The 565,870-nt window shown below is 41.1% G+C and overlaps 4 protein-coding genes, 2 long non-coding RNA genes and 2 pseudogenes across 36 annotated transcripts; 3 read left to right on the plus strand and 5 right to left on the minus strand.

The window, feature by feature from the left end:
• Positions 1-20,433: 20,433 nt before the first annotated feature.
• LOC144313409 (uncharacterized) lies at positions 20,434-24,444 on the minus strand. The gene is made up of 4 exons (XR_013379069.1): positions 24,304-24,444; positions 23,423-23,524; positions 22,168-22,297; positions 20,434-21,219 (listed from the first exon to the last, which is right to left on the minus strand). It is a non-coding gene; the product is annotated as an uncharacterized LOC144313409 (long non-coding RNA).
• Positions 24,445-24,467: 23 nt separating this feature from the next.
• On the plus strand, positions 24,468-152,372 carry STK32A (serine/threonine kinase 32A). 3 transcript variants are annotated; one of them, XM_077897783.1, is made up of 14 exons: positions 24,895-25,095; positions 25,417-25,518; positions 28,395-28,542; positions 61,369-61,424; positions 62,607-62,758; positions 89,255-89,428; positions 112,592-112,629; positions 119,903-119,992; positions 128,801-128,898; positions 133,782-133,898; positions 136,504-136,629; positions 138,828-138,956; positions 151,061-151,125; positions 151,542-152,372. In XM_077897783.1, exons 3-14 carry the CDS (start codon positions 28,437-28,439, stop codon positions 151,630-151,632), a joined length of 1,242 nt encoding a protein of 413 aa, XP_077753909.1. In that variant the 5' UTR covers positions 24,895-25,095; positions 25,417-25,518; positions 28,395-28,436; the 3' UTR covers positions 151,633-152,372. The 3 variants fall into 3 exon arrangements, with proteins under 3 accessions (XP_077753908.1, XP_077753911.1, XP_077753909.1); XM_077897782.1 differs by lacking the exons at positions 24,895-25,095; positions 25,417-25,518 and adding an exon at positions 24,468-24,607; XM_077897785.1 differs by lacking the exons at positions 24,895-25,095; positions 25,417-25,518; positions 151,061-151,125; positions 151,542-152,372 and adding exons at positions 24,468-24,607; positions 139,432-141,574.
• Positions 152,373-157,070: 4,698 nt separating this feature from the next.
• On the minus strand, positions 157,071-276,699 carry DPYSL3 (dihydropyrimidinase like 3). 7 transcript variants are annotated; one of them, XM_077897775.1, is made up of 14 exons: positions 276,203-276,699; positions 189,630-189,718; positions 185,275-185,459; positions 182,434-182,598; positions 180,332-180,393; positions 179,348-179,428; positions 175,605-175,673; positions 172,279-172,399; positions 168,147-168,303; positions 167,372-167,513; positions 165,689-165,859; positions 163,797-163,976; positions 161,271-161,433; positions 157,071-160,346 (listed from the first exon to the last, which is right to left on the minus strand). In XM_077897775.1, the coding sequence occupies exons 1-14, from the start codon at positions 276,614-276,616 to the stop codon at positions 160,258-160,260; spliced, it is 2,088 nt and encodes a 695-aa protein (XP_077753901.1). In that variant the 5' UTR covers positions 276,617-276,699; the 3' UTR covers positions 157,071-160,257. The 7 variants fall into 7 exon arrangements, with proteins under 7 accessions (XP_077753901.1, XP_077753902.1, XP_077753904.1 ...); XM_077897776.1 differs by lacking the exon at positions 276,203-276,699 and adding an exon at positions 219,139-219,310; XM_077897778.1 differs by lacking the exon at positions 276,203-276,699 and adding an exon at positions 218,797-218,941.
• Positions 276,700-281,904: 5,205 nt separating this feature from the next.
• Positions 281,905-282,208, minus strand: LOC144313410 (cytochrome c oxidase subunit 6B1 pseudogene; annotated as a pseudogene).
• Positions 282,209-310,025: 27,817 nt separating this feature from the next.
• On the plus strand, positions 310,026-315,945 carry LOC144313555 (uncharacterized). Its single transcript, XM_077896491.1, has 2 exons — positions 310,026-311,758; positions 313,589-315,945. Exon 1 carries the CDS (start codon positions 310,026-310,028, stop codon positions 311,508-311,510), a length of 1,485 nt encoding a protein of 494 aa, XP_077752617.1. The 3' UTR covers positions 311,511-311,758; positions 313,589-315,945.
• A 35,862-nt stretch (positions 315,946-351,807) lies between these two features.
• On the minus strand, positions 351,808-373,029 carry LOC144314070 (uncharacterized). The gene is made up of 3 exons (XR_013379732.1): positions 372,754-373,029; positions 359,386-359,485; positions 351,808-353,800 (listed from the first exon to the last, which is right to left on the minus strand). It is a non-coding gene; the product is annotated as an uncharacterized LOC144314070 (long non-coding RNA).
• A 4,621-nt stretch (positions 373,030-377,650) lies between these two features.
• JAKMIP2 (janus kinase and microtubule interacting protein 2) lies at positions 377,651-555,477 on the minus strand. 23 transcript variants are annotated; one of them, XM_077897756.1, is made up of 27 exons: positions 554,568-554,903; positions 539,222-539,268; positions 535,356-535,468; positions 526,485-526,588; positions 523,722-523,800; positions 512,005-512,235; positions 454,688-454,961; positions 442,205-442,702; positions 438,078-438,287; positions 436,086-436,184; positions 430,112-430,258; positions 429,329-429,469; positions 426,927-426,983; positions 425,641-425,760; positions 424,439-424,567; positions 421,365-421,448; positions 420,625-420,687; positions 417,851-417,949; positions 415,762-415,860; positions 413,850-413,903; positions 412,885-412,950; positions 407,221-407,289; positions 404,839-404,916; positions 402,455-402,658; positions 396,047-396,112; positions 392,662-392,732; positions 382,983-383,520 (listed from the first exon to the last, which is right to left on the minus strand). In XM_077897756.1, exons 7-26 carry the CDS (start codon positions 454,814-454,816, stop codon positions 392,682-392,684), a joined length of 2,463 nt encoding a protein of 820 aa, XP_077753882.1. In that variant the 5' UTR covers positions 454,817-454,961; positions 512,005-512,235; positions 523,722-523,800; positions 526,485-526,588; positions 535,356-535,468; positions 539,222-539,268; positions 554,568-554,903; the 3' UTR covers positions 382,983-383,520; positions 392,662-392,681. The 23 variants fall into 23 exon arrangements, 22 of the variants coding, with proteins under 22 accessions (XP_077753878.1, XP_077753882.1, XP_077753881.1 ...); XM_077897755.1 differs by lacking the exon at positions 535,356-535,468; XM_077897766.1 differs by lacking the exon at positions 523,722-523,800.
• On the plus strand, positions 460,957-461,382 carry LOC144313411 (large ribosomal subunit protein eL31 pseudogene; annotated as a pseudogene).
• Positions 555,478-565,870: the final 10,393 nt, after the last annotated feature.

Below are 565,870 nucleotides of genomic sequence, written 5' to 3' on the forward strand. Positions count from 1 at the left end.
GAATTTCCATTTGTCAAATTCACATGCTTGGCTACAGGAATTCTGAAGTCAGTTTGTGTAACACTAAAGGAGCACACTCTACTATAAAAGGATAGACATACCTCATAAATAGAAAGACAGATTTTGGCATTCAATTGCAACTGCACCAACCAGATGGCCTTGTCCAACTTTCCAGTACTGGTCACATTTTGGGCATTGTGGCATGCTCCTTGGACAACCAGAACATGAAAATGTCTGGCAATTCTATTTGGTCTTTGTCCGCAATGTGAAGTTGTGCCAAGAGAAGGCAGCCACTAGTGAGAGAAAACAAATCTTGAGGTTTCATCTGCCCCAGAGCTGATTTAGCTGCCTTGAAGAGTAGGAGTGGGGATGGGAATACATTTTGTTGGAATCAAAAACTGTATGGCTATATTCAGAGTGTCACAGAGCACTGGTTGGAACATGAGGCAGTAAAGTATATAAGGAAGATCTTGATGCACATGAAGAAGCAGAAGAGTGACATGCCTTGCTAACTGCCCCAAAGTTAGAATGTAGAAGGTCAGGGACAAAATCACTTTTATAACTGCACATTCTTTCCACTACAGCTCATTCCCTCTCTTGATGCAATAAGCTCTGTGGGAGGAGAATTAGAAAACCCAGAGCACAGATTCCAAATGGTCTTTGGGGATTCACATTTATAAGGTCATGTTTTCAGGTTTTACATGATGAATGAGAATCTATAAGGTTATGTATTGCAAAAAAAATATGCAAAACAGTTTACCTCTTCCCTTTTCAAATGATCCATTTATCCTGCACTGATGGAGTGGGAATTAATTATACTTTAGCTATTGGTTTTATAAAGTGAAGCAATGGGTAAGTTTGCCACTATTCAGAAACCAAATGACTATAAGCTGTCTATTTTAGTCATTGTTATGGTTTCATAATAATAAACTATTCCTAGGGTGCCTGGATGGCTAAGTCAGTTGAGCATCTGCTTTCCATCCAGGTCATGATCCCACAGTCCTACTCAGTGGGGGAGCCTCCTTGCTTCTCCCTCTCCCTCTGCTGCTCCCCCTGCTTGTACTTTCTCTCCATCTTTATTTTTCTGTCAACTAAATAAATACAATTTTTAAAAATAAACCATTCTGGGGCACCTGGGGGCCTCATTGGTTGGCATCTGCCTTTGGCCCAGGGCATGATCCCAGGGTCCTGGGATTGAGTCCTGTATCAGGCTCCTCACAGGGACCCTGCTTCTCCCTCTGCCTATGTCTTTGCCCCTCTCTGTGTGTCCCTCATGAATAAATAAATAATTTTTAAAAAACTATTCCCCTTCAGCTGACAGCCTTGCAAAGTCAGACTGTCATGGTGGGAATGTGCCAGCTGCCTCCATACTTGGCTCTTATACAATCAGGAGATAGAAACTCCTAAGTATTTGCTAGTGCCTTAGAGATAGCTGGGACAACAGAGCTGATAAATAGATTTCAGGTGACTCCAGTGTTGTGCACAGGCAGAGACTCCGGTCCTTTCAACAGCAAAATGCATGAGACTCCTGAAACTGAAGGAAGTATGGTAAGAGTGGCATGTGAGCATCCCTCATCACCACAATAAGTGCTATTGCCCAGAAGCAGCTATTGGTCACCTGTTACCAACCCCTCAGCAGCCTATCTCCCATGTGAATCTGCCTTCATAGAATTATGCATAATCCCAAATCATCCCAGGATATAGGAAACCTGCAGATGAGGAGTGGCATCAGGAGAATATCAGAAGAGTCCCACACTTTGGGAAAGTTCCGGGGGGTGGGGGGTGTTGCATGCTGATAATCAGCCTGTACATACCAGTATGGCCACCATGATTATTAATGACCAGTGACCACTCTGGTGAATACCAGTGCCAGACAAATGCTAAATATTTTCAGCATTGCCCATAATAATATGTATTCAGATGATGCCAAGAGCCATGAAACACACAGAAGATAATTTCCTTGTGAAACGGTTCTTTCATTACTACTATTACCATCATGGAAATGTCTCAGTTGGGGCTTGTACTTATTTGTCATATATGTCATTTCGTTTATCACCTAAAATTCTCACAATAGGACCATAAGGCAAGTATTGAATTACTGTAATTTTAAAGGTGTAGAAACAGAGGAACAGGGAGATTAAGTAAGTTTTTCAGTCACACAGAATATTAGTAGAGATATCAGGGCTCAAACCCAGTCAGTCTAACTCCAGAACAAAATGTATTGGTGTGTGTGTGTGTGTGTGTGTGTGCGTGTGTATGAATGAGACTGTGTGTGTGTGTGTGTGTGTGTGTGTGTGTGTGTTTTAGGTAGACAAGGAACTATAAAACGATAATAAATATATATAAATCAAAAAAGGAAGTATGGAAGCCACTGAAATGCCCACCCCACTAGAGATAGCCCTGATCAACAAAGAATAGATAGATTACTTTTTTTGGAGACATAGGTTAATGCTATGGTCTGAATATTTGTGTTCCCCCAAAATTCATATGCCATAATTCCAAATTCTAATGCCATGTGATGATACTAGTTAGGTGGGGCCTTTGGGAAGTGCTAAACTCATGAGGGTGGAACCCTCAAGAATGGGATTAGTGCCTTATTAAAGAGTCTCTGGAGGGATCCCTAGCCCATTCCACCTGTGAGGACATAGCAAGAAGGCTCTGCTATAAGCCCAGAAGAAGACTCTCACCAGAACACAACCATGGTGGCACCTTGATCTTGGACTTCCCAGACTCCAGAACTGTAAATAATAAATTTCTGCTGTTCATAAGCTACCCTGTCCATGGTACATTTTTATAGAATCCCAAATGAACTAAGACTGTTAATATTCATACTTGTTGCCTAAGGGAAAGGCTCAATGTATACTGTGGATTTCAGTAACTGCTTGTTTAGTATAACGACTAAGCAGAGCACATTCACTGAGTGTCTCATTCAATAAGTATTCATTATTAAGTACCTTCTGTGTTCAAAGTGTTGTGGTCAACATTGGGGATATAAAAATTGGACCATGCTCTTAAGGAATAGTCTAGAGGGGGAATTAAATTCCTAGGGATTATCATACCCTGAAGCAGCATATAACATTAAATGTTCCCTTCATTTGTCCTTTGGTGGACCATTTCGGAGGAATATTCTACAAGCTTCTCAGAGGGATCCTACAAGGAGTAACCTCAGTGGACCACAGTTAAGAACAGCTCAATAATCCCCTCTTCTGTTACCTTTCCCCTTTTCCCAGTTATGGTCTTCTGAGTCTTCCCCTCCCCTATTCCTATTCCCTAGGATCACTTACTTCCCAAAGTAAACCGACTTGTCTTATATTCTGCTTTAGAGGGGAACCTAGGTTAGGCAGTAGATATGAGAAATGGCCCTAGAAATCAGACCCTAGACATGAGGATAGGATTCTAGAACTAGATAATCTGTCAGAAAATAGTCAGGACTCTTGCTAGTAGTGAGTAGATACAGAGAACCCCTGCTAGTGGCTATCTCCCTGTTACTAAGACTTTCACCAATGATGGACTAAGATAACCTAGAGGTGAAGCACTGCCTCTTGTAGTAGTAGTACAGGTGAATGATAGAGGGACAGTGGTAATCATAAGTATTATGGAGTTAGCTACTTTTTACTAATGCCTTTAGAAGCTTTGAAGAAAAAATTGACAGACTCAAATTAACTATCAACTCAAGAAACACCATGACAGTCATTTGGGGTCCATGATGGGATTTCATAAGATTCTTATCTCCTGCAGCCACAGGACAGACAGTGCTGAAAATCAGACCTAGGACTTAATAATAAGTGTAGCAGAGCTACAAAGGAGATTGTATATATGACAACCGGTGGGCTATCAGTGCTGTCTTCTAAAATACCATGTGTGCATTGAACTAAAAAGTCCACCATATGTTACTGTGTCCCTAAGAACTAGAATATATGATCTGGGAACCAAAGATTGGAAATAGGATTATTCTTACCCAGACTGCTAGAGATCTACTTGGATAAACTATGTTTTCCATCCCTAAAAATTTAGGATTTTTTTTTTATCTGAACTTCAAATCTGTGATTTAGGAACATTTCAACCACACTGTTCAGAGAAGGTTACACCAAACTTGAAGCTACAACCACCATCTGGTTATTTAGGACTTCTTATGTCAAGTAGGCAGGTAAGGGAGTTGCAAGGTTAATTATTATAACCCTATAGGTTATAATTTATAACAACTATAAATATATACATACCCAATATCGGAGCACCGAAATATGTGAAGCAAACATTGATAGAACTGAAGGGGGAAATAGACAGCAACACAGTAGAAAATTTTAATACCTCCATTTGTAATAATGGAATAGACCATCCGGACAAAAGGCTGATAAGGAAACAAAGGACTTGAACAACACTACAGACTAAATGGACTTATGAGGCATATACAGAACACTCAACCCAACAGCAGTAGAATACATATTCTTTTCAAGTACACACAGAACATTCTCCTGGATAGATCACATGTTTGGTCACAAAACAAATAACTAATTTAAGAAGAGTGAAATCTACCACATGTATTTTCTGATCACAGTAGAATGAAACTAGAAATCAACAACAGAAGAAAAACTGGAAAATTCAAACTCATGGAAATGAGAAAACATGCTCTTGAATAATCAATGGGTCAAACAAGAAATCAAAAAATAAATTAGAAAATATCTTGAAATAAATGAAAATGAAACACAACATACCCAAACTTATGGGATGCAGCAAAAGCATCACTAAGAAGGAAGTTTATAGTTATAAAAGTCTACATTTAAAAAGAAGAAAGATCTCGTGGGCGCCTAGGTGGATGCTTAGTCAGTTAAACATCTTACTCCTGTTTTTGGCTCAGGTCATGATCTCAGGGTTGTGAGATCAAGCTTCATATCAGGCTCTGTGCTGGGCATGGAGCCTGCTTAAAATTCTCTCTCCTGGTCTCCCTCTGCCCCTCTCCACCTCTCTCTCATGCTCTCTAAAAACAAAAAAGAAGAAAGATCTCAAATAAACAAACTGACTTTATACCTTAAGGAACTAGAAAAAGAACACACTAAGCCCAAAATTAGCAGAAGGAAGGAAATAATACAGATTAGAGCAGAAATTTTTTTAAATAGGTATTAGAAAAACAATAGAAAAATCAGCAAAAATGAAAATAGTTTTTTTAAAAAAGATTAACAAAATTGACAAACCCTTAGCTAGACTAAGAAAAAAGTGAGAAGGCTCAAGAAAATAAAATTTAAAATGAATGAGGAGACATTACAACTGAGACTAAAGAAATTAAAAAGATTATAAGAAACTACTATGAACAATTATGTATCAACAAATTGGATAACCTAGAAGAAATGCATACATTCCTAGAAATTTACAAACTGCCAAGATTGAATCATGAAGAAAAGGAAAATGTGAACAGACCTATGATAAGGAGATTGGATTGGTAATATGATTTACTAATCAGCAGGAATTCTACAAAACATGTAAAGAAAGATCAACAACAATCTTTTTCAAACACATCTAAACTTATTTTATGAAGCCTATATTACCCTGATACCAAAGAGAAAAAGATGTTACAAAAAAAGAGTCACTGGCCCATATCACTGATGAAGACAGATGCAAAAATCCTCAGGAAAATATTAGAAAACAGAATTTTATAGCACATTAAAAGGGTCATGCACCATGACCAAGGGGGATCTAGGCCTGGATGCAAGGATGGTTCAACCTATACATATCAATCGATGCAATACACCACAGTAACAGAAGGAGGGATAAAAATCATGTGACCATCTCAATAGAGAAAAAGCATTTCATAAAATGCAATACCCTTCCATAATAAAAATATTACAGAAACTAGAAATAGAAATAAATTATCTCAACATAATAAAGTCCATATGAAAAACCCATAACTAACACTATACTCGGTAATGAAAAACTTCAAGCTTTTCTTTAAAATCAACAACAGACAGGATGCCCACTCTCAACACTTCCATTCAGCCAGTACTGGAAGTATAGTACCTGCTAGTACAATTAGGTAAGAAAAGGAAAGAAAAATCATCTAAATCAGAAATATAGGTGTAAAATTATCATTGTTCACAGATGCCATGATTTTATATATATATAACCCTAGGGACTTTACATACACACTCACATAACTTGGGCCTGATAACTAAATGCAGCAGGACTACAGAGTATACAATCAAGACACAAAAATCAGCTGCATTTCTAACAGTAACACCAAACAACATGAGAAGGAAAGCAAGGAAACAATTCCATTTACAATAGCATCACAAAGAATGAAATATTTAGGAATAAAACAAGGTGGCAAATGACTTACAAACTGAAAATTTTGAAATGCTGCTGAAAGAAATTGAAGAGGGCACCAATGTGTTTAGGACTGGAAGACTTAATATTGTTACAATGGCCATATTTCCCAAAGTGATCTACAGATGCAGTGAAATCCCTATCGAAATCCTAACATCATTTTTCCACATACATTTATACTTTCAAAGAAATAAAAAGACCAATCCTAAAAGTATCATGGAACCCCAAAGATCCTGAATAGACACTACAATGAGAAAGAAAAAAGTTGGAGGCTTTACACTTTCTCATTTTGAAAATTAAGAAGCCACCGTCATCCCAACAAAATGATACTGACAAAAATACAGACATACAAACGGATGGAACAGAATAGACAGCTCAAATATAAACCTCTGCATATACAATGGTGCCAATATGACATAAGGGGGAAAGAAAAATCTCTTCAACAAAAGGTACTGGGGGGCACCTGGTGGGCTCATTCAGTTGGGGATCTGTCTTCAACTCCAGTCATGATCCCAGAGTCCTGGGATAGAGCCCCGTGTGGAGCTCCCTGCTCAGGTAGGGGAGACCTGCCTCTCCCCACACTCATGCTCTCTCTATTCATATCTCTCTGTTTCATAAATAAATAAATAAATAAATAAATAAATAATAAATAAATAAATAAATAAATAAATAAATAAAATATTTTTAAAAAACTAAAAGCTGCTGGGAAAAAGTGGATATCTGCATGCAAAGAATAAAAGTAGATGATAATCTTACACTATAGACAAAATAGATTAAAAAATGTAAGACTTGAAACTATAAAACTCCCAGAAGAACACATAGGGAAAAGCTTCATGACATTGGTCTTGGCAATGGTTTCTTGCTTAGGATACCAAAACCTCAGACAACAAAAGCAAAAATAAACGAGTGGGACATCAAATTTAAAAGCTTCCACACAGAAACAGAAGTATGATTCAACAATTCCAATTGTGGGTATTTATCCAAAGGAGTTGAGATCAGGGTCTTGAGGTGATGTTTGCACTCTTGTGTTCAGGGTAGCATTACTCATAGTAGGTAAGAACTAAATCTACCCTAAATGTCTAGCAACAGATGGATACATAAAGAAAATGTGGTATATACACACCATGGAATATTAGTTAGCCATAAAAAGGAAATCTTATCATTGGGTACAACATGGGTGAACTTTGAGGACATTATGTTAAGAGAAATAAGAACAAAGAAAGATTCTTTTGAATGATTCCACTCAAATAAAATATCTAAAGTAGTTGAAGACATAGAAGCAGGAGGTGAAATAGTGGTTGCCATGTGCTAAGGGAGGGGGAAATGGGGAGTTGCTATTCAATGGGTACAGAATTGCAGTCATGCAAATAAAAAAAGTTCTGGGGGTCTGATGTACAGCACTGTACTTATAGCTATAAATATTGCACCTATACAGTTAAATATTTAAGAGGGTAGATCTCGGGCAGCCCGGGTGGCTCAGCAGTTTAGTGCCACCTTCAGCCTAGGGCTGGTCCTAGAGACAGACCCGGGATTGAGTCCCACGTCAGGCTCCCTGCATGGAGCCTGCTTCTCCCTCTGCCTGTGTCTCTGCCTCTCTCTCTCTCTCTCTCTCTCTCTGTCTGTCTCTTATGAATAAATAAATAAAATCTTTTTAAAAAAAGATCATTTAAAAAAATTTTTAAAAAAGAGGGTAGATCTCATGTTATGTGTTTTTACCACAATTAAAAAAAAAAACTAAATTAAAACTAAGATTCTAAAAAGATATTTCCCTTGACCCATATAGCATTAACTTTCCAGAGGACAAAATCAGAAATGACTAAAATTTCAGGTTTCTAAAGAACAGCTGTAATGTCTCTTTATTGCCAGAAAAATGTAACCTTTCACATGTTACCAAATCACCGTGGAAAATTATCAGAGCTGTATAATTAGGCAGTGCCGGTGGAAGTCAGGAAAGAGGGGGGAAAATTAAACACTGGCAGTACTGTGTTCCCTCCAGAAAATGGAAAGAATGCTTCTCTTCATCTATAACATTATTTTCTTTGACTTTCTAGTTGCATCTGGAGTGAAAGGAAACTATTTATAACACAAAGATTATTTGTGCCATATCATCTAGTTGATATACAGCCAGGGCAATGGATTTTTTGTTCTTACCCAACCAATAATTTGGAAGAGTGTATTTAGCAGATAGTTACAGGCTGTAAGAAGAAAAGGGTATCTGCTGGGTAAATTAGAACTAATTGGTGCAAATAAGCCTATCTGTCATAAACCACAAATAATCATCATGATTAAGCAATAATTGTATTATCATAATTTTTACATAGTATACCAATTAATTAAGGAATTATACTGAAGCACCGTATATCATTTATTCTTGCAGCCCTCTTGTGCCAAAAGAGACAGATACAATACTCTCTTTGTGCCACAGATAAGAATATTGAACATAATCAGCACATAAGGCAAAAATTGAATAAAGCCAGGTCTTTCTAATCTGTGATTAAAACTGCAATTTTTACCTGGATATTCTGCTTCTGTACTTTCCCAAGGCTTTATATAAATATTTAAAACTGGGATCAAGGGATCCCTGGGTGGCGCAGCGGTTTGGCGCCTGCCTTTGGCCTAGGGCGCGATCCTGGAGACCCAGGATCGATTCCCACGTCGGGCTCCCGGTGCATGGAGCCTGCTTCTCCCTCTGCCTGTGTCTCTGCCTCTCTTTCTCTCTCTGTGACTATCATAAATAAATAAAAATTAAAAATATATATATAAAAAAACTGGGATCAAGAAGGGGAATGATATTTTGAATTTATATCTGTCTTTATATGAGTTCCATATCTGTTGGGTAACCAACTTCCCTATGACAGAAACTGTGCTGAGCAAGACAAAATGGCAATGTAACTTGTATCTATATAAGTTGTGATCAGTACAGGCATCGGCCAAAAACCGGGTGTAGACTGACATTGACCCTGGGCAAGGACCTCAACTTCTACTACTGGAGTTCAGGATTGTCAGTTGAGCTTCTGTTTGTCTGGTCCCATTTCTTCCTAGGGTGGCTACAAGGGCAAATACTTAGCACAGACATTTTAATGACTAAGGCAAGCTAATGGTTTGAACATCAATTAAGTTATCAGAAAGGTAAAGAATACTCTTTCGCCCTGCTGACTATTCCTTTACTCCAAATATCAAAGTCTGAGAAAAAAAAGAATAAGTAAAGACATCATTATAGAAAGTCTTTCTGGAACTTCAGAGGAATGGAATAAATTGATTCAATTTCTTCTAGATGTGACAAATGAAGCATCCTTCCTTAACCATTTGACATAGTCTTCAATCTTTGTGTCCTGTGGGTGAGGCTACTAAGTAAAGTTGAAACTGAGTTTTTTTTTTAATTTTTTTTGAAGTTTTTATTTATTTATGATAGTCACAGAGAGAGAGAGAGAGAGGCAGAGACACAGGCAGAGGGAGAAGCAGGCTCCATGCACCAGGAGCCCGATGTGGGATTCGATCCTGGGTCTCCAGGATCACACCCTGGGCCAAAGGCAGGCGCCAAACTGCTGCGCCACCCAAGGATCCCGAAGCTGAGTTTTTAAAGCCCAATGCTACCTTGGGCTTGCTAGAGGATGTCAAATTTGTGACCTAGTGTAGAGACACATCTTTCATCAGGGAGGGGTCTAAGTACATCACATAAGGTAAAAATGCATCAAGTTGAATTGCTCTTAGGAAAGCTCCAGATGAGAACCACTATAATATGTTTCAAAATATCCAACAAAGCCAAATTTCTTTCCCTTATGAAAACATACTGCTTTGGGGGCACCTGGGTGGCTCAGTCAGTTAAATGACCAATTCTTGGTTTTAGCTCAGGTCATGAGCTTAGGATTGTGGGATTAAGCCCTGTGTTGGGCTCTGCACTCAGCACAGAGTCTGCTTAAGATTCTCCCCCACAGCCTCTTTCAAATAAATAAATAAAATCTAAACACACACACACACACACACACACACACACACACACACTACATTAAGTGGGCGTCTTGCCTCTAAGATTTACTGCAATTAAAAAAATGGTATTTTAAAGCCTAGACTCACTCTCCATATGGAGTTATGTTTAAGGGAACAAGATACTCCTATCCAGCTTTTCACACTTAAGGAATATACTCATAGAGTGGAATGGCAATCAGAAAAGCCTGCAGTATTGCAGTTATTTATTCACTTATTCACTTTCTTATTCTGAAACTCCCATTCATATAGTCTTGCTGCTTCTTGTCCTTCCCTTTAACCAATTCCCCCTCTTTAGCAGAGCATAAATAAGTGAATTTACATAGGTTAAATATCCACTCACTGTGATTCCACTGTAGCACTCAAGGCAGACATCAATCAATCACAACACGATTTTTCTCCCAAGAGGTCTGAATTGGACTTGACATTCCTTCCCAACACAGTACTGCAGTCAGTCACTATTAGTTGACCAGGGCAGACTCTCTGACATTCCATATAATTTCTTTAAACCATTTAGGGTTCTTTGCTATTTTTAGGCTTCATTTCTATATATAATTAAAGAAAGAAAGCATTAGATAAGATGCTCTCCAGATATTATTCTGAAATTTTGTAATTTCATGATTCTTCAGATGACAGTATGGGTCAGCAAACTGACCACATCCACCTCATCACCTGTTTGGTATGGCCTGTGAACTAAAACTGGATTTCACATTTTTAAATCATTGGGAAAATTCAAAAAATAAAAATATTTTGTGATATGTAAAAACTATAAGAAATTTAAATTTCACCAAAAAAAAAGAAATTTAAATTTTACTGTCCATAAATAAAGTTTTATTGGAAAATATTCACTCATTTGTTTATATACTTACATGTCTGTGGGTATTTATATACTACATAGAGTTGAATAGTTGTGTCAGAGACCATACACCCCATGAAGTCTAAAATATTTACTAGTTGACCATTTACAGAAAAAGTATGGACTACAGAATGATGAAAAAACTGTAGATTGAATGCCAGGTCAAGAGAACTGGTATCTACCACAGAGGTGTAAAGGATAAAAACAACTAACAGAACATGAATTCATATATTTGTCAAAAATTCATCAAATGACAAATTTTAAAAAGCTGAATGGAAAGACATTCCATGTTCATGGATTGGAAGAGCAAATATTGCTAAAATGTCTATACTATTGAATACAGTCTACATATTTAATACAATCCCTATAAAATACCAAAAGCACTTTCCACAAACTAGAACAAAAAAATCCTAAAATTTATATGAAACCATAAAAAAAACTCAAATTACCAAAGCGATTTTGAAAAAGAAAAGCAAATCTGGAGATATCACAATTCTAGACCTCAAGTTATATTAAAAAGTTTTAGTAATTAAAACAGTATGGAATAAAACTTTATACTGGCATAAAAATAGACATAGAACAAGGGAACAGAATAGGAAACCCAGAAATAAACCCACAATCATATAGTCAATTAATTTTCAACAATGGGGGAAAGAATATTCAATGCAAAAAAGACAGATTCTTCTGTAAATGGTGTTGGGAAAACTGGACAGGTACATGCAAAAGAATGAAACTTGACCACTTTCTTACACCATACAGAAAAATAAATTCAAAATGGATTAAAGATCTAAATATGAGTCCTGAAACCATAAAAATCCTAGAAGAGACCACAGCAATAAGATTTCTAACTTTGACCATAGTAACATTTTTCTACATACATCTTCTGAGACAAAGGAAATAAAAGCAAAAATAAACTATTGGGACAACATCAAAATAAATAGCTTCTGCATAGCAAAGGAAACAGTCAATAAAACTAAAAGGCAACCTACTGAATGGTAGAAAATATTTGCAAATGATATATTTGATAAAGGGTTACTATCCAAAACATACAAAGAACTGATACAACTCAATACCCAAAATACAAATAATCCAATTAAAAAATGGGCAGAAGATATGAACAGACATTTCTTCAAAGAAGACGTCCAGATGGCCAACAAACACATGAAAAGATACTCAACATCAGTCATCATCAGGAAAATGCAAATTAAAACCACCATGAGCTATCAACTCACACCTGTCAGAATGCTTAAAACCAAAAACACAAGAAACAACAAATGTTAGCAAGGATATGGAGAAAAAGGAACCCTTTTGACTCTTGGTGGGAAAGCAAACGGGTGCAGCCACTCTGGAAAACAGTATGGACATTCCTCAAATAGTTAAAAATAGAACTACCCTCATGATTCAGTAATCAAGCTAAAAAATACAAAAAAAAAAAAAAAAAAAAACCACTAATTCAAAGGGATATATGCACTCCTATGTTTATAACAGCATTATTTACAATAGCCAAATGTGGAAGAAACCTAAGTGTCCATCCATAGATGAATAAATGAAGAAGAGTGTGTGTGTATATATGGAGATAGATACAGATATAGATATATAGATATAGATATAATGGATATATGCAATGGATTATTAATCAGCCATAAAAAATAATGAAATCTGGCCATTTACAATGACATAGATGGAACTAGAGAGGATGATGCTAAGTAAGTTAGAGCAAGACAACAGGATTTCACTCACATGTGGAATTTAAGAAACAAAACAAAGGAGCAGAGGAAATAAAAGACAATGACAGGTCAAGAAACAAATTCTTTTTTTTTAAAGATTTTATTTATTTATTCATAGAGACACAGAGTGGGGGGGGGGGGCAGAGGCACAGGCAGAGGGAGAAGCAGGCTCCAAGCAGGGACTCGATCCAGGGTCCCTAGGATCACACCCCGGGGCTGTAGGCGGCGCTAAACCGCTGCGCCACTGGGGCTGCCCAAGAAACAAATTCTTAACTTGAGAACAAACTGAGGGTTACCAGAGGGGAGGTTGAGATTGGGGGGTTGGGTGAAATAGGTGATGGGGATTAAGATGTGCACTTGTCATGATGAGCACTGGGTAATGTATGGAAGTGTTGAATCACTACATCGTATAACCAAGACTAATATCACACTGTGTGTTAACTATACTAGAATTAAAATAATAAATAAATATTTTTAAAAGGTGAATTCTATTATATAATGTATATTATCATTATTCTCCTAAAAATGTATTATAAAAAAGTAGTGACAAATATAAAAATTAAAAAGGAACCAAGAATTTATGGAGAGATATAAAGAACTGGACCTAAATGTAGGGTCTCTGTGATAGAGGCCACTCTAAAATATAAATATAACATGAAATTTGTCAATACTTCATAATTCAGCTGAGAAATAAGCTCAATGAATGCTGTGTCTTGGGAAGATGTGCTCCAGACTATTTTTCAATTTTTCAATTTACTAATTACAATTTTTTACAGTTATTAAAAAGCAAGTAATTTAATCTCTCTAACTTCTATCTCAGAAGTTGGAATAAGTCCCTCCTTCTCTCGTAGGAATGGTGGAAGGAATTATTAATGAAAATATTCTAGATCAAAGTACGATTATTGATATTTATGTTTATGCTAGTATGATGATCCTTTTAAAATGGTAATAGTATGCATACCCATACTTTTACAAGTATTTGAATCTGCTATAAATTATGCAAACTTAACTATAATTATGTTTCTGATTAAATTTTTATTTATGCAAAATAAAAACTGTTTAATACTAACCAGCAAATTAACTACCAATAATTTGAATAGTCTAGAACCGAACTGGTTTCTTTTCTTGTTTAAAAGGATTTGAGAATTATCAATGACTCCATATATGTGGAAGAAACCAGACCTCATTAGCTGATATATAATGTGCTACTTCTTCAACACTCGTTACTGTTTGGGTGACACTCAGTTCTTTTAATGCAAAAGAACAACATAGAAAGAGAGAATAACTGGGCAGCAGAGGATACATAAGTGTCTAGTGAGAGTAAAATATTAAATCACATAATTAATTAAGAAGAAAAAGTTTATCTAACTCTCTGTAGTTGGAAGAAAGATGACTTTCTGACAAATAAGTTGGAAATAGAGATCGTATTTACCATAATACCCAAATAAAGGTAGGAAAATTGAACTGATAATCCAGTTTTCAAACTCCTAAGTATTGCATATCATACCCAAGTAGCATCAGATTGACCAAAGTTCCAATATGGTCTCTGAAATCTTCCCCCATGGTTCTTAGTCACATAATTTAATCTGGCTAAACTTTAGATTCTGTATTCTGTTTCTGCAAGGATTAAATTCACATAGTAAGCATACAGTAAATGTTTGCCATATTTCCATAATTTTGTAGTTTTGTTTTTAGGCACTGTGGAAACAGTGTCATTACACTGTTTAAAATGTAATTACTCATTACATTTTTTTAAATTTTTATTTATTTATGATAGTCACAGAGAGAGAGAGAGAGAGAGAGGCAGAGACACAGGCAGAGGGAGAAGCAGGCTCCATGCACCGGGGGCCCGACGTGGGATTCGATCCCGGGTCTCCAGGATGGCACCCTGGGCCAAAGGCAGGCGCTAAACTGCTGTGCCACCCAGGGATCCCTCATTACATTTTTAAAATAAGCTTTGCGCGTATTGTTTTTACTTGGAGTTAAAGATTTTCTAATATATACTGGATATAAACAGGTGCATTTTGTAGTTTATGTTATTTAAAATTGTGGTTTCATATGTACATTTTGTTACATGCTGAAATTCATTGAAATGTTCTTTCTTGCTGCCTCAAGTGCCCAGACTGATGGAAATAGTTCAGGTTCCTGATCCTTAAAGTGTGGATAATAATAGCTACCCAGAATCCCTGCTGTCAACATTCAGTTCGCATATACGCAGTGCCTTTACACAAGTAGGTGTTCAATAAAAAGAAGTTATCTTTATTACATAACCATTCCCTTCAATCAGTGGAGGTAATTTCAAATGGATTACAACTGCTGTCATCTTGTCAGCATGCGTTCCACAAGTATTGATGAAAAGGCAAGTTTGACAAAACAAACTAGCCCACTATTTTGTTTTTTTGTTTTGTTTTGTTTTGCTTTGTTTTTTGTTTTGTTTTGTTTTTTTTTTTTAGCTCACTATTTTGAAGAGAAAGGAAAGGTAGGTGAAACTATCCCAACATATTTTGTCGAGAATAACATGCATGGGGAGGGAAAAGCATGCCCAAGTCCCTTCAAATATTATATCCTATGCTCTAGTTCTGCAAGACTTTATCTAAGAAACATAAAGCCCCAGTCAAAGGAATTCAAAGAACTCTCCTACAAATGCCCACAGTAATGAAGTAAATGTATCAGGTATTATAGTAGGTGACCCAGTCCAGGTTTGGCCTTGGACTGTCTCCATGTTTGCACTGAAAGTCCCCATTTCAGTAACCCTTTCAACTGTCGACACACAGAGATGGTTGGTCACCCTTACCATACGTCATACAACAGTATCCATGGTCATAGAACAGCAGCACTGGACAGAAGCATGGGAACTACCCTGTCCCATCTCTAACAGCTGGCAAGTCCAATCCCCAGGAAGAGCTAATGACATCTTCACAGGTGCAGAGCTAAACCCAGAGAGTGTGTCAGATGACAAATGAACTCCACTATCCTAATTCCAGATTTGTGACTGTCCTATAGGATCAAGAATTGTGTAGTGGCCAAAGGCCCAGACCTTGATGCCACACTACTTGGGCTTCTGTCCTGTGACTCTGGGCCAAATGTCTGATCTCTGTAAGTTCCACTACTCTGGACTGAAAAATTAGCATTTTTAAGTGTTGAACGAGAGGGTGCAAATAAAGTGTTGGGCTCAGTGCCTGGCACATAGAAAGCACTAAATAAATACCTGTTATTATTATTGGTAGTTTTAGTCTCTTGTTCCTCTTTCAACTACTATTATTACTATCATTTTTAATTGTTTGCTACTTAGAGCAAGGGAGATACAACCAATGATTTTCACTAAAATCATGTGGACTTTAAGTACATCAGGGTACACTGTTTCACACTTGAAATTTTCTTAAGTCATTGTGAACTCTGTCATGCTGATCTGAACAATTTACAGAGTTTTTGAAAAGAGACCTCTTTGACTACGACAAATAGACTCAAATTGCTTTAGTAATTCAACTTCAGGACACTCTATTTGGTCCTTCTAAAAGGCTCCTTTCAAAATGCTGGATCTTTACCACCACCCCCTAGGTTCTGAACCATTCTCTAGAGAAGCCAAATGACTAACAGCACTCATCGCAGGTTGGGCACCCTAAAATAAAGATGAAGTATATCTGAAATGACTGCTAACCATACAACGAAAGAGTCTGCAAAGCAAAATTCTGATTTAGAAGTAATGCTTCATGAATATAACTAATTTTGAGGTGTGGCCTACTTTGGGATCTATCAAAAGCAAAATGTGCAATTTCTCTTTTATAGTTTAATGTTGTAATCTGTTACAAGTCACTCCCAGAAATGTACAGAATGAAGAATTAAACATAACTTTAGAAAAACAAAGCAGGCGCCTATGGAGGACCACAGCACCCTTTCTTGGGTATGCGCTGAAAGGAGATGTGCTTTGAGAGAAGGATGGCATTTTACCCTTAATTTCAGGGACACTTAAAGATACCTCATAATTTCCTACTATGACTAGTATCCTGAATTGTTTCATATTTGCCTTTTCTAAACTTCTCAGTGAAATAGCCTCCAAACTATAAAAATTCGTGAAATCCTAGGAGAAAATATCTCTAATTACAGCGTGGCTAGGCTAGATGGAGAAACAGTTTGCATCTAAAAAGGTCAATCTCACTAGGGGAAAAACTCTATTCCCCAAACTCTGCAAATTCAGGTACAAGATTTCAGGGCAAAATACATACATTAATCCAATGAAACTTAACATTCATCCTAAAGATGAAAAAGTATATTTACCCATTCATATATTTTTAAATATTGCCCTAGACAATTAAAAAAAAAGAAATATAATTTCATCAGACGTATTTTCCAGTGTTAGAGCACAGTTTCATATCCTTCCCTTAGCTTCCCGGTCAGATGTAAGGGCAGCTCATTGCAAAGACAACCCTATTAGAAAAGCACTACCAGAAAGGAAGGTGAAGGAATTGACAGATAAGCACTTGTTCATTTGCTCTGTTCTCTAAGTAAATATCAAGTCTGCTGCTTGTTCCGCCCACCTGCTCTGGGCTATGCTAACACATGTGCTGTGTGTGTGCAAGTTGGGGTCCAATTAAATTGTTCATAGGTGAATAAGATCACTCCTTCCCCTCCCTGCCACAACTTTATCTGATCCCTCATAAGGATAAGGCGCAAACTCATGATGTAGAGAACAAAGTCAAGATGCGACTGTCTGATTGCTTTTTTATTTTTTTTAAAGATTTTATTTTATTTATTCATGAGAGACAGAGAGAGAGGCAGAGACACGGGCAGAGAGAGAAGGAGGCTCCCTGCAAGGAGCCCGATGTGGGACTCGATCCGAAGGATCATAGCGTGAGCCAATGGCAGAGGCTCAACCACTGAGCCACCCAAGTGTCCCTGTTTTCTTTTTTTATAATACACAGAAACTACTTAAGAAATCAAATGATTTGTATATTATGAGCTGTCGTTCACAGATGGTTTTCTCAAATCATCTGAGGAGCTGATATTAGATAAGCCAGGTTTGAATCTTGTGGCTTCAAAACAACTTTATGGGAATGTCCTTTCTTTGAAGTTGTATTTTTAATCATTATGATATAGAAGGGATTAAAGTTGCATCATACAGGGCACCTGGGTGGCTCAGCTCTTGGTTTTGGCTTAGGACATGATCTCAGGGTCATGTAATCAAGCCCCACATCAGGGTCCACGCTCAGAGTGGAGTCTGCTTGTCTTGCTTCCCCTGCTCCCCTCCTCCACTCTCTGTCTCTCTAGAATAAATAAATAAAATCTATTTAAAAATTGCATCACACATATGCATACACCATACAGAGAGGAAGCCTATAGCTTAATGGAAAGGATACTGACTCTGTAGTAAACCAGAGATGGAAGTTTGGGAAACTTATCTAAATCACTTGAGTTTCTGCATTCTGTTCTGAAAACAGAGGATAAAACCACATAATTTATGGATTTGTTATGCAGATGATATAAAATGGCATTGTCTCTGTTGTATACAGAATTTGGCACTTTCTATTTGCTCTGTGTAGTGTCTTCCTCTTCCACAACCTTCCATACTAAAGCTTCCTGGTTTCCTTTAATAGAACTTGCTCTCTCTCACCTTTGCACATGCTGTTCCCTCAGGTTGGAACACTCTCTTCCCCTTCCCTTTGCACAACATACTTATACTCCACCTTCAGGACGGAGCTTGGCTATTATTCTTCTGTGACCTGTTTGTTGACACCCCTAGACTAGACTGTGTACTTCATTTATGTGCTCATGGAGCATCCTAACTTCTCATATCATACCCCTATCACCCTGTATTCAAATTGCCAGCTAACCTGACTGCATCTTTAGTAGGATGAGCTCCTTAAAATAAGTATCTACCTTGTTCAGTGTTGTAACCATATCCTGCAGCAGTGATCTTTCAAGAGTCAGTGCTGATGAGGGAATATTTCACACTTTTTTTGTACAAAAGAGAGATATTCATTGTAATAATAACAATAATAATATGATTATTAGGTACTCCTCTGTACTGAGCATTGCACTAAGCGCTTTCATGCATCATCTCATTTAATCATTGCAGCATTCCTTGGGAGCAGATACTGCTATCATCCATATTGTACTGACTAAGAAAAAAACTCTCAGAGTCTCCATGGCTTGCCCAAGGGCATGAAGCTCTAGGTGGTGGAGTCAGGAAACAAACTCAGGTCTGTATGACACTGGTGATATTTTTCTCAACGACAATGTTCTACTCTGCCTGTTTTCTGGAAAGCAATTATATTATTCACACCTCACTGAATGTTGTGGAATAAATTAGCACATTGATGTGTATACACAGTAGGAGCCATAAATGTTCATCTCTTCTCTGATTTAATTCATACCCATTTTTCCTCTCTCTCTCTTCTTCAGTTAATTATTTTCTAGTGAGTATGTAAGAGGGGTAATTTTATATTAGATCTACCCTTTATTTTGGACACCAGAAATTAAATATTCCCGTTACATCTTAGGATGTTTTCCTCTCAATTACATTATGTCATGGTCAGAGGCTGAATGGTGAAGACGGTGTTAATATGTACTGTACACGCATCAGAACACTTGCACCTCAAGAGCAGGGATGGGTTTGTCTATCCTTGTGCCTCCCGGCATGGTGCTATCCCCACTGTAGACAAGTGACAAATACTGCAGCAACAGGTTATTAAGTAAATCATGAACTTGAGTTTACAGAATTTGTAAAGGCAGTTTATAAACCCTAAATAACATCCATCCAATAAAATTGAAAAATAAAATAGAAGGTCTTTCTAAAGATAATATCTAGAAGAATGCTTCAGGAATCTGTGGCAAACAGTAAAAGTGACTTGCTGGCACAAGTGCAAGCCAGGTAAAACTGGACACTGACTTGAATTCAACAAATAATCGGGAACTTTCTAAATATGAGACATTGTATTTGGATCTGATTATTTTATAACTAAGAAGAATTTTCTTGTCACAAGAGAACTCATCTTTCTAGTAACAGAATAATTTGCATATCAGATCACTAGAAAATAAAGTTTTGTCTTATGTAAAGAGTACAGAGTAGCCTTCAACTCTAATGAGATCCACCTCCCTGCCTAACACATCCGAGGGCTTCCCATTACCACCATGTTTAAACTTTGAACTACTTTCCACAGTATATGTGGTTCTTCAGATCTTTTTCCCCATCCTCTCTCACTCCCATTATCTCCTCATGCTTCAGTCCCACTAAACTTAATGTTTCTCCCCAAGTATTATGTTTTTATATGCCTCCAATCGCCAAACCTGGACTGCCTTACTCTCTAACCAGTAACCCTCCATTCACCCTTCAAAACACAGATCAAATGTTACTGAAGCTTCTGGCACCTTCTAGCAGAACTAACTGAGTCAGCCAGTGCTCTCCAATGGCTGCCATTTGGGTATCTATCAATCTCAGGCTGTAGTCATGCTTCCACCCGAACCACAAAATCCTCCTGCCCAGCCATCTTTTGTCACCTGTCTTTTTACCCTTTAAACATCCCAGTAAAGGCCCATCATGTCACAGGAATGTTAGCTGCTTTGAGGTATAATGCAGCTTCTTTGTATTTTCCTCCTGTACTAAGCAATGCAGAGAATGATGGGAAAGGAGAAATGTTTCTTCATTTAATTGAACACTTACTATATACCAAACACCAGTTTCACACTGTATATATAATGGTGGATAAAGCAGTTGCCATTCCCACCTTCACAGAGCCTGCATTCAATGGGCAAACCATAGCAAAGAAGTTACAAAAGCAAATTAATTCTAGCTCATGGTGAGTGATGAGATGGAAAAAGCAAGAGTGCGTAGGGGAGAAGTGGGGAAGAAACAACTGGAAGTGAAGAGTTGAAGGAAGTTCTGTCTGAGATAAAGAAATATGAGCTGGTGTCTGAATGGTGAGGAGTTCATGCATGAAGAAGGCTCACTCACATGCCCTGGGATGTGGACAGGCTCAGCATGAGCTTCAAAGAGCACAAAACCAGGGTGGCTAGACTTGAGTGAGCAAAGGAAACAGTGATTCTAGATGAAGCTGGACAAACTGGCAGTGAATGGACAGTATACGGGATTGTCTGCTCAGGTAAAGAGCATCACTTTATTCTAAATGCCGTGGAACCCAGTGGACAACTTCAAGGGCAACTCTTCCTCTCTGGTTTACTTTTCCCTTCATTCTCCTCTCCACTGGGGGGCTCCAGAGATTGTCAGAAGGGTCCGGCCTGCTTTGTCTCCCAAGTAACTTCTTTGTGTGGCAGCCTCCTTAGTGTCTCCGACAGCTGACAGCTACGTTTGAGATAGGAACTCAGGCAAGAGAGGCTAAATCACTGAATAAATAAATAAAGGATTAAAACAAAGTCGGCTCTTTGAAACAGGTCTGCATTTGCTAGACCACATATGAGATGGTAACGAGAATCACTATTTTCCCACAAAACCTGTGGTATGCCCAGCCTCTACAGGACTAGATACATTAGGACTGATGAGTAGTTTATTTTAAGCAAAAGTGACTGTACCATCAGAAGAAAGATTTCTAGAACAGATCTGAGAAGCACTGGGGCAGAACCTGCTAGCTTGCTAATTAAAATGACAATCTTAAAAGTTACCAGTCTCTAAGGGCTCCCTCTTTGCTGTCTAGCACCATGGTAAGTGCATTAACCTATACATTATCTCATTTAATCCTCCACCGGTCATGGCTGATATGAATGCCCATTGCCCGCTTTACTGAAATTGGGAGACTGAGGTTCAGGGGAGCTTGTCTAATATCTCGGTGACTTGTCTAGATCACAGAAATATTAAGGGGTGGAGATGGCTTTTGGATAAAAGACTGCCCGACTCCAAAGCCCTTTATACTAACCAGGACACTAAAATGAAGAGGTTTCCAGAGACTTCAGTTCTAGTCTCAGCCTACACTCTTGCAATGTCAGTTTTCTTGGTAATAAAATGGCTATCATTAACTCCCAGGAAGAGGTAATAATACCAGTCCAACAAATCTGTAGGGAATCTCCGTGCCATGAAGATAACTCAAGTGTTTTGTAAACTTCCACATTCCAAACAACAACATTGTATTTTCAGCTGGGTGCCTGATTTTTTTTTTTTTTCCTTAAAGAGAATACCCTCTCCAGGAAATTAATTCCTTAAGATTTTTTTTTTTTTTTCTGAATGTGGTTGCCCTCTTTCAGATCCTGACTTCAATTCCACATTAAATGTGCATTTAAAGCATCTGTTCCTCTCTCCGGTTCTTCAAAAGGTGTTGACAACATAAAGTAAGTTCCTACCTGGCTCTGCCACCAACTCACTGTGCAGCTTTGGGCAAATCCCTTCCTCAAGACTCCAAGTGCAAATGAGAGAACAGGTTCGATGAAGTTCAAGGTTATTCCAATTTTCAAAGGAGGATGGGGCCGACGCCTGAGATAAGAACAAGAAGAGAAAAGGGGCTGGGGATCCCTGGGTGGCGCAGCGGTTTGGTGCCTGCCTTTGGCCCAGGGCAGGATCCTGGAGACCTGGGATCGAATCCCATGTCGGGCTCCCAGTGCATGGAGCCTGCTTCTCCCTCTGCCTGTGTCTCTGCCTCTCTCTCTCTCTCTTTCTCTGTGTGTGTGTGTGTGTGTGACTATCATAAATAAATAAAATTTAAAAAAAATTAAAAAAAAAAAAAGAAAAGGGGCTGGCTCATAATAGGATACAGAGCCACTCTGAAATCTTTGTTTCATGAGTAAATTATGGGGCTCTTGACCATAAGGGGACCACTGACTTGTTCAAAAATTTCAGCAGCTATTTTAAGATGCAGCAGACACCATTCTAAGAGCTGCTACCAAAAACGGTGAACAAAGCCAATATGCTTCCGGCACTCCCTGCTACTCTACAACTAGATAGACCAAAACAGGAATCTGGAAGAGACATTTCAGCCACAGATGCATTTTGTTTGACCAACACAGTCTTTTAACATTTTCTAAACTTGCCAATGTTTTTAAATAATGGGAGATTTCACACAGAAGTTCTCGTTGCTAGCTTCTCTTTTAAAATCTGAATATTTGGCAACACTGAGCTGGCATTTCCACATGGCAGGGAAATGCTGGAGCTGCAGAGCAGCTGTCTCCATCCCACCCCCGCCTGGACCTACACACTCCGTCTCCGCGGGCTCCACAACTGCCCACCACTCCCACCACCACCCCCAGGACAGAAAGGCGCCAGATGCCAGTTCTCTGGTGTCTTCCATGCGTGACTCGGGTTGGTGAGAAAACAATAAAAAGTTATTTCGACCATGTGGATCTTTACAAAGGGGAAGTACGGAGAGCAGCAAGGGAAAAGAACACAAGAGTTCCAGGGAGGGCCACCTGGGGGGCTCAGTGATTGAGCGTCTGTCTGCCTTTGGCTTCCATCGTGATCCCGGGGTTCCCGGGATCGAGTCCCGCATGGGGCTCCCCGCAGGGGGCCAGCTTCTCCCCCTGCCCGTGTCTCTCACGAATAAATAAATAAAATTTTTTAAGAAGAAGAAGGAGGAGGAGGAGGAGGAGGTTGCAGTGGGCTTGCCTTCATGTCTGTGCCCAGGCCCTGTCCCCACCTCCACACGCAGACGTCCAGGGTGACAAAGGTGCGTGGAACAAAACGGGGGGCTGGGAGGCGAACCTAGGTCTGGAAAAAGTTCTCTCCATTAACTGCGCGTTAAACTCCGCGAGCATCCTCGCTGCCCCTGCCTCAGTTTGCCCGGCAGCTAAACAAGGAACTCGGCGACACCCTGGACGGAAAGACCCGTCCTCGGGCTCCAGAGAGCTTCTCGGCCTCGGGGTCCCCGCTGCCCGCGTGGGTCGGACACAAAGTCTTGCCTCCCCACGCCGCGCCTGCGGGCCGCGACCGCTACCCCCGAGGCCCCGCCACGGCCTGGGCGGGGAGGGGGTCACTCGGGGCAGGCGGGGCCTCGGCGGGGAGGGGGTCACTCGGGGCGGGGAAGGGGGTCACGCGGGGCAGGCGGGGCCTCGGCGGGGAGGGGGTCACTCGGGGCAGGCGGGGCCTCGGCGGGGAGGGGGTCACTCGGGGCAGGCGGGGAAGGGGGTCACTCGGGGCAGGCGGGGTCCCTCGGGGCAGGCGGGGCCTCGGTGGGGAGGGGGTCACTCGGGGCAGGCGGGGCCTCGGCGGGGAGGAGGTCACTCGGAGCAGGCGGGGAAGGGGGTCACTCGGGGCAGGCGGGGCCCCTCGGCGGGGAGGGGGTCACTCGGGGCAGGCGGGGCCTCGGCGGGGAGGGGGTCTCTCGGGGCAGGAAGGGGGTCACTCGGGGCAGCCGCGGCCTCTGCGGGCGGCGGCTCCGGCCCGAGCCCCGGCGCCGCGGGATCCCCGCCCTCGGCCCGGAGCCGCGCCCGCCGCGCCGTCCTCCCCGCGCCGTCCTCCCGCCCGCCCTCCCCCGGCGACGCGCCCACCCCGGGGACCATCGCTCTCCCAGGCGACTGCCCGGCGGCCTCTGGGGAGCGCGGCGGGGGACACCCGCTGCCGTTCGCTCCCGGGGCAGCGCGCTCGGCTCGGAAGCCCCGGCGGCCGCAGGTGCCACCGCCCCGCCCCGCCCGCCCCGCGCAGCCCCGCGCAGCCCCGCGCCCGCCGCCGGACAGGTGGGCGCCCCGCGTGGCGGTCCCCGCGGCTCGGGAGTCCCTCGCGAGCGCCCGGCCCGGGCGGAAGCCCCGGGGCCACCTCTCGGCGGAGACGACGGGCCACGGGGATAGGATCGAGGTGAGTGGGGGTCTGCATCCGCTTCCTTTTCAATAAACCTGCCTGCTCCTGCTCCGGGCGCCGCGGGGAAGCTAGGAAGTTAAAGGGGAAGAGAGAAGGCGAGGGCGGGCGGCCGGGAGGACCCGCCGCGACCGGGGAGGGCCGGGGTGGACCCCGCTTGCCCCTGCGGGCGCCCCCGCCCCGCCCCGCCCCGCCCGCCTGCGGGCGCAGGTGCGGACCCCACCGACTTCGGCCGTCACCTGCTGGGGGAGGTGAGCGCGCAAGGTGGTTCTGGCAGTTGCTCTTCCGCGGCTTCCGAACCAGCAAAACTGCCTCGGATGGTTGGCTTCGTCTCCACTAGGATGTTTTCCCCAAAGCTGAAGGAGTTGAACATTTTTACACAGGAAAATAAAACGTGGTGTGTTCACTCCGGGGACTGCTATGCGGCGCTTAACAAGCAGACGTCGGAGCTTCAGAGAGCAGGGTGCCTGGCTCGCAGACTTGTAACCGTAAATGATCCCAAGAAGGGTGCCTGCCCAGTGTCCCTACTCATCCCTGTCATTTGGGTGGCTTAATTTAAAACACACGTCGTGGTGTAAAATCATAGAAAGGGGACTGTAACACATATACTAGACTCATGATTGTGTCTTGTCTCTGGGAACTATGAAAGGGGAATGAATTGGGCCTGAGGGTTCACAGGGAAATAATGTTAACTTGTAATGCTTAATATAGAAAGATGAGGAAGCGAGGTGGGTGAAATGTAAACAGTGCAACAGAGTGGTGTTTTTCATGACATTTTCTTTCTTGCCATCTTTCTATGTGTTTCTCAGTTTAAGAAGTTCTGTGTTTCAAATGCCGACTAAGTTCTATGCACAAGCTGTGGCAATGAACCTGAGCAGTTCCTCAGAGGGGCAACTTTCTCACATGACAGCGTAGGTTCTTCAGTTCCTAAAGACGATGCCTCTTTACCTAGGGGGCCTTAGCTGCTTAGAAAAGCTCACCTGAAAAAAAAAAAAAAAAGAAAAGAAAAAGAAAAAGTGGCCTACACTTTTGGGGACCTGTGGACAGCCCCCAAAAGTGTAGGCCAGAGGTCAAACGCTGGCATGAGAGAATGAGTCTGCTGTGAATAATCTGATAACTGGCCAGGTCAGAGTAGAAGCTAAATATTTTTTGGTGTTCTTATATGGCACATTTCTTTTTCCCTTAGATTTTCTACGTTTAGGATGTTCGTTTGCATGCGTAGTCACTGCCCTCTAGACATCTTAAGATGATGCTCCTGTAACCCTGCAGACTTTAGTGCCAGGAGGTCAGGGTGGCTTGGGGTTTGGCAGAGGAGAGTCTTATAGCTCATCTGGGCCCTATGCAGCAGAATGGGAAAGATATGTCTCCATTTTCCTGCCAGAGATGGTTTCTTCTGCATAGGAGGGAGACTTACCTAAGTTGGTTATCCTCTTGGGGAGAAAGAGGGAAAGACTGTTCTAAACAAGAAAGGGTGTCTTAGGTCCAATGGAGAAGCCATCACATCCACCTCCCCCCCTTCCACAAACAGACACAAAAGTGGTTTCCTATTGACATCTTTTCTTCCTGCTAAAAATCGCTGGATCTTTGGTGAACAAAATCATCTGCACATCAAGATGGAACTCTGAAATGTGGCAAACTGTTATATTTCTCTTTTCTTTCTCTGTCTTGACAACTTGCAAGGTCAATGCTTGGTACATCTTATGCTACAGGAACACAGGCTACTTGAGAAGAGCCTGAGGAGTGAAGAAAAATATAAGAATGACAGGATTAGGGCGTGGTGTGAAAATTATGTGTCCTGGGGGTTTTATGCACAAAATAAAAGAGAATGTGATCCCAGTCTATGGTGTTAAAAATCTCAACTCGTTAAAATCAATGTTCTCTTTAGGACCAATCTTCTCTAATGTGATCTGTGGTTCTGCCCTCCCAGTATTCCCCACTTATTCTCAGCTCTCAATGGAATATAAAACAGAGAGCACCTCATTCGCTTCTCCTTGGCCCCTATTGAAACACTGAGGGCATCCCACTTGCTTCTTCCTCACCCCCTTTTGTACTAAAATTAAAGGCTGTTTGTTTTTGGAGCCTGCATATAGAGTTGAGGGCTTTCTGTCTTCCTGATGTCAATAGTCCCCTTGGGCTTGCTCCAGCCACCTGTTACCACCTGCCTCCCCCCACCATTTAATTGGTTGCTTCCTAATTGCTGACTCTTTCTTTGCTCTCCATTTAATGATTCTTTTTAAAGTCCATAAGGCACTTTGCCAGCAGTTGGCTTTTAGTATGAAAAGTAGCATTTCCTTAATGAGTCTGCCTTCCAAATGAAGGCTTTACTTACATTTTCCTAATGGAAAAATGAGCTTTTCTTCTAGACTTGCCTAGGAGCTTCTCAAGTTCTTTTTTAATAACTCATCCTTCCCCCAGGTTTGCTTGGGACACTTTCTTCAATTCTATCTCTAAACTGTAAAAAGTGTAAAAACTCCAAGAGGAAATCCATGAACAGATGTTCAAAATAATATGTAAGGCAATACAGACACTATTAAAATTAGTGTTCTATTCTTTGCAATTTATGTGCCAGGCATTGTGTTAATTGCCTTGTAGACATTATCCCATTAACTATATCCCTCGAGCCACATTTGTCCCATGCTTGAGATCTGCATAGGCCATATAGCTGAAGTGAATTTTTAAATACTGCTTTGTATAAAATCTGAATCTTTACCACACACACACACACACACACACACACACACCCTTTTTTTTTTTTTAAATCAAATTTGAAGATCTGGCCCCTGGTCCCATAGTGACAAACTTCTAGATCTGAGAGTAATGACTTCTTTTAGATGGAGCCTGGGTTCTCCAGGTCACCAGGATCTCCACGAGGCACTGATGGCCAGTGCACTGGTCCAGTGCACTCGCCTGCATTTCTGCCTGGCTCTTGTAGGCATGTGAGCTTGTGATTCTTGAGGAAGGCACTATTGTTTCTTCCATTTTAGACACAACGGGTCAAGTAACTGGCCCAAAGCCATTATTAGTGTCAGTTTTAAAACCAGAACTCTGGATGCTGCCTCTCCTTACCAATTTCAGGGAAAGTATTTAAAATGAACAAAGCCATAAATGTACTTTTTTTTTTTTCAGGGGGTTTTTAGCTCTTACTTACATCCTTTAATTTGAGCTTCAGAGTGGCCAAAAATCATGAAACACTTACACTGTGAAAATACTTTTATGTATTGAACTCAAATCACATTTAATTTGCCTTTGAAGAGAGGACCATCATCATTTTCAAGTTCAGGGGAAGGGGAAAAAAAGAAACATGTTCAGTGAAATTTAGCAGTTTGCTGGTGTGGTAAAGCCAAACTCAGAGCTTGTTCTTTTTACATTGTAGTACCTTCCAGAGTAGGAGGAAGGAGGTGGGAAATGTATTTTTATGACCAAAAAGGAATAAAGTTGTCAAACATCAAAAAAAAATTTTAAACAAATACATTTTCTCAAAAATACAGAGTCGCAGTAAAGTATTACTTTTATTATATACACGTTAAAATGTGGTTCACCACATTTTAAACTTGTTTTCATATTTAGAGAAATATTTTACTCTCTTCCTTCTTCCTAAGTCCAGGACCACTCCCAACAAGACCATGTGGTGGTTCTCCCAGATGCCCAATGTTATTTATGAAGTTTTCATTTTCAATCACAAAAAATTCTGCTCTCAGAGTACAGATTAGGTTAATATTGCAGCCACAGTTCTGTGCTCCGAGTTCCTGACCGTATTGTAAGGATACCACTTCTTTTTCTCTCCCAGCTATCGACCTAAGGCTTCCAGATCTCTTTTGAGTGAAAATGAATGTTTCTGCCAGGATACTGTAACCGGAGGATCCGGGTCTGGGCAGACTTGACCATGGGAGCCAACACCTCAAGCAAACCACCTGTGTTTGATGAAAATGAGGATGGTAAGAAATATGTGATAACTGGAAGTAAAATACAAAATTTTGCAGAATTCAAATATAAATACCTTGTTTCATAAGTAAATCGCAGTCAAGACTTAAAAAAGAAAACTGCAAGAGTAAGCCTGAGGATCTCATATGCTTATATGGATTTTACCTTGCACCTTCCAGGGGACTTTGGGCAGTTTTCTTAATTAGGACTATACCAATACCCTTTGTCAAAGGGAGCTGTGGTCAGGCACCTGGTGGATAGACCTTGAAACTAAATGATTTGTTGTTCTCTGTGCTGTCTCCCTGACAGCTGGAGTTACCCGCGTTGCTAGTTGTTATAGAAGATTTTTTCTATTACCAAATTACATCTGAAAAATAATCAATACTCATTATGTTATGGTGTGGAATCATGCAAGTAGGTGCCTTCTGAGCTTCTAACTGACATGCATCAGGGTCCTAGACAAGTTTCACAATGCTAGGTCATAGGAAAATGAATTAGTGTTATTGGAGGAAAGGGAAACTTTCAAGGTCAGGCTCAGCAAGAAAAGAATGAAAAGCAAGAGTTTTCCCGATTCTCCTGCCATCCCACAGTGAGGCTTGCCAGAAGAGGGCCTGTGCCACCCCATAGCAACCGTCCTTCCTAGAGTGGAAGCCAGAGCAGCCTTGTTGGTATATATGTGGGGCCAGCTACTTATAGGTTGACGGGAAAAAGGCAGTCCCGTGCAGCTAATAAGTTGTCCAGGCCTCTCAGAGGGAGAGAGTCCTGCTAATTAGACCACGAAGGAAAAGAACAATGAACTGAAATTCAGGAGTTCTAAGCCCTGGTCCTATTCCAAGCTACCTGTGGGGCTCAAGAAGTTTATGCACCCACTTGATCTTCAATTTCCTCATCAGTTAAATGAGGGGATAGGGTCATCCTCAAAGGTTGTTTTCAACTCAAAAAGTTTAGTTTTGCAAAAGCCACTTTGCAAAACTTATGAGGCAGCATGGAAATCAGCAAGTAAAGCTTACTATGTCAGAAAGCAAATTTGTTTATTGCAACAGAAACCGCAAATAAGCCACTAAGGGTGGCTTAACAAGATGCACAGGTTTTACTTTCTCGTGTAACAAAATAGGCAGAGTAATGCAGGAAATGTGTGGCTCCAGAGGGCTCGGAACTCCGGCTCCCACAAGCCTGCTTCTCCCCTTCTCTTCCTTTCACTAGAGTCACTGTCCTCCCCCCTGCCTCGGGATGCTCCCCGCTGCATCCACCCTGCACCCACAGGGGAGGGGTAGAGTAGGGAGGTGGAGCCCACTGCCTTGAAGCATATGAAGCATATGAAATGGCTGTTGCTCATCACTCCAGAGTACACACTCATGCTTGGTTACAAGGGAAACTGGGAAATTGAGTTTGTTTTCTTATGTGGCCGTGAACCGTCTAAAAAGAAATTCTGTTTGGTTACAAGAGAAGGGGAGAACTAGCTGTTTGCCATGGTCAGGGGCAACCAGAAGCTTACCACCATCTCAGTTTTTGGTTCTTTGGGTAGACCCCCCGTTTTTTTTTCTTTAAAGATTTTATTTATTTATTCATGAGAGACACAGCAAGAGGCAGAGACACAGGCAGAGGGAGAAGGCTCCCTGCAGGGAGCCTGATGCAGAACTCGATCCCAGGACCTGGGATCCCCTGAGCCACCAAAATGCCCTGGATGGACCCTTTTTAACACAAATATTTGCTCACAATGCCCTGCTCTCATTCTCTATCAATTCAAAGGTGCATTATTATTACTTGTACATAGTATCTCATGGGAACTCTGAATTACACGTTGAGAAAATAGTCTTAGTAAACTTCTTCCCACCCTTATTTCAGTTGCTTTGCTTCACTTTATCCAACAGTAAAGGCAAAGATCTAAAGACCAGTGATGTTACATGATTTTTCCATCTCTCAAATGAAAAGACAAGTGGGCTTGTGTTTCATGTGTTTGGTTCTCTGTGCTCCCTGGGATTCAGAGCTAATGTTGTGCATAAGGCCCCAGAGAAGAGAGCAGAAAAGAGAGGCCAGATTCATGTTCATAACTTGGGAGAGATATGTGTCACTTTAAGGTATTAGGATAGTGTGATAATGAGAAAAAAACAGAGCTATCTAAATTTTCTTTAGTTCAGCCAGCCTTTCTTCTCATGGGGTGCACAAGAAATCTAGAGACCCAAAGGACTGAGGCAAAATGGAAATAAGGTACCATTTATGAGTACCTTTGGGGGACTCTAGAGTAACTAAATTCAGGTAAAGTTAGGCCTGAGGAGCCAGCAGGTCCTTTTTTCTTTTCTTTTCTTTTAATAAGATTTATTTGTTTGTTTGAGAGAGAGAGAGAGAAAACACACATGATTGGGGGTGGGGCAGAGAGAGAATCTCAAACAGACTGTGCGCTGAACATGGAGCCCCATGCGGGGATCGTTCACATGACCCTGAGATCATAACTTGATCCAAAATCAAAAGTCAGACACCCATCCATCTGAGCCAACCAGATGCCCTGCAGATCCTTTGTAACCCCTGGTAGGTCACCACCTTTTAGTTGTCCAGCCTGTAGCCTGCTGAGATCAGCCTACCACAGCACCCATAAAGAGAATGTCTACACAAAGAGATGCAAGGCAGAAAGAAAAAGGCAAATCTACCTACTACGAGCCTGTCACTCTGCTAGATAGGATGAAAAAAGCGCAGGGAAAGATTGGCCCTGGCCCTGTGGAGCTCATGTTCTGATGGGGGAAGGCAAACAATGAACAAGTAAACAAACACATAAACCAGACAACTTGAGACAGTGTTAAAGTGCCCCCAAGGAAATGACTCCATGATCTTATGGAGAGGGATAGGGTGATGGTAGAGAGACCACCTGAGAGAGAGTGTGGTCAGGGGGGGGCCTTTCTGAGGAGGTGACATCTGAGGTGAAGCCTGAAAGGTAAAAAGAAGCCACTCATGTAATGACTTGAGAAGAACAGTTCAAGCACAGGGAACCCAAATCCAATGTCCAAATAATGACAAAACAGAAATGAATAATTGACTGTTTCTTAACATTCTCATGGATTGGAGTTTATGATTTATAAAAAGGGACCATATTTAATTACCATATTCACTTGTTTGTTTATAAGATCACTGAGTTTTGGGAGAGAGAGTATGACATTCTGAGCAATTACATTTTTTTTAATCAGTAAATCCTATAAAGTTGATATAACTCCTTTCATAGCTCTAGATTGATCACAAGGTATAATTTTATTTGACTGCTTATAAAGCTTCCGACCAAGAAACAAAAACAACAAAAAGCACTGACTAATCAAAGAACATTAATGCCTACATCATTTTCTATCTCATTTTTATTTAAATAATCACACTGGGCCAGAATCTAGGACACTTAAGTGAGCCAATTTCATTATTTTAAAAATATTGCTGAAAAGAATCCCAATATATGATGAAAAAATGTTTAATATTTCCTTCAAAGTGTTTGCTGTTCCCAGTATATAGATTGGAGAAGGAAATCTGAACCAATTTTCGCAAGTAATATTTCAAGATTTCTTCTAGAAAAGTGTCTAATTTACTTTAAAGGTAATTAAGGAATAAGATGTTACCAGACATCCAGTAAAATAAGCTGTTCGTGGTGGAATTCACCAATACTTTGTATTTCGTGTTGTTCCATCTGATAGTGATCTTGAAAGGACCATTCTATTAGCTATCTATGGTGATCTTTGTATAATGAGACCAAAGTAAAAAAGATTTATAGTCCTATTGAGTAGAATAAGATCTACTTATCTGATTACTGTTACCTTTTACAAAGTAGATCTTGAATTATACAATTTTGTTTTGCTTTGTGGCCTACCTTTTATATTTTAGTGCAAACCTAAGTCCTAACTACTTTTTTTGTTTTGATAAAATATGCATAATAAAATGTACCATTTTAATCATTTTAAGTGTACGTACATACAGTTCAGTGGCATTAAGTATATTCACATTTTGGGCAACGATTACCCTCATGTATCTCTGGAATTTTCTCATCTTCCCAAACTGAAATCTGGTACCCATTACACAGTAACTCCCCTTTCCCTCTTCCCTGACCCCCTACCAACCCAGTCCTTGGCAAAAATCTTTCTACTTTATGATTCTATGAATCTGACTATTCCAGGTACCTTAATAAGTGGGATCATGTAATATTTGTCCTTTTGTGTCTGGCTTATTTCAGTTAGCATAATGTTTCCAAGGTTTATCCGTATCATAGCATTTATCAGAATTCCATTCCTTTTTAAGGTTGAATAATATTCCATTACAAGTATATATCACATTTTGTTTATTCTTTTTTATCAGTGGACATTCGGTTGTTTCTACCTTCGACTATTGTAAATAACACTGCTATAAACATAAGTGTACAAATATCTGTTCAACTCCCTGTTCTCCATTCTTTCAGGTATATACTTAAATGTAAAATTACTGGATCATATGGTAATTCTTTAATTTTTTAAGGAAACATTACACTGTCTTCCACCTAATTAGGGAAGACGGTTTTGTGTTTCATAACGGAAGACTACTTAGCATAGTGGATAAAACCATGGGCTCTGCTAGTAGACACACTATACACAGGTTTAAATCTCAGCAGCACCACAGACTAGCGATCTAGGTGTTTCTACAAGAAAAGTAAATCAAAGGAGACATGTTCTGATCACCCATCATCAAACACAAGAGTCAACTTGACTAATTATAAAGTGTTTTGAGGGAACTTGAAATGCACCATGGAAGAAAAAGTTCCCAAACCTAAGTATTTACTAGTGAATCAATGTGGAAAAACAAAACAAAACAGAATGAAACCAAAAAACAAAAAAAAACAAAAAACACCCAACTTTCTATTCTGCAAGTTACTAAACCTCTGTAAAGCCTCAGTTATTTCCTATATAAAATGCAAATGATAATCAGGCATCCTTCCTTGGGTCATTGTGAGGTTACAGTAAAAACAAGACAAGTAAAACAGTGAGGTGTCTCAAATAAGGTAATTGCCCAATTAATGCTAGTTACACTATTATTACTAGGAAAGTCACTTAGCATGAACTTTGCTGTACTTCAACCTCGAAAGACACAAAATTGATTAGATGCAGCTCTTGTAGATGCCATAGTTAATATGACCTATTCACAATTCTGTCAATGAAATTGAACTGACAGGATGGCAGATTGTATGGATTCTGTGAAAACCTATATAAAAGTCCTTTAAAAAGAAGCCAAGTTAATGATTTCACAAAAACATAATTTCATCTGGTTTCTTCTTTCATCCTTCCCCTGGGGTGACTGTATTTTCATTTCAGGCAAAATCAAAAACCCAGTAGGCTGAAAAATCAATAAACTGTACTTTTTCTGATTTAAGCCCAAAGCTGACTATTTAAGTAAACCCGTTTGATCAACAGACACAGTGACAAATGCGCTCCCCCATACCCAACTACCATATAGATACTCTGAGAAATAATTAAGGATATGAAAAGACATTGTAAGTTTTCTGAAAGTAAAGAATAAGCTTGTTAAATGATATTTTTTAATGATTGTAACTTTTTCTTTAAATCTGCTTTATTTCCTCTGAACAAAGTGTTTTTGTTTTGTTTTGCTTGGTCTTTTTTTTTTTTTTTTTTTTGGCTTGTTTTATTAAAAAAAAAAATCAACATTTGAAAAGCCTGCTCATTGAGGTTTTCAAGGTGATTTAAAAAAGAAAAACTCAAAAAAAAAAAAAAAGAAAAGAAAAACTCTTGAATATCAGGAGAAGGTAGACTTGTTTGTAATTCAGGGTCTAGGCAACAGGAGAGGGTCGTGCAATCATTGTAAGTAATATGTGTTTCTAAGCATACACACAGAATGTAGAGGTGATAAAATTGGTTTAGTCAAACCCAGGGACAATTTTCTTCTGGAGTGTTAAAGCTAAGAAAAATTGGCTTTAGGTTAAAAGCTGCTGAAAAAGTTCATCAATGCCCTGAGTTTGCAGAGAGAGCCAAATTATTGCATTATTCTTTGGAGTTGCTGAAAACTTACTGTTCTACTTTCATTTGGCAACACTTGTGTCCTAGGCTCTGTGACTGGTTCCAGTTTTCCTACATCTTTGGTGGCAGAGGCAATGGGTCCTTCAAAATGTTGGGCCAAAAAAATTGACCACAGATTTGCAATGCAAAAGAAATGGGAAGTTACTGAATTGATTCCAAGAAGGAAGGACTTTGAAAATCTCCTCTGTTATTTTAATGTCTACGCACTGCATTTTGTACCCACTTGGAGAGGCAAATGAATTTCAGACTTTCCCCCCTCAAATGTGAATCAGGTTGTCTCATATCATTTAGTATTTTGGATTAAAATTATTGGGAAGGGGATCCCTGAGTGGCGCAGTGGTTTGGCACCTGCCTTTGGCCCAGGGCGCGATCCTGGAGACCTGGGATCGAATCCCACATTGGGCTCCCAGTGCATGGAACCTGCTTCTCCCTCTGCCTGTGTCTCTGCCCCTCTCTCTCTCTCTCTCTCTGTGACTATCATAAATAAATAAATTGAAAAAAAAATTAAAAATAAATAAATAAATAAAATGATTGGGAAGGTAGAAGGAAAATTTCTCTAGTGAGAAGTGGCTTCTTAAAAAATTAAGGCACCTTGGACGGTCTAACATTGAGTTAACACATTTGTCATAAATAACCTTAGCTCTGCCAGTTTATAAGAACAGGCACTTATGAGGGCTTTATTTCAGACAGCCAAGAAAACAGACCGAAAGGCAGAGCTAGTGATTTTGATTTGCTGGTTTCCTGAGCAGTGAGTTACGAATACATGTTTAGGAGAATCCATTCATGCTAATGTAATAAAGCTACATCCTGCCTTCATAGATTTACAGTGCTTACTAGCATGTTAAAGACTCTGAAAAGTCCTACAATATTGAAATCTCAGGATTCTGATTTTTCTGACTTACTTCAAAATGAAATCGTTTCTGTAGGAAATCTTTTAATATATTGTACCACATAATATTCTGGAGATCTCAGCTTGGGAAAGGAAAAGTCGTGATTGCATCTCTTCTTTCTCTGTTGGAAAAATGGTTTGTTCCCATGGATGTTTTTTCCCCTCTAGTTTCATGGCAGCAGATTATGACATGTCAAATCTCTACTGCTAAAGAGTGGTTATATTCTGTAAGGTTTTCTCACCATGAGTTCTTCTTGGAGCACAATTCATGTTTACTCAGGTTAATGAGTTAAACACTAGGTATCTCTATTTAATTCTGAAATGTTGATGTTACTGGTCCAAGTAGGAATTAGATTTATTTATTTATTTTAAAGATTTTATTTATTTATTCATAGAGACAGAGAGAGAGAGAGAGGCAGAGACACAGGCAGAGGTTGAAGCAGGCATCATACAGAGAGCCTGACGTGGGACTTGATCCAGGGTCTCCAGGATCACGCCCTGGGCTAAAGGCGGCGCTAAACCGCTGCGCCACCGGGCTGCCCCAGGAATTAGATTTTAGAGACCGTTTATTTCTTCTTTATTGCTTTTTTAAACAAAGAACATTTTAGTTCTTTCCTAATTTATGAAGAAATTGTGGTGAGTTGTTTAGTATCAAATAACATTCAAGGTCTACTAATTTCTCATTTTGTCCAAAGCTATAGATATTTTTCAGTTTTCATCTTGAAACTACCTAGGTTGAAAAATAGATCTGTAAGCTGGTTTCAGTGTTCAGACCATGAGATTGGTACTCCAAGCCTACTGTCTGCAATGAGAAGGGCAGGGAAGGAGGATCCAGCTCAATGACATTAATTCAGGTTGTATGCATTATACAAGGGCTTCAACTACGCATTGCTATGTGACCCGTCATGGAAATTTCATTTGGAAACAGACACAAAAAGCCAATGATGGAATAATATTCTTGTTAAATTGGGACAGCGAGCCCTGTTTCTATGGTGAAAAACTGAAAAACATATGGTTATAGATTTTGAATTCAATAGACCAGCACTTGCTTTATTTTTTTTCTCTTAAACTATCTCTTCTTCCCTTTCTGGAGTCATTTGTCCAGTAAAATAAGTCATGTTAACCTTGCTTTATACTCGAGTAGCCTGTATTTTTTATTTCTGATTATTACTTCACATAGAGGTTGGCATACTTTTTGTGTGATGGGCCAAATAGTAAGTATCTTATGGTTTGCAGTTCAGTCTCTGCCACAACTACTCAACTCTGCCTTCATAGCATGGAAGTAGCCACAGATAATGAGAAAACAAATGAAGGTGGCTCTCTTCCAGTAACATTTCCTTTATGGGCACTGTAATTTGAATTTCACATCATTTTCACTTGTCACAAAATATTCTTTTTATTGTTTTCCAAGCATATTAAAAATACAAAAGCCATTCTTAGCTTACAAGCCATGTAAAAATAGATGGTGGGATGGATTTGGCCTGCGGGGCATATTGTGCTAAGCCTCAATCCACAGCATCCTGCAGACATTGCTTCACATATTCAGGGACCCCTCTGATACCCATCCATAGCCCTCTAGGCCTTAAACTGAGAGGCCAGGCAGGGAGACTGGTATCTGTTCTCCATAGAGGCTTAAAGTCACTCTTTACCGACTCTCTTTTGGTTGATCAGTGTGAGCCAATGGAAGGATTTGGGCCAAAAAAATCTACTGTTTTAATGGATAAAATGTATTATATTTGTATATCATTTAACTGTCATACAGATTGGGTTCAAATAAATGGGTAACAGCCTGTGATTCATCTGAATTGTCATGAGGCAGAATTTATTTCCTAGTGGGGGCATTTATTCAACAGAAGGGGCATCAAGCAATTGGAGGTATTGATCACCCCTGTTCTACCCCCACTGTTCTACTTTCTGATTTATTCTAAGGAAATAGCCAGTATATTTTTGACTTCTGAATTGGGGTTCAGGCAGCAGGAAAAGAAGCTGTTGGTGACCATTGCTTGATCTTGGCACCAGGAATGGGTGTCAGTAAATCCCAGACGCCCTGGGGCACAGAGTTTCATAAAAAGGAAGTGCTGACTATGCAAACAGATGCCATCAATTGGCCTCAGAGGCTGCTTCTCTGGAGAAGGTCCAAATACATCCTTAAAGGACTTGCCAGGCTCTACATGTATTAGTGGCCACCATTTGCTGCCAACCATTTGGAATGATTAAAGGTTAGTGAGCCAGCCAAATAATTTTTCTTCAGGGGATCAAGTGATATGCTCTAGAGCTGACCTTCAACTTTAGCTAGTATCATGGTGTCAGTTATAGGGTAAACCAGTGCTTCCCAGACACCCTCTGTGGACAAATGCCAACCTATGGCTGGCAACGCTGTCCTTTGTCTGTGGTGAAAGGAGAAAAATGAAGGCAATCCAATAAGCTTCTCAAAAAGCTAATACTACTAAAAATTTCAGTCTTAAGATTGCATGCTTTTTTGTGTATATGTGTGTTTAGTATTTAAGGATTGTGGAAATAGATATATTTTCATAGAGAGAACTTGGTGAAGTGACTTGCCTCTCTGATCCCCAGTTTTCTTGTCTGTAAATGGGGGCTAATAATTATATCTGCTTCATACAATTTTTGTGGGAATAGAAAATGATTATTCAGGGGTGCCTGGATGGCTAGGTCAGTTGAGCATCTAACTCCTGGTTTTGGCTCAGGTTGTGATCTCAGAGTCATGAGATTGAGCCTGGTGTCAGGCTCCACACTCAGTGGAGAATCTGCTTGGGATTCTCTCTCCCTCTCCCTCTGCCCCTCTCCCCCTGGCTCATGCTCACTCTCACTCCTCCTCCCCTCAAACCAATCAATCAATCAATCTTTTTTTAAAAAGTGATTATCCATAAAAAGTATATACCATAGGGCCTGGCACATAGTAATTGCTCAATAAATGTTAGTAAAGCATTATCACATTATCATAATCACCTTAATTTTTAATGCTCTTACACCATGGCAAGTAAAAAAACAAAAGCTACCCAGTGCTGGTTTTCCTTTTCTCCTCTAGCCCTTTTTTAGGGCAATGGAATTTTCTGATCTGTAAAACTCAAATGTATAATTGTAATTTTCATTGGGTTCTATGTAGATAACTTACTTAAGTGGCTGAGATAAAAAAAAAAAAAAACTGACCTATATCCATCAGGACAATGCTACTTAAGTGAAGGATGGTGCCTGGGCTAGCAGTGTGGGAAGGGAGATGGGAAGCTGAGAATTTATTCAACATTTATTTTCAGTATAAAATAATTGAAAGTCACTGGTGGTGTGAATGTGGGATGAGAAGGAAAAAACAAAATCAAGAGTGAATTCTAGGTGTTTACCTGAATTGGCAGGAAGATGGCTGTGACACTTGGCTGACACGAAGGTGGGGCACTGAGAGGCTGGGGACATATTTAGGCATTGCCGAGAGTTCTTGTTTGGGGGCACAAAGTGACCAAAACTCTAAATCATAGTGTCAGTTAGGACATTGGGACCAAGCCTTCAGAGGTGAGTGGGAAGGCTCGGGCTAGTGAGCTGAAGATGTGGTTCTTAATTCTATGGGGATTGATGAGTCTGGGCTGGGAGAGTATGTGGAAACTGAAAAGGAGAGGAACCCCATTATTGAGAAGTCAGGCAGAGGAAAGCCATCAAGCTAAGAAAAGTGAGAAGCAGCAGCCAATGAGGAACGAAAAACCATTTATCCTGAAATTTAAGAGAGAAGAGTATTTCAAGAAAGAATGAGGGAGTAGTCACTTTTATTGAATGTTCCTATGGGGTTGAAGCCAGTGAGAAATACCTATGGGATTAGGCAACCAAGAAGAGACTGGGGACATGGATGAAAGCAGTCCAGTGGGGACGGGCAGGCATGAGGCAGATTCTGGGGAGTTGGGGGCACAGGAGAAGTGAGGCCATAGACACAGTAAGTGTCATCAACTCTTTCTTTTCAAAAAAGAAAAATTTTATTTATTTATTTATTTATTTATTTATTTATTTATTTATTTCAGAGAGAGAGAGAGAGAGTGAGAGCACAAGTAGGGTAAGGGGCAGAAGAAGGGAGCCCCACACAGGACTCGATCCCAGGACCCTGGGATCATGACATGAGCCAAAGGCAGATGCTTAACTGACTGAGCCAGCCAGGCACCCCCATCAACTCTTTCAACAAGTTTGGTCTAAAGGGAACGGAGAGGGCAGCCCGGGTGGCTCAGCGGTTTAGCGCCGCCTTGGGTCCAGGGCCTGATCCTGGAGACCCGGGATCGAGTCCCACATCAGGCTCCCTGCACGGAGCCTGCTTCTCCCTCTGCCTGTGTCTCTGCCTTCTCTCTCTCTCTCTCTCTCTCTCTCTCTCTGTCTCATGAATAAATAAATAAAATCTTTAAAAAAAATAAAGGGAGTGGAGAAATAAGCCAATAGCTGAAACTGAATATGAAATTAAGGCAGAAATTGTTTTTTAAGAGGGGATCCTGATCTGAGACTACATGTCCAAGCTGCCTACCAATATAAAGGGAAGAAACTAGGAAATCGTGTGAGCAGGAACCAGGGCAGGCTGCACCCATGTGGGACCAGTACAGGTATACAGGGTCTTGCCTTCAGAAGCTCCTGCACTTGGGCTGGAATGCCCTGCAGCTGCTGCCTCTGAACTCTTGCTGATTTTATATTTGAATTTGTATTTGTGAGGTCTGATGAGATCATGGGTGATACCACAGGGGCTTGAGGGCTAGGTGCTCATGCTGCCCCCTCCCCAGGAATAGTTCTAGGTCAGTTGATCCTGGTGCCACCTTCACCCCAGCCATCCTCCATCTAGGGCAGAAGTCTGGGTGCTGATGCAGAGATGGGTGGGACGAGCATCCCCGTGACATACCCAGATGGGGCATGGTGGTGGCTGTCGTTGCCCCAGGCTGGCAGTTTGTCTGGGAGGGGGGCAGCTAGAAACTGTCTCTTAGACTCTCACCCACTCCCATCTTCCTATCAAGATACTGAGTATGTCACAGAGTTCAATTTGGAAGTAAGTGATGTGAAAGGCACTCACCACCCAGTAACATTCTTGTTAGAAGAAACAGCAGAGACCGACACCTTTATCATTGGGAGGCGCAAGAAGATGAAAGCACTGACCTGAAATCACCTAGCCACACAGCTAGATCCTGAATCTTTTCAAGGAAGCTCTAGGCCCACCGTGGAGCCTGAATCATCACCCCGAGATCAATGCTCTACCCTCTACTGACTGGGTCAGCCAGGCACCCCTAGATCTTGAATCCTGATGTCAAATGAATCTCATTTCTTTCGGTTATAGATATCCACCTAGGATGGCCAGCCAGAATGAATGTATAAAATTAAATGAGCAAACATAAGGGGATTGCTTCTCAATAAAAACATTCAATATTCAGAGATGCCTGTATAGCTTGGTTGGTTAGCGATTGCCTTCAGCTCAGGTCATGATCTTGAAGTTCTGGGATCAAGCCCCATGTCAGGCTCCCTGCTAAATAGAGAGCTGGCTTCTCCCTCTTCCTCTGCCTTTCCTCCCATTCATGCTTGCTCTCACTCACTCTCCTTCTCTCCCTCAAATAAATAAAATCATAAAAAACAAAAACAGCAAATGTCCTTTATGTGTCTCCTACTGAATCCTGCTTTCAGAGAGCTGAATCATTGTACTTCACAGTGACCTCTGTCTTCACCCCTGCTTCAACTCACACATTTATCCTTTAGACCACATGGTTCCTGAAGTGTTAAGGGTTCCATACAGTATACCTTTCCTTGTCTGGCATGAATTATGCAGTTCATCACTACTCTTGATCTTTGCTTGTCTTCCTTTATTCATCATAGATAGCAATTACTGTGACATTCATGTTTTTCCCAATTCATGATACCATCATCATCACTCATTTTTCAACCTGTATATATGAACCTAATTTGTTTGACACCTGGTGGGATAATTTTTATTTACTTTCATAAAATACTGAAGTCATTGACACTTCGATAACTTCTTCATTTTCTGTCCAGGGTATGTGTAAATAACTAGGAAAAATATTCTAAACTCAGGCATTGTTATGCATTAACAAGAATGTGTTTAATTCTTATGCTCCTAATTGGTAACTGGAATTGGCTTGCTTGCTTCCCTCAGTGGGTTTCCATCGAAGACTATGGTGCCAATATTCTCTATGATTCACCTTTTGTGAGGGTATCTAATATAAAGGTAGAGGAACTTTACTACAGCTGTTTTTAGGACATGCATATTAAATGTGTATTTAAAAGCAAGGTTTATAACTATAAATAACTATAAATAAAATTAGGAATAAAAAGTTACCTATAATGCCTCAACCCATTGATTACCACTGATAACATTTTGGGGTATTTCCCTTTGCCATCTCCATGCTGCATCCTTTCTGGCACTCCTCATCCCTCTTGCCCACCGCACTTGTTTTCCTATTTCTTGTTTAATTGACTTATTTACTTTGCTAATTGTTTTTTCCTTTCACTAGGAAAAAAAAAAAAAACTCCATGAGGAGATTTTTTTTTCTCTTTTGTTCATTTTCTATCTTCAATACTTCCTTATTGAATAAATGAATCCATGAATAGTCCTAGTCCTGTCTTTCTTACCTATATGTATAAAAGGTTTCTGATATATTTGGGATGATGCACTATACACTTCTGTATCTTCATTTTCTCTTATATCATGAGTAGTTTAATCCCGGTTTTGTAAAATTTGTTGATTTCTTGAAAATATAATTTAGTGTCCATGAAATGGACATGCAACATAGACATATTATAATTTATGTAAATATATGGTTTTAAATATACCTAAGTTCTAAAATACAAAGGAATTATCTTAGAGTGCAGTTGCTTTTTTGTGATGCTGAATAATTGTTTAATCCTGAAATATATTTGGGCGGTCATAGGGAAAAGGTACATATTGCTTATTTTGGAGTATTAAATCATTATTATATAAAATAATATTCAAAGCATCTTGGTTGGTCTATTTAGACAGGATTAAGTATGAATATTATGTAATAAGTAAACTTGAATAATAATAAATAAACAAATAATAAATAAACAAACTTGGATGAGGCATGAAGGGCTTTGCAGCATTTCCTGAAAGCTGACTTTTTTAAAGCATTTTTTAATGGTGGAAAATATATATTACATAAAATGTGTCATTTTAAACACCTTTAAGCATACAACTCAGTGGCATTAAGTACATTCACAAGAAGCACAATCACCACTGTCATTTCCAGAACTTTTTAATGATCCCAAACATAAACTCTGTACCCATGAAATACTGACTTCCCTGTCTCCACTCCTTCTCACCCCTGGTAACTCTATTCTACTTTCTGACTTTATGAAGTCAGTCAAAGTACCTCATGTAACTGTAATCATACAATATTTGTCATTTTGAGCCTGGCTCATTTCCTTGAGGTTCATCTTTGCGGTCTTTGAGGTTCATCCATGTTGCAGCATGTGTTAGAACATCATCCATCACTTTTTGTGGCCATATATTATTCCGCAGTACATGTACACCACATTCTGTTTATCCATTTATCTGTTGATGAACACTTGGGTTATTTCTACCTCTGGGCTCTTGTGGATAATGCTACATGAACACTGGTGTACACATATCTGTTTGAGTCCCTGTCTTCGGTTCTTTGGTGTATATTCCTAGGAGTGGATTTGCTGAGAGATATAAGTCTTTGAGTTCAACCATTACAGGTATCTGCCACATGGGGCTGCACTTACCCTTATGTGATGGTGGAAAATAAACCTTCTGAAGTATTCCCTTCAGAATACATTTCATATATTTTTTTAAGATTTTATTTATTTATTCATGAGGAGGGAGGCACAGAGACACAGGCAGAGGGAGAAGCGGGCTCCTTGCATGGAGCCCAATGTGAGACTCGATCCCGGGTCCGCAGGATCACGCCCCGGGCTGAGGGTGGCAGGAAACTGCTGAGCCACCCGGGCCACCCCAGAATACTTTTCAAGAACGAACTCTGTAGCCATCTCAGGACTACGTACCTGAGGCCTTAACCCATATATCACTGCTGGACATACTAGAGCTTTCGCTTATCCATACTGAAGGAGGAGGTAGCTTAGCAGACCAGGACCTATTATTTTATTTTCGTTCAAAATGTACTGACAACAGGTAATTTCAATAGTCAGCAGATTCTGATTCTGCACAGCTGAACTCATTCCCCTTGGTCTCCTTCTTTGAGTGCCAAGCTTGGCACCAGGGAGATACCAGACAGTTACAGAATCTCTCTTCAAGGATCTTCAGAACTGTTCTCTTGCCCTCCTCAATTAAGCTTCTCATATTTACTTCTTGAACTGTAGGAATACACTTCCATCTATTCATCAAGTTCTTGGAATATGTAAATCGAGTTAGAATAAGCCAGTCTTTCTGCTGTCTTAATATGTCATCACATTTTCTCTCCCTGAGTTTGGAGATGGACATGGAGAGCTCGTGCTACTGCCCAGTGATAACAAGCTTAGATTTTAGAGTCAGAAGCTCCAAATTAGTTTCCCATTATTACTTTCCTAGGGCTACTGTAACAAGTACCACAAGCTGGATGGCTTCAAACAATAGAAATTCCCATTGTTCTAGAAGCTAGAAGTCTTAAATCAAGGTATTGGCAGGGCCATGGCCCACTGAATCTTCTAGGTGAGGATACGTCTGGTAGCATCGTTCCAATCTCTGTGTGTGTGCAAATTTCCCTCTTCTCTTCTACCCAGACACCAGGCATATTGGATTAAGGGCTCACTCCATACTGGGTTCAATATAACCTCATCTTAACTTAACCAGTTATATCTGCAACAACATCATTCCCAAGGAAGATCACATTCTAAGGTACTAAGGTAATGACTTCAACAAATCATTTTGGGGTTGCTCAACTTGTAACCAATACCCTTGATTTGACTGCTAACTCCAGCTGTTACTAGCTCCTTGACCATGAGCAAATTATCCACTCTGTTTAAGTCTCAGGGTTTTATTTGTGTTTTGGGGCTAATAAGGATTATATGAAATAATGCAAGTAAAATGCCTAGTACAGTACTTCATATACTAAGCATTGGAAAGTGCTAACAGATTATCATTAGATTTGTGATGGGGATTTCTACATAGGGCTGTATGTTAGGATTCTGGTTTAAAGTTAACATCTTTCATTTAAAAGAGATCTGTTGTTGTTGTTTTTAAAGACTTTGCTTATTTATTTGACACACACACAGAGGGAGAGAGAGAACAAGCAGAGGGAGCTGCAGGCAGAGGAAGAGGGAGAAGCAGACTCCCTGCTCAACAGGGAGCTCAATGCAGGGCTCAATCCCAGGACCTCAGGATCATGACCTGAGCTGAAGGCAGATGCCTAACAAACTGAGCCACCCAGGCACCCCAAAAGAGACCTAACTGTTAACATGGGATCCACAAATAGGATTCTGAGGAACTCTGTAATTTATACCAACATTAGTTTGTGTATTTGCTTTATTTTCTTTCCTGTAAAAGGGTCCATGTATTCACCAAAGCAGTCCATGCCATCCCCTCACATCTAAGAATGTGGTTGCATTCGTGGTGCTCTTGGGGCAGGAAGTTTATAGGGAATTTTGAGTATAGGAAACTTAGAGCAAAGTCAGAGAGATAGGGCTACCAGGTGGGGTAAGAGAGACCCGGGCTTCAGAGTGCTTCTCCAGTGTGGTACTTCTCTTAGGTTATCCCAATCCATCTTCATCACAAATGGAGACCAAAATATCACCACACTTATTTACAGAGCAGAGACCTGAAACTCAGCATAGTTAGAAAATTTGCCCAAGTTCACGCATCATGGAAGAGGCAGACCTGAAGCATCACCTCGCTTCTGCCTGTATCCGACGGACAGTATTTGACATTTGCAGTGTAGTTGCTCATCCTCTCCTAATGTGACTTTTAAAGTGATTCTGAGATACTAGTAAGAAAGTGATCATCATCCCCTTATTAGGTTAAGAATATGAGTCTTAAAAAAAAAAAGAATATGTCTTAAAATGGTTTTTAAAAAACACTAGCCCAAGTCACCAAGCCAGTAAGTAGTAAAGAGATGGCTGTTTCTTGTTCCTAGTGTTAAGTTCTTTTTTTGGAAAAAAACAAAATAAAACAAAAAAACTCCAAACCCTTCTTTATTGAGTGCCCATTATATTCTTATATATTCTCAGTATACATTATCACATTATCTCATTTAATCCCAACCACAGCCCAATGTAATAGGATGAGAAAATGCTAGCAAGGCTCTAGGAGAAGATGATGAGTCAAACATTTTCCTCTACTTTCATCCCCTAAGAACTGGCAGTGTCACGTGCCTCTAGAAGGACCTGTGAAGGGGATAGCTGTGCATATCTTGCATAGCTGTGTAAAAACTGATCCTGTCCTTTCTACCACTAGAAAAGAAGAAAGAAAGAAAGATACTAGTCCTCTCCACCCCTGCACCATGGTTTATCCTCTGGAGAAGAGGGTCTCCTAACTGGGAAGAGCTGGCACACCAAAGGCAGGGGTGCCTTATGGAAATGGAAGGATCAGTGAGGTACATGGGTGCAGGCTGGCTGCTTGGGACTTCCACCCTCTTTCCCAATTTGGCTCTGTAACACCGGCAGCTGGGGTCTCCTCTCCTCTGACAAGAGGGTAATAGAAAGTTTTTTTTCTGGAGATTTTGGCCAACCAAAGAAGGAAGATCTACAGTTATAGATATGGGAGTGTTTTGAACATCCTAGCCATCACTCTCTAGAGTGAAGCTTGCTATTGACAAGACTCACCCACAGTCTCAGAACTTCCCAACAGTACTTTAGGACTGAGCAGACAACTGAGGGTTTTCAGACACATGGGAAAGACTTCTAATGGGACAGATAAAGATTAAATTTTGAACAGAAGAAAACACAACTTAAGGAAAACTGTCAGGGATATTAAGAAATAACAACTCTTGAGGCACCTGAGTGGATCCGTCGGTTGAGGATCTGAACTCTTGATTTTGGCTTAGACCATGATCTCAGGGTGGTGGGATTGAAGCCTGTGTGGGGCTCCGTGCTGAGTGAGGAGCCTGCTTAAGATTCTCTCTCTCCCTCTTCCTTTGCCCCTCCCCCACCCCACTCCTGCTCATGTGCATATGCACTCTCTCCCTCTCTCTCTAAAAAAAAAAAGAACTGATTTTTTTTTAAGATTTTATTTATTTATTCATGAGAGACACAGAGAAAGGGAGGCAGAGAAATAGAAGGAGAAGCAGGCTCCGTGCAGGAAGACCAAAGTGGGACTCGATCCCGGGACTCCAGGATCACACCCTGAGCCAAAGGCAGATGCTCAACCGCTGAGCCACCCAGGCATCCCCTGATTTTTTTTAATAGAAAAAAAATAGGATATCAAGAAAGCAACATTCAGAGAACAAAAGTTAGTATTAGGGGAAAAAATTATAGCACACAAGATTGAAAAGTTTTAAAATAAATTTAAGGAAATTTTCCAGAATGAGTAAACAGAGATAGAAAAAAGCAGGGTAAATAAAAGAAAATTTAAAGTCCAGTCTAAGAGTTCTAGTTTCTAAATAATAGAAGGTTCAAAAAAATGGAAAGAAATGAGGAAACCATCACCACTTAATTTAAAGGAAAAAAGAAAAGCCTGGAACTTAAGAACACATGTTTCAAGAATGAATAAGCCAATTCAATGCCCAGCAAAATGAATAAAAAAGCTGTATCGTTATGAACTTTCAAAGCATCCTATACAAATATACAATCCTGTGTGGTTCCAGAAAGAAGACTGTTGCATCAAAGGATCTGGCATCAAAATAGCTTTAGACTTCTCAGCAGTGACACAAAAAGCTAGAAATTAAGGAGAGCAGTGCCTTCAAAATTCTGAAGGAAGATGATTTCCAACTTAGAATTCAATAGTCAGCTGAGTTCTCAATTGAGTGTGAGTAGAATAAAATATTTTTCATATATGCAAGTATTCAAAAATTAACCTCCCATGCAGTCTTTCTTACAAAGCTATTAGAGGATTCACTCCACAAAAACAATGGAGTAAAACAAGAAGGTGGAAGATGGTGCATGCAATAAGCAGGCAATCCATCACTGTAGAGGAGCGAAGGAGATCCCTAAGATGATGGTCAAGGGGAGCCCACCATGACAGCCATGCAGTAAGATCACCAGCCCAGATGCAGTTAGGTCAGAGGGCTCTGGGAGAGCCATTTTCAGGACGCTGGCAATGGGATCAATGCTCATGAACACATTGAAGGGGAATTTAAACAACTGGAGAAGAGTTGGAAATTGATTTAGGGAAAAGGATATAGGAAAATGAGTATGTGTGTAAACAACACTATTATTAACTACAGGGAAAGCAAAAACTGTGCAAGAAAGGAAAATTAATCATGGAGTTTATGATCTAGATGCTAGGTACCATTTCCATACTCATGATAATGGAAATACTGAATGGTGATCTAATTGAAATTATTCTATCAAATATAGCTACATTGGAAAGATGGGCTCATGTTGGGGTGAGACCCCCAAGAGCTGGAAGGGGAGCTAATCCTCACCTGCCATCTTGGAGATTTAATAAGCAATGCCTAAAACTGAAAAGGAAAAAAAAATATGCCATTTAGAAGGTAAGGTAAGAACTAGCAAATTTATTAGCTCAAAGAGGTATAAGTGTTAGCTCTTGGCCAGGAGAGATTGCAGAGTGAGACAAGGGTGTCAGAGGACTAAAATCAGTGGTTTATAATAAACCTTTAGAACTCATTGACTCCCCAAACTGTAGAAATGGAGAGAGAGAGAGAGAGAGAGAGAGAGAGAGAGAAATTCCTAATTTTGATAAAATTATAAGTTTTTTAAAGAAAAATTAATAAAAATATTACTTCATGATTATCTTTAAATTATTTTTTCTTCTTTCCACTTGGTTCTGTGATTAGTTCTGTGTTTTTAATACCAAAATCACATTAGTTTTATATAAAAATAATTTTCTTTGTGAACAGAGAACTCAAGTTCAGAAATGTCAGGTGAACTTCCAAATTCCGTTCATCTTGTAAGTGGTGGAGCTAGGATTCCAATGCAGTTCTGACTCAAATAGTTTTTTTATCATTGATCAAAATATCCATTAAAAACCAAGCAGCGGCACCTGGGTCACTCAGTTGGTTAAGCATCTGCCTCCGGCTCAGATCATGGTCTCAAGGTCCTGGGATAGAGTCTGGCATCAGGCTCCCTGCTCAGCAGTGAGTGTGCTTCTCCCTCTGCCTCCTGCCCCCCACGCCTACCCCTACTTGTGCTCTCGTTCTTGCTCGCCCTCTCTCTTTCAAAAAAATAAATGAAATCTTAAAAAAATAAAAAGGAGCAAAACTGCCATGCCGCAATATTCTCTTCCCTCTCTGAAGATCCACCAAGCTTCTTTCCACACCAAACATCAACACTGGATCACTTTCATCTGTGTACATTATTTGCCTATCTATTTATTTATGCCCATCTAACTCAAGAAAGGTGCAAGACTGGATTCCTAAGGTACTATAGGAAAATAAAATGCAAATGAGATGAGGGGTATTTGATTACACAGGATTTCTGTTCTCACGAATGCTGCTGAGTGAGTCATACTCCAGTTCCTGAGGGTATGATTTAATTTTTCCAAGGACCTAGCGGAGTCCTGGGCACATAGATGCTCAACAGGTCATTGTTGATATGACTTGCTAACAGCTCCAGCTTCTGGAGAAGTGACTTTAGCTTCTTTCCCACTTTGCTGCGCCTGAGTGAAAAGGGTACACGTGACCTTTTCTTTGTGACTGCCTCCATCTGGGAACATAGCGTGATGACTAAACATTCATCTGATTAATGGAAGACTGCAAAATAAACTGGAAGAACCCAGAGGTTCCATTTTTTTCTGTCTTTTTACTTCCTTTCTTGGCAGACCATGCAGTATCCACTCTAAAAAATGGGCATAGTGACAGCAGAATTTAGAAGAGGGACTGGTCCCTTCTGTGTTCTGAGGATGATGTGGGAGTCTGTAGTTTTGTGTGGGCCCCTTGCTGGTACCATAGTGAGACACTTGTACTTCTGTTCAAGGATCACGCAGGTAGCCTCTGACTCCTGCTGTTAATTATCGTCCAGCTGCTGGGAGGTTACCAACCACGTCCTCACTTAGGACAGTCGGTTGTTGTAAAGTTGACAAGGTGGAGAATGGCAGGTCTCAGTACTTCTGAGCTCAAAGACTGAGGAAGTCAGTTCTTGAGGTTTAACATGTAAATCCAATGTCTGCAGAGAGACCTCAACATTCAAGTGGAGACTGACTTTACTGCCTGTCTCATTAAAAAGCATTTTGATAATAAGTTGCTGGTAAGACATTTCTAGGAGTTACCTACTGTAAATGATGATGTGTTAGGAAATCAACATAAAGGAAAAGATATTTAAATTTTTTCTTCTAAAGCCATCCACATTTTATAAAACATTGATGATGGCACATCATTGCCCCCTTCTTCCCCTTAGTAAATATTCATAACACACCTGCTACAGGCCCAGCATAGGTCTAGGCAATGTGCATATAATGACAAACGTGTCTGCTTTCACAGAGGTTACATTCTTGGCACTGTTTGTCCCATGTGAATTCTCAACATCATTTTGCCTAACGTTGTGGCAAAAAAACCAATGCTCTGGGCTGGTATCAAAGTAGCTTATCTAGTAACCGTAACAAAACCAGCAACAATAATGCTACATTTATTGAACTTATACTCTCTACTAAAGTACTTGATAAGCACCTTTGATATGGCTTATTTCACCTAGTCCTCATAGGACTCTTAGAAAGGGTACTATATATGATCACAATTTTATACAGGAGAAATAAAGACCAGAGAGGTAAACTAATTTACTAACAAGTTCACAGCTAGTATGTAGTACACCCAAACCCAAACCCACAGTTTTATGCTCTTTACCACTGGACAGGATCATAAAATTTTGAGGACTTACCTGTAAGATTCAAATTATGAAACTTGGATCCGCAAAAAAGACAAGTTCAAGTCTAAGCCCCAACCCTGGGAGATCACTTTCTCAGGTCTCTGTAACTCATCCGTAAAGTAGCAATAATATTACCACTTCACAGGTTTTGGTGGTAAAGTGTCTGGACTGTGCCTGAACATGCATACACAGAACAGATAATCCATTTAATTATCAACTTTGGCCTAAGATGTGGTACAGTGCAGGAAACAAAGGCCTATTAATTATTTAGAGACACCATTTTTTATTTGCTTCACATTCATGGGGTTGGGGGCAAAGGAAGTTTAAGGCCACTAAAACAAAATTAATTAATCAACACCTACCTATGGAGAACCTCCTCACCCTCCTTGGGAAGTGCAGTGTCCCAGTCCTCCAATGCTTGGTGGGCTGTTGAACTCCTACCCATTCTGCAAGGCCCAGCTAAAACGGTGTCCCTCCCCGAAGCTCTCTTATCTTCTACTGTTTGAAGATGCTGCTCCCCGCCCTCCCTTAGAACTCCTGTGGCTTTTATTGTACAGAGTAGCAGTTCTAAATAAGGACCCACAGCCTGGCTCCAGGCAGTTTCCATCAAAACTCCCAGGGAAGCCACATCAAAATACAAATTCCCGGGGTCAGCCCCCAGAGTCTGATTCAGCTGAGGCTCCTGAATTTGCATTTTTTAACTTATATATTTTATTTAAATTCAATTTGCCAACATACAGTATAACAACCAGTGAATCTACATTTTTAGAAGTGTGTTTTAGGTGATACTGACGGGCAGACGCACCTGGGAAATGCTGTGGAACCATACATGGCTCTCAATACATATATATTTCTTTATACTGCAATTATGTATGTATGTATTTCATTTCTTTTCCTGGGAAATTATCTTTCTGAGACTCCAATTCAATGTAGGCATAACCATGAAGAAAATCTATAGGCAAGAATACTAAGGGGCACCTGGGTGGTTCAGTCAGTTGAGCACCTGCCTTTGGCTCAGGGTGTGATCCCGGGGTCTTGGGATTGAGCCCCACATGGGGCTCCCTGCTTAACAGGGAGTCTGCTTCTCCCTCTCCCTCTGCCCATCCTCCTGCTTGTGCCCATGTGCATTCTCTCTCTTAAATAAATAAATTGGAAGTCTCTTTAAAAAAAAAAGAAAAAAAGTATTAAGAGTAAGTCCTTTTGCAACACGTTTCTCTTTTTAATCATGTCCTCTAGGATGTCTCACTTCATCCGCTGGACTAAGTTAGCTGTTCCTGCTGCACATCCCATGACACGAGGATCTCCTTACAGTAGTAGTACTTGTTTTAGTTGGAACTTTATAAGTTTTGCTAAAAAAGTAAAAATGAAAAATTGAATTATTGGCCATATATTTGGGAAGCCTAATCAGTAACCAAAGTAGGACCTGTATAAATACCGAACCACACACTTTAATGCCACCAGGGTTCCCCATTTATCCTGTGTGACTACTTTATTCTGTGTCATCTTTATTCCCTTGGGCCTACTGCCTACTGACCTGCCTTTTTTTTTGTTTGTTTGTTTGTTTTTTTTTACATTCGGCAAATTTTGTTCTTGTGTTGGGAAAGCCTTGTGATACAGGCAGAAGCATGCTTTTCCACATCAGAAAGTTCTACATTAATGTAAATATGTAGATTACAACTATGCTGGTCCTGTCCCATCTCCCAGACTGAACTTTCTGGCTAGGGGTGTGGCACAGGATGGGTGACAGATATGTGACCCACGTGTTTGGTGAGGCCGGTGTTGGGAGATGGAATCTGTGAAAAAGAGAGATCTCACCTAAAAAGAGAAGTAGGGGTGTGGACATTGTGGAGAACCTAACTGTGTGCTATCCATCCTCCTTTCTTGGGCACAATTTTTTATGTTTCATGGGCCTCTGTAATGGAGAATGTTTGAGGACATCTCCGGAGTCCACTTGAGTGGGACTTCCACCATGCTCCCCTTGCCTACTCTGTGCCTTCGGCAAAATTGTGTAATTGTTCTGCACTGTAGTTTGCTCATCTTTAAAAAATGGCAATAATAGTACTACTGTTTCATAGCACTGTTGGAAAATTGAGATAGTGTAGGCAACATGCTTAGAATAATGCCTGATATTCCTTACATAAATGTTAGAGATTAGCATTTATTAATGATTCTGTTGTGTCACTAGACCATAGGCCCCATAAAGGAAGGCAGCCTTGGCTTCTCTCCCCAGCATTTAGTACAATGCCTGGCTTCAATTGAGTCAGCCATCGGTAAATGTCAGTGAACGCAGAGTTGAGGTTAGTGAGCAATTTCTGTTTGCATCTTTACTCCCCCTAAGTGTCCCTTCTGCTATACTGGAGGAGAAAATCAAATCTATATGTTCTTCCTGGACTGGAGGGAAGAAGGGGGACAGGTAGCCAGTTACGCAGTAACTGCTTTCATATTGAGTTACCTTTGCTTTTAGAGAATCAGAGCCTGAAGCAGTGACATGTTGAAGCAGCACATTTATATATCAAATTAACATACCAAAAAAGCAGGCCTGATTTGGGCTTGACTTTTTTTCTTTAGATACATATAGTCTTATTCTCTGAAGAATTTTTCTTGGTACTCTGGGACTTATTGAGACTGTACTGGTTTAATTTGCTATCAGCTAGGGCCAAACAGCACTGGAATCTAACATTGTGCTATATATGAAAGACATTAACTAGATAAATAATCAGCATAAGCAAGATATAGAGAGGCTGCTTTATGAGGATATTCTCCAAAATCCCTTTAAAGACATTCACTTGGGGGGATCCCTGGATGGCTCAGTGGTTTAGCGCCGCCTTTGGCCCAGGATGTGATTCTGGAGACCAGGATAGAGTCCCATGTCAGGCTCTCTGCGTGGAGCCTGCTTCTCCCTCTGCCTGTGTCTCTGCCTCCCTCTCTCTCTGTGTCTCCCATGAATAAATAAAATAAAATCTTTAAAAAAAATAAAAATAAAGGCATTCACTTCTTTTTTTTTTTTAATTTTTATTTATTTATGATAGTCACATAGAGAGAGAGAGAGAGAGAGGCAGAGACATAGGCAGAGGGAGAAGCAGGCTCCATGCACTGGGAGCCCGATGTGGGATTCGATCCTAGGTCTCCAGGATCGCGCCCTGGGCCAAAGGCAGGCGCCAAACCGCTGCGCCACCCAGGGATCCCAAGGCATTCACTTCTTAATAATCACACTGGCATGGCTGCAAACAAGGAAATTATCAATTGTTTTAGCTTTCAATTTAAGAAGTACTTTTTGGAAACCTCATTATTTGGGAACCTTCAAATTCTATGTACCTTAAATAGTACAACATTATTTATTCTAAAAAAAAAAAACGTTGCAAAAACTAAAACAGCAGGATAACAATGCTTGGTCCAAATATAATACATGCCTTTAACAGTCTTGAAGAAAAAAATGCCTTTCTTGTAAAGACATAAACCCAGAGGGACACAAAAGAAAAGATTGATACATTTGACCATATAAAATTTGAATACATAATATACAAACTTAACACTTCAGCTTCTACACTATTATAAATATTTTAAAGTCAAAAGCCAGATGGAGAGCCTGGATAAAATATTCCTGAGATTTGTTAAAGGGAGACTTAACATATATAACATTTTAAGCACACTAAGCAAAAAGACAAATAACTTATTAAAAACTGGCAAATATCTATGAATAGGCAGTTCTGTGGAAACAGTACACATACAATGACATGAGGCCTTATTCATCATTAAAGAAATATAAAGTAAATCAATAATTCAAGTTTTTCTTCACCTGTCAGGTCAAAGACTGTTGGCATGAGAGTATTGGCAAGGTGGTGGACAGAATGTATTTGTACACACTATTGGCTTGGAGGAGATTTGGTGCAACATATCTGAAGGGCTAGTGTACAGTGTCTGTTAAACTAGAAATTTCACATACTCTTTGTTAGCAGCATTTCTGCTTTTATGAAGGTAGCTTACAAGCCTCTGCACAAAAGCTGATCAAGGATGTTTGGGCCAGAATTGTAGGTAACACCAGATAATTAAACCATCTCTGAAATCCATCAAAAAGCCAAATATTTTATGGGACATTCTACACAATGTAATGAAAAAGAGTTGTTTAAAATAATTAGATCTAGATCTGCATGTGATGTATGAAGGAACAGTGAGAATATAATTATATAGAAAGAGCTTATATATTTTTTTTTGTGACTCTGTCTTCACAGAGAGAAAGAGCTTATAATCTCTGTTCCTATAGGAATGATGGTATGCTGCAACTGCTATCAAAAGGGAATACATACAGAAATACAGAAAAATTATCTTAAAGGATACACAGAATTTGTTAAAAAGAAGCTGCCTTCTGGGAATGCAGCTAAAAATTCAGAATGGCAAGAACTTTCAACCTTCTTCGAATAATTGTCCTTTACCATTTGTAATTTTTAGTTTTGAGTGAGCCGGCCACTATACTTCTGCATCACAGGTGCATCACACCTCAGCCTCTAAACCACCTGTGATTCCAGTTTGATCAGCACCATTTTGCAGATGGGGACACACAGCTGATGCCCTTGTTTCCTCATCAATAGAAGGATTTACATGAACATCAAGAAGTGCAGTTCTCCATAGTTGCGCATAGGGTCATGATTTGGTATTTACTTAGGCTGGAATCATCTTTTTTAGTAGGAAAAAGATAAAATATTTTCCAAATATTTTGACCTCAATCATAGAAAAAAAGGAGAGGAGTTCTGCTTTACCTCCTATTCTCTCAAATGCCTAGTGTCAGGATGGTATAAAAAGCCCTAAGGAAGAGTCTTGCCTTTCCTTCTGTTTACTGCACGGAATGTTGAGACAGGAGAGATGATAAGAGAAGTAAAACGAAGGAAAGAAAAAGCATCAAACACCGGATTCTATCATCAGCATGCCTAATTTTTGGGAAAGACTTGGGGAAAGCTGACTTGACCCCTGTGATTCTAAAAGGAGAGACAAATCCCTCCTTGCTTCCCCTGCTTCTGCCTATGGGATGGGTGTATACATGGTAATAACGTTAAAACGACTATAGAAATAGTGGCTAAGAGCTTAGGTCCAGAATCAGAGAGGTGTGTACTGAGTTTACGTGAAGCCACTGAGCAGACTCAGATGGCTGATTCTGCCCACTTCTGCACTCAAGCATCGGGTGTGGTTTTGTGACAGCAGTCAGCCAGCTGTCCCCTCGGGTGTCTTACTATCCAAGTGACTAATAAATTTGAGTCTGCGAATGAGCTGAGTGTGGTTTTAGTGTCTAAATGTTTCCTATACAAAAACACCGAAATGCAATTTATGTGCTTCATCTGGTGCTCACGCAAGAGATGACTATGTTGGACTTTTTGAAAGACTCCTTTGGTTTCCAAAGCAGTACATTTCTGGAGGACTTTCACGTGCAGTTTTGACTAACCAAGGTTCCATCCCACTCTCTGTCTTCAGAACCTAATGCCAGGGTCATTTAGTCACTCTACTAGTGACACCCACAGCAAATTATTTAATCTCTCTGATCCGAGCATCCCTAGCTACATAGGCTGTGAGGTTGTTGTGAGGATAAAATGAGACATAAAAATGAAAGCTACACCAGGCTCCTGGGTGGCTCAGTTGGTTAAGTGTCTGCCTTCAGTTTAGGTCATGATGCCAGGGTCCTGGGATTGAGCCCTGCATCCAGCTTCCTGCTCAGCAGGGAGTCTGCTTCTCCCTCTCCTTCTCCCTCTGCCCTTCCCTTGGCTCATGTTCTCTCTCTCTCTCTCTCTGTCTCTCATTCTCTATGTCACATAAGTAGTCTTTAAAAAAATGAAATGCACACCAGGCCACACATAAACAGATCCCTCAAGCGCATAGAATTTCTGTGTCTGGGGATCCCTGGGTGGCTCAGCGGTTTAGCGCCTGCCTTTGGCCCAGGGCGCGATCCTGGAGTCTCGGGATCGAGTCCCACGTCAGGCTCCTGGCATGGAGCCTGCTTCTCCCTCTGCCTGTGTCTCTGCCTCTCTCTCTCTTTCTCCCTCTATGTCTATCATAAATAAATAATAAATCTTAAAAAAAAAAAAAAAGAATTTCTGTGTCTGGTTGATTTGTGGAGAATGTGACCTACCCCAAAGAAAAACTAAAAAATACGCCTTTTATAATATTTAGTACTTTTATTTTTTTTAAGATTTTATTTATTTATTCACAAGAGACACAGAGAGAGAGAGAAGCAGGCAGAGACACAGGCAGAGGGAGGAGCAGGCTCCATGCAGGGAGCCTGACATGGGACTCGATCCCCGGACCCAAGATCACACCCTGAGCCAAAGGCAGACACTTAATCTCTGAGCCACCCAGGTGTCCCTAGTACTTTTATTTTTTAAAAAATATTTTATTGATTTATTCATGAGAGACACACAGAGAGAGGCAGAGATATAGGCAAAGGGAGCCCGATGCAGGACTCAATCCCGGGACCTGAGGATCACAACCTGAGCCAAAGGCAGATGCTCAATCATTGAGCCACCCAGGTGCCCCAATATTTAGTATTTTTAAAACTATCTGAAGTATCATAACATTAGGAGCCATTCAACTCAGGCTATTAACCTGATACACCTCTAGGCAACCTTAGGGACACTGTACTGACATGATGTTTGCTAAGACTGGGGTGAGCAGCCATGTGAAGGCAAGACTCCACAGCAGATAAGAAAGATATTGAAGGTTTCAGCTTTGCAGCTTGTCTGTCCTTCCTTCGGCCACATGCATAGGCCAGCTCTGTCAGTGGAAGTGAGAACCAGGCTGTATAGTATTCTAAATAGAAAAATCTAAAAGTCAGGGTACTTGGGTGGCTCAGTGGTTGAGCATCTGCCTTTGGTTCAGGTCACGATGCCAGGGTCCTGGGATCAAGTTCCATATTGGGCTCCCCGCAGGGAGCCTGCTTCTCCCTCTGCCTATGTCTCTGCCTCTCTGTGTGTGTCTCTCATGAATAAATAAATAATTTTTTTTAATGTAGACACAATAAAGGTTAACTTTGCTTCAGAGATTGGAGGAAACACTGCAAGAACACCACACCACTGACTACAAAAATGGCAAATGTGTAGAAGTGACACTGACAAGTGCCATTTTCTTCCATGCTGACTGGTAATACCCGTGTGCTGTGACAGCAACTTAACTGCGGTATCGGCTGGGAGGGTCTGAATTATGCTATCCCCTAAGAAGTGCTATTAGGAATACTAGCCAAAAGTAGTCAGTTCCAGTTCATATTCTAAGTACTTTCTGTATGGTAACTCATTTCATCTTCCTCTAAACCTGTTGAGATATTTATTATTTCCATACCCACTTCACAGATGAAGAAACAAAGCATAGAAATAAACTGCCAAGATTATACAACTATCAATTGTAGGAGCTGGGATGTGAACTCAGGAGATCTGTCTCCAAAGACTCATCTCAGAGGCTGGCACACTTTTCTGTAAAAAGCCAGCTGGTAAATATTACAGATTTTCATATGGTTGTATATTTTTTATCTTGGCTCATAGGCAAAACAACAACGGCTGCAGACCCATTTTGACCTGTGGCCATAAATAATCTGCTGGTTAATATTATACATGTTGATCATAGGTTTAAGTGTACAGAGGATATGCTATTTGATACCCAGCCCCTTTGGTAAATCCTATACACGTATAATACAAATGGGTTTCTGTTGATAAAATAATCCATAATTCTGACTTCACCTCTTTCTCCTTTTTATCTGAGTCATGAAGTCTCACTGCCTCTTCCATGAGCCTCCCTCTTAACTACTACTCCTGTTGCTGGACACTTAGGAAGGGCCAATAAGTGAGGCCAGTATCTCTGATGAAAATAGATGCAGAAATCCTCAACAAAATATTAGCAAACTGAATCCAAGGATATATTTTAAAATTTCATTCACCACAATCAAGTAGGATTTATTCCCTGGATACAAGGGTGGCTCAATATTCACAAATCAATATGATATATCACATCAATAAGAGAAAGGATAAGAACCATATGATTGCTTCAACAGTTGCAGAACAAACTGACATGATATTGACAAAGTATAATATCCATTTGTGATAAAAACCCTCAACAAAGTAAGTTTACAGGCAACATATCTGAACATAATCAAGAAAAACCCACAGCTAACATTATACTCAATGGGGAAAAACTGAGAGCTTCTCCTCTAAGATCAGGAGAAAGACAAAGATGTCCATTCTTACCTCCCTTATTCAATGCAGTACCAGAAATCCTAGCCACAGCAATCAGACAAGAATAAGAAATAAAAGGCATCCAAGGTAAGCAAGAAGTAAAACTTTCACTATTTGCAGATGGCATGATGCTATATATAGAAAACCCCGAGGACTCCACCATAAAAACTACTAGAACTGATAATTAAATTTGGTAAGGCCACAGGATACAAAATCAATGTACAGAAATCCATTGCATTTCTATACATTTATAATGAAGCGCAGAAAGAGATATTGAAAAAATCCCATTACAATTGCAAAAAAAATAATAAAATACTAGGAATAAACTTAACCAAAGAGATGAGAAAGACACTAATTCAAAGGGATAACATGCACCCCTATGCTTACTGCAGCATTATTTATGATAGCCAAACTATGAAAGCAGCCCAAGAGCCCAATGATAGATGAATGGATAAAGAATATGTGGTGTATATGTATACAATGGATTATTACTCAGCCATATAAAGGAATGAATTATTGCAAGGGACACCTGGGTGGCTCAATGGTTGAGTGTCTGCCTTCAACGCAGGGCACGATCCTGGGGTCCTGGGATTGAGTCCCACATCAGGCTCCCCATAGGGAGCCTGCTTCTGCCTCTGCCTATATCTCTGCTTCTCTGTGTGTATGTCTCATGAATAAATAAAATCTTGAAAAGAAAAAAAAAAGAATGAAATATTGCCCTTTGCAACAACATGGATGGATCTAAAGAGCATAATGTTAAGTGACATAAGCCAGTCAGAGAAAGACAAATACCATATGATTTCACTCATATGTGGAATTTTAGGAATAAAACAAATGAACAAGAGAAAAAAGAGAGAAACAAACCTTAACCTTAAGAGAGACAAAGTCTTAACTTTAGTGAATAAACTGATGGCTACCATGGGGGGAATGGGTGAAATAGGCGAAGGGGATGAGCATTAAGTAGGAATTTTGAATCACTAAATTGTACACCTGAAATGAATATAACCCTGTATGTTAACTGCCCAGGAATTAAAAGATAAATAAAGGATGGAATGAGAGGTTTTTTTTCTAGCCACTTTTAATCTGTCATTGGCTTTCTCCCCATGCTGATTATTATATTCAGAAGTGATTTTAGACAGTTTGTTATTGAACTGGAGTCTGCTTTCTTTTTTGACTGACTAGAAATAAAGGCATAAGATGCATTCTTTCTAAAGCTTTAGTCCTATTGCGTTTCTGGGACCAGACACTAATTAAGACAGTTATCCTAGTAGAACTAGCAACCTGGCATCTAATCTTTTATCATTTTCATTAAAGCCTAAAATGGCTTATAAAGAGAGATTAATCATGAAATGGATTAATATCACAAAGGAACTTCATGCTTTCTAGGTACTTGCTGTATGCTTGAAGATTCAAAATGTCGTCACAGCGTTCTAGGCGAGGCTACTAGTGGAGAAATCACTGTGTTAATGTTACCAGGTCTGCTCAAGATTAAATCTTGGACTTGCAAATAAATCCTGGTCAATTTTTTGACACCTTTATGGTGCATAATGTAGAACTGTGCCTCCTGTAATAAGTGTGAGGAAATCATTGGTTAGGTTATATCAGTTTGAATGTTAAGAGAAAATTGATAGAAGTGTCTTTCAAGTTATTTTGACTACAACCTATGAAAAAAAAATACCAAAAACTTCTTATCATGATCCAATCCATATCTACCTGCACACATATGTAAAACTAACACAGGGTTTCAAAGCAATACTACTTTTACTCTACGTTTGAGACATTTCTGATTAATTTTCTAACTTTTTCTACTTTGTTTAAATTTTGGATAATTCTCATACCACCCAATTACTTTTATAACTCCTTAATGGGGAGTTATAGTTGACCCCATTCGGACAACACTTTCTTAGAAGATCCTCATGTTCACACTGCTCATATTTACAAGAAGCAACTGTTTTGAGGTTCCTGTGTATCTTTACAGCTTTGTTTGATTTATTTGCTGAGAAGCAACTATGTGGAAATCACTGTGTGAGGCTCTGTGGGAAGTGTTAAGAGTTTTGCTTTCAACCACCTCGAGCCAGGAATTTTCTGAGTTGCGAGGGAAACCAGGATGAACAAAAGGACCTATTATCTCTGCCCTCATTGAGTTTATAATCTAATAGATTAAAGAAACTCCAACTGCAAGAATTTTGGAAAATAAGTCATTCACTTGACTTCGTTTACTAAATAAACAACTTTATTAGCACTTTCTGGGTAGAAGGTATGTTTTTCTTATCTAGGAGGGTCAGTCTTGTTTCTGTGGGACCAGATCTCTCTGTAATCATCGGTGTTCAGTGATGCTCCTCCTGACTGTCACCTGCGAGAAATCCATCGTTACATGCTCTTAGAGCCCCATGACTTCTCACTTTAACATTCAGTGAGTTTTAATTGTCCATTAATTTATGATTATTTATAAGTGTCTCTCTATATATGGATCCTGTACTAGATTACAGTCTCCATAAAGGCAGAGATTCTATTTTTACTTTGCTATTACTATATTCCCCAGTACTAAGCACTATGATTAATGAATAAGAAGTGTTTAAGAAATATTTTTTGAATGAATGAATGAATGAATGGGCATCCTTTTTTCAATCAGGAAATTTTATTTATTATTTTTTTTCTTTTTTGAATGAATGGACATCTTAAAGTCATCTGGAATGTTGTTTTAAACAAGGCACTCTGGTTTCACCCAATCTTTATTAATTCATTAGCAACTTAAAAGCAACTGATAATCCTTCACATTGTTCTTTGTTTGTTTTACAGTCAACTTTGACCACTTCGAAATTTTGCGAGCCATTGGGAAAGGCAGTTTTGGGAAGGTGAGAACCAAAATGATTAACCACTAGCAGGGTTATGTAGCTCAGGGAACAGCATCATAATGTTCAGATTATTCTGTTCCTGGGACCACAAGGAATGATGGTAATTCAGAGAGGATTTTGTAAAATCTTCACTACAGTTTGAGGTGTGTGATGTAATGAACACCTGTTATTCTCAGAATTATTTCAATGTCATGCCTACTTATTCCCACTAGATTTTAAGACTTTCTCTCTACTCTAGAATTTTGGACTCAGTTGTCAATTGTGCCCATACCTTCAATAACTGTTATGCTGTCAATTTAAGACTTAGCTCTTAAAAAAAAAAGACTACTTATTTATTTGAGAGAGAAAAAGATAGAGCACAAGCAAGGAAGGGGTAGAGGGAGAGGCAGACTCCCTGCTGAGCAGGGATCCCAGTACCCTGGGATCATGACCTGAGTCAAAGGCAGACACTTAACTGAGACACACAGGCGCCCCAACAGTTAACTCTTTTTATGTGCAAAAGAAGCTTCCTGATATATGATTTTCCATCAGTTATGCTATGTTTTTATTTTCAAAAATCTACCATGAAAGATCCAGCCTCATTTTTTTGCAAGAAACTTCTGGATTCAAATCCTAATCATTAGTTTCTTGGTAGTGACATACTTTGAGAACATTTCTTATTTCACATTGAACTTGCATTATAAAATCATCTGCTGTCCATTTTATCAGACATATAGAACCTCTAAAAGAATTTCAAAAACATGGACATCATGTTCAGTGCTATAAGTCCTTTTAGGTCCTATCAACTTTGGTGTAAACAGAAATTGTTCACACAGTATTGTTCTACTCGGCAGTTTAGCTGCGCCAATACCAATCACTCAAAGCAGAATAAGGATGTCATTTGCTATTGGAAGATTCCTGACAAGAAAGCAGCTATTTTCTCCAAAATGCTGTCTAAACAAAACCCAAGGAGCAAAAAACAGGCTGACTTGTTTGAGAAAGCAGAGATTTGCAAAATGACCCAGTACAGGGGAAGAAAATTACATTTTCTCCTCTGAAATCAGAGCTAAGTGGCAACTTGAGTATCAAAGAATGTGCCAGTGAGGCCTCCAGGCCAGGCTGTTGAATAGGTCTTGTTCTGTCTCCCACAGCCATGATCCGTTAACTTCCTGACCGCTTTCTCACTCTGGTTTGTGCCATTAGGTCTGCATCGTGCAGAAGAATGATACCAAGAAGATGTATGCAATGAAATACATGAACAAACAAAAGTGCGTGGAGCGCAACGAAGTGAGAAATGTCTTCAAGGAACTCCAGATCATGCAGGGTCTGGAGCATCCTTTCCTGGTTAATTTGTGGTAAGTGGTTTTATGGGATCTCTGAATGGAGACATTCCCGCTTTCACCCCCAAACACTGTTCGATAAACCCATCTTGATTGCTGGGTGTGCATTTGCAAAATCTTCAGTAGGCTCTTCCTCAAGACCTTTGTTTCCCCTTGATTTCTTTGAATTTAAATGAAACAAATTATTGGTTTATTGTCACCAATAAATACTGCTTGGCTGTTTTGTTTTGTTTTGTTTTGTTTTGTCACGGTTCCCCGGTCGTTGAAGACAATATATTTTTTTTAAAACACTGTAGCTAAACAGGCTGACAAAGAAGTTCAGGTGTCTTGTCATTCGGTAGATACTTTTTCCCCATTAATTGTTGGGTGGCGACGTAGCATACTAAGTAAGTCATCAATGTCTGGTGGCAGGTTGATCTTTAGAACTTGCACAAAAAAGCACTTTCTCTCTACAATGACTGGCAGTAGATATCATTTCCTTGCAGCATCCTTCTCGAGCAGCCACGTATGTATATATCTGTGAGTTGGAAAAGAACAGGTGCTACCTTTCTTACCAAATAGCTTTTAACAGAGCTGGAGCTAACTTAGATCAGTGGCTAGACATGAGGTAACTGTGATCTCTTCCCAAAGCCAGGATCATAATCCAAGGTTTAGAAAGTGTCTATTACTCCCTGCTCTTTTCTTATGCATGAAGGTCTGTATGCAGCTCTCATTTTTTTCTACATTTTAATGCATCCATTATATTAAAAGCCTGTTCTTAAAGCTAATTCAGTGTGACTGTTATTTAAATATGCATACCAAGCAGTTTCTACTAGCAAAGGCAAAAAAAAAGTCTTTATTCAGAGAATACTAATGGAAAAATAATTGAAATGTCACCGTGTGTTTAGGGACATTTCTCTGGAGGAATGAATGCATAAAACCTGTCTCGCTCCATCTTTAATTAATACAGTTCACTTAATATACAATTTGCTCCAAGACTCTACATCATAGTTGAAAAAATGGTTCTGCGTGACTTGGAAATAGGTCCCTTTGGCTCATGCACTACTCAGACACGGTGGAGTCTAATCCTGCCCACGCTCAGTGTATTTATTTATTTTTATTTTTCCAAATATTTTATTTAAATCCAATTTGCCAACATATAGTATAACACCTGGTGCCCATCCCATCAAGTGCCCTCCTTTGTGCCTACCACCCAGTTTTACCCCATCCCCCCAACCTCCTCTCCTTCTGCAGCCCTTTGTTTTCCAGAGTTAGGATCATCTCATGGTTTGTCTGCCTCCCTAATTTTTCCCCACTCAGTTTCCCTCCTTCCCCTTACAGTCTCTTTCACTATTTCTTATAACTCTCAGTGTATATAATCAGTAGCTCAGAGTGGCCCATTCACAGCACTGCCACACAGCGTTCTGTGGACATGGCTCTTTCTTTCCCATTTTTAGCAATCACCAGATTGCCTCCCCCCCCACCCCCCACCACCCCCGACAATGACAAGGTGCTCTCAATTCACATTCTCCTTTTGTTCAAAGTTATATTTTCCTTTTTCCAAAGTTCAGCCAACTCTCTTCTTTTAAGACCAGGAACCCTTCAGAAGTTTTAGTAAGTCCCCCTTTCAGGCCAGTCCCTCATCACTGAATAAGCAAAATGGATCAGTCTGTTCCTATCTTTTTTATAAGGTGGGTGTTAGGAGACTCAAAGCTGGCCAAAGTTTACTGATTTTGCCATTTGCTAACTTGGTGTCATGGCAGGCAACAGTCTGTTCTTCACGCATGCAGACTCCGTGGTAATATGACAAAGAGCCTAGTCTTCCCCTCTTTGCATACTGAACCTCAAAGGGCAGCGGGCACCATTAGTGGTGAGAAAGGAGAAAGAAGAAACCACCCCCCACCTTAATTCTAGTACCACATTCAGAACTGAAGACTGGGGGGAGGGGGCCATCCTTCAAGTATAGCAGAAAACTTTCAATCTCTCAAATCTTGAGATACAAATCATCAGAAAGCAGATTTATTCCTCCTTACTAAGGCGGAAATGTAAGTGATTCTCCAACTATTAAGCACATTGCAGTACTTCTGGAGGTGTGACCTGCGAACAAAATGTATCATTTTTTAAAAAGATTTTATTTATTTATTTGAGAGAGAGCACTAGCAGTGGGGAAGAGGGAGAGGGACAAGCAGGCTCCCCACTGAGCAGGGAGCCCCCGACATGGGGCTCGATCCCAGGACCCAGAGATCATGACCTGAGCTGAAGGCAGATGTTTAACCGACTGAGCCACCCAGACACTCCAGTCTTTATAATCTTTAAGTCACGTGGTTATAAGACAGGGTAATGCATGTAACTTGGGTTGTTTTTGTGAACAAGGTGACATAAAGTGCTATGCCCAGCACAGAGTCAGCATTGTATAAATGGGAGTTCTTTTCCTTCCTTACTCCACTAAGGGGTAGCATTCCGAATAATCCGTCACTGCAGGGCCACTCTGGGCATCCCAGACACAAATGCCGATGGCACTCGGCCTCAGGACATCATGGATCACACTGTGTGTGTGATGGGAGAGGGATGGGTCTTCAACCCATTCTCTGTAAGAGTATATGTTCATTTTGTTTTCCACCCTCATTCTGCAAATCAAAGAATAAAAATTCCCAAGTTCCCCCATTACCAAGGATTTAATGAGGATTTTGTGTCCTGGGTTTAACTAGATGGATCTTTATATCCCCAAAGCTTCAGGAGCCAGTTTTCTTAAGAAAGCAGCATCTGCTTTCTTAATAATGTAACAGCAATAGTTTGTAATTCCTGTGTACCTCTTGTGTACTCTATGGTACTGGTAAGCCATGTAGGCCTCTCAGTATTGCTTTCAGTGATCTTCTCATGGATCCTGAAAATGCCTCTAACCACTAGGGATGTGTTCAGATCTGGTTTTCAGGCTGAGGAAAAACACAGTTTCTTTTAAGCAGCTTTTACACTAATGCTAAGAAGTTTGTGTGTGTGTGTGTGTGTGTAGGTATAAATACATACAGATGTGATCTGTGAAAACTGTGCACATTGTGGTCAACTTGAAGAACAGAAAAATCACACAGAAAAATGAAAATTCTCCAATAATCCTACCTTGAAACAACCACTTCTAACCCATTGGTGTGTACCTGCCAGTGAAATGTCTGCATTTGGTTCTCTGCTTTTGATCATGCATTAGCCCCATTAATTCCCCCTCTTCATGGATCTCTTTATGGAGTAACACAAACAAACTGTAATTATGGTTGCCAGATAAAATACAGGGTGCCCAGTTAGATTTGAATTGCAGATAAATAACCAATCATTTTTAGTATATGTCCCAAATCATTACCTGCAAATCATTCATTTTTCCAAATTTCTGATGCATCTTGTATTTGTATTTATTAAATTTGGCAACCCTAATCGCAACATAGACCCAGAGTGGGGGGATGTAGTGGCGGCAAGAATGGATGGAGCCCCTGGTTGACTCCACATTTCCTTCCAGTAACCATGGGAGGCTCCTATTAATCAAATGACACATAAATATATCAACTGAGAAAAGTGCACAAATGACTGAGAGAAGAGTGTGTGTGTGTGTGTGTGTGTGTCTGTGTGTGTGTCCTAGTCTAGGGCAACAGAGTTAAGGGTGAAAACACATTTTGAATTAAAATTCAACCTTCCCAGCCCCACGGCCCTGACCCCACTCGGGAACACAGCCGTCAGATGTAGGCCACGTTATAAAGCGAAGGCTGCCTGACGGGGCTGGCATCCAGGAAAAGCAAATAAAATCTCGCTGCGAGTCCCTCCCTGAGGGCTGCTCACACAGCCCTGGCAACCCAGAGCCTGCAAACAAATGGGCCCCAGTGCTGCCCAGCAGAGCCCCGTTCCCCAGGTGGCTTTTGTTAATTGAGATTAGGCCTGCAGCTGCACACAGCTCCTGGGGCTCCTCTCTGCCCTCACCCTTGTCTCTTGTTCTGGGCACAGAAGGGGCCTACGTGTGGTTTCAGGAAATTAGGAGACAAGAGCGTCTTTTTTAAGTGGAAAGGACCACCTGTACCGGGGCTGTGAAAAGGGGGTCCTGTCAGATAGCTGAACGCAGCCAAACAAATAGGCCCCCTGGACTCAACCTCCATTATTTCTGACTTAGCACCAGTGTTTCATCACAGAATCATAAGCTGTGAGAACTCAAGGTAGCCTTCAGAGCCACAGAATCAGAATGAGCCTTCCCTGTCAATGGGAATTTGTTACTTAAGAGTTTTACCTATGTTATCTCATTTACACATCCTAAAACTTTAGGTTGATAGGGATTAATTAGTCCCATTTTACACCAGAGAAACTGAGGCTCAGAGAAGTTGAGTGATTTTCCCAGAGCTCCACAGCCAGGAACTGGCCACACCAGGACTCAAACCCAGGAATTCTGGCTTCAAAAACCCTGCATTTCCTGCTACACTATACCATCCCCTATGGACATCTCGTAGGATGTCCATAGATAAAGGAAATGGAATTTATTTTCTTTATTTTGTGTCTCTTATTTATGTGTCTCTCACATCCCACAAAATTACAAACTCCCTGAGGCAGGTATGTTTGTGGATTTTGTTCGCTGCTCCTACAATAATGCCTCACACACACAGTAAGTGTTCAACAAATCTCTGCTGAATGAATGAATGAATGAATGAATGATGGAGTTAGTGATGGCTCCAGGCTTCTGGTTTTTGCTCTTTTCCCATTATACCACAGCCACTTCCTGCACACTCACACACATCCCCGCATTCCATCAGGTCCACCTCAGGTTCTTGGCAGGCCCTGGAGTCAGAGGGATGTGAGTTTGAATCCTTGCTCCACTACTTGGTAACTGTGTGAACTGACCCAATTTACATTGTGTATTTTGTTTGGTTTCCTCCTCCACAACTGGAGATATTAGCAGTATCCAGAGCAGAAGGCATGGCTATGACTAAGGATATGTTTATAAAGCACCTCACACATAGTAGGTGCTTTATCAATGAGGACTTGAAACAAAAACTCAGTGAGGCCCCACCCCAAATGGAACGTCCCCTCCACCCCCAGAGCAGATTATTGAGTAGACACATGCCCCTGCATGTAAGCTGGCCCAGCTATTAGAAAGTCTTCGGGTTTTTGCTAAATTTTTAAAAAGTAAATTTTTAAAAAAATATAAAATATATATTTTTGGATAAAATATGGAAATGCAGACATTCTAAGGAAAATGATAAATACTCATATTACATTATGCAGAAATAGCTGCTGTATTAGATTCCTATTGCTTCTGGATCAAATTACCATAAGCTTAGGAGCCTCAATTCGAACTGGAGTACTTGGGGTTAAGGCTATTTTCATAATGTAATTAACCTGTTATGTCCTTTTGTCCTGCCTTTCTTTCCCTTTGTCCTGCAAGTTCACTGACAGACAGAAGGAATCAGAATGATGAGCTGTGGGCTGCAGAGTTGCCCGAGAACGCAGCATGCGGGACACTTTGGGAGCACCTGAAATACTCTCCTTACTGCCGTGCTGCTTGTATCAGGGCATAGATTTGTAAACGTTTATTAGTTCTACGCTTAATATCTGTGCATTTCACTGTAAATACATTTTACCTATTTCATAGTGAAAGAATATGAAACAACTTAAAAACCACGACTCAGTATCGTACAATTCTGGGGGGCAGAAGGGCAAAGTCAGTCTCATTAGGCTGAAATGAAGCTGTCTGCCGGGCGATGTTCCCTCTGGAGGTCTAGGGAAGAATGTTCTCTGACCTTCTCCTGCTTCTTGAGGCTGCCTGCACTCCTGAGCTCAAGGCACCTTTCCCTTCCTTCAAGACCAGCCACACAGCTTCTTCCAACCTCTCTCTCACTCTGACTCTCTGCCTCTCTCGTCCACCTTTGAAGGACCCATCTGATTACATTGGGCCTCCCTCTTGACCAAATTCTCGCCAGGCTCTCCTGAACCATTTTCTTTCTTTTTTTTTGTTTTTAAGATTTAATTTATTTATTCATGAGAGCCACAGAGAGAGAGAGACAGAGATACAGGCAGAGGGAAAAGCAGGCTCCATGCAGAGAGCCCGATGTGGGACTCAATTCTGAGACTCCAGGACTGCGCCCTGGGCCGAAGGCAGGCACTAAACTGCTGAGCCATCCAGGGATCCCCCTGAACCATCTTCTTGACTAGACCCTAACCTTGGTCTACAAAGACTTGAACAAAATGCTAACATCATGTCTAACAGCTCAGGGCCACATCCCTAGGACATCAGCTCCCCTTAAACTGCCTGCCTGAGAAAGTGCACAGCTGCCAAAAGGATTTACTGATTGTTCCAGCCAACACTTGAAGACAGGGCCCATCTCCCAGCCTCTGGGGGAGGGGAGGGGGCTAACTTTGGTAAAGTGCCAGTTAACAAACCAGACGCGTTTCATGTAGGCCACGTTCTCAGCTCTTTGTAACTTCCACTCCGCTGCTTTGCCCTCTCCATCCTCTCATCCTCCCTGCCAATCACTTCTGTGCACATCAAACTGGAGTCCAGTTCACACTGGAATTCCTATTGTAATAGTATAGCACTGACTAAACTCTGCTCTTCTTGCTTTAGTGTCCAACGGTGTTATCTTAGGAAGAGACATGATCAAGTGAAGGATCTTTGGAAGGGAGGTTATCCTGAATTATCCAGTGCCATCACTGGAAGATGTCCTTGGGGATGACCCTGATGAGCTTGGATAAGTGGAGAATAAGGGACAGCAGTCCCTGAAGAACTTAGTAGAGGACAGTGTTAATTGTGTGTCCTGTACATAGTAATGGCTGCATACATGGTTGTTGACTGACTCACTGATGGACTAGTAGGAAACTGAGTCTGTAACACAGACATTGCCTTACTCATTTCCTCATCAATATTACAAAGGATTTCTTTATGGCAAACCACACAAGAAGCTATTAAAAAAGAGCTTCTTTTGGGGCAGCCCTGGTGGCTCAGTAGTTTAGCACCGCCTTCAGCCCAGGGCCTGATCCTGGAGTCCAGGGATCAAGTCCCACATCAGACTCCCTGCATGGAGCCTGCTTCTCCCTCTGCCTGTGTCTCTGCCTCTCTCTCTCTCTCTCTCTCTCTCTCTCTCTCTCTGTCTCTCATGAATAAATAAATTTTTTAAAGTCTTAATAAAAAAAAGAAGAACTTCTTTGGGAGGACGTAGAGTAACTTAGAGCCTCAGACCTAAAGCTGAAGAAACAGGTCTCGAGAAAGCATGGGACAAAGGCAGTTCTGGGAATCTCGGTAGCAGAAACTAAAGGACGGGCACCGAAAGCTGTCTCCACTGGATGAATCAGCTCCAACCAATTTTCCAACCTTTTGTCACCCACTCAAGGTTCAAAGTCCTGGGAGAGAGTCCAACTGGCCTTGCTCAGAAAACATGCCTGCCTCTTGGCTAGAAGAAAGAGCAAAATAACTAATGACTCCCAGACTGTTGACCTGAGCCACAGAGTGAATGATTGTGTCATTCACTAAGATGGGGAGATCTGAGAAGGATCAGACTCATTGTAAAAGTCAAGAAATCTCTTTTAGCTGAACAACATGTGAGCTGCCTCTTAGTCATCCGAACAGAGCTGCTGCATAGGTGGGAAGTCTAAAGCTCAAAAGAGAAATCCAGGGTCCAAGGAGAAGTCCACAAAACACAAATGCAGGAAACATTGGCTTGTAGGTGCTATTTCAGTCAGGGGCTTGAAGGGAACATCTCTGGAGAGAAGTGAAATAGGAGAAAAGGACCAAGGATTAAAGACCTAGAGCACCATTATAGTTCTGATAGAAGACGAAGATTCAGGATGCTCGACAAAGCAGCAACAGCCTGGAAGCTAGCCTACAAGCTAGGGGTGAGCCAGGCAAGAGTGGGAGCCTAGAATCTAGAGGCTGTTTCACAAAGAAAAGAGTGCAGACCATGGCAAGTGCTGTGGAGAGGTCAGGAATAAGGAGACAACTGACTTCAGACTTACAAAGATGCACCCACTGTGACCTTAATAAGAGCCAAGTCCAGGGGCACCTGGGTGGCTCAGCGGGTGAGCATCTGCTTTCAGCTCAGGTCATGATCCCTGAGTCCTGGGATCGGGTCCCACTTCAGGCTCCCCGCAGGGAACCTACTTCTCCCTCTGCCTGTGTCTCTGCCTCTCTCTCTGTGTGTGTCTTATGAATAAATAAATAAAATCTTAAAAAAAAAGGCCAAGTCCAAATGATAGGACAAAGGATCAAAGGCAATGGCTTGATGAAAACACAGGAAGTGAGTGGTGTTATTTTGGAGGGTGGTGTGCAAAGCAGCTTTGTTGTGTTTTGAGACTCAGCCATATTGTCACAGGTAGCAAATCCTACATTGTCATTTCTCTATCATATTCCATTGTATGAATATCCCATGAGTTATTTACACATCTTACTACTGGTGGATATTTGGGTTGTTTCCAGCATGAGACTTTTACAGAGTCCTGCTATTAACATTCTTGTTTCTATCTTCTGGGAAGCAGAGCACATATATCTCGGGATGCAAACCTAGGAATTAAATCATTAGATCCTAGGATTTAAAAAAAATCATTAGATCCTAGGATTTATGTGGGTTTAGCTGGCATACGGTTTTCCACAGGAGTTGTGCCAGTTTATGCTCACATCAGCAACGTCTGAGAATTTAGGTTACTGGAAAACCTCACCAACATTGGGTATTGCCAGTTTCTTTACATAGAGGCATTCCAGTAAATGTATAATGGCTTCTCATTTGGGTTTTAGTTTGAATTTCCCTGGTGACTCAAGAGTTGGGACGCATTTTCATATGATTCCCGGCCCTTTGGAATCTTCTTTTATGAAGTGCTTGAGTCTTGCACATCTTTCTATTGGTTGTCTTTTTCTTTCCCACTGGTCCAGTTTTAAATATAAATAATTTTCCCGATCTGTGACTTACGTCTACACTCCAGAAGGATATGATTTTTTTTGGAACACTCAAAAAGCTGGAATGTAAGTGTGGTATAGTTTATTCATCTTTTCCCTTATGGGTAGCACCTTCTGTGTCTGGTTAGGAAATCTTAGCCCATACCAAGGTGAAGATATTCCACCCTGTTTCCTAGTAGCATTGCTGTTTTAGCTTTGACATGGAGAGCTGTAATCCAGGGTCAAGATTCATTTTCCCCATATGGAAATTGAATTAGCCCAACACCATTCACTGAAAAGTTTCTCCTTTTCTTATTGCACTGCAGTAACACATTTGCTGATAGTCTTGCCACCAAATACATGTGATTTGCAGACTTTGTTCTATTGATCTACTTGTGTGCATTTACACATGTATCATGCTACTTTAATTTACTGCAGCTTTCTACTGGTAGCAGAATTCAGTAACATAATTCTTCTGGATTATCTTGACTGTAGTGGGCCCTTTGCAATTCCATACAAATTTCACAATCATCTTGTCAACTTATATTTTAAAGTTGCTGGTATTTGTTTTTGTTTTTTTTTTTTAAAAGATTTATTTTATTTAAGAGGGAGAGCATGAGAGAGAGCATGTGCGTGAGCAGGGAAGAGAGACAGAGGGAGAGAGAGGCAGACTCTCCTCTGAGCAGGGAGGGACCTGGTGTGGGACTCGATTCCAGGATCCAGAGATCATGACCTGAACTGAAGGCAGATGCTTAACCTACTAAACCACCTAGGTGCCCTGAAGCTGCTGGTATTTATAGTGGCCTACAGTGTAACTAATTCAGGGAGAATTAAGGCCTTTTTAAAATACTCAACCTTCCAATTTATGAAACCTTCCAATATATATATATATATATATATATATATATTCCTGTATATTTAGGTATCACCTAATTTCTCTCTCTGGTTTCACTTTTTAGTGTAGAGATCTAGCATATCTGTATTTAGATTTATTCCTAGGTATTTAATGTTTTTAATATGATGACAAATGGTAATTACTTATCCAAATTTTTTTCTCCAGTAGTTTGTTGCTTGTTGAGGAAAATACAGTTGATTTTTAATATTGACTTTGTGTCCAGTGAACCTGCCAAACTCTCTGATTAATTCTACTGGTTGGCCTTATTATTGTGGTAATAAGGAAGTTCTCTTTCAGCCCTGGTTTGCTGGAAATTTTTATTACGAATGGGTATTATATTTCATCAAATGCATTTTTTTACCGAGATAATTTCTATTATGTAGTGAAGTAAATTAATGGATTTGCAGATTTTATAATGAGCTTCTTAAAATCAACCCTGCTTGGTCATGTTCTATGAAAATAAATGCTGGTTGGTTATGTTCTATTACCTTTTTGTACATATTATCAGATACTATAATATAGAATTTGAACATTTATTTTATGTATTTTCTTATTTATAAACTGTTATTTAATTTATATTCTTATTTATATATTATTTATTGATACTGTTATTGAATATATTCTTAACTTTTAATTATGAAATATATATATACATTTAGATGTGCATACACAAGTTTGAGTGCAAGGAGTAGGAGCCCATTGAGAAGAATCAGTAATGTAGGATAGCATGGGGAGGATTACCAGAGTGAGCCCCTGAAAATGGCAAATGGCTGTGAACAGGGGCTCAGATAATGAGCTGGCCTCAGGTGGAAGCAGCGCACTGCTTTCACTGTGCTGGGAGAGAAGGCAGCGTATGTAAGTGCACAGATTTGTAAGGTGGTGGATCTCTTGGCGGGCAGATGCAGGAGTCTCGTTCAATCCCACTGTGAAACATGAGGTCATCCACCGAGAATGAGGAACTGGGCAGAGAAGCTGCTGGGTGAATGAATGTGTGAAACTAATAGAGAATTAGAACAGGATTTTCTAAGTATCTAAGTGAGACCAGTGGTTATAAATTTAAAGTGAATCCCATCAGCACAGCTTTGCATTTTTTCTCCTGAGAGTGCACGTTATAGATGTTAATTTGTTGCTGTTTTGATACAGGTTTGTTTAATCAGGATTGGGGTGTAGTTGGGGGAGGTATCCTCACTATAACACAGCTTAATGAACTGAAAAGTAGATTTTCGGGATGTAGGCTCCAGAGATAGATTGCTGGGGGAAACTTACGAAAATCGTGCATATGTGGAGTCATTTTTCTAGACAGCTAATCTTTTTGAGGACTTATTTTTAAGGTGGCATGCTAAAATATTACATATATTATCTTATATATCTTTAAATACTAGATGCTTGAAGATTAGTATTTGCCCCATTGTAAAGATGAGTAAGCTGAAGATGAGAGATTTGAGTCCTTGCCCAAACCACAAACCAGAAAGTGATGATAAATCTGGGTTCCAAATCCCATCCCCCAAATTCTCTAAGACCTTTGGTGTTAATGTATATTTTATTAGAATGTTGTTTCTATATGCATCACTACTTCTAAAGCTCTAAAACCAAAAACTTTTAAAAATTATGTGCACCTGCAAATCAATAAAAAAATTTAAAGAGCCATTCAACCTGACCAATGATAGCGTTGTAGTGGAACCAAATTGCTAATTATAACAGAATAACATAAGTCCTTCCCTGCTTCCCTGGAAGAGTTCCAACCACTGGATATCAGAAATAGATATGGACAAAAGAGCCCCATGAGATCAGGGTCAAGGCAGAAAGATCAAAACATGTCTGAAGACGCAGTTGGGCTGGTTAGACTCTAAACGCTAGTCAGGTGAAGGAAGTGGGAAGCATTACAGATGGAGAGGTTAAAAGGGGGGCATGAAAGACACAGGGAAGACTCTTTGCTGAGTAGGATTGCTGGGAAGCGCTCCCCTTACCCTGGAATTCTGAGACTTAGGGAACCTGCTCAGTGATGAAACACTGATTTTCTGGCTAGACAGGAACAGGGTAGACCATACCCTGTCTCTCTACTTCATCCCCTCTGGAGAAACAGCCAATCAAACTGTGTGACTCAGCACCTCCTGGCCCTCTCAGCACCCTTGGGGCCTCCCCAGCCACTTTCTGGATCACAAGTGGCCACTTGTCCTCCCTTTAATAACCCAAAGTCATCCCACTTGACTGTCTCTCTGCAGGTGGTCTCCAATTCCCATGATGTGCAAAAAGTTTTCACTTCTAACACTTTTTTCCTCTGGACCCCTGATAAATCGGGTAAGAGTTTGATGTAATTGTTCCTCATTATCATCTGAGCTTGTGTCTTGGCTTTTCCTTTTATGTAAGTAGCAAGATGGTGTTATTCCCCTTGTCTGCTTACTGGCTCTGTTATTCTCCTGAGGTAACTGTCTCAGGAGATTCTGTAGAAAATAATAATGGTCAAAATTTCCCGAGAGAAGCTTCATAAATAACATCTCCAGAGCCAGTACTGGCAGATCACAAAATTGCATTCAAATCTCTGTCCAGAGAAAGGTCAGGGCTTGAGGAAAATCAAGTACTGCATCAGAACATCAGGAAAATTGTCTGCAAGCTGTTATGTGTGATTTTTAAAAACCACCCACAATCTTTTTCATTGTGTAGATTTTAGATTTTTGCTCATTTTATTGGAGGCTGTAGTTGGTGATTGGAAGCAGGCAGGTATGTGTGTTACATTGTCTGAGGCTTTCCTGGCCCCTCCCCCGTCCTCCTTAGCACCCTCCCACACTCTAACCCCACCCCCACCCCCCACAATATATAAAGGACTCCTACAATTCAATAATAAAAAAGAGAAATAACTCAATTTAAAAATGGACAAAGGGTCTAAAGAGATATTTTTCCAAAGAAGATAAACAAATGGTCAATAAACCCATGAAAGAGTGTTTAACATCACTAGGCACTAAGGAAACATAAATTAAGACCAAAATGATATACTGCTTCACACTGATTGGAAAGGCCACTATTTTTTTTAATGGAAAATAAAAGATATTGGTAAGGTTGTGAAGAAAATGGAAGCACTGTGCATTGCTGGTAGAAATGTAAAATGGTGAAGCCACTGTGGAAAACATTCTGGTGGTTCCTCAGAAAGTTAAATGTACAATTACCATGTGATCCAGGAATTCCACTTCTAAGCACATTCTAAAATAATTGAAAGCAGGGACTGAAACAGATACTTGTACACCAGTGTTCATAACAGCATTATTACAACAATCAAAAGGTAGAAACAAGTCATATGTCCATCAAAGGATGAATGGATCAACAAAATGTGGCATATGCATACACTGCAATCTCATTTAGCCCAAAACAGAATGAAATTCTGGCACATGCTACAGCACGAATAAACCTAGAAAACATTTTGCTAAGTGAGATAAACCAAATGGACAAACATGATATGATCGCACTTAACATGAGGTGCCTAGAATACACAAATTCAGAGAGACAGAAAATAGAGATGGGGGGAGAAGGAAGAATGAGGAGTTATTTAACAGGTACAGTGTCTGTTTGGGATGAGGAAAAAGTTCTGAAAGTACATAGTGGTGATGTTTGCATAACATTGTCAATGCATTTAATGCCGCTGAATTGTACACTTAAAGTGGTTAAAATAATAAATTTTATACTATATATTTTACCACAATAAAAATCTTTTTAAAGAAGTTACAAGTGAAATGGAGGGATTACAAGAAATGGAGATAGAAGCTCAACTTTTCTCAGTATACCTTGTTTTGCAGATTCCACTTTTAGCCTCAGTATATATCCGGTTTGTGGCATAACCACACAGAAATGTGCTATTCCAAGCAACTTTCAAGCAGTAACTTTACTGTACATCATTGGTGAAACATACCTCAATGACAAAAAAGGATAGCAAAAATATCTTAAAATGTTTGTAGTAATGGTGTTGTCAGAGAGTGTTCATGTTGCTATTCTGAGAGTGTTTTTTTTATATATAATGGGATAAAGCAAACAGAATGAAGGATTATTTGGTGAAACCTCCTTGAGAGACCTCAAAATCCTTGAGAACCAGGATTTTCAGTAAGGGAGAGAGGAATTACTGGTATTATAATGAGAAAATTAAGAATTTCCATTGTCTTGAGTGTCAATAGGAAAGTATCATTATGATCTTCCAATGGACTTACCTTAAAATACATTTGTATGCGCCTGTACATATTATACCTATGCCTATACCAAATATCTACATCTGTGCCCAGCGTTCACCACTGAAAAGACCTAGTAACAATGACAACCCATTTTCAAGGAACATTTCTATCATTCAAATAGTTTGGAGGAGGAATTGTACAAGATAGGAGTATTTTTTCTAATCAGAAGATCAAAAAGCTGTCAAAGCCTACTAGGGTCACATCAAAATAACACATGATCCAACTTGACTATGTTTCTGTTGGCCAAAGAATGGACATAATGAATGAAACATCAATAAGTGTGGTAATATCAAACCTGTGAGCTTATTACATCTAAAAAATAAACGAAATTTGTTGCTTGCTTTGGGAGGCTTCTGTGAAACCAAGTCATTTTGAAAAATGATAAATAAAAGAAAGATGTAAGCATTGGTTTTACCTTTCTAATGTGAATTCTACCTCAGAGTAACCAAATAACTGGTCAGAGGCAATTTTATTTTATGTAAAAGTACTCCAGATAAACTATAAAGAGGAGATGATAGAATTCATATATCACAACCCCTAAGGAATTCTTGGAGATAACCATTCCAGAGATTAATAGCTGATAACACCTTGAAAACATAAACTTCTTAATTATATACCCTCTGATCAGAGTATACGACGCCATTTATAAAAAGGTCTTGCCCCTTCAAAATCAAACCTGAGGGATTCCCTGAGTGGCTCGGCAGTTTAGCGCCTTCCTTCAGCCCAGGGTGTGATCCTGGAGACCCGGGATCGAGTCCCTGCATGGAGCCTGCTTCTCCCTCTGCCTATGTCTCTGCCTCTCTCTCTCTCTCTCTCTCTCTCTCATGAATAAATAAAATAAAATATTAAAAAAATCAAACCTGAGCAAATTATGAGATCTAACCACCAATTTTTATGAAGTACAGAAAGTTGTAGAACATGTAGAAAGACATAACAGAAATGCAGTCAGAAAAATTTAGACTACAGAAATGCTACAGCAAAAATGAATTTTTTTTTCAATAAAAAATTACTAGGAGCCAGTCAGGGAAGCAATAGAATAGATTTGAAGACCCATAAACTAAGGACAAAGTATGGACCTTGTTTGCATCCATTTATAGGACCTAAATAATTCTATAAAAGTTTTTTTAAGTAACATTTCTAGAACAATTAGAGAATGTTAACCTTGAATATTTGATAAAAACTACTAGTCATTTTATATAGGAGCTGATGCAAATGGGTTAGTCTTTTTCCTGATGAGATGACATCAATTATTTTTTCCTTTTTTTGCCTTTTTTAATTGAAATGTATTTGGCATATAACATTGTACAAATTTTAAGGTGTACCATGTTAATTTGATACATTTGTAGGTAATAATATGATTACCATTATAGCGATAATTAGCACCCCTATCTTGTTGTGCAATGATCCTTTCTTTTTCATGGTTAGAATCACTACCTTCTAGTCTCTTAGCAAATTTGATGACTATAATATTGTTGTCTATATCCACTTGCACTAGATGTCTAGGGCTTTTTTACTACTTGTTGCAAGGAAACAATATATATTGGACATATCAGGGTAGAAAAATATTTTTGTTATATTTGTTAGGCCTTTCAAATATAAAAATATAATTTAAAAATAAAAGGTAAAGAAAATGTAAAATAAAGCATAAATGAAAATAAAATGACTTATCACCATTTAGGTAGCTGGTTATCATATTCTCAGGAAATGTTATGCATATACCAGCATATGCATGTAATATCTTTATTTTCCTTTTGTGGTTATGTGTATATATATCCTTTTGAAACAATATATATATATATATATATATTTGGATTTATTTCAAAGAGAGAGAGAGAGAGAGAGCATGGGGTGGAGGGGAGGGAAAGAGGGAGAGGGAGAGAGAGAATCTCAGGCAGACTCCCTGCTAAGCACAGAGCCTGTTAGTGGGGCTCCATCTCACCACCCTGAGATCAGGACCTGAGCCAAAACCAACAGTCAGATGCTTAACTGACTGAACCACCCAGGTACTGCTGAAATATATCCTTCTATGTACCCTAAACATCTACCCTATAATACATATTATAACACTGTTCTTTCCCTCACCTTGTCTTCAGAATATAATATCTTAGAAACCTTTTATTATTTCAGAATGTAGATCTGCCTCATTTTTTACATTGTTGTACTATGAATTTACCATAATTTATTCACATGCTTCCCTATTGCATGCAAACTGTTTTTTATTTTATAAGATATAATGAGTATCCTCATAAGTACATCTTATTATGATTTTTCAAGTGTATCCTTAGCAAAAGTTCTTGGCAATGAAATTACAGGGTTAAGAACCATGTGGGTTGTTTTGTTTCATTTTGTTTTTGAAGATCTATTTCTCAGTTGTCTTCAAAGGAACTTTCACCAAATTACCCTTCATCAGGGAATCAGAGAGTGTCCATTTCTCCATGTCCTTACCAACCGCGGCTCTCATCAAACCTTGATGGAAGTGTTCTCACTCTGATACATTAATGAATAGAAGTCATACGTGCTTATTTGGATGGTAAATTCACTCCCTCTAAATTTATAGAAGAGAGAATTTAGATAGTTATCTCAAATTGGTGCCAGTGTTATCCAAGCCATTAATCTTTCTTTACCTCAGCTTGTCATTCATGCTGTGGCATTTCAGTTAAACACACACACACACAATAGCTGGATATAGTTTTTGTAAATTATTGAAATCAGATTTTTGCAAACCTTGGGTTTTCTGTGTTGTCATGGCAAATGAATTAGGTGAAATAATACTGTTTATGTTTTTTTTTTTTATGAATTTCACACTGGCTGTACTTTGGAAAATTACTACAGAGCCGCAAGAGGAGAAACATGATGGGCCACTGCTCCAAAGACAGGTTTTAAAATTCAGATCTGTACTTAACAATTGGGACAGTATACCCTAACCTCCTCTTGACCCATTCCTGAGGGATCTCTTCTCACAAGAGCTAGTGCTTTTCCTAAACTGTGAAAAGCCTGCTGTGAGCACTTCCTGTTCAGAGTCTGAAAAACATAGATTAAATTTTCTATCCTTTGAGTGCATAGGACAACATTGGTTCTTAAAGATTCTTCTATGGAGCTGCCTGGCCAGTAATCGGAAATGTCCCACCATTGGAATGAGAATACCATGGAGGCATACAAATTGAATTTTAAGAGTTGACTTGAAGGGCATTTAAATAATTATTCTATTCCCTGGCAGGGTTTTATTAAAGTTTTAGATGATTTTGTTTTGTAAACTATACTAGTCATGGTTCACACAGCATGTGTGTTAACCGTGTGGTTCTTGAACAAATATATAGCCTCTTTATACCATAATCCTTTCTTCCCCTACTCACTGTCCTTTTTTAAAAAAATGTTTTTTAAAATTGTTATTTATTCATTTGAGACAGAGAGCTACAGAGAGAGAGCATGAGCAAGGGGAGAGGCAGAAGGAGAGGGAGAGCAGATTCCATGCCAAGCAGAGAGCCCCATGTGGGGCTCCATCCCAGGACCCAGAGATCATGACCTGAGCCAGAGGCGCCCCTCACTGTCCTTTTTTTCTTTTTTCTTTTCCTATTTATTTATTTATTTATTGTCCTTTTTTTCAATAACAACTTTATTGACGTATATTTTACATATCACTTAATTCAAGGAAACAATTCAGTGATCCTTAGTAATTTTATGGAGTGGTGCACTAATCCCTATAAATCAATTTATAGATCTTTTCATCCTCTCAATAAGATTGCTTTTACTCCTTTAGAGTTAATCCCCATTCCCACCCTGACCCCCAGGCAACTATTAATCTAGTTTCTATATCTCTACAATTGCCCTTTCTGGCAATTAAATTACAAATAAGTCATCTCCTGTGTCTGGTTTCTTTTCACATAGTGTAATGTTGAAGAGCTTCATCCATGTTGTAATCTGTGCTAGTAGTTCATTCCTCTCTGGTGCTCAGTCGTATTTACTGTACGAATATACCACATTTTGTCCATTCAGCAGTTAATAGACATTTAGCCCTTCTCCGGTTTTTGGCAATCCTGAATAATGTTGCAGTGAATATTTGTGTACAAGTCCTTCCATGGAAATATGTTTTTATTTCTCTTGGCTAGATACCCAGGAGTGGAATTGCTAGTGAAATAGTAATATTATGTTTGACTTTTTTTTTTTAAGATTTATTTATTTATTTATTTACTTACTTATTTATTTATTTATGATAGACATATTGAGAGAGAGAGAGAGAGGCAGAGACACAGGAGGAGGGAGAAGCAGGCTCCATGCCAGGAGTCTGACGTGAGACTCGATCCCGGGACTCCAGGATCACGCCCTGGGCCAAAGGCAGGCGCTAAACCTCTGAGCTACCCAGGGATCCCCTGATATGTTTGACTTTTTGAGAGACTCACAAACTGTTTTCCAAAGTGATTGTACAATATGTATTTTCACCAACAATATATCAGAGTTCCCTTTTCTCAGCATCCTAAACCAACACTTCTTACCTCTTATCTGTTATAGCTACTCAGATAGATTTGACATTTGTGATTTTAATTTCCACTTTTCTAATTTCTAATGATGCTGACCATCTTTTCATGTGTATTTTCCTTAGTGAAATATCTATTTGTGTCTCTGTCCATGTTTTGATTGGGTTCTTTTATTATTGAGCTGTAATAGTCCTTTGTAAATTCTGGATATAATTCTTTATTGACTATATATTTTGCAAATATTTTCCCTTACTCTGCTGCTTGCATTTTTATTTTTTTACTGATGTCTTTTGAGGTGCAAAAGTTTTGAATTTTGATAATGTCTAGTTCAGCATTTAACGGACTTTCTTTCATATTGTATCTAGAAAACTTTTGCCTTTCGATGTCTCAAAGATTTTATCCTATGTCTTACTCTAAAAGTTTTACTGTGTTTGTGCTTACATTTTTTTTAAATTTTTTTTATTTATTTATGATAGCCACAGAGAGAGAGAGAGAGGCAGAGACACAGGCAGAGGGAGAAGCAGGCTCCATGCACCGGGAGCCTGACATGGGATTCGATCCCAGGTCTCCAGGATCGTGCCCTGGGCCAAAGGCAGGCGCCAAACCGCTGCGCCACCCAGGGATCCCCTGTGCTTACATTTATGTCTAGGACCCATTTGAGTTAATTGTTGTATATGGTGTGGTCTAAGTTCATCATTTTTCAAAGTGAAAAAAAAATCAAGTGACTATGAAGCTTCATCTTTGGACTCTTAATTCTGTTCCATTGACATGTAGGTCAATATGCTTTATAGGACATTTAGAAATTGGAAAGTTAAAGTCTTCCCATTTTTTTCCTCTTCAAAATTATTTTGGTTATTCTAAATGTTTTGCACTTCCTTATAAATTTTAGGAGTTACTTGTCAATATATGCAAAAACAAAAAGCCTGTTGGGAATTTAATAGAGATTGTATTGATTCTGTAGATCAATTTGGGCATAAATGGCATCTTAACAATATTTGAGTCTTCCAATCCATGAACATGGAGTATTCTTTTTTTTTTAATTTTTTTTATTTTTACATATTTTTTAAATTGGAGTTCAGTTTGCCAACATATAGCATAACACCCAGTGCTCATCCCATCAAGTGCCCCCCTCAGTGCCCATCACCCAGTCACCCCCAATCCCCACCCAACTCCCTTTCCGCCACCCCTTGTTCATTTCCCAGAGTTAGGAGTCTCTCATGTTGCGTCAACCTCACTGATACTTCCCATTCATTTTCTTTCCTTTCCCCTTTATTCCCTTTCACTATTTTTTATATTCCCCAAATGAATGAGACCATATAATGTTTGTCCTTCTCCGATTGACTTATTTCACTCAGCAAAATACCCTCCAGTTCCATCCACATTGAAGCAAATGGTGGGTATTTTTCATTTCTAATGGCTGAGTAATATTTCATTGTGTACATAGACCACATATTCTTTATCCATTCATCTTTCGATGGACACTGAGGCTCCTTCCACAGTTTGGCTATTTTTGGACATTGCTGCTATAAACATTGGGGTGCAGGTGTCCCGGAGTTTCACTGCATCTGTATCTTTGGGGTAAATCCCCAGCAGTGCAATTGCTGGGTCGTAGGGCAGATCTATTTTTAACTCTGAGGAACCTCCACACAGTTTTCCAGAGTGGCTGCACCAGTTCACATTCCCACCAACAGTGCAAGAGGGTTCCCCTTTCTCACATCCTCTCCAAAATTTGTTGTTTCCTGACTTGTTAATTTCCCCCATTCTCACTGGTGTGAGGTGGTATCTCATTGTGGTTTTGATCTGTATTTCCTTGATGGCAAGTGATGTGGAGCATTTTCTCATGTGCTTCTTGGCCATGTCTATGTCTTCCTCTGTGAGATTTCTGTTCATGTCTTTTGAACATGGAGTATTCTTTAGTTATTTAGATCTTCTTTAATTTTCCTAAGCAAAGAAAATTTTCTTTGTGATTTTCTGTGTAGAAGTCTTGCACAAGTTTCCTAAATTTATTCTTAAGCATTTTATTCTTTTTGAAACTTTAGCAAATGCAACCATATTCTTAATTTCATTTTCACATTGTTCATTGCTTATTTAGAAAAATGCAATTTTTTGGGTTTTGCATATTGATCTAGTATCCTGCAACCTTGCTATTCTATTTATTCTAATGAGGTTTTATGGTTTTTCTTGTGATTTTCTATGTGCAGAATCATGTTGTGTATGATTAAAGGTAGTTTTGTTTCTTTCAATGTGGAAGTCTTTAACTGATTTTTTTTATTTTGGCTAACTACACTGGCTAGAACCTCCAGTACTATAATGAATGGAAGTGAAAGCAAATGATCTTGCTTTGCTTCTGATCTTAGAGAGAAAGCATTTAGTCTTACCCCATTAAGTATGATGGTCATTGTAGGTTTTTATCACAAATGTCTTTTTTTAAGATTGAAGAAGCTGTTTTATTCCAAGTTTGTTAAGAGTTTTATCATGAATGAGTGTTATATTTTGTGAAAGGCTTTTTCCTCTATCTATTAGGATGATCATATGTTTTGTCCTTTATTTTATTAATATGATTTATTATATTAATCGATTTATAGGTATTAATCTCATTTGTCCATGGTGTAGAATTTTTTTAATATGTTGATGGATTTGGCTTGCTAATTTTTTAAAGATCAAACCTGAATTCTTATGATCAGTAAAAATGGGGATATTGATTCTACTTATCACATAGTTTTGCAGTTACAATTAAATACAATAATACACATAAAGTATCTAGCATGGTATCTGACAGATAGTAAAAGTTTAATTAATGGGCATTATGTCATTTATACCATCAGCAATAAGTGTCTTCATATAATTACGTCTTATAAAATAATGGGAAACAACTGTATAAAATTATTCTGCTTAATACTGGACTATATTACATTCATGGGTGGAAGGAGAGAGATAATTAAAATAAGAGCTAACATTTACCCGTTGCAAACTATCTTCCAGGCTCTGTTTTAAGTATTTAATATCGATTAACTAACCAAATCTTCCCAATAGCCCTATGAAGTATGTACCCTTATAGTTGGGGGTGGTGGGGGCTTATATAATTTGTTCCAATTATAAAGACATTAAGGGGAAGAACTGGGATTTGGACACAAGCAGTCTGGCTGCAAGACCATATTCTTTACACACTATGTTATGTGCCATGCTTTATGCTAATTGCTTTACAAACATTATATCTAATATATTCTTAGCCATATGTGCACAAAATGACTACCAATGTGCAGATATCACCTCTGAATTTGTAAGAGATTTGCTGCAAATTCACATATTAAATTTGCTGCAAATTTAATATGAATTTAAATTCATATTTATACCCAAACCTAGGGCAGCCCTGGTGGCTCAGCGGTTTAGCGCCGCCTGCAGCCCAGGGTGTGATCCTGGAGACCAGGGATAGAGTCCCACGTCAGGCTCCCTGCATGGAGCCTGCTTCTCCCTCTGCCTGTGTCTCTGCCTCTCTCTCTCCTCTCTGTGTATTCTCATGAATAAATAAATAAAATCTTTAAAATAAATAAACCCAAACCTATCTGACACTTATTTTTTATCTTATTTTTATTTTTTTAAGTAGGCTCCATGCCTAGTGTAAAGCCCAGCGCAGAGCTTGTACTCACAACCATGAGATCAAGACCTGAGTGAGATCAAGAGTCGGATATCTCTAACCAACTAAACCAACCAGGCATCCCCAAATTTATTTTCTTTTTTTTTCCCAAATTTATTTTCTAATTGTATTTTTCTTAAGTGTGTTTTAACTGATTCTATTTTTGATGAATCAATCAACATATTTTTTCCTCCAAAACCTGAGAGCTTTTAGAAGCAGTAGCTAATATAAGTAATTCATTTCCCTTGTTTTTCTAAATAATGATATTAGAACTGACCCTTGCTCATGTAGAGTGTGAATGAAGATTTGACACATTAGTTCTGCATTCTGCAATAGGCAGCAGGTTCTCCTGTATCATGATTTTCAAGCTTTTTTTGACCCATAAGAAGAAATATATTTTTCATCACAATCCAATAGATATACTCTCATAGAAACATATTCACAAAACCAAAAATTTCATAAATGGTTTGTCTTACATATTAATAACATTTTTTTCTGTGATATTTAATCTGTTCTATTTCTTCAAAAAAGAAGTGCTTGTTAGAATGAGCTGAACTGATTTCACAACCCATTAATGGGTTATAAGCCCAATTTGAAAAACGCTGCATTGGAAATATTTTAGATCACTTCAAATGCTCAGATTCAGATTTATCTCAAGATGGCTTCTGTGAGACAGCTTTAAACATGAGTGACTTCTTCGAACTTAGCAATCATGCTAATTTCTAAAAACAGAACTTAAGGAATGTGTATCACACACACACCTAAAATGTGTGTTTTAAACTTTTTCTTTAGTTCATTTATTAATTTGTAATCTTTTATTCTACAACTATTTATAGAGGCTACATTTCAGGCAGTGTACAAGTGCTCAAGAGCCAAGGATGAGTAAAAAAGCAGGCATGCATCCTGGTGGCATAGTGGGAATGAAAACCATTAAGCCAAAAGCACGCAAGAAAATATTTTCAAATTATGCTGAATTCTATGAACAAGAATATGGCATTGTATATGACAGGGTGACCTGTCTTAATATGGAGTGTTAGAAATGCCTCTGTGAGAAGTGTCACCTGGGCTGAGGGCAACAGATGACGAGGACCCAGCAATGGACAGCATCGTGAGCACAGGCACAGACCACACCACATCACAGTCTAAGGCTGGAGAGAGCATGGACTACTAGATGAGGGATGGAAGGAAGAGATCTAAGGATAAGTCTGAAAAAGTAAACAGAGACAGACCATACAGGATCCTACAGACCATGAAAAGGGGTGAAAGGGCTTTATGAAGCTGGATGATAGAAGGCTCACAGTGCAAAAATATAACTAGAGTATGTAGAAAGGATTGGAGAGGTCCAAGATTATACAGAAAGAGCCATGAATAGCTACTGCCATTGTCTGCATCAAACATGATGGGACAAGATGAAGTAGTGGTAGTCTTTTGTTGCTTATCTCTCATCCTGCTGAGCACACTGCAATGTATTTCATATGCACTGGAACCAGACTTAATCATTTTGGAGCTGTCAGCTAAGAAATAAAAGTCATGGAAATGCAACAGTGAGTCTCTGTGACAAATGGGCGAGGTGTAAGGAAGCTCTTCCTCTTTTATCAATAAATATCAGACTATGAGGGATCCCTGGGTGGCGCAGCGGTTTGGCGCCTGCCTTTGGCCCAGGGCGCGATCCTGGAGACCCCGGATCGAATCCCACGTCAGGCTCCCGGTGCATGGAGCCTGCTTCTCCCTCTGCCTATGTCTCTGCCTCTCTCTCTCTCTCTCTCTCTATGTGACTATCATAAATAAAAAAAAAATTAAAAAAAAAAATCAGACTATGATATGAACTTGCATATTCTAGTTATCACCAAACTATATTATGCCCACATATTTTACTGAATATGGTTCTATATAATCAAATACTTATCTTCCCTTTCTCTGAGAGTTTTTAAGATCTATGTAAAGGGCTTCAGATCTGATGTACTGAAGGAGGAATATGATTCTTAACAGCCAAACCTGGCTCCATGATTAAATAAATTTATATTCATACTGGACAGTGAAGAATGTTGCCTCTTGCCTGGGCCACTTCTTTCTTTGATTAATAATCCCCTGCATGTAGAACACTGTTGCTAACTTGCCATGACTGACACCTTTATCTGTTCAGGAAAAATGGTTGCTCATCAAGGCAAATCTAATAATATCATTGCCCTTCCTTGGAGTTAAGTAGAGTGGAGTCCTCTGGAAGGGGAGTCCTCTGGTATGTGGCCAGGTTTCTGACTTCTACCTGTCTCCCATGGGAGCTGAACGCAGTCAACAACTGCTCTGTAAGATAGCCTGGTCTGCATAGGCTATTTCCCTTGGCATCTCTTCTCCTTTTTCTGATACCCAGGCCTCACCCATATCACCACCCCTACCCCACTTGCCACCGATCCCAACAGACCTCACACACATCCCAGGGGGGATCATCATTTCGGATTCATTAGCTGAGAGCAGCCGAAGGTATCACAGGTCCCAGGCATGATTACATTTATTAGTACATTGTTGCTTACTGAAAGTCCAATAAAACACAACAAATATAATAAAAACAACAAATATAACACAAAAAATATAAAAATAGTAGTGGAGTGGGAAGGATTGTGAAGCAAATAGCCCTTGTTCAGGCACCTTTTCTGGTGCCCATTGAACCAATGGCAGGGATGACCAGCCAGTTATCACAGTGAAGTGAAGAATATCATTTCCAAAAAGACAATACCAAAAATGTATTCATCGTCATATTTTTACAAAGCGTTTCCTGTGTTTCTGTCTAAACTTCTCCAAGGGCTTAATTTCTGTCATCTTCTATGTGAATCAGTCTTAGTGGTAAACAAAATGTTATTCTTTGGACAAGTAAGCATCAGGAACTGGTGGTCTTCATTAGAATGTTACTGCTTCAGATTAATGCTTCATTGAATTTCTCTTGTTTCTTTTCCTTGCAATTCCCTACCTTCTCCTTTAGCACAATGATCATTATAAAGAAGAAAAAAAAATACCAAGTGTGGTTCCTCAGTTATTGATATTCTACATTTCTTTCCCAAGCAAAGAATTTGTCACCAGGAATTAGTTTGCATCCCTGGGCACAGCTTGCAGACAATCAAAGAATTATTTGATTCAAATAAAAATTTAAAATGTGATCTCAGTGACATTATGTCAAAAGAAACATGTCAAAACAGTGCTGATTCAGAGAGCATTATTGTGCCTAGAAATCATGTCTCTGCTTTGAAGGAAACAAAATAAATCCTAGCAGCGGGAATGCATTTTTACAAGAGACTCTTTGCAAACAGCACAGGCCAGTTCTGCTCTCCTGTATCTCATTTCCTCTTCCAATCTCTCCACACTGTGCTCCTTCAAGTGTGAAGTCCATGCTTGATTGTAGGTCCTCCTTAAAACTCTTCATTGTCACCCTAATGCCTACAGACTTGTGAACAGGCACCTGTCATGGGATCTGCCATCTGCGTTCCTCTCTCAGCTCAAGCTTCCCCATCATACCTGTTGGAGAGCAAACCCAAACTATTTTCCTTTTTCGACTCACACTATGTTCTTTCCCATGTCTGGGTTTAATGCAGGCTGTTTTTCTCTATCAAATCTTACTTTTGGACCTGGAGAACACTTCAGCTCTACCGTGTATTAGGCATTTCACCTTGTGCACATTCTTCACCAGGTCTTGACTTCCTCATTTGTAAAATGGGAGCTTAAGAGCAGCACTTTGGGGGTTGCTAGGGGTGCTGTTTGTAGAGGGCTTCAGCGCCTGCCCCAGAGAAGTGGCTCAATGGAGATATAGGTGACACCAGTTTTATTTTGTGCCTGTTATTATCACCACCCTTCAAAATATAACTCAGGTCTCACTTCCGCTGAGAAGCTTTCCCTTACCTCCCCATCCCAAAGTGAATTACTTCCTTGTACTATGCACTTACTTTTTTATTGCCCTTTTGTATCTTTTTCTTATCATTAATGCGGTACACGATTTGTTATAAGGTTGCTGGGCAATGAAGTTTTATCGTGTGGAAAAATGGGAATGAGAATGGTTCAAGGACACCTCATAATTCACATTTTATGGACCTCCTGCAATAGTGTGGTTAGGATATGATTGTTAATGGTAAGTGGATGAGTGGGGTTTTCTTTGTTCCTGGGCTTTATAGTTTTGTAAGCTAATAGTTATTGAGTGCTTAGTATATGTCAGGCAGGATATTAAGTGTTGTACTTGTTCTTTACTATGATCAAATGTGGTAGATATTATTCCCCTTCACACATATGGAAACTGAAGGTCTAGGGTCATAGAGCAAGGGAGAGACCATCTGCTCCTACACCTTGAACTCTTTGCTCGAGAACACTCTGTTCTGATCTATGAGGGGTCATTTGCCTCTGGGACTCTATAGTATGTAAATGTATTTAATACTCTTTCATTTCTAATTCTATTCCAGGTACTCCTTCCAAGATGAAGAGGATATGTTCATGGTAGTGGATCTCCTGCTGGGCGGGGACCTGCGCTATCACCTGCAGCAGAATGTCCGCTTCCAGGAAGACACCGTGAAGCTCTTCATCTGTGAGCTGGCCATGGCCTTGGACTACCTACAGAGCCAGCGCATCATCCACAGGTCAGTTAGATCCAAGGGGACAGCCTTGCACTGAATTACAGAAGAGAATTCATAACCTGGTACATTCAACAAGTTCTTGTTAAACATGACAGGTAATCCGCACTGAACTCTTGCAACAGTCCCTTGAAATAGTCTTATTGTCCCTCTTTTGAATATTTTTTTAAATGAGTACATTGAGCTAAATTTGCTCAAGGTCAGTTAGTGAACAATAATACCAGAATCAATGAGTATTGGCACTAGACAAAGAAAAAGTGACATATAGGAATGTATCTCCTTCACTTGGGGAATCTGTGTTAAATGGAGACAAATAACACAAGTAGGTATAAACTCAAATAGACATTAGACAGAAAAGGATAATACTTTTCTTTGTAAAGGTATTGGTAGGTGGGGCAGCTGGGTGCCTCAGTCAGTTGAGTGTCTGACTCTTGATTTTAGCTCAGGTTGTGATCTTGGGGTTGTGAGATCAAGCCCCACATCAGGCTCTGCACTCAGCACGGAGTCTGCTTCAGATTCTCTCCCTCTTCTTCCCACTCACACACACACTCTCTCTCAAATAAATAAAATCTTTTTTAAAAGAGATATTGGTAGGGTTTTTTTGTTTCAAGTTTTTTTTTCAATTCTAGTCATTTAACATCTATTGTAATTTCGGTTTCAAGAGCAGAATTTAGCAATACAAAGATATCGGTAGTTTTACTGATGATTTCCTATGTAGTATCTCCTTTGATCTCTATAATAACTTGTGATAAGTGATCAGAGCAGGTATACTTGGACCGTATTAAATATGAGAAAACCATGATTTGGAGGTATTAAATTGTCATCCAGGTTATTTATGATAATATTTATTAAAATTTTTATTTTAATTCCAGTATACTTAACATATAGTCTTATATTAGTTTCAGGTATATGAGATAGTGATTCAACAATTCTAAATATTCCCCAGTGCTCATTATAACAAATACCCTCCTTAATGCCTTTCACCTATTTCACACATTCCCCCACCCACCTCTCCTCTGGTAACCATCTGTTTATTTCTCTATGGTTAAGAGTCTATGTCTTGGTTTGTTTCTCTCTTTTTTTCCCTTTGCTTGTTGTCTTGTTTCTTAAATTCTGCCTATGAGAGAAATCATATGGTATTTGTCTTTCTCTGACTTATTTTACTTAGCATTATACTCTCTAGCTCCATCTCTTTCATAGTACTAGAAGTCCAAGCCTCACCTAGCAGGCAACAAAAAGAAATAAAAGGCATCCAAATTGGTGAGGAAGAAGTAAAACTTTCAATGTTTGCAGATGACATGATACTACACACACAAAATCCTAAAGACTCTACCAAAAAACTACTAGAATCAATAAATGAATTCAGTAAAGTCACAGGGTACAGAATCGATGTATAGAAATCTGTTGCATTTCTGTACACTAATAATGAGGAGGCAGAAAGTGAAATTAAGAAAACAGTTCCATTTATAATTGTGACAAAAACAATGAAATATCTAGGAATAAATTTAACCAAAGAGGTGAAAGACCTATACTCTGAAAACTACAAAACACTGATAAAAGAAATTGAAGATGATTCGAAGAAATGAAAAAACATTCCATGTTCATGGGTCAGAAGAACAAAATTATTAAAATGTCTATGCTACCCAAAGCAATCTACAGATTTAATGCAATCTCTATCAAGATGCCAACAGCATTTTTTACAGAGCTATAACAAATAATTCTTAAATTTGTATGAAACCAGAAAAGATCCTGAATAGCCAAAGCAATTTTGAAAAAAGAAAAACAAAACTGTAATTATCAGAATTCCAGACTTCAAGTTATATTGCAAAGCTGTAATAATCAAAACAGGATGGTACTGACATAAAAACAGACACAAATATAATGGAAGTGAATGGAAAACCCAGAAATAAACCCACAACTATATGATCGATCGTTTATAAGAATTTTGAATCTAATCACCATCAATGCAACTACAATTTACTGATGACTTTGTACATATGCCAGATATTACTACGTGCTATTCTATATTATCTTATTAAATTCTCAGAACTCAAGGAAGATACCACATTTCATTATAGGATCACCATTATACCGATGAGGAAATTGTGGCTCAAAGATTTGAAAGGACAAATCACTGACAAATGGCATTGCCAGAATTTAAATGTAGGTCTTTCTGAACCCAAAGTCAGAGCTCTGACTACTACACCAACTTGCATTCATTACACATATGAAATTTATGCATTAAGTATGCATCATTGAGTGGAAATCAACACATATGACTCTGCTGCTGTCTTATTTCTAATCTTTGAAGAATTTGCTAGGTTTTTAAGTATGTTTACATCTTTACAGTGTAGTAAAATTCTGGCCAAATAAAATATTTTCCAACCACTAAGTTGACATTTATCTAAAATATATGTAGATGAGTACAGAGCCTGTGGATGAAGATGTAGCATCATAATTTATAGATTCTCTGTGCAGGTACTATGGAACAATCTGTGTGTAATCTTGATCCTGTATACTTTCAGTCATATTTTAATTTCCTGTCTTTCGGAGGACCTACTTGTGTTGGAAATGTGCTCTTCAGGCAATAGGTGAATAGAAAGCAGACCAGTTCATCGTGTATGAGCTTGGAAGCAAATGAACACACCTGGTGTTTTGTCAGTAACTGAGAACCCTGTTCCCAAGCAGTCTTTCTCCCATACTAACGTTCTGCCCCCATCACAACCCCAGTTCTTTCTAAGGAAAAACTTGCCTATTTGTAGTCTATGGTGTCTCTCTCGGGGTATTCATGCTCATTCATCCTACCCAAGATTGCCAACCCACAGCCTGCTTGGGTTGCTAACATCCTAGATCTCAGAAAGGAGACAGGTACAATGAGAAGCCAGCATGGCTACAAGGGCCTTTCAACTTTCTTTCCCTGTTTGAATCTGGGGTCTGTGTCGTCTTTCTCTGGGCTTCATTTTCTCTGTCATCACAAGTCAAGATACTCTAAGCATTTCTGCCCTATGTTTAGAAATGCATTCCAAAAGGAATTCAGGAGAAAAAAAAAAAACAAAACAGAAAAGTCAACACAATTTGTGCCCTAAGGAACTTACAAACACCAAACATTGCTGTTCATTACTTCCTCCCTTGCTCTTTGTTGCTCTCATCATTCTGCCACTTGTATAAGAAACCAGCGATTAACTTTCTCCCTCTGGGCCTTCACACACTCACAATCATTACTCCATGCCCATCCTCAGAAGAGCCTCTTTGAACCAAAGTGTCTCCTCACCGCAGTAAGGTGAATGCAAGGCAAACTCAGTGACATTCTGACCATGTTGTTAAAAAATGAGAGGAGCTCCTCTCAGGGTCAGAAAATAATCCAGGTGTATTTCTGTTGCCTATAAGGCCCCACTGAGCCTCTCATGTGTTATATTGTATAGGCGACTGTGGCTCTTTGTACTTCTCCTGAGGACCTGTGACATTGTTAATGTGTAATTACTTAATTACTATCTGCCGCTCTGCCACGATGGAAACCTCATGTGTGTTTTGCTTTTCACCGTAGAACAAGGATGCAGCAACCTCGCATGCCTGAACCATACAAATGATTGACTAAAAGCCAGGTTTACAAATGAGACAAAATTAAAATATAAGGTATGAAAGCCAAGAATTTCAGACCTACCTTGGTGTTCACATGGAGTAACCATATAATTCATCATCCAAATCAGGGAACTCCTGAGAATGAAAGAAGTCGTTATTAATATTTATGCTTGGGCAACAGGCAAATAAATGTTCTGGAAAAAAACAGGGCATGTATCAACATCATTAAGGCTTTTCAAGACAGTACTGACCAAATAAACAGGTTGATTGGGAGAGTGCTCTGATAATCATGGCTTTCTGCCTCCAGAGTACCCAATATCAAATTGAGACAGTGTCAAGTGGCTTAAAACACATGGACACAGTAAAATAAGCGGTGTTCTTTTGTCTGCAGCGTTAAAAGGATAATAATGATGGCACTCGGAGGCTCGGGCTCAGGGGGCAGAGTTAAAATGGTGAAGAGCAACATAGAAGAAGAGGAAGCTTTTGAGTAATTCTCTTTTTTTAAAAATCTTTCTTCAGGGGAGCTTGGGTGGCTCAGTCAGATAAGTGTCTGACTCTTGGTTTCAGCTCAGGTCGTGATCTCAGAGTGATGAGATCGAGCCCTGCATCAGGCTCCACGCTTAGCTTAATAGTCTCCCTCTCTGGCTCTCTCTCTCTCTCTCTCTCTCTCTGCCCCTCCACTAGTGCATGCTCGCTCGCTCTCTTTCTCAAAAAAAATAAATAAATAAATAACAAAAAATAAAAATAAAAACAACTTTCTTCAAGAAAATCCAAAAACTCATGCTAGATTTGATGGAATCTAAGATAAAACATCTTTCAGCTACTTAGAAAATTGGATAATAAGACACATCCTTAGTTCTGAATTACTACGTCGTGAGTGAAGAAAGCAGAGTCTACGAAATTCAGTAGCTGCCGAAGACAAGGAAAGACCATCTATCTGCTTGGGTCAAATATGCGACTTCCTAATTTCAGGAAAACGTTGTTCCAAAAACAACATTATGTCTCTGGACCTGGTAGAAGATTCAGAATTCTCCACAGGCCTCGGCAAATGCAAATGCGTGTGGAGCCGTAGCCTGGGGGGCTGCCACCTACCGAGGGCTTCCTGGGCAGCAGGCCCCGGTGCTTTCTTTCATCCAGTCTGCTCCCGCCCAGGAGCCCGGCCGGGTCTCCATCTACAGCCAAGGAAGCTGGCTGGGGAGATGAGGGACCGGGCCCAGGGTCGCCGGGCTGACGAGTAGGGGAGGCGTCACTGAAGGCAGGGCAGAGGTCACCATCTCCACAGGAGGGGTGGTCAGCGCGGCTGTGGCTCCGGGGCGGGCAGGGGACGAGGTGAGGCCCGGCCACTGCCCTTGGGCACGTCCTCTGGCTCCACAGGCGAGGGTGGCCCATCGGCAGCCACTGAGGACAGAACAACTCAAAGCGCAGGGTGGGAGAGCGCCTGAGCTACTTCAGACAAGATGATGGTTTGGGGCGACAGAAAACAATGTTTCTTGAGAGTTCAGAGGATTTAAAAAGGATTTTAAGAACCAGAGCAGAACGAAGAGTCCAGTCTGTGTAAGAAGAACTGTATTCTGAAGGAAAGCGCTCGTTAATCAACCCGTATTCCATAGAACGGTCTGTTTTGAATTTTTGCCTCACGTTGACTTTCCCGCCAGCCACGTCTGCTATCGGTTATTTTTTTTAAATACCATAAATCCCGTTTCTCTCACAAATTCTAAGCGAGCTATGAAGAGAGTTTTGTTTTATTTTGTGGACTCTTTTTAAGTCTACAGACTTTAGTGTTTGGTAGTTTTCCTCAATATGTAGAGTATTTAGCTACATGTCCTCACTTTTAGAAACTTCCTTTCCTGCAGTTGTTGTGGAAGACACAGGATTGCACAATAACCATTAATTTTGAATCGTGCAGTTAGACACTTTTCTTATTAGCAAGAAGTCAAAACGTTTTTCTACGAGGACAGCTTGAAAATCAGCATTAGTTTCCAAATTATGGCCAGATTCTGGTTCAGTATTCCCCTTAACTTACATTAAATCAGTGAGCAAAGATTTTAAAATGTAGACACAGTGATTATTTGTTTTTATTAAGAAAACAAGGAAAATGAAACTCGTTACAATCCTTCCTGTGGGGATAGTACTGTTTGATTTGTTGATTGCCACAGTCTCTCCAGTGACTAATGTGACGGAAAATAATGATTAGAGCCCAAAGACAAATTTGTATTCACTCCCTAGTCAGATGTTAAAGAAGCCTCAATTACAAATTTGCACTAATGAAGCCAATTGTATGGGACAGTGAAAGAGGAAGTCATCCTGGATCAAAATACCATTTGTGAGGGAGTGTCGATGTTTTTTTTTTTCCTCTTTGTAAGAATTACCCCCACTCTCATGCTTTCCAAATCCTATAGGAATGAGATGAAACTCTAATGAGGCAATTTGTAGAGATAACTGCAATACAGCAGAGTTGCAAACGTTTCATCTCCAGCAGATTACAGATGTATTGAAGCAGGAATAAAAGAAAATGTCCGATTGCCCAAAATAGACAGGCCGGTGTTTTTACTCATCACCTTTGTCTTCTTTGCTATGATCACAGGAACCAGTAACTGACACTCTGGTTCATCTCGGAGCCTCTGGGAAGAGACACATAGGAACTGGTTTTCCCACACTTGCCTTTGGACTGAAGTAGCTACTTGCGAGAAGCTGCTATCATTCTTCTAGAAATCAGCATTTCAATGGTGAAGAATAAGCTTAGAGATAATGCCTCTACTATAAATATTCATTCACAAATTGTTTCTTGAGCACCTCTTTGCCAGACAGTGTTCTGGATGCTGGACTGCAGTGGTGAAAGGACGGACAAGTGCCTTGCTGTTCAGAGTTAATGATATCATGGCATTAAAGGGAGCCAAGTAAAACATTTCAACATTCATATCAGAAAGATCTTAATCCTGTGGCATGTAGTATAAATAAAATAAGTGGCTGTGGGTCTATCCTGCCACACGCATGTACACACTCATCTGCATCTTCACAATGGTTATAATCATGCTTCGAATTTGTAACCCCTGGGTTACAAGATTCTTTATAAAGTGCCATCTCTCCCTCCTAAACTTAAGCCCTTACAGATGGAGACTACACCTCACTCAGGTTCTGAATCCCAGCATATAATCTAACCCAGAGTGGTTGCTGAATAAATCAATAGCTGAACAAATGAATGAGGACAATATAGACATGTGATCCTTGGGTCAACGTAAAGGCAAAGGTTACCGTGGGTAATGTTGTCTTCGGCAACTTTATAAATTTAATGCATACATTCCTATAGTATGCCCACAAGCGTGTGGAGCTCTGTGCTGCCTTTCTTCCATGCTGTTAGTTTTTTATCCTGTATAAGAAATGACCACAAAGTGACTTAAAATAACACATAGTTATAGTTATCTCAAAGTTTCTTTGGGTTGGGAGTCTTGGCACATTTTGACTGGGTTCTCTGCAAGGCTCCATTCAAGGTGCTGGCCAGAACTGGGTTTTCTTCAGCAGGCTGGCCTGGGCAAAGGTCAACTTCCAAGTTCAGGCAGGATATTGACAGAATTAATTTCCTTGAGGCTGTAGGACTCATATTATTAGCTCCTTTTCTCAAATTCACTGACAAGAGCAAGATTCTAGAGTGATTGTGCTAGACAGGCAAGAGTATGTATCACTAAATAACCATTACATAATAGAACACAATCACAGGAGTGACATCTCATCAGCTTTGTTACATAATGTTGGTTAGAAGCAAGCTATATGGGGCACCTGGGTGGCTCAATAGTTGAGTGTCTGCCTTTGGCTCAGGTCATGATCCCTGGTTCCTGGGATCGAGTCCCACATCAGGCTCCTTGCAGGAAACCAGCTTTTCCCTCTGCCTATGTCTGCCTCTCTCTCTGTGTCTCTCATGAGTAAGTAAATAAAACTAAAAAAAAAAAAAAAAAAAAAAAGGCAAGCTATACAACCAGCCCACATTCAGGGACTGGGGATGATACAAGACACCAGGAAGTGGGGATCATGTGGGTCACCATAAATCTGTCCACCATACTTCCTCTAAAGAAGTTGTACTACACCAGATGTTGACACCAATTTCCTCTATGACCTTAAACATAACCTCAAACTTCCCTCAAGGAGGTTTAACTAAATGACCAGGATGGGTTTTTTTTTTTTTTTCACACCTAAGAGTCTAGAATGATTTCCCCTTAACTCTGATAGGATGTTCTTCAAAGTGTGATCTCAGTGTTTCTTTGCTCTCTACCACACACCCATTTCTCCAAGAAGGCTGTGTGACCAAAATGTACTATCTAAAAAGCATGAGACATGAGGTGTGAAAAACAGCTGTTAGCACACTGACCAATTAAGGTCTTATTTGCAGTTGAGCTGTGAACCAAAATTATTCATTTCAACCAAGGTCTTTAGTTTGTTACAGGCAGAGCTCTCCTGGCTGACATTTCACCTTCTGTCTGACTCACATACACCATACTGTCTTGAAAGTCACATTTCATTTTCCTGAGATGATAATGCATAGGAAAAAAATAAGATCTTTCTGCAGCTAATCAGTTTAGTCAGTGATCGTTGAGTGACAGTTGAATGAACTTGCCAACTCAGTGACACCCCCAGCTTTCTGAAGCCTGTGAGAGTAGGAGTGAGTCATCTGGAGAGATGTTTTTCTAGTTCCTAAAGGTGCCTACTGCTTTCCGCTCACCAGCATTTTTTAACCATTTAATTTATACTACAAAGTACATATATCATCTTTTTAATGACTTAAGAAGAGCTATCATTTATTGTGCATATGCCAGTGGCCACCGTGGTAATAAGCATTTTGTGTGCACTGGCTAATTTGATAGTCAATGGTACTGTGACAGGGTTGAGTAATTTGCCTAATATCATGTAGTTCGTGTACTAAGGCCAGATTCAAAAGTAGGATAATCTGATTCAAAGACCCTGCTCTTAATAAAGGCTCCCTTATTTTTCCTCATATGAAAATAATAGGCATCCTCAAGATCAGATGAGCTTAAAAAAAAAAATCAGAGGAGCTATTTACTGCTGTTCACCCAACAGCAACAAACACTGGTTTAGATACGTATTTTTAGTTGGTACAGGCTAAATTGCATGTCTCCCAAAAAGATATGTTGAAAGCCTGAGTCCAAATATCTCAGAATGTGACCTTATTAGGAAAGAGAGTCTTCACAGAGGTAATCAAGTAAAACTGGTTCATTATGGTGGCCCTAGTCCAGTGTAACTGGTATTCTTATCAAAAGAGGATATTTGGGCACAGAGAGAGGATGATGTGAAGGACACAGGAGGAAAACACCATGTCAGGATAGAGGACTGGAGTGGTGCATTTCTAAGCCAAGGAAGGCCCAAGGTTGCCAGCAAACCAACAGAAGCTAAGGAGAAGCAAGGAAGAGTTCTCACCTATAGGTTTTGAGGAAGCATGGTCCTATTGAAACCTTGATTTTGGACTTGCACTCTCCAGAACTATGAGATAACATATTTCTGGGTTTTTTTAAGGCCCTTGGTTTGTAGTACTTTGTTACAGGAGCCCCGGTAAACTAATGCAGTATGCTTGTATAGTTTTCTTAGCTGCTAAGACTTTAATCTTCACGTGTAGAAGGTGCTACTCAGAACAGCTTCTGTCCTCACTATTGACGTGCTGCTTCAAATATATTATGGCATGGGAGGCCAGCATTAAAAAAAGAAAAAAAAAAGAAAAAAACTTGTTAAAATTGCCTGCATAATTAGGGTAACCCAAGAGAATATTCAACAAGTCAAATCCATTGGCTTTAGCATATAGTAAACTATTTTATGTAGTCCACAGATGGTCTTTTATGTTTCAGATTTGGTAAGATATTTCACATATCTGTGGCTTTCTTATAACATTTCTCTGGTCCAAGGTGTTTGGTTTTGCTTTTAGGCATCTATAAGGGAAGTTAAACCTTCTTCAGTTTACCAAAGCAGTGTGTCCAGTATGAGAAAATTGTAAGTCTAAAAAATGATAGATTAGCTGATTGCTTGTACTGTGTACATTCCACTTGGCTTTCTTCTTTTCAACCTATTGATAATTTTTGCTGTTGCAGTGGGATCAAGAATTTGGTTTCAGGCCACCATTTTCTGTGGAATGGTTAAGAAAATGACCTTACTTTTTGTTTTGGTAAATCTTCTCTTCAGCAGATCATAAGCCTTGTAAATGTTCTCTTTCTCTCACTCCCACAGCAGAAGGGCCACTTGACCCTCAAAAACAAAACGGCAGTGCAGTAATGAGGGTATTAGGTTGATATGTTCTACTCAGCACCTGCTCCCAAGCTACCAAATAATGAATGAGCATGAATAACACATGGCGAAAACAGGAGAATTTGCCTTCTTGGTATTAGGCATCAGGCAGTTTTGAAAGCAGCTTTGTGACTGTGCTTCTTACACAAGACCACCTATTTGTGAAAACCCAGTGAAAAAGGCAGAGAACTGCTCGTTTCCAGGTTAACATTTAACTAGCCTGCGCTGTGCTTCTGGTAATTTCTATTAGTTGAAGAGCTTCATTAATTATGCAACCTGTGACTTGGTCCAAATTTAATTTTACTTTACCTACACACATTTGAGTACAAAGCTGAAGCTTCATTCTTTCAGGTTTAGTCACTTATTTGTGTGCCAGGCACACAGTTCTTGAATAGAGCTTTGAAAAATAAAAACATGGGGGTTTTTTTGTACTTGCAGAGCTCACGGTTTAGTTGAAGAGACAGACAGTGAACAAGGAACCAAGCACCTAAATAACCATGTTAGTTACAGATTGCCTTTAGTGCTTCCTGGGCAATCAGCAGGGATCCTAAGAGAGTACGCATCTGGGGGGAAGGCAGGCTACCTTATGCATTAGCATGGTGCTCAGAGAAGACCTAGCTGGTAGGCAGCATCTGAACCCAGACTTGCCGGACAAGTAGCTCTAAGGTCGAAGTCTGTTCTGTCCAAGCAGCACAGTGGTCTTTGCAGTTGGAACATGCAAGAAAGGGGGAGAGTGGTTCAAGAAGCAGTAAGAGAGGGGAGCCGAGGCCAGATCAGCTCATCAAGTTCAAGCAAATACTCGAGCTCAACCTAACTTCCTATTTGTAGTTGAGTGAAAATACAAAGCCAGTCCAGCAAAGGGGACATACTTGAATTTGTTATCAGTTTGGAGATAAGAGTAGAGCATGCACAGTGGGTGGTATGAAAATGAGGCTGGAAATGGTAGAGAATGGGGCACGCTAGCTCTTCTGGATATCAGAATAAGAGCCTCAGATTAGGAGTCCACAGTGCTCACTCTGCAGACAATGGATTGGCATACTTTTTCTGAGACTTATTTTTCTCATTTGTAAAATGGACTTAATAATATCATACGTGATACAGCTGAACAACTATGAAAAGCTCCTGTCACAATGCTTGGGAGGACAGGGGCGGCCAAGGAAGGGAAGCCCTATTGCTATTTTCCAGATTCATGTAAAACAACTAAAGGGGCAGCCCAGGTGGCTCAGTTGTTTAGCGCCACCTTCAGCCTGATCCTAGAGACCCGGGATCGAGTCCCTCGTCGGGCTCCCTGCATGGAGCTTGCTTCTCCCTCTGCCTGTGTCTCTGCCTCTCTCTCTCTCTCTCTCTCTCTGTGTGTGGGTGTGTGTGTGTCTCTCATGAATAAATAAATAAATTCTTAAAAAAAAAAAAAAACTAAAGGCTATTTATCACCAAGCCGTAGGATAGTAAAGGTAAAGCGCAGCTTAGAAATCAAGTCCTACCTCCACCCAAAGATAGAATTTGTTCCACAACTTCCCCAACAAGAAATTGTCTTCCTAACCTCACAATACTTCAGAGATGGGACACCCGCTGCCACGTAAAGGATTCATTTCACGTTCAGATCTGATTTTCAAAATGTTCTTCCTCCCAGTGACTCACAGGCAGCCTCACGGTTGATTCTGCTGCTGCCCACGGGAGCCTTGAGTCAGACAGGGCCTCTGCTTAGTTGTCACCTACGATTACTGCTGCACTGGGTCATTTATCAGTGGCCTCCAGGATCCCTCCTGGTCAATGCTCTGTTCTGGTTAGCCAAGATTTGTTCCTCGTGAAGTTTTTTTATAAAGTTTTTATTTATTTATTTATTCATGAGACACACAGAGAGAGGCAGAGACACAGGCAGAGGGAGAAGCAGGCTCCCTGCAGGGAGCCTGACGTGGGACTTGATCCCTGGACTGGGATCACGCCCTGAGCCAAGGGCAGACGCTCAACCGCTGAGCCACCCAGGCATCCACTCCTAAAGTATTTTGAATATCACTTCTGGGGTCAGGTAAACGTGAACTGGAGTTCTAGCTCCTCATCATAGTCGGGGACCACAGGATAGCTACATCAGCTCTCTGTGGCTCTGGGGGGCCCCATCTATGCACTAGGGAGAATCACTGTACCTACTTCAGGAGGCTCCTTGAGAATAATAGATAATAAAGCATTTAAAGGCTCATCCTGGTTTCTCACATGTTGCCTTAAGTGGAATCAACCATCAGCAGTACATCACGATGGTTTAATGGTAGTTGAAAACAACGATTCATCATTTAATACCCTCAGTTTAACATCAGTTTCTCCCCTTCTAGCCCTTCCTACAACTGGACACTTACTAATCATTTGTTCAATGTTTTTTACAGTCAGTCCAACAATCACTATGTGCCAGACCAGTGTACTTGGAGTTTTGTGTGCCTCAACTCACTAAACCTTCACAGCAACCCTATAGATCCTGTTGCTGTCCTCAGGACATAAATTCAGAGGTCTGAGTCTCCGAAGGGTATTTACAGTCTTTTACTAGGGAAGCAAATTTTTCTGAAGGCCCTGATAGTAGGATCCCGTTAGGTCTCACTGACCATTCTGGCTCATCCCCACCTTAACAGAAACCGTGATAAGGGAACCAGATTCTCATGATTGGTGTACACTGATCATCCCTCAGTCTGGGACTGGGTGAGGGAGAGAAGAGACACTGGCATCAAACCCAATGGCCTGGGACTGAATTCCAGCTGGATCATGTATGACCCCGGCAAGAGAGGATAGTTTCAGTTCTAGAGCTGAAATGGAACAAACTGCTTTTTGCCTCAAATTGAATACCCCTGTCCTCTATGCAATTATAAAACAAAACAAAACAAAACAAAACAACAACAGCAAAACCCTCTCATGACAATTTATCTGTTACGATCAATAGATGACCACTCCTTGGTCTCTCTTACTTTGTAGACTCTTTCCCTTCCACTAACTAGTACATTTCTTTCCCTGTACATTTCTCTTCAGGTTGAGAGAAAGACCCAGGAGATTTGAGTTTAAGCCAGTCCTTGTGGCCAAGGGACTTAGCTCAGGTCCCTAATGCCATGTCCTTGCTTCCTTGGTTATAGAATGGATAAATGGGACCTAGGTTTCTATCTGTGTGAATCCAAATTAAAGGAAATAATGGCAGTGAATGAGCATTGACTAATGCTAAACAGCAAGGCAGGAAGCCTTGTCATTAAACATTCTGCCTCCAAAGAGTGCAAGTTGGCTAAAAATCTCAAGTGAGTGGGATGGTGGGATATAACCATGCTTCTCAACAGGAATATCTGACTGATGGATCTGTACCATCAGGATAAGTGTGACTCACCTTACTAGAACAACAGATTTATTCCATATAACACATGTGGAACTTTACTTTTACATTTAAAAGAGACATGACTATATTATAGAGTTGGGAGGAAAATATACATGATTTTCAAATATAGGAAAAAAATTAAACTCGCTGCAGCCCAATATGAACCACATCCCAGACCCCCAGGTACGTGAGGACATTCTTCTCTCTTCTGTGGAGAAGTAAAATATAAGCATTGAGATATAAACTAAGATTGCACCTCACTATCTCTGGTTGTACCCCAGCTCCAGCAGTTACTTATCATGTAATCTTGGATGAGTAATGTAAACTCTCTGAGCTACCCTTTCTTCACCTGCAAAAATGGGGGTCATATTCTAAGTGAGGGAGCTGCTGTGAGCAATAAAAGATATGTTGTCTATCAAGTAGCTGTTGTAGCATGGACAGTAAGTGGTAGCTAGAACCATTCTATTACTCATGGGAAGTGCAGCAGTTTGACAATTTTTTATCAATTCTCCTGAAACCCCTCTTTCCTGTGTCTAAGTGAGGAATTGCTGATCAACCTTGGCACTCATTTCTCTCGAACATGAAGGCCCTCCTTTTCAACATGGCAGACACTACTAACTAAAGAGTTGGCCCCATGCTTGGAACCTACTTGCCATCCTAGCTAAAATAACCACGTGAGCAATAGTGGAAAGACCATGACATTTAAATTCCATCTCTGTCATTTATGAGCTGTGAGACTGTGGACAAGTCAGTGGCCTTAGATTCTCTCTCTCTCTCACTCCCACTTTTGTATATGTAGATAGTACTGCTTTCCTTTAGTGTCTAAGTGGTAAATCAAACAAGGGAGGTGACTTTTAGGGAACCTCTGTGAGAAGCCTTGGGTGACTCATGAGGATCAGGGCTCAAAGGGCTCTGAAAGGTCAGCTGAGCAGGTTAGTGTTCCTCTGCTGCACTATCCACTTACTGTATTGCTGTCAAATGCTTATCCAGCCTCAGTGACAACATCCACATCACATTTTAAGATTACATGATAGTTCACACCAACTTTGGAAGTGTCTATCTATTAAGAGGTTCTTTCTCAGATCCTGACTTCAGTGCTTATTTGTAACTGCCTCAGTGCTCTCTACTGAAGAACTGGCCCCCCCTTTTTTTTTTTTTTTTTTGCCAAAGGGCCATTAACATCTGGTCCCTACCACTCTTCCCCTTTACCAAAGAAACCTATCCTGGTTGTGAATATCTTCATAAGTTGTTTGGGTTGGGGGGTTTGGAGGAGAATGACATGCTAAGCTGGAGGTCTAATGCTCTGGCTTGTATTTGGTGATTTAACATAAAAGGTAAATTATTATGGACAATGGAGGAGAAATTCAGAAGTCATGAGAGAAGACATCAGAGAGAAGGAAGGCATGGTAGGTAGGCTAGTGTCTTCAATGATACTTGAGAAAAGAAACACAAATTCAAAAAGGGATGCTGCATAACATTTTCACGGATGGTAGGATGGTAAAGTCATTGCCTTCATCACCCGATTAATATATAATGACATTGGACCTGTGTAGTGGGGTGACAAATGAAAAGCAGTGCTATCCATGAAAATCCATTACACTCAAAATGAATATGTAAACATTTTATATGTATATATAACTACATGTATAAAATATGTATTATATATTATTACAGAATGTATTTTTAACTCATATTCCCTTGAACAAACTATGGGGAATGTTGGATTTGTTTTTTGTTTTTTTTTTTAATTTTTATTTACTTATGATAGGCACACAGTGAGAGAGAGAGAGGCAGAGACACAGGCAGAGGGAGAAGCAGGCTCCATGCACCAGGAGCCCGACGTGGGATTCGATCCTGGGTCTCCAGGATCGCGCCCTGGGCCAAAGGCAGGAGCTAAACCGCTGCGCCACCCAGGGATCCCGGAATGTTGGATTTGAACAACAAGAACAATAAGCAGGCAGAGGGATGCCTGGATGGCTCTGCAATTGTCTGCCTTCAGCTCAGCGTGTGATCCTGGGGTCCTGGGATCGAGCCCCTACACTGGGCTCCCCGCAGGGAGCCTGCTTCTCCCTCTGCCTGTCTCTGCCTCTCTCTGTGTCTCTCATGAATAAATAAATAAAATCTTAAAAAGGTAAGCAGGCAGAAAGTTACTAAAAGAGTAAATCTTAAAAATTTTCATCACAGTAAAAAAACAAAACAAAACCCACTCTAACTATGTGTGGTGATGGATACTAACTAAACTTATATATATTATGAAATGATCACTACAATGAGTATCAAATAACTATTTCCTATACCCGAAACGAATATAACATTATATGTCAATTATATCTAAATTTTTAAAAATGAAATTTAAACTTAAAAAAAAAATCAGCCAGTTAGTAAAAAAGAGATGGAGGATTACTTGGTCCATAATCTAACTCTGGCACTCTTTACGACTGCCTCCTGTTGAACTATGCATTTCTGCTCACAAACACCCCTTATAGGGCAGCCTGGGTGGCTCAGTGGTTTAGCGCCACCTTCAGCCCAGGGGGTGATCCTGGAGACCCGGGATGGAGTCCCACGTCGGGCTCCCTACATGGAGCCTGCTTCTCTCTCTCCCTGTGTCTCTGTCTCTGTGTGTGTGTGTGTGTGTGTGTGTGTGTGTGTGTCTCATGAATAAATAAATAAAATCTTTTTTAAAAGATTTATTATTTATTATTTATTATTATTTATTATTTATTATTTATTTATTTGAGAGAGTGACAGAGTGACATGAGCAGACAGAGCAAGCATGAACAAGGTGGTGGGGGGATGGGCAGAGGGAAAGGGAGAAGCAGACTCCCCTCTGAGCAGGGAGCTGATGCGGGGCTTGATCCCAGGATCCCACCTGAGCCGAAGGCAGATGCTTAACCACCTGAGCCACCCAGGCACCCCAATAAATAAAATCTTAAAAAAAAACAAATACCCCTTATACCCTGCCATCCCCACCTCACTTTTTTCTTACATATGTCTTTTTATGTGACCAAAAACCTCTGTGTGACATCTTAAATAATATAGAATCATATGCATAATATATTTCCCCTCTCAAGAAATAGGAGAGAGCCCCATACAAGAGTACATTATGTAAGAAAGAATTAAACCCCAACTGTAGACCTATCACAAAGCTATGGACACTGAAGGGGTTGATTGTGGTTTGGAGACACTGATTTTCTTGTTCCCTGTTCTCACAATACCCCATATCGGGTTGCAGGGTGAACAACTTGATTCCAGGGTAGGTGCAGTGAAGGGATGTAATTAGCCTATTAAGTTCTGCTAATATCTTGTAAAGTCATTCGAGTGAGAACAGCAGATACATCAGTTCTGCCTTGGATCCTGCCCCAGGGAGCATTGTATTTCCACGGTACAATTTATAGTTGCCACCGTAGGCATCAGCTGATTCAGCCTTTTCTGCTTAATTAAGTCGAGATGGAATGAAGAATTTCTACAGAATGTGTGTCCCTAGAACTGCAATTTACCACGCCCCAAATTCTGTAGCCCCTCTCCAAAGTCACAAGCTCTAATTGTGCAGAAATCACTTCTTTCTTACTCTTGCTCTAAATATACACTCATACGTTTAATAAAAATGATCAATGTTCTGGTTGACCAACAGTAAATACAGTGCATCAGTCATAGAGAGGACTTTCTTTGTTTTGCTTTTTCCTGGCTCTTCTTAAGGAAAAAAGAAATATACGGCTTTTAATTCCAGAAGTTTGAGAAGCCAAGGGACCAGATTCACTCATTTTTATGACAAATATTTACTTGAGTCCTTGCTTTGTTCTGGGCACTTCTACGAGCCCAGGAGCTATAACATTGTACAATACAGAAGAGATTTCCTTTCTCTGAGAACTTATATTCCAGTGGGGTAGAAAAATAATAAATAAATAGGAAAATGGTGTTCAGAGCTGTGCTGAATGTAAGATGGAGGTGAAGAGGTAAGGATGGTGGGGGAGGCTATTTTAGGTCAAGTGGTCAGGAAAGAATTTGGAAGAGATATTTTAGCATAGATCTGAAATGATAGGAAGCAGTGAGCCAAATAAAGGTCTAAGAGAACAGGATTGCAGACAAAGGAGGTTGCAGTCCGAGGGAGCCATCTGTGCAAAGGAGGGAAAGCACACCCTCAGTGTGGCTGGAGCATGGTGTGTGGCAGGGACGGGGTGCTATTGTGTGGAGCTCAGGGCTGTGCAGGGCTAGAGTATGTAAAGGGCATATGATGCCAGCAATAAATGATTTAGATTTTTATTTCATGTGAATTGGGAGCCAAAGGATGTTACACAGGGAAGATTGTGTGGTGGCCCTCACCACTTTGAGGGCCATGTGACTAGTGGATTGTTGAGGGACAGTAGGAGAAGCAAGAAGGTACTAGTGCATTACTTCAACTGATACCTCATGTAAGTGGTATCATATCATGTTTGTCCTTTGGAGTCTAGCATATGTCACTTAGTGTGATGTCCTAATGGTGCATCCATGGTGTAGCCTGTATCAGAATCCTGTTTCTTTTTAAAGCTGGATTCCACTGTATGTATACACCACCTTTTGTTTATTCATTCCCCCACTGTTGGATATTTGGTTTGTTTCTACTTCTTGACCACTGTGAATAATGCTGCTATAAACATGGATATATGAATATCTGTTCAGATGTTTGCTTTTCTATTGTTTTGGGTACATACCCATAGAAAAAGAACGTGGAACCATGTATTAATTTCCATGTTCAATTTTTTTTGAGAGACCACCATACTGTTTTCAGTAATTGTATTTCAAAGGTGGAGTTATTAAGAGTTGTTGAAGGACTAATACTATGAGTTAAAGAAAGAAAAGAATTAAGAATGATCTTGAGATTTTCAGGGGCACCTGGGTGGCTTAGTCAGGGAAGGATCTGCCTTTGGCTCAGGTCATAATCTCGGGGTCCTGGGATCCAGCCCTTGACCAGGCTCCCTGCTTCTCCCTCTCCCTACTTCTCCCTCTCCCTCTGCCACTCTCCCTGCTTCTGCTCTCTTTCTCTGTCAAATAAATAAAATATTTTTTTATAAAAAAAGAATAATCACAAGATTTTAATTTTTACAGTGGGAGAATTATGAAGCTATGTGCTAGGAATCCTGAAAGAAGAGGATTTGGGTATCTGTATGGGATGTGGATAAATGCCAAGGCTTCTCTTTAGAACATATTTGTCATGGCTCTTAGACATACGGATGGAAATATCAAGCAAGAAGTTGGACATATTATTAATCTAGAATTACAGGGTCAGGGATGGAGACAAAATATGTGTGTGTCTATGTGTCTGTGTGTGTGTACACACATACATATATGTATATATTTTTATTTATATTTCCAAAATATATATAATTTTTTTAAATCACAGGAATAAATGAAATAATTTAAGTGAGAGTAGCGGTATATGTGACTAAGCTCTGGGGAATCAGCATTTAGAGGTTGAACCAAGAAGATACCAGCAGACAAGACTGGGGAGGAATCTCTGTGGCAGAAGGAAAACCAGTAGAAAGGGGCTTTTTGCAAAACACAAGAATAAAGTATGTCAGAAGAGAAGGAATGATCAATCCACAGAGAAGTAAAGCATGGTAAATAAAAATGCAGCTAGGGGATTTGGCAAACTGGAGGTCATCGATGTATCCGACAGGGGCAATTTCAGGAAGTAGCAGAGATGGAAGCCTGGCTGGAATGGGCTGAAAAGGAGAACGGAGATGCTGTTTCTGATTTCTCACCTATTAACAACTCAATCCAGAGTTGTTATTGCAAAGGAAATTAGTGAAAATGGGATGATAAGTGGAGGTAGTTATGCATCAAGGAAGGTATTTCCAAGAGACTCAACCATAACATACTTCCTAAAGAGAGGTAGAAAAAGGTGTAGGAGAAGGGAAGGAATACCAAGCTAAGAGAAATCTGTGAGAAGGTGAAAGAAGATGAGATCCAGAGCTGCAAGAGAAGAGTTGTCTGGGGTAGGTGCAGGGACTTTTAATTTATTATAACTGGTGGGAAGGCTATGAGTATGGATATAGAAATAGGGAGGTTGGTAGACTTAATAGTAGGTAGCTCTCTTGTCTTTGTGAAGTGGTTGGTAGACTCAGTGGTAGATAGTTCTCTTGTCTTTGTGAACTAAGGAGGTTCAGCCATCAACTGAGAGAAATTGAGAGTGAACATGAAAGAGGCCTGAGGGCAATGGAGAGTGTGATGTGCTCCTCTTGGAGAAGGTATCTCACTAGGGCTTGGCACACTGGTGCTGGCTTGAGATATGCGGCCATGAATTAAAATGAGAGGTAAATATTACTATGTCTGTTTCCAGCAAAGTTCAGGAGCTTGGCTGTAGGTGAGAAGAATTGGGGAGTTGGGTTTAACCAATAGTGTGGTTTTAATAGATAAAAACAATTGAAGGCAGTAAGAAAATTAAAGATTTGTACAAGGGATGTTAACAGTGGCTGTGGAAGGGAATTAAGGATATGAGTGAGGGTTTTGATGCATAAACACAAAGTGATAGAGTCAACAATTGATGGTCTCAGGGTGATGCGTGTACAAGCTTGGGGAGTGGACTGGAGAGAAGGTCAGGTTGGTCAGGGGTGGGCTGCTATAATGACAAAGGAATGATTAGGAAATAGGAGTAAGTAAACACTTCGGGTATCAGATAGAAGGAAAGAAGATTGAAGGTTAATTCGGGTTAATATTCAAAGTTCATGCATACTTGCACCTGCACATTGGTATGGCATATGCTTTGTTCTGCTTGTAGTTATTAAGGGGCTTATGATTCATTAAAATTGTCAAGAAAAGAGGATCCTGACATTCTTGGTGTGTCAAAGACAAGGTCGTCTTATTTCAATGACATAAAAGCCACTTGACTAGGCTGAAAATGCATCCTCAAAACCTATTGCAGAATTTCATCTTTAATGGCTTTTGTGATTTGATGTAACAACCACACAGACATTATATCACCTCGAATTACGGATAACAAGAGAGAAGGAACTTATTAGTGACTCGCTGATGATAGGAAGTTGTTAGAGTCCTCCATATAGGTCTGAACCAAAGAACTTTGCCAACAGTGCTAAGTGTTGTGCTTTTCCAATGCCTTTTCATTCATAGATAAGCTTTTAAGAGGTTCAGAGTTTAAAATCAGATTGACATCTTTGGATGTGGACAATGTTTGGATGGTATCTCTGAACATGATTGTACATCAGAAAGTCCTAGACGTTTCTGTTTTTTTTTTTGTTTTTTTTTTTTTTTTTTGGACAGACACATAGGCCTGGCCACAGAGAGTCCAATTGCCACAGGACTGAATGAGATCAGGGAACCCAGGTTGTTTACAGCTCCCCCAGGTGATTTTCAACATAACCACCAAGTTAAACCATAGTAGAGGTCACCTTAAATGAAAGAAACAGCTTAGAATAAGTTCCCTCATACTTAGTGTTATTTGACCAAGCTACAGAGCTGAGGAAGTGGTGCTAAATTTCAAAACTAGAAAACATCAACTTGTCCTATCAGAATTTTAATATAGTACACCGGGTTTATTATCACTGTCTTCTGGTATGTGAATAAATAATGTTAGCATGCTGAAGTTTACCCTGTAGTGACTTAGAAGTTACCTCATCACATTTCAGGGAAGCTATGTACTCAGAATCTGTGTCTATACACTTTATTTTTTTCTTAAAGTCCAACTTTTAAAATATTTATCTTACATTTTCCACATATATGTTTTCTCTGAATTTTGTAGTAAACACACCCCTTTTACACTGTAAAGCTTTTGGCATGGTTCCTTATGAACCTTTCCTACCCTCTCCATCCCAGAGCCAACTAGATCTCATTTATCTTTTTATTTCCTATATTCTAGCACAGTGGCTTCTCAAAGTAGATAAGTATTCAATGAATAAATGAATATAAGTAGGAATAATCATATGAGCTGTTACATCTCTGATCTCTGTATTATTCTTTAAGCTTCAAGGTAGTTTCTGGGAAAGGCAGTAGATACAATGAGATGTGGCTTTGACACTTAAAAATGATGCTCAAGGATTTCATAGAAACGTCTGAAAGTGTCAAACCCACAGCAAGTCATCTTACTCACCAAGCCTTCATGAATCCAGGCAGTGAAATCATTATGCTAATCTTGTCATACCCAAGTGTCTTCCCTCCCCACAGAACTCCATGGGGCCTCTTTTTTGCTGATGCTGCTCACTGGGTGAGGGTGTGAAAGAGGTAGCAAGAAACTAATATCCGGTTTACCTTAAGCTTTGAATTGCACAGTATTTGAGGGTGCATCCTTAGTACTCTGGTATGTACCATTAGGATTAGCCTTCTTGAATGCACTAGACATTCTCCTGGTATCATTTAGTCATTCATTTACCGCCTGCCAAGCACTGTGAGCCTATGTAATGGAATATGACATTAACCTAGAAACCATCGCTGACATCAAGGAGTTTATGATCCAGTTAGAGAAAAAGAAATATGAGCATGATAAATGTTATGATGGAAGAAGTATACCATGCCAAGCACATAGGAGGAGCCGTAGACTCAGAACTGGAGATTCAGAGAAGGCTTCCTGCAGGAAGTTGTTTCAGACCTTTGAGTTGAGGGATGAATCTACTTTTTCAGAGTCCCTTGGTAAGAGAGCTCTGATTGAGGCAAAGAAACAGCAGAAGGTGAGGAGATGCAGGGAGCACAGGAGCCAGATGATGAAAGGGACTTTATTTCATATGAGTGAGTTTGGACTCGATAATTCTTGAAACAATAGAATCCATCTCAAAAGAGTTTGGGGTGGAGTTTGCAATACTAAGAGAGTTTAACCATAGAAACAGGTAATTAGAAACCCTATGACATGCATCTTTTTAGTCAGTTGTACCCTGCACCAGAGAAAAATGTGTCACAGATACAGATGATGACTTCTGAATCCAGAATTAATGTTTGAAACCTAATAAAGGAAATAAGAAAATATTCAAAGTTCATGCATACATGCACCTGCACATTGGTATGGCATATGCTTTGTTCTGCTTGTAGTTACTAAGGGGCTTATGATTCATTAAAATTGTCAAGAAAAGAGGATCCTGACATTCTTGGTGTGTCAAAGACAAGGTCGTCTTATTTCAATGACATAAAAGCCACTTGACTAGGCTGAATATGCATCCTCAAAACCTATTGCAGAATTTCATCTTTAATGGCTTTTGAGAATTTAGGTTGGAGGGCTATAATGGTGTATTAGGGAAAGGCAGTAAAACCCTAGTGCAAGAGCAAGGGCCCTTACAAACTACACTGCTGTTCTCTGATTGAGGCTTACACTAATACTATGTCATGAGGACTTTGAAAACACCGTGGGCCACTCCTCTAAGTATTTACCATCAAACTACTCCTTTCACTGGAAAAAGGTGAGTTCTGTTTCCTCCTATGAATTTAAGGATCTCACTAATGCCTGGAAGATGAGTCCAACTCCTTTAATTACCCCAGCGATAATATTTATTAAGTAACGAGAGACATTATAGCATCTTCTAATTTCTGCAAGTTTAAAATATAACCCTATCTTAGATCATTTTTTCCTTGTTTTTTAGAGTCTTGACATTCATTCCAGTGACAAAGATGAAAAGGATACTGAGTACTACTACCTATGGCAATTTAATTGCCCCTATGACCCTAGAAGCTAAAGTTACCTGCTTACATGTCAGATGCTACAGAAGTAAAGAATGTCAGCTTTTGGATGACAGGGACTCAATCTCAAAGCCCAGATCTTTCTTTTACTAACAGAGGCCCTTTAAGCCTCCATTTTCTGATCTAGAAATTGGGGATCTTAATTGTAATCGTGTCAGAGATTCACCATGGAAACTGGATGAGAGCGTGAATGACGAAGGGCTAGCTCATTGTTTCAAGCCAACTTGGAGCTCTTGTGTGCTTCCACTTTTATCCTTTAGTTCTATTTGCTTGTTTGCTTGATTGATTATGAGCAACTTTCTCTTTTCCTTTTACTCCCCTAGGGATATGAAGCCTGACAATATTTTGCTTGATGAACATGGTAAGTAAATTATTTGTTTACAATCAACGTGACTTGCACATAAAACAAAGGATGTGGGACAAAAGGATTATCCCCAGCAAAGGAGTGTTACACACGGGAAAGGCCCTGCTTGATTCAGTTGAGTTCTATGTTCAAACTTGATTTGATGGGTGGGAGGGACAAGGTGGGTGGGTGGACATTATTACTGTATCAGGGGAATGGTACCCCCCCCCAAAACCCTTAGATAACATTTACATAATGAAAAAGTTACTCCCTTTACAATTTTCTTACACTTCTGATTTTTTTCCCAGAAAACCATCACAGGTTTCTTTGGTGCTAATTTGCCTTAATATCTTTCTAAAAATCATCTCTTTTTTTTATAAAGACAGAAAAGACCTCAAGCTCAGAGCATTTGGCAGGCAAGAGTAGCTACTGAATGTTTAGCGCCACTATTTTGTTCTCATTGCACCTACGTTTATGCTTTTCTTCTTATGAGGGAAAAATTGGTTTCACATTTGCAGAAGAGCGAGCGAGTTTTCTGCTCAAGGATTTTTAGATTTAAAAAAAACAGTCATTTTAAAGAAAAAGAGAGAGTGGACAATGGTATATGAGGCACCCAAGTGGGGAAGTGATACAAGGATTTGGCAGGAACCATGAAGGTGATCTGTGAATGCCCGAAGCCCAGGAGACACTGATTAAGGATATCCTGAGAGCCAGCTTTCGCCAGCAATGATTAATGTGTGTCATCTCTTCCAAGTGTTTATTATTGTTTTTCCAAGTGTTTATTTTAATGTATGTTTGGATATACTGGTATATCAGGGTGGACCATAGGCAAAGGTCTTTCTTCTGTGTTTCAGAAGCTGTTGGATGAGGGAGTCCTAAATGAGCAAGGCTCCTTACTCATTTGACTTTTACAAAAGGAACTTGCAGTGGGACTGCAACTCCAAGTACCAGCCACTGCTCATTACTTATTTACCTACGTGCATTTTAAACCTGATGTGCAAGACCCCACCTGTGCTCAGAGGGCAAAAAAAAAAAAAACAAAAAACAAAACAAAAAAAAACCCTTCTGTGTATGACCTCTAATTTTGAAGCCTGGGGTCATTATTTATTTATGGACTGTCTAAAAGATTTTTTCCACTTTCTTCTAGTGCTTCATTTCTTCCTTGCCTTTACTGCTTCTGACCTTTGGGAGCAGATTCTTGGAATCTCCAAAATGTGAGCAATAGTGAGATGTGGCATGAAGGTGACTTTCATGAAAACACTGGCTGTCCCTGCCTTACATAAGAGGCAGGAGCCTCTCTCAGCCTGGTGCAGATAAACCCTGTGGAGCTTCACAGTTGTGGGGAGGGCCTCCCCTCACCCACAGAGGCCACCTCTGCACAATTTAGAAAAAGGTTCTCTGTCTCCCCAGCCCAGCCTTGTGAATGCACATGGCTGGTCCACTAGAACACAATCTGGGGTTCTGTTCCCACTTGCCCCCTTCTCTGCTGCCTTTGTGTGCAGCATATCGCTCTACTACTTGTTGAGGCCCCGAATGGAGACATGTAGGTCCTGTTCACCACAACCTTTTCAAGATTTACTTCCCATTCAAACCAGTGTTTTCATTTTGGGCCTCAAACCTGGCTTCGTCACATTTCTACCATAAAGTCATCCAATTCTCCCTCATTCAATTTCTTTCTCCTCCTCATTTTCTGGTCAATTTGATGATTGTAGATTAGGAGAATAGTCCAGAAATCAATTAATCTTCAAGTTTACCTGCCCTTAGAAACTACGCTTTTGAAAGAATCATTGTGTAATATTGCAGTTAGAGTATGGATTCCGGAGTCTAATTATCTGAATTCAAAACCCAGTTCACCCCCTCACTCATCACTAGCTCTGGGAGTTTCCACAGACTGTTTAAACTTTCTCTGAATCTCAGTTTTTTGAGGAACCAAAAGAGTAATTAATTCTTAGAGTCACTCTAAGAATGAACTAGCATACTATTTTAAAAATGCTGATTGCAGTGTCTGCCACACTCAAAAGTTAAATATTCATATAATCCCATGAGGTACAGTAGCTTTCTTCCTTCAAGAAGGAAGCTAAGGCTTCTGCATCTTGTTCTATGTGGCTCTGTCTGTAGCAGATGGTCCGTGAAAGCTGGGCCCTTACCTGTGTTTTCTAAAGAATTATTTTGATTCCAGAAGGGATGTGCCAAAACGTTAGTGTGTCTAAGCAATTTTGTGTAGCACTAAATCTTAGGCACCTATGCCTTCAGTAATCTGTTCTGCTTTTCCCTCCATGCACAGGGGGCTAAGCCCCCTTTTGGGGGCATTTTAGTCTTGGAAGGGCTGAGGCTCTGTTGCTTAGGGAGTGTGAGCCACCATCCCAGTCGGGACCCTGTCAATCTACACCTGTCACCTGGTGAACTGTTTACAATAACCCTTTAAGGTTTTGGGTTTCGATGATGAATTAAGAGGTCTTTTTTGCATTATTTTTTCATCCTGCATTCTACTTGAGAATCACTGCAGTAAATAAGAGAAGCATTGTTTTGGAAAGGAATGGATACATGAATGGGATAGAAGCAAACAACAAAAAAGATAGAGAGCTGTATTCTCTGAACATTGTCCTGGGAATCCCCTTCTGAAGAAAATATTTTAAGGCTATCTACTCTCTGTTTATGCGGATTCTGAGAAACCAAGGCTTTCCGGCATTATGCAGGGACCATGATGAACCACCCTTAAATGAATACATTCCTGATACCCTCCAGCCCTGAGCACATTCTGTAGAGCTGCTCCCGTGAGAATCAGCTGACCCCCAAATCAATGCACGCCTTTTCGATTGTCTTCTGGTGTGATTTCCATGTCTCCTATTTGAAATCCTCATGTGTCCTCTCCGTCCACATTCAGAGTGTTTCACCCCCGATGGGCCATCACATGCGCCTTTTGCACGGGGATTTTAAGCAACCATGAAGGATAATTGCCTATCTTTGCCATGCCTCCTACGCCTGTTCCTCCAAGTGAACTGTGTATCACACCACACTGCTCACATTTTAATTCAGCACCATCCTGCTACAGGAAGAAACTTTGTTTTATTCTTACTGATTCATGTTGCCTCGCATTCATCAGAAAAGACTGATATTTAAAGGAACTGAATCCCTTTGTAAAATGGAGAATCTTTCCACCGTGTCAATGAACATTCAGAACTTGACTGAAAAAATGTTTTTAATTTAGACCATACCTGTTACTGTTCTCCCCAAACGTGTCATTCACTAGTTCAGAGCCCAAGCTGGCATTAGCTCTTGGATGGCTCATCAATCGTCCTGATAGATATTTTCATATCCTACCAACTTAAGTACCCCCATCCAATTCTATCAATTCCATAGTGTCTAAATTTTTGTGTCTTAAATTATTCAGGAAATAAATGCTGCATCCAGAGGAACAATAATGTCTGCCTGGCATATCTGAGGAAACGACAATTATGGCATCATCTATAATTTAGTTTCCTTAATATCATCCCTGGTCCCAGGAAACAGAGAAAAGCAAAACTCGGTCTGGGGGTAGGAGGAAGAACTAAGCATGCTACCCGAACAGCTTCGTCCTTGCAGAGTCCCAAAACAGGCCTAAAAATCAAGTGGGAAGCATCTTTTCTTTAAGAAAAAAGTTATCTAGGGGTGCTAGATGGCACAGTTGATTGGGGGTCCAGCTCTTGATTTCTGCTCAGGTCATGATCTCAGGGTCAGGGGATTGAGCCCCTATCAGGCTCAACACGCAGCACAGAGTCTGCTTAAGACTCTCTCTCCTTCTGCCCCTCCCCTCCACACTCTCTTCTCTCTCTCTCTCAAAATAAATTTTTTTAAAGATTAATGTATCCCTAAATACCTATATCTATATACCTATACCTATAGGTATATAGATAACAGATATATGGAGAGAGAGAGAGAGAGAGAGAGAGAGAGAATAGCAGGACCCTATCCCCATTAACCAAATGCACTAAGTCTCGGCTAGTACCTAAGGATGTGCCGGAGGGACCGTGCCAGTCTACACCTATCTATACTCTTTAATAAGAGTCTCAGGAAGGTATGGCACACACTCTCAACATTTTTGGGTAGTGGAAATGTTTGAAAGCTGGGGGCAACACCCGCTGACTGGTTAGGGCATCCTGGAGTGCTGTGTAGACATAGTGAGAAAACAGTATAAGTAATGACAATAATGATAGTTGAATTAAATGGCTCGGTGCTATCAATTCAGATTTTTAATGTGCTTCTGTGTCTCAAGGTACAGAAGTGAAAAGAAAAGGCAAAAATGCTTTTCCAAGCACTAAATCAGGAACTTCTGAGCGTTGTACCTGAAAAACTAAACCACACCAAGGCAGTGGTTCTAAGTGGGGATGGCTTTGCTCTACTTCGTGTCCCCAGAGGGCACATCTGGCAGTGTCTAGAGACATTTTTCATGGTAAGGATTCCAGCCAGGAGTGGGAAGCGCCTTTGGCCTCTAGCGGGTAGAGGCTAGGGCTGCTACTGAACTTACTACAGTGCATAGGACAGCCCCCATAGCAAATAATTACCAAGTCTAAGAGGTTGAGAAACTCTATGTAAGGACCTGGGCTGATGGTCCCTCATTCCCAACGCAGTTCCCGTGTCCCTCAACCAGCAGATGGCTGAACCTTCCCTGGTGAGCCAGCGCTGAGGTTCATTTTCACAGCACAGAACATGGCAGAGGGATCACCAGGTACAGTAGCATCTTGGGCCAGTGCCGACCAGCTCTGCGGAGTCCTGCTTGTGTCGTTCAGCCAAGAGCACCGGACTCAAGGTCCCTAGTAGATCCTGGCCCTCAAACAATTTCTCCCCATCCATCCTGTGTGCCCTGGCAGGGAGACTAACCCTGAGCCAACCGGGAAGTGATTGTTTCAGTTTATCTGGCTCTTTGGTCTTGTGATAAAGCACAAAAAGTTTGGAGGAAATTCGTAACTCAATAAAGGGGTCCTAGACCAAATTCTCAATTCTAATCCCTGCTCTGCTACCTCTGAGCCCTGTGAGATTAACCACCAACAACTTTTCTATTAAAGGGACTGTTTCACTAGACTCACCTGTTTGAAAATGGCGATTAATCAAACACATCTAAATACCACTGAACGATAAAATTCAACATTTTTTCAACCAAATTCAAAAGATAATATAATGTGTAGTTACTGGGTCAGGATTTCCTACCAACCCAGGTCTTATTTTAAGAGTAGTCTCAAAATTTACTGAGAATCAGAATCCCCTGGGAGGCTTATTTAAACATGGGACTCCCCCCACCCTCAGCCTCTAATTCAGCAGGCTGGGGGTCATTCTCAGATATTTGCATTTCTAACAAGTTCCTAGGTGATGCTGGTGCTGCCAATGGGAGGAGCACGCTTTCAGAACCAGGTGACTCTAAAACATCCTCTACATTTATTTCTACAAGAGCATGGATAATCTCAGGACTGAGTGGGCTCAAGGTGTCCACTCAGACTAAAGTCGTGGGTCACATGCCTGGCTGCTCATCTGAATCACCTGTGGAGTTTCTGGTTGTTTCTAACATAGACACCTGGCTCTCCCACCATGCCACTGCTACCAGAGTCTCAGCAGGGTGAAGTTCAGGCATGTGTGTTGGGCAAAATGGCACTGGGGTCTCTAGTCATGAGAAACAGCAACAGTTGGACACCTTCTTCCTTCCAGATGCTGAGCTGAGTTCTTCCACAGTATTATATTATTTGATCTTCCCAATAAACTCATGAGAAAATTCCTGTTACCATCCCAACTTTACAGAGAAGGTGTCACCTTTTAAGGTAGCACAGCAAGTTAGTGGTCGAACTTGGACTTGAAGCCAGGCCGGCTGACTCCAGAGAACAAGCTCTTCTTAACTACAGAGTCTCCAGGCTGACCTAATTTGATTCAGTGAACCATTTGAGCATGACTTAGGGGGACAAAGAAACAAAAAGCCGAGGCAACCTATATACTATGATAGAAGAGTTCTCAGAATCATGTCGGTATTATGTAGGCAAGAACACCTTCACTTTCAGCTAGACTCTTTATTAAAATATCAACACATCAGTGACCCCAAACACTTTTTTGCACAAAACAAAACCCCAGCAATAAAGGCAGTGAGGTTTGTCTTTAGCAGCACGCTGGATGCTATCAGGGAGCAGATCGAGAGGTTTGGCAGTGGGGGGAGTGTGGACTGTGAGACACGGAGGAAGGAACAGATGACATCCCCTCCAATTACAGCCGCGTCTCCTCCAAACCACAGAGCATGTAAATGGAAATGCCAGCGCTTCAAGGTCTTCTGAAAGCGTATGCATTTTGTGCCAACAGCGTAATAGGCTGTGAGCCTGAGCTGCTGCTGCTGCCCTCTTCCTCCTTCTAGATGGAAATGCAAGGACCCTAACACTTCGGAGGCTGTGCTCCTTGCAGAAATGAGGCCTTAGACCCACGCTCTGTAGTCAGGAGTGTCAGAGCTGAGAGGCACCCTAGAGATGATCTAGTCCCTTTCTTTCTTTCTTCCTTTCTTTCTTTCTTTCTTTCTTTCTTTCTTTCTTTCTTTCTTTCCTTTCTTTCTTTCTTTCTGTTCTTTCTTTCTTTCTTTCTTTCTTTCTTTTTTTTTTTTTTTACAAAAAGAAACTTGGTTTCAACATAGAAAAGGGACTGACAGTCTATGATACATGAGGGGCAGAGTTCAGGGCAGAGCTCAGATCTCTTGGCTCGCTGCCCAGGGCTCATTATACAGCATCTTTATAAATAAAACTTGACTTACTTGGCCCAGCCTTCCCCTAATACATTATTTTGCTGGGGGTAGGTAGAGGACAACCTAAACTAGCAGACAAAAAAATACTAATGATATTTTGGAGAAATTGGATGAAACAGGAGGAAAAGGGACTCTCGCTTGGCAAAGAAATAAATACATGTATCCACACTTGTGTCAGCGTTACAGTAACAGTATTTATCTCTGGGGGAAAAAAAATCCCATATGAGACCCTTGGAAAAACGCTTGGCAATCTGACGCCTAGACTAGCTGTCGGCGGCTCCCTCCTGATGCCCGCAGGTGCTAACCACCCGAGACGCGGCCAACAGCAAATCCTAAGCCGACTTCCCAGGGCGGCGCGCGTCCTTAACCAGGCGGGTACCGCTTTCTGAGCTTGAGCCGCGGGTGTGCAAGGGCTCCCGCGCTCCGCTGGGGCCGGGCAGGTGTGCCCCGGGGCTGGGGGCTGCGGAGCTGCGGGCGGGGGACCTCGCGGGCCCGGGCACAGGAGCGCTGGGCCGGACTGAGCGTGGCTGTGGTGCTTTTGTCTCGCAGGGCACGTGCACATCGCGGACTTCAACATCGCGGCGACGCTGCCCCGGGAGGCGCGGCTCACCACCGTGGCGGGCACCCGGCCTTACATGGGTACGGCTGCCCCTCCGTGCGCGCGGCCCTGTCCCCGCCGGGCGCCCCGAGCCACGCGCCCCGGGCCGGGGGTGGGGTGGGGGTGGGGGTGGGGGCGCCCCGGGAGGGAGCCGAACGCCCAGGGTCTGCAGCTCAGGGGGCGCACCTTCCGCTGGCAGGCGCCCCAAGCAATGGAACCCGGGGCCCCTGGGGTGGGGCGCCGTCACTTGGGGGTCCCGCCCTTGGTCTCGGCTCAGGTCCCGATCCCAGGTCAGGAGATCGAGCCCCGCGTCGGGCGCCCTCAGCGCCGAGCCTGCGCGCTCCTCTCCGTCCCTCTCTGCACCTCCTCCCCCTCGCAAGCTCGCTCTCAAATAAATAAATAAAATCTTCCTACAGAATAGAATCGAAGTAAGGCACAGTAATAAGTCAGATGGTGATAAGGGACACGAGTATCACCGTCCCCATCACTTCCGTGCCCCCGCATCACCCGCATCGGGCGGCAAAGTTCCCGCAGCGCCTCCCAGATGCCCCCTCACCCTTAGCCTTAGCACCGCGACAACCCCGTGGTTCTCCCTGCTGAAGATGAGGAACTAACTGGATTGTGCCTGAAGGTTCAAAAGACACCCAGAGGGTGACTAAAAGGATAAAGGCAAAAAAAAAAAAAAAAAAGATAAGGGCTAGGTGCCACAACTGTCAAGGAGGTCTCACATTTACTTGCATTAACGACACTCACAAGTTCCTGCAAATTCTAAGGGCTTTTGTTGGAGGCAGGACCAGCCTTGCCTCCCACCTGCCCCAGAAATGTAAAGAGAGAACGGCTGCCCATTCCCCAAAGGTATTCAGCAAGAGGGACTCCTGCACGCTCCCCAGCCAGGACAGGTGAGTCAGATCTCAAGAGAATTATCTGGAACGTCTGTGGGTGACTGTGAGAGGAGCGACCTGGCTTTCCACACTTGGTCAATGTCTGGTTCGTCACCGCACGTGCCGACTGGTCCTGGTCTCACAGGGCCCGAGTTGTCCATGGAGGGTTGATGAGTTGGGAGTGAAGTCTTCCTGGGGACGGTACCATTAGGAGACAGACAGCAGCGTATGAGTGTGTGTTGGGGTGACTGGTGTGGGTTAGCCAGAGGGTACGGTCCAGCTTGTTAGGGACCCCTGGGGTAGCCTGGAGGGAGGGTCGTTCCTCTCAGCGTGGCTTCCGGGAAACACCACCCATTCCAACAATTGAGCTCAACTATAACAGCATCCCAGAGGTGATCCCTCTGCTATCCCAAGCATAGGGTGCTTTAAAAGCTCTTCAGGTAATTCGGCCCTGCAGCCAGGGTTGAGAAGCTCTGCCCCAGATGAGGAGCTACATCAGCTCCCAGAAGCAACTGAAGAGAGATCACCCCAGGGCAGGGGCAGGGCGTTTCTGTTAGGATCCCTCTGCCTCCCCTCTCCCTCTTCCATGTCCTAAAACAGATGGTACTTTCTAGGAAAAGGGAGAAGGGATATGACAACCAGGTTGGCTGTCTCCACACCGGGGTGGTGAATCTAGCCGCGAGGTATAGGAGAGCTCTGGATCAGATAGGAGTCTTTAAATTTGTAGAACTGAATTTTAAAGTATCTGCAGTGGACGTTTTAATGGGCAAAAAAGGATTGAAATGTATGAAGCAAGAGACTATGAACTATCATTAAGGGAGCCCTCTACCCAACACAAATGGGAAACAAGACACTGAATAGTTGTTGGCAGATGACGGAAGAAAAGAACCTATTTCTGCCTCTACCCTAATTAGTTGAGATGTTTGAAGCAGATAATGTCACTGGTTAAGCCAGTGGAATTAGGGAGGCACAATGAATGGTTCTGACTAGATATGGTCAGAGTAATTTATGAGCAAGATCCTCGAACTTGAAATCAAGGGTAAGAGCAAAGCCACTTCTTTTAATATGTCATTCTCTTCCTCATATAACTAGAGAGAGGAAAAGAAAACGCCTACATGTGGGGCCACCCCACTTTCTGAGAGGAAGAAATCCTCTATGGGAAAAAAAAATGAGTCTTATTTTAGATGATATTTGAACAACTACAAATTTCCTGGCTTCCTATTACCAGTGCGGGGGAAGAAATCTCCTTTGTCACTTCTAAAATAATGGACACATCTAATTCAGCCTATTTTCTGCCTCAAACTCACAGTACTCAGATGATAAAAGGGAATGTCTGAGCCTGCTGGTCTGATGAATTTATTCTGCAGGTTTCCTGGGTTTCCATATTAAGGGCTATTTTCTCGAGCCAAATCAGAATGTGCATCTGGGTTTTCTAGGCCTGGTTTCCATGGTGAGAGGAGTAAAGGGAGGCTACCCTTCTTTTCTCTCCCCAGTGATTTTAAATACAATATCCGTAGAATTTAATTCTCCTCAAATTTGGCATTTCGAGTCCTTTCGCAACACGGAGCTAGGAAATTGGAATGCGTTCAAGGTTCTCTACGTTTCTCCACCTTCACCCTTATAATTAACAATTACTAATATTTATTGAAAGCTTTCTATGGGCCAGACAACGTGTTAAATGTTTAACGCTCACTTACTCATTTGTTTTTTCTCAGCAACTCCATGAGGCTCACTGTAATTAGCACCATTTTACAATGAGGAAATAAGAAGCTAAGTAATTTGCCCAAGATCACATGGCTAAAAATTGAAAAAGCTTAAATTTAAAGTAAATTCTGTCTGACTTCAGAAAGTCCAGCTTTTTCCTGAAAGAGAGATAAGGGAGCAATTGTTTAGAAATTACTTGTGGTCCTTAAAAAATTGTCAGTCAATCTAGGTAAAGCCAACCTGTTAGAAATGTTTCTTGCTTCAGTATAAATGAGTATCTATCATCCCTTAACTCTGTATCCAAAGGTTGCCTTTGCCTTTGATTTTTCGGTAAGAGTCTTTCTAAGAGGTGTCATGGGTAGAAGTCTGTTTTTTTTCTTTTTAAAAATTACATTCCAAATAACTTGGCAAAATCTATGTAACAGACATTCACTAGCACCCATTTTGTAGTGCTCCTGTGGGATACTAATTAGCAGTTATAGAAAGAAAAATATTCTTTTTAAAAAAGATTTTGAGAGAGAGAGAGAGCACCTGCGCATGCATATGTGTGAGTTGGGGGTGGGGGCAGAGGGGGAGAAAGAGTCCCAAGCAGATGCCCCACTGGGTACAGAGCCAGACACAGGACTTGATCTCAGAACCCTGAGTCCTGACCTGAGCCAGAAACAAGACTCAGATGCTTAACCGAGGGAGCCATCTGGGTGCCCTGGAAAGAAAAATTATTTTAAGAAGAAAGAAGGAAAACTAGGATGAAATACTGACGGTGACAGGAATATACAACATCTACTAAGGTGAGGTGCTGAGCATGTCCTACAGCAGGTTCTTGGCTCTGGACAGGTGGGAATGAGCAGTCGGCCGCCTCTGAACCATCTTTCAGCTCCCTCCTCCCTCCCCTCACTCCTGCCTCCGTGGGAATATAATCCAGATCACTTAGAGTTTAACCAATGAAAACATTTTTCTCTTCCCAATTAAAAACAAAGCAAACTCACTATGGAAAATGTGTAAAATGCTGATAAGCAAAAGGAAATTAAGTTAATTCCTCCACTTGTAGATATTTATGGTTTCCTTCCAGACCTTTTTTTCTGTGCACACACAAACACACATACATTTTTTTTTTTTTTTAAGTTGGATCATACTGGGACACCTGGGCAGCTCAGTGGTTGAGCATCTGCCTTTGGCTCAGGGTGTGATCCTGGGATCCCAGGATCAAGTCCCGCATCAGGCTCCTCGAAGGCAGCCTGCTTCTCCCTCTGCCTGCCTGTGTTTCTGCCTCTGTGTCTCTCATGAATAAATAAGTAAAATCTTAAAAAAAAAAAAAAGTTGGATCATACTAAATTTTTATGACCTAAATTTTCACTTTATAATGTAATAACAATAGACATTATACAATGAGCATTTATTATGGCCCAAACACTCTGCTAAGCTTTTGACATTTATTAAACCATTAAATTCTCAAAACAACCCTATGAAAGAGGTTTTACTATTATTCTGATTTCATAGAGTAAAAAAAAAATCAGGCCTAGGGAAAACACGACAAGATCATAATCACATTGGTAGAGCACAAAGTTAAACCCAAGTCTAAAAACATCTCAAGGGGTGCCTGGGTGGCTCAGTCAGTTAAGCATCTGCCTTCAGCTCAGGTCTGGATCTTGGAGTCCTGGGATCAAGCCCCATGTGGGACTTCCTGCTCAGCTGGGAGCCTACTTCTCCCTCACCCTCTGACCTTCCCCCTTGGTCATGCTCTCTCTCTCCCAAAAAATAAATGCAATCTTATTAAAAAAATTTTTTAAAAAAATCTCGAGCCATAGTGCTGATGGTGAAGATGATGGTGAGGTTGATGGTGAGGATGATGAAGGGACAATGGCTACCACTGACTGAGCTCTTCCTATGTGCCAAGCATCGTTCTGAGTGTGTGCATTACATCATTGAGACTAAAACTTCCATGAGGCTGTTACTATTGTTAGTCCCACTTGAAACACACCAACTGAGGAATGAAGCGCTTTGCCCCAGGTGAAGTGAGGGATACAGAGCCCCGACTCCTGAACACTCTGCTGTCCTGTGGCTCCTCTCTGCCTCCAGTCTACAGACGCATCCAGCCAGAATTGCACCTCGTTTCTCTCTGGCTCCAGAGCCTTGGTCTTGGCAACTGATACTCTGCTAATTTTCCCACGCCAGTGTAGGTAACTATCATTTTTGATGATCATGCACCACAGAATTAGAGGACTGCATCAAATTAACCAGTTCTTTATTATTGAACCTTAGGTTGTTTCTCACGTTGAAATATAGATAAGTCTGTAATGAAACTCCTGTTAGCAGAAATAGGTCCTGAGACTTGTTTATCTTTGAGATAAATTCCCATTCCAAGAATTCCTGGTCGGTGGACACTTAAGTGTTAATGTGTTCTCCTCCTGAATGTCCGCATTGATTTATGCTCATTCATTCTCAAAGTGTCAGAATATTTACTTCCCTGGATTCTCAGCAGGGCTGCACAATGAATATCTTTAATCTTCCTGAAAAGATCATTTAAAACAGTCCCTCATTAGGATACTAATACTGCAATTCCCTGACTTTTTAGGTAAATTGTGCATGTTCTTTGCTCATTTCCTATTAGGGTGTTAATATTTTTATCCTATCCTGATATTTCTTATTGATTATATAAAAAATTATAGACCCTTATATATTCGGAATATGAGTGTATCATATATGATATAAATATGAAAATATGATTTCCTACCTCTTAATTTTTTAAAGATTCTATTGATTTATTCATGAAAGACACACAGAGAGAGAGAGAGAGGCAGAGACACAGGCAGAGGGAGGAGCAGGCTCCATGCAGGGAGCCCGACATGGGACTCGATCCCAGGACTCTGGGATCACGCTCTGAGCCAAAGGCAGACGCTCAACCACTGAGCCACCCAGGCGTCCTGATTTCCTACCTTTTAGTTTGCTGTTGTTCTTATGGCATTTTTTATATAAAGAACTATTTTTCTAACATCACACTATTAGTCTTTTTTATAGTTTCTACCCTCTTCATTATTTTTTAATTTTTTTCATTAATTAATTAATTTGAGAGAGGAAGAGAGAGCATTGGAGGGGGGGCTGGAGGAGAAGGAGAAGGAGAGACAGTTTCTGGCAGATGCAACAATGAGCACAAAGCCCGATGCAGTGCTGGATTCCATGACCCTGAGATCCTGACCTGAGCCATAACCAAGAGTCAGTTGCTCAACCACTGCACCCCTAGGCACTCCTATAGTTTCTACCTTTGATGCTATTCTTAGTAAGACCTTCTTATCTCAGATTTTGGATATGGCTACCTAATATTTTTATTACTGTTATAGTTTCATTTTCTTCTTATTCCAATTACATATAAGATACGTAATTGGAATGAAGATATGTCATAAGGATCTGACCTTATTTTTTGTTATATCATTAAATAAGTGTTTTGAGATGACATACCAAACAAGACCTGTTCCATGTTGATTTATAATATGTTCATCATAAACTAAATATCCTTATATACTAGCACATAGATTCTGTGGTTTTCAAATCTTAATTATTATAACTTTATAATATAATTTAATTATTATAACTATATAATATAATATTACTTAATCCTATACATAGGATGCAAGTCTATGTCTTTATTCTTTTTCAGAAAACTTTTATTATTCATAGATTTTATTCTGGTAGCTAAAATTTATGATTTTTTTTGTAAATTTCATTAATTATTTCTATTGCATTACATTTGTGGATTAGGTTTGGGGGCCCTTTTTTAATTTCTTGACCAAGAAGCTACTATCTAGGGGCACCTGGGGACTCAGTCATTTGAGCTTCTGATTTTTTTTTAAGATTTTATTTATTTATTCATGGGAGACACAGGCAGAGGGAGAAGCAGGTTCCATGCAAGGAGGCTGATCCAGGACTCGATCCCGGGACTCCAGGATCACGCCCTGGGCGGAAGGCAGGTGCTAAACCGCTGAGCCACCCAGGGATCCCTGAGCTTTTGATTCTTAATTTCATCTCAGGTCATGATCTCAGGGTCTGAGATTGAGCCCCACTTCAGGCTCGTGCTCGGCATGGAAACTGCTTTTCCCTCTCCCTCCCGCTCTGCTCTCCCCTCCATCAAAATGAATAAATAAAATCTTTTTTAAAAATTTACTATCTAGGTGTTTTAAAAACTGAAAACCGGGGCATCTGGGTGGCTCAGTCAGTTAATCTGCTTTCAGCTCAGGTCGTGATCCCAAGGTCCTGGGGACGAGCCCAGTATCTTCAGGCTCCCTGCTCAGCTGGGGGTCTTCTTCTCCCTCTCCCTCTACCCATCCTCACCCTGCTCATGATCTCTCTCTAACTCATATAAGTAAATAAATACAATCGTTTTTAAAAAGAAAAACCTGAAAACCAAATGATGGAAAAAATCAAAATAGCCAATAGACACATTAAAATGGAGTCAAGCTTATTAGTAATCAAGAGAATGCCAATTTAAAGCACAATAAAAGATCAATGCACATTTGCAATATTGGGAGAATTCAAAAGGTCAGGTAACACCAAGTGTGGGTAAGGAGGCTGAGCAAAAGAAACTCCGTTACACTATGGTCACAGTGTTAATCGGTACTACCACTTGGATTAATAGTTGGCCATTACCCAGAATATGTTTAGACGCACGTCCTTTCCCCAGCAGCTCCCCTCCAGGAACATACCCTGTAGATGTGTGGACTTTTAGAAGTGTTCACAATACTCTCAAACTGAAAATACCCAGATGTTAGGTATCCTCCGCTGCCTGTCACCTGTCACCCAGGGTACTGGTAAGGGAAAGTGGAAATAAAACCCATTTCTATCCAGTCTAGTGGGTACCGTGGGGTCAGGGCCAATTATCTCCCAAACTGCATGGGGAGCCATGATGTAAAGAAAGGACGCAGTGATGCACAAGAGATGAAATCACTAGGGAATGAGGCTCTTGCGGTCAGGGTCAGTCCTGGGCCTTGGGCTATCAACATTCTACCTCTGATTGGATGTCGTCAGCAGGATTTTACTTGGGACTTGAGTATCCTAGGTAGTAAGCCTGCATGCAGGCCTCACATCACACCAATTTCCTTTCCAGAGCCAACACCTTACTGTCAGAAGCTTGGGTCAACTGTGTATAGCTTTTGACAAGTAAAAGCTATACACAGAATTTCCTATGAGTGTTGGCTTCTCCAGAACAGAGACTAATTTTTGGAGCACTTTCTAGGTGCCAGGCACGGAGCTGAGATTTTGGCATGCATTGTCTCATTTAATTTCTCACCTCTATAAAGATCTCCTTATTATTTTGACCTTGCTGATGAAGATTCTCAAGTCGAGCAGCTGACTTTTTCAAGGTCAGAATAAGCTGTAAAGGCAGGATTTTCCCCCAGACAGCATGGCTCCAGAGCTAATAATTGTCACCGCTGCTTGTTTACTTGACTCCTCATTGTTTATTTATTCAACATATTTCTGTTGAGTGACTCTAAATGCCAGGTTCAATATTAAACACTAGAACTGTAATGGTGAGCGTGCAGCCCTTGCTTTGTGCCTTACCCCTCACGAGTTAGGTATATTTTTGGAAGAGTATGAAGAAGGTTCACCGAGCATCAAAGTGCTTGGAGAATACATAACTATGAGGTCACCTCCAGGGGCAAAATTGACTGTAGCTTTGCTTTCCCTTGGAGTCCTTTCAAATAACTGTTACAAAGCGTAAGTTTCTCCACCTGCTGTGACACCTATTTCTCAGAGTGCCCACTCTCTCCTCTTCTCTCTCTCTCACCACCAAGAGTGGGCTGTAAATGCTGCTCTTGGTCTTCTAGGGGACTCTGAGATGGAGAGCCAATCCAGTGTACCTCGCACCAAATTCTAAGTGTTTGCAGCAGTAATCTACATTTTAGTCCTTCAACATAAATCTTCCAAATCAAGACAACAAATAACAACTTCCCCCACATTTGACTTTAGGGTCAGCTGAACTTTTGACGCCTTACGGGATCCAGTTTTTAATAGTTACGTGATATAAATAAGAGAAGAATTTGCCCATCAAGGCCTGCGCAGGCCCGTGTGTTGGCTGATGAATGAGGGCACTGAGAAAAGAAAATTAGCCATTTTTGCCTGCTGTGAGCAATCTAGCAAGGGGTGATAAACATCCCTAGCAGTGTTTCTTCCTTTTATTTACCCTGGTAATGTGCCTTTGGAGGAACATGTTGGGAGCAGAGATTCGTTAATGTCTCAGGGAGTAAAACTGACCTAACTTTTCTGTGTTTTCAGCACCTGAGATGTTCAACTCCAGGAGAGAAGCAGGCTATTCCTTTGCCGTGGACTGGTGGTCCCTGGGAGTGACGGCGTATGAGCTCTTGAGAGGCCGGGTATGCACTTCTCCTTGGTTACTCTTCCAGCAAGTTTTATTTTTAGGATGAAAGAATAGATTTTTGTTGTTGTTATTTTGTTTTTGCTAAAAATCAAGCAGTTTGTTAGCCAGGTTTGAAAGCACTATGCCATGGGATGCTTGGGATTTCTGCACATATTCACTCTCCTACCTTTGGATCCTAGCATGTGAGCTAACATCAAATGCAGATAAAATTAAATGAATAATAAGGGTATTACAAACTCCCAGAGAGGGAAAATCAGTGCACCTCACTAAATATCTTGTGTAAATATATTTGTTTGTTTAAAGAAAATCATTTTGCACTCACAGTATGGGACTCTAACTTTGACATACTTCCCCAAGGTGGAAGTGAATTATTAATATGACACAATTCATGCCCTGTCTTGTCGGATTCCTCTCTGTCACTTGGCTCCTGGGTTCTGAGTGTAAGGGCAAATGAGCGTCATATGTTTTAAAGAAGACATTTCTTAAACTAAGAAAATGCCTAGAAAGAATTTCGCCAACAAAATGTTTCCCCCTCCATATTATTTTACCTCTGTGGTAGTTCTCTGTATTAACATTTGTCAGATTGATTTTTTTCTTTTCTTTTCTTTGGGCAGGGGGGAAGGTAAAGAAAAGTTACTAACAGGTTATTGAATTTAAATCCATTTTGTGAAGTATTGCCCTTATGAGTTTTTCGAGGTTTATCCATTGTTATGTTTTTATCTCTTCTACGTCATTAGACTATAAATTCATTAAAGGTGAAACATGTACCTTATACAGTTTAGTATTATCCCCAGAATTTAACTTTAAATAGACACATAACAAGCGAGTATTGAATGAATGGGGGCACAAGGCACTACATATCAGCCCAGCCACAGTCTAGCAAAGAATCACCAAGTAGGCTGTAGGTAATTAGGTTTCAAAATCTAGCTAATCACATTTAATTACAACTATCAACACAACCAGACCACAGAGGATGGGGGCTAAACATCGATTGCCTCCACATTTACAAATTCTCATTTATAGAAAAATATATATTGGCTCAAGGACAAATATGCCTGACCTTGACATCTCTGTGGTTTCTGACCTTCACTGCAGTCTTGATGAATGGGTCCCTTAGCTATTGACCTGCTTTGTCTGCCACTGTAAGGGCAAGGTCTGTCTTTTCTAGCTTTGGGTTATTCTAAAGTATTAGCTTCTAGTAGGTATACACATAGTTTTGTCCTAATTGTACATCCTGCATATAGCTGCAACTCTTTTGCTCTCATGCTCCTGAAATAAGACTATGATCACAACATCTCATTTTCTCCAATCTAATGTTTTACTTTTTCCACCTCATTCATTCTTTATATTCTTGCTCTTATTGTATATGCTGCCTAGGAATTGTTTGATAGATCCTGTCACTGCACACTGTAATTTCTTTATAGCGTGCATTCCATTGATTTAGGGGTGTGTGTATATTAGTGTGTGCAGTCTATATAAATATTTATGGTTTCTGTGAATAGACTATAAGCTCCACCAGTGTAGAAATCATGTCCCTCTTGTTCTCAGTTTCCCAACACCCAAGAGAGGTGCTGGAACATCATGGGCATTCAATAAATATTTGGCAAATGAATAAATATACAATTGTGATAATGGATGAATTAACATGGATTTTAAATTTTAGAACTAGAAAGATAAGTTCTTGTATAAGACAAAGGCAATTTGACTATTTTTCATAGGTTGACAGATCATGAGGATTTTTTTTTAAATATAAGTTCAGTCACTTGGCCTTCTAAAGTATTGAAAAAAGCACATTTAAATCAGTTGCCTCTGGGGCGCCTGAGTAGCTCAGTGCTTGAGTGTCTGCCTTTGGCTCAGGTTGTGATCCCAGGGTCCTGGGATCGAGTCCCACATAGGGCTCCCCATAGGGAGCCCACTTCTCCTTCCGCCTGTGTTTGTGTCTCACGAATAATTTTTTTAAATCTTTTTTAAAAATTTAAAAAATAAACGAGGGCAATAAATAAATAAATAAATAAACGAGGCTCAGCGGTTTAGCACTGCCTTCAGCCTAGGGCCTAATCCTAGAGACTCGAGATCAAGTCCCACGTCAGGCTCCCTGCAGGGAGTCTGCTTCTCCCTCAGCCTGTGTCTCTGCATGTCTCTCTCTCTCTCTCATAAATAAAATCTTTTATAAATAAATAAATAAATAGATAAATAAATAGATAAATAATAAACGAGTTGCCTGCAGCATTCATCAGTTAACTTATTCATTTATCAAATCATTTTATGTTTTTAGCTGAGAAACAGTAAGTTTACAAGCAGCAATGAAATTAGAAAAAAGAAAAAAACGTACGCACCTGCCCATATAAACCTGGAAGCTGAAGTGTGCCAAACCTGCCCCGACTCTTAAAGGTATAGAGTGCATCCCGTGTAGTGTGGCCCACAGGCCTTGGCTAGTAGACCGTCAGTAAGCACTGATCACGGTGATAAGGTAGCGAGCACATCTTTCTAGGGCTGAGTTACATGAGTTATCTCCATTGTTTGGTTACTGGGACAAATGAATCCTTTATTCAGTCTTGTGGAAAGAAAATAGGTGGCAGGTATGTGTGTTTAGACCTTGCATAAAAAAAATTAAAGTTTGGCCAGTCTCCTTTTTGGAGAGTCAACTCCTAGCACTTTGTGCTTCCCCAACCAACTTGATGTTGACATACCAGGTGTAGAGTTAAGCCTTTCTTCACATCACCTTTATTGATGACTCTCGCTATTCACTATTCACATTTGTATGATGTGTCTGTCTATGTTGTGTTCAAGAATAACACAAATCTCTCTCCTGCACTGGGTATGTGTTAGCTGCTCTACGGAGAACTTTACGTGCATCATGTCATTTAATTTTCCAACAAACTCATGTGGTGGTTTATTTTACAGATAAAGGGGGTCCGTCACACAGATAAAGGAACAAATTGAGTGCCTCAATTTAACACTCAAATCCTTTCTTGCCTTCAAAGCTCAAGATCTTAACTACATTACCTTTCCCACCCTCAGCCCCAAGCTTTTATTTAGATTCCATTGGGTAACAGTGTAATATCAGTTTCAGGTGTAGAATTCAGTGATTCATCACTTACATTCCCCAGGGCTCATCACAAATGTCCTCCTTGTTGCTCATCACTCACTCAGCCTATCCCCCTGCCCCTCCCCCCTCTGGTAACCATCACTTTGTTCTCTGTAGTTAAGAATCTATTTCTCAGTTTGCCTCTTTCCTCCCCACCCACACGTTCATTTGTTCTGTTTCTTAAATTCCACATATGGGTAAATCACATGGTATTTGTCTTTCTCTGACTTCTTTCACTTAGCATAACATTCTCCAGCTCCATCCACATCAATGCAAATGGCAAGATTTCATTCCTCTTGATGGCTAACATTCCATTATATATAAAATGGAATATATGTACGTATATATAGAGAGATACCTATCCATTCATCAGTCAATGGACACGTGGGCAGTTTCCATAATTTGGCTCTTATTAATAAGGCTGCTACAAACATCAGGGTTCATGTATCTCTTTGAATTAGTATTTTTGTATCCTTTGGGTAAATAAATACCTGGTAATGAAATTGCTGGATTGTAGAGTTGTTCTATTTTTAGCTTTTGGGGGAACTTCCATAGTATTTTCCAGAGGGGCTATATCAGTTTGCATTCTACCAACAGTGTAAGAGGGTTCCCCTGTCTCCAGTTCCTCGCCAACACCTGTTGTTTCTTGTGCTGTTGATTTTTGCCATTCTGACAGGTGTGAGGGAATATCGCATTGTGGTTTTGATTTGTATTTCCCTGACAATGAGTGATGTTGAGCATATTTTTATGTGTCTATTAGCCGTCTATAATCACATTACCTTTTAATACTGATTTACAGCAGGAAGAATATGAAACTCTTCCATTTCTTTCAATTTTCTCCATCAATCCACAGTCATTTATTACATATCTTGAAAGGGTCAGGCACTTGATAAATGTACATAGCCATATTAACTGTCCCATTGTTGGTTAACCTAATATGGAAATATTGTTCATTCAACAAACATGTAATGACCACCTACTGGGTGCTAGGTTCAGTGGACACAAATACGAATAAGACATGATCTCTGGCCCTAAGTAGCTCACAGTTCACACAAAAGATAAAATCCCATAAATCCGTTTTGTGAACTAGAGAAATTAATATAGGTAAAGGCTGCTCTCTAGTGGACAGCGGTGAAAAATATAACAAAACCACTGCTTTGTTTGATTTCTTATCCCCAAAATTAAAACCAGAGAAGAACTTGGTTCTCTCAGAAGTAAAAATATTTTGTCTCCTGATAAAGTTCTCCACCCTACTCCACATAACTAGCAGCTCATAGGATTTTGGACTGGAGTTAAGTTTTCCTGGGTCGCACTCTACCCTGAGCTCACTACTGATTCAAGAAGCACAACGAGGTGTAGAGTACAACTCTGGGCCTCTTAATAATTAACATTTAAGTAACAATTTTTTTCAAGTTCCTTTTACTGGACACTTGTCCCATGTTTTAGGCAAATACTTAGGTAAGCTGCCTTACAAAACATCCCAAACTGGTATCTCAGGTGGATTGAGTGCACAGAAATGTTTCATTTGGCCCAATGGGTTTTTAACAAGTTTTTAACAATTCTGAGATTTCACAGGAAACTACAGATTTCTGGTGTCTTTTAAAATAAATAAATAAATAAAAGATCTGGGAACAGTAGACCATATTTGCATATGAAAAAACAGCTGGAAGGGGTTAGAAAATGATACTGAGATTTTACTGGTAGAAAATTTAGCTTCGGGAACACGTGCGAAACAAAATTTTTTTCTTTACCCTTTAAATATGAAGACTCTTATTTGTTCTCTCCCCAAGAGACCATACCATATTCGCTCCAGCACTTCCAGCAAGGAAATCGCACACATGTTTGACACGGCTATCGTGGCTTACCCCTCTGCCTGGTCACAGGAAATGGTGTCACTACTTAAAAAGGTAAGAAGGAGGACTGCATGAGCAATGCAAGTGGGAAAGAGAAGCATGCTCTCTGGTTTGAGGTGAGAGGTAGTCTATAATAGTGGAGGCAGCCACGAAAATACACATTTCGAGAGTGGGCTTCGCACCTAACAGCTTTCAAGCACATGGCTTCGACAAGGCAACACGTGTCCTCTTGCTCAGTAGTGTCAAACTCAGGGTGTCCAAAATGGAGTTCCTGGTCTCTATTTCCTGGACTTCCTGTGATGTTCCCTTTCTCAGTGACTGGCCCCTCTATCCATCCAGTTAGGGAAGCCAGAAACCAGAAATCACCCATCATCCCCATATCCAGTTCATTGCCAAGTTCTGTAACCTGATTTTGTAAATATCTCTTGAACCCTCTCTCTATCTCTACTGCCATCTCCCCAGTCCCACTGCCATCAGGTCTTGCCTTATAACTGGTTTGTCCTGTACACTTTTACATACTGCATTCAGTTCTCTCCTCTGCCCCATACCGATCTTTTCAAAGTAAAATTCATTGTCTTCTCATGGTTCTTAGAATTAAGATCAAGAGGGGATCCCTGGTGGCTTAGCGGTTTAGTGCCTGCCTTCGGCCCAGGGCATGGTCCAAGAGTCCCAGAATTGAGTCCTGGGATCAAGTCCCATGTTGGGCTCCCTGCATGGAGCCTGCTTCTCCCTCTGCCTGTGTCTCTGCCTCTCTCTCTCTCTGTCTCTCATGAAATAAATAAATAAATAAAATCTCTCTCTTTTTTTTTTTTTTTACAAAAAAAGAATTAAGATCAAGATAATTTGTATGGTATAAAGGTTCTCACTACCAATCAAGCCCCATTTTGGACTTTTGTTCCCCTTTTGACTACACATAAACTACTTTATACTTCTTTTTCTCTTCTCCTTTTCCTCTCCCTTCTTACTATCACATGCCAGTCTCTTACCACAGGGCCTTTGCACATGCTACTCCTGCCTGGAACAATGCCCCACCCGCAGCTCTTCCAGCTCTCTCCGTTAGATCAACACTACTCAGTGGGATTCACTGACTGTTCAAGTCCATGAACTGTTTCCTTCAGGCCCATGAGAAGTATAGAAATTGAGAGAAGCATTTAGAAACTGTTACTGCAATTTGATTCTGCTGATGCCTCTAAATACATGGTCAGTGGACTCATGTCACTGAACAGGGTGTTAACTCAAATCACAAGCTACACATGGTGTGGCACTGCATATAAGCCATGCACAATAAGATCACATATTGATCTAACTGGGTAGGAAATTAAAACAAGCAGAAAAAAATGACCCTTCTACATAGATAGAGAAGCACAGCTTTAGATCTCAGCTTAAATGTCACTTCCTCAGAGAGCTTTCTTCTGCCGTAAGGTCACATAGCACTATCTTTCCTTCATACCATTTTTTATTTGAAATTATGCATTATATGTGTACGATTCTTGGGTCACTGAATATTGTATTCTAAGCCCTGTGAGGACAGACCGTGGCAGGCTTCTTCGCCGTGCCACCTCGGCATCCAGCACAGAGCCTGACAGGTGGTAAGGTCTGGTGTTTGAATAAATGAGGTCCATAGTGTCCGTCAGATTTTCAGGTGCCTTATTCATGAAAAGGATTACTAGCAATAGTAGTAACAGCTAAGTAGTATGCACTGAATGATTATACAGAGGAAAGAATGAGGAGCCCCAGAGGATGCACTTGGCTTTCTCCCAAGAGGGAAAATCACAAAGTTGTGGCCAGTTAAGGACAAGGGCTTTGAGGGCCTGGGGTTCACACCTGTGCCTCCCGTCTTTGGGGTCAAGTTCCCTGATTTGGAATAGGGATATTGATCATGTCAAAGATGAAGAGAGGGGTCATTTTCCGTAAGCAAACTTTCCTCAGTTCCCAGACAGCCCTTCTCACCCCCAGAATTACACCCCCATAATCCATGACTATGGTCTCCAGGGGCGTTCTCAAGCAGAAGTGACATTTCCATTTGAGCCACAGGACTGATGTGATATTAGCTGTGGCACAGTTACAGGGGGAAAAAATCTTTAATCACAGTTTGCAAAACCCAAACTGTAACAGTAAGCTTCGTTACATCTTATCTGTGTCACACCCAATATATTTTGATTAATTGTATGAACAGATAAAACTTCTAATAGGAAGTCAATTTCATTTGTGAAAACACATGAGCATTCACCACCTAAGAAGGGCTGACCTTGTCTTAGGTACTTTATATACTTGACCTCATTTATTCCTACCCATAACCATGCAAGTTAGGCTATTATCTCCTTTTTATAGATGGTAGACTAAGGTTTAGAGGACAAACTTGCCCATAGTTAATTAAGTAGTAAGAGTCAGGAATCAAAAGTATGTTTGACTCACTAGGACAATCTGTTTTCACTCACCACACTGCAAAAACCTGCTTACAGCTCATTCTATCCATGCATGATCACATTATTCATGTACCTATTATCTGTATTATTTGATAGGATTAGAGAAGGGGAACACTGCCTCATTTCCTTCAGACCTACCCTTGAGAACTTTTACAGGGAATTTGTATAATTTTTTTTTTTTTTGCCCCACTTTGACCTTCATCATGATCTTGCTGTTTGTGTTCCATTGGCAGCTACTTGAGCCCAATCCAGACCAACGATTTTCTCACTTGTCTGATGTCCAGAACTTCCCATATATGAACGACATGAACTGGGATGCAGTTTTGCAGAAGAGGCTCATTCCAGGCTTTATTCCTAACGTGAGTCAATCCTAACTAACCCATAATCACTCTCATTCAGGTACACACACGGTCTCCCTAGGTAACCACACCGATGTTGTCAGACAGCCAAAATCCTGTCACACAGATTAGGAGAGGGAGGCCCGCACAGGGCACAGGGGCCACCAAGGGCCGTGGGGCTAGCAAGTGGCCAGGTGGCCTTCTCATCCAGGGCTGTCTGCATCTGGATCCTAATCCTGTTTTGCGGTGTGCTTCTACTGGAAGGAAGCCCTAGCCTTCCAGAGTCATCCCCAGGAATCTGCTCATTGAGGAAACAGTATTTTCTCTGACTTCAAAGACACAGAAATTGGTATCCATGGAGTTCTGTGAGTCACCGCGTTGAAAACGTTGGGGTTTTTACCATTCACCCCTCTTCCTTTGGGGGTTGCTGCCACGGAGCTCTCTTCGTGAGGACAAGCAGCCAAAGGGAAATGATTCCCACCTGGTGAGTGCCTGGCTGAGGGACGTCTGTGGCCTCCTGGTGAAAGCCGGAGCCCAGAAGCTTCGGCCAAGGGGAGCCAGCGAGGACTCTAGCCCGCGTTCAGCGTCAGCAGGACTGGCAGAGTAATGTAGGCCTCAGGGGTCGGCGGCGCAGGCCTGCTGGGGCGTGCGGGTGTGATCCTGCCCGTGCAAACGGAGGGAGACGCCTGGCGGACGTGGGCTCTAGGGCCCCTCCGGATGCTCCGGGAGCCTGTGGCAGACGCAGGTTCCTCAGAGGTGGGCCGGGGGGTGCGGGGCTGGGGGATTCCCTCTACCTGTCCGCCAGACGCACCTGAGAACTACCTGGGAAACCGAGCGCCAGTTCCCGCCTTAGGAGAGTAACTAGAACGCGATTTCCTTTCCCTCAGAGGGCTCACGGGGCCTTTAGGAAGGAAACGACATTTAAAATCGAGGAGCCAACTCTTTGTGTCTTCCCCAATTTCTTTCAGAAGTGTCCTGTAGTTTTGAGGGTATAGATCCTTTACCTCTTTGGTTAGGTTTATTCCTAGGTATCTTATGCTTTTGGGTGCAATTGTAAATGGGATTGACTCCTTAATTTCTCTTTCTTCAGTGTCATTGTTAGTGTATAGAAATGCCACTGACTTCTGGGCATTGATTTTGTATCCTGCCACGCTACCAAATTGCTGTATGAGTTCTAGCAATCTTGGGGTGGAGACTTTTGGGCTTTCTATGTAGAGTATCATGTCATCGGCAAAGAGGGAGAGTTTGACTTCTTCTTTGCCAATTTGAATGCCTTTAATGTCTTTTTGTTGTCTGATTGCTGAGGCTAGGACTTCCAGTACTATGTTGAATAGCAGTGGTGAGAGTGGACATCCCTGTCTTGTTCCTGATCTTAGGGGAAAGGCTCCCAGTGCTTCCCCATTGAGAATGATATTTGCTGTGGGCTTTTCATAGATGGCTTTTAAGATGTCGAGGAATGTTCCCTCTATCCCTACACTCTGAAGAGTTTTAATCAGGAATGGATGCTGTGTTTTGTCAAATGCTTTCTCTGCATCTATTGAGAGGATCATATGGTTCTTGTTTTTTCTCTTGTTGATGTGATCTATCACACTGATGGCTTTACTCAGACATTAGATATGACAAATACCCACCATCTGCTTTGACGTGGATGGAACTGGAGGGTATGATGCTGAGTGAAGTAAGTCAATAGGAGAAGGACAAACATTATATGGTCTCATTCATTTGGGGAATATAAAAAATAGTGAAGGGGAATAAAGGGGAAAGGAGAAAACATGAGTGGGAAATATCAGAGACAGAGACAGAACATGAGAGACTCCTAACTCTGGGAAATGCACAAGGGGTAGTGGAAAGGGGGGTGGGTGGGGGGACAGGGTGACTGGGTGACGGGCCCTGAGGGGGGCACTTGACAGGATGAGCACTGGGTGATATGCTATATGTTGGTAAGTTGAATACCAACTTTAAAAAAGTAAAAAATAAATAAAATAAAATAAAATAAAATAAAATAAAATAAAATAAAATAAATAAAATAAAATAAAATAAAATAAAATAAAATAAAATAAAATAAAATAAAGGAGCCTGAAAGCCAGCACGGCCGCCAGTCCTCTCAGGGGAGGAAGCGCAGCCCCTGTGCCGGCCGCTCCGTCCAAATAGGTGGGATTCCGGGGCATTTGTAGAGTGACCCCGCATGCGAGGACTGAGCCAACCGGTCTTTCTTGCAGAAAGGCAGGCTGAATTGCGACCCCACCTTTGAACTCGAAGAAATGATTCTGGAGTCCAAGCCTCTTCACAAGAAAAAGAAGCGTCTGGCGAAGAAGGAGAAGGAGATGAGGAAATGTGATTCCTCTCAGGTGAGCGGGCGTGGGCCTCCTCCTGATGACAGGCCCAGGCCCAGGCCCAGGCCTGGGAGCTTCTGGGGGGAGGACCCCTCAGCACCCCACACCCTTCTGTGTGTGCACAGTCGCTGAGCACCCAGGCAGCTCTGGGTCACAGCAGAGCCGTGACCCTTCACTGCGGACCCCTCGCTCTGCCGCCAACTCCATGCAGCTAGTGCCCCCCTCCAGCTCTCACTTCAAATTGTACAATTTCCCGGAAGACACACCAACTGGTAGTTCTGCAAACAAACAAACATGCTCGATATCCCTCATTTCTCTAGTCCTCCAGGAACACTGTACTTTCACAGTTTCCCCACGTTGGTCATAGAAGGGGCCCCTTGCCAGAGGCCCGCCCTCGAGTACTTTCTACCACCTTCCAAGGGGTGCTGCGCTGTGGCACAGACACCCCTCCCCCCCCCCCCCCCACCGCGCCTGTGGCTTCTCCCTTCAGCCTCCTCACGGTCAGTTCTGCGCGTCGGAACCCACTGGCTCCTCCAGACTTGCTCTTGCTTTGCACCTGTAGCGCTTGCCCGCACGGGCTCCTCGGCGAACAGGCCCCAGAACGTAGCCAAGACCAAGAGCTCATCTTTATTATAAATGTTCTAAAGTTTCGGTGATGACGGTGATTTGTGAATGACTTCCTACCGGGCCCACCACCCTCTACCTGGTCCGTGTCCTCTCCCCAGCCATCCTCGTGCTGGATCATCCTTGCCCTCACTCAAAATCCTCTAACCACCTGACCCTCAAGGCCTATAGGCTTCACTTTTCTTTAGGACCCTGGCTCTTCCCTTTTTCTTCTATGTTCCACTCTCAGGTCTTCACACAGGGGCTTTCCTGTCATCCTTTACACCTTAAATGCCATTTGCTGAAGAGAAGGTCCCTTCGCTCCTGCACACTTTCTCAGCCTCAATTTTTAATGCCTTCATGATATTAACATAATTTACACATATTTATGTGTTTGCACTTCTTTTCCTATCCCACTAAAACGAAGGCTCCTTGTGGGGGAAGACCAGGTCTTACCCACCAGTATCTTCATGGAACCCCAACAAGTGCCTGAATACAGTAGAGGCTCATAAACAAGAGGTTCAGCATATTGGAAGGAAAGGAAATCTTGTAACCAGACAGGGAAAATTAGGCATCGCTCTGCCGAGAGTTACAAAGTCATGTTGCCCCACCAGCATCTTCCTGGGGTCCACTCCTGCCCTACTTCTTTCCCAACACCGGGCCCCAGGAAGCCTCCCTCCTGATGTGAAAGGCCACGAACCACTTACCAGCAGTACAGACTCTAGCATTTTCTACCATCACCCACTGCTTCCCCCTTTCTTCCAGGCCTCCTATCAACCTCAGGATCATTTACCAGGAAGTGGCTTTGCCAATGATAAAAACAGGCCCTTCCATCTCTAATCAGGGAAGTGTACATTGCTTGACCTTTTTGTTTTGTTTTTAAAATTTTATTGAGGTAAAAAAAATTTTATTTAGGTACAGTATATAGAACACAAAATTTCCCACTTTAACCATTTTTAAGCATACAATTCAGTGGCATGAAGTATATTCACGATGTTATACAGCCACCACCGCTATTCAATTCCAAAATTATTTGTTACCCCAAACCCCATTTATCTTTAATTTCTCTCAGCAATGTTCTGTTCTTTTGAGAGTACAGATTTTTCACCTCCTTGGTTTAACTTATTCTTACGTATTTTATTCTTTCAGAAACTATGGAAATGGAATTATTATTTTTCTTTTTAGTGGATTGTTAAGACCTAGTGTGTAGAAACAGAACCAATTTTTCTCTGCTGATTCTGTATGCTGCAACTTTGCTGAGCTCATCTATTAGCTCTATTAGCTCTACAGCTTCCTTGTGGATTCTCTGGGATTTTTCTATATATAAGACCATGTCATCTGCATATAAGTATAATTTTACTCCTATCTTTACATTGTAGATGCCTTTAATTTGTTTCTTTCCGTGACTGCTCTGGCTAGAAATTCCAGTGCACTGTTGATAACAATAGTAAAAGCAAACGTCTTTGCCTTTTTTCCGATCTTAGGGGAAATACCTTTTCCCATTAAGTATTGTGTTAGCTGTGAGTTTTTTTAACTGTGAGTTTTTTTATAAAGGCCTTTTATCTTATTGAAGAAGTACCATTTATATTTCTCGGCTTTTTAGTGTTTTCATCATGAAGGGTTTTGAATTTTGCCAAATGCCTTTTCTGAGTCAAATGAGATAATCTTGCACATTTTCCTTTTCTTAGTTCTATTAATGTGATGTGTGATGTTGGCTGGTTTTCTTATGTTGAATCATTCTCACACTCCTGGGATAAATCCCACTTTTTCATTGTGCATAATCTTTTAATATGCTGTTGGACTTGGTTTGCTAGGATGTTGTCGAAGATTCTTCTACATTCATAATGAGCATTGTCCTGTAATTTTCTTCTCTTTTGATGTCTTTAGGTGTTTTGGTATTGGGGTGAAGCTGGGCCATAGAATGAGTTAGAAAGTGTTCCCTCCTCTTCTGTTTTTTTTTCCCCCCGAATGAGTTTGAGAAAGATTGGTGTTATCTCTTTTTTAAACGTTTGGTAGAATTTACTGCTGAAGTCATCTGGTCCTGGACTTTCCTTTGTTGGAATGTTTCTTCTTACAGATTTTTACTTGTAGATTACTCTTTACTTGTTACAAGTCTGTTGAGATTTTATATTTCTTCTGAAGTCAGCATAATCATTTCTTTTTCTAGAAAGTTGTTCATTGCATCTAGATCTTATTGTTGATATACAGTTGTTCACCCTGTTTTTCTATTTCTATAAGGTAAGGTTGAAAGTCATGTCTCCACTTTGATTTATGATTTTAGTTATTTGCATCTTTTCTTTTTTTTCCTTACATATGGCTAAACATTTGTCAGTCTTGTTCATCTTTTCAAAGAACCAGCTTTTGGTGCGATTATGTCTGTTGTTTTTCTCTTCTCTATTTCATTTGTCTCTGCTCTCATCTTTATTATTCTCTTCCTTCTGCTAGCTTTGGGTTTAGTCTGCTTTTCTTTTTCTAAGTCTTCAAGGTATGAAGTTAGGTTATTGATTTGGGATATTCCTTTCTAAGGTAGACGTTTACAGCTAAAATTCTCTCTGATTACTGCCTTCCCTGCATCCCCTAAGTTTTAGTAGGTTGGGTTTTTTTGTTTATTTATCTTGAAGTTCTGGTGATAGTTTTGACACAATGGTGAAGAGTTTGTTATTTAATTTTCACATATTTGTGAATTTTCCAATTTTCCTTCTGTTGTTGATTTCTAGCTTCATTCTGTTGTGGTCAGAGAAGATAATTTGCATGGTTTTAATCTTTCAAAATGTATTGAGACTATTTTATACCCTAACATATGGTTTCCTTCCACGGTTTCTTTTACATTTTTTAGCATATTTAGGATAGTTATTTTAACGTCTCTGTTTCAGGGTACCCGGGTGGCTCAATCAGTTAAGTGTCCAACTCTTGGTTTCCGCTCAGGTCGTGATCTCAGGGTTGTGAGATTGAGCTCTGCATTGGGGTCTGCTGGAGATTCTCCCTCTCCCTCTGCCCCTCCTGCTCAGCTCTCTCACTCTAAGGTAAATAAATAAATCTTTAAAAAAAATAGGGGATCCCTGGGTGGCTCGGTGGTTTGGCCCCTGCCTTTGGCCAAGGGAGCGATCCTGGAGTCCTTGGATCGAGTCCCACGTCGGGCTCCCGGCATGGAGCCTGCTTCTCCCTCTGCCTGTGTCTCTGCCTCCCTCTCTCTCTCTCTATTGTGAACAAATAAATAGAATCTTTAAAATTAATAATAATAATAGAGTCTCTGTTTAGTAAATCCAACGTTTGGGCATCCTTAGGGGTAATTCCTTTGAATGGGCCTTGTGATTTTGTTGTTGAAAACTTGACATTTGAATATTATAATGCAGTAAATCTAGAAATCAGATTCTCTCCTTTTGTAGGGTTTGCTCTTTTTTAATTGTTGAAGGCAGTACTTGTCTTTTTTAAAGTAACTTTGACAAACTACTTTTGCAAACACTGTATTCCTTGTCATGTGTCATCCCTGCAGTTCCTGTTATGTTAGCTTGTGTTTAGCTAATATTTTGACAGAGATTTCCTTGAACCCCAGGAGCATTTTTTAAGTTGCTTTTTTTCTTGATTTAGTGTTTCCTTGGTTGTTAAAAAACCTTTGACTGCTTTCCAGCATTCTGACAAAGTTAGCTCCGACAGTTTCTGCTTGTTTTTGTTTCTGTTGATGAGAGCCTGGAACTGCCTGCTCTAATAATTCTGTTCTAGTTCCTCTAAATCTGGTACCCTAGGTTTAAAAATAAAAATTATTTTGCTTCAAAATAAAGGTTAGTATTCCCCCAAAGAAGAATTAGGAAGCTCGTGAACCTCAAAACGGTACTCTTATCTACTCTTTGACATCAAGGTTTTTAAAATGTGAGGATCAATCTTGGCAACTCATTATGGTATTACCATGTTCATTCATTTATTGTTCATTTATTCAATACACGATTATAAAGTGGTGGCTATGTCAGGAAATGTCTCCAACTTGCTAGTCATTGCTGCCCTTAGAGTACAAAGTGCTCTGGGAATTATTCGTTGGTCCTGAGAGAGGGTCCAGGACAGGATTTCCAGAAGAGGAAACATTTGATCTGGTTCCTCTAGATTGAATAGAGGTGGCCATGCAGAAAACAAAGGATAAGGCCATTTCAGGAGTGGTATATCCGGAGAGTATAGAAATGCCTTCATTATTTCAAAAGAAATTAAATGGCAGATGGTTGCCAATAGTAGGAAATACCCACCCATGCTGTGTTCAAGAGGCCTGTTCCACTGCCCATCCTCTGCCCCTTCATCCAGAGACACACCCCAAGGCATCCTATTCTTCTAGCCAACTCTAACAAGAGTATCAATAATAGCCACTATTATTGATGCTAGTTGTATCTTAGTTACAACTAAGATATGTTGTTAGTTGTATCTTAGCCTCCAGTTCTGTCCCACTGTAGCTAAGAGTCACCATGCTGCTCTGGGATCTGATTCATCACTGCTTAGGCACCATATTAGAAAAGATGCAAGTATTGACAAGAAAATTCTAATCGAGCCACAAACCTGGAAAAGATATCAATAATCCAAGTGTGATCATTTTAGTGATAATGCAGAGTCTCCTACAACTCCTTCAATCTTTAAACCCTGTTTCCAGCTTGGAAAAAAATTTGCACAAATTTTTTTGTGCAAGATAAACCCATTGGCTTATCTTCTCCTTCTCCACATTTCATCTCCTTTCTTATTTTGCATTTCATTAAAATGGCAGTTTTCAATATAATTTTTTAGCCCAATTAATTGTATTAATAGAGCCATCATTTTCATTTAAAGATGTACTTTAAATATCCTACAAACCTACTTACCTGTGTTTTATCTGGTCAGTTTGTTTTGGTTAAATTGTTTTAAGAGGGGTGTCTGGAGGTTCAGTCAATTAAGCATTCAACTCTTGATTTCAGCTCAGGTCATGATCTCAGGGTTGAGAGATCAAGCCCCACATCAGGCTCCACTCTGGATGTGAAGTCTGCTTTAGATTCTCTCTTTCCTTCTCCCTCTGCCCCACCCACTCCTCACTTACTCTCTTAAAAAATTGTTTTAAGAGATACTAGGGCAAGAAAGATAATTTACAAAATATATTTATTCTGTGGGCATATAAGTATATACTAAAAAGCTTTATTAATGGGGAAAGCCCTACAGTGCCAATTTTGTGTATGGAAAAATAAAACCTCTTATAATATTTTTCATATATCTTATTTTATATATTTGATATTTATAGAATATATATTTGGCACATACACATATATTTCTGCATATACTTACATAAATATGTGTAGCTCTAGTAGAGATGCTTTGTTTTTGTTTTTTAACTTTTTCGTGCAGGAAAAGAGGTGAGGGGAGTCATGCCTTAGGTGACTTCTCAACTTGTAAAGGTAATCTATGTAGATATTTACATCTTAAGGGGAAGGGATATAAATGTGGGCCTATCACCAGGCCCATAGCTTATTAAGGAAGAGATCCACTTGATATCATAGACACACTAGAGGACAGAATTTATTTTCACAGGGCTTATTAACAACCTCTGAAGTCCAAAAGTCCTCCAAGAGACTTTCTTAGGAATATCTGCCAGAATCAGTTTTTTATGTTGTTTTTGTTTTGTCTTAATGATGAAGATTTCTTATCTGTAGCTGTAAGAGAGAGGGAACATTCTCTTCTTTTCATCTGGTAATCATGTAGACTTTTTTAACCCACCGTTAAGAAGGTCTGTGTGTTTCTAGACTAAGAAACGAATTGCATTAGTGAGTACTGAGCAGAAAGGGGCATGCTTGAAATGCTCTAAACTTATAATAAACATAAGAAAGAGGTAGAATGATCTTGTTAAGAAGATGGAATGTGGGGTGTGTAACTATCTGCATGATGGTTTCTACATGTTGAACAGTCAACGCTAATACAACTAGCATACTGGTAAGTTGATCTTTGATAGAGTATTTAAAATCTGTTAGAGAGGGGCACCGGGGTAGCTTAGTGATTGAGCGTCTGCCCTTGGTTCAGGGCGTGATCCCGGAGTCCTGGGATCGAGTGCCCTATCGGGCTCCCTGAAGGGAGCCTGCTTCTCCCTCTGCCTGTGTCGCTGCCTCTCTGTGTCTCCCATGAATAAATAAGTAAAATCTTTAAGAAAACAATCTATTAGAGAGTACATGTCCTCTCTCTCCAGTGAGAGCTATCATCTCTTGTGAATACTTCCTGTCATGACCAAATGAGGCAGTGTGTGTTCTGGTTACTTACCAAATACCTATATGATTCTTTTAAATGTAATGATTTTTTTAAAGATTTTATTTATTTATTTATTCATGAGAGACACGCAGAGGGAGAAGTAGGCTCCCTGCAGGAAGCCCTATGAGAGACTCAATCCCGGCACCCCAGGATCACACGCTGGGCCAAAGGCAGATGGTCAACCGCGGAGCCACCCAGGCGCCATAAACGTAATGATTTAAACATTAACTCATGTATCCTTTGTAAGCATTTATTCCCTTATATATAAAAAAATAGGAATAGCAATAGCTGTTTGCTCTGCTCATCCCTGAGAATTAGGTTCAAAGAGTTCTAACCAATCCTTTCCTTCTCAGTCAGATAAGACCCATTCATCCCTCCATACTCCTTGCCTCCTGCTCCTTTCCTTCATCTTTTCTTTTTGGCTACTGTTGTTGACTTATCCATGTCACTAAACTTCTTAAAACTTTTTCATCTAAAGTAAAGGAAAGAAAACATGTTGAATGTGAACACTTCAAGGACCAGGGGTGGAACTCATGGGGTTGACAGTGCCATATCACAAATCCTCCCTGAGTATCTATTTGATATCTTTAGGTAACACAGGATTAGGTGATAGAGAAACAAATTCACATGCATTTCTGTATTTTAGTTTATTATAATCTTGATTTTTAATGTTAAACATATTTTAAGTGTTAATATTTTAAATATTTCTCATGTTATATTTTAAGTAACATTTCAAATGTCCATATATGTATCTATAGCTTTATATGTGTTTATGTGTGTTTATATATTTTTTATATAAACATATATGTTTATAGCATATATAAACATGTATATAAATATATTACACAGTATTTTTACATATATTTTATAATACAAAATTTTGTGTATGTTTATATGTTTTGTTAATATATGATATATAATACATAAACATATATACATATATAAACATAAAATATTATATATGTAAAAATATTGTATAATCTTTTATGTATATATATTTATATTTTATGTACTACATCAAATGTTAAAATAAAAACACCTTGTGAACTATACTAAAAAAAAGAAAAAAACCTTTAGTTCAATTAACCAAGGAAAAAAGAGAGAGGACCCAAATCAATAAAATATAAATGACAGAGGAGACATTACAGCTGATAGCACAGAAATGCTAAGGAACTTAAGAAACCACTGTGAACAACTATATACAAACAAACTGGACAACCTAGAAAAGATGGGGTGTTTTTTTACTAAGAAAAATTCTTAGTAACATACAACCTACCAATTCTGAATCAGGAAAAAATTAAAGATCTGAAAAGACCAATTACTAGTAAGGAATTTGATTCAGTAGTCAAAAATCTCCCAATGAAGAAAAGTCCACCAGTGAAACCATAGTGAGTTTTTCCATACATTTAGAGAAGAATAAACACTATTTCTTCTCAAACTCTTCCAAAACAATCAAAAAGGAGGGGACACCCCCAAACTCATTTTATGAGCTTAGCATTACCCTGATACCAATGCCAGAAAAAGACAGGAAAAGCAAAGGAAACTCCAGGTCAATATCCTGAGGAATACAGATGCAAAAACTCTCAATAAAATACTAGCAAACCAAATTCAGCAGTACGTTAAAAGGATCATTCACTATGGTCAAGTAGGATATATCCCTGGAATGTGTATGGAGATGGCTCAACATATGCAAATCAATGAACACGATAGATCACATTGACAGAAGTGAAAGAGAAAAATCATATCATCTCAAGAGACATAGAAAAAGCATTTGACAAAATTCAACATCCAGCATGAAAAGAAGTCATAAGAAATTAGATATAGAAGGAACATATCTCAACTTAATAAAGTCCATATATATCAAGCCCACAACTAATATCATACTGAGTGATGAAATACTGAAAGCTTTTCTTCTAAGATCAGGAACAAGTCATGGGTCCCCATTCTCATCACTTCTATTCAGCATAGCACTGAAGTCCTAGTCAGAGCAATCAAGCAACAAAAAAGATATAAAAGGCATCAAAATTGGAAAGGAAGAAGTAAAATTGCTTATTTGAAGATGACATGATTTTAAATATAGAAAATCCTAAAGACCGCTAAAAAACTGTTGGATCTAATCAATGAAGTCAGTAAAATTGCAGGATACAAAATTATCATATAGTAGCATTTCTATATTCTAACAATGAGTTATCTGAAAAAAATCCCACTTACAAAAGCATCAAAAAAACAATAAAATACTTAGGAATGAATTTAACCAAGGAAGTAAAAGACATTTGTCCTGAAAAACAGGATGAAAGACAAAACAATGATGAAAGAAATGAAAGACAACATATATAAATGGAAATAAATCCTGTATTCATGGAATGGAAGAATTAATATTGCTAAAATGTCTGATTACTCAAAGCCATCTATCTATAGATTCAGTGCAATCCCTATCAAAATTCCAATGAGATTTTTACAGAAGAAGAACAAAAGAAATCATAATATCTATATGGCACCACCAAAGACCCCAAATAGGCAAAGCAATCTTGAGAAACAAGGACAAAGCAGGAAGCATCATATGTCCTTTTTTCAAGCTATACAGACACATAGATCAAGGGAATAGAATGAAGGGTCCAGAAATAAACCCATACAAGTACCATCAACCAATACTTGACAAGGAAGCCAAGAATATTCAATGGAGAAAAGACAGTCTCCTCAATAAATGGTGCTGGGAAAATTGGACATTCACATGTAAAAAAAAATGAAACTAGACCCCTATATCTTACAAAAATTAACTCCCTCTAATTAACTCAAAATGGATTAAAGACTTAAACGTAATGCTAGAAACCATAAAACTCCTAGAAGAAAAGGTAGGAACAAAGCTCCTTGACAATGTCCTTGGCAATGACTTTTTGGATATAACGCCTAAAACACTATGAACAAAATTTAAAAGAAAAAAAAAACAAGTAGGACTGCTTCAATAAAAAGACAACTTATAAAATGGAAAAAAATATTTGCAAATCATGTATCTGATAAGGTGTTGTTATCCAAAATGTATGAAACTCATACAACTCAAAAGCAAAACAAAACAAAAACAAAAACAAAAATCCAAACAGACCCCAAATAATCCAATCAATAAATGGGCAAAGGATCTGAATAGACATCTTCCCAAAGAAGATATATGAAGGCTAAAAAGTACACAAAAAGGTGCTCAACATTATTAAACATCAGAGAAATGCAAATCAAAACCACAATAAGATTATCACCACACACCTGAGAGAACAGCCATCATCAAAAAGACAAGAAATGCCAAATTTTGTCAAGGATGTGGAGAAAAATGAACCTTTATACACTATTGGTGGAAATGTAAATTGGTACAGCCACTATGGTAAGCATTATGGAGGTTCCTCCAAAAATTAAATCTAAAACTACCATATGATTCAGCAATTCCACTTCTGGGGATATATTGAAAAGAAATAAAATTACTGTGTTGACGGGATATCTGCCCTTCTATGTTCCCTGCAGCATTATTTACAATAGCCAAGGCATGGAAACATTGATGGATGGATGGATGAAGTTGTGGTTTGCTCACTTACACACACACACACACACACACAGAGGAATAACTAATATTCCTTTAAAAAGAAGGAAATCTTGCCATTTGCAACAACACGGATGGACCGTGAGGGTGTCATGCTAAGTGAAATAAGTCCGACAGAATGACAAATACTGTGGGATCTCAATTATGTGTGGAATCAAACCAAGCAACAAACCCATAGAAAAAGAGATCACATTTGGGGTAACCAGAGGCGGGGGGTGGGGTTGGGTGGGGTTTGAGTAATTGGAGGCAGATGGTCAAAAGGTACAAACTTTCAGAGATAAATAAGTACCAGGGATGTAAAAGTCCAACATGATGGCTGTATGATCTACAGAAAGGTGTTGAGACAGTAAATCCTAGGAGTTCTCACCAAAAGGAAAAACCATTTTTTTCTTTTTTCTTTTTTAATCCATATGACAATAGGTGTTAACTGACCCTGTCATGGTAATTATTTCACAATATATGAAAATCAAGTCATTATGCTGTACACCTTGAACTTATACAGGGCTGAATACCAATTATATCTCAGTAAAACTAGGGGGAAAACAACACTTCTGATAAAGATATTTCTAAGAACCCAGTGTATAAGCTATATATTTTATATATATTATATTTTTTATCTATATAAATACATAAATGTTTTAAATAAAAATCTTGGTAAAGCTGCTGTCAAGAAGCTCAATCGGATTATATTTATCCCATAGTTTCATGTCCCCCGTGACTGATACTAGAAATCCTGAGGGTTACAAATACCCCATTCTGAGAATAAGAGTAAGTGTAGCAGAGTCCTGTTTCTCTCTTTTGTTTTGCTCTCTCCCCGCTCCTCTGAAATGTCCTCTCCTTTTTATTTGCCTCTTGTATCACCTAAACATTCACTCAGGAAAGAAATCTCTTCAGTACTTGAAGACCTACTATTTCCCAATTCCTAGATTTTTTTTTTTTTTTTTAACGAATGAATAAATATCTTTTCCTCGGGCCATACTTTTTCATCAGAAGTCATTTGGAAGTATTTACACAAGTCGCAGACTTGTAAAACATGACCTGGGTCTGACACTGGCCCAGGCCTGGTGATTATCACTGCTTTGAGGTTAAATTTTCCCATTATGATGGGGGAGTCAAGAGAGATGGTGAAAGCTGGACAGTAGAGTCAAAGCAGGGTCTGTGAGAAAGCCACAAATGCAGAAGATCCTGCTCACTGCGCCTGAGGTACAGTTAATCAACCCCATACAGTCATTGAGGGGAATGTTCCACCAGAGCTCAAGGCCCAAGGAGAGCCCCAAATTAGGACTAAGGAGAGGCCCCAATTAGGCCCAAGGAGAGCCCCCAAACCATTCACAGGAGGGCCAGGAGATGACTACCCAGTAGGTAACCAGCTCAATAAACCCTCACCCCCACACACCTTTAGGCCGTTGTTTCTTCATGGGCTGAGTGGCTGGAAGACATCATAACCCAAGCCTTCCTCATTGTGGGGAGCAGAGGTGACATATTTTATCCTCTTGTGGTTTCTTATTTGTTCCCCTCTTACTCTAATTGGGGCCTCCTGCCACACATTTCCAGTGTCCATTGTGAAGATCAACTGGTGCTTCTTAGATCTGAGCCCATCAGTGAACAGACAGTAGGTTGCTGAATGTCCGAGGGTCCCCACCGGTCTGCTAACCGCATCTCTCTCCCCCCCCACCCCCACCTGTTCCCCTGGAAGACGTGCCTTCTCCAAGAGCATCTGGAGTCTGTCCAGAAGGAGTTCATCATTTTCAACAGAGAAAAGTAAGTAAGCCCTGGTTCAACAGTAGCCCAGCAAACGATGGAATGTTTGAGCCAGACTTTACTGGCAGAGCCTTCAGAGATTAACATTTTTAAATTTTTTCTAATATCAAAAATGATATATACATATCCGTAATGGGGAAAATTGGAAAATTCAGCCCTTTTTTTTTTTCTTTTTCTGTCTGAGATTTCAAAACCTGCAATACGTGAATTAGCTTAGCATCAAGTTTCCGTTTCAAGGAAGGGCAGAGGAAGGAGACTCAAACACTTAAAATCAGTGACACATTAAAGATGGTTTCCTGGACTCCCGCCCCTTTCTCAGTTGTTGGGCTTAATTCTATCACTTCAAAGCTTAAAATCATTTGTCTTTTTAACAATAAGCCCTGGTGTTGTTTTTTCTTTCCTTTTTTTCTTTTTAGAGTAAAAAGGGACTTTACTAAAAGACCAGCTAACCTAGCTCTGGAACAAACCAAAGACCCACAAGAAGAGAACGGCCAGAATAATGAGTGAAGTCCTCCCCCTCTTCTGCTTGGGACACTTCCTGCCACTTCAGCCAGGAATTGTTGACAGTAGTTCTCACCTCTCCACACCACACACACCTTAGAAAATGTGTATGAATGCCTTTGGGAGGAGGCAGCAGGATGGAGACAGAGTCCCAGGCACCTGGGACCTACTTTCACCACTAATTAACCACGTGGCCTCCAGCAAGTCACTTCCCCATGGTCGCTGCTTCACAGTTTATTCATCTAAAATGAGAGGGTTATACTAGAGGAGCTCTGTGCTACCTTTTTCCTGCTACCATTCTGTTATTCGACACAGCCTTTATCTTGATTTTAAAAGGAATATTTAGATGCAGATTTCTTTTTCCACCCCTCCTAACTACACTGTGACACGTGGGCAAATGGACACTGGTAGGTGGGTGATTGAGTGAGGCTCTTCAGAGCCAGGGAAGTTCACAGAGAGGTCAGGATCCCCACATCTTATTGAAGAGAGAGAAGGAATTCAATCAGGGAGAAATGAACGGGAAATTAGGGGTGACACAGATTTATGAGGCCTTCCAGTGGTATTCTGGAGTCAGCACACGGTATCAGCGTGCGTCAGCTAGCAAGAGCCTTGGGAGCACATCTTTCCCATCACCCCAGACAGTGATGTGAAGCTGGGCAGCTGAGATTGGTGATGAGCAGTAAATATGGGCAATATTTACACCATGGTAATGGACAATTGCTTCAAATCAGGGTTCCCCCCCCCCCCCCCGACAAGTCAGTTGTGAAGCAGTTATTAGCATACTGCTCACGTTCTTCTAGGAAGTATGTTCCTTGAGGCTAATTGTCCTCTTATCAGAGACCTGTGTCTGGAGAGGATCAGAAAATAATACGATCACGGTCACGTTGAGACCATGTCCACTTCGTAGCACAGTACTGCTACACCTTTTCTTTTTTTTTTTTTTTTTTTTAAATTTTTTTTATTTATTTATGATAGGCACACAGTGAGAGAGAGAGAGAGGCAGAGACACAGGCAGAGGGAGAAGCAGGCTCCATGCACCGGGAGCCTGACGTGGGATTTGATCCTGGGTCTCCAGGATCGCGCCCTGGGCCAAAGGCAGGCGCTAAACCGCTGCGCCACCCAGGGATCCCTGCTACACCTTTTCTATGCAGAGGTTACAGTCTAAATAGAATGGGAGGTGAATTTGGAAGATAGTAAAATTTACACTTGGAAAATCCCTTAAATTACCCACACTGTGGTACGTATCTTCTCTTAGTGAAGCCCAGTGCAGTGAGCCACCTTTCAGGAATGAAACAGATCACCATTTGGGGGTTTGTTTTGGTTTTGTCTTTTGTTTTTGGTCCCATTTTCAGCCAGTATCAGATGAACCAAAACGTGGAACCAATTATACATGCCTTTGTAGCCTGGAATAACATAACTGTGGGATGCTCCCACATTTGAGAAGTCTAAGGTCACGGAAATGAACTGAAGGCACCACTCAACTACAAGAATGGTGGGCAAAATTGCCTATTTACAATATTATTGATGTCTCAGTCTTTTGCTTCGTATATTTTTATTTATTTGCCTAACACAAAGTTAAATTCACCTAAGGGAGATACGCATATGACTTAGCTCCACTCTCCTGATACACAGAAGATCCTTGCAGAGGAACGAGCTCCGGCAACTCACAGATGCCACGGAGTAGAGTCAACAAGCAAACAGGCTGGGGGTCGGGGGCTGTTTTAACCTCTTGGCTCCTCAGATCATCTAAACCTTGTCCTTACTTATAGTGAGGGCCTTGCCAGGATGGCAGTAAGCAGGCAACAGGGAAAACCAGACAGAGAAAAATGGGCAGAAGTAACAGATCCTGCATCTGCTGCACCAGACATCCAGGAGGGAAGCCACTCTCAGGCAATTACACGTGGGTAGGAAGCCAATGCTGGCTTTTAACTTGGAATTCAGGATTTCCTCCTCAGTGAGTTAGCAGGCCCAGAATTTCTGGCAGAGCTGTGAACAGTGCCTCTCTACTTTAAGAGCAACCATATTTTTGTTAAGAATTAAAGCCAGCTCTTCCGTTCTGTTTGATTCTCTTTTTTCTACATTTCCCACATATTACTTGCCTGTGCTATTTTGCTTTTCTCCAGATGCTATAAACTACGCACTGGGCCTGACTCAATTTCTAATTATATATGAAAAGAGCAAGTGGAAGGTGACCAGGTTCTTTTCCAGTTGGTAATCGCAGAGTGTCAGGGGCCACTGGCATGTTTACCAACTTGCATTCCTTCATGTGTTTTGACTCAAGTCTTCTGTCCTGTGGACATAGTTCACCTGCTGAGATCAGATCATCAGTCGCCTGGTTCCTCCTCTTGCTGTGACCTTGTACGTATCATCCCGGAGGAAAGACTTCGGGAAACACTGCAGAGCAACAGGATCTAGGCTCTCCATTGGGAAGGGAGCCAACCATTGCACATCTGTACAATTTGTAACAGGATAGGAACCCAATACCAGCTCTGTAGTTTGAACCCCTAGTTCATATTTCCAGTGAGTTGCCGTTGTGCCTGAAGCACCTCTGTGGACATTCAGGAGCAGTGGACACACCGACTAGAGAGCACAGCCTCAGAGCAGTAAGATGGATTGTCAGTCCTAATCAGGTTACAGACCCACAATGTGTTTCCAGTTAGAAACGAAAAAGCATTGCATCTAGAGTATGGAACAACAGATTATAAGCATCTCCCACCGCCACACGTTTTAAACATTAGGACAGTTTTCCAAAAACCAGGACACCTAAATCTGTACCATGATTTCTAGATGTTGATATCAGAGTCTTTGGTTTTATTCCATAACTGGAATAAAATGTTACTAACATAACTGGGTCAAATGTTACTACCCTAACCAGCTGGACCATGTCTCATCTAGATTTGTGACAACCAAGGCTAAGAATTTAAGAAAACAAGCTGACTACTGCAGCCCTTTGTGTGGTATTCCCACCATCTTCTAACTGCTTCCTCCCTTACCTGGGGGCAGCATCTGAGAAATCGGAGCAGGTGTTGAAGACCAAAAGCCTCTGGTTATAACACTCTTACTCTGCAGCAGGGCCACCCACCCCCTTGCATTCAGTGACCTGTAGTGGTGGCGGTGGGCTGTGTGTGGGAGGAACCAAGCCCTGAAACCCTGCCCACAACCCAAACTCCACGGAAGTAAATACTCTGCTAATAGCTAACACATCTCGATGGCAGCACTGGTTTTGGCCGGAGGTCATTGCTAGGGCAGGGACGAATGTCAAGCAGCTCGAAGCACTGCTAAATTAATTTACGGTCATTAATTAGTAGTTCAGCTTCTTGTGATAGGCAAGTTTTAACCAGAAAGGACTAGACTTGAGCTCATCATAGCTTTTCTAGACTGGACAAACAGCTAGGGAGAAAAGGAATGCTAATATAGCTGGCAGGAGCCAGTGCTGCTGCTTTTGATGACGCAGCAACGCTAAGGCTTAAACTCACCGGCTGAACGAAAAGGCATGCAGAACACGGTGGTGGTGTCGGTAGCCAGTGGTGCCTGCGTTGTCTACACATCTTGTTTCCCACTGTCTGCCCATGATCGCTCTCTCTTCTAAGCTCAGCGTGTCTGACTGAGGTTAAACACTGATGTTCGAAATCCAAACTTCAGTCCTCTGTGCTGTTGCGCACAGGCAGCCCTTGGGTGGCAAACGCGTGCTTCTGTTGATGTAAATGTGCCTCGGTGTATTAAAATGTCTTCTGCAGACAGTGAGCCACTGATCCTCCTTTGTCTGCTGTGGGTGTAACTGTTTTTCCTAGAGGTTGGGTTGTGGGTGCCCAAAGTCACCTGTTCCTCTTTCCATTTCCCACTGTGGGGACCGCCCTGGACCAGTGACAAGCTGGTATTACAGATGATGTTCTAGAACAGTGGAGTGCAGCACACTTTAAATGATCCACAAATACAAAAACTAGAAGCCTGACCCCTGTAGCACTCACACCTAATGGAGTACAGCCTAGAATTCCAGATTTTGCCCTTCACTCTGACCTTGTCCATGACAGCCCATGCACCTCTTTTCTGTGACTTACTACCCTGCAGCATCTTCGTCCTGTCCCACTCCATACACCAGAACAGCAGGTGGATGTTTCAAACCTGGGACACGAGGGTCACAGGCAGCTCTGGATCCTTGTCGCTGGAAGCAGCTTCCTCTTAGGCCCACAGAAGCTTAGCAGCCAGTAGACCAGCTGGTTCCCCGGGCTTGTGAAATCCACAGGCTCTTGCAAATCATGCGGGCTCTCAAGCCCTGCATGCCGAGTGCCCTGTTTTGTTCTCTGTAGCCAACTGAGCACACGGTAAGACCTACAACTCCTGATTCCGAAGAGCGCCAGCCTTAAGTACATGACCTCATTTTTTTGTGGATTGCTTTGGCCCTTCCATCGCCCCCTTCCTGCTCGTAGCTGGTGTCCCTTTTATGATGGCTTGATGGTAGCACAGCTGATTCCAGAAAGTTCTTTGATACCAGAGAGACCTTTTTATGCCTGTGCAGTACTCTCATCCCCCCACTGGTCAGATGTGACTCAGCCCCAAACAGCTCTAGCCCAGAGAGGTGTGAAAGTCACTATGTCTATTTCCCTAACATTTTTTTAAAGATCATTTATTTATTTATTCATGAGAGATAGAGACAGACAGACACAAGCAGAGGGAGAAGCAGTCTCCGTGGAGGGAGCCCGACATGGGACTCGATCCCAGGACCCCAGGATCACGCCCTGGGCTGAAGGCGGTGCTAAACCACTGAGTCACCCAGGGATCCCCTTCCCTAACATTTTTTAAAGATTTTATTTATTTATTCATGTGAGACATGCACAGAGAGAGAGAGAGAGAGGTGCACAGACACAGGCAGAGGGAGAAGCAGGCTCCATGCAGGGAGCCCAATGTGGGACTCGATCCCGGGTCTCCAGGATCACATCCTGGGCTGCAGGCGGCACCAAACCACTAAGCCACCCAGGCTGCCCCTAACATTTTTCAAAAACTGTTTCATCTCTTCTAAATCCTGCAACATGAATTCAGTTGAGCCTAAGCTTTGCCCAGGCCCTTTAAACCCACTCTAATCCTAAGCAGTGCGCAGCTGCTGCCTTGGTCAGTGATGACAAAAAACAAACAAAAGAAAGAAACCCTTTCAGTATCTATACTGGACTCACCCAGACTCTACCTCAAACGGTGACATGTTTTACATGAGAGGATCCCCAGGAAAAACTTTGGTCATGCTAAGTTCCAATAATGATCATCTAACTCTATGGCCCAGACAAAAACTCCACCTCAACCAAGACGACAGAAATCCCCCAAATGTCGTCAGGAAACCTCTTGTTCTCATCATATCTGCCCCCCACATTAACCACGTCCATCTTATTGTGCAATTTTAATACCGCAGGTGAAATGGCACGCCGCGCACAGAAGAAGGCTAGTGACAACATCCGTAATTTCATAGTTATTTTAATAACCAGGTGTACATTAACAGTCACTTGATGAACTTTTCCTTAATCTCAGCTAAACTCAAAACACAGTTTTCTTCACGGTTCAAACCAAACAGCTCTTCACGTTCCAGAGCTGCCTCACAGCTACCACAGATCACAGGGAGATTTACGGTCTGTTCATATTCACCGGACACAGAACGGAACACCCACACACCGTTTTCCAAAGAGGGAACTTTTACAATGAATGCTGGCTGCCTGGGACAGCCCATGGGTATATATCTGGGACTCCAGCTGGATTTTTCCAGGCGGGGGAAGGCCTGGGAAGCTTGTGGCTAGAACCAAAGTCGGGGCTCATCCACCCTGTGGGGAAGGGCTTCTCAGGGTGAGTGCAAGTAAGGCCTTTGCAGCAGAGCATGACTCTCTGGGTGTAGGTGTGAAGAAAAAGGCCAAAGGGTGACCGGTCTCTGAAGAAACCCCATTTTTGGGAGGACTCCAACACTGCCGTTTTTAGAAAACATAGAAATAGGAGAAATACCTCTACGGGGTGAGGTTGGCTGGTCTAACAATTCCACGAATACCTTCTCAACTACCCAAGATTATGGCCCTCCCAGAGCGAACCCCAGTGGACTGCTATCTGGGTAAGGAATAATGAGAAGGTGGGGGACAGCTGGGGGACCCTCAGAGGAGGGCCAGGCCAAGAGATGAGAGGGCCAAAGAAAGCTTGGGCAGGAGATGAAGGTCCAGCATGCCCTCCCACACTTGGATGAGATGCCGTGAATCCGAGAGAGCTGTGGCTTGCATCATGATTCTCTTCCTAAACCCCGTGTGTAGGGAGGGCTCTTTGATGTGTGCCTTGTGGAACAGGACACATTCGAATATAAACTTTAACTCCAGTAACAAGGTACGAGAAACCAAAGTCAAGGAAAGAGAGGGATTTTTCTTGAAATTCTTAGGAATCTCTGTGCTTGGGAAATTACTTCTAGTCAGTGAAGAAAGGGCTTTCCCAAACCTTGTTGCACATCATGAGGGCGTTAGCGTGGAGAGCTTGTGTAGGCTATCCAGTTCGGGGGGAATGAACGCTGCGTTCAGCAGCCCCGGTGCAGTGCAGCTGACCAGCCTGGCCACGAAAGATTTATTGTCATGGCACAGAGAGGTCATGGAGGGAGGAGCTGGACTCTGGGTACCAGGAGCCCAGGGTCCACAAGAGGACGCACCCTCTAGTTGATTTCTTCCCTCCACCCGGTGGCTGTGGCTGGTACTGCAACACGCCCCGCAGAACAGCCCGGCCCGGAGGCCCGGAGGTATTTCGTGTACTTGCTTCGGGTCGGACAATCTCCCTCTGCCTGCAAACCCGTCATTCATTCTGAGTTCTGCGACAGGCCAGCAAATCTATGAGTCACAAATCAAGAGCTACGTGCTCCCCCACCTTAAGTTTCCTTTAAAATAAAGGCACCATGAACAAGCCTTAGAATAGCATGCTTCCCTATTATGAGGAGCAGCGATCATTCTCACGACCAGAACAGTGCTTAGCTGGCTGGGGGACATCCTCCTCGCTGGCTCTTTCCAAATCCCTTTTTAGCCACACTGTTCCCCTCTCTCTGGTCTTCAGCTAGAGAAGTGCCATCAGAGAAGCAGCTTCAACCTGAGCACCTGAAAGGTGTCCGAGGCCCGCTCTTTTTCTTTCAAGTCCCTAGTACGCAGGCTTAGGGGGTCCTGCCAGCTGCATCCCACAAGCACAGGTATCTGATCCCAGGGCGACTATGTTCTCTCTGCCCCCGGCCCCCCTAGCTCTACAGATCCTCATCTGGCTCACATTGAACTTTCAGAAGCGGCAGGATGGGGAGATGGACACTGAGCTCCACTTTGTTATGTGCCACACCCCACAAGGCTGCACGTCACTTCCACCACCCTGGGGGCTGCAGGAAGACACCAAAAGCTCCCCCAGAGGATGTGCTGAAGGAAGGGCAGACAGTTGAGGGCTGAAAAGCAGACCCATGGTCCCAGAATGTGGCCCCCGCCCCAGCCTCACAGACTGGCTTTCCCAAATCCTTGCTTGGCTCCCACCTCAACCGAGACCACCTGTTCACAGCGAAACTCCTAGAACACCTAAGCACATACATTTTCAAACCCCAAATCCTATCCAATCACAGATGTGCCTGGAACTCGAGATGGAAAGACTCGGCCACTCACCGCCAGCAAGAGCAGCCCTTCCTGGGGGTCCCCCTCGGCTTGTCCTAACTCAGGATGCCGGATGCACGCTGCTCTCCCGGGTGGGCAAGGCCCCGAGCACGTGAGGTGATGATCTCCAACACGCGTTTAGAGGAAGGCATGTGAGCGCGGCTGCCCCGCCCCGAGGGCCTGCGTGTGCTCCCAGCTGCTGCCTTTTAAAGAGCACCAGAGAGGCAGGCAGGACAGAGAGGGAGGAGGGTTTCCTCCTCTCTTCCTTCCCGGCCCAGGAAAGAGGAGAATTTGAAAGCAACACTGAGAAAGAGGCCCTACGAAACACTGGCATGATCGAGCAGGTGAAGGTGATGGTTTGGGTTTTGGTGTTTTAATAAAATGTTCAAAGGAATAAAATCTAGGAGGGGATGTGACAAAGTCTGGAACCTGAAGACTGCCTGCCTTCTCCGCAGACCCCTGGAGACCGTGAGGAAGGGGCGGCGGCCCCAAGTAGCCATCATCCATGGAAATAAACGTGCTTCAACACAACACACAAGCCCCCTTATGCTCACCCACCCGCCCGCCTCCCCGTACACACCCTACCCCAGCCCCTCGGAGCCTTCCGCCTTACTCTGGGCTCCCACCACCCCCTCACCACCAATACCCACGTCCCTTTTGTTGATTTTCCTGACATCCCAGCTTTGTCTGTCCCCTTGTCATAAAATGCAGCACTACACACGCGCTCAACACTATATAGCAGACGCTTTTACCTTAGTAGCCTGTCTGATTGCATGCATGGAAATGGGGGGAGGGGGTCAAACAAATCAAGGCTATGCATAAACAGAAAACAAAGCAATATTCGTAAAGCTAGGCAAGCGAGTGTAGCATTGGAGAAACATAAGGCTTGAGGCTTATTGATTCTTTAGATCGCAACTGTTTGGATTCGCTTTCCTTCTTAAATATTGGTGTACCATTTTGGCTTCAAGAAAATCTCTTCTTGCTTCCGCCCCTCTCTTTGGGGAGGGGTCGCTTAACTCAGGGACGTGATGTTAGAGCGGCCTCCAGGGGGTGCCACGATACGCTTGCTGGCCGAGCGGACCCCCTCATCCACTTGGGTGCCTACGGTTGGCAACACATCCCCAGGAAGGAAAAAAGGGAGAGGGGGGTGTGGAAAAGAGAGAAATTGGATTAGTTTTCAGAGTGTCAGACGGCAGGCACCCTCCTGGCCTCATCTCCCGAGAAATTTCCATTCCAGTCTATCAAACATTCTAGGTGTTTCATATCCATCCTCCCGAACGCCTATCTCCAGCAGAGAAAAAAAAAAAAACACAAAAAAACAAGGACCACAGAAATGCAAACCTACAGTTACTTTTCCCCATCGTAAGACTACAGGCTACGGGGCAACTAGACAATTATTTTCTATGAATATTAGTTCTTAAAGCATCAACCAGGCTAGCCCAGCAGAGCATTTACTCAACAGCAGCTCCAACAGAGGTGCACAACACCACGCACAGCTCCCACGGCCGCCCGCAGAGAATCACCACCAATTCATCATGGGAGTCATCGCACCCCACCCCTCCAGGTGTGACCTCTAAGCAGAAATGGTCATCATTTAAGCCTGATCTTTGGGGCACCTGTGGCTCTGCCGGTTGAGCATCTGCCTTTGGCTGGGGTCTTGGGATCCAGCCCCGCACTGGGCTCCCTGCTCAGCGGGGCCCCTGCTTCTCCTTCTCCCTTTGCTTGTGCGCGCTCTCTCTCTCTCCTCTCTCTCTTTCTCAAATAAATAAAATCTTAAAGAAAAAAAAAAACCAAAAACCTGATCTTTAACCTCTTCGAAACTTATCTTGCTTTCTCAACGGGATTCCTTTTTGAGTTGGCAAAGTTTCCTGCTGACCCCAGTCACCACCTTCCAGAAGGTGTTGGGGGGGGCTGGTTCCCAGGTGGCCGGCCAGCTCCCTACCTACCCCCTCCCTCCCCCGCACCCCCCTCACCAGTCCACCAGGCCCTTCTCACAGAAGGGCACCTGGCGCTTCGCCCACTCACCAGACAGGCTGAATCCCGACTGATGGAGGTTCCTCACGGGCGGGTTGGGCCGCGTGGGGGAGCCCCGGGTGGAGCCCGCGGGGGTGCCCCCTTTGGGTGTGGTGGTCAGGTCAAACACCGGCCCGTCGTACAGGCCCCTGGGGACCGCATGCAGGTCTGCCATCTGCAACAGAGAAAGGGGTCACCCCAGAGTCTGTCAACACGTAAGGTCCCTTCTAGCTAAGTCGGGGAATCCAGGGTGCAGTGGGAGCCAGGAAATAAGACAAATAGTAGGGTGCCCTAAGGGAAGGAGAAGGAGAAAATAGAGGGTGTGGAGACAGAGCGACGGTACAGAGGTCGGCGAGGACCTCTCTAAATAGGTGAGCTTCGCTCTTCAGGAGCAAAGGGACCTGTTGTGGGGGGACATTGAGGAAGGAGAAGGAGAGGCTACGAAGTCAAGGACATGGGGCAGGGGTGGTGGCGGAAGCAGCGTCCCCAGCAGAGGAAGCAGGTGGGGGAAACAGGACAGATAGAAGGACCGCCGGCTGGCCCGGAGCAGAGGACGCAGGAAGGGCAGCGGTTTGGGACAAGGTCGCAGTGCTGGGGGTGACATCCCGTGGGGGCTCCAGGCCCGCTCCTTGGCACAGAGCAGAGCTGGCAAAGCTGGATGGCGTCCTGCAGTCCGGCCCCTGCCTCACGCTGTGGCCGTGAGCCCTCATGGGCCTGTGGGGCCGATTGGCCCACCCCCTGCCAGGAGTGGGGGTGGCGGGGTGGGGGCGGCTCAGGGTCACACGAAACATGGTGGCTCCCCCGAGTGGCTCTCGGCAGACGGCGCAGGGCAGACGGCACAGGGCAGCGGTACAACCAGCACCCGCCTTGCCCACATCCCGTCACAGGCTGCTTGGGGGCGCCGGGGGGACAGGGTAGCTCATGGCAAGACTCCCAGCCTGTCTGCACGGAGCCTCCCCTCCCCTCTGTGGGTGACTCCGGTGTAAGCACAGAGGTGAAGCTCGACATGTTCGACATGTTTGCAGATGCCGATGATCTAGGCGGGACCACGTCTCTCTCCATGGTCCCCAAAAACCTTGGCCGGGGGCGCTGGGAGGCTCAGTGGTTGAGCATCTGCCTTCAGCTCAGGGCGTGATGCCAGGGTGCCTGGATCGAGTCATACATCGGGCTCCCCACAGGGGGCCTGCTTCTCCCTCTGCTTGTGTCTCTGCCTCTCTCTGTGTCTCTCAGAAGAAAAGAAATAAAATCTTTAAAAAAAGAGAAAGCCCTTGACCAGTAACTCTAGATCAACATTCCTTTGGGTACGTTATCTTAAGCACCTCAACAGGAACACAGAGCTGATGTAGACGAGAGGTTTGGGTTCCATTCTCTTCTCTATTAGGCCAAACCTGGGGCGTGGGATTTCCCGCCACTGGCTAACCTTAAACCATCGCTAATAGGGTGGAAACACTGTCATAAAATAAACAGTGCGGGCTGCAGGGACATTCAGACTAAATGACAGATGCCTCTGGAAATGCATGCACGGCCTAAGAGACGCTGCGCCTCATCCCGGGAGGGGGCCGGGAGCAGATCGGACCTGGCCCGCGGCCTTGGGGAGGGAGGCCTGCAGCAGCAGGAAGCAGGAGCTCTCACGCGCAGAGCAGCCAGGTGCCTCCAAAGACACCCTGGGGTGCCGGGAGCAGGTATGGAGTTCCTGTGAGCCTCCCTCTAATGGCCACCGCAGTGGCCCAGCGCCCCCACCGCGCCGGCAGCACGACTGAGGACTCACTCTCCCGGCGGCGGGGTGCCGGCCCGTCCCATGTGCACGGGGGACCGCGTGCCTTCCAACCGACCAGGTCGGGACTGGGGGGTCAAATTGCGCCCCATCCCAGGGCCGGTCTAACCCTGCTCTGGGGGTCCCCAGCCCTTACAGGAAGGCGACCCTGCGATCGGTGTGGGGGTCGCAGCGGCGCTGAGGAAACAGAGCTGTGGGCCTCGCCAGAAGTCAAGGAGAGCCGCTCCACATGGGACATGCGGGGAGATCCGTAAGTAGACACACAGATACATGTCTGTGTATCTGTCTTTCTACCTGTCTGTCTATGAAATCGGGGGCGGAAACAAGATTGTATGCGAACCACAGAACTAGCCAGAAGAGTCATGAACACTTGCCCTCGGGAGCAACCCTGGAAGGAAGAGAGGAGACCCCGAGGGGCGGGTGCGGGCTGCTGACTCTCATGCGTGCCTTCCTCCAAGAGGGATTTTTTAAAAAAAACATAGACTATCTGGAATTATTATAATTTTAAATTATTTCAATTAAAAGTACCATAAAAATGGAGGAAAGTCATTTAACAAAAAGGTTTCTTGGGCCAAAAAAGGTTCAGAAACCCCCTGCTATAGGACATCAAATCTGTGCAGTTGTCCCCTGGGGAGAGGTCTCTGCAGGGCGTGTCCTCGGGAGGGTCGGGGGCACACGGTCCCCTCCTGACCTCGTGGGTACCGTCCCTGGGCCCGATGGGACACAAGCCCCTTCCCCCACCTGAGGTGCCGCCAGCTTCTCACCTTCCTCCGGGCTTTAATGCGCTTGTAGACGTAGTCAGAGAACGGGCTGCAGGGGATGAAGCGGCCTGCCCCCTGGGTCACGTGCAGGTTGCCGTCCTCCAGCATGATCTTGCCCTGGCAGATGACCACCAGAGGGGCCCCGCGCAGCTCCAGTCCCTCGAAGATGTTATACTCCGCAGCCTAGAGACGGAGAGGGGCGAAGCCATGAGTGCGGGCGGAGGACGGGGCGGAGAGGAACAGTGTTCCTGGGCGGGGGCCCTGCCTCCGGCCTCGCTGCAGCCGAGGTACCAGGGAAGCCAGGAAAAGCTTCCAGTGCCACCCGGCAGCTCTCGGCGAATAGAAGTCCCGGGGAGAGAGAAAGCGGCTAAGCAGAGACCGGACTTCCCAGCAAAGAGAAACATCAATCCTCAGTAAGGCCCTGGTCTGGAAGCACATTCTGTCACTGGCAGTGTCACAGAGAAGCTTGGGATGCTGGGAAATGGTCTCCACGAGCCCCAAATTAAATGATGAGATGTGGGGCACCTGGGTGGCTCAGGGGGTGAGCGTCTGCCTCCGGCTCGGGGCGTGGTCCCGGGGTGCCGGGATCGAGTCCTGCCTCGGGCTCCCTGCACGGAGCTTGCATCTCCCTCTGCCTGGGTCTCTGCCTCTCTCTGTGTGTCTCTCATGAATAAATAAGTAAAATCTTTAAGAATAAAATAAAACAAAGGCCATCCCCTCCAAAAATGGGATGTCTCTCTACTGCCTTCATTTATTCACCAAGCGCAAGGCAGTACTACAAAAGGTTAAGGACATCAGTTCAGAGTCCAGTTGTGTGGGTTAAAACCCTAACTTGGGATCCCTGGGTGGCGCAGCGGTTTGGCGCCTGCCTTTGGCCCAGGGCGCGATCCTGGAGACCCGGGATCGAATCCCCGGTCGGGCTCCTGGTGCATGGAGCCTGCTTCTCCCTCTGCCTGTGTCTCTGCCTCTCTCTCTCTCTGTGACTATCATAAATAAATAAAAAAAAAAAAAAAAAAACCCTAACTTCACCATTTACTGAATCTCCTTGCATCTCCATTTCCTCGGTGATAAAATGCGGAAGCTAACAGTGCGTACCTGCGGCGGACTGTTACGGAGATCCGGTGAACAAAAAGCTCTCTGCCTGAAACATAAATGCTTTAACATATGAACTCTTGGGGATCCCTGGGTGACTGAGCAGTTTAGAGCCTGCCTTCAGCCCAGGGCATGATCCTAGAGACCAGGGATCGAGTTCCGCATCGGGCTCCCTGCATGGAGTCTGCTTCTCCCTCTGCCTGTGTCTCTCCCCCTCTCTGTGTCTCTCAGGAATAAAATCTTTAAAAAAAACAAAACAAAACTCTTTTTACCAACACGGATTAAGCCTTTTCCCTTGGGCACTGGGCGTTAATTATTATCCTCCACGTAAAACTCCTCAGGAGAAAGTTGTCTGGGCTGTTCATCAATTTTTTTCATGTTCTCTCTCCTTCTGGGTACAGGGGGCATCACTGGCTCCCTGCCCTCCTGGGGGGAGGCCAAGCTCAGGACGGGCTCGGGTGTGTGCAGTGTGAGAGGAAGTGCCATATACCACTTCTCTCAGGAAAGCTCTCAGAGTCGCTCCTCCAGTGACCATGATCTGGTCCCCGGCCTCAGCCTGTGTAGACACGGCGCCTCCGTGTCTGAGTACCTGCTGGGAGCAGCCCCCCACTGACCCATCTGGGAGACCAGGAGGGAGAAACAACCTGCTGAGGTATTACATCACTGAGAATTTGGTGAGGTCTGTGACAGCGACCCATCCTGGTCTAGCAGGCCTGGGCCGACGCACATCCACACCTCTCTCCCGACCGAGTTCCACACGCGCCTTCTCCACACCACTCTTCTCCCGCCAGCAAGTGCCTTACCGACTGGTGGCTCTTGGCCGAGACGATCTTCACCGCATCTGGGTCCCAAATCACCAGGTCGCTGTCAGAACCCACAGATATTCTCCCCTTGCGGGGATAGAGGTTGAAGATCTTGGCGGCATTTGTGCTTGTCACAGCCACAAACTGGTTTTCATCCATTTTCCCAGTGGCCTATTGGGATACCAAAGAAACTCAGCTCAGGACATCTGAGCTCAGAGCAACGTGACCACCAGGGCCAGAAACGCCCAGACGGCGTCTGAGGAGATGAACACGGACCCCCACCCACAAGCTGTCCACCTGGCTGGCTGCGCCATCATGGCAGCCAGGGACGATGGGGAACACATGGCTTCAGAAAGCAGTCACCACTCTCGGAGGGGGTGCCTTTTTCTGGGCTGTGTATATACTTCCTTCTTTGCCCTCTTAATTCCAAAAAGAATTATAGAATTCCCAGTAAAAACAAATGTGGTTATGAGCCCATTTTTTAGATATCTGTTTGTATTTGCATGGTCACAAGATAAATATGGAAGAGCCTCACCCAATAATAATAATGGTTAACCCTGGGTTGTGGAATTATGGCTGATTTTTGTTTACTTTCTTGTGTGTGCTTTTCTATGCTTTCCAAGTGCTCTTTTAATGAGAATGTATCATGTGGGTAATTAAAAAATATATATATTATTTTTAACAATTCTAGATTGTGCCAAGTTAACTATATATATTTATATATTCATAAATACACAACAGTGTTTAGGAAAGAACAAAACCTAAGTATGTGAGAGAACAGAAAAATATTTATACTTTCCTTCTTTACAAAACAAAAAGCCTGGATAAGGAAAAAAGAATTTAGTTTCAAATCTAACTTTGGGCTTCCTGGGAACCACGATGAGACGGGAAATTTGGTGGCTTACTCTGTGCAGATGAATGAGGCATTAGTTCATATGCAATATATATATGGCTCAGAAATAAATGTCTTTAGAGTTTTTAAAATAAAAGAGAAGGAGGGTGCCTGCCTGGCTCAATCGGTGGAGCATGCAACTCCTGATCTTGAGGATGTGAGTTCGAGCCCCATGTTGGGTATAGAGATTACTTAAAATCTTTTAAAAAAATAAGAAAATAAAAAAATAAAAGTAAAGGAAGTGATCAACTTAATAATGAGTTAATTATTATTTTTACTAAAACCTTTGGGACAGCCTTCATTGGCATGGCTATTTCTTTTGTCAGCCTCGGTCATGTTATTAAGGAAAATACAACCAGGCTTACTGTCAGAAGACCTCTGGTCGACAGTCCTTTGTACAGCCTGGATGACTATACACTCAATGAAGGGCATCCTTGATGAGCAAGCTGACTTCAGTCTCTTAGGCATATACCCCTTGCTTACCATTTCAATGGGTTATATCCAGTCCCTTCAAAAGAAGTGATAATACTCCCCCCAAAAATAATTTAATTCACTCTTAAATACAGATCATTCATGCCATCAGATAGATGTAGGGTCCGTATGTGTGGCTCCTAGTTGTTTGAACAGTCTAGGTCTCCTCAAAATGTCAAGATTCATCCCTCTGTAGGTAACATTCCTAAATCACATGGTTTCAGAAACATCTCAGCGGGTATGAGGGCTCACCTACCAAAAAGCAGTGGCAGGGGGCTCTGATCTGGCCCTGGCCCCTGTCCCATGACCTTGATCCTTACCACAGCCTTGTCCCAGATGACAGACATCCGCTCTTCCACACCGTTGGTGCCCTCGGGGATGGCTGTGAAGTTGTCCTTCCCAATCGCCTTCTGGGCAGTACTGAAGGTACAGTGGGCACTCCCAGAGAGCTGTAGGTCTCCACTGGCAAAGAAAAAAAGCTCCATGTAAACTGGAGAGGTGGCTTAGAGGCATCGCTGGGGACAAGCATTGAGTGTCTACCATCAGCATTCGGAACACCAAGACTTGAGTTTAGGATCCTTTCTGTACTTCTTACCAGATACGTGAGCATAAGTGAGCTCTTTCCCTCCCTGGGCCTTACAGTTAGCCCATCTGGAAAATGAGGGGGTTAGCTCATCTCTGTATAACAAAAATAAAAGGGACCCAAATGAGGGATAGGGATGACCCTACATGTCCTCGGGGGGAGGGCACAAATGAGTCTCCCTTTAAGTTCAGTTAGGTCCTGTTTAAAATTAGGCAAATGATCTGACCCTCAGTAGCTTAACCTGTAAAGTTGCCAGTTGTCATGAGGATCAATGAGATCATCTGTGTAGTCTCGCCAGTCTTAGCACATGATATGTATTAACTGCTCCTCTCATTATTAATATCATTACTGTTAGTGATTTGTAAAATATAATGGGGAAGAGCCCGTTGTTCTCCATGTGTTCTCCTCACTGCAGACTCTAATCTAGCTGATGAGTGGGCTGCTCTAGTCCTCATCCCCCTGGTCCCACAATGTTTCCACGGGACACATGCTGCTTGTCATCCTGCACCAACCTGGCCAGCAAGGAGTTGATGTAGTCAGGAGTGGTCGGGTCAGGGCTCAGAGGTGGCGATGTCACAAACGCAGCTGCCTTAGCCCAGTTCTTGCTCCAGTAATGGGTTCCATCTGTGCCAAGGCTGGCAGTGATGGGCTCACCAAAAACCACATTTCCTGCAAGGGTAGGAAGTAGACAATAGATTTGTATAATGTCTGTGCTGCTCCAGACCTGGCTCAGATAATCATGGCCCCTGGCCCTCGCCAGGGCTGGGATCTGAAGTCATGCAAGCCTGGGGTCACGTCTATGTGTCCACCTTTTCTAAGCTTCTGTCTTTCTATCTACTAAATGTCAACAATGTTGTACCCCTAATCCTCAAGAAGCCATTGGTTATAAGATGCAGCTTTAAGTCTTAAATTTTGCGACAAATTGATATTTGAGGCAAAACCAAAAAATGTATACTGATTCTAAGATTCATGGACATTTCAGAAATACTAAATATTAAAATGTGGATTAGGTCTGTCCTGGAGTAGATGAAACACAATCACGTCTGCTTCTCAGGATTCTGAAAATGAACAGATTTGGCACAAAGTGTCTGGCACACAGGAGATGCTCAGTGAATGTGATTTCCTAGGCTACTGCCACTCCTTCCCAGGGTAGGGCCCAAAGCCCCCTGTGTACCTCCATCACTGGAAACTACTAGATCCTGCTTCTTGCAAGGACATGCTTTGGTTCCACTAAGTAAGTCCTCTCCCTTGGATAAGAGGCTCTCATCATGGTCTTTCCACCATGCTTGTTACTCAGTACCTAAAACAGGGAGTGATCTGCTCAAACGCACCCAAAAATCAAAGATGAGGCTCATTTCTTGGGTCCCATGTCTGGAATTGAGACACCTACACCTACACCTACACCAAGCAGTGGGGAGGAGGGATGCTAGGAGATAAACTGATCTAAGCTGAATTTCTTAAAGAAGAAGGGACAGAGAAAAAGAAGGCTGTCTCACAGAAGGCTGATTGGTACCAAGTTTCTCTACACTAGAATCTTGGGCAAAGGATGCCTCATAAAGCCCTGGACTTCTCAGCTTCAGTCCTCTATCTTCTACATTCAAGTTCCCCATAATGCCAAAGATTAGGAGGAAAGCTCTATGGACAAAATTATAAATAGGTCTTGACTTCCTTCAATTCCAATCTATTGGTTTTGGTTGCCTGGAATTGTTTGTCAAAAGAACTCTAAATATGTTTCCGGTTTCACTTCAAGAGTCAAGATTGATTTGTGATGTCTGCCATGGACTAAAGAAGGAATCAATGGCAATGATTCCTATAGGACAGCCCTGCTCTTTGGGATAACAGGAAAAAGGATCCACACAAGCCTAATGAGAATTTCAAGGGCTCTCTAAAACAGTTTACCCAACTAAATCATGTAGGACCACAAAGAAAGAAATGGAGGTCAAGACAAGCCCTCAGGCACTATTAAGAGAAATATGATCTTAAAAGTGGAAGAACTCTGGGGCGCCAGGGTGGCTCAGTTGGTTAAGCGTCTGCCTTCAGCTCAGGTCATGATCCCAGGGTCCTGGGATGGAGCCCCTGCATCAGGCTCTCAGCAGGGAGTCTGCTTCTTCCTCTCCCTCTGCCTCTTCCCCCTGCTTGTGCTCTCTCTCTCAAATAAATAAATAATATTTTTCTTTAAAAAAAAGTGGAAGAACTCTCCCTTTGGACTGTCTTTAGACGGGAAGAGTATAATAAATATTGTAATTACAGTTGGGTTTGAATACCAGCTGTCCCAGCTGGGAGATCCTGACACACTGTGCTTCAATTTCCTCATCTGAAAAATGGGAATAAGAATGGCTATTTCTCGGGGTTCTTTGCCAATTCTACATAATAATAAGTCTGAAGTATTTATCCCAGTGTGGGGCATACAGCTGGTCCTCATTAAACTGTGGATCCCTAGTATTAATTCTGAGCAGTCATGCAGAGCTGCTCAAGGACACTTGGTGGCGCACACACTGGACATCGGCTCAGGAGGGAAGAATGAGACCTGCTACACTGCCTCCCTGCTCTGAGTACTCCCGGCTCCTGCCCTGAGAATGACAGGTCCCGAGATGTTTCCTGTCCTCCATATCAGGAATCAGTGCTTCGGCCCTGAAACAAGCCCTCCCTGCCTCCCTGCCACCTTGGAGACACAGCTATCCTAGCTCTTTTGGCCAAACGATCATGAGCCAGAAGGTGAAGGATGGGGATCTTTCTCCATGAGTTTAAAATAAGACCCAGCAAGGCCCCAGGGTGGCTCAGCGGTTGAATGTGTGCCTTTGGCTTAGGTTGTGATCCCAGGGTCATGGGATAGAGTCCCACATAGGACTCCCTGTGGGGAGCCTGCTTCTCCCTCTCCCTATGTCTCTGCCTCTCTGTGTCTCTCTCTCATGAATAAATAAGATTTAAAAATAAATAAATAAAATAAAATAAAATAAAATAAAATAAAATAAGGCCCAGCATGGAGCTGGAACACTGTGTCCTTGAGACCCTCAAGTTATCCTGAGAATGGTTCTGAGGGAGGCTGTAGCCATGAGCAAAAGGCCTGAGAGCAAGTATGGCAGGTGGTCTTGGGGAGAGGGTGAGAGGGTTTTCTATACATTTCCCCTTTTTTTTCTTTTTTTGCCTTTCTCCAAGAATGGGTAAGGAAGATTGGGCTGCTTTCCTGGTTCTCGCCCCATGACTCATATCCAGTAGAGCAACCACACCATGTCATGTTGAGACATTTAAAAGCAGAGAAAGAAAACAGCAGGCTTACTGTGAGCAGCGTAAGGCAGGAGATGCCCTGAGAATGTGGGAGCTACAAAGTCTGTCTAGACAATTAGGAAGATCTCCCTCCCAGAAGAGTCTCCTTTGCCAGAAGGGCAGGCAGCTGAATACTCAGCCATCAGAGTCAGGGGGCCTATTTTTAGCCACCCGAGCCATTCACATGTGGGGCTTTACAGATCAGCTCAGAGTTTGGTAGGTGAGTCCCTTATCTTGGCTCCCCATGACCAGAATGGCCACTGGCATCCAGTGCTAACATAACACACAGTGGGGCGGGGTGGGGGAGGGCTAATAAATCCTCTCTCCCAACCAAACACAGGGCCCCACACCTCCAAGCTCTCAACCACACTCTGATTGCAAGTGAGCCCATTCGTGTGCCACTGAGGACAAGAACTAAAAGCAGAAAAGAAAGCTCTGAAGTGAGAGTAAACTTGCGCTCAGCACCAGATGAGCAAACAAGGCCAAGTTAACAGCAATGGAGGAAAGTAGCACAAGTCACAAGGCGGTGGTGACAGAGCCCCAGAGCATGAAGGCCATGCCACCAGACAAGCTTCAGAGACCCATTCAACCCCCTTCTCAAAATTACCTTGGCTAATTTGTGTGGCTCAGGTAGGAAGACCCCGCCCTTGCACTCTGCCCTCAACCCTGGCCGATCGATTACACAAACCCCAGAGCAGACACTGGATCAGGGTTGGGCCCAAGACCCAAAGCCAAGGCAATCAGAACCCTCCCGGGCACTTCTGCTTGAGCCGTTGGAAACAACGTACTCTACTTCCTCACCAGGTCCCCTCAACAACTACTGAGGACAACAGGTGCCTCTCAGCATTCATTCTTATCATTGTTCACACTGAAAATAAAGCCAACAGAGAGGAAAGCAGAGACAAGAAAGGATGAAGAATGATAGAGCCCCAACATCACTGTTGGAACCCCTTGATCTGGCTCTGCCTGAAAAACCTTCAAGCAATAATTTACTTTTGTTTGTTTAAATCCATTTGACTTGGATCTTGGACTTCTACATCCAGTTTCATTTTGACTAGTATGTCCATTTATAAAGCTCAGATAACGTGAGCTGACCATGAAGGATCAAAGGGAGGAAGAAAGATGCCTCCAAGAGCTGACCGAAGCTGAGCCATCTTGGACAAACCACTCACCCTCCTGAGCCTAGTTAATCCACCTGCCAAGTGGGAGAAATGCCAGGGTCCTGCCATCCACACAGGACACTGAGAGGATCCCCTGGGCTAACATGGACGAAGGGCTTCCCAGCAAGGCAATGAGCAAAATCGGCACCGTTTCTACAGGACAGCCAGAGCAGGGAAGGAGCCACATGGCTGGGGCTGAGCTCTTGGAAGCACCAATCACCTTTTTTCCTGGCTTGCGAGATCAGGTCGGCCGCGCTCTTGCTCATGACCTTCGTGACGTAGAGCGGACAGTTGGTTTGGCTTGCAATGGTGATGGCACGGAACACAGCCTCAGCTTCCAGCTGCAAAAAGAAGTCCCAGGAGTCAAGAGAAGCATGAGCATCTCAGAGTGCCACTCTCCTGCCTCTGCAAACTGAGAATGTAGCACAGCACGGAGCTTAAAAGCCTACAGGATCTGCAGTTAGACGCCCCCAATCCACCATGTCCCCACTGTGGCACTTCACTTAGCTTCTCACAGTCTTGCCCTCGCCTTCCTTGGTTGCTTCCCTCCTCTCCCCGTGATTATCCCAAAGGCTGCATGCGATGGAAGCCTTTGCTCCCCAGTCTTCCCAGACAGATTCTCTGGCAAAACAGCATCCCAGCACCAACAGGGAAACAATAACCAGTAAAGGTAATTAAACATCCAATCCTTCCCTGCAGCAATGGATGGTTAGTGGTGGCAGTTCCAGCAGGCATTTCTTACACTGATCATTTCCAGACTTCTGGGGCCCCTGGGTGGCTCAGTCAGTTAAGCAGGTGACTCCTGATTTCAGCTCAGGCCATGATCTCAGGGTTGTGGGATCAAGCCCTGCATCAGGCTCTGTACCTCAGCAGGGAGTCTGCTTCAAATTCTCCTTCTCCTCTCCCTCTGTCCCTCCCCCTACTTGTGCTCTTTCTCTCCCTCCCTAAAATAAATACATAAAGTCTTTCCAAAAAAAAAAAAAAAAAAAGAAATTCCCAGGCTTCTCAGCAGAGACTTCTCCTCTTCTCAATTTCTTCCATCCCACTCAAAAGTAGAATCTACGTGTTCAAATACGCTAACCAACTGTGTTGAATTTATTTAGTAAGAAATAATGAGCTTCCCCTTACTGTATTAACAAAGCAGGATATTTAGAGCTCAGGCTCTTTCAAATGGCCTGGGTCTGAGTTCTGATTCTGCCACAGAGAAGATGGGCGACCTCATGTACTGTACACCACCTCCCAGAGCCTCAGTTTCCTGTCTGTAAGATGGGAACAGTAATAGGACCCGGCCCATAGAGCTGTTGTGAGGATTCTGAGTTCATCCTTTAAGGCAACTGGCCCATTCCTGGGACAAGGCAAGCGTGCCTGGCACACTGGCTATTGGTCTCATCGCTGATCGCAGCTCCTGACCAGCATGGGGGAGCCCGTGCCACTGCCCCAGGCCCACAGCAGTACGGTTCAGCCTGAAGCAGCTGCTGCTACCATTCCCTCAGCCAATCGGCAACAGTTCCGTTTTGGATGGATAGGACATTCTGGTCAGCCTATGCAGCCCAACACTTTAAAAAGTACCAAAAATAGCTTGCAGATGCCCAGTGTTTGCATAACACAAACCAGCCACTGCCCTCAGTGGGTGTGGCTCAACAGAGAGACTCTAGGACGTGGTGGGTCCCACTGGTGCCCCCCCACCCTGTTCTTGGTCCCAGGGGACAAGCCCCCGGAGCCCCCAACCACAGGTGAATACAGCCACCTTCCCGAAGCACCCGACTTCTGGAGCAAAGCTCGGGTTCAGCTCTCTGCCCAGCATCCCCGGGGACAGTAGCCGGGCGTACTCTGAGCTGAAGAGTGGCTGGCTCCTCCTCCACCCATCCCTCCTCCATCACACCTGTGCTCCCCACTCTGCTCCCCATGGCCTCGGCCCTGGCCCCTCTGATACCACTCCCTCCCAGCCCTGCAGGTTTCTCAGCACCTTGACAACATGACTATCTTTGGAAGGTTACATCACCCTCCAGCTTCACCCAAAAGGGCTTCCAGGGTTGTCCAGATCTACTGCTAGAAGCTTTTTACTAAAAAGGAGACGGGAACAGGAGGAGTGGGGCGGGGGGGCTGGAAAAACAAACCAAGGAACAAAAATAGACTTTGCTCAGAAATCCCCTGGCTGCTGCTACAGAAATCAATCTTGCCAGCAAATCTCTACAGTGACCAGCATTTAGGAAAAGTTTCACAAACAGTGCTGATCACCCTGGCCCCCTCACATGCCGTCAACAGCTTTCCTAGCCTTCACGCAGGAGTAGCCAGGAGCCTGTTAACCTCTCGAGCTTGGGCTCCTTCATGCAACAGTAATGCCAACCACCCAGAAGAACAGTGGCAAGGACAACTAAGGCAATCAGCACAGCTCCAGGTATGGGCTAGTGTCCCACAGAAAGGACTTTAGGAGACAGACCTTTCTGGAATGCTGTGAAATATTTATGAATCATTTCAACTGGGAACAACTTCATTAGACGCAGAGGAGTTTCTGGAGTGCTGACAGTGCTCTGCTTCTCCAGTGGGGCACTAGTGACACAAGTGTCCTCAGCTCGTGAGAATTCCTTGATCTTTAGGCCAGAAACACTCTTCTGGGTGCGCGTTACCGTTTAGTTTTTAAAAGGCTCTAAAAGCGACAGGCCAAAGGAATACCACTGGTTTCTGGCTCTGACTCGTCTTTCTACCTCCTGGGGGGTGTGGAGCGGGGGGTGACAGAGCAGGATCTGGGGTCACCTCGCTCATGCACCGGGCCCTGAATGTACTCTGGGCGCTGCTCCTGGGCTGGCCTCCCAAAGCCAATATGCTCACAGCCCTAGGGCAGCCAAGGCCCAGCTCTGTGCCCTGTGCCAGCAGCTGAAGCTGCCGACGTCCCAAACACATGCAATCAACCACTAGTTAGTTTTTATTCACTCGTCAGCTGCTAAGCAGTCCCTGTTCATCATTCATTTTACACGTGGGAAACTCCCCGACCCAGACTTAGTCATCACCTTACACAAATCGATAGACATAATGTCTACGAAACACCCACTCCACCTACTACACATGTGGCTGATACTTCCTTTTGCAGGGCTGAGAATATAATATGGAATAAGGAAGGAAGCGCAAATGTCTTCGAGATGCACGCCGACGAAGAAAGGGTTTAGGTATTTACCTCTCCAACTGAACAGGTGTGGAGTGCCCTCCACCTCATGCTCTCTTTGGAGAGATTAGCATTTCCCTTACATTCTTTTCTACTTTTCTCTGAGTCCCTTGAGTTGGTTACACAGACAGGTGGCCTTTGGAAGAAATGTTCCAATGTTGCTGTCTCGTACTCACAGACTCTCCCCACCATTCCTGAATGTTGCTCCTACACCTTGTGTGCACGTGTCTGGAGAAGGCAGGCTGAACACAAACTCTCTAGGTGTCCAGTGTCCAGCGGGGCCATCAGCCAGGCTGCTGGGGAGTCTCCCAGAAGATGCTGGGAAGACAGAGCACCTCCACTGCTGTCCTGTCCTCTCCTCCATTCCCCAGCCCCCAGCAACTCACCTCCTCTGGTCTGCTCAGCACGTGGCCTTCTGGGCCAGTGATCCCCATTTCCAACATCCGGGTTTGCTCCTACAATGAGAAAAGAACACAGACCAGTTCTGAGATAAGTTCAAGTGAGGTGTGGAAAACCGGTGCTGGTGTATTTTAATCTGAAGAAGTGTTCAAGGGAACTAAAGGAATAAAATGTGTGTGTTGAATACATTTGTTAATGCTCCATCTGGAATTGTCAAATCGGGTCAAGTCTTAACTAAGAGAAGAAAAAAAAGTTTCAGAGTGGCTTTTCTTAATTAAAAGGACAGCTGTCTGTTAGAAAATCAAAAATGTTTTCGCCATTACGCATCAAAAGTCACACCAGCTCGCTTATGCCTCTCGTGCTGTGTTTCCCAAGGTCTAGACACCTGCCACCTCCACCAGAATCACCTGGCTTGCTTCTGTGGCCATGCGGCTGTCTGTCTGGCCCTCTCTTAAATCAGAACACAGAGCTGAAATTCTAGGAATCTGCGCTCTAACAAACCCCTCAGGCTTTCCTGTGGCTTAAATTTCTGGCTGAAATAAATGGCCTCAGAATTTAACCAGGCGAAATAATGCCTCTGAACAGCATTACCTGAGTTCGTCTTTTGGTCAGATTCTATTCAGTTAGGCTGTTTGGTGACAGACGGCCTACCCCTCAGGGCTGAGGGCTACATTCCTCAGACTTCTGGCCAGCTTTCTGGAAGAAGCAGGTGGCTGGGCAGCGAACACACCCGTGGGCTAATTGGAACTGGCACGAACCCTAAGCCACTGTCTCGGCAGTTCTGCTGGGCTCCGCTCTCCAAGTCCTAAGGGCCAGATCCCATGAACCTCTGCACTGCGGTGGGTGAAACGAGGGAGAGGGAGGGACCCGAACAGAGCCCCGCAGCACTTTGGAACTATGAGATGTCTAGAAAGGAAGGGAGCCCTTCTCCCTGCCAACGAAGAAATAGTTTTTGTTGTCTTTTGTTTTGTTTTGAATCATATCAGTTTTTTTTTAAGGGGCAAGAAGAAAGATGCAAACACTCTAAGCAGTTGTGAGAAGTGAAGTGATCACTGTCTCCCACTCTATGGGATTAGAGAAAGGGGCCAAGGTGAATTTTTGCAGCAAAATATTTTTTCACTTTTCATTCTTTTCACTTCATTCTTACTGTTTCATTCTCACTACCCCACTTTTCATTCTTACTGTTTCTTCTTCACTTTTCATTCTCACGGTTTCATTTGTCAAAACTTGGGCCGAACACACTGACTTCTCAACCTCGGTAAGTCTCAGCTCCGCGCTGCCTCCTGAAGTCACACCAAGACAGAAGCGTCCAGCCCCAGCCTCTTCTGTGTCGCCTGACACATTCACTTTGATCTTATTCAAACAGCACTGGCAGGGGGCACAGGAGGAAGCTCGCTCAAGCGACAGTGGCCCGCCCGGCCCGTTCAAATCACAGAGGGAACGTTTTCAAACGACACTTGCCTCAAGTTCACTATCAACCTCCTAAATCAGAATCTCCGGGACTAGGAGAATCCCAGGAATCCCGAAGCTCCACAGGTGATTTCAATGCACTGCTCCTGCTGGGAAGTCCCATTAAAAGCCATGGTGTCCCTACAGCTGGAAGATTAAGGAGGGTGTGCAAAGGCCTACGGAAGCCGTACCTGGGTGGGGGAGCAGTGAGCACTTTGAGGCATTGCCCATTGCTGTGATCACACCACAGTGTGGGCCATGACACGATTCTGGTTTGCACCATGAGGAAAGAAACCCTGTCTTTTTCATCTTCCCCCTCCAAGGCTCAGCACACAGTAGGTGCTCAATAAATACCGATAGACGAATGGCTAAAGGTGCTACACTCTCAGATTGTCCTGCCCACTTGAAACCTTGGGAATACATTCGCGCGAAAGAGATTTCTTCTTGCTCTTTGGTGACTTCTTGCTCAGCTCTGAGTACACCAGCTGCCTTCATTTAGACACTGTGATAAAATCTTTCGGCTCAGTCTGAATATAATAAACACACACAAGAAACTCATCCAAATGGAAAAACGTTCTTTCTTTCCCTGACTGAGAACAAACAGATCCTTCACAAGGTAGGGAAGAGAGGGGATGGGGCAGGGCGGAAGCAGAAACAGTTCTGGGTTAAGGAGCCACTAGAGCAAGCTGGAAAGGGGGCTTTGTAATGGAGCCTGTTTGCCTCTACAGGGTCTAGAAGGAAACAGCAGGGAGTTTGGTTCCTAGGGCATCTTGGAGGGAGGACTGGATCCTCTGGCTGCTGCCCTGAAAATGCCAAGCAAGTGGAGAAATGTGGCCCTAATGCCACCAGGATATGCCTCCCGTAAGCACTGGGCCCTCTCTGGAAAATGATTCCATTATCTCTTGGTGTGTGGGGGACGAGGGGAAGGGCTGTCAGGGGCCTGACTCATTAAGCTCCTTGGTCAGCAAGAGGAAACTACACATTTAGCTCACTTCCTCCGCTGGTGAGACAACATCCAGAGTGTGAAACCCTAACAGCTAGAGACATGTCCTGCTGGGAGGCGCTGTCTCCCTGGGGGACCTACACCTGGGCTCATGGAGCAACAGGCCCAGGACACACCAACTCAGAGAAGACGCCCACTCAGCCACAAGGCCTTAGGGCTGAGATTTTCTTCTCCCAGTTACTGGCTGTGCTCCTCGGGCCGGTGGCCTAATCCTTCTGAGCCCAGCATGCTCCTCTACTGAACAGGGCAGACTGTAGCCATCCTTGAAGGACCAGGTGAAGATTGACTGAGAATACACTGGAGCGCTTACCAGTGCCAGGCACACAGAAGCAAGCGTTCGCCATATGGTCCCTGCCGTTAGAAGCTAATGGGTCTGAGACAGGGTGGGCCCCACGGTTCCCACATCCCTGTGGACCACATTCACCAAGTCCCAGACAACCTCTAAAATGAAGGCACAGCCCAAGGACGAGTGAGCTGTGGAATGCGTCTGTTTGGGCTCACCTCAGTAGCCTCGTGCCTGGCACAAAATGCTCAGGACACACTCTTTGAAAGAATGAATAATGGATTTTGCTATGGACATTATTAAATGGACCAAGAGAGCTCTCACTCCTCTAGCTGCCTCCTCCTAGTGGAGGCCAATCTTGAATGCTTCTGAGATAAACAAGACCCTGGCTATGACACATCTGTGCAACGAGCCCATTAAGCGACTCAGGAGATGGAGAGAGTGCCTTCTGCTTCCTTATTAACGATCACTTTGGGCCTTGGGGCCTGATTTCTTCACTCCTGCCTTCGGTTTCTCAGTATAACTTCTAGGAAACCAGCGGGGTATCTGATCACCCCAAGATCTACATTCTTTATCATCTAAAGCCATGAGTTCTACAGTCCTGGATCGGATGATCGGATTTCTGAGAAGTGCTGTCTTAGGGTTTTTCTCTAGGACAGAGAACGTCATGGAGCTTAGACTCTCTTTTCAAAGAGAATCAGCAACGCAGTCCCACTACATGGCCCAATTCGAAAACCTCTTCTGGGACGCCTGTTCTCATCCCCCAGGATGGCTCTTTATTTCAGTGTCCTCACCTTTCTCCCTCGCTTATCTTCATTCCCTCCTCCTAGCCTGGCATGTGCTTTAGGGCAGGTTCTGTTTTCAGTACAGTGTTTAGGACCGTGCCTCATGCACATGAAGAGCTCATGCAATACTGAGGAAGGAAGAAGGAAAGAGGAGGTCCAGAGACCCGAGCCCGTGCAGAGAGCACATTCTGGGGAGCTGCGCAGCGTTACCTGAGCAATGATATCCCCATTCTCAGCGTGAACTTGCGCGATGGCTCCCAGCTCGCCTAGACAGGTGAAGATCTCGTAGAGCTGAAAGAGAAAGGGTGGCTGTCACCTTCACAAGCCACTGAGGCTTTCCGCAACGTCACACAGGGGTCGATTACTAGGGCCGTAGATAAAACAAATGAGGAAAACCAGAGGAAACCGGTGATTAGGGCAAGAAACACAGACTAAATCATGCACGACCAAAGAGTTCCAAATCCAAAGGAACTCTAGGAAACCGTCTCTGTAAAGAACAGATCATGTCTCCTTGGCGGACAGGGCAAATGTACACATAGTGCCATTGAACCTTCTACTCTGCCTCCAGCACACGTCTAATGGTATTATTTCCTGTTTTGCTGGGACAGACCTTCGCAATCCTTCTCAGCAAGTGCTCCTGAGGGCTGCTACAGCAGGGCCAGAAGCTCGAGGGACAGCTAACATCCCTATTCCCTAACCCTTCTAAGTAGACCTCCTGTCACCTTGTAACCAGGAGCGATGGGAATTCGTTCCTTGTATTTCCTCTGAAAACGTAAGATTCATGTAAAACCAACGCATGCCCTGAGCATATGTCCAGGAGAGTCAGAGATAGCTACGACCCCATACAGCAGAAGGCCCTCCCTAAACCTGCAAAGCCAGAGCAGCTCGTACTTCCAATGAGCTCATGCAGGGTTTAGGGCTCGTTTGGTAGATGGAGACTTCGGCATGCCCTTCCTCTTGTCCTTCTGAGAAAGCTGCTGCCAGTGGAAATTCTAGCTCCTGGTCTGCCTTGCGTGGGCACCCTGCCTGTTACCTTATTTAAAATGCAGCATGGGCCGCAAGGGCTTTACGAAGCACTCTGGCCCAGCAGTCACCCACAGTGACCACAGTGACTCATGCTCAAAGAGCCAAGGTCACCAACAACAATGGGAAACCCATCCAGATACCTCAAACCACACAGCAATGGCTTGTTACCTCTGTGTTGGACACTTGATACAAATCCTTATAGGCCATGTAAACCATGAAGGAGTTAACCCCTGCAAGAGAGGGAAGGGAGGGAAAAGAGGAGGAAGACAACATTAGCACGACTGCTCTCCTTCCCCTGCTCCCATCGCCATGGGGCCCAAGTGCATTATGGGAACCTGTCTGATATAAATCAGATGCTCCCCATTCTCGTCCTCTCTTCATGTGCTAAAGCAGCAACGCCGACGTGGTGTCACCGCAGAACGGGCTCTGCTGCACCTGTCTTGCCTGCCCCCCGCCCCATTCCCCAGCCCAGAGGGGTAAGCTTTGCTATTGCTCCAGGCAGTATACATCCTCGAGAATCACTGCAGCACCCCAGTCATGTTCACGTACTGGAGGTGGCACCGCGTACTAGTTCAGTGAGCTTGCCATACCTCACACCTCTTGGTTTCCTCACCTGTAAAATGGAAAAATGACAAGAGCCCACTTCATTACGCAGCTGGAAATGTTAAAGGAGACAACACACACGGAGCTCTCTGCACCAGACCTGGCACGTATCTGAACTCCATTGATGGGGCTGCTGGGAATGGTTTATTTCACTCCGTAAGGAACGCTGGTTCTACCCGGGGCCTGGGTGGTGGGGGATGGGGGGTGCATCTAAGGCAGAGACCAGATCCTCGAGGAACCGAGAGCTAATGGGCAGAAGTCAAGGTGTACCCTGTGCTTACATATCTAAGCTAGCCCTTCCAGGCTATGAGGAAAGAGCCTCATATAAAAAAATTATATTTTTTCACCCCCAAAAAATATATTTTTTCACCCCAAAATAGACTATTAATGTCGTATTTATGTAAATAGGTGGGGCTGGGGAACAGAGAGTCATTTTGGGGAAAAGAGGACAATTTTGGTCTCCAACCATTAGGGTCATCTCAGCCCACAGTGTTTCAGGCCAAAAGCCGGTTGTAACTTGAGAACTTGCCTACCCAGAGTGGTTCAGCTCGGGGCAGCTTTTCCCAACACTACCCTTCCCATAAGCCTGTGCGTCATCTGCGGAATGACCCAGGCCCTTTGTAAGGGAAGTGGGTGTTAAAGCCGGTCCATGAGATGCCCGGCGTGAAAAGTGTCACAAGAAAGGAGGACGTTAATCTCATATCCGACATCAGGAAGGTCTGGGCAGAGCTGGTGGGATGAGGAGGGACATGGAAAGGAAAGCTCATCCTCTGAGAGGCCACCCTCTCCCCTGCAACCCAGAGCACACGCTCTTCCACTGCACTCTGGCATCTGCAGCTATTATTAAGTTACTGTTATAACAATGCAGGTTACTTATGTTAGTATTAGTACTGGGATTGTAATGAGTATAATGCTATTAATATTACAATATTCTGCACCTCGTGGCATTTACCCCATTGCTCTTCACTGGCCTGCTTCCTGTTGCCTTGCACGCTCACCAGAGACCATTCCTTATATTTCCCTAAAACCCCGAGCACACTGCGTGTCTGTGTGTGCGTTTATAGAGGGAGGTAGTGTGTGTTCGTAAAATATCTGACCATCAAAAGGTAGAAGGAAGCGGAGAACAGAAGGATCCAAGATGACAAGGGAAACCTAAATTATGTACTCAGAGGGGACCCATGCCCATTTCCATGTCCTAAGCTCCTAGTCTGAATATGAACCCCTCTTTGCTCCCACAACTGTCGTAGCCTTTTCTGAGGACGCCACTGTTTGAGAGCAGTCATGATTTGATCTTCAAGTAATGAAGGTGAAAAATTCCTAATCTCGTTTTTAGGAGCTGTGTGACCTTCTATAAGATGTTAACCTCTCCTGGCCTCAGTTTCTTCCTCTATCAAATGGGCAGGGTCACATGGAGGTGAAGAGCACAGACTTTGCGAACAACTACTGCTTACTAGCTCTGTGATCCCAGGCCACACTTACTCTGAGCCTCAGGCTCTCCATGCATGAACCGAGAATGACCATCCCTATCATGGGGTTCCTGTAAAGAGTAAGATGGCATACACGAAGACAATGTGCCTGGAAGTGGTCGGTCCCCCTGCACCGACCACTCATGCTCAAGGTTCCAGGCTCCAAGCAAGGAGAGGGGAGGAGGGCACACAGGGCCTCACCTTTGTCCTTGATGAGGTTTTGCACCTCCTGCTTGACACTGTCATTCCAGTGGGTGATGTCCACGTGCAAGGCATAGTCGCAGCAGCTCTTCCCATCCGCCCACTCTCTCCACTTCTCATAGGCCTCCGTCAGGCTGGCCTCCGGCTCAGGTACCACGTGGTCAACTGAACGACACAGGCCCCACATGGGTAAGTCACTGACCCCGTCTCTGCTCCCCTTTGAATAAGCCTCCCCCTGCTTTCTTAGCCAGGGCTGCAAAGTCTGTTTCCTGAGCATGGAATAAACCTTAGAAAGTGCTCCCTGGCAGTTTCCAGATTGCTCATCATTTAACTGTCACATACCCATGTTGCTCTTGGACAAATCACTAGCTTCTCTAAAGCCCAGTTTTCTTATCCTTGAAATCTGTGCTCAGTGAGGTAGAGGGTGGAATGTCATGGTACCTTCCTTCTAATTCTGTTATATGATTAAATGCATGAAAAGGATCTCACCTGATGCCTGGCACACAGTCAGTACTTGGTAAATGTCAATGAGCACCTCCTATGTGCCATTATTACCGGTATCATGGGAAGTCACTGCTAATGGAAAAAGTCAGACTCCCTCCTAAGGGTGTGAAAGAGGGGTTTTAAAGTTATGTCAGGTAACAGGACAATGGCATCCATGTGCTTACTACCATTGGAAAGAGCCAGTGGAATGAACCTGACGCTCAGCCCACAGATCTTACATCCACATAAACTTTTTGTCAAGAATATGTTTTTTGGGGGCACCTGGTTGACTCAGTTGGTTAACTGTCCAACTCTTGGTTTTGGCTCAGGTCATGATCTTAGGATCCTGAGATGGAGCCCTACGGTGGGCTTAGCATGGAGTCTGCTTGTTCCTCCCCCTCTGCTTTACCCCCTATGCTCTCTCTCTAGAATAAATAAATAAGATCTTAAAAAAAAAGAACATATTTTCTTTTCAAGCCCAACTCTACTCCTGCAGTACCCGCAACCATGGACAGCACTGTTTAAAATAAAGACATTTACAGTTGGTGAAAATAAGGCAAAAGTGTCACTCCCATATCTCCCCTTGGGCAGTTGAGGGAAAACACAAATCCGTACACCTTTCCTAAGAACAATTTTGAAATACACATCAAATTTCTTGATTGTTTTCATACCTTAGCTCAATGATTATTCCTGTGCCTAAGAATTATTCCTAAGACAATACACATGGCTGTTTGCAAAATGTGGGTGCCAAAGATGTGTGCCCCTGCAAACATTATTTATAATGTGTTAAGTGAAAACTGGAAACCATCAAAGTCCTGAACAATAGAGACGTTTGGCTAAATAATAAATATAATACCTTCATAAAATGGACATTTAGGCACCCATTTTTAATGCTGTGATGGAATAAAAATAAACAAATGGAAAGACATCCATGACATGATTATTTAGTGAAATGGTACACTAGAACACCACTGACCCACAGTCCGTCTGTTATGACCCTATTTCTGTTTAACTGGAGGGAAGCGAGAGCCACACTGTTAACAGCCACGCAAGCTTTATGGGTTTTCTTTTCTCGCTGCATTTCCAGGGTTTCAAATTATCTACAAAGGACATGTACAGCTTTGTGTTTCTTTGTATGGTTTTCTCTCATCACCTGCAACTCTGACTTTCCTCCGGCTCCTTCCCAGCCTAGAAGACCAAGCACGGTACACACTCCCAGGACACTGAAAAGGTCCATCTCCCTGCCCGAAGGCAAGAGCCAAACCAAGATCACTCACTTTCTCAGCCTTCTACCACGAGCAGCCCACGTGTGCTTATCATAAAGCAAAACGCAAGGAACTACATCACTGACGCATGGGCCTACACCAGGGCCTCTGTGGACAAGCAGCTACTGAGAAGTCAGCTGGCTTCCTCCCTGAGGTTAGAAAAGCTTTGGTCTCCCTGAATTGTGCCTTTTATGGCCCTGATGCAATTTTCCTGGGCTTCCACACCCAACTTGCAGAAGCTCAGCCCTGCTGGTGCTCCCGTCAAAAGGAGGCAAAAGACAGTGAGCAACTCCACAGCTCAGGCTGTTCTGTGGATGGGTGTATATGGTGGTAAAATAAACAGTGCCCTGGCCGACCAAGTTTAGGCCCAGTGCTGGGATGGGACCCAATTCCCTGGGATTCCTTTGGGACAGGAAGGACTGCCTTGGAATGCTATCTGTTCAGTAATCCAATGGTATGCAACTCCCTAGGTTTCTCTGGAATCGCAATAGTTCCCAGAATAAAAGGGGAAAAAAAAAAGAAAAAGAAAGACAGAAAGAAAACAGAGACCAACAAACAAAGGAAACCACCCCCACAGCTTGCCTCATCTTAAGATAGGACTTGGTCAAGATGCAGTGCAGACCAGCTAACAGTAAATACCACTGAAGCCCACGAGTTTCTCAAGAACTGCAGGTCCCATTATCTCTCCCTCTCGGGGATGCTGGGTCCCATTCCCACTGCTCTGCCTCACTCTCTTCCTGCTCCTGCCTCGAGCCCCAGTTAGAATTTCTGAAATAACGTCCGGCCCATGTCCACACATATCCCAGGTTCTGGCCCAGAGATTCCCCACCCACTGCACCCCCAGCCCCGACTATCATAGGACAATCAAGGCCAGCTGTTTTCCTGGCCCCGAGCCTCGTGAATCTTCCCTAAGCACTTGCAGCGAGCTGCCAGGGTGCTTGCCACACCTGCTCTCCTCAGGTCCCGGCAGATAGCACGTCTGTACACTCAAGTAAGAGATGTGTACAAGCTGTCACCAGAGAGCACAGGGGTTGATATGTGAGCGAGAAAGTCACTTGTTGGGGCCAGGAGTGTGGAAGGGCAGGCGACTCACTGATCATGGTGGTGCCTCCCGCTAAGGCGGCCTTCGTCCCTTGGAAGAAGTCATCCACTGTGGTCATCCCCTTGTGTGGCATCTGGAAATGGGTATGGACATCAATGCCTCCCGGGATCACCATCTTCCCATTGGCTTCGATGGTCTTCACTCCTCCAGGGACAATCAGATTGTCTCCAATTTGCCTGGTGAGACAGAGAACAACTTTGAAGACAAACATAGTTTCAGACATTGCAACTCATATTTATCAGCGTGGCCTTTGCAAGTGATTCACAAGCTTAACAATCTAGAAGCAAATACAGACAGGTGTACATCCAGAAAACAACTTATATAGACACAAAACGTGCTGGTCTGCTGTTTGGTGGAACCATGTGTCCTCGCTTAGTACTACAACCTCCGGGGTTGGACAGGGTCTACAATATAGGGTGTGTAAGAAATACTTTTTCAAAAATAGGTGTTTTTATTATGGCTTTATTTTGTTCTTTATCTTAGTAAAGGCTGAACAGTAACATTTGGGAAAGGATTCAGAGAGTGTAAAATAATGAACCATCAGGAGAGACTGAAGGAGGTAATGAATCCTTTAAAGAACACGTATGGGAACTTAGCTATCCCCTAAGTGAGTCCATCTGTGTTCCTAACAAGAGGCATCTGCGTGGGTCACTTTGCACCTCAGCCTTCATTCCCAATTGCACCCTTCCCTGATAATTGATCTGTCAATCACAGCCAAAGGCAGATTCGAAGGAGGAAGCCAAAGAGGCAGATGCCCAGCTGGCAGGCACCTCAGCAGAAGTATCAAGCCAAGGAAGAGGATGGTGACAACCTCTACCAGACACACCTGTGGCCAAGAAGCTTCAGCGCATCCCCAGAAGGAAGAAAGGGGGACTCAGGTGAGGAGGAAGCTGATGAGTACTCCAGAGACACACTACCTACACAAGGCAAGTGACGAAGACAACTACTCCTGGCAAAATGTTACCTTCGAGACTGTCTGATGTTGCTTGGCTTCTATGCGACTTCACACCCTCGATCTAAATGGCCAGTTAATTCTGGATAGACAAGATGCACAAGCATCATGTCCTGGTTGGGGAGACATGTACCCCACGACCAGGGGCGTGAACACGTTCCCCTTTTGTTCACAGCCAGCCAAGACAGACACCCTCTGGGGACAATAAGTCTACCACTGGTCCTCCAAAATCTAAGTCTTGCAACTCAAATAAAGTATTCTTGACATCTCTAAGAATTCAACCTCACCACATCCCCACTGGGCCATTCCAGAGTCGCCACAATTCAAAACACGCTGTGGAAAAAACTGCAGCCTCTGACGATACCTCCATTATAGTCCAGATACTAGCCACTATGTTCTCATTTTTCTCCCTCTCTCCTCTTCGTCTGAGGCAAATTGAGAACCAAGGGTAAGAAGAGTTAGTAGCCCTCCCCGCGCATGTGTATATGCTGTGTGTTTCCACCAGTTTTGAAAACTAGTGGAATACCATGTCTTAAACAGAAATGCCTTCCTAATTTTTCTCCACTGAGCCACTCAAGATCACAGTAATCCTTAAAGGTTTGGTTCCCACCTCCCTTCCTTGGTCAAATCCCTACTGACAGCCAGGTCTAATAATTAAGAGTACAGATCTACCCTGGAGGCAGACTGAGTTCACAATCTCTGCTAGTTATTAGCTTCATGACCTTGGCCAAGTTACTTTACCTCATCATGTCTTAATTCCTTCAACTGTAGAATGTAATAAAAATGTTTCCTCCATAGGTTTGTCATATAGATTAAGTTTTAGTATGTCAGGCCCACAGAAGGCTGTTAGGCACGGCACAGGAGAATCCGAAAAGCATCAGCTATGATAATTAATAACCATACTAACCCCACATGGCACCCTCCTTCCCTATGAATCTCATCTATTCTCCTACTTTAATACTAGATGCTGATATTATCTGGTAATGTTATACCCTTTGATAAACACAGATATCTCAGTTCCCCTAAAAAACTATAAGGTCCCAGACATCTGGGTGGCTCAGTGGTTGAGTGTCTGCCTTTGGTTCAGGTCGTGATCCCAGGGTCCCGGGATCGAGTCCCACATCAGGCTCCCCACAGGGAGCCTGCTTCTCCCTCAGCTTATGTCTCTGCCTCTCTCTGTGTCTCTCATGAATAAATAAATAAATCTTTAAACCAAGACTGTAAGGTCCCTGGGGGAAGATGTGGGTCCCAGTGATAGCCAGCATAGCATGTGGCATAGCATGGGTCCCATGCCTTAAATAATCACCTTGCACACAGCAGGCACTCCATAAATATTCACAGATATTCACATAGCAATCTGACAATCAGGGGGAATTATTTCTGTGTTTATGCTCTGTTAATTCAGGATGTTTTTGAAGATATATAAAATGTCAGGATTAGATGAAGATCATTTTAATATACCCTTTTCTCCACACCAACGCACACATCTGATGGTTACATCCCTTCTATAGCATCCTTGGGAAGCGGCCTTCTCATCTATTCTAATAGAGATGGCAAAAAGGATTTACACAGTTAACTCTGGTAGTAGATGCCTGACTTCAATTAGTGACGCCCATCATGAGTTCTGAAATGAGGAAGAAGCATTAGGTACTACTCTCTTCTACCGTCTCTGAAAATCTCTAAATGAGGGAACTTGCTATCTCCAAAGAGAGCCGACTATATACAATAATTTTTTTAGTACGAGAAAAATATAAGATTACTTGGGGCTTATTTTTGAAGAAAGTATTGTTTCTAATTAATTAATTGTTAATTATTGGTTAGTTTGCTCACTATTTTCATTTTGCCTATTTCTAATATGAAAAGGTGTTTATGTAGGTAAGACAACTAAACTAGAAGATGTTCATTCACGCATGTTTATTTGTTCATTCATTCAATGTATTTGATTAATGTGTTGATCATTAGCAAGTTACTTCCTCTCTGTGTTCCTTTTTGTCCTCATCTGAGAAAAGGGTAGTAATAGTACTTACTTCATGGAATTGCCCATGAAATAAATGAAATTACGCATGTAAAACATTGAACAGTGCCTGGCGCATACTGCACAGTCAATGAAAGGTAGTTCTTCTTAAAAGTCTCTCCATGCTAAGTACTGGGTTAAGTGCTTGGATATGGAGATGAACAAGGTAGGGTCCTTGCCTTCAGAGAGCTTAACAGGGTCAGAACGGCTGTTGACTCATAAAAGCACAAGGTGTTTTGAAGGCTCATAGAAGGGAAACCAGCCTAGTTTGGGGACTGACAAGGAACACCCACCTACAGAGTTATATCTAAGCCCAAGTCTTCAAAGATAAGGAAGAGATCCACTATATCCAATGAGTTTAAATAATGTAATAATAAAATTGAACATGGCCAGGGATGGCTAACAGGATGAACTGGATACATCAATCTTCTACAATATCTGTTCAGTGCAGAGACATAACTCATTCTATGTGATGAAAAGTTATGTGTAGACCAAATCCTCTTTTACAGGTCACTATGTAGGGAACCTGCACAAAAACGTAACCTGATTGCACAGTTTCCAGGCTCCCAAAAGCAAATCATTTTAAAAGGTAGGTATACATCTCTGAAGTACCTGTTTGAAAATCTTGTCTGAGATGTATGTCTTCTCTGTGTTCCGCCCAACTAAACTCCACGTAAGTTAAGGATCAGTTCAAATGGCCTCTCCAGCCCCAAACCATCCTGTGATGGGATTTCTCCTTTCTGTGCACTTCTACATCACTTATCCTCACTTGAACTCCTATGATACCAAATGCACGAGCCTTATGTTTATATGGAGCTGTAACTGTGTGCACACCTTTTCAATAAACTTAAGGACAATAGTCACATCTTCCACTTCTCTAAGATGCATAGGGTGCCCCATCAGTGTCCTTTGCACAAAGAGGCCTGCAGCATCATTTGGTTGACTGAATTTAGATTTTTCACTTCATTCACAAGATGTGAATAAATTAAGGCTAGCTCCCATTTTAAGGGATTATGTGCAACCAGAACAAAGGGTTAAAATAAAGATTCACTTTGGGGCTCCTGGGTGGCTCAGGCGGTTGAGCATCCAACTCTTGGTTTCAGCTCAGGTCATGATCTCAGGGGCCTGAGATGGAGCCCCACATCAGTCTCCACGCTCTGCAAGACATTTGTCTGAAGATTCTCTCCCCCTTCCTCTGCCCCTTTCCTCACTCACTCACTCTCTCTAAAATAATTATAAATCTTTTAAAAAATAGACTCATTTTTTTAACAAGAAGAAGAAATAAAACACAGGGAACCAAAGGTCTAGGCAAGCTTCTTTCTGAGCCTCTCAGGAAGAAAGGAAGTACAAAAAAATAAAGATACGATTCTATATACTTACTTTATTAAACCATCTTCCATGTAAATATCAGCATAAAAGGATTGATCATCATTGACGATTCTACCGCCCTTGATAAGGAGACGGTCACTCTAGAAAAGAAGGCAAACATAAGTCATTCTCACAGCTAGGAATTCAGAGAAGAGGGGGTCTGCAAAAGTTTTCAGTTCACCAGTCTAGAGGTCTAGTAGGAACACAGTGACTTAAGACACTGAGCCTCAACGCACTCAGTGTTTGAATTGGGTATATTTGTCAGGGATCCAGTCTTTGACATTTGCCCCAGATTCAAATTATTCTAGAGCTTCACCTCTTGCTTCTGCAACCTACCTAGCCACTCAGAAACATAGCTACTTGAGGGAAGACACTCTTGTGTTATCTTTTCTGGCTCACTAAGCAGTAAATATTGAAAGTAGTATATAACTTATACCTCAGTGTCTTGCATCCTGTTGGCACTCAACAGTGATTCTCAAAAATAGAACCTGGGATCAGACATACAATGAAATAGCCTCTGAAAGTCTTTATAATGACATGAGGATCATGCTATATTTAAAATTCAGGATTCTTACACAGGTATGCAAACGTTGCACACAAGCTTATAGAATGTACAGGAAAAGCACTGAATGGAAAAAAGACAAAATAGCTATAGTATTCTATAGATCTCTAGTCTTTAACCCAGGTGGAGAAATTATGCAGGATTCACATTTGCTTCATTAAACTCTCACATTTTCTGAGATGTGTCTGTTGCCTATTATGAAAAAATTTTTTTTATAATTAAAGTCTTTTTTTAAGTGATCCAACTGGAAACAATGCACATACAGTCCAAGGTAATTAAGGAAATATAGACATATAGCTCCTATATGTCAGTAGAGGAACCAACCAGTGTCAGCTTTCAATATCACAGATTTCATTAAAAGAATGAATGGAGGGCCCCTGGTTGGCTCAGTCGGTTAAGCTTCTGCCTTCAGCTCAGGTCATGATCTCAGAGTCCTGGGATCAAGCCCCGCATCAGGCTCCCTGCTCAATGGGGAGCGTGCTTCTCCCTCTACCCCTCCTCCCTGCTTGTGATCTCTCTCTCTCACTTCCTCTCTTTTAGATAGATAGATAGATAGATAGATAGATAGATAGATAGATAGAGACAGATAGGTAGCTTTTCTGGGGTCCTGACAGCGAAGAGAAATCTCAGGAGCCTGGCTGAATGGAAAGGCTTGAAGAGAGAATGGTACATTGCATTTTGTTATGAATTCAACTTACAGACTTCAATTCTATCCACCCACCCACCCACCCATCCATCCATTGTTCATCTATCCACTCATCTAGCAAGTAATTATTTAATATATATGACTAAATACATAGAGAGGATCCAGTAGTTAATGAGTCATACCATGTCATTGCTTTTATGAAACCTAAGGGGCAATAAAGAAAAAAGAAAATCAAAAAAATAAACAACGTAAAATTGTATCAAGTGTCACAAAACATAGGTGAGTGGGCTTGTTTAAACCGAGGTGAAAAGAGGCCTTTGCAGGGATGATCAAAGAGATGGGGTGGGAATGGAGAGCTGCAGGCAGAGGGGACAGCATGTGCAGATGCCCTGTGGTAGAAAGAAGTTTTGTTTCTTTGAAATCCGGAAAAAGATCAGTGTCGAGATGGGGAGCTTAGGGATCAAGGAGGAAAGCGGCAGAGATGAAGTTGGCAAGGCAGTTGAACTGGCTTTCACAAAGTACATCAGTTTAATGGGGAAGGAAGTCTATGAATAAATAGGCTGATTTCTGGTCTTGGAAATAAAAGGGTGTGAACCAGGCCAGAAAATGAGATTTGAGGCTAGGCATCCACATGGGATACGGCTTAGTGCCACTTAGCTGCTCCCACGTTCAAGGTACTACAGGAGAGCAGGAAATTGCATCGTGTCATACTATCGGGGGAGAGGATCTGAAAGACACATGGATCAAGGAGGCACCCAGGAAAACACCCACCTCTGCCGCAAGGAAAATGTACAAATGAGACCAAATGTAAATTCCCACCACGCATGATCCACAAGGCCTCCCTGATCTGGCGCTCGTCTCTATGTCCACCCTCATTTCCATCACATATAGCCTCATGTGTCATTCCATGGCAAATTCAGAAACATGCAGCAGGCTCTCTGGCCACTAAGCCTTTGCAAAAAAGTTCCCTCTGCCTTCTTGCCATGTTCACGTGGCTTCTGACAACCAACTCTCCTCTGTCAAGCCTCGAATCGAAGTGTTTCTCCTGCAGGACGCATTACCTGACTTGCCAGCAAGTTTCACCTACTCCGCTTGCAATTTTGCTCAAACAACCCCATTGTCTACAATAACTGCTGTTCACCAGAACCTGGTGCTTCAGGGGTTCCACTGTTCCACTGTCTCCTGACTAGACCAAAGACTCCTTTGGTCTTGGGACTATACATCTCTTTAATCTTTCCACCTTTGTTCCTGGAGCTCATCCTAGACAGCTACTGAATACTGGTAAGCCGAATGGGTGAAGGGTGGGATATAGGTTGCATCATGTCATTATGACGGAAAGGCCATTTGAGTCACAAAATTATGTGATGTGGCCAGAAAGTTGGACTACTGTTTTAAGAGTAATTGCAAAATTATATAAGGCAGTCCCAGGACTGTGCTTCCCAAACTAGGGTGTGCACATTAAAAGAATATAGAGTCCCAGGCCCTGCTCTAGGCCACTAAATCTGAATTTTATAAACCCCACAAATGGTTCTCATGCAGATCATCAGCCAGCCCAAGTCAGAGACCAGCACTGGAACTCATGGTGCTGTGTGTCCAAGGCACAGTTCTGTGTGTCTAGAGAGATAGCAAAAGCATCTCTAAAAGAAGCTTTGTAGTAATAGTCTTGGTAACTCTAAGGTTTGCCTCTAATAGCTTAGTGCTCTTCTGACATTCTTTATCTTCCTAGCAAAGAACTGAAGTAAACTTTTTGGAAAGGGGCCAGCTAGCACCTGTAGTGAGCCCTGGTATGAAATATGACCACCCTCCTGTCTAGGGAACATCTAGCCTAGGGAACCAACTGACATGATCATTACTTCCTTCAACAAGCATCAAATATCAGCAGAGGGGCAAAAGCTATCTCAGGCCCATGGTGCCTCAGGGAATACTAACGGGTGATCCAAGTGGAATTAACACCATTGCGATGGCATCATTGGAAACTCTTCAAATGCTAATTCGATATATCTTCTCCGGCTCAATAATCAGGAATCAAAATAGATAGAGCACAGAGATGAAATACAGGCCGGTGGAAGTTTCAGAGATGGGAGCAACAAGACTCCTGCTCTTTGGACTGCTATGGTATCAATATTATTTCTTTTCATCATGCAGACCAGAGATATCCAAACCTCAATTCACAGAGCTCAAACACATGCTGCCCCTGGAGCTCCCCAGCCTATTCCCTACCTTCTGTTAAAGCGATTCATCAAGTGACTTCGTTAATTTTAACTCTTTCCATGGATGTGGGATCCACTAACAAAGGGTAGCCTAGGCAAACTGTCATTGGACACAGGAAAGTCTGAAAGGCAAGCCTTGAATTTGGCCTTGACAAACAGCAGAACCACTGATCACCCTCAGGTTACATAAAACCAAACCTTAATGGTTACCAAACATGCTTGTCTGTGAGTTCACAGACCAGATGAACACATGCGAGGGTTGAAAACCAGCAAGACAAACAAATCTGCCATCTATGATTAAAAGTCATCCTGCATGATGTTACAAAGGACTGGTGAATGTGGTGGCCCAGCAGGGCTCTTCACTTTCTGTTCCCAGCAGCTGATGGTGTCGAGCATCTGTGAGCTGATGCCCAAAGAGGTGAAATGGTCTAGTTTGGACATCTACGAAGGCTTCTCATGGGATGATATAGACAAAGAATGATGATATTTCTAGAGCACACTGGGATTATCTAGAACCCAGAATAAAGAAATGGAGAGCCTAAAATAACCAAGGACTCTGACTGCCTTGGGCCCTGCCCTGTTGCCCAGGGTTGAGGATGGGAGGTCTGGAAGGCTAGTGGGGTGCCCAGGCATACCAGCAGGCCAGGTTGTGTCCAGCTGGCTTCTCCCCTGGGTGGGAGAATCAGGTCGACCACTTAACGAACTATGTGATCTTGAATTAGGACTTAACCCCTCAGAACTTCAGTTTCTATTAGCTCAGAGTGGATAATAATACCTAGCTCACCTCACAATGGGGCTGCCAGGAATAAACGAGGGAGGGAGAGTGTGTGTGAGCTCACACGCACATGCACATATCAAATAACCAGCACATAGTAAACACTTTTATATATTAGTTATATTGATTCCATTCATATTATTTACAGCACTTGAAAAACATTTTTAAAAGATTTAAATTACGAAGTATATTAGAGAGAGATGGTCCCCATTTTCCAAATGGAGAGATAGGCACAAAGGTGAGCAACTTTCTCTAAGCAACAGAGTTGATTAGTTCCACTGGGAAGCAAATCCAGGTCTCTACCTCTGGGCACTGGACAGATTTCCACCTGAGGCCATGGAACCACTTATCCTGAAACCTTATGACAAGGGGCTCTTTCTGGCTCTCCTTACTGTTTGCTATTAAATCTGACTGTTCCAGGGCTCAAACTGATGACCAGTTGGCTATAGCAGGTAACTTTAGGAATCCAACAACTCTGAAGCCACGACTTATAAAAGTAGTGCAGCAGTGCATTAAACCTGCCCCTTATGGCCAGAGTATGTTCATGCAACTTATAAAAGGATGTAACATACAATCCAGGGTAGCACCAGCCCTTCAAGTCTGACAGAGTCCAATCTTTTTTCCTCACTAATGTATGGTAATGATCAGAAAAAAAAAAAAAAAACATAAAAGTTTGTTTGTTAGAGTTTGTTAGAAAGAGGGAGAGAAGAGAAGAGAGACAGAGAGAAAAAGAAGAGAGGAGAGAGTATTCTGGGTGGCTCAGTCAGTTTAGGGTCATGAGTTTGAGCCCTGTGTTTTGCTTCATGCTGGGTGTGTGTGTGGGAGAGAGAGAGAGAGAGAGAGAGAGAGAGAGAGAAAGAGAGAAAGAAAGAAAGAAAGAGAAAAGAAAAAGAAAAAGAAAAAGAAAAAGAAAAAGAAAAAAAAAAGAAAAAAGAGGAAAGGCTGGATTCAAACCAGAACAGAGAATGAAAAAACAGAATCTTGAACTCAAGCCTACTGGAGATGTGGGTTCCCATTTTAGTTTTCCTCGTCAAGTCTTGAACTTAAAAGAACTTAAATCACCACTTCTGTCTGTCTGAGGTAATGAGAATATGCCTCCCAGAGAAACCAGAGCCCTCTGTGGACTCCTTCCCAGTGAATAAAGTCAGTCTGAGAACAGTACTTAAGACACATCTGTTCTATACTCTGCCGACATTCCAGCAGCTCAGAATAAAAACTATAATCCTAGCAACAGAAAAGGAGGATATAAAATGAAGAACGTCTTCCAAAGTCAAATATTTTGTTACCTGCGTTCAAATCACAACGCCCAGACTCTGACCCTCAGTGGGGACTCAAGATCCTTTTAAAGTCCAGATGAAGGCGCAGGTGGTTATTTAAAACAAATCCCCATCTGAGTAATTACACGGAACTCCCTAGAAAACATCCCCACGCTGCCGCTACCTGTGCTTGGACAAGTGACTTCGCTTCTCCAGGCTTCAGCTACCTCAAAGGGGACAATGACATCTTTCTCTGAGGGTGCTGCTCAGGATTATGGGGATGCTAGATGGAAAGGGCTGAGCTCTGTGCAGCACCGTATAAATGCTTAATACGTGGGAGCTACATCTTTTTTAGAACTGGCCACTGTAAAACTGCCTGCTCACAAATACTCAGGAGGAAGTGAACTAGCACTTTATTAATCAAAACAGAACAGACCTGGCCATAAAGGGAATGCCAGAGACGCCAGTCCCCACTCAACCCTCGGCAACTGTTCTCAGCTCCTGCCACCAGCAGCCAAGCTCAGCCAAGACTTCTCCTCTCAAACCCACCCCCAGAGGGCAAGTTCCCCTGGTCCCTCCAGGTCATTCTTCCTCTGGAAATAAGCCTCCACGAGGAGGTAACAATCCACTTGCTCTCTTACAGCAGGAATGGAGAGTGGGTGGCATTCTTAAACCTGTCCCCAAACCCACTCTCCCTGGGCAATGTATGGATCTGTCTCTAAGACCCTCACAACGAATTTACCATTGAGACAGAAAGAGAAAGACCTGGGAGAAAAGAGACACCTGGAAGAGAAATGCAGTTTCTTGGCTCTGAGTCTGTATTGAAATTGAGCAGTTTCACAGCAGATGCCACAGACGAGTCTCAAAGACATTCTTTCTCTCGTCGTCCAAATATACGTAAGCCCAGGTGTGCTAGATGGAGGGTCACCAGGGGCACTGCCTTCAAAGCAGAGCCCACTAAACAGAATTCCTAACAACGGGAAGTACCATGTTCACTTTATTAGGTTTATTTTGGCCCTGGAGGGGTGGAACCCAAGGCAGGAGAGGCAAGAGAGGCAGGAGAGACGCTAACCCAGAGGAATCAGTAGCCACGAGCAATATGAACCAGGGCAGGGTGGACACTCGCTCCTCTGAACTAGAACAAAGCCAGCTACGTGCATTCTTCCCGCCCCAGGACCATGTTAACCACTTCAGAGACGTGATTATCAGAGGGCCAGACAAGTTATGTAGCCTGCCCTGGGTCAGAATGGAGTGGGGGATGAACTGTGGATGGCATCTTAATCCCAGCCCCCTGATAACAGTCTCCCAATCTTCAGCAGGGTTCCAGCCACCCATCAGCACAAGTGGATAACCAGGTTAGGAACGAGACGTTGGGGAGGGGAGGTGGACAGAAGCCACAGAGCCATTCCGGTCGCAAGCAGGAAGGTCAGCTGGGCCTATGAAGCCCAAATCTCAGATACTTGTGCACCATTTTCATGATATTTGGCCTAACCTGGTAGAAACTGCACTGTCATTTACTCCATCTTAATAAATGTAATGTATTCTTAATAAGTATATTTTCAAAGTAAACACTGTCTTACTCCTATAAATTCTAAGCCAGTATCACTTACCAAAAATAGACCGCAAACCTAGGAATGAGTACTATAAAAACATCACTATATTTTGGCGACACTGCTGCCTTCGAAAGGGTTTTGAAGGAGGAACTCAGATCTGCTGCCTTCTTTAAAAAACAAAGTTACCAAGTGTCAGGGAGGTGTCCAATTCAGATGAGCAAGACACTGAGACTTCTTCCTTGAACCACTCAGCAGGTTAGAAAAAGAAAGGGGACAAGATGTCCCAACGTGGGATTCAATGTTATTTAATGCCCTCTTAGGGAACAACCTAAAATGATCTCACAAAACAGCAGGAATTCCACCCCTGCTCTTTAAACATGGACCACCGTGGGCCGACATGGGCCAATGTGGATCCACACAGGGCCCAGAGCAGAGTCACAAGGACGTCTCAAATTCAGGCAGCACATTGGAGGAAGGAGATTACTAGGGATCATAAAGGATCACTGTGCCAGAAGGTTAGGGGGGGTAGGGAGGGATGAGAGAAAGAGGCAGAGTAGGGTAGATGTGGTATGGGAACACACATGCCTTATCAGAAAATAGGAAGCACCAGATCTGGAGAAAAAAAGAAACTAGCACATCTTTAGCTAGATGCTGAGAGAGAAAAATAGAAAGGCTGCTGCCTGGGATGGAAAGCAAAACAGTTTGCACAGCCATTCAAGAGTTTAGGGAGAGACTAAGACAGCGTGGAACTGACCTGTATTTGCATCTCTGCTACTAAGTACGGTGTGATATTGGCAGGTGACCTGATCTAATTCTGAACCCCAGTTTCCTTGTCTTAGTGGAGTTCAATTAATCCTCAGCTTCCTTAGCTTTAGTTCTCTAAAAAGGTCTGCTTACGTATCTATAAAGTACAGATCCCTAATGTGAGAATTAACTATCAGGCAGGGTCAGACACTTGGAAAACTCTCCATAAGTGGTAGGCATAATGCTACTGCTGCCACTACAACCACTGTGCCACCATCTCGAGTTTACTGCTCTACTCATACAGATATACAACTTAAAGGCAAATCCAAATCACAGGAAAAGTGTAAAGTAGGTATCACTATTATATATAAACTATGTTGCTCAGGACCAGAATGTAAAGTAGGATACAGACTAAAGAAAAGTCAGTACTTTTAAGAACTAATTGATGGCCATCTTTGGTGTGAATTTAGGTGATGGTTTTGTGCTTTATTACTTGCTTGCTTTTGTTTGTTCCTTTTTAGGCCTCAAATCTATGCAGCTACAGTAAAAGTGCTCTGTACAGAGGCAGACTAGATAACTGGGATCCAGCTTTGTTCAAACAGTATCCCATGTCCCTTGAGCTCAACAGCCTGTGCAAAAGCCAAATGCCTACTTCATCAGGAAGGAGTGCGTGAAATTTCAACCCAGGCCTTGATTCTAGGGATAAATGGGCTTAATAATTCATTACTGAAACACACACTTCTGTGACTACTGCCTGTGAAGTTGTAGGTTAGGAGCATGTAGGAGAAGTAAGCTATGAGCACAAAGAGCAATACGACGTCAAGAGAAAGAGTCAAACTATCTACATAAAATGATCAGTGGATGCCAGTAGTTTAGGGAGATAGGGAGTGAAGGTGGTGCCCTGAAGATTTGAGGGACACTGAAACTATGCCATAAGATACTTTAATTGTGGATACGGGACATTTCGCATTTGTTAAAACCACAGAACTGCACAAAAGTGAACCTTCATGTAAAACTATCGACTTTTGTTAATAACATATCAACACCAGTCCATCAATTGTAACAGATATACCACACCAAAGCAATATGCTAATAATGGAAAACTTTGGGGTAGAGGGAACAGAGGGAGTTTATGAGCGTGCTCCATGCTTTCTGCTCAGTTTTTCCATAAACCAAAAAGCAAAGTCTGTCAACTAAGAGAGAGAAAGATAAAGAGAAAAATCTTCTGTCCAGGAGAAATCAAGTAAGAGTCCACAGAGACCTTATAGAAGTAGGTCTTGGGAAAATGACTCATCTGGACACCAGGGTACAGCCAAAGAGATAATTCTGACCAGAGTGAGAGAATAATATTTTTTTTAAGATTTAATTTTTTTAAAGATTTATTTATTTTATTCGAGAGAGAGAGAGAATGGGGGACGGGCAGAGGGAGAGAGACCATCTTAGGCAGACTCCCCTCCCTGCTGAGCACGGAGCCTGACAGGGGGCTCGATCTCACAACCCTAAAGTCACAACCTAAGCCAAAACCAAGAGTCAGATGCTCAACTGACTGAGTCACCCACGTGCCCTGAGGAATGATAATTTATCACTAGCATTTACTGAAACCTTCTTATGCGCTAGAAAGTCTTTGAAGAGTTCAATGAACCATCAGTGAAATGCTGATATTCTCCTCATTGCACTGATGAAGACATGAAAGCTTACAGAGGTTGGCTCGTGGTCCAACATCACATAACCAGTCAGTAGGAGAACCAACTGTATCAATGCAAGGAATGCATTTCAGTGGGCAACGTGGTGTTGGGCAGAGTCCCTGATGCCTAGAATCCCAGAATGGGGGACTCAAGAGATAGCTGGCTAATGATTTGGCCTTCATTCTGTGGATGCTGGGGAGCTCTAGAAGGATTTTGAGAAAATGAATGAAATACAATCTCAGAGTAGAAAAGAAAAAAATAAGGGGCACCTGGGTGGCTCAGGGGTTGAGCATCTGCCTTCGGCTCAGGTCGTGATCCCAGTGTCCTGGGATCGAGTCCCACATCGGCTCCCCACAGGAAGCCTGCTTCTCCTTCTGCTTATGTCTCTGCCTCTCTCTATGTCTCTCATAAATAAATAAATAAAATCTTAAAAAAAAAAAAAAGAAAAGAAAATTAAACTGACAAAATAACTATGCTGGAGATAAAGGAATGAATAGCAAGTGACAGGAGAAAGAAGGAAAGAGGGAAGGGAAGGGAAGGGAAGGGAAGGGAAGGGAAGGGAAGGGAAGGGAAGGGAAGGGAAGGGAAGGGAAGGGAAGGGAAGGGAAGGGAAGGGAAGGAGCCTATACCATTCAGGGTACGAGGAAAGAGAAAATATTCAAAATGGATTATTAAAGAGAGTTTAGCAAAGTGATTCTCTAACAAAGTATGGGCAGGGTTTGGGAAATTAATCGGATGTGTAGACTCCAGGGCCAACCAACAGTGAGTCACACCATCCCCAGGGAGCAGGGAGCCACATCATCCCCAGGCCTGAAGACAAGAGGAGGGAATAGTTACCGTGGGGGGGGGGGGGGGCAGCTGTATGGACAGCTTTGCCTGACAGGAGCTGTGACCTTCAGGACAGGCATGCAAGCCACTCCTCAGTGACCCAGCAGGAAGGAATCAGCAGGGCAAGATACCCTGACCTCACTTGTGCACCTTCCTTCCAATCTCCTAGGTGTGCTGAAGGAACTGAATCCAAGTCGGAGCCTAAGGGCAAAGGGCCTCCAGATGCAGGCCCAGATTGCCTCACAGCATGAAGGAGGGCAGAAAAAGTGGAGAGGGTAACTGGAGAGGCAAGCTGAAAATATCCCACCCAGTCCCTGAATATCCAACCATGGGACATGATGTAATACACTGCAAGACAGCAGTACAATGGGTTGTCATCCAGTTTTTTTTTTTTTAACAAGTTAAATCTGTACCTTGACTTTAAAATAATTCACAGGTCCAAGTGCAAAACGATTCTATTGTTGCAAAAGCAAAAAAAGAATACTATATGTAATACATGTATTATTATGTTCTTGTGTGAGCAAGAGAAAGGTCTAGAAGGGTATACACCAAATTATTCACAGTGGAAATGGCAGGGGGAAAGGATGCAGGTTGAAGAGGTATGGAAAACTTGGTAACTTCTGCCTTTCTCTTTCTCTACTATTTATTTATATTACTCCACTAGTTGTACAAAGTATATGACGTTTTATAACTTCTACTAGGAGTTTAATAAAGAAAATTATAGTGGAAAAAGAATAAGGTGACAGATGTGGTCCAGGTGACAGCAAGAATATGCGGCAGAAACTGCAGGGCATGCTGTGGAAGAAAGTTAGAATCAACTCAGCAATGAAAGGTGAAGGGAAAATGATGTGTCTAAGCGGACTAAAGTTTCAGGGCAAGGTGGCCAGGAAAGACTCGTGAATAAAAATGGAGAACAGAAAAGAGAGTAACAAAGTTGAGGCACAAGAGTATAAATAATAATTCTGACCCAATGACCCAGCAATTGCACTACTGGGCATTTACCCCAAAGATACAGATGTAGTGAAACGACAGGACACCTGCACCCCAATGTTCACAGCAGCAATGTCCCCAGTAGCCAAATTGTGGGTGGAGCCACGATGTCCTTGAATGGATAAAGATGTGGGCTGTATAGACAATGGAATATTACTCAGCCATCAGAAAAGACGAATACCCACCATTTACTTCGAATGGATGGAACTGGAAGGTATTATGCTGAGTGAAACACGTCAATCGAAGAAAGACAATCGTCATATGATTTCACTCATATGCAGAATATAAGAAATAGTGAAAGGGACCAAAAGGGAAAGGAGGGAAACTGAGTGGGGGAAAATTAGGGAGGAAGATAAACCATGAGAGACTCCTAACTCTGGGAAACAAAGAGTTGCAGAAGTGAATGTGGGTGGGGGGTGGGGTAACTGGGTGACAGGCACTGAGGAGGGCACTTGGGATGAGCACCGGGTGTTATACTCTATGTTGGCAAATTGAATTTAAATAAAATATTTTTAAAAACAATAATGTTGAGATGCTGGTCAACCGCACAGCCCTGAGGCAAACAGCTGGACATGTGGGCCTGTGATTTAGGAGGATAGGCAGGGATCAACAATCGGACTTGAGTTAATGCCATCCTAAAAGGCAACAATGGATAACAGAGAGACTCCTGGAATGGGGGTCAGGAGCTCTGGATTCTGGTCTTAGCCCTGTGACCCTGAGCAAAGCTCTTGGCCTCTCTGAGCCGCCATCCAATAAGTCATACTCACTTCCTCTTTTAGAAGTAGACTCCTCTTTGATCATTTCTAATTGGCAGGTGGCTTTGACGGGGCCTTTAGAGTGACAGGGAAGCCTAGTGAATTCCCAGCCTACTGCCTGTCAGGAACAAGAAACTCTTTCACCGAATATGAAAGGCAGCCAAATGCAACTCCCAGGGGAGGAGTGCGGGCTCAGGCCTCGAAATGTGTGAGCGGCACCTTCAAATGACAGGCAACTGGTCCCCATCTATTTGTGGAGGCCACAAGGATTTTTCTCCAAATCTGACCTTATACTTTTAAGATGGGCGGGGCTGCCTGGGGATTGTGGTTCTAGGCACATAACCACTGGCTTATGCAACTTCCCCAAACCGGTTCTGTGGTGGATGCGTTAGGAGAGCGTACAGCTGTGATGTTCCAGCTCACACAAAGTCGCTGCAGAAAGGGCCCCAGGAGAGAGATCGGAGGAGGGAGGGACCATCTCCAAGACCACAGACACCCCCCCTGTTTGTCCCGCCTTGGAGCCCAGACATCAGAGACTAGGTCTGTACGGTAGCACAAAGAGGGGCCTCATCATTTGTTCTGTAGCTCAAGAACTTAGACGGTGAATGAGTGCCAGACGGAATGGTGGGAAGGGGAAGGGCAAGATGAAGAAAATGACATCCACCCCAAAGGACTAAAGTGAGGAGTGAGCCCAAATTCTGGTGCATAGTAGGTGCTCAATAAATGCAGGTTTCTTTACAGACTAGGACACAGGTCTCTGGTCAGTATTTCTCACTTGGATGCAGGCCCACTCTCCTCTATCCCTGAAAAGTAGCTTGACACTGCATTTCTTTTTAGTGTGTGTGTGTGTGTGTGTGTGTGTGTGTATACAAACTACCTTCCTACCCAAACACTTTTCAAATAATATGGCGAGCTAAGACGACGGACCAGTTCACTCTTTTTTCTGGCTCTTTATTGACACAATTAGCGGAGAGTGGTAATAACTGAATCTCTTGCTCAGTCTTCTATCTGCCCAGAAACCTGCAAACCCACAGCTCTGTTTTCATTTGACAAACAAGTGGTTATGAAAGAAGTGGCCATTTTTTTTTACTCTTGGACCTCAAACTTCTCCAAGTTATACTGACAGGGAAAAGTGCAGATGCTCTGAGGACAAGGACTTTGAGAGGTCAGGTGAATGTTGAATGAAATGATCCCTTGAAATAAATACAAGTGAGCCAGGATGCCTGGGTGGCTCAATGGTTGAGCGTCTGCCTTCAGCTCAGGGTGTGATCCTCGGGTCCTGGGATCGAGTCCTGCATCAGGCTCCCTGCATGGAGCCTACTTCTCTCTCTGCCTAGGTCTCTGCCTCTCTCTGTGTCTCTCATGAATAAATAAATAAAATCTTAAATAAATAAATAAATGCAGCTGGGCCTCCATTTAAAAATTATCAGAACTCAAAAATGAGATCAGCAGGCTGTTAATTCTATAACAAAAGGTCTCTTCACACAATAGATACCTCCCAGAATATATTTAAGACTACCTTCAGTTTGCAAGTATCACACTGAAATCACAGGACTGGATTCCCTCCTCATGCCTGAAGGCCTGCAGACTCCATCCCTACCTGCAAAGCCTTGACATCCCTTCTCTGCTTCATATGCACTGCTTCACATCCTATGATTGTAACACCAGCAGAACAATCTTTTGAAATAATCCCCAAGCAGCCCTTTCTTTTATGGCCTTTCTCTGCTCAGAAATGTTTCAAAAAGTGCTATGAGGACTGACGTTTAGAGTTGCAGGTGTTTGATGCATACCCAAGCAAGATGTGCATTGTGACATGTATTCAATGGTGTCTAAAAACCCAGCAAACAAGTTACAACTTTTGCAAGCCCCTCCCAGCGGGCTCAGAGGGAGCAAATGTCCATCCCTGTGTTACCACTTTTGTCCCTGTTCTCAAATATTTTCACTTTCATTCACTGCTCCATTCATCCATAGTTAGACTGAGCCAGGCCTGAGTGATGCAGTGGGGAAGGACACAGACATGGTCCCTATCACCATGAAGCAGATGGTTCAGGAGCTTTCTGAGAACCCGGTTTCCTTGACACCTGTTCTCTCCAAGCCACTGACCCCAAGGAAAGCACATCGAGTAAAGGAGCAGTGAGCCTTTTCATTCACAGATTCATTTACCCATTCATTCCGTCATTTAATGTTTATAAATGCCTCCTGTTCACAGCACTAGGCATACAACATGAACAAAATACATTCCCTGCCATTGTACTGTAGTGCTTGGCAAAACAAAGACTAAGTAAGCTAACTAAATTAGTAGGGTAATGGCAACAGTGATGAGTGGAATTCAGATAGAGGGCAAGGGGATAGCAGAGGCTTAGAAGAGCCTGAAACTGCTTCTGATGAGGTTTCTAAAGAAGGCATGTCTAAGAAGCTTTCAGCTGGACAGAACTCTGGATGATCTGAGGGGGCAAGCCAAATAAAGAACGGCTCTTAGGAAAGATTGCTCCCCACTCCCAGGGAGCAGCTAGCAGCAAGCACTGCAACTCTGAGCTGGAGACGGGCACATCCAAGGGCACACGGGAAAAGAGGATGGCTGATGCAAATCACTGAGGAGCAGTGGCAGGGCTGGGAGTCCAGAGAGAAGGACAGTCGGGGCCAGGCTACGTGGACTCTTGAGAGCCATCATCCATTTCATTCCAAGTGCAACAGATGTTTGAGCAGGGGAGCAGCTTGATCTGATTTACATTTTTAAAGGATCCCCCGGGCCGTGCACAAAGAGGATGACCTACGTGTAGGCAAAGTGGAAGCACAAATATTAATTAGGGGGTTGCAATAAGTCAAGGGAGGCTTGAGCTAGGGCTGGAGAGAGTGATGAGAAAGAGTGACAAGTGGTTGGATTGAGATTTGACTCTAAAGGCAGAACCAACAAAGGTGCACAGCTAGTCTGTGGCTGAGCTGAGCCTTAACTCCAATATCCACTGAAAACAAACCCTAACCACAGCCTAACTTGATTGAGCCTTCTTAGTAATAAAGCCCAAGCAACTTTAACCTCTACATCTAGGCACTGATAGATTGCACCAAACAGGAAGGATGGAGCTGAAAGACAGCCATTTACATTCAATACTTAAAGCATATCATGTTTCCCATATGATAAGCTTTGGGTTTACCAGCAGCTCAAATTAATTTGAATTTTTTTTTTTTTTTTTTTTTTTTTAGTTGACTGTATATTTAGCAGGCCTTCCTATTGCAAACACTTCAAAAATATGTCCTTATAAAATCCTGGCATAGGTAGTTTCCAAATCTGCTCATGTTACAGATGTATACGTCTGGATTCCTGTTCTAGCAAATGTCACCCAGTGTGGGTAAGTCCATCATTCCAAACCGTAATTCTTCACTATGGATAGCTGTTCATTTCAACACATGAAGGTCTAAGTCACTGGGAAGACTTTGTAGTGACATTCAAATAGCTTGATTATCTTTTAAAATTTCCCTGAACTGGGGGGTGAGCACTGAGGTGGGCACCTGATGGGATGAGCACTGGGTGTTATTCTATATGTTGGCAAATTGAACACCAATAAAAAATAAATTTATTATTTAAAAATAAAATAAAATAAAATAAAATAAAATAAAATAAAATAAAATAAAATAAAATAAAATAAAATAAAATAAAATAAATAAAATTTCCCTGATCTCTGCATTTTTCCTAAAATCAGGGGCCAAATATTTTCTGTCCAATCCATTAAGTGGATTCTTAATGTCAAGTCATTGACTCTGGAGTACATGTTTTCTCCTTTCTAACTTTAAACAACTAGAGATTGTTTCAGTGTCACACAATCACACTGGTGGTGACACAGATCTGATTAACTTCTTGTCAGACAAGGAGAACTGGGAGCTCACTCCACCAGCTAGTTACAATGGAACTTTAGATAAGCTAACCTCATGACTCTGTTTCTTCATCTGTAAAGTGGAGCTATAAATAATTATAATCTGGATGTAAGGGTGGAATGAGATGTCATATATAAAATTACGACTAAAAATCAGCCAGTATGGGCTCTGACATGGCCTCATGTCTTACATTATTTATTTGGGTCTCCCTTTTCTGTTCACTGAGAACTTCCCAAGTTTGAAGATTTGAATTTTTAAATGCCTTTGTCCTTAACTTCTCCCTGGACTGGTGTACTAGGGATACCATAACAAAGTACCATAGACTGAGTATCTTAAATAGCAGATATTTGTTTTCTCATAGTCGGGGAAACTGGAAGTTCTAGATCAAGGTGTTGGCAGGGTTGGTTTCCCCTGGGGCCTCTCTCCTTTTTTTTTTTTTGTTTTACATTTTATTTATTCATGAGAGACACAGAGAGAGGGAGAGAGAGGCAGAGACACAGGCAGAGGGAGAAGCAGGCTCCATGCAGGGATGCCCGACGTGGGACTCGATCCCGGGACTTCAGGATCACGCCCTGGGCTGAAGGCGGGCGCCAAACCGCTGAGCCACCCAGGGATCCCTGGGGCCTCTCTCCTTGACTTGCAGATGGCCTACTCCTCCCTGTGTCTGCAGATGGGCTTGTTCCGTGACTCCATCCTAATCTCTTTTTATAGAGCCAATCACAATGGATTAGGGCCCATTCCAATGACCTCATTTACCTCAATCAGGTCTGTAAAGGCCCTATTGCCAAATCCAGCCACATTCAGAAGTATTAGGGGTTAGGACCTCAGCACGTGAACTCTGAGGGGACAAATTCAGCCAATAAGAGACCCTCAAGCTCCCCCACCTCAAAAAAAAGGGGGGGAGGTGGGGGTAAGAAAAACATCGAACTAGAGCAAGGAAAACAAGTTCTATGCTTTTTTTCCTTAATTATTTTGCTGTGTGACCTTTGGCAAATTATTTTCTCTCTTTGGCCCACGTTTTCTTAATCATTAAAATGAGGGGGTTGGAATAATGGATCCCTTATTTCTCTTCCTGCCCTCAACTGAGCAAAGTGAAGTATTTCCCAGAATTTCTCACATCAGAAAGGGTCTGAGATGGACCACGCCATGAAGGAACTGAAATAAAAACAAAACGAAACATACCTTCTTTGTGGAATCAACCCAGGATGAAGTCTCTAGAAGCAGAAGATTACATCCAATTGCTCTAAGACCTTCTAAGTTGTTTATGCCCTCTCTCTCTGTAAGGCCATAATTTAAACCAATTTAGTTGGATAAACCAGAAACCCCAAGCTGAATTTATCAATATCCCCAAACAAAGTAATCTCATCAAGATTTGGGACACAAATTGGCTTTGAGGGAAAGAGTGTATGATTTCAAATAAAGGTCTCCTTGAAAGAATTAAGGGGAAAAAGTTTTAAAAACAAACATACATACACAGAGAGAATGTAAAATTAAAACCAGCTTCCAAGCTCATAGGTTAAGCCATTAAGGAGATGGGAGAAAGAGCTGGGCATGTTTCCTCTCCAGCTTTGTAGCTCGGGTCCCAGGACACTGTGTACCTCTGCAAATGTCAACAGCCTCAGCGAGTCAGACAGGCAAGCAAGGGTGGACCTGAGAAAACCAACATGCTCACTCAAGAGCAAAAGAAGAGAGAGGAAAAGCAAAGGTCTCCACGGAAAATGGCACAAGTGCCAAAGCGATGGTAAGAATATAGGATGAAGATGAAAAACAGTGGGTTTCAAATCTATAGTCTGGCAATCTTGAGCTGAGCAACTTGGGGCAAGTTAGCCTCTCACCCTGTGATAGCTTTTAATATAACTTCACTTAGAGAAGAGCAACTGAAAACAAATACATCATTTCGTTTTTGTCATTAATATCAATACCTCAGAAACAAATAAAAATTCAAACAAAATGGGATTCATTTAACCAGATCCCCAAGCACTGAGATAATATGTGGGTTTTTCAAAATGCGTTAGGGAAAGATATTTGAAACATGGAAAGATGTCATAATATATTGTGGAACAGAGAGTAGGACATAAAACAACACGAACGCTATGTGGTACCATTTTAATAAATGGCATATACCGTCTTAAGAAAAAGTTCTAAATGGGTATATTCATAAAATTTCAAATGGCTGTCTCTGGTTAATTTCAGTAGAGTTTATTTGTATTGTCCTCATTTTATTTTGGTAAATTTTTCTACAACCCTCATGCTGTTTTTTGTATTTGGGAGGAAAAATTCCTACTTAATTTTAAATTCTCAGTGCCCTACAATAAACCAGACAGAAGAAGCCCTAATTAATTCAGCCCCACTTGCATCTCTGTTTCCTTGCCTGTCTAGACTAAAGCACTCTGTAAGGGAATTTTGACTCTATCAATCTCACAGAGCTACAGTTAAACAAAACCTCAGCAGAATCTTGCTTTGGATTTATTGAGAAGCCAGGGAGGGTCCTGTGGGGTATGCAATGAGAAGGACGCATCAAATCCATGTTAAGAAGAAACCCTGGGGGTGCCTAGGTGGCTCAGTTGGTTAAGTGTCTGCCTTCTGCTCGGGTCACAATCCCAGCGCTGGGGTCTTTGCTCAGTAGAGAGCCTGCTTCCCCCTCTTTGCCTCCTGCTCCCCCTGCTTGTTCTCTCCCTCTCTCGGTCAATAAATAAAAAATCTTAAAAATAAAAAAAAAAAGGAAGAAGCAGAAGAAAAAGCCCTCATTGGTATTTCTATTTATTGATGCAAAATAGCCTCCGTGGCTAAGAGTGGTGGCTTCCTCCCTAGCAAGTTGGACCTGCAAGTACAATTGTGTGGAGCTGCTCTGGCCCTGCTGGGAAGTGAGGCTGCCTGTAATGGGAAGGCTGGAGAGCCTCCGGGACCACAGTCACAGCTCATGCAGAGGAGAGCACCAAATGGCTGTTTTCTGCACCTCCCATAACCCCAACTACTCATGCTTCATAGGAAACAGGTGCAGGGAAGGCCTTAACCCTGGACCTGAGCTAAGTGAACTCCAATCTGAAAGAGTGTCTCATGACCCTGGAAGTGGAAGAAGGTAAAAGAAGACAGAATTTAAGGTAGCTCCCATAGCAGTTAAGCAAGTGAGGGGAGTCGGTCCGAATTTTGGTCCCACCTCAGAAGGCTTGTGTGATCCTAGGCAAGTATTTTGATCTAGGTTCTCTCCACAATAAAACGGCAGGACCGAGTCGGGAATCCATCTACCTACTAAACAGTTTTGAGGATTACATGAGATAACGAATAAAAAGCACTTATCACAAGATATGATAAATATCTGTTATTGTTATTAGTTGTAGCAGTAGCTACTAATAGTATTAGTATTACTAATTACTAATTACTACTAATTACTACTAAGTAGTAGTTTCATTGTAAACTAATCTCCCTGCTGTGTTCCAGACAAGAGATGCTCCAGGGACAAGCATTGCTCGATCCAGAGCCAATGGTCAATACTCGCCACAAAATCAAAAAAGAGCCAAATGCTATTATTATACTTGATTATGTTATACATGACATTTTCTAATACATACTTTATTTCAAGTGCTTTCTGATCTGAGATTTTAGGTTCCATGAATATATTTTATTTGCCTGCTCTTATAAATGTTCCTCTTCAAAGGACCTAGTGACTATTATTACCCAAAGATTATTGAGACCATAAACCATATGGTTTACAGCCAGGGATGAAACTTGGCAAAATGTGCTTGAAGTTTAACTGCCCTCACCCATCAAAGCAAAAAAATGAACTTCAGAATAAATGCTAATAACAGGAAGAGCTCCAAACATAAGCCCAGAGAAAGCTGACAGATGCAGTGGAGTAAGAGACTAGAAATCTTTGAGTAAACACACACACAAGCATAAAAACATTCCATCTAAATGACCAACCCTAATAGGGAAGCAAGAAAGACCTATGGGTTGCTCCTTCACAAAGCTTTCTAAAAAGTAGGGTTTCCTGTACAAATGCAGACTGTCCTATCTAGCTGCTGCTATTAACTCCAATGGCTTGTGGTTTCTATGCAAAGGCAGAAAGGCCTCAATTCACATCTATGTTGGATCCTGGTTCAAAAAGTCATGGTGACAATTTTCTCTATTTGAAAGGAGACATAAAGGTCTCTTTCCTGTAAACCATTTTCTGGAAGAGAAACAACGGGTCTGTTTGCAAGCAAGAAGTACCCAGGCAAGCCCTGAGACAGGCGGAGAATGGGGTCAGATGCAGGATTTGGAAAAGGGGGTGGAGGGGAGGTCTAAGACGAGAGAAGTGCAAGTGAGGGCCAGGCTCCCTTGGCCCCAGTCAGGTCCTAGAGTACAGCTGACCCTGCTTGTTCTGCTGATGTGCTGTCCTTTTTCTCTTGCTCAGGGATCCTGTGCTGGCTTCTTAGAACCAGGCCTTCTTTCTTAAAAGTTAATATTCAAGACAGCTAGGGCACCTGGGTGGCTCAGTGGTTGAGCATCTGCCTTCAGCTCAAGGTATGATCCTGGGGTCTTGGGAGTGAGTCTCACATCAAGCTCCCTGCGGGAAACCTGCTTCTCCCCTGCTTGTGTCTCTGACACTCTCTCTCTCTGCGTCTCTCATGAATAAATAAAATCTTTTTTTAAAAAAAGGAAATTTAATATTCAAGACAGCTGTCAGTGAAAGGACAATGTACAAGCACAAACGCACGCACATGTTCTGATCATCTTCTGCCTTGAAACTATTCCTGCAAAGTAAGTGTTGCACCCATTCATTCAACAAATATTTACAGAAGGCTTAATATATTCCAGCCAAAGACAAAGTACTGGAGATTCAGTGGTAACAAAATCCAAACCATACCTACCTCATGGGGTATCCATGGCATTATCTGGCCTCGGGGGAAGGGTTATTTTCCATGGGATGGAAGCTGCCATACCTAAAATATTGGTATGAGCACCTGAAAAGAGTTTGGTGGAGCATATACAGACTAGGGGCTGTTTTCTGCTGGGTGCCTGTTTACCTGACCAGTATAGACTTGGGGCCATTTGTTCCCTTTGTGCCCTTATCGTTGATAGCCTTGTCCAAAAGAGGGGCTGTATGTGCCAAGCAAAGAAATCGTGGTCTTATTTTAATAAACTCATTTGAATTAATAACAACGTGCTGCTGAGGAAAGGACATTATTACATTTCTCTTGGAGTCTATTAGCCAAGTATACCCTCTGAATGAGAAAAAAAGGCTGGGATTTCAAGTGTAAAAAGCAGCCAAAGACCCTTAGACCCAACACAGATGTGAGCTGGTTCCACTGAGTTTAAGCCACCAAGGACCGCTCTGCTCTGACTTTCTTCTCATGGAGTTCTCTTCCTTTGATGCCCTCATTTGACTGATGCAGAATGGAGAAGGAAAATAAGGGTTTGCCCAAAGTCACCCATAATTTAGAGGCAAGGGCAGGCCTGAACCACAGCATGCTGACACTCCGTGCAGGGCTGTCTTCCCCTGTGTCAAAGAACAAGAGGGCTCCTTTGCTCTAGGAACCAGCAGAACTCCTCTCTTAAAAAGTCGAATCTCACTTTATCCTGCATATCTCATTGTTCAGTGCTTCCCAGGAAAAAGAGAGAGAGAGAGACTCATTAAGCCAGGAGAAATGTGTCCTTGAATTCCAGATGTCCCCAGTAGGCTCCTCCTCAACCATTTCTAAAGCGGAGCTCCCCCATCTGGCTTAGAGTGCTGGGCGTGTCCTGTGCTTCTGGAGCCCAACGGGAACAGAGAGCTTGGCTCCTTCTAGGTCTGGGAAGCGGACAGGGACAGCGACCATGAAGGGGCCTTGGGCCCAGATCTGTACTTACACAGGGCAGGAAAACAGCATCTGCGTTTCCACACTGCACTCATACATGCATCTGGGCAAAAGCCAGAAGCTAAGTCAGACAGCTGGCAAAGCAAAGCATGAACCACTGTGAGGAGGGGAGGCACTCAGTTGTTGCTGCAGTGATGACGTGATCAGTTTGGCCAGATCATCCCCACGCTGTCCACCCTGAGAAGCCCGCATTTGTGCGCTAACAGGTGTGGGCGGCTGGAGGTGATGGGGGTGGGGAAAACCACCGGTGGGTATGGAAGGACAGGCTGCCTTCCTGCCTTCAAAACTAACTCACCTCTGGAGGATTCAGTCCCAGGATCTTGCTTTCTCAACTGTGCACCTTTAGTCAAGTTAGTAAAACTCTTGCAGGCTCTATCCAGAGCACAAAAATGGTAGTTAATCGTTGCAGCTCCAGGAGATGCTACGAGTCAAGTGAGGCAATCCATGTAGTTTGTGCTAAGCCACTCAATACGTGGTAGCTATTAACAGCTCCACTATGCTTCGTTCCATCTTTCTAACCACTGAGATCCCTACAATCTAATTAACAGAAGAGAGTTCCTCAAGAGAAGTTGGATTTTTTTCAAAGATTTCATTTATTTATTTGAGAGAGAGAAAGAGAGAAAGCGCACACATGAGCAGGAAAAGGAGCAGAGGGAGAAAGACAAGCAGACTCCGTGCTGAGAATGGAACCAGAAGTAGGGCTCGATCTCGCTGAGGCCCCGAGATCATGACCTGAGCCAGAAATCAAGGGTCAGATACTGAACGGATAAAGCCACTTGGAGCCCTAGAGATTTTGTTTTGTTTTGTTTTAAGATTTTATTTATTTATTCATTAAAGACAGAGAGAGAGAGAGAGGCAGAGACACAGGCAGAGGGAGAAGCAGGCTCTGTTCAGGGAGCCTGAGGTAGGACTCCATCTCGGGACCCTGGCATCACGACCTGAGCCAAAGGCAGACCCTCAACCACTGAGCCATCCAGGTGCCCCAAGAGAAGTTGTTTTTATAAGTAGACTCCACATGGAGACTAAGACCAAAGAGGCCAAACTGAGGAGCCCATCCTATCCCACCACACAGTTTTTTTGGTCTATCTCGTATATTGAAATACACACATATACTCAGTTTGATGAAAGAAATTTCACAACAAAAGAGTGTACAAATAGAAAATAGCCTATTTCTCTGGGTTGTCCAGGGTCTTTCACATTTGTTTCTGAAGGGCCCATAGAAAATGGAAGCAAAGGTAAAATGAAACACTGATTTGAGAAGGGAGTAACTGGGAAGCCGGTCAGGCTTCCTATTAACATTCATCATAGGAGGTGATGACATATTCAAATTTCCAGTCCCCTTATGATTAGGAGCACTGATTTAATAAAAAAAAGACACAGATTTATATCCTAGGGAGACATTCCTACTGGCGTAAACAATTTGTGACTTTTCAAATGTAATAAGCAAAAGCAAATAGTTCTATAAAATATGTCAACAGGTAAAGAACAGAGGGCCCATTAGGATATGAAGGTTTTTTTTGTTCTTTTTCAAATTCAATGCTATTTTTTTTTTCCTGAGGAGAAAGGGAAGAGAAAAAGCTACTAAACAGGGAGTCATGAAGAGATTGCTAGAAAGGGTAATCCTAACCTGGGTCACTTTAGCCTTCAAGCTAATAAGGATTGAAAAAACGACCCAGTGTAAGAAAAATGCCCTTTATTTAAGTTAAAAGAAAATCTCTACATCAAAGTCCAAAGTCCTCTATTAGATCGTGAGAAATGAATGAGAAGCCTACTTTTGAGGAACGCTGCAATATAACTGAAGCAAGAAAAAAAATAAGAAGAGCTCTTATATAACATTGCATTAATTTTTGTTTTTGAGAACTTGTGTTCAAAAAATAGCTTCCTAAGTAGCTTCTTCCTACCCCAGACCCTTATCATGTCTTCCTCCTCATTAATTTCCACATTCCAGAGTGGTTGGTATTTTATAAATAAATTAGTGTTGCAGCACCTGGGGGTGCTCAGTGGTTGAGCAACTGCCTTTGGCTCAGAGTGTGATTCCGGGGTCCTAGGATCGAGCCCCACATCTGGGTCCTTTGCTCAGTAGAGAGCCTGCTTCTCCCTCTGCCTATGTCTCTGCCTCTCTCTCTCTCTCTCTCTCTCATGAATAAATACATAAAATCTTACCAAAAAAAAAAATGAGTGTTTACCATTTTGAAGATATCAGAGCTCACACACCACTACAGGGTCACTACCTTCATGGAGGCCTTTCAACAGCCCTCCCACAATGAGATAAGCAGGGAGATTTTCATCTATAAGCTGACAGTTCTACCCCATAAATTGGAATTCTCTGAGGAAATCTATTCCTCTAGAATTCCCCCAAATGTCCAGCCAGCTCCATCATAGCTACTAACAGGCAGAGCTGTCTAGACACCTAAGGCACTTTGCTTATGCTTCAGAAAGAAGAGTAACAAGCCAGGGGTGCCAGGGTGGGTTAAGCCCACGACTCTTCATTTGGCTCAGCTCATGATCTCAGCGTCATGAGATTGAGCCTTGTGTGGGGCTCCATGGGCAGCTCAGAATCTGCTTGGGATTCTCTCTCTCCCTCTGCACACGCCCCCCCCCCACCCAAATAAATAAATAAATAAATAAATCTAGAAAGAAAGAAAGAAAGAAAGAAAGAAAGAAAGAAAGAAAGAAAGAAAGAAAGCAAAGGGGGATCCCTGGGTGGCTCAGTGGTTTAGCACCTGCCTTCGGCCCAGGACATGAACCTAGAGCCCCAGGATCGAGTCCCACGTCGGGCTTCCTGCATGGAGCCTGCTTCTCCCTCCTCCTATGTCTCTGCCTCTCTTTCTCTCTCTCTCTGTGGGTGTCTCTCATGAATAAATAAATAAAATCCTTAAAAAAATAAAAATTAAAAAATAAATCTAATTTTAAAAAAAAGAAAGAAAGAAAGCGAAAAAGAAAGAAAGGAATAACCTGGCTGAGGATCACCACATAGCTGCTCAAAATACAAGTAAAAAATGAACACCCTGGGCAGTGCCTGGGCTGAGATTTCCATGATCAGATATCTAAGATGCTTCCCATTCCTAACTTTTACTCTGGAATTTCCCTACCAAGATGCCTTACACGGATAGAAGTGACTGTGGACAACTCCATCTCTTTTGGTCTCCTAAACACTAGTCCTCCAACCCCTAATGCTAGCTCCTAGACTAAAGTGACACCTCTGGAAGCAAGAAGACACAGAGGCTGGGGTAGGATTGCACTCACGCCCTCTCCTGCTTCTTGGCCACCTCTAGACCCCCTGCCCAGCCACTGCATAAGGCCCCATCCCTTCCCCTCGGGAATAAAAACTTCCCATGGCACCCACAACGCTCACGATCACACCCTTCAAATGGGACCACGGCACCCTGATGATGCGCCCTGGAAAAGAACTCCCCACGTTGGGTTCCTGCCTGAGGATGTGTATTCTGGGAATTCCCAAACATCACACATGTACAGCCCAACCTCCAATGCAGCCGAGATGCACCATCTGCAAGATAATATTTACGGAAATCCAATTACCGTTTGCATAAAGCCAATTTTTTGTGATGTATCTCCCAGAGGGAATTCTGGAACTCCTTATCCACACCTTCCAAATCTCTGCTGCATGTGCCTCTGGGAGGCAGCAGCTGTACCAGGACAGCTGAAGCTGGGAAGCCAGAGAAGTCTGGGTTTATTTCCAGCTTTGCCCCAAAATTCTCGCTGGGTAATGCTGGATAACTAACCTCACCTATCTGTGCTTCGGTTTCCTTACAATGGTTTTTTGCGGAGACTCTGACAAGAGAATACACATAAAGCACTGCAACCTGTTAGCTCCCCACCACTCAGCTTCAGGTGGTAGCATGCCAGAGGACCACAAGGACTGTAACTCCCCTAACTTTCTGCCTGCAGAACTGTTATGCTAGCTGCCATCCCCCCAAAACGCTATTTATATCTATTTAATAAAAAGAAAGTACGAGACACCATGTTAAGGGATCTGTTGACAGTGGCGGGAAAAACAGGCTTCCCAGATCCTACCAGAACTGCTTGGAGAGTGCAGAGTCTTTCCTCTACACCATCTGCCTTACTAACACCACCTCAGAGTGATGGCAGAAGCAGAAACACCAAAAAAGAGTGTGGTGGCGAAGGACATCCATTTTAATTTCAATCAGGTGTGTAGGTTTGGGTCCTGCCTCCAACACTTACTCAACCTCTGATCCTGGGCAAATGCATTTGATTTTCTATGGATTTCGGGTGGGAGGGCTTGGGTTATTTTTTTTTTCTGGATCTATAAACTGGGGATAACTATAGTACCTTTCAGAGAGCATTGAATCAAGGGTCAAAACGAGACAATACGTGTAACGCACATAGCACAATACCTGATACAAAATAAACACTCAGTAGGTGTGAGCTATTCTTACTTGGAACAATTTTTTATTCAGGTATTGATTTAACCGACAACCATGAAACATCTGCATTCTAGAAACTATGCTGGACAGTGGAGACAGAGGTGAACGGCAGCACAGGGTCCCTGCTCTGATTTGCTGAACCACCCTGAACTGCCAGCCCGATGTTTAGAAGCAAGGGCAGGTATGGAGGTGGACCAGACCGGCCATGCACCTGAGAAAGAACAATAAGATGTGAGGCCCGAGACACTCACAGAGAAAGCCCTGGCCAATTCTACCCATGACAGAGAAATCCCTCTCTCCAAGAAACCAATAAACATAGGTTAGTAAGAAGGCTTTGATCTCAGGAGGGAGGCAAAACGAGGTGGCAAGAAAAACAAAAACAAAGAAAGCCTCACTGGGGTCCCCAAATTGTGGCAGAGGGTGGTGTCTGGGGAGGCAAAAGGTATCCAGCAAGAAAGACTGCCCCCATCGATCCTCAGGTTCTAGTGACATTTTAGCTACTGGGTGGGGCAGCCTTCACAGAAAGGAATACAGAGAGGCTAGAAAACTTAATTCAAATTCCATAATCTTATCATTTAAAAGAATATGCTAGAACTAAGAGTAGGGCATATCTGTTCCATTTAAATCTTTAATGACATTTTCTATGTAGGTATATCTGTGTCCATATTTTAATGTTTTTAATTGTATCGAGGAAGAGTATTTGAACCCTTATAGTATGTAGGTAACTACAATCATCTATAGACATGCAAACATGCAAAAATAATTGAACCAAGAATAGAACTCTTGTTCACAGAAATACAAACACAAAGCCTGAGGAAAATCTACAAATGGAGTCCTTGCCCCCAAAGACCAATACCCACCCTCCTGCCATGCTCCTCTGCTCCCCGCAACCCCAGACCCCTTTCAACAAGGTGAATATGAGGAAGAAATTCACAACCACTGTCCATTCTTGTCACAGTTGCTGGAGACACACAGCCCCGGCTTCAAGGCAGAGGCAGCTATGCAGCACCACGCCCCATGCACAGAGAGAAAGGATGCAAGCCGCACAGAACACGAAGGAGGCACCCCAGGGAAGAGCATCCAAACAGGAACAAAAGGGAACCCCTGGCAAACCTGGCTCTAGGATCAGGGCACAGACACATTTATGGGGGCTTCGAAGGCAAGTGATCAATCAGGGCCAGATTTCTCTGGCTTTCCTGAAAGGTGGCCTAAGTGATACCTATAAGAATGGGCGTGGCCCTCAGTGCCATATCACAGCCTGAGTCCATAAGAAGAACCTTGCAATGCTCAGACTAGAAAGAAAAAAAACAAGCTTTTCTCTGCTTATCCCAAACAGGGGGACTGGCAAATGTATCCTCGAGGTAAGGCAAGTGGCATAAGTGCAGCATACTTCACACATGTAATAGCATGAGCGCCGGGGTTCATCCCTCCCCCGTTAGAGAAATAGTATAAAAATTGGGCTTTTGTCTCAGTCTTTTTTCTTTCTAACAATACCTTCCACAGCTCTCTGCAAAGACAACTGGCGCTCCGAGACTACTGTGCATTGTAAAAGATCCACTATGTATCTTCAATAACGTGAAGTCGATGATATCACAAAGCGATAAAGGAGGATATGTTTACACCTGACACCTTTACCTGGCAAAAGGATCCCTACCCATCCCCACTACCCTTTCTCCCAGTATTCATTCCCTAAGACCAGGTGGACAGCAGGGAGGGGTGGGGTGCCCTTGTGTGGGGTGAAGGTCAGGTGCATGAAAACACAGCATGCTTCAATAGAAATAAACCACTTGAGAATAAAGTGCAGTAGAGGCAAAAACAGCTTCGTCCTGCCTACAGGGGTAAGGTCCTGCATTGGTGATCTGGAGCACACGGGGCGTTCCACACATAGCGGAGCAAGTGCAAACACACGCACGCCCACAGCAAAACCTGGTGGATCCCTGGTAAATTAACTACAGGAGCAGGTACAGCTCTGCCCTAGGGCAGCTGCAGAGCCTCCCAGGGGCCAGCTGATCACTTCCTTTGTTCGCCTTGCAAAGATGGAGTAGCCACCCATTCCCCCGCTACACACGCGCGCACACACACAGACACACACACTACACACACACACACTGCACACACACCCCCATTCACTACAGACAAAGCACAACCATACTGCTTCATGCCAAACTACCAAATGTCAATGTTTCTCGTCACTGCTGTCTTGCCCCCTACCACCGCCACCCCTTTCCGGGGGGGATGCCCATCCCAGCCTGTCGCGCGCCCTTCCACTCAGGGGCATGGTTTCTGCGCATCCCGGAGAAATCCCGAGCGGGGGCGCGGTGTTTTGCAGCCGCGAGCTGCCGGGTGAAGGTGCGGCTGCTGTACCGGATCCCGGATCCCGGCTCGTCCGCGGGTCCCCGCCCGAGGCGCCCGCCCGGGGCATTTGACCCCGGCCGCCGGCGGGCGCTCGCTCTTGCACACAATGGCATTAGGACGTGTCCTGCACACAGCGTGCGCCTGCGACCCCGAACCAAGATCTGCTCTTAAAACTCAGCCTTTTCTTGGGAGGAGATGGGGGGGGGGGGGATGACATGAAAGATGTAAAATGCACCGAGGGCAAAACAAAACAAAAGTTGCTCATTCCCGCCGCACCGCGTTAGAGGTCCAGTCCGCACCCTGACGTCCCGACACATGCACGGGGGCGGCCGCAGGCAGGACGGCGGCCAAGGTGCGGGGCGAGGGTCCGGGCCGCCCGCCCCCGTCGCGGCGCGGGAGGCAGAGCGCGGGCGAGCAGCTGGGAGAGGGGCGCGGCCCGGCCGCCGGCCCCGGGAGCTGTCACCCCTGCACACCCCGCCGCGGCCAACGAGCCTGAAACAAAAAGCCGAGGCCGCCTGGGGCGGCGCACAGGGGCTCCCCGGGCGGCGCGGGGTCCGGCAGGGCCCGGGGCTATTTGGAAACTACCGGCGGGGGGCGGGGGGCGGGGGCGGACACCTAACCCGGGGTTCCCGGCGCCGCTCCTCGGTTTCCTCTTTGTCTTGCTCCCCCCGAAGGCCGGGGTCCCGCGTGCGGGGCGCCCCACTCACCGTGATCCGCGGGATGTTCTTCTTGCCTTGGTAGGACATGGTGGCGGCGGCGGCGGCGGCGGCGGCTCCCGCTCGGCTGCGGCTCCCGCTCGGCTGCGGCTCCCGCTCGGCTGCGGCTGCGGCTGCGGCTGCGGCTGCGGCTCCCGCCCGGCTCCGGCTCCCGCGCCCGCGCCCGCGCCCGTCGGCAGCGCGCAGCGCCCGAGATCAGGTGGAGCGAGTGGTGCGCTGGCCGCGCCGCCGCCCCCCGCGCCTCCGCCCCCCTCGCGGCTCCCGCGGCGGCTGCCGGAGACAATAGTAAATCTCCCCGGCCCCCCTTCACCCCGACCCCCCCGCCACACACACCCTCCTCCGCTCGCGTTCACGCCCGGGCTTTTTTTTTTTTTTCCTTTCCCTCTCTGGCCGTGCCAGCTGGGACCCCGCAAGACCAGAATGGCTGCTCCGCGACTCCTCCCTCTTCTCTCTTATCCCTATTGATTTTCCTCTTTGCATCTGCCTCACCCACTTTTTCTTTTTCTTCCTTTTTGTGTGTGTGTGTGTGTGACTTCGAGAGTGCGGCGGCGCCAGCCCGCTCACGGCCACCAGGGGGCGCGAGGGACTTTTCGGGGCGGGGATGCTGCAGTCCCGGGGGCCGCCCCCCCGCCCCCGCCCCCGCCCCCGGCCCCGCCCGGCCCCGCGGGCCGAGCCCCTGGCCGGTGTCGCACCCTCCCCACCCCCCTCCCGGGCCCGGGAGGGCTCCCGGCCGCCCGCCGGGGCCGCTGTGGTCCGCTCCGCGCGGGCCGCGGGCTGCAGGCGGCGGCGGCGCCTTTGTTCGGGCCGAGGGCCGCGCGCCGCCTCCGCTGCGGTGTAGCGGGCCCGCACCTGTGCCCCCGCCCGCCCCCGCCCGCCCCCGCCCGTCCGGCCCCGGCGCTGCGCGTCGCATCGGGGCGCGGGTAAAGCAACCACCAACCTCGCTGGGCGGCGGGGCGCTGCGCTGTCAGTTCCCAGCAACTGTTCTCCGTATTGTAAAAAACATTCTCAAAATAACACGCTGCAAAGAACTCTGCTGCCGGGCTCTCGGAACGGGTGGAAGCGCGATAAGGCGGCTCCGTGGGTAGAGAGGAGAAAACACCTGTGGTTGAGACGCCCCGTCCCGTTACTGGGGTGCAGCCATGGGGGGTGCGGGGCGCCACTGTTGCTTCCCCCGGACAGAGAGCCGTGTGCACGGCTGAGCATCCCGAGTGTGCGGTAGGCAGAGCCGATGGACCAGAGTCGGTATGTCCCTGGGAGCACAAACATGGCCTTTGAGCGCTGGACTATATTGTCCTTCAGCTACTTGCTACAATTAAATGGCCCAGTATTCGGAGGGACCCTTATGGGTGGGAGCTAAGGGGTGACCCGGCAGCAGGAGCTCCCTCAACTCTCCTGGAAAATGAAGCCAGACATATCATGTAAGTAACAAAAATGGCTCGCTATGCAAAAACTGTAAAAACCCTTTCAAGAGAAGTCTCTACCACCCCCACTCAGTTGTCATTGCTAATGGCCCACTAAATATTCTGCAGAGGTCACTAAGCACAACTAGGTCTGTCTTAGGGATCTTAAACTCACATTTCTATAAGGCAGGCCACTCACTGACCACGCTTCTGGCCATCTTTTCATTAAATTGCAGGCCTTTTCTGCAGTGGAGGAGCTATATAAAGCATCCACCAGAATAGGAACAGAATCCTCCAGGCTTGGGCTTTCCAAAATCCTAAAGTGAATCAGCCTGGTCACATAATCGAAGGGGAGACTAAACTCCCTGAAACACTCCCTGCTCTCAAGTGAGTTAATCCAAGCTGCTGGTCATTCATGGGTAACTGGACTGAATGCAGTCTTCACCGGAAAAGTCTACAGCCCTCTCCACTTTATTTCTGTGATACTCTGGCTAGAAGGATGAATGCCAGGCAAAGTCACCTCCCTGTAGTCTTTTGCAAAGCCTGAGCAAGGTTTAAGGCCAAAGTCACACCCAAAACATTTTGCTTTGTTCTTATACTGAGACCACTAGCCAAGAGTTGTGAAATTACAAAGCATTATGGGGATTGGCATGCAAATGAGCAGGATTATATTTAGAACAGGGTAAAAAGAGAATTAACTACATACTATGAAACCCTGAAGAGCTCTCTCAGTATCTTTCCCAAAGATGTGTACCAAACTTGCTGGAAGGGATCTTGCAAGTTCTTAAGAAAAGTAAAAATATGTAAGGGATATTTACAATCCTCAAGAAATACCACTGCCTCTTTCTTTTTTTAATTTTATGGGTTTCTTTCTTTCCCTTTCTTGCATCCTATTTATGTCCCCTGTTCCTGTCATTATAACCCAGAACACTCTCTACTAAATAGACTTATACCATGTTTTTGATCACTTGATTGTGTGTGTGTGTGTGTGTCTTATTTCAAATTAGAAGACTTAGGGTTAATCTCTCTGAGGTCAGGTTGACATGTTATAGGACTTGTGATGTGTTTCTCCGGATCGGACTCCAGCGACAAGCCATGCAAAGGAATGCATAATAACCAGCTAATGGGTTCAAGCTGTTGCCACAATCAGAAATGTACAACAAACACTATTTTTTTCTCTCTTTTGTCCCCCCAGTCATTTTTTTTTCTTTCTTAAATCAAAAGAAAGTGTCCAAGATGAGTTTGAAGGAAAAGGCCTTCCTTGGCTGGGCCTCTCTTTGAGTAAGAAAGACAGCCATCAACACAGGAAGCCTCTGTGTCTGGCCAAGAGAATGAGGAGTGAAACCAGCATGGATGTTTTCCACAGTAGAATGACTCTGAATGGTTTTCCTTGGATACACAGCAGTGCTTGGCTTTAGGTATCTCAGGAAACTATGAGAGAGGGAAAAGAAGACATAGAGAGACTTAATTTATCGTCCCAAAGAAACTTAATTTTGGCCACCAAACCTACCACGTTGGTAGACTTCCACTCCTCCATCAAAGCTACTTTATTCTAGTTGCTCAGGCCAAAGGCGTGGCATCAACCTTGACTCCTTCAGCCCATCCACTTTGCACTCCATAGCCAATCTTTCAGGAAATGCTATTGGTTCTGTCCCTTAACTACATTCAGACTGAGGACATTAATTCATATACTGAGACCCAAAAAGTGGAGGCTGCTCCAGTCGCTGGGACCTTGTCACACATCTAGTGTGTGACAGCACACACAGTCAGCCTCCACTTACCCGAAACCTAACAAACATTGACAAACATCATGATCCTCCAACTCAACTTAGCTAGTAGCTTCCTTTACCCTGAAAAATAGGACCTGCTAGTATTATAAGGAAATCCCCGGCCAACCACGCTGTTTCCACGTTGCTTCTTCTAACTCTCCGTAAAACTTGCTCTTGCCCCAAATCCCCCAGAAAGTGTGCTCCACTACTCATGCGGCACTGTACTCCCCCAATCTGTGCATTGTTTTCCTTTGAATAAAGGACATCGAACTAGTTACAAGGCTTTACTCTGCGTGTCATTTCACAATGTGACTTTTTCTTTTTTAAAAAAGTAATAGGACTCTCTTAATCTGCAGGGCTTCTCCCTGTGGCTCGCAGCCACCACGTGTCACATGGACTGCTGCGCGAACCTCTGCATGGGGTCTCTTCCATCATTCATTCATTCTTAACAGTACTCACACGAAATTTATCTCATGCTTGCTACGCACTACTTTTCCAGATGCTACTGTTATAGAGGTGAATAACAACGACAATGTCCCAGATCTCAGGAAGCTTACCTTATACCCTTACTCAAAAATAAGGCACTTCTTGGTGCCCTTCCTTTTTTTTTTTTTTAAGATTTTATTTATTCATGAGAGACACAGAGAGAGAGGCAGAGACACAGGCAGAGGGAGAAGCAGGCTCCACGCAGGAGCCCGATGTGGGACTCGATCCCGGAACTCCAGGATCACTTCCTGTGCCGAGGGCAGACGCTCAACCGCTGAACCACCCAGGTGCCCCAAGTTGGTGCCCTTCCACGCCTACTTTATCTTCATGGTACTTTTCACCATATGTATATATGATAGTAATTTATCACTGAGTATTATCCTTCTCTCCATCATTGGAATATAAGCTTCTTGAGGGCAGGGAATCTGTTGGTTTTATTTACGGCTGTATCCTTAGTGTGTGAAACAGGACTCTGCCCATAGAAATTGCTCAATCATTATTAGGTGAGTAACTATACGAGTTTTAAAATTGTGTCTAAAGAAAGAGTAAATAGATGGAATAAGAATGTTCCTGTAACTAAGGGCATGTGATTAGAAGCTAGATTTAAGAATATCTATTTTGAGGGCACCTGGATGGCTCAGTTGGTTAAGCCTCTGCTCAGGTCATAATCCTGGAATCCAGGGATCAGGGCTCCCTACTCAGCAGGGAGTCTGTTTCTCCCTTTCCCTCTACCCTTCACCTTGCTAGTGCTCACTTGCAGTCTCTCTATCAAATAAATAAAATCTTAAAAAAAAAGAAAAAGAATATTTATTTTTGCTTCTCTAAGGCTTCTTAGAGTTCCCTGATTCTAGAATTCACAGCAGGTGAATTCAGGCTGGTGAGGATATCCCTTAGCTAATATGATACGGTCACAAAATTCTAGGGCAACACATGGGCCAAAGAACAGCTCAGTAGAATAGATTTGTTACCTGAGCACTGATTAGAGAGCTGTAAACTTTGAAAGGAATTGTCATCAAAGTGTACAAGAACATCAAGAGCCTTGTCTTAATTTAAAGAATTAAAAAACAATTGATAATTGGGTTTCAAGAAAAAAGTAGGAATCAAGAATGGTGTGTTGTTTAAGGATCTGGATTTAGAAATAGGGGGAACCTTGGTCCATATTTATTTATTGACTTACTTTTATTTATTGAGTACGTAGTATGGGCACCTAGACAGTAGGAATAAAATACGTGAATCAAATAGACAAAATGCATGCCCTCTTAAAGCTTATGTTTTAGGAAAGGGACAAATCTAGGGTTAAAAATGAAAATATATGGTGTTTAAAATGGTAGGAGGTGCACTGAGGACAAATAAACCAGGATTAGGGAAGGTGACAGTCACTCCAGTGTCTTGAGATTGGGCTGGAATTTTACATACAGAGTCACAGAAGGTCAGGTGAGATAATGGTAGCTTAGACCAAATGGTAACAGTACAAGCAGTGAGAAATGGTCACATATTAGATATGTTTCAAGGTTAAACCAACAGTATTTGCTGATGGACTCGACCAGGGTGTGAGAAAAAGAGGAACTGAGAATTACATTAAATCTGTTGGCCAGAGCAACTCAAAAGGTAATGGTGTGCCTCACAGCCAGGGGGAAAAATGTGGGAGGAATGGTATTGGGGGAAAGATCAGGAATACATCTGTGGACATTCCTATTAAATGCTGAAGTGAGGGATCCCTGGGTGGCGCAGCAGTTTAGTGCCTGCCTTCAGCCCAGGGAGTGATCCTGGAGACCCAAAATCGAGTCCCGCGTTGGGCTCCCTCAATGGAGCCTGCTTCTCCCTCTGTGTCTCTGCCTCTCTCTCTCTCTCTCTATGTGTGTGTCTCTCATGAATAAATAAAATCTTTTTAAAAAATTAAAAAATAAAATTAAAATAATAATAAATGTTCAAGTGAAAGAGTGTCTGGGTGGCTCAGTCAGTTAAGCATCTGCCTTCAGCTCAGGTAAGGATCTCAGGGTCCTGGGATGGAGCCCTGTGTAAGCATCTGGCTCCCTGCTCAGCAGGGAATCTGCTTCTCCCTCTTCCTCTGCTCTTCCTCCCCACTCATGCTCTCACACTCTCCCTCTCTCTCAAATAATGATCCTTTAAAAAAAATATGTTGAAGTGAAATGTTAAGCAGGCAGGCAGATATCTGAGATTAGAAATCTAAGGGATGACCTGGGCCAGAGACACAAACTTGGGATTCGGCAGCCTCTAGGTATTATTTAACAATGCTGGAGGAGAGGAGCAAGGAAGTGAGTGGAGATAGAGGGCAGAAAGGTCTGAGGTATGTAGCGTCCTGAGGGGAAATGAGGACCCAGGAAAACGACTGGAGACAGTGATCAGTGAGACAGAGGGTACACCGTGAGAGCATGGTGTTCTGAAGGTCAAGAAACCACAATATTTCAGAGGAGAACATGTTCACTTTGTTAAATGCTGCTGAAAGTTCAAGGAAGATGAGAAGTGAGAATTAATTAGTGCGTGAAGGGCGCCTCTGTGGCTGTTGGTGAGGCGTCTGCCTTCAGCTAAGGCCATGATCCTGGGGTCCTGGGATTGAGCCCCACCCAGGGCTCCCTGCTCGGCGGGGAGCCTGCTCCTCCCTCTGCTGCTCCCCCTGCCTGTGCGCTCTCTCTCTCTCTCTCTCTCTCTCTCCAATAAACAAATAAAATCTTTAAAATAATAATAATAGAGACACCTGGGTGGCTCAGTGGATGAGCGTCTGCCTTTGGCTCAGGGCATGATCCCAGGGTCCCGGATGGAGTCCCACATCAGGCTCCTAGCATGGAGCCTGCTTCTCCCTCTGCCTGTGTCTCTGCCTCTCTCTGTGTGTCTCTCATAAATAAATAAATAAAATCTTTTTAAAAATAAAAAATAAAATAATAATAATTAGTGCATGAAAACACCATCAGAATCACTGAGGGCCTTCCCCTGAGCACCTATGAGTATCTTAATAGCCACCTCATAATGGTCTTCTGGGGAGCATATATTAAATTATTCAAGTCATATTTCCTGAGTACCTACCGTGTGTGTGTGTGTGTGTGTGTGTGTGTGTGTGTGTGTACTGGTCCTAATGAAGTCGTGGGGATGAAAACTGATTGGAGTGTTTCCAAGATACAATCAAAGTGAATTGGAGACATCTGATGTAGACATCTCTTTCAAGGGATTTTACTGTAAATGAAGACAAGGAAATGGTGCTGTAACAGCCAGAGAAAGTGGAATCTCATGTGAGAGAAATAAGAGCATGGTCATGGGCGCTCTCTCTGTAAGAGACCGGGGACAAGAGGCCTAACATTCTTGAATGGGCAACACAGGTGACATCTAGTGTTCAGATAGAGGGCTTGCCCATAGCAAAGAGCAAAGAAGGTTCATCCACAGGGAAGTGAGGATGGAGCATGGGATCTTGGCTCCTTAAACAAGAAGAGACGGTTCAGGTGTACAGGGAGATAAAGGACAGTGAACATATTAAAGATTAAATAAGATTATTAATGCAAAACTCTTAGCCCAAAGCAAGTTAATTAGCAACTATTCCTGCCATTACTTTTACTGTTCTGATTTTTCAAACTAGTTTACATCAGGGACTATGTCTTATTTATCTTTTCAGTCCCCAGCTCTTTCACAATGCTTGAAATAGAGTGGAATTAATACACTATGATATAAGCTGAATAGAGGGGAAAAATCAAGAATATCCTCTGCCTTCCTTTTTAATATCCAAAATATCTATAATAAGTGACTAGCCATTTCCATGGTTTCAATCATCGAAAATATTTTCTACTTTTTCAAAAACCAATTTATATTTTGCTATATGAACACACAGAAACATTTCCCTTGGTCCTGATGTGAAAGATAGAGGGGGGGAAAAACGGTTTCAAAATAAATGCAGAAAGAATTCTGAAGAGGCAAAAAACACATACCAGACCTTTGTGAAACATATAGGCTATTCTAATGTTAGCAAATATGCATTTAATCACAGAATCGCCCATTAAGTCACTTGGATCTGTAAATTTTATCCACAGTTCAAACAGGGGAAATCTTAGTCATATACTTCCAGTATCACAGAATGAAAATCAAGGTGGTGATTAACCTGTTATTATTAGATGTTTATACATTAAATACACAATCAATTTTATCTTTGATACACATAAGCCAAAAAAGAAAATAAAAATATTATAGACACACAAAATATTCCCATGAGCTGATTCCCAAATCATACCTATACCAGCCTGAGCAAGGTGTACAGACCTACTTCTCCCTGGATAGATTTTCTCATTCATTTCTTTAATAGAGGATGGTTCTGAAGGCCTCTGGCCTTCAGATTTGATGGTAATTCATTTCAAAGCCATAGGCAGGCACATTGTCTAGAATTATAGAATAAGGTTGGGAGGGAGAGATAAATTACTGTGTGTGCATCTCCATCTCTGGGTCAACACATGTTAGACATACAGGTGAGGTTATAGTTGTTAAAACAGCAGTTGGAAACTAAAATAGATAGTAATCAAAATGAATCAAGGATTGATGATCAGAAGGCTGAAGGTAGCACTCCACTAAAAAGTCATAATCTCATGGGGCATCTGAGTGGCTCAGTTGGTTAAGTGGCTGACTCTTGATTTTGGCTCAGCATGTGACCTCAGAGTCCTGGGATAGAGCCCCACATCATGCTTCATGCTCAGCAAGGAGTCTGCTTGAGGATTCTCTCTCCCTCTTCCCTCTGGTCCCCCCCCCGCCCCCACCCAGCTTGTACACCCACTCTGTCTCAAACAAATAAATAAATCTTTAAAACAAAGAAAGTCATAATCCTGTGCCCAATTTTTCGATCTGATCTAGTTTTAAAGCTTGCAAAACAGTAACTAAAGGAGAAGCCGGGTCATCATGAGGAAAGATCTTCCAACACCAAGACTAGAGGTCATGATTCCTCTAGTCTTTCCTCAAGGGGGTCCTAGGGCGAACTACTAATGTCACTGGAAACTGAAAAAGAGGGCTACCTAAACACCAGGGGGCAGATGGATATAAGTTTCCAGTTGACACAGGTACCCAGAAACTTGAGGCATCAGCAGAGCTCCTCTGTTAGTGTGAAAGCATGCTAAGGCCAATTAATAAGCAGACTCCTGGTCTAGCTCTGGCTCTCTGGCTTCTTTGGCCCACTAGCTTTACAGATATACCTACTGGTCATTTGCACAAACCTGTATTGATTAATTGGAGTGGATAAATATGGCAATTAGCACCCTTCAATGTTGGTTTCTTGGCCTGTAGGGTAACAGCAATTAAGGTGGGAAGATCAAGTAGAAAGCTCTAAAACTGTCCCCTACCTTTACCCCAAAACATAAAATCAAGAGAGCAAATTTAAAATTTGCATCCTAAGAGAATGGCCTTAAAGACCAAAAGTTATGCGGCTAGTAATCCCCATTATATGGTCATTTAGTTCATTACTCTGGATAGTACAAAAGCCAGACCAATCCCAATGCGTAACTCAATCATTTAAGAGCCCAAATCAAAAGTGCGGTGATATTTTCCTAGAGCATATTGTCACAGTCTCAAGTACATGGTACACCACCACTGAACTACCAAAGGAGTTCTTTTCCATCCCGCCAGAAAAGCAAAGCAAAGCAGTTTGCATGTACTTGAAACAGATGACAGTACCCATGAAGAGTCTTGACCAGGGCTACAACTGTCCTTCCTCCATTATAATACAGTCCGAAAAGATCTAGTCTGGACATCTTGAAGAACATCCTACTGGTACACTCTCTGGATGACATCATGCAAAACTGACAGATGAGCAAGAAGTGGTAAGACACATGAGCTACAGAGTATTTGTGAAGGACACATGAACTTCGGAGAAGGAAAAGGCCACCCCTGCCAAAATAAATAAATCAATCTTTCAAAGAAGAAAAGGGATGAACACATATTCTAGGTATGGATTTGCCTTTGCTGCTGCTAGAGCCTCAGTTCAACATAAGGAGTGTTTAATGCACTGGCCTGGATCCCATAACATCACATCAGACTAAGAGGTCTACTTAATATCAAGTAAGATGCATGAAAGGTCATGTGGATACAGGATCCAGTAGTTCCATCACATACTGCCCCACCTAGAAGCTGCCATCCTAAATGTAGAGGAATGATCTACAGAAGGCACAAATGAAGCACTAATTCAGAGATGATTCCTTGCAAGGATCGGGCCCCATCCTCCAGGATGCACTGTACATTTTAAATCAGTGTCCTTGGGGGATCTCTGGGTGGCTCAGCGGTTTGGTGTCTGCCTTTGGCCCGGGGCATGATCCTGGAGTCCCGGGATCGAATCCCACATCGGGCTCCCTGCATGGAGCCTGCTTCTCCCTCTACCTGTGTCTCTGCTTCTCTCTCTCTCTCTCTGTATCTCTCATGAATAAATAAATTAAAAATATTAAAAATAAATAAATAAATAAATAAATAAATAAATATCCTTTATAAAGTATGTACTGTCCCAAAGAGAAGAATATATGAATCCAAGAACCAAGGAAGAAAGAAGCAAGAGTGACCCCTTTGACCATCACTCCCAGGGACCAAGTGGGAAATACATATTTCACATCTCTGCACCTCCGGGTTGTTTCCTGTCTTTTCACCAAAGGGAACGTGCTTTCCACCAGGGGGCATAGGAAGAGTCCTACTGAACTCTTAAGTTCCTGCTGCTCTGGGGCACTCAGGCTTCTGTGCCCAGGGACCAAACAAGCAAGGAAGAGAATTGGCAACCTTATAGGACCCAGATTATTGAGAAGTGGCAGGGCTGCTGTTACACAATGGGGGAAGGGAGAAGTATGTATGACACCCATGCAATCGACACAGTTCTTTTAGGTACTACCTCGCCCAGTCTTGATAGTAAATAGACAACCACATGAGCCACAACCTGACAAGGGCATGGTGACCGGGGTCCAGGTCCCAATGCCAAGTAAACCATCAGGACCAGTGAAGAAGTTAGCTAAGAATGAGGAGAATCTAGACTAATTAGTAGAGGACCATAATGAGTATTATTGTGGCCCTAAGACCAACTATGGGAAAAAAGGCCCTGACACCCCCAAAAGAAGAGGCACGTGTAGATTTTAGAGCTGGTGATCCCAGGACTTACACAAAGAAGTGAATGTGAAGAGTGTAAGGAGAGGTCTGTAGCAGACGCTATGAAGCTCTACTCAGCCTCCCCACAGCCGCCTCCCGGTTCAGGATGGAAGGACTCTGTCCTCCAAGTGCTCTCAACCTTCAGCCATCAGCCCTTCTGGAAACTGCCCTTGTCTCAGGTAACCACCCCCCCGCCACCCGGCCCCCAAGGCAGCCTGATCCAGTAAGTGCTTAAAGTGAGCATATAGGTGAGAGGGTAACAACTCCAAAGGCTGTCAGGTCAGCCAAAGCCTTTTAGACCACATCACAGCTCAACTTCCCACTCTGCCCAACTGTCCCCTCCCCTCCCCTTGCACAGATTTTGATCACTAATAAACTTCCTGCATGTTATTTTTCCACAATCTGAGTCCCAAGAAACCCAATATTCAAAGTGAGGCTGGTATTAAATGAATATATGGTTATATGGAATATATGTATGGAATGATTTTTTTCTTTTTTCTTTTTTTTTTTTTTTTACTTAGCCACTATTTTTAAAGGTACAGATTTCACACTCAAATTTAGATATCTTTAAAAATTGGAAAACTTGGAGGGTGTCTGGATGGCTCAGTCAGTCAAGTGTCTGACTCTTGGTTTCAGCTCAGGTCATGACCTCAGGGTCCTGGGATTGAGCCCCATTTGGGGCTCCACCCTGGGTGGGGAGTCTACTTGAGGATTCTCTCCTTCTCCCTCTGCCCCTCCTCTCCCTCTCATGCTCTTTCTCTCTCAAATAAATAAATAAATCTTTTTTTTTAATTATAAAATGTGGGAATTCTGGGCTCCCAGATACAGATTGGTGCCCATCAGCTAGAGTTAAATACTGCCTGCCTTTTGGATAGAACACGTACTCTCCCATTAACGTCTGCTGCTTCCTTTTCCTTGAAGGAGGGTTGGCTTCCATTTATTTATGCTACCTGCCTGGTGTAGAGTCATGTGAATTTCTGCCATGAGATCATCTGGAGAGTCTTGAGTTATCTAGGCATTAGAGAGTAGGGGGCTCTGTGTCTCAAAGGCAAGGGTTGTTGTTGTTGTTGTTGTTTTTTCCAAAGTAGTCTTTGGTGCCTGTTCAGAATTGAGGGAGCAGTGAGTTATCTCCAAGAAACCACCTCCTTCCCCAGCCCACCCCTACCCCACCGCCACTGTGCCCTAAACCACAAGATTGCATCCCGGAACTATCCGCCTGTGTGTTAAAAGCCTGTGTGAGAACATGACTGGAGCTGCAGAGTCTCCGGCAAAGTGCAGTCAGTTCCACCCTTGGGCTGAGCGGAAACACACGTGATTGGATTCAGACCTCTTCCTGAGGAGCACCAAAGCTCCCTCCCAAAACAGGGATTTGAGATTCACTCTTGGATGGAGGCTCACAAGAGCAGGCCAGCCCCCAAACGCAAGAGGCCACCCCAGTTTATATGTTCCAGGTTTCCCCAATCTCTCCAGGAAGGGACTTTGGCTGCTTGTCTTGTAGGGTTTTTTTTCCTCTGATTTCCTGTATTTAGTCATAGCAAATGTCCCAGGAATACGGGGACTCACGAGCCTCTGGGTCCCCATCTTTGCAGAGAAGGAGGCACAGCAGAAACATAAGCTTGAAGGTCTAGTCACAGGTTTCTCTGAGCAAATTCCCCAAGGAGCTGTGGAAGGAAAAAGAGGTTCTTCTTCCATATCACTGGTATGTCAACAAGGTGTACCTCTTTGTTGGACCAGTCACCACGACACTCTGATCCCAAGTGAAACCCTGGATTTCTGACCTCAGGACACTCGGTACCAGTTGGTGACCTGGGCCCTGCGTTTGGTCGGTTCTGAGGGTCCAAGTACTCCATTTTTCACTGAACACAGTGAACATAAGCAGCAAGAACCAGAGACTGAAATGAAGAAATACTGTTAGATTTTTCAAATTCATTTCAGATTGGTTGACTTTATTTTATTTATGCATTTTTTTCAGATGGGCTGACTTTAAAATTAACAGCTTGGGGTACCTAGGCAGCTGAGTCAGGTAAGCACTGGGCTCCCTGCTCAGCGGGGAGCCTGATCCTCCCTCTTCCTCTGCCTGCCACTCTCCCTGCTTGTGTTCTCTCCCTCTCTCTCTTTCTCTCTCGTCAAATAAATAAAATCTTAAAAAAAAAAAAAAAGAATTAACAGTCTGAAAAGCCTTCTAAGCTTTACTTGCCTCATCTATAAAATGGGTCAGTAGGATAATTAAGTGGATCTACTAATGCAAACATGAGAGAACAGGTCTTATGAAACAGAAAGATGAATGATTCATTTAAAAGGAGTTGCGGTTGGGGCAGTTGGGGCACCAGGGTGGCTCAGTTGGTAAGCATCTGCCTTCAGCTGATGTCATGATCCCAGGGTCCTAGGATGGAGCCTCACATTGGACTCCCTGCCCCATGGGGGTCTGCTTCTCCGTTTCCCACTCCTCTTGCTTGTGCTCTCTCTCTCTGTGACATAAATAAGTAATAAATCTTTTTTTAAATAATAAAAAATAAAAGGAGTTGCTGGCGTATCATTATGCCATGGACTGATTAAAAGAATAGGTTCTGGAGTGTTCATGTAAAAGTGAGAGGATGGAAAATGGAGAACCCTTGCCCAAGCCAGCCCATGGGTGTTCCTAATCTTGCCTCCTTGCTGAAATCATGTACTAAATTAGATAAGGACTTCCAGGACTTACAGCACAGTATACTGGGCATCTTCCTAAAAGGTATGCATAATTAACTAATGCATATATAGTAACTAAGTCCTATTTTCACTATTTCATAGCCACAAATAATTTACAATGACTTTCATTTTAAAAATCCCAACGCACTGCTGACAACAGAGATGAACACAGTTTGTTATTGACACTAACCTAATTTATATATTTCCTGGGGATCCTCTACAGCATGAATCAAAGTAATGTCTAAGACATGTTAGTAGAACAATGGTTCTGTTATAATGAGGGCTTAACGCTTAATGCCACTGGTGGCAAGTAATTATCATAACAATCCACATATCTCTGACACAACCTTAATTAAAATTAAAGTTAAAATAAGGAGTCATTTTGTTTCCAAGCAGGAGCTCCAGAAATCACTTGTAGGGGTAGTTAGTTTTAAGGGAAATGGTTACTGAAATTTTATATATTTACTATAGAATTTAAAGTGAATTCATGTATTTACCATAGAATTTAAAGTACATCTAAGAATTTGTTTATCAACTATTTTGTCACCCTAACATTTAGTTTATCCTTAAGACTCCTAAGTTTTTGTCATGTAAAAAGATTGTTTTAATAGGATCCAAGGTCTCTCATTTAAAAGGAGGGACTGTGAAAGGTTCTCACAGAAAACTACTTTATCACAAAGCTTCTTGTAAAAATTTCTATTCAGATAAAGGTAAAAACTGTTTTTGTCACAGAAGTCTGATTTGACTCATTAACATTGTGATGACAAATTTGTAATCTTGCTAATTGACTTTTCATTAACTAGTATAAAAAGATGGTAAAGACTCTTGGAAGTATATTGAATATCTGTAAATCAATCAATGTGATCCACCACATTAGCAAAACAAAAGACAAAAATCATATGATCTTTCAACAGATGCAAAAAAATTTGACAAAATTCAACCTCTATTCATATAAACTTTCTCAACAAAGCGGGTTTAGAGGGAACAAAGCTCAATATAAAAAAGGCCATATATGAAAACCTCATAAGGCACCTGGGTGGCCCAGTGGTTAAGCATCTTGCCTTTGACTCAGGTCATGATCCCTGCGTTCTGGGATAGAGTCCCACATTGGGCTCCCCGTAAGGAGCCTGCTTCTCCCTCTGCCTGTGTCTCTGCCTCTCTGTGTGTCTCTCATGAATAAAAAAATAAAATCTTAAAAACAAGAACAAAACCTCACATCACATTCAATGATGAAAAAATATGGGAGATCCCTGGGTGGCTCAGTGGTTTAGCTCCTGCCTTTGGCCCAGGGTGCGATCCTGGAGTCCCGGGATCAAGTCCCACGTCGGGCTCCCAGCATGGAGCCTGCTTCTCCCTCCTCCTGTGTCTCTGCCTCTCTCTCTCTCTCTATGTCTATCATAAATAAATAAATAAATAAATAAATAAATAAATAAATAAATAAATATTAAAAAAAAAAATAAATGAACTTTTCCTCTAAAATCAGAAACAAGACAAGACATTCACTCTCACCATTTTTTTTTAAAGATTTTATTTATTTATTCATGAGAGACCCAGAGACAGAGAGAGAAGCAGAGACATAGGCAGAGGGAGAAGCGGGCTCCATGCAGGGAGCTTGATGTGGGACTTGATCCCGGAACTCCAGGATCACACCTTGAGCCAAAGGCAGATGCTCAACCACTGAGCCACCCAGGCATCCCCACTCTCACCATTTTTATTCAATATAGTACTGGAAGTCCTACCCACAATATCCAGAAAGAAATCAAAGGAATCCAAATTGGTAAGGAAGAAGTTAAACTGTCACCATTGGTAGATGACCTGATACTATACATAGAAAACTAAATCCTCCACTAAAAAACTATTAGAAGTAACAGATGAGGGCAGCCCAGGTGGTTCAGCAGTTTAGCACTGCCTTCGGCCCAGGGTATGATCCTGGAAACCCAGATATGGTCAATTAATCTATGACAAAAGAGGCGAGAATATGCAATGGGAAGACACTCATTTCAATAAATGGTGTTGGGAAAACTTGACAGCAACATGCAAAGAACGAAACTGGACCACTTTCTTACACCATAACAAAAATAAACTCAAAATGGATTAAAGACTTAAAGGTGAGACCTGACCCCATAAAACTAGAAGAAAACATAGGCAGTAACTTCTGACACCAGCCTTAGCAACATTTTTCTAGATATGTCTCCTCAAGAACAGAATAAAAAAGCAAAAATAAACTCCTGGGACTATACAAAAATAAAAAGCTCTTGCACAACAAAGGAAATCATTGATAAAACAAAAAGGCAACCTAATAAATGGCAGGAGATATTTGCAATGATATATCAATAAGGGATTAATACCTAAAATATATAAAGAATGTATACAACTCAACTCCAAAAAAAACAAAAACAAAAAACAAATTACCTGATTAAAAAATGGGCAAAGGACCTGAATAGACATTTTTCCAAAGAAGACATACAGATGGCCAACAGATACATGCTCAACATTGGTCACTAATCATCAGGGAAATGCAAATCAAAACCACAATGAGATGTCACCTTATACCTGTCACAATTGCTAGACTCAAAAAGAAAAGAAATAACAAGTGTTGCGAGAACATGGATAAAAAAGAATGCTTGTGCCCTATTGGTGGAAGTAAATTGGTGCAGCCACTGTGGAGGGCCAGTTGCCTTTGTTTCAGGTCACGGTCCAGGGTCCTGGGGTCGAGTCCTATATCAGGCTCCCCATAGGAAGCCTGCTTCTCCCTCTGCCTATGTCTCTGCCTCTCCGTGTCTCTCATGAATAAATAAATAAAATCTTTAAAAATTTAAATAAATAAAATAAGACCTAGCATACAACTGGAACACTCTGTGTCTCTCATGAATAAATAAATAAAATATTTAAAAATAAATAAATAAAAGAAGAAATTTAATAAAGAATTGATTCCATTATTGGGTATTTTTGCAAAGAAAACAAAAACACTAATTTGAAAAAATATATGCTCCTCTATCTTTACTGCAGCACTATTTACAAAAGCCAGGATATGAAAGCAACCCACTTGTCTATCTATAAATGAATGAATAAAGAAGATATGGCATACATATACAATGAAATATTACTCAGCCATAAAAAAAGAATGGGATTTCACTATTTGGACAACATGGATGGACCTAGAGGGTATTATACTAAGTGAAATAAGTCACAGAGAATGACAAATAACGCTTGATTTCACTTATAAGTGGAATCTAAAAAAACAAAACAAATGAATAAAGAAACAGACAAAAAGCAGAAATAAGATTCATAAATACAGGGAACAAACTGATCACTGCCAGAGGAGAGGAGAGTGGGAGAGATGGGCAAAACGGTTGAAGGGGATCAGGAGATTAAAAAAAAAATTATTGATGTACAGAGAGAGCTAATGATACTTTTATGACATTTTTTCCAAGTAAAATAGACAATAACAAGCTAATTAACTTAAGAACACAAGGTAGGCCACCTATTTTCCATGATGACATCCACACTTGAGAAACATACCTGAGACAGCCAATCATCCACAGTTAAGAACAGAGTAGGGGATTGGCTGCTCCTCTTCCCCTGACAAATCTCCCATGACCACTGGGGCACCCTCAAGCTAACACAGCACCGGGGAGGCTTGGCCAGAGACACCCCCAGGGCTGGAGGGTGCAGCAGTATCCTCCTTCCCCAGCAATGCCCGTCTCGGCAGCACTGATGGCTGTCAGAGGTGATACCAATCAACCTGCTTGACTGGTCCCTGGGTGGCTTGCTCTCCTCCCTACCTGGCAAGAATTCACTGTTACCCTGACAGTGCCAAGGAAGGAGCACAGAGAGCCCACCACGGAGCTCAGGAATGGAATTCTGGAATTCAACTCTGCTAGTCACACCGTCAAGTATTTCGATTCTAGTTCTGCCAATACTGACTGTGGCCCTCAACAAACTCTGTTTCCCCCTCTGCAAAATGGGGATAACATGGTTAACTTATATGGCAGGAGCATCTGGTGAGATAAGGCGAGTACATGATAGTCTGTGAATGCTCCAGAAACTGATTAATCAGCGTATTTAAAACATTGTTGCTCAGGGTATAGAGTGTTGTTAAGTGATTTAAATCATTAAGTTGAACCCAGTCCAAAGAGAGCCAAACAAATATTTTTCTGGGGAGGCTGTCTCTAGTTTCCTTCATGTTCTCAAAAGTGTGCATGATTCCCCCAAATTCATGCATTCACACCATAGACTAACTACTGCCTCCCAAACCTTACCTCTTAGCCAGCCCTTGGCCCTCAGCTTCGGGTTCAGACATCTCACTGCACGTGGCAAGCCTTAGTCCGAGTGATCCACGGGCACCTCGCGCCCCCTCACTCCCTGCGGTGTCCTGCCCGCATCCCATTTGGGAAAAAGTGCCTATGATCCCAGATGCTGCAAAATGCCTTTGGCAGATGCTCCCAGTTGTCAACCACCTTTAAACACTCCTTCAGCTAAGCAGATCTACCTTGCCCATGGTGACACTGCCCCTGGCATGGGGGTGGGGTGGGGAACATGGGTACCAATGGAGAGTTAAGGCTTGACCCTCTTATCCCAGCTTGGATTAGAACTAAGGGTTCATTCTCTCTTCAGAACTCCCTGCAGGGCTGACTGAGGTTTCTACTAAGGCTGTAACCTCTTTGACCCAATTCTGCTTCCATCCCTTACACTGATGTTGATCTCAAGACCATCCCCTAATAAACTTTTGGAATGTTCATTTATGCCTTATGATCTGTTTTCTAGGGAAACTGGAATATTCAGCATGTCCCAGATAGGTTCCAGAACCTTCTGTACCTTCTCCAGTGCTTTGTAGCTCAGCTCATGATACCTCACCTTCCCTGGTCATCTTACCCAGAAGCCTAGGCCTCCATCTTGGGTGCTTTTGTCCTGTCTGCTCCCTCTGCCTGGATCAAACTCAACCAGTCTGAGTCCTTATCATTCAAGTGTCATATTGAATGTCACCTCCTCACATACCTGCAGGTTTCCAATCATTCCCCAGTACTCTCCGGCTGATGTCTAAGATTCTAAATGTCATGCACAACCTCCCCACCCAATCCCTCGACCACCACCACGTGGCCTCTTCTCACCTCTGTGGCTTCACCTTTCTTCACTCCTGACTTGCAATGTTCGGTCCCAGTAACCCTAGGAACCAGGAGCAACTCTCTCACATCCACCATGCTGTTCCTTGTCTCCAAGCACTTGACCATGTCAGACCTTTTGCCAGAAGCAGTTGTCCCTCCCACTTTTTAAAGATTTTATTTGTTTATTTGACACAGAGAAAGAGCCAGCATGAGAAGGAAGAGTGGAAGGCGGAGAGATAGGGAGAAGCAGGCTCCCCACAGAGCAGGGAGCCCAATGTGGGGCTCGATCCTAGGAGCACTCTGGGATCATGACATGAGCCAAAGGCAAATGCTTAGTCAATGGAGCAACCCAGGCACCCTCTCTCTCTAAAATAAAAGGATCTTTAAAAAAAACAAAAAAACAAAAAAAGATTGCCTTGGATGAATACATGCTAACATGCATATATACCTCTATGCACGAAGCACACATACACCCATGGCTGCATAAACAAATTCACACCAACTATAAACCCCAAGTGAGAGCGGAATCCTGAAGGATTGGACTGCTGAGGGTAGCTGAACATTCTGGGTTAAGGACCTATCACTTAGATTGACTCTTAGTAAAAACACCTTGTTAAAAAGTTAAAGATAACAAATGCAGGAAAACGATTTTTTAAATAAACAGGGAATGGATTAATAGGGTTCAAGTACCAGTATCCAGGCTGGTGGGAATCAAGATCTGTTGACCACAGTCACTTACCTTCTGAGGCCTCACGGTCCTGCACACCATTCTCTTGACATTAGTTACATGTTTTCTCCTAAAATTTGGAGACACATTTAGTGTCTATGTGTATTCATATCTCCCCTCCCCTTCCACCTCTTTCTCAAGCTTCTCAGTCTCCATCTCTCTGTTATTGCAGTAGCTTCATTCTTCTTTTAGATCTTCAAAGAGATCACTCCATGAGACCGGAGCTATCAGCTCAGTCCTACAGCTGAAGTACATGATACTGGAAAAGGCCTATGGTTTGCGCACCTCTGAGCCCATAGTTAATGAGACCATCAGTGTAGGGCTCTGACCCTTCATCCAGAGATGCGCCATCGGTGGTCACAAGCTACCTGGCTTCATCTTAGTTATACAGGGGTGGGCTGGGCGGGGCTCATGCCCTGGCCAAAGCTTCAGCAACACCAAACTGAGTGTCAAATGAAATAAGACGGTGCACAGTATTAGAAACAGCTAAGTGCTGAGCCACACACAATTACTATCCTGAGATCCAAGACATAACGACGAGGTATCGTGAAAAGACAAAAGAAATTAGGAGTCGTGAGACCCAAGTTTTAGCCGTGTCTACTTTATTAACAAACTGCTTGACCTCACACAATTCATTTACCCTCACTTCATCTGTTTAATAGATAATATATTACTTGCTTCCAACTTCTTTGGGCTGATGATCAAATGAGATCATGGAAATGCCCCTGTTTGAAAGAAAATGCACTCCAAAGGCTATATGAACACCAAGCTTTAGCATTATGTTTCCGCCAGGTTACAAACGTATCCGGGACTGATATCCACGCAAAGCCCTATTTACCACTGTTGCTTTCCAAGCCTGACCTTCCTTTAAGTATCTCTGTTTTTCAAATTATGTATTTCTCCAGATGCACATTTTCACTTTTCCAGGCTGATCTCATTTGTTCATTTCCTGTCCATCTTTCTACTCTCTAGGTTGCTCTGTACTATGTCTCTTCCTCACTAGTGTCTGTGACACCACCATATCTACCCTCATCTGCAGATCTAATTATCAGAATAGGTTTACAACTTCCTTCCAAGCCATTCATAACAACGCAAGATGAGATGTGCCTGAAGCTGAGCTCTGCAGCATCCTCCTGGAACTTGTTGCATGCCATTTTTCATTCTCGGTGGGGTTTTCAGCCAGTTTCGAGGTCATTTCACATGGTTCAGAGAACTCCTAACCCAACCCAAGACTTGTTTTGTTTTGTTAATCATATGAGAACCAGATCTTATTTCTCCTGCCCATAAGAAAATAAACAAAGTACAATAAAATAAGTTATAACATGCCAACACATGAAGCAGGGAGCTTAAAGACCAGAGAATAAATTAGTGGGTTCCTCGCCAAAGATCCCCTGTCTCACATCAATATGAGAATGCTCACTGGGATTCTCTCTGTGTGTTGATCCAGAAATCAAGAAGACCTAAGTTTTCCGAGTGGAATTCCAAATCCTTGTGTTTCTTTCCAGTAGAAACCTGTAGCCAAGTTCCTCCATAAACCTGAGGAATGGGATGCATAATCTTTGAGGCTCTCTACAAAGGAAATGACTTCTCTTTGTTGTTTTTCTCAGTAAATTGGCTGACATTAGAGTCCTGTCTTTGCTTCCATTACAACACTTGGCAGTTACTAAAGAGAATGGAGCCTGAAGAAAGAGAAAGAACACAAAGACTAATCTATGGGTGAATAAACTTGAGAAACGGTTTTGATGACATTATTGCAAACAATTTTCTTTTCTTCTGAGCTTGGATTTAGTTTTGGTTTTCTTTTGGTTTTCTTTTTGTTTTATTTTTTTTGTTCTTTTTAAGATTTATTTATTTATTTTAGAGAGAGTGAGAGAAAAAGTGCAAATGGCGGGGAGGGGCAAAGGGAGGAGAGAATCTCAAGCAGACTCCTCGCTGAGTGCAGACCCTAATGTGGGGCTCAATCTCACAACCCTGATCTAAGCTGAAATCAAGAGTCGGACACTTAACCGACTGAGCCACTCAAGCATATCTTGTTTTGTTTTTTAATTGAGTTCAGCATGGATGTGGCGGGGTGGGGGTGGGGGGAAGCTTGGTCTCCCAATTTCTAAAACACATCTCTGCTTCTTCCTGAGCACTTGTGGCCATGGGCTTTCCTGGCAGCAGTTTTGCCTTTTACAGGTCAATTTTCATTCAAGTTCTCAACAGGTGGACATTCAGGTTGGATAAAACTGTGGTGTTCTTTCTCAACTATCTTGAAGATGTCCAAATTTCTTTTAAAAATACATTTAAAATATTTTTAATACCACAACCATGGAAATGCTAAGTTTCAGTTTCCAAATAAAGAGAGAAAATAAAATGAAAAGCTGCAAGTATCTAAATACCAGAAGTTAACTGCAGTGCTTGAAGAATAGTCTCACTGACATCAATTTATGTGTGAAAGTGGAAAAGCATGAACCTGGGACACAGACATGGGTTTCCATCCTGGCTACATCAAATACTTGCTTTATGAAAGTGTGCAGTTTTATTAACCTTTCTGAGTTTGCTTGCTTTTCTGCCAAATGGGGATAATACTATTTTCTTTTGTGAAGCAATGTTTGGAAGAAATGTGCAAAATGGTGGCTCGTAAATACGGCATCTGGTGCATAGTAGGTGATCGGTAAATGTCAGCTGCTTCCCTTGTACCCCCATATACACAATGGCAGACTCTGTCATCTTTTATTAATACACATGGCTCACTTTCTCATAACACCATTACCAGGCAGTTATGAACTGCTAAAAGGAAAATGTCCTTTCCCGAATTTAATAACAAGGATAATGATACTATGCAGGCAGCACTCTAAATGCTTTTATATGCATTATTTCATTTAAGCCTCACAAAGGGAGATAATATTCCTTTTCCCATTTACAGAAAAGGACGCGGAAGTTCAGAATGGTTAAATGACATCTTAGTCAGTAAATGGGGAAGGATTCAATGTGTACAAAATAATCACATGTAATGCCTGCCACACAATAAATTCTTAATAAACATCAGAAATTTGGTGAAAGAATATGATTTTTTGTAATATAATTAGAACCCCCTTTGTAATACTTTTCTACATATTTATTGATATAACTTATATAAAATTCACCATTTAAAGTGTCCAATTCAATGTTGTTTAGTATATTCACAGGGTTGTACAACCATCACCACAACCTAAAGTATAGAACAATTTTCTTTTAAAGATTTTATTATTCATGAGAGACAGAGAGAAAGAGGCAGAGACATAGGCAGAGGGAGAAACAGGCTCCCAATGGGGAGCCCAACACAAGACTCGATCCCAAGACCCTAAGATCACATTCTGAGCCAAAGGCAGATGCTCAACCACTGAGCCACCCAGGTGCCCCAGAACAATTTTTGTCACTAGAAAAGTCCTTTATTTTTTTTTTTTTAGTCCTTTATTTGTTAAAATCTGGGTTTTCATAGCTTTCTTAAAGAAGAAAATACTACTGTGCCAAAAGTGGTACTTCCCCCATACTGTTGGTTAGAATATAAAATGGCACAGCCACTCCAAAAAATAATTTGGCAGTTTCCTATAAGACTAAACATGCAATAAGTATTCAACTTAGCATTTGCACTTCTGGGCACTTTTTTTTTTTTAAGATTTTATTTATTTATTTATTTATTTATTTATTTATTTATCTATCTATCTACTCATTTGGTCAGGGGGCAGAGGAGAAGTTGAGGGACAAGCAGATTCCTCACTGAGCAAGGAGCTGAATGCAGGGTTTGATCTCACAACGCTGAGATCACTACCTGGGCCAAAATCAAGAGTCGGACACTTAACCAAATGAACCACCTAAGCACCCCTTGGGCATTTATCCCAAAAAAATGAAAACTTGTATTCTTTGAAATACTTGTACACACCTGTTCATAGCAGTTCCATTCCTAATAAACAAAAAGTGGAAACAACCCAAATGTCTTTTAATAGGTGAATGGGTACATAAAGTCCGTGTACGGCCGGCCACACCGGGCAATACTACTCAACAAGAAGGGTCAAACCATGGATAGGTGAAAAATTAGACTGGATCTTAAGGGCATTATGTTTAATGAACAACAACCAATTCCCAAACTGATACACTGTGTGATTTCATATATACAACATCCTCAAAGTGACAAAACTATAGAGATGGAAAACAGATTAGTGTTTGCCAGGGGACAGAAATGGAGTAGGTGTGACAAAGTGATAGCGTGAGAGAGTTCCTTTGTAGTGATGGAACAATTCTGTTATTTTGATCACAATAGTGGTTATATGGATATGCGTGGAATAAAACTGCATAGAACTACACACATGCACATGATATGCAAGCAAAAACCAGTGAAACCTGAATTAGGCCCTGGCGCCCAATTAACATCATTGTACCAATGTTAATTTCCTGGTTTTGATATTATATTGCTGATATATCTTATATATATGTGACCACTGGCAAAAGCTGAGGGAAGTATTCAAAGAAATTCATGTATTATTTTTGCAACTTCGTGGGAACCTGTAATCATTTCAGAATAAAAAAGTTAAAATGGTAGCATTTGAAAAAGCAAGCCAAGATGAATTTTGAAGTTACCCGGACCCAAAGCCGACATGTATATGACTTTTCAGAATGTTCTTATAATTGACATTACGTGATCCTCACTGCTAGAGATCTAATGGAAAGATCAAAATCACAACACAGATCACTCAAAATGGAAAATTATTCAAGAGAATGGAAAGAACATCTGGAGAGAACAATAAAAGCAGAGCTTCAAGAGTACTTTATAAACACAAACTACATTAAAGAAGTAAAAGACACTGTAGTAAAGGTGGAAAGAGCAAAGTAATCAGAAACTATACAAGTAATCCCACGAAAAGGATTGTCTTAACACATCATCATAATGAGGAAGACGACTCAAACTCTTGAAAACACTCTTAAAGGTAGGTTTGGATTTCATTTTAAACCACTAGAAATTCCTAAAGTGAGATATTAACATTAAAAAACAGGGTATCCCTGGGTGGCTCAGCGGTTGGGCGCCTGCCTTTGGCCCAGGGTGGGATCCTGGAGTCCCAGGATCTAGTCCCACATCGGGCTCCCTGCCTACTTCTCCCTCTGCCTGTGTCTCTGCCTCTCTCTCTCTCTCTCTCTGTCTCTCATGAATAAGTAAATAAATAAAATATATTTTTTAAAGACATTAAAAAACAGTCATAGCTGGGGTACCCGGGTGGCTCAGTTGTTTGAGTGATCAACTCTTGATTTTGGCTCAGGTCATGATCTCTGAGTTCTTTTTTTTTTTTTTTTTTAAGATTTTATTTATTTATTCACGAGAGACACCCAAGAGAGAGGAGACAGGCAGAGACACAGGCAGAGGGAGAAGCAGGTTCCATGCAGGGAGCCCGCCGTGGGATTCCATCCCAGGTCTCCAGGATCATGCCCTGGGCTGAAGGCAGCACTAAACTGCTGAGCCACCGGGCTGCCCTGATCTCTGGGTTTTGAGATTGAGCCCTATGTCGGACTCTGCACTCAGCATGGCATCTGCTTGAGATGATCTCTCTCCCTCTCCCTCTGTCCTTCCCTGTGCACACTCCCTCTTTCTCAAATAAATAAATAAATCTTAAAAAAAAAAAAAAAGAAAAGAAAAAAGACATGGCTATGGCAAGGATACCTCTAGGGTACCTGGCAAAAGCAAAACCACTCAAAAGACACCTTAGACCCAAGTTTATGAGATTCTTTCAAAAACACACCACCTAACATGAGTTCAAATTAAAAAGTATAAAACACATAAGATAGTAATCTACTATGAACAAGATTTAGTTGACATAAAAAGTATACTGAGAACTCTCTGGGGCACCTGGATGGCTCATTTGGTTAAGTGTCTGCCTTTGGCTTAGGTCATGATCTCAGAGTCCTGGGACTGAGCCCCATATCAGGCTCCCTGTTCAGTGGAGAGCCTGCTTCTCCTTCTCTCTCCCTCTGTGCTCACTCACTCTCTCTCTCTCTCTCAAATAAATAAATAAATAATCTTAAAAAAAAAAAAAGACCTCTCAAAGCTTCACAGAATAAAACAATCAGATAGATAAAACCAGTATGTTTAAGTTGATGAAGTTCCCAGTACAGATAAAACTTAAGTATAGGAATAGAATAAGATACAATCAAACCAGAACATGCAGATTTAAATAATCATTGAATTGAAAATAAATTTTTATTTTCTGGAAATCAAAAACAAAAAATATTCAATGAAAACAAACACTTAATGACCAGGTAAGGTGAGATTAAATACATCTGAAAAGAGAATTTGCGAACTGGAATGTAAGTATGATGAAATAACTTTAATCGTGGCAAAGAATGAACAGAAATGGAAAATAGGATAGAGAGGTTGAGAAACCCAAACATCAGTGAGATAGTTCACCCTAAGTTAATAGGAATTGTAGACAGGAAAGCAGAGGACATGGAGAAAGACAATACTCATGGCTAAGATAGTTCCAGAATAATATGAATCCTCAGATTCAGAAAGTATTTTGAGTTCAGAACGGGGAAAAGAAAAACATCTACTAAGTCTACTAAAATCACAGAACTCAGAAACAAAGAAAAGACGCTAAAGGCAATCAGAGAGAAAGGAATTTTGATTCTGAAATCTTATCAGATTTTGAGAGACCCTTGGCATCTTTAAAGAATTATCAAATACCAAATAAAGGTTAGCATTTAGCGTGTTTTATTTAATTCTTGGTAATCTATCAAGTCACATGTGGCCATGATAAGAATTTTCCCTTTGTATGTAGTATAGTTTTTCAAAATCTCTACTACATGATGACTTTGATCTTAAGAAAGTGATGGGAACCTGGGTGGCTCAGTCAGTGAAGTGCCTGATTCTTGATTGCAGCTCAGGTCATGATCTCCGGGTCCTCGATCACACCCTCTGTTGGGCTCCAAGCTTAGCAGGGAATCTGCTCCAGGATTCTCTCTCCCTCCTCCTCTGCCCCTCTCTCTGCTCTTGTACACTCATGCTATCTCTCAAATAAATAAATCTTTAAAAAAAAAAAAAAAAGAATGTGATCTCTGGCTCTAGAGCAGATAGCAAAGATCCTAACCCTGGCATCCACTAGAAGCTTTCTGCCAGTGATTTCATCCGTCTCATTTCATGTATCTATAGAACGGTAGCACTCATAGATGATCTGAATACCTTGTGCTTTAAGTGAAATGATATAAAATGCTCAAAACAGTGCCTGGGGTATAGGCAACACTCAATGAGCATTAGCTACTGTTACTATTATTACCATATTTCATTTTATTTCAAAAGAGCACTGCAGTAGAGGCTATTTGTTTCCATCTTCCTGGGGAATTCTATTATTTGATAGTTAATGGCTCACTTAAGATCACAATTATGCTGCTTAGAACTAGGATCAGAGGATACCTGGGTGGCTCAGGGATTGAGCATCTGCCTCTGGCTCAGGTCGTGATCCCAGGGTCCTGTGATCCAGTCTCACATCAGGCTCCCTTCAGGGAGCCTGATTCTTCTCTGCCTGTGTCTCTGCTTCTCTCTCTGTGTCTCTCATGAATAAATGAATAAAATCTTTAAAGAAAAAAAAATACCTAGGATCAGAATTCCTACCTCCTGTGTCCTAACATTTTGAGCTCTCTCTTCAATTATGGCTCTTATAAAAATGTTCTTTGATAAAGGATTTTATCCTGGGTTATCCACTGTGTAGGATGACACATTTCCCAAAGCTTCAAACATTCCCTTTGTATTTACTGGTCTGTTAGAGGAGGCTTATAGATCTTAATATACACTCTGACTTTTTAATTTTCATTGCACTTCCAGCCTGTACACATCAGTGTCAGTTAGAACTGGCATTCAGGCATGCACAACTCTGTTTGTAAGCGAAGCTGGAAAATGGGAAGCTAAGCACACTGCTTCCCTCAACAAAATGAGCACTGTCTTAGTAAGAAAGGAGACAAATGATTATTGGTTAGACAAACATTGTAATATTCAGAAGGAATGGTCTGAGATCCAGAAGGGACCTCTGGAAAGGAGGAGGCAGCCAAGAGAGCAAGACAGCCCACAGTGGCTCCCAGGGTCCTGCACATGCTCTGTAAGGTTCTGCATAATTTGGCCCTGGCTGACCTCTCTGACTTTGACTTTTACCAGACTTATGCCATCACTGTCTATAGGATTTCAGGTTCTTAAGCATGCCATGCTTTCTCTTTTATAGATACTTTACTTGGAACACATCTATCCCACCCCACACCATAGCTAGTGCCACCACCACCCCCACACACAAGCATACATTTCTAACAGCATACCATACATGCATATTTTGCCAGAGTAATTCAAATGTGCGTTGAGGCCATGGGATGCTTCCCCTGTCCCCTGAGTCTTGGTTCAGTTCCCCATCTGTCTCTTAGCTCCTCTGGCCCTTTGTCCATACCCCTATCGTACTACCCATCACACTGCATGATGATAAGTGTGTTTGCAATCATGGCCAACCTACTTTCCCCACATTTCCCAAATTGTTAGCACCTCAAAGGCAGCAACTCTATTCTAGTTGCCCTGATTGGGGGGCACCTGAGTGGCTCAGTGGTTGAGCATCTGCCTTTGGCTCAGGTCATGATCCCGGGGTCCTGGGATTGAGTCCCACATCAGGTTCCCTGCAGGGAGCCTGCTTCTCCCTCTGCCTAGGTCTCTGCCTCTCTCTCTGTGTTTCTCATGAATAAATAAAATCTTTAAAAAAATAACAATAATTGCACTGGTTCGGTTTGCATTTTGCTCATTTTTGGTTCACCAATTATTTTCACAGTATCTGGCACCTAATAGGTGACCCCAAAAAAGTAATTAATAAATTCAACTTTGAGTATTTCAGGAGTTCATTAAAAAAATAGTGCAGATGAGCAGTAATAATAGTTATCATGTATTAAGGGTTTATGAAATCTGAGGCATGCTGGATTTAGGGCTTTACATAAATTATCCTCTTTCATTTTCCCAACAACCCTATGATAAACATACAACTGCCAGGCTCATTTTACAGATGAGGAAATTGAGACTAAGGGAGGTTATTTGCCTAAGGTCATACAGCTAATAAAATGCTGAGCCGGGATCCGAACCCTGACTATTTCTACTCCACAATCTACATCCTTATAATTACTAGGCTACATTGCTGAAACTCAAGTTAGCGGTACATTCTGAGAAGGCACTGTAGCACAAAGCTCCAGAGCACTGAACAGCTGTTTGGTAGTACAAATCTTGCTGACTCACTGAAGGCCATTTTATCTTGTCTGACAAGAGAATGAAGAGAGAGAAGTGAAAGGTCATGGCGGTTGGGGGCGGGGGGCGGGGAGGCTTTATTTTAGGAAAGAGAGGAAGCAGGATGACAAATGAAGTAAACCGAGAATCCCACATCAGAGCAGCCACCGATCCAATCTAAGACAAGCATTTCATCAACACCATCCTGACAACCAGCTAATTAAATATCCCTGGGGAGAGGGTTCCCAACTTGACTCATAAGGGCAAGTGCTGAGTTCTGAAGCCTGTTCTCCACATGGGGCTTAGCAAAGCCAGCTTCCCAGATGGCCTGATAATCCCTGAAGCAAGCATAATACCCAAGCCCCACTGGAAAACAGGCAAAGGCAGCAGATTATATAGAAAGCAAGCTTAGCATAATAAGAATGATAAAAGCTTACATTTATGGGGCACTTGCAGTCAGTCTCAAGCAACTGAGTGGTTATTTCATTAATCCTCCAGAAAGGGTATATTGAGATAGGACATTATCCCCATTTTACAGACATGGAACCAGGGGATAGCAATTGTGCCTGTTACTTGCTTGCTGTTCCTCAGCTCCAAATCCATCCCACTACATCCCTACTCTCTAATCTCTACTTGGCTGGGACTCTGCACACTACATGACCCAGAACCCCTAACCAGCTAGTTTCCCATTAAATTTGGTAAATAAAAGGCAGCAAATGGACTTGCTGAGAAAGTCCAAAGAAAGGGAAAGAGAAAAAAAAGAAAAGAAAAGAAAGGGAAAGAGACTTTCCTTCCTGTTTCCCTGCTCCTGCAACATCCCTCCTGGAAGACAGTGATCCCCAGCTTCTTTGAGCACTGCTACCCCCAGTTTTGCCACACTCTGTCAACAGCACTGGGAGCAGCCAGCTGGAGTCTCTCCGAAACCTGAGCACACCCCTGCAGGGCAGCCCCTCCAAACACCTCCCTTCTGGCCACCTTATCTCTCTATTCACTCAGCCTTGGGTGGCTGGTGCATCTGCTAGCTGCTCTCTCTGGATTTACATCTATGTTCCTTTACGTTCTTTCAGTTTCTAACACATGTATACTCCGGTCTCTGTACTAAATCCCCTTCACTCTCAAATACCTAGTACCAGGTCTGTTTTAATGACTCAACCTTAACTGCTACAGTATCTTATCCAGTGTCACACAGTTAGTAAGCAGCATGGCCATTACTAACTTCAGATTTTCCACAAAAGTTGTAATGGGCAGCTTTATCTGCTGTGAGGAGCTGGGATCACCACGGATCTTCAATACGGATGTGTTGAACTGAACTGATTTCGTAGTGCACACATGACAATTACAGTTTTGTTAATAATGATATGTATGTGTAATGCTTTAGAATTTGGAAGAGATTTCATCCTTTACTTCGTATGATTCAGAAAAGAAATCTATTATAGTTAAGGGTATAAACTTTAGAGTAAGACAGACATTAGTTTAATTCTTGGTTAAAGATTAACTTTGGGGCACCTGGGTAGCTCAGTTTAAGCATCAGCTTGGGATCAGGGTCCTGGGATCCAGCCCATGTCGGGCTCTCCCTCTCCTTCTCCCCCACCCACCCTGCTTGTGCTCTCTCTCACTATCTCTCTCTCAAATAAATAAATAAAATCTTTAAAAAAAAAAAAGATTATCTTCATAACATCTGTGTGACCTTTGGCAAGTTGCCAAACCGTGTTGAAACTTTCTTTTGTTACCTGTGGAATCTAGTTACTAGAACTACCTGCCTGTAATGTAATATATGTAGCATGTCAAGAACTGCGCAGAGCCTGAATTTCATCATACTTACAACCTAACACGTTAGCTTATTGCTATTTCATGGCTGGTGGCAGAAGACAGGAAACTCCTGGCTCAGAGACCAACAACTCCGTTACTCATGACAAAACTACTAGCCACAGCTGCTTGTTGGTTTTCTGTGATTGTTCATGCCCCTTGAGTCTCACGGGTGACACAAAGGGCCTGCCGTGGCCACCTGTACATACGGTGCATTGTGTTACAGGAGAACACTGTGCATGGGGGACTCACTCATTTTGGAGGAAGTTGAAATAAGACTACTCTTTGTCTGGGGGAAACATTACCTCATTTTTCAAGCTTCCTCAGTGAAAACATAACCACGAGAAATGATCCAGGTGAAGAGTAGTCAGGGCCTTGCATTTTGGGGATGACCACGGGAAAATGCAGGGAAACTCAAAGCTCATGGTAGGTTGCCTCTCCCAAAAAATTTACTAAATACTGAGTAATGACACAATAAGTGGTTAGTTATCACTATGAGTCTCATAAAACCCAACCATAAAAGAATACTTACCTCAATTTATAGAGGAGGAAACTGGCGCAGAGAAGTGAAATTACTTGCTCAATGGTAATAACCTTTGGGGAAGTGGTGGTTCTGGATTCAACAATCAGAAACCATGACCCCAAATCCCCTGCCCAATCATTTCCATCAAGATGCCTGTTTGTAAAGATAGGTCACACATACCACTAGTCCGAAAGTGGCCATATAGTTTCCAGGGTTCAGTACCGATATTTCTAAAATTCTTAAACTTTAAAATGAGAGGGGCCCAAATGTAATCTATTCTAGTAGGTTTTTTTTTTTTTTTAATTTATGATAGTCACACAGAGAGAGAGAGAGAGAGAGAGAGGCAGAGACACAGGCAGAGGGAGAAGCAGGCTCCATGCACCAGGAGCCCGACGTGGGACTCGATCCCGGGTCTCCAGGATCGCGCCCTGGGCCAAAGGCAGGCGCTAAACCACTGCACCACCCAGGGATCCCTATTCTAGTAGGTTCTGAACTGTATTTACCAAGGAGCCAGTTGTCCACTGAGCTTTCTCAGAGGCTATCAAGAGTGGGGGAGGGGAGAAGGCACTTGAAGGGAAGATGGGGAAAGACTATCCAAGAAGATCTACTTTTATTGGGGTTATGCATAAGATTTTCTTTTAATGAGAAAGTATACCAGAGAAGAAACTAGTGGTTGCCAGGCAGGAGGAGAGTGGGCAAAATGGGTGAAGGGAAGTGGGAGATATAGGCTTCTAGTTATGGAATGAATAAGTCACAGGAATAAAGGCACAACATAGGGAATACGGTCAGTGATACTGTAGCCCCATTATATAGTAACGGGTAGTGGCTACACTTGTAGTGAGCACTGTGTAACACAACATAGCATAGCATAGCATAGTACAGACTTGTTGAATCACTATACTGTACCCCCAAAACTAATGTAACACTGGGTGTCAGCTAATATTTCCATTAAAAAAAGGTGGAGGTGAGGTATGTTCCTAGAAAATCTCAAATTTAAATAAAACTTCAGGGATTCAGGGGTTTTTTGTTTGTTTTTTAGAATTCAACATTTTAAAAACTTTATTCGACAAAAAATTCCAAACTTACATAAACATACAAAGGAAAGCATAACAAACCCCATGTGTTAATGACGCAACTTCAACAATTATGAAATTTTGTTTTAAGATGGAGAAGCTAAGGCCCAGAAGGTGAAGGGATCTGGCCAGATTTATAGTGAGTAACAGAACCATGTCTCTCCCTTGCTCTCATGGCTTTCAGACACATGTTCTGCCCAGCAGGGTGGAAGTGGCCTCAGATAAGTATAAAAGCTCTTATACAATAAGATGTATTTCTAAAAGCAGACAGTGCCATGCCAGTATCAGGAAGCCACACACTTTAAATTGCCTGGCCAGACACGAGAATGATATCTCTTACCAGCTAATTCAACAGTGTCGGGAGTCAGAAAAGCTTGGCATGACTCCCTGATATCCTATGAGATGAGCTAATTGATGTTCATTCCATTAATTCTTTCATTCAAATATTTATTGAGGGTCTATTATATGCCAGGGAATGTGCTAAGTGCCAGGATCCAATTGTGAGAAAAACATAGTTTGAATAAGTAATGAAACTTTCCTATTCATCCATTTATTCCTTCAAAAATATGTATTGAGCACTAATGCGAGTCAATCCCAGTGTTAGAAACTAAGGAAGGACATTGCCTTCAAAAAGCTCCCAGGCTAGTGGGAAAGAGGCAAAGGAGAATTTATAAAACAGACTAAGTATCAGATACAAGTGCTTTAGGTAGCACACAAGAGCACCTCACCTGACTTCAAGGACCCAGGGAAAAGTCCCTGAAAACACTCAAGGTGAAGCTGACATAGGGCAGAAAGCAAGTGAGAGTAAGCCAGTTGCCTCATCTGTAAAATGGGAGTAATAGCATCCCCCCGGCTCTCTGGGTGCTGTGAACGGCCAAAGAAATGTTCACATTCTGTCTCTTCAGGTGCACAAGTGCTGATCGGGACAAAGTATCTGTGGTTAACGTTCAATACGTCGAGAGCCCACGCAGGAAGAAATCTTGGTCTCCCGCCTCATCAGGGTCAGAGTCCAAGCAAGTAACCAGGCCCAGACATGGGCCCTGGAAAGGAGCCTGCTCTGCAGGCCACTGCATTTGGGAATTTCTCCCTGTGGCAAAGACTGTACCAAACACAGATTTCCTCCTAGAGTGGTTTCCTCCTGCCGCCTCCCCCAGTCCCCCAAACCACTCCCCCTCCACCAGCCCCCACGCCAAGTGACTGAAGCCTCACAGAGCGCCTTTTCCCCTCCGTAGCCCATCTGGCCTTCCTGCCTCGGCCTGCAGGGAGGGTGTAATCCTGTGTTGGCAGCTCGGCGCACGGTTTCTATGGAAATGATGACAATATTACGGCTATTGTGGAAGGACTCCGGTGCTGATTGAATGAGGGGACGGGAATTGAAAGGGGAAATTTGGAATTAAATATCAACAACCTAAGTCCTCGGGGACAATGACCAGCTTTGGTAACGTTCCTATCAACAGTAACAAACAATAACACACGAATATCGTCCTTGTACGAACAATATGAGGAAGGCTTATTTCTCCTGGAGACTACCCAGAAGATAAAAGTCGGGCCCCAAGCAAAGGCTCCCTGGCAGGAGTCAGCCCTGAGAGCGAGGGAAACCTTCAGGCGGGGTTAGAGACGGAGGGGCCTAACTGCAGCACCTGCAGGCTGCACATCTCTACCACCAAGCCTCCAGCAGCCAGGCTGCCACAGCCCAGGATTCCGCGTGGTTCCGTGACCGCTCTCTTAAACTATCATGAGAATTTTGTCCAAAATTGGGAAATAGCAATGCTTACTTAGGGAAAAGGAGGGGTCAGCAGCCATTAACAGTTCCCAAATGTGGAGACAGCAAAGAAGAAAGTAGCCTCAGAACTATACTTCCACGTAGGATCTCTGGCCAGCACGGCTCCTGATTTTGCTGTGGCTCCTATTTTCTTCCACAACAGGTTTAATATCTCTCTCTTTCTGTCTCTTGTTTATTTTTTTTTATTTTTTGTTTAAGTTTCTTTCTTTCTTTTTTAAAGACTTTATTTATTCGTGAGAAACAGAGAGAGAGAGGCAGAGACACAGGCAGAGGGCAATGCAGGCTCCCTGTGAAGAGCCTGATGCGGGACTCGATCCTGGGACCCTGGGATCACGCCCTGAGCTGAAGGCAGCCGCTCAACACCCTAGGCGTCCCTCTCTGTCTCTTTTTTAAGGAAACCACATTTTGAGGTTAATTTGAACAGGCTTCTCTTCTTCATAAAGGAAAATGTAATGCTTTTACCCAACTTCCGAAGCAATGCGAGGTCACTGCAGAAAGTATGGAAAATGTTGCTGAAGGAATAGAAAAAAAACCTAAAGTATTATCTCCCTGCTCAGGAATATACCACTGCTAAGATTCTGTTAAATTTCTGTGTGGTTTTTACTGCAGCCGAGAGCATGGTTTGGAGGTTTAGACAGAATTCTGGCTCTGCAAGCTGTCTGAGCTTGTGCAGATTACTTAAGCTCCCTAAGCCTCATTTTTCCTGCCCAGGGACGTGCTGAGGCTGAAGGAGTAAATAAACCAGGAGTATGGGGGAGCCCCTAAGCTTCATTTTATCTGCCCAGGGACTTGCTGAGGCTGAAGGACTAAATCAACCAGGAATATGGGGGAGCACCTGGGTGGCTCAGCAGTTGAGCGTCTCTGCCTTTGGCTCAGGGCATGATCCCAGGGTCCTGCCGTCCAGTTCCACATCAGGCTCCTTGTAGGGAACCTACTTCTCCCTCTGCCTGTGTCTCTGCCTCTCTCTAGGTGTCTCTCATGAAAAAAAATAAAATATTTAAGGAAATAAAATAAATAAATAAACCAGGAACATGTTCCTCACACTATTTTTCTACAGCATCATTTTTAATGGCTCTATAACATTCTGTTACGTGACTATTTCCTAAATTATTTGCCAAATCCTGTGACTGGGTCAGTTGTTTTATACATCTACTACTACTAGAGAGTGACTTCTTATAAATAACTTCTGGTTTTCCTTTTGTTTCCTATGTATTATTCAGAGGAGAGTTTCATTCATCTAATTCACACCAAACACACTGAGCACATGGACTGTGGTGGACAATGAGGGAAAAGAGACAGAGCGAGTGGCGCATCCTACCCTTAGAGCTGAGCTGGTGGGGAGCACACGAGGGGTGCTGGGCTGGGGAACAGGACATCTGGATCACAGCTCCCTCCTAGGAACTGTGGCACTTGGGCAAATGACCTAATCTCTCTTATTATAAGAATAAAATGAGTATAATTTTGGAAGCCCCCTCCAAGGGTTTTTATGAACAAACTAAATTAATAAATGTAAATTGCTTTAAAAAATGCCTGCCACAGCAGTATTCACAACAGCCAAAAAGTAGAAACAACTGAAATGTCCATTAGCTGATGGATGGAAAGATAAATGTGGTATATCCCAGGCCTCAAACTAAAATAACATTGTATGTCAACTATACTTCCATAATAAAAATTTTTTAAATCTTACTCAGCTATGGCAGTGAAACTATTCTATATGACACTGTAGTAGTGGATATGTGTTACCATACTTTTGTCAAAACCCACAGAGTAGGGACGCCTGGGTGGCTCAGTGGTTGAGCCTCTGCCTTTGGCTTGGGTCATGAACCCAGGGTCCTGGGATTGAGTCCTACTTTAGGCTCCCCATAGGGAGCCTGCTTCTTCCTCTACCTATGTCTCTGCCTCTCTCTGTGTGTCTCTTATGAGTAAATAAATAAAATCTTTAAAAAAAAAAAACCACAGAATATTCAAAACCAAGACTGAACCCTAATATAAGCTGTGGACTTAGTAAAAAAGCATCAATACCAGCCCCACAACTGTGACAACATTTCACACTAAGGCAAGATGGTAATAATACAGGAAATTGGAGGGTGAGGCTAAGGACGGTATGTTGGAAATCTGTGCCTTCTGTTCATTTTTTCTGGAAACTACAACTGCACATAAAAATAAAGTCTATTAATTAAAAAAAAAAAAAAACTGTTCAGAAGGGACTTGGGAAAAAAGCGGCATAGCCATACAATGGAACATTATCCAGTCATAGAAAAGAATAAAATACCAATGCATGCTACAACATGATGAACCTTGCAAACATTACACTCAGTGAAAGAAGCCAGACAAAAAAAGGCCACATACTGTATGATCCCATTTATATGGAATGTCCAGAAGAAGCAAATCTATAGAGATAGAAAGCAGATTAGTGGTGGCCAGGGACTGGAGGGAGGGAGGAATGGGGAGTGACTGCTAACAAGTACAGAGTTTCCATTTGGGATCATGGAAAAGTTCTGGAACATGATAGTGGTAATTCTGTATAATACTGTAAATGGAATTGTATTTTAAAATGGTTAATGCCAACTATACTCCAATAAAAGAAAGTCAATTTTAAAACAATTTTTAATTTAATCAAATTACTTCAATTTAAAAAACTAAATTAAAAATGGTTAAAATGGCCAATTTTATGTTATGTATATTTTACCACAGTTAAAAAAAATGGCACCTGGAACATAAAAAGCACACAAAGGGACTTCTGGGTGGTTCAGAGGTTAAGCGTCTGCCTCCGGCCCAGGGCGTGATCCTGGAGTCCCGAGATCGAGTCCCGCATGGAGCCTGAATAAATAAATAAATTCTTTGAATCAATAAATAAAATATTTTAAAAAATGAAATTAAAAAGCACTAAAAAATTTTTATCTTTCATCCTCATTCTCATTATGGGGGGGGAAATCTCAGTTTTCCTATTTCTTTTCTTTTTTCTGTTTTCTTTTTTTTTTTTTTTTTTTTAGTTTTCCTATTTCTAAAGTGAAAGGGAACGATGATCTCTGAAACTGACCCTAGCTTCGAGATTCTACCGTCTAGTCTAGATGAATCTGCCTCGTGAGGGAGATCTCTCTTTGGTGCATATCCATCCATCTCCTTGCTTCGCCCTCCTCCGGTGGGAGGGAGGCCGGGCGCCCTTTTTCTGCAGGCTCATTCTGAAGTTGCCCTCACCTCTTCTGCAAACCCCTTAAAACACCTGAACACCCTGGTGGCTCAGTGGTTGAGTGCCTCCCTTCGGCCCAGGGTGTGATCCTGGGGTCCTGGGATCGAGTCCCACATCTCCCTGCATGGAGCCTGCTCCTCCCTCTGCCTGTGTCTCTGTCTCTCATGAATAAATAAATAAAATCCTTAAAAAAACTGACAGATCTCTGCCTGCCAGTGACCCTGAAGAGGCGAGCAATGCCGCACCCAGGATGGGGTGCAGCAATACAGACATGAGGGGCCGCTCAAGTGGACACGCGCCAGCCCTCACCGCAGGCCCCGGAATTCCTGAGCAGTGAGCGCACACCTTCCCGAAGGGCAGTGCACACCCTCCCAGGCACACCCTTGCTCTCAAAACTCCCAAGCACTTACAAATCCATTCTTGCAGCTCTCTAAAACTCCCCATTTTTAATCAGTTGACGTGTCTTGCAGGTGAGCAAGCCTCGCATTCAGCCCTTCACTTAACAAAGTCACGCCCGTGAACTGCGAGAGACCCTGTTCTGCACCGCTTCCCCTCCGCTTGGCAGCTCCCAGCTCCCGGCTGCTTCAAACCTCTCCCTTTCCTCCCACGGCCCCGAAGCTTTCTTTCCAGCCTGACCTCATCCTTCCAATCCTTCGGATTTCTGGTACTTGCTTCTTTCTCACTGTCATTTCCAGGTGACCCCGACAACCTCCCACTTTGGCCCTGTCTTTGTTCTTTTTATAAAACCTTGCCTCCACTTCATAAATCTGCATCCTCTAAAATATCTTGCAGTGTTCTCCTTTACATTGTCAGGTGTGTATTTATTTTTAATTTCCTCCTCCAACCTCAGACATCCTGAAAGGAGGACGGTTGGTTCTGGGCCTTTCAACCTGTCTTGCCTGGTTATCAGATCCACTTCAAATTCCCAAATCTTTTCATATTGTAAAGTTGCTGGGAGGGCGGGGAGGGGTGTGCCTGAGTGGCTCAGTCGGCTAAGGCTCTGACTCTTGATTTCCACTCAGGTCATGATCTCAGGATTGTGAGATCGAACCCCGCAATGGGCTCCACACTCAGGGTGGAGTCTGCTTGAGATTCTCTCTCTCCATCTCCCTCTGCCCCCGCCGCTCTCCTCACTCTCTTAAAAAAAAAGAAAAGAAAAGTTGCTGGGACCCTCTCTGCCACTCCAGTGCATGTACACACACACAATCACATACTCATATGCATTTGCACATACAACACACACATCCCACACTCCCCTGTGTCCCTCTTATATTCAAGACCAGGAGGTGGCAAACAATTGCCCTCAAGGCAAATCCAGACCACCAACTGATTTCTGTAAATAAAGTTATATTGTCACACGGTCACACCCATTCATTCACATATTGTCTATGGATGACTTTATTGTACAGACTTTGGTAGCTGCAATGGGCACCTTATACCCCATAAAGCCTGAGATATTTATTATTTGGACCTTTATAGATTCCTGTTGTAGACAACTGAGATATTTCATCCTTTATTTACAAACTCTTAGCTGACAGCATGCATTGCCAGATACTGCATTTCAAATCCCCCAAACCCATTTCAAACTCCCTGCTCCCCACTCTATAGTCTCACTAAAACATTCCCTAAGGGTACCACTGGCTGGCTTCCTGACTCTTGCTCTGTATGTAGAAGAAAACTGTATCTCTGAAAAGGTTTTCCAATTGTGAGATATTATTATTGATCAATTGTCATTTTATTCCTTATCACTTAGTGTGTATTTAGTCCACAACTTCTCATTTCGGTGGTTTTATTTATTTCTATCCAAGTGACAGGATGTTAAGTTATTTGTGAGAAGAAAACAGCCCCTCTCTAGCTCACTTCCAGCTCAACATAAACACTACATCTTTTCTCTTTGGACATAGGTTAGCTTCTTGGAAATAAACCAAAATGTTCAGCCCTCAGTGGAGTCTGACTAGTGTGTGAGCTCCAGGCCTCTTGCAGACCTCAATTTGAGCTCGATCTGCCACCAACTTTTGAATATGATCTGCCCTTAGCAGATACTAAAGGTGCCTTTAAGTCAAGTCAGCCTACCAGCAAGCCACAGCATCAAAGAAAAAATGATCACTAGGTACTCAGGGCATATCATGAAAACTGTCTGAACCTCTCCTGTTCCTTGCTTTGCTCCATCTCCTGGACTCCTTCTAGGCCTCCTAGCTTCTAACGTCTTCTGCTTCTGCTCTATGTCTAAGTCTTTTTGGACTTGATCAAATTCAGGTTCCTTATTTTGATTCTGTGAACCCCATCCACTCAATCTCCAGAAAGTTTCCTAGTAGACGTTTTATTTTGGCTAATCCTCTTAACCAGGTCAGTTGTAGCCTAGACCCCATTCAGTACCAATGCTTAGCTCCCACTCTATTAAAAAAAAAAAAAAAAAAAAAAAACAGCAAAATGGTATATAAAAATAAATCAGACAGTCCTTATGCTGAAATATGGACTTTGTCCATTTCCCTGTTGTATGATGGCAGGAGGTCAAGGCACCTCTCCGGTACTCAGTTTCTTTTCCAGACTGTGTAGATATTATTAGCTATTTTGTAGAATTATGGTAAGGATTGGAATGTTACTTGCAGAAGTAAGCTACTTCCATAAGAGGAGCTTTGCATTAGAATGCACTGTGAACCTCATCATCTGTGCCCCTAAAGCCAAGGAAAAGTAAAATTCCAATAAACTATGGTGAGAACTTCAGTAAAGAAAGAGAAGACACTCTTCTCTTTCTACATTTTTATCTCCAGCTAAGATTTAAAATCTTCTTCTTCCCATGTCTCTTACTTTGTCCCCACATACCTGACTCCCATGGCCCCCGTAATCTCATCTGCTATTGAGCAACAGTCCAGGCTGTGCACCTCCTTCTTACAGAATTCACACAAAAGTGTTTCATGGTTTACCCAGAGTCCTGCCCCTGAAGTCCCACATGGCAAGCAACCATCTCAGGCTCAGCAATCCTGTAGCATGAAAATGACTACACCACATCCACCATTTCTAGGAAGTTTCCACTGACAAATGATAAAGAAATGAAAATACATGAAGATTTGGCTAGACGGAGGTTTATCACCTCCTTATTTACAATGGCAAAAGAAGAGAAGTAAAAGTGAAACCAAAACTGAAAGCTAAAATATAAATGTCCAATTAAAAGAAATTAGTAATTTGGGGTGCCTGGCTGGCTCAGGTGATAGAGCATGCAACTCTTGACCTGGGGGTTGTGAGTTCAAGCCCTAGGTGGGGTACAGAAATTACTTAAAAAAATAAAATTAAAAAAAAGGAAATTAGTAATTAAATATGTAATCACAACAGAGTACCACATAGCGATTGTAAATTACATTTTGGAAAATCTTTGATGCTCTGTAAAGATGCCCTAATAACTTAAGTTTAAAAAACAAGTTTAGTGTTTCCAGGTCAGCATGTAAAGAGCTAAGAAGTTGCCACTCCACTCTAAAAACAAGAAAAAAGCTGAGCAAACTGACAAATCAACAATTCCCCTTAGACTCAGCAGAAAGGTAAAGTCACAGGGAAAACTGTTGCCCTCAGAATCAAAGAAACAGAGAGGAAGATACAGTGGGTTATGACTCATGTGAACATTACCCCACAAGCAAACAATTCCATAGGAGCCACTGCCAGGATAGAAAAACCCAAACAGCGATGGAGGAATTGATGGAGACTCAGTGTGGACAACCCCAAGAGTTCAAAACTCCAAGAGGACCCAGTCATTGGAGGCCCTCCCAGTTTTATGACTGTTACCTCCAGGAGCTCTCCTAGGTCTTCACAGTGACTATCAGAAAAAGATCCCCTCCTGGTTATGGATTAGAGAGGAGAGAAGGAACCATTTTTGAGATACACCAGAATACTCCATTCTTCTTAACAAGGCCTGACTCCCGGAAAAACTATTTTACCAGAGCCTAATCTGCTATCAGAGCCTAACCGACCTGAGGGAAAGGGGAAAATACTCAATGCTGCACATCTGGCCTTCCACACAAGTGAAGGAAAATACCTAACTACATGCATGCTGTCAGATCTGATATCTCTAAATATCAGAAGAGATATTTAGGAAAAAATTGATTGATTTGCTAGCTACAGGTCCATCAAGCTTTCCACATAGGAGAAGGGAAACACACATATCCATCCCCATTCAGATATCTATTCCCATCTAAGGGGCTGCAGAGGAAGAATGAGAAGCATGATGAAGCTCACAGTCCAAGAGCACAGGCTTGCCAAAAGACTGAGACCTAACCATAGGGCTACAGAGTGCTTCCCCTTCACCTACAACTTTATTTTTTTTTTAAAGATTTTATTTTTTTATTTATTCATAGATACAGAGAGAGAGAGAGGCAAAGACACAGGCAGAGGGAGAAGCAGGCACCATACAGAGAGCCTGACGTGGCACTCGAACCAGGGTCTCCAGGATCATGCCCTGGGCTGCAGGTGGCGCTAAACCACTGAGCCACCGGGGCTGCCCTACAACTTTATTACTACAGTAGTAAAAGTCTATTTATTGGAGTTTCTATTACCAAGTACATTACATCCACCTTTCAAGAAAATATGAGAAGGTATACTAAAAGGCAAAAAAGACAGTTTTAAGAGACTTAACAAACATCAAGACCAGAGTCAGATATAGCAGAAATGCTGGAATGATCAGATGAGAGATTTAGAAAAAAAAAATGATTGATTTGCTTCAATGAGGGGTACCTGAGTAGCTTGGTGGGTTAAGCATCTACCTTCAGCTCAGGTCATGATCTCCAGTCCTGAGATCTAGTCCCATGCCAGGCTCCCTGCTTAGCAAGGAATCTGCTTCTCCCTATGCCTCTACCCCAGCTCATGCTTGCTCTTTCTCTCTCAAATAAATAAATAAAATCTTTTTTTAAAAATTGCTTCAATGGAAAAAGGAGATGACACTCAAGACCAGATGAATAATGTAAGAAGAGAGATGGAAATTTTAGCAAAGAATTGTTAAAAATACTAGAAATCAAAAACATTGTAATAGAAATAATGCCTTGGATGGGCTCATTAGTAGTCTAGACACAGGTGAAGAAGGAATTTCTGAATTGGAATATAATAATGGAAACTTTCAAAACTGAGCAAAAAAAAAAAAAGAATGAAAAAATAGAACACAATCTCAAAGAACTGCAAGACAACTACAAAAAGTCTAACGCACATGTAATTGGACTACCAGAAGGAGAAAAGGCAATAAAAGCAATATTTAAAGCAATAATAACTGAGTTTCCCCTAAATTAATGTCACATACCATACATCACAGAAGTTCAAGGAATGTCAAGGTCAAGGAATATCAAGCACTCCCCCCAAAAAACTACACCTAGACTTATCTATCATATTCATATTTCAGATAATCAGAGATAAAGACAGAATCTTGAAAGATGACAAAGGAAGAAAAACAAACACCTTACCTATAGAGAGGCAAAGATAAACGTTACATCTGATTTCTTCTCAGAAACCAGAGAAGCAAGAAGAGAATAGACTGAAATATTTAAAGTGTTGAGAGAAAAAAAAAAACAATGTACAATTCTGACCTTGCAAAATATCCTTCAAAAGTGAAAGAGAATCATGAAAAGACACTCAATATTACTAATCATCAAGGAAATGCAAATCCAAACTACAGTGAGATATCACTTATACCTGTTAGAATGGCTAGAATCAAAAAGAAAAAACAAGCATTGGTGAAGATGTGGAGAAAAAGGAATCTTTATGCGCTCTTGGCAGAATGTAAATTGGTGCAGCCAACCAACACCGGTGGAAAACATACTGGAAGACAACACAGAAGTTACTCAAAAAATTAAAAATAGAAATACCAGATGATCCAGGAATTCCACTAATGCTTATTTACCCAAAGAAAACGAAACACTAATTTGAAAAGATAATATGCACCCCTATGTTAATTGTAGCACTATTTACAATAGCCAAGATATGGATGCAACCCATGTCCATCTATAGATGAATGAATAAGGAAGATGTGATATATATATACAGAATATTATCCAGCCACAAAAAAGAATGAGATCTTGCCATTTGCATCAGCATGGAGGGACCTAGGGGATGTAATGCTAGTGAAATATGTCCGAGAAAAATAAATGCCATATGATTTCACTTACATGTGGAATCTAAAAAAACAAGTGAACAAAGAAACAAACAGAAAGCAGAAACAGATCCATAAATACAGAAAAAAATGAGGATGCCAGAGAGGAAAGGCATCAGAGATGGGGCAAAATGAGTGAGGAGGAGTGAGAGACATAGGCTTCCAGTTATGGAATGAATAAATCATGCAGATAAAAGGTACAGTATAGGGAATACAGTCAGTGGTACTGTAATAGTGCTAGATAGTGACAGATGGTAGCTACACTTTTGGTGAGCGTAGCGTAACACATAGTCTTGTGGAATCACTTTGTTGTACCCTTGAAACTGATATAATATTGTATGTCAACTATAAAAACTTTCTCAGACAAATAAAACGTGAGGGAATTTGTTGGCAGTACATCTGCCTTGCAAAAAATGTTAAAAGAAGTTCTTCAGAGAGAAGAAAAATGATATGAGTCAGAAACTTGAATGTACATTAAAAAAGAAAGCACTGGAGAAGGAACAAGTGAATATAAAAACTTAAATTTTTCTTATTTTTAATTGATCTACCAGGTAACAGTTTGTTCAAAATAATAATAGCAACAAGGCATTCAATTATATATGTTTATATATGCTTAGGTATAAACAAAATGAAAAACAGCAATAATACAAGGGACATGGCAGGGAAGAATTGGGACTATTTTGTTATTATATGGTACTTGACTACTCAAAAGTAGTATAGTGTTATTTGAAGGCGCCTCGGATTAGTCATAAATATAAATGCATATTGCAAACTCTAGGACAACCACTAGAAAAAATAAAGAAGTGTAACTGATATGCTAAGAAAGGAGAAAAAATGGAATCATATAAAATGCTCATTTAAACCCACAAAATGGGGATCCCTGGGTGGCTCAGCGGTATGGTGCCACCTTCAGCCCAGGGCGTGATCCCGGAGTCCCAGGATGGAGTCCCGAATTGGGTTCCCTGCATGGAGACTACTTCTCCCTCAGCCTGTGTCTCGGCCTCTCTCTCTCCCTTTTTCTCTGTCTCTCATGAATAAATAAAATAAAATAAAATTTTTAAAAAATTAAAAATTAAAAAACCACAAAAGGTAGAAAAGAAAGGAGGACAAAATAAGAAGAAAAGAAAGGAACAGATAGAAAACATAAGCAAATACAGTCAATATGAGTCCAACTGTATTAATAATCACTTTGAATGTCAACAGTCTATATGCACAAATTAGAAGACAGAGATGGTCAGAGTGAATCAAAAACAGAGGCCCATGGGTGGCTCCATCAGTGAAGTGTCAGACTCTTGGTTTCAGCTCAGGTCATGATCTCAGGGTCCTGGGATCAATCCCCACATTGGGGTCCATCTCAGCAGGGAGTCAGCTTGAGATTCTCACTCTCCCTCTCCCTCTGCCTCTTTCCTCTGTCTCTCTGTCTCTCTCTCTCTCTCTAAAATAATAAATAAATATTTTCAAAACACACACACATACAACCCCACTATACACTGTCTACAAGAAACCAACTTTAAATATAAGAACACACATGAGGTACCTGGGTGGCTCAGTCTGCCTTTGACTCAGGTCATAATTTCAGGGTCCTGGGATTGAGCCCTCCATTGGGCTCCCTGCTCAATGGGGAGTCGGCTTCTCCCTCTCCTTCTGCCCCTCCTCACACCACTCAAGCTCTCTCTCTCTCAAATAAATAAATAAGATACTTTTAAAAAGAAAGAAAGAAAATATAAAAATATATATGAACCAAAAGTAAATGGGTAGAAAAAAAACATACTGTGCTAACATTAGTCAAAAGAAAACAGGAATAGCTACATTAATTTCACCCAGAGTAGACTTCAAAGTAGGAAAGTTACGGGACAGTGGTTCATTGGTTGAGCATCTGCCTTCAGCTCAGGACGTGATTCTGGAGTCCCGGCATCAAATCCCACATTGGAGTCCCTGCATGGAGCCTGCTTCTCTCTCTCTGTGTCTCTCATGAATAAATAAAATCTTTTAAAAAGATGAAAACAACAACAACAAAAAAAACAAAGTAGAAAAGTTATCAGGTATCAAATGAACATTACTATAATATAAAAAGGTAAGTTCTCCAAGAAGTCATAATAATTCCTAACACATATGCACCTACAAAAAAAGCATCAAATTATGTGAGGAAAAACTAATAGCACTACAAGGAGAAACAGATGAATCCACTAGTATATTTGGAGACTTTTACCTTTATGGAAAATGGACAGATCCAGCAGACAGAAAATCAATAAGGGATTAGTTGAACTCAATATCACTATAAATTAGCTAGATATAACTTATATCCACAGACTACTTCAACTAACAACAGGCTAACACACATTCTTCTTAAGCTCACGTAGAACATCCACCAAGACAGACCACATTCTGAACTATAAAACACATCTTAACAAATTTAAAAGAAATCATATAATGTCTACTCTCACACAATAGAATTAAACCACAAGTCAGTAACAAAAATATAGCAGGAAAATCACAAAATACTTGATTACACAACACCTTTCAAATAACACATGGGTCATTGAAGAAATCTCAAAAGAAATTCTGGGCTAAATAAAAGTGAAATACAGCATAACAAAATTTGTGGGATGCAATTAAAGCAACTTAAGAGGAAATTTATAACATTGAATGCATATAATAAAAAAGAAAAAAAGACTTAACATCAATAATCTAAGCTTCCATCTTAGGAAACTAGAAAAAAATTAGATCCAAAGCTAATAGAAGAAGAGAAAGAATAAAAGAACATAAATCAATAACATTGAAAAAAGAAATCAATAAAGGAAATTAACTAAATCAAAAGCTATTTCTTTGAAAAGATCATAAAACTGATAAGCATCTAGCCAGGATAACTAAGAAAAAAGAGAGAAAACCCAAACTCTATTAGAAATGAAAGTAGGGACATTACTACAGATCCCATTGACATTAAAAGGATAACAAAGAATATTATTAAAAAATATCTACACCCACAAATTTGATAATCTAGACAAAATGGACTATTTCCTTGAAAGACACAATCTTCAAAAAAAAAAAAAAAAAGAAAGACACAATCTAGTATAACTCACACAAGAAGAAATAGACGGTCTGTATAGGTCTATATCTATTAAAGAAATTGAATCAATAATTAATTAACTTCCTAAACAGCAGTAGGCTCAGATGGGTTCGCTATTGAACTCTGCCAAACATTTGAAGAAGAAATTAAGCCAATTCTCTTCCAGCAAAAGGAAACAAAGGGAATACTTAACCAATTCTAGGAGGACACCACTACTCTAATACCAAAACCAGATAGACATTATAAGAAAAGAAAATGAGACACAAACATCTCTCACGAACACAGATGTAAAATTTCTTAACAAAATATCAGCAGATGAAATACAACAATGTATAGAAAGAATTATATTCATGATCAGGTGGGATTTACCCAAGGTACACAAAGCTGGTACAATACTGGAAAATTAATGTAATCTATCATATCACCACTTGGGTAGTAGAGTCGGTGAAGCCTCAGACTCTTGGTTTCAGCTCAGGTCATGATCTCCAGATCAGGGTATCAAGCCCCATGGAAGGCTCCGCATTCAGCAGGGAGTCAGCTTGACACTCTCTCCCTCTCCTTCTGCTTCTCCTACCCCTGCTCATGCATGCTCTCTCTTAAAATAAATAAATAAATCTTTTTTTTTAAGATTTTATTTATTTATTCATGAGAGAGAGAGGCAGAGACACAGGCAGAGGGAGAAGCAGGCTCCATGCAGGGAGCCCGATGTGGGACTTGATCCTGGAACTCTGGAATCATGCCCTGAGCCAAAGGCAATCGCTCAACCGCTGAGCCACCCAGGCATCCCATAAATAAATCTTTAAAAAAAAAAAAAAACACCCTACAGCTAACATCATACTTAACGATGAGAAACTCGAAAGAATGGACACCACTCAACTTCAAGACTTACTATGAACCTACACTAATCAAGACAATATGGTATTAGGGGTGCCTGGCTGGGTCAGTCAGAAGAGGATGCAACTCAGGGCACCTGGGTGGCTTACTCAGTTAAGCATTTGACTCTTTTTTTTTTTTTTTTTTTTATGATAGAGAGAGAGAGAGAGAGAGGCAGAGACACAGGCAGAGGGAGAAGCAGGCTCCATGCACCGGGAGCACGACGTGGGATTCGATCCTGGGTCTCCAGGATCGCGCCCTGGGCCAAAGGCAGGCGCTAAACCGCTGCGCCACCCAGGGATCCCAAGCATTTGACTCTTGATTTTGGTTCAGGTCATGATCTCAGGGTCATGAAAGCAAGACCCACGTCTAGCTCCACGATAAGCATGGATTTGATGTGAGATTCTCTGGCTCCCTCTCCCTTTGCCCTCTCCCCACTCAGGTGCTCTCTAAATCAATCAATCAATCAATCAATCAATTAAAAAAAATTTTTTTAAAGAAGAGCATGTGACTCTCAATCTTGGGGTTATGAGTTTGAGCCTCACATTGGACATGGAGACTACCAAATAACAAATAAATAAAAAATAAGACAATGTGGTAATGGCAAAAGAAAAGACAAGCAGATTAATGATCAGAAAAGAGAGCATAGAAATAGATCCATATAAATACAGACAATTGATCTTTGACAAAAGAGCAAAAGCAATAGAATGGGGCAGATGTAGTAGTCTTTTTCAACAAATAGTGCTGGAACAATTCAACATCCATATGCAATAAAAGAATGTAGATACAGACTTTAAACACTTCACAAAAATTAACTCAAAATGGATCACAGATCTAAATGTAAAATGCAAAACCATAAAACTCCTAGAAGATAAGACAGAAGAAAAGCCAGATGACCTTGGGTATAGCAATGACTTACAACACCAGTGGCATAACTCATGAAAGAAATAATGGATAAGCTGAACTTTATTAAAACTAAAAACGTTCTGTTTTACAAAAAAAAAAAAAAAAAAAGTCAACAGAATGAGAGGACAAACCACAGACCAAAAGAAAATATTTGCAAGAGACACACCTGATATAGAATTGCTATCCAAAATGTACAAAGAACTCTTAAAACTCAACAATAAGAAAATGAATAACCCTATTAAAAAATGAGCCAAAGACCTGAACAGACACACCTCACCGAAGAAGATACACAGATGGCAAGTAGCGAATGAATGTGGATGTATGTCATTTGCATTTGTCAAAATTCACAGAATGTGGGGCGCCTGGGTGGCTCAGTGGTTGAAAGCCTGCCTTTAGCTCAGGGTGAGATCCTGGAAGACCGAATCCAGTCCGCATCAGGCTCCCTGCAGGGAGCTGCTTCCTCCCTCTGCCTGTGTCTCTGTCTCTCTCTCTCTGTCTCTCATGAATAAGTAAATAAAATCTTTAAAAAAAAATCCACAGAATGTGTAACACCAAAAGTAAGCCCTAATGTATGACCTGTGGGTGATAAAGATACGTCAGTGAGGGTTTCTCAAGTATAACAAATGACCACTCTGGTGGAAGACATGGATAGGAGAGGAAACTATAAAAGTGTGGGAGCAGGAGAAATAAGGGAAATCTCTGTACTTTCCACTCATTTTTGCTCTGAACCCAAAACTGCTTTCAGAAATAAAGTCGATGAAAATGTATTAAAGTGGTAAAAAGTAGTTTTAATAACACCGCATATTTCCACTTTTATTTTGGAATGAAAAATACATTGTCATATCCACAGAAATGGGAAGAATACACCATTGCACTAATGGTGATTTTCTATGGGAGACTATAGGGAAATGTAGTTTATGTTTTCCTGTTATCTGTGCTTCATCTCTGTTTCTTGAAAATTAGTTTTTGATTGTGTGCCTACATAGACAGTGATTATTAAGTATTTTTTGAATAAATGAGAGAAAAAATAGAGGTTAAAGGGAAATGTAGGGACGAATCATATTTATGGTGACCTTCGTTATCCACACACTGGCCCAAAACCACATATATAAGAGGATATACTGAGCACTACCCAACACTTGGTCTGTAGCCTTAGAGCAAGTCTTCGACAGTTTTGAACTTTCTCTTAGAAACTGGACCATGGGATCCCTGGGTGGCGCAGCTGTTTGGCGCCTGCCTTTGGCCCAGGGCGCGATCCTGGAGACCCGGGATTGAATCCCACATCGGGCTCCCGGTGCATGGAGCCTGCTTCTCCCTCTGCCTGTGTCTCTGCCTCTTTCTCTCTCTCTGCGACTATCATAAAATAAAAATTAAAATTAAATTAAAAAAAAAAGAAGAGGTAAATAGCTTAAAAAAAAAAAAAAGAAAGAAAGAAACTGGACCATGAAAGAGTATATATCAGGGTGCCTGGGTGGCTCAGTTGGTTAAGCATCTGACTTTCAATTTTGGCTCAGGTCATTATCTCAGGGTCATGAGATTAGACCCAGATCAGGTTCCACACTCAATGGGGAGTCTGCTTGCAATTCTCTCTCCTTTTTTTTAAGATTTTATTTATTGGGGGTCCCTGGGTGGCTCAGCGGTTTAGTGCCTGCCTTCGGCCCAGGGCGTGAACCTGGAGTCCCAGAATTGAGTCCCGCATCTGGCTCCCTGCATGGAGGAGCTTCTCCCTCTGCCTGTGTCTCTGTCTCTCTCTGTTTCATTCATTCATAAATAAATAAATATATAAAATCTTTTTTAAGAAAAGAGCATATATTGCTGAAGAACTCAAACAGTGAATTCATTAATGACTATAATATCAGAACCACTGACTCTTAATGGTTGGATCTAAAGATTATGGACTTACCAGCACTTACTCGATTGGGTAGGCAAGAAAAGCCACTAAGGTACAAGGATTCATAATTGTATACATAATATTTTACTTTGTACTTCTTTCATATTGTAAAATGTTTCATAAGATATTAATATAGTTGACTGTTGAACAACTTGGGTTTGAACTTTACTGGTCCATTTATGTGGATTTCTTTAATAAATAGCAGTGCAGTACTCTATCCCTTACACTTTTCCCTTCTCTCCCTTACACTTTTCTTAATAACATTTTCTTTCTCTAGCTTACTTTATCATAAGAATACAGTACATAATACATATAACACAACAAAATATGTGTTCAGTGACTTTACATTACCAGTAAGGCTTCTGATCAACAGTAGGCTATGAGTAGTTAAGGTTCAGGGGAGTCAGGCAGCCCCAGTGGCCCAGCGGTTTAGTGCCGCCTTCAGCCAGGGGTGTGATCCTGGAGACCCCGGATTGAGTCCCACGTCAGGCTCCCTGCATGGAGTCTGCTTCTCCCTCTGCCTGTGTCTCTGCCTCTCTCTCTCTCTCTCTCTCTCTCTCTGTATCTCTCATGAATAACTAAATAAAATCTTTTAAAAATTTTTTAAAAATTAAAAAAAAAAGGTTTGGGGGGGTCAAGATTTATACATGGTGTTTTGACTGCACGGAGTTGGCACCGTAACCCTTGTGTTTCTCAAGGGTCAACTGTACATAAGTTGTGCATTTAATTTATATATATGCGCATGTGTGTACATACACACAGAGAGATAAGGCTCAAAGAACTTTTGCATAGAGGTGCACAATCAAAAAAGCTTATAGACCGTGGTTGTGGTGACCACTGGTCCATCCCCTTCATTTTATTTTCCTTTAAGATTTTATTTATTTATTCATGAGAGAGAGAGAGAGAGGCAGAGACACAGGCAGAGAGAGAGAAGCAGTCTCCATGCCAGAAGCCTGATGCGGGTCTCAATCCCAGGACTCCAGGATCATACCCTGGGCCAAAGGCAGGTGCTAAACCACTGAGCCACCCAGGGATCCCCTATCCCCTTCATTTTAGAAAGGAGGAAGCTTGGGGCACCTGGGTGGCTCAGTCAGTTGAGCATCTGCCTTTGCAGCTGAGGTCATGATCTCAGAGTCCTAGGATCAAGCCCCATGTCACACACCCTGCTCATCGGAGAGCCTGCTTCTCCCTCTACCTCTCCCCTTCCCCTTGCTCATGCTCTCTCTATCTCCAATGAATAAATGAAATCTTAAGAAAGAAGAAAGAAAGAAAAAAGAAAGAAGAAAGAAAGAAAGAAAGAAAGAAAGAAAGAAAGAAAGAAAGAGAAAAAAGGGAAGGGAAGGAAAGGAAAGCAAAGGAAAGGAAAATGAAAAGAAGAAAAGAAAAGAAAAAAGAAAAAGAAAAGAAAGAAAAGAAAAGAAAAGAAAAGAAAAGAAAAGAAAAGAAAAGAAAGAAAGAAAGAAAGAAAAAAGAAAAGAAAAGAAAAGAAAAGAAAAGAAAAGAAAAGAAAAGAAAAGAAAAGAAAGAAAAGAAAAGAAAAGAAAAGGAAAGAAAAGAAAAGAGAAAAGCTCAGGCTGAGAGAGAAGGGGGGTAACTTGCCAAAGCTGTACAGCTGGTTAAAGGGTGGGTTTCCAAGCTGAGCCTGCTAGTGCTTTATCCTGTTGGTTAAGTTTTTGTTTGTGGCTTTGTTTACTGTTTGCCTCATCTCCTTGCTTTTCGGATAGAGAACTGTTTTCTGAATGCCACATAAGGCCAGGTTAAGAGTACAGATCAATTTTAACATTCTATTTTCCTAGAAGTCTCAGTTCTTACAAAGTGCTTACTCGCCTAAACGGACTTCGGCGTCTTCTCAAAACCGGAGGGCTGAGGAGCCAGTCACAGCCTGCGTGCCCCGCAGCCAGACTGCCTATTGCTAGCAAGCTTTATCCGCTGCCTCCCAGGACCATTATCTGCAGGAGTAATGCCCAGCGGAAATTAATCGTAAAGAGAATCAGCTATAGACATCACGGACAGAAAAGCATCCCGGACAGTCCCCTGGCCGTGAGTCATTACTTACAAGAGCCGTCAGCAAAACCCTGTCTCCGCGGACCATTACTTTGAGGGAACACTGCCAATCGCAGCATTACTTGGAAGGCACTTTTTTTTTTTTTTTTTTTTTTATGTTCCTCAAATGCCTACCCTCAAACTAAACCAAAGTTCTGAAAGGTTTCAAACATTTCCAAGTTTGGGTAAGTAAACATAGTCCCAGATTCGAGTGTGGCCTGGGGGCCAGGTAAGCAAGGGCCTTTTTCCCCAGCCTAAGCCCAACTTTCTTTGCCAGAGCAGCTTTGTAGAACTCACGTACTCTCCAGGAACTCTGATGATTTAGAGAATTCTATTTCTTCCCTTATGCAGGATAGGGAAAACTTCAATTTTGCTGGATCGGTTCTGTAAACTTTTCACCCAGGACCAAAAAAAAAAAAAAAAAAAAAAAAAGCACATGACAAATGATAAAAAGGTAAGCACCACATGTCACTTGTTTCAAATGCTCTCCTCCACCATCCAGAACCTCTACTGACTGCACAAAGGAAACATCTTGCACAAAAGTGGCCCATGTGGGAAGCCGGGAACTAGAAATGCCCCATGGCTCCCAAAAGGGAGTTATCGATAGACCCATATAATCATAATGCCATTACTCTGTTTTCACTGGATGACAGAGTCTTTGCAGTATCATTTGCTCTTGGCAGACCATATATCATATACCATCATCATTCTTCTCCCATTAGTAATTTCTTCACTGCAAGAAAAACTCTGGAAACCATCTTAAGAAATGGTGAAAAATAGTTCCTTTTCTTTTAAAATTGCTTTTTTTTTTTTTTTATGCACTTACTGTCAAAAGTGATAAACAAAACGTCGTGTGAGCCAGCCATGGAGGATTTTGGCAGTATAAGTGCCTATCATAAGGAAAATCGAGCTGCATAACTTAACAAGGTGTTTCGAGGTAGGTCCAGAACCACAATATAAATACCCAATCACACTTCAAACTTGGCACTTGACACTCAAAGTAAAATTCAGAGGCTTTTCTTTTTTTTACTTTTATTCTGCCACAAACTTTTGTTGTGAAGTTTCTTCGTAATTTATTCATTTAATTAACTAAACTCATTCCCTTAAGGGGGGGTGGGGATTAGCCAGTAGGGATGCCATAGACAAAGCATATTGTGAGTTTATCAAGACGTTCTTTAAAAATCTTTTAATAACCTTGCATTTAACTTGGAAAAATAAGGATTTTGCAGCAACTGTTTTCATAGGCTGAGCAACTGTTCTCCAGGTGTCCTGAATAATGGGCTAGCGGCAAAGATGGAGGAAGGCTCTAGAGGTGTGGCGGAAAGCTCTGTCCTTGCCCTGCATGACAGCAACATGTCAGGAGCAGACACAATGGTCAGGTTCACTGAATTAAAATAAACCAGTAGCCTCCTTGTCTGGAAAGAGGGACTCAGAACTCAGAAAAATGGACTCTGGACTCAGAAAATCAGTTTGAACTCTGGCTCCCTATGTGTTACCCATGTGATTTGGGGCTAAACACTTAAGAGTCTTCCAGTTTCAATTTCCTTATCTGTAAAATCATGTTCTGTGATATATCAGGTACATAGAAAGTGTTCAAAAAGGGTACTTATTATCAAATCTGCAGATAGTTCAAAGCTGGGGATAGGGATGCTATATCATAGAATTAAGGTTCAAAATTATGATGACAGAAAGATGGGCAAAGGTGGTGATAAATATTATAGAAAGAATAAAAATAAAATTTCCTAGTTAAAGGTTTTGGGTTTCTTTGTTTGTTGGTTAGTCTTAAGGTCAGTTGTACCAGTATAGAATGGAGACATACTGGCTAATTAGTTAGCAGCTTATGTGAAAAACTTTCTGAATGCTTAAATGACAGAGAATGTACTATGCAGACAATAGCAGGACATGGATACTGAATTATTAGGTGTAATCTCGTACTACGGAAGCATATGTTGTCTATAAATCATTGATTTGATCTATAGACAAAACAATGAATTTGATTTATAGACAACCTAATTATTATCTATAATACAATACATTTTGCCAAAGCCATATCCCATCTGGAGCACTGTGTTCAGTTCTAGGCACTGTGTTTTTGAAAGAATACTTATAAAATATAGCATCACCTGAAAAAAAAATCAGAAGGATGAAAGACTTATTACATATGGGAAGGCTAAAGAAGCTAGCAACGATAAGGCTAATAAAGAGAATTTTAGGGAGATTGCCCTCAAACATACAAAGGGCAGTAAAAATCAAAGAGGAATAGTAATTAATATGTATGAGTACTTCTTATGTACAAAGTAGTCACTGTTTTGTTTTTTAAGATTTTATTTATTTATTCATGAGAGACACACAGACAGGCAGAGACACAGGCAGAGGGAGAGAAGCAAGCTCCCTACAGGAAGCTCGATGTGGGACTTGATCCCGGGTCTCCGGCATCACGCCCTGAGCCAAAGGCAGATGCTCAACCGCTGAGCCACCCAGGCATCTGGCAAAGTAGTCACTGTTACCCACACTTGCAGATGAGAAAGTAGGGGCACAGGGGCAGAGTGAGATGCTTACAGTCACATAATTTGGGTGGATGGAGTCAGGTCCCATCCCCGCAGTCCCGCCCCAAATGGAGAAGAGATATTAAAGCTATATTCCAAATATTTCTAATCTCATCTAACAGGATCACTTTAAGACTGCGCCCTCCTCGTTCTTTTGAAGTTGGACACGGATTAATGATTCGCTCTGGCCAGTGAAATGTGCATATAAGTCATGTTTGCGACTTCAGCGTGGGAGTTCAAGAGTCTGTGAGCAACTCACCACATGTTCTTCCCAGCATGAGTGCATCGACATGAAACTTCCATCAGTCTATCAGCCTAGGTCCCGGAGGGGAAATGTTGAACACAGCCGCCCTGCTGACTCTTACTGGACAGTAGCAGGAGCAAGAAATAAATTGTTGTTTGATGAAGCCACTGAGATGTGGGGAGTGCTTGTTACTGTGGCAATACCCACCCTTTTCTGACAGATAAACAAACCCACACGCTTAAGTCATTAAAATATCTCAGAATTTTTTTTAAAAACTTTATTCTTGTATTTTAAAAGGTCAGAACTAAGAATAGTTTATAGAAACTAAAAGTAGGCAGATTTGGGCTTAATTCAATTTTTTTTAAAGTGAAGTTTTCCAAAGTTGCTTCATGAGGTAGCATGCTCCCTGAAAATGTGGTATTTATTTATTTATTTTTAAATATTTTATTTTATTCAATCATGAGACACACACACACAGAGAGAGCGAGAGGCAGAGACACAGGCAGAGGGAAAAGCAGGCTCCATGCAGGGAGCCCAACGTGGGACTCGATCCCAGGTCTCCAGGATGACACCTTGGGCCAAAGGCGGTGTTATAAACCGCTGAGCCACCCCGGCTGCATGGTATATTTAAATGTGGTATTTAAAAGAGTGGCCAGAAGGGACATCTGTCTGGCTCAGTTTCTCTTGTTTCTCTTGATCTCAGGGTCATGAGTTCAAGCCTCACGATGGGCCTAGAGTTTACCTTAAAAAAATATTTTTTTAATTCACAAAAAATAAATAAATAGAGGCTAGATAGTTATTGTGGATCTACGTAGCAAAAAAATATATGGCTTAATGAAGGAGGTTTAATGTACCAAACATTCATGGAGCACCTCCAATGTGCCAGGCATTTCTGCTACAGCGATAAACCCAAACACCCAATCCCTACCCTCAAGGAAATAGCCATTAAGTACAGAAGTAGATAAGGTCTGCTGACTCTTCTAGCAGCGTGATTCAACCAAATTAGAGATAATAACATGGCCTGCATGAAGCTGACAGTAAGCCCGAACTTACAAATAACCACGTAGCACAAGAAATCCTGCTGATGCTTAAGTTGTAGCATTATTTTTCAATTAGCAGCCAAAAGTACAGGGTTTGCAAAAGGAAGGAAAACGAGAGAATTTCTGGGTTTACAGGAGGAACATTTTCCCTTTCTCTAGTTACCATTCTTAAATCCTGCAAACCAGGCATATTATCTGGCTTACATCAGGGGTGTTCCAGCAAAGGGAATAGCACTGACTCACAGCAATTGTTACCGACCTTTTCCATCACTTCTCCCACCCCTTAGAGTCAGGAAGGGAAGGAACATTTCAATCCCCATCAGCTAAGACCTGAAGAGAGGCAATAATCTTCCTGTAACACCATTCTTAAGTTTAGAAATCAGCCACAGCTTTTCCAAAATATCAGAAGTTTCTTGTGAAAGGGTTATTTGAGCAGAGCCTAGAGGAATCCCACATTCTAAGGATGATATGAAAATCACACACTAAGAGAGTGATTCCAAGGGACGTGGACATTGTTTCCCAAGGGCACTCTTTTTCCCCTAGTGGTATTAAAGCTTTGTTTGTTTTTTCAAACTTTCGAAAACCAAGCAGTGCAGAGATATGCTTTCCTTTGAGGGGCTCGCTGCATTTGAATGGAAAACCTTGCAAATCTCGGTTAAGCATTAACTGTAATTGCTCTGAGGCAGACATTTCCATTTTGGGTTATTATTATATCAGTATTTGCACAGAATACTATCCGTGGATGGATTTTGCTGCCGTTATCTACACAAGAGTGACGTATCTGATTACTATTGTTCCCCAACTCAAAAGCATCAGTTTGAACTTTGAATACTCCAGCCCTGCCCAGAGCCTGAATTTTCTGAAAGGTGGTTCTGATTTTCTACGAAATAAACAAATAGATGAGAGCAAGCTGGATCTCAAGGCCGTATCTCCAGTCGATTCAAAGTGGCATGAGTTTCTCAAAAACACACATACAGAAGAAACTGGCTTTGGCACATGTAGGAGCGGCAGAGACTCTGCAGCTTGTGCTAAGTTTAAAGTGCACCCTTAGTACTCTGGCCCGTTTTCAAAACTAAGCGATAGTCTCCCAGGGACAGCTGGATCCCTGTGCAGCACCCAGTCTTGCAGCAAGCTCCGTACACAAATGTACACGTTACCAACACAGATGTGAAATGTCCATCCAGGACAGGAGAGAGGCATTCAGACTGGGCTGTTTAGTCTAGTGGCTCCACACCCAAAAGTTTCAGGGACACAGAGGATGTTGGATGAGTGAGAGGGGAGACCGCCCGTCCCGTGTGTTCATCCGGGGCCTATGGAGTTTGCCCTCTGCCCTGGTGACCCGGGTTGAGATTTAATCTAGGGCCAGCGTGGGGCGAAGCCCATTGTGCTGGCGGCTACCCGGGCGGAGAGGAGGGCTGGGCACCAGCAAGCCTTCCGGGCGGTGCGGGCCGACACACCCACCCAGACCCGCAGGCCCAGGGGTGGGGCGGGGGGCGCGCCCCGGTCCCGCGCGCAAGGGGATGCTGCTCCCGGGGGCCCGCGCGACTCCGGGTCCCCGCTCGCAGGTCGCGCTGTACGCTCCGAGAGGATGCTCTCCTCCTCCTCCTCCTCCTCCTCCTCCTCCTCCTCCTCCTCCTCCTCGTCCTCCTCCCCCTCCCCCTCCTCCTCCTCCTCCTCCTGCAGGGCCCCCGCCCCCCGGGCGAAGTGAGCGGGAGAAAAGTTGTGCCGGGGTCCGGGGACGCGGGCAGGGGCGGCCGGCCCCGGGCCCCCCTACCTGGTCCTTGGGGCCGAGGTTCTGCAGCACCTCCTTGCCCGTGGCGCTCCGGATCTCCACCCCGGCGGGCGCGGCGGGCGCGGCGGGCGCGGGCTCCCTGGCGTCCTCGCGGCCCTGGCCCTGGCCCTGGCCCTGGCCCTGGCCCTGGCCCCGGCGCGGGCTGTCGGCCTCGAGCCCCGGCCGGCTCCCCGCGCCCCGGCCGCCGCCCTGGCTGCTCCGGGGGGTCTTCGCGCCCCGCTGCCCCACGCTCAGCGCATCGAAATCCAGCGTCTTGCTCTCGAAGGCGCCCTCCACGCTGCAGAACATGCCGCCGTACTTCTGCCGCGGGACCTGGTCCGTGGTGCCGGGCCGGGCCAGGTACACGGGCAGATCGTCCTCGTGGGCGCTGTCCCAGCCCCTCCGGCCCGAGGCCATGGCTCGGCGCGCGGCGGCCCCGCGGCTCGGCTCCCCCGCAGGCGGAAAGGGCAGCCGCCGGCAGCGTGCGCCGAGCCACAGTGACTGGGGCGGGGGGAGGCGCCTGAGCGTTCGCGCCAGAGGCGGCAGTGCAGCTCCGGTTCCTGCCGGGCCGCCGCCAGCCAGCGCGCGCTCCGCCGGGGACCTGCCGCCGCCCGCCCCGCCGCCCCCCGCCGCCCGCGCCGCCCCCGCCGCCCCCGCCGCGCCCCCGGCCCCAGCGCCGCCCCCGGGTCGCCGCCCGGCCGCCCTGCCCCAGCGCCAGCCCCGGCTCCCGAGGACCCCGGGCCGCACGCGCACACGCGCACTAACCCTCGCCCCCTCGCGGACTTGCGAGGTCGCCTCCCCCGCGCAGGCCTGTCCGCCCCCCGGGACCCGCCGCTCCAGGTGGCTCGGCCGGTGCGCCTCGAAGCCGCACTCGTGTGCAGCAACACCTCTCGCACGCGCGCACACGCACACGCACAGGGGTTAGCCGACTTAGTCCCGCACTTTGCTTACGCGTAATCCCGGGCTTGCCGCCTCCTCCTCGTAGAGCGGCCCCACGGTGGTGCCTCGCACACCCGCACCCTCAAACCAAGACCTGCCGAACTGTTGAAAGACACCCTCTTACTTCGCTGACAGTGACAAAAGCCCGTCCCCGACTCACAGGCAGATCGACGCTGCAGCTATTCTTACCTCGTGTTTGGGACCCCAGATGGTGCTTTCTGCCCCAGAATTTGCCTCACAATTAGTTTGCCTGTCACAGACACGCACACACGTCCCTAGATTGTAAGACACCACCGATACCCCATCGTACAACAAACCCGAGGCTAATACCTCGCACACTCCCTCGAGCTCAGCTTTGCCTCCTCAGTCAGAACCCTCCACGGGGGCTCACACATAAGCTAGGATTTAGCTCAAAAATACACACGCTTCGGCCCGCCGAGTTCCCTCAGTTCCACACACAAGTTACTTACGCGGATGCCTGCTCTCACAGCTCACTCTCCTCCCGGTGTCCACCCACATACACCCTAAACCACGCTTTGCCAGTAAACACGGAGCTGGCGACCGGCAGAGCTGGCACGGCCTCTGCACACACAGCCGACGTCCGGAACCCCCGGTGCCCACATTAGACTAGGCCTCCTCTCGGAAATTCACTCATTAAATTAATTAATTTATTCTTTTTAAGGAGTTTTATGTATTTATTCATGAGAGACACAGAGAGAGGCAGGCTCCATGCAGGGAGCCCGACGTGGGACTCGATCCCAGGACCCCAAGATCACCCCTGGGCCCAAGGCAGGCGCTCAAACGCTCAGCCACCCAGGCGACTCCTTAATTTATTCATCCAACGTGAACTGAATGCCTACTATGCTCTTCACGAGATACTGGAGTGACAGTGTTAAAACAAGGCAGATGGGGGCCCACCCTCAGCTAGAGTGTAGTCCGCAGCCACCCACCCAAGTAGCACAATCATTCACTGTTCCCCGTGACATACTAAACTTTCTCTTGTGAACCTCCCCACTACATCATAAGCTTCATGATGTCAGAGCTCTGGGTCTGTTTAGTTTGCCCAGGGACACCTGGGTGGCTCAGCGGTTGAGCATCTGCCTTTAGCTCAGGTGGTGACCCTGGGGTCCTGGGATGGAGTCCCACATCCAGCTCCCCATAGGGAGCCTGCTTTTCCCTCTGCCTGGGTCTCTGCCTCTCTCTCTGGGTGCCTCATGAATACATAAATAAAATCTTTAAAATAAAAGAAAACTTTATTTAAAAAAATATCTTAAACCCAGAACATCTGCAGGCACATAAGAACTCCAGAAATCCTTTTGGAATACATGGGTAATGATGATAATAATACCGACAGCAACAACAGGGAGCATTCGTGGAGCGGTTGCTGTGTGCCAGTCACTACTATAATTGTGTCACATGCAGGGAATCAATGCTAATAAGCATATGGCAGGCTTCTTTGTGCACGCACCATCTTTGAAGGCATCTGCAATCTGATCAACTGAAACTCGCAAGTCCAATTTTGGAGAGGAATCAGGGTATTGGAAAACAGAATTTCAATAGCAGGATTGTGACAGCCATGAAAGGTTGGGGATGGAAGTTGATGTGAACTCGAATCAAAGACAAGTATGTTTACACAAGTTGTACTTGCCCACCCCACCACTGTCCCCATGAGGAGAAAGATACTTGCTGAACCGCCTGTGCTCTATCAGATTACTCATGACTTTTTTTTTAAGATTTTATTTGTTTATTCATGAGAAACAGAGAGAGAGAGAGAGAGAGGCAGAGACACAGGCAGAGGGAGAAGCAGGTTCCAAGCAGGGAGCCAGATGTGGGACTCATCCTGGGTCTCCAGGATCAGACCCCTGGCTGAAGTCGGCGCTAAACTGCTGAACCACCTGGGCTGCCCTATTCGTGATTTCTTTTCTTCTTCTTCTTTTTTTTTCTATTCATGATTTCTTAAGTGAACTTCCTTTGGGACATTGCTCCTTTTTAACAAATGCTGGTTGCGGTAGACCCAGAAGTTCACGTGAGAAATTAGTAATACAGGCTGGTCCCTCCCTCTTTGCTCACACAGGTGATTCCCTTCCTCTTTCCCATTGCTCTCAAACTCTTCTCCACTCATTAATTTATATACAGACTTTTAGGGGGACACTTGCTATGTGTCCAGCACTGTCCTGGAGTCCCTCCTCTGTAGAACATAATTCTAATGGGAGGAAAGAGATGATAAATAAGATAGGTGCCTGGTGGCTCAGTTGGTTGAGCATCTGCCTTTGGCTCGGGTCACGATCTCATTTTTCTGGGATCAAGTCCCACATTGGGCTCCCTGTTCAGTGTGGAACCTGCTTCTCTCTCTGCCTCTATCCTTGGTTTGTGCTCTCTCTCTCTCTCTCAAATAAATAAATAAAATATTTTTAAAAAGAAAAAGAAAACAAGACACCTGGGGCGCCTGGGTGGCTCAGTTGATTAAGCACCCACCTTCAACTCAGGTCATGATCTCCAGGTCCTAGGATCAAGTCCCATATTGGGCTCCCTGCTATTGGGGACTCTGCTCCTTTCTCTCTCTCTCTCTCTCCCCCACACTCCATCACTTGTTCTCTCTCTCTCTCAAATAAATAAAATCAAAAAAGAGAGAGGAGAAAACAAAATATTCAACTTTCCAATCGGTTGTCATTTATTCATGAGAGACACAATGAGAGAGAGGCAGAGACACAGGCAGAGGGAGAAGCAGGCTCCCTGCAAGGAGCCCGATGTGGGACTCGATCCCGGATCCCAGCATCACGCCCTGGGCTGAAGATAGACGCTGAACCACTGAGCCACCCAGGCGTCCCTATAAGGAATTTATTCTGTGCTGGGCTTAATTTAAGGCTAAGGACTCTTCATACGTTATCTTGATTAATTCTGATTAGTAATAATTAACAATACAAGTCATGTACTATTATTTCTTTTTTCAAGCGGGAAGGCTGAGGCTCTGAGTAAATGCCCAAGTTGTGACAGGACCATAACTAGAAGTAAGATATGTGCAAAGAGTCTGAGGTTTCCTTTGAGAGGGGAGCATTCTGACTGTAGATGCGCTTGCATGTGCTTGTGCGTGTGAGCATTTGGGTGTAGATAAGTCCCAGTGTTAGAGCTACATTGCCTCACCACTGAGTCTGTTGCAATGTATAAGCTCCATAATTACATTTGTTGACGCAACACCAGAAACATCACATCTAAAAGTCAACAGCTGCATATACACATATGTGTTCAATTAAGAAAGCAAAGCAGCCATTAGAAGAAGGCTGAGATGGGAACGGCTGATCTGACTCCAATTCTGCAATTATGTGGCCCTAGGCCAAGGGTCTTACTTAACTTCTTGATGTCTTTCTGCTTTATATTTGCCTCACCCATCTAACAGGATTAGAAGGATTTCATTCCTTGACTAAGACATTGCGCTGCACATTGCCTTCTCCTTCACAGCCACCCCATAAGTGTGGTGAGATTACTATCCTCATTTTACCAGGGGAGAAAATGAAGCCTAGGCAAGTTAAGTTTTCTGTAGTGCAAAGTATCACACTAGCATTTCAAGCTAGGATTCAAACCCTACTAGCTAGTCTAGAGCCTGTGCTCCTAAAAACCACCCCAAGACAGAGTTCTGTTGTAAGGATTCAGAGAAATGATCATGGGAAGACCAGAAGCAAGGTGCTAACACATTAGGAAATGCTAAGGGCCCCACCTGTTTGGAGGCAAAGGTAAACTTTAAGACAAACACTCACATAAAGAAATATCCTACCAAAGTTCTCCTAACAAAGGCTTTGGTCACATGAACACGTGCCAATTTTACCATGTCTGTCCCTCGTAAGGTAGAGGATACGTTACTGATGACAACCATGAGCATGAGGGCAGCATCATGCCTATGGTCACCTAAGTCACGCTTCCCAGTGTGGGGTTTATCTAAAACAACATGTAGGGGATTCCTGGGTGGCGCAGCGGTTTGGCGCCTGCCTTTGGCCCAGGGCACGATCCTGGAGACCCGGGATTGAATCCCACATCGGGCTTCTGGTGCATGGAGCCTGCTTCTCCCTCTGCCTATGTCTCTGCCCCTCTCTCTCTCTGTGACTATCATAAATAAATAAATTAAAACCTTTAAAAAAATAAAAATAAAACAACATGTAAACAAGCAAGCTATTTCTATAAGGCAGGCAGCAAAATAGAGCTTTCAACTTGTCTAACACCGGATCAAATTTGCATTTCCTGTAACTCTGCAGTAAATGACTTGCAACTTTGCATTGACATGGCTTGTTATGTGAGCCCACGGCATATCTGATTTTAACTTTAGGAAAATGTATTCCGGAGGCATATTCTATTACCTATAGATCAGCGGAAGGCAGAGTCTCCTCTATAGTAAGCAATGCATCCTTGAGCAATCCTGATACAGCAGCACACGGAATATCTTTTATGCAAAATAAATTGCACTGAATTCTTATAAAGCAAAAATCTACCCAACAGAAGATACAATTTTAATACTGCGGCTGGGCCTCCATACACAAAATAAGGAGAGAATAAAGGAGTCATGCACTTTTCCTTGATTCAACAGTGAATTTAAATATTTCTGATCAAAATTCACCCTGTCTTTTCTTTCTTTCTTTTCTTTTACACTTTTCCAACAAGTATTTATTATGAGTTAAGCCATGATTCAGGATCCCAGGGTGGGGATCACCATGTACCCATATCCTCCTTCACCACCTTAGGGGAAGGATGGAGGACAGAGGAGAGGTGGTGGAACCAGTTCAGATGTTCCCAAGAAACATGCCTTCTGCTTGGTGGTCATTCCAGGCTGACAACCAGGATATGGTGCAGAAGGACTTGTACACATGCCGGTGTCCTTTACGCACGGAGACATCACCCCCTTTAGCAGCAGACATTGCCTTTTCACAGTGGTGGAAGTCCAGGTAGTTCCACCAGCAGTTCCTGGTCTGGTTCTGGTTGGGGAAGCAGCTGTCAAAAGGGGCAGCCTGGTAGTTCTTGATTTTGGTCTTGATGTCTTCCACCATGGTGCTGACTCTCAAGACACCCTTGCAGCACCTCACAGCTCAATGTCCACCCTGTCTTTTCCATCCTTGAATTGCAGGAATTTGAACCTAGGTTATTTCTGTCCCACTTTATGGGTACAGAGATTGGAAAGGTCATTTTTCACCCTACATATATCATATATGGATGAGGCAATCTTTGCAAACTATCCAGCACTCTGCCTGACACATAGTAGATGCTCAATAAATTTTAGCCCCACATTTCCTCAGAGTATATTTAGATATATCATTAATATCACAGAGTTTGTAATAATGAGCTTGACCTTAATGTTTGGTATACAGGTTAAAAAGTGACTACTATTTTCAATATTCCTTCATCACATTTTAAGAATTCTGACAGGCCAGGACGCCTGCCTTCAGTTCTGGTCACGATCTCAAGGGTCCTGGGACCCAACCCTCCATCATCCGGCTCCTTGCTCTGCAGGGAGGCTGCTTCTCCTTCTCCCTTTGCCTGCCACTCCCCCTGCTTGTTCTCTCTCTCTCTGTCTCTCTCTCTCTGTCTGTCTCAAATAAATAAAATCTTTTAAAAATATTTTTTTAAAAGAACTCTGACAGGCTACTAGTGAATTTCAGCTCAGTATTTGGTGACCAAATTGTTCATTAGAGACAAAAAAACAGGTCATTTTTCAAATCCATACACAATACCAAAACCAGTTTGTTAACATATCTTGATTAATCATAGTTGTGCATGCAGCAAAATTCCTGCTGTTTCATAAATATATATATGTAGGAAGAAAAATCAATAAAAGTATACATCAAAATATTCATAAATGGTGAGTTGTAGGATTATGAGTATCTTCTGGTGTCTTCTTCCATGCATTTCTAAATTCTCCAAATTCTTTATAAATGTATTACTTTTATAAACATAAATATTTATTTATTTATTTATTTGGGAGAGAGAGACAGCACGAGCTGGGTGACAGAGGGAGAGGGAGAGAGAATCTCCAGCAGACTCCCGTCTGAGCTCAGAGCCCCATACAGGGCTTGATTCCTTGACCCCAAGATCATGACTCCAGCTGAATGTTCAACTGACTGCACCACCCAGGCACCCAGAATGTTTTTTTTTTTTATTTAATTATTTATTTCAGAGAGAGACAGTGTATGGGTTGTGCAAGTTGGGGGAAGAGCAGAGAGAGAGAGAGAGAGAGAGAGAATCTTGGGCCAACTCTGTGCTAGGTGTACTAGAAAGGAGGCTTGATCTCACATCCTGAGATTATGACCTGAGTCGAAATCAAGAGTTGGCTGCTTAATCAACTGAGCCACCCAGGTGCCCCCAGAATTTTATTCTTAAATATGTGTCCCGGATATTATTTTAGATAGAAACACATTTATCGAACATATTGAAAATTGCTGATTGAGAATTATTGAGCCAAGCTGTTAGTTCCCTACTCTGTTATGAAGATCAATTATCTAAAATGAAAAAAAAAATTAGACTCCTCATCAGGGTCAAGTTGTCACCTCATGGAAAGCATATCAGCAGTTGGACAACTGAATAAGAAGATGATGATTATGACAAGAACATGAAATGAGAGCTTAATAAATGTCCTCAGGCAAATCCTTTCCACCAAAAGATTAGTTAATAAGACTCAACATGATCACCTTTCTACTGAGGAGTTGTTGGCATTTCCTTCCCAATTTTTATACGCTGACCATCTCTCTTGGATGTTACTATTCTCAAATGTTCAAAAGCCAACTCCAATCACAGAATTTCCTTTTGCCTTAAGTGGGAAGGAGACAATCGTTAGGTAGTTGCTGACCCATGTGATAAAACAGATACTGACTTCAAACGCTCTAATGCTCTATTTTCCTTGGTGCAGGTTCACAGGTGCAACCTAATCTCCTAAGTGAAAAATCTCTAAGGAAGGGCCAGACAATAAATGTAACTATAGGCTATAACAAAATAATAACAACAACAAAAGACAAAGCTATAATCTGTCCAACCTCTTAGCCACAATGGTTCGCAATCTGTTTCCAAGGTTTGTTTGTTTTATTTATTTTTTATTTAGAGCATGAACAAGGGGAGGGACAGAGGGAGAAGCACATTCCCAGCTGAGCATGGAGCTCGACAAGAGGCTTGATCCCAGGACCTTGAGATCATGGCCAGACCTGAAGACAGACGCCTAACCGACTGAGCCACCCAGGCACCCCTGTTTGCAAGGTTTTAAAAAATGTGCTTATTTTGTTATTTTTCCAGCTATTTTCCCTGATTCTTGTCCACTTAAAAAAACTCTCATTGGTTTTCCATTATTGTTATAATAATCTCATTCTTATTACTGAAAATTAAAATGATTTTCTTACCTTTTGCCATCTAAAGACTAAAAAAAAAAAAAAAAAAAAAAAAAAAAACAGTAATGGGGAACGCCTGAGTGGCTCAGTGGTTGAGCGCCTGCCTTTGGCTCGGGAGGTGATCCCAGAGTCCCGGTATGGAGTCCCATATCCGGCTCCTACATGGAGCCTGCTTCTCGTCCCTCTGCCTGTGCCTCTGCCTCTCTCTGTATCTCTCATGAATAAATGAATAAAATCTTAAAAAAAAAAGTAGTAATGAATCCTTTGTCTGTTTCTCCTTCTCTTCCTTTGTTTTCAGTGAAAATTTCAAAACTACAGAAAAGCAGATGGTAATTTAACAAACTCCCATGTTCGCACTCTTTAGAATTTGAAAATGTTAACTTTTCATCATATTCTTCATATATTTTCAAGCAAAGAAATAGAGTTCAAGTGCCCCCTACCTGTTCTACTCTTTTTCCCTCTGAAAAAGAACCACCAACCTGTATAAATCTCTCATATTCTCATAGAGATTGCTATCTATCCTAATTTGATCCTTTGAGATTTTTTTTTAATTTTTACTTATTTATGATAGTCACAGAGAGAGAGAGAGAGGCAGAGACACAGGCAGAGGGAGAAGCAGGCTCCACGCACCGGCAGCCCGATGTGGGATTCGATCCCGGGTCTCCAGGATCGCGCCCTGGGCCAAAGGCAGGCACTAAACCGCTGTACCACCCAGGGATCCCAGATCCTTTGGGATTTTTAAACTTTTTTTTCCCCTGCCAAATAAACTACTGTCTTTGTTTAATTATTTGCTTTTTAAGAATAACCATGACGTGGTTGATATACAGAAGCCCCTCACTTCTAGAAAGGTAAGGCTTGAAGCAATACCAGTAGGATTTCTGCTGTTAAATAAAGGTAATCATCTAACTCACTTATCAGGGCATTCACACTCTAAGAGTAAGTGGATTGTCTTTAGATCGCTGGATTTCTGAATCAACCAATACTAGCTAGCTCTGTTAGAGACGGGCTGTTTCTTTTTTTCTTTTTTTAAAGACTTTATTTATTCATGAGGGACACAGAGAGAGAGGCAGAGACCTAGGCAGAGGGAGAAGCAGGCTCCATGCAGGAAGCCTGATGCAGGACTAGATCCCAGTACCCAGGGATCACACCCTGAGGGGAAGGCAGATGCTCAACTGCTGAGCCACCCAGGTGTCCCCAACCATTTCCTCTTGAAGGGGATATTTTTTATTATCATCATGATTCAAGTGACTCCAGGAAACTGAACATAAAACTTGCACTTAACATTTAAAAAGATAACTTTTATTTTAGAATTCTCTTGAGCATAAACTAAATAATGGACAAAGAAAGGTAGTCAAACAAAATGACAATCTGAAAAAGAGAAGCTCTTTCATTCCAGACACAAATTTGCTCGTTGCACAATTCTAGGCCACTTCCCAGCTCCAACTAAATAGCTAACAGGCCAGAGTATAAATGACAGATATTAAGAGATACAAAATGAAAAATGGAAACGGTGGTGAATAACTCTTTCATTGAGAATGTTATGGCTGTGTATAGATTCAGACACAGAAATGCATTGGTAATGCCTTCTTACCCCAGCGCTTTTGTCTGAGTCCATTTTTCTGTTAATAAATAACTCCTTGTCCAAGCAGCTCCTTGGAACGTCTTTTTCCTCCAGATCCTTCAAAATTAAGATGAATGGATAGGAAATAGGATCCTGTCAATGTTTCAAGCTTTTATAGTGATTTATATTGGAAACATGAAGAAGAAAATAAGGAGACAATTAGTTCAAGCATATAAGGCTTGATTTCCTTTCCTTGTTACAAAATATCAGGATATTTGCACGCTGTGTGATAAGTTTGAGAAACATCTGGGTTTTGAAGTCACAAAATCTGGACTACAATTAGGGGTCCATCCCTAGCTGAGTGACTTTTTGAGGATTACATACATTCTTTCTTTTCTGTTCCCTCATCCATAAAATGCAGATAAAAAGCTGTGGTGTTGAGAGATAAAGAAAGTGAGTCGCCGCATACCAACTTATAAATGCTTTCTACAAATGTTAACCTTCCTTCTCTTCAGTGCTTGGCTGCGATTTCTTTGACTCTGTATGTAAACCATAAACAGGTCTTGAATTAATGCTATCAGGAATTTTGGTTTGTCAATGACAGATAAAACTGTATATAGATGCAGCTTATGATTACTAATCAAACTTAAGTGTGACCAAAGAGAAAAATATATTTTGGGAAACCAAGCCAGATTACCTTCTAATTTGGTCATTAAAGTTTTAGACATTTGTCCCCTAAAAACGTCCTAGACCAAAGATAGAGTCAGACAGATATGTGAAACTTACTGTATAAAAATACACTAAGCAAAAAAATTAAATTAAACTAAATTAAAATTAAAAATACACTTAACATAATAAGATGTAAATATTTTTAAAGATTGTGTTTTATTTTTTAAAATATTTTTATTTATTTATTCATGAGAGACACACAGAGAGAGGCAGAGACATAGGCAGAGGGAGAAATAGGCTCCCCACTGGAAGTCTGATGCAGGACTTGATCCCAGGACCCCAGGATCATGACCTGAGCTGAAGGCAGCCGCTCAACCACTGAGCCACCCAGGTGTCCCAAGACTGATGTTTTAAAGCTGAGCCTACATGAAAATTTATTCAGTTTTGACTATATGATGTCCAACAATAATTCTTAATGTCAGCTAGTCACTAGGAATTACAGCGTTTAAAGTACAATGTTAACTTGCTGAAGTATTTCTTACCAAAAAATAAAAAAATATTTATACAAAATAATATACTACAAAATTATTAGCTGTACCAAAATGGATTTTTTTGCTATAAAATTTATACCTGCAAAAATGTATATTGCTGATCTGCAATTAAATGAACTGAGCAGTTCTAGGAATAACTGGAGTGTATCAGGGTGAACTAACCTAAATTTCTCAAAACCCTAAGTTTATCAAATACATAAGTTAGGAAGATTTTCAAAAGAAAATCTAAGGTTAAATACTATGCAAAAATTATAGATTAATTATCTGATGAAGTACTTCATTTTCATTTTTTTAAGATTTTATTTATTTATTTGAGAAAGAGAGTGAGCGAAAGAGAGGTAGGTTAAAGGGCAGAAGGAAGGGGAGAAGCAGACCCTCCACTGAGCAGGGAGCTCGATGTGGGGTTCCATCCCAGGACCCTGGGATCATGACCTGAGCCAAAGGCAGACACTTAACCAACTGAGCCACCCAGGTGCCCTGAAGTACTTTATTTTTAATATACTAATTTATTTTTATGGCTTATTTTTAGCCAAAAATTAATTATAAAACTAAAAAGTTTGAGTGACTTAAGACATGAAAAGGATTTATAAAATGTCTATATTACCATGGTAAGTCTGGTAAGTGTAGAGCTTGGGAATTACCCCTTTAACAAAACACAGTACAGATGTAATATTGTTAGCTAGCTGGATTATTCATTGTTATGGGTATAATATTTGACGTTGGCTGGCAAGGCCATAATTATTTAAAAATTCAATAATCAGTAATTGAAATATAATCTTAAATCAGATCATGATTATTACTTTTACTATTTAGATACTTACCAGTACTTTTTACTTCTGGATCCTGAGAAGTCTTTAATTCAGGACAAGGCATAAATAAAAACTCCCCGTGGGGAAGGCAGATCCAATTTTATTAGAAATATAACTATTCCTGTAGATCTTTAAGCACTCTTCCCAAAGCTCTAGGATATTATGATACAGAAATCAAGTTTACTGGTTTGGTTTTGTTTACCTTTGAAGACAGTGAATAATGTCTCAGAAACCACTTTGAAATTTGTCTTTGTAAAAAAAAAAAAGCTATGAATTTTTGAAATTGCCTTATTCTTTTTGTTTTTCTAATGCAAAGATCAGTTTTGTTTGTTGTCCTAAAATAATCCAAATGCAGAAGAGACAAAATCAGAGCCAAGTCCATTGTCCCTCAGCCAAGGGGAGAGCAGAATTCCGCTGGAGTAACAAAAGGGGAAGGACCTGCCTCATCAATTCAATTCATTATATATTTATTGAGTACTGATTTTCCTGCCAAGAAATAGTCAAGGTGTTGCGGGAGTTTGCAATATAGGTGATAAGACACCTAGGGAATTCTCATGCTGCTTAGCCTGTACTAAGTATTGCAAGAGGATAAAGGAACCCCAGATCAGCAAAGGCCTTCTGAAAAGCAAACCACAAGTCACAAAGGGGGAGTTGGGCTTTGACAGAGGAAGATGGGTGAGGTCATTGCTGGCAGTTGGAAATGGGAAACAGTGAGCGGGCCTGCTTGGCTGGACAGCACAGTGCTTGCAGGGGAGGAAGGGATAAGTCCAGGAAGACTGGAGAGGGCTCAAATGTAGGGGGACCCTGAAGGAAAAGCGAGGAACGTTTCGATTAGGAAAGTAGTTCTATGCGGGGCCATCCCTGCTTTGCAGTACTTATCTCACCCACAGCCACAAGTCCATGGCATTGATTTCAGCATCTGCCCTCTGCCCAAATTTCTCTGCCTTCTTGGTTGTCTGAAATCATCTGTAGGCCCTCTGTCCTACTACTGAAGACTTTAATGCCTTTTAATTTTTAAAAAAAATTTTTTTAAATTTTTTTAAAATTAAAAAAAAAATTGTTTAAAGATTTTATTTATTAAAAAAAAAAATAAAAATAAAGATTTTATTTATTTATTCATGAGAGACACACACACACACAGAGAGAGGCAGAGACATAGGCAGAGGGAGAAGCAGGCTCCACACAGGGAGCCCGATGTGGGACTCAATCCCAGGTCCCCAGGATCAGGCCCTGGGCCAAAGGTGGTGCTAAGCTGCTGAGCCACCCAGGCTGCCCTTAACACCTTCTTAAAAAAAAAGATTTTATTTATCTATTCATGAGAGACAGAGAGAGAGAGAGGCAGAGACATAGGCAGAGAGAGCATCAGGTGGGGAGCCTGATGCAGGACTTGATCCCAGGACCCCAGAATCACGATCTGAGGCAAAGGCAGATTCTCAACCACTGAGCCACCCAAGTGCCCCTTTAATGCCCTTTTGTAGATATAAATTCTCCTGACAGTGAGGCCTTCTGCAGCTGTGAGTGTATGGATTTCCGGTCCCTTCCCAAGTGGGTTCAGGAGGTACAGAGAATGGCAGACCGTGAAATCTTGATGTGCAGTGCAAGGAGTATTTGGAGAAGGGGTTAGAATCGAGAGGTAAATTTTCACCATGGAAAGAGACGAGTTTTTTTTGAGTTGTTGTTAAGTTGTTTTTAAGATTTTATTTATTTGAGATAGAGAGCAAGAGAGAGAGCACATGTGAGCAGGAGGAGGGGCAAAGGGAGGGGAGAAGCAGATTCCCCATGAACAGGGAGCCCAATTCAGGGCTCCATCCCAGGACCCTGAGATCAAGACCTGTGCCAAAGGTAAATGCTCAACTGACTGAGCCACCAGGTGCCCCTGGGTTTTTTTTGTTTTGTTTTGTTTGGTTGGGGTTTTTTAAAGATTTATTTATTTATTTTAGAGAGAGAGTGCATAAGCAGGAGGGGCAGAGGGAGAGGAGAGAGACTTTTAAACACTCTGTACTGAGTGTAGAGCCCAAAGTGGGCTCCATCTCAAAATCCAGAGATCAGACCTGAGCCAAAGCCAAAAATCCAGTGCTTAACCAACTGAGCCACCCATGTGCTGCAAAAGGGACAAGTTTCTACATGAGTCTGCAGTGTGTTCACGATGAGAGTTGATCTCTTTTTGTCCAGGGCTGCAGGTGGAGAGCAGTTGCAGGAAACCAAAGATTGAACAGCAGTGCAGAAAGTTCAGAGACGTGACTGATGAGACGAGCAGATGTCTGCTTGACTGGGACTGAGGTATGAAATGTAAGATTAAATAAGAGACACTGAAGAAAGTTTTTCATTCTCCCTGTAGGAGAGTGTACTAGTTCTCCATTGCTGTATAACAAATTCCGTAGTTTAAAACAACACAGATTTGTTATCTCACCGTTTCCATGGATCAGGAATCTGGGTACAGGCTAACTGGGGTCATCTGTTCAGGTCTCGCCAAGCTGAAATGAAGGTGTCTGATCTCCACTTTGGGGTCCTCTTCCAAACTCATTGGTTGGTGGTAGCATTCAGTTCTTTGCAGTTACAAGATTGCCAGGCATTGTTTTGTGGACTGTCAGCCCAGGGTGACTCCCAGCTTCTAGGAGGTACCCTCCTGTCCTTGCCATGAGACCCTCTTCATAGGTACTTCACCACATGGATGTTTGCATCTTCAAGTCTAATCTGATTTTAGGCTCACTCAGGATTACCTCCTTATCTTAAAATCAGTGGATTAAGGACCTTAATTATACCTGCAGCATCATGGCAGCACCTAGACTCATGTTTGATTGAGTAACTAGGAGGAGGTAGATATAACCAGGGTTGCAGGACTGTTGGAGGCCATCTCAGAACTCTGCTTGTCACAGTGTCATGCCAGATCTTAGACAGGTGACAATCCCCTATTGATGCTCTTATTCCATGGGGAATGTTGTGGAAAAGAGAGCCAGCCCAGCCATTTCTTATATGTCTATACAGCTCCCTGCACTGTTCAGCACTTAAGGCTTAAAATTTAAGTATTAAAAGTATTAAAGTATTAAAATAACTACATTTGTAATATTTGAGAATGGCTATGTGGATATGGTTATGGTCATAGGATTCAAAATTATATTTTAATAGGAGAATTTTACTATTAGGTATTCAGAGTACCAACACAAATGCATGATATTATATCGATGTTACAGTGCCTAGTAATGTGTAATAATACATAGATCGAATTAAAGTAAATGCTTTGTCTTTTTTTGAGAGTCCTTGTGGAACAGTGGAAGAGCACATTACAGGATCTAGATCTCGGTTTAGGCAGCAACAATTACTAGCAGAGAGCTCTTAGGCAGCCCATTCCAGTCCTCTGAATCTTTATAATTTGTACAGTGGGGGGATCCCTGGGTGGTTCCACGGTTTAGTGCCTGCCTTTGGCCTGGGCATGATCCTGGAGTTCCGGGACTGAGTCCCACGTTGGGCTCCCTGCATGGAGCCTGCTTCTCCCTCTGCCTCTGTCTCTGCCTCTCTCTCTCTCTCTCTCTCTCTCTCTCTCTCTGTGCCTTATAAATAAATGAATAAAATCTTTTTAAAAAATTAATTTGTACAGTGGGACAATAAACTTAACAGACTTACCTATTTTGCCATGTTGCTATAAGGATTGAGCAAGATTGTTGTAAAGATGAAGTGGTAACAGTTATAGAAATGCATATAATGTAGAAATTCATATAAAATTTAGGAAGAAGTCCCTAGGCAAAATCTTAATGAGTTATTACTTGGGCAAGGCCCTCCCAAATATTTAAGCTAGAGAAGTAAATATTGTGAGCCAGAACAGAGGCAGGCTCCTACATCATAAAATAGTTCTGGCAGCAATGTAACCTTCATATGCAGCCTCAGTTGAGGTGGCCTCAGATGTTTTCACGGTAAGGCTCGGAAGTGGTCTCTAGTTGGAGCCTTGAGAACATAATTTCAGTGCATGTGGCTAAGTCTCCAGGCGCTTCTGTAGGAGCTACCTTTGCAAGGCATTTTCCATTGAATTGAAAGAGAAGCATTTTCTCTTCCTGTATCTTGTTAAAAGGGAATGAGAACATTGCATTGGGGAAGATGAAGGAGTTTTAACCTTTTTTTTTTTTAAGATTTTGTTTATTTATTCATGAGAGACACAGACAGAGAGAGAGGCAGAGACAGAGGCAGAGGGAAAAGCAGGCTCCCCGCAGGGAACCCGATGTGGGACTCAGTCAGGATCTGGGATCACCACCTGAGCCTAGGGCAGGAGCCCAACTGCTGAGCCACCCAGGCATCCCAGTTTTGCCCTTTATACATGTTGTGAAAGTTAAGTGCTAGTCCAAAAGTAATTTCTGTAATTCCTACTACAACTGATTGAATGGCATCTATCCCAGGGGTCAGCAAATGACAGCCCATGGGCTGTATCCAGCCCAATGCCTGTTTTTCTGTGACATACAACCTAAGAATGTTTTTATACTCCTAAGTAGTTGAGAAAAATCAAAATATTTCATGACTTGTGACAATCATAGAACGTGATTTTCAATGTCCATAATGTGTCACAGGAGAACAGTGATACATTTTTGTTTATATACTGCCTGTGGCTGCTTTTGCACTGCAATGACAGGGAAGAATAAAGGCAACAAGGACTGCACTGCCCACAAAATTGAAAATATTTGCTATCTGGCCCTTTATAGGAAAAGTTTGCCAACCCTTGATCTGTACCATGTTGAGGTTGGCAAATGTGTTGCAAAATAGGCTCCCATCACTTCCATCACTTCCAGGAATGTTTATAAAGTGCAGTGATTTTTTTTTAAGATTTTATTTATTTGAGTGAGAGAGAGTGTGTGTGTGTGTGTGTGTGCATGAACAGGGGGAGGGGCAGAGAGAAAGGGAGAAGCAGACTCCCCACTGAGGAGGGAATCCTATATGGTCCTCAATCTTAGGACTCTGAGTTCACAGCCTGAGCCAAAGGCAGATGTTTAACCAACTGAGCCACCTAGGTGCCCCTAAAGTGCAGTGATTTTTTTAAGCGCAGTGATTTTAAAGGACAGTTTGACAACGGATATCAAGAGTCTGAACATATTCAAGAAATCTGCATGTTAAGATGCATCTGTTGGGTATTTCTGTTGCAAGTGGTTCTAAATAGTGTTCGCTTGTGTCTCTGAGACCACTTCTTTTTTTTAAAAGATTTTATTTATTTATTCATGAGAGACACAGAGAGAGAGGCAGAGACACAGGCAGAGGGAGAAGCAGGCCCCATACAGGGAGCCCGATGTGGGACTCGATCCCAGGTCCCCAGAATCACACCCTGAGCTGAAGGCGGCGCTAAACCACTGAGCCACCCGGGCTGCCCCATCTGAGACCACTTCTATTGAAACTCTTTTCCTGTTACATGGTGTGGATGCTTCCTAACCTGGGGAAGATCCCCAGGTCTCACTTCCTTGGATGTGCTGCTGGTGTAGGTGAAAATGCTTCTGTGGGAACTGTTCTTTCAGCACCACGCCCCACAGGTCCTTTTAAGTGCCCTTCACTCACCTGAATGCAGATGGGGACCTGAGGGGTCCCTATTCAAAGAGCAACTCTCACAAATCTCAGAATTCTCCATGCTAAATGGTAACAGCCTCATACTGCCTGCAAATCACACAATTTGTGTTCTTCCTTAACACACTGGAATGTTCTGACTGGTTTTTTTCTTTGACGAGTGTACTTTGACTCTCTTTTGGGAAGCAAACATTAACAGTCTTATAGTCAGGAAACATGTTCTGCTCATAGTCCCCACAACATGACACCCTGTTTAAGCTGAAACACTCTACTTTAAATTTTGACATCCATTTCAAAGAGCTGAAGTTGTGTGCCGCATATCAAGAAGAAAAAAATCTGGACTGAGGTTAGCAATTTAATTAATACAGCTGTTCCCTATTCCCATTTTTACATCTGAAACTAATTGACATTCTAGCTAATGTTTTTATGTCTGTCAAAAAGTAAAATTTGAGAATGGCCCAGAAAAAGCCAATAATTGAACCGTCCCCCCGCCCCCCCAAAAAAAAGAAAGAAAGAGGCAGTCAGTGATCATGTAAAGCAGTTCTAAACGTTTCTGCTATTTTGTACCAAGTAGCTCTTGGTTCCACTTTAAGAAGACTGGTAATACAGAGATTTGAAATATGACATGAGGTGCAGGGGCAGCCAAGGTGGTTTAGTGTGGATCACAAAAACTGGAATTATGTAATTCCTTTCCTAAAAAAATTACCTGAATCTACTATCTGCAGACACTTTGTTCTCCGAAGTGATTCATCAGTTATTGTGGTATAGGACAACCAACATCACAGGGGAGATGAAAAGTAAATTGCAACTGAAAATAAAACATAAGTGCTATCAAAAGGATCAGCTCAGTTATGGGCACATACAGCCATCTTTTTTTTTTTTTTTTTTTTTTTTTTTTTTTTTAAATATTTTTATTTTTTTTTTAATTTTTATTTATTTATGATAGTTACAGAGAGAGAGAGAGGCAGAGACACAGGCAGAGGGAGAAGCAGGCTCCATGCACCGGGAGCCTGACGTGGGATTCGATCCCGGGTCTCCAGGATCGCGCCCTGGGCCAAAGGCAGGCACCAAACCGCTGCGCCACCCAGGGATCCCAATCTTTTTTTTTTTTTTAAGATTTTATTTAAAAAAAAAAAAAAGATTTTATTTATTTATTCATGAGAGACACCGAGAGAGAGAGACAGAGAGAGAGGCAGAGACACAGGCAGAGGGAGAAGCAGGCTCCATGCAGGGAGCCAGACGTGGGACTGGATCCCAGGACTCCAGGATCACGCCCTGGGGTGAAGGTGGCGCTAAACCGCTGAGCCACCCAGGGATCCCCAGCCATCTTTGGAAGGTAAGGGAATCCAGGTTAGTTCTAAACAATGAACAGGGAGAAGGAAAGTGGTGTTGACAGAGCATGCTACAGAAGATTACAGGTGACCCTTGAACAAAGCAGGGGTTTAAGGACACTGACCCTCCCCTCCCCCTACACAGTCAAAAATCTGTGTATAACTTTTGACTTCCTCAAAACGTAACTACTAATAGCTTCCTGTTAACTGGAAGCCTTACCAGTAACGGTCCATTAACACGTTTTTTTTTTTTTTTTAATTTTTTATTTATTTATTTATGATAGTCACAGAGAGAGAGAGAGAGAGGCAGAGACACAGGCAGAGGGAGAAGCAGGCTCCATGCACCAGGAGCCTGATGTGGGATTTGATCCCAGGTCTCCAGGATCGCGCCCTGGGCCAAAGGCAGGCGCCAAACCGCTGCGCCACCCAGGGATCCCCATTAACACGTTTTTTATAAATATTATATACTATATTTTTGAAAAAGTAGCTAGGGAAAAGATGTTAAGAAAATCAGAAGTTACATTGACAGAGCTGTATTTATCAAAAAAGAAACCCATGTGTAAATGGACCTGTGCATTTCAAGCCAGTGTTGTTCAAGGGCCAACAGTATATGCAAAGGATCAGAGGCAGGAGAGAGCTTGGCTGGTTCTTGGCAAGCTTTTTAGGGGCAGAGAGGAAGAAGTAAAGTGGCTAGATGTGATATATGTTTGTAAGTACATGCACATAATTTTGAATATGTAAACTATGAAATAGTTTCTCTCTCTTTACATGAGAGACACACACACACACACACACACACAGAGAGAGAGAAGCAGAGGGAGAAGCAGGCTCCATGCAGGGAGCCCGATGTGGTACTCAATCCCAGGTCTCCAGGATCAGGCCCTGGGCTGAAGGCAGCGCTAAACTGCTGAGCCACCAGGGCTGCCCATTTCATTAGTTTAAAAATAAAAAATATAGAGGCGCCTGGGTGGCTCAGTCAATTAAGCTTCCTACTCTTGCTTGATCTCAGAGTTGTGAATTTAAGCTTTGCTTTGGGCTCCACACTGGGCATGGAGCCTATTTTTTATTTTTTTTTAAATAACAAAACATGTATAAACAATTTTTAAAAATAAACAAAAATTAAAAATACATGTGGAAACTCTAGAGGATGTGGTTCAAAGGAAAGAAAAAGACATATAACAGATCTGGTGCCTGGTAAGCTCTCCACAAATGTTAGCTATTATAGTAATAGAAATGCTAAGTTTAGGTCTTCTGAGATGGATACTTTATTTGCTCTCTGTTTGGAGCCAGAACAAAGGGCAGAATCTTGGTGGGTCGAGAAGGAATTTAGTGTCATGGTTAAGAGCCAAACAGTTTTGAATTCAAATCCAGATATTACATACTAGCTTTGTGCCCATGGGCAAATTTTTAACCTTTTTACTCCTATTTCATCATCTGTAAAATGGAGATAATGTGCTTCATTCACAAGCTGTTGTGAGGGTTAAATGCAATAATATATGTAAAATAATTAGCACAAATTGACTGGCACAGAGAAAGCACTCAAAAATGGCTGCTTGTCTCGTTACAAAAGGAGACATAGGACATGTGGCAGGGATTGGGGAACATTCCCAGAAGATGCATGGCGATAAGGACAATTGTCTCAGCTGGGCATGAATTCATCTTGCTGTGGCTGGGTCTATTTGCAAAGAATAATCCCACGGATGAATAGGCAGTCAGCCAAGATGGCTTGATCCTCTGCATTGGTTCTAGCCAAGAAATGTCTAAGTGTGAGTAGAATGTGAATCACCTGCTTACTGTAAATTAATTATTATTATGCACTCAGCAAAGAGGAAAAGATGCTTGGTCAGAATTAATCATCTCTAAAAACCCAGTTATTTTAGATTCATTACATTTGAATATGGTAATGAGACATTTGTCACTTTTATAACTCTTTGTGGGGGAGAGTGTCTATTGTAGGATGGGAAAGGATTAACATATAATTTTAAGAGTGTGCCCTTCTTTTTTTCTTTTTCCATATTTATTAAAGCTTAGGATAATATTTGTTGCATGTCTCCACTTTACAGATAAGGAAATAGGCTTTGAGTTTCAAAGTGAGATGGAGTTTAAAAATCTAGACTTTTCTGACTCCAACAATTGCTGCACATTAAATCATTTGGAGGACTTTTTAAAACTAATGATGACCAGGGCCCACCCCTAGAGATTCTATTGAGTTGTTCAAGGTCAAGCAATTCTTAAATATAAATTCCTTGGTCAAAAGCAACCTCCTTTTTTAGGCTTGCTAAATACACGATTTAAAAAAAATTTTTTAAATATGTCTGTGCTGTCTACTGAGGAATCCAACTGGACAGTACATGGACTCCCCTCTCTCCTCATCCCCCTCTGTTTTACCCAGTTCAGAGCATTTCAGAAGCAGGTTGAAAGCTGGGAGAATGAATTCAAACATTTATGCTGTAGTTGGAGGGAGTTGGGGGAGGGAATAGTATTTTTCCCTCCTGACCTTTTTGATGAGTCATTGATAGCCTTAAAGTGGTGCCTTTTCAGCCTCATCAGAGAACAAATCTTTCCAAACATTCTAAATAATCAGAACATTATCTAACAGTTGAATGAACTTGGTCCACATCCTTTAACCAGTCGAACTTGAAGGCTTACTTCCCCAAAAGAAAGATGAACCCATTTTTCTTTTTTTGTTTTTTATGATACTGAATAGACAAGAATTTTGAAAAGTGGTCTCTTGTTATTTTGTGAAATTGCAATGATCACATACTCTGGCTCCTGGCAATCACTCTCTCCCTCTCTGAATTACACTCATGTCAAGTGCTGGCCTTGGAGGAGAAATGGAACAAAGGCTGAGTCAAAATCCCTTCTTCACTTGCATGTCCCTATTGCCTAATGACTAGAAGAAATTTTTAAAATTATTCCATTTTTTAAAAATCCTCTAAAGCAGTGAGTCTTCAATTTGGGTCAATCCTGAGCCCTTTTAAGTAGCTAACAAACCTAAGGTCCCTGGGAGAATTTATTATGATATATATGCTTCAAAATGTTTACTTGTCTTGACCTCTTAAGGGTCTAATTTCTACATTCATAATTAAGAAGATCAATATTATGGGGAAAAAAACAAATATGGTCTTCATCTATTAGCCAGGGAGATAGGCACAGCTTTGAAAACAAGACAATGCAAAGCAAAGCTATGCATCAAAATCTTTTAAAAATTTGTTCTGATACAGACAAAACAAAAGCAGCTATAAAAACCACACCTTCTCTATAGAAAAAAAAAACACAAAATAAAACAAACACACACACACACACACACACACACACAAAACCCAAGCACTGTGATTGTTTCCCTGGGATATAATTTCCTCCTTCTGAGTGTACTGCACAAACTGCTCTGTGTGTGTGTGTGTGTGTGTGCACGTGTGTACGCACGCACGCAGATAAGGCTGGCTTCTCAGGTCAGTCACTCCCTTTCCCTACTTCTACCATTTCTGGGTTCTTCATCCTCTTTTTTATCTTTATCTTCCAGACACCCAATCAGAGACCCCCATGAAGGAGCTTTGCTATCATCTGGCCAAAAAGGGAGATGATAAAATGTGAGGTCATGAAGGGCATAATAATGCCGCAGAAAATACTTTAACGGGAATTGGCTGGAAAAGGATTCTAAATGGGTACCATGAAAATGAGTCTCCTGAGACACAAATAACCCTGATAACTGTGCCTCAGCCCCATTTTCCATTTTGAACCAGAGGGGAGATGTGTAAGAAATCCTGGGAGAGGGAGGCTGCAGGAGACTGTGACTCAAAGTGAGACAGAGAAACAGAAAAGGTCTGTTGTCTGTCAATTAAATGGCCTTGTTTTAAAAATTCCAGGGCTAACATTTTAGTGCTTTGTTTGTAAAATGGAACAAGACTGTGAGATAGTATCTCAAGCGGGCTTGGTCTACCTCTTCCTATTATCTCAACTTGTCCTTCTATAAATGGAACCATGGGGGGCGCCTGTGTGGCTCAGTCAAACATCTGCCTTCTGCTCAGGTCATGATCCCAGGGTGCTGGGATAGAGCCTCACATTGTCTGGCTCCCTGCTCAGCAGGGAGCCTGCTTCTCCCTTTCCTTCTGCCGCCTCCTCCTCCCGGACTCATGCTTTGTCTCTGTCTCTCAAATAAATAAATAAATAAATAAATAAATAAATAAATAAATAATCTTAAATCTAAAAATTAAAAATATAAATGGAACTATGGCTGTGAATACTTAAGACATATGATTGGCAAAATTGTTCTTTTTGTCTTTAACCCGCTAAATTCAATGGGGCCAGGATTTACCTACATGTCCCCTTATTAAATAATATTAAGAGCTGGTGTTGAGCTATTACTATATTTATTGAGCTCTTATTATATGTCACACATTGTTTGATGACCTCATGTAATCCTTACAACAACCCTATGAAATAAGTAGTGTTACCTCTACCCAAAGCACTGAAAGAGCAGTATGAGCAAGGTCAGAGAGCTTAGGGGAAAACAACAACAACAAAATGAAACTGGTAGATCTGGGTAGGTCTTGACCTAAGGAGTCTAACTGCAAATCCTGTACTGACAAATACTACACTCTATTACCCCTGAGCTCATGCCTACTGGGCATATCCTCCCCTCTATCTTGATGATCCAAGCAACTTAATGCATTCAATCTTTTTTTTTTTTAAGATTTTATTTATTTATTCATGAGAGACACACACAGAGAGAGGCAGAGACACAGGCAGAGGGAGAAGCAGGCTCCATGCAGGGAGCCTGACGTGGGACTGGATCCCGGGTCCCCAAGATCATGCCCTGGGCTGAAGGCGGCGCTAAACCCGCTGAGCCACTGGGGCTGCCCTAATGCTTTCAATCTTGTGGTTTGTTTTTTTTTTTAATTTCCAAAAATAAGTAAAATCCTAACTCCTATATAGCTATAAATATGACCATGTGTCAAAGTTGTTATTAACTCATTAATGAGGAAACTAGAGATGTGTTAAAATTAAAATCACACATACGCAAAAGAGACACATTTATAGATCAGGAATACTGAAGTGAATATAAAGTGGAGGCAAAACTGAACTTCTCCATAGTGGGAGACAGAAGTCCACGGAACAGAGTTTGCACATCTGGAATCAAGAATTATTTTACATTGCTATCAGTCATTTACAGCTTATAGAATTGTAGCTCCATGTAATCAGAGTAAGATAACACCAGAAGGATGTGCTCCAGACAATGCAGTTTTCTGCTAAAGGACTAGTTTTTCTGTGTAATACTTATGATTCACCTTTCTCCTCAGACTCAGACTTAACACCTGAGAGGTATAGAAGGTATTCTGGGAGATAGTCAATGAATACAAAGTGTTTGTACAAACTATCAGGACAGACATTTATAAATTATTTTAATATGGCAGATTATTAAAGAATATAAATAAGGCAAGGAGAGACGTATGCAGCCCTGGGAGCCTATCATAATTTCTATATGAGGCCTTTACAGGAGACAGTCGAGTTGGAGGAGAGGACTGGAAGCTATCACGAAGCGGCTTTTAGAAGCCACTTTACATAAAACTAAGAAAAACCAGGCCATCTCTATTAAGGAATGCCATGGGGCGAGCCGTTTAGGTGAGCATCTGGCTCTTAGTTGCCACTCAGGTCATGATCTCAGGGTCCTGAGATCAAGTCCTGCCTTTGGCTTGGCGCTCAGAGGGGAGTCTGCTTCTCCCTCTGCCCCTCCTCCCACTCCACTCATACGAGGTTTTTTTCTCTCTAAAATAGATAAATAAATCTTTAAAAAATGAAAAAAAGAATGTCATGGGGCCTATTAGACTATGGAAGCCTCCCAAAGCCATCTCATGTACTTCCTTGGAAATCTAGAAAAATTGCTTTCAGGAAAAAGTACTTGGTTTGACCAGGGAGGAAGTAGGAAAACATAGAAATGCTATGGAGAGGGGCATCTTGATCCAAGGTACAGATACTAAGGGAGGGGAATGGGAATGATAGGAAAGAGGCTGTTAAGAGTCTGCCTCAAAACCCAGTGTTCCCTCAGCCTGTGCAGGTCTAACATCTCCTAAGCTCTGTTTCCTTTCGTAGGGACCCTGACATCAGACTCCTCTCCTAAGGCCACAGCCCTGGTGCCAGCATTAAAAGAGATACTTAATATGTATTTCCAGAATGAACAAAAAAAGTATGAGGAAGAAAGAAGGAAAGGAAGGACATTGAACTTTACCTAAGCACTCCACTCCAAAAAAAAAGTTCTTCTACCAAAAAAGGAACTCCCCTGGCTTTACTGTTTCAGGAAAGAGCTAACCACAAAGGACCATTCTTTCCATATGACTCAGTTAAGACCCACATCCACTCTGCCTCATGATTCCCTTGTTTACTTCCCTCTATAAAACCATAGGTCCCCATCCTTTTCTTTGAGATGCTTAATGAACATTTTCCTTGCTGCATTAGTCTGAATCAAATAAGCTCTTTAACTGTCCTGTATACTGTATCCTTCACAGTTGGAAAGAAGAGGGTTCAGGACCTAATCTCTGGGTTTGAAGAACACTTCTGTGGGTCTGTAGGTTAATACAGGATGAAGGCATGCAAACTTTTCATTTGTTTTAACTGTACCCTTTTTATATACATGAAGCAGGGTTCATGCTCATTGAAAGCCTCAGATTACAACTTGACCAAGGATGGAGAACCATCTCCTGGGGCATCTGCATCTTTGTCTTTGGGACACAGGGTGAACTCAGGGGCTTGTTTCCATTCCACATTTTTGGGATCAGGGCATATAGTGGAGCGTGTTTCTCCTGTCCCTCTTGGGTGATAGACCGGGATGGGAGAGAAGATTTGAGCTGACTACATTACAGATACTATCAACAGAAAGACCACTTTGTGATGATAAATGTGCATGCATTTTTATTGATCCAAAGAAAGTATTGCACATGAGGCTAAAGACGGGTGCAAGCGGCAAAGCCACCTTTGACCTGCTCAAGGAAAAACAAAATCAAAGAATTTATTGGAAGGATATGGTACAACCCAATACTTGGAAAAGTTGACATGTATGTGCAACTCTGAGATGCAGATGTTAGAAAATGAATGGGCAGTGATGGATGAGTTCCTGCTCCCTTCAGCCTCACTCTCTGCCAGAGAACTAAATTCCAGGGAGAGGGCAGGTGATTGGTAGGACTTGGATCACATGCTTACTCCTGGGCAGAGGAGGTCCTGACGAGCTGATTGACAATTTTGCCAAGACTGCAGCCTTGGGAGCTGCAGGGAGAAATTGTACAGCAAATTGGAAGGGAGGAAGGAAGGACTGCTACTAGAAGGAGGAGCCAAGAATTTTAGGCAGGCAAAAACAGGAGCTCTATGTAGAATTACCACATGCGGGACGCCTGGGTGGCTCAGCGGTTGGGCGCCTGCCTTTGGCTCAGGTCGTGATCCCCGGATCCAGGATCGAGTCCCACGTTGGGCTCCCTGCATGGAGCCTGCTTCTCCCTCTGCCTATGTCTCTGCCTCTCCTCTCAATCTGGGTCTCTCATGAATAAATAAATAAATCTTTAAATAAAAAAAAAAGAATTACCACATGTACCGGTTGTTCCACTCATATATATATATATATATATATATATATATATATATATATGCATACGTCCACACAAAACCCTGTACCTGAATATTTCTTTTTTTTTTTTTAAGATTTTATTTATTTATTCATGATAGACATAGAGAGAGAGAGAGGCAGAGACACAGGCAGAGGGAGAAGCAGGCTCCATGCAGGGAGCCCGACGCAGGACTCGATCCTGGTACTCCAGGATCGCACCTTGGGCCAAAGGCAGGCGCCAAACCACTGAGCCACCCAGGGATCCCTGTACCTGAATATTTCTAATAGCATTATTTATAATACACAAAACATGAAAACAACCCAAATGTCCATCAACTCATGAGTGTATATTCATACGGTGCCATATCATCCAGCTATAAAAAGGGATAAAGTACTAGGGGAACCCTGGGTGGCTCAGCGGTTTAGCACCTGCCTTTGGTCCAGGGCGCGGTCCTAGAGTCCCACGATCGAGTCCCGCGTCAGGCTCCTGCCATGGAGCCTGCTTCTCCCTCCTCCTGTGTCTCTGCCTCTTTCTCTCTCTCTCTCTCTATGTCTATCATAAATAAATAAATAAATCTTTAAAAAAAAGGGATAAAGTACTGATACATGTTCCAACACTATTAACCTTGAGAACATGGTGTTAAGTGAACGAAGCTAGTCACAAAAGACCTCATACAACACAAAAAACCACATATTGTATGATTCCACTTACATGGAATGTCCAGGAGAGGCCAAGCCGTAGAGGCAGAAAGTGGATTAAATAGATTAGTGATTACTTAGTGCTGAGGGAACGGGGGAGTAGGAAGGAGAAGAGAAGGGGATTGTCTGGTAATGAATACTGGTTTCTTCGAGGGGGAAGAACAGTTTTAAAATTATATTGTGGTGATGGTTGCACAACCCTTCGAATATACTAAAAACATTGGAGAATTTACCGTAATTGTACAATATGAGAATTCATCTTAATAAAGCTTTTTAGAAAGAAGAGGCAGCTTTTCCATTGCAATACCATCTCTGCAAGGATGAAATTTGTTCTAATTAACTTTATTATGTTTACTTGTTGGTAAATGAAGTAGAAGCTACTGGAGTGGACCTTAAGAGACAGAAGGAAGATCGCTGGTCTGTCATGGTTTTTGGAAGTGTGAATTATGCCCTTGGATTAAGGCATAACTTTCTGGTAGAAACAGGCTACCAGCAGTGTGGATCTTTAGTTAGCTTTATAAGTTATTCAAAATCAGTATGTATTATTCTGTCAGTCTGTTCCACGTGTGTCAACCAAATCCAAACAGGTCCTGTCTGGAACGAGAGTTACATGAGACAGTGCAGACTACTGTAAGGGACAGGCTGAGGGGAGATGTGGATTATTGCCATTGATGTATATATACCTGATATAAGACTGTAGACAAGTTTCTTCCTTTCTCTAGGCCTCATATGGATTCTCTCATATGTGGAATATAAGAAATAGAGAAAGGGACCATAAGGGAAGGGGGGAAACTGAGTGGGGAAAAATTAGAGAGGGAGACAAACCATGAGAGACTCCTAACTCTGGGAAACAAACAAAGGGTTGCAGAAGGGGAGGAGGATGGGGGGCTTGGGTAACTGGGTGAGGAGGGCACTTGATGGGATGAGCACTGGGTGTTATACTCTATGTTGGCAAATTGAATTTAAATAAAGTATTAAAAAAAGAAAATGTAAAAAAAAAAAAGAGGAAAAGGATAGTGATGAAGCAGATCAGTGGAGCAAACATGAGTTTCTCGTTAAGGGTTGTGATTTAATATTTCCTCAAAATGAATTAACCTAACAGAAAAAGGAAAGTGATATAAAGAAAATCCTGGGCAAACAATATGGCATATGCCATATGGTACAGATGTGGCAAAACCCGTGATGTTAAAATAAGAATTATTGAAATCCGGCAAATGCTACATGATAGGTTCAGCTATAATCTGATTACTTGCAGCAAGAGGGGGGACAGAAGCTACTGGCTATGAGCACGATTATTTCATAAAGCTATCTTCCCCCATGTATTGGATTTATGACATTAAGTTTCTAAATGAGAATGTTGCTAGGAAATGATTACCATCTGTTAAGTGCTTATTGTAGGCCACACATGGCAGCCAATGGTTTAGGTGATGGGGGCAGGCCTCCCTGGAGAACTGAGAAGGGGGTGGGTGTCCAGGGTTAGTCAGGTAAGGGCCCGGTGGGCTTCCTGCAGGTGAAACAGCAGCTGTGAAGGCCTATGGTTAAAATCGAACATGTAGCTTATTTTACAAACTCATATATCCCATGTGGTTGAAACACAGAGAATGAAGAAGAGAGACTTGCATTAGCCACCGATGCTTACCAAGCACGCACCTCCCTTCCCACACTATGCCAGGTGATTTGCTTCTCTTATTTAAGCCACAGGAAGGCTCTGGGGGTGTGTGTACTCTCACTCCACTGGGGCTTCGCCTGTGCTTGCAGAGCTAGTAAGAGGGAAAGCCTGGATTTGAACACAACTGTTGGCCTCTGGAGCCAGTATGCTGACCATGACACCAGACTGGCTGCTGACCGCCCACTAGCCACCTCTGCTTCTTGGAGCTTTGCCATCCCTCGATTTTGCTTGGCCACAGCCAGGATGACAGGAGGATTTAGCCATAGATTACTTGCTCTGTGATCCTGGTCAGGAAGCCGGTTGTTAACGTAAATAAGACACTTGAAAGCCTAGCCAAAGCTATGAAAATTTTATAAGTCAACTTTACCCGAGATCCTGCACTGTGGATAAATGTCAAAAGGACTTGTTATGAAATCACATCTTTTAAAACTTCCATATAATTTCTTTCTCTTTAACAGGGAGTTGAGAAAGGTAAAAATAACAGTGGTTTATTTTTACTGGGAAAATAGTATAGCTTTATTTGGGACAGTGACCGAAAAACCCACTGTTTGGTCAGTTTTCTCCCCCACACTAGGATTTGATGCAGAAAGGGCAGAAAGTCTGTCTTAGCTACATTTATAAGAGGCTCGCTTAACTCTGTGTAACTTCTCAGGATTCAGTGTGTGCTCCTCCTGAGAGAAGAAATCTCTAGTAATAACAAACATCACTCCCCCATTGTTAACATGCAGGAGTTCATATTCCATACGTCCAACTGTCTTGCTACTGAATAAAGGGTGAAGGGAAGATGATGCCAGAGTTCTCCCCAAGCCCACGCCAGCTTCAACAGATGAAACAGGGGAGCCAAACACTCTAATTCCAGTCCAAACTTTGAAAGAAAGCCCTCTTGTTAATGTTTGAGTTTATCTTACCATTGGAAAGTCAAGTGGAAAAACAAAAACAGAGGCATGTTTATCCATGATGGCTAAGGACTGGACCCACATTTTGGATTGAAGGGTCATTCTTTGGGCCTTTTCCTAAGAGGCATTTTATAATGCAGTCATAACAGCTAGAAATCTGTATCATGTTCTTTTAAAATCTCCTTGGGAAAGAAAAACACTCAGGAAGTTAGAAGATTAAAAATCTAAGTGGTTTTTCCTTTTTCAAATATGATCCTTTTCATGGTCTCAGTGCTCCGCAAAGAGATGACTTATGCATTTCAAAGATCTCACCCATTCTTTCTGGTTTGCATTTCTCTGTGTTTACATCACGACTAAAAGTGATTCAAGCATATTCGTGAGGTGTCTGGAAAGGTAATGGAGGGTGACCAGCTATCCCTGTATGCCCAGGACTCAGGAGTTTCCTGAGATGCAGGACGTTCAGAGCTAAATGCTAAAATCAAAACAGGCCTGGGAAAATCTGAACAATTGGTCACTGTAGGATGGTATTTTTTGGCCAAGTTACAGATCTTTGTTTAAAAAAACTAGAAGGACCCTCATTGCCTGCGTGCGGAGGCCTAATATCCTGCATACCCTGGCACCTATTATTTTTAAAACCTTCCCATATTGTTCTGATAACCAGCCAGGTTTGGCAGTTCCTGAGGTGGTGTAGGTAGTTCCTAAATGGAATTGTTTCTATTGCTGTCAAATGGAAAATGCAACGGATACACTAGTTTCTTTTTTTCTAATTTTTTAATATCTTTGAAGTTGAACTGTTTAAAACAAAACAAACAGCTTCTTTGAGAAGAGAGCCTACTATAATTTTATTGTTTTTAAGATTTTATTGTTTATTTGAGAGAAAGAAGAGAGAGAGAGAGAGAGAACTTGGGTGGAGAAGCAGAGAGAGGGACAAGCAGATTCCATTCTGAGCATGGAGCTCCATGTGGGGTCCCATCCCAGGACCATGAGATCATGACCTGAGCCGAAATCAGGCACTTAACCCAACTGAGCTATACAGATGCCCAGATCTTGCTGCAATTTTATAATTCCACAAGGTGCATACTTTTTTGAAACTTGACTTTGTCCAAAATCCCAGGGATTGAAGCAAAAACTATCATGTGGTTTTGAAAAATCTGGACTCTACCATTAGATCAGAGGATATTCACTGGAGGATTTTCCATTCCCTTCTGTCTCCCATGTCCCACTGAGGGAGAGATAGGAAATGGAACTCTGAACAACTTCTGCTGTCTTAGAATCCTCAAATAAGGGATGCCTGGGTGGCTTAGCGCCTGCCTTCGGCCCAGGGCATGGCCCTGGAATACTGGAATCGAGTCCCGCATCAGGCTCCCTGCATGGAGCCTGCTTCTCCTTCTGCCTGTGTCTTTGCCTCTCTCTCTGTGTCTCTCATGAATAAATAAATAAAATCTTAGAAAGAAAGAAGAAAGAAAGAAAGAAAGAAAGAAAGAAAGAAAGAAAGAAAGAAAGAGAAGAAAAGAAAGAAAAGAGAAAACTATAACATTAAATGATGCAACATTGTGGTAGATTCCATCATTTACTAGCTTTATCACTTTGGGCAAATTACACCAACGCCTGAGTTTCCTTATCTATGAAATCAGAGTATTCATTTCCAGTTATGGAATGAGTAAGTTACACAAATGAAAGGTACAGTATAGGGGATATAGTCAATTGTATTATAATGGGATTGTACGGTGATAGATAGCAGCTACACTTGCAGTGAGCATAGCATGACATATAGAATTGTTGGGGCACCTGGATGGTTCAGGGGGTTTAGTGTCTGTCCTTTGCTCAGGTCATGATCTCAGGACCCTGGGATCAAGCCCCCATCAGGCTCCCTACTCAATGGGGAGTCTGCTTCACTCTCTCCTTCTCTGTCCATGCACGCTCTCTTTCTCTCTCTCAAAATAAAAATAAAATCTTTTAAAAAATAAAGATAAAAAATGAGGATGTTAAGTTTATCTAACTCATTTGATTGTGGTAAAGATTAAATAAATATACATGTGATATATGCGGATTGTGTAGAACAATGGCTGGCACCTAAATGCTGTACAAATGTTTGTTAAGTAAAATAAAAAACTAGGAAAAAACTGTATCAGAGCAATAAACCTAGAACACATTCTTGTGAACTTTAAACAAAGAAATAGAATAATCAGACAGTGTTAGATCTGTGAATGGCAGCACTGGCCCCAACTTGGAAAAAGCCTTGCCCATAGGCCTGGGGGTTAGATTTCCAAATCCTAGACTCATTCTGCATATCTGTATGACTTTAGGCAATTGACTTAACTTCCCTACATCTTGATTTTCTCATCTGGCAAAGAGCGGTGGTAATACTAACTAAATTACAAGGTTCTTATGAGTAGTACATGAAGTAATCCCTCTAGAGTATTTAGCCCAGGATGTGGCCCATCCCGAGTCTTCAATACTAAATAGCTAGAATCATCCCAGGTACACTGTATGGTTGATCACTTACTGCAACTTTTTGGCACACCTGCAACTTGCTTTATTTTCTAAACTACCAAATATGCTGCATAAGGTGTCCAGATGGTCAGGATGGAAAAGAACTTTGATTTCTGTTTGCAAAGAGACAGCAGAGGAAGGAAATCCACACCATATCTCTTTGGAAATTAATGTGCTAACACCCTCTTTTTTTTTAATTTTTAAATTTAATTTAATTTTATTTAAAATCAATTAGTTAGGGCCCATGGGTGGCTCAGTCAGTTGAGGGTCTGCCTTCTGCTCAGGTCATGATCCTGTAGTTCCAGGATCGAGCCTGGAACTGAGGCTCTCTGCTCAGTAGGAGTCTGCTTCTCCCTCTGCCCCTCACCCGGCTCATGCTCTCTCTCTCTCTGTCTCTCAAATAAATAAATAAAATCTTAAAAAAATTAAAATAAAATCAATTATTAACATATAGTGTATTATTTGCTTCAGAGCTAACACCCTCTTTTTTGTCATCACAGGTGTGGCGTTTGGGAATTCATGACAATAGGAGAAAGCATTGCCTTAGGAGTTAGGGGATCCATCTGTCCTAGTTGTGTCCTAACCTTGCCTTGTGACCTTGAATAAGCCACTTTTCTGCTTCTCTCTTAAATGATCTTCTGTTTAAAATGGAGTAGTTGAAAAAGAGACAACCTTAAAGATCTCTCTTTCTCTTATTCTATCCTTATGAAATAAAGAAGTATGTGCTATTTTTAGAATCCACAGGGCATCAGGGTTTTGTGGACAAGAAGGTGTTATGTTTTACAGCATGCAGCTTTGGTGAAGACTGCCATTTGTAAATCTGTTATCCTGGCTCCATCTTTTCTCCTTATGGGAGAGAAATTATCACACAAAACAACCAAGAGTTGGTGGAGACATTCTTAGAAAATATGCATGGTGTGGTAAGTGTCTGCTTTTAAAAAAATGTTGGGGCCAGGCGGGAAGGGAAACTCCTCAAGATGGCGGATACGCCAAAATGGCTGAGGTTCCTGTCACCACCTCCACTTGGGACGACAGCTTAAGCAGACCCTTACACCTCTCCTTTGGACTTCCTCAACCGAACCCAATGCCCTTCAAACCCCAGAGGAGGAAGTCACCTTTGACTGGTCGAATTGCAATCCTTCCTTTGCATAGTGAGGGTCACTCTGACTGGTTGGATTGCAATCCTTCCTTTGCATATGAGCCAACCAATAGGAAACCGTTCTGCCTTACAACGTTATGTAAACCCCCTACCACCTTGTCTTGGGGCGACTTCCTCGACTCACTCTCTTTCCCCCGTGAGTCGTGGAACCTCGCCCGAGGGTGCCTGCAATAAAATCTGTTCTTGGACCCTCGCTTGCCTTGGCGGTCTCATTTCCGTCTAGTTACTAAAAAAAACTTAACATTTGGTGCCGAAACCCGGGAGGAGATCGAGCCCCTGCAACAGCACGGAGGCTCTCTCCTCTTCCGTCGGACTGGAACTCCGCTCTCTCTCTCTGCTGGGGTCACCGGACTCCTTGCGGTGAGTGTTCCCTGGTTTCCGACCCTCTCCCGGGGCGCCCTGTCCTAATCGCGGCCGCGTCAGGGCAAACCCTCCTCCGCCACCTGGTGGCTCCGCGGTTCCGGGGAGTAAAGGAGACGTCCTTACTCCACGGTGACCACTTCTGTAAGCAGCAGCTCAATTCACAGTCGAGGGGACGCCCTCCTCCAAGTTTTGAGCTGATACGGGAAGGAGCCATGGGAACCTCCCAGTCCAAATTCGATTCCAAAACGCCTTTAGGATGCCTACTGGCTAATCTCCGAACTCTGGAGTTAGACCAGGACTTACGAAGGCGACGCCTTATCCATTACTGTACCGTCGCTTGGCCTCAATATCGGCTGAATAACCAAGCGCAATGGCCACCTGAAGGCACTTTCGATTATCAGATACTTACGGACCTTGATAATCTCTGTAGACGCCAAGGCAAATGGTCTGAGGTGCCCTATGTCCAGGCTTTCTGGACCCTGCGCTCCAGACCAGATCTCTGCTCTAGCTGCTCAACCTTTCAGGTACTCCTAGCCCGCTCTCCCCCGCCGACTCTTCCCCACTCCACCTCTAGAGACTCCAACTTGGCCCCTCCATCCCCCCTCGTGGAGCCTCCTGAAGATCTCTCCAGGCCCCCTGTAAGGGCCCCACACCTGTCTCCTCCTCCCTACCAACCCGCTCCCCAACAACCTGTGTCCCCGACTCCTTCCTCAATCTCCGAAACTCCAGGCCCAGGCCCAGCCTCGAGCATACCCTCTCCAACCGTTCCTCTCCTCCCAGCCCCAGAACCTCAACCACCTTCCAGCCCCCTCCCTTCTCCTCCTATCTCTGCCCGTACCAGATCCAAAAACTCTTCCCCGGACCTGGTCTGCCCCTTGAGGGAGGTTGCAGGGGCTGAAGGGGTTGTCCGAGTCCATGCGCCCTTTTCTCTACAAGACCTATCCCAAATAGAAAAACGCTTAGGTTCCTTTTCGGCCAATCCCGACAACTACATCAAGGAATTCCAATACTTGGCGCAGGCCTATGACCTAACCTGGCATGACTTACATGTCATCCAGACCACCACCCTCACCACTGAGGAGAGGGAACGTATCCAGGCTGCTGCCCGGGGACACGCTGATCAGGTCCACCTTACCGACGCCACAATGGCGGTCGGTGCTCAGGTGGTCCCCGCCGTAGAGCCAGGCTGGGATTACCAAGACGGCCAAGATGGCCGCCGGCGCCGCGACCACGTGGTCCGATGTCTCATCGCCGGCATGCGGGCGGCCTCTAATAAGGCCGTAAATTATGACAAGATCAGAGAAATCATACAGGCCCCTGACGAAAACCCGGCTATATTCCTTAACCGGCTGACCGAGGCATTAATTCAGTACACTCGCTTGGACCCGGCCTGTCCCGCGGGGGCCACGGTTCTAGCCACACATTTTATCTCTCAGTCAGCCCCAGATATCCGCAAAAAATTAAAGAAAGTCGAGGAAGGCCCTCAGACCCCCATTTCTGACCTAGTGAGAATGGCATTTAAGGTCTTTAACTCCCGTGAGGAAGCCGCAGAGCTGAAGCGACAGGCCAGACTCCAGCAGAAGGTTCAGCTACAAACCCAGGCCTTGGTAGCAGCCCTGCGGCCGCGGCTCCAGGAGCCAGCAGAGAGGGGGACCCACCCGCACCCCTCCGGGGGCCTGCTTCAAATGCGGGACTGAAGGCCATTGGGCCCGTCAGTGCCCCAACCCGAGGGCACCAACTCGACCATGCCCTCTCTGCCATTTGATGGGCCACTGGAAATCCGACTGCCCTAGCCTCAGGGAATCCTCGGCGCCTCAACGCGGGGGAAGACCCGAGACGGTGAGTCCAGCCTTCCAACTGCTCGGGTTGGAGGACGACTGACGGAGCCCAGCCTCGGCCGCCCCTCTCACCCAGGCCGAGCCCAGGGTCATGCTCCAGGTAGCGGGTAAGTCCATCTCCTTTCTGCTGGATACGGGGGCTACCTATTCTGTTCTGCCTTCCTACGCGGGACCTACTCAACCCTCACCAGTCGCTGTTATGGGGATCGACGGGAACTCCTCCACTCCTAGGGCCACACCTCCCCTTACTTGTAGCCTGGATGGGTTCCCCTTCTCTCACTCATTCCTGGTGATTCCCTCATGCCCAGTGCCCCTGCTGGGTAGGGATATCCTCCAAAAGCTAGGGGCAACTATTCATTTGTCCCCCTCTCCTCCCTCCTCACCCTCAGCTCGTCTCATCCTATATCTCTCCACTCCATCTACTCCTACCCCGGATCAATTACCCTTCGTGAACCCCCAAGTATGGGATACCTCGGAACCTGTAGTGGCCTCCCACCACCCTCCCGTCAAAATAAAACTCAAGGACGGTTCCAAGTTCCCCTCTAGACCCCAGTTCCCTATCTCCCTCCTCCATCGCCTCGGCCTCAAACCGATCATAGAACGACTAAAGCGTCAGGGACTTCTGATTCCCATAAGCTCTCCCTGTAACTCCCCCATCCTGCCGGTCCGTAAACCCTCCGGAGCTTATCGATTGGTTCAGGACCTCCGACTCATTAATGAGGCAATAGTCCCTCTCCATCCAGTGGTTCCTAACCCTTATACCCTGCTATCCCATATCCCTCCAAGCACCACTCACTTTACGGTGTTGGACCTGAAGGATGCCTTTTTTACTATTCCCCTACACCCCGATTCCTACTTTCTTTTCGCCTTCACCTGGGAAGACCCAGACACACATACCTCTGGACAATTAACCTGGACTGTCCTACCCCAGGGGTTCCGGGACAGCCCCCATATTTTTGGTCAGGCCTTGGCTGCGGATTTACAACAATGCCTCCTTAAGGCTAGTACCTTACTACAATATGTAGACGACCTCCTCCTCTGCAGCCCTGCCCTCACCATCTCCCAGGATGACACCACCTCCCTACTTAACTTCCTAGGGAGCAAAGGGTATCGGGTCACACCCTCTAAGGCACAACTCTGCACCCCTTCGGTCACTTATCTGGGAATCCACCTGACCCCCACCTCTAAATCTCTTACCAGAGACCGTATCCGCCTCCTACGAGAGCTCCAACCCCCTCAGACGGCAGATGAAATACTTTCCTTCCTCGGGTTGGCTGGCTTCTTTAGACACTGGATTCCAAACTTTTCTATTTTGGCCCGCCCCTTATACCAAGCGGCAAAGGACACTCCCCAGGGTCCTCTCACTGATCCCTCTTCGGTCCGCCGCCTGTTTTCCAAGTTAAGAGACTGTCTCACCGCTGGGCCGATACTAACTTTGCCTGACCCTTCAAAACCATTCCACCTTTACACTGAGGAGCGGTCGGGTTCAGCTACTGGCCTTTTGGCCCAACTGGTTGGACCTACTTACCGGATTATAGCCTATCTATCTAAGCAGCTAGACAGCACCGCCCGCGGATGGCAGCCCTGCCTTAGGGCGCTCGCAGCTGCTGCCTCCTTAACTAAGGAGGCTCTCAAATTGACTTTGGGACAACCCCTCGTGGTTTACTCCCCCCATCGACTTGGGGATCTTCTTAGCCACCGATCCCTGGCCCACCTAACCCCCTCTCGTCTCCAACTCTTCCATCTGCTATTCATCGAAAACCCTCAAATCTCCCTCTCTACCTCTCCCCGCTTAAATCCTGCAACTCTGTTGCCTACACCTTCGCCTACCTCTGAACCCACTCACTCCTGCCCGCAGCTCATAGAGGATCTCACCCCTCCCCACCCTGGACTCTCTGATCAGCCATTATCCAACCCTGACCGTATACTCTTTGTAGATGGCAGCTCCTTCCTGGCTGCGGATGGTCGGAGACACGCCGCCTATGCTGTAGTCACCCCAGAGACGGTAGTGGAGACAGTCCCCCTCCCAATTGGGACTACTTCCCAAAGGGCTGAACTTATAGCTCTCACCAGGGCTCTACATCTATCTAAGGGACAACGAGTCACCATCTACACCGACTCAAAATATGCCTATCTCATCGTTCATACTCATTCCGTCCTCTGGCAGGAGCGGGGATTTTTAACCACCAAGGGGACGCCTATAGTAAATGGACCTCTCATTGCCAAATTGCTTGAGGCCCTTAGTCTGCCCACTGAGGTTGCAATCGTTCACTGTAGGGGCCATCAGACTTCTAAAGACATGGTCTCCATAGGAAATAATAAGGCCGACTCAGTGGCCAGGGAAACGGCCTTAAGTAACCCAATATCTCCCATCCTCTTCCTTAATACCCCTCATCGACCTTTCTACTCTATAAAGGAAACTCAAGCCCTCCAGGCCCTGGGAGGAAAGGCAGAAAGTAAAGGATGGATTTACATCCAAGGGAAGATTGCCCTCCCAGAAAACCTGGCCCATACCCTAATTACTGATATCCACCAATCTCTCCATATTGGCCCAAGGGCACTGAACCAGTTTCTCCAGCCCCTGTTTTACTATCCATCCCTACCTAAGGTGATTGAGGCTGTCCATAGGGCTTGTAAAACCTGCTCGGCCGTAAATGCACAGGGAGGAATCCGCAGGCCGGGGCCTAACCATCAGCTCTGAGGCCATCAGCCCGGTGAAGACTGGCAGCTGGACTTCACTCACATGCCCCGCCATAAAGCCTTTCGTTATCTACTGACTTTGGTTGATACTTTTACAGGATGGATTGAGGCATACCCCACAGCCAGAGAGACTGCAGATGTGGTGGCCACAATCCTCATCGAGCACATCATCCCGAGGTTTGGGTTACCCCGGACCCTACAGTCAGACAACGGGCCGGCATTCATCTCCAGTGTGACCCAACAGGTGGCCGAGAGCCTCAACATTACCTGGAAGCTGCACATCCCCTACCACCCTCAGTCTTCGGGTAAGGTGGAAAGGGCCAACGGGCTACTTAAGGCTCAACTCACTAAACTTACCCTGGAGACTCGCCTGTCGTGGCCCACACTGTTACCTATAGCTCTCACCAGACTCCGGGCGTCCCCCCGAGGACCATCAGGTTTGAGTCCCTTTGAGTTACTGTATGGTCGGCCCTTCCTTATCAACCACAACCTCCCGGCCATTCCTCCACCTCTTTTATCCTATCTGCCTTACCTTACCCTCCTCCGGGCCCTCTTGAGAGCCCATGCTGATGCTGTCATTCCGGCCCCGACCGACAATGCCTCCGAGGAAGCCTCTCCACGAGACTTATCCCCAGGGGACCAGGTCCTTCTCAGAAATCTGCAGCCAGGCTCCCTGCAGACCCGATGGACCGGACCTCACACGGTCATCCTCACCACCCCAACCGCGGCAAAATTGCTGGGACATACGGCATGGATACACATCAACAACCTTAAACGGGCACCCACAGGTATCGAATGGACCTCCCAGATGGTGGGACCCACCAAACTCCGCCTGGCTAGGGCTCCTTCTCATACTTCTCCTGAGCCCCCCGATCCAAGCGGTAGAATGTGATTGCATGAAAGGCAGCGGTACCTCGCGCTACTTTTCATCTTATACCCACATGCCCAGAACTTGTTACTCAGGGAAGACACCCATCACCTGTACTTCAAGACATGCCGAAGGAACCTTTTGGATGTCTGAACTTTCTCAAACCAGCCGATCCCCTTGCAGCCGGTACCCCAAGACTGGAACGCCTGCAAGAACTCACCCGGGTATCTGTCAACCAACTTTTACTTCACCCATACTCTCGCCTGCCCACATCCGACTACCCCTACAACGACGCCCCACCGTCAGCAGGAAGTAGCCAGAGCAGAGTCGACGCCCCCGACACCATTATATAAAACAAAAGGTCGGAATGTTGGGGCCAGGCGGGAAGGGAAACTCCTCAAGATGGCGGATACGCCAAAATGGCTGAGGTTCCTGTCACCACCTCCACTTGGGACGACAGCTTAAGCAGACCCTTACACCTCTCCTTTGGACTTCCTCAACCGAACCCAATGCCCTTCAAACCCCAGAGGAGGAAGTCACCTTTGACTGGTCGAATTGCAATCCTTCCTTTGCATATGAGCCAACCAATAGGAAACCGTTCTGCCTTACAACGTTATGTAAACCCCCTACCACCTTGTCTTGGGGCGACTTCCTCGACTCACTCTCTTTCCCCCGTGAGTCGTGGAACCTCGCCCGAGGGTGCCTGCAATAAAATCTGTTCTTGGACCCTCGCTTGCCTTGGCGGTCTCATTTCCGTCTAGTTACTAAAAAAAACTTAACAAAAAATATTTTATCCAGATATCTGTAGTTGGAATCCATGTATTTAGCTTCAACATTCCCTTGTCTGTAACCACTCTGCTTTAACATTGTCTCTGGCTCTACACAGAGAGGAAAGACATTCTTGGTCAGCAGTACAGTAGAATGAGAGAATGCTTGCCTTATATAGTCATGGTCTGGCCGAGTCATTCCAACTGATATTGTTTGGAATGAAAACTTGACCAGATGTTCACTTAAATGAACTAGAGAGATTCATTATCAGTCCTACCATATTATCTGGGAGGGTGGGTATAATCATTTCCAAAGAATTTCCTGGAGCCGGACACAAAAGTTGCCAATTGTAATCACAGCTAACACTTTATTAAATACACACAATATACAGGCGCCACTCTAAGGGCTTTCACATGGATAATTCATGTGGTCACACACCACTCTTTGGAGGAAGGTACTATTGTTTTCCTTATTTCATAAATGAAGTCATGGGTCTTGAAGAAGTGAGGTGGCTCACCTGAGGTCACTCTCTAGGAAATGGTAAGGGCAGGATTTGAATCCAAGAACTTTGTCCCCTGTGCCTATGCTTTTAAAAGTATGCTATACTCAATGCCCTATATAATTAATTCTGGTTTTGACCAAATGTGTTGTTAAAACTTGAACATACTAGGCTCATCTCTAATCTATCAACAAGTAAATAGGAATTTGAAATTCCATGAGTAGAAAAAACATAGTACCTGATCTAAAGGAAAAAAGAATGCTAAATTTTGGAGAAAACATTCATACACCTGATTAAAAATCTCTTGAATTACCAAAACAACATATCTACTGTTTATTCATCTTTTAAAATAAGTTGAGGAATGTAACAGGAACTGAAATTTAGATATCTCCTCCTTGTCTGCATAAAATATCTGGAATGTTTTGTTGCTATGATCAAAGCCAAGCAGATAATGTTGGTTGATGCTTCTTGGTTAACCTTAAGAAGAAGCAATAAGAACTGTTGAATTCTCCTCATTCACAATGGAATCCCAAATATTTCTTTGTTGTTGGGGTTTGTTAGAATTACTATACTGGTTGACACTGACATTCTTCTAAGCTTAACTTCAGGTCTGAGAGCTCCTTTATATTTTGTCAGCAAATATTCTCCAACAATATAAAGAAAGCATAACATTTATGCTATCCACTTAGATTTTGAAATAACAGAGTGGTTTGAAAAAGGGGTTGGTTCTGTATGGGGAGATTGTGGACAAATCTTTTTAAATCTGAGACTGAGAACACATAATATATTTGAGTGGCATAATTTTATCTCAGACTCAACCCTCCCTTTTTTTTTCTTCTAAGGATTGTGTTAAAGATATTTTTAATACAGCATATTTTTTCATTCCTCTCTCTGTGAAGATTTTCAGTCCATTTGCATGCAACACAAGCTTTCATCTATATAATTAGGATCCTAGAAACTTGCAGCAGTTGGCTGTGACATCTGCATATATGCAATTTTGTGAGTTCAAGCATTGTGATATGACATGTGAATTAAGAGCTTTAGTAATGGGTTAAGAAAAGGAGGCAGCTTTGACACAAGTATAAATATTGTGCTGATCACCAGCAATGGAAAAAATTAAAACTCCAATTAAGACTTTGATTAGCTAAGATATCGTCTATCCTAATAATATAAGAAACCATCTCTACTGCCTCTTACTAAACAGAATTTCTCCAACAGAGAATCTGTTTCCTTTCACTTAAGTTTTTTTTTTCCTTTTAAGGAGTTTATTTTTTTCTACTATTAAAAAATATACATTATCAATGAATAAAGGATAGAAAGGTAGAAAGATTACCAAGGGTCTCTATCTTACAAATCACTCTGCTGCTTAAATGTTGGCACACATCTATTTAGTTATAACTATGCTTTGCATAGAAATGTTACATCCTTGATTTTAAAAGCTGAACAGGGATCCCTGGGTGGCGCAGCGGTTTGGCGCCTGCCTTTGGCCCAGGGCGCGATCCTGGAGACCCTGGATCGAATCCCACGTCGGGCTCCCGGTGCATGGAGCCTGCTTCTCCCTCTGCCTGCGTCTCTGCCTCTCTCTCTCTCTCTCTCTCTGTGACTATCATAAATAAATAAAAATTAAAAAAAAAAAAAAAAAAAAAAAGCTGAACAAAGGGCAGCCCGGGTGGCTCAGCAGTTTAGAGCCTGCCTTCAGCCTAGGGCTTGATCCTGGAGACCTGGGATCAAGTCCCACATTGGGCTCCCTGCTGGAGCCTGCTTCTCCCTCTGCCTGTGTCTCTGCCTCTCTCTCTGTGTCTCTCATGAATAAATAAATAAGATCTTTACAATAGAAAAAAAAAAATAAAAGCTGAACATAAAACTGTCTGTATTTTCTTGGTGTATTTTCTTTAAGGAACCATAAGTTTTACTAGCTTTCATAACAGTCTTCTGTGTGGATGCTCTGTAGTTAACTACATCTTTCTAGGTTCATGAACAACTAATATGTTTCCAATTTTTTCTATTCTAATAAATAATAGTTTGATATTCATCTTCATGCCTAAACACTTTCCTTTTTAGGATTATTTCTTTGGGTTAGCATTCCTCAAGTGGAATAACTACTTAAAATGTTGTATTCTGAAGTTTATTGCAGATAAACATATTTTAGCGGCTTTTACTAACTTCTTGAAATAAGTTTGTCCCATTTCAAAAATGAAGTTTGGAAAACAAAAAGTCACTGTTCCCTAAAGGGAGATCCTGTAAACAAAGTTTCTAAATTTTCTGTATGTGACTTTGCTTTCCTGCTACAGCATTGTTTCTTCCATGAACCCCAAGTCTTTGAGTTTATTCACTGGAAGACTTTGCCTTTGACCACTGGCTCTTCCCAACTAGATGAATTCCCTCTTGTGACCTCAGTCTTCCTCCTTTCTGCTAGTGAGGCTGGATACTGTGGTTATTTTCCCACACCCATTCTAGGTGTTCTGTATGTCAATACTTTGGGAAACTGACCCGACCACAGCTGTAGCCATGGTCCCTGATTTCACATAACTGATCTTTCACTTGCCCACTGCTCCAATGAAACTGCTCTGATCATGTCACCTTCATTTTTTTAAATTCACTAATCAATTCTCTGCCCTCACCTTCTTTTTTTTTTAAGATTTTATTTATTCATTCATGAGAAACACAGAGACAGAGAGGCAGAGACAGAGAGGCAGAGACACAGGTAGAGGGAGAAGCAGGCTCCATGAAGGGAGCCTGACATGGGACTTGATTCCAGGTCTCCAGGATTGAGGCGGCGCTAAACTGCTTGCCACCCGGGCTGCCCTCTGCCCTCACCTTCTTGATCTCTCAACAGCAGCTAGCACAGTTAATTTACTCCCTCCTCCTTGATACACTTTCTTCACTTAGCTTCTAGGACCTAATCAATCAGGATCTAATCAGGAAAACAGAAACTCATCTGTATTTGAACAGAGGGAATTTAATTCAGGAACTTGATGACACAGGTGACAAAAGATGAAAAGCCAAACAAAAATTCAAACTGAGGAGTGTTAGACTCCCCTTTTAAGATGAGGGAAAATATTTCTCTACAGAGAGGAAAGAAAGATCATGACCCCAGGCAAAATCAAGAGTCAGAAGCTCAACCCACTGAGCTACCCAGGTGCCTCTAGGTAGTTCCTTTTATTTATTTATTTATTTATTTATTTATTTATTTATTTATTTATTTATTATGATAGTCACACACAGAGAGAGAGAGAGAGAGGCAGAGACATAGGCAGAGGGAGAAGCAGGCTCCATGCACCGGGAGCCCGACGTGGGATTCGATCCTGGATCTCCAGGATCGCGCCCTGGGCCAAAGGCAGACGCCAAACTGCTGCACCACCCAGGGATCCCGGTAGTTCCTTTTAAAACAAGTAAGATCATAAAATTTCTCAGCTAAAAAAACAGTAGTGGCTCCCCCTCCCATTCCATGCAATAGTCAAGCCTTTTCAAGTACTCATAAGACTTACAAAATCTGGTTCCATTATGTCTCTGACCTTATCTTGTTTTTTGTTCCTTCCCTCACAGCACTTTGGCTTCACCCCTGCTCTTTGAATGTGCCATGCTTGCTCATACCTTAGAACCATTGCATTGGCTATGTGCTCTGCTTGGAGTACTTTTTGTGAAGATAGTCTAAAGGATAACTCCATTCTTTACTTGAAGGTTTTGTTCAAATGTTGTCTTCCTAATGAGTCCTATATTAAACATCTAATTTAAAATTGAAACTGTCTATATCAACTTATAACAGTTCAATTCCCTCTTTCCCTTTTTTTTTTGTTCCACAGCATTTATTACCTTCTACATTATATAATTCACTTACATATTGTGTCAATGTCTGTCTCTCCCCTGCCCCAACTATGATATGGATCTTTATTTTGTTTACTGCTGTGTTCCAAATGCTTAGAACAATGCTTGACACATCCGAGACACTCAAATATTTATTGAATGAATGAATGAATGAATGAACGAATCATCGTAGACTAGTCCTTTGCCATCAGCGCATGGACTTCACCCAGCTGAGAGTTTAGATCATAAAAGTACCTGTTACTAAGTTAAGGTCAATGAGAAGAAAATCTTTGCTAAGTAATTTTGGAAGGTGCTCACTTTTCTGAGACAGCTTCTAAAAAACATCTTCTCGGGGATCCCTGGGTGGCTCAGCGGTTTAGCCTTTGGCCCAGAGGGTGATCCTGGAGTCCTGGGATTGAGTCCCGCATCAGGCTCCCTGCATGGAGCCCGCTTCTCCCTCTGCCTGTGTCTCCGCCTCTCTCTCTCTCTCTCTCTGTCACTCATGAATAAATAAATAAAATCTTTAAAAAAATAAATAAATAAATAAATAAATAAATAAATAAATAAATAACCCATCTTTTCTCACCTTCTGGATGACGTAGTATGAGGATATGAAACATGGAGCTGCTGTAACCACTCTGTCATGGGGGTAGCTTTCTTCAGAATAAGGTGTCAGTGTGGGGGCAGAGTAGAGTGATGGAAAGATGGCTCTTTGGTGACACTGCTGAGTTGCTGAATCAAACCAATCCTGAAGCCTTTGCTAACTCTGAATCTAGTTATGGCAGGCAATTTGAATTGTGTTTTGATAACCTACTATATAGAATATTCTTTGAGACATCCTTTCAGAAGATCTTGGTTCTACAGTACAGAGATACCTCTAGGGTTATCTAAGATGATCTTTTCAAAAGTCTTAACATTTCGTTTTCTGAGTTCATAATGTTCTCTGTTGTCATAAACTGACTCAAACATATTCTGTCCATCAACTTTTCTTGGATCATGAATGTTTTTGCAAAGAGTAGATCTTTTCATTGTTTTACTATTTACTTATTCATCAAATAATATCTCTTCCTATGTTCTGATAATTGATCCTAGCAAAAAGCCTTGGATGTGTCCACTGCTGAGTTCTGATTATTTGAATCTATTTTGCTCCAAGTATCAGTAAATAATGTGGCCCCTTATTACTTTTCTTTCTTTATTTCTTACAACTCTCCCTTTCGCTCCCTCTGTTCTATCCATGCTGGCCTCCTTCCTGTTCCTCCAAAGCACAAGCACTCTGCTATCTCAGGACCTTTGAACTGGATATTGAGCCTGAAGCACTCTTTTTATATTTGTATTCCTGGTTTCTCATTCAACTTCTTTTGAACTCAAGTCTTTGCAAATGTAATTGTAATGGTTAATTTTACATGTCAACTTGATTCAGGGATGCCTAGACAGTTGCTAATACATTTTATTTCTGGCTGTCTGTGGGCATATTTCTGGAAGGGATTAGTGTTTGAATCAGTATACCAAATAAATGTGAGTGGGCAAAATCCAATCTATTAAGGGCCTGGATACAACAAAAAGGCAGAGGAAGACTAAATTTGATGCTTGAGCTGGAACATCTATCTTCTCTTGCCCTTGGACATCGACAATTTATGGCTCTCAAGACTCACAGCACTGATTTCCCTGGTTTAAGGCCTTCAAGCTCGGATGGGAACTACATCACCAGCTTTCCTGGACCTCCAGCTTGCAGACAGCAGATTGTAGGACTTCTTCACTTCCATAATGATGTTAATCAACCTCTCATAATAAGTCTCTTTCTAACTCTATATGTATATATGTATGTATGTATCATCTATCGATCATTTATCTATCATCTATCATCTTTTCTTTGTTCTGTTTCCCTGGTAAATGCTTACAGCCTCTTTCTTTTCTTTCTTTCTTTCTTTCTTTCTTTCTTTCTTTCTTTCTTTCTTTCTTTCTTTCTTTCTTTCTTTCTTTCTTTCTCTTTTTTTTTCCAGCCACTTTCTTAGTGAGGCCTTCTCTGACCTTCCCATTTAAAATTACCCTTTTTGGGCAGCCCGGGTGGCTCAGTGGTTTAGTGCTGCCTTCAGCCCAGGGCCTGATCCTGGAGACCTGCAATCGAGTCCTGCATCACGCTCCATGCAGGGAGCCTGATGGAGCCTGCTTCTCCCTCTGCCTGTGTCTCTGCCTCTCTCTCTCTCTCCTCTCTGTGTATTCTCATGAATAAATAAATAAAATCTTTAAATAAAAAAAATAAATAAAATAAAATAAAATAAAATAAAATAAAATAAAATAAAATAATGCCCTTTCCAGGCAGCCCAGGTAGCTCAGCGGTTTAGCACCTTCAGCCCAGGGTGTGATCCTGGAGACCTGGGATTGAGTCCCACGTTGAGCTCTCTGCATGGAGCCTGCTTCTCCCTCTGCCTGTGTCTCTGCCTCTCTCTTTATGTCTCTCATGAATAAATAAATAAAATCTTTAAAAAAAAATTATACCCTTTCCACTTCACTCTCTATTCCTGTCTTTATTTTACTCTGTAGTACTAAGAGTTTTTCTCATATAATTTTAACATATTTACTCATTTTTTATCTGTCTTCCTCAGGACATAAAAGTCTTGACTATTTTTTTTTTTACTTATATAACCCTGGTGTCTTAAAAAGTGCCAGACACATGTGTGGTGACCCAATAAATGTTTGTTGAATTTATCATGTGATGAATGAATGAATTTACACGAGGGAGCATAGATAGAATTAACTACTTTTACAGTGAAGTCACCCTGCCTGCCTTTCATATTGATGTTTTACATAGTACTTTTCACTTGTACTGATTCTCAGTAGATATTTCACAATGTTGAATAGCTGTTGAATAGTTTCTTGCAAATAAAATATCACATACAAAAAAAAATGTGTGCATTTTACATTACACATTTTATTTGAACCACAAGGAGAACAGAGTTGCACACAACCAATGATGTCCTTGTGTGGAATTAGAGTTTATTGGGAGCTAACCTGGATCTCCTATATGGTCTCAATTCTCAGAAGTCATCTAGTTCCCTTGAGATTGGAGCTGTATTTCCTGGAGAAGCCAATCCCCCTAGCTACATCTCCATTCTGACATAGTCTTCAGTAGCCATGAAATATCTCCCCAGGTTAATTTTACCCTGCAATATAATGTATGTCCCAAACTCAAACCCAAGTCAACTCTGTGTATGTCTATGAACTCTCCAAGTCAACAAATAAAATAACAGAAACATCATGCTTCCTAATTAACATATGGCCCAGCAAAGAAAGAAACCATGGTTTGGAGGACGGTTCTAAATTATTTCTTGCAGAGTTGAATGATATGACCTCTACTTTTTATATTGTCTTTTTTCTTTTCTTTTCTTTCTTTCTTTTTTTTTTTTTTTTTGGTCCATTTGAAAACACTTGATTCTGGGGAAAAGGCCTTAGAGATTTTCAGATTAAATGGAATCCTAAATAGGAATGTAAGTACAATCTGAGATCAGAAAAAAAAAAAAACCATCTGGATGGTTGGAAAACATCTATGGGAACCAAAAAGTGAACTACAGATGAATGCCTGGGAGCCCAATGTGTTTCACTTCTCTTATATGGTTCTATCCAGTGCTCAATCTCTGTTCCATCAAGTTTCATGGTCAAGGCCATAGGGTGACCATCATTCTTGTTCTATCCTGGGGGAATGATGCTAGCTTCTTTATAGACCTTCTTGAGAAAAGAATCAGGATGCATGGCATATAAGGCAAACATGACTATGACTGATATTGAGTGTCTCTCAAAAACATTAGTAATAATTTTTAAAATAGTAAGCTAAGGGATGCCTGGGTGGCTCAGTGGTTGAGTGTCTACCTTTGGCTCAGGTCATGATCCTGGAGTCCCGGGATCAAGTCCCCCATCAGTCTCCCTGCATGGGGCCTTCTTCTCCCTCTGCCTGTGTCTCTGCCTCTCTCTCTCTCTGTCTCTCATGAATAAATAAATAAAATAAAATAAAATAAAATAAAATAAAATAAAATAAAATAACCTAAAAGACTTCTCCCTAGTGATAAGCAGAAAAAAGAACGAATGGATATGGAAATACAGTGAAATACATTGCCAAGACAGACCGACACAAGGCATAGTGATAATAGTAAAGTTGTTTAGGTATAAATAGGAGTTAGATCTAACTAGTTAGGCACTGAAAAATCATAAATAACTAAAATGAATAAACCAAAAGAAAAACAACTCAGATTTGCTGAATCAATGAGCAAATCAATGATTTGTATTCAACTCCCAATTTAGCAGATGTTTGATTTGTGCACAATTTTTAATCTCTTCCACTCTCTACTTCCTTCAGTTACAAAATGGTAGTAAGTAGCATCACATAAAATAATGTGCATAAAGTGCTTACAATGGCACAAGTACAGAGTGCTCAATAAATAGGATCTTTTTTTTTACTATTCTTCTTGACAGCTTCACAGGTCTAAACAAAGTACTGAAGGATGTGAAGGGAGAGCCCATACAAAATAAGAGAGTTGGAAGAAGTACCAAGGGTGATGATGGTGGTCCAATTCCGCTCTGCCTTGCTTTTGCTTATTTGCAGGTCTGCTGAAGAATCCAGAGACTTTTCTGCAGCTAAATAGATGACTAGTTCTACCCAGTTCACAGAAATTATAAAATTGTTTATCTAGGTGGTCACGTAGTTTTCATATTCTTTTGTGAGTCCCCTTTGGACTATATAGAGATGCCTGAAGACAATCCTGCACCATGGCTTTGCTTTTATATACTTGATGTATCAAGGATCTGCACAAGATTTAACTGATTGCTGCTTCCCTAAAAATGTTGACAACATATTGACTTTGGTAGAGTATAAAACTATTCTGAAAAAAAACCTATTCTGTCATTTATTTATTCATCTATCTTCTAGGCACCAAATATCTAACAAAGGAATCAGCAAAGATTTAATCCCAGCCCTCATGAAGTTTATAGTCAAGAGGGTAAGACACAAGTGAAAGAAAACAATGCACAATAAGTAACTGCAAGTATAAGGAGTGATGAAGATAAGGTTTTCTGTTGTTGGGATTTCTGATTATTGAATTTATGATGAAGTATTGGGAGGGGTGCAAAATGGCATCACCAGATATAGAAATGACAGGGCAGGGTGAGTGAACTTGAATCTTTTCTACTGAAAGACTCACAGATGACTGTTTTTTTGCAAGCATCTTACTAAAATGCATTTCAACATTGAATCTAAAATAGCTAGTTAAAAAATATATATATATCTATTTAAAAATTCCTGCTGTGTAGAGCAATGGAAATGGTAAGACAAATAGATCTGTGGAAATAGGTCTTTCTTCATATTTTTAAGCTTGAGAGCACTTTTGAATGGAATTATTAGCTTGTGTGAAACTGACTGGAATGTGTGGTTTGGTTGCTCACTTCCTGAGTTCCTGGATTTTAGGTGATTTTGTGGTAAGGATGGAGTCTTTTCTATGGTTCTGTAATTAAATCAAATGAGTTCATCCACACAATGTGCAGCATGCCAGTAAAAACTAATATCAAGCTTTTACAGTGAGGGAAAACAGGCTGTTTATTGGTGTGCACCCTCCAGGAGAAAGAGGAGCTGATGGTAAAAGTCCCCAACTCCCCGATGGCTTAAAAGCAGGGGTTTTTAAATGGTGAAAACTCATGCTGATTGATTATGAATTAGGTCAGATATAATGTTTCCTTTCTCAGTCTTGTCCCTTCTGGCAACTTCCTTGTCTTCTTTTGGGGTGTTGGTAATAAGGTGGTCATTCTCTACAGGACCCTGGAATGTAAAACATTCTGAGCAGACTGCCAAGACTGGTGCCATGTCTAGCACACAAAGGCAGAAGTTCTACATCCTGTGAATATTACAAACTGCAAATTATTATCATTTTCTCTTGCAAACAACACATTGTGTTTGTTATCTCAAAAGAAGACTATCCCATAGACTTCTGAGGCAGCAATTCTGTTATTTCCTGAGACAATTTGGCATATTTCTTTAACATTAACTAAAGACCACATAACTGGTCAGGGGCAGTTAGGAGCCGTGCATCTCAACTGTGGGGTCTGTGGGGTCTGTGGGGTCTGTGGGGCTTGCATCTCTGGTTTTAGTTCCCTATCTGAGCAAATGATGGAGACTGAAAGTTTGTGATCCGGGAGCAAAGAAAAAGCATCATCTTGGATCCAGTTAGGGCTAACACTGAATCTAACCCTTATTAAGGATCCTCCTTACAAAACTTCTTCCTGAAGTATTACAGGGCAAAGTAAGTATACCTGTGCAACCACTTCCCAGGGAAAGAACTAGAACATTGCCACAAATCTTGCTCATGTCCCATCCCAATCATTATTCCTGCCTCTCCAAGATCATTACTACCCTGACCTATAACACCATACTTTCACCTCACTATATAGTACTCAACTCTGTATTTTCATTAGATATCCATAATTTTATGTATTCATTGTATATAAATAAACCCATTGGTATATAATCTATTGTGTCTGGCTTTATTTATATCAGTCTTATTTTGATAAGATTTGTCCATGCTTTTGTATGTAGCAGTTTATTTTTTATTATTATTGTTATTTGATATTCCATGGTATGAATTTATTCATCTGTTCTTCTCTTGATAGACATTGGGGTTGTATCCAATTTGAAGATATCAAGAATATTACTGGAATAAACATCCTTCTAAAGATTTTTAGTGAGCAAGTATATGTATTTCTATTGAGTATACATCTAGGAGTGAAATTGCTGGGCTATTAACGGATAATGTGAAACATTTCTCCAAAGTGGCTATTCCCATTTTTAGTCCTACTGACAAAATAAAAGAATTCCAGTTTGAGGATCCCTGGGTGGCTCAGCTGTTTAGCGCCTGCCTTTGGCCCAGGGTGTGATCCTGGAATCCTGGGATTGAGTCCCCTGCAGGGAGCCTGCTTCTTCCTCTGCCTCTCTTTCTCTCTCATGAATAAATAAATAGAATCTTAAAAAAAAAAAAAAAAAAGAATTCCAGTTTGAATTTGAGAATTATCAATCTTTTTAATTTTAACCATGTTGGCAGGAAATAACCTAATTTTAATAATGTTTCTCTAGGCAGACATTTTTGCTCTGTCAGCTAATTTTACATTCACTTATAGCTGTATATAAATGTCACTTCATCATAAATCATCTCATAAAACTACATACTTGAAAAGCTTTAGTCTTTACTAGTTTTTGAGTTGAATACATTAACTTCCACATGGAATAATAATAATGATAAAATAATAGATAAAATCTGTTAAAGGCTTATGATATTCCAGATGATATATTTATTTATGTTAATATTATTTAATTAATTCGTCCTTTCAGGATGCCTGGGTGGCTCAGCGGTTGAGTGTCTGCCTTTGGCTCAGGTCGTGATCCAGTATTGAGTCCCACGTTGGGCTCCCTGAATGCAGCCTACTTCTCCCTCTGCCTGTGTCTCTGCTCCCTCCTTTTCTCTCTCTCTCTCTCTCTCTGCCTCTCATGAATAAATAAATAAAATCTTATAAAAAATTTAATTCATCCCTTTATAACACCACTAGGAGATAGGTTCTAGTATTATCTTCTTTTTAAAGGATCTGAAATACACTGACCTGTCCAAAGTCACACAGTTAGTAACTAGGGACAAATGGTTTAAGTCATAAGCAGTCCAACCTCAGAGCCAGTGTGTAAAAACAGTTTATGTCACTATGTATTCATCCAGCATCCTACCATTATCCCCTAGGCTCTGGGAAGCTTCCATTTTCCTCCTATTCCTTTTTTCCCCATATTGCTAGCTTTTGATAAGAAATTACTGTGACTCTTATTTATCTGTCCTAATCTCCTGAAGGCTGGGTGTGACATGCAATATATCTTCCTCAATTTCCTTAAAATATCCCAATACAAGGAAATGCATGACATTAGTTGAAGACTGTTGTGTCACATCATAACAAAGCAAATGATATAAAATTTCATGTAAGGTTTTCATGTTCTTAAAATCCTCCTGCCAGCCAGCCTACTGAACAATTTGCCACCAGCCAGTATCTCTGCAGGTCCTCTCACTGATACCATTTTGTTGTTCCACTTTGTTCTCTCTTTGATATTTCTTTTCATCTCTCCAAAGTATAAATTCAACCCCAAAATGTGCCTTTTAGAGCCTCTTGGATTGCTCTGGGAAACTTTTAAGAACTTTCTGGCTCTGTTATGTAGAACTCTCGAGTTCTTCTGATCTGATTTTTTGGCCTTTCAGTTACTCTCCTGGGGTCTCTGTTTTCTCAACAAAAAGGATGATGTGGTATTTTGCCCTGTAGCCTTTTCTACCAACCCGATCAAATTCTTAGCTATGGCCTTTTCATCCCAGTCTCTTTTGGTAAAAAAAGAACTTGTGTCTGTTAGGTGAAAATAGGTGCTATAACGAACCCATGTCAAAATGCATCATGGCTCACATACAAGAGAAGTTTCTTTCTTGTTCATATAAAACCCATACTAGGTATTCTGGATCAGTGAGCTTTTCTCCTCCACAGGGTGATGCAGGTGTCTCGGTTCCTTCCATTCCGTGGCTCTGCTTCCTTCAACACACAGCTTCTCAGATTTCTTTCCTTCTTTCATATCAAGTCGGGAAGGAGAATGAGCATGGAGGACCAAAGTTGGGAGTTGTGTATGAACCTCCTCCAACCACTAGGAAATCTGAGACACGTGTTGTGGCTGTGGGGCCCAGAAGAAGAGTCAATGGGTCTGGTGACAGGCTGGTATAGTCTCTGCACCTGACCAGTATGGAACTCTGTTCTCTTCTGTTATGATTGTGCCATCTCTCCCACCCCTCCTACACCGTAATGATCGCAACAAAAATAGCTTCTGTTATCTTGACATGTTTATAAATGCGTCCATTTAAACACAGAACAGGGAATGTGCTTATGAAATGGGTTTTGAGTGGCTTCAGATGCAGTGGGACCAGGAAAGGAAAAGCAAGAAGTCAAGTTTCATATGGATCAGAGACAGGAAAAGAAGGAAAAGAGAAACCAGTCCCAGGGTATTTCTTTGCCTTGATCATGTCTTTCATTTATAAAGCCTCCATGTTCAAAGCACTCAACAATGAATGGGCACTTGGAGATTGTTTCCTGTGAGAGATAAAATAGGAAGGATATGATTTTGTAGATGGGGGAAATGAGAATTTCAAAGAGGCCGAAGTCACCCAATATGGAATTATGGGCAAGAATGTGGACTTCCTTGTTCAATTCATGTAATTGCTAAACACCATGTCTCTCTCTCTCTCTCTGTGTGTGTGTGTGTGTGTGTGTGTGTGTGTGTGAGTGTGTGTAGGGGGGTGTTATGCTTGTTCCCTTACCTCCCTCTTTCCTCTCCATCATTTAACCTCACCTCCATGCTCTTTGCCAAGAAATCTGGTTGCTCTGGTCCAGAACTGACATTTTCCCATCATCTTCCAAAACCATTTTCGTTTGGAAGATGGTGGAAAACTAGCAAATTGTGTTCCAATTAAATTATTCTTTCTGTCTTCAAATGGTTGAGAACCTTTTGGTCTTTCTCATTCCAGTTTCTACTCTCAGGAAGTGAATTCTCTGGTTTACGGATGTATCTGCAGGAAATTTATAGATGTTCACTCTTCCTCAGATTCTTAGAGGCAGGAGCAAGAAGCAGACACAAATGGGGATTGATAGATTTCTGACATTTGGATGCTGAGATTTTCCCTACATTCAGTTTTTTGACTATTTATGAAAAGGTAGTTTTTCCTACCAAAAGGGATAGTTTGAAGATTTCTTTCTTTTTAGGTGAACTCACAATTCCAAGTTCAAGAATTGCATGCTCTAGGGCAGCCCCGGGTGGCTCACCGGTTTAGCGCCGCCTTCAGCCCAGGGTGTGATCCTGGGGCCCCGGGGTCAAGTCCCACGTCAGGCTCCCTGCATGGAGCCTGCTTCTTCCTCTGCCTGTGTCTCTGCCTCTCTCTCTCTCTCTCTCTCTGATGAATAAATAAATAAAATCTTAAAAAAAAAAAAGAATTGCATGCTCTACCAACTAAGCCAGCCAGGGACTACACAAAGGGATAGTTTGAAGATTTTTAACGACATGTTAATAAGAACAAATATTATTAATAATATCAATACAATATTAGACAGGTATTTCTTTACCTACATACATTCTTAAGTGGGAAATATTTCTACATATTAAATAACAGCGGGAAATCTGTGCGTGGTATCTTTGTGATGAAGAAAGGACAACCATCTTAGAGTTAGAGATTACTCTGCTGATAAGTACTTATTTTTGATAGATATTTATTTTTTATTTTTATATTAAAAGCAATTAGCTAAGAAACTAAACATTGGTTAAAGAGAATCTTGGTTCTGGCACTTTATGGTAGTGTGACATCAAGCAAGTTACTTGACCTTTCTGTGCCTTACTTTTCTCATCTTTAAAAAGAAATAAGAGGGGCAGCATAGGTGGCTCAGTGGCTTAGCTCTGCCTTCGGCCCAGGGCATGATCCTGGAGACCCGGGATCAAGTCCCACGTCAGGCTCCCTGCATGGAGCCTGCTTCTCCCTCTGCCTGTGTCTCTGTCTCTCTCTCTCTGTCTCTCATGAATAAATAAATAAAACCTTTAAAAGAAAAAGAAATAATAGTAATCAATAATAATAATAAATGACCTTTCAGATTATTTATTTATTTATTTATTTATTTATTTATTTATTTATTTAGGTTTAGGATTCCACTGTATGAATGTGCTGTTTACTTAACTAGTCTTCTACTGAAGGACATTTGGGTTCTTTTTTTTTAAATTTTTTTTTTTAATTTTTTTTTTTTTAATTTATTTATGATAGTCACAGAGAGAGAGAGAGAGAGAGGCAGAGACATAGGCAGAGGAAGAAGCAGGCTCCATGCACCGGGAGGCCGATGTGGGACTCGATCCCGGGTCTCCAGGATCGCGCCCTGGGCCAAAGGCAGGCGCCAAACCGCTGCGCCACCCAGGGATCCCGACATTTGGGTTCTTTTAAAATTTTCACTTTAAAATAAAAAATAAATAAATAAAATAAAATTTTTACTTTACCAGTCAGACAGAATAGTAAAAGTCCCAATTAAGATTAAGTCCACCTTTGAAATATTCAAGGAAATGTAATGAAGCAGGAGTCATAGATTCCAAGCTCTGTGAAGATCATGTGTTGTTATTTTAAGAGGCTTTGCCACAACATGACTTGTTCAAGGTCATATACCTAGTAAATACTGAAATGAGATTCAAACCCAAATCCTCTGACTTTCAGTAGTATCTTTGGTAGAGGTGAAGTATTGGTAAAAGTACTGGGTTGAAAGAATTTTATTTTGGTCTCAGAAACTAGGGGTTGTTCATAATAAATGAGTCACCCAGGACCTCACAGCTGGTGACAGATGACACCCTCTCCCTGACTAAACTCTAGCCAGGGTCCTCTGAGTTTTCATCAGGACTAGACCTCAACTTTACAAAGACTTGAACAAAGCACTAACATAGCTTCTAGGAGCTCAAGGTGACATCCCTCGGATGACCCCCAACCCATTAAAGTGGCTGTCTGAGAAAACTCAAGGTTGCCAAAAGAATTTAATTGGTTCCAGCTGGTACCTGAAGATAGGGCCCCTGCCTCCCAGCCTCTGCGGGTGGGCAGGAGCACAACTTCCCTAAGTGCTGGCTAACAAACCAAATAGATTTCACATGGACCAACTCTGCTGAGCCCCTTGCTCACCTCTGTCCCTACTCTCTCATTCTCCCTTTAAAACATCCAGTCACTCCTGTACAAACCAAGATTGAGTTCACTTCATTCTGGATTCCTACTGCAATAGGGTATTATGATTAGAATCTCTTACCACTTTCACGAGTGTCTGGTTTTCTTTCTCTTTGACACAAAACAGGGCTCCTCTAGAACCCAGATAGCCCTTTCTAATCTTGAGCTATTCAACTAATTCCAGGATATTTTTTCAGGGTGTGTGGTGTGGGGGGTGTACCGAAAGCAATCTGGAACACGGCTGTTTTGCTGAGTCCAGTGGCTCAGTCTGCTGGGAAGTTCTGCTCCATTTTCTCTTTTTTTCCTTCTGGAAAGTGAAAGTTTAACCCTGTGACTGACAGTTTCTCTTCCTCTTGGCAGCAAAAAAAGAAAAGATTATGGGCAGCCTTTAGTGTGCTCACTGTGACACCCATCTAAATCTATCCTCCTTGGTCGGCCAGGTTTCCTTGACTTTCCACAACAGTTTAATCTTTGGAACTTCTTAATCAGCAGCTCTTTACCAAATGTCTTTATTCATAGGTAATCATTAGGCCTTTTTATTGTGATTTTTTTTTAAAGTAGATTCCACTGGACCCCAGCATATGGCTTGACCCTGAGATGAAGACCTGAACCAAGATCAAAAGTTGGACACTTAACCAACTGAGCCACCCAGGTGTCCCAAGGCCTTTTTAAGAACATAGATGTATATAATATTAACTTTTAGATACAAGGTTGAGAAAAAAATGGGGCAGAAGATAATTTTTGATGGAGAAGAAGGAAGAAATTTGAATTTGGGGATCTGAGAAGGAATGTCCTGCAGAGTCAAGATCATTGATTAATTGCCTAAGTAAAGGGATTGTCAAATGGCAAGAGAAATTTCTTTTTTGTTTTTGTTTTCCTTTTTTAAATATAACCAACAATTGAGATATAATTTATATACCTTATAAATCACCTATTTAAAGTATACAGGCCTAAGGTTTTTAGTATTTCTAACTCAGAGTTGTACAACTATCACCACAATAAATTTGAGAGCATTTTCATCAACCCCTTCTAGCAACATTTTACCTAATAGCATTTACTCCCCATTTTCCCCAACCCCCTCCAGCCTTAGACAATCACTGACTTTCTAATGCTATAGATTTGTAGCAAAGGAAGGTGTTTTTTGTTACGTTTTTACCACTTTCGCCAATTCTAAGTGTACAGTTGAGTAGCATTAGCACATTCACTAATGTGGTTTTACAACCATCATAGCCATTCATCTTCACAACCTTATCTTGCAAAACTGATATTCTGTACCCATTAAACAATAATCCCTATTCCCCTGCCCCCCTAATCCCTGTGACTATTATTCTACTTTTTCTCTAAGAATTTGACTATTCTAGGTACATCATATAAGTGGAATCATACAGTGTTTGTTCTCCTGTAACTGGCTTATTTCACTTAGCATACTGTCTTCAGTATGTTATGGCATGTATCAGAATTTTTCTCCTTTTTAAGGTTGGATAATATTCCATTGTATATATAGACCACATTTTGTTTATCCATTCATCTGTCAATAGACATTTGGATTGCTTCCATCTTTTGGCTACTATGAATAGTGCTGCTAAGAATAGGGGTGTTCAAATATCTATTTGAGATCCTGCTTTCTTTAAATTTTTTGTTATTTTTTTAAAAGATTTTATTTATTTATTTATTTGAGAGAGTGTGAGAGAGCACAAGCTGGGGAAGGGGCAGAGGCAGTGGGAGAAGCAGCCCCCTTGCTGAGCAGGGAGCCTGATACGGGATTTGAACCCAGGAACCTGAGATCATGACCTGAGCCAAAGGCAGATGCTTAATTGACTTAAGTCACCCGGCCCCCTGAGATCCTACTTTCAATTATTTGGTGCAGGTACCCAGAAATGGAATTGCTGGAGAATATGATAATTCTATGTTTAGTTTTTTTTAGGAACTGCCATATTGTTTTTCACAGTGGTTGTACCATCTCACATTCCTACCAATAACGCAAAAGGGTTTCAATTTCTCTAGACCTTTGCTAGCAGTTGTTATATTTTGTTTCTTTTTTTATTAGCCATCCTAACAGTTGTAGAATAGTATCTCATTATGGTTTTGATTTGCATCTCCATAATGATTAGTGATATTTCCATGGGCTTATTAGCCATCTGTATATCTTCTCTGGAGAAATGGCTATTAAAGTCCTTTTACCCATATTTGGTTTTTGTTTTTTTCCTTTACCCATATTTGATAAGCAATAATTGTACCTTGGATAAACCTCATTGACTATGATACTGCCACTGTGCAAAGCTCTTTTACCCATGTTTGAATGATACTGTTTTTTGTTGTTGTTGGGTTGTAGGAATTCTTTATATATTGTAGATATTAACACCTTAATAGACATATGATTTGCAAATATTTTCTCCCATTTCATAGGTTGCCTTTTTACTCTGCTCATTGAGTTGTTTAATGCATTAAAGTTCTAAATTTTGAAATTAAACATAGAATTGCCACATGATCCAGTAATTCTACTACTGGTATTTACCCAAAGAATATGAAACCACTAATTCAAAAAGACACATGAACCCAGTATTATTTACAATAGCTAAATTATGGAAGCAGCCCAAGTGTCCATCATAGATGAAGAGATAAGAAGATGTGAGATGTATCTATCTATCTATCTATCTTACTCAGTCATAAAAATGAATGAGATCTTACCATTTGCAACAACATGGTTGGACCTAGAGAGTATAATGCTAAGTAAAATGAGTCAGTCAGATAAAGGCAAATACCATATGATTTCACTCATATGTGGTATTTAAGAAACAAAACAAATGAACAACAAGAAAAAGAGACAAACCAAGAAACAGATTCTTAACTTTAGAGAAGAAGCTGATGGTCACCAGAGAAGAAGTGGATGGTGGGGGGATGGGTGAAATAAGTAATGCAGATAAAGAGTACATTTATCATGATGAGCCCCGAGTCACATATAGAATTGTCAAATCACTATATTGTACACCTGAAACTAATATAATACAGTATGTTAACTATACTCAAATTAAAATAATAAATGTGTTTTAGGGGCACCTGGGTGGCTCAGTCCATTAAGCATCTGGCTATGGCTCAGGTCATAATCTCAGGGTCCTAGCATCAAGCCCCACATTGGGTTCTTTGCTTGGGGAGGGGGGTGGAGTCTCATCCCTCTCCCCCTACTACTCCCCTTGTTCATGTTCTCTCATTCTCTCTCTCTCAATTTTTTTATTCACTTATTTGAGAGAGAGAGAGAGAGAGAGAGAAAGTGAGCAAAAGCAGGGTGGGGGTATGGGGCAGATGGAGAGAAAGAAACAGGTAGCCAACAACGTGGGGCTGATCCCAGGACCCTGGGGTCATGACCTGAGCAGAAGGCAGATGCTTAATTGAGCCAGCCAGGTGCCTAAAGAATAAAATCTTTAAAAAATAATTTAAATGTTTTAAATTATAATATAGTCTATTTACAGACTTCTATCTATTTTTTCTTTCATTTCTGGTGCTTTGGTGTCTCATCTGAGAAATCATTACTGGATACAATGTCATGAAGATTTTCCTCTGTTTTCTTCAAGAGTGTTATAGTTGTAGCTCTTATGATTAGGTCTTTGATCCATTTTCAGTTGATTGTTATATATGGTGTACAATAGGGATCCAACTTCATTTTTTTAAAAGGGGAGATCCAGGGGCAGCCCCGGTGGCACAGCGGTTTGGCGCCGCCTGCAGCCTGGGGTGTGATCCTGGAGACCCTGGATCAAGTCCCACCTCAGGCTCTCTGTATGATGCCTGCTTCTCCCTCTGCCTGTGTCTCTGCCTCTCTCTGTCTCTATGAATAAATAAATAAAATCTTTAAAAATAAAAAAAAAAGGGGGAGATCCAGTTTTATTAACACCATTTGTTGAAAGCAAAGGAATTTCTTAAAGGAAAAGTTAATGTTTTATTTTGGATTCCTTTGAAGCAGAGCCTGTGACAATAACTTATTGACAATTTATTTAAAAGGTGATTTCAGCAGATATCTGGGTGGCTCAGTGGTTTAGCACCTGCCTTTGGCTCAGGGCGTGATCCTGGAGTTCCTGGATCAAGTTCCACATAGAGCTCCCTGCATGGAGCCTACTCCTCCCTCTGCCCATGTCACTGCCTCTTTCTCTCTTTGTCTCTCATGAATAAATAAATAAAATCTTAAAAAAAAAAAAAAAAGGTGATTTCAGGAAGCAGGAATGAGGGAAAGGGCAAATGACACAGAAAAGGATAAAATCTAGTAAAAAGGTATATTGTAGGGCACCTGGGTGGCTCAGTGGTTGAGCATCTGCCTTCAGCCCAGGTCCTCAGGTCATGATCCCTGGGTCCTGGGACTGAGTCCTGCATCAGGCCCCCCGCAGGGAGCCTGCCTCTCACTCTGCCTATGCCTCTGCCTCTCTCTCTGTGTCTCTCATGATTAAATAAATTTTTAAAATCTTAAAAAAAAAAAAAAAAGCATATCGTGGAGATTGCTGCCATTATTGCCAGAGGCTCATTTTTATCAGGACATCTGAAAGCTGTCTGGAATGTCTTCCAAAACACGATCCCTCTAAAAAAGAAACTGGAAAATGAGACATGTACCCCCGGTTTTTGTCTCTACTGTCTGAGGGTCACCTCTGGGTAGACGGGAGATGTCTTCTCGCAGCTCCAAAGGCTCCTATATGCCATGTGGGTGGCATGGCTTGCTGGACTTTGAAGAAGCTCTTATGTGTAGTACCCTCTGGGAGATATTGGCTAGTAAGCTTCAGCTTGCAAAGACCTGTGCACAACAGCTCACACATCAGATGTGGGCCAAGGAATGGGATCTGAGCCACCAAAAGTGTCAGTTATAGTTAGTAACCAAGAAATAAACAATGTCTGCCTCAACATCTACCGGAGCCGAGGTCTATGTCTGAGGGTGACTGCAGGGTAAGAAGAAAACATTTACATTCTTTTATCAAGCACCTCTGATACATAAGGCTATGTTCAAGGAAGTTATGAAAATGAACATGATGATCCTTAAGAAAGTAAGATTTAATAGATATAGCAGCTATACAAATCACTCATCTAAAAGAAAGGCAGAAATGATAGGTGTCGGTGCTGTGTAGGAGATGGGTCTAGGAGGGAGAGGAAGTTTCTAGTAATGGGTAATAAAGGCTTCATGAGAATATTGCATATAAATGGATCCTGAAAAATGATGTTCATTTATTCATTCAAAATATATTTTTTGATAGTCTTCTGTGTGCCAGGCATTTTACTAGGTGCTAGGGCTTCTGTGGCAAGCAAACAGAAATAGTCCCTCCTCCACTTGCACTCTAGCAGAGAGACAAGGATGGTGAGTTATGGATTAATTTATCAATTCAATAGGTGAGATACTGTCAGAGAGTGTTAAGTGCAATAAAAAAAACCACAACAGGACAATTGGATAGGGTGTTGAGATAGGATGGGGTTAACCGCAGACAGGGGTGGTCAAGACATTCTCTATGGAGAAAACATCTAAGCTGAGACTTAAATGATGTTGGGGAGGTGTCAGCTCCCAAACAATCAGAGGTAACTATTCCAGAATAAGAGAAAATGGCAAAGGCCAGAAACAGGGAATAACTCAGCATGTTTCAGAATGGAAATGTCAGTGATTCAAGAGAGTAAGAGCCAAGGTATAGAAGGGGATAAAATGAAGTCAGATGGATGAGCAACAGCCAGGTCACGCAGGACCCAGCAGGCAGCATGAGACCTTTGGACCAAATCTATGTGCTAAAAAAATCACAGGAGAATCTTAAGCCAGAGAATGCACTAATTTCATTTATATTTCTTTCTTTTTTAAGATTTTATTTATTTATTCATGAGAGACACAGAAAGAGAGGCAGAGGCACAGGGATAGGGATAGGGAGAAGCAGACTCCCTTCAGGGAGCCCAGTGCGGGCCTCGATCCCAGGACCCTGGGACCCTGAGCCAAAGGCAGACACTTAACCATTGAGCGACCCAGGTGTCCCTTGATTTATATTTTTCTTTTTTTTTTTTTTTTTGATTTATATTTTTCAAAGATCATTCTGACTGCTATGTCAAAAACAGATCATGCAGGACAAGAGTAGAAGCACCACACCCAGTTCAGAGACTCTTATTGGGTCATGGACCCAATAAGAGTCCATCCCAGGATGGACTTGGGGACTGCTCAGTCCTAGGTGGTAGCAGGAGAAACAGAGAGAAAGCTAGGTCTGGGATTCAGTGTTGGAGGTGGACTTAAAAGTTGCCTTGGTTGTGCTCAGATGACAATGGGGACCGTGGACAGAAATAACAAGGTCAGGTAAGAAAAAGTCTGATAAAGAATTTAGACCTCTTTCTCCTTGAATGGCTTATAAGGGGTATTGTAAATAATGGTGTAGATGTGGCTTTGGAAAAGATCAAGGACTCTGAACTCCAGGCATGGAAATCAGCCTTCATTCTATAGGCAACAGGAAGGAATTAAAGGGTTTTTATAAAGGAAAGGGTAACAAGAACCACACTGTGCTCTTAGGCCTTGTCATTGTTGGGTCAAATAATGCACAGAGATAACAATCACCACAACTGTGTGTGTGTGCATGTGTGTATGTGTGTGCGCAAGTGTGTCTTTTCAAGCAGAGAAGGTGAGAGCAATTTGGACAGTATGAAGCCAGTAGACTTCTTTGGAGGTTAATTTACTTCTCTGTTTATTGATGTTGCTATGGTGATGTAAAATGCTAGCCAGAAGGACACAGAACAGTCGACTGTCTCTGCACTTAATAATCTGATTTTATGTAAGACATCGAGAAAGAATGCAATAACTCAGGCCCTTTGCAGCGAGCAGTAAGAGAAACCAGATGAGGCTGAGCAAACCTCCTGCCAGGCCACACCAGTACCCCTCCTTGGGTGCCGGGTTTCAGGCCCAGCTGTCCTGGCACTACCCAGCCTGACATTTGGAGGAACTCATCCTGCATTCTGACCCCCCCTCTCTCCATTGCTCTCTCAAACCAGAACTTTGCAAGCAGCCCACAAAATGAAATAAAAACCCCAAGGAAATGGATAAAAGAATTCTGCCTATAAAAGGGGCTTTGCAGAGGGAAGCTGGTCTCATTGGTGGATGCAAACTACTCCCTTCTGGAGTATTCCTTGATATGGCCCTGAGGGGGGGTTCTTGCAGAAGCTGCAGATTACTCTTTAGATTTGCATGTTTCCACTTTCTTTCAGGAAGTCAGTGTTTGGAAGCTGGTGGTCAAGGTATTTTTTTTCCCTAATTAGAAACACATTCTTTCTGTTGTTTAAGATAAGACCAAGAATTTTTCACTTTCTTTGGTGTCACTGTAAAGTTAAAGTTAGGTTTCTATAACTGGATTTTTGATGTGGGCAGTCAAAACCAAAACTCAAAACAAAACACCTAAAGGAGACCTCTTGCCATTCTGAATTCTAAACCCTGCGCATTCTAGATTTTTTTTTTCATTCTAGATTTTTGGTAAGATTTTTACTCATTTCACAACTTTCGAGCAGTTTTCACATGCCTGACAGTGTAGGAGGCGCTCAGAATACAGTAATGAGTACAGGGCCCCTCTTCTAACTGCCATCATAGTGGTGCTGATAAAGACAGTCAGTACTTTTTCTTTCTTTCTTTCTTTTTTTTTTTTAAGATTTTATTTATTCATGAGAGACACAGAGAGAGAGGCAGAGACATAGGCAGAGGGAGAAGCAGGATCCCCTCGAGGAGCTTGATGTGGAACTTGATCCCAGGACCCTGAGCCAAAGGCAGATAGATGCTCAACCACTGAGCCACCCAGAGGCCCTGTCAGTACTTTTTCATCTTTGCCACACTCATGCCATCGTGGTCAGTCTGTTACATGCACTGCCTCCCTTAAACCTCCCAGCAATGTGCAAAGTAAGTATTAGTATTATCCTAATTGCATAAGTGAAGAAGCTGCAGCTTCATTGCTTAGCATGGAAATGCACCGATTATCATGGTGTGATGTGTGGTGTGATTTAAGTTGAAAGAAGGGCCGTGAGCGCTCTGAAAGAGGCTAGACACCATGTTCCATAGGGTTAAAGGTGTGATGAATATTTTAATCCTTTATACCTTCAACCAAATAGCTCTCTAAAATCCTTCCCCCCAAAAAAATAAAATAAAATAAAATCCTTCCCAGCTGGGATGTTGTGATTTATAAGAAAAATATATATTTGGTTTTGCTCCAGGGTTCCTAGCTCACAGCTCCCCACACCCTTGGAATTTCCTAAGTGCTGAGAGAATCAATGCGTCTTGTTATGTTAATGAGGCAACTCTTGGAAAGAGCCTAAGAATGGGGGCTGGTTGCTGGTGGAGCCATGCTTCTGATTAGGGTTGGAAATTTCAGTCCAACTCTCTGACCTCTGGGAGGGGGATGAGGAGATGGATGTTGAGCTCAACTGACAATGGCCAATGATTTAATCAATCATCCCTGTGTAATGAGGCCTCCATGAAAACCCAAAAGGATGGCTGTGGAGAGTTTCTGGGTTGATGAACAAGTGGAAATACATGGAGAGTGGCACATTGAGAGCAAGCCACGCTTTCAAGAGCATGGAAGCTCCCCACTCTCCCATGCATTCCCTATGCCTCTCTTCCATCTGCCTGTTCTTGAGTTAATTTCCTTTCATAATAAGCCAGCGATTTAGTGGGTAAGAGCATTTTTTGAATTCTGTGAGCTGCTATAGCAAATCAACCAAGCCCGAGGAGAGGGTGTGCGACCTCTGACCAGTTAAAAGCAGAGTTGTCAGCCTAGGGCTTGTGACTGGCATCTCGAGTATATGTGTGAGGGTGTTTTATAGGACTGAACCCTTAACCAGGAGGGTCAGAAGCTATCTCCAGATAGACAATGTCAGAATTGAGTTGAATTGTTATGACACCAAGCTGGTATCCAGGGTGTTGTACATGGTGTGGGTAACCCTGTCCCCACATTGGAATTAGTACCAGAAGCCCTATATCAGGAGGGCAGGAAGCTGAGAACCATTCCTTCTGAGAATGGAACAAGAATAAGAGCCAAAGGCAGGTGGGCCCAAGAAGGGACACTTTGGATATTATTTTATTTTAAATGGGGGGGTATATTATTTTAAATAAAAGTTCTATATGAGACAGCCTGTGCAAGAAAAACACTCAGACCCTCCTCTGTCTCCTGGAAAGCAGGAAACAGATCCCCCACGTGAAAGGTGCTCACCTTATGATGGGAGGTAAAGAGGCAACCTTATCGCAGGAGATGGGAAATTTAGAGCAGAGAAGTCTATGTAAACAACCTTTGTGGGATACCTGGGTTAAGTGTCTGATTCTTAATTTCTTGATTTCGGCTTGGGTCATGATCTCAATGTGTTGGGATGGAGCCCTACCTTGGGCTCCACGCTGAGCCTGGAGTCTGTTTCAGATGCTCTCTCCCCCTCACTCTCTCCACTCTCTCTAAAACAAAAAGACAAAAAATATAAAAAACAAAAACAAAAACCTTTGTTACTTTGACTAATTTACTAGCCCAGGCCAATGTCTGTTGAGAATTCTTTATTAACTGAAGCTCCCAAAGTTAAATTCTCTTTGCCCTGTCAATTCCTCACAAATTTATTGTCTCCTTGTGTAAAAAGAACTGCCTGCCTTGAGCATTTCTTTAGGTCTTCATGTCATTGTTGGGCCTCCAGGTGCCAGTAATAAAATGTTGAATATTTTTCCCTATTAATCTGTCTCCTGTGAATTTAATTCTTCATCCAACTGGAAGAACTTGAGGGGAGAGGAAGAGTTTTTCTTTCCCTCACAGGTCCCCTTCAATCTCTCACCTGGACAGTCTATCCTCATTCTTTATTTTATAAAAAAAAAAAAAAAAAAAAAAAAAAAAAAAAAAAAAAAAAAAAAACCTGTCTTGGGGCACCTGGCTGGTTTAGTCAGAGAAGTGCACGACTCTTGATCTCAGGGTCATGAGTTTGAGCCCCATAAGGGGTATAGAGATTACTTAAATAAAATTTTATTTTTATTTTATTTTTTAAAAGAGTTTGTTTATTCCTGAGAGACACAGAAAGAGAGAGAGGCAGAGAGACACAGGCAGAGGGAGACATGCAGGGAGCCTGACGTGGGACTCTATCCCGGGTCACCAGGATCATGTCCTAGACTGAAGGTGGCGCTAAACCACTGAGCCACCTGGGCTGTCCCTTAAATAAAATTTTTAAAACTTTATATTTATCTCACAATTTCAACAACTGCCAGGTTTTGCCCTGGCTGAGTCTTGTTTCAATGCCTTACTCTTTCTGTGATTGCATTCACTCAGGCTCATTATGGTATTGTCTAGGTCCTTGCTAATATTGATTTATTTTATTTGATATGCATAAAGTGTTCTTTTCCCATAACATTAGAGGATTTCGAGAATTATTCCAAGTTCAGTACAAAGTAGGTTAAGTTCAAACCTCATAGCCTTGATAACTTTGTATTTAACAGAATAAGAGCTCCCTTGCTCCTGGTCTGTGATGACCTCATAAAATCACAATATCTATTATATCTAGCACATGCTAGAACCAGATTCTAAATCAACATGATGTATATACATTTAAAATCCAAAGAAACTAAATAAATCTTGGGGATCCCTGGATGGCTCAGCGGTTTGGTGCTTGCCTTTGGCCCAGGGCGTGCTCCTGGAGCCCCATAATGAGTCCCGCATCAGGCTCCCTGCGTGGAGCCTGCTTCTCTCTCTCTGCCTGTGTCTCTGCCTCTCTCTCTCTGTGTCTCTCATGAATAAATAAATAAAATCTTTAAAAAAAAAATCCAAAGAAACTACTCTGATGAGCAAAGACTAATAAGCTTCAATATAACACAGAATTTTTTTTAAAGATTTTATTTATTTATTTGACAGAGACAGAGAGCACAAGCAGGGGGAGCAGCAGAGAAGAGAGGGAAAAGCTGAGCAGGGAGCCCGATGCAGAGCTCAATCCCAGGACCTTTGGAATATGACCTGAGCCGAAGGCAAACACTCAACTGACTGAGCCACCCAAGGGCCCCTAACACAGTATATTTTTAAAAATAAAGTAAACCAATATATTCACACCACCCGCTCCAGGTTAATTTTCCAATAGTAAAGAAGAATGTTGCAAATCACAATTAAAAGTACTACTCGACTGCCCTCCCTTACAATCTAGCATGAGGAGCCTTAAAATGAACATCTTCAAAAATATATGCAAGGCAAGAAGGAGAGTCCTCATTTATAACAAGAGTGTAAAGTAATATGCTGAACATTTTCAAATTTTCATTTTATAGTTCTTTTCTCCCTAAGTACAAGACACTGGAGAGTGTTTGCAAAATTTCCATCACACCAGATGTAAGAAGGACTTGATGACAAAGTCCTGAGTGTTGTTCACTGACCTACCCGAGGGCAGATTTCAAGAATATTAACAAAAGATTAACAATATTAAATCTGTCTTCTTTGGGGAGGATTTCCCTGATACTTTAGTCCAGAACACATCCCTTGGTATATTCCTACTCTGACCCTATGACTTTGGTCAATAGCATTTGTCAAAAATGCAATTTAAACAAATATTTGGGTAATAATGAATGCCTTCCTCATTAAAACATAAGGTCCATTAGATGGTGTTTGTCCTACCACTTTTTGAAGGAATCCAAATGTTTATTTCAATATTGAATTTATATTGATTAATTTATAGGAGTTTGATTCATTTTGTTGAATGAATCAAAGGGAAAAGTTTTCTCAAAATTATAAACCAAAATAATAAAAAGAGTGAATTCAGGCAATAAACAGGAGGAAAAACCCCTCAGCAGTTTGACACACATTTAAAAAAAAAAGTGAATTCAATGAAAATAAGCTGAGTTCATTCCAAAATTTTGATATTAAAAGAATGGTCCAGCATGACAGGGCTTGTACTTTTAATTATATTGAAAAAAAATTTTTTTTAATTTTTATTTATTTATGATAGTCACAGAGAGAGAGAGAGAGAGAGAGGCAGAGACAGACAAGGCAGAGGGAGAAGCAGGCTCCATGCACCAGGAGCCCGACGTGGGATTTGATCCCGGGTCTCCAGGATCGCGCCCTGGGCCAAAGGCAGGCGCCAAACTGCTGTGCCACCCAGGGGTCCCTACTTTTAATTATATTGAGAAAGTATGTAATGATATACAAGCCCTTGTGGATTCAGTCATGCCTTTATAAGGTTTTGTATTTTGTTGTGATTCTATCTACATACACTTGGAAAATAACAGAGAGTTTTTGTATGTGACACTTGATTCATTCCATCTGCAGAGAACACTACAGTCAAGCATACACATTTGGTGTTTTTTCCACAGCTCCTTGAAAACCAGGAAAGTGTCACCCACAATCTGAGATTCACTAGGCTGCTGAATCATACCCCCAAATTGTTCCCTATTGTAAAAGTCTGAGGTTTGTAAGCTCGGTGTTTGGCAATAAAGTGAACAAGGAAATCTCATCCTCAAAAATTAGCCCTTCAAAATCTCAAGAAATGTCTTTCCAGCCTTCAGTGTTGCACAGTAAAGATGATGGCATGTACACTTCTGAGATTTCTTTTCAGTAACATAGGTATCTGTTAAGAAGGAAGCAGGAGGGGTGCCTGGGTGTTCAGTTTGTTGGGCATCTGCCTTCAGCTCAGGTCATGACCTCGGGACCCTGGGATCAAGTCCCACATGGGGCTCCCTGCTCAGTGGGGAACCTGCTTCTCCTTCTCCCTCTGCTCCTACCCCCTGCTTGTGCTCACTCTCTCTGTCTGTCTGTCTGTCTCGAATAAATAATTAAAATCTTTTTTTAAAAAAAGGAAAAAGGGCAGCCCCGGTGGCACAGCGGTTTAGCGCCACCTGCAGCCCAGGGCGTGATCCTGGAGACCCTGGATCGAGTCCCGCATCAGGCTCTCTGCATGGAGCCTGCTTCTCCCTCTGCCTGTGTCTCTGCCTCTCATTCTCTCTCTGTGTCTCTATGAATAAATAAATAAAATCTTTAAAAATAAAAATTAAAAAAAGGAAAAAGAAAAAAAAGGAAGCAGGAGTGAAGGAGGAAATACCCTCACCTCTACCTCTGTCTCTTCCTGTCCTCTAGTTTTTGTTGTTGCTTCCTGTTGGCCAACCCCAATGGGCAAAGGGGTCTGGAAAATACAGTCTAAAGATATCAGCATCTCAGGGGTTCTCATCCAAGATGGTGATGTAGGAAGATCTTGAACTCACTGCCTCCACAAAACACACCAAATTATACCTATTTTTAGAACAATTCCTCCTGAAGAAGAACTGAGGGCCAACTGAACAGCTTGTGAACACCCAAAGATAGAACAGCAAAAGAGAACAGCAAGAGAGAGGAAGACAGACACAGCATCTCAAGGCATAGTCTGGCTTGGAGAAGGAGACCTAGATTGGATTTAAGGGGTCAAATGTGGGATAACCAGCTGTGGTAAAACAAGAAATACATTTGGTTTTTGTCCTGGTTTCCTGGCACAAAGCTCTTCAAACCCTGGTGATTTCCAAAGTGAGAGTATCTTTTGTGATTTGTAACAAGCCCTTTCAATTATACCTGACTTTGTGCCTATGTGACTCAGGATAGGGCCCCAGATAGGCTCAGGATGGGCTCAGAAAGACCAAGGAAGGGCAGCCCAGGTGACTCAGTGGTTTATGCTCTGCCTTTGGCCCAGGGTGTGATCCTGGAGCCCTGGGATTGAGTCCCACGTCGGGCTCCCTGCATGGAGCCTACTTCTCCCTCTGCCTGTGTCTCTGCCTCTCTCTCTGTGCCTCTCATTAATAAATAAATAAAATCTTAAAAAAAAAAGACCAAGTAAATTAGAAGAAGATTAAAGGATATTAATGTTCCAGAAAAACTCTTCAACAGCAAGTTTTGATGTGCTTTTGAGTAGAGGAACACACAGAGGCACTGAAGAGTGGCTTGCCCAGTGCACATGTAGAAGCTCCATACCTCTTCTGCAGACTTGGCCCTCTGGCTAAAGGAATTATATTCTATTATACTTATATGGTTACAATTCCTGAGTTATATCCTTTTATACTAAACCAGTAATCTAGTAAGTTAATATTTCCTGAGTTCTGTGAGCCTCTCTAGCAAATTAATAGAACTTGAGGACACAGTAGTAGGAACCTCCAATTTATAGCAGGCCAGTCAGACTGCCTCTCTGGGTTGGGCCCTTAACCTGTATGATCTGATCTTCATCTAGGTAGATAGTACCAGAACTGAATCAAATCATGGCACACCTAGCTGGTATTGCAGAATGGCCTGATGTGTGAAAAATTCACACATCTGATGTCAGAAGCAAAATAGTGTTACAGTAGAAAACTGAGAGTAGAGAAGACACATAGAAGTGTTTTTCCTTGGACTAGCCCAACCAACCAGGAAATGTATGCATTTGTATACTCCATGGCTTTCAAAGCACTCATTAAATCCATAAAGCCAAGGGACAATGCCTGGCTTGTGGCTCAGTGGTTGAGTGCCTGCCTTTGGCCAAGGGTGTGATCCTGGAGTCCTAGGATTGAGTCCCTCATTGGGCTCCCTGTATGGAGCCTGCTTCTCTCTCTACCTATGTCTCTGTCTCTCTGTCTCTCTCTCATGAATAGATAAATAAAATCTTTAAAAAACAAGACAAAAATCACAAAGCCAAGAACTGAGAAGCTGACAATGGGATGAAACAGGAACAGAGCACTTAAATCTTTGGCCCAAACTTGCACAGCTTGTAAGAAGTAGAGCTAGCCCTTTGCTTAAGGATCTGAACTTTGGTGTCTTTGATATTCATGTTTCCCACCTTCCCCACTTTCCACAAACACAAGATATCAATGAATCTAGAAATTCTTTGGTGCTATGGTTGAACATTGTGAGTAGTTTGTGTTGTTTCTATTTGTGGATTTTGCCTCTATTTATAAAATATTACCTCTCTGCTTATAGTATTTGTTGTTAAAGTGCCCAGAATCTTTCAGACCCTCTCTGTGGATGAGTTATGGCTAACAGGATGCCTGATTATTCACGCCGTTGGGGAGAAGAGCTGGTGCTTGTAAACGTCCACAGGGCTGCCCCCTGGAGGGCTGGAAGAAGGAGCCCCTTCCCTGCAGGGAGCAGAGCGCCTGATGGGCTAAGATAACCGCGAGCCCCATGTGTTTGGTTGGTACCCCAGAAAACTTCTGTAGTGACATTCTATTCTCTTTGATACCAATTCATGGTTTTCCTGTGCATTACTTTTCTTACTCCATGGCTAGCCAGATTCAGTAAAAATTAGCAAAAAAACTTAACTTCTAAAAATTAATAGGTGTTTCTTCAAGAAAACTCAAAAAGCAAAAGGCAAAACTTTATAATCCCATCACCAGAGAGAACATTTTTCATCTAAATCCTTCTAGTCTTTATTTTCTGTGTGGATATACATGCCTATTTATATAAAATTTATTTTAAAATGGAATTATTCTATACACACTGCTTTGCAGCTTACTTTTTAATCCCATATGGTGTCTTAAAGACATAAAATTTTCAAATTTCATACAGAACTTTTCTCAGCTATAACCAGAGAATGCTATAGCTAGAAACGAATTTGCTCTAGTTGGGAGTAAGTGATAGGGTGAAATGCCAGCTTTTCACACTGAAGTATGCGTATGACTCACCTGGGGATCCTGTTCAAATGCAGATTATGATCCTGGAGGTCTAGGGTAGGACTTGAGGTTCTGCATTTCTAATAGGCTCCCTGGTGACACTTGATGTAGTTGTCTGTGGTCTGTACTTTGAGAAACACACAGGTGTGCTGGAAAATACTCCAATCTAGGAATCAAAAACATGTGTCCAAATGTTGGTCAGGAATTTTGGATAAGTTTCTAAACCTCTTAACTTCAGTTCTCCTATAAAGTTCTCATTACACAACAATCTGAAAATGCTTAGCACAAAATATGGATTTAGTTGTACAGATTAGTTATATGTGTGTATAGTTAAACGAAAGTAGAGTTGAATCAGACTCAGGTGATCAAAGAAAAGCTACTTGAAGGAGAAACCCACCTCTTCCTCATATCCCCTGTGCCCTGCCTCCCACTGCACCCAAAGAGCAAAATCTGCTATCAAAATAAAAAAGAGTGCTCATTAAATGGGCTTCTTGTGCTTACAGAATGTCCAAGACACCAAATTTAGAGAGAGAAATTGATCCCCTTTGACCTTTTTAAAGCGCTCAATAAAAACTCGATCTATAATCCAACATGACCAGATGCCCCAGCACACCTTCTGCTCACCCATCAGCAGCTTGCAGTTTCATTCATTTCTCTTACAAACACACTAACATCACAAGTAAATGTGCAAATTGCATAAAATCCACTTTTCCTATTTATTCTTTGTCTATGTTTCCTGTCCAGGTGCCAGCCATGCTCTTCCTCTTCCCTAAGTCTCCTTTTCCATGGCCCTCCCCATCTTGCTGACTTCAACTTCTTTTCCCTCCAAGATCTTCCCCTCTGGACCCTCCATATCCTTTTCTTTATGAAGTTCTTGGCTCCTCTCATTTTTTTATCTTCATATGCATTTCTCTGCTCAATAACTGGTGCCTCTCCAGGAGTCCAGTGGGACCTGTGTTTTTCTTGTCATAATCATTGTATTTGATTTTTTTTCACTCTTTAAAAATAGAAGAATATAGAATTAGATTCTATGTCTTTTCAACTATGGAATTTTCCAGCTGTATCATTTTATAATTCTTGACCCCCCCCCCCCCCTTTTTATAAACACAAGGACAGACCGTGGCCTCCCACATAAAAGTAGGAACAGAGGGAGCCAGGTCTGTCCTGGGAGAAGGGATTTGTTCAACCTGAGAGGGGAGCCACTTGAAGGGTCATCCATGGAGTCATCTAGCTTTGTGAGGGGGAGTTGATACCAGGCTGAGTAGGTCTGGTTTCTGTCTGTATCCCAGGAATTTCTTTTTATGAAAACTGAAAGAGCTAATTCTTAGGTCCTGTTTGCTTCTGGACTCTTATGATGAAATTCTGAAGGCCTCCCACTGAGATGAAAATTGGGGAGTTAGGTTCTCTTGAAAATTCCACCCTGGGTGGGCTCAGTTTGTGGATAGAGCCAGATGAAGAGAAAGAGTGAACTAAAATAGTTTTATTAATTGGCCAAATCAGGCCAAGATAAAATTTCTGAGGCTTACATGTCCAGATCTTAATAAGCAAATGCTGTCCTTTGGTTGAATTTAAGTAGCTGCATCTAATTTGCTCTGTTGCAATTTCCTTGTTTATTCCCATGGAGCTTAACATACTCTCAGGCTTCTTAGCAGGAGGGTCTGCAAACCCAGAGCAGGATGGGGCAGGGCAGAGGAAGGACACCTTCTTTGGTGTGACCTGGTCATTTTTTATTTTATTTTTTTACAGATTCCTGATTCTACATTTTGTGCTTATATGTTAAGTGTGTGTTGTGGTGGTGGTGAGAGGTGGGGGCAGTTAGGGCTAATTTAAATACATGAGATTCCTCAAATCCCTTTTAGAATATTGGATATATTGCTGATATAGAGTCCAGTTTTATAGAAGGGAAGTAATGTAGGAGTGAAAAGAGAATGAAGGGAAGCAAAATATACCACCTCAAAACATGTCTTTCTGGCATATTATTTTGAGCTGATTATATTTGATAGGCTACAGATGCAGAAGAATATGAAAACCACATAGAAGTTATCTTTTTGAGACATTTACCTTTATAAGGAAAATCTACTTGTAAGGGTATTTCCCGCTCTATACCTGGAAGAGGGGGATGACCAAATCTCTAGAAACTCTCATTAGTGGCGAAAGCATGGACTTAAATCTGCATAATAACCATACCCTAGTTTGCTTGGCTTTAGTTGAAAACCTCCCATAACTGGTCTCCCCACCCACCCAGCCCCAGTGCAAAACATCTTTCTTTTATGTTTAGCTGGTGGTATTTAATTCTAGTGAGCTACTCAGTTTTGTTGGTATCTCTCATATATATAGAAGGTATAGAAAGTGTTTTTCATCTGTTAATCTGTCTTTTATTATGAGAGGGAGTAGGGGTGAGGTCTCAGCCCAAAACCTAGAATGGTAGAGGGAAAAAATTTCCCCTCCCTGAAGCAGGAACAATAGGGGGAAGCTGACCATGAAGATATTTTTATATATTTTGGAGAATAACAAGTTTGTTTGTTTTTTAAGATTTTATTTATTGATTCACAAGAGACACACACACAGAGAGAGGCAGAGACACAGGCAGAGGGAGAAGCAGGCTCCATGTAGGGAACCTGACGTGGGACTCGATCCTGGGACTCCAGGATCACACCCTGGGTCAAAGGCAGCGCTAAACCCCTGAGCCACCCAGGCTGCCCAGAGAATAACAAGTTAATTAGGAACCAGATCAAGGAGATTGAATTTAAAGAAAATGAAAGTCTGAGCAAAACAGATAAAGGTTACATGACATTTTTGGGAATGTAAGATAATATCTTGGACTCCCCTTGATGGTACTCTGCACATTGTTATAAGTTGTTCCCATCTTGGAAAGAAGCTTCTCACCCCACTGGCCACATCTAGTATTGATAAAGTGGCTTCTATTTATTGCATACTTGCTACGCAGATAGTAATGTTTCGTTTCTTAGGTGTGCAGGGTAAGTTTATTACCACCATCTGGTACCTACCTGTGGTTACACAGAATTGGGTGAGGGAAGTACAACTGGTAACACTATGAGACACAGGTTTTGCTAGTTGGGCTACTGGCATTCCTGCCCAGGGAAATGTGGACCTCAACAAAGTCCACCTGCAGGAATAGTAGTCCGTGGCCATTCTTTAATGGGCAGTTCTGAGTTCCCTCTCCTGGAAGCCAGGGAGCTCCATTTATGCCTCCATAAGTTAAAAGGTCAGACTTCAGGGTGTTCCAGGACACTTGTAAATTTTGGTATATAATGAGTTGCAACAATCACCCCACTTCTCTTCCCTGGAAATGATTGTAATTGTCACGAATAGCTCAAGATATAATGACTCAACCAGCATCTACATTTACTATCTAAGCACTATCTGCTCCTTTTAAAAATTTGTAGGTGGCCTATGGTAAAACCAAGGAGGAGAGTTTGGGACTCTCGGGTTAGAGTGGGATTGGAAGAAAATCATGCACCATCCATGGCTTTTTTCTTTTTTTTTTTTTTTTTAAGATTTATTTATTTACTCATGAGACACAGAGAGAGAGAGAGACAGAGACACAGGAAGAGGGAGAAGCAGGCTCCATGCAGCAAGACTGATGTGGGACTTGATCTCGGGTCTCCAGGATCACGCCCTGGACTGAAGGCAGCGTGAAACCGCTGAGCCAGCCGGGCTGCCCTACCATCCATGTTTTTGTTTTTTTTAGAAAATATTTTATTTATTTATTCGTAAGAGACACACACAGAGAGAGGCAAAGACACAGGCAGAGGGAGAAGCAGGTTCCATGCCAGGAGCCCTATATGGGACTGGATCCCGGGTGTCCAGGATCACACCCCAGGCTGCAGGCGGTGCTAAACCGCTGCGCCACCGGGGCTGCCCTCATCCATGGTTTTGATGGTAGCTATTCTGCTTCCTTTAACAAACAAAATTTGTCCATTCCACAGTCCTTAGGTGTAGCAGGTCATTTAATTTTCTTTTTAAAATTTTTTAGGGATCCCTGGGTGGCGCAGCGGTTTGGCGCCTGCCTTTGGCCCAGGGCGCGATCCTGGAGACCCGGGATCGAGTCCCACGTCGGGCTCCCAGTGCATGGAGCCTGCTTCTCCCTCTGCCTGTGTCTCTGCCTCTCTCTCTCTGTGTGTGTGACTATCATAAATAAATAAAAAATTTAAAAAAAAATTTTTTTAAAAAGATTTAATTTATTTATTCATGAGAGAGAGACAGAGACACAGGCAGAGAGAGAAGCAGGCTCCATGCAATGTGGGACTCGATCCCAGGACTCCAGGATCACGCCCTGAGCCAAAGGCAGGTGCTCAACCACTGAGGCACCCAGGCAGTCCGATCATTTAATTTTCATAGAACTTAGTGGCTGCATTTCTCTTCCACTTTATCAACTACAGAAACCAGGTCTCAAAGAAACAGTATTAACTTGATCAAGAGCACATAATTTAGCAAACAAGAGCTAGGCTTTAAACTTCAGTTCAAGGACAGCAAAGGTCCTATTCCTTACCCTTGGAAGGTTAAGGTACCTTCTTCCAGTGCAGAACCCATCACGCATTACTACCAGACTCCCAGCTGCAGGGAATAATGGGAAGGGAATGTTACAAAGGTCTACTGCTCCGGTAATTGCTCCTAAGTAGTCACCAGTCCTCTCTAACCCACTCGGGTTGTTTTGTTTTGTTTGGAGAGGGGGAGGAGGTCCTGTCTGTCTGCCAGCTTCTTTATTCCTTAGAACTGATAGCTCTTGGGATTCCAGTTTAAACTTCATTTTGGAGAAATGTGAGCCCAATGAAGCATGTCATGGCCACGTCAGAGTGGGTTTTTTTTCATTCTTTCTTTTTCTTTCTTTTTTCCCCCTTAGTCAAGCAGAGTTGAATGGACAGGCTCTTGGCAACCTCATCATATCTATTATGTTCTGATCATTATTTAAATAAATGGTATTCACTAGGGTCCAAGTGCAAGGGAAGGGACACAGAGAAGGCTTTTTTATCAGTCAGCTGGACTTCTCTTTTCACAAGTCTTTTGTGTTCCCTGAAGATCCCTCAAGTGTGGAGCAGTTCACAAAGGAATGAGATGGACACAGTTTTTGTCTGGAGTGGGACGTCCAGTCAGTCCCCTTTGCCTCTTTGTGGATGTCTTGATCCTTCTGACAATTTTCTGTCTCTTCAAAAAAAAAAAGTGAATGAAACATCCAACACAATTTTCAGGCACTGGGGGCTGCAGAAATGGAGAGTAATGTGCAGGTTTTTTACGAGGTCAGGTTTGATAAGGTATCAGGAGGTACATCCGTGGAGGTGCTCAGACTGAAACAGCAGAGAAGCAGCAGCTGCCGAAAGACACTGGCTCTGTAGACAGTGTACCTTGCTTCCAATAATTATCCAAGTGATCTTGAAAAATGCGTTAACCTAGTAAGATTTAGATCCTTTGTGAATGGGGACAATAATTATATTTATTTGATTGACTAGAGGATTAAATGAAATATCGTATGTAGCTTGCTTATTGGCACATTTTGAGCTTTTATTAAACTCTCACTTTTGGGACGCCTGGGTGGCTCAGGTCATGATCCCGGAGTCCTGGGATCAAGTCCCACATCAGGCTCCCTGCATGGAGCCTGCTTCTTACTTCTTCCTCTACCTGTGTCGATGCCTCTCTCACTCTGTCTCCTGTGAATAATAAAGTCCTAAAAAAAAAACAAAAAAAAACCCAAACCCCAAAACCTCTTACTTTTATAATTAGAGCTTGTGGAGGCTGAGAAAATTAAGGCCATTCCACCTTAAGTTCAGCGTTAGCACAAGTACAGCCATCCCAGGCCCCTGTGAATAAGAGCTGAACTTCACTTCAGTTACAGGAAAAAAAACCTGCCCCATATTAGAATGAGAACAGAGCTCAACGCCCTTGAAAGCCCCATATCAGAATGTAAACAGAGCTTGAGAAATTCCTCCCTCACTTCTGGAGGTCCCCTAGACCAGCCCATAAAACCCAGCTGAAGCCCCTCTTGGGGTCCGAGTCCTTGCTCCTCTGTGTCGGGTACACTTGGACCCAAGTTCGAGCTTGCTAATAAACCCTCGTGTGCTTGCATCGGTGTCGGCTCCTTGGTGGTTTCTCGGATTCACAATCTTGGGCACAACAAGCTGAGGATAGATTTATGGAGGGAGGTGGCTTTGGGTCCTGGAAAGGAGAAAAATTATACAATATTTCAGGCCCAAGTCCTGAAATCATAAGCTTGGGAGAATAAAGACATCTGCAATTTATCTTTTTACTCTAGGTACAAAGTTAGTAAGAATTTTACTCATTGAAAAGGTCTCATAAACTATAATGGTTTAGCACATCGATCCTTGAGCATGATTGCCCAAGCCACATTCTCCCAGAAGAGTATAGAATATTTTTTATTTAGTTCCCTCCCTGAGCCCTGTAAAAAAAAAAAAAAAGAAAAAAAAGGGTTCTTTCACTGAATATATTCAGCATATCTGGCATATTCCTAGTCAACAGTAAGATAAAGGTTCAGAACATGCCTATATGAAAACATAATCCAGCATTAACCTATTAAGTTGGGGGGCTCCCTGGGTGGCTCCACGGTTTAGTGCCTGCCTTTGGCCTGGGGCATGGTCCTCGAGTCCCACATTGGTCTCCCTGCAGGGAGCCTGCTTCTCCCTCTCCCTGTGTCTCTGCCTCTCTCTGTGGGTCTTTCATGAATAAATAAATAAAATAAAATCTTTAAAAAAAGAAACACCAGGGGATCCCTGGGTGGCTCAGCAGTTAGCGCCTGCCTTTGGCCCACAGTGTGATCCTGGAGTCCTGGGATCGGGTTCCCTGCATGGAGCCTGCCTCGCCTCGGCCTGTGTCTCTGCCTCTCTCTCTCTCTCTCTCTCTCTGTGTGTGTGTCTCTCATGAATAAATAAATAAAATCTTAAAAAAAAAAAAAGGAGACATCTAATGAATTGGAATATAAAGTGTTTGCTGCTGCTTCTACTGCTGTAACTGTTGTTTGGTGTCAGGAAGCAGAAGGGTACACATACTTGTTGTAGGAAAGATGTTGGGGTTTGGAGCTGACAGCCAAGAAAGACTTCTTGAGATGTCTTCAGTGCAAAAAGGTGGCTTTAGGGCAGCCCGGTGGCTCAGCGGTTTAGTGCCGCCTTTGGCCCAGGGCCTGATCCTGGAAATTGCAACAATCAGGAGCCCCCTCAGTCAGGAGCCCCCTCAGATGTTTATCACTGGGCCATTTGTTTGGAGGATGATTGCTAACATGGATCTTGGGGTGGGCAGGGTAGAGATAAAGAAAGTTTCCAAAGGAATTTATATGTTATTATTTTTTTAAAGATTTATTTATTTATTCATGAGAGACACATAGAGAGAGGCAGAGACACATGCAGAGGGAGAAGCAGGCTCTATGCAGGGAGCTCGACGTGGGACTTGATCCCGGGTCTCCAGGATCACACCCTGGGCTGAAGGTGGTACCAAACCACTGAGCCACTGGGGCTGCCCAGGGATTTATATGTTAAAGTAGACTTACAGGATCCTAGGTGGTCAGGCTAAGATTGCGTTTTGCCCTTAACAACGTGTTAACATTGAGGCAGCTGAACGCCCAGGGGAAAGTCACTGCCTATTTCAAGGACTTGTCAGTGGGCTGTAAATAGTAAGGGAATTTAATTCTTTCCTTTGCCTTTGTTTCCCATATCATACTGACACCCTGAAGAACAGAACTCTGTGGGACTTGCATTTGCAAATTCTACCCCTGGTTATTCCCAAGAGTGGGGTTGATTGTAAGCTGGTTCACCCAGATGTGTGCTGTGAGAACAAGGGTTTGCATGCAGGGCATCTAATCCATCAAAAAATAATCTCTTCAGGGCTTCTGGGTGGCTCAGTTGGTTAAGCGTCCAACTCTTGATTTTGGCTGGGGTCATGGTCTTGAGTTTGTGAACTCGACCCCCACATTGTGCTCCACAGTGAGCTCAGAGCCTGCTTGGGATTCTCTCTCCCTGTCTCTGCTCCTTCTCTCACCCACTGGTGCTCTGTCTCTCAAAAAAAAAAAAATTCTTTGCAGCAATTATGGTAACATCAGGCATTGCTCTAAAGTGGTGGCTCCAGGGGATCCCTGAGTGGCTCATTGGTTTAGTGCTGCATTTAGCCCAGGGTGTGATCCTGGAGTCCCAGGATCGAGTCCTGCATCAGGCTCCCTGCATAGAGCCTGTTTCTCCCTCTGCCTGTGTCTCTGCTTCTCTCTCTCTGTCTTAAATAAATAAATAAATAAATAAATAAATAAATAAATAAATAATAAAATCTTAAAAAAAAAAAATAAAGTGGTGGCTCCAAAGGGCAATAATTCTGAAGTCTCAGGAGCTAAGAAGTATGAGTGGGTAGAGCCAGCAGGAGGAAGTACTCTCATCATGATATTGGGACCTTACAGTAAAGTATGACTTTCAATTAGCTGAGTTTCCAAGATATTTTCATTATCAACTTGCTTCTAAAAACATACAAAAACTTCACCTCCTCCAGCTCTTTCTACTGTAGTATACAGAGTGTGGAAGTTCAGGGCATTGGGTAGAACTAAGAGTGTCGTGGAGTATGTGTTAGACATGAGAAAAGAAGGAGAAGCAATGGGGATCCCTGGGTGGCACAGCAGTTTGGCGCCTGCCTTTGGCCCAGGGCGCGATCCTGGAGACCCGGGATCGAGTCCCGTGTCGGCTCCCGGTGCATGCAGCCTGCTTCTCCCTCTGCCTGTGTCTCTGCCTCTCTCTCTCTCTCTCTGTGTGACTATCATAAATAAATTAAAAAAAAATTAAAAAAAAAAAGGAGGAACAATGAAGGAAACCAGAGAAAGAATGGTAAACTATGGTCTCTTAATTTTAGAGAATATATATATATATATATATATATATATATATATGTATTTATATATTCAAGAGAATTTGAGAGAATAGATATACACATGTACCATATATATACATTAAAATATTATCCTTGGGCAGCCCCAGTGGCTCAGCGGTTTAGCGCCACCTTTGGCTTGAGGTGTGATCCTGGGGACCCGGGATCGAGTCCCACATCAGGCTTCCTGCATGGAGCCTGCTTCTCCCTCTGCCTGTGTCTCTGCTTCTCTCTCTCTATCATGAATAAATAAAATCTTAAAATAAAATAAAATAAATAAAATAAAATAAAATATTATCCTTATAACAAATCAGTAGCCATACTTTCAGGTGTATCTAGATATGTAATTTGGGTTTTGGGGGAGTGGAAAACCCCAAATATAACTGATGAAAATTTCAATTTTTAAAATGTATCTATAGTTATATCACTGGAGATTAAAATTTGCTATGACTAAGCTTTTACACATTTTAAAATTTTTAAAAAAAATTTTATTTATGAGAGATACATAGAGAGGTAGAGATATAGACAGAGAGAGAAGCAGACTTCCTGTGGGGATGCAGGACCCCATCCCAGGACCCTGGGACCTCAACCCAAGCCAAAAGCAGAAGCTCAACCACTGAGTCCCCCAGGCACCCAGGTTTTTACAAATTATTTAGCACCTCATAGGTTGCTGGCACTATGTCATGAGAACTTCTTATTTCTGAATGTTTTGGGTCTGAGCCCACCCACTCAGTCTAATATATTAGGTCTTGGGGAATTTTTTATGTATACCTTGGTTTCTTCATCTATAAACTGAAAATAATAACTTTGTTTCTGGGTTTTTATGAAACAAAATAATATAATGCAGACATTCCCAAACACCAGACCATATATTGGGGTTAGTTCCATAACAGAGGTAAAATAAGAAAAATAAGATCAATGTGATGCATGTTAATCAAATTTTGTATGACTTAAAAAATGGAGATAAGTTCTTTCTATTCTTTGGCTTAAAATATCCTTTACTTTATAAAATGCTTTTGTGAAGTTTCTCCCTATTTTCACCCCTATTGTATTAGTAGTTAAAATCTCAGGGTGCTTGGCTGGCTCAGTTAGTGGACCATATGACTTGATCTTGGGGCTGTGAGATTGAGCCTTATGGAGAGTGTAGAGATTCCTTAAAAATTAAAAAAAAAAAAATCTTTATTAGTAGGTGAAATCTCAAAGTCCCAGACCTGCTAAGGAAACACTGGGCCCAGCACTGGCCATAGGAGCTCAGAGTTCTCCTATGATTTTTGCTTTCTGTAGGAAATTATCCCTTTCCTACAGTAGAGAGAGAGCTTTTCAGATCTGAGTATTTTTGGATTAGTCCCTCTCAAAAACAATGTTTTGAATGGCTGCCTTAAAGATGTTATTGGGGCCTATGGAATCAAATCAAATGAACTGCTCACAAGGTGTGGCCTCATTAGCACTGAACTCCTACAGACAGAACAGCCAGCCGAATTGGGAGACAGCCATGGGGCTTTCTTTTCCAAATGTCTCCAGCTGCACCACACAGCCAAATACTCCTGATCTCCTGTTAGTCCTTGGCATTTTCTGAGTCTCTTCTGTCCCCTATTCATGCGGTAATTTCTACAGGCTTATTTCTTAATTCATTTAACAGACATTCATTGGGGTCCATTGTTTGTCAGGTATCATGCTGAATATTTTGAATGCTTCATTATCTTATTTAATTCGCACAACAGTTTAGTGAAACAGGCCTTATTTTCATTCTCCATTTTCACAAGTCAGCAAATGAAGCTCAGATGGCTATGTGCCATGCAAGTGCTATTTAGCAAGAGAGTCACTTAGCTGGGTTCAAGCCCAGGTGTCTTGTGGTCACAACATGGACCAGGGAAATGCAAGCTCTTCAGTACAGTGGGGAGATCATATGGTGGCAACATTAAAAACAAGGGCTTCAGAAACATATAGATCTCTGTTGTTGTTGCTGATGTTTTAGTTTGTTTGGAAAATGGGGACAATGATTGAACCTAAATTTTATGGTTGTTGTCATGATTAAATTTAATGCTGTATATAAATTCGTGGAACATAGTGAGGTTTTGTGAAAAGGTGACGTCAGTAGTAATGCTAACATTAGTAACTGGATTGTGCTGTGCATTGTCTGAGTCCTTCCGGGAAATGAGAAAATACCTAGACAGTGTGAAGTGAAACAGGAAGTCTGGGTGGTGGGTTCAAAGTGTGGGTAGGTGGGTTCCAGTCCAGTGAGGGCTTCCCTCTTGAGTCCATCCTGGACTGGTGGGCCCCAGGGCCTGAGAGACAGAGTACTGGTTTGTCTCTGACCACCATGTTTGCACAGTTTTGTCCCACTCCTGCCGGGGAGAGAAATGACCAACGAGGGATGAGGTTCACGCAGCTGAGACCTAGTGAAAGCAGTCTGTTTGGAGGAAAACCTGAGCCAGGCCCGAGGGGACGCCCTTCATCCTGGCTGTCTGATTTGTGTTGAGAAGTGCAGTCAGTCTCTGATTATCTTGGCTACAAACCCTTTCTCACAATGGTCCAAGAACTGAAAGATTAGGACCCTTCTGGCAGTTGCTGGCATGTTCTGAACCACAAGTTTTGAATTTACTCCAAGGCTGGGAACCAGCTACTCGATAGTGTGTATGAGGAGGGGATTTTACATGGACAAGAGCCGTAAGGGAGAAACTGCTATGGAAGGAAATGAGGTCATGGCTCCGGCAACATAGCATTTCCTTTAGACTAGGAGACTGGAGCTATGATTTAGATATCTTTTGAAACTAAAATCCACAATTATGATGAATATTTAGACGAGATCGGGCGCGTTCAGGGTGGTATGGCCGTAGACTATGATGAGTATTTAGAAGCTGGCAAAATTTAGGAAGCATAGTCATGTTTACCATTTATTTGCACACATCTTCAGTGCAGACCAGGCATGTAAGATCCTAAAACTTCTTCAGAGGATAACTCATTTCTCTTGGTTCTTATCTTGAGTGTTATCTGAGAGGAGTGAGGAGCAATATGTTTAATTTTAATGAATTTTCTTATATTTTTATACATTTATACATACACCCTAAATAAATCGGTTATGAGTTTTGAGTGTCCACCATCATCATATATAAATATATGTATCTATGGCAATGCATTTATGTATATTGCGAGATATATGCACACACAGGCATACATACATGTATATATTTAACTTCTTTTTTTTTTAAGATTTTATTCATTTATTTATGAGAGACACAGAGAGAGAGGCAGAGACATAGGGAGAAGCAGGCTCCATGCAGGGAGCCCGATGTGGGACTTGATCCCAGGACTCCGGGATCATGCCCTGAGCCAAAGGCAGAAGCTCAACCATTGAGCCACCCAGGGAATCCTATATTTAACTTCTTATTCTGTAATAATTAGAGATCCACAGTAAGTTGCAAAGATAGTATAGATAGGTTCCTGTGTATGCCTTATCCAGTTTTCTCCAATGATTTTTGTAAAAAATTTATTCATGAGGGACACAGAGAGAGAGAGAGGAAGAGGGAGAGGGAGAGGCAGAGACACAGGCAGAGGGAGAAGCAGGCTCCATGCAGGGAGCCCTATGTGGGACTTGATCCTGGGACTCCAGGATCATGCCCTGGGCCCAAGGCAGGTGCTAAACCGCTGAACCACCCAGGGATCCCCTCTCCAGTGATTTTTATCTTGTCTAACTATAGCATAATATCAAAATCACAAAAATGACATAAGCACAAAGTACAGCTCTATGTAATTTGTTACCTATTTGGGTTGGTGTAATGACTCCCCAACTCAAGATACAGAACTATCCCATCACCACAAAGGTTTTCCTCATGCTATTCTTTCATTTTCACATCCATCCCTCTCGATCCACCATTCCTAATCCCTGGCAACTATTAATCTGTTCCCCATCTCTGTAATTTTGACATTTTGAGAATGCTATGTAAATAGATTCATATAGGAACACCTGGGTGGCTCAGTGGTTGAGCATCTGCCTTTGGCTCAGGTTGTGAAACCGGGGTCCTGGGATTAAGTCCCACCTTGGGCTCCCCATAGGAAGTCTGCTTCTCCCTCTGCCTATGTCTCTGCCTCTCTGTGTCTCTCATGAATAAATAAAATCTTTAAAAAGAAATAGACTCACACAGTAGGTGCCTTTTGAGATTGGCCATTTTCAGTCAGCTCAATGCCCTTGAGATCCCCTGTTCATGGTTGAGCAATATGCTATAGTATAGTTGTACCACAGTTTGTGTACACAAATTGTCCTTTTGAAAGGACTTTCAGTTTTGGGAAATTATAGATAAAGCTGCTGTGAACAATAAGGTACAAAATTCATGTGGATATAAGTTTTCCTTTCTCTGGGGTAAATGCCCAGGAAGGTGGCTGTTGGTTGTATGGTAAGTGCATGTACATTTTTAAGAAAGTGCCAAACTCTTTTCCAGAGTGGCTATGCACTTTACATACTTATTAGCATCAGATGAAGATCCCATTTCTTCATACCCTTATGGTATTTGGTATTATCACTATTTTTCACTTTAACTGACCTAATAGGTACATAATGACATCTTATCATGGTCTTAATTTATATTTCTACCAGCTGCATTGCCATATTTACGTAGCCTTATTGAGATATAATTCACACTTTTGAAATGTACACCTCAATGGTTCTTAGTTTATTCACAGAGTACTGCATCCATCACCATAACAATTTTAGAGTATTTTTATTACCCCAAAAGAAACTCTTTGCCTCAGGGTGCTTGGGTGTCTCAGTTAGTTAAGAGTCTGACTCTTGGGTAGCTCGGGTGGCTCAGGGGTTTAGTGCTGCCTTCAGTCCAGGTCGTGATCCTGGAGACCCCAATCGAGTCCCATGTCAGGCTCCCTGCATCCTACATGGAGCCTGCTTTTCCCTCTGCCTGTGTCTCTGGCTCTCTCTCTGTCTCTCATGAATAAATAAATAAAATCTTAAAAAAAAAGTCTGACTCTTGATTTCAGCTCAGGTTGTGATCTCAGGTGCTTGGGATGCTCTCTCTCTCTCTCTCCCTTTCTCTTTGCCCCTCCTCTACTTGTTTTTTCTCTCTCTCTCTCAAATAAGTAAATAAAGTATAAGAAAAAAGAAAGAACTCAGGGCAGCCCCGGTGGCGCAGCAGTTTAGCGCCGCCTGCAGCCCAGGGTGTGATCCTGGAGACCCTGGATCGAGTCCCATGTCAGGCTCCCTGCATGGAGCCTGCTTGTCCCTCTGCCTGTGTCTCTGAATCTCTCTGTGTGTGTCTCCCATGAACAAATAAATAAAATCTTAAAAAAAAAAAAAAAAAGAAAGAACTCATTGTCTCTTAGCCATTCATCTTCCAACCTTCCATCCCACCCAGTCCTAGGTGACCGACCACTAATCTATTTATCATCTCTATAGATTTGCCTATTCTGGACTTCTTATATAAATGGAATTATAAAATATTTAGCCCTTTATGATGGGCTTCTTTCACTTAGCTTAATGTTCACAAGGTCCATCCACATTTTAGCATGTATTTACTACTTCATTATTGCCAAATAGTACTCCCATGTATAGTTATACCACATTTTATTTATCTATTCATCGGTTGCTAGATATTTGGGTAGATCTACTTTTTGGCTATTATTAATAATCCTACTATGAATATTCATATGCATATATTTGTGTGAACAAGTTATCTATTCTCTTGGGTATATGCCAATCATTAGGTAATATGGTAACTGTATGTTTAACCATTTGAGGAACTGCACACTGTTTTCCAAAATGGCTATACCAATTTACATTTCCACCAGGAGTATAAAAAAGCTCCAATTTCTTCACATTCTTGCCAATAGTTCTTGTTATCTTTCTTTTTGATCAAAATTATCATACTAGGTAAAAAGTGGCATCTCATTGTGATTTATATTTCCCGGATGTCTAATGATGATGAGCATATTTTTGTGTTCTTATTGGCCATGTATATATCTTTGTTAGTGAACTATTTAGATCTTTTGTTAACTTTTTAATTGAGTTATTGCTTTTTATTACTGAGTTGGACGATTTCTTTATATATTTTAGATACATGTCCCTTATCAGGTATATGAGTTTCCAAAATTCCTTTTATTCTATGGGTTGTCTTTTCACTTTCTTGTGAGTATCTTTTGAGGCACAAATTTTTAAAATTTTGATCATCTCCAGTTTAACTATTTTTTGCTGTTGTTCCTTATGCTTTTGGTGCCATACCCATATTGGTGCCATATTTCAGTGCCTAATCCAAAAGTATGAAGATTTAAACCTTTCTGCTTAGAGTTTCATAGTTTTAGTTCTTACAATGATACATTCTGAATTAGGTCAATGATATATTCTGAATTAATTTTAGGTCAATGATACATTCTGAATTAATTTTTACTTATGGTGTGAAGTAAGAGTCCACATTCATTCTTTTTTGGGGGGCCAGGGGAGATGTAGAGAGAGAGAGAGTGAGAGAAAGGGCAGGTAGAGGGGGATGGAGAAAGAGAATCTGAAGCAAACTCCATGCCCAGCACAGAGCCCAACACGGCGCTCAATCTCACAACCCTGAGATCATGACCTGAGCCAAAAGCAAGAGTTAGACATTTAACTGACTGAGTCATCCAGGTACCCCCCCATTAATTCTTTTATATATACATACCCAGTTGTCCTAGCACCGTTGTTTACAAGACTGTTGCTCCTCCATTTAATTGTCCTGGGATTCATAAAAAATAAACTGACTAGATACTATATTTTTTAGAATTGTTCTTTTCTATCCCAAATCTCTAGGTCCCGAATCTAAGCAATTTAAGCCTCCAAAGAATGAACTAAATGTTTGACCTAAAGCTCCAGAAGCAACAACTTTCAAAGCTGTCAAGAGTCACTCATCCTTTCTCTTAAACGAGATCCAGACACTTTTTAGATGGCAACTTTAGATAGGGATGAGAAAAAATAGAATCCAGTGGCTTTGGGTCACTGGAGAGGGGAAGGAATAGGACAAAGAGGCAGAGAATATAAGACAATCCCAGAGGTCAACTTTCCTTCTTTTTCACTTGTACTCTAATTAGTCTTGGGTTTTGATTGTTTGTTTAGTCTCCCTCTATTCTCCACAGAGTATAATATAGCCCCATTCTGGTTAAAAATGCAGGATTTTGCATCAGACAAACATGGGCTCAAATCCCAGATCCTTTATTTTGCTTCTCTTTTGTTACTGCCTACTTGTTTGATCTCTTCAAACCTTAGTTTATTTGTTAGCAAAACTGGGATAATAATCATATCTACATCAGTGGATCAGTAAGTACTAGAAAGTACAAATAAATACTTAGCACAGTGCCATGATATCTCTAAAATATTATCCATTATTATTATTTTCCTTATGCAAAATTTAAAAAGCCTATTTGTCCCCTGTTCCATTTCCTTGGATCCTACTCTATAAGACAGAATCTTATATGATTTCTTATATACTAATATGATTTTTATATACTAATATGATTTTTTATCCTACTGCCTTTTATTTTTTTTTAAGATTTTATTTATTTATTCATGAGAGACACAGAGAGAGAGGCAGAGACACAGGCAGAGAGAGAAACAGGCTCCATGTAGGGAGCCTGACATGGGACTCGATCCTGGGTCTCCAGGATCACGCCCTGGGCTGAAGGTGGCACTAAACTGCTGGGCCACCGGGGCTGCCCTCTACTGCCTTTTAGTAAATTTGAAATATTTTTCTTTTGGGGAAGTTAAAAAATTTCAATTCGGTTTATGTTTAATTTCTTTTTTGTTGTTTAATTTCTTGATATATTACAAGCTGTATTAAACCCATTTTGGGGTCTTAAAAGGTCCTAAAGTCATATTAAGTCTCTCTTTTATTGTAAAAATTTATTTATTTTAGTAGGGGGCAGAGGGAGAGAGAGAAAGACTTCTAAGCAGACTCCTCACTGAGTGCAGAGCCCAACCCAAGACTCAATCTTATGACCCTGGGATCACAACCTGGGCCAAAACCAAGGGTCAGCAGCTTAAACCAACTGTGCCACCCAGGTACCCCATACTAAGCCTCTATTAACATGTGATAGAAAGGGCGAAAGTCCAAAAATCTGTAAAACTCTATGGCCCTTCCACTTACTCCTATGATTATAGGCAAGTTGCTCACCTTCTGTGAGCTTCACTCTTACTACTTGTAAAATGGTGGTGAAATATCAGGCCGGACTCCTGTATGGTGTAGCTATGACATTCTGAGGAGGTAAACAGTATGCAGAACTGGGGCACCTGGGTGGCTCAGTTGGTTAAACATTCAATTCTTAATCTCAGTTCAGGTCTCGATCTCAGGGTCATGAGTTCAAGCCCTGTGTTGGGCTCCATGCTGGGCATGGAGTCTACTTTAAAGAAAAAAAGTGTACAGAGCTTTTAAAATGATAAAGTTTGCTCCATCTGTAAGATGATTTTATTTATTATTTTATTTATTTATTTATTTATTTATTTTAAGATTTTATTTTATTTATGAGAGACACACAGAGAGAAGCAGAGACACAGGCAGAGGGAGAAGCAGGCTCAATGCAGGGAGCCTGACGTGGGACTCGATCCCAGGACTCCAGGATCACACCCTGGGCCAAAGGCAGGAGTTTAACCACTGAGCCACTCGGGCATCCCTGATTTTATTATTTCATTGAAATATGAAGCAAAGTGAATTCTGTGACAAACCACGAATACTAAATATTTTTCGTTATTTTTCATTAATATTGTATTACAGCACTGGTAGCCTTAGGAGCTATATAGTGGACAGTACAGTTAAAAGCTTTAACTATGAGGGGTGCCTGGGTGGCTCAGTTTAAGTGTCTACCTTTAGTTCAGGTCATGATCTCAGGGTCCTGGGATAGAGCTGAGGCTCCCTGCTCAGTGGGGTGTCTGCTTCTCCCTCTCTCTGCTCTCCTCCCTTGTGCTCTCTCTCACAAATAAGTAAACAAACAGACAAAAACCTTTAGCTATGAAAGAAAGCAAAGAGTTAAATACAGAAAAAAAAAGTTGTCAGTCAAGATTCTAAGATGTTTTGAAGGATGAATTAACGCTCAGTGTTTTTTTGCATTCTTTTCTGAAACCTTAGTGGGCTGGCTCTCCTGATGCTTCCTTTCTTAGTGGTATTATCTTTGAGAACAGGAAATAGAACTTAACCTGTAATTTTAGGGGCCTTAATTTTAAGGCCTAAGAAATGGTCCCGCAGGCTCTGGTCATTTAAGAAATATGATACTACATTCTGTGTGTGTGTGTGTGTGTGTCTGTGTGTGTGTGTGTGTCAACAGCAAACTTATTTCAAGTTTACTGATTTGTAAAAATTTATTTGTTTTTAAAATTTCAGTATACTTGGGGCACCTGGGTGGCTTAGTTAAGTGTCTGCCTTTGGTTCAGGTCATGATCCCAGAGTCTTGGAATCAAGCCCCATATTGGGCTCCCTGCTCAGTGGGGAGTCTGTTTCTCCCTCTCCCTCTGCCCCTCCCCCTGCTTGTGCTCTCTCTCACTCTCAAATGAATAGGTAAAATCTTTAAAAAATAAATAAATAACATTTCAGTATATTTAATATACAGTGTTACATTAGTTTTAAGTGTACAATACAGTGATTCAACAATTTGATACATTACTAAGTGCTCATCATGTTAAGTCAAGTTCACTAATTCTTACTGTTTAACATCAGGTTTTTTTGTTAAATTCAAATATAATTATTTACAGGTATCTAAAAATAGGATCTATGATAGAACTCGATTTCCCTAAAAATAAACTCAACCTTTACCCATACACCTATATATCTACACAGAAAGATGTCTAGGATGATGTCTACCTACTGATAATGATGATAATTTCTATGCGGTACAATTTGGGGTTAAATTTTACTGTCATTTTTCTATTTTCCTATATTGTTTGAGGGTTTTTTTCCCCCAACTTAAAAAAATTATAAATTTGGGCAGCTCCGATGGCACAGCGGTTTAGCGCCACCTGAAGCCCGGGGTGTGATCCTGGAGACCCTGGATCAAGTCCCACCTCGGGCTCCCTGTGTGGAGCCTGCTTCTCCCTCTGCCTGTGTCTCTGCCTCTCTCTCTCTCTCTCTGTCTCTATGAATAAATAAACATCTTTAAAAAAATTATAAATTTTAAGTTTGAAAATTGTTCAGAGTCCCATGCAGCTTCTTCCTATGGTAAACAGTCTTTTTTTTTTTTTTTTTTTTTTAAATCTAAATCTTCTTTTTTTTTTTTTTAATTTATTTATTTATGATAGTCCCACAGAGAGAGAGAGAGAGAGAGAGGCAGAGACACAGGCAGAGGGAGAAGCAGGCTCCATGCACCGGGAGCCCGACGTGGGATTCGATCCCGGGTCTCCAGGATCGCGCCCTGGGCCAAAGGCAGGCGCCAAACCGCTGCGCCACCCAGGGATCCCCTTTTTTTTTTTTTTTTTTTTTTTTTAAGATTTATTTATTTATTTGAGAGAGAGAGAGTGAGAGTACATGAGCAGTGAGAGGGGATATGGGAGAGGGTGAGAGAGAATCCTTAAGGAGAGAATCCTTAAGCTCCACTGAGCATGGAGCGCAATGCAGGGCTCGATCCCAGGACCCAGAGATCATGACCTGAGCCAAAACCAGGAGCCAGCCACCCAACCGACTGAGCCACCTAGTCACCCCTATGGTAACAACTTCTAAAACTACAATAACATGGCGAAACCAGGAAATTACCATTGGTATAGTACAAACTACAGACTTCTTTTAAAGGTCACCAGTTTTTACATGTACTGTTTTGTGGTAACTATCGTAACTCTGTTAATTCCTCATCAAGCACTGCTACTTGGGTAGAGTACAGAGCACATTGTACTTTATAGGGATAAACACATACCTACTTTGAAAAATCATATCAGGGCAGCCCAGGTGGCTCAGCGGTTTAGCGCCGCCTTAGGCCCAGGGTGTGATCCTGGAGCCCCAGGATTAAGTCCCACTTCGGGCTCCCTGCATGGGGCCTGCTTCTCCCTCTGCCTGTCTCTGCCTCTCTCTCTGTGTGTGTCTCTCATGAATAAATAAATAAAATCTTGAAAAAAAAAAAGAAAAATCACATACTTATCAGTCATATGGAAACAAATTGGCAAGAGGTTACCTGCAAAATTACTGGTAATGATGTGCTTGAGTTGGCTTGTACCAACTCTGAAGGCCAACTGTTAAATATTCAGGAATTTTATCATTGGTAGCTTGAAATCAGCCATGGTAGAAATGTTGATCTTTGAGAAATCTGTAATGAGTATAAAAGAGGGCTTCACCTCTCTTCCGAGAGCCTGCTTACCAGCATACCATTGTTCACGTGGCATTTATGTCATGTGCAGTTGTCTTGGCTAATCCTAGTTCCCCATATACCTCTTCTCATCTGCATCTCTCTGTAAAACCTTATTCCCTCGTGAGACATTCCTTTATTATTCATGATGGTTTTTTTTCCCTCAGGGTTATAAAACAGGGCAGCTAGATAATCCAATGAAAGTTTTTTTGTTAATGGATTCTAATACTTTAACATATGGCCTTTCTGGATAACTCACTTCCATTATGCCCAGAGACTTTCCTGAATAAATATTTATTTTTAACTCCAGGAGAATATTTGAGGTCATGTGAAAAATAAGCAGCAGAAAAGGTGTTTGAGGTTTGAAGGAGTAATAGGGCAGGCAGCTGGGCAGCCCTGGTGGCTCAGCGGTTTAGCGCGGCCTGCAGTCCAGGGCCTGATCCTGGAGTCCCGGGATCGAGTCCCACGTCAGACTCCCTGCATGGAGCCTGCTTCTCCCTCTGCCTCTGTCTCTGCCTCTGTCTCTGTGTCTCTTATGAATAAATAAATACAATCTTAAAAAAAAAAAAATAGGGCAGGCAGCTGTGGGTTTTACCCACACACAGGGCCAGCCAGCATTGCCTTCGCTCCCCCTGTCCCATCCTTCTATCTCTAGAGCTGCCGGGGGCCTCTCTGTTAAAGGAGATCATGGGAATGGGGAAGAGAACCTTGTTTTATATTTCAAAAGAAGCAGAAAGCCAAAGAGATTCTTTGCAGGTAACAATGTGAATATACAAGCTTTTATATAGTGAAGGGCCATATCCTATTACCTTTAATTAATATGTTAGCTCTGTTTCCTCTTAATCTTAGTATTGCTAAAGAAGAACAATTCGAGTGAGAAAATTTGAAGATCTAATTGGCTTTATAAGGCAAATCATGAATGGGGCACCATCTCACCATGCCAGTAGCAGGCAGTACTGAAAAGTTGTACAAAATGGAAGGTTTGGGGGATGCCTGGGTGGCTCAGTGGTTGAGCACCTGCCTTCAGCCCAGGGTGTGATCCTGGAGACCCGGGATTGAGTCCCACGTCAGGCTCCCTGCACGGAGCCTGCTTCTCCCTCTGCCTATGTCTCTGCCTCTCTGTGTGTGTCTCATGAATAAATAAAATCTTTATTTTTTTTAAAAAAGGAAGGTTTGGGATGCCTGGGTGGCTCAGTGGTTGAGCACCTGCCTTCAGCCCAGGGCATGATCCTGGAGACTGGGGATCAAGTCCCACATCGGGCTCCCTGCATGGAACCTGCTTCTCCCTCTGCCTATGTCTCTGCCTCTCTCTCTCTCTGTCTTTCATGAATAAATAAATAAAATCTTTTTTTTTTTTTTTTTAAAGGAAGTTGTTTGTTTTTTTTATAGGAAAGAGGGTGGGGCAAGGAAGTTGTTGGCAAAAAGAAAGGAAGGGTTGTTTCAGGCAAGGTCACTTTCCCTTAGGGGGAAGAGCAGGGAGTCTTATCATGCAGATTACCTCATCTTTCTTTGTTGGGTGGAGGTGGGGATGGAGAAGGCCCACATGGCAGATTGCCCCATTGGTGCTGCTGACCAGGAAATTCCTGACTGATGCATTAAGACTATGCTTCTGGGGAGAGGTTGAAACTGTAGTTAGGTAGGTAGTAAGCCCCTGTTTGGTGATCTGGACTAGCATAAGTGACTCCATCTTGGGTCTGTGGTTTTGTTTTGTTTTTTTAATAGTATATTAATTGTAGGCAAAAAAAGAGAGTAAAAACAATGATTTAACTTTCTATTCTGTATTCTCCCCTTGTCTATATATGTCACTCATTTAACAGACATTTGCAGACTCACTGTTAGAGGGGAGCAAAATTTCCCACCTCAAATGTGTCTCTTCAGCATGTGGATTATTTGGGACTAATTATTTTTTTAACATTTTATTTATTTATTCATGAGAGACACAGAGAGAGAGAGAGAGAGGCAGAGAGAGAAGCAGGCTCCATGCAGGGAGCTCAATGTGGGACTCGATGTGGGACTCGATGTGGGACTTGATGTGAGACTCGATCCCGGGATTCCAGGATTACGCCCTGTGCCAAAGGCAGGCGCTAAACCGCTGAGCCACCCAGGGATCCCCCTGGGACTAATTATTTTTAAGAAACAGAAGACTCAGGAAAAAACTTTGACTTTCCTTCTAACTGCCTACAAGAGTTTAGATAGAGTTTCCTCTTTCCAAAAGGGACCGATCATCACAGATAAGTTCAGTACAATATGAACTAGGAGTGGTAGACTGGGGAGGACTTGGCAAAGTACATTTGTTAACATTTATTTCTATGTCCCACTGTTTTTATATGGCCTAGCAAACATTTGTTTACTGAACCTTTACTCTTTTCCATCTTTCTGTGAATTGTCTTCCTTGCTTTTGAAGTCCCAGACCTCCATCCTCTTCTTAGTTCTGGAGGGCATATAAACCCCAATTGCTTGAATGCCTGTGGGGCCTCCTATTCTTATGATGCCCCTCTGACTAATTTTTTTTTAAAGATTTTATTTATTTATTCATGAGAGACATACAGAGAGAGGGGCAGAGACACAGGCAGAGGGAGAAGCAGGCTCCATGCAGGGAACCTGTTGTGGGACTTGATCCCAGGACTCCGGGATCACGCCCTGAGCTCAAGGCTCAACTGCTGAGCCACCCAGGTCTCTCTCTCTCTCTCTCTCTCTTTTTTTTTAAAGATTTTATTTATTTATTCATGAGAGACAGAGAGAGAGAGGGGAGACAGGCAGAGACACAGGAAGAAGGAGAAGCAGGCTCCATGCAGGGAGACCGATGTGGGACTCGATCTCAGGTCTCCAGGATCAGGCCCTGGACTGAAGGCGGCACTAAACCACTGAGCCACCAGGGCTGCCCTCTCTCTCTCTTTTTTTTTTAAGATTTAATTTTTTTTCACATAATCTCTACATGCAGTGTGGGGCTCAAACTTACAACCCTGAGATCAAGAGTCGCATGCTCTAGCTACTGAGCCTGGCAGGCACTCTGTGTATGGGGTGTTTTATGTAGCTTAATAATGCTTTATTTTATTTCACTTTAATCCTAATCATAACCTTGCCAGGTAAGTTGCATTATTTCCATTTTATGAATGAGAAAATTGAGCTTTAGAGACATTCATTAACTTGGTTAAGGTCACAGAGCTAATGGGGAACAGTGTTGGGATTCATAAGATCACTCTAGAGGTCATATAACATATGAAAAAGTGCATAAAAATTCCTGACACATAGCAGGGGCTCAGCCGTTGTATATTACTATTCATTTAATTGATAATTAATTACATGTTAGTTATATTGATAACTGTATTAATTTAAGTACATATTATATAGGATTAAATAATGTATAATACAATGCCTTAATTACATGAACTAATTATATATATATTTGAGGGGGAAAGTTCACTAAACTTGGAATCAGATGATCTGGGCCGTGTCTTGGCTCTGCTATGCATTACTTCTGCCAATAGTCAAGTCATGCAAGTATTCTCATTTACACACAGGCATGCCTGCTACATGGTAGCTATTCAATAAATGTTGAAAAATAAAAGAATAAATAGATGAATAAATGTTTAAGATGTCTTCTAGATCTTAAAAAAACTCTTTTTGTGATGTACACAAAGAAAAATGGTCAGGGATAGCAGAGCTAGAGATGCATCAGGCCCCTGAGGGTCCTTTCAGTGCCTCCCTGTGGTGCCAAGGAGGTACTGCAAGAGCATCGCACAGGCTTCCCCACAGGGCCTGATTCTTGGTATGTTCCCAGGGATTTGCCCAGCTCCTTGCTTGCTCTCCCTTCCACAGCCTATTAACTCTTGTCCAGGCAGGAAGACTTCTGCTTGATCCTATACATAAATCACTACTTATTGACTGAACATTGCAATATTCTGGCTGCATATGTTTTCCTTTTTTGTCAGCGTGGCGGGAGTCAGAGGACTGTGAAGGCTGGCATGTCATACTACTACCGTTCTTTCATATTTTATGCACTTGTATTATCCCCTGTACTTTTTCCTTCCACACTCACAAATGAACTTCAAATGTAACAAATAATAAAAATGTGATTTATGGAGCTTGCCAATGACTGAGCCCTTACATAGCAGTCGTGCATTAAAACTTTTTGTGTTAATCTTGCTACAGGTCTCATGTAATTCTGACAACAGCCCAACAGGGCAAATGATTTGATTATCCATTTTATAAAAAAGGGAGGCTTGGGATGGTTCCGTTACTTACTGAATACCACATACCCGGCAGCAGAGACCAGACTGGGTCCCAGTCTGTCGGGCTTCCAGACACATAATGCCTTTTTCAGCAAGAAAAAAAGATAAATAGGTCATAAAGAGAAAAGACCAACATGATTGTGACTCTGCTTTACTGTCATCGGTAATTAAAAGAAAATCAGGGGGATCCCTGGGTGGCTCAGCGGTTTAGCGCCTGTCTTTGGCCCAGGGCGTGATCCTGGAGTCCCGGATCGAGTCCCGCGTCGGGCTCCCTGCATGGAGCCTGCTTCTCTGCCTGTATCTCTGTCTCTCTCTGTCTCTCATGAATAAATAAATAAAATCTTAAAAAATAAAAAAATAAAAGAAAATCAGAGCACCCGGCTAACTTTAGGCCGCACTTTCCCTTAGCAGCCCCTACACAACTATGGAGACCCTAGTGCTAAGCAACAGGGATTCTTGGTCGATTACACAGTGACTTACAAAATGCTCTTTATGGTTAAGAATGGCCCACTAGTGGAATAAAAGCTCAATTAGCCAATGTTTTGTGCAAACAACAAGAAATTGTTGCCGTTTTTCATGCTTCTTGGGAGGTAAATGTTTTTTAAGAACAAAATCCCTCTTTTTTCCCTCCAAAAATTCCTTTAAGAAACATAATATGTTTTGGCTAAGATATTTAAAACATAATATTGTTATTAAAAAAAATTTCAAGTGCACTCACATAGAGAAACTCTAGACACAATAACATACCTTCTCTTGTCTGTTCCCTGGGGAGAGCTTGCTTCAGAGGTGGAGAATTAGGGAGTGAATCTGATGAACTGCCTTGACCCCTTCTGTCTGGCGTCTGAGCGAGTTTGGAATATTTGGAGGCTGTGTAATTGGTCGCTAAGTTTCTCTGAGCCTTTGTGTTTGCAAATGAATTTGCTGCCTGGGTAAGGACAACTCAGCCTCCCAGAAGTAAAGGGAAGGCTGCAAAACTCAGGACAGTGAGAAACCATAGTAGGAGAGTGGAAGAGGCTGTGCTTCTCTTTAGATTATTGCTTCCACATGGGTGTGCAGAAGAGCAACACGAAACCAAGGGACACAAAATACCGCCTAACATCAGCTTCGGATTTTCCTGGAGTTAACACTTTTTCCTGGACTTTTGGACAATGCTCCCCTCCTGTGGTCAGACAGTAAAATGCAGGAGGATAGAGAGCTTCAGCCAGGAGGATAAGCTGAGGCAAGCAAGGAAGGTATTTTTTTGCATTTGTTTTCTGAAGAGCTTTTGGTTTACGGAATAAAACTCTCCTTCCAAAAGGAAAAGAGGGAAAAGAAAAAAAAAAAGGAAAAAAAACAAGGAAATAAGAAAACAAAAACCCAGAAACAACAACAAAATAACTTTCCCCAAAATGGCCCAATTTACCTATTTCCAACTTCAGGGAGTCTTCTTTCATCATCTAAACAAGAAGGGATTTCTCCGTCCACAGTCCCATACATAATTCCCACAGAATTAGAATAATATAGTGAGACTGGGCTAGTAGTCAAAACTATGTGACAAGCTGAAAAAGGCCTCTTCTGTGCCTTCAAATAACTCTGATTTCATTGGGGGTATGGTGGGGTTGAACAGAGCAAGTGATTTTAATACACGTGGTAAATGACAAGCTAGGTACACATACATGCTTTGGGAGAACAAAATGGGTATTTTGCTCAACTCTTGAAGATGATGCCTAAGCTGAATCTTTAAACATAAGATTTATCCTGGACATAAGTGGCCATGTTAAGGAGAAAACGTGAGCCTTGTTTTCTAGAGTTCAGTTAGATAAAATAGCAGCCTTGTATTGGCGGCAGTGTCTTACCTCAGTTCCCACTCCCATGTTTAAGCTCAATAAGCATGTTAAGCTCAATAAGCATTTGAGAGTTAACCCCAGGTAGGCATGGGAAACCAGGAAGGGATTTTAACAATCAGAACAACCTGGTCTGATCTGCACATTAAATCAAGAGGGAAACAAGTAAGGTATTTTCATTATCTTTCTATTAGAATTTTTTTAGCTCTACGCCCAACATGGGGTTTGAACCCATGACCCCGAGATCAAGAGTGAAAGCTTCCCTGACTAATCCAGCCAGGTGCCCCTGTAGAGCATACTCAAAGAGGGCACAACTGGAAGCAATTCATTTTACCAGGAAGCTGCTGCAAGAATTCAGGTGAGAAGCTTTTAGTAGACGTGACGAAAAATAGAAGACCGACAGGTGGGATTCCTGAAGTCCCTGGAACTTGTGAAGGATTGGATGGGGAGGGGAAGGGAAGAGCAGGAGAGAATGAAGGCTATGAATCCAGGATAATTTCATCTAGCATCTCTCACTGAGGGGAACCGGAGAAGGAGCAGGTCTGGAATGAGACATTAACTCAAGATATTTACGGTTTGTGGCATCCTCATGGCTTTTAGTCATCCTGGATTGATTTCTTTTTTTTTTTTTAATGATTTTATTTATTTGAGAGAGAATAAACGGGGGAGGGACAGAGAGAAAGGGAAAAGCAAACTGCCTGCTGAGAGGGGAGCCCATTGCGCAGCTCCATCCCAGGACCCTGAGATCATGACCTGAGCCAAAGTCAGCCACTTAATCACTGAGCTGCTCAGTCGCCTGCCTGGATTGATTTCTATTTCATTGTTCCCAGGACTGATCTGTCTTACTTTACTGTAAGTTCATTGAGAGCAAGGACCCTGTCTTGTCTCAATGTCCCTTAAAAGGCCTTTTGAAAAAGTACTCTTATCAAATTGCTAAAAATGTCACACAAATAAATGAACATATGTCAAAGTGTTCCATACCTCATTAATTAAAACAGGAGAACAACAACTAAGCTGATTCAAGAAAGGTTGGGACAAGGTAGGATGGACTGAAGTTTGTAGGTTAGAAATCAGATGGGTTCATTTGTATGCAGGACAAAGTCCCAATCTTTGGGTTTTTCTTGTACTATCAAGCAGAAAAAACAAAACAAAACAAAACAAAAAAACAAAAAAAACAGACAAGTCACACCTTACAAACTCTCTGTAAGTTGGTCTTTAACTGTCCAGGGCTGTGAAACATTAGGGCTCTCATTGACTGTTGCCTTTGCCCTGGGTCAATAACTTTCCACCTGGCATGTGAGAAACCCCTTCAGAAGTGAAATTGTCAAGATACACACTCATAGTTTTGTCTTATTTTTATTTAGGGTCTTTTTCTACGCACTTTCCTGTAGTAGCACTAAAAATCCTTAATGTGCATTCTGACAATTTTCAGTTTATATCCTGTGCTGTATGAAAGTAGATGGTGGTATAAATTAAAGGCAAAATTAAATTAAAAGCAAGACAATAAAATCAATGAAGTAAGGAGAAAGTAGACAGAATTGATCAGATGCCATAATTAAATTTTAGATTTGTTTGTGCATTTCTAGTTAGGACAAAATAATTTACAGAGTACATTATCTCATAATGGAATAAAAATCCTGTTCCTGAGATGGTTTTAAGTAGTTCTGTGTTTCTTCCTCCTCCAAAAAAAATATATATTTTTTAAAGATTTTATTTATTTAATCATGAGGTACATGGAGAGAGTCAGATACAGGCAGAGGGAGAAGCAGGCTCCCTGCGGGGAGCCTAATGTGGGACTCAATCCCAGGACCCCGGGATCACGCCCTGAGCCAAAGGCAGATGCTCAACCACTGAGCCACCCACGTGCCCCCATCTTCTGAAATTCTAAAAAAGAAGTGTCATATGGAACTTCACATAGATGACATAGATGTAGTGGCCTTCGTTCTCAAAGTTTTATAGTAATTACAGGCACAGGTTACCATTGATCATTTTTTTTTCAGTGATAATTTGATATAGATGCTTTTGATCAAAACCAACGACTTTATACGTATAAGTGTGTCTGCATGCAAAAGAAATGTATTTGTTCAAACGGATTTTTATCTGGAGCATTTTCAGTGAGAAGAAAACAACAATTCAACCTCATGTTCCATATGCAACTACTGAGTTGCTTAAATAAAATAAGCATGATTCATCAGCCACTTGACACAAATCTTTAGCCATGTGGTAGGTATGCATTTGACTGCATATCTGCACTTTTTTTTTTTTTTTTTTAAGATTTTGATTTATTGGGCAGCCCAGGTGGCTCAGCGGTTTAGCACCGCCTTCAGCCCAGGGCATGACCCTGGAGACCCGGTATCGAGTCCCATGTCGGGCTCCCTGCATGGAGCCTGCTTCTCCCTCTGCCTGTGTCTCTGCCTCTCTCTCTCTCTCTGTGTCGCTCGTAAATAAATAAAATCTTTAAAAAAATGATTTTGATTTATTTATTTCAGAGAGAGTGAGAAGCATGCAAGCATGAGGGGGGAAGAGAGTGGGAGAAGCAGACTCCTCGCTGAGCAGGGAGCCGGACAATGGGCTCTATTCACGGGACCCTGGGACCATGACCTGAGCTGAAGGCAGACTCTTAACCGACTGAGCCACCCAGGTGCCCCATATCTGCACTTCTGTAGTTGGACTTGCTCACCTGGAGGGAAGACGAAGAACTGTATCCTGAGAGGTAGGAGGAGTCCCTTCACGTGGGCCCAGTGGATGTTTACTCATCTCCCTGCCATTGTGGTAGGAAGTGTCTCCCATCCCCTTCTCTGTCTCCAGGAGACCCAAGCGTACCTTCTTGAGCTAGGATAAGCCAGTTAAGTTGTTGACATGGTGGCATATTTATGTATCAGAACTAGAGTTCATCAAAACAGAGCTTTTCATTAAAAATATTAGATAGAATCCATAATAGTAACTGGCTATTGCTTGGCATGTTGATATACTTGGCACCTTTTTCAAGGAGGCTCAGTCAGTTGTAAGTCTTCATCAGATAACGTAGATTGTGATGTCTTGAGGACTGGGGTTATGTTTTATTCTTCTCTGTTTAAGGGTCTGACATGGCACACAGATGGCTCCTATAAATGAGTAACAGAAGGTTGTAATCAACTGATGAGCAATACTTGTTGCTAAAGCACTTAAGGCAACTAAAGTTTGCTGACATTAAAGATAAATGGGTGCAACTAAAAGAAGAGACTGTCTCAGCATGGGTTTTTCAAGCCCACCCCCAAACAGCAATATTATTTATAGTAGTTCTGAACTACACAAAACTTTACCTCATAGTGTGCCATCTCGGTTCTTTGTTTCATGCATACGTGGATTGTTTCCCACATTAATCCGGAAGCACTTTGAGGGTAGACCCATGTATGCCAGGCCATAAGGATTGGTACATAATGGATGCTCACAAAATAATCTTTGTTAACTAGCTCCGTCTAGTGGCTCTATATGGTAGGGCAAAAAAGGTAGGTGAATAAAGGAAAAGAAATAGTATCTGGATTAAGGATGGCAAATACCTGGCAAGATTCTTTCCCAAATTATACTCAGAGCAGGCAGGCTAAATGATCACAGTTCTCTCCTCAAAAATGTAAATTCTGCCTTGGACTCTTCACCACAGTGCCCCCTGGCAGGTACAATAAAAAATTTAGAGTAAATAGATGAGGAAAATCCTATTTACTATCCTTGATGTAGAATCTGATCACTGACATTATACCGATAGCTCTGACTTGCTTTACCTTGTTTTCCAAAAGTAGTACTGTTAAACCAAGCAAAACCAAGAATCTGTGAACAATGCAAGATAAAGTTTTAAAAAATGCAGCTTGTTTTATTTTTATATAAACTAAAACACCAGAGCTCATTGATTCCTATATTAAATACATAAATTATAAAATAACCATTCATAAAACTTTACATACAATAAATTGATTCCAATCTCTACGGTAATACATACAGTACATGTACATGTTCAGTGTACTTCAGGGGATCATCCTGGTGAAATTCAGTCCATCTATATTTTTCTCCCATTAATAAACAAGCACTGAACCAATATATGGAGTCATGCTAATGAGATGGAGATAAAGAGCCCCAAATGAGGCAGTTGATTGGATGACAGCTCTGAGAAACTGGTTCCCCTGGCTACATGAACGCAGTAGGCATCTGGGGAATTATGTATTCAAATACATTGGCTCTCTTCTTGAGTCCCCATAGAATTGGATCTTGAAGGTTAAAACATGCATGAACCCTTGTTGGAATGAGATTTCTAGCTGATAAAATTATGGGACATTTGGGTGATATTAATACTGTAGATTGTACCAGACTTTCTGTTGCTCTTCCTAGAAAACCACTGGCATCACTACCAGGCTGGTTTATGGGTCTAGGTGACTGGAAAGCCAATGAGTAGTTCTTCGCCTCAGTCAACATCAGGGAATCGTGGTAGTGAACAGAAGGTGGAGGAGGAGGAGGGAGAAGAGGCAGGGAAGGAGGAGAAGAGCACAGACACCAGATGTTAACTGAAAATATGAGTTACCTAGCAGCATAGAAAAACCCCTTCCTCAAGTCCTCAATCCTAGGACGGAAGTACACATTAAGCGCTCACATCATCATCTATGTACAGAATATATATGTGTATATATGTACATCACATATTTATAAAAGCGTTTGGATTTTGATCTGTCTCGTTGTAGGAAGTTACTATAGTGAATGGGGGAAAATAGGCACATTTTGTGAGATGTCAGTCAAATCTAAGTGATTGATGATATTAATGGATGCTGGGGATGTGCTTTGGGGAAATTGCATTACCCACACTTAAGCAAGTTTGTAGAGTCTGGATTGTAGGCAAAGTTGGACTCAAAATTGTTTGTCTACACCACTTCCATCCTACAGAACTTAGATATAACAAGGATGGAAATATAAGCATGGGTGCAAAGACCTCAAAGCAAAAACACAAATGCAAAAACAGGGAACTTCACCCAATCAATCACTGCCACCTCTGAGCATGCTACACTAAGATGAATATAGCAAATTATAATCGTTCTATTTTTGCCACATTATTCCTCAAAGTATATCTTTAGTAACTTGATTAAACACGGGACTTGGACTTTCAACAACAGAAGGTTTATATAGGAAGAACTGAACTACCAAATTAAAGGCAGCAAAGGAATGTGAAACCTGCCCTGCCCAGTACTGAAATGGAATTAGAGGATCAACTCCAACCTCCTATTATGTCTGAATCCTCTCACCAATACACCTGAAATTCAGTCTCAAGGTAATATATTGTACAGAAATGACAAGGCAGTTGAGCAGAATGGAAGCTTTTGTCCTGTAAGACCTTGTGACCTACTTTTTTCCCTTTCAAAAGTAAGAAGTCCACTTAAGGAGAGGCTTGGGCCCATCCTGTAAGTATTAGCTCATGACATAAAGTCATCAAAGATTTGCTTTGATTAATCTCTCAGAAGTTATATTGAACTTTTTCAATATAGTAGATAAATGTGTGTATATATATGTATATACACATATATTTGTATACATATGCATATATACATACATATATAGTCCCACTCTTTGACAGATCAAAAAATGCAATTAAATATTTAGAAAATAAAATGCCTATGCTGCCCATTCATTTTGATGTAACATAACACACACAATCCAATTATTTTAAACATTAACACAAAACTGATAAAGATCGTTTTTACAGTTCCCATGAAAACCTAGGCAGTTTTTCAAAAACACTTCATTTTGAAACAATGAATTTATGGGTTACATTGAAGACATTAAACATGTGAATTACACAATGGATTTACAGAAAAAGTTGACAATAAATAGGCAAAAAAGGAACAAGTTTATCAAAGATTTATTTTAAACAAAAATTTAATTGAAATAAAATACTGTAGCAAAAATTATTTGGCAAAAGTTTATTTCTTCCATACTAGCAGAGAAACAAATGTCCCCTTTCTACCTCCAGTGATGACCCATGAGCCCTCTACATCATCTCTATCCTACTGAAGAACCAGGCCACCTATGTGACAGTTATTTGTGAATGGAAGAAAAGTCAAAGCAAAATTTATTCTTACACACCTAAAACTTCACCACTGGCAATAATTTCCTTTATATGACATAGGTTAAAAGGGCTATAATTTGGCAAATTGAATTTATTTATTTATTTTTTAAAAGATTTTATTTATTTATTCATAGACACAGAGAAAGAGAGGCAGAGACACAGGCAGAGGGAGAGGGAGAAGCAGGCTCCATGCAGGGAGCCCGATGTGGGACTCGATTCCAGGTCCCCAGGATCACACCCCAGGCTGCAGGCGGCACCAAATCACTGTGCCACCGGGGCTGCCCGGCAAATTGAATTTAAATAAAATTTTTAAAAAAGGGGATCTGACACTTATTTTCAGCACATTCTAGTGTTTCCTAAAACAAAATTTGAGTGGCATTAGAGTAAAATGGCTAGACAGTCAATTTAATAATAGAGGCTTTTTAGTATGATAGCCAAATATAGTTTTCAATTTTTTATTTCCTCATAGAAATTTTCCTGTCCTGAATAACTGTCCAATCAGGGCTTTTGTTTATGTCAAACGATTCTTTAATATCGCCAGTTATGTTTATTTTCCAAGAGATGAATACTTGGTTAAGAAAAAGTAAGTAAATGAACCCTGAAGAATGCTGTTCTATTAATTCATTGGCCAAACGTGTCAGAATAGCTCAGATGCAGCAATTAAAGATCAGAGTGGGGATTATGTACTCTCTGTAAGAAGTGGAGCCACATTCAGCCTTTCCATTACTAATGAGACACTTTGTACTATTGCTGAACATCATATGCAAGGGAAGCATTCATTGAAATATGATTTACTCCTATGGGTCCATGAGTGAAGCACAGCTTTACAATTTTGTTAATGTTTTTATAATTGTCGAAATGAATAACAGAGATGTACTTATCAAAATATTTAGCCTCATCCAATGGTGTGTCAGGAGTAAGACTTGGCAAAAATATCACCTTTTAGCCTAAATCTAGAGAACTTTGCTTATGTCCTGTATGTTAAACAAAAAGTAAGAATCCCTCCTATCTCCATTTGCCCTAAACACTTGTAAAGCTGCTTAGATGGTCATCCTACCTGTATTGCTCTTCTATGATTTTTTGTGTGTGATACAATCAGATTTATAGCAGATAAGGTCCATGATCAAGCTGTACTATTTTTGCAAATGTTTCTAATCATTTAAATCAAAGTCAGCATTTGTATATAAAATTTAACATACAAGTTTTGGTGAAAAAAAGCAAGATGAGGAGAAGGAAAGTAGGTTTGATATAGCAGATGGAGTATGAATTTGCTCAGATGGATCCTAGAATGACCAATAAAGAGCAGAAGAGAAAAAGTCAAAGGAAGAGTAATTTATCCCGTTCCCTATATGCGGAGATTTGAAAGGGTTGAGTCACACACTGTGGTGGCACCTTCTTTCACATTGCCTGCACAACGAATGTGCTCTTCCTAATTAGTGAAGAAACTATCCCGTTGAATAAAGAATCCAGCAGGATAATTATTTTGTATATTCCCAGTAGGACCTATTTCTGTAGATCTCCCCCAAAATGAAAGGGATGACCAGACTAATTATGCGATACCATCACTTTACTCCACGCCTCGATTTCATAGTTGGCTTTCCTACGTTAAAAGTGGAGTTTTGGTATCATGGCATGCATATGCAATAAGGAGAGCTAGGAGATGCTTATCAGTGAAATGATGTTCTTCTATCTTGTTCAAAAGCATGAGGTGATCTATTTACTATGGGTTATTAGAGATCTCGGCTCTAGATCTCCCAACCTTTATTGCTAGCAATATCCCAGGTTATTTGATGGGAAAGCTTCAGTGCTGCAGTGCTTAGATTTAACCAAACTGAAGCACTATTTTATTACATGGGGGACTCTTTCTCAACAATACAAGAAAGTCGAATAAGATAGCAGTCATATTTTTACAAAGCACTTTGTGCTACTTTAAGCACCTCTTGTTCCAGAATTGCAAAAAAAAAAAAAAAAAAATTTATGAAAAAGCATTTAACCTCATTTTGCAGATGAGGAGACTGAGGCACAGAGAGGTTAAGTGACTGGGCTGAAGACACCTGGGTCAGCAGTAAATAGAAGGATAAATCGTGGGACCCCAGCATTGTAGCCTTTCTTGCATATTCTTCAGTTACTGGTCTGGCTTGGAAAACGCCAGGGCTGAAAACCAAAGAATAAAATACGGAACTGGCATGTGGAAGGATTTGTGTAGTGTTTCATAGACAGGGTTTCTGGCTCCCTACACACACTCCTTATGCATGGGAAATCTAGCCCTGTAAATAAAACCTTGACAACTTGAAAAATTGAGGCTGTTTTGTTATCTACAGTAAATGAGGTGTAAAATTCGCTTTTCAGGAACACTTATTGGCTCTCAGAGCTGAATCCAAGACTCAGTATTACGTAATTTAGGAAGAAGTACTGGTCTTCTACTCGTCTCTGGTACAAAACGACCTTATCCGTAACATACGTTACTTCTGTATAAAAAAGGTAGAGCTATCTTGCTGCTGTCAGCTCTCTGGAAAAAAAAAAATGTCATCAGTCTAAAGGACAAGAGGTCAGAATGCTCTAGGCATATCAGGTGACTTAAAAAAAAATCCTAATCCTGTTTTATAGTCACATCTCTGTAGCAAACTGAGTTTACTTTTCACCTCTAGCATGTTCTTACTTGAATCACAGAACATATTTGCCTGCAGGCCATACGAAGACCAGTGTTTTGGAGGCTGATCGAGAGCTGCTCTCTGGCATTGCGTCCTCAACAGGAGTCAGGGAGCCTGTGGCTCAGGGTGTCAGTGGGAACGATGTCCGTCTGTCCGGGGGGCACATGTGACCAGGCCAAGGCCGCACGGAATCTGCTTTGATCTCAGCTCCACTCCTGCGCTCCCTGGCCTTGCTGCCAGTGTTGGGGGGGCTGGCCCCCGGGGTCCGCTTCTCATCACCGTGGAGGGATGCCCCCCACAAGCTGCACCTCTTGCAGAAAAACAAACGGGGAGACCGCGTTCCTTCCCATTCGCATTCGCTGTTCCTGAGTTTGAGACTAATAAAGACAAAAAGCAAATCCCTGTAGTAAGAAACCAGACTTTTCAAATGAAACATTTTATTGTAAATAGCTCCTCATAGGTATTCCTCGGGCTTCGTTCCCCGCCCACCCTTGTTTGTTTGTTTTGATTTTTTTTAAAATGTCGATTTCAGGACTAGTGTTTCCAAGGGGTGTGGTTACATTAAAAGGATGGATCCCCCTGCACGGCAGGGGTACAGTGTTTCTTTGTAACTTTGGTTCCATGCCCAAGACACATCTTTCTTTGATCTGCTGAAACTGTTGCCATTGCTGATTTTTTTTTTCCTTTACACATTTTACGTCTATTGGTCTTTTCTTCTGGTTTGACATATACATGTTTCATTAAATGCAGCATATATTGTAGATTTTCAACAGGGTCATGTGGGAACTGTCAAGTAAGAAACCTTGGATAATGGCTTTAAAATACACAGTTGTAGTCCTGGCTACAGGGTAGTTCTTAGCTTTTTTGATCTCCCTCTCACTGCTGTAAACATTTCTGCCATCTTGGAAGGTCTAGAAGCATCTGCCTTTCTGGGGTCTTATCCGTGTTTTCGGTTACTCTGTAAAATAGAGGGAAAATTCTTAAATCATCATTTCTGTCATTAGCTGAAACAGGAAAAAAAAATTCTTTTTTTTTTCCCACACAAAAAATTATTCTTTACCACCTCTTGGAGCTCTATGATTTAATGCAAGTTACGTAAATTATGGCTCTGAGCTTAATTAATCTTAAATGAGAAAAGAGAATGATTGATTTCAAGGGTTATATATGTACATAAAGTGATGGACAGGTCTTGGTTCATAATAAGCGGCCTGATGTATCAGCAATGATCACTGTGGCCTTTTCTTCTGAGGCCTTCCAAGACAATACCTTAAGAAACTCAAATGAATTATCATACTCCCAAATATAAATATAATATTATTGAAAAAAGCATGTCTGTCTATGCCCTTCAGTGACTTACTTTTATGTCATACTTCCTTCTCAACAATTGTATCCAGTGGCAGGTGGTCTCCACCCTGAGGTCCTGACCTGGGGATTCCCTGGGAGTTATGCCATTAAGGTTTCTTAATTGGCTCCAGATATTCCTGACAAGGTACTTCCCTGGACTATACCAGTTAGGACTCCTCGCCCTATTTCTCTTTTAGTGTCTGGGTGTTCGCTTGGTTATAAGTTAAGGCTTTACTACTCTCTTCCCCAAAAAAGCCAGAGTTGGTATACAGAACATTCTATCATGTGCTGCTTAAAGACATGGCCTTCAGAGTCTGAAAAACATGGATGGAGAAAAATAGGATTTCCATTTTTTCACTGCACATCCAAGGATAAGTTATTTAAATTCTCTAAGCCTTAATTTCTCCACTTATAAAACAAAAATACTAATTCTGTAGCAGGATTTTACTGGTGCCCAGAAATAGCAATCAAGATCCAAAGTGGTGGGAGGCACTTAGTACCAGGAAGGCTTCTAGTCCAACAACCAGAGAGAAATTAAAGATTCAAAAGAATTCCTGCAATCAGAGCAAGTCAGAAATATTTGAGTTCCTATTTGCAGGCCTACTTTGCTCCTAAAGACTAGACATGAAAGAAGGAGTGACAGAGTCACAGAGGGGGAACTAGTAGGAAGGAAGTGCAGTGGTTGAGATGCAGGAGGGAGGGATGGGTAGCGAATGGCATAAACAGAGATTGGTGGTGCTTGTACAAATAGGACTTATGTTCTGCTGCCCAAACACAGAGCAATGCTCATCTATTGCACATCTTCCTTTGTCTAGCTGGGCAAGAACTTGAGAGGGATGATAGGGCAGAGACAGGGGCAGTAGCTTTCTTCCTAGCAAGATGCTGTGGCTGGCAGCACCAATGTTGAGACTCAGAATAGCTGAGGAAGAGCTGGTCTCAGCCGGTCAGGGAATACTGCTGTGGGCATGCCCTGCACAGCTTCTGGAGAACTCACATATATGTTCCCCTAATGGCCAGTCTTTCATCACCTCTCATAGACAGGATGTCAAGAACTGGTCAGTAACAGCCAGAGAAACAGCATCAACCATCAGGGAGAGGGTCACAACCACTGTCAATGCAGTTGAGAAGCATGAACCCTTTTCCCTTTCCCTTTTCCCTGCCCTCTAGGAGAACCCAGCTTTGAAGAGGGAAGAGGGAGAGATCTCTTAGAGCCAGATCATGAACTTGTCCTATACCTGGGATAGAGAAGAAATGAGATTAAACAGGACCTGAGGTTGAATTTTAAATTGAGCTAGACACACAAGAACTGAAAAACTGGAGAACCAGCTTAAGATTTATTAAAGAGAGGAAAATTAGAACCTGAGTGAAAGCCATGTTTTGAGAAAAATAGGTAGTGTTCGTATTTACATCCCACTGAGTTGAGAGACCCAAGCAACTAGTTACAACTGTAATATTTCTACATTCCCTGGTAGAGAAGAGAATGGATCTTAATGTATATAAAAGATACTTTAAGGTGTGTGTGTATATAATACATATATAAAATATATACAGTATATGTATGTTTGTATGTATAAATTAAATATGTGAACATAGAAAGTCTTTTACTTACAAACTTTCAATTTATATATTCTCAGAGTTCAATTGTTTCCAAGTACATAGGCATCATTTCTGCCTGTCACAACTGAAGTAAAGCCCATCCTTTGAGTAAAACCACATTGGTTTCTTTAAAAAAATAAATGGACGTATAGGCAGTCTCCTAGAATATTACATTTCTGTACATTGAGTATCAGTAAAGGAACTCGGAGCAGAGCCACATTTATTCAAATGAGCATTCCGAATAACTGAAGGGCTACCCAATGGGCCCACCATTGATGACCCATTCTCAGTAAACCAAAGGTCAGTACACTGTAACTAAAGCTGTACAGAATATGAATTCACCTTTGACTGAGAAGGCCCTTCAGATACGACAGAGCCTCGGGGATTCCTAATAATGGGTTGCTTAACATCATTGAGCTTTAGCTTCCTCTTCTGTAAACAGTGATTGCAGCTATCATTTCTGAGAGTTTACTACATGCCACCAGACTATAAGTGAATGAGAACAATTATATCATTTCTGACTTGTGACTCCAGTATCCAAGTACCCACCACACTGCCTGGTTCACAGATGACACTTAGCAAATATTAGTCGGGTTCAGTTGACAGGCTACTTATGTTTACCATTCTTTAGGGTTTTCTACCTGCTGGAAGCTAGTTTAGATCCTTTATAGGACACATATTTAGAAGCATATTGATTGCCTCTAAATACAAACTGTAGCTACCTCCTGATCTCAAGTTATAAATAACCCCAAATCCGGGACAGTAGTCACTCCCTCTTCCTGCTTCGGAGGTCTCTGTCAAGGGTGCCACCACCCAACCGACTGTACCAGCCAGACCCTCAAAAGGGCCTTCCTGAACCTTTCATTCTATCAACCCTCATAAACAATTTATCATACAGCAAAATATTCAGTAAAGGGTAGCTCTTACTATTATCTCCAGCTTACAGATGCGGAAACTGACCCTGTTAGGTAGGTGGCCTATGAGAGTCCTAGTGAGAAGGACAGATAACACTGAATGAAATGTAAGTGAAGTCAGAGGATCAGAGAAGGCTTCCCTGAGTCCCTGATTTTACATCGAGATGGGTAGGACAAATGGATATTCACTAGTTGATGATTGTGTGGGAAATGTGGTCAAAGTAGACAGAAGCACATCTCATAATGCAGGATCCAAGACAGAATGCTTAGTATGTCTTAGCAACTTGGCTTTTTATGAGTCTTTCTATGTGCCAAGTACTATAGTGGTTGCTTCACTTATATAAGGTCACTTAATCCTTCTGAAAACAGTAGATGCTATTACTTGATAATTTTTTATATTAAGAAATCGATATTTATTTATTTATTAAGATTTTATTTATTTATTTGACGGAGAGAGAACATAACCAGGGGGACTGGCAGGCAGAGAGAGGGAGATGCAGCAGGCTCCCAGCTGAGCAGGGAGTCCAAAATGGGGCTTGATCCCAGGACCCTGGGATCATGACTTGAGCTGAAGGCAGATGCTTAACTGACAGAGCCACCTAGGTGCCTATTAATTAAGAAATTAATATTAGAAATATATATTAGAGAGGTATAATAGTATCTATTTTGTAGGATCTCTCTATTAAATAATAGATATGAAATGCATTCGTTCAACCACAGAACAGATGTCTTCTTCCCCTTCTTTACCGTAATATCATCACTATCATTAAGAAGTATTTATGGATTGTCAACTACAAGCTAGGCACTATCTGGGTATTGGGGTTATCATATGAAGACTACATGATGATCCTGGCCCTCATGAACCTATATACAATGAGGAATAGAGGCATCAATTAACTACAAAAACCAAAACAACCCAAATGCATGTAAAATTTGGCTGGGAGTGAAATCAAGGAAGACCTCCCTGCAGGAATCACAAGTGAGCTGAGATCTGAAGGAGAAGTGAGTAGGCGTTTTCTAGACAAAGCAGGGCTGAAAGTACTGTGCACACAAGGACTGCATGGGCAAACTCCTGTGGTAGGTAGAAGGGACTAAGGCTCGTTAAGGAAGCTCCTAGATCAAGAGAAAGCCCAAGGGATTGTCTGCAGTTAGACCACACCAGGCTCTGTTGGCCATGTTAAGGGAATGGGATTTCACTCTAATGATGATGTTTTCTCAGGAAGGGGGCATGATTAGATTTGCTCCTATAACTCCTGGAGAGTGAGTTATAAGAGTGTACAGTGGAGAAGCATTGAGCCAGGTGAGTAGGGCATCCCCACAGGGAGTTGGGGGAGAATGTATTTGTTCATGTATTCTTTCCTTTGTTCACTTGTTCTTAAAGTTATTCTCCAATGACACATAAAGAACAAATTGGATAATCATCAGATAACACTACCACGCTATCCAAGGCTCTGATCTAACCTGTCACAAATCTGCTTTCCCATTCATTTACCCAACCATTTACTCATTCATCTGTCTTCCCATCAGTCCATCTGTCAAAATGTATTCAGTGCCTAGTATATATAAGACACTGTTGTGGACTTGAAAATACAAAGATAAAGCATAAGCCCTATTCTATGCTTTCTTAATAGTCTAATGTATAAGACAGAAAGGGAAACAGTCTCAATATAACTAGATGAAGACCAGTAGATAATCTACATAAAGAAAGACTGATTAACTGGCATATAAATGATTCATCTTATCTCTTTCTCTTACCAATATAAAAGAATAAGGGACAAAATTCTTCATTTTAAACAATAAATATAGTAGAGTCATATTGCCATTTGTTTTCCATAGGCCGCCTATAGGCCTTGGCAGGAGGAGGGATCGAAAAAATATAAATGTAATAAGAAGTAAATATTTGCATATTTTATTTTATTTTATTATTATTTTTTTTAAATTTTATTTATTTATTCATGAAAGACACACACAGAGAGAGGCAGAGACACAGGCAGAGGGAGAAACAGGCCCCATGCAGGGAGTCCGACGACGTGGGACTCGATTCTGGGTCTCCAGGATCACGCCCTGGGCTGAAGGCAGCGCTAAACCGCTGAGCCACCTGGGTTGCCCTATTTGCATATTTTAATGGAGAATTTGTAAATAATTGACTGGCTGTTTTTATAGTACAGTATATTTTTTTTAGCTTTTAAAAATCAGAACAATAATACAGTATTATGTGTCTTTTAACATGTTTTATGTTATTAGGCAGGAAGTGAAAATACTGAGCTATCAAGATAGTTCAAGTGTCCATGGTTGACACTAGAATCATTAAAAATAAGCTAGGGGGGATGCCTGGGTGGCTCAGTGGTTGAGCCTTTGCCTTCGGCTCAGGGTGTGATCCTGGAGCCCTGGGATCGAGTCCCACATCAGGCTCCCTGTGTGGAGCCTGCCTCTGTTTCTGCCTCTCTCTCTCTCTCTCTCTGTGTCTCTCATGAATAAACAAATAAAATCTTAAAAAAACAATAAGGATGAAGAAAAATGAATTAGAGGGGTACCTGGGTGGCTCAGTCAGTTAAGTGTCTGCCTTTGGCTCCAGTCATGATCCTGGGTCCTGGGATTGAGCCCCACATTGGGCTCCCTGCTCCACAAGGAGCCTGCTTCTCCCTCGCCCTCATGCTTGTGCTCTCTCTCTCTCTGTCTCAAATAAATAAATAAAACCTTTAAAAAACCACAGTGAACTTGAATATATAGATGAAGAATCATGATCACCTGTTCTCTGTCTGGTCTTCCAAACTTCATAATGAACAGAGCTGGTTCCATTATGTTCTTCATTAACACGTCCCTCTTCAGAAGAAGAGGATTTTCAATGGGTCATTATGATGAATATAACAATAACCTGGTGATAGCTATTTCTGTATTCCTCTCATTTTCTTCTTTCCTTTGTCTCCCTGTATAACTGACATGAAAGAATTTGTGGTACACTATTTATTTAGAATAAATATACAGAATGCATAGGCAGATGATATCTCCTAAAAACCCTCCTACCTGGGGTTCCCTTGCTTAAGATAAAAGTCCCAGTGTAATCTGTGGAGCTGCACCATTTAGCAACCACTGAGAGCAGTAAGGGTGCCTTGGGACCCTTTAGTATCTTCTAGATCACTGATAAAAATGACTTAGGTGTTATAATTGCTAACAGAAAAAAAAAAAAACCATGAGTGGCTCCACTTTAAGGGCCACTTTACATATAATTTAAGTTAGTCTTGGGTTTAAGAGCAGAACATAAATCCTTAATTTAGTAGGAAAAAGATTTTTATGGTTATGTGTAGTAAGCCTTACTCCGTGCCGACAAGCCAAATGTTTATCTCCCTTACTTCTTCCTATCTCTCTCTTATCTGCTTTGGAGATAAAAGTGGCATTGATCTATTTCCAGTCATGTCTTCTTTAAATAGAGATTACTCCCTGAAAAGAGGAGACGAAAAGGCAAATACTTGTTCTGGTTTAGGTGGTAAACCACTTGGTAATGTTAGAGATTATAATTTCTTTTTTCTTTTTTTAAAGACATTTCTTTGTTTTAGAGAGAGAGTACTTGCAGGCAGAGAGAGAGACAGGGAGAGAGAGAGACAGAGGCAGAGAAGCAGATTCCTCGCTGAGTGTAGAACCCAAGGTGGAGCCTGATCCCAGAATGCTAAGTTGGAAGCTTAACTGACTAAGCCACCCAGGCACTTCTAGAAGTTATAATTTTGAATTTTTTATATTGACAAATTCAGAAAATGTGAAAGCTAACTTTTAAAAATAATAATAGCTAGGAGTTGCTGATTATTGAACTATGTTTCAAGCATTGTGGTAAGTCCTTTATACGTATGATCTCATTTAGTTCTCTCAATGTAATATACCACATTGAGGTAATATAACTATTTTACAGAATAGGAAACCTCATCTAAGGTGGATTAATTTACCATGACATAGCTTGTAAATGAAAGGATCCAAACTTAACAGAGTATCTAACTTCAAAGTTGTAACTCTAAACTACTCAGCCATCTTCCTATACATATTTTAGATTCCCCAGATTGTTACCTTAATTTGCTATATTATTATTAATTATAATCATGACTTCACTCAACAATTACTAAGTGTCAGTTATGTGCTACTCTGGAAGAAAAGCAAAGTAAATTTCGTACAACCCTCAAAGAGTCACACAAAAAAGGAAAAAGGTATAGAGATGAGTGCATTGTAAATTCAAAACCTCATAGCCAAGCAGTACTACCCACACTGCAAAAGACACCCCTGACTGTTGATACATATGAATGTAAATGGTGCTCACAATGTGAGAGAAATGCCCTCTTTCCTTTGTGAGGCAGGATGGTGGTTTGTAAGTGGCTAAAAGCCTCTAGAGCGAGGCTGTCTGGGTACAAATGCCAGTCCTGCCAATTGTAGCTCTACAGCCTTGGGTAAGTCCTGTGTTGGTGTTTCTCCAACTGTAAAGAAAGGAATAAAATCAGCACCGCCTTTAGAGGAGGTCATGTGAGGACTATTTTATTGATTGTTAGGATAGCCCCTGGCATGTAAGTGTTAGCCATCACTGATGAGAATATTCAAACCTACTCATTTTCTAACTAGTATTTATGAGTTTTGATTCTTCCCTCAACTATCACATAGTACTTGTGTTTCACTAAACTTTGTCCTGTTTATTTCTTTATTATTCTTGTTTGGGGAGGGCTATTCATTTTCTGACATTCTAGCCATTCCTAAACTTTCCTAGAAAATCTTATCCATTTTGTTTATATATTTTCTATCAAAAAAAAATTTTTTTTTAAGGGAGTGAGTGAGTGGGAAGGGGGAGGAGTAGAGGGAGAGAGGAGAGAGACTCTTAAGCAGGATCCACATGGGGCTCGATCTCAGGCCTCTGAGATCATGACCTGGGCCGAAATCAAGAGTTGGACACTTAACCAATTGAGCCACCTGGGCGCCCTTATTCTCATTCAATTTAAGAGACTCAGTCCTCCTCCTAATGTTCTGCAAGGCTACTATCCTAATTGCCAGACAAAGGATGGCTGTCAGTTGGAATAGAAACTCTTTTGGAAGATGGAATAAAGCCAGAGTGTTGGTTATATACGGATGTAAACTTCCTGGGCATATTTGCTCAAATCCTTCCTTGTATCAGGTCATTCTAAAACATTTTTGCTTGTCAGTTCCCCATCTAGGCAACAGATGATACTCATGGAGAGAGAAAGTATCTCTTCTCTATTTTTCTACTTGCTATAGAAAATGTTGAATAACATAAGGTCCAGGAAAGATCCCCGTGTGATACTATAGAAACACCAAAGTTGATGCAGACCATGATACACAGATTTGGAAGAACACATGGCCTTTCCTTGTTTTTAAATGATGATAACATGAGTTATGGTTTCTGTAGACGTCAGAATCACCTGGTATGGTTATTCAAAACACAGATTATAAAAAAACAAAACAAAACAAAACAGATTATTCCTTGCTCTCCACCTCTCCCACCTTGCTACTCACCTCCATCTCCAGTAACCTGGTCCGTTAAGTTAGAGGTAAGGACTTGGAATCTGTATTTTTCATAACATTGGGAATCAGTGTCAAGATTACTTATGCATGTATTCGTGAGACACAGACTTGATCACTTAGTAATAATAAAACTCTTATTTTTCTAAATTGGCACTGAAAGTGGTCTTATATGAAAAGAAGATCCAATTTCACTGAATAATCTGCTTTTCAGAGTTCTAATCAAGTCAGACTGGGAGAAGGGGTTAAAAGTAATCAGTCATTTTTAGCTTGTTAGACTTAAAGAATCAGAATTTTCAAGCTGGAAGGGATATTAAACACATACGCATATTTCTTCATTTGCAGATAGGGAAGCAACTTTTTCCACACAATGAAAGACTGATAAGAACACTGACCTCCACAGACATCATGACCTCCTAAAGCAATACAGTTACCTAGAACAAAATTCTCAATTTCCACAATACTTGATGGTTCCTTTATTTCCTTAATAATCACCCAAGTGGACTGGATCTGTTTCTCACTTTTTTAATTTTAATTTTTTTAATTGAAGCACAGTCAACACACAATGTTACATTAGTTTCAGGTGACCTTTTCCTCATTTTATGGCATTTGAGCTAATCAAACCTCATGGATTTGCTTTTTAAAAAAAACAAACAAACATGGGCATAGTAACCGTATGCAGCATCCTTCTGATCACATACCTCTTAGAACCACATTTTGAGAATTAAATGAAATCTTACCTGTAAGAGGCACCTTGACATCAAGGCCATAGAATAAAGGCAAGAGAGAAGAACAAGAATAGAAACAGAAACTGCAGAAGAAAAAGAAGAAGATTATGTAAATCTGAATTTCTGTAGTGTCATTCATGTCGTACAAAACCTCAAGCTTTTCCACTTTGTTCAAGTCTGACCATTGTCACATACACCCCAAGAACCTCTTGTTTAAAAAAACTGTATGTTTTACTTATCTATTGGCAAAGTAATGAAATGAATAATTGGTGTCAACTAACATCAGCTCATACATTTTGGGATTCGGAGGGGGTCTAATAGATAGTAGATATAAGCCCCTAATTCTATCAATGAAAAAAATAAGCACCGAACAGTTAGTCAAGAGTCTAACTGCCTGTAATTTTACGGCATAATAAAGCCTGGAATTTAGCCCTGCCAAGTCCTACTTCGTTCCATATTATTGTCAGTTTGTTAATGTGTGGCAGGGTCTGCTAAAAATACAAAAATATGATCAAAGCATACGTTTAATCACTTAATGCTATCACTGCTCGGTTAATGTGACAGGTTTTAGGAGTAAGGCATAGCAGGAAAAATATTAATATGTAAGGTAACCATATACTAAATCATCCACAGTGGGATACTTCTGAGGTAGAGAAATGGGGGGACGCTATTAGTAATTACATCAGGGCAGCCCTACATAACCAACTAATTATTAAAAGTCACAAGTCAAATCAGCTTTTATTTCAAATATCAATTTCCTTGGTGAATCAGAGTCACTCTTTAACCTTTTTACCACACTTCAGGGGCATTCTGTTGGACATAACATTTTTGAATAAGAGTTGTCTATGGCGTTCTCATGTTGAGCGTGTTATTTGCATGTGTCCTGTAGTGCCACTATTTATAGGACCCTTGTTTTACTGTAGCAAAATTGTAGGGACAAGTTATAAACATGGTGCTAGGAGCCATGTATTGGTGACTGTTCTTTAGTCAGGAAAGCAGAAACTCTGTCCCTTGTTTTCACTCCTTGAAGATGGAGAGTGGTAAAATGAGGCCCGTAGCAAAAGAAGATGAAGGGGATGGGAGGCTTCCACTGCTCCTCTGAGGTCAGATGTCAGTGCTACCTTTCTGAGCATCAGGAAATGCCCATCACTGTGTCACTGGCAATGAGATTCTTTGTCCAGGCAATGTGATGAGCCCAATGCAGCACCTAGACCTCTGCGCTTGATTGGCCACAGAATGGTTATGCGGTCCCAGGCAAATTGTTTAATCTCTTTGAAGCTGTTGTTATATTATCTGCATGAAAGGAGATCCTGACATCCACTGTGCCTGTCTCACAGAGTGACTCTGCATGGGAGTCAGTGAAGCCGATGAACATGGAGGTGCTTGGGATGAGGGAAAGCTGCAAGCCTGAGGCAGTCCTGCTGTCTGTGGCTATCATGTGACAGATACCTATACTGTGTACATGGAAATTAGGAATGAAGAATGGTATTTAAGGTACTCTCAGTAGGTGTTCAAACACCACAGGGAAAAGAAAGAAGAGTATTTCTGATGTAAGTGATCTTTAGCATTTTGTCCAGGCTTGTGTGTGAGAATGGGGGTCAAGGGGGTAGAATTGTGTCACACACCTCATTTCTCAATCAAATCTCCAGTCAGAAACCAACTGGATTGTTTTGAAGTGGCTTAATTTACTACTATATGTGGATTATACTGTTTTGATAGCTAAAGAATCCTGTTTACTAGTAGGTACATTACCTCATTTTTATAAATGTTTAAGTTCATATCTGTGATGTGGCAAGGTCAGGGAATTCTGACAGGGGACATAATCTCCCTCCTCCTAAAATTTCCAGGAGGTTTATTAAGAAAATGCCTAGGGTAATGACATTAACAGATATTTAAAAAATCCACACACACACCCCCCCCCCCCTTTTAGTTTCTTTTTCCTTAGACGAATAGGGACTGAACCAAACTAAAGTTTTCTGGTTTGAACTCTGACTTCCTCCTTCTGTCGGCACGGAAAATGACTAGGACCAAGAGCTAGCCAATCAAAAATGTGGAAAATGGAAGACCTGAGTCATGTGCTTTGAGAACCAGGGAAGCTGGGAACAATCTCTGCCTCCTATGGGTCTTCCTGCCAAATGCTGGGAAGTGAGACTCAGACCTTGGCTGATGGCACTTTACCTTTGCCTCATTCAGTTCTACAGGGCTGCACAGCACAGTCTGGAAATGAGGACCATTCAAATTTAAAATTGCAGAGGATGTGTACTTTGTTTGGAAATTTAAAAAGATCACACTTTTTAGTGGAACACCCTGTTTCATCATTTTCACTTAAGTGACTTCAGTGGCTCTCTGTGAAACCCATGAAAGGAGGTGAGGGCAAGGTTTATCATCCCTATTTTATCGGTAAGGCTTAGATACAAGTCTAAGTCACATACCCAAGGTCAGGTAGATATGGGAAGACCCAGCCTATGTAATAATCCAGCTGCTGATGGTCTGGCTACTACTGGCCCCTACCGACTCCCTGTGATTTCATACATACGGAGAACGACAGAAGCAACCGGGATGAATAAAATCCTGCTCATTGTCTCAAAAATGGCAGATGGTTTGCTGTTTTCTTCTTGGGTACCCACGGGATATGCTGCAAAATAGCCACGTTCTTTTGCAACACAGGAATTCAGCCTGGAACTCTGGAGAAAGCCTCTCGCCATCACTGCTGTGTTCCTAACACAGTGCTCCTGGCATCACCGGTAGGAGAACTCTGTTGTGTAGGACTGTTTACCTCACTGCAGCTTGTTTAGCAGCCCTGTGGGAGTCCTCTCCCTTCTCCTGTCCTGCACATCCACAAATGCCCTCTTTCAGAACTACTATGCTTTACCCCTGAAACTGTTGGTTGACTTGGAGGGCTCTTTCAGGCCACTGGGGGAAGTGACATGAAGGCATAATTATCACCCACCAACCTAAGTTTCTGGGCTTACTGTCAAGGGGACACCACAGCACAAGGAAGAAGAAAGGGCTTTTTATGAAGAATGATAAGAGTGATTTTTTTTTCTTTAAAAGGGCTTTAAAAGGCTTTTAAAGGAAAAGCCAAAGTAGAGTCACAAAACTCAAAAGAAAGTTTTGGAAAGGAAACGAAGTAAGAAAGAGGAAACAGGAAAGAAAACATTTCAGAAAAGAATAGGAATTAACACAAAAGGCAAACATGTCCAGGTGAGGCTGCTGAAAGCAGAAGCTTTGCTAGAATGTGGGTGCCTGCCTGGTCGTGAAGGTCATACTGACCGTGACTACACCTGCCTGTGCACGATACACGCTAACTGAGAAGAAACAGAACAAAGTGAGTGAGACTCAGTATTTTCAGACCTAAAACTTAAAGACTGAAATTCATATTGAATTTAACACATACCTTTTCTTCTAAGTCCTTTATCTGTCGTTTCTGAATATCTGTTTTATCTTCTAAGTCACGAATTCGCTGAAGAAGGAAAAAAATAAAACAAACCAAAGAGTTAGTGGGGATTAACAAGAGGACTATTCACCAACCTACAACACAGAACTTGCTATGAAAAAATTAACACTAGTACTCATAGCTGGAAACATCACAAATACGTTTTTCCATATCCAGGAGATTGTTGTTTCAAAAATGATCCATACTTGTGGTGCAAAAGCACTGCATTGATTATACATATATTTTTTAATTTGCTGCCCCTGTCTATTGTGCCCATCCCTGCAGACTCCATCCCTGTGAGGTAGGGTAGTTCTCACCCCACTGCTTTTGGGCTTGGCCATAAGACCTGTTTGCCCAGTGGAATGTAAGTAGGAGAAAGAAGTGGGAATGCCACTTCCTCATAGAGACAGCAGTACGTTCCAGAACTAATAAGCAAAAGCTAACTTTGTCATTAGCCATTTGGACTGGGATTTTTGGTTGTTTATTACCACAGTAAATAGAGCTGAAGGTGCTGCACACAAATGCAGACAATCCTGCTGCTTTTTGCTACTCTTTCTTTCCAACCTCATTTCAACTCTGCCTCAGGGTGGAATTTCATCACAAAACAGGATTTGCCAGTTCTCAGAAAACAGAACAGCTTACACTCACCAAAAATTCCACGGAGGGAATTGATTAAATTAGGGGAAAGCCAAATAGCAAAAATAGCACAAGTAATCCTAAAGACAAAAATGTTAGTTCCAGAACTGTTTCTGAACTTACTTGTCAACTATTTAACAAAATTGCAGGGATTTAAATAGCACAGATTTGAAGTCAACATTACATAGACAATTATTTGCAAGTGAAAAACAGTCTTCAAATTTCGATCCAGCAATCTAAAGGCTTTTTATGTTCAAGGCACATGGGTATAGAGTGTAGGCTTGTTATTTAATGCCTCTTTTGGGAATAATCAGAAAATGGGGAATTGGAGTCTGAGAAGAAAGCAGTAGAAGCTAAATGAGGTGGTAATATATAAAGAGAGGTTTTTATAATGCAATGTGGGGAGAAAAAGGGGAAGCTAGTACAAAGAATACTTGAACTTGGAAATCTATCTCCCTTTTCTCTGACACAGTGGTTCTCAATTGAGGCTGACTCTGCCTTCAGGGGCCATTTGGCTATGACCGGCCATCTTTTAAAGTTAGTCAATTTAATAGGAAGTATATAATTCAGTGGTTTTAGAATATTCATAAAGTGGTGCAACCATCTTCACTATCTGACTGTCTAGACATTTTTGAATCACATGTGGTCACTAATCACACTGGGATGGAGGTTGCAACCAGCATCGAATGGGTAGAGCCCAGGAGGATACATAGGACAGCTCTCTACCATAAAGAATCATCTGACCAAATGCAGGGAATGAAGAGACTGAGTAGTCTGCTTTAAAGGGAAGGGGCTTAAAAAAATAAATAAATAAAATGAAGGGAAGGGGCTGAGGTTTGTGTAGGAGAAGATGAGGAGTTTCCATCAGACAGATTATCAAGGCTGACCTTGAAATTATAGGACAATGAATGCTGGGTAAGAGAATGGGCCTGGAAGCTAATGGTGTGTATGCTTGGGAGTGATGTGTATGCTTGTGTATATTTCCAGGCATTAAAGATACACAATAAGAGAATAATTTTTTAGACATTTCCATCTTGAGTATGCATGTAATTCCTTGCTATGTCTATTGGATGTGGAGGCAAGTATTATATCAATAAATTCATGGACCTGTGAGATTACTGCAGTGTCTATTCTGCCGTTAAGTGTGTGCTTTTTGGGCAGCCTCCTACAGAGGACAGGACTTTGCTGGATGTAATGGAGAGTGTGGATGATAGTTAGTTCTTGACCTTGAAGAGTCATTCCATCAGATGGGGAGACAAAGTTTAAAACACAAGGAAAACCAGGGGATATAATATAATTACTTTTTTTTTTTTTTAAAGATTTTTTATTTATTTACTCAGAGAGAGGAGAGAGAGGCAGAGAGACACAGGCAGAGGAAGAAGCAGGCTCCATACAGGGAGCCCGACGTGGGGCTCAATCCCGGGTCCCCAGGATCACACCCCGGGCTGCAGGTGGCGCTAAACCGCTGTGCCACGGGGGCTGCCCTATAATTACCTTTTCAAGTAGAAAAGGTAAACAGTGGCACAACCAGGTTTAACTTTACCACCAATCTCTAGTAACTAGTACAGTGTTGAGCATAAAGAAGCTGCCTATATGTGTTGATTGCATGAGTTATTTATGCTATAGAGCATAGTGTGCTACATGCTTTATTTTTTTTTTCCCCTTCCCATCCACTTGCCATCCAACCCAAGAAGGTACCCTGTCAGGTCCAAAACAGATCCCTTTTCTACCTATCTTATCTGTATTGCTAAAAAGTGCACCAAATCATTGTTGTCCGCATCAGCCCTGGTGTGACAGCTTCCTGCCAGCTCTTCCTGTTTCTATTTTAGCACATCCATCTACAGCAGCTTTGTGCACTCCTGACATGTGAAATAATCAGGGCAGTCCCTGAATTTATGGGGGAGAGGAAGAGGAATAAGAATGAATGGGATGTATCTAAGCTGTACTCACCAAATTCCTTCAAGGCCAACATGATTTAGCCTTGTCTTACCACTCAACTTCACCTCACATCCACTTCCTCTTGGCTTTATATGCTCCATTTTTTTTTAAAGGTTTTATTTATTTATTCATGAGAGATACAGAGAGGAAGGCAGAGACACAGGAAGAGGGAGAAGCAGGCTTCCCACAGGGAGCCAGATGCAGGACTTGATCCCTGGACTCCAGGATCATGCCCTGAGCCAAAGGCAGAAGCTTAACCACTGAGCCACCCAGGTGTCCCTATATGCTCCATTTTTATGGCCTTCTCTCTGTTCCTTAAAAATTCCAAATGTTCCCACAATAGAGACTTAGACTCTTGTCCCTATCTTCTGGGACACTTTGCCAAAATCTTTGTGTGGCTGGTCTCTCTGATTTTAGACAGCTTCAGAGAGGCCTAATTTGAGGAGACAGTCTAAAGTGGTGAATCCCATTCCCAAAATCACACAAACTTTGTATACTTTTCTTCACAGCACTTATTGATACTCTCTTATTTGCCTTGGTCATTGTTTTTTGTGTTGTTGCTTTGGCCCTTTTCATCTATAGGATAGATGAGAGCAGTGACTACCTTTATGTCTTTGTCCACCATCACATTTCTAGTATCTGGCCCAAGCAGGCCCTCCATATGGTTTTGAAAGACTGTGTAACAGGGTATGGAGTACAGATTTTTTATTTTTAGTCATATGCAGTCCATTATTAGCAGGGAGAAGATCTTGAATTAGATCTTAAACTGGGACTGGAAAAATGAAAACATTTGGATAAATGAAACAGACACTGAAGGGGATTTTAAGGTGAAGGCTTGGAGGTGGGAGTCATGGCTCAAGTGGTACCAGGAAGAGTTCTGCATGAGTAGAGTAATGTATGCTCTGGAGATCATCTCAGATCAGGGTGTTTTTTTTTTTTTATTTTTATTATTTTATTATTTTTTAAACATTTTATTTATTTATTCATAGAGACAGAGAGAGAGAGAGGCAGAGACACAGGCAGAGGGAGAAGCAGGCTCCATGCAGGGAGCCCAATGTGGGACTCGATCCCGGGTCTCCAGGATCACGCCCTGGACTGGAGGCGGCGCCAAACCCGCTGAGCCACCAGGGCTGCTCTTTTTTTAATTTTTAAAAAGATTTAATTTATTTATTCATGAGGCACACACAGAGAGAGATGCAGAGACACAGGCAGAGGGAGAAGTAGGCTCTCCGCAGGGAGCCCAACGTGGGACTCGAGCCTTAGACCCCGGGATCACACCCTGAGCCAAAGGCAGATGCTCAACCACTGAGCCACCCAGGTGTCCCATCAGATCAGGTTTTTAGGGAAGGGGTAGCCAGATAATGAAGGACCTGGAGAGACTTGCATAGCACCAGACTCCACTGGAAATTGGGATCATGGAGGTTTCTGAGGAAGAATGTACCATCATAAAAGGGGAAAGAATGTGCAGTGATACACACAATGAACTAAAGAGAGGAGAGCTGGGACTCTTCCTCACAACTGCGTCCCTGTGGTATACTGCCTATGATTTTTTATGCCACTTGTCAAAAGATACCAATTTTAATGATTTTTCTTTCTATTAGTCTCCTGTGACTTCATGAGTGGATCCTAAACTTTGTAAAGGCAGAGTCTATGTGAATTCTCTATGTCTGGCATGGTATTCAAAGTCTAGGAAGTGCACTTAAGCATCGGACTGGCTAAATGCAGAGATGATAGAGGTGGGTTACAGCAGAGGACACCTGGCAGGACCTGGGCCTGTTGCAGCACTGAAGGGCCCTGCATATGCCTGCGGTTACAAGTGCGGACAAAATGTAACAGCTTCAAAAACATTTCAGGAGAAATGCTAGTTGGATGTAGTGCTCTCTTAACTATTGGAGATAAAGGACAAAGAGGACTCCAGGGTTTCCAGCCTGAGTGCTTTGGGGTATGGTAATTCTACTGACCAAGGCAGGCAGATGGGAAGAAGGGAGAAGTAATTAGGATAAGAACGCATATTTAGATCTGTTTCATATGGGTTCACTGTGAAACATTCAAACAAAAATGTCCAATGAATAGTTAGTGATATGCTCTAGGATTTAACTGGATTAAATGCTGATATATGACAAATTCTTGCCAACACCTTCTGGAATAAACCACTTAAATCAAAACTACTGATCAATTACTATTTGACAATAACAGCAGAAAAAGAGTAAGAAATAACTAGAAAAGGCATTTTCTAGTGACCATTTGTTTGGGAGATACAGACTTTCAATGTGAATCTCTGAGGCTTAAAAATATGTAATGTACCTATCAGTTCAGACTCATAACTTAGAACAAAGCAAACAAAACCATGTCTTTTAGGGGTGAATCCCCTTAGCTGGTTAAAGACTCAAAAGGGATGACAAGGTTTTCATCATAAATAAATTTAGGTACTTATTTGTACATCTTAAAAATAAATACTGCTGCATTTCCATGGCACAACTGATTTGTTGATATTAATTAAATGCTGTTGTAGCAGAAGAAATTTATGCAGAGAACACTTTGATTCCCCAACTAACGGTGCCAGTGAATCTATGATTAAAGGATTTAAAAACGCTTTCCAGGGTCAAAATCCTAAATTTTATGACAGAATGTGAAGGAGGCACTGAAACAAACACGCATGTCTTCACCATCTCCAGGACTCATGGCTTCGGGTCCCCTGTTAGCTTGGATAATCTAACTGTAAAGATTCACAAAACTCCTGGCTACACAGAAAGTGTGCTGAGTATCATGTTCCCCATAAACTGTTCTGATTGGTGTCATAAAATAACCTGTTCCTTTTCTACTCACCTTGATCTGCGAAAACCACAGGATTCTTACTTCTACAGTCCATCTCGGTTTCGTAGCAGTTACCTGTCTCAGCTTCTGAGTACCAAATACTACAGCCTGGCACTATCAATTTTGGAATTCTTTTGAAATCTGCTTTTTGACCAGGACCCTAGTCCTCACCTGTCAAGCTAAGACATGAACTAAGAGTTGGAATTAAGAATTTTGGCTATAAATTGAGGGTCTCTTGAGCCTTGCTGATCGATGAGTCCCATAAACCATGGATATGTCAAGCTGCATATAACAGTGTAGTGCAGTGGTTATATGCACTGGTGTAGAGTCATGCCCACCTGAGCTGGCATGCTGGCTCTGGAGCAAGCTATTTGTGTCCCTTGGACAAATTTAAGCACTCTTATCTTCAGTATCATTATCTCCTTAATTTCGATCATAAGAGTACTTACCTCAGTGGGCTATTGTGCAGATTAAATGCAATGATGTAAGTTTAGTTCCTGACATAGCAAATGCCAGCTTAAGGAGCAGCTTCCAGGCTTTGTTGGTATTGCTGTTTGTTCTGGGAATAAAAAAGGAGGCTCCTCTTCTCTTTCACCCTATTCCGATTATTGGATCAGGCTAGGTTATGGACTGGGATGAGTAACAGGACGGAGGCATTATTTCTGTCCTGCGGGGAGAGTCTTGCTTCTCTGCATAAGGGAGCTAATCATGCTCCAGGAGATTCAAAGGCTATTTCATGACAAAAGTAGTTCCCAAAATAGTAGCAGTATGAAATGCTTCCGAACTGCCAATTTTCTTAAGACTGAATCATTACAAAACTGTCCTGTCTCTGAGTCTAGGTGGAAAGCAACAGTTATTTTAGTTTCTGAAAATAGTTTATAGCTCCTGGGCTCCTCCACACCCATACTTAGTACCATGAACTTAGTACTAAGTCCCATTTGCTAGTACCAACCCTACACAGATGTATGACTCAGTCCTCACCTGATGGGCTTGCTGTAAGAGCTCCATTCTCTCCTGAAGAATCTGACAGTCATACTCTCTGCTCTTCCTCAGCATCTGCCGCCGTAACTTTTCTACTGCTGTCCTCAGCTCCTCTTGCTGTTTTTCACTTAATAATTCACCAAACTTGATAACAGTTTCTTGCTGCAGAGCATTGTACAAAGTAGCTTCTAGTTCCTGGATTCTCTGGCAAACAGAATTAGACAAGTCTAACTTTGGAACTTATCATTTATGTGTTGTATGTGAAAGGAAGCATTTATGTGTATGGGGGGAGTCATGTATTATTGTAGTCGTACAGGATCATGGCAATACAATAAATTTTAAAGCTTATCCAGCCTAATTACCATTTTGATAATCCCCTTTGCAAGATTCCCTATGAGTCATCCAGCTAACAATATATGAATTTCTCTGGTGATGGAGATTATGTTCTTTTTCTTGGTTTCCTATACATTTCATTTTTAGGAAGTCCTTACTTTGTTATAAGAACTATATATCCTTCTATTTCCAAATGTGTTCTCTTTCACTTGACAGCCCTTCAGATATTTATACATCTATCATGGTGGCCATACTTTTAGAAATAAGCATTGAAAAGGGGTCTAAGTTGGAATACTTGAAGGTGAAGATATATTTCATGCACAAAATGCCACCTCTCTTCCACATGACACAACTATGAACTTTATGGTCTCCACATCTTAAAATACAAATTGGGAGATATGATCTAAAAATGGCCTCAGTCTTCAGAATTGGTCTGTTTTTAAAACTCTGAGATTTACAGCTGCTTTAGCTATAAAATGCCTCCTTGAGACTTCTCTGTTTTAGATGAAGATGCTACTGCTCCTTATATCCCAGTTGTGTGTGTGTGTTTTTTTAAGATGTTATTTATTTATTCATGAGAGACACACAGAGAGAGGCAAAGACATCGACAGAAGGAGAAGCAGGCTCCATGCAGGGAGCCTGATGTGGGACTCGATCCCAGGACCCCGGGATCATGCCCTGAGCTGAAGGCAGATGCTCAACTGCTGAGCCACCCAGCCGTCCCTTGTTTTGTTTTTGTTTGTTTGTTTGTTTTAAATTTTATTTATTTGTGCGAGACACAGAGAGAGAGGCAGAGACACAGGCAGAAGATGCTCAACTGCTGAGCCACCCAGGCGTCCCTTGTTTTTTTTTTTTTTTTTTTTTTAACATACTTCAGATATAGCAGCCCAAACCTGCCATTTTACCTCCTGTGACTTTGACAGAGGTGGATAGTCATGCCTTGGTAAGGGATGTTTTTCTAGTTCTTGTGCTGGACTAAGCAGATCTCATCTTTTTAACATTAAATGTGGTTGTCTGAGTACGCAGTCATGGGACATGTGAACGCACAGCTGAACCCTATCATGTATAGGTGGAGGAGGCAAGGATAAAAGGGTAGGAGGGAAGGGGGAAAGTGCTTCTTTCTTGATTCTCTGGGGACCAAACTCTCATTTTCTCCTTTCCCCATCAAGTGGTGCTCAGAAACTCTTACTCATTTTGGAAGGGAAGACTAATTCATCTTTGTTACAAGCAGGGGCTAAGTGCTTCAGTCTTATCCCTGAAGTGACTCAGGCTGCTTCCAGGAAAGCATTATAAAAACCTCTACTAGCAACTCCTTGAAATGTTCCTCTTTTAAGTTTGGTCTTTTTCTCTTGGGAGGCTGCAGCATATATAGAGAAGAAACACAGGCTGTAGTCCAGTATTAGGAATTGTGTATTATGAATTTGGTAAGGGGAATGAATCAAATTCAGCATAACATTCCATGGGATAGAAAAAGGCACACCCATTTACCGAAGAGTCCTTACCATGGCTGGATTATGGTAGTTAAGGCCACAAGGTCTGGAGTCAGACCAGAGTACTACCTGCTTGCATTGTCAGGGAAAGTTCTTTCTCTCTTCAAGCCTTCACTCCCTCATACGTAATACAGGAATAATCATATTACCTATACCCCACAGGGTTGTTGGAAGAAATATGTGAAGTAAAAATGTACAAAACAGACATTAAAACTCCATCATTCTATCACTACATTAGGCTCCCAAACAATTAGATTTGATTTAATAAATTTTTTCTTTAATCTGCAGTACCAGCTGATCTGACTTTCATTGAAGTATTTTATAACATACACTTAATTTTTGTTAACTGAAATATAATTAGTTATTAAGTATTATAAGGTTATTATAACAGGAAAGAGGTAGGGATGTATTTGTTCTAAAACCAGAACTGGAAACCACTGAAAAAGGAGCTGCATGTTGTGGTCTTTTCAAGCATATGGCATGACAAATGAACCAGGATGCTTTACTCCACAAGAGAGAATTGTGAACACTCTGGGTATCTTTAGTGCTTGCTGTACCTACCATATATGCTTGGTCAAGAGCTTGTTTTCTGTAGTCTAGTTCTTCCTCTAGATAGCCTTTTATTTTGCAGAACTGTTCCTATAAAAAGGAGGCCATAATAATAAATAGAAAGAGTCAATTTAGCTTATTAGGAAGTGATATATAATACTGATTAATGTTTTCTCTAATTCCACCACAAGCCAAGTCACTAGCATTTGCAGCGTCAGATTTTGTCTGTGAGGGAAAGAAATTCAACTTTCATAGGCTCACACAGGGAATGTGAAAATCAATGGAAAGAAGTATAAAAGATATAATGATCAGTCCACATGGAATGCTTTAAAGGATTTTTATGCCAGTCCAAGAGTATGTGGTTAAGGACAGATTTGATTTTGACAAGGTAAGTTAGTAACTAGTAAGTATATCTGTGCAAACATATTATGATAATCTATTTTTTGAAAGAATATTTAGAAATGCAATTTGCACAGTTGTATAATAAAACAATCATTCTTTTAGAGAATGGGGCCATTCCACCCACAATGACACTTACTGAAAGAGCTTCTGCTCCTGCCACAAAACTGGTACGAGCTGGGACTTCGATCTCAAGTTCCCCTGCTTGTTCCCAGTCTCTGCATGCATGCTCTCACGTTGCAAGCATCTTGCCATTAGCATTTAAAAATATATCTTTGTGTACAATGTCGCTGTGTCAATGATTTCTTTGTGTGCTTAACTGAAGGAATAAGGACCTCTTCCAACTCTGGAGGAACACTTGACTTCATCTACTTTTGAGAGACTGTCTGTATGCAGTAATTGTGCTAGTGATTTTTCCTGATTGCCTCTCAGCTCCGGTGCCTAGAACAGTGCCCGGGACAAGCTGATTGTATAATTAATAGTTGTACATTTGAAGAGTTTTCACATGCTTTGACTTTAGAGTCTAACCTTTTGGTAAAATAGAAACTGTGTAAAATATAAGCAAATGATGTAAGCTGTCACATACTGTATAAATGCAAGTTGTTCTTATTATAAGATTCCTTAACCTGATAGGAATAACTACCTTTTTTATTTTTATTTATTTTTATTATTTTATTTTTTTTAACTACCTTTTTTAGTAGCAATAACACTAATGACATTACAGTTATAAAGTTCTATATATTTCTGTAAGTTACAATCAACAATTCCTACACTTGGGGATTTTAAGAAAATCTTAAGTGTGGTAAAATACATATAACATAAAATTTACTCTCTTAACCAGTTTTAAAGTTCTATATATTCCTGTAAGTTACAATCAACAATTCCTACGCTTGGGGATTTAAGAAAATCTTAAGTGTGGTAAAATACATATAACATAAAATTTACTCTCTTAACCAATTTTACTCTCTTCACCAATTTTACAGTTCAGTAGTATTAAAGATATTTACATGGTTAGGCAGCTAATCTTCGGAATGCTTTTCATCTTGCAAAACTGAAACTATGCCCATGGAACAACAACAGCCCATCTTCTCTTCCTCTTAGCCCTTGACAGCCATTGTTCCTACTTTCTAGCAGTTTGATTACTCTAGATACTTATGTAAGTGGAATCATCCAGTATTTGTCTTTTTATGACTGACTTATTTCACTTAGCATAATGCCTTTGAGGTTCAACCATGTTATATCATACATTAGAATTTCCTTCCTTTTTAAAGCTTGAATAATATTCATTGTATGTACAGACCACATTTTGCTATCCATTCATCCACTGACAGACATTGGGGTTGCTTCCACATTTAAGCTATTGGGAATAATGCTGCTTTGAATACAGATGTACAAATTATCTTTTTGATAATTATTCAATTATTGAATATTGAAATACCTTCAATTATTATGGGCATATACCCAAACGTGATATTGCTGGATTGGATGGTAATTCTATTTTGAATTTTTTTAGCAACCACTATACTATTTTCCTTAGCAGCTACACACTATTTGATATTCCCATCAGCAGTTCACAGGCTCCAATTTTTCCACATCCCCACCAACATTTGCTATTTTCTGGTTTTTTGATAGTGGCCATCCTAATGGGCATGAGGTAGCTTGGAGATTTTTAAAATCAGAGTTACACTCATCACTTCTGTAATTTTTACTATGACTATATATGGTGGAAAAATTATTTAGCCTAAGGAAAAAAACACATAGTGGAATTTTCTTTAGCATTAGTTTTAGAAATACTATAAAAATACAACATATTTTTGAAGAATATAACTTGAAATTGTGGGATACTTCCAGGAATTTTGATCCATAGTCTGTATACAAAATAATGGGAAGCTGCAAATTTTCATCAGTGCCAGATAAAACAGCTAGAAAATAGTTGTTTTCCACTTGCCTTGCCAATTTTTCTTCATGTCTATGATACCTCCTCTTTGTACTCACCATGTCACTTTCTAATTCCATCATTTTCTGGTGCAGGGCAGCCTCTGCTCCTTCAATTTGCTGGATCCACTAAGGAGTAAACAAGACAAAAAAGTCTGACATGATTGTGTGATATGGTGTATATGGTGCAGTCTACTGAGTTGCTTTGTTTCTTCTTCATATCTCAGGAAACAGATGAGAAGTGAAGTGAAAACTTGGTGTATTTTATCTTAGTTCAGGAAATATATTCATTCATTCATTCATTCATTCATTCATTCAACAAACACATTCATTTATGTCTACCATGTGCCAGGCACTGAACTAGATACTAGGGCTTTGATGGTGAATAAGACCAACATGCTTTGTTGCCCTTGTTAGAGAGCACCACAGGAGGCTTTCTCGGAAGCGACAACTGCAACTGAGTCTGATGAATTTGAGTCAGAGATGATGAGGCAAAAATGATGGGAAGGTTCCAAGCTGAAGAGACATCTAGTTTTCCAGAGTTGGGAGAAACATGATAAAAAAAAGAAGGCCAGGTGAGACTGGAGAAATGGTAATTTTTCCGTGTATGAAATTGGCTACAGCTAATGTTAAATGTTAAAGAATCATTTTTGTTGAGTGGAGACATTTTAAATCACATTAAAAAAAAAAAAAAAAAACCCAACCCCTACCTTTCCTAACACTTAGAATATATCATCTTGTGACATGGCACTGCTGTTAACGTTGTTCAACACCCTGAGTAAAATTAGATTTTGAATAATATGGCATAAGCTTACTACATATATGGTTTAATAGCACAAATTATTATAATGGGTCTCTCCCACGTTAAACATCAGCTTATCCCTTAGGGAGGGAGCTGGGAGTAACAATTGTGTGTTTTTTTTTTTTTTAAAGATTTTTAAATTTTATTTATTTATTTATTTTATTCATGAGAGACACACAGAGAGAGGCAGAGACATAGGCAGAGAGAGAAGCAGGCTCCATGCAGGGAGCCTGATGTGCAACTTGATCCCAGGACTCTGGGATCACTCCCTGGGCTGAAGGCAGGTGTTAACTGCTGAGCCACCCAGGCATCCCAATTGTGGGGGTTTTAAAGGCACGCTATTTTGGGTCTAATACCAATTCTACCTTTTCATGGTTGTGTGGCCTTGAAAGGTAATCTGATTTCTCTAAGCCTCAACTTTCTTTTCTATGAAACAGGGTCAATAATTTGAAGATTAAAGGATGGATTTAATGTAAGGCCCTATTCACAGTGTATTTATTGCATGTCCTGGGTACCCAATAAATTCTAGCTTTTGGTTAACATTTTTTTTTCTATTTCTACATTGTTAGAAATTTGCCTCAGTACTAAAGATTTCTTTTTTAGTTTATCTGTGATAAATTATGCATTGTGCTGAGCATTTTTTCTCTATACTAAGGCCCTGACATTCACAAGGTGATGCCATGTCCAACAGCCTCTTAGGGTAAAGAAGAAATGCACGGGGACATTAGAGGGGCGATTTTCTCAGTTCTTGCGCATACACGTGCTTCCTCTTGAAGCAAATCTCCATCAAAAGTCATCGGTAGGGGGCAGCCCCGGTGGCGCAGCGATTTGGCGCCGCCTGCAGCCCGGGGTGTGATCCTGGGGACCCTGGATCAGGTCCCACGTCGGGCTCCCTGCATGGAGCCTGCTTCTCCCTCTGCCTGTGTCTCTGCCTCTCCCTCTCTCTATGTCTATCATGAATAAATAAATAAAGTCTTAAAAAAAAAAAGTCATTGATAAGTAACCTCATAATGCAACTGCATACCATCAAGCTTTATTAAAGTGCTTCCTTTCACTTGCACATTCATCATTGACAAATTCTCTTGTAAACAGTGTTTTGAAGAGTACAGTAAATTGAGTACAGTAATTTTAAGAGTACAGTTCAGTCATGGGCTTCTGATACAGATTTGTGTGTTGACTCGAAGGCCATATTACTTGTGTGATGCAGGACAAGTTACTGCAGCCCACATCTCAGTTTTCTCATGTGTGGAATGTAAATAGTGGATGAATATAGGACGGTTGTAAAGAACAATGAAATTTGTGCAGTACCTGGTCCACAATATGTTCTTTTTTAGGGTCACTGCTCTTACTATTTTTTTTTTTTAAAGACAAAGAAAGACAGAAAGCATAAGCAGGGGGAGGGAAGGGACAGACGGAGAGGGAGAGAAAGATTTCAAGTCGACTCCCTGCTGAGTGTGGAGTGTGACAAGGGGCTCAATTTCACAAACCTGAGATCACAACTTGAGCCTAAATCAAGAGTCAGACCCTCAACCAGCTGAGCCACCAGGGTGCCCTTGCTCTTACTATTTTTAAGACAAAGTCACAAGAGGATTTACTTGTTGGAAATTTGTCTAAGTTCAATCTTTAGCTATAGATTATACTCCTAGACAGCAGAATGTTTTTTTTTTTTTTTAAGATTTTATTTATTTATGCATGAGAGACATAGAGAGAGACAACGGCAGAGGGAGAAGCAGGCTCCATGCAGGGAGTCTGACGTGGGACTCGATCCCGGATCTCCAGGATCACACCCTGGGCCAAAGGCGGCGCTAAACTGCTGAGCCACCAGGGCCAACCCTAGACAGCAGAATGTTACTCAAAGTTGTAGGTTCAGAAAAATCACGGTTGACATTTAGAATTACTCGGAGATGGAAATGTTCATCTGTAAATCCCAAAGGCAGGAGGTGACTTTAAAACTTGTGAATTGTAAAGATCTGCACAAAAGCTAATTGTACAACTCTGAGCACTTTAAGGACAGACTTGTGTCTTATGCATCTGTGCACTTGTATCTTCAGTGCTAAGCACACTTTCATCACTCTATAAATGTTCAACTGAAACCCTTCATACCTGTTTTGCAAAGGATGTAAGTGGAGGCATGAATTAATTCACCAAAGCTATAAAACATCAGGTCCTATGGGCTCCACATAGGATACTTCCTGCTTTTAATAGGATGCTTATCGGGAATTTGGGTGTCATGGTTAAGAAGACAATGGACTCTGGAAACAGACTACTTGAGTGTGAATCCTGACTCCCATCATTTTCTAGCTGTATGACTTGGGAAGTTACCTACCTTCTCTGTGCTATGGATTCCTCATATGTGAAATTCCTCATGTGTAATAGTAGTACCAAGACTTTGGCAATTAGAACAGTGTCGAGTGCATAAGGAGCACTATGCAAGTGTTAATTATGGCTAAGTTCAAGTTGTATCACATACCACTCAGGGAAGGGAATGGAAGATTTCCTTCCATCAATCTAAGTAAATGCGAGGCACATAGACCTGTTTTTCCTATTTGTATTTTCCTTTCCTTATGTCCCGAGTCCTTGCCTTTCACAGAAAAGCAAGTTTTCTGGGTATTCCTAAACTAAGGTGACTTTTCTTGCAATGAAGAATTGTAGCCCTTTACGAGTCCAGTTGAATGAGACATTCTGGCTATCACTGCCAAATAAATGTAGCAGACCTGCGAATACAGACTGTGTTCTTTGTCCAACTGTGTGTCACTGGAACACTGTCCTGTGGACATTCACAGAGTTATTTGTTTGCTCCTTCAGTAAATGTTTGTTGACTACCTGTTAAATGTACTGGACTGTTGTGAAAAATTAGGGAAACAAAGTGGAGTAAACAGATACCTATTTGCTCTCATGGAGCTTAGTCTAGTGGCAGGTGGTTGGGGGGCATATAACAACAGCAAAAAATGAGCAGCCACATTATATTTGTTAAAAGCCATAGTAGCAGATGCATAGATCACTGTGGAAACACAGAGGAAAAATACCTAACTGGGCTTGGGTGAATAAGGAGGTTTCCCTATGTAGGGGAATGTCTAATGGTTCTGAGTTAGCCAGACAAAGGTAGAAAAGGAAGACGGGAATATCTTCTAGGCAAAGAGAATAGTGTAAAGGACTAGTGAATAGTGAATGGAAACAGTAATAGACATGGGAAGAGACAGAGATAGAGACAGAAGATTGGGGCCCCAGAAGGATTTGTGTATGGCTAGATCTTAGCTATGGACCAAAGAAATAAGGGGGATCCCAGAGAAGCAGGTAAGGGCCAGACACTAGAGACCCCCATAACAAGCTCTGGATTCTGGATCTTATTAAATAATGTGGAATAATGTGGGGCTATTAATTTGTTGTGGACATGGAAAGTGATAGGTTGTGATTAAATCATAAAGGAAGTAAGTTTTTTAAAAAAGCATATGTCAGATTTCATTTCACATGTAAATACCTAATATGTATCCCTAACAGATAAGGCCTTTTTAAAAAAATCCATAACCCAAAGACCATTTTTAGATCTTGCAAAATTAACATGAATGCCTTTTGTTATCTCATACCTGGTCCATATTAAAATCTCCCCAGCTGTGAGCAAAATGTCCTTTTTCCCTCACTTGGTTTCCTTGAATCAGGATCCAAAAGGGGATCACTTTAATATTTATAAAAAATTTTATTTATTAAAAACATTTTCTTTATTTATTCATGAGAGACAGACAGAGAGTGGCAAAGGCATAGGTAGAGGGAGGAGCAGGCTTCCCACAGGGAGCTTGATGTGGGATGTGATCCCAGGACCCTGGGATCACTACCTGAGCCAAAGGCAGACACTCAACCACTGAGCCACCCAGGTGCTCCCATTTTAATATTTCTTTTTTAAAAAGATTTTATTTATTTATTCATAAGAGACACACAGAGAGAGGAGAGACACAGGCAGAGGGAGAAGCAGGCTTCGTGCAGGGAGCCCAATGTGGGACTCAGTCTCAGGTCTTCAGGATCACGGCCTGGGTTGAAGGCAGCCACTAAACCACTGAGCTACCCAGGCTGCCCCATTTTATTATTTCTTAAGCAACTTCTTATTTTATGGCAGTCTTTCTCTCTTCCTTCATTTTTTCCCCTTTATGTCATGGTATTTATTGTTTGAGTAACTCAGAAGGTCATTTGACCTACAGGATTCCCTCATTTCAGACTGAAGAAACCAGATCACTTGCTTGCTTATGGTTTCATTTAATTTATAACAAACTCTTTTTGCATTAGGAATTAAGAAAGCATCTTAAGGAATTTATAGCTGTCATTTATCCAACCACGTATACAAGTCTCTCAAGCATGTGCTGATTCTCAAAGGCACCCTGAACATAGCCACTTATCAAGCTTCTCCACTTGGCTCTTTTCTTTGTCTCTCTTCCTACCATTTACCATGTTTAGACACAAGGGGGCCAGAGCACATTCAGTGTTGCTCTTCTGACAGTCTCCCCGTTGGGCTTTCTGAATGAGACTGCAGTGAGCCACCACCAAATTACAGAATCAGTTGGGAACAACTGGTATGTACATACCCAGGTAAGAGCCCATAAAGAGCCAGGCACTAGTTTACCACCTCTCAACCCCCCCCCCCTTTTTTTTTTATTGCTGTCCCAGCTTTGCAGGGATTATTTGGATAATGTAGTCCAGAAAGTTTTCCATTTTTTTAAGAGACTATAAAGTAAGAATTCTCCACCCACCCCAGATCAGTGTGTAGACTTTTCTTTTTTGTGTTCTCATTCTATTGGGGTTGTATTACCTTGAAAAAAAATTGGGTTTTCAGTAACACGAAGTCACATGCAAAGAGAATGTCCTTCAACCCTACTCTGCTCTTTAGGTGTTAAGCCAGGTATTGAGAGGATCTGAACGTTAGTTTGATGTATTACCTTTTCTGCCAGGGACAGCACGGTGCTGGCCTGAATTATGGCCACTTGTTCTTCATTTCTTAAGTTCTGCCAAAAAAAAAAAAAAGGAGAGAAAGAGAAGAAAGAAAATAAGTTGAAGAGACTTCAGACATTTTCACTATCAGAAAATACTGCCTCATTGCTCACCATAGGATACTACTGCATATATGTGTATAAAACATAACATTCTAATTCTACTTAGTAACAATTCTTAACAAAAAGTTTGTTCAAAATGTGTAAAAAGTACATTAAATGTGATTTCTAAATCTCTAATACTGATTTGATTTTGTGTTTCTCTAAGCATACTTTGTTAATAATCATGTTATTAAAAAAGCAGAAACCAAAATGAAATAACAAGTAATCTTTTCATAGTGGTTTGATGTGATTTAATTGATTCTGTTCTCTCCTCTGATAATTTTTCAAGGCAAAAAAATGGTGTGACTCCTTCAACCTATATGCATCATTCATATAGTATTTCAATGAACGGTCCTCCCACTGAATTAATATGCCTTGACCCTGCCTAGAAGGTGTTTTTAGAAAGAAAAGAGATTATGGCTTCCTGATCCATTTTTATGGGGCTGCCTCCAACCCTACTATTTAGCAGCATTTGCAACTGCATGACTGATTAATTTCACGCTGGATGGCTCCAAGCAACAGTGAGAAGGTAATTAGCTTTAATCACTGCAGATGTGGTCGGCATTCAAACGTGAAACCAGCCAACAAGAAGCACTTCACCAGTTCCTATTTCTGTCACTGCCTTCCAGAGAGCCTTACAATCCCTCAACCAACTTGTTTGATGAATGACTGATTCTCTTCAAGGAGTTACATCCTTAACTGAATATGGCATCTCACTTGCTATTATTTTACACACGAGACTTGGCAAGTATTTCTTGCTTCTCTTTGGGCAAATTCATATACTTATTGCCCTTAATCAATTCATTACTTACCCCATTATCACCCAAGATATCAAGCTGCTTTATGAGATCCGGGATGTTCACATCCTGCAATATCAAGGAGATATACTCAAGTCAAAGACACAAATGTGCCTTACCATGCTGTCAGAGCTTGACCTTAACTTTGAGAAAATATTTTAAGACCTTTACTTCCTTGAGTTTTCAATCAGGCACATGTGGTTTTATGTTTTTACTCTGCTTCTTCCAAGCGGCATGAATTTGGGAAAACTACTTACTAGTTCATTCTCAATTTTACTAGTTGCAAAATACCTCCTTCATGATGGGATGAGCACTGGATGTTATCCTATATGTTGGCAAATTGAATTTAAATAAAAAATTATTTAAAAATACCTCCTTCATAGGCTTATCTTGAGGATAAGGAGATTGTATGTAAAAGAGTCTAGGATATAGTAAGGACTTGGAATTCTTTCATTAAATTTGTTTCTTATAATTGCTTTTTTTTTAAATTAGGATAAATTTTAGGTATAAAGAAAAGTAACAGATAATAAATATAATCAACCAATTTCATTCTAATTAATGGAATTTTGACCTGGTTGAGATTTTGACTGCCACACAGAAAACTTTAATGTATTCCTCTCTTTTTTTTTTTTTTTTTTGCATTTATTTCATGCTATGGGAAAACAGCTCATTTTAACTATATTTCTTGAGTCAGTTTGAAGCAGCTGAACTCCATTTGAAAAAGTTCCCCTGCAGATAAATTTCATCCACCAGAGTAGGTTGTTTGTGATCTAAGAAAAAGGAAAAGACAAAGTACAGTTCTTTTCATTTAATTAGAGCTGAATAAAAAAAAACCCAACAAACTGCTCTGGTTTACAAATTTTTGTGCAGCCTAGGAAGGACAAAAGTTTGAATACCATGAAAGAGGTTTAGGATGGAAAACAAGGAAGCACAATTTTACTACCTAACTCTCCTCCCATTTTACTTCATTAGTATGACTCTCTCCTCTTACTTACATCCAGATAGCAGTACATGGGACTCCTGCCATCAGGAAGGGGGAGGTCTAGCTCAGTTTCATAGGTAGAGAGAAGGCAAGGAAAGCAGGTATCATCTGGCAGCTCAGAGTGGGAGCAGGAAGGGCCATGCACAAGGTCAAGGAGAGACCAGGAATAGCAGGAGGCTTCCCAGCTTTCCCTCTGGGATAGATATTCACCACCTGATTTCATTACATGGAAGGACAGTGTATTTTCCAGGAGATGGAGCCACCTCCATTTGACCTTAATGTTTAAAATGTATCCTAATATCCCTAAAGATAGTTACAGTTTTATCTAAATGAACAACATGTTATAAATCATCAGTCCTTCCAAAAGAGAAATCCCTAAATTAAACATATCAAAAGAGATGGTGGATCAGATGATTTCAAGGTCTCTTCTAACACCAAAAATCAAAGATTATGAATCCCAGAGCACTTAGGACACCCAAACAAAGGGACTCGACAAATACTTTTTTATCTAGTATACTTGAAATGTGTTTCTCAAACTACTGAATTTATTTAATATTTCCCTTAGATAATTAGGGTAATTATTTTAGTATTTTGAATCTGTCTCATTCTTTACCCTATTCTATTCTAAATAATCATGATTTCCTGTGTTCTCTGCTGTTACCATTCATACATCTGTCACACATCTTTTTTTTATAAATTAAAAAATAAAAATCTTTAGTCCCCAACGCCCAACATGGGGCTCAAACTCATGACCCTGAGATCAAGAGTGGCACATTCTACTGACTGAGCCACCCAGGCCTCCAGATGTGACTATTTTCAGTTTCTACATAGATGCATCAGAATGACATCTGGTGATTGAAAGACAAAAGTGATGAACAACCTCCCCTTTTCCATTTCCCAGTTTTTGTACTTTGTACAAACATAAAAAATTGAATATCTGCCTACCTTGACACCTTCTTTCATACAGTAGATCTGTAGAGCACTCACACCATCTGAGAATGGGTGAATTTGTAGATTAAATGGAGGGGATCGTCTCTCTCTTTCCTTGAAATACAGTGAAGAATATATGGGAATTAAAAAAAAAAAAAAGCAACAACTGACTAAACACTAAACCAGTTGTCTGCATTCTCTCTTTATACTATTGCAGTAGTTTATCAATGTCATGTGGCAAAAAAAAAAAAAAAAAGTCAAACTCAAGATGTTCATGCTTAAATTTAATGGAAAACAACTGACTGATTAAGAGGTATAGTAGAAGAATTTATAGATGGTGTCATTCAGTCGTGTAAATTTTTTGATCAGAGAAATGGAGGAAGTGAAGTTCCCATTTAAACTATATGAATATTTAGAGCTTTCAGGTGTCATAGAGAACGGTCTTTTGGCCATGAAGTTTCATGACAGCTAACAGCCTTTTGCATATTCAATCTACTTAAGCTTTATTTATTTATTTATTTTTAAATTTTTATTTATTTATGATAGTCACACAGAGAGAGAGAGAGGCAGAGACATAGGCAGAGGGAGAAGCAGGCTCCATGCACCGGGAGCCCGATGTGGGATTCGATCCTGGGTCTCCAGGATCGCGCCCTGGGCCAAAGGCAGGCGCCAAACCGCTGCGCCACCCAGGGATCCCTACTTAAGCTTTATGATGAAGATATGTGGACCACTAAAAAAGACTTCACTCTTCCTCATATCTAATTTGAAAAAAACCTCAAAAAGAAACTCCTGGCAAAATAACAGAGCTATCAAATAGGAAATTTTCTTATCTTTACATATCAACATACTTTCAAGCAGACCCTAAGCCAGATTCTTTTTAAAAATGTATTCATTTAAGTAATCTCAACCCCCGAAGTGGGGCTAGAACTCACGACCCACATATCAAGAATCACACACTCTTCTGACTGAGCCTGCCAGGTGCCGCAAAGAAGTCAGGCTTTTTAATTTTAATTTTCTTAGAGGGATCCCTGGGTGGCGTAGCGGTTTGGCGCCTGCCTTTGGCCCAGAGCGCGATCCTGGAGACCCGGGATCGAATCCCACATCGGGCTCCCGGTGCATGGAGCCTGCTTCTCCCTCTGCCTGTGTCTCTGCCTCTCTCTCTCTCACTGTGTGCCTATCATAAAAAAAAAAAAAAAAAAAAATTATTTAATATTCTTAGAGAGGCAAGTGTAGGGGGTGGGCAGAGAGAGCATCTTAAGCAGGCTCCACCTCTAGCACAGAGCACAGAGCCGAACATGGGGCTTGATTTTACAACCCTGAGATCATGACCTGAGTTTAAATCAAGTCAATGCTTAATGAACTGAGCCACCTAGGCACCCTTTAAAAAAAAAAAATTCTTTTAAGTAATCTCTACACCCAGCATGCGGCTTGGACTCATGATCCTGAGATCAGGAGTCACATGGTCTATTGACTGAGCCAGCCAGGAGCCCCCCCACCCCCTAAGCCAGAGTCTGTGTCATAATCAAAATCTGATTTGATTGATATGTTTTACTTAAAAAAAAAACAAAACAAAAAAAACCTGAAATTTGGCCAGGTTAACCAAGGTATTTCCTAAAACAAATAACCCTGCTTCCTAGTTTTTTGGCATAAATGCATTATAGGTTAAAGAGTTTACTCATAAATTCAAGTGTGTAACAAAACATTTTTGCATGTAATCCTTTAGGTAACATTTTTATGAGTCAGAATTCAATGAAGGATGGAAATGATTATTTAAAAGCTATGAAATACTGAAGTTTAAAATCTCTAATTAAAATTATTTAAAAATTACTCATTAGTCTTGTTCTTAAAGGCAATAGTGTTGAAAAATATAGTATATGAGCAGACAATTCTGACTTTCATCAGTGCTTTACCACTTATGGTCCCAGGTCTTGGACAATTTATTCAATCTCAGTTGCCTTATCTATAATATCTTGATTATGGTTGTGAGGGTGAATGAGAGTATGCATCTGAAATGCTTAACTCAGCAACTCACACATAGGATGTGTTCAGTGCATGTTAATTGTTACGATTATTTTTATTGTCATTATTATCATCATCTCCTTACTTCTAGCTCTAGGTTTCGAAACTCCAGCAGCTCATTCTGGTCTCGAGCATCTTGCAGTTCCTGTTGTAACCGGTGATTTTCTGCCTCCTGTTTTTCTATCTAATAAAGTAAATCCTCAAGTTAGGTGAACATTGCAAAAACCATCTAAAATTTAGCAAGGCAAGCATGGAGAACACTCATTTAGCTGGTGAATAAATCATCTAGACCATGAAAAAAATCCCAAGTAGATATGAATAAAGTAAATCCTAGGCTTTCCTTCTAGTTTTTCTTTGGTTGCGTTTTTTTTTTTTGTGTGTGTCATAGAGGAAAATTCTACAAGACACTTCCATTCATTGAGATAACGTCTGGGACCCTCTGAGTAGTGAATCTGAGAGTACTCATTAGGCCCTTGCTGGGGGTCAGGGACAGTGTCCTGGCAACTACATTTAATGGTGTACATAGAGGAGACAGCACCTCTTGTTTCTGGAGTTAAAAATGGTCAGAAAAATTTTAAATAAACAATTCTGATCATATACAAGACTTCACTGAGTTTCAGTTACCCACAGAATAAAGCCAAGCTCATCAATATAGAATTCAAAAACCTTAATACTCTGGTCAGTATCTAGTTTTCCAGCCTTAAATATTCTCATGGTCATCTCTACACACACACACATACACACACACACTCACATGTGATAATATGCACACAAGAATCTAGAACCCCACATCTATCCTGTGAACTTACTGTCAGGAGCTGTGTCTTTGTTCATCTCTCTGCCTAAAAGGGGCTCCCTTATTTCCTTTTCCATGTGAGGAACTCCTACTTTTCCTTGAACACAGAACTCTTATAACCCCTACCAGAAGAGGCTTTCTTTGTCTATCAATTGAGAAATGACACCTTTTCCCTTTATTTTCCTATAAAATTTCTCCTATACCCTGATGAAACATAGAATAACATGTAAAGCATGCCTCACCCTATAAGACAGGCCCATGTCTACAAGAGATCAGAAAATTTTCATGATCTGTAATAGGTTTGGGGTTGCCTTGGGATATTAGCTGTGTGGGTGGGCCATATGCACAGGAACTATTTAAAATCTTGAATTTAGAAACAAACCCAGGGACTTTTCATCATAGGATGAATCTTACTTTCCCAAGTCTGGGTATACTTGAATATCCACTTGAAGTAGGATGTTAAGCCTTATTGTTGCTGTGGTTTTCTTTAACTCATAAAAGCCTGAGACCCTAAATTCCCCTTTAGAAATCAAGACCAAATGAAATCAGACAGACGAAGTAATGGGAATTAGTTTTTAGGTGATAAATAAAGGTAGTAATAATTATTGCTGGTCATCTCTAAGACTACTAAAAACCTCTTTTTCTCATAGCCTTATGATATAGAAAAATTATAGGAAAATAAAAATGGGGAAATAGTGAAATATCAATAGCATTAATGAATGTAGTCAAGCTTTTTTTACACTTAGATTTAGATTATTTGTGGTCAAGCAAACTTTCATAAGTTTTTAGAAGTTGACTTCGGTCACAAAAGAGGTTCTACTACCTACACTCTGAATTTGGATCAGAGATGAGATACTTGGGGAGATTTCGGTTCTGGCAGTTAACACTGGCATTTAGACCAGTGGCTCAAAGGTTGCAATTCACTGACCAGGACCAATGTGTGATGAAGTTTCCTTATAGGGACCCCTCACCTCTCTAAGAGGACCAGTCCTCAATCCTGGAAAACCCACACACTTTCCATACATCTGCTCTGTCTCTGGTCATTCAGAAGTGAGGTAGGAAAAGGACTTTGTTAGACCGGAGGGGAAAGAAGATCAGTATCTTCTTTCCCTTCTCGTGCTTACGGGAGGGTTGTGGTTAATTTCTTATTTGCCAAGGCTAGTGAATATTGGTAGAAATAATCCTAAAATAATTTCAACACAAGCTTTGGATGAACTTACAAACTTGTTTCCCTTATTCTAATGGGCCTTCAAAGTCTTTTATTCAAGAATAATTTATTTTGTAATCTTTTCACTACATTTATGGAAGGTAAATACTAAAGGGAAAGCCACCTTTATTTATTTTATTTATTTGTATTTTTTTGGAAAACCACCTTTAAACTTAAAATGATCTCTGTTGTATTTCATTGCCCCAATCAAAAGCCTATGTTCAGATAACCAAAATAATTATATCTATTGGGCCTAAACCATGCTTTTACCTCCTGAGTTGGTGAATGACCTCGTGGACATGCTGTTTTGTGCCCTGGATGAATCTTTTAAAAAGTCCTCCCATTAAAAAAGAATATATATATATATATGTATATGTATGTATATAAGTAACCATGATTAGCAAAATGATTAAAAGTGAGAACACAGTCTATGCTAGTTTGCAGCGTGGTCTTGGAATCGTACTGTCACTGACTTACACAAAATAACAAGTCCTATTCATAGTGTGCTTTTTGTAGATGGACAACCACATAGGATGTGTGCACATGTGGGTGTGTATATATATATATATATGTACAGTACGTACACAGTATATATATATATGATTAACATATCAATAGGCTTCAGGGATCACATCCTCTCAAGTCGGCACAACGCCAGCGCAGAGCCATGCACACGTGCCACTGATGGTGATGGCGGTGACAGGGATGCGGTTGAGCACGCAGCAGAGGACAGCGCGGTGCCGGAAAAGCCTCCCCTTCCCCGAGCCCCTGTGCCACTCCTGAGAGGCCCCCCTGCTGCTCCTGGATCTCTCATCATTTTCTCCTCTGCCCCACTAGGGTGTTGCGCCCAACATACCTTTTCTAAAAGCTCCTGGTTTCTCTTAATGAAAAGTTGTTTATCTTCTACCCAGTGTGAGTCCTGTTTGACAAAGAATATCGCGCAGTCAGCATTTCAGAGTGGCACGAAAGAGCATGTGTCCTCAAACCGCTTGGCCAGAGCTGTCTTCTCTCACCCAGTTTGTTGGCCTGCCAATGGCTGGTAAATGACACCCACCCGTCAGCTCCTTTATTCAGAGACATCGGGGCCAAAGTTGCCAGGAAAATTTCACCCCCTTTTCATTGACACTCGCTATCCCTAACTTTTTCAGTCTGAATAATCCAGGACCAGCCTTCCGGGGACTCAGAAGTGACCACACAGGCAAAAAGTGAAAAGGGTCAGAATGCACACAGGCTAGATACATATGGATGGAAAACATTAAAATGCAGAACCATAAATGTAGCATAGAGGCAAAGAACGCAGCTTGAGGGGTGGGCCTTTGTCTCAGCAGCTTATGACCACTCTAGCTATTTGTACAGGGCTCCTCTTCCTCTGGCATTGTCTCTCTTGCCAACCTCATTCGTGCTATAGCTGGGTTCACACTCTGGCCAGAAAAACACCAGGGACAGAAACACACATTCTGACACAGTTTGAGAAAGGTCACTGTGGAGAGCCAAGCCGTGTCCTGGATGCGGCCCATGCACAGGGTGGTCTAGAGGAAGGATAGATCGAATCATCTGCAGATGCATCTGCAGAAGTGCTAGCAACCAGATGCCTACCTGCCCTTTCTGAGCCAGAGTCGCTTCCAGATCTTCAATTTTGGCTTTATACCTTAGCACCTCGGCTTGGAGCTGTTCTTGAGCCTAGTGAAATCAAAATTCCAGAACTCAGTAAGTAAAAAGGTAACTCAGTATTTTTCCTCCCCTCATGTACCTTGATTAGAACTCAACAAGTGAGAAAAAAACCTTTTTTCTATGATTGAAGAACCTTTTAAAACTATTGTTTGCATTTGAATTCTTGCTTAAAACTTTCAGTGGTTCCCTTTACCATCAGGTTAAAACTCTTTAAGTGAGATATGAGAACTCCCATTATATTTGCAAACTTTACCCCATTACTTATCAACAAAGTTCACCCCTGATCTGCTGGTGATCTCCTTATTTCCTAAATATGCTTTGTAACCCTTCACTTCTTGCTTTATTTGAACAAATTCCTCTTCTGGAAAGCCTTCTCTCATTTTGCCTTTCCCCAAACCTGCCATTCTTTCAGACCCAACTTGGTGCCCTAAATCTAAATCTAGATCTAGATGTACGTATGTACCTATGTATGTATGTATATGATGTCTGCGTGTGTGTCTGTATATCAATATTTTTGGATGCTGATCTTCTGTGGAGCAACCTTACTTTGTTCTCAGATTCTCTTGTATTCTCCCTACATAAGACCTTATTTTCTGTGAAAAATTACTGGTTTTTGTTTGTTTGTTTTTTGCCCAAACACATATTTTTTTTCTTGTTGTATGATCTGGACAGGTTCTTTAGTATAATGTGAAATAAAGTCAGCAATGGCTGGCATCCTTTCTTTTTTTTTTTCCCCCCTTTGGAGGGGGGCGGGGGCGGAGGGAGAGGGAGAGATTGGACCTCAAGCAGACTCCCTTCTGAGAAGCCCAACGTGGAGCTTGATCTCAGAACCCTGCCAACATGATCTGAGCTGAAATCAAGAGTTGGATGCTTAAACAGCTGAGTCACTGAGGTGCCCCCTGCCCCCTGTTTCTTCCTGTCTTAAAAGTAATCTTTATACCTAATGTGGGGCTTGAATTCACGACCCTGAGATCAAGAGTTGCATGCTCTGACTGAGCCAGCCAGGTGTCCCTCCTTTTCTTATTCTTCACCAGGAGGAGAATATATCTTTGGACTATTGAAGATTATATTTACCTTTATCAGGTCAAAAAAAATTCCAAGCTCAATTTTGCTAAGAATTATTTTAGCCTTAAATGAGCATTAAGTATAATCTATTTTTCTCATGTCAAAATGATTATATCTTTTGTTTTCATTGATGCTCTTTCATCTATATTACCTATGTTTGCATTTCTTTTTTAAAAAATATTTTATTTATTTATTTAGAGAGCTCAAGTGAGTGAGGATGGGGGCAGAAGGAGAGGGAGAGAGAGAATCTTAAGCAGACTCTGCACTGAGTGCAGAGCCCAATGCAGGGCTCGATCTCATACCCCTGAGATCATGACCTAAGGTGAAATCAAGAGTCAGATGCTTATCTTTTATGTCAACATAAAAGATAAAATGCTTATCTTTTATGTCAACATAAAAGATAAAACAGTTCAAAAGCGACCCAGGCACACTTATTTTTGTATTCTACTTCCTCTGAATTTACTCTATTGTTCTTTTTCTAACATCTTGATTTATTTTAGCCTATTTTGCTGAGAATCGATAAGGTCTTTTTTTTTCTTTTTTTTTACTTTCATGGCCAGAAATTATGCTAAACCTTTATTTAGAGAGGATGAGATGAGAGAAAGAACTGGTTTTTTTTTTAAAAAAAAGAACTGGTTTCTACATCATCACCTCTTCAAAAAACAAGATGCATGCCATTATCTTAATTAGCCAATCCTATCTTCGTGAGAATGCTTAGGACATACTGATCATGAAAACCACAACTATTACATATTAGGGCATAACCACGAAGGAACATACATGCATCCCTTTCTAATGCTTGCCTGCCTATCTATTCCAAATCACAGTGTTTTTAAAGAAACGTTTATTCATTTATGTATAAACATGTGTATGTATGTATATGTTACCATTTTAAAATACATAACTATAATATCTATCCTGTCCTACTAAACAACTAACAGTAGTCCCTACAACATTCCTCAGCATGCCGCAAACCCTCTCAACTCGAAGTAGGATAAAATCACTGGGTGGGCACACCCCTTCCTGCCTTACATAAATTAATCTATGAGGCAGTTATGGTATGGTGGTTATGACTGAGAATTCAGAAACACTAGGTTCATATTCTTGCTTTTATTTAACGGAGCTACATATCCTGGTTTCAACTTAGCTCATCTACATTTAACTCCTACTAAGCTATTATCTCCTCTCCTATAAAAAGGACATAGCTAATAATAGCATCTAACTCATAGAGTTGTTTTGGATTGCAAGAGATGATGTATATAAAGTGCTTACAACATGCCAGCAACACATCAAGTAGTCAATAAATTTCAAGTATTACTATTGTTTGTGTATGCCTTTTTTTTTTTTTAAATAAGCTTTTGAGAGGCAATTTTGATGTAATGGAAAAGCATATGTGACCCACTAAGATTTTAGGTGGAATCCAAATTTTCCATTTATTAGCTGTGTGATCTTGGGCAACTCAATTAGCCTTTCAGAGCCTCAAATTCCTCTTTGATAAAACACTTGCCTTAGGTACTGCCATAAAAATTAAATGAGATATTGTCAATGAAAATTCTTTGGAAGTTGTCAGTGTGATGCTGTGCACTTATTAACTAAGAAAAGAAAGTGGTTAACCACGAAAGTATTTTTTTTAAGCAAGAATCTAAAAAAAAAAGGATTATCAAAATTCAATATTGTCTAGCTTTGAAAATATAAGTTTTCAAATAACAAGAACAAGAACTACTATCTTTAAAGGAACAAAAGCATCAATCTAAGTTGGTTCTAAGGTCTCTAGATCCAAGGTTTGTTGACATAAAAGATAAAACAGTTCAAAAGCCACAGCGGAGAGAAGGATGCAGGGAAAGCTATCCTGTTGATATTTTTATGTCCATGATACTTTTATGTTGTGACTGCTGCAAGCCAATTCAGAGCACTCTCCCCAGATGTATACTGACCTTGGCTTCTCTTTCAGCATCGATGATACCTCCAGTCTGCTCCTGCAGGAGGGCATATGCTCTTTGGAGGGCCTGGTATTCTTTTGTTAATTGTCGAAATCGTAGCTCAGATTCTTCAGCTGCTAAACTCTTGAGGTTACAAAAAAGGCCAAAAAATAATTATGTTCAGGCCCTGTGTTCATCATGAAATACTAACATTTGTCCACTTTATAAAGAGAAGTAAATGTCTGTTTGATTTTGGATTCGGTGTGATTTTATTCCTTTAGTGTGGGGGGAAGGGCAAAAGGAGAGGGAGGGAGAGAATCCCAAAAGGCTTCAGGCCCAGCCCAGGGCCTGAGATGGAGCTTAATCTCATGACACTGAAATTGGGACCTGAGCCGAAATCAAGAGGCGGAGGCTTAACCAACTGAGCCACCCAGGCACCCCATGATTTTATTCTTAATTTTGAAGTATGTATATAGACACAAATACTGTCGTACCTTCAAGACAGACATTGCAGGAATACTTAATATTTCTTAAGAAGAGGCATTTGCTTATTTATATATTTCTGATGATTGCTCTTTTGGGCTTGGATTACAGTCTATTTTGGATCCACATGAGAAGAACTTAGAACCAGCTTTTGGATTCAAATAGGAGGAAATGATAGTTTTAGTCTCAATTATTTCAATACATCCATATCCAACAATCTCTTCCAGAGATAAACTGTAAAAACATAGTTTTGCAGCTTTAGGTCTCAAACTTCAGAGGGAGTTTTTTGAAAAATGCAGATCTACTCTTAAGATCCTTATTCAAGAGTTGTGTGGTAGAGCAAGGAATTCCTATCGTGATTGAACCACTCTGTAGCTGATTCTGATAACGGTAGTCTACAGAGCACACTTGGCCAAACCCTGTCCTCAACTGTATCTAGAAGTTTGTTTTTTAAAGCTTATTCCCTGGTTCACACCTTCCCTAGATGAAGAATTTGGGAGAGTGACTTTTTAGGCTGAAGAAAGTTTTTAAGTTACAGAACAGCACTTTAGATAAGTTACTAAAAGGGTTATGTGACACAAGTGAAGCTGTTTTCCAAAGTCAAAATGGATCACTATGATGTGATCATTTTGTGTAGTTCACAAAGGATATAAGAAGTGCAATGCTTTTTCTCCACCTGAAAGAAAAGGCTTGGTGATGAAATCACAAAAGACTAGCGAAGTGGAAAAGCTTACTTCATCCAAGTCATCATCAGGAGTAGCTGGTGTTCGGTCTGTTCTAAATGAGGCCATGGATGATGTCTCTGAGTCCATGGAGTCCTCATCATAGCCGATAAATGGGTCCAGAACAGGCCTCTAGGGGAGAGAAAGCACATATTTACTGACACAACCATAAGTGATGAAAGTCAACATACCATCAAGGCACCATCAACTGGCACATGTACAAATGGACACAGAAGAGAGGGATCCTTTAGTGCTTCTTGGATGAAATAAAAACCCTGGGCATGAAACAATAATTCCAATAAAAGTGTGTCCCACATTATTTTGCCTCTGATGTTTTTAGGAATATTCATTAACATTTGAGTCTCATCATAGAAAACACTGGAGCCTCTTTTATTTTTATTTATTTATCTTTTTAAAAGATTTATTTATTTATTTATTTATTTATTTATTTATTTATTTATTCATGAGAGACACACACACAGAGGCAGAGACATAGGCAGAGGGAGAAGTAGGCTCCCTGCTGGGGAGCCCCATGTGGGACTCGATTCTAGGACCCCAGGATCATGCCCTGAGCCAAAGGCAGATGCTCAACTGCTGAGCCACCCAGGCATCCCCGAAGCCTCTTTTATATTACATTTTATGCCATGATGAGTTTATGTTATTTGCTCTTTCCACTATTTAAAATATAATCAAAATACTTAAAGTCCAGTCACCTATCTGGGATTATCAAATTGTAAGTCTCATCATCCAATCCCATATCCAAATTAAAAAATGTACTTGAAAAGAAAACCCAAACTGACAAATTAATTGGATTATAAGAGGACTATTAACAATCATTATCAGTAGTAGTATCAAAGTGAATAATGGAATAATAAAATCAAACCACTATCAATAATACTGTCAAAGTGAATAATAAAAATATACTAATAATTATAGGGTGGATATGAGACACTAACATTGTTCACTGGGAGGCATTAAATAATGTGTATCTCTTGAATGTTCTTAGAGTGTGACTCTCCAGCTTGTCAGATAATGCTTCTACATCAAGCCTAGTGCCTTATTCACTCAGATAAGGTCATATTAAAGCAAATATTAAAGGTTAAAATCCATAACACAATCATTTTTGGACTTCTAAGAACTGTCAAGAGAAGAGATTTTCTTCTAGCAAATAAATCCCATGGTTTGCTGCACTTTGGGAACATCTGATTTATCACATCTTTGCAGGAAGATTCCTTGGCAAGCCTCACCTCTCTGGCTGAATTTGTGGCAAAAGCCTGATAACCTAGTTTTCCCATTACCTTAATTGGCTTAGAACTTCTTCTATGTTTTCTCCTTCGGATGAGCTTTTCTCGGTCCTGGAAAACAAATGAAGAACTTTTCAGATGTTGAATAGGTACATGTTTCTTTATAGTTACTTTTTCCCCCTCAATGACAGAGTTGACTTTCCCCTGAGCATTACACATTTTTATTTAAAATAAGTTTGTGTTTCATAATATTGGTAATTTTTAGGTTTGCTGCTTACATATTTTAAAAAAGATTTTATTTATTTGAGAGAGGGAGAGAGAGAGAGACAGAGAGAGAGAGAAAGAAGTAGCAGGGGGAACCACAGAGGGGGAGAAAGAGGGAGAGGAAAGAATCTCAAACAGACTTTGCACTGGGTGCGGGACTTGATTTCAAGAGCCTGAGATCATGAACTGAATGGAAACCAAGAGTTGGCCGCTTAACCAATTGAGCCACCCAGGCACCCTGCTACTTACATGTATTTATTTATTTATTTATTTATTTATTTATTTATTTATTTAAATTTTTATTTATTTATGATAGTCACAGAGAGAGAGAGAGAGGCAGAGACATAGGCAGGGGGGAGAAGCAGGCTCCATGCACCGGGAGCCCGATGTGGGATTCGATCCCGGGTCTCCATGATCGCGCCCTGGGCCAAAGGCAGGCGCCAAACCGCTGTGCCACCCAGGGATCCCCTTACATGTTTTTAAAGTAAAAATATCCTACAATTTTTCCTGATAATCTATGTGGATCGGAGAGCTTTCCAATCAGGAAATATACTGTCTTCCTCATTAGAATCCTTTTTTTACACTTGAGGATTAAGTGGCTCTGAAAATACTCATATTCTCCCAAAACACAACTTTTTTTGTTTTCTCAAACTCCAAATTACTTTATATTTAAGTATTAAAAAATACTACTCCCCCAAACCTTATTATTTTCATTTAATCACTTGAAAGGCATAGCAAACTGTCTTTGACTATTCTCAGACCCTTGTTCTCACCTGTAGCCTCTGAAGATGGGAAACGTGTGTCTACTGGGTTGGAATCATCTAGTAGGTGTTTTTTTGCAGGGGAGAGGGGGGTTCTTGTTGGAATGTTCTGGGAAAAATAAAAAAAAATCTAGAAATCACAAGTGATTTCTTGATTCATTCTTGTTATGGATGGAGATATCCTGGGAATTTGGTGTTCATCCACTAAGTACTCCATGTACTGACTGTACAAATTAAAAGGTAGATTAGGTAAGTGACATTTAGTTTCCCTGCAAGTATGGATGACATGCCTCAATATGTCAAATTCATAAAAGGAACTTTTGAGCTTAAGCTCAAATACTCAAAGTCAAGAAAAGTCTTGGCCAAGTGAATCTGGGATTTACTAGTTATTAAGGATGTGGATGTGAAGTAAGAGGCACATTGCTTCAGAAGGCCATGTTTAATAAGTAGTCTGTTTTAAGCCAATGATGTTAACCTTTAGGATGTCTCACCTTGTAAAAATATTTTGATCATATAACCTCAATATAGCTGAAATTTGAAAATCAATACTTAGATTGCTCTCCTAATACAGTATATGCATTATAACATATACTCAACATAAACAATTTTAAAAGGATAAACCACAAATAGTTATAAACAGAAGTTATCATCTTTTCTCTCCTCAATAGCAGTAAATCATCTTGCTTATTACTCTACTCTGGAGACATTGTCTAACCAACCCAACCCTCTACCCCCATTGCTAGCTCCTCAACTCTCCAGCATTTGGTTTGGTCCTAAAGTGAAAACGACCAGAGATAATAGTCATGGAAAAAAAGACAGAGGCAAAGAGGAAACCCAAAAGCATCTGAAGGTCTTAGGCCATTGCAGTTGATAAAACATGCCTTAACTGATGCAAATGTGAGTAATAACTGCTCTACAGGTACTGAAGTCATGGTCAGAAGATTGAGCCTGAAATTTCCACTCTGTCATATAATTATGATGATACTCTTCATTCAACAGGTATTTATTAAACTGAACCAATGTGCTAGACACTAAACTAAATGGTGGGAAATAAAAAAATAAATAAATGGTGGGAAAAAAGAGGCATATGGTCCTGTTTTTATTGGCCAAATATTTAATTTCTGAGCCTCAGAATCTTGATACTGGAAGGCAATTATAAGGTATACCCATATTACCTACCTATTCACCTAATGATGCATTTGAAAGTTCTTGTAGGGTACTGTATAGCCACTATTTGTTATTAAATTGGTTAACAAAGGATTATAATTGAAAATGTATAAAACAGTTAGAGACTCTTCAACTTATATATTGAATATATAAACTTGGGCCTTTGAGGCTAAATTGAAATTATTAAGTGCTTTCAGTGTATGTTGATTTCTTGGCTACTTGTGCTTGGGAACGGCTAGAATTTATAGATTGATCAAGACCTACCCTTGTGAGCTCATCAATAATGTTCTGCTGCTCAATGACTTGAAGTTTTAAAAACTCTGTCTCTTGTTCTTCATTAGCTTGATCGAGGTCATTCAGAGATTTTAATTTCTTTAGGGGTGGGTGGGATGTTATTTTTTCTCTCTGGATTGGAAAAGAAGAAAGTATAGGCACAGAATTTAAAAATCTCAAACTTGAGCAGTTAACATAAAATACTTATAGAAACTTTATAAGGCTCCAGCTAAATTTGAAAATTGCTCAGCTTCACATACACACCAACCAAAACCCTCAAATATATTTTATTTGCTACAAGTCAAATTCATTGGGGATGTCTGAAGATCTCTGTTAAGGAGCATATGACCTTATTGCTTGTCCCATACATATGATGGCATCTATTTCTCGACTGTTACGCAATGTTTCAGAAGATGAGAGATGCCCATCATACAGTTCTATAAAGAGCATGTTAGTGACATTCTTGGAAGGAAGCTTCTGTGGCTGAGGAGCTATGTTGAAAGTTTGCCTTCTCTACTGGGGAGATTTTAGAAAGTGTGCAGATTCCTGGAAGCACTCCTACCATTCTGCAAATTTAGAAACCCCTTAAAATTCAGAGCCAGCAACCTTCTCTTGCTTTTTTTCCTTTAAGATTCCTTGCTTACACAGGAAAAAAAACCAAACTTTCAAGAATAGCATTGTATTTTAAAAACAAACTGAGAAAGAACAACAAATCAGGTTATTGGAGTAATATAAAGAAGGAAGCTGCAGCTTTGCAGAGTCTGTGATACACACCATTTCTGAATTTTCCTTGGTAACGGCTTTTAGCTTCTCTTCCATGCGCTGCAAAGACACCATCAGCTCATCGTTTCTCTTGGCGAGGCACTTGTTCCTTTCCAGAAGAGGCTTACATTGTTTCTCGGTTTCCCGCACACGTTTTAACTGGGAAGACACAAGTTATAATTTGTCTCTTGTGCTGGAGTGGATGAGGGGGCAGAAGGGGTGAAAGCCCATTGGAAGTCACCGTGGTCTGCTTCACTATGTGTCTCAGAACTGACTCTTTCTTTTTTTTTAAAGATTTTATTTATTCATGAAAGACGGAGAGAGAGAGAGAGAGAGAGAGAGAGAGAGAGAGAGAGAGAGGCAGAGACACAGGCAGAGAGAGAAGCAGGCTCCATGCAGGGAGCCCGATGTGGGACTTGATCCCAGGACTCCAGGATCACACCCTGGGCTGAAGGCAGATGCTTAACGGCTGAGCCACCCAGGCGTCCCGAACTTACTTACTTTCTTTCTTTCTTTCTTTCTTTCTTTCTTTCTTTCTTTCTTTCTTTCTCTTTTCTTTTTTTTTTTTAATATTTTATTTATTTACTCATGAGAGACACAGAGAGAGAGAGGCAGAGACCTAGGCAGAGGGAGAAGCAGGCTTCCTGCAGGGAGCCTGATGCGTGACTCCATCCCAGGACCTTGGGATCATGACCTGAGCCAAAGGCAGACGCTCAACCGCTAAGCCACCCAGATACCCCAGAACTGACCATTTCCATCCTTCAATTAACAACCTGACTGCTTTGTTTTCAGTTTTCTCTAACTGTTTTTCATCATAGCATTCACAACTCTGCATCAAGTATTACATTCAAGGAGGTGCTGCTAAGGTTCTGCATTTGGAAATGCTGGGGAAGAGCAATCATATGCCTTGCTTGCTCATTATTCCCCCGGCCCAGGTACCCTGCTATGCTCAGTCCCAATCTCATGCTGCTCATCCCTCTCCCCAGGCCTGCAATGACCCCTCACTGGCTCAGAGAGATAAAGTAACTCATAAGAATCACAAGTCACTAGATAGTATGACCAGGACCGAAAGCCAAGCCTGGTTGTCATCAAAGCCTGTTCTTCTTGTGAGAGATGTTGCTAAGACTCCTGATACCATACTAAGCCTGCTTATTTTTATTTATTTAAGATTTTTTTGTTTTTTTGGTAATCTCGACATCTAACGTGGGTCTCAAACCCACAACTCTGAGAGCAAGAGTCCCATCCTCTTCTGACTAAGCCAGCTAAGTGCCCCAAGGATGTTTATTTTTAAGAAAATGTGATTGAGAAAATTAATATACTCTCAAAACTCTACTGACATTTGTGTTTAAGAACACTTAATTCTCACTGAGCCTAGGAAAAGTATGATTACATTCTTATCCACCCATAATTAAGAATGACCATACTCTGGTTTGCCAGTTAGATTAAGGCAGGGTTCTCAACCTCTACACTCTAGGCATTTTGGGCTAGATTGTTTTTTTCTTTTTTTTAATCCTTTTTTTTTAAAATTTTTTATTTATTTATGATAGGCACACAGAGAGAGAGAGAGAGAGGCAGAGACATAGGCAGAGGGAGAAGCAGGCTCCATGCACCGGGAGCCTGACGTGGGATTCGATCCCGGGTCTCCAGGATCGTGCCCTGGGCCAAAGGCAGGCGCTAAACCGCTGCGCCACCCAGGGATCCCACAGATTGTTTTTTTCTTAAAGATTTTATTCATTTATTCATGAGAATAGAGGCAGAGACAAAGAGAGAGGCAAAGACACAGGCAGAGGGGAGCAGCAGGCTCCCTGTGGGGAGTTGTATGTGAGACTTGATTCCAGGACCCTGGGATCACAATCTGAGCCAAAAGCAGACACTCAACCACTGAGCCACCTAGGTGCCCTTGGACTAGATATTTTTTGTCATGAGAAGATGTCCTGGGTCATAGGGCAGGTCTATTTTTAACTCTTTGAGCTGCACTGTTGGGGATTTACACCAAAGATACAGATGCAATGAAACGCTGGGACACCTGCACCCCGATGTTTATAGCAGCAATGTCCACAATAGCCAAACTGTGGAAGGAGCCTCGGTGTCCATCGAAAGATGAGTGGATAAAGAAGATGTGGTTTATGGATACAATGGAATATTACTCAGCCATTAGAAATGACAAATACCCACCATTTGCTTCAACATGGATGGAACTGGAGGGTATTATGCTGAGTGAAGTAAGTCAGTCGGAGAAGGACAAACATTATATGTTCTCATTCATTTGGGGAATATAAATAATAGTGAAAAGGATTAGAAGGGAAGGGAGAAGAAATGGGTAGGAAATATCAGGAAGGGAGACAGAACATAAAGACTCCTGACTCTGGGAAACGAACTAGGGGTGGTGGAAGGGGAGGAGGGCAGGGGGTGGGGGTGAATGGGTGATGGGCACTGAGGGGGCACTTGACGGGATGAGCACTGGGTGTTATTCTGTATGTTGGCAAATTGAACACCAATGAAAAATAAATTTATTATTTAAAAAAAAAAGAAGATGTCCTGGGTATTATAGAATGTTTAGCAGCATCCCTGGTCTCTACCCACTAGATGCTGGTAACATACTCGTAGTTGTGACAATCACTGCCAAAACTGCCTCTAGCTGAGAACCATTGGTCTAATTTTATGAATGCCGCCTTAGGGTAATCGTTAATAATCCCCTCTTTTACTCTCAAAACTCTCATTTGGATGACGTATCTTATGGTCCCTCTAGACACAATGATTTCCATGTTAAAGTTCCCATGCTTATTTAATCATACATTATAAAAGATTTTATACTAATAATTCTGAATGAGTATGTATTGGGGGAGGGGTACTGAAGCAAGGGAAGTGGTGGGGTGTTACAGAACCATCTGACAAGACTGTTTAAAGTACTCATTCCTATTTTTGAGAATCTAATGTTTTAGGAAGTGCTGGGGTAGGAGACTTAGCTACCTATAAATATTTGAAACAGCTGCTTGTGGGATTCTAAAACAGTACTCCCCAACTGTATCTTTTTTTTTTAAATATATTCTTTTTTTAAAAAAAGATTTATTTATTTATTCATGAGAGACACAGACTGAGAGAGAGAGGCAGAGACACAGGCAGAGGCAGAAGCAGACCTGCACGGAGGCCGATGCAGGACTGATCCCGGATCCCAGGATCACGACCTGAGCCAAAGGCAGGTGCCCAACCTCTGAGCCACCCAGGCGTCCCTCCCCAACTGTCGTTTGAAAACTCATTTTATATCAAAGGCCAAAATTTTTCATAACCTCATTTAATCCTCAGATTTGAGTTTCAGTATCTGAAGAAATCATATTAGATATTAAGCACATACAAGGACAAACAATTATTCCACTAGGTTCATTATTTTAAACTTTGTCTCTCTCCTTTTTAAAGATTTTATTTATTCATTTATTTGAGAGAGAGGAGAGAGCACAAGTTGGGGAAGAGGGAAATGGAGAAGCAGAGTCTCTGCTGAGCAGGGAGCCTGACACACACGGGGCTCTATCCTAAGATCCTGGGATCATGACCTGAGCTGAAGGCAGACACTTAACTGACTGAGCCACCCAGGCGCCCCTAAACTTTGTCTCTTTTCTGAAGGTCAATGACAAGAGTTTTAAACAGTTAAATTTACTTAGTAGATGCTATTTATGAAAGACACAGGAAAACACAACTAAAAGGAAATATCGGTAATTCTATTATACATTAGTAGCCATAGATCCAAAGTACAAAAAAACTGTTCCTTTTAAAAGATATAGCTTAAATACTATTGAGAAAGTGTAAGGGTCAATATAGACATTCATGGAACCACCAAAAGAAAAAAATATGGTGCAACTAACATCAGACCAAGATTTTAAGTCAAGAAGTATTACTAAAGATTAAAAAAAACTAATGATGCAAACACTTAACAAATCTTAATTTAGATGTACCTAGTAACATAACTTCAAATATATATAAAGCAAACTCGACTGTACTAAGAATAGATATGGACAAATCTGTTAGGAGAAGCACACAAAAGCATTATAAGGATATAGGAGATTTTAAACAAGACTATTAATGAAATTGACTCAAAATACACGCTATGATTACAGAGTATACCTCCTTTTCATGGGAACATGGACCATTTCTAAAATTGACAATATGCTACCATCATAAAGCAAATCTCAACATATTTTAAAGAATAAAATGATATAAAGTATGCCTGAGTAAATGTAACATTGTGTGTCAAGGGCACTTCAACTTAAAAAAAAATAATACAAAGTATATTCCCTGACTATAGTGGAATTAAGGTAGAAATCAGTAACAGAAAGTTAACTAAAAAATCTCCAAATGTTTGGAAGTTAAGCCTTACAGTGCTAAGGTACCCAACGGTTAAACAAGAAATCATACATTATAAAAGATTTTGAACTAAATAACAATACATTATGACTTAAAAAAACATATGGGATGAAACTAGTCATGTTTAGAGACATTTATGACCTAAAATGCATATATTTGGAAAACAGGAAAGGCTGAAAATAACTTTTTTGTACCAAGAGCCACCAGTAAGAAGGTAAAATGTAAGGCACAGAGCAGGATTTTTTTTTTAAAGATTTGTTTATTTTAGTGTGAGAGAGAGAGTGCACTGCAAACAAGAAGGGAGGAAGAGCAATGGGAGAGGGAGAGAGAAACTTAAGCAGATTCCTCATTGAGCATGGGGTCCAACAGGGGGGGCTCCATCCCAGGACCCTGAGATCATGACCTGAGTGGAAACCAAGAGTCCGTTTCATAACTGCACCACTCAGGTGGCCCCCAGAACAGAATATTTTATTTTATTTTATTTTATTTTATTATTTATTTATTTATTTATTTAATTTTATTTTTTAAACTTTATTTATTCATGAGAGACAGAGAGAGAGGCAGAGACACAGGCAGAGGGAGAAGCAGGCTCCATGCAGGGAGCCCAATGCGGGACTTGATCCCAGGACTCCAGGATCACGCCTTGGGCCAAAGACAGGCGTTAAACCACTGAGCCACCCAGGGATCCCCGGAACAGAATATTTTAAATACAAATGCCCAAAAATGATGTAAAGAATTCCTAATATTAATAAAAATGATAAAGGCAGCACAAAGGAAAATTTTACAAAGACAAAGAGCAAATCATATAAGGACACCCAAAAAGTCAAAAGATATTTGAAAAGCCACTCAACCTCATTATTAAGGAAAGTAAAAATTAAATCCTACAATAAGAATATCACTCACACCCACCATAATGACTAATATGATCAACGATCAGTGCATGTTGGCAAAGATGTGGAGAAACAGCAAGTCTCACATGCTGGTGGTGGGAATGTAACAATTCTAACAACTGGAAACCCGGCAACCACTACTGAAGCTGACCACACACATACACCACAACCCAATCATTCTGCTCCTTGGTAAGTTCTCAGCAGAATGTCAGTGTCAGTACCACTAACATTAAAACCATTAAAAAACAAACAAACAAAACCATTAAAAAACAATATAAATGTCCATTAATAACCGAAGAATACTGAGGTGTATTAAGTGAATACAAACAGAGTAAGGAAATGAATGAATGATACTTATAATACAATGAATGACTTTCACAAAATGTAATGCTGGGCAAAAAAGCCAGACACAGAAGAGTAATTAGTGTATGATGCCATTTACAAAACATTTTTAAAAATGGTGACAGACATCTATAGTGATAGAATTCAGTACAGTGATTAAACCTAGAAGTATGTGACTGGCAGTCATCACAAGAATGGGAGGCTCTGAGGTGCTAGTAATCTTCCAGGTACTCATCTGGGTGGTGGTTATTGGGTGTATCACTTTGGGTGTATTTATTAAACTGGGCTTTTATTATTTGTGCACTTTTCTTTATTATATTTCTACAACATCATATCTACTTTTTAAAAGAAAACCCTTAACAAAACAAAAAAAATAAATAATTCTGGTCCAAACTCACCAGTTCGTTTCGTTCATCTCCAAGCAGGGTGTTCCTGTCTTCTAATTTTCTTATAGTGGCATTCAATTCAGCTATTCTCTTTTGATTTCTTCTCAAATCCTACACATGAAAAGTAAAATGGATATTTCTTCAATTAACACTTCTCACAAAGTTTTGGAATTCCACTCATAAAAGTAAGAGACTTGGTTCCTTTCATCTGACTTATAAGGTGAGAGTAAAATGTTCCATATTCAGACGAAAGTAAATATTAACCCTCTTCTAACCCTTAATATTCGCTACTTGGGTTGAAGACCAGGCCTGGTTGAAAATGCAAATGAATTCCATGTGGCAGATACTCTCTGGAGCCCTGACTCTTGGCAGGTAGAGCAGTAGGTGGATGGATGGGCCTATCAGATCTGTGAGCTATGAGATCAAGGTCATGCATGTCATGATTACAATAGGTTCGGGGAGCATCTCTTAAGTCAAGGCTGCACATTGCTTTCCACAGCTAAGACAGATGTCCTATCACGCTTAGCCAAAGAGTAGAGGGTAGGGCTGGGTTTTGAAAATTCCTGCATACTCCTAGAGAAAAAAGTCAGTGTGAGAAGGTTGGTGCATTACCTTCATGCATAAAAGGCAGTAGCTTATAAGATAGCCATTGCTGGTACATTTTGCCCAGAGCTACTGGCTTCCCCACTGGCATAATTACCATGGGTCACTTTACACTTGGGACTCATGGATTAATTCTATGCTCTAGAGTCCACAGGACCATTATACACTTGCATTCCATTATCACCTTACATTTTGATAGTGCTGTACTGTTTTTTAAAATATTTATTTATTTATTTATTTATTTATTTATTTATTTATTTATTTATTTATAGTGCTGTGCTGTTGGCAAAGCAGTTCCACACATATTTTATCTCCCGATTCATAAAATCCTAGAGGATTCAGCAGAACGGGGAAGATTCAGGGAGGTCATAACTCGTTCAAGGTCTTGTGGCTACTTTGAATAGATCCTTAATTAATATCTATTGAATGGTAACTATGAACCAGACACTGTGCTCAATATTTTACAGACCATCTCTTGTAGACCTCGAACAGCCTTACAGAGTACCAATACTGCCTCTCTTTTACAGATGAGGAAACTCTGAGCAGTAAAACGATTTGCTTAAGGTCATACAGTAAGTGGCAGTCCAGAATTTGAACTAAGTAGTCTGACCCTAGAGCTCATTCTCTTGGTAATTTTGCTGCATTGCAGGTAAATGTCAGTGATAGAACTAAAACATACATCTGCTAAATCCTGGTTCTGCCACCTACGCGGATATATATATCCTGAATACCAATTCATAAATTATTCATTACTCGGTTCTAAGTACTACTTTGGAACCTATCTCTGTTGCTAAATAATACATTTTCATCTTTTTAGCAGCTACATAATTTGAAAGGTATGTTATGAAAGTCAACTACATACAAGCTGATTTCTATGGTTGCAGTTCTGAAAATAATTTCTCATATAAAATAATGAAAATCCAAGGTAATAAGTGGCAAGTTCAATCAGACTAGAAGCTTTCAGATGATGATTTAAGTGGTTTGGTTTTTTATATAGTTATACATTTTGACCCCTGTAGATGACAACTGTCTTTGCCAATTTCAAAACCAATGGTTCACACAAGGGAAAATCACTAGTCTTGGCAAGAGGCAAAGTAGTTTCATCTAATTTATGACTCTTATAACAGGCTGAAGTTTGGATAGGTATCACGTGGGTAGAAAAATTCTATGAAAGATTTAAAAAGACCTGTAATTCTCTTGTGATCAGCTAATGCAGTGCAGACCACTTTGTTGTCTATGAGTTTAGAAAACCCTGTTCCCAAGATACTAGCTGGTTTTATAGTAGGAGGTACAATTGATTTCTCTGCAGTAAACAGGAAAAGAGCTTAAATGAAAAGTAAAACTTGGGAGCTAAATAAAAGATGACTCTTGAGTTCTTCACTTCAGCTCGGACAGACTTACAGGACTGCCGCAGTGCTCAGAGCCGTCTCCTGCTCTTCCTGGAATTTCTCGTTTCGGACTGCTCATGTTACACTCGGCCTCCTTGACCAGAAAGAGCTGTTCATCCAAAGCTTCCTTCTGCAGCTGGAGTTTCTGTACATAGCCAGTTTGAGTCTCCAGTTCCTTTTCCAGGGAAAAGATGATCCTGTCCTTGGCTTTAATCTCATCCATCTGAATTAAATGACACCCAGGACATTTTATTTAACAATGCTGTAAAAAAACGCATTTTTACAATGGTATGAGTTTAATTTCTTTCCGCTGACTGTTATGGAAAAAAATGATGACCATGACAGGTATGCTGAATTTATGACAAGGCAACATTGTGCAATGAAAGGCTATCCTAGGATCATCAGGGATCAAGGAGAATAACCTTTTCTCTCTGGTACACCTTGGGTAGATACTTTAGTTCAATATATTGTTTGAAGTGGTCTAGGTTGGTTGGATTTAGAAAGGTAAATTTAACTTTAAAATGGGTCATTTTAAAAATAAAATAAAATGGATCATTCGAGTTAATAAAGACATACTTGATATTCCATGACAGTGTTTCCTAGGACAATTTTTCATGTTTCCTCCTGTTTGGAGGAATATAGCCTTTAAGATCACTTTAAACAGCAGAAGCCACTATGAATTGGTCACTTTTTACTTTCAGAAGCCTTGTCAGTTATTAAGGCCAATATGTTTGCATTCAGGTGTGAATGTGGAGTGAATTCAGGAGTGAACTTGGAACATGGTTCATGTTCTGTGGATCTTCCCATTCCTTTCCATATTTCAGAGCAAAAAGCTAAGGCAACCATTTTATCATCATTGTCAGAAAACTGGTTGGATGGAACAAGAAGAGGAATGTGAAACACCTGGTATTATTAGCCACTGTTTCCTGCCTTGATCTGTGGGACATATTTCTTGGTCTCAACATTCACCTCTGTTAAACCTTGGCATTGTCTCAGAATTATCTGTTAACTAAAGGCCATAAGCGTTGAATACCAATTGATCAGTTTCACTGGGGCTGAAAAAATTTTGCCATCCCTGGTGAAGGCTAGTGAACTTAATGTCTGTAAACAATTTCTGAGGAGAGCATAACGATGAGGCAAAATCTTCTCATTTCATTATAGTTCATAAGAATATTCAAAATGGTGACAGGACAGAGACATTTAATACAAATGGTATTCTAGAGTTCTCTTAACAAAAATGTCTCGTTATTTATAACAAATTTACTTTGTGTAAATCTTTCTTTGCTGTGTTCCTTATATAAATATACCTATGTATATATTTATAACAAAAATTGCCGCCTAGTCCCATTTTTCCACAGGTAAGTATCTGCGAGCTACTGCCTCTTGATTACAGGATCACATTACACAGGATTACATCAATTTTGGAAGGATGTGGGGCTAAATTCTGCATGGTCCTGAGATATCATCTGATAACATGGTGAGTAGTCAAACACTGTCCTGTCAATTTAGGAATGAAAGCACTGTCTTTACTTTCTACCTCCTTGTAGAAGATTTGAACCCAGTGTTATTGCTAACCAGGTAGTACATTCATATGTTAGAGCTGTCATCTACGATGTCATTCACAGTTTACCATGGCTCCTAGTGGGTTACCTCCATGCTCCTAGTGGGTTCTGACGTACCCCACCTAAATGAACTTGTTGGAAATTACTGTTACTGTCCATATAATCATCTTCATCATCACCATCATCATAACTAAAAGTTATTAATTTTTTTTATAGTCAAGGCACTATCCTCAGAGCTTTACATCCTTATCTCCTTTGATAACAATCCTATTACACAAGTTCTGTTATCACCACTTTACAGACCATAACCGAGGACCTAAAGGGTTAAAAACTTTGTCATAATCTTACGGCAAATAGGTGATGAAGCCAGATTTTAAATTCAATCTTTTGACTCCAGAGCCCATTCTTTTTTTTTTTTTTTTTAATTTATTTATGATAGTCACAGAGAGAGAGAGAGGCAGAGACACAGGCAGAGGGAGAAGCAGGCTCCATGCACCGGGAGCCCGACGTGGGATTCGATCCTGGGTCTCCAGGATTGCGCCCTGGGCCAAAGGCAGGCGCCAAACTGCTGCGCCACCCAGGGATCCCTCCAGAGCCCATTCTAATAGACTCCACAATACTGTTCCCAACATTATACTTATATCTCCAGCATCTTCCAAACCAGTTTTCTGTAGAATATCCAGTAATCAGTATTGATGATTTTCTGTTGTGTACTTGTAGTGGTTGTAAGCATGGACTCTGGTTTCAGAATACTGAAAATCTTCCAAAGTTCTAGTCCTTAGATGGGAAGGGGTGTCTTACTAGAATTCCCTGGGGAAATTTTCTAAACAGAATGGCTTTCACTTCTCTCCCTTCCAGTTTCAAAAATGGAGCTTGGGTGTGGGGGTAGTGACAGGACAAGAAGAAAAAAACTGAAGACAAGTGCATCTGTACTACTGAAAAAACTTCCTATGTCATTCTGTTTGCACCTAGTTTTTTAACCACTCTTAGGGTAGCTCAGATTTTACATCGTTACTAAGAGAGACTGTATGTCTCCTTCAGCAATATGCTGGTAAAAGCAAGTCACAGAAAGAAACTACAGATCATGAAGGGGATATACTTGCAGATTTTGTATCGAAAACCATCAACAAACACAAATATTTGACATACAACATCCTTTTCATTTACCCACCTGCTGACTCCAGAGTTGGTGGTCCTGGTTCTTTCTTCATCAGCTGTTGTCATTTCAAAAACCAAAGGCAGGGCAGAGACCAATATTTCTGCACTGTGTTTGGTTTTTATTGTCAACCAGGGCAATAGAATGAATTGCAGACAAAGATTTTGGAAAGTGTGGAAAAGGCAACATTTTACGGTCACACTGTATTGCAGTACAAAGAAAACGACACGTTTAGCTTTTTAAAATGTTCTATGGTAACCACTTTTACTTAAAATCAAAATCTTAGAGATATGGTTCAAGGAATATAATTGGAGTTCTTAAAAAATAATTGCTTAGGATAGGCAGACGCAAAAGGAAAGTGTAGTTTTCCTAAGAAAATATTGTTACTATTCTTATTATTTTTAAATATTTTATTTTGAAGTATTCTCTGCCCCTGATGTGGGGCTTGAACTCACAACCCTGAGATCGAGAGTCACATGCTCCACCAACTGAGCCAGCCAGGTGCCCAGAAAATATTATTGTTAGAGAAGCATAAAGTGCTTTCTAACAGGTGAAGAGTAATTTGATAAGACATAAAGATTTGATAAAATATAACAAATGAGTATAGATGCACGTAAATGTTTCTTCTTAAATGGGCAATCTAGGACAATATGGCTTTCACACAATAATTGTATTTGTTTCACTGGTAGGTATGGTTAGAGACCAATGTGGCTTTTGGTCATACGTATTAAAAAGAAAGACCCAACTCTACAGGACTGAAGTTAAGTCTTGGAAATTGGCAATAGCAAATAAACTACTTAGGAATGACGTTTAGTTTAAAATTTATAACGGCCACTGTTTTGAATGGCCCTTGTTTATTTAGAGAAAGCCAATCTATTTTTAAAATGACTAGGGATCTTATAGCTCTATTTCTTGCTTTCAGACACAGTTCCTGGAAAGCAGACAGGTGAATCATTCAGGATGCTCTCAGCGGCCGCCACTTCCAGATACCTTGAAAGCCACAGAAGCTTCCCCATCCCTGTGAAATGCCAGGAACATTTTATAATTGGAAAGCCCACAAAACATGTTGATTTTAGAAGAGTTCATAATTTAGAATATTCTTATAGACATTCAAGTAAACAGGAGTCACTGAATAGATACTCTCCATATAAATGTGAGGCTGGAATAAACCGTTTTTAAGAAGAAAGGTGATTCCAATGTCTTCTACGCTTAACAATTTCGATTTTGGCTGGAGCGTATCTATCTGCTTACCCATCTACCCATCTACCTGTGGACCGACCGTGTATTTTGGACGGAGTGCTAGACAGGAGGTGGGCACCGTTTATAATCCACTCGTGAGAGACCCCAGAAGAGGCACACCCGTGGCGCCCTGAAACCTGGAAAGGAATGGCTGTAGGCCGCCGGCCGCCCTGGGTTACTAACCAGCCTCCGAATATCCCGCTCGGACTCCCACTTGATCTTCGAGATGGCTTCCTGGTGGGACTGATGCTCGCTCCTAAGGTCCCCAGCCTTGATTTTGTCCGCTTGGATCATATTGCTTAGAGCCTCGTCCACCTGCTTCTTGGCAGTTTTCAGGTCCGCGATCTCCTGTAGGAGCTTAAGGCGCTCGGCGTCAAACAGTTTCCGGGCCTCCTCCCGGGCCTCAATGGTGAGCGCTGTCCTTACTTTGTCACTGCTGCCGTCCCGGAGGGCACACAGAGCCGACTTGAGCCTCTGGATCTCTCCATCCCGCAGCTTCACCGTCCTGGACATTTCTTGCTCATGCTGCTTGATGAGATTCTCCCTCACGGCCTGCAGCTCCTTCATCTTCTCCTCATGGAGCTTGGCTTTGAGTTCTGTCACCAGGACCGTGTGCTTGCGCTGCTCCAGCTCCCGGATCCTCTTGGCTTCTTGAGTCTTCTCTCTTTCAAGCTTAGACACCTAAAGGCAGAGAGGCGAAAGCATGAACGCGATGAGCCTCCAAGGCCAGGTGTGCTCCTAAGCAGGGTGTCTAGCTCAGAGCCCTGGGCTCCCCCACTTCCTCACCTCTTCCAACTCAGCACTGTGTGCTGGGAGGGAAGAGAGCCACGAGCCTCTCAGCTGGCAGTGTGCGAAAGGAGGACATACGTGGGGGTGCTCCTACTGCTTGGTGCACACGGGATCTGATGTCTGGGGGCCTTACTATTCCATTTGCGGTCTGCAGACAACCATCACAGGCATGGCCCGGAAGCTTGTCAGCAATGCACAATCCGGGGCTCCTTCCCAGGCCTACAATCAGGACGCGCATTTTAACAAGTCCCCAGGTGATCGTATGCACATTAAAATGAGGACACTGTGCTATAACGGTTTTCACCTTGGTGGGGAGAAGTTCAAACAGATCACCTGCAGAGCTTTTTAGACTACACATCCCTGGCTAGGTGCAAGCTGATAAATGGGGCCCAAAGAGATATTATAAAATATTGCCCTCCTTTTCCCCCTTCTTTTTTGGCTGCTACAATGGGGGAAATGAAGCCGGTTGATACATCTTCAACCTCACTTTTCTTTCTATGGCAACTTAGTTGTACTCCCAGACATGATGCGTACACACATATCAGCCCAAAACACCACAGTTCACTGGGCCATCTTTCTATTAAAGGGGTCTGGTGGCTGTTAAGTTCTGCATGCTCCACAATGTCCCTTCCCTATCCCACTCAGCTCCCTCTCCTGCTCCCCCACCCCTGCAACTAACCCTCCAAGCAGTTTAATAAAGTATTCCTTCTAACACTTAAACGTTTTAGATATTTTGGTTAAACAAAATCTGTTTTGTTTCATTCCCAATGATAATGCAGGTCTCCTTATAGCTTAGTCATGGCACTACCTTAATCTGGTTGTGAGTCTGGCTCTGATTCAGTAGGTCAGGGTGGGGTCCTGGCATTTGTAGCTTGGAAAAGCCTCTTAGCAAATGTTCTTTACTACTGTCTTCCACCCCTCTCCTTGTCTCTGCTGCCTGTCTTTGTTTCTCGGATCCTGTCCTGTACCCAGAGAATCACACACTCACTCTGGCTCTCTCTCTCTCTCTCTCTCTCACACACACACACACACAATAACCCGGAAAAAGGGAAGAATTAGGCAGCCCTGTGAGTTATATCTGGTTCAGTGAAATTGGGTCTCTGCCATTTGTAAAATTGGAATGTTTCATGAAATAATGGTGAAGAGCCTCTCCAGCTGTAAATTATTAAGATTCAAACTCCTTATTGAGACTATTGTAATTAAAATGTAAAGCATATGAGGTTTTACTTACCTTAACAGTACCTACCTTTGGCTAGAACAGGATTTTCTAAGTCCACATGGCAATTTATGAATTTTATTTTAAAGGCACAACAATTAGCACCACGTTGGTTATCCTAAAAGAACTCAGGGCACAAGGAAACTTGGCAAAATAAATAGCCAAGCATCCTTAAATGACTGTCTTTTAATCTTGCCTATAGTGCAGGCCAAGGTCCCTTCCTGGATGCTTATTATTACATATGCTCTAGAGCTGTGTGGCCCAATACTATGATCACTAGCTACACTGAGCACTTGGAATATCCCAAGCCTGAATTGAGACTTGCTCTAAATGAAAATACACACCAGATTTTGAAGTCTTAGTATAAGATAAAGAATGTAAGAAATCTCATTAATGATTTTTATATTGATTACATGTGAAAATTATAATACTTTGGATAAATTAGATTAAATAAACTATATTATTAAAACCAATGACTTCTTCACATTTTATAATCGTGGTTACAAGAAATTTAAAAATCACACACATGGCTTGCATTTGTGGATCATATTATAAATATTATAAATATAATATTATAAATATAACATGGACAGCTTTCCTCTAGGGTTGTTGGTGTGTTGAATGAAGCAGGCTTTCCCTACACTGATAGTGATATTTCTCTTAGTAAAACACAGTTCTATTTTTTTTTTAAAGATTTATGTAGTTATTTGAGAGAGAGAGAGAGAGAGAGAGAGAGAGCGCACAAGCATGGTGGGGAGGGGCAAAGAGAGAGAGTCCCAAGCAGTTTCCACACAGACTGTTGAGCCCAACTCTAGGCTCGATCTCACCATGCCAAGATCACTACCTGAGCTGAAACCAATAGTTGGGTGTTTAACCAAGGGCACCAGCAAGGCACCCCAGTAAAGCCTAGTTCTGATCTGATTTATGCACCTTGCTAAAAAACCACCCAGGCCTCCTTTAGGTTGTGGAATGAAGTCCCAACACCTCAGCTCCACCTTTCAGGCTCTCAGATTTGGATGGACTTACAGCTCCCATTTCTGCTTCTCACTGTACTTCTGATCTGTCCCACACAGCAGGCACTGGGGATTATGTTTTTCCCTGTACATGCCCTGAATCTCTGTATCTATATGGCTGTTTTCTTCTTCCTGACCTTCCTTCCCTTAGCTTCCTTTGGGATTCTCTCATTCCTCATGGCCAGCTGGATGTCACCCTCTTCAGTCATACCACCCCTGACCACCCAGGACAAACCTTGTTTCTCCTGCCTATGTCTTTTCTGTGTACTTTGTTAATACTGCCTTACTGCTCCTTATCACACTTTTCTTTATGCTATGGTTTGGCTTTTTTTTTTTTTTTTTTTTGCATGCTTGTCTGTCTTCACTATCTCTTCTCCTGCTCCTATTCCACACTACAAACTGCTAGAAGGCTGCCAATGAACCTTGTTCATCTTTGTCTACCCAGTAGTTGCTAGCACAATATATAATAAGGAGCCTGAGAGTGTGTGTGCAATTAAAGAAGGTATGTGTTTCCATACCTAGCCCTCTAATCAGAGGCAAGAATAATATGTCCTGTCATATAGTTTAGAGAACACAGACTTGTAGGGTTTCCTGGAGCAACCCTGTTTTATAGAGCATCCATCCCTTCCTTACGTAAAACAACAATAAAACAAAAATACCCCTCACATCTAAGAATGCCTGTCCTCTGCTTGATATTTCTCTAAGTGCCTCAGTAAGGACAACATAAATCTTACTCCCCATTTTTCTAGAATAAAGTCAAGTGAGTATCTTCTCGCATGGGTGGGCAAACTATAGCCCATGGAACAGATAATTTCCTGCCTCCATTTTTGTGAATAAAGCTTTATTGAAACATACCAATGCTCTTCTATTTACATATTGTCTACAGCTGCTTTTATGCAACAATGTAATTAAGCAGTCTCAGAGGGCCCGGCCCACAAAGCCAAAAATATGTACTATTTTGCCCTCTAAAGAAAAAATGTGCTGATTTCTCTTCTAATAATGCAGTTTTTGTGAAAAAAGAGACCTTCTTTTTCACTGATTTTGGAACTCTGATAATTTACCTTGCATCTGGGACCTTGGGAAAGTTAACTTTAGCTCCAGTAATAGGAAATTAGTCATCCTCAGTTTCAGCAGGATCTATTTACATTAGGTATTTGGAACAGTATCATGACTAGAGGGCTGTCAGGTAGCAACTTACTAAGAGAAGTTTTAGCAGTTCTTCGGAGAACAATAAAAAACTAGTAAAAATGGACAAAGGATAAGGAAGTCTAGGTTTGCATTCTGATTTCACAGTCTGCTGTATCTAAGAACATTGCTTTATCTAACTTTTGAGGATCTCTCATTATGCTTAAAAATTAGCCATAATAGGATTATTTTTAGGTTTAAATTAGATAATGCATGGGAAAGTACCTTGAACTGTAAAGTATTATGAAATGTAAGGTAATATCATTACTAGATGTAAGAGGAGATATTCATGACATAAAGTTATTTTTGTCAAATTCTTGGCAGGTACATTAGATTGCTTCACTCTGTAATCCTGTCATTTCTCTCAAATTATAAACACTGATATTTTGTGTGTAGACTGGAGATGAATAAAAAAGAAAAAAATGAAAATACAGGTGTACGGAAAATATATTTCAGTCTGAAGATAGAAACAAACACAAACAAACACTGGCCTTCTTGTCCATCACTTAAAGGAATCCAGAGAACCCAAAGAAAATTCAAAGGCATTGATTGATTACATTTGGCATTTTTCATGTCTGCTTATTTTGGTTGCCATGGAAACTGGCATTTTTGCAGGATTTCTAGGTATGACTTGTTTTTTAAGCTTGGGAGACGTGTTTTACTATGAGGGAGACACAAAGGATGTGACTGACATTTGGGAAGGAAAAAAACCCAATTAAAATTTTGGTAGTAAAATTGTTTTCTGAAAATTATTTGCAGCTTAGATTGTATCAGTAAGATAATAGACTTTACTATCTTAACATAAATCATACACAAAGAGAAAGAACTGCTCTTGACTAACAATGAAAAATTTGAAGATAATGCTTGAGGTGGAAAAAAAATATGTAGTAGAAGAAAGAATCAATTTTGATAAGTGGAAATGTTTCTCTGAAACATTTTCTCTGAAACATTTCCACTGGATCACATAATAGCATTTATTGAGGGCTTACTGTGAGTTAGGCACCTTTCTAAAGGCTTCACACACATCACCACATTAACCTTGACAGCTTTGTGATGTAGGTAGTATCCGTGTCATCCGAATGTCAGAGGAGAAAGATGAGGACAAGTCTCTGCACAAGCAGAGCATGAAGAAGGCTGCTTAGTGCCCAGCGTGGGCCAGGAGCCAGGTCTGGGTCAGGTTCAAGACTCCCTGTGCCCTCTCTTAAAAAAATTATGTATGTATGTATGTATGCATGTATGTATGTACCTATTAAGAGAGTGCATGTGCACGCATCAGCTGGGGGAGGGGCAGAAGGGGAGGGAGAAGCAAACTCTAGGATGAGCCCGGAGCCCAATGCAGGGTTCTTACAAAGATCAATCTCATGACCCTGAGATCGTGACCAGAGCCGAAACCAAGAGTCCGGCTCAACAGACTGAGCCACACAGACACCAGCTCCTTGTTCACTCTGAAACGTCTAGCAAGCTGTTTACCTCCCCCAGGCCTCTGTTTTCTTATGTGTAAAGTGGATTTTGGGGTCTCATTCCCAATATGGTCATGATGAAGGCTGACTTAGATAATATATCAAAAGTATTTTGTTTTTTCTTTTTCCTTTTATAAAGACTTTATATATTTATTCATGAGATACACAGAGAAAGAGAGGCAGAGACACAGGCAGAGGGAGAAGTAGGCTCCATGCAGGGAGCCCGACGTGGGACTTGATCCTGGGTCTCCCAGGATCACGCCCTGGGCTGAAGGCAGCGCTAAACCACTGAGCCAAAAGTACTGCCCTATCAAAAGTACTTTGGAGAGGCTGGAATACCTGAGAGATGAGTAATTATTAATACATGGTTAAATAGTACAATATGAATTTTGATGAATATATTGTGCATACCTATACTATTATGTCATGCAATGCTATATTAATACCAACAACAGAAATAACAAGAATCCATATTATCAGGATAAGACTAACATGACTATTACTATATTTTAAGACCATAATAACTATTTCCCTAACAGAAACCTTGAAAACAAAGGCAAAATTGGGTTTCCTGAGGATATTTTGAGTTCCCTGGCATTGGTGGCATCTAATCTTAACTCAGAAGAAATTCAAATGATGTGTGCACAGGAGTGCGATGTGGGGTGGGACAGGGCAAGGGGGTGACCTTCTGCCCTGGAAGTTTTATGGAAGAAAAAAATCACTAGGAAAATTTAATCCTACTAGGGAGAACTTACACTGTGTCAGAAGGAGAACATTCACGCCTACCCCATTCTGGCCTTCGAAAGCCAGTGTAAATTCTGCCAAGATAAAGATGGTGATGTTTGAGCTTGAATGTGACCTTAGAAATCTAGGATTAAAAAATTGGATGGCCTTGTCCAAAGTGAGGAAGTTGAGAGGTTATCTAGGCAAGACAAGCTAACATAAGCTTTGGTGTGGATTATCTGTGTTGGAAGTTCCAGGACATCTAAACTCACAGTAGGCAGGCAGGGAGTCTCATGGGCACTAAGTAACTCGCAGCCAGGAGATGTGAAGGAGGGAAAAGCTGCCACCATACAAAGGTCGTTTGTAGAAATTTTATACAACCTGTAGAGGTACAATGGCTTTTATTTATTTATTTATTTATTTATTTATTTATTTATTTTATTTTTTCATTTCTTCCTTATAGGCACGACACTTCCTGAACACACAACTAAAAGTGCATAAAGAAATACTGCATCTCAAACTGGGGCCCTGAACATGGAGGCTCTGGAGCAGACCCCTTGAGGACAAAGGTTGGCTGATTTTCTGGGAGTTCTAGAGGCAACAAGATATTCAGCTTTACCCAAGTCATTTGGGAACTCCCATTTTGGCTCCTCTACTTGCTGTGTCATTGGGAGCACATCAGTTAAACAGAACTCATTTTCTTTCTCAGTGAAATTAGAATAGTAATCACACGGTGCCTTTCTCTCAGGCTTGCTGGGAGGACTAAAAGTGCTCTGCAGTCTGAGGGCTGTTCTAGAAGCGTAAACTCCTTTCTGGAGCACATTCCTCCAGACTTGCAACCCAGGCTTGCTGCTTTGCTGCCTCCAGCTCAGAGCCCTGTTGTCTGCTCCTGGGCCTCCAAGCCCTCTGGCACTGTGCCCATGGGGTTCAGGGAAGCTGCAGCCTGACTCTGAGGGAAAGTAGGAAGCTCTAGAGAATTGGTGGGTGGATTCCATGTTTCTCAGCAATCTTAGTGAGCACATACCCCTGGGAAGCAGATCATGGCCTCATGCTGTCCATAGGAGAGACAAACAATAGAAAACACCAAAGGCTCCTGGCTCAGGGTACTGGTCCAAAAAAAAAAAAAAAAAAAAAAAAAAAAAAATTCCCCAAAAACAAAAACAAAAAAACCCAAACCAGAACTGGGTGGAAATTCTTTCCTTGCCCAAGCCCTGGGTTTTCAATCTAAATAAATACTGCCATAGTATTTATGCCATGGGTTGTTGGGTTGTTGGGAAAGTTTTAAAAAGGGAACATGAAAATATATTCAACAAATAGTATTGAACATCTCCTATATGCCAGGCAGCATTCAAAGCACTAAGCACACTTTACTTAGGGGATAGCTTAAGAAGATGCACGGTCTCAGATGTAACCTTGACAGATGAATGGATAAAGAAGATTATATATATATAATCCCTACCATTTTGGAAGGACTATAGCACCTCTATGCTCTCCACAATCCACTCATTTCATAGATGGGAAAATGCAGGCTCAGAAATGCAAGGAGACACGGCACCGTGGTCCCACTGTGTTCTCTCCTCTTCACCACGGGGCCCCATAGTTCCACCTTCTCAGGCATTATGCTTGGAGTTCAGTCAAAATGACCTATTTACCTGTTTATTCCTATCAGTGCTTAGTAAATCTTTTAGACAAATTTCTATTCAGTAGATGTTGATTATGTCTCCTATTTTTGTTTCATTTCCCTGCAGTGGAAATGCAGAGAGGTCTATGAGAGAAGGATTCAAGTATGTTCCTACACCCACCCCCAGCACTTTGTTTCTTCATTTGAAATTTGCTTAATAGTGGAGAGTAAACTTCTGATATTCTCTCTTCCTTTGCTAAGGTTTCCAGTTTTTTCCAGACCTTCACATTTTTTTAAGAGGATAGGTTCTGCAAGACATGGAAACAACCGAAGCCCATCAATGGATGAATGGATAAAGAAAATGTATGCATACTATATACATATAATACATATATGTATATAATATATACACACATGCACAATGGAATGTTATTAAGCCATTAAAAAGGAAGAAATCCTGCCAGTAGCAACAACATAGATGAGCCTTGAGAGATTTTGCTAAGTGAAATAAGTCAGAGACAGAAAAACAAATACTATGTGATCTCACTTATATGTGGAATCTAAAAAATTTGAACCTACAAATACAGAGATGAGGGTGGCTGTCAGAGGCAGGGGGCTAGGTGTGGGGAAAATGGGGGAAGGGGACCAAAAGGGACAAACTTCTAGTTACAAGATAAATTTGTTCTGGAGAGTAATGGTCACCATAGTGACTATAGTCAACAATACTTTATTATATATCTGGAAGTTGTGAAGAGAGATCTTACGAGTTCTTATCACAAGAAAAAAGAATTACAACTATGAGATGATGGATGTTGAGTAGACTTGTCATCATTTTATAATGTATACATAGGTCAAATCACTACATTGTACACCTAAAATGAATACAATATTATATATCGATTAAATCTCAATATAATTAGGGAAAATATATCAAAAAAGAAAACATGAGCAGAGACTCTGGAAGAGAAGCAAAGGGAGTTGAAGAACTAGCTCTCCCACCTCCTATCAAGCGACACTGGGTGAGTTACTTTACTTCATTGAATCTCAGTTTCCTCATCTGTAAAATGGGGAAAACAACATCCACTTATAATTAAATCATAATACTTTTTTTTTTAAGATTTTATTTATTTATTCATGAGAGACACAGAATGAGAGAGAGAGAGAGAGGCGCAGAGACACAGGCAAAGGGAGAAGCAGGCTCCATGCAGGGAGCCCGACATGGGATCGATCCCGGGTCTCCAGGATCACACCCTGGGCTGAAGGCGGCACTAAACCGCTGAGCCACCCAGGCTGCCCTAAATCATAATACTTAAAAAAAAAAAAAAAAGATTTTTAAAATTTATTTATTTGAGAGAGAGAGCACGAGTGGAAGGAGGGGCAAAGGGGGAAGTATGGGGACAAGCAGTCTCTGCTGTGAGCACAGATTCCACCACAAGGCTTGATCCCAGGACCCTGAAATCAGGACCTGAGCCGAAACCAAGAATTGGACGCTAAACCAAATGAGCCACCCAGGCACCCCTCGAATCACTTAACATGATTACACTTAACATGCTTGACACAAAGTAATCGCTCAAGACCAACATGCACACATATATCCGTATGAAGCAGACGATGCTATTGTCCCATTTGATGGATGAGAAAAGGAAAATATGGAGGGATTTTTATAACCTGCTCAGGGTCACTCAGGTGCTCTGTGAAAGAGGTGTGATTATGTCAGGATGAAATGTGCTTATTACAGCGTGTGACAGATAGTAAACATTCAATACAGTGTGGCTATTTATATAGTCAAGTTAAAGCATTTATGACTGCTCTGTCTGCAGTGTGTTCTGTAAATGTCAAGGGGTGATGTGTCTTTCTGGAAAAATGAGTAATGCTCCATCGCTTCAAAGGTTTCCATTCTTTAACTAGCCCATTTCCCAGTAGTCGAATTGTTATTTTATCATTATAGCCTAGAAGCCAGACTGAGAATATGAATTCACATCTTGGCATTGTTTATATTCTCTCTCTTGAAGCCTGGGCCTTTGGAAACACAATCATATTTATTTTAATAAAATTGCTTTCTGACTTGCTTGCCTTCTAAATTCCCTTTGCTCTCTGGGGAAGTCGGCTGACAGGCAGTGGGCCTTTTAGTCCCTGTGCTGGGACTGTAATTAACTGCCACGGAGAGGGGGACAGGGGGCAGCCAGCAGAGAGAAGGTTAAGGACACAAGGCTGACTTTCAGGCTCTTGTCAGAGGAAGAGGAGATGATGCTTTACCTGCTGGCTTAGATACCAGTGCTGGGCCCTGGATAAACAGGCAGCCCTGTCCACGCTCAAGAGTTACTTACTCCTTTTAAAAGGCTTGAATGTGTGGGAAATGGGCAGTGGTAGGGTCTGCAGGACCTCTGCCTTTCTGAAACCTCATGAGTCTGCTCTCTGTAAATCAGCATCAGTTTATGGTTACTAGGCTTCTCCCTATGAATGTAGTTTGTCATCCTGTCGTTACTACAATTAAAGGAGTCTGCCTCCCTTGAAATGTTACGTTGCTCCTGGGAAAGTTAAAAGCAATGGAATGTTCTTAGACCGTCAGACCTGGAAGGAATCTTAGAGTGGTGTGTTTGCCAACACAAAGGCAGAGGGATTGCCTGAACCTCCATTGGGATTGCCTGAACCATCTGCTAGCATTGCAAGTCCTGGCCCTCACCACACCTGCTTTATCAAAATTCTTGATTGTGGGTCCAAAGGTATCAATTTTTAATAAGTTCCCCCAGGTTATTCTAATGCACAGTGATGCTTGAGAGATACAGATATGGAGAAACAGACTCAGTCATCTGAATTACAGATCAAGATACTGAGACACTTAAACTTGTCCCTGAGGAGGGATAAACACAATGCCCTGGTCTTCTGACTCTCACACAAATGTTTTTGTTTTGTTTTGTTCTTTTTGCTTGTTTTTATGATATCAGATTCCTTTTAGCTTCATGGAAAAAGACTTCATTTACAAATTTTACACTGGGGTCTGGTCTTCCAAGCCTTTATAAGGCTTAGCTGCAACAGGAGGCAAGGGACTTTATAGCAGAGCCAAGCTTTATTATTGCTGAAATCAGGAGAAACAGATTTTGGGGAAAATAAATGATTAAAATCTAATGGTCATGTCAAGGAAGAAGAGATAGATAAAAAAAGTAATAAGGATATTTATTGGTTTTTGATCAATAGCTTGACCAGGAACATTTATTTTTGTTAATACAGAGTTATCTAAATAGGGCAACTTTATGCTGACATGGCTGTTTCTGGTTTGGAGGGAACAAAAATATCTTATGTGTGTTGAGTATTTGAAAATGCTTTCAGTGAGAGATAAGTGTTAGCATATCCAACTATGAGATAAGATTCAGAGAAGTAAAGATGGATTTCCTAAGTCTAGTTAGTAACTGATTCATGTGTAGAGCATATTAGAAAGAATATTACTATGAATGACTGTTCAGTTTACTGTGTGTCAGGCATCTCTCAGAGCATTTGATATGAATTTTCTCATTTAATCATCATAACTGCTCTACATACTATGAGACAGTAACATGTTACTGATGAAGAAATGAATCACCTATCATTCATTCCTCTACTCATTCAGCTAACCCATGCTAACTATGCTTTTTAGTTCTAGGCATTTATATAAGCTCTAGGGATAGAGAGGTCAGGTAAGACTCTGCTTTCATGGAGATTACACTGGACAGCAGAAATAAGCACTAAACGAATAAATGAATAAATACATAAATCGCTATGAAATGAATCAAAATAATCAGACTGTGGGAGTAACTGGATAGAGCAAGTCTTGTGTCTTAGTCACTGTGGTAGGCGAAAGGTAGTGGAGCAGATGCCTGAAAAGAGGCATAGAGCTGCCTGGGAGAAGTCAGGCAAGGGCCCGAAAAGTGATCAGCGTATCTCTTGATCCAGCAAAATGGGTGGAACAGAGTCACCCGGAGGGAGGGCGAAAGCTGTGGGAGATGAGTCAAGGAGAGGTGGAAGAAACATCCTGTAGTGGTAGAGTGTAGTGGTAGAGACAATCCTTTGTTTTCTTTATTTTTTAAGATTTTTTTATTTATTCATGAGAGACAGAGACAGAGAGAGAGAGAGAGAGAGAGAGAGAGAGAGGCAGAGGGAGAAGCAGGCTCCATGCAGGGAGCCCAACGTGGGACTCGATCTTGGGACTCCAAGATCACGTCCTGGGCCGAAGGCAGACGCTAAACCGCTGAGCCACCCAGGCTGCCCAAATCCTTGGACTTTGAGAAAGGTAGGAAGCCACTGAAGGGTTTGAGCAGGGGGGTGACCTGATGTGATATACTTAAGAAAGACTGCTCTGTACCATAGTGGGGAGCTCGCACAGAGGGCAGAGTGGAACTTGCCCAGGGTCATACTGCTATGAAGCGCTGGGAGGCAGTGGGGGTGCGGGTCATCTGGGTTTCGACCTGGCTTCCTGAACCAGGCTTCCAGAGGAGGCGGGCGTGTCTCACAAGCATGTTATCCTCACCTTCTGTGATCCTGTGCCTGAGTCCCTCTGCCACACACAAGAGAATTTCCGTAAGGACAGGGTTGTTGTTCTCCCCGGCACCTGGGGAGAGGAGCCCCTGGGAGGGCCAGCGGGCAGAGGGGGGCTGGAGCCGTTCTCAAGGATGTGGTCTCACTCACCTTGGACTTCTCTTGATGCAGCTCGATCTGGATGTCTGTGAGCTTGGTCCTGAGGTCTTCATTAGCAGCTTGAAGGGCGACGATGAGCGCTTCGGGCTTCTCGCCCTTATTTCGCCCTTTCTTGGACATTGTTCCTTTCTAAAGGGAATCTTGTGTTGTAGTGCCTTTCAAACAGGTGCTGCCATGTTACTGCTTCTTATCATGGGTGTGATGTTTCAGCGTCTACTGCGTGGTGCTCCGTGGTAAGGTGTCCTCAGCTGCTGCCCTGGAAGCCCTGGGGAGAGGCAGAGATGGCGGTTACTGCTGTGGCAGGGACCTGGGCCGAGGGCCAGGCTGTGTCCCTCGGCCCCAACTGCCTGTATGACCCTGCACCTGACGGCTCCTGGCCCCAGATCCCCCCATCCACTTGGCACGTGAATTTAGAGCCATCTTTCCGAAGATACGGTCTGGTCATGTCAATGCCCTGCTCGAAATCCTCCAAAGATCTATGAGTATTAGAATAAACTTTCACATCTCGGAGTGCTTTTTATGCCTAAACCTGCCCTAGACTTATCTCTTCCAATTCACTCAATTACTCCTCAGCCATAAGAAATCCCCTTTATGGAGTGCCTGGGTGGCTCAGTCAGTTAAGCAGCCTATTCTGGATTTCCACACAGGTCATGATCTCAGGGTCGTGAGATTGAGCCAACCCGAATTGGACTCTGTGCTGAGCATGGAGCTTGTTTAAGATTCTATTTCTTCATCCACCTCTTCTCCTCCCATTGACTCTCTCTCTTAAAAAAAAAAAAAAAAAAAAAAAGAAACGAAAAGAAAAAAAAAATGAATGCCTTTATTTTAAGTAGGCTCCATGCCCAACTTGGAGCCTGATGTGCGGCTTGAACTCACAACGCCGAGATGAAGACCAGAGCTGAGATCAAGAGTCAGTGACTTGGGCAACCCGGGTGGCTCAGCGGTTTAGCACCGCCTTCGGCCCAGGTCGTGGTCCTGGAGACCCGGGATCGAGTCCTATATCAGGCGCCCTGCCCTGCCTGGAGCCTGCTTCTCCCTCTGCCTGTGTCTCTACCTCTCTCTCTCTGTGTCTCTCATGAATAAATAAAGGAAATTTAAAAAAAAAAAAAGTGGCTTAACTGAATAAGCCACCCAGGTGTCCAAGAGATGCCCTTTAATTTTCTGATTCTTGCTCTCTTTCCATAAAGGCTTTCCTTACCCTGTTCATTTTTCTCCATGCTTTGCCCAGCCTCCTCACAAGTCCTCCCTTGGGTCCTCATCCTCACAGCCTCACACACTTAGAGTTTAGTTTGGCTAGCTTTCATGGCTTCCTTCGAATCTCAGCTTCCACATCAGTTCCTCCTGGAAGTACCTCTAGATTATTATATGCCCTCATTATTTAATGGTGGTTACACCTCCATGAATCTGTAAACTTTGTGAGGGCAGGAATGCATTTTCTTATTCACAACTTGCTTCTCAGAATCCATCATAAGATCTGGGATGTACCAGGTCCTTAATTGGTATTTGTGAACGGAACTCACCTATGTGATGGCTTCATGTCCCATAGAGAGTTTACAGTTTAAGAAAATCCTATATACAAAGACCTCAAATCATACAAGGATAAACTGTGAGAGGTGAGGATTAATTACACTGGGTGAATTGGGCAACTCATTTATTCAGTCATTATTGTTTGCGTTCCTTCTTTATAGTGTGGTAGGTACACTACGTTGAAATTGAAAATGAGTCTCAAGACAAAAACCAAACAAAAAACCCTTTATCTCGATCTATCTTTCTTCATCATTATCATCATCATCATCATTATCACCTGATTACTGCCTTTAAAAAATAAACACTAGTTGTTTCAGAAGTATAGACAACGACTCCTCCCAATGAGGTGAGTAAGGAGTCTTCTTGAAGAAGGCAGCATTGGTCAACGGACATAGAAACAGTTGAGGCATCCTGGGTGAAAGAAATGGCAGGTGCTAAGATACAGGAAAGAAAAGGCACAGCAAGTATTTTGTAGGGAAAATGGGGGCCCAATCAATTAACCCATGAGTATGGTTGATGGGCACTAATGCTGGAGAGGTTGCCTGGAAATGATAGACTGCAGAGGACCTGGAATGCCAACCTTAAAATTTTGTAATCTTTTTTTTATTTCCAGTAAGCAGTGGGTACGCTGTTGAAGATCCTGGCAGGTGGATACCTTAACAGGGAAATGCTTTGGTGTAGTTATTCTGGTGGTGGAGTTGGGAGAAACTGGAGGTGGGGAGACTGCAGAGAAAGAAGGCTACTGATAAAAAAAAAAAAAAAAAAAAAAGGCTACTGATCTTACCAAGATGAAAGCTGATGCAGTCCTAAACAGAACAGTAGCAAGAAAAGAGACAAAACGAGGGACGTGTCTTGATTTACAAATTCTTAAATGCTTCACAGGAATAAGGAGATCAAAAAATTTGGACACTAATTGTTAGTCAATGGGAAAAACATAAACAAGATACTAGAGGAAGTTTCTCACACAATCTTTCAGAAAATGGGGTATTGTGTACATGGAGGTACTTCAGTCCAAAACTAAAGGGAATTCCTACTGGTCACCCATATGTTTCAGCAGCTGCTGTTCTCTCAAGCCCCCTGGTATTTAGCCTGCAGGACCATGCTGAGATCCTGGGCTTTCTGCCATCACCACATGAGCAGGGCCATGCCCTCTGGAGTGTGACCCTAAGGAAAGGGATAGGAAGACGTTAGGAGGTAGGGAGGACCATTCTGTCTCCAAAAGTAATGGAAATGTCCACCACACTCTTCCCTAAGCTGGATTCTAGAGTCATTCTTCATGATTATTTTGCAAATGTTGTCAGACCATTGAAGTGTATAGCTGGGAGATGAAGGGACTACCATTCTTTGCCTTTAAAACTGAAATGAGGGATCCCTGAGTGGCTCAGCGGTTTAGCGCCTGCCTTCGGCCCAGGGTGTGATCCTGGAGTCCCGGGATCGAGTCCCACGTCAGGCTCCTGAACATGGAGTCTGCTTCTCCCTCTGCCTCTCTCTCTCTCTCTCTCTCTCTCTGTCTGTCTCTCATGAATAAATAAGTAAAATCTTAAAAAAAATAAAACTGAAATGAATTAACAAGAATTTATTGGATTTTTATGATGAACACTATTAGGCACAAGGATAAATGAGACAGTGTTTAATTTAAAGCAAGTGTTAGGGGAGTGAAATCACCTGTTTTTGTTTAGCAGGTTTCTCTTCCTCTAGCTGATCTTTAGATGTTGCTGGTCCTCTGGGTTCTCCAAAGTTATCTCCACTGGCCCCACTTATAGGGTTATGACTGACTCCCCATAACCCTAACCATTCCCCAAACCTCGAGTCACATATTCAAAATCTTACTTACCAAATCCACTGGTGTATCAAACCTAACCTAATTAACATGGATATCTTTACTACTAGTCCCTCACAGTCTCATTCTCTCCAGGCTTTCCCATATTAATAAATGCACCACCATGGGTCCAGTCATTCCAGATCTAAGCTCAGAAGCCATCCTTTCTTCTGGTATCCATCATTCCTTTCCTGTAGTCCATTGGGGGTCCTGTTTGTTTTTCCTATAAAATATAACTCCCAACTCTCTCTCAAACCCCTATAGTGTTCTCAGAACAGAGAAAGAAGGAATTTGAGAAAAACTTCACAGTCGGGACGCCTGGGTGGCTCAGTGGTTGAGCATCTGCCTTTGGCTCAGGGCGTGATTGAGTCCCACATAGGGCTCCCTGCATGGAGCCTGCTTCTCCCTCTGTCTATGTCTCTGCCTCTCTCTGTGTGTCTCTCATGAATAAATAAATAAAATCTTAAAAAAAAAAAAAAAAAAGCTTCACAGTCACTTCATAGCTTTACAGTCTTCCTGGATGAAGAAAGGGCTTTTCGGATTAGAGATACAGGAATGGCAGAGAAACTGCTTGAGAAGTACTGGGAGTCACAAATATGCCGGATGCATTTAGAGAAGGTTGTGAACAGGGAGCAGATAATCTGGGTTAGACTGCACAGGTTCCCGCATGACTGATGGTTAGAGTTCATTGATAATGGTTAGATTTCATGAGGTAGAAATGAAGCATTTGAATATAAGTGTAATCATAAAAACTCATAGTGACTGGCTGGCTGCTATGAGCTCGACATTGGACCAAGCACTTAACATACTGCTCTCATTTCATCCTCCCTAAATATAGGGAAAAATGATTCACAGAGAGATGAAGTAACTTGCTTAAAATGACTGAGTTCATAGGCGGGGAGGCCTTCATGCAAGACTGCGATCTAGACTGCAATGCCCTGGGTTACACATTGCCCCATGTTTGCATCTTAGACAGGTAGCTCAGGCAGTATGATGGACGGTGAATTCCCAGGGAGGGTTAGACCAGAGGAAGGAAATCAGGATGCTTCACTGGTTGGGGCAAGACAGAATGCAGCCCTGAACCTACCATGGCCATAAGAATGAAAAAGGATGTGGCAACTCTGACACTTGGAGACTTTGATGGAATCGTGTCTTCCTTTTAAACATTATTACTGGTTTGAACATTCTTCTCTGCCACGGTAAATAATGAATAACAGCTTTCTTGTACTGCTTGCAGCAAAAATGTGCAATGCCATAGTCATATTTTATATTTTAATTCACAATCCTTTCCCAAAAATTATTAATACTATGTACCTGACTTCATTTTTTTTTTTTTTTTTTAGTCTGGGAATTATTTTGAGCTTAGTCCCATAAAGGCTAGGGAAAAGAAGAGGGTTAAAAAGCTAGAAACATGTTCAAGACAAAGAAAGCATCACAGAAAGTTACTGTTATGGATACCATAAATAAGCATCCTTTCACAAGGATGATTCCATACATCCTCCTGGTGAAGGGAAACTTTGTGAAGTCTTTTCCAGTTGTGATGGGTGTCTGGCAATCTCATGATTGTCTGTCATGCTGTGCTACCTTCCCCTCCATCCCTCCTTGGACAGCTTTACTGATATAATTCACATATAAAATTTACACTTTGAAAGTGTATTAATTCAGTGGTTTTAGCATATTCACAATATTGTATAATCATCACCATAATGAATTTCAGAACTTTTTATCACTCTAAAAAAGAAACCCTATACCTGTTAGCCGTTGTTTCTTATCCCTCACCAAACTCTCCCAGCCCTAGGCAAACACTAATCTATTTTTTGTCTCTATAGATTTTGCTATTCTGAACATTTTGTATCAAATGGAATCATACAATATGTGACTGGCTTCTTCCACTGTAGCATATTCTCAAGGTTCATTCATATTATAATGTTGTACAGACATTTCATATCTTTTTGTGGCTGAATAATATTCCATTGTATGGTTAAAACTGCATTTCTTTTTTAAAAAGATTTTTATTTATTTATTCATGAGAGACAGAGAGAGAGAGAGAGAGAGAGGCAGAGACACAAGCAGACGGAGAAGCAGGCTCCATGCAGGGAGCCCAATGCGGGTCTCCAGGATCAGGCCCTGGGCTGAAGGCAGTGCTAAACCGCTGAGCCACCCGGGCTGCCCTAAAACTGCATCTCATTTATCCAGTCATCAGCTGACAGACACTTATGCTACCTTGGCTTAAATGGCCTGAGGTCAGCCTTCCAGAGAAGAGGTTGCCAGCCATGAAGAGGAACACCACCCCTGAAGTATGCTGGAGAGTATAAAGGAAGGCCTGAAGTTATCACTGCAAGCAGGTGGAATGTCTGGACCACCCTAGGAGCCTGTGTCAATGACAATGTCTGACACAGCAGATGATTTGGAGGAGGAACAGAAGCATTGTTCAACTAAGGGTCAATCCCCTTAAAGATATCAGGTAATTAGTGGTGCCTGGGTGGCTCAGTCACTTAAGCGTCTGCCTTTGGCTCAGTTCATGATCCCAGGGTCCTGGGATCCAGCCTATAAGCGCTGTCCCTAAGATGTTTAAATTGAATAAGAAAGGGCAACTGGGTGGCTCAGCGGTTTAGCGCCGCCTTCAGCCCGGGGCGTGATCCTGGAGACACGGGATCGAGTTCCACGACAGGCTCCCTGCTTGGAGCCTGCTTTTCCCTCCACCTCTGTCTCGGTTTCTCTCTCTCTGTGTCTCTCATGAATAAATAAATAAAATCTTAAAAAAAAATGAATAAGAATGAAAGAAGATATGCAAAAAATAATAATTCAAGTGCCACAGTTATGGAAGGCCTCAAATAAGAACAAAGCTATTCTTATTTGTGGTTCTCTATAGACTCATTTAAACACTGACACAAAATTGAGACAGGGCTTCCTTTCCAAGTAGGGCCTGGCAGAATGGCTCCCGCAAAGAAGGGTGGCGAGAAGAAGAAGGGCCGTTCTGCCATCAACGAGGTAGTGACCAGAGAATACACCATCAACATTCACAAACGTATCCATGGAGTGGGTTTCAAGAAGTGTGCCCCTTGGGCACTCAAAGAGATCCAGAAATTTGCCATGAAGGAGATGGGAACTCCAGATGTGCGCATTGACACCAGACTCAACAAAGCTGTCTGGGCCAAAGGAATAAGGAATGTTCCATACCATATCTGTGTGCGGTTGTCCAGAAAATGTAATGAGGATGAAGATTCACCAAACAAGCTCTACACGCTGGTTACCTACGTACCTGTCACCACTTTCAAAAATCTACAGACTGTTAATGTGGATGAGAACTAATCGCTGATTGTCAAATAAATGTATAAAACTGCAAAAAAAACCCAAAACAACAACAACAACAACAACAACAAAAAAAAAAACAAAAGAAAAAAACAAAATTGAGACAGGGAAACCAAAGAGAGAGGTGAGTGACATTAACATGAGCAGATGAGGCCTCTTTGCTTCTTCCCCATGGTTTCTCCTTGCATATCACTTCTGGAGACTGTAAGTAAAATGCTGACTTCGGAATAATCTTGAGATCATCTACTCTCAGCTTTAGCCCTTTTATGTGTTTTAGTGTTTAGGAACATCAAGCAGCTATTTTTTATAACAAAATGTCCAGGTTTTAAATTCCCATTCAGCATTATTCTCTATTTAAGACATGCACACTTCAAGATTAAAAAATCAAGAAATTAAAAAAGGAACACTTGTGCACAATTTGTGGGAATGCAAACTGGGTACAGCTACTGTGGAAAATATTATGGAGTTTTCTCAAAAAATTAAAAATAAAATTACCATATGATCCAGTAATTCCACTGGATATTTACCTGAAGAATTTGAAAACACTAATTTGAAAAGATATATGCACCCTTATGTTTATTGCAGCATTATTTATGATAGCCAAATTATGGAAGCTGCCCAAATGCCCAATGATAGATGCAGGGAAATGCAGGGATACAAGAATATGTAGGGGGTTCCTGGGTAGCTTAGTTGTTTAAGCATCCAACTCTTGGTTTTGGCTCAGGTTGTGATCACAGGGTCCTAGGATGGAGCCCTGAGTCAGGATCCCATGCTTAGCAGAGAGCCTGCTTCCCCCTTCTCTTTCCCTCTGCCCCTTCCCCTGCCTGTGCACTCTCTCAAATAAATGAATAAATCTTAAAAAAAGATTGACGTGTGTGTATATATATGTGTGTGTGTATATATGTATATATATATATATATACATGCAATACATATATATATATGCAATAGAATATTACTTGGCCTTAAAACAGACTAAAATCTTGTCATTTGCAACGTGGATGGATCTAGAGGGTATAATGGCAAATGAAGTTAGTCAGAGAAAGACAAATACTATATGATTTCACTCATATGTAGAATTTAAGAAAAAAAACAAACAAGGAATAAAAGAGACCAACGAAAAAAACAACTCTTAACTATAGAGAACAAACTGATGGTTGCCAGAAGGAAGATGGGTGAGGGCATGAATGAAATAGGTGAAGAAGATTAAGGGCACACTTATCATGAGGACCACTAAGTAATATATAGAATTGTTGAATCATTATATTGTATACCTGAAACTAATATAACACTGTATATTGACTATACCGGAATTTTTTTAAATCAAGAAATTTGAAACATAAAAAAAAGAAATTGGAAACATTAAATTAATTTATAAATATTTAAATATGATGAATATACTATTGATCATAGGATATAATGCTGGTTGCATAGTCTGTCCAAGAAAGTAAAAACATCCTAGATATTCTAATATACTGATGTCCAACTACATGGACTACTGGCTCTCACATCCTAGAATACCACAATTCTTTGTCAGAAGTATGGTCACATATTTGGTTAAGAATGTGGTCACTTTATTGAGCACTGTTCTTACCTTTTAATAGATGTTAAAAAACCTAAGCATCATTCTTACCCTTTATTGGCTAAAAAAAAGCCTATAAAAGAAGAGAGATATGTGTAAAGAGAAAACAAATTCTAGAAAGCAATAAATGATAGAGTTGGTAAATGCTGGAGCAGTGGCTTAGTTTTAACTGAGGAAGATGAAGGCTTGTTAGAGAAGGTGTTCTGTGAGCTGAGCCTGAATGAGGCTGTGTACCTTACTGGGCTCTTACTCTGTGCCAGGCATGATGCTAAGGTACACTAATGTTAGGTACATTAACTCACTGAACTGTTCCAATTCACCCTTTCAGATATTGACTCCTATAATTTCTTAGGGAATTGAGGATCAGAGATTGAAAAAATTACACAGCTAAGAAATGGCAGAGCTGCAATTCAAATACACATCTGTCAGTCTTCAGAGCTGCTGCTTCTTTTTTTTTAAAGACAGAAAAAGAGAGAGAGAGACAGAGAGAGAGCTAGCATGGGTGTGGTGAAGGGGAAGAAATAGAGGGAAAGAGAGAAAGAGAATCCCAGGCAGTCTCCAAACCCAACATGAGTCCAATGGTGGGCTCGATCTCACCACCTGAGATTATGACCCAAGCTAAGATCAAGTAGGATGCCCCTTTCTAAAGCTTAACACATTAACAATTTCTTACAAGATGGACAGGCCAGCTCTAGGTGTAAGTAGGCTAAAGAGATGGCAAAGGTGTGCAAATGCCAGCTGGGGACTTAGAAGATAGAATGGTAGAATGTAGTGGTTAAGAGACTGGACTCTGAAATCAGAAGAACTGGCTTTTTAAAAACAGATTTTATTTATTTATTTGACAGAGTACTCACACAAGAAGGGGGAGAGGCAGGCAAAAAGAGATATATTTACTGCAGTGAGCTTTTATAAGGAATAAATGAGCTAAAGTGTGTTAAATGATTAGTAAGTTATCATCATCATTACCATGGTTATTATTTTTCTATTATTTTTCTAACTACTAAAAGCTAGCTTAGATTTTAAGAGAAGAAGAAACACATTTATCACCTGTTCATGTTAAAAAAAAAAAAAAGAGGCTAGGAAAAGCACAGAGATCCCTGGAAAGACTAATGGAATTCGTATTTATGCTTTTGGGGAAATGGGACCTGCATTGACAGGATCAGAATGCCCAGGAGTCTTGGCTTTGCAGCTGGTTCTGCCCTAAGCTATAAGCTGAATAAAGTCATTATTAATCTTGGAGGTTCCAATAAGGCTGTTGCCTCTGAGTCATGATTTGCAAGGCAACTATAATACCAAAGGGCTAAAGTTCATATGTGTGAAGCTAAACGCTTCACCACTTCTCTGTGATTAATATTTGGATGTTCTACTCTACCGAAGCCCTGGGAGTTTGTTTCAGTCATCTCCCCCGCTTTTTTTTTTTTTTTTTTTTAAAGATTATGCTTTAAGTTAAATGTTGTTAGTGTTTAAAATGAATGAATTGAACTGCTTACCTGATTCCTGGTGATCTGGCAAAGACATATTATCACTTCTTAAACCTTTCTCTGTATACGAAAACAGTTTCACTGTGCATTCATGAATCTGACACAGCAATTTGATATAAAGGACAGGGGGCTACTGTTTAAGCCAGTGCAGTACTAGAGTCCTAGTTTCCCTATGTAAAGGGAATGTGGTGGTGTGGCTATGGGGTCAAAAGACTTTTTACCCATTACACATCTGTTAGAAGAAAATGAATTTGAAAGGCTGACATTCATTATGGTAGAGATTATGCATCTTCAGGATTGTAGGGTGCCAGGCGTGTATGTCTTTTTTATGTTTGTTTTTCTTTCCTCATCTTCCACGGTAATGCCTTCTTTATCACCTGATTATAATAGCAATCATTATTTTAATTTTTATTATTAATTATTTAAAGTTAACATGTTAAGTTTTTCATATGAAAGAATGCTAAATAAAACTCCAAACCTGGGCCACCTTGGTGGCTTAGTCGGTTAAGTGTCGGCCTTTGGCTTAGGTAGGATCCCAGAGTCCTGGGATCGAGCCCCGAACTGGGCTCCCTGTTCAGTGGAGAATCCGCTTTTCCCTCTCCCTCTGCTTCTCTCTCCCCTCTGCCCCACTTCCACCCTCGCTCATGCTCTCTCTCTGGAAAAAAAATCCAAAACTTATTATTCCTAATAGATATTATTTTTTGACCTCAGATTTAAGACTACATCAGAAACATACTTCATAAAGTGTAAAATAAGAGAGAGCTCTCTTAGCACACATACCAGAGACATCTAACCTCTTTAGGGAGGCTTCTTAGGAAGGGTTGGTAGAAGTGATGTCGAATTTGGGATCTGAAGCAGGTAGGATTCATCCTGTACTGCTCTATTCTGCAAACCCTTGGCTTTGCTCATGCATGCCTTTTCCTTTCTTAATATCCTGTTGAACTCCTTCCCATGCATCCTTTTTTAAAAAAGATTTATTGGGGGGGGGGGGGCAGAGAGAGAGGGAAGGAGAGTCTCAAGCAGACTGCACTGAGCACAGAGCCTAACACTGGGCTCGATCTCATGACCCAAAGATCACAACCCAAGTGGAAACCAAGAGTCGGTCACTTAACTGCGCCACCCAGATGCCCCCTTCCCACACATCCTTTAGGGCCTAGGTCCGATGGAATAACTTTTTCCCCTCATCTGGATTTCATTTTCACTTTGAAGGTATTTCTTATAGTATTTGTCATTCATTCTTCAACTTATTTATTCATCAATTCACATAAATTGATGAAGCATCATGAGCGGGGGATGTCTGTGCTAAACAGGAGACACAGGGTCCTTGACCTTTGCAGAGGAGGAATCAGCAGTTTTATACAGTGTAGTAGTTGCACATATGATAGGAGATAGGAATCATAAGAGTCTTGGTGGGCCAGAAAGGACTGTTTAGGGAAAGTGCTACCAAAAAAAAAAAAAAAAAAAAAGGATGTGTGACATGAGAAGGAATCAGTCAGCAAAGGTTGGAGGGGGAAAGAAGAATGTTCAGGGTGGACAGAGCACTGAGTATGAAGGTCTACAGGTAAAAGAGTATATGAATGATGCTATGGAGAAACATACAGGCAAGAGCTCAGAGATGAGCTCAGAGAGGCAGGCAGAGAGTGGCTGATGGAGAACAGTCTCAGCTTCGGACTTCACGCCCACAGCAATGGGTAGTCACCAAACGTTCATACAGGGGAGTGACTTGATCACATTTTGAATTTAGCAACAATCCTCTGGCAACTGAAGATGGAACAGACTAAATGGGTAAACAGAAATGCAGAAAGAAAAGTTTGGAAGCTGTGACCATAATTCATTTACACTGTAGGTATTTTTTAGATGACTGAGTTCCACTTAAGGGTAAAACTGTATTTTCTAATTCATCTTTGTACTCATAGTACCTGTCACAGTGACCACCACGAAGTTCAATTGAATTAATATTGATTGGAACTCACGGAAAATAGTGAGATTGAGGATCTTTCACAATTTCTACAAAGATCATTAAAAAAATATTTTATTTATCTATTCATGATAGACACAGAGAGAGAAAGAGAGAGAGGCAGAGACACAGGCAGAGGGAGAAGCAGTCTCCATGCACAGAGCCTGACGTCTCCCGGATCAGGGGTCTCCAGGATCAGGCCCTGGGCTGAAGGCAGCGCTAAACCGCTGAGCCACCTGGGCTGCCCAAAGATCATTTATAACAAGATTTATTATGGGAAATTTCTTTTACTTTGCAAGGGCCCTTGAATGACTGTTTTGATTTCAGGCAAAAGTTAAAGCTGGCGTAACAGTTAAATAAACAATAAAAATTAAATGAATTTTTATTTAAGTCATATGTTGAGATTTCATAATCCTTGCTGCCATCTACCATACTCCCAAGCGCAATTTCACTCAACAATAAGTCATCTTGCACTGCGCTCTTTTGTCTGGGTTTAGAAGGTTTTCATAAGGACTAGTCTAGCAAAGTAACTCTCTCAGTGTATGTTGTCTTATTTGTATTGTCCTTTTGTCCTGGATTCAAAGTATTCCACAGCTGTTAGAATGAGAAGTACCAACTTCCCTGGACATGGGGGAGAAATCTAAAATACAGTAGGAAATTACTATGTATTCAAGGTCAGACAGAAAGAAAAATGCCTCAGAGCCCCTACCCAAGGCAGGCATTCGCTCTGTATGTACACTCTTATTAAAAACAAAGTGATACATTAAATTAAAGAAAAATACCCAAATCATTGAAGGAAGTGGTCTTCAGATAATTATATTTATAAGTGACAGCAAGTTTTCCTATTTTAGGTATAAGTGAAACATGCATAACCTACCTATTCTGTTGTTTCCTTGTTTTCAAAGACTTTGAATTAAAAAAAAAAACTATCATTAAGCCACTTTTGCAAAATGTCACACATAAGCAGAAATTTCTATATATAGGAGGAGAATAAGGTGTACCCGCTATTAAAAAAAAAAAAAAAGGCAGGACAGTATCTGTATTAAGATTCACACTGGGGCCACCTAGGTAGCTCAGTTAGTTAAGTGTCTGCCTTTGACTCAGGTCAGGACCCAGGGTCCTGTGATTGAGCCCTGCCTTGGCCTCCTTGCTCAGCAGGGGGTCTGCTGAGCAGACATGCCCCCCAACCCCACCCCTGCTGTGCTCTCTCACTCTCTCTTTCAAATAAATAACGTATTTTTTAAAAACGTACACTGATTAGTATGACTTAGGAGGACACCAAGTTTGAATAAAATAACTTCCACATATGCTGTATGGTTTGATTAGAATTTATTTAATTTTCTACATTCTAATGACGAGACTCTGGCTATCACTATATTCCCTACGTTATAATACGGTATGAGGTAGTATATTACAGAGCAATATAAATAACTCCTTTTTTGACATTTAGGATTCCGTTTTGAGTTTTATCCCAGAGGCCAATGTATAACTACATTTTTTTTTCGTTTGATGGGATCTTGAAAGCAAGACCATAAGGAGGACTAGTGGAAAGTAGTCAACCTAACCTTAACGTATGTTATATTCTGTAGGAAAATGATTTAAAAAACAGATCAACAACTCTGTCTTGAACCACAGTTACAATGTTAGAATTGAAGATGATGCACTATGTATGTACCAAACAAAGCTGCATATACTATATGCCAAAGGAGTGGGGAAAACACACATGCACAAACAAGGGGAAGAGCAGCAGGAAGGCAAGAAACAGCTCTGTCTGACTCCTTGCTGAATTTCAGTGCCTAGCACAGTGCCAGGCACAAAGTTGATTCTGAATAAAAATTTCTGAATAATTAAATGACTTCACCAAAAGGGAGGTCCCTCATGGTTAAGGCTGGGACATGAAGGACAAACAGGAAGAAGCAAAAAAAGACTGGAAGCTAGGACAAGTATAAGATAAGTGTGAGAAATAAATTATAAATCACAGTGTCTGGTGCACAAAGTTCATTGTGGGGAACCAATGGGGATGGACAACTGGAAAAATAAAGAGAGTAAATTTTGTGTGTGTTCACTGACTAGATACTGAATTTATGTCTTGTTTAAGAATTACTAAGAATCTGATAAACATTTTTAAGAGGAGAGGAACGATCCAATTTGTTAAAGGAAGATTAATCTTGAAATTGTGTGCAGGACAGAATGGAACAGAAAAGAACTAGAGGTTAGAGGTCCAGATAGGAATCCACTGCCAGTGTTCAGACAGAAAGAGAGGTCATTTGGATTAGGATGGAGGGTAGAAGGACTTTTTCTTCTCTAAGCTAAAAGAACTCTTATTCCACTTACCACCATCATTTTCTTCATCATCACTCAACACGTCATTTGGATTAGGATGGAGGGTAGAAGGACTTTTTCTTCTCTAAGCTAAAAGAACTCTTATTCCACTTACCACCATCATTTTCTTCATCATCACTCAACACGTCTTCTCTTTACTGAGCACTTTGTATGTGCTGAGCACTGCACAATGCAGCACTTATGCACATCTACAAATTTGCAAAGATGAAAGGAGTCACATATGTGCTTAGAAATAACAAGACCTAATATTTTCAGGGTGCTTAATATAAGCCAGGCAGTATACTACATACCATATATTCATTTTCTCATTTAATCCATAACATTATAAATATTATGGATGAGAGGGTAAAAGCCCCCAAAAGAAATATGGATTGTGCAAAAGCATGTTGGTGGTAAATATCAAAGTCAAGACATAACATGGACGGCCTCACTTCAGAGCCTGTTTGCCCAATGACTATGCTATACCAGAAACACTCCAGTTTGTTCATAGAGAAATCACGTTTCAGGGCGCACAGTAGCATCTTTTAATTATTTACTCACTTAAAATTTTTTCTCCATATCTCATTTTTTTTTAATTCATGAGAGACACAGAGAGAGAGTCAGAGACACAGGCAGAGAAAGAGAGCAGGCTCCATGCAGGGAGCCCAATGTGGGACTCAATCCCGGGACTCCAGGACATCCTGGACCAAAGGCAAAAACACTCAACCCCTGAGCCACCCAGGCATCCCACTCTCCATATCTATTCAAAAACAATTTCCAGGGCCTCAATCAAATTAATGCACTTCAACATAATAAGATTTAAGACATTTAGCATGAAGTAGGCAGTAATGTGTACACACACATATAAAGATAGGTGTTTAAATCGCAATAGTTTTGAGTAGTAAATGACAGGACATCTTAATTTAAACGTCTTAAGGCTTTTCTTCTCCCCTCCAAGACTTCTATAATAATTGTTATATAACTTCTACAATCGGAATGAAATAATTTTTCTAGGAGGAAAATGAAGAAGCATTCTGTGAGGAAAGAGGACAAAAAGTGAGACTAGATAACTAGCTAAAGCCAGGAGTAAGGCTTTTAAAAAAGATTGTATTTATTTATTCATGAAAGACACAGAGAGAGAGGCAGAGACACAAGCAGTGAGAGAAGCTCCATGCAGGGAGCCTGATGTGGGACTCGATCCCGGGACTCTGGGATCACGCCCTGAGCCAAAGGCAGAAGCTCAACCGCTGAGCCACCCAGGCGCCCCTAGAAATTCATTCCTAAATCTGAAATGCTTTGGACTCTAAAATGCCCCTTCTCTCTGCTGAAGAGTGAACCAGCCATTAGTCACAGCACAGTGTTCACACCATAAGATGGACGGCTGAAATCAACAAAATCAGAATAAACTCCTTCTAAATGGATGCTGGGCCCCTTCTCAGGAAAGGCTATACAGTCAATTAGATTGGACCTTGAATAAATCAATTTTTGGAAATCACTGGGAACACAGTTTTTTTTTTGTTTTTTTGTTTTTTAAATCAAACCTACTCTTCTCTTTATTCACTGCCTGCCAGGCTCTCCTGTGTATATCTCACAGACTCGAGAGTACAAATCACTTAGGGAAATAAACTATATGACCTAATTTCATAAACCTATGAAATTAACTTTTCTTCCTTCAATATCTCTATCCTCTTTTGTTTCACAGAGGCAGAGATTTTCCTGGGTCTGTTTACCACTTTTAACCTCACTGCTTAGCACAGAACCCAGCAGTATGTACTCAGTTATAAAAATGTTTATTGGATTAAATAAATTAGGCCAAAACAGAATTTTCAATGGCAGGAGTGAAGAACTCCTTCAACCCACAAAATATTAATGCTGTTCTCCCGAATAAGGACGATTATAGAGGGAAGTGTAATTCACGATTGACTTAATCATAGTGTTATTTTATCCCATTAAATTCTGGAGTATAATAATAGTATCTAATTATTCAGAAATTTAAGCAATATACTTTCAAATGTAAGCAACTTACATCTGAGAAACACATTTTCCCCCCCAGTACTTTCCTTGGCTTATTACTTCCTGCATAAAAAGTAGGAATTACAGTTTCTCATTTAAGGTTTGAAACTATTTCTAAAGACAGTCTTATTAGGAAAAGCAGTCTCAAAGGCTCAAAATTTTTCCCCACATGGACCTTTACAGGAAGATTCTGAGAGCCAAATTTCCTCTTTGTACTGTAAGTATTCTTTGATATTTCCAAAACTCTGGGGCCCTGGCCTATGACATTCTAGATCATAATAGCATTTGTATAGACAATTATTAAACTTCATCTGCTTACTCACCTCATACTGTGACAGATGAATGCTACTGCTACTGCTAATCATCATCATCATTATTATTATTGGCTATTTACTAAAGCTGGCCGCTGTGCTAAGCTATTTAAAAGCATTATCTTTTCAGCGCTCTGAGGTGGGTGTTAAAAGTCATCTAGTCCAACCCTGAATGTATGATTTATGAATCCTCTCTACAACTCCCCACTGGGAGACATCCGACACTCAAATAATGAACTGCAGGCCTGAAGATGTGATGAGTGTTGGAACAGAGAAGCAAAGCAGACACTACTAGAGCACAGAGGAGATCCAATTCCCTGGGGAGGACTCAGGCTGCTTCTAACAGAAGGCATGGTTGAGCTGAGTCTTGAAAGATGAGAGAGTACTTGTCATATGGTTGAAGGAATAAGGAAGAATTGAATAAATATAAGATTTGGTAAGAACCACAGATGTACCAAGACTATTGATTAACCAGAGTTGTGAGGATAGGGGAGGTGGAGGAATGTGGAAAAAGCCCATTTTTGCATCTGATACTAAGCTCATCTGAATTCTTAATCTTCAGGTAAAAGTTTCAATTTGAGGTTAAGTGTTCCACATTCTGAACTGGACAGTGAAAAATAGTTTAATAATAACTATTAAAATCTGGCTGTATGTCCAGCACAGTACTTACCATTGCATACATATTATTTCACAAAATCAAATTCATGAGCTAGATATCATTTTCCCATTATACAAGAGAAGAAATGAAAATTTAAGATTTGCCCAAATTACACAGCCCATATGTCTTATGAGCCACTCATTCGTTCAATTGTTCCTTGAGAGCCTCTGATGTGTCTGTCAAAATTTAAAAGTCAGTCAGCCTGATTCAAAAATGCTTGTTTTAACCACTACATACCACCAGTCCCTCATTTAGTATCAGAAAGAGAATCTATATTTTTTTTCTTTTTCACATTATTTTTTAAAAGATTTAAAAAAAATTTATTTGAGAGGGAGAGACAGAGCATGAGCAGGAGGAGGGGCAGAGGGAGAGGGAGAAGCAGGCTCCCCACTGAGCAGGGAGCCAATGTGGGGCTGGATTCCAGGACAGTGAGATCATGACCTGAGCCCAATGCAGACTCTTAACTGGCTAAGCTATCCAGGTCCCCCTCACATTTATTATTATCTTTAAAACTCTCAGATGACTAAAAAGCAAGTCATATTCAATAGAAGTCAAAGTGTGAGGCTACTAAACACATTTCTTGTCCAGAGCATGACACAGAGATTTAACACAAAGTTGTGTACCATTACTTTACCGATGCTCTGAGTGCCGACTAAGTTCATCACTTAGGCTGTTTCACTGATACATCCCATTTTTCAGGGCACTTATAATCTAGCAGTTAACATTTTCCTGCGTGAAACAGGGTAAGACAAGGGAGTACTTTACTCTGGCAAAATAATATACACAAAATAGCTATTAAGTCTTAAATGATCACATGAGAGAAATAATTAGATAAGATGAGATTTGAAGCCTAAGTCTAGGGCTGTGGTGGAAAATCTAGGGCTTCATACAGAGACTGACAAAATACAACCGAAAGTGGTAAATGGGAATCATTAATATTTCCCTTGTATTCACTCAGATGGGGTAACGGAGACTTAGTGAAGACATATGATTGGCTTGCGGCCCAGAGCTGGTAAGCAATGGGGTGAGGTTGTCATCCAAGCTGTTTGACCGGAGAGCCTCTTGTCTTCGCTCTATCACTATAGTACCTCCTTCTTAGGGAGCTGGAGAAAATTACATGGAATAATGCAGGTAAAGGGTTTAGCAGAGTAGGTGTCAAATAAGCACTCTCTTTAACATCAGTTTGACAAATACATGTGAAAACTTAATCGCTGCTAATCACGGTTTCTTGGCCATGAATAAATAAAATAAAATATAGAACATACACTTCTGGCTCATGGAGCTAATATGTTAGATGGGAAAGGCACACAATAAGCATGGCAAATAAATAAGTACTATGCTAGATTATGATAAAGTGCTCTGGGAAAAAAAAATAACAAAGCACAGAAGTGATAGGAAGTGTCCAGATGGGATTGTAATTTTAGATAAGGAAAAGTCTAACCAAATATTTGGATAAAGGCTGGAAGGGAATGAGCCATGCAGATGCCTGGGTGGCGGAGGGTGGGGTGGGGTGGGGTGGGGGTAGTTTTCCAGGTGGAATGCAGGACAAGCACAAGAGCTCCACAGTTGGTACGGACATCCAAGTTCCAGGAACTGCAGGCAGCCAGGGAGGCTGGAGGGAATGAGCAAGCTAGGACAGCAGCCAAGTTGAGGGCACACATTAATGGAAGGGCAGTGTGTGCAGACCATGCTGTGCTTTTTAGGCTAGTTTATATCAGCTTGGGTTTTTACTCGAAGTGATGGCCCACAGGAGGGTCTGACAGGAGGATGCCCTGATGTGACTTAATAGGCTTTAGCATTTCAGTGACTGCCAACATAAGATTAAGAGTAGAAGAATTTGCATGAGAGAGAGTTCTGGAGGCTGTTGCAAAAATCTAGCTTAGAGATGGTGGTGGCTGAGGCAGGGATGGGAGCTATGGAGGCAGTTAAGAAGGATCAGATATAAGCTGCTGTTAATCCTTCTTATATTGTCACCTGGCCAAAATTATGACCAGTCAATTGTTGAGCTGAGATGCAAAGCCACATAGGCCTGACTGAGGTTTTATACAATGTGCTACACTCTTTGTCTCTGACATGTATTAAGCTCCCAGTCTAAGAAAGGCATCATGCCAAGCACTGCAGATGCAAGAGATGAGGGTGACTGTCCCTGCCCCTTTAAAAACTTAACTCTATTAAGAGGACAGTACACCTTAACTATAAGCAGAGCTTTTTTTTTTTTTTAAGCAGAGCATTTTGTGGCCATATGCATTCCTCCAATAGATATATTGGGTGCAGTTTGAGGTGTTGGAGATAGATGGACAGAAGGTCCTTGCTCTCATGGGGTTTATATTCTAGTGGAGTGAGACAAACAAAAATTAGCAAGAAATAGAAATTATATAGCATATTAAAAGGGAGTAATGAGGGACTTCAAAAAGCTCCAACCCATACCTGTGCAACACTCTTAATGCTGAAAAATGATCAACGATGTAATGTCCGTGTAAAAGTAACTGGCTTAATAAGGTGATATGTCCAGTCTACAAATCAGTATGCAGCAGTTTACAAATACGTAAGTAAATCTAATGGATCGATGAGACTCACCTTACTTCCAGACAGACAACAAAAAGCAAGATAACGAGTGAAGGAAAAGGCCTGATGTTATACACACACACCTCTATGTGCACGTATATGTATGGAATGCCACCATATACTCTGGAACGACAGATGACAGGGTGAATTTCATGTAGGGATCAAAAAGGTTTCCTAGATGCTTCACCTCATGAGCTTCCAACCCTATGGAGAACGTAGCTGTAACCCTTCCCTTCTCAGCTGTGGGCCAGTCCACAGGCAATCCTCCACAGCTGTGTGGCTTTGTGGCCCTACACAATACACTGGGTAGTCCTCTGCCCCACCTTGATGACAGCTCTGACAATTAGGTACTTTGGTTTACTCTGAAAAAGCTGAGACCCTTAAAGAGGGCAGAGTTGGTCCCAGGTGAGAACAGGATTTCTTCAGTTTTCCTCCTGTCTCCCAAGGCCTTCTCTGGGACTCGGGAGGTGACAAGAGCCCCTCCTGGCCTCCTTTCTCCTCCTCTGCCATCGTCTCCTTGAGCAGTGCCTCAATTCATCCCAGATCACTCCAACCTGGATCACTAAGTGTGACAAACCACTCCCGCCAATGTGCTAACAGGTAAGGTTTGTGTTCATAAACTCTCCCATCCCCCCATACATGAGTTTTATTTTAAAAAGGGACTTAGGAGGCACAAGCGTTGCATGAGATTGTGTATGAGGAAACTAGCTGTTACCCATAAACCACTGTACTTAAATTGAGTTATTAAAATGATTATTAACTCTCCCACCCTCTCCACGGTACACACATTAAATGTTATGATTATTATTAACCTTCTCACCTCCTCCGCAGTATACACGTTGGGAAATGCTATTGCTAAACCCCCTCCTCCAGCCCTGCTCCTTCTGTCCCTGGGAAAGCATTCACAGAAATTGTGCTAGGTTTAAAGGCCAAGGATTTTAGTCTTCCCTATTCCTAGTGTTGCTTAATAGTCTTTCTCTTTAGAAGCTTACAAGGTATTAGAACATGCTTTATCTCATCCATATTCATAGTGAGACTGAGGCAGACTCTAGCGTTCCCATTTTGTAGATGAGAAAACAGGGTCAGTTAACCTAACTTGCCTTCTTCTAAATGTCAGGTTCACATATCATAACCCAAGCTTTGACCCCAAAGGAAGTTTTGCCACATAGACTTTTTCTCCTATAGCCTTGTCCAAAATAGGGGAGTGTTTCCCCTCTTTCTACTCAAGAACACCTGAGGTTGATTAGGAGGCTACAGAAGAAGGAGCCCTGGATCTAGAGTGAAGACTACATGGTTTGTGACTGTCCACACCTCATGAAAGGATGTCGGGATGGAAGCCCATGGGCTGCACCTGCGGGTGGAGGCTCTTGAAATTCTTGGTTCCTGTGTTTCCCTGCATCGGTATCTGTTTCTTGATCCTCCTTCAAGTCATCAAATAGAACGTTCCTTCACACATTGCATCTCCCTTGCACGGTCCTCTCTTCCTTAAATTCTAATGATTTCAGCTTGAATGTAATTGACTCAAGGAAACTGTTGTAGGTTGAGTCGTGTTCCCTAAAAAATTATGGTCAAGTTCAAAGTCCCAGTACAGTTGAATGTGACCTTATTTGAAAATAGGGTCTTTGAAAATGTCATCAATTAAAAGGAGGTCTTCCTGGATTAGAGTGGGTCTTTTTTTTTTCCAGTTGTCTATATTTCCTTTTTTTATAATAAATTTATTTTTTATTGGTGTTCAATTTGCCAACATACAGAATAACACCCAGTGCTCATCCCGTCAAGTGCCCCCCTCAGTGCCTGTCACCCATTCACCCCCACCCCCCGCCCTCCTCCCCTTCCACCATAGGGTGCGTCTTAATCCAGTGAATACTGTGCTTTTAAGAAAAGGAAAATTTGCACACAAACACACATACAAATACACACAGGGAACAACGCCTGGATGAAGGAGGCAGAGACTGGAGTCACACATCGACAAGTCAAGGAACACCAGGGATGTGTGTTCCTTGCTGTGGCAGCAACCAACAGAAGCTTGGAGAAACGCACACAAGAGATCTCGGAGCTTCCAGAAAGAACCAACTCTGCTGACACCTGGGTTTAGATTTCTGGCCTCCAGAACTGAGAGAGAATACATCTCTGTTGTTTGTGCCACCCACTTTTTGGTAATTTCCCATGGCAGCCCTGGGAAGTCTTCCTGTTTTTCCCAGATCAAGCCAGGTTCTCCTACTGCACATTTTCACAGCATTGGCTATTTTTTCTAAATAGCGTGTGTCACAGCATTGATTTTTTTTTTTATCAATATTTATCGTCCAACTAAAATGGATGCCCTGTGAAAACAGATGATGTCGGGCTTTGTTCTCTATAGTGACTATTATAAAAACAATACAGTATGCAATAAATATTTTTAAATAAAACAAAGAATGAATGAATAATTAGATTGATGCAAATGCAAGAAGAGAGCAGAGCACTTACAATTTTGGCCTGAGAGTGTGGGAAAAGCGTTCACCTGAAAGCAAAACAAAAAAATCTCTCTCTCCATCTCTCTCTGTCTCAGAACTGTCTCTTCTTCTCTCATTCTCTGTCTCTCTTGCTTTTGCCAAGTTAGATTCAGAACATTTGTCTTTTTAAAAATCTGTGGGGAATGATAAGATTGACAAGACAGTTAATAATATCAGGGAAAACTGTCAACTCCAACACTGATGATAAACACTGTAAAACTGTGGAAAATGAAAACAAATGATTTCTTTCTAGAAGTTAGAGAAAGGGGATACTCTATCATTTTTTTGTCTTATTGAACAGCACAAAAGTAATTATCTGTACCATTAATTTTGTATACAATCTAAAACAGCAGACAATTCTTATTTGACAAAAACAGTAAAAATCATACCTATTTTTCTATCTTTAGTTAGCTATTTATAAATATAGTCACATACTCATCTATCTTAAAAATTACAAAGAAATGATGTTGCACAATGGTTAAGGGCAAGAGCTCTGGAGTCAGACCCTAGATGTAAAAACCAGCTTTAACCACCTATAGTAGTTATATTGGACTTGGACACAGTACTTAACTTGTCTTTGCCCACCTTTTAATTTCTGCATTATAGGGTTGTGGTGTGGATGAAATAACCTAATATATGCAAATATATACAAGAGTAATGGTACACAGTAAAACTCAATATATTTTAGCATTATTATTACTATTAGACATCTGACATTTGATGAGACCATGGTGAGTAGTCATTGAGATAATCTCATCCATTTATGTCATAACTATAAATTACAAATCATTTTCTTTTTTCATCTTTCAGAATTAAAAAGTGATGAGTGATGATAAATAGACTGGTGAGTGGTGCGTGGGGTTAGGAATGGCAAAGGGATTTTGCAAACACCTTTCTTTGTAATAAAAAAATGCTGAAAATTAATCTTTCGAGGGGCAACAGGGAGTGGAGGGCATAAGACAACACATCCAAAACATGAAATTATAACACCTTATTTCCATTCCAGTGGAAGAATTAACTTATTTTTATGGTAATTTTTTAAGTTCAAGTTTTTGTCTTTAGTCTCAGTCGTGTCAAGCCACAATTTCAAAGGATTGTTAAAAACTCAGGTTTAATGGCTTAAGTGGGTAAAAGACTCAGAATCCCAATTAATTTTGTGGTTGAAATTCTGATTAGACATTCCACATTTCAGTATAAATTTAAATCTTTTAAGCATATCTATGGTGTTTCTTCCTTCCCAAAGAAATATTTTCTTCTACTAACATTTTCAATTACTTGTTAATGAACTTTATGGACAATTATTTAATATATTTAAACTTAGCTCTTCTCTTGGTGTCAAATAGAGTCACTTTCATTCAATCTGAGGTTTAATGTTGACTGGTTAGCTGGCAGGTGCTACTGCCTACACTGGAAAACTGCTGAGGTTTAAAAAATCCCTTTAAGGTTCTGTTTTAGCTAGAGAAGATAAAGTTCATTTTCCAAGGGGATGCCACCGGCTCATTATCTTTTTGGGTGTTTCCTATCTTGTCTTTGTGGCTAATTTGAGGATCATAATGCTATTACGGGCAGCGAAAATAGAAACAGGACTCCTCAGTGGGCTGTCTACACCACAAGCAGTCATTACCCCAGGCCAGAACTTCCTGACAGAGAGGCCATGCAGGAAAATGAGCTACTCCAACAAGATTCCTACAGGTCCTGTAATTGTCTAGTGAAATTGATAGGCTATGCTTGTCAAAGCTGCTATTTGTCATTCTCCCGGACTCCCTCCGTGTTTGTGGCTGGCAATTTCCATCTGCATCTTTTACAGTCTGGTATATAATTTGGCCTCTTCTGCTTCTCTGAATTTTGCCTGTGTGTTACTTATCCTTTTGAGCCTGTGTATTTTGCAAACTTTCCTTATCTCTTACCACTATTCAGATTCATTCTTTGCTGTTAGAAAAGTTAGAGTTCATCTTTGCAAATAATACAGTAAAGATGTCAAGTGAAGAAAATGAAACACAGAAAACAAAGTTGTTTTTATAGGCACAGAAATCAAATTTTATATCTCTTGTCCTTTTTAAAAAAATTATTTGAGAGAGAGAAAGAGAGAGAGAGAGAGAGTGAGTGGGGGTGTGGGAGGGGCAGATGGAAGAGGAGAGAAAATCTTAAGTAAACTTTGCACTCAGATCCCAACATGGGGCTCGATCCCACAATCTCTGAGATTATGACCTGTGCCAAAACCAGGAGTCAGACGCATCACACAGGTGCCCCTTATGTCTCGTCCTTTTGACCAAAGTAATGAATATATGTGGCTCAAAGCTTATAAAATTGGGACAAATTCTGTGTTTGATGTTTTAAATTGGAAGCTGAATAAACTGAAGGGACAGAATAATAGAAGCACATGCAAGCAAGTCAATTTGTTTTGTTTGTGATCATTTTTGGACATAGGACTAGAAGAACCCCTCATTCTCAAAATCAGATTATAGATGAGTATTCACGATCAAGTTAGAATCAAAACAAATTAAAGATATGATAAGTATTGGGATCCCTGGGTAGCGCAGCAGTTTGGCGCCTGCCTTTGGCCCAGGGCACGATCCTGGAGACCAGGGATTGAATCCCACGTCGGGCTCCCGGTGCATAGAGCCTGCTTCTCCCTCTGCCTGTGTCTCTGCCTCTCTCTCTCTCTCTGTGACTATCATAAATAAATAAAAATTTTAAAAAAGATATGATAAGTATTAACACTCAGGACTCCTATGGAGTGATTTTTATTACAAATCTGGCAGTTAATAGATAGTTACCAATCCAACTGAATTAAGGGCTCTTTAGCACAAGCTTAAACAAAAGCCTATTCATTGGTTGACAGTCAAAGATAAAAATGAAAAGCAAAATGGCACCATTTGCCGGGTTTCTTCCCATATCCACTTTATAAGGTAGAAAACCCTCAAGGATCCAGGCTTTCTTTCCCTAAGACTCAAAATAAGTAAAATTTATGATGGCTTCTCTTAATCTGCAGCTTGGCTAAACCAGTTCCTGTATTTCCTCTCTAAGGAGAGCCAGATGAGTAGGATTCCTTCTTATGGCATTATCTAACAGTGATAGCAGTGCTCCAATTGAAGCAAGCCTAGCTTGTGCCCTTGGCCCAGACATTTTTATTCTTCCTTAGCTTCTAGCCAGCAAAAGAGGCTTCTCTTTTCTTCTCCTATAGTTATGGAAACAAAGGTGTATCTGTGTGTGTGTGTGTGTGTGTGTGTGTGTGACAGAGACAGAGAAACAGAGAAAGTCAGAAAGCTAGCTAGCTCAGAAAATTTTCTCCCTCATTTATACTCATTTATTACATAATGATTTATAGGAGTTGAGAATAAATGTTTGACATATCTTCTTGATATATCATAAGTTAAATAAATCAAAGATAGAAGTTAAATAAATCAAAACATTTTTTTCTGGTAAGGTTATACGGAATAATACATATTTCTATTATACTTTAAAGCCACAACACATCCAGTATCTAAAATCTGAATATAGGGATCCCTGGGTGGCGCAGCGGTTTAGCGCCTGCCTTTGGCCCAGGGCGCAATCCTGGAGACCCGGGATCGAATCCCACATCGGGCTCCTGGTGCATGGAGCCTGCTTCTCCCTCTGCCTGTGTCTCTGCCTCTCTCTCTCTCTTTCTCTCTCTATGACTATCATAAATAAATAAAAAAATTAAAATCTGAATATAATATTAGAATATTGCTTCTGTTTTAAAGGAGAGAAAAAAACCAAAACTATATTCTATGAGATCTTTTCAGTATTACAGAGTGTTACCTGTCTTAACTCTCTCCAATCCAACAAGGTTGGGTAACTACAAAAATAATGTTAAGACATATCCCAGTGGAGGCTGGATGAAATTTTGTAAGCAGATATCAAATGCCAGGCATGCTTAAGATTTTGTTTTATATGGTATGAGGTTTACTGAGACCAATGACTGCACAATTTTGAGTGATGTCATTCATGTATGCTCTCTAGAATTGTGCAAAGTGGTTATACAAAAATAAATACAATATAGTCTTTCATTCGTGCCCTCTGGCCCATAGAATGAAGACAACCTTTCTGGCATTGAAAGCTCTTTACAATCTGGCCCAAATCTCATTTATCACAATATGTAGTCTAACATTTGTCTATAAAGAATCTATTTGCTACCCACCTTTTCCCGTAATTGGTCTATACTCTTCTACCCCTTCTTGCCTTTGCTCATCCTGTGACCCCAATCTAATAAAGAAATAAATATATACAAATATATATATATAAAACATATAATATATGGTAGGAAAACACTAACACACACCAATTATGTGCTGTAAGTAAAGGAAATTGAGAGAAATAGAGCTGGAAAGAAATTTAAGCCAGCTAAAAGCCTTGTTTAGTAGGTCAAATGGATTGCTGATGGTTTGAATAGGTGTGTGACATGAACAAAGTTGTGCATTAGTGAGTCAAAATGGGTTACAGTAAAAAAATTACTGCAATTGTTAAACAAGACAGAATTTGGCTTTAACCTGGTTGGATACAGAGAAGACAGATATAGAAAGATTTCCAGGGTAAGAAAAGGGAACTGACAAACAGATCTGAAAGTTATCTACATTGGTGAGAAAATAATTAAAGGAGTCTTTTTTTATATATATATTTATGTATGTATTTATTTAGTTAATGAGGGGAGGAGCAGAGGGAGAGGGACAATCTTTTTTTTTTTTAATTTTTATTTATTTATGATAGTCTCACAGAGAGAGAGAGAGAGGCAGAGACACAGGCAGAGGGAGAAGCAGGCTCCATGCACCGGGAGCCCGATGTGGGACTCGATCCCGGGTCTCCAGGATCGCGCCCTGGGCCAAAGGCAGGCGCCAAACCGCTGTGCCACCCAGGGATCCCAAAGGAGTCTTTTATAAGAGTAAATAAGAATAAGACTATGAAGAAAGAAGGTAGGAAGACAGAAAAGTGAGGTGGTTAGGCTGAGTGGCTTAGGACATTGAGATTAATTAAAAAGAATTTCTTTTAAAAAAAAAAAGAATTTATTTTCCAGCCATACACTGATCTAGTTTTCTTAAACATTTTGCCCACTTAAACACCTGAGTTTACAGGTTAACAAGAATAGCAACAACCAGTAATAGACCAACAATAGGATTCCAGGAATATAAAAAAAAAAAAAAATCACAGATGATTCGATCCTAGGGGGATCAGCCAAAATGTGATGATTCTTGGACACTAGGGATAGGAAATAAACCCTAGTACCTATCAAGAATATGGCCTTTTATTTTATGAAGGAGCCTGCATATAATTGGGTTTCCAAAGAGAATTAAATATCAGCCAACTCTACCAGAAGAATACCAAGGGAAATTGCCACAAGTCATCCATCTTTTATGTTGGTGTGTGATCTGAAAGTATACTACCTATGTTATTTGAAAACATGTTGGATGAAAAACCAGTGATCTAAGTGAATGGAAGGAAGCAAATTGAAAACCTATTTGGAGAGGCATACTGTCAAAATAGATCTCAAAAAATTCTCCCAGATAAAGTTCCAAGGTAGAAAATTTTACTGGGAGAGAGAAGCAGACAATAAAATCAGACTTACAGAGATTCAAATATTGAAATTATCAGGCACAAAATGTAAGTCATGTATGCTAAAAATATTAAAACATAAAGAGATTTTGAATACAAGCACTAATTATAAAATAGACAATTTTAATAAAAATTATGAAAGTAATCACACAAATAGAATTTCTAAAATAACCAAAATTGAATCTTTATAACAATAACTGAAAGTTTATGAAGGAAAAAAATAATCATAGTTGAAAATTAAATGAATGGTGACTATCAACTTAGATACAAATGAAGAAACACTTAATGAGCTGGAAGACAGAGCTGAAGAAATGAATCAATAGTACAAACAAAATGAGTGAAAAAAAGGCATACGAGGTTGACACAAATGTAAATCAGAGCAAGAAAGTCTAATATATATCTTATGGTATCTCCAGGAGGAGAAAATAGGCAAACTTGGGGAGAAGTAATATTTGACGAGATAATGACAGCTTCAGAGTTTAGCAAGTGTCTTATGAGGGAAATCCAGCTGTATGTTTGAATTTCCTTCATTGTGTCACTACTAAATGTTCTGAATCAGGACCAAGCCTGATTCTCAGCCTGCAGCCAGACCTAAGAATTAGCAAATCACCAAGGAAAAAAAAGCAACTGCAGATCTTCAGATCACTTCCCAAAGTTTCTCTCCTTTCTGAAATTTTAGTCCCTCTGGTCTTCCTTGCTTCCTCAGCTTTCTAAATGCCTTTAAAATACAACGTGTGTAACATATTATGGCTTTTCTAGGTATTTGCAGTGGGAACATGGACCTATCATGAACTGCTTCATTCTAGCAAGAAGAAATTTAAGGATGTTTTGATATTTGAGCATATTCAATTGGTTGGACCATTTGTGAAGAGGGGAAAGTGACAGAGGGAAATAGTGGTAGCTAGGAGTAAGAATATATAGAACCTTGTAGGATATAGTAAGGATTTTGTTTACCCAGACCTGTACCATCAAAATATCATCAGGACCAATGCCATGAATAAAAAAGTCTCTAAGGAGAGACATAAGATATAGAAAAGTAATACAGATTCTGGTTAAAGAGTAGTGAGTATCTTGGGATTACACGAAGGAGGCTTGGATCCAAAGATAATAAGTGAATCATGCTGCCACCAGATACTGGTTTGTAGTTGAGTGGTAGAGGCAGGATATTTTAAAGATGAATGAAGATTCCTTCTCCTTCCCCTCACAATTGGTACAAGTAAGATGATAAGTAGAGAGAGAAGTAGGAACCTTGAGAATCTTGTTGGCAAAAGTTAAGCTTCAATGATACCGAAAATGATTGCCCCCTAATCTTACATTCCCATCATCTCTACATATAGAACCTCCTTCAGGGAACCACCCCTCTTCCATCCTCACTCCATATGATTTCAGTAGAGCCAACTGCTTCTCCCTCTACCTCTCTCCTACTTGCGTGGCAAAAGATTGATAAACGATCCATAGATGGTCCTAGCAGCTCGTTCTAGGATGGATGTGATTTTGTCTGGTGAAACTCAATTCCAGGACTTTTTATGGAACTATTTTGCTCAAGTTGATGGATACATCTGGTAGTGGCTACCTTGCCAACATTAAAGTAGAGCTAATACAGAGGGCAGTAGAACCCAAGACAAAGAAAGACTGAGAGTACATTGATGATCCAAATATGCTTGAGGACAGCTCTATCTCTAGACTTTCCATTTACATGGCGTAAGTTACCCTTCCTGTTTACATCAGTTTGATGTCACTTGTAAAACAACTCCTGACAAATACACTTGAAAAAATTTGAAATGGATGTTATTTGCTTGCAACAGAATGGGAATTTCCTAAGGCATAAAAAAGCCAATCTAGAATTTCAAAGCAGTAAAGAACTTCAGGTAAAGAGTATGTTTTGACTTGTTTCGAGTCTCAGAGCTAGTTAATGGTAGATCTAGTGATAAAATCCAGATCTCTCATACTTTCTTCTGTCAAGAAGAGATGGTTTTGTGCTCTCCCTTTGTCCCCCTGCCTTCCCCCACTGAGGTCTTTGGTACTAACATCAGTACAAAGAGGAAAGCTAACCAGGGCGGGATGATGCACTCTCCTGCAGGGCTAAATTATCTATTAAAGATCATTCAGTTTCTCCATAGAATATCAAATGGATTCTCTTTGATAATCAATCAGCACGACCATTATGGTGAAGTCTGACAGATTTGGATTCTTTAACTTCTTACAGATTTTTGACTGTCAGTAATTTTTTGTAGTTGGTAAGACTGATTATTCTGACTTTGAAGAAAAGATCTGAGGTGGAGTTAGGAAGCTTCTCAGAAGCAGAAGCATTACAGTGTGGCTGTGTGTAAAGACGGTCAGAGGCCCAATGGAGTTGTGTTTGTTCACTTTTCTGATGGATGCAGCATTTACTGGGTAAAGCCGGAGAGAGAAAATAGCACTCACAGCATAGCAGAGTGTGAATAACAAGGTACAAGCAAACATCTGAACACAAATCAGCCGGGATAATTTTATCTCATCATCTGTTATAGCCAGGATGCATGAGCGAAATCACTTTGGAATCTGCTTATTGGTGCTACAAGGGAGAATATTCCTTGCTCTTAAGGATAATTATCCTCTGATTACTTGATTCCTTGGAATGCCTTTTGAATCAGACAAGCCAAGCCCATTGTGAATGTGCAGAAAAACCTGTCTTGCTCAAACTAGATTTGAACCCCAGAATTCTAGTACAATCATTTATCTTTTCTGCATCTTAAGTGGTAGATTATTGGCGTCAGAAGGGAATTGGAAGAGCACTTAATTCAGAGACAGTGAATGGTCACTTGTTAAGTAAAAGATATGTTTGAGGTGCTATGTGACTCTTGGCAAAACTCTCTACACTTTGGGCTTCAGCTTCCAGACCTGCAAAGTGAGAGTTGGGCTAAGTGAAATCTAAGGTCAATTTCAGGGCAGAAATGCTCTGACCATCTATCCTAAGGATAAAGTGTGTGGGTGGGAGGTTGGTCTCTCAGTTTAATACAGCGCAGTGAAAGAGAGTAGTTCAATCTTATGCACAACTAAAGACTTGCAATTTAAAGCTATAATTCTGTTTTTTATGTATCAGGAAAAACATTTTTTAAAGTGCTTTTTTGGCATGGATGTGGGGAAACTTTCCTGTACTGTAGTGGAAAAGTAAAGTTGCACAATCTTCCTGCAGAGGTATGTGGCAACATCTTTGACAATTGAAAATGCACACACCCTTTGACTTAGACATTCTACTTCTAGGAATTTCTACCATAGGTATAGTTGCACATGTGTGAAATAAATGTGTAAGGTTAGTCACTATAGCATTGTTTGTAGTAGCAAGACACTGGAAACAATTTAAATATCACCCTCTACAATGGAATAGCTCTACAGTGGAATATCATGCAGCTGAGACAAAGAGTAGAATGGACAGAAGAGTTTTAAAATGTTGTTAATAAGGAAACACTCTTGAAGAAACGAATCACTTTAGCTACCTGATTAAAGAAAGGCTTAAAAGGGATGCTGGCTGTTTTCATCTTCCCCAAGTCTTGAGTATCAGGAATAGGTTCAAGGTCAGTAAGTGGGTTCTAACAGAGAATTGACCAGAAACCCTTTGCAGTCAGCACTGGTAAGGATAGGGAGGGAGACTCTGGCTGAGGTACTCTATTCATGATCTTTTCCTCTGTCTTGTCCCTCTTCCCAATGACGCCTGTGAATTAATGTCTTCTGTCATAAATATTCAAAATTCTTTTTCTTAACACCTTTAATGGCCACCTAATATAATGGACATCTCTCTAAAAAACTAAAAAAACAAAAAGAACAGTTATAGTACTGAAAACCTACAATGCGCCATGCAGTATGACTAGAAATTGATGAAAATTCTGCCATTTATCCTTAAAGTGACAATCTACCTAAATATTACCTCCATCTATCAGATGGGAAAACAGAGACTCTGAGAAGCTTAATAATCTACTCAGCAAATGACAGTCAGTAAAGGGTTCTTTCTGTTGTCAGAGCATATGTGTTTTTATCTTTGTGTTGTCCTCCAAGGCCTTTTTTGAGGACATGTGAACATTTTTTTTTTATACAGGAAGTTGAACAGTTTAAACAGACATTGTAATTTAATACATAGTAATTAATTCTATGTGTCAGGCATTGTGCAGAGTACCTGGCAAGTGCAGCCAAGCTGTAGAATCCCAGAAAGGACAGAAATGAACATGTGCTCCCAAGGGTGCTGGATGCCCATGATAGATGTACAGCCAATATTGATAAATACACTGCTTCCCAAACGTCAGACATTTTCATACAACCCACACAATTTTCACTCCAGTTACATGTTACCTATAATATTATCTAATTAATTTTCCTTTCATTCAACTCATTTTTTCCTTAAAGTCTATTTTGGCCTTCATCTAAGCAGACATATCTATAAGACCAAAGTTCTGGTATGTAATATTTTTCAATTAAATGCTACAATAAATATATAACTATAGGGGAAAAAATCCATCCTTGTCCCATTTAACATCACACTTTAGGAAATACTGTATTACTACTAAATTGTGGTAGAGTGATAGCGTCCCCTCCCATGACCCATGAGATACTCTTATTCTACTTTTATGATGCTATTGCTCACAGAAATTCAATGTGTAGCCACCAATTTTGCTAGCATTGGTACATCCTCCCTGGTGACATATCCCACTCCAAATTTGACAGATATACATATTTTCCGCCATGCATTCTCCTTCCAAATATTTAAGTAAGACTGTCGATGTGATATGTAACAGCGGGTTTGTGACACCGAATTTGGTGAGTCAATGTCTGCTACATAAATCAGGTCCAAAATAGCAAGTAAAGAGTCTTCCTAGCAAAAAGGAATTGAAATAAGAGGTGGGAAAGGAGCCATGATCTGAATTGATATTTCCACAGGACAGAACTTGTGGCTGTTTTGAAGAAGGCTAAACATTGACCAGTCTGAGAAAGGTCAGGTACGAAAAAGCTTAAGTTGGGGGTGATTTTTTTTTAAAGATTTTATTTATTTATTTGACAGAGAGCACAGGCAGGGGCAGAAGGAGAACGGAAGGCAGACGGAAAGAGAGAGGGAGAAGCAGGCTCTCAACTGAGCAGGGAGCCCAATGCTGGACTCGATCCCAGGACCCTGGTCATGACCAGAGCTGAAACAGGCAGGTGCTTAACTGGCTGAGACACCCAGGCATCCCAGCTGGGGATGATTTCTGAGCACTTTCTCCTAAGAGTAGAAGTCAGAGAGAAGAGAGATTTGAATTTATATTATATACTACCAACAAATATTTACTTTCTAAAAGATTTTCTTAGGAGATATTCTTGGAAGTGTTATGGAGTATGAAGATATTCTACACATTTAGATACATAAGATGAAATTCTAACTAGGGTCCAAGTGACAATGGAAGCATAATATCAATTTCAAAAAAAAAGAAAAGACAAATGAAAATCGAAATAAAATTTAAAAAGGAAAGCAGGCCAAAGAAAGATCCATATTTCTCTCAGCCATGGGTTTCAGATATTGATTCTCAAGCTTTGAAGAGATTTAAGGAGGAGTTAGTTAAAACTATCTCTACAGGGATCCCTGGGTGGCGCAGCGGTTTGGCGCCTGCCTTTGGCCCAGGGCATGATCCTGGAGACCCGGGATCGAATCCCACATCGGGCTCCCTGCATGGAGCCTGCTTCTCCCTCTGCCTATGTCTCTGCCCCTCTCTCTGTGACTATCATAAATAAATAAAAATTAAACAACAACAACAAAAAACTCTCTCTACACATTCTGAATTAACTCTAAGGTGAGGACATGGAATCTTCATTTTTAGAAGTTCCCAGGTGATTCTGATGTGCAAAATACTTAAAGACTTAACTGACAGCTACTCTGGTGGGAGGAGGAATAAATTGGAATTAGAACTACCAACACTTAGAGTTTAATTATGATTAGTTTAATCATTAATTTAAGAGTAAACAACTCTTTAAACTTGTTATTTTTCATCCACAATTTTAACTTCTGTTCCTTCCATTCTAATATGATCCCCCCACATACTTCAATATTCCAGAAATTGAGACACTGCTTACAACTGACATATTTTCTTTTCCTAAAAACATGGTAGTAAATCACTGTAATAAAATACAATGAATTATGTCTTAACCAAAGAAATACAGCATTTGTGAGTGACCTCAAAGGTCCATGGCATGAGGCCATTGTTAATATTGCGGTTTCCCAGGTTCGAACTATGGGTACTCTGAAACTAGTGGGCAGCCTAGGTTACTGCTAGTGAGTGATCCTAGGCAACTGCCAATATCCAAAGCAGCCTTACTCTTTAGAAATGCAGTGACTTTTCTAAGTGTATGTGCTGTTGAAGTAAGCACTATGACTTTCCTAAAAGTGAAGCAACATTATCACCTCACCAATAGCACAATTTGTCTCCTGGTGAAAATCATCCTCCCGATACAGCCAATAGTTGGTCCTGGTGTGGGTGTGAAAAAACCTGAGGGTGATAAATAAATAAATAAATAAATAAATAAATAAATAAATAAATAAGAGGTCTTGAAAAAATTAAGAAGTTGAGAGCTGTGGCAGCAAGTAAGGTCTATCAAATGGTTCATATACATAGTTTAGATCTGTGGAGCTGTCTTATGTTTAAAAGATATATTTTTTAAAGATTTTATTTATCTTTAAATAAAAAGAGAGAGAGGCAGAGACATAGGTAGAGGGAGAAGCAGGCTCCCTGCAGGGATCCCAATGCAGGACTTGATCCCTGGACCCTGGGACCACGACCTGAGCCAAAGGCAGAGATGCTCAACCACTGAGTCACCCACGTGCCCTAAATGATATTTTGTAATTGTGTTATGAAAACTTCATTACATTAGGGAAATTGAGAAGATCTTACACATCTGCTGAGAATGTTAAGGATCTACATTATGCAACTATCACATACACTTGAATGTACTTGTGTATAAAGACATACACACAGACGTAAAATAAGTCAGAGGAGGACAAATACTGAATGATCTCACTTATATGTGGAATCTTAAAAAGCCAAATTCATAGAAATAGAGATCAGATTTGTGGTTGACAGAGGTGTGGATTGGAGTATAAGGGAAATGGGTGAAAGTGGTCGAAAGGTACAAATTTCCAGGTATAGGATAATTAAGTTCTAGCGCTTTAATGCACAAGATGACTATAGTTAACAATACTGTAGTGCATATTTGATAGTTGCTAAGAGAGTAGAGCTTAAAAATTTCCATCAAAATAAAAAAATCTGTCATTATGTATAGTAATAAATGTTAACTAAACTTATTATGGTAATTATTTTGCTATGAATACATATACGGAATTGTTAGGCTGTACATGTAAAACTAATACAATGAATACAATGTAATATGCCAACTATATTTCAACAAAAGTGAAAAAAAATTAGTTGTATAAGAAAAAAGTAAATATACATGCACACATCCCCTTAAAATGTTTATGTACATATCTGTAATTACTTGTATATGCACCCATGCCTAAAATTACACACATGTAATTATTTCTATGCACACGTACATGGATTTATAAAAGCATCTCTATTTAAATATGTACACATGTATTGATGTGTACAAGTATGCCCTTTAAGTTATTTAAAAAATGCAACTAGGGCAGCCCCGGTGGCGCAGCGGTTTGGCGCCGCCTACAGCCCGGGGTGTGATCCTGGAGACCCGGGATCGAGTCCCACATCGGGCTTCCTGCAGGGAGCCTGCTTCTCCCTCTGCCTGTGTCTCTGCCTCTCTCTCGCTCTCTCTGAATGAATAAATAAATAAATCTTTAAAAAAAAATAAAATAAAAAAATAAAAAATGCAACTAAATGGCTTCTGTGGTCTATCCTACTAACAAAGTCACATATTAATGACTTATGCTGAAATGAATATAAAGTAAATGAGAGGAAAATATTCTACTCTTTTTATTCTTGTTCTCCTGCTTTGTATTTTTTAAAAGACTTATTTATTTATGTTTAGAGAGAGAGAAAAAGAAAGAAAGCACAAGCGGAAGGTAGGGGAGGGGCAGAGGGAGAGGGAGCAGTAGATTCCCCACTGAGCAGAGACTCCTATGCGATATGGGGCTCCAACCCACAATCCTTAAATCATAGCCTAGGCCAAAATCAAGAGTTAGATGCTTAACTGACTGAGCCACCCAGGCACCCCTCCAAAAATTTTTCAAAATATATTGCCAGTGCTTTATAATATTACAGATACATATATTCTGCAGTGACACAATTTTATATCTCTTCTATCAAATATATTAGCTATCAAAAAAGAAAAGTCAAATAAGATATCTAAAACCAACAGGTATGTATTATATGTACAGCAAAGTGTCAAGAAGTGAAAAACACAATATAGGATCTTTTGCAATGGGCTTATTTCACTTAAAAGTCAGAAATTGTAGAATCCAGTCTGAGCTTTGCCACCTACTAGGTGGGTGACCTTCAGAAACAAGTCAATTACGTTTTGAGATGCCATTTCCTGGTCTGTAAAATAAAGATGATAATACTTGCTTTATCTCCTTTTCAGAGTTGTTGTGAGGTCCATTAAAATAATATATGTGAAAGCAGTTTATATAGTGCTATACAAATGAAGGTTGTAGTTCTATCCTTCAATACCAATGTTTTAATGGTATTCAACTATATATTGTTATGGCACAATGAATTCAAAATGCACCAAGGTTCTGCTGAAGAGAAACATAAAATAAAATGATAGATGTGATGGGATACAGCTCTGAAAACTTAATTACATTATGCAAATGCAAGGTACTACTATTATTTTTTATCTTGGTGCAGATTTCTGAATCAGTTGTAAGGACACATTCCAAGGAATGAAATGTCTAGGTAAGAAATGACTGTTTCTGAAAAAAGAGGAATAAAAATATTTACAGTATTTCATAAAGCCAAAGTCTTAGGCTGATCTTCCTGAAAATTATTCACTTTGTTGACAAGGTAAAATGCTAAATGACAGCATTTTACAATGATAGAGACATGAATGGATCCACCTTAAAAAAACAAACAAACAAACAACTGTCCTTATTTTCATGTTCATAGGGACTTTGAGAACATGGGCTCCATGGAAAAGACAATAGAACCATGACTGCCAAGAAATAGATGCCTGTGTCTAATAGGAGGGGAAACATGCCATCAAACCCAAAGCCTAGGGTTTTCTAGGGTCAGGATGAGGTGGTTGCTGGTCCATAGGAGTGATGACAAAATAGTGTATTCTATTCATTTACATTTATTAGTTTATTCAACAAGTATTGATTTGGCATTGGGTACTATGCTTGGAAGTGGAGACTCAGTAGTGAATTAAAGTTAAGGGTTTCTTTCTTCCTGGACTTTTCAATTAGGCAGGAGAAACAAATGTTAAGGAACATGGAAACAAGGTGACAATATTAGTGACAATGCAGACAGCTTAGAGACAGATGCTATGGGAATTGGGGACAACCTAATTTTATTAAGCTTCAGTTTCCTTGTGGATAAAAGTTGAATAGTACTATCACTAACCTCATGAGTATTTTAGAAGATTAAACACAACAATGAATGTAAATTACAGTATAAACACACTGTAAATTTTTATGAAATGGTAGATTTTAAGATGTTGATAAAGAGGCCTTTACCTGCTATACAACGTTAAACTAGTTGCACAGACTTTACATCATTTAGAACATTCTATAAGGAACCTTGCTTTATTTAGATTTCAAAAATGTATGCCATGTTTTCACTCTGAACTTTGTTTTCTGGTCCAAATCCTCTCTGTTCTAAGAACCTCTGGCTTTGTCTCAGCTTTTCTACTGCACACATACCATCAGCCCTGTTCTGAAACTCTCCTCATTTTCTGGGCTGACCTTTTTGGCTACACTCCACACTTACCTGCAGAAGTCATGCTTTGCAGTTATCCAGGAAATAACTGGAAGGCCCATAGGATCAAGCTTCCCACTGGGTTTGCCTCAGCCCAGGGAAGGGATTTGATCAAATTTATTTGTGTTAAAGCAATTTATGTTCCCTAGGTCTCAGTTTCTGCATCTGTTAAATGACTAGATTTGATTAGATAGTGCCTTTTTATCCATCATTTCATAAAGTCCTGTTTCTCTTTCTTTTTAATTTTGGTATGAAAAAGATCATATTTTATGTATCATCCCTTGTAAAATCAGATGAATCTGCTGAAACAGTAGGAACATGCAAGTAGAGAAAAAAATTTGAAAGTCCTTCTGCTAATAATACTTATGCAAAGCTTCACATACATTTATTTGTGTGGCTTTCTCACATCATAAAATTGCTTTGCCAATATCAGTTAGTGGAGGGGAGAGGAGATATTTTAAAACTAGGAATTGGATGTTTCACTTGGTTGCTCCTTCATCCATCTTAATTTAGACACCTTAACCACACAGCACCTAGCACCCACTCCTCCTACTCTGATGGAAATAATGGCTATGTCTATGAATGTTTAAAAGCAAAAATGGAAGGGCACACATTTCAGCTTCAAATGTAGGCACTTCCAATTTTCTTTCTCAAGTAAAAGCTTAAGCAGTAACCCTTTTGAAAATTCTAAATGTTGAAATAAATACTCTTTCTTATGCCGAAATCATAAACCCAAGTAGTTCTAGTTAGACAGGGCTTCTTTAAGTAATATGGATAACAATTCAGAAATACGTGTACAAAGAGGGCAGGAAAGTGAGAATATAGGTAACTATAAAAACTGGCTATCTCCAAAAATAAACCACACCATCCTGAATATTGATAATATATTAGGTAAATTTATGACATTTTATATTTAAAATATTTCTAGTCAGGAGTGATTTAATGCAGCTGGTTCAGCTTTGTTTTCAATTTAAGGACTGTAGAATTAGCATATCTTTATTACACTACTACAAAATTGTTTAACATTTAACTTCTTGATATTTTAAGAACTACACCTCTTTGCAATTGTGAACCTTCATTAATGTCAAAGATCCATTTTTTAGGAGGTATTTTTTTCACATTTTAAAGATTTATTTATTATTTGAGAAAGAGACTGAGCACACAGTAGGGGGAGGGGCAGAGGGAGGGAGAAAGAGAGGATCTCAAGCAGACAATGTCTGTACAGTGGGGAACCCGAGGGGGAGGGGCTCAATCTCATGACCCTGAGATCATGACCTGAGGCAAAATCAAGAGTTGGACACTTAACTGACTGAGCCACCCAGGCAACTCCATTTTTTTGGAGATATTTTTAACAAACAGCAATAATATTAGGAAAAACAATATATTTATATTGAACATTCACTAAGTACCAGATACTATCCTCGGGGCTCTGGATGCATCAGTTCACTTGAAACAGTCTAAAGAAGCAGGTAATCCCTTTTTTAGTTATAAAGAAACTAATAGGAGGAAAAAATAGTAAATGTTTAAGTACATTGGGGATTCTCATTAATTAACAGCAGACCAGATAATTCTGACCAACCTTCAACCAATAAAGGCAACTTAAAAGGCCGGGAAAAAAATTCCAAGGTTTAAAAGGCACTAAAGAACAAAGATGATCTGTAAAGAATTCCTAGGCTGAGATTTGGGGAAAAATAGGAACCCAGAGCCAAGAACACGTAGCAGTCAGGGGCTTTTGGTCTGATGATATTCACTAATCCAGGAGAGATGGCCAAGAGGCTGAAGTGAGTTTTTGATAGACTAATGAGGCTAGAGGGGACAAAGCTGGGATCTGGGTAAACTGTCCTTGCTCTGGGCTAGGACCTCAGAGTGCTGCATACTTAAAGAAAAGATGAAGTACAAGTACATGAATATTTATAAAGACTCCAGCCTGGCAGTGAGTCATCTACATGACCCAGAAAATCTCAAACTCCAAATTTAGATTAAGGTAATCCCAGATTGCTATTAGTCACAGAACAGTGGGAAAGGCAAAAGAAAATTGATGTAGGACGCTCAATTTCTACTAACAATTACTGAACTACCATGCTCGGCACCAATCAATGATGATATGAAGAGACAAGACAGCATTTCTGAAAAACCAGCAGAAGCAAGAGACAACAGAAACAAAGACTTCAAGTATTATAGGACCAGAAAGGTCCTATAAAGCAACTACGGCTACCTAACTCAAGCAGATAAAAACTGAACTGGAAAGTTTTGAAAGGCAACCTTAAAAATATAAAAAGTGACATATAAATTGTAGAACTGAGAAGGAATAGCAAGTAAAATTATGAAATCAATAGATGAGTTCACTTGTAGTCTAGGTACAACAAAGAGAATCAGAGAGTGAAAGGTCAAAATCATGGAGAGATTAAGAGGTGGAAAATGATGCAAAATGCAGAAGACATCGAGGATTCTGCATGGAAGTCTGGTGTATGTTTAGTGGAGCCACAGAAGAATCCAAGAGACAGAATGGGGCAGAGGCAGTGTTTAAAGAGATAATGGCTAAATTTTTCCAGAATTGACAAAGCCCACCAACCCATAGATTCAAGAAGTCCAATAAGTACCAGCAAGAATCAAAAATAAAGAGAAAATCTTAAAGAGCAGAATAGATGGCCAGCCTACAGAAGAACAGCAATTATACTGATAGCTTGACTCTCAACAGCAACTTGAGAAGCAGAAGACAGTGGAATGATACTTGCAGTACATTAAAAGAGAGTAATGGTCAAATGAGAATCCTGTATCTACTGAAAGTATCCTTTAAGAATGAAGGTAAAAGGACACTGGGGTGGCTCAGTGGTTGAGGGTCTGCCTTCAGCTCAGGTCGTGATCCCAGGGTGCTGGGATTGAGTCCTGCATCAGGTTCCCTGCAGGGAGCCTGCTTCTTCCTCTGCCTATGATTCTGCCTCTCTCTCTCTCTGTCTCTCATGAATTAATAAATAAATAAAATCTTTAAAAAAATGAAGGTAAAATAAAGACCTTTCAGATGGATGCTAAAGAAAATTCTGAAGAATATTCTTCAGGCAGAAAGAAAATGGTATGTGGGGAGAAATAAGGAACAGGAAAGTGATAAAAATCTGGGCAAATCTAAATGAACACAGACTATTTTAAAATTTGAATATGCAGACTATGTGAGCCATCATTACACGTTATAGGAAAGAACAGCACATGGCGTCAAACATACTCATTCTGTTCTATCTATTAGCTATCAAAGTAGTCTGGGATTAATAATCTCAAACCCAGTAACTCTTTTAAAATATAATGAATGGTCCAAAAAATTTTTCACAAAATTATTCACAAAAATAATAGCACATCTTTCTAGAATTCCAGAGGGATAAATATGATTTTAAGGACTAGGAGGAAGATAGATGTAGTAAAATCAGACTTTGATAACTCAAGACTATGTTACAACTAGGTTAGCACTAAAAGAATAAAGAGCTTGTAACTGCTAAGTTAACAGAGAAAAGAAACTAAATGACTTTAAAATTTCCTATTGAGGTGCCTGGATGGCTCATTTGGTTGAATCCAACTCTTGATTTTAGCTTACGTCATGATCTCAGGGTCCTGGGATCAAGCCCCATGTCTGGGTCCCCGCCTGGTAAGGAGTCTCCTGGTCTACCCCTCTCTCTCTCTCTCTGCCTCTCCTTCTCCCCACTCAAGTGCTCTCTCTCTAAAATAAATAAATTTTTAGGGGATCCCTGGGTGGCTTGGCGGTTTGGCGCCTGCTTTCAGCCCAGGGTGTGATCCTGGAGACCGGGGATCAAGTCCCATGTCCAGCTCCCTGTGTGGAGCCTGTTTCTTCCTCTGCCTGTGTCTCTGCCTCTCTCTCCCTCTGTGTCTCTGATGAATAAAAAAATATAATCTTTTAAAAAAATAAAAAAAATTAAATAATTAAAAATTTTCCTATTAATCCAAAAGAAATTAAGGAAGGAGAAGAAAAAAACTAATATAGAACTCTTGAGGCAAACATAAAACTATATTATGAGGTAGTAGATATAAATTCAAATATCAGTAATGACATTATGTTACATCAAATTAAATTAAATTAAATTAAATACGTCAGTTAAAAGATAAAATTAGTCCACTGGGAAAAAGCAAGCAAAAAACACAAAATTACGTGCTTTTTAAAGAGCCCTATCTATAGTACGAAGACATACAATAGTTACAAATAAAACAAAACTGAAGAAAGCATTGCCTGCATTAATAACAAAAAAAAAATATACTAGAAGTAAATAGATTAAATTCATAATGATAAAATTCAATTTCCCCAGAAAGATAGAAAAATTTTAAATGTGTATCTAATAACATAGTCTCAAAGAACATAAAGCAAAGTTGACTAAATTATAATCCATAACCATAGGGGGACTTTTTATTTATTTTTTTAAACACTCCTGAGTGAAAAATGGCCCCTACAAGGGGTACCCGGCTGGCTTAGTTGGTGGATATTGCAACCCTTTATCTCAGAGTTGTAAGTTTAAGCCCCACGCTGGGTACAGTAATTATTTTTAAAAATAAAATCCTTAAAAAAAGAAAAAAGGAAAAGATGGCCCTGAAGGGGTCATCTAATGATGTCATTGCTTTTCAATCCTATTTCTTCCATACTCAGGTGAGAAGGGAATGGGTGTAACCTTCTTTATTTTTCCCAGGGCTACGACCTCTTAGGAAGGTTTCCCCTTAGAAATGATAAGTATTGGGGCACCTGGGTGGCTCAGTGGTGGAGTGTCTGCGTTTGGCCCAGGGCGTGATCCCGGGGTCCTGGGATCGAGTCCCACATCCGGCTCCCCATGGGGAGTCGGCTTCTCCCTCTGCCTATGTCTCTGCCTCTCTCTCTGTGTCTCTCATGAATAAATAAATAAAATCTTTAAAAAAAATGATAAGTATTGAAGGTTAATTAACAAACTCTCTACTACCTGTCAACAGGTATTAGTCTTTGTTATCATGGGTATTCACAAATAGTTTATAATACAGAAAGTATTTGAAGGTACCTTTTAAAGCCAGTGAACTGAATGATTTCTAAAGGGTCCTCCAAATCTATAACATTTTAAAAATCAACTCACTGTTCTTTGCGCTCTCTGTGCAACTTTGCTGCAAATGACTAATCTAAGGATTTTGCTTCTGGTTGCAATTCTCACCCTGGCTGTTTTATAAATACCTGTGTGCTTTTTCAGGGATGCTGTTATAACTTGCTATCACAGATTTCAGGTTTGTCTCCTTGCTCTTTTTAGTGATTCCCCTCTTTCTTTCCCTAGTCTTTCTTACCCTTCCCTTCACCTCTCTCCCCTACCTCCATCTCTTTAATTTTTTCTTTGTTTTTGATTATGCCTTTTGCTCACGGAAGGTTCCTTGTGTAAGGAGTTGCTGTTTCCTAAAAATTCCTCTTCATGATTTCCCCAACTTTCTAGATCTTTGAGAATTTGCACAAGCAGGCCCCAGAATATTATCAACTGAAATTTCTTATTTCTTTTTTTTCTTATAGAATAAAGGGTATTTGACTTGAGACTTTTAAAGTACAAGACCAGCTCCAGCAAAGTACAGTCAATCGAAGCATAACATGGGGCAATGTTATTCATGGAAAGATGGTGACAATATTTGAGTTACATCAGATATGCAACTAAAACCTCTTAGGGGGATCCCTGGGTGGCGCAGCAGTTTGGCGCCTGCCTTTGGCCCAGGGCGCGATCCTGGAGACCCGGGATCGAATCCCACATCAGGCTCCCAGTGCATGGAGCCTGCTTCTCCCTCTGCCTGTGTCTCTGCCTCTCTCTCTCTCTCTCTGTGTGACTATCATAAATAAATAAAAATTAAAAAAACATATTAAAAAAAAAAAAACCTCTTAAAAGCATAAAGTTGAACAGAATCAAAATGACCTGCACTAATGCTTCAGCCAAGCTTGAAGTAACCTTTTTCCTCTCTTCTGCAAACCTCCCCTCCTCCCTTCTTAGCCTTTTGTTCCGGGAACCCAGTACCTCCCCCCAACCCATGACAAACCAGGCTGACAGCACATATACAATTCCTGTCAAAACCGGCTGGATCCTGTATTTCCCTCTAAAGCCCCCGCCCCAACCCTTTCCAGGGGGAGTGGAGAGACTTGCAGATTTTAAAAGCCTGAGCCTCCTCTGCTCCACCAAGCAAGTAAAGAGCTACGGTTCCTCTTCATACCCAAACTCAGTCTTTGTGTTACATATTTCGGCTCTGGGGCACAGAGGTCTATTTTTGACAACAAAATGAAGAAACTAACCCATCTGATGTTAAAGATGTCAAGTCTGGTGTTCTGATTGATAAAAACAAAACTAATTTGCTGTCTTCTAGATACCACAATACCTAATATTCTCAAAGAATTGTCTGCTTTTAAAAAATTAAAAGGGAAAATAGCTACAGTTCCTTTTCATTCCCACCCATCCATTCTCTTTCCCCTTGCAGCCCCTCTCATGTTTACTGCAGGAGAGACTGCATGACTTTTACAGTGCTTACAGTTACACAGCATGAGCAAAGCACTTCTAGGACAGGAAAAACAGTATGTGATTAATCACATTTTGAATTTTGAGAATTTTACACACAAATTATCAGCACGGTATTGAATATAAAGGAAATAGTGGGAATTCCATTTTATTTAGCAGTGAAAATTCCACAAGGTAATCCATATATATATTTTTTTAAGATTTTATTTATTTTTTCATGAGAGACACAGAGAGAGAGTCAGAGACAGAGGCAGAGGGAGAAGCAGGCTCCATGCAGGGAGCCTGAAATGGGACTTGATCCCAGGTCTCCAGGATCACACCCTGGACTGAAGGCGGCGCTAAACCGCTGAGCCACCCTATCTTCTGCATTTCAGTAGGGTTGGTCTTTTTAAGCTAGTTGGCCTTTTAGGCCTTGTTATTCTCATTTTAATATCAGACCCAGAAAAAGCAGTATCATACATCCCATGTAATCAGACACACAAAAAGCAGATACATGTGTCTTTTGTAAACATGCTGATTTACATGGTATTTAGTATCCTAGCTAAACATTTTAAAAACCAGCATAAAATACTGTTATTTTACTTTATTTTATTTTTTTTAAGATTTATTTATTTATGATAGACATAGAGAGAGAGAGAGAGAGAGACAGAGAGACAGAGAGAGGCAGAGACACAGGAGGAGGGAGAAGCAGGCTCCATGCCGAGAGCCGGACGCAGGACTTGATCCCGGGACTCCAGGATCACGCCTTGGGCCAAAGGCAGGCGCTAAACCACTGAGCCACCCAGGGATCCCCAAATACTGTGATTTTAATACACATTCTTTGGCTCACATAAATCTTTAGAAAACAAAGAGGTTCCATTTTGGCACTATGAGAGAAGATTTCATGTTTAGAGAATGAAATGAATTGAAGTCAACAAATTCACAGCCTCCCACATATGTTAACTAAAATATGGGGACCAGGGCAACCCGGGTGGCTTAGTGGTTTAGCGCTGCCTTCAGCCCAGGGCCTTGATCCTGGAGACCCGGGATCCAGTCCCACGTCAGGCTCCCTGCATGGAGCCTGCTTCTCCCTCTGCCTGTGTCTCTGCCTCTCTCTATCTCTCTCTCCCTCTGTGTGTCTCTAATGAATAAATAAATAAAATCTTAAAATAAAATAAAATATGGAGACCATGTAGAATAAAAAAATAAGAAACGTTTGTGTGATTAAAAATTATTATTCAAACAGGGTAGGAAAAAAGTTTAATACAATGACACAGTACATTCTATGTGGTACATTCTATTACAGTTCCCCACTTGGGTTATTAGCATTAATTGTGGGCAATGTCATGGGATGAGGTTTGGCCACTTTCTTTCAAAAAAAGAACTCTTCTCTCACTGCTGGCTGTTCTGTCACAGACAATTTTTAAAAACAAGTAATCACTGATCCAAATATAGTAAAAAACTAATATCTCTCCTTAATATTCACAAGATGTTTCTCTCTACTCTTCTGTGCCTTTGACAGTTATTTTTAGTAATTATAGCTCTGCCTGTGTCTCATTCATCATGCAGTCTGTATAAGGCATCATTACACATTACAGGAAAGAACAGTAGGCGGCTTAAAAAGTACTCATTCTATTTTATCTATTAGTTATCACTACTTAGTTGTCTCTTGATAGTAGCCTGGGGATAATAATCCCAAACACAGTAACTCTTTGAAAAAAATACAACAAATGGACCAAAGCCCAAGAAAAGAGAAACATAACATATCTGGGAGATACTGTGGTAAAATGATCTTATAATTTCCCACTACCTGTGGGAAGGCCTTTTCATGCCTCCAAAGCAGTTTTAATCAAATGTAATTCAATGTCTAGAAAATGCTATTTGTTATAAAGAAGAACAATTCACATCACCAGATACCTAATTGAGGACTTATTTTGTGGCAAGCATACTGCAAGGTAACAGGGTTACAAAAACAAATAAAAAGTTAATTAAATAAACTATTCCATTATGCAAATTTTAAACTTTTTTTTTAACCCTTACTATTACCACACATTGAGCTATGTCAATAGCTCAATCCATGACACCTGACCTCAACTCAGTATTTTATTCTAGAGTACTTAAAGCACAGAGCAGGGGATCCCTGGGCAGCTCAGCAGTTTAGCATCTGCCTTTGGCCCAGGGTATGGTCCTGGAGTCCTGGTCCCACATCCCTGTCTGGGACCCAGGGTATGGTCCCACATCAGGCTACCTGCATGGAGCCTCCTTCTCCCTCTGCCTGTGTCTCTGCCTCTCTCTTTCTCTGTGTCTCTCACGAATAAATAAATAAAAATCTTTAAAAAAAAAAAACACAACAAAACACATAGCAGTTTCTTTTACCAGCTGATGTAGCACATGCTTATAAGTGAAGGCCCAGGTAAATATGCCAAACATACATTTTCTAACAACATTTTTTGTTACCTTTCTTTTACTTGTTATCACACCTGCAGGTTCATATAACGAGACAAGGTGTTCTACGGCAGTATGTTTTTATATCTTCCTTGCTCTTCAATAATAATAAAAAAAAAAGGAAAAGAGAAACATCTAATGCCCTGTGTGCTTATTGTGTGCCATGCATTGGGCTAAGTGCTTTATAGGCTTTGCATCTTGATTTTCATCTAAAAACTCTATCAGGTAAGAACTATTATCATTTTAATGTAATGAGAAGAAATTGAGGTTCAGAGCAATTTATTAAATCCCTTGAGTTAACCAGGCTAATAAGGGGTTCAACCCAAACTCAAACTCAGATCTGTTACATGGGATAGCGATACAACGGGAAGATCTTTCCATACCCACATTTTCTATATGAAGTCTTCCCAAGTCAGGGGACTTTGAATTGATTTTTTAAAGAGTTGGATCAGTAGTTCTCTTTTCCTTTTTAATCACTATCCAGATGGATTGATGGATAGATAATAGATAAAGTAGAGACAGATTAGATAGATGACCGATAGATGACAGATAGATATATGCTGCACTCCCACACACTAAGTCAGGATGTCCCTGAATTAAGAATTGGCCAATGTCAATTTTAGTCACAGATGCAGGACCTTGTCCAACACATTTGACCCCTCCATGTTAGTTTTCCCATCTATAAAATCTTAATTCCATCCTTGCCTAGTTTACCCACTCACTTTCAAGAGAATTAAATGAAGCTGCTTGAGCCAGCACTCTGGAGACTGGAAGAAGATGCTCAAGTATCGTCAATAAAATCTGGGTAGAGGGATCCCTGGGTGGCGCAGCGGTTTGGCGCCTGCCTTTGGCCCAGGGCGTGATCCTGGAGACCCGGGATCGAATCCCACATCGGGCTCCCGGTGCATGGAGCCTGCTTCTCCCTCTGCCTATGTCTCTGCCTCTCTCTCTTTCTCTCTCTGTGACTATCATAAATAAATAAAAATTAAAAAAAAAAAATCTGGGTAGAGTGAGGAAAATGAAGGACAGAAAAATTGTCATGCCTGATATCTCCGAAGTGTTATAATTTCAAAAGGCTAAGGCAAGGTTAGATGCTGTCAAATAAAAAGCTTTGTTCTGTGAAATATTTATTCCCTGAAAACTTTTCCCAGCAGAGTAAATGCAAGATTTTGTCTCTAAAGAGGAAGCAATGCAGTGTGGTGGTTAGGTCAGCTGTGTCTGGCTTGAAATGGGTTTGGCCGTTTCATTATCTGCAAGACTGCAGAAGTTGTAAAAGTTTTTTAAGCCTTTCTATCATATCTATAAAACAGGAACTGTAAGTACCTGAAAATAGGGTTGCAAAAACTAAATAAAAGTAATGTATGCAAGGGCTTGGTACTGTGTTGGGCACTAGGTCTGGCACACAGAAAATGCTCAATATGGGACGCCCGGGTGGCTCAGCGGTTGAGCGTCTGCCTTCGGCTCAGGGCCTGATCCTGGGATCCGGAATCAAGCCCCACGTCAGGCTCCCTGCATGGAGCCTGCTTCTCCCTCTGCCTGTGTCTCTGCCTCTCTCTCTCTGTGTCTCGAATGAATGAATGAATGAATGAACGAACGAACAAAAAGAAAATGCTCAATAAATGGGTCTTGGCAGAGTGATACATTGGATGATTTCTTACCAATACATTCATACTGTTTTTTGTTTGGTTAGTTTTTTTTTTAACTGAGTGACTTCAGGCTGTTTTACCTTAATCAAGAAGGCAAGCAGACAGAGAGGCTAGAGGAACCATGGCAAGTTTGTTAGACTGGAACAGAGTGAATGAGCAGGGAATGAGGGTGAGTGTCCCAGGCCAGAAGCACAGACGCCATGTGATGTAGAAACACAAATCATTTATTCCATTTTGAATGGACTAGGGGAGAGAGGTCAAAGAGGACAATGAGGATCTAGTTTGACAATAAAACACACTGCTTGCAATTTTTAGGAAAAAGAAATCATTAAGATGAAGGAGATCCTTTTGGGGATGTAAGACAACTTAAGTTTCTGAGTCAAGCAATGGTAATATTCCATTTTGCTCAGGACAGATTTCTTTAAACCTGCTCTCCTAGTGTGACTATTAACAGTGCTCTTAAAGTGTCAGGACCAGACAATTATACATAGTCCACTACTTATGAGGCCTGACAACAAAGAGGGACTCCTTGGAGGGATTCTGGGTGAGGTTTTCACAGGAGCGGAAGCAGCAGATCCTCAAATCATGTGCTGAATGCCTCAGAGGTTCCGCACGGTCTCTTAAATTCATGGCTATGTTTACCAGGAAAAAGCCTCAGATTTAGAGTCCCACAGAACACAGCAGTGCTCACCTCTTCCTTTCATCTAGATTATTTTCCTTCAAGATAATCGCAACAATAGTTCAGGAAAATAGGTCACCTAGATTTGAAAACTATTTTGTTTCAAGCCATCTGGGACTGAGGATGAACTGTTCCTGGTAGCAGGGCAGAAATCCGACATAACACATTTATTTGCACATCTGCCAGTGCTGCAGCATTGTTCCGGGTGTTTGATATTCAGAAGATGTATCAAGAATTTGAACCTTGGAGAAACAAACTACTCAGCATTTCAATTAGGATCAGTGTGTTGTGCATACAAAGCATCGCCATAGAAAAATCTCAGAACATGTAATACATGGGTTCTTAAAACTAAATATTGCTGAGCTTTGTAAGTGAAATTATATTCCGCAGGGGTGATCTCTTCCTCTGTCCCTGAGTAGTCATTCTGAGAAAGATGGTTAATATAAACTCCTGATTTCCATCTCCAAATTCCTACCACCTTAGATTTCTAGTCCATGTTTAGTGAATTATTCTCAGCCCATAATTGACTCTATATAAAGCTTTGATTAAACGGCATCTAAGAAAGCAGGTCATGTGACTCTATGTATCTCCCATAACACTCAACATAACTATAAAAAAGATTAGTAGATTCATTTGGAATTGCTGCTGTTTAGGGGGCCCTTCCCCCACCCTGTTGGACTATTTCTCAATGTTCTCTTTTGCCTGTGTTTGGGGGGTCTCCAGTGTTCTATTCACAGCTGCTATTATCAAAACAGAAAAAAAGAGAAGGCTCCATCTCTTGGAAGAAGTAGAGTGTGCTAGAATTTAAACATGGCAATTTCTCCCCATCTGCCTTGATAGTGGATATTAGAAAAAAAGAGGGCTTATTGTGGTCCTTCAGATGATAATAATAAGGGATACTACTACAATAATAATAACAAGTTTATATGGAGCACTTTTTTAGGTGCTAAAGTCCTTACCTGCATCATGTCACTAATTCTTATAAACCTGATGCAGTAAGTACTGTCATTTCTATTGTTTGAGTCAGGAAATAGGCTTACAGAGGTTTAACAGCTTGCCCAGTGTCACATAACTAGTACTTTTTCATGAGATCGGGATTTTAGCTCAGATCTGTCTGACCTTCGAATTTGCTCTTAATCTCATGCTATGATACTTCTTTTTCTCAGCATAAAGTTCTAACTACCTAACACCATCCTGCCATATGATCTTACAGTGCTCCATTAGAAATCTTCTATTTCCCCTGCACCCTCAAGGAAATATCTAAAATTAAAATCTTGATGCTTAAGAATTTAAAATTGACAGAGAATACCTGTACAAAACTGTTACTCATAATTAAATCATGGTCTAGGTGAGGATATTTTTAATCTGTTAAACTCTGAGGCTCTTAAGGGGAGAGATAGTATCAATCATTTTATTCCCCTTGATGAGCACAACAGTCAACAGGGAGTTGTCACTAAGAAATGTTTATTGAATACATGCGTATAAAAAGGAAAAAAAAACTTTATTTATGATAACATCATTCACTTTAGTTGTGGGAGCAGTTCAGACAGACACAGAAAATCTGAAATGGGCACTGTCAGCCCAAACCGGGCTCTGTGTTTGGGGAGGAAGGAACAGAGGAGAATGTGTGTTTTTACACTTGTGCTGTTACTGCACTAACTCATTTTTGCCTTTTTAAATTATTATCTGTTTGTGCTGTTATTTTCCATGTTGCTCCCCACGCCCTTTGTTTTCCTGCTTGTTCTTGATAGAACTTTCCATCCTTGCATTTGCCGCTGCTGTTTCAGCATCTTTGTAGGTAAGGTTATTGACAAAACAGATTGCTTTCCAAGAAGAACAACAGAAATTGATTTGGAGGCAAGATTTACAAACTACATGCAGATCATAACAAACTGCTAATAAACTGCTTTCTCTATATAATGAGTGCAAACACAGAGCATGATTTATCCACTGTATAAAGGGAGGAGGTGTAGGGAGGCCCCCCGAGGCCTTGCAGACATCTTATAGGAAAAGGAAATGCTCTACTACAAGAAAGAGCTAACTGCCTCCTTCCAGGCAGATTTTCTTTTTCTTTTTCTTTTTTTTTTTTTAAGACTTTATTTATTTATTCATGAGAGACAGAGACAAAGAGAGAGACAGAGACACAGGCAGAGGGAGAAGCAGGCTCCATGCAGGGAGCCTGACATGGGACTCGATCCAGGGTCTCCAGAATCACTCCCTGGGCCGAAAGCGGCACTAAACCACTGAGCCACCGGGGCTGCCCCCAGGCAGATTTTCTACTAGTTTTGCAAGGTTCCATGCAGAGGGTAAGAGTGGGAGCCCCCTGAAAATAGACTCTTGTGAGTCTGCATATGCTAGGGTCATCACCCAGAAGATCCTTGGTATTCAGGTGTCCCTATTTCATTGTGTCTCTCTCCGGCCAGACTTGTTTAAGCTTCTGTCAACAATGTTCTCTCAGCCAAATTACTGTAACTGCCTTAGTTCCCTTGTCCAAAAAAAAGTGCATGGTGCAAAACTCAAATCAACAACTTTCAGAATATGAATTTATCTTTAAAATGATAAAGCCCACTTCAAATGTTGCTTGTTACTACAGGCATCATCTTCTAAATGTTTCCACCAACTTAATTCTTGTATTTGCTAATGATTAGCCTTAGTTAATAAGTGGCCAGCTCGAAACTGTTTGTTATGGACTAAATGTTTTTAGTTGTACTTTCTAGCAAACATTGCTATTGGTAATTCAGTTAAGTATCACTTCCATGAAATGATAAAGTCAGCACAGTGGACTAGAATGAGCACTGGTTTAGAAGCTGGGAGTTGATAGTTCTGGTCTCAGTTTGGAGTCCAACTTACTATGCTCTAGGCAAGTTATTTTCCTTTCTAAACCTGTGGGCAGATTAAATGAGGCAATGCCTATAAACAAAGGTCCTTTCCCATCCCTCATTCTGTAACTGAGGTTAAGAAAGGAATATAATAACTGTTTTTCACATACAATTCTCAAGACACATAGATCAATGGAAAGAACAGAGACCCCAGATATAAACCCACATGTATATGGTCAATTAATCTGTGAAAAGGAGATTACCTTTACAATAGGGTAAAGACAGTCTTTACAATAAATGGTGTTGGGAAAATTGGACAGCTACATGTCAAAGAATGAAACTTGATTGCTTTTTAACCCATATGCAAAAATAAACTCCAAGTGGATAAAAGATCTTAAACGTGAGACCTGAAACCATAAAAATCCCAGAAAAGAACACATGCAGTAATTTCTCTAACATCAGTCATAGTAACGTTTTTCTAGATACATCTTCTAAGGCAAGGGAAACAAAAACAAAAATAAACTACAACATCAAAATAAATAGCTTTTGCACAGTGAAGGAAACCATCACAAAAAAACAACAGATAACCTGCTTAATGGGAGAAGAAATCTGCAAATGATATATCTGATAAGGGGTTAATATTCAAAACATATAAAGAACTTATACAACTCAACACCAAAAAACCCAAACAACCCAATTAAAAAATGAGCAGAGGACCTAAACAGATATTTTCCCAAAGAAGTCATACAGATGGCCAATGGACACATGAAGATGCTTAGCATCACTAATCATCAGAAAAATGCAAACCAAAACCACAATGAGATATCATCTCACAGCTGTCCGATTGGCTAAAATCAAGAAGACAAGAAACAATAAATGTTGGTGAGGATGTGGAGAAAAAGGAACCCTAGTGCACTGTTAATGAGAAGGTAGAAAACATTGTGGAAAACACCTCCATTGTGGAAAATAGTATGGCAGTTCCTCAAAAATTAAAAAAATAGAAATACCATAAGACCTAATAATTCCACTATTGGATATATACCCAGGAAAAATGAAAACACTAACTCAAAAAGATATATGTGCCCCCATGTTTACTGTAGCATTATTTACAATAGCCAAGATATGTGAATGATTTAATTGTCCATCAACAGATAGATGAATAACAAAGATGTAGGCATATATATATATATATATATATATATATAGAGAGAGAGAGAGAGAGAGAGACAGAGACAGAGACAGAGAGGAAGAGATAATGAAATATTACATACCCATAAAAAAGCATGAGATTGTGCTATGTGGGACAACACAGGTGGATCAAGAGGGTATTTTGCTAAGGGAAATAAGTCAGATGGAGAGAGACAAACACAGAATCCCACTCATAAATCCCACTCACAGATCTAAAAAAATAAATAAACAAGCAAAAAGCAGAATTGGAACTGTAAATATAGAGAGCACACTGATGGTTGCCAGAGGGTAGGCCATGGGGTTTGGGCAAAATGGCAGAAAGGGAAAGAGAAATACAGGCCTCCAGTTACAGAATGAGTAATTTATGGGAATAAAAAGCAGAGCATAAGGAATACAGTCAATGATGTTATAATATACATGTCATGGGACAGATAGTAGCTATGCTTCTGGTGAACTCAGTATAATGTACAAACTTGTCAAATCTCTAAATTGTACACCTGAAACTAATGTAACATTGTGTGTCAACTATACTCAAATTAGAAATAAAAAATTAAATAATAAAATAATCTGAGGGGAAAAAAGAATTGGGTTTTCTAGTTCATTTAATTTCCTGATTATGGACGCCTGGGTGGTTCAGTAGTTGAGTGTGCCTTTGACTCAGGGCATGATCCCAGGGGCCTGGGATTGAGTCCCATGTCGGGCTCCCTGCAGGGAGCCTGTGTCTCCCTCTGCCTATGTCTCTGCCTCTCTCTGTGTGTCTCTCATGAATAAAGAAATAAAATCTTAAAAAAAAATTTCCTAATTAAAAGTAAATTTTGTTTCAATCATTGCCAAGAACATTCTAGGAAGATTAACCCACTTGTTTTATAAAGCATTAGCTATGAAAGGGTATCTTAGAGTTCATTTATCAAAACTCTGGATTTTGAACACTTCTGATGTTGAATATTTATAGGTATCTTCTACATATATTTTATGTGATTCTTATATTGTTTCAATGTTAAAATACTGGAAATACTCAGGTTACTACTATTAATTTAGGAAACTTAAGGTCAATACTTCACATGTACTCGATACTGAGTATTACTGGTGCCCAGCTGAGTTCCCAAAGGAAGAGAAAAGTTTACTAGAAGAGACACTGCACCTGATAGGAGATTTGTGGTGTCCCTAGTCACTATTATTGCATGAGATAAGTGATTTGTAAGACTGGCTAAGGGTTCACTTACCTCTCTTACTACAGGGATAAGCATCGTCTTTTTAGGTAGGGTATTTGCTGACTATCTACCTGATGTTAAGCTCAGTAATCTGCACTAAAGAACATAAATTTAGAGAAAAAAAAGCCAGAATATTTCTGGAAATATTTATTGTAATAGAAATTTTGGATGCTGTATTTAATTTTAATTTCTTATGTTTAAGTATTGCCTGATCTTTCTGAGTGAAAATACTTCCCACTTTACTGTCAAAACATCTCCTAATGAAATTAAGTATGGAGCTGAAGCATATGATTATCACTAAGTTTTTTCTTTGTGCCCTATTCTAGCCTTGCTGTAACTCTGCTCTTGCAGGGTTATAAATCAGAACTATAAATAAAGAAGGATGCAACTTTTTATTTTGTCATTTTTGGACCAAGATATCCAAGTACTTTTTCTAGAGACAGGGAGAGATTAAGAAGAAAGAGCTCACTAACAAATAGCACTGAGAGTTAATTTCCCTTAACTGAGATGGTAATGATATAAATTTAGAATTGAAGTCCTCAAAGGTGGGAAATGTTACACAGAGCAGAATATTCCCACAATTCTCTTACTTTTGTAATCTTTAAGGTGCATTGTGACCAAGAATACATTTAAACTGTGATGGACTTTTAGATTTTTCTATCTAAAGTATTATTCAGGGATTGGTTCCAACAGCAACTGACTGATTTTAAGATTTTGCTCATAAAACATGTTCATTCTTCTTTTGGAAAATAACATTCACATTAAAAGGAGCCAGAATCTGGATTAATTGTGAGTGACTTACATGTCTCAGTTAATACAAGTGTCTTACTGAGCACATGCATATATTTTTCCCTCCCAAAACATTAATATAATGGGTTTAAGAAGCAATGCCTTAAAGACAAGAGAAATTTAAGCTGTGCAGTTTGTAAGGAAATTTAAGGTATGGAAATTCAATGGATAGGTCAGGCAATTCCTTAGTACTGAATGCTAGTGTTGAATTTCCTTTCTAGAAGTGTTAGAACTGTTAGGCTAATAATGATAAGTGTGTTAGTAAATGTGAAGTTGATGACTAAGAACTTGGGTACTGGAGTAAGAAAGACTTAGGATCAAACACTGGCTCTGCCACTTATCAGATGTGTGAACTTGAGCCAGTTACTTTTCTAAATTTTAATTCTTCACATCAGAAAAAGAGTGCCAGCTACCTTCCATAACTGTTATTAGGAGTGAATAAGACCATGAGGTGATTATAAGTAGAAGAATGTTAATGTTAATCTTTTACCTAATTTCAAAGATAGAATAGATGCTACAAACCAAAAAGAGATTCCAAATCAAAACATAAGTGTTCAGCATGTCCTAAGAACCAGTTTTATGACCCTTGGGTCTTCATCAAGGATGTTAAAACAAGAGGTAGGAAAAAAAAAAAAACAAGAGGTAGGATAGAAAATGTCTGAAGGTAGAGAAAAGGAGGGTTTTGTTTAGTTGATTTTGGAAAACAGGCTTTGGAGGATGGTACGTCACACCTGCTTCTTAACCCTCCCCAAGGAGAAGGGGTTCGGGAGTGTCTTTCCTCTCCACTGAAGCCCATCGGGGCCTTTACATAACCACTGAGAGAGCTTGATATGGGTCTCCCAGAACTTTAGAGGCAATGGACTTGAGTCTAACTCCCACCAAAGAAATCTGGAGGGAAGCAAAGGCTGGTGAGTTGCTTTTCTAGAACAAGGGAAAGAGTTCCTACTATACTAGACTACCCCTCTAATAGCAGATCAAAGAAGATGTGAGTTTATACCCAAGTTTAAGTCACATAAGAGGAAAAGTTGGCCAAGGGTTGTTTTTACTTATACCCAGAAGGACCATCTGCAAGGAGCAATGGAACTCCAACTGTGAGAGTCCCCATGGAGAGTCCTCCCAGATAACCAGTAGTGGAGCTGATGGAGTGGCCAGCCAAAGGAGTGAAATTGCTTGGTTCATAAAGTAACAGCTCTAGGGGCCCAAATAAGAGCCTCTGAAGAAGACTTAAAAATGTCCACAAGGCAAAAGAGTCAGCTTTGAACTCTTTTGTGGAAAAAAGAGAAGAGGTCAAGAAAAGAGAGCATGAGACCATTTTGAAACAGTATCAGTTTAAGTGAAATCAATTTCCATATCCTCCTTTGCCCTTCCCTTTTCCAAAGCTCCAACCACAGAAGAGGTGGTGGGTGAGCAGAAGACAAGAATACCCCTAACACACACACACACACACACACACACACACACACACACACACGAGGCTAGCATTCACTATTGGTGGGAGAAAAGCCAAACATTAAATCAACTTCAGAGTCGTGATCATCCTCCTGGACTTGATGGCCTAATTCCTAAAATGAGATGATCTGTGATTTCAAAAGACTGCAGGACTTTCTATAAACTGAAACTGACCAGAAAGGTAACACCTCTGTCCATTTTCTGATGGATTCATAGAAAAACTATGTTTAGTAGGTAAATTTCAAAGGAATAAAAAAAAAAGCATTTTGATTATTGTTCTATGAATTATATTTATTCGAAGTACAATTGATTATAGGTATAAATAGTGCTCTTCTTTTAATCCACTGAAAAACCTTATTTATTGCACACTAGACTTATCCTACAGTTATATGGTTGTTTTTCATAAGTCGCACTCTAGATGCCACTATGGAGAAGGTGTGCTTATATACACAGTGAAGCACAAATTTATGTGTAACGGTAAAGTGGGAATGTAGGTAGCACGAAGATCCAATGCCTAATTATAGATTCAGAATGCAAGAAACACATGAATCTCTTAGATATAAAGAAAAAATTAGGGACTGATTGGCATTACACACATAAAAAATACCCATTTATTGTCAGTGTATCCTGAAGCCTGACTGAACATTGCTGGAGGAGGGGAAAGGTTAAGGAGCTGAGAACCATGGCAGCTCGAACAGGTTTCATCACACACTTGTTTCTAAGCAATAAGTCACTTCCATGAAATTCCTTTTTTTTCTGCCGTTGACTTTGAGCTTTTCCCATGCTGGAACCTGGTAGTTGTCTCAGTAAACCTTCTCTGCAATGCCAAGTCTTTCTCCGCTGATGCTCAGCATGCCTGCGTTTGCAAAAACATCTGGACATCTTAGAAGTAGTATGGGATGGTCACAATAATTCTGAAATCATTGTTTTGCAGGTTCTTCTCTCCTCTTTCAGGAACCCCTGGCATAATAAACAGGCTAAAGTAAAGCTCCAATATCAGGTATCACCTCTACTACCAGAACTCAGCACAGGGATTAGCATGGTGCATGCTTGATAAATGACAGTTGGGGGAAAAAAGTGTGTCATTATCATTACTGCAACCCATCTCAAAGAGTAAGCCTCACCTACAGGGTTGGTGAAGAACACTGTATCCAAAATGAGCTTAGGTTCCTTTTATGTGGGTTCCTTTTATTGTAATACAATCATAAATCTCTAGAGCTGGAAGGCCTAATGAGGTGTTCTGCTGCAGCACCTCATGGTATCCTACACAACTATGGGCCGCACTTCTTAGGATGGTGTTGATCAGTACACAGTGCTTTGTCCATTCAGGCCTGGAAGTACATTACAGATACATCCTGTTGCAAAAAAAAGAAAACCCAATTAACTAAAATACAAACATGTTAAACTAAATTAGGTGTAGGGATATGACTACATGATTTTTTTTTACTATACCTAAATACTAAAATCATAGTTCTTCTCTAAATGTAAATTAAAAACATTTAAAATTAAATTAAAAACAAACTATATTTTAAGTACTTCTGATAACTACATTGCAAAAAGCTTCGATATATAATTTCCCAGAAATATATACCTTTTCAAGCTTTTGGATGCAAATGTCAAAATGCTATCTCTTAGAGAATAGAATTATTGCTAGCATTTATTATGTATCTCTTCTTTAAATTTTATTACTTTACTTTGGTTTCTAAAATGAACCCATATAACTTGTTTAATATATAAAAAGGTCAGAGTTATAAGAATATACTTTTTCCTAGAAGCAAAGAATTTTGCTCACTTTCTTAATTTATTCACCAGAAAATTAAGAAATCTGTTTTATTTTGTAACTATTCATAATATATTTGTCATTTGGCGAAAGAAAATACTTATAAAGAAAACTGATAGAAATGGGCAATATCCATTTTAGATTTTAACTTAAAGGAAAATAATCTTCCACAATACACAAGAAAGTATTTTCTTTTTAGCTTTTTAGCTTTCTTCAGGGAAAGCTTGTGAGCTATAATTAAGTACTGAATTAACACTATTAGTTTAGAATTAATAGTACAATCAGTACCTGAGCCTGAATGAAATGTGAGTATGGGCAGCAGCAAAACTACTGAAAAGAAATAGCACTCAAGATAACTTTCATTTGCTGTTCCAGGTTACCTAACCTTAGCAATCGAGGTGATGACAGTATTAATGTTGGCCAATTTAAAAAGATTCAGCTCAAGATTTCATTTGAACACATATGTGCATGCACACGTACACACACATAATATTAAAAAACAGTTAATTATCATTATCAAACCATACTGCCAAACAGCATATTGTTACTTTGATATTGCATTATCTGTAACCTTGTCTCTACCCCAAGCCACGTGGATCATATATATTTTACTGTATTGTATTTTTTGGTAATATTTTGTGGAACTTTAGTGGGATTATAGCAGGTTTATTAAGATAAATAAAGACACTCTGATCTGTCACAAAAGCAGCTGCAGCTCAATGTGCATATTATACATGATGCTTGTTTATGTAATGCAATCAAGATGCAGAGCAGCTCCCTCTCAACCCTGGCCTCAGGATCATGCCCTCTGAGATCCTGCCCTCTTCTTAAGTCAACTCATTCTTGAGCTCTTCTGTGGCAAGAAGCAAGTTTATTTTCATTCATTCATTCCTTCATTTATTATTCAAGGAATATTTATTGAAATCCCAAAATCCATATGGAATCACAAAAGACCCCAAATGGCCAAAGCAATCTGGAGAAAAAAGGAACAAAGCTGGAGGTACCATACTGTCTGATTTCAAATACACCATAAAACTGTAGTAATCAAAACAGTATGGTACTGGCATAAAAACAGCATAGATCAATGAGACAGAATAGAGAGCACAGAAATAAAACCACACATCTATGGCCAATTGATCTATAGCAAAGGAGGCAAAAATATAGAATATACAAAGGGAAAAAGACAGTCTCCACAATAAATGGTTTTGGGAAAACTGGCCAGCTATAGAGCAAAAGAATGAAACTAGACCACGATCTTATACCACACACAAAAATAAACTCAAAATGGATTAAAGGTTTAAATGCAAGAACGGAAACCATAAAAGTCCTAGAAGAAAACACAGGCAGTAAAATCTTTGATATCAGTCTCAGCAACATTATTTTTTGGATCTGCCTCTTCAGACAAGGGCAACAAAAGCAAAAAGAAAAGATGAGACTACATCAAACTAAAAAGCTTTTGCATAGTGAAGGAAACCATCAAAAAAATGAAAAAGCAAGAGACCAAACAGGAGAATATATTTGCAAATTATATATCTGATAAGGGGTTAATATCCAAAATACATAAGGAACACACATAACTCAATTAAAAAAAAAAAACACATTCAATTAAAAAATGGCAGAGGATCTGAATAGACATTTCTCCAAAGAAGATATACAGATGGCCCAACAGACACATGGAAAAAGGCTCACTAATACAATCACCAGGGAAATGCAAATCAAAACTACAATGAGATATCACCTCACACGTGTCAGAATGGGTATTACCAAAAAAGATAAGAAATAGCAAGTGTTGGAAAGGAAGTAGAGAAGCGGGAACCTGTGTGTACTGTTGGTAGAAATGAAAACTGGTGCAACCACTATGGAAAACAGAGGCAGTTTCCTCAAAAAATTAAAAATAGAACTACCATACAATCCACTAATTATACTTCTGGATATCTATTCAAAGAAAATAAAAACACACATTTGAAAAACTATAATACAGCCCTATAGTCACTGCAGCATTGTTTACAATAGCCAAGATATGGAAGGAACCTAAGTGTTCCATCAATAGATGAATGGATAAAGAAGATGGCATATATATATATATAATGGAATATTACTCAGTCATAAAAAATGAGATCTTGCCATTTGCGACCAAATGGATGGAAGTAAAATAAGTAAAACTAAGTAAAATGCTAAGTAAAATAAGTCAGAGAAAGACAAACACCATATGATTTCACTTATATGTGGAATCTGAAAAACAAAACAAATGAACAAACAAAATAAAACAGAAACAGACTCATAGTTACAGAGAACAATCTGATGGTTGCCAGAGGGGAGAGAGGTAGGGGAATGGGTGAAATAGGTGAAAGGGATTAAATGGAACAAACTTCCAGTTACAAAATAAATAAATCATGGAAATGTAAAGTACAGCAAAGGGAATGCTGTCCATAATATTCTAACAACTGTATGGAGACAGATGGCAGCTAGACTTATTATGGTATTCACTTAGTAATGTATACAAATATTGAATCATTATGTTGTACACCAGAAACTAATATACTGTTATATGTCAACTGTACTCCAACAAGAAAAAAAAAAGAAGTACCTATTAAGTATTTACTGGGTATGGGGGGGTGGGGGAAGAGGCAGCGGAGCATGAGGGTGGAAACAAATGAAGCAGGGCTTGCATGGAACTTCCAGTCTTGTAAGGGCAGACACAGTAACAAAACAAAAATATGTATGCAGTATGGCAGGTGGTGATAAGTGCTAAGTAGAAAAAGTAAAGCAGGGTGAGGGAGGGAGAGATGGGACTTTATGCAGCACGGGGAAGAATGTGTGTTCCTGGTGCTCAATATGTGCCTGCTGCATAAGAGAGTGACTGCAACTATACACTGTCTTACATTTGTTCAGCTCATCAGTCCTTCAAGAAATGAGGTCTGGTGCTTAACTAACTCTATTATCCTCTCTCCCACGTGTTTCCATCTTAACTTTTTCAGTTACCATCCCTATACTACTTTTACGCTAGGGACAAATTAATTACTGAAATATAAATATTAATGGCTTAGAAAAATATCTAGCACAATGCTTGGCATATAGTAGATATATTACAAGGCTGGTTGACTTACAGCACTGAAAATTCTGAAATGGAACTGAATATTGACTCTCCCTCTAGAATTCCACACACAATCCCAATTCTTTCTCTCTCTGAAAAACCTTTCACATAATAATTGTTACCATAATTGACCTTATTGAGTTTCTACTGTGATAAATAAATGACTTGCCATGTTAACTCTTTCGATCATCATCTTATGAATCCTCATACCAATACTATGAAGAAAGCACTCATTTTTTTCTATGGATAAGAAAACATGCTCAGAGAGGTTAGGTGTATCACACAGCTTGTATGAGGTATGAAAGTTTTGGACCCAAAGCTATCTGACTTGAGCTGAGCTAGTGTTCATCATCACTGTCACACATGGTCTAACTAAACTTTATGTTATCCATTCAGTTTGAAATAGCTTTTTTGTAGAAAGAAGGCTGTTTAACCTCTCAAAGGCACAAAAATTGCTCATAGTACTTAAATAGTAGTACTTCAGTGGGTATGTATGTGGAGGGGAAATGCTCTCTTCTACCTGGAATCTGTGTATTCCTCATAATAAAATGCAAATGTTAAAAAAATAAATAAAATGCAAATGTTAGACTTTGATCTCAAAGGAAACTAAGAGCCCAGATATTTTAAAAATCTCTTCTGTTCACTAATACAATGAAGTTGAAGTTGGGCAAGACAGAAACCCAAATTAGGACACTACTCTTATTGTCTCTTCACTATCCTAGAAAATAATTCATGAATGAACTACCTGATTGAACAGTCTAGTGCTATTCAGTTTTTATTTGAGAATATTACATAGCACCAAATATCCTCATGGATGCAAACAATCTGTCTTGGGGATTGGTCTACCTTTTCTTGTTTTTGGTATTACATTCTAGTTGGCTCTGGTTTCCTTGTAAACTCTCCAGAGCTACCAGAAGGTGCCTAACGTGCTTAACCGTGTAGTAATGTTCTTCTCCAAAAGGTTCAGTCTTGAAAAACAGCACTGAAAATCATGCTCCTCTCTGAAGGCTTTTTCCAAAGTTAATTAAAGCCTGAATTCAACAGCCCTTCCCTGCAGCACCCAGCTGTTTCTCTTTCTCTCTCCCCCTCCTCCCTTCCTTCCAAGCAAGTTGCCTCATTTGTTTCTCAAAGGAAACAGACAAACAAAAGAGCTAACACAGAGAGTAGTCCTGTCTCCAAAGGGTAGCTGGAGATATCACAACTCAGGACAGCTAATGAAATTTATTCCTAACCACGCTGGGCAAAGTAAACCAAGTCATCCCCAGCCCTGTCATGTCCTATATCATGATGACAGGGGACACTATGCCTATGATAAGGAATCACCAATTTCCAACTTGACCCTCTGTATGACATTATTATAAATCTGCTCAGATTCTTAAACATTTACTGAAGAAACATTCTGTAACATTTATAAATAAACTGCCAAAGACATTCAAAGACCAGTTGTTTTAAAAAAAGAAATAAAAGTCCAAAACAGCTGTCCAAAATTTGCTATATATATTTTAAAACTATTAAACTCATCAATACAGTTTAAAAGTAAAAGATGCAAAGCAAAATAACTGCGCTACTTACAAAAATAATTACAGTATTTATTTTATAAAATGAATCATAGTTCACTGAAGATCTTAAGATCTTGCAATGAGACAAAACTTTTAGATTTCATGATGGATGTATTTCCATCCTGTCAAGGTATCTTTCTGACTGTACATGGATCCTTACTTGGACACAGTATCAAAATTTAAATGGGAGACTCTCTTTGGAAATAAGGTCTGCCTTCAGCCCCTATTAGAGGCCCACTGACCACTCCCTAAACAACAGGTCCATTGGGAAAACACAGACAAACCTTGGGGGGTGAAACTTTGATGTATACTAACAAACACCAATGACCTGAGGATAGCACATTAGCAAAAATGTTTGCCAGCGCAGGAAAATGAACACTAAAACTATCTTGAAATGATTTGTATCACTCAAGACCTCTTCTGTTAGATCCCCAAACTTTTGTATTTGTTAATATTCTGCTTGATTGACCACTCTTTGCTTTATTAAACAGAAATTACCAAGAGCAGCCGTCTTGGCTTGCGGTCTCTGTGCATCTCTATAATGACTAGTGACTGACTATCTTTGCTGTGGCCTTAGAATCCACTCAGGAGGATAAAAATGTTCATTTTTCCCCTATTACTACAGACCCACATGGAGGTTACAGCTCTTATATTTGATTCTGTACTCTCTCCTTTACTGTTAACAACTGTATTTCTCACATTTGCTATTGAACCTGCAAATAACAGACTCTCCTCTGACCTGTCTTTTTGTTTTTTGTCCCTAAGAGCTTAAGACTAAAGAACCAACTTTGATGTCTGTGTTTAAAAAGAACAAAAACACAGTCTGGGGTAATGATCTTATGAATTCCAAATACAGGACATTAACCTTACTACCTGAACTTTTGTGAATTTATTTTTGTTCTTTTTTAAAGATTTTATTTATTTATTTATTTATTTATTTATTTATTTATTCATGAGAGACACAGAGAAAGAGAGAGGGGCAGAGACACAGGCAGAGGGAGAAGCAGGCTCGCTCCATGCAGGAAGCCCTACCTGGGACTCAATCCCAGGTCTCCAGGATCACATCCTGAGCTGAAGGTGGCGCTAAACCACTGAGCCACCCAGGCTGCCCTATTTTTGTTCTTTTACCTATTCAGAAGCTCTGTGAGCCTCAGATTCATTACCCATAAAATTGTCCACACAATTTAGATAAATATTAATACAGTTGTGCAGTATAATAGAGATAGATGATGGCATGTCCTTATAGTAGTACAGACAGCATTTATAGGTATTAATGTTTCTGATCAGTAGTTGTGTTAAAGACAGATGAGGTTTCCAGAGAGTTGAATTTTGGGGAGGTGATACTGGATATTGAAACTCTGAGGGTATACAATTCAGTTGAGAAAATCCAAAGTCGATATATGGTTAGAAAGAAGTGGACATTTGCATTTATCAGACTCAGTCAGAGGAAATAGGTGTACCTTCTCAGGATTCTTTGGAGCACCCAAGCTACCCTAGCATAACAGGGCTTCAACAAACTTCAAACCCTGCTTAATGGCCTTTCATTCAGAGGCGTTTTCTCATCTAATTTTTCCCTAGAAAAAGCCTGATGACCTAAGTTCTATACATGGATTAAAAATAAGAATAAATTGGGAGGTAGACCTCTAATCTGTCAGAAGAACCATTTTATGAAGCCAACTGCTCATCTGAAACTTTAGATGCTCCTATGCTTTATAAACTATTATTCACATATAAGTATAGGTAAATATAACATATAGAAAATAAATAATAAACATATAAAATCAAAATACATTATTTATAAATTTATATTATATATGTGTATACATATATGCAAACCATTTATCATAGAGCCTGAAACATGTAAAATAACTGATAAAAAATTAGCGAGTCCCATTGTTGCAGAAATCTGCCAAAATATCAACCAATTATACAACTCTGTATTTTCCTCCATTTTTATACATGCATCTTTATTCATTCATTAGTATAAAGATATACACTTTTGTTTTAGTACAAATGATTATTACTCAGAAATTCTCACTCACATACATTTGAGGCATTACTGCTGTTCACATATTCGACTTTATAATGGGTAACCCAACATTCTGTTGGTTTGCTTCAACATAGCTCGTTTCCTGATTTCTATGTCTTTAAACATTCATAAGCCAATTATTCTGCTAATAAAAAAATGAAGTCATTGAATAGGCCAGTGCCCATAAATTTGTGCTTTAAGGCAGAAGACTGAATTTTTCTCATAATAGCTTTTCCCAGGACCAGCACTCCATGCAGAAAAAGCTGTCTTACGTGTTCAATGTTCATTAACAATGAGGCAGCGTTAGGATTCCAAGGATGTGAAAAAGATTCCATCTAAGTACAAATGCCCTCCCACTTGCCCACATGCCATAAAGCTGGCATTTTTTTTAACCCAGTAGAGTCATTAGGAGTTATTTTTTAAAAAATAAGGTCTGTATCAATTTTGGTGGTGCCATGGTGCAACCAGAGAAAGCTGTGTAATCAAGCACAGGAAAACGAACCACTCCCTATTTCTTGGTTGGGGATAAAGCATTAAAATCACGGCATATATAAATATCACAGTCAGAAAAGCTACTGCAAATACCACTTCTACCCAGCCACCAAGAGGTTCTGTTCTGGGAGTAGATAAAACAAGTTGAAAAACAAAAAATGTAACAATGAACAAAGCCAGTCTGAAAATATGATGACACTAGCAATAAAAACTAGTCATTACCAAAAATGTAAATAGACAGAGGCTGACTTTCTGCTCTGATGTGGTTCCACAGCCACTTGGTCTACCCTATCATATGTCACGTGAACTAATTCAGTGCACTTCCCCTTGTCTCCCCTTTTCTAGCATCTGCTTCCTGCAGCTCCTCTTCAAAGGGCCATGGAAGTTATTGCCTGATGGTGTCTCTTTCTGCTCTGAATAAGTGACTGCCCCTTATCCGATCTCTTCATTTTATTTAAACTATTCTAAAGTTCAACCTCAGATGATCTTTTTCAGGCTTATTGTCCCAGATTCCTCCCTCATTCTTTGTTCCATCCAAATTGGGCTCTCGCTATTCTCCATATATGCCCTGTGCCTTCCCGCCCTTGTACTTTGCGTGAGCTATTTACTCTGTCTAGAATGTGTAAATGCAAAGAGCTCCTCAAAGCCTGGGTTTGCTTAACTGTTTACTTGCTGACATATATTCTTATATATATATATATCCTTTTTTGAGGAGCCATCTTCCCATACATTATCATTTATAACAAAAACTGGGAAAATTTACTGAGTATTTTCATTGCTCTAGGCACTCTACTAAAGGTTTTATAGACAGACTTAGGTAACAAATGAGACAAGTATAACGTAGTGTTCAAGAGTGCAGAATGCCAGGGTTCAAATCTTAGCTCTACATCTTGTTTGCTGATGAACTTGGCAATTGCTTTTCTTTCTGTGTGCCCTTAATGTATCAAATGGAGATAATTATAATAGAGCCAATCCAAATTAAGTTATTATAGGATTATGTGAAATGATACATATGAAGCCCTTAGAACAATTCCTAGCAGACTGTAATTACAATATAAGTATCTGAGCCTGCTATTATTATACCTTACAATATGCTACGAAGTAGGTGTTGTCATTATTCCCATTTATGAGATGAAGAAACTGAGGTTCACTAATGTTGAAAACCTGCTCAAAGTTACATAAGTGTAACAGGTGACAGATCCAGAACATACACACAGATCTGGCTATGGTAAAGCTTGATCTTTTCTGTGATGCAGGTAGACGAGCTGTCTTTGTTTTCAATCCAGTGATTTTCCTGAATGGAAGCTACACAACTACCATGTTTGCTGACATTTACTGAGTACTCACTATGGAGTATGTGTCAGGTACAGTACTCAGCGCTTCTTACATCAGGTCATTAACTCTCACGGCAGACTTAACTGGAGACCATCTTTATCCTTATTTTAGACATGATGAAACTGTGCTTTAGAGAAACTTGTTCAGTCACATAGCCTGTAAGTGACAGAGCTAGGACTCAAACTTAGACTCTTACTGAAATGATACTCTGACTTCCTCTTAGGGAAGTAAGGAAAGTAAGGAAACTATTCCCTTACTTCTCTGTTCCAGTTCTCTTAGCAGAAACTATTTCTCTGTCACTGGGCACTTTGTTAGTTGTGCTTATGTCTGACACCACTGCCAACCTGTCAATCACCTGAAAAGCTGGACCCTGTCCCATTCACATTGCCTGCCTAACAGTGTCTTCCAAGTAGTAGAAGCCTAAGAAATCTTGGACTGAATTGAACTTCATGTTGGAACTTGGATCATAAAGAATCAAATGTTGCATAGAAAATATTTTGCATATATGCTGACACTTTAGATTATAATGACAAAGGGCTTGAATCCAGTTCCTCTAAGAATGACGAATGAATGAGATACAACTTTCACATTAGTTAAGAGGCTCAGCCTTGAAATTGGATTGCACTGGACTCAAGACCAAGCTTATTAACATTTTGCTTTTACTTATCCATTCCAAGCATCAGTTTCCTAATCTTTGAATAGAAGAATAATATCTCCCTCTTGGGGTTTTTGATATGATAAAATGAAAATAGTCATGAAAGCTACTTAGCATTTTGACTCATATATGATAAGCACTCAGCCAAGTTTGCATGATAAATAAAACTATGTTTTAAAAGTCAAATAACTAAAGAATAGCTCCTTGATCATCCCAGCAATTGCTCTTGTTCAGATCTAAAATCTTCCTGAAGGAAGATCACAAATATTATGAAATAAACTTAAGTGAAGGTGTAAGAAGAGAAAATAAATAACTCTCCAGGAAAAGGTGCCCTAAAAGGGCCAAACATGTGAGAAATGGTAGGAAAGCAGACCATTTTGTGGTAAACAGCTTCATTCTTAACCCAAGAGACACAATCTCTAGAGGGTACCTTTGTGTTGTTAAGATGTGTCACTGAAGGCCCCACGGTAAAGGTTTCCCTTTGTTCTCCAGTCTGACTGAGAGAGTGAATGGCACTGTAGTACTCATTTATTTGTAAACTCTGATCACTAATCGACTAAGAGTTTTATTTTTTATTATTATTTTTTATAAAAAGATTTTATTATTTATTTATTCATGAGAGACACAGGCAGAGGGAGAAGCAGGCTCCATGCAGGGAGCCCGACGTGGGACTTGACCCCGGGTCCCCAGGATCACGCCCTGGGCTGAAGGCTAAACCGCTGAGCCACCTGGGCTGCCCTACTAAGAGTTTTAAATCTGAGACTGGGTGAAAAGTATTAGAGCCAATCAGAAAAAAAAGTAAACACAGATTTCCTAAAGAAGATATCACTCATACTGCCAGCAAATACAAATACATATATAGATATATTCCTTTAAGCAACATAGAAGTCTGTATTACATGAAGTTACAGTTTTTAAAGATTCCTGACTGTTATGAACTGAATTGTGTTTTCCCCAAATTCGCATGTTAAAGTCCTACTCCCCAGTGTGACTGTACTTGGAGATAGGGCCTTTGAAGAGGTAATTAAGGTTAAATGAGGTCATAAGGATGGGACCTTAATCTGATAGGGCTGGTGTCCTTACATGGAGAGGAAGATACCAGAGATCTTTCGCCACGTGCATAGGGGAAAGAACATGTGGGACAAAGTGAGAGGCAGCCTTTTATAAATCAGGAAGAAAGCTCTCACAGCGACCAACAGTGCTGGCACCTTGATCTCAGGCCTTCAGAAGCATGAGAAAGTGAATTTTCTGTTGTTAAAGCCACCCAGTCTGTAGTATTTCATTATAATAGCACAAGCAGACTCATATACTAATATTTGCATTAAACGATTTCCTGTCCTCCTATAGAAATAATGGTTATATTTTTTCCAATGAAGAGTCAGGATGGCGTCCTAGATAAAGGACTTTTGTGCCTTTTTCAAGTCAAGGAGTCCATTTGGGAACTGTAGCTTGGATCTTCTAGCTTTCACACTTCAGACAAAAAGAAAAAAATATTAACACCCCCACACATAACACTTGTTTTATAAAGTATCTCTTTATTAGGAATCTCTTCCCTAAGTACCTCCCTCCAGACATTAAGCGTGGGCAAAGTTCCATGGGGAGACAAAGAGCAGTCACACAGCAGAAATAAGCATAAACTTAGCAATGATACAGGCTCTTTGTTACATGGGTTTACCCTTTGTTCTTTTGAAATTCAAATGCTTTCTCTTTGGAAGAAATTTTGCAATTTTGTCTTTTAAGCTAGCTACACTTGGCAATTTTGGAATAAAGCCAGAATAAAGCCAGGGCCTGCACAGCCTGATGAGGCCCTGCTGACCTAGGATTGCAAGCTTAAAGAGGCGCTACGGTTTATACTGACTGAGAGCAGTCATTCATTCATTCATTCTTCTAAAAAGTACCTTTTGAAGCCTCCTCTGTGGTACTGGGCAAGGCTCTGGGGATACATACAATCTTGGTCTGCCACCAGCTTACAAATTACTATGTAAACACAGATAAATAAATAAATAAATAAATAAATAAATAAATAAATAAATAAAAAAAAAAAAAACACAGACTACCATATGAAATTAACCAAATGAATAAATAAGGTATTCTCCGATGATGGTTCAGTGCTGAAAAGATCATAAAAAATAGTAAAGAGTGATTTTAGGTTGTCATTTGAATGAGTTTGAATTATGGTCACACAAAGATAGGGGAGGAAAATCCAGGGCAAATGGTACCGAGGCCCTGGGGAAGGAATCAGCTTGGTGTGTTTGGAAATCAAAGGCAAGGATGACATGGCTGGAGTACAAAGGGGCGCTAGATCAAAAGGGCCAGGCAGTCCCTGATCAAGAAAGTTGAGGAGGTATTCTTACTGCTTTGAGAAACCACAGCAGGGATTAAGTTAAGTGAGTCTAACTACAAACAATGGCCCATAGGCCAAAAGGAACCTCCAGCCTGTTTCGGTAAATCAAGTTTGTCTGGGGCAGAGCCAAGCCCAGTGGCTTAAGTATTGTCTACGGCTGCTTTTGTGCACAAAGAACAGAACTCAGTGGTTGTGATAGAGACTGTATGGCCCATAACTCCTAAAATACACTTACTATCTACCCCTTACAGAAAAAAAGTTTGGCCTAGTGGAAGCAGGGGGAGCAGTCTAGAGCCTGTGTGTCATCCACTGGAGAAGTGATGGTAGCTTGGACCAGACTGGTTGGTAGCAGTGCAGGGTTAGTTAGGGAGGTAAACAGACCCAGGGCATGCTTTTTCAAGAAGAGCTATCAGAATTTGCTAAAGGATTAAACATAGTGTGAGGCAGAGGATAGAGGGGAATCAAAATATTCTTAGCTTTTGGCATGAGCAACCAAGTGGATAAGAAGGTCATATGCTGTGTTGGGGAGTTCTGGACAGGGAGTAGCTTCGTGCAGCAAGTGCGAATAAAGAGCTACTGGGGAATGCTCAGTTTGAAATGCTTTTTTATAAGGCCCGTCTGTTACTTTTTTTTTTTCAGTCCAGTGCAGTGATTCTAAAAATAACCCAATGTCTTCTTCTCCTTCCATGTTCCATAACACAAACAAAAACCACATGGCCAGAACAATGATAACTGACACTTTCTTGAATTCTAAACTATAACCATTCTGCAGGCAGGGACCATGCCTGTATTGCTCACCCCTGCATCTCCATGCTTAGCTCAGTACCTGCCTCATAGTAGGAGCTCGCTAAATACAGGTTTTGAAAGTGAACTGAAGAAATAATTAGCAACCATTTACTGAGAACTTACTATAACATCAGCAACTTGATGAAGTATTTCACAAAAATTGCATTATGTGATATTTACAAAAATCTTACAAGCTAAGGATGCCTGGTCTTCAGCTCAGATCATGATCTCAGGGTCCTGTGATCAAGCCTCATGTCAGGCTCCCTGCTCAGCGGGGAGTCTGTTTTTCCCTCTGCCCCTTTCCCCACTCGTATTTTTTCTCTTTCTCTCTAATCAATAAATAAAAACTTAAAAAAAAAAAATCCCACAAGCTTGTTGCTGATACACCAATTCTACAGAATTAGAATCTAAGGCTTAAAGCAAGGGATCACAAACAAAAAGACCTGTCCTACAGAGTTGAGTTAGGAGATAAAAATGGGTGCAAGGAACCATATATTGACTACTGGGAGCTAGTATAATGACATCCTTCCTTATGTCATCCATCCCACTGCTTATTAGCTTCCACTATGACCTGCTCTTTGAAAAAACAGCCACACAATATTGCTAGGTCTGATATCCCAAGAGAAGCTGGAAATCTAGCTTATTTTATAAATATAAAATCTCTCAGTTAAAGAAAAAAAAAAAAACAGTCTTAGAGCAAGCATTAAAAAATCAGTCCTAGCAGGCACCTTTACACTTTCCTTTATGCACTGTCTCTCTAGTGGGGAGAAAAAGCTAAGTTACTCCTTAGTAAGTATTACTGGGGAATCTGGTGTAACACACTGTCCCTTGTGCTCAGCCAAATGTATTTTTTTGTTGAAGATGTTTCTTATGATAGCAGAGGGTTGCACTAGGCACTTGCTTTTTGTGTCTGGAACACTGAAGCCATTCTCTGGTGTTTGAATATCTGACTGATGACTAGAGTGAAAGCCCAAATCATATTGTGCAAGTGGCTAATGAATTCATGCAGCCCTCCTGATGTGATGAGGTAACAATGCTGACCTCACTTGCCAACAAGCCCTGAAATCTTAGAACTGAAGATATCAAATGCTTTCTTCTTCTTCTTCTTCTTCTTCTTCTTCTTCAAGATTCATTTCTTGTTACTAAGTCTGGTTTTTGGAGCCTGGATATCATATTGATGGTTCAGACTTAATTTAATTTCATAAAAGTGGGAGATTAAAAAATACCATCACTGGCTTATCACTTCAATTTTAGCACAACCACCTCTACATAGTGTAACAAGGAGGGAAACAGGATGTTTAAAACATCAAATAAAGTCAGTTTGGTGAACAGTTACTGAATGCCAATCATATGCCAGAATCTGTGCAGGGACCAGGATACAAAATGAACAAGCCATTGCCCCTGCCCATGAGCACTCATGTTCCACTGGGGGAAACAGATTCATAAATAATAATAGATCGAGCCACATGCTGTAACAGGATTACAAAATGCTCTGGGAACTTAAATAAATAAAAGGATGATTAATAATGACCTCACTGGGGCAGAGCTGAGAGAAGTCTAGGTCAAGGGAAGCTACGCATCGGAAAGGTTACAACTGAACTCTAACTTTGATGGCTGGCAGTTCACTGATGCAGTCTGGGTAATACAAGAAATATCTATCAAAGATTTACCATGAGTAAAGTACCATACTGAGTACTTAAACCTCATTCTTCACAACTACCCAATAGTTAAACTTGTTTTACATTCCCATTTTTCAGGCTAAAACACTGAGGCCCAGAAAGGTAAAATAATGTAGCCTCATAGCTAGTTATCAACAAAACTTGTACTCTGTTTCTTGTCTGTATGGCCTGAAATCCTGGGCCTCTAAATATTAAAATCTATCACCAGTTCGGATAAGTAGCCTGTAGACAAAAAATAAAATTGTTTGAGGATTAGCAATTAGTCCATTTTAATAGAAGATAGCTCGCTGAGGAGGAGGGTGGGGGGTGGGGGTGAATGGGTGACGGGCACTGAGGGGGGCACTTGACAGGATGAGCACTGGGTGTTAGTCTGTATGTTGGCAAATTGAACACCAATAAAAAATAAATTTATTATATAAAAAAAGAAGATAGTTTGCTTTCATGTGTGTTGGAGTGGAAGGTGCAGGTAAGGAGCACCTGGGAAAATTTCGATTTAAGACTTTATAAACTGAGTCCAGACTTTAAGACTACAGAGTTGAAGCTTTACTCTATAGGCAAGCAAGAACTCTGTATGCTTGAAAGAATCAGAATAATGTGATCAAGAATAAGCTCATTGGATAAATCCAGGAGCTCTTGGAGCAGCTTTGGAGAAGCCAAATACCAGAAAATCTATTAAAAGTTTATTAAAATAGTCCAGACAAAAGATGATGACGGTCTAAACTCAGGTACTGGCAGTGAGGACAAAGAAGATGACAAGGGTACATTAAGATGTTGTGGAGGGAGAATCAACATGATTTCAGAATGGCTAGGTGGAGGGATGAAGGAGAGATACTATAGGTGACAGTGGAGGGATGAAGGAGAGCTACTATAGGTGACACTAGGGATTATGGTTTGATAACTGGACAGGTGTTGACGTGAAATTTGGGACATAAGGGGCAGATCCGTGGACATTCAAGTTGGTAAGTCAAAGAAATAATTGGTAATATGAAAACTTTTCTTGAAAACATAGATTTAGGAGACATAAAAAAGGGAGAGATTGCCAACACTCAGGCAAAGTGTGACAGTGAGAGGAAAATTAGGATGTAAGACACAGTAGCAACATCAGCAGTTATACTCATACATGAATGTTCACAGTTAGGTTTAACCTGACAGTAAACATGATTCTTCTCAGTGCCTCTGTCATCTGCCTTTGTTAATTGTCTGAAATTAATCAAGGCTGAGTAACTTTTGTTTTACAACTAGTCCTTGTATAAGTACTTAATGGCTGGCAGATCTGAGCATCACTGATAACCCAGTATCAGTGTAATCAGTGTATTGAACATATTTCGATTGGGGACCTACAGTGAGAATATAGATCATGTAATTAATCTACATATGTGTATATATTCTATATTAACAGAAGAGAACACATATTACCTACAAATGTCCATATGAAAGTATCACAAGCGGGTGAGTATATCACTGCAAAGGGAAGGGTCCATTATGAATATTTAAATGTCTTTGGAAAAAGGAACTGTGATTACTAGTATTTCAACTACAGTGACTTAAATGGAAGTACAATGCTTTGAAAGAATTACTTTTTAAAGCATGTTACAGAAGAATTCTATTGAAGACCATCTGCATTTGTGTTGTCTTTACAGGAGAAATCATTTGTCAGTAAAGGTCAATAAAAAAACAACAGGGAGGCTCTTGTCCTCACTCCTTACCCTGGTACGTGCAGAGATTAAACATTCTAACCACTTAGCTTTAGAATTACTGCATACTTTACCTTCTGAGCTATTCAGAAAGGCTCTGTTCATGAAAAGTTCTCATGGTTATAAAACATGAAACAAAAAAAACTTGTCTAACATGATATGTTGTATTTATATTTCTTTTTGTTTGAGGCTTTGAAAAAGCTTTACAAACAAGACCTAATAAATCTCTTTAAGGCAGTTGTTTGTGGGAACTCTTCGCCCCTGAATAGAGGCTGGGGACAGGTAAAGGGAGAACAGAGATGGAGAGAAGACAAGGAAGGTGGACAGGCATCCACTGTTATCTAAAGTCACCAAAGCAGCCCAGGGCTGCACACATTTGTCCCTGCAATAGGACTTGTCAATATAAACAATCAGTGCTCTACCCTTCCCATTTTGCCATCTGTTAACACAGGTGAGCAACAGTGAACAAAACACCAGAAATGCAAAGGTAGGGGAGTAGAACAAGGAAGACAAGAAAATGGAACAATGACAGAGAGCTTCCTGTGTTCAGGAAACTGTGCAAAATGCTGTCATCTTTATAGTAGGTACTCAGTAAATACTTACTCTCATCCCTAATTTATGCTATGTTCAATGAACATAAGGAAGAAACTGGCAGATTTGACATAAATGTTATAATTTATTCTTTTTGATTAAGGAAACTGGTTTTTGCAGAGAAAAAGAAGAGAGTCCTTGTGAATTACAACTGCTGATCACCAAAGAAGCTAATCTGTTTATCAGTACTTGGAGGCATGAAGAAAAGAGGGAGGCACAGTGTGGAGTCAAGGTCGGCTTATATGCTGGGTCTAGCTGTGTACAGTGATTACAGGAAAGACCCATTCCATGTACAGAAGATATTACTATCAAAAACGAAGAACTTAAAGGATAAGGAACAGAAGTAGCCACTGAGACAAAGAATACCAATTATCCACAAATCCCTTCTCTAGTGGAGTGGACTATTCAGGGTAGGAAAACTCTTATAAATGAAGTCATTACCCTAGTTCTTGATTTTGATAGCAGAGCAGAGACTGTTATGTGGCATTAGGGAGACATCTTATTCTCTCTACCCACAAGATTAAACTTGTTCTTAGATCTTTATAAAAATCTGAAGACTTTTTTTTTTGAAGAAGAAGAAGACTTTTGATAAATTATTCCTTTCACAAGACAAGAGAACTAATGAAATCAACAAAGTCAGATATAGTATCCCAGTGGCTCCATTGTCAGATGGGCCTGGGTATGAATCCGGCCCTTGACACTTAACCTGGGCCTAGTCCTGTAATCTTTGAATATAATCTATTATGTATTCTCTAGACTCAGTTTCCTTTTTTAAGACATGAGTAATAATAATATCTATAATATCTACCTCCCAGGTGTCATAATGAAATGAGATAAGGCATGTGGACATTTAGCAAAGTGTCTATCAAGCAGTAAGAATTCAACATATGCTGGTAGCAATTTCTAAAAATCCTGGGATGATAATGCACTTATTGTGAGGCTTAGTATCCATCCACACCATTTCGAAACATTCCTAAGACTTTAGATAAATGTAGATATGATTTTGATATATATATATATACTTGATTTATATATATCAACCAATATAAAAGTTTATGTACACATATTGACCTATAACCCACAGGATCTACTCCTTCTTTTTCTTTTCTGGAATGTATCGAATACTAATAGTGATTAACTTGTTTTTCATTTCAAAATACAAGCCATGAATTATTTTTAACTCATGCATAAGTTATATCATGTTTACTTAACTTTTAAAGACAAATTTATCTATTAAAATGTTATTCAGGAGTGCCTAGGTGCCTTAGTCAGTTAAACATCTGACTCTTTGGTTTTAGCTTGGGTTATGATCTCAGGGTGATGAGATGGAGCCCTGAATCAGGCTCTGCACTGAACAGGGAGCCTAGTTAAGATTCTCTCTTCTCCCTCTCCTTCTGCCTCTCCCCTTGCTCATGCACTCTCTCTCTCTCTCTGAAAAAAAAATTTTTTAAATGTTATTCATCATAGACTTTATTTTAGGTAAAATAGAGGGAGTAATGAACAGTTTAGTAAAGATTCAGAAAATGAGCCTGTGAAGTTTGATTCCTCCAATTAAAATGCTACTAAACCAATTATGAAAATACAGAAGTACTGGGGCAATCAAAATAGTGTCCACTTTTTCTCAAACCTACAACCATTATCGAAACAGTTATAGAAAAGTACATGGCAATGCAACAATTAAATAATTTAAAGAATTGCTGTCAGGAACGGAAAGACAGTAATTACTAAAATGCAAATGAAAGCTAATTTTAGGAAAGGTAAAAGTAACTTTCTTGAAAATAGGATGTAATACTAAGCAGAACAAAGAAAATTATTTTGAAAAACCTTAGGTAGTCTATAACTTATACTATATATCAAAATCAGTTTGTTTAATGGGTTAACTAGGACTTTCAAATCATAGAAAAATTAGGTAAAAATGGACTATCAGATGTTCAAGGTGCAATAACTTTTTAAAATTTGAAAAAATAGAAACTATAAATTACAAAGAAAAAGTCCACAAGGAAAAGGTTCAACAGAATCTATTATAAAAGCTTTAGAATTTTATATAATGTATAAATCCCAGTAGAACACACAGATAGGAAAAAGAAAAACAAAGGTCCTAACCGCAATTTATAAGGCCCCGTGTAGTCCAGGTGCATCAGTAAGGTATTTCACACACATTGACTAATGCCACTTATTGGGAAGTGTTCACCATCCACTCTATTACTCTTGGAAATCTATGTATCTGATCATACTTTTGTGCCTTCTCCCCGTTTTTGTAATAAAAGACTCAAGGGATAAAGAGAAAGGCAACAACTTTGGGTCTGATTTTTATTACTAGGTAAATTACGCCCAAAATAATGAAGAGGAAGGGTAGAACAGCCCAGGTGGCTCAGTGGTTTAGCACCACTTTCAGCTCAGGGCGTGATCCTGGAGACCTCGGATCGAGTCCCCTGTCAGGTTCCCTGCATGGAGCCTACTTCTCCCTCTGCCTGTGTCTCTGCCTCCTCTTTGTCTCTGTGTCTCTCATGAATAAATAAATAAAATAAATCTTAAATAAATAAATAAAATCTTTTTTAAAAAAAGAGGAAAAGTGCATGTGTAAAGATGTTCAGAATTGCTAAAATCAAAAGTATATAAAACAACAAATATTGGCAAAGACATGGAGAAAAGGAATTCTTGTATACTGTTAGTGGGAATGCAAACTGGCAGAGCCAATGTGGAAAACAATATGGAGGTTCCCCCAAAAAATTAAAAGTAGAATTGCCCTATGATCTAGTAATTCTGCCCCTGGGTATTTCACCCAAAGAATACAAAAACACTAATTCGAAAATGCATCCTTCTGTTTATTGCAGCATTATTTGCAATAGCTAAGATATGGAAGCAACTCAAGTGTCCATCCATAGGTGAATGGATAAAGAAGGTATGATATATACACACACATACACACACACGCACAGGAATATAATACTCAGCAATTAAAAAGAACGAAATCTTGCCATTTGCCATAACATGGATAGGCCTACAGGTTTAATGCCAAGAGAAAAAAGAAGAAAAAAAAAAAAGAAAAGGAAAGGAAAAAGGTAAAAAGAAAAAAAAAAAAGAAAGAAAGAAAGAAAAAAAAAAGAAAAAAAATGCCAAGAGAAGTTAGTCCGAGAAAGACAAACACCATATGATTTCACTTATATGGGAATTTAAGAAACAAAACAAATGAACAAAGAAAAAAAAAAACCCAAAACTCTTATCTTTGGAGAACAAACTGATGGTTGCCAGAGTGGAGGTGGTTGAGGGGAATGGGTGAAATAGAAGATGGGGATTAAGGAGTGCATTTGTCTTGATGAGCACTGAGTAGTGCATAGAATTGATGAATCACTATATTGTACTCCTGAAACTAACATAACACTGTAGGTTAACTATACCAGAATTAAAATAAAAACTAAATAAAATAAGGATGTTCACATCAGTGTTATCTAATAATGAAAACAAAACAAAAGAAAATGAAGAAAGGAAGGTGCAAGGGAATATAAAAAGGAAAGAAAGGGAGCGAAAGAGGAAGGAATCAAGGGAGGAGGAAAGGAGAAAAAAAGGAAATGATCTGAATGTCCAAAAATCGTAAGATAGTATATCAAAGAAATTAATAATTAGTTTTAAAGACAGTTTTGTGGACTATACAGTCATATGGAGAAACGTTCCTGTGAACCCCAGTCTAGGGCATTCATCTAGCATATATTTGAGTCCCTTCTTATTTTTAAAACAAGATTTTATTTATTTATTCATGAGAGACAAACAGAGAGAGGCAGAGACACAGGCAGAGGGAGAAGCAGGCTCCCCGCAAGGAGCCAAGTGGGGGACCCGATCCCCGGATCTGGGATCATGCCCTGAGCCAAAGGCAGACGCTCAACCACTGAACCTCCCAGGCCTCCCTGAGCCCCTCCTTAAAGGAAGAGAGTATTCCAAATGTGTGTCTGAGCAACAGAAAGGGGAGCACATGAGGAAGAAACAAATAGAATGTGACATTGGAGAGATGTGCGAGGTCAATTTGTAGGACTATATAAACTTTGACAAGGAGGCTGTCTTTATTCGATGATTCTAAAGTGAAAGTTGTGATCTGATTTATGTTTAAAAGGATTGCTCTATTTTCTGTGAGGTGGGGAGAGAAAGAAGCAGTCCTACTAGCTGGTTAGTGAGGTGGCTCCCGAGGAAGGCAGTAGCTTCAACCACGAAGAAAGAGAGATGTAAAAGTAGGCCAACTTAGAGAATGGGTTGAGGTAAAATAATAGACTTGTTAATAGATTGCATGTGCAGTGTCAGAGAGAGAAAGATATAAAAAGCAGCTCCATAAACTGGCTTGAAAAATCTAGAGGATATTACTGTCATTTACTACAACGGAGACCAGGGAAGGAGGAGTTTATGCTCAGTGTGACAGGCACATAAGTCAAGAGTTCTACTTTGTCCCTGCTAAGTACAAAAGCTAGTAAACACATTAGTTGAAGACGTGAATAGATGACTGATACTAGACTTGTAGGAAATAGGATTGGATCCTCCAGATGAGAATTGGCGAACCGACCTGGAGGAATGTAGCTAGACAACTTGAGGAGATCTGGGATGGAACCTGAACTCAAATACTCAGAGGTGTGAAGTAGAAAAGGGACCAGCCACAAGAACAAAGAGGGAGCCAGGGAACAGGAGAAATAACCAACGAGTGTATAGTAATAGAAAGCAAAAAGGGAAAATTCATAAGGGAGTGGTCAGTCTCATCTGAGAGGTCAACGGCCTTATCTGAGACATCAAAATACAAAACAGTCAAGTGAGAAAAGGACTAGAATTTGGCAACTCAGTGGTCACTGGAATTTGACAAACACAGTCCCAGAGGAATGATGGGATTGGAAGCCCTTCTAGAACTGGTTAAGGAGAAGGTGTGGAGTGAGTAGGTGTAGGCAGCTTTGAGAAACTTTCTCAATAGGATACAAATGAGGCAGTGATTAAAGGAGATGTTGAGGTCAAAAGAGTAAATGCGATTATATGCTGATGTGAGTAATCTAGTTGAGAGCAGGAAATGGATGATTCAGGAGAAAGAGAACATATCTGCAGAAGTCAAGACCTTGAGAAATGGAGAGGAGCTCCAGCTCTGGCTCAACAGGCACAAGCATGCCCCCCTGTGAAAGGTATGAGGCCCACACACATGATACAACTATGACCTCTGGTGTTTATTAGGCAGGCTGGAAGGAAATAGTAATTGAAGAATTAAGTAAGGGTACTGGGGGGAATCTTCTTCTAGTGTCCCTCAGTATCTGTCTTTATAATAGAATTTTTAAAGTAAGATGTTCTCAGGGTAGGTATCTGGGTGGCTCAGTTGGTTAAGTGTCTGCCTTCAGATCCTGGGGTCCTGGGATGGAGCCCTGCGTTGGGCTCCCCGTTCAGCGAGGAGTCTGCTTCTCCCTCTCCCTCTCCCTCTGCCCCTCCCCCTGCTCTTGTTCTCCTCTCAAATAAATAAATAAAATCTTAAAAGTAATAATGTAAGAGGTTTTCAAAAAAGCTCCTAAATCAAGGTGTTCTTGCCAGTTATGCAGCAAGAGCTGACAAATATACAGCTGTTTCCAATATATACAGAACACCTGGACTGCAATATTTTGACAGTGTGGTGCTCTTGATGATAAACACTATATACCAGCCACTGTATTAATTCTCTGTAGAGTTAATAAATGCCTATTTGGTCTTATGTGTCAGTTGTATTATAATTTTAATTATATTATATAATATATAATAATATAATAATACATCAAGTATTATTATTATATATTATAGTATTATATGATTTATAATATAAATATATAATAATATATTATAATTTTATAAATATTAACACATTTAACTCCCAAAATGAGACAGATTATATAGGTAACATCATCATTCCCATTTCACATATAAGGACTGAGACACAGGAGGTTAAGTAACTTATCTAGAGCCACACAGCTAAGTCAGAGAGCTAAGACTCAAACCAAGGCACTCTGATGCCAGAATCTTTGCCTTCTCCCTGTATCCTCTCCTGGCCTTTCCTCTTTGTCCCTTCTTCTTTTAAGACACCACTCATATTGGATTAAGGTCTCACTCTTATGACTTTATAATCCTAATTACCTCCCTAACAGCCTTAACTCCATATATGTCACATTATATGTCATATTAGGGGTTAAGGCTTCAACATATGGATATAAGGTGAACACAATCCAGCCCATAACAGGTTGTTTCCAATTTTTTGTAGTATAAGTCATGCTGATGACAAACGATAAAGTGGTCTTAACAGCCTAACTGCTTCGTCAGAGGGTATGTCATTTAAGGCTTTTGATATTAATTGCAAGTTGTCTTCTGGAAATGTGTTCCCTGTGAACTCTTGCCAGTACACTATCAGGATGAAAACACAATCATTTTGAAGAATAATATGCATGTGTAAAAATCTCTCACCCTGAACTAAATCTTAGCTCTATCCAGCATCTCTTCATTATCTGTGACGAGAGGCAAGTGACCCCAGACTGCTACCCACAGCCATTTGTTCGTCCTGTAGTCTCATCCGAATTCTGGGGAGTGAAGGAGAACTTCGTGAAGACAAAGAAACAGAATGGCCTGGACTGATGCATTCGGACAGCTTCCTTTAGTATCTTTGTTGCTTGTTTTTAATTACCCCTTTCCGTTGTTCACATTGCATTAATGGGAAGAGGAAACCCAGTTTATCTCGCTGACAAAGAGGAACACAGCGAGGCAGAAGAGGTGTGGGAATGTGCTGGTTAATTTGGGATGGGCTTGGAGGCCGTCTGGTCCAGCCTCCTGCTAAGCTAACACCGTTGAAGGGGAGCCTTTTCCTACTCAGCATTCTCTCTGCAAGTACTCCATTCTGCTTGCTGTCTCCTGCCAGGGTCAGGTTACAACAGGCTTCTGACTATCGGAGAGCCACTGCAGGGAATTGAGTTTGGTATCACTGCTTCCTCTTCCTTGCCTTTTGTCTCTGGGAGTCTGTAGCCTCCACAACTGAGAGAATATTTTAATTTAGAGGCAGAAAGGAATCTCAAAATGAAATAGAGAAGGTACATTCTTGCATACAGGGAATAGAGAGAGCTTATCCATGTATCCATGTCTTTAACATGGTTCCTGGGCTAGAGGAGCAGTTAATGAATTGGGCACTTTGAGGTTGAAGGTCGTCTTGGTGAGTGGAAAAAATATCATGGAAGTGGGTAAGAAAAATTTGGCAGTAAGAAGGAAAAGTCATTTAAAAGCAGATAACCGGAAGTTGACTATATTTAATGTTTCTACCATTACATTTTACCTCATGTATGTCAAACAAAGCAAAAGTATGGAAAGGCAGAAAATTAAATAAAATTATAATAAGTGACCTACCACAGAAAGTGACTTGTTATCAGTCAGACAATATGGTGGAATGTAAAATATTTAGAGTTGCAGAGGCAGACAGCTGTAACCAGCTGTGTGGCCTCAATAAAGTAAAGCTCTCTCAGTTTCATTCTCATCCCATGACATAAGAGGATAACACCAACTTAACAGAGTAGTTATCAGGCATTAATGATAAAACATGCAAAATACCTAGGATAGTATGGTACATGCCATACAGGATTCACTCATTAAACAGAGGTTTCCCTCTGCTTCTGACAGAAGGAGGAGGACTATAAATTCTTCAGCAGCCTTTCAATCTAGATGTGGAGATGAAATGTGAACGTTTGAAACAAGGAGAACAATTATGTGCTAAACACTGTGGTAGTGATCACAAGTATGATAGGAATTCAGACAAGGGGAGATCTGAGTGCACCAGACTACTCTCTCACTGAAAGATTTGCCTAATTATTGGGTCTTACATACTGGGTGACTGGAATAAGTAAGAGAAGCAAATGGAGGAAAGAGGACATTGAAAGGTGGTGGGAAGGATGAGGGATGCAGAAGCAAGGACACAAATAAATGGTAGGGAAACTGAATAAAATTAAGCAGAAGTGACCAATGAAACTATGCAACTGATCTACAATTTATGGAAAGAACAATGCTCATAGTGGGTACATTTAAAAAATAGCTAGAATGAGTAAGAAGAATTACAGTCTGAGTAGGTACTGAATAAATACTAATGGATGACATAATGGTTTATCAGAATTCATTTTGGAAATTAAGAAAAAGATCTGTGAATATAAATCAATTGGTCATATTTTCAAAAAAAGAAATGACTCCAATATTAATCTGCATAACTGTAAGTACATAGAACATCAAGAAAGCCTTTTTTTGTTTGTTTTAATTGATGGTGATGACATAGTCACTTTGCTTTGCTTGACATGATCTTGGGGATTTTCCTTCAGCATCACTACACTTTAATACTGACAGGACAGTGCTGCTGGTCTTCATTTGGCTTGTCTAATTCCTAGGGTTTTCATTCCTTGTATTTTCATATAGTTGATAGTTATTTTTTTTTATTTTATTTATTTATTTTATAGGGGGAGAGAGCATACACGTGTGAGGGAGGGGGGTGGCAGTGAAAGGAAGAAGGAGAGGCAGAGAATCTCAAGCAGATTCTAAGCTAAGCATACAGCCCAAAACAGGGCTCGGTCTCAGGATGGGAGATCATGACCTCAGCAGAAACCAAGAGTTGGTCACTTAACCGAATGAGCCACCTGGAACCCTGGTTGATACTTATTTTTTTTTTTTTTAAGATTTATTTATTCAGAGAGAGCGCGAGAGAGGCAGAGACACAGGCAGAGGGAGAAGCAGGCATCATACAGAGAGCCCGATGTGGGACTTGATCCAGGGTCTTCAGGATCACACCCCGGGCTGCAGGCGGTGCTAAACCACTGCGCCACCAGGGCTGCCCGGTTGATAATTATTTTAACTCACATTTTTAAAAAAGTAACAATGAAATCATTAACCTTAATATGAAAGAATATGAGCTCTGCCCTTCACCTACCTAATATCCATCAAGAATTTTCCTTTTTTTTTTTTTTTAAGATTTTATTTATTTATTCATGAGAGACACAGAGAGGGAGAGAAAGGCAGAGATACAGGCAGAGGGAGAAGCAGGCTCCATGCAGGGAGCCTAACGTGGGATTCAATCCCAGGTCTCCAGGATCACACCCTGGGCTGAAGGCGGAGCTAAACCGCTAAGCCACCCGGGCTGCCCTTCACCAGGAACTTTCTAAAAACATTCAGACAATGGCAACTTTAAAAGCTCTTTTTTAGTTTGCTTCCTTTCTTATTAACCAAGTAATAAATGCTCTTTGGGGAAAAACTTAGAGACTTTGATCAACAAAAATTAAAAATTAAATTCACCAATATTTGTACTACTGAATACTTTTTGTATTTCCGGCAGGTCTTTTTTCTCCATGCATATATGAACATATTTTTAACAAACATAGGCTGTTAGGTCTACATTTTTACTAAATGTACTCTGAACATTTTCCATGTCATTTAAAAAATTGTTTAATCTGCAGTTATTTAAAACTGATGACACACACCTGCAATGTTCTTTCCCCAGATCTTCACTATATTCCAACCAGTCAAGGCAATTTTTACAGAGTTTTACATTTTGTAGTTAGATATTACAAACTTAAAGGTGAAATGAAAAAAAAAATAAAGGTGAAATGAAGAGATGTTTTTGTGTCATCTGCAATTCCCTCACCCCTTCCTGGATTCTGATTTACTCCTTAGGATTATGTTTCCCCCTTCTTTTTTCCTCTCTCTCCTATATTACTTCCCTCAAGGAGATTGTAGGCTAATGGGGGAAGTAATTCAAGTCCATAAATACTTGTAATCACTACCAGAGGCAAATAAAAGGGCAAATAGAAGGATTTCCAATTTCAGAGGAAGATTTCTTCAATCAGTCTGCAAATAGATTTACACACCCAATGGCAAAGGAATTAAGAAAACCTTTCTGTTCTTTACTTATTTTTTCTCTTTTCAAGGGGAGCAACAGTATAAAAAAAAAGGAGTTGATACCCTTTCTCTCTCTTTTCACAGTTGGAAAACCAAAAATCACTAATGGACGGGATGCCTGTTCATGTCACCCAGCTAGTTTGTAGCTGAACAGAGATTAGACTCAGGATTTCTGAATCCCAGGTTTGTGTTTTCACAATGGCACAATGGTGCACCCTAAAAAAAAAAAAAAAAAAAAAAAACTTAAACAATACTCCAATACCAATACTGTGGGAAAAGAATCCTTGTCAAGTAAAGGAATTCTCTAATTTTCTTTATAACAGCAAAACATGTTCTGAGAAATGGGCAGGAATATAAAGGATAATCCTGTATCCTTCTACTAGATTTTTTTCTTTCAAGTAGAGCTATATTCATACCTTGATTGAAATATCACACAAATGCAAACTGGCTTCCAGTATGGCCTCTAAAAAAGAAAAATTTAGAAAGTGACTTTCTGAATGAGCAAGAGCAAATATTTTATGCACCAGAGAATGTTCCTGCCCTAAGGGTCTACTTACCACACATTCATAATGTTGTGTGGAAAGAGACCTTAAATATAATCTAATATAACCCTTTAAATAAACTAGAAACCTTCTCAATAACATCTCTGTCAATCATTCACCTTGTGCTTGAACATTGGCAGTTAATGGATCCAGGATCTGGGCTGAAATCAAGAAACAGTAAACACGATATCTTTATGCACTGGACTGACTAGTGAGTCTGGCATCATACCAAATTACATGTCTTTAAAGCTGTATGGCTTGGATTTAATGAGCTGTTTGCTAAATTGAATGTCATCTCTCTCCTTCTTAGACACACACACACACACACACACACACACACAGTAAAAGAGGAAAATGATCAAAAGCCAATATTGGCTATATTATCTTAAGAAGCAATATAGGACTGACAGAAATGATGGGCCATCACACTTCTGGCTACAATAGTCCTTCTTATACATAATCCCCAAACCCCAAGACTTTCCTTTTACTTAAAGGGAAATAAGGAGTTTAAGAGAATGACAATAAGGAGTTTAAGAGAATTGACAGGGATTTATAGGTTTCTGTCTCAGTGGCATTTGACTACACCCAGAGAGGGAGAGAATATACAGATTATCTAGTATGGAGGATGGAGTAGTAATAATCATAGCTCAAAAAGGGAAAACACCAAAGTGAAGGCAGGCAAATCAGGATCAATACTCTCATCAAATACTCAGTGACCTTTCCCCCCTGGTTTATATTTTTCCTCATTTTCTGGGATGCATTTTTTTCATTAAATACAGAAAAAATAATAATGCAAGAGTCCCTTGACTGTAACTGGGATCAATGTATCTAACATGTTTTCCAATACTTCCTGTGCACATTGCCTCATTAGATTCACATGCCAGGAAGTGTTCAAACAGGGAAAAGAAAAAAAAACTTTAGAAAGCCATTCATAATTTTCAGGATTTAACAGTCATTCCATACTTGTCCTGTAGTCTTGTTTTTTTTCCTAATACATCTCAAGTGATAAAGCTTCAGGTACGCTGGAATTCAGAGTTCAGCAAGGAAATATTTGCTGCAAAGTGCTTTGTTTATGTGATTTTGTTCTGCTTCATTTTGAAAATCTGTATTCTGCATTATTCTCTGATAAGGAAGGCCAGCAGTGGCTTGATTCCATTAGCTGAAACATTCTTTTTTAACTTCAAGGAAAAGGCAGAGAACAATGCCCCTCCTGCACTTCCGGGTTCATAAACCCAATTTTGCAAATTTATTGTCTTTCTTTATTCGTGCTCCTTAACTGGTATTCTTTTTTTTTTTTTAATTTTTTTTTAATTTTTTTTTTTGTTCCTTCACAGAGACACACAGAGAGAGGCAGAGACATAGGTAGGGGAGCCCGATGTGGTACTAACAGGACCCTGGGATCAGGACCTGAGCTAAAGGCAGACGCTAAACCACTGAGCCACCCAGGCATCCCCTTAATTGGTATCCTTAACCAAGTTTTCTTATAAAGATGTTCACATTTGATTCCCAATTTGCAAATGTTCCTGTGTTTCGATAAAGGTCACTGTGTTTCTTGGCATGATTTTAGTGTCTAAGCTCTTACTGCTTTACTATACTTTTAAGAATGAGTCTTACCCATTATGTATTTCCCATTCTCTACTCCTCCACAATACACCTTAGAGAATACTTCGTAGGTGTTAGAATTATTTTCAAACTTAAATATTTCTTTGTATTAAAATCCAGACCACAAATCTAAAGAACATTCATTCGCGTTCAGTTTAAAAAAATATTAAAGTTCCATTTTAATTCAAAATATTTAAATATATCCCAGGTTTTAAAATGAACAGCTTACCAAGTCACTAAATGAAGACTAATAGGTACTTTAATTTGGTTAGTAATTCACATAGGAAACAAGATATTTGAGTTAACTTAAGATTTATCACTGAGATAGGTTTGTTAAAATACACAATCTAGGGTCAACTAGATGGCTCAGTCGATTGAGAGTCCGAGTCTTGATTTTGGCTCAGGTCATGATCTCAGTGTCCTGGGATCAGCCCCAGCTTCCCCCACCCCACTTCAGCTCTGAGCTCAGGGGGCAGTCTGTTTAAGGATTCTCTCTCTCCTTCTGCCCCTCCCCAAGCTCACATGTTCTCTCTCTCAAATAAATAACTAAATCTTTAAAAAAAGAAAAAAAAAGAAAGCTATAAAAATCCTTGTTTAAGGTTCCCAATAAAAATGAATTATGACTAAATCGCATGGAGTTAAGCTTGGAGTTTTGTCCTATTAATATTGAATCTAATTAAACTACTGTGAACTAAAACCACTGAAGACTATGACAACAAGATGATGAATATTCAAGGGAAAATTGGAAATTTTAGTTTTAGAAATTAGATATTTGGTATACAGAATATTAATTTTATCAATTCTATCGGGTTTTCAAGCTATTTCATGACAGGATCTTGTTCTCGAAACTTTAGGAGGGGGACACCCCCAATGGGTATTTTGTGTAGAGAGCCTATATCCTGTTCTCTTAGCCACTCCCTTTCCTTTGTGGTTCACCAGGAACACTGGTTGTAGGTGGACACCAATTTGGAACTTCTGAGCAGAGAGAGCAAACTTTCCATCTTCAGGAGCCCTGCAGAGTCACCAGATAGGTTAAAAATATTTGGGTTTATGGATGATTTACTGATCTTGATGACAAAGTCTGTCATTTAAAAATATTTGCATTTTGCTAATTAAATAAGTAAAATACATTTTGGTAAATTTGGAAATCATAAAAAACTCAATGAAGAAATTTTTCATAAAGCTATCATCCAGAATTAATTCTTATTAATATTTTGATCTTTAAAAACATGCCTGTGTTTGTATATTTTTTCTCTTTTCATAAAATTGGCATCAAATTCTTTTGATTTTTGAGTTTTTAACTTAGAAGACATATTCTACATATTGTCCTATGTTATAAATACTTTTTTCTACAATATACTGTTTGAAGGGCCTCACTGCATTCCATAGTTGGGATAGGCCACAGTTACTTTATCATATATCTGATCTATAGAGAGACAGATAAATCAAGGTTTCAGTGTTTTCTCACCCAAATCTACTGTTGTCAAAACTCCTGCTATTCACTATAAGCAAAAATTGAAACAAAAAAGTCTTATGTAGGGATCCCTGGGTGGCGCAGCGGTTTGGCGCCTGCCTTTGGCCCAGGGTGCGATCCTGGAGACCCGGGATCGAATCCCACGTCAGGCTCCCAGTGCATGGAGCCTGCTTCTCCCTCTGCCTGTGTCTCTGCCCCTCTCTCTCTCTCTGTGACTATCATAAATAAATAAAAATTAAAAAAAAAAAGTCTTATGTATATAGCATCATAGAAATTATAAGAGCACAGAAACTGTACTGTTCATAACATTAAGTTCTGGGATTTATGCTGCTCCGTCTATTTTGCACTTGGGGATTTTTTTCCAGAGATGAAATTCCTGTAAAATTGCTTTCTGAATGTCTTTAGAGAAAAACAAAATGTTCATAGTTTACAAAACTGTGGAAAACACAGCACAAAACACAGTTCCTTAATTACTTGAAAAAAGTAGATAGGAAAACCAGGTAATTTTCTCTTATTAAAATACATTTAATGCCTATTTAAAATTTTGCTTTAAAAAGAGAATCCCAGATTTTATTGTACAAATATAACTCATGCATGATCAAATAGTTACTTAAACACAAAATATCCACATGGTTTATAATAAGACTGGGGCTCATTTCATCTCTCCCTTGTTTTCTTTCTTCACTGAGGAAACTGGTTATATGGACCTTGTTCTTGAATGTACATTTCTGCAGAGTGTTGCTATCTTTTACTTAGCAAAAATTAGGTCTTGATTAATATTTAACAACAACAATAACATTAAAAATATATATTTGCCTTTCTCTTCATTTACTCTAATTTTCAGGAGCACAATCAAATTTTCATTACAAAAGGGAGCTAATTAGCATATTAGTTAAGAGGCACTGGGGATGGGAGTCAGACATACTGGAGTTCAGAGTCTGTTTCCATCAGTCATTAGTTAGATAATCTTGAGAAAGTATTACATTGATTTACCTCAATAAACCTTAATTTCATTCTGTATAAAATGGGAATACTATTACTTTCTTCAAAGCATGTTGGTGCAGGGTATGCAATGTCTTTAAGTGCAATGCTTGGCATCTAGGCAAAGTAGTAAAACACAAAAACCAACACAGTGACGACTGACATTAAGAAATATGTTTTGAAAGTAATTTTTAAGACTTTTTTTAAATCCAAATTTAGTCTAAAAAGTAGATTGATATGCCTCAATAATCTCTATTTAAGAGTTAATTGAAACATTATTACATTTGGCTCATCAAATGAAAGATACACCTTAGAAGGAGAAAGGTAGGATTAAAATACTGATTCAAAACCACCCTCATTAGCATGTGCATCAATAGTTCAGGCTTATTAGCTGGAAGCTATAGTGGTCACTTCACAAAAACAGAGAAGACGTCCGCTGGCAACGGTGGGGCTAATTATACATTATGTGTAAGTGTTAGCATGTGCTAACATTCTACTAAATTTGACCCCTTTTCCTTGTAAAAATGTAAGTTCCTTTTGGACAGGGACCAGGGCTAATTATTGGAGTCTCTGAATGCTCTCTATTTAGAGGAACTTCACTAACGCTTTTGTGGTGTTAGTGATGATGATGATACACATGCAGGAACTATTTATCCACAGCTCTTGGTTTATTTAGTTGTGTCTAGATACAGACACACACACCTAGATTATATGTGAAAAGAAGGACCTGGGAGGAAGAATCAAAAGAACTTAAGTTACCTTAGCACCTGAATTAGGGTTTAGAGGCCAGGTCAGATCATGTCATAATTCTTTGGCCCTGATTCACATCACTGATGTATCATTTGGTTGTTTGGGGCTGGATCCTACACAAAAAAAATTTCTGAAGAAATCTGGATTTGAGTTCCATACTTCTCAGTCATTAGGTAATGCTAAGCACAAGTAGACACTGAACTTTACTCTGAGGATGATTATAGATAATATAACATAACATAATATACAACATCTTCTCTACCTGTATATTTGGGAGAATTTAAAGTATCAAAAGTTCTTTGTAACTTAAATTGTATTCTTTGTAAAATAAAGTTTTAAACACATACTGTGAAAAACCAACTTAGCTTATTAATTATAAAAAAGATGAGTAACAGATGGAGCATAAAAGGAAACACTTGAAGTTGCAAATTATCATTGTGTCATTATGATTCCCTAAAAACCAGATCAACAGCATTATTAAAGTTCACAGAGATAGTTCTTTTTTATTAAATGCTTATCTGCTGGGTCATTCTTGCTGTGCTGGAAGCATAGACTGTTGTTTACAAACATTTTACACATGTTTACAAACTCCTTCCTGAGCTGGGTCCAGTCCACAGGCTCCAGCTTTGAACTACTGTGCCATAAAATCAGCATGGATCTTACTTCAATCTCATTTCTAAACTCACTAACTGAATTATTTCAGCTAAGATATTTAACCTATCTAAGCTTTATTTTCCTCTTGAAAAGTGGGAAGAACAATGCCTCTGTTGTGAGGATTGCAAAAATAGACATGGATGAAAACAGTCTAACAGATACAGAATAGGTACTCAGTATAGTTCTTTTTCTCTTTCTGTGGATGACTTAGAAAAAATACGTTGTTTTCTCCTTTTCATACTTGTTACACTCAGAGAACCTCAGATATCCTTGTTATTAAGAGGGTCAGGGTTATCTCATTCATTGTTGGAATAAACTATTTTATTTGAATTATAAAGAAAATTTTAAATGATGGATGTCCCCAATTCTAAAGAGTAGAGATGGGTCAGCATCAAGTCTGAACATTTTTTCAGACTGACTCAAGGGAGAGTGCTTCTTTGCAAAATGACGGTCTCCTGAACTAAATGCTTTTCCACTATTTCATCTTGTCCTCTCAGTCATAAGGATCCTTTTGTTAGTCAAACAGCATATAAGGACATCAAGAATGTGTAAGTGATGGCACCATATGAACTATGAATGGATCAATTCTGCTTAGATTACAGTTAACTATACAGCCAAAGATTGATGTTTCAAAGTAAGGTGATTACATTAAATAAATGTAGACAGTTAATGTTTTCCAACTGCATGAATGTTAGTGAAAGTTCAGTATGCAAATGATCAGTGACTGACTAGAAATGTTAATCTTGCTTCTTTACTACCTTCTAGGAGCTCTGGCTGAGCCATTTAGGTCTGATTTCAAAAAGTGTAAATAAAGTGAAAAGAGAAAAATATAAAATCATATAGTTAAAAGAGACTGGACAGTATGTGCAAACTTGTCCAAACAAGAGCATTAATATGAATCAGACATGTTTAAGCATGCATTTAGAGATAGGGCTCTTTTAAATCCACGGGGGAGGGATCCCTGGGTGGCGCAGCGGTTTAGCGCCTGCCTTTGGCCCAGGGCGCGATCCTGGAGACCGGGGATCGAATCCCACGTTGGGCTCCGGGTGCATGGAGCCTGCTTCTCCCTCTTCCTATGTCTCTGCCTCTGCCTCTCTCTCTCTCTCTCTCTCTCTCTGTGACTATCATAAATAAATAAAAGATAAATAAATAAATAAACCCATGGGGGATAAAAACCTAATGGTCACACAATAGTGAAAGAAAAAAAAATTTCCCTTATACCAGGCTATTTTCCTTTCTCTTGTTTCAGAGTATAGCACTGTACCCTGTAGATCCTAAAATGTGGACCAGCTAGCCAAGAAGAGAGCAAGATGGCTAAAATGTTCCTTCTGTGTAAAACTAACTAGGGTAAGGCGTTCCTCATTACTTCATTTTTTAAAAGCTAGGGTTTATTTTTAATGATTGCTGGTGTTTTAGGTATCTAGTTCAAAACACTCAAAACTTTGTAGGTGCTTTTATTTAATGAAGTGTTTTAAAAATAAAAGTAAATCATAAGTCAAATGTATTCCTTAATAAATCAAAATCGTATATTTTCTAAAATACAAAACTCATTTTATGGTTAACTAATTGCCATTTAAATTCCTCCTTAAGCTTCCTGCATGGAGCTTGCTTCTCCTTCTGCCTGTGTCTCTGCCTTTCTTTCTCGCTCTCTCTGAATAAATAAATAAATAAATCTTTAAAAAAATAAAAATAAAAAATAAATTCCTCCTTAAGAGATGTAGGAGACAGAGACAGAACCAGCAAAGTGGGAGTTAGTTCTTTCCTCGGGTCTAGGTAACCAGAGCAGAGCAGATGATGGAGAAACTCCAGTAATTCCAGAGTTCCCCCATCTTCATAATAGGAATTATCTAGGAAATTCATAAGAAAGCAAATTTGGGATCTATAATATCTTCAAAACACCAAAATTCTTCTCTCTGTCCTATCAGTGCCAATTAGCAGAATTTCGAGAATTCTCATAAGAAATTAGAGTGTTAGAGTGTTAATTTTTTTTTTTTTGTACCACCTTCAGATTGGTGACTGTCATTTAAAAAATTGCCGATTGTCTTGCTATTCTTTTAATGGCTTGTTGGTAGAATGGCACCATATCATGGATTTTACAGAATGGTACTCCTTTAAAGTATTCTAGTCTAGTTGTTTTCATCAGCATCCTTGCATAGAAAAAGATGGCTTTTGTTCCGGAAAATACGTTCGAAGTAGATATATCTGACCTAAGAAGAGTTTATGGGACATAATATGGATCAGTAATGACTACAGAGTATGAGCTCAGCTTATTTTTGGAAGATACCTCTCTCTATGAAATGCTGCACAGGGAAAAACCAGATAAGGAATGTGGGTAAGAAACATTTGCTTGGTTTACATTTTCATTGTCGTTGTACTGGTAGCATTTTCCAAGGGAATGTTTCCAGTTTGGAACAGAAGTCATGAGAAAATATCACCCTTTTTACTTGAGCACATGCTCACAAAGCTTTTTTAGAGTCCCAATGATCTCAGCAAATTTCCTTCTTGAAAATAACACCAGCGAATTGTTTTCTGACCAGAGAGTGTCAACTAAAATTAGTCAGACTTGGTTTTCTATGTATATTTTTGCTGCAGTTAGACTCCAGAATTTCAAGCATTGCAGTAAATGATCTTGATTCAGATGTCAAAGAAAGGGAACAAAGACTTCTACCTCATACTTCGGTGAGATTATTACCGCCATTTCTGTTTAGTCTTACTTTCTGGATACAGATACGAACGGATGATTTGTTTATTAGTGAATTTACTAGAGTGGATTTCCAGAATAGCAAAAGAACTTTAAGTGTGGATATGTGATTTGATGCTAATAATAATTAAATTACTAATTTATTTTAATAAATTCAATGAATCCAAAGAAATTTGCTTACTGGTGGCATCACTATTTCTGACTTACAATTCAATTTTGAAAGGGAATAGAGGAGGCAAGAAATGTTCACAGCTTTTCTTATTTATGTCATACTATATAGTGAACAATTTTCAATTATTGATTTTTAAAGCGTTGAGATTTATTGCCTTTAAGAAGTTGATTTCCCTTTACCCAAATCTTAGAATACAGAGAATGTCACAAATACAAATACAATCCACTTGTTTTTACTGCCAAAATAAAAGGATGAATAATCACAGTCCAAAGAACTACTAGTGGGAAAAATATTCCACAATCTTAAACCAGAGGGCCTGCAGGAGATCATCCATCCATCCATCCATCTAGTCAGCCAGCCAGCCAACCAACAATTATCATGCACATACGTTGTGCCATGACGTTTGTCATTAATGGTTTCATTAATGTTTCATTTTCTGCCCTCAAAGAGCTTACAATCTACTGAAGGGTAGGGAAAATCAAGCACACAAATAAATAGCTCTATAATTATGACTTTGGTAAATGCTATGAAGGAAATCCACAGGGTGTAGAGGATAATAGTGGAGATATAATTAAGGAAACCTCTCTCTAAAGAGTTATATTTAAAGCTCAAACTTAAAGTATAAGGAGATTGCAACCATTCATATTATAAAAGAGAAGAGTCAGATCACTGGCCTTTCATTCCTCCCCCCTCCCCGCAGAGAGATTGGACTTGAGAGCAAGCTGGAGAGGAGGTAGGGGGAGGGGCAGAGGGAAAGACAGAATCTCAAGCAGGCTCCACACCAGGCAGGGAGCTGACACAGGACTCTATCTCAACTCCCTGAGATCATGACCTGAGCTGAAATCAAGAGTTGGACACTTAACCAAATGAGCCACCCAGGCACCCCTGGGCTTTCATTTTAAAACTACATACAGGTTTAAGGAATAGACAGATGCCAAAAATAAAGCTTAGTTTACTCTAGGAAATCATGTGACAGCTAATGTATGTTGCTTAAATATGCTGGGGCACCTAGGTTCTCAGTTGGTTATACATCTGACTCTTAGTTTCAGCTCAGATCATGATCTCAGGTTTATGAGAGAGCCCCACATTGGGCTCTGCACCGAATGTGGAGTCTGCTTGGGATTCTGTCCTTTTTCTTCTGCCCCTCTGCATCCTGTGCTTACGTACTTTCTCTCTCTCTCTCTCTCTAAAAAAAAAAAAAAAAAAAAAGCTTACATAGAGGATTTGACTTGGACACAGTGGTTAAGACTGTAGGATGCCACTACCATACTGAGGAAAAATGACAAAAATCTGAAAGAAATTTATATTTGTTTTTTTGCTTGTTTGCTTATGCATGCGTCTGGTGACATTTCTAGTGATTCAGACAAAGATTTCATTGACTTGGGCTTAAAATTCACTCATTATGAGCAGACAAGAGATAACCAAGATTAATTTAATACCCATTGTGAGATGCAGTGGCAGGTCAGAGTAACAGATATCAGATTTCCTGAAAACAATGCTTGACTCACACCTGCTGTAAATCAAGCAGGATCTACCTGTATCATGACAAGTATTTAAAACAATGTATAAAGACTTGCAGGTCTTTATACTTTCATGGAAAAAGCATCTTGAATCAGGAAAAACGTCAGAGTAGAGACATATTTCATTGACACGGAAAGACAGTCACCTTATATAAAGTAAAAGAACTACAAAACAATACCTAGAGTATGTAAAAAAAAATCTAGAAGGAAATTTTCCCAAAATGCTAACAGTAATTATTTCTTGAGGTAGGTTTCTGGGTGATTTCTTTTTTTTTTTTTTTTCCTTTTTATACATTTCTGTATTACCTTTTATTTATTTCTCACAATGATGTATTTTTAAATGTAAAAAAAAACTTTTAAAAGAAAAAATTTAATTGTATCAGTGAATATTGATTTAAAGCAGAATGTCTTCAGTGTGACAGATCTCACTTGTACTGCAAGCTAATTAATTATAAAGGATGCTTCCCAAATGTGGAATGATAGTTCAGATGGCACAAGTTGTTATTTGGCCAGTGCTGAATTGCCAAATAGACACAAATTGTGTGCCTAGGGCATTAGCAGAGAAAGGAAGACTCCCTCCCCCGCCGCCAAAATAGAATGTTTTTGGAGAAAAGTATTAAATTTTTGAAATTTCAGAAAAGTATAAAAGTATTTGTCTAGGGAAAATATTAGTAACTTGCTGAGCTGATGTACTTTTTTTTGCTTTTAAAGATTTATTTATTTATTTATTTATTTATTTATTTATTTACTTTAGACAGAGCAAGTAGGACATGGGAGCAGGGGGAGGGGCAAAGGGTGAGAGGGTGAGGGAGAAAAGCACAGTGCCCAATGCCCCAATGCATGGCTCGATCTCACCACACTGAGATCATGAGCCGAAACCAAACCATATGCCCAACCAACTGAGCCATCTAGGCACCCCTGATGTATACTTTTTAAAGGATGTAATATAATTTTTAATTTTAAGAACATGTAGGTGAAAAAATGCTTAGAACATAGGCATGGCCAGGTTTCTTTTCAAGGTCCAGGATCTATAGGAATCTTAATTTGGTCCTAAGCACAGAAAAAAAAAAAAAAATCGTTTCCTCCTAACCTGGATGTCACTAAACATAAAAACAATACTTAGCCATAAAAAAAGGGCACATCAATCCAACAAACTTCTGATTTTTCCCAGACAAATGCTTCTATGCTTTTCTAAGATATCAAGAATCTCAGGTTTTCTCCAAAATCAATTTTGTGTGCACCATTATTTGTGGGGGGAGGCTGATACCCTAAGCATACATTTAGTCTACTTAGCAATTCGATATGATCAAAGAGCAAATAATGACCCAAAATATTCAAATAAAATTTCAAATAAAATGAGTCACATTTAATGCAGATTTACTGTATTTGATATTTAAAATTAATTTTATTTTAAAATTTTAATTAGCAAGATAATATATTAAATGTTCTGACACAGTAGATTTGGGCTCGAGGAATTTGGAATCCAGGCCCAATTAGACCATTTACCAAACCCAAACTCGGACAAGCCTAACTTCTCTGAGCCTGTTTCCACTTATGATAACACAATTTTACTGGCACGGGAGAATTTGGGGGAACATTAGATGAAAACTAGAGAACGTAAAATGACTTTGAGAACAAAAGATTATATTAATAATGTAAGGTGTAATGATGGCAATTATTACAACTGTATTTTCACATCTGTATGATCCCAAGGAAATTTCACATCTTATATATTCCAAGGAAATTCTACATTGCTACAATATGCCAATTGTTCTAGTCATATAAGAGCTCTCTACAAATAGTTTGATTATATGATTTATTCCTCTTGTGTAAAAACATTTTTAATTGATAGAATAATACTTGGGATATACAAATAGGAAGAGTTGCAACTGACCTCTCAAGTAACAGTCAGATAAATGAATCTGGTTCATTTATTTCAGAAAAAAACAGATTGTTGAGTTATGTTGAAACTTCCATGATAAATTCAGTTCCCTTTTAGGCTGCAATCATGGAAAACAAAGCATTAATCCTTTAATAAACCTATCAGAAATGTAGAAAATGGTTTTGACTTTTCAGATATTTTCTAAGTCATCCTGATGGAGACTAGAAGCATGTACATAAAATTGATATATGTTGAAGAAACAAGGAATATCCTACCACAAAGTGAGGAATTAATGGTTTTACTCCAATTAAAACAAGTTTTACTAAAGTTTAAATGCCTGTCAAAATATTTACTATTCCAACAAGAGTGGCATTTTCAAGACAGTGTTTGAGAAACAGAGAATTAATTAAATTTGAATACTGCTAAATAGCACATTTAAACGATAACTTGCAAGTATCTCTCACATACTTTGTTCTTTCTGACATCCCTTGATGACCCTTGAATTATTTTGTATCCATACCCCACTCAACCCCATTTTAGTTTTCAAAAGTAGCCATACAAAAGAAAAAAATTTTAATATGGCTATTAGGTACTAAATTCCACAAAGTTGCTGAGAAAGGACTCTTATGAAGAGGCCAATATTCAGTTCCCTGCATCCTGACAGGATGACACATAATATTTTCCAAGCAGATGGTCAACTGACTTCTTTAAAAATATCCAAATTCTGTAATTTACAAGCCCAAAGACTCCAAAATGGAGTCTTACTATTACAAATCTAGAAGTACCAGATATTAAACAGCTAAAGCACACTATAAAATGGACACTTTGCTCTAGAAAAAGCTAGAGAACTTCTTGAGAGAGAATCTAGCCTATGCCATCCCAAATAAATGCATGTCTAAGTCATACTTTCAGAGGTTTTGATGAAAGAAAGTGCTACCTTATCTGTTGTCCAGTGGACAACTCAACTTTGCTATCAGCAAGTTCTACATTCTGTATTTCTAATCTTCATTTTTCCTAATGAAGTTGAAGCACATTGACTGACTATATTTTAGGTTCCAAACAACTCCCAGATTTTCTAAAGCAAATGACTGTCATGTCTCAATTTTCTCTTCTCCAAATGAAATAATCCTAGTTTACTTATCTTTTGTTTGAGAGCACATCTTGTAGTCCTTTAAACACACTTCACTTTTGTGTGGCTCTCAGCAAAGGCCATATAACTGTCTCAAGCTGTGGGATCAAAAACTAGGTCTGTGATTCCCATCAGGGTCTGACCACACAGATAAAACAGGCTACTATTGATAGTCAGTTCTGTGCCCATGGCCTATGGTCACTGGCCTCTGCCTAAACTGTACCAACTTCACCTATAAAACCACAGCCTAATGAAAATTCCACACAAAGGAAATAAAACAAAGCCCCAAGATAGCTGTTTTCATTGCATGAAACAGGGTCAACTAAATGTGTCTTAAATTTTTTAAAGCTAGTAAGCTTTTAAGATATATCTAAAATTTTAATTTTTAGAAGTCAAAAGTTATCATTAAAAGATTAGAATGCAATGTGTTACAAAAATTTTATATGACATATAAGCCAAGTACTTCTTTCCTTGCTCTACTTTATTTAGTTATAATTGGGCACACAATAGCATGACTTTACAGAGTTGTGGATCTATATAATATACAATATGCCATAAGCATACTAAATCCATTCTTCCCATTAAGTCTTCCTATATAGAAACCAAATGGAACATTTACTCTCTGAGAAATTAAACTATAAACTTCATTCAAATACATGGAAAATTTTTAAATGAAGGAGCAGTATAAAATAAAATGCAAGATTAACATAAAAAATGTTACTTTATATTATAAAAAATGTTAGCACTGACAATGATACTATTTGAGAAGAGACTGGTGGATAAAACTAGTCCATATGATGAATGTAATACACTTTTACCTGCAAGGATTTTTCTGGCTTTAATTCAGTGAAATCCAATCCCCTGCATTATTAATGGAGCCCTGTATCCTACTCATCTCAGGCATCTTCAGTGTCCTGAGCTGCCATAAAGCCTTAACATAATAAAAGGTCAAGCAGATCCTAGTAAGCATTTGTAAACTATAACAGCCCCCCATTTCGGGCGACCTGCTTTACATTCTCTTGCTAAGCTTCCCTCACTCTCTTCTTTCATTTCATTGTATAAGCAGACTAATTTGGAAATGGCTAGGGCACTTGGGAACACCTAGATTTTCAAAACAATCCCACTTTCCTACTTAACCACCTAAAGAAGTGACCCATAATACAACATTTGAGAGAACTGTAAAATGGTGCCTGGATAGTGAAGGAATGAAGACCAAAGAGCAAGCAGCACTATCAAATAAAATGAATGCAGTTCACCTTCCAGCTCGTCTGTGCTTCCTGGGACACAAGACACAAACATGAAAGGGATAGAGTAGAATTTCGAGAAAACTGATTTGTTTCAACATTCACTTAGCAAGATGCTGGACACAAAATAATACCTCAAGCCACCTCCCTTTCCCATCATTGTAAATTCAGAGCTCTCAAGTCACCCCCACCCCCCCCACAAAACCAATTAAAAATAAAGAGAAGAGGCAGGCTATGAATTCGCATCTAGGGCTAAGATACAGACTAAATGATAGGCATCTGTCCTAATTGGTCACAATGAAACTAAGGGACAATAACAAGAATAAATCTCACATTAATCCAAATGAAGCCAATGAATAATACAAACCAGAAGCATAGTTTCAAAAATATGCAATTACCTCCAAGTGTGCAAGGGCATTTATAACCCATAAATATGATTGCAGAGCACAGTGTGCATATAAATATGTTTCATAAATGCACTACTTATGCTAGGAAACATGTGTATGCATGATATGCATAACCATAGGATATACATTTGTATGTTCATAATCACAATTACCCACTAAAAATCAAACTCTATCCAGCAAATGGTTTCTCAACAAGAGTGCATTAGAATATGAAATAGAATGCTAAATTCTGGGGCTACTTTTTCTTAGCGATGAAGGAAATAAGCAAAATCACCTTATAATTAGGCCGGGAAGCTTAGGAGGCACCAATCGGGTTTTAGGAAGGCCCGACCCTGTATGTGAGAGCTGCAAATTAAATGAATCCTTTCAATAACACCCATGTCTTGTTAGCTCTTCTTCCACCCCCTGATTCTGCTGCTAAGCTGGGAAGGAAAGGAACCAAGTGGCTCAGTCTGCAATCTGAGCCCGTTCAAGACAAAATCAGAACACCATTAAAAAAAAAAAAAAAAAAAAAAAAACCCACAGCGGATGCTTTCTTACTTCTCTCTTCCCGGCACCCTTCCTCTCTCCATCCCCAGCTCTGTCTGCACATCTCCCTCTCCTACTCCGACGGAGTCATTGTTCAAGTGCCGGCCGCAAATGTACCCACAGGTCCTTGAACCGGCGGCTAAACCCAGAAGACAGCCCCATCGTCTCCTGCTTACCACGCTGAGACTCGGAGAAGCTGTCGAAAGGAGGGAAAGATGCAAACTGAATCCATTTTCCTTGCGACCGAGTCGGATGCGGCCTCCGAACCCAACATCAGCAGCCGCTGCTGGGATTTTGTTCCCTCCTCTCCGGCTGGCGACGGTGCGGAGAGGAACCACCCTTCCCGCCCCGCTAGAGCACCAGCAGCCGAGGCGGCGGCGGCAGCGGCATCGGCACTTGGCCTCCTCCCGCGCCGAGGATGGGGTGAGCTCAGAGGCAGCCAGGAACTTGCAGCAGACACCTCCTCTGGCTCCGCCTCTCCTGCCCCCTCCCCCAGACCCCACCCCTGCTGCGGTAGAGGCGGCCTGTGCCGGCAGCTGCTGGTTGTCATGGCAACGACCAATGGCGAGCCACCAGCCTAAGGGGGAGGGGAGACGGGAGAAATGAGCTGCAGGGGCTGGAGGGGAGGGGAGTGGTGCTGCTGCCCTCTGGGATGCTCTTGGTCTCTCCTACCTGGACTGTGGGTCTTTAAAAATGGGGCAAGGGTGTACAGGCACAGGAAGAGAATAATTTAAATGTAACCGAAATCAAGGCTGAAACATACATCATAACTATGTTCTGCACTTTCCATGGTTTTCCAACAAAATGTATTGAAATTTGCTATCAGAAAAAAATAATAACAAATGGAGAAAATCATATCGTGTAATCGGAGATTATAATTACCCCAAATATGTTTGTCCTTAATAGTATCTTTCACTCAATGTCACTCAAGGTTGTTAAAAAGCAAAGTTGAGTGGCCGGACTTTGCAATAAGATGCAAGTCTGATTCCTTAGCACTACTTTCTGCTTGTTCTTCCCAAGTGAGTCACTTGGTCTCACTGTTTTTCCAGTTCTCTTTCAGAATGGGGCTTGGAGGTATTTGGCACTCCCCTGTTAAAAAGGATTTTGGAACAGAGGGAACAGAGATTTCTTGAGCAACCACACCGTTCTCAGGAACACCAACCAGTTGGTGGAGAGTTCTAAAGCTTTATATAACGTCAAACTACTGGAGTAGGAAATTTTCCTGCAGAGAATTCTGTACCATTATCATGGATGCCATTTTCATGGATGTTCTTTTGGAGTTCCCAAGCCAGCTGATAGTCAGGGTGGTAGGTAGGAAAAAAAGGAAGTGAAATCAGCAATGTTCTGAGTTCTTTGTGAGTTCTGTTTCTAACTCTAAATTATAGATGATACTAGTATTTATCTCGTGCAGCAGTTGTAAAAATTAAATGAAATAATGCACTAATAGCACTTGGAATGTAGTAAGAATGCAAATGTTTACTAATAGTAGTAGTAGTAGTAGTAGTACATTTATCGCTGCCTCTTAATCCAAGGGATCAAGGGAATAGCATGGCAAGTTCACACGAGGCAAAAAATTAAGGTGAGAAAACAATACATGGTGATGTATTGGTGATGTTTTTTCATCAAGAACAATATGATGGTGATGATGATGGCAAAGACAGAGAGAGCCTGAAAGAATAAAAGTTCTCTAAAATGTAACAGTCAAGGATATTCTAAGTCTTAAAGGAGTTATATAAATCTCCCAAACTCACACAGCTAATTAACAATAGGGCCAACAATGAAATCTCTGACCCTTCTAATACTAACATTTGCTTCCCCCTAACCAGTAGTTTTTTGCCACTCCTATATGGAATGCAGGTACCCTTTGTTCTTAACCCATAGGGTCATTTATTTATAAATTCAAATAGGATTAGTGTAAGTTTCAGAGTCAGACAGCCTGGGATCCATTTCTGGTGCCAGTACTTACCATAGATATGACTTGACACACAATAATTAACTTCCCTGAACCTATCATTTTGGAAATTATCATAGCAAATGACTATCATGGGGTCATTGTGAGAACTGAATGGAATGATGTATGTAGAGCATTAATAATGTCTAGCACAAAGTAACTGTTCAATAAATATTAGTTATGATTACCTGGTCTTAAGTAATTAATATTAAAATGTAAGATTTTTTTCCCTAGATGGAGTCCCTCTTGATGCCAGTGCCCTATTCTAACAAAACTAACTTGAAGATGATTAGCTGGTTAAGGAAAGGGCTGCACCTCATCCTCATTACCATCCTTGGCCTTATCTCTTGGTCTTCTCCACTCTGTGCGGCTGGTGGCTCCTGCCTCCCACCAGAGACTGAGCAACCACGTAGTCTGCACATACTTCCACATCATGGAAGTGGACTCGTGTAACAGAAAGGAATGGGTTGTCTTGCTCTTTTTTTGTATTCTTCTCTGAATCTCACCTTCTGCTGTCTCCACAAAGCTGGTCATGTAAGTTAGCAGAAAGAAAAGCTGTGGGTTGTAGAAGCTCAGACATGTTTGGGTAACAGAATCCTCCCCATTGGCCTCATGAGGGGGCATCTCATCTTTCAAGCCTTTCTGACTTGGTTGGGGTGGGTGATTACAGTTTTCTCTCCTCCTATCAACATAGGTAGAATCAACTAGGGGAGAAAAAAGTGTTTTGGTGCTCCCTCTTCGAACAATTTAGTCGTTCAAATGCTCTCCTACCTTTTGCCGTATCCATGCAGCATTATTATCGTTATTTAATAACAGCTTTCTTTAATAATCACTTTTAATTATTTTCTATTTATTTTATCTACTTTTTTATTTATCTTAAAATGGAATTTGTCTAGGGACACCTGGGTGGCTCAGTAGTTAAACATCTACATTTGGCTCAGGGCATGATCCCAGGGTCCTGGGACCGAGTCCCACATCAGGCTCACCGCAGGGCCTGCTTCTCCCTCTACTAATGTCCCTGCCTCTCTCTGTGTTTCTCATGAATAAATAAATAAAATCTTAAAAAAAATGAAATTTGTCTCTGGCTTCAGTAGAATATATATAAAAACAAGCATGGTAAAGAGAGTGTCCTCAGAGAAAGGAACTTAAAGCAAAGTCATATATTTTGAGGGGCTAACACAGATACTAGCTTTATTTGTAATAATTTTTTGTAATTTTAAAATTTCAATCCTTCTCTCTATTGCCATCTCCTCTCTAATCATGCTCTATTTTCCCATGGTATTTGTCATCTTCTAATATACTATATTATTTACTTGTGCTTCTATAATTTTTGTTATCTGTTTCTCTCCATTAGAATGTAAGTTATGAAAGGGCAGGGATTTTTGTTTGCTTGTCTGTTTGTGAACAGTCCCTGAACTATTTTAGGTGCTCCATAAATATCTGTTGAATGAATAAACCAGGAAATAAATAAAATATCAACAACTTCTGCATTGAATCATGGCTCTATAGGCTACTTTATAATATTATCTGTCCAGTTATATATTTTTTCTCAAAATTAAAAACTAAAATAATCACACAAATTATCTTATTAGCATAATAGCTGATACATATTTTAAATATAGTTATGAAAATGGAAATGTTTGCTCATGCATATTCAAAATTATCTAGCATACTGCTAGTAGTATGCATGGTCTTGTTTGAGAAATACCGATTCTGTTCTAAGAATGTCTTCTTCAGTAGTACTAACAGGGGGCAGACTGTCTACCTCCTCTGGGACCTTTCCAATTTTGACTTCTGGATGCTATGAGATGTCTGAAAAAGTACAGGGTGTGGGTCTTGGCTCCAAAAGCGGCATTAAATTTTCAGGAGAAGCCACAGCATAATGGGAGGAAGCTGCAAAGTATAGGCTCTGAAGACAGACTTTTTGGATTGAGTTCATGCTTCACCATTTGTTTTCTTAGTGACCTTGGGCAAGTTGCTTAATTTCTGTGTGCCTTAGTTTCTTCATTGTATGACATGATAGCAGTACCTATTTCATTAGTTTGTTTTAAAGATCAAAGTTATTGTTGCAAAAAACTAACAAGTACCTGGTTTGTAATAAGCAATAGATAATATTTAGTTCATATCACTGTAAGTATTATTTTTAAAAACCATGGTTATACATAGCATATTTTTTCTGGATGTTTCCAAAACACTCAGATCACTCAGGGGTATTCTAAAAACTTGTTAAGACTGCAGACCAGCTTTCAGCAGACCATGAGGATTTCTGTAGATGTTTATCTCAGAGATAGTCCAATATCTTGATTTCCTCCAAAAAAGGGTCAAAAAGGGAAGAAGTGATAGAAGTGAATGTTTATTCTTTGTCTACTCTGTAAGAGGTTATTAATATATTACTTACTTACGGAGAACATTCAATGTAAGCTGTCAGAATCTTTCCAAGTTCATTAAGAGGAAAGCATCATTCGGACTTCACTGCATATCCTTTATCAACACTATCAATAATGGGGCCTTCGGCTGGCTCATTTGGTAGAGTATGTGACTTTTGATCTCGGGGCTGTAAATTCCAGCCTCACAAGGGGTGTAGAGATTACTTAAAAGAAAGTAAAATCTTAAAAAAAAAAAATACTACCAGTAAGCAAAATATTAGAACTCTCCCATGAACTCCATACTCCTACAGCGAACCATTTTGAGAACGACTGCATGCATAGTAGGTGGATACATTGGCCTTAGCTCACCTTGTTTTTTCTAGCAATGCCTTCCCTGCCCCAATTCTTCAACCTTGATGATTTATGCATCACCTCTTTTGGGGAGTCTTCAAGGGTTACCAGAATTAGCATTAGAAGTGTTGTTCCTATTGTCCCCTGTCACGTCTTTATTGCTGCCCTCATGATGTTAAATGGCAAATAGTTTTTTCTGTGTCTTTCTTTCCTATTTGACTATAAGCACTTTGAGGTCAGGAATATACTATCCATTCATTTATTTATTTCTATACTAATCTAACAAATATTTACTGCTAGCTGCTACTGAGTGCTGTTCTAGGTGCTAGGGATACAACTATGAGTAAGACAACATGAAAACTCTCTTCATGGAGTTTATAATCTAAAAGGAAAGACAAGACTACATAATTAAACATAATTAAATTATGTTGAGGGCTACAACAGAGAACCATTGGAAGCTCTAATAGCACATAAAGGGAGGATATAACTGAGTTTAGAAGCCCAAGGGAGCTATTACTGGAGGGATTACAGGGTAGGGTAGGGGCAGTTGGTTTCTGACAAAGGGAAGGATATGTACAGGTGCTGAGATATGCAGGAATATGCATGTTACTCATATTTTACTTAGGGCTGGTGCCTAGCACCATATATATGCATATTATGTGCACTTACATGTTTATTGAAAGAATTTGCTTCCTTCCCCCCAACCACTCACACACATAAGCACACAATTTCTTTCTTCCATGTTTTTTTTCTGTTAATTTATTTGAGGAGTTAGAGTTTGTCAATAGGTAAGGAGCTGACAGACTGTGTGGGATTGGAAGGAATGAAGGGAGGCTGAAAGATTAACTGTTCTTACAGTAGGAAAAGAGGTATAATGCTAACACTGACCACTGTTCCATTACAGATTTATTAAGTAAGATTTACATGATAATATAAACTTTTGCTCTGATATCAAAATGTGAAACACTTTTTCCTTTTCAGGTCTAGGGCAGTTGTATATTACCCACTGGCAGACAGCACATGGGCTTAGGTTACCAGCAAGTCAGGGACATCAAAGAAATGAGAAAATTTCCTTTCAGTGAGCTTTTCCAAAATTTTGCAACCAGAAAATCTATAAATGAGCTGGTTTGATTTCAGAATATATACAAGTTTCATTTTAATTTTAGTATAGGTTTTACTTTTAGTTGTCTATGGGAGGTACCATGATTTTCATAATTCTTACAGTGCCTTGTAACTCAAACATCTTATTACATATAGCACTAAGAGTAGAGATCATGAGCCATGTAATACAAAAAGCACATGCATCCCAGAGTGAACTGTCACTATGGAGTTTAGAGGCTAATGGGGAGATCAGAGAACAAGAAAACAAACCACTAAAATATAGCAAATTTTGATGTGGTACCTGGGTGGCTCAGGTGGTTAAGCGTCCAACTCTTGATTTTGGCTCAGGTCATAAATTCATGGTCCTGGAATCAAGTCCCACCCAAGGTTCCTCCCTCAGTATGGTATCTGCTTGAGAGTCTCTTTCCCTCTGCCTCTGCCCTTTCCCTTCTCATGAGCACACCCTCTCCTTCTCTCTCTCTCTCTCTCAAAATAAATAAATAAAATCTTTTTTAAAAGATGGCAAAATTGGGATCCCTGGGTGGCGCAGCGGTTTGGCGCCTGCCTTTGGCCCGGGGCACGATCCTGGAGACCCGGGATCGAGTCCCACGTCGGGCTCCCAGTGCATGGAGCCTGCTTCTCCCTCTGCCTGTGTCTCTGCCTCTCTCTCTCTCTCTGTGACTATCATAAATAAATAAAAGTTAAAAAAAAATTAAAAAAAAAAAAAAGATGGCAAAATTTCACAAGTGCTATGAAGCAATGAACCAGAAAGGAAGATAAGTAATAGGGGTGGGGAGAATGGGAATGACTCACTATGGAGGCGGCATTTAAACTGAGAAATGAAGTATGGATTATGGCAGTCATGTAGGAGCTGAGAAAAGAGAGGTTTACATGGAAGGATGAGCCCTGAGGATACAGAAAGCCAGGAATAAGAAATAATTTTGAAGGTCAGTAGAGCTGGAAATGGTGAGCATGGTGGAAAGCGGCAAGAAGAGAAGTTGGGAAGATGAGCAGGAACCAAATTACGCAGCGCCTTGCAACTCACTGTCAGGTAATTGGGGGTTTTGTTGTAAACGTAGTGAAGACCCATTGAAGAGTTTAAATTTGGTTTAAAGTATTATGGGGAAGGTATTGGTAGTGAGCAAAAGTGCATGCCATTAGGGTGCTATGGACATCGAGGCTTCAGGTCATATTTGTTAAATAAGGTGGCAGTAGTGGATATATAAAGAACTGGACTATTTTGAATGAATACATTTTAAAGGTGGCACTGTGAGGACTTGCTGGTGGATTGGATGCTGGGGCTGAAGGAGAGGGAGACACCAAGATCATTTCTAAGCAGATAGCCAACTGGTCCCTTTTATAGGGAGGAAAGACTGCCAGGCTCTGGCTCTGGGCAAGGGTGGGAAACCTGAAGGGGTTCTAAGTATCTCACTCTCAGGGGCCTTTTTTCCCTCCCTCCCCAGGCACAGCACACTGGAGAATTAGGCATTAACGACTACCCGGTGTCCTGGATAAGTCACCAATGAGCTCACTGCAATGAAGCAATTTGGCTGAGTAGGGTAGATGAGGCCTGGAAGAATGTCATAATTATGACTCAGATCATCCTCCAAATCTGGAGTAGAATGCCATCAAGAAGTGGCCTTCCTGGGCAGCCCCGGTGGCCCAGCGGTTTAGTGTGGCCTTCAGCCCAGGGCATGATCCTGGAGACCTGGGATTGAGTCCCACGTCGGGCTCCCCTGCATGGAGCCTGCTTATCCCTCTGCCTGTGTCTCTGCCTCTCTCTCTCTGTGTCTGTCATGAATGAATAAATAAAATCTTAAAAAAAAAGAAAAAAAAAGAAATGGCCTTCCTTTACTCTGAGCCTCCTGAACATCTAAACCATATTCTCAACCACAACGAATTTGGCTTCTTACTGGGTTATAGTCCAACTGTGAGGTCCTGTAACCATATCATCCCTCAGCCTCAATGTCTTCCTCTATGAGGCCAGGGTAGAAATTGCCTTTGCCTACCAAATAGAGATCTAAATGAATTATGTTTATAAAAAGCTTAGCACACGCCTGTATGTAGACAGGTCTCTGTGAGCTTTAGCTCTTGTTATACCCACCCCCCACATCTGAACCTTTCTTATGAAACCCAAACATTTCCTTACACATCCCAATTTTTTTAAAGTTTTTATTCATTTATTCATGAGATACAGAGAGAGAGAGAGAGAGAGAGAGAGAGAGGCAGAGACACAGGCAGAGGGAGAAGCAGGCTCCACACACACAGGGAACCCGACGTGGGACTCAATCCTGGGTCTCCAGGATCAGGCCCTGGGCTGAAGGCAGCGCTAAACCGCTGAGCCACCCAGGCTGCCCACTTCCCAAATTTTAAAAAATGTTTCCTCCCACCTCACCCACCAAATTTTCTTTTAGATAACCTCAAACAGCTGAGTACTTATTTTTGTCTGACAGGTATGCCAGGTGCAGAGGGACTGAAAGGGGAAAAGGGTTTTCTCTAAGTGGAACTTACAGACTGGCTGCCTGGTCTGTCTCATATTTATGAGCCAAATCTCTTTAAATATTTACATCCTGTATTTACATTTTATTACTATTCGATTTGTTTCTTACAGTTGATCTGAAGTGTGAAATTGGGAGCTGGAGCTTGCTAACACTATCATGTTAAGAAAATGTACAGTGAAGGAATTTGAGTTCTGTGGGTTCCCCCCACTCCCACACCAAGGACAACAAAACCTTGTGAGGAAATCTTCAAGATGTCTGTGTCTGCCCACTGCCTCCTCCTGGCACTCTTGCTTAACATGTCCCTAGCTCTAGCCTCTGGTACAAGCTAAGGGAGGAACCAGGGACTCCCATTGTGGACCATGTGGGCTTGATTCTAGAATGGGAATGATGGAGGAAAGATTCGGCTAAACCCAGAGAGAGAGAGAAAGAGCTCAATTTTGAGAAAGAAACTTTCTTCCTTTTAACTCTTCTAAGCCTCTTTTCTTTTATCTTAATTCCAAATTCCTTCACTTTCCTCAGCATCTGTTTCTCCTTATAATAAATTTCTGTCTTTAACAAAACCCAAAATCATCTCTCGAATAAATCTGTAAGTCTCTTAATTCTTTTGACGTCTAGCTTTCAAAAATGATAAAATCAGGATCCTCAGGCAATTGCAAAATGTACAAATCAATGATTTTACTTTAATTAATTAATCAAAGGATCTATGAGATGCTACAAATGCCCAAAGAGCATTTGAAAAGCCTGATTTTTACAGGTAAAATAGAAATGAGAGGACAAGAGTGGCTTTACTTATGCAGTCTCATATGAGCTTCAAGCCTTGAGATACAAATTTATGCACAGGATTAATCTTTATGACCCTGAATAAACTATGCTTCTGGTTGATCTTTTGTAGGTCATACTAGCCAGCCCTTGTAACACCTGAATCAACAGATGAAATGAATATTAATCTCTTCTCTTGTCCCTGGGAGAGACCTCATACAGGATGTTAAGGGCACAGTGGTCTGATACTGAAGTCAAAGAAATGGAATTTCATACCCTTTCCTCTAACCTTTCTAGGTCTTGCCAGATTATTTTTTAACCTCATTTTCTGGATCACAAGGACAACAAAACCTTTTAAGGAAATCTTTGAGATGTCTTGTGTCTGCCCACTGCCTCCTCCTGGCAAAGTTAAATTTTGGGGTTCTCATTTTATGCAATGTCTTCATCTTTCACAAAATCCTCCCATTTTACAACTATATTTATGGCAGAGAGATAAACAACTAAAAGTATATGATAAAAAAGGAGAAGGGGTGAAGACAATATTTCCAGATGAAATGTGGCCCTGGGCCTTACATCAGTCTGGACCTCATCGCATTGGGAGTGGATTAGGGTTGGGGGTGGTGGTGTCAGCTCTTCTGTATTTTGTGTAGAAACTGAAAGACTCATCCTCCTTTTTGCTTCCACACACTGGGGCCCAAGTAGTCTTGCTTTGCCAACTCTTCTAAAAGAAGTCAGAGAGAATTGCGCTAACCTCACTGAAAGAACTTTACATGGAGAGAAAAGAGCTTTCTCCTTTTCTACAAGAGCATAAAGCAGAAGTGTGAGTGAACTCTCCCTACTTTGAAAGGGACTGCTAAGCATGTCTGCCTGATAAGGAGGGAGGGCATCGGTGGACAGGGTGAAGTGGTCCACCACTGCACCAAGGAGGAGATTTGGAGTGGTGGAAGCACAGTGGACCACATGTTAGAAGCATCCAGAAACAGCAGAGTCTGTATGTTTAATGACACCGATGAAGACCTGGTTGTGAGAAGACAAGACCAGAGGTTGCTGTGCTGATTCTTGAGCTCACATAATAATCTTCTTGATGACTTAGAAATATTGAAACAAAAGATGTGGAGGGCTTAGGGAGTATATTGGCAGGAATGTGACTTTTCAGTGTGAATAGGTCAGGGCTCATTCATTTGCCTGGGCAAGTCAGGGTTCAGGATATCTTGGTTATACAACAAGCAGTTATTTTTAGATTTCATCTCCCAACACCTCATATTTTCCTTGCAGTCAAGTAAATGGAGAGTGAGCTACAGACATGCAGTGCAGCATCATGCTACATCCTTATCATTTGTCTGATTTTTCATGATTCCTCATTTCCACATTACAGTGCAGTAGGACAGGGGTAGAAGAATACAGGTTCTTACTTGTAGACGTTGCTGCTCATGCCCAAACTGCCTGTTAATTTCCCTGTTTGTCTCCATAAAAATAGAATTCTTGAAGGCCCAGGAAGAAGAGAAGAATCAAGTTTCCGTTGATTTGTCTAGTGTGGTCTAGCAGAAGCCTTCATAGCCAAGAGTCAGGGTGAGAAACCAAGTCTAGAGAAACAACATCATGCCTCTCCTATTCAGTAGAACTGTAAATTCTATGGACCCTACTTCTCTAGCGCCCCTTCAAATGGAAGCTCCTCTTAGCCTAACACAACACAGCCACAGTTCCCTATAGAGTTCTATAAGCTATGCTTGTGGGCACTGCAGTCAGTCCATGGTTTTTACACCTCAGAGGTCCCCTTGGCGGTCACTCACATCATCAGAACTCCAGGTAGACTTAGATTTTACATTAATATTATGGAAAATAGGGCCAGATCCTTTTCCCAAGTTTTGAGTGTTTGGCCTTCAATATGAGGGCAGAGAATCAGAGGTAGAATTCAAGACTATACTACTATTAGCCTATCCTCCTATCTTGTGTAAGGGCTTATGCATAAGAATGCCATGAATAGTGGATATTAACATCCCCTTTCAGGCTACTGTATGGTCCGAGATGAGGCTTTAAAACTCATTACATAAGGAGAAAATTAACACTGAGAGAGAAAAATTTCCCTTCTTTCTACATCTCCAAACAGCTCAGTTTCCAAGCCTTCTTTATTTTATCCATAGTCACTGAGTAAGTGGAGACCCAGACAGGAGGAATAGATTACATTGCTTCATGATTCTTTTCCCTAGCTTCCCAGCAAGCTGTAATCTGCCTTTAAAACATTGGACAATTTTTTAAATACAAGAGCAAAAGGAGTTGTGGTATACTGAGCTTCATACAAATTCCCTTGTGACTCTTAAGATTAGGCTTTATAGTTGAGAGTAGATCTTCTTTCTCTGATACGGTGGAATGACTAATGACAATCTGGTTTTAGTGCCTAATTACTTCAGATTAAAATGCCTACTGTGAATCAGAGATGATGAGGCTCCTAA

This window comes from Canis aureus, chromosome 5 (genome assembly GCF_053574225.1).
Source record: "Canis aureus isolate CA01 chromosome 5, VMU_Caureus_v.1.0, whole genome shotgun sequence".
NCBI lineage: Eukaryota > Metazoa > Chordata > Mammalia > Carnivora > Canidae > Canis > Canis aureus.

Excerpts from the sequence above, each read along its gene's own strand:
- STK32A (XM_077897782.1), top strand. The coding sequence starts at position 28,437 with ATGTTTCTGCCAGGATACTGTAACCGGAGGATCCGGGTCTGGGCAGAC. Across the intron at positions 28,543-61,368 it reads GTTTGATGAAAATGAGGATG|TCAACTTTGACCACTTCGAA; the intron begins GTAAGAAATATG and ends TTTGTTTTACAG. Across the intron at positions 136,630-138,827 it reads TTCCAGGCTTTATTCCTAAC|AAAGGCAGGCTGAATTGCGA; the intron begins GTGAGTCAATCC and ends TCTTTCTTGCAG.
- DPYSL3 (XM_077897775.1), bottom strand. The coding sequence starts at position 276,616 with ATGGCCTCGGGCCGGAGGGGCTGGGACAGCGCCCACGAGGACGATCTG. Across the intron at positions 175,674-179,347 it reads ATGGGGATATCATTGCTCAG|GAGCAAACCCGGATGTTGGA; the intron begins GTAACGCTGCGC and ends TTCTCATTGTAG. Across the intron at positions 160,347-161,270 it reads GTCGGGATTCAGCCTGTCTG|GCACCCAAGTGGATGAGGGG; the intron begins GTGAGTGGGCGA and ends TGCCAACCGTAG.
- LOC144313555 (XM_077896491.1), top strand. The coding sequence starts at position 310,026 with ATGGGAACCTCCCAGTCCAAATTCGATTCCAAAACGCCTTTAGGATGC.
- JAKMIP2 (XM_077897752.1), bottom strand. The coding sequence starts at position 454,816 with ATGTCCAAGAAAGGGCGAAATAAGGGCGAGAAGCCCGAAGCGCTCATC. Across the intron at positions 442,703-454,687 it reads TGCATCAAGAGAAGTCCAAG|GTGTCTAAGCTTGAAAGAGA; the intron begins GTGAGTGAGACC and ends CTCTGCCTTTAG. Across the intron at positions 396,113-402,454 it reads TCTTACAGCAAGCCCATCAG|CGAATTCGTGACTTAGAAGA; the intron begins GTGAGGACTGAG and ends TTCCTTCTTCAG.